The sequence below is a fragment of the Sminthopsis crassicaudata genome, chromosome 4, assembly GCF_048593235.1.
Source record: "Sminthopsis crassicaudata isolate SCR6 chromosome 4, ASM4859323v1, whole genome shotgun sequence".
Classification (NCBI taxonomy): Eukaryota; Metazoa; Chordata; class Mammalia; order Dasyuromorphia; family Dasyuridae; genus Sminthopsis; species Sminthopsis crassicaudata.
In genome coordinates, this window is record NC_133620.1 from 39,007,590 (window position 1) to 39,541,929 (window position 534,340).

Sequence of the window (534,340 nt, forward strand, 5' to 3'; positions counted from 1 at the left end):
ATTATTGAAAAAATTTTCCTGATTTTGAGTATAAATTTGACTCTTTTAAGTTTCTACCCATTGTGCCAGACACCAAAAAGAGCAAATCTAATCTCTTTTCCAAAGGAAAGCCCTTCAAGTATCTGAACCCTGTCCCCTAAGTCTTATTTTCTCCAGGCCAAAAACACTTAGGGGCTTCATTGGATATTCATATGAATGGTCTCAAGACTTTTCAGAATCCTTCTTTTAGATGTTCTTTATTTCTTTCTTAAAATGTCATGTCCAGAATTAAACTCAATACTTCATGGAGATCACATCTGGCAAGAGCAGAGTATGGTGGGATTATCACCTCCTATTCTTGGAAGCGATGCCCTACCTAATGTAGTTTAAGATTATATTAGCTTCTTTTTATTGCCACATCCGACTGTAGACTCACATTAAGTTTTCAAAGCACTAAAATCTGATCCCTTTCAGGACAATTGCTGTCTATAAAATCTTCTCCCATCTTAAATTCAGGGGATAAAGTTTGTATTCTATGATAAGACTTGACATGTATCCCTATTGAATTTCATCTTGTTAGATTCAGCCCAATCCTCAAGACTGTCAAGATACATCGGAATCCCAACTCTTGTGTGTTAACTATCCCTTCTAGCTTTGTGTGATCCAAAAATTTCATACGCATGCCATCTATGCCTATATCCAACTTACTGATGAAAAGGTTAAATAGAACAAAGTCAATCACAAATCCCTGGGGGATTTCAGTGGAGACCTCCTGACATATTAACATTGAACCATCAACCAATCTTTGAATTGAAATATCCAACCAACTCTGAATCCATCTGATTATATTATTACCTAATCCACATCTTTTGTATTCCCCACAAGGCTTTGCTAAAAATCTAGGTTAAACTATATCCACAACATTTCCCTTCTTTTACTAATTTAATAACTTCAAAAAAGGAAGTGAGGTTAGTCAAAAACAACTTGTTCTTGATGAAATCATGCTCTTTGTAATTACCACCTTCCTTTTCCAACCAACATTTTAATAATTCTCTAGAGTTTTCTCAGTAATAGCAGTCAAATTACACTTTGCAAATTCTCTTTTCTCCCTTTCTTGAAATTTGAGATAACATCCCCAATCTGTTTTCCATAAACTTTTAAAGATGACTGATATTAGCCCAGCAGTCACATTTGTCAGTTATTTCAGGATGTGAGGACATATCATTGAAGCCAGGTGACTTGAATTCACCAAGGGAAGCTGAATGATGTCCTTACTTATCTTGGATATTAATTCCCCATTAGTCATTTTTGTCTTGGCATTTCCAGTATAAAGGTCATTCATCTTTGCAGAGATATTTTGCAACAAAAACAAAATATCTGAGCAGTTCTCCTATCAATTATCAATCATTATCCTACAACTCCCAACAAAAGTCCTATATCTTATTTGATCTTTCTTTTTTACCAATATAACTTTAAAAAGTTCTTTCTGTTGTTCTTAGTTTCACTCACCAGCTTCAGCTCATTCTTAGGTTTAGCATTCCTGACAGGACTATTTGGCACTCTTATAACCCTCTTCTATTATTTGGTTTGACTTCCATCTTTTCTCTTTTTTGAAAAACCTAAGGTGGTTGGTCAATTCCCTATGCATCTACATCAGTCTCTTTAGACAGATTCCATTTTTCTTCCTTATTGGAATCATTTTCCTCTGTATCTTTACATTTCACTCGAACACCTTTCATCCTTCTCAGGCTGATTTCATTGAAACATTTTAGTCCATGGGACCCTACTTTATCTTTTCTCTGAATCTGTTGAAATATTATTTCTCAAAATCTAGGTAGCATGTCAGACTATATACCCCCATTATATTCTTTCTCAATAACTCTAGGATAGAATAGTCCCATCTCCCCAAAATTTTCATTGTTTTCATTCTAGAAATCCTCCCATTAGTGAGAATTAGATCCATAATGGGATTTCCCATTATATTTTATAAAAGATGAAAATTTTTTTTATACCACAAACAGCAAGTGTTATGATTTGGGAAACAAGGTTGTATGAACTAACAGCACAAGAAATGTTAGGATAGATGCTATATGAGTGAAAGACAGTCATCATCCTCCCTCCCCACCCCCAAACAGACACACATTCAGACTATAGACACAAAAGCAACAATTCTTTATTTCTTCTCCCACTTAGGTTCCTTCATGAGAGTCTGAAGTCTTTTTCTTTATGCATAAGGAAAGTTTCTTCCTTAAAAGTTAGTTTACCTTCATTTTAAATGTTTATTTTGTCTTTTAAAATGGTGTTAATCATGAAAATTTTCTAATCTGGTTGTACTTAATTGAAATGTTGTTGAGAAGAGGTAGTTAAGACAAATATCCCAGGAAGAAAGATTTAAAATTGAAATATTTACCCAGAGTGTTGTCTCTGCTCAGGGTTCAGAGATTAAAAGAAAAAAAATTGCCTTTTTTGCTATAACTCCCCAGAGCAGAGAGAATATTTCTATCAAGAAACCTATATAGGCAATGAGACAGTAGCAGGTTGGGAGAGAATAAGAGTGGATGAGCAACCCTGTTCACCATCCCATTGCAAATGAATAAATGAATATGTAAATAAGATCCATTATTATTCATGTAATTATTATTTTCATATTCTGAGCTTTTGTTTAATACTCAACAAACCATTATGGTGTTAACACTGTGAGTTAATCTGTTTAATTTAATAGTGTATTTTGTTTCCTTCAGAAGCCTAAAAAAAGCAGCTAAACTAAGTGATCATTGGCTAGTTTAAAATATTTATCATATATTTTTAAGTCAACTCTGCAAAATTCTTTTTGAGCTCTATCAAACCATGAATATTTTCAAATCTAATATTCCAGGGCTCTAATGTGGTTCTAATTTCATCAATGTGGTTATTTCCTTCAGTGACAGAGATCATCCATGTTCATCTATCCTTTGTGACTCTTGAACACAGACAAAAAAAAATTATCAAAAGACAAAACACACATTTATTTTGAAGGGCCTCTTACAATCTGGCCATGTTCATTCTCAAGCTTTTCATTCAGTATTGATTGATGGTGAAAAGTATGTTTAAAATATCCTCAAGATCATTAGAAATGTTTTATCAATCTATTCAGATTTAACAAAGGACATTATTATCACTTGGTTATTTCAAATACCTCTCCAATGGATCTACAACTTGCTATTAGTTAATAACTATTTGGGGATAGGCAAACTGGGGAAAAAAAAGAACTTGGAACCCAGAAACTGAGATAAGGTCCTCTATTATAACCAATAACTAAACAAATAGTATATCTAGTCTTTGCTGGAAAACCTCCAGTAAAAGGGGGAATCTCTCAAGAAGTCCATTCCATTTTGGAGGGCTCTATTTGGAATCTTTTTCTGTCATCAAGACTAAATTAGGCCTCTTTAGAACTTCTACCCATACTGGAAATGGAAAAAAAGGAAGAGTTATGAGTATAACTGGAAACTGCGGACTTCCCAAGAAAGCGATTTGAAGAGAACCACAAAACTTAAACCTCTCACTTGATAATTCCAGTCCCAATTTCAAGGGTCTGTTAATCATTAAGACTCTGGAAAGGAGAACAAAGACCTGCTCTTCTAGTAGAAACATCTGATCTCCTGGACCTTTATTTAACTTCTTAGAAGAAGCTAACTAATTAATGAATTGGAGACATTCCAAGGGATCTGTAAACTGAGTAATCTCTATTTGTTGAAGAATCCTGAAGTAAACTGAGCCTCCTTGGTTATCTTAGTTTAATGGATTACTTACCTCTAAACAAATCTCTTTGTGAGGGGATTATATGGTTTCTTATAAAATCATTAACTAAGGTAGATTGAGATTTAATTTATCTGGGAAATAAAATAGGGTAAACAGTTGTAAAACTGACTATCATAACATTCAGATCAAAATTTAACAAGTTCATGTTATTTCCAAGCATTATTCTTTTGGTCATGATCATATAACTCATTTCAATCTCTTAGAAATTAACCTCTCTAGACTGGTCTGGAGTTCAGTCTGGAGATGTTTGCTTCTTACAAGTTGCTAAGAATAAATATTTCTATTCTTCATTTGAGATATCTCTGAGTATTTGTAAATTGGATTTTCCATACCACACAGTTAAACTAAATTGCAAAAATCAAAGAGTCAGAGAATTCATCATGTGATACCATAGAGTTCAAAATTGAAAAGGACTTTAGAAATCATGTAATTCAAAATCATTTTACAGAAGAAACTAAGATTCAGAGAAATTAAGGATACCTGACAAAGCTAGAATTTGAACCCAGATCCTCTGACTGCTTTTTTTCCCACTACAAATTTAGGGTAGAAAAGTACTTTTGTGATCATTTTATTCTCCCTACCCTTATTCTTCCCCTGCATTCTCCAAATCATAAAACGGAGGTCCAAAGCAATAAAGTAATTTGCTCGAATTCACAGAAATAGCAAATGACTGATCTGAGATTTTAATCCAGATCCTCCAATTCCAAATCTGTGTCCTTTCAATTACACCAAGATAAAGAAATAATAGCTCCATGGAGGGAGTTGTAGTAACTAAAAGAGAAATCTTTCCAATTAACTGACGTGACAGATAGATTTTTAAATTACAATATAAGTACTAAAGTTGGATTCAATTTGGTTAGATTCTGAGCATCTTGAGGGTAAGGACTGTCCTTTGTTTCTTTTTGTATTTCCCTGTACTTATCACAGTGCCTGCTTTTTTCTTTTTCAGTTGTCCAATCATATCCAACTTTTTATGGCCCTAAGGACAATAATAGTACATCAAGTCCTTCTGTCTTCTGCTATTTTTCAAAGTCTGTTCAAGTTTTAATGCTATCCATGGGATTTTCTTGGCAAAGATACTGGAGTGATTTGCCATTTCCTTCTCCAGTAGATTACCTTTTGTCAGAATTCTCCACTATGATTGGTCTGTCTGGGTAACTGTACCTCACAACTCATAATTTCATTGAGCTTCCCAAGCTCCTCCACCACAACAAGGGAGTAATCTGGGAGGGACTTAAATTAAATGACATACTAAGAGTAAGCACTCAACAAATGTTTGTTGACTAGTTGGCTGGTTGGCTGACCAGCTTCTTTGAATAAGTTCTATTTCCTGTCTACATAATGTAGTAGTAACTGAGCTTTTTCTTTCTTTTAGAGTTTTGGGAAATTTCTTTTCAAATATGATGGGTGGAGAATATTCTTTCAGAGGAATTTGATTTATGAGGCAATGTGTTTAACTTTTTTATTGCTAAAACTTCCTTCTTAAACATTTTCCTTGCTATTAGTCTTTATCACACTTGGCAGATGGCATTGTTATTGAATTTCCCTACCATCCCAAACACAGTAACTATGTTACAACACTTTAAAAGGCATAGATGATTAAGTTTAGATAATAGTGATATGGAATGGAAGACACAAATGAAGAATAGTTTAACTGAGAAAAGACCTGGAGATTTGAGTTTTAATAGATGGCAAGGTCTTAGTCAATGGTTTGACATAGCAGTCAAAACAACAAAGGTCATTCTGATCTCTATGAAAATATGAATAGGATTCAGAGCCTATTAAAATTCTGTTCAAATGTTGCATAACAACACAGAGTTGATTGAATGCTTGTTGGAAGTGAGGATTGTTTCGTTTGTTGTATTTGTATCCAGAGTGCCTAACCCAGTGTCTGGACCTTAGTGGGCATTAAATAAATTTTTGTTGGTTAACTTACTGATTCTGGGCTTTGCTCTAAGAACATTCAGTGTAATGGAGAGAGCAATGGATTTGGAACTAACGTGTTTCTTCTCCTGCCACTTGCTATCTCTATGACCTTGGACAAGTTAGACTCCTTGGCCTCAGTTTCCTCATTTGTAAATTAAGGAGGCTGGACTTCAGTAGATTATCTCTTTTTAACCAGCTTTAAATCAATGTTCCTACCCATGAGCCTATTAACACAAGCTAAAGCAAATGTCCTGCCAAACTGTAAATACTTTTGAATATGAGCTTAGTGAAGAACTATGTATTGTTGAAGGACTAGTCAAATTTGATTAATTTATTTTTGTAAGTTTTTTTTATTAAAGCCTTTTATTTTCAATGTTCATCCTTGCAAAACCTTATGTTCCAAATTTTCCCCTCCCTTCCCCTAACCTTCTTCCCTAGATGACAAGTAATCCAATATATGTTAAACATGTGCAATTCTTCTATACATATTTCTACAATTATGCTGCATAAGAAAAATCAGATCAAAAAGGAAAAAAGAAAACAAAACACAAGCAAACAACAACAAAAAGAGTGAAAATGCTATGTTGTGATCCACACTAAGTCCCCACCATCTCTCTCTAGTTGCAGATGGCTATCTTCATCACAAGACCATCAGAACTGGCTTGAATTGCCTCACTGTTGAAAAAAGCCACATCCATCAGAACTAAACATCTTATAATCTTGTTGTTGCTGTGTACAATGATTTCTTGGTTCAACTCACTTCATTTAGCATCAGTTCATGTAAACCTCTCCAGACCTTTCTGAAATCATCAGATTGTTTCTGATAAAACAATAATATTCCATAAAATTCATATACCATAATTTATTCAGCCATTCTGTGTATCCACTCAATTTTCAGTTTCTTGCCAAAACAAAAAGGGCCGCTACAAACAGTTTTACAAATGTAGGGACTTTTCCCCTTTTTATGATCCCTTTTAGATATAGGCCCAGTAGAGACACTTCTGGATCAAAGGGTATGCATATTTGGATAGCCCTGTATTAGTGTCCCAGTTTCCCCCCTTCCTCTCCAACATTCATCATCATCTTTTCCTGTCATTTTAGCCAATCTGAGAGGTATGTTATACTTCAGAGTTGTCTGACCAATAATGATTTAAAGCATTTTTTCATATGACTAAAAATGGTTTTAGTTTCTTTATCTGAAAATTGCCTGTTTATATCCTTTGACCATTTAGCAACTGGAGAACGGCTTGAATTCTTATAAATTTGAGCCAATTCTCTATATTTTTTAGAAATGAGACCTTTATCAAAACCCTTGGATGTAAAAAAAAATTTCCCCTAGTTTATTGCTTTCCTTCTACTCTTGTCTGCACTTTTAAACTTAATATACTCAAAATTATCCATTTTGCATTCCATAATGTACTCCTTCTTTAGTCACAAAGTCCTTCCTTCTCTACAGATCTGAGAGGTAGACTATTCTTTGTTCTTTTGATTTGTTTATAGTATCACTGTTTATGTCTGAATCATAAACCCATTTCAACCTTATATATATAGGTATATATAGGTATAGGGTGTTAGGTGGGGGTCAAAGCCAAGTTTCTGCCATGATAATTTCTAAATCTCCCATCAATTTTTGTCAAATAGTGAATTCTTATCTCAGAATCTAGGGACTTTGGGTTTATCAAATAATAGATTGCTATAGTTATTGATTATTTTATTCTGTGAACCTAACCTATTCCACTGATTGAATTCTCTATTTCCTAGCCAGTACCAAATGGTTTTGATGACCTCTGTTTTATAATATAGTTTTAGGTCTGGTGCAGCTAGGCTACCTTCATTTGCATTTTTTCATTAATTCCTTTGAAATTCTTGACCTATTGTCTTCCAGATAATCTACATAAATTTAGAGAAGCACATGACTAAATTATCCAAAGAGACTTTATACTGTTTAGCAATACAGGCCTTCTGGCCCACATTATCCCATCTCCCAAGTCAAGGCCTTTTCATGGAGTTCTCTTATGCTGGGAATGCTCTCTCCCTTCTAGCTTCCTGGATTCCTTCAAGACTCAACTCAAATCCCATCTTCTTTACTCAGCCTTGTGGACTACTACCATTACTGCCCCTCCCAGAGCCCCTCTCTGCAGTCAACTATCTTCTCTATGTGATGATTTCCTATTTACACTATATGTGTCTTATATGTATGTAGTTGTTTGCATGCTGTCTCTTCCCTCAGTAAAATGTAAGCTCCTTGAGGGGAGGGACAGTTTTTTCCTTTCTCTATACCTCCAGTGCTTAGCACAGCGCATGATACAGAGTAAGCACTTACTGAATCCTTGTTGACTGAATAAAATGTGAATCTTTAATCTGGACTTTATTTTCTAATTACGTAAAGGGTTACTTTCTTGTGAAAGAAAGAGTGAATCTATTCTGTTTGGAACCAAAGGGAAAAATTAAGGACAATGTGCACACACAGTGAGGAAAACAAATAGTAATGGATCTGCTTGGGTAGGTAGTGAGTTCTCTGTTACTAAGGAGATTCAAACAAGAGTTAGATGATGACTTGGAAATGTCGTAGAATACTTTCATACTTCTGATTATAAGTTAGACCTAAGGTCACTTAAACTTCGAGTCTGTGACTCTATAATTATAATAACAACAAAACACGATCCAGCAAATTCTAGGTATCCCATGTAGCATTTGTGTATTTTTTTGTGATTGCTATATTTAAATAATTCTTTATAGAAATTTCTTTAGAGCTTTTTTAGCTAATCTGAATGTAACCTGAGCTACACTATTTTCACTAGCTTTCACATAAAAATGGAAATATTTTTCTCTTACTTATGGAAATAGGAATGGGAATCATTTTTCAACTCTAAAATGAAAGATGATTTCAACATGGCTTTCTTGATTTACATTTAAACTGCATCCTTATCTATAATGCCATATGGATGTACCATCATTTCTTTGGCGAATATTTTCTTAGTATGCTTTTTGATACTGATTTCTATAATTCTGGATGACACTCAAGAAAGATTGCATTAGCTTGTAAAATGAGAGGCAAAGTGAGTTGTTGGGAATGGGGGGTGATATATGGCTGGCTAACTCTATTATATAGAATAGTCTAATCTTAGAGATGGAAAGATAGAAGAAGTCAACTAGACCAGTACTACCTGAAGTATCTTTCACAAAGGCTCATCTGCTGGATGACCTCTAGTGACAAGGGACTACTGTCCCACTAACACGTGAATTCCAAAGATAGTCCATTTTATTTTCAAAGCAATCTAATCTTGGGAAATTTTTTCGCAATGTTGAACCAAAATCTGCTTCCCTTTTTATTTTATTCATTATCCCTCTAAGACCACAAAAAGGATCATTTCTCATATATAAGAACCTTATAAATAGCTGAATGCCCTCTAAATCTCTTTTCAAGGCTAAATGTTATCATTTCCAATTCTTTCAGCTGTTCCTCATGTGTCATGACTTAAATTCTTTAATTTATTTACTCTTTATTTATTCTGATCTAGATCTGCTTTAGCTAATCAATAACATTCTTAAACTATAGTGTCCATAATAGGACATAATTCTTCATATATATTCTAAATCATACACAGGAAGGATTCTTGAATGAAATCCAACCCCCCATATTTACTGCTGGTGAGAATTCGGATGCATTGTTTAAATCCTTAAAACTCGGTGTGTCCTCATTTTACAAATGAGGAAATTTGACTAGATGGCCTTTAAAGTCTCCTGTATGTGGAGTTTTTTTTTTTACCTGAGCACAGGACTTGATATTTCTTATAATTGCATTTTATTTTATTAGATTCAGTCCATCATTCCTATCTGTCAGGATATTTTTTATCCTGATTCTGTCACCCAACATAGTATCTGTTCCATTCAGTTTTGTGTCAGCTTCCAGTTGGATCAAATTGACATCTACTCAGTCATTCATATATTTGATAATACTAAACAAAACAGAACCAAAGACAGAGCCCCATAACATTCCACTAGAGACTTCTTCTTGGATCCAGGCAATCAACTCACCAATATTTAGCAAGTCATCCATATGTCTCTATATTGTCCATAAAGTAAGAAACTCAAGTGTCTTATGTAATCCAAGTATACTTATGTCTCTATTTCCTCAATTAATATTAAGAAGAGAATTTAACAATGAAAAATATTTAACATAAAGCAATAAATAAAAATGCTAAGATTAAATACAAAATGCTATGAAAGATCCTAAGAGAAAGATAACTTTTATCTGGGAGTATCTACAAGGAAAAAGTAAACTTGAGCTTTGAAGGAATGGAATTTTAACTGGCACAGACATGAGGAAAAGAAATCTTTCAAGGATATAGACAATATTGTGAGTCAAGCACAAATGAGGGAAAGTGTGAGCTATTTTGAAGAAATAACAAGCAAATTTATTCTTCTATAGATAGCCCAACCAATGGACATAACAAATATAAAGCATTCTACAAACCTTAAAACTCTATATAAAAGCTTCCTTCTTCCTCTTCATTTTTTCTTTTCCTCCTCCTCCTTTTTGTTCTTCCTTCTTTTTGTTTCCTCCTTCTCTTCCTTTTTATCTTTCTCCTTTTTTTCTTCCTTCGCCTCTGTCCTGCCTCTCCTTCACTGTGGGGCACAAAAAGAAAAAATTCAAATGAAAAATAGGTTGGAGCAAGATTGTGAAGGGCTTTGAATGACAATTTTAGGGGTTGGACTTCATTCAGTTGAATATGGCAACCCACTGATAGATTTTTAGCTAGGAAATGTTATAATCAGAGATATGCTTCACAAACTGCTATAAGCATAGAGGCAGCTTGTTGTAGTGGATAGAAAAGCTGGCCTTAGCATCACATAGATTAACATAACTTATTCTCTTTCAAGAAAATATGGAATTTCCAAGCTAGAGAAACTAACAGTAAATTCAGCAGAAATGATTAGGAAGAAAAATATCATGTTGAGCAAGGGAGAAAATGAGGCAAAGAGAGGCCTGATGCAAAATGAAAAGGAGGCAGTTGAGTAGTGGTGGAAATGGGGGTATTCAATTATGATATCTAAGAGAATATCAGAGTCAAATTCTAATTCTCTTACTCTAAAATTCAATGGCTAAAGATGCTAGAGGAGATGGGAAGAACATACCAGATATCCTCAGAAAACAATGGGACAATTTTCAAACTTCCATTTGTTTCTCATATGGGTACCAATCAGTCAAGCAATTCAGTTCAATCATTTTTGTCATATCCAACTCTTTATGACTCCATTTGGCAACTTCAAGGAGAAAGCTAGGTAATCCTCAAGGGGTCTTAGTGGCAGTCAGAGAGTTGTGGAAATCCCCTTTTGGTCAGAGGCATAGGTTCTTCATGAAAGAATTCATGAACCCAAAGAGTTTTAGGTAGTAAAAATGGAAGTTTATTGTTGCATGAGAAATCAGCTTTGCTAGAAGACTGACTTCATAGTGGCAAAGTCCTGTTAGGGAAATTGAGACTGGCTCTGAGAAAAGAATGTCTTCTCAGCCAGCAGGGTCCTGACAGACAGCTATACCAAGGGACAAGGCATAATCCTGCTTTGGACATACTGCAAAGGAGTTTAAAATTGCCCTTTAATAGGGAATCTTGAGGATCCGGTTTCAGATTGAAAAGAAAGCCAAAGTCCCCAGGCCTAGATCTCCAATTGAATAGAATATCATTTTTGAAGGCTTCTGAAATTGGAAATTTCTTGAAAAGGGTGTCAATGGGGTGATTTACCTTAGAAAAGGCCAGCAAGGAGAATATGCTCTCTCACATAGTCTCTGGAGGCTGGGGAGATATGCTTCCCAGGAGGGCCTGAGACTCGAATCTCCCTTCTTTACGGATCAAAGGATACACAATTTTAGGGTGTTCATTTTACAGATTAAAGGGAACATTCTAATAAAGTGACATAACACATAGAGGGAAGGTGAAAAGGACTAAAGAATTGAAGAAAAGTCTAGAGAGTAGCATGGTGAGAAAGGAAGACATGGCTCACTTTCTCTTCTATCTTGTGCTTCATATAAAGTAAGTTTCCTGAGGGCCGGGACTGTTTTGTTTATGTCATTGTATCCCCAATAGTTAGCACATTGCCTGAAGAAATGCTTGTTGAATTGAATTTAATATTCCTCCCCAATGTGAAAATATTCAATGACTATAATAATTGTATGTTCAAGTGTGTACCTTGCAATATTTAAATAAAGATAATAATGTATTTTGACTTTTTTAAATCCCCTAGAGATTGCCTAGAGAGGAAATATGCAATAATAACCTGGTTATTACCAAACTGTCATTCAGCATGTTTTCAGTGAGATCAAGGAACAGCAGAGAGGGCTGTCACAATTCTGAAATATACATCTTGAGAATGTTTAACATCAGAAAAGTAATTCTCTTTCCTGTTTAGATGTTAGTAACCAAACAAATTTATCAAATATGCCTTCCTCATCTTCACTCCCAGATACACAATTAATTCTAGATTTATTTATTAACTTATTGACCTAAGAAATTCCCAGGAAAGAAACCCTATCTCTGCCCCCTCTTCTTTACCCTAGCAGATTGACAACTATTCTCCCAAACAGAATCTTAGAGTTGATTGGGACACTGGGAACTAGAGTGAATGGTTGAAAGTCAAAGGGGAAATCTAGGTTACCCAATGGATAGAGCTCCAGGTATGGAATTAGGAAGAGTTTAGTTCAAATCCAGCCTTAGATGTTTACTAGCTGTGTGACCCTAGGCAAGTCACTTAACCTTGTTTGCCTCAATTTCCTCATCAGTCAAATAAACTGGAAAAAGAAATATCAAATCACTCCAGGACCTTTGCAAAGAAAAATCCAGATGAATTCTCAAGGAGTTGGGCACAACTTAAAATGACTAAATGATAAATACATACATATATATGTCTCTGTTTATATAAAAATAAAAGTCAAAAAGCTAATAAGCACTAAAAGTGAGAAACATGCATTTATTAAACACCTCTAGGTACTGTGCTTAGTGCTCTATAAATATTATCTCCTTTGATCCTCACAATAACCCTGGGACGCAAGTGATCTTATTGTCCTCATTTTACAAGTGAGGAATTTGAAACAAATAGAGATTAAATGACTTAGTCAGGATCCTGTAACTAGGGAGTGTCCAATTCCAGATTTAAACTCAGGTCTTTCTGTTTTCAGGCCCAGTGTTTTAGCCACTGTAGACATCTTGCTGCTTCGAAAGTAGGATACTAAGGCTGACTCTCCATTCACCATGAAAGGTTACTTCTAAATATTGGGATAACATAACAAATGATGTACCCTTGATGTGCTATTGCACTGAAAGAAAAGGATTTGACCTAAAGGAGAACTTTAAATCACATATGTGAACATGAATAATTTAAAGTGTAACCACTGTTTGAGATGGTTCATAATGACTCCAGGAGTGATATTCTCCTGAAACTATTACTAGTATGCACTTATGCACATACCTTCTATTTAAGAAATTAGTTTACATTATACAAAAACCCTCTTCATTAAGTGACTAGTATTATTGCCTCTAAGATTACCTTTCATCTACTTTTTTTTTTTAAAGTTTTGTGTTCTGAATTATAAATATCTTCCCCTTCAAGGATAAAATCCTTGAGAAAAGGGACTAATTTTATTTCTTTTTCTTGGTTTCCCCAGTGTTTAGCACAGGGCCTAAAACAAAGAAAGTTTCTAATAAATACCTATTAACTAATTTTTGTAATGTAAATGTAAAATTGTAATGTAAATTTGATTTACAGATTGGATTCTCACAGAATTTTAAGTGATGGTTCAGGATGCTGAAAACTCAGTGGGATGAAGTGATAGTCTGGTAGTTTGGACAGAAATTAAGTGGATCATAGGATCATAAAATTTGGTCTAGAAAGGATCATAGACGTCATTTAATTCACTTACAGATAAGACAGAAGCTAATCAAGGCTAAATATCTTGTCTGAGGGTCACACATATAATAAATGTCAGAGGTGAGATTGGAACCAAGATTGCCTGGCCATTTTGAATCATGAAAATTCCAAATTGTGGGATAATAAGAATTGTTGGCCAGATACATAATACTCAGAAAATTTCAAGAAATGGAACATAAGGGTATATTTAAAGATCATATTAATTTTTAAAGCATACATATTCATCTGCACATAAACATACAGGATTGTTTTAGTTCTTCCTGATTCACTCTATATCAGTTCATTCAAGACTTTGCATGTGTCTTTGAAATCATCTACCCCTTATTTCTTACAATATAATAGGTACGCTCACATTCATATTCCATTTTTAAGACCATTTCTAAGATGATGGGTATCTCTTTAGTTTCTAGTTTATTTCTACCACAAAGCTGCAATAAACATTTTTAAGATTTTTTTCCCCTTTTTCTTTGATCTCATTGAGAAATAGCCCTAGTAATTATAGCTGGGTCAGAGGGAAATGTTCTGGTTAGTAGCTTTTTTTGTATGTAATTCCAAATTACTTTCCCGAATAGTTGTACTCATTCACCAATAGTGCATCAGTATGCCTGTATTCCCATAGCCTCCCAAACATCTGTTATTTTTCTCTTTTTGTCATTTTTGCCAATCCAATGGGTATGAGGTAGCATCTCACAATTAATTTGCATTTCTTTAATTAGTTATTATTTAAAACACTTTTCCATATGGCTATAGTTAGTCTTGGGTTTTTCCCTTACGGATTGCGTGTTATATTCTTGGATCACTTATCAATTAGGAAATGACTCTTATTTTTATAAATTTAAAACAGTTCCTTATGATTCTTGGAAATTAGGTCATTATCAGAGAAACATGCTAAAATGACTCTTTCCCACTTAATTGTTTCATTTTAAACCTTAGCTTTATTGGATATGTTTGTGCAAAAATGTTTTAATTTTACATAAGCAAAAGCATACATTTTATTTTTCATGATAATTTGTTCATGACGTCTTTATCTATTTTGGATTTAGAATCAGAAATACCTGGGGTCAAATTCTGGTAGCTTATTTGTAGCTGTGTGATCAATGAATGTTACTTTAGCCCTCCAACCCCCTGTTTCCTCAGTGCTTGAGATTTATATGTGTTTGTGTGTGTATGTATAAAATGATGTTATAATATATGCATAAAAGTATATTCTATACAAAACAGAGACATATATGTAGATATAAATATAATACACAGAGACATATATATATAACACAGACACACTAATAAATATATGTGCGTATAATATATATCCACTTATAGAGATTATATTTACATATAATACACAGACACATATATAAATACACATGTCCATATAATACAGACACACATATAAACATGTGTTCATGTAATAGACAGGCACATATAGATATATGTAATGCAATAAAACATATATAATGCACATCAAATGCATATAAACACATATGTTCCTATATACCAGCACATATATAGACATATGTGTTCATGTGTTACACAATATAGATATAAAGATATATGGATATATAATACACATAGCCACATATATATGCATATATAATATACAGACATATGTATAGATATATGAATATATGTATATACAGATATGGAGATAATACATCGACACATAGATATAGATATAATACATACGGATGCATATATAAATATGGAGGAAAGAGAGAGAATTTTATATGTCTATGACACTATGAAACTGGAGATGGAAGAGAGATTAGGATTAGAAAAGAAGATCTGAGAGTCACATTCATACAAATAATAACTGATTTCATGGGAGTTTATGAGATTAATCAATGAGACAGTATGAGAGGCAGAAGAACATAAAACTTAGGCAGATTCTTGGAGATGCTCAAAGATGTGACCTAGAAAATGTTTCAGTAGAAGAACCTGAGAGGAATGGTCAGCCAAATCACAAGAGAACCAGGAGAGAGCAATATCACCAAAACTTAGAGGTTGCAGATCATTTCAAAGCTTCCTGCTTCAAGGAAGGACCAACTTAGGAGGTTGCCTTTTTGTTATTTCAATTCCTCCTCTTATAATATAATCTTGGGCAAGTCCTTTTGTCAATTGCAAAAGGGACAAGATGACCTTTCAAGGCCCCTTCCAGCTCTAAACTCTGTGATCCCATAATGCTCTAAAATAAAGACAACAATGCTTGTCCCATTTATTTCACTTGATTATTGTAGTTAAATGAAATGTTGTCTGTGAGAGTGCTCCAAAAATTATAAATCACTATACAAATGAAAGATATCTTTAAGTGACAAATGGGATGAACTGAAACTATTTGGGTTGTAATGGGAGGAGATGGGTTTTTTTTTTTATGTTTTAAGGTACTTGTGTCCGTGAGACACAAGTATAGTTCTAAGTTGTTGATCTTTTTAATGTATTCCCTTCATATATATGTTTGTGATGGAGAGCTGACAAGCAACTAGTACCTCATCTATATTATGTTGAACCTCTTCTGCTCAAACCATTCAAAAGTTTCTCCTTTTCTAATATTAAAACCCAAACTTCTTAACCTGGAAATCAAGGCCTTTAACAACCTACCCTCAACTTGGATTTCAGACTTAACATTCCAACTATTTCCCAATTACAACTCTCTGCTTTTGCCAACTTGGCTATTTTACTGTCTGCTGATCATGACTAGCTGTTTTTGCTCATAGTATTCCTAAATTCTCAGGTTGTTAGAACCAAAAGGGAGATCAAGCTGGGTCAATCATCATTCATGCAGGAATTAAGGTAATCAATAATTTTATCCATAATTTACTGGACTGCAACCCTTTTTTATTATGGCTGTCAAGATTATACATTTCATTTTTTGGACATTTTAAATGAAAACACTCCTCTTTAGCTCTGTTTTTCATTCTGGCCCGCTTTGCCTCTATTCTTCAGAAATCTCATCACAGAAGATTTGTTTGTCCTTGGGATCCCATCTTTTGATTGGCTAACTCCTCTTGCAATCTCCCTTTTAAGGAAATGCCCATTTTTATTCCTTTGCTTCTCTTCTACTTCATTCCTATCTCTCTGGGCTTCTTTCTGTACCTTCTCCTTTCTCTCCCTACCCACTTCTCAAGTTCCTTTTTTGGGTTATCTCCCTCCCCTACACCTCATTAAAAAGTGAGCTCCTCTAGGATAGGGACTTTCTTTTTGAATGTATATGTATTCCAGAGATTAGCACAATTATTGACATATAGAAAGTTTAATAAATACTTATTGATTGATTGATTCAGCTGTTCCAAGTTTCTCTTTCCTTTAAAACCCAATGGCACTCCCTTCCTCATTCTCTCTGCTGGGTACCTAGAATATGTCCTGGAGGTCATTCTCATTGTTAGATCTCTCTTTTCCCATCTTCCTCATTTTGTATCATTCAGACACCTTCCTCAGTACCTGAGAAGAGTTGGTTCCTTTCATGAGCAGTAGCTATGAAGCAATAGACCCATGAAGTTTACTTCTAAGGGTGACCCAGCTAATGAATAAGTCTCCATTGGTCCCTCTTGGCTGCCTTCCATCTACTTCTATGCTAATTCCATCAGGCTATTACTTGGGGATGTGCTAGTGAACCACAAACTCTGGCCTGGACTCTGACTCTTCAGTCTCTGACAGCTCACCCTCCTGACCTTCCAGGTTCACAAAAATGCAGCCCAATTCATTCCATCTCCAATATTCTTTTACACAAATTAGTGAAGACACAACAGAGATGGAAGATGCAGCAGGGTCACATGCTTTTTGGTTTCATGTAAGCTAGATGGGGCGTTAGGCAGCAGGCAGCAGGAACCCAGGCTACCACTGTCACTATTTTTCAGCCGCAGCAGAATCATGGCCCCCAGGCTTTAAGTTAGCTTCCCCAGATCCCCAGCAGCTCCTGGGATTGATGCCTTTAGATGCATTGGTGTCTCTAGTTCAGGAGTCATTCCAAAGGTTCCTCTTCTTGATAAACAGACCAGAAATAATACCTGCAGAAGCTTAAGTACATATGGAGATTGCATCATTAGAACACATTGGACATAGTCATGAGCTTTAGGCTTATTGGCTAGTTAGAGTCATCCCATTACATTAGTCTTTTCCCACTTTATTCCCCTCCATCCAATTCCCCTATTATACCAGTCTCATTATTTGAAACCTTGTATATACTCTTTGACTCAGTTACACTGTCATCTTACTCCCAGTTGCTTCATTTCTCACCTCTGTGCTTTTTTGCTGATGTGTCCATTCTATCCATGCCTAGAATAATACATAGTCTCTCTCTCTCTCTCTCTCTCTCTCTCTCTCTCTCTCTCTCTCTCTCTCTCTCTCTGTCTCTCTCTGTCTCTCTGTCTCTGTCTCTGTCTCTGTCTCTGTCTCTCTCTGTCTCTCTCTGTCTCTCTGTCTCTGTCTCTCTCTCTCTCTGTCTCTCTGTCTCTCTCTCTGTCTCTCTCTCTGTCTCTCTTTGTCTCTCTCTGTCTCTCTTTGTCTCTATCTCTGTGTCTGTCTGTATGTCTCTCTCTTTCTCTTTCCTTGGACTTCTTCAAAACTGAGCTCAAATCTCACCCCCCTCCCCAAGGAGACATTCCTCTCTGAGTTTACCTTCAATCTCCTCTGTATAATTTCCCAAAATAGAACATGAGCTCCATGTGGCAGTGACTACATTTGCTTTTGACAGTACTTCTTTTATGGTTGGTTCAGACCTGAAATATGGTAAGTGCCAATTGGCTCATTTGGTTAAAGCATCAGTTCTCTCTTTTTTTTTTGAACTTTAGCATCAGTTTATTTTTTTATTTTTATTTTTTATGCTCTTTTTTATTAAACATTTTCTTTGACAGTACATATGCATAGGTAATTTTTTTTACAACATTATCCCTTTGTACTCCCTTCTGTTCTGAGTTTTTCCCCTCCTTCCCTCCACCCCCTCCCCTAGATGGCAGGCATTCCCATACATATTAAATATCTTATATTATATCCTAGATACAATATATATGTGTAGAATCGAATTTTATTGTTGTTGCAAAGGAAGGATTGTATTCGCAAATTTGGCGTAATCAAAATTTTCTATTTTGTGATCAATAATGGTCTCTAGTTCTCCCTTGGACACAAACTCCTTCCTCCTCCACAAGTCTGAGAGGTAAACCATCCCATGTTCCTCCAATTTATTTATGATTTCGTTCTTTATGCCTAAATCTTGGACCCAAGATTTTGCAAGGATGAATATTGGAAATTATCCATGAATATGTTTTGAAAATAAAAAGCTTTAATAAAAAACAGCTGAATAAGATATATACTTATGATCTACCTTTATTTTTAAATATTTTATTTTTAATTTATGAAATATCATTTCCACAATATAATAAAAAAGATGATGATAGATGAAACTGCAAATCTATCATGACAACAGGCTATTTTTTCTAAATATTTAATAAAATAATCATGTAAACATCTTTTCCACTTTTTTCTTCCTTTCTCCCCACCCTCCACTCCCAGAGATGGCTATCATTAGGCACAAACTTGCACGTATACATATATGTAAAATCATTCTAAATCTGCTTCTATTTATCAGCTCTTTCGCTGAATACGGATAGCATCTTCCTTCATATGTCCTCTGTAGTTAATTTGGTTATTTATAATAGTCAATATGACTTATTCACTCAAAAGTTGTCCTTAAACCAATATTGATATTACTGTATATAATGTTCTCTTGGTTATGCTTATTTTGTTCTTTGTTATTTAATGCAAATATATCCATATTCATCAAGTTCATCATTTCTTAAAGCACAATAGTATTCTATCCTAATCATATACCACAATTTGTTCAGTCATTCCTTAGATGATGGGCATCCCTGTACTTTCCAGTTCTTTGCCACCAGAACTGCTATATGTATTTTCTATTTATAAAACACTGCAGCTCTGTTTCTTTGACCTCTAAAATTTTTTTTCTTCCTAGGAGATATTTCCCCTTAATTTAGTCTACCTCCTCTACATAGACACAGAGTAAAGAAGACCTAAGTTAAAATCCTGTGTCAGATACAGTACATGTCACTGATCCTGAGCAAGTTATATAAAACCTTTTTGAATCTGTAAAACAAGAAAGTTGGACTTGAATGTTTAAAAAGCCTTCTATCTCCAAACCTTTGTTATTATAAGTGCTAAATCACTATTGAATGAACAATATGCCAGATTTTTAAAGACTCAACTTTAGATTCATAAAAATCTGAAAATACCAAAGAGATAAAAAAGTTATTAGGAATAGATGTAAGGATTTGTTCTTAGCTTCCAAAAATCAGTTGTACAAACACAGAATAGAGGAAAGATGTATTTTTCAGTGGTCAAACAAATGAAACTGATCTCTGTGGGTTCATATTGACTTAGAAAATCACAAATTAGCACTATCTATGCTGTATTGTATTTTTTTTTTTACTAAATATTTTCCAGTTACATTTTAATCTGGTTCAGGCTTTACTCAGAAGTTTTCAGTTTGAAGGAGTTTGTTTCAGAAGAGCCTGGGAGTTTTTGGTTGATTGAAAACTCAGTATGACTCAGTTGTCCAAAAACCCCATATAAACTCGGGTCATATGAACACAAGGGATAATGTCCAAAATTAAGGGAAGAAGAATAATCTGCTGTACCATGAACAGGTAGATCCCATCAGGGAGTACTGTGCTTTGTTCTAGGTACTACATCTTAATGAGACTAGCTTCAGTTTTTAAAGCTTTTAAAGGTTTGCAGCAAGGAATTGAACAGGAGGAGAAAAACAGCTTGCATTCCCTTTGAGAAATTGCAAAGTTCCTTTAATGGCTCCCAGCTTCTCCTTGAAACAAAGGCTCATTTTTAAAAACACAATTATACTCCAGTAATAGTGTATGGTTGCCAGTCATAGAATTCCACTGTCTCAGGAAAACAGAAGTTGAAAATTACCCAGAAATCAATGGAAAGATGCATGTTGTCCATGAAAGCAATGAAGAGATGAATGTTGCCTATAACTCAACTACAGTCTAACACATCACAATGAATTACACTGGAGATGTGATGAGAAGGGAAGAGGAGAAAGCATGCATCATGTGCCAGGCACTGTGCTAAATGTTTTACAAATATTAGGTCATTTGATTTTCAATGACTATAGTGGGGTGGGGGTGGGAGTAATCAGTTACAAAGTGAGAGCAAGGGATAACTGAAAGATAGCCTTAATGCTCTTTTGGTTTCCTTGAGATGTCAAAATGTACTAAATGTCTCCAGAAATTTTGATGTACGTCTGTGGTTCATTTATGAGAGGACATGATCAAAAGTTACATAGAAGCATTGATAGATCCACATCAGCATTGTTGAAGTAAATGTCCATATTGATAAGATCATAGATTCATTGGAATATCTTTAATAATAGCAAAGTCCTTTTTCATCCTCCTTACAACACTGAGATATAGGAACTATACATATCATCCCCACTTTAAAGATAAAAAAAAATTGGGACTCTACATTGGGTTATTTGCTCATTATCCTCTACCTACTAAGTATCGGAAACAGAATTTGAATTCAGATTTCTCCTGACTCAGCATTCTATAATTTTTAAAAAAAATTATATCACACTACTCTCAGCAAATTGCCCAGAGGACAATATGATCAATGTCATGAAAGGTCTAGAATTAGACTTTGCCAGAGGGTCTGGAAACATTCATATTAAGGACTGACTAATGGGAGCATTTAATTGGGTGGGCAATAGATAAAATCAGGAATATTGGTTTTTATCATCTCTCAACTGAATTACTGTAATAATCTACTTATTTATCTCCCTGCTTTCAGTCTTTATCTTCTCCAGTCCATTCTTCTTACAGCTGCCTAATTGATATCCTTAAAGCACTTAAAATATCATGATACTACTCAGGAAGTTCCAATGGCAGAAAACTTTCATAAATTGATACAAAATGAAGTAAGAAGAACCAGGAGAATATTGTGTATAATAACAGCAATGTTGTACAATGATCTATTGTGAATGACTTAGCTCTTCTCCACAATGCTATTATCCAAGACAATCTCAAAGAACTCATGATGAAAAATGCTATACACTTCCAGAGAAAGAACTGATGGAGTCTGAATGCATACTGTTTCTCTGTCTCTGTGTTTGTCTTTTTCTCATTCTCTCTTCCTTTCTTTTCAAGTTTTCTTAAACAAGATGCCTAATATTGAAATGTTTTACATGATTCACATGTGTAACCTATATCATATTGCTTACTTTTTCATAGAGGGAGAAGGGGAAGGAATGAGGAAGAGAGTGACAGATTTTTAAAAATTTTTCTTTAAAGTTAAAAATTGTTTTTACATGTAATTGGGGAAAATAAAATCTTTTTAAAATAAAAAAAAAATTGAATGGCACTTTCTTACTTCTAAAATAAAGCATAAATTCCCATTTGACTTTTAAAGTCCTTCACAACATGGTTCCAGGTTACCTTCTCTTGCTTATTATACATTGCTCTCCATAAACATTATGTAGTCAAAATAGACCATTTGTTTTTCAATGTAAATTAAAATCAATATCCCATTTTTATGATCATTCACAATTCTATATTTGGAATGTATTATCACTTTTCCTTTATAGCATTCCTAACTTTCTTCAAAACTTAATTTGATTACCATCTACCACAGTGGATAGCACAATGAACCTGGAGTCAGAAAGAGCTAAGTTCAAAAGTGGTCTCTAACATTTAATAGCTGTGTGGCCCTGAGCAAGTCACTTAAAGACTATTTATTTTGGTTTCCTCATTTATCAAATGGTGCTAAAACAGTGTCTATCTCCTAAGATTATTGTGAGGCTTAAGTGAGATAATATTTCTAAAACACTTTGCAAAACTTAAAGCATTCCATAAATGCTGGCTTTTAGTACTCTGCTTATCTCTTTCCTTTTTTTTTTTTTTTTTTTTTTTTTTTTACAAAGATGTAAGGGGTGTCTGTGGGCATGAGTATGAGATATTGTATATTCTGCCAAACAGGATTTAGTTTTACTAAATTGCTTCCTCCTCCTTCTTCCTTTTCATCTTCTTCTTCCTTCTTTTTCTTTTTCTTCTTATTCCTACTCTTTCTCTCAAAAGATAGTCTGCCCAGTAGAAGGAAGATGTATTCAGAAATAAAAGATAGTTTCGACTTCCAGTGAGGAGCCAAGATGGAGGAGACAACATACCATTCTCTCTGACCTTTTCTACAATCCTCACACTAATTACAAAATCCAGCCTCTGAGTTAGCTCTGGACCAGCAGAACCCACAAATATTAGAAGTGCAACAAATTATCAGCAGAAGATAATTTTGAAGATTGCCAGAAAAGGTCTGTTTCAATTGGAAACAGGAGGGAGGCAGCCAGTGCAACTAACTGATCACAAACACCAGCACAGACAGCTCAGAGTCCAGAGGCAGTATAATCTCTGTGTGGTGGTGCAGACTCCCTGTGGCAGAGAATCTATGGGAGGAAATAGAAAAGGTCTATTTCAATCAGGAAACTGTGAAGGGAGGCAGGTTGACACAAACAGTTGACCACAAAATGCCAGCGGCAGTTGCTGACTCCATGGGGCAGTGCAGACTCCAAGTGGCAGAGAATTTACGAGGAGGAATCTACAGCATTATTGACCACTCTGCCCTGGTTGCAAGCCAGTAGTAGATCAGCAGAAAAGTTATAAAACATCTAACACAAACACAAAAGATCAATAGTGAACCCCCAAATGCCAGAATCACACCCACCCAGCACTGGGAGTGAATCAGCATTGACTAAACTGCCACAGCTTAGAGAACCTCCCCACCCTAAAAGCAGACCTTAACTTTAAAAAAAAAAATGAGTAGAAAACTAACTATAGACAGCTTTTATAGGGAAAGAGAAGAACAGATTTCAAACTCTGAGAAGACTAAAGGCAGATTGTCTCCAGATGAAGCCCCAAAAAGTGATATAACCTGGTCCCTATCATACCAGGCTTTTCTAGAAGAAATTAAAAAGGATCTTAAAAGAGAGCTAGAAGAAAAATAAGAAAAGGAAATGAAAAATTTGCAAGAGTATTTGGAAAAGGCAACACAAACACTATCTGTAGAAAATCCACTACAAAATAGACTTAGTGAAATGGAAAAAAAGCACATAACTCATTAAAAGATAGATTTGATAAAATGAAAAAAGAAAGCAAGTCCCAGAAAAACAGAATTTGTGAAAGAGAAAAAGAAAATAACTCCTTAAAAACAGAATTCATGAAATGGAAAAAAAAATTCCATGGAACAGAAATAAAAGGTAATGTAAAAACAAAAATTATCAATAAAATTTGGTTTAAAGAAGGTGATTTAGTCCAGTGGTATCAAACTCAAATAGAAATGGGGCCACTAATCCAAACATAGGAATCTTTGCAGGCTGCACATTGACTTAATTTTAAAATATAGCTATCTATGCTTTATTGTATTTTCTTTATTTGTTAGAGATTTCCAATTACATTTTAATCTGGCCTACCTCTTTATTTTTGGGGGTCATTAGGGCAGGGCAGGTGTTTGTCACTTCTGATCTTGTCCAGCTTTCCCATTTCACCAAAAGGAGGCACAAGGTAACATAGTAAGTAGCAGATCTGATCTCTGCCTCTTAGAATCATAAATTCATAGATTTAGAGACAGAAGAGATTTCAGAGTTCTTCTGGTTTAATACCTCTCCCCCTTTTTTTCTTTTTTACAGAGGGAGAAACTGCTTGTGATTTGTGATTTATTCACAATTACAATTACAAATCACAATTGTGATTACTCAAGATTGCCAAGATATGGACAGAACCAGATTTGAAACTTAAGACTTCTGATTCTAAATTAGAAATTCTTTCTAAAGAGTAAGTAACCAAAATGGAAGTCTTTCTGCACAACTACTTTGCCTCCCCAAGTCTTCCCTTGTTCATATTAAACATTCCCACCTCCTTCAACATGTCCTGTATGATTGCTCAGGCTTTTAATACACTTAGATGGAGAATAGATCTCTGATTTCACAAATGTAAGAAACACCTGCTAGGAAGCTTACTACCAAACCAGATGTCCACCTTCTTTGTAAAAAGTCTTAGAGAATTTCTGGGGAGAAGAGGGGAGGAAGGGGGAAGGGGGAGCAGTGGAAAATGAGGGCTTAAGTGCCTTGCCCAAGGTCACACAATGACAGACTTGAACCCGTTTTCTTGACTCACAAGGTCAGTGAATCATATTAGATACCACATTAGGGTCACTCTCTCCACATCCCCAACCCACCCTCAAGGTAAGGTGTTGTAAGGTAAAGTATAGGGGAAATTTCTTTATGGAGAAGCAGCCAAAGCAACTTCGTGGGAAGGAAAGATTAGTTGCCACCCTGGACTTTCCACTGATGGTTTGGACTCCTGGGGATATGGGACATGTGAGGTAATGACCTTTGCTCTTTGCTTTCACAATATGAGGTTGGGAAAAACAAACATCCCCATCAGGCTATAGCTACTCATGATGGGGGGGGGGGGGAACCATATGTCCCGTGTTGGGACAGAGAGGGCAACTGGGGGAGTGGGGCACAGGTGAAGTCAGGATAGCACTTCCTCTGGGTCCTTTCTACCTGCCCCGCTGGCTCTGTCCAACCCGGCACGGGTTGGGCGAAGCTCCTCCCTGTAGCTGCCCCGATACCCCGCACCCCTCCAACCCCATCCCCCTTTCCTTGGCTGGGGCGAAAACCGGGAGCCCTGGAATCCGCACTTGGAAACTCCCGTGCGTGGCTCCAGTCCGGAGCACTGGGCATGCTCAGTGAGCCCAGGCAGGTTTTTGGTCGCGAGCAAGCTTTTTTTGCATTACATTCATCGGCTGCCAGGGGAAAGAGCCGCGGTTACGTGGTCGCCTCTGCCCTTCTGAGGGGGGGGGGGCGCCTGTCACCGCACGGCACAACGCAGCGCAGCGCAGCGCCGCGCCGCGCCCGGCCAGCCCGCCCGCCGGGCCAGCCCTTCCTCGCCGCCCGCTTCTCTCGCTTCCCCGGCCCCAGACGCAGCCGCTGGCCATGGCCGCGCTCGGCCACCTCTCCACCTTCGGCCGGGTCACCCACGCTGTGGTGCGGGGACTGCCCGAGTCCCTTTGCCAGCACGCGCTCCGGCGCCACAAGGGCGACGAGGTGGATTTCGCCCGGGCCGAGCGCGAGCACCAGCTCTACGTGGGGGTGCTGAAGAACAAACTGGGGCTGCAAGTGGTAGAGCTGCCGGCGGACGAGAGCCTGCCCGACTGCGTGTTCGTGGAGGACGTGGCCGTGGTGTGCGAGGAGACAGCCCTCCTCACCAGACCCGGGGCGGTGAGCCGGAGGAAGGAGGTAGGGAGGCGCGCCGGGGTTGGCAGAGGCTGGGAGTGTACAGGCAGGGCAGGGCAGAGCTGACAGGAGGGAGGGCTTCGAAAGCCCGGGCGCCCCTTCCCGCGCGCCCGCCACTTAACCGCGGCATCTGCCCAATGTCTAGGAAGAATGGGCTTCCGCGCTACTTAGGAACTTCCCATTTCTGGGAGAGAGTGAATATAAGGTACACACACACACACACACACACACACACACACACACACACACACACATACACACACACGAGAGAAAGGAACACAGAGAAGTTCATTGTCATTATCCCTTGACTATTTGCGAAAGCTTGCATACTGTTCTGATGCTTAAGATCCTGGAAGTGTTATTTCTGCCTTCTTGAAGGACTGTGCAGGGTGCGTGAAAGCCGCCCCACTCCTCCCCATCTCACCCCACCCCACTTCCCACACACATGTATTTTTGTTTATTTGTTTTGCAGAGAGAGCCAGAGGAAAAGGAAAGGAAAATGTAACTCCCAGCTGTTTGTCAGGGAGAGAAGAGCCCGTGTGTGCGGTGTGCTCTAAGGCGTGGCAAGCAGGCAGGCTGCTGGAATGATGGGAGAGGGACTTGAGAGAGATGCTCCCATTTGTCACAATGAAGCAGGGATCAAGTAGCGTCTTGGCTGCTCAGGAGCAGTTTGGAGGCCTAATAAATGGGGGGACGAGCGTGCTCACGGATATCTCGGTTACTTTTACAATACTGGAGTGTGAGTCATGCAGAATGGGAGAGTAGAGTGAATGAATACAGATGGGGGGGGTGGGTCTGTTTTGTTGGTTTGCTAAGTATTTGAATGGAGTATATTTGGAAAGCTGTACTCTGTCGAGTGCTCTCTCTGTGTGTGTGTGTGTGTGTGTGTGTGTGTGTGTGTGTGTGTGTGTGTGTGTTTTAAATAGAAGTGTTGCCCTCCAAATCTAGTTGTTTTTAGTCTCATTAAAAGCAATTAAGAGATTGTTTCAGTTTTGGGTTAAAGGGTATTGACTGTATGAAAAAGCCACAATAACATGTGAAAATTGCAGAGAATGCTTAAAATACAATATAGGTCAACACTGAGAGAAGAATAGGGCAAAATTTGATTTTGAAATGCCATCTGGACAATGCTGCCCCAGTGTCTACTCATAGCCAAGGCCCCCCCAAATCAGTTGCTGTTAGCATACAATAACATTGCAAGAAGCCGGATGCTTTCTTTCATATTGGGAGTTTTTTTTTTTCTTGATTCTTTTCACACATTAGAACATCTCCACATATTAGAAATGTGTCATAGAGTTCGGGAACCTACGCAGGTGCTTCTTGTCTGAGAAGACATTACATATTCTTAGTGAATAAAAACAATCCATTAATTAATAATCTTTTTCAGCAATCCCTTTTTCATAATTCACTTAATAAAAAGGACACTGGATTTGATTTCTCAACCACCTGTTTTCCCTTTTGCCTTCCAGCTCTTGGATTTCCTGAATTTCCCAACTGAATCTTAAATTGAAAAAAAGTTCAGTACTGATAGAAACATTTTTAATGTGCTCTTCACCAAGAAGTAGGGCTGTTTGTAGCTTGTGCTTTAGGAGAAAATGAAAATGTTCTCAGGAGCTCTTCAGAATGGTGCCTGTTTGATAGTGCAATCCAATTTCCTCTCAGGAGATTGTTCTGGGGTACCTCTGATTTCCAATGATAGTGTCACTTTCCTAAGATGAAAATGGTCAACACCTCCCACGTGTTGAACAATATATGAAAGTTGACTTCATTCCTTCTAAGTTTTTTCTAAGTTTATATATGTATACACACATACACATATATCTGTACATATTTGTGTATATGTATACATGTACACACACACACACACACACACACACACACACACACACACCCCAGAAGGTCAGAATAGATTCACTTTTTGAGTTTTACTTATCAATAATTCAATTACAAAGACATTTTCTCCTCTTTATGGAAAGTAAAGCTAATGTTTTGGATCTCCAATCTAATCTAATATGCCATGTTCCTCCCAGGGTAAGTGAAGTGCTTGGAAATCGTTCCTCTTCAGTAAGTACCCTAGAGTAGGGTACATTGAGCTAAGGTATAAATCAACTGACTAGAATATAGAATAAAGGCACTGAGCAATAATACTTTCAAGTGGCATTTGCTGCTGTACAGTTACAAAGCCTTTTCGATCTTCACAAAAATCTTTCTAGATAGGTTGCAATAAGAATTAACTACCACCATTTTAAAGATGATGAAATAGATTTCTCAATGGCCTGTGATCACATAATAAAAGGCAGAATAGGGATTTGATCCTATCTTCATACTCCTAATCATAGTAAAATATCCTGTCTCCTCAGTAGATTGGTTATGTTTGACTGAACAGGGCTATTGCTAAATATTTGTTCCCATCCCTGGCCTCTAAACAGTGTCTTGCCTAGAGCAGTTCAAACTACTGTTTGTGTGTGCATGTGTGTATGTTTAACAATGAAATGTCTGAACCAGTCCAGCTACTAGAGAAGAATCAAGGATGACCTCCCCTTCTTCCATCACTAGTCAGCATTTCCATGCAATGTGAATGGAGAATTATTGCCCATATTATTCAGGAACAGCCAAATGGATCATTTTTATGATTTTTAGATTTTTAAATAACTTAGGTTATCCAATTTTTATGGTTCTACATCAACCATTTAGGTGACTTAGTGGCCCAGTGGGTAGAGCATTGAGCTTGAAGTCAGGAAAACCTGAGTTCAAATCTAGCTTCAGATACTAAATATGTGAGTTTGGGCAAGTCACTTAAACCTGTTTGCCGCAGTTTCCTTATCTATAAAATGATCTGGAGATGGAAATGGCAAGCCACTCCAATGTTTTTGCCAAGAAAACCCCAAATGGGGTCACAAAGAGTCATGATTAATACAAATGAATAATACTGTCAGCCGTAATGCTTTCTTCTTATTCATATTTGAGATTTCACCTTAACTACTATTCAGTGTACTCTCTGCTTTAGTAAATTGGGATTCACTTGTACTTAATTTTAGTTTTGTTGGTGCAATCTCTAAGACTGTATTTGAATTCAAATGATCAGCTTTATATCTTGATGATCTTCATTTGAGAAATCTGAGGAAATCCTTACTTATTTGCTCCTTCCTCTTCCTTCTGAGGAAAGTCCAATATTTCATACAGTTTGAAGACATTTTCATTGGTTATTATTGATTAAAGATTGTGGTGGAGTGAATAGAGACCTGATCTTTAAGCTAGGAAGATCTAGATTCAGATTTTGCCTTTTACACATGCTGAGTGCCATTCTAGACAAATCATAAGCTCTCCGTGCTCTCAGAAGCTTTTTAAGACTCAGTTTTAGAGAATGTGTACCCATGTATATTGACAGAGTAAGTTTACATATTTCGAAGTCATCCATGTCAATAAAATCCATGTGCAATCTCTACTCATCTAATAATTCTTCAATAGGTGATTGACTATTTGCCAATATATAAATTACTTGAAAACAAGTTAGCATTATAGCTATTCAATATTTTCTTTTTAAAGACAAATGACTATTTTGTTAGATAGGGATTGGTCCTGTGATTTCTCTTTGATAGAAAACTCCTTCTACATTTACAGGTTGACACTTTCTCTGAAGCTTAGTCTTATGTGGCTGACTGAAAAAGAGAAGTTGAATGATTTTCTCAGTGTCTTAGAGCCACGGCATGTCAGAGATTCCATTTGAAACCAAACCCTAAGCCAGCTTTTTATCCATTATACCCCACTGCCTCTTATTATTATTATTATTATTATTATTATTATTATTATTATTAACAACAATAACAACAAAAATTATTCATCCCAGAGAGCAAGATTTCTTTAGAACTAGAAAGTAGAAGTCAATAAGTAGGTAAATTTCCATTTTTATCTTCATTAACTTTGCTTCATGTTGCAATTACTTAGTAATCATCAATTCTTAATCATATAACATTAACAACAATTTTAAAATATTTTTGAAATAGAGCATTTTTGAAGATAGGCATTTATGCTCACCCTATTTATTCATTCCCTCTCTATCTTGTTTCTAAATGTCAGAATTATTGAAATACATGTTTAAGATCTACTCTAATACACCAAATTGCATTTCACAAAATCTTTTAAAATCTATGATTAGTGGTCAATGAAATTTATCATTCAGATAAATTGTTACTATTGTTGTTGTGTATGTCTAGTTCTCCCTTTTCCTCTCTGTATCCTGCTTCCTCTTTCAGTATCTGTTTCACCAGGCAACCAAGTGCCTTCATGTTGTCTGTTCTGCAGTTAGTGTCCCCTGACCTCTGACAAAGGCATGACTGAGAGAACATAGGTTGTCAAGTTTAGCTAACTAGCTAAACTTAAGATAGGATTTCTTCACCATATGACTGACTATGCGTCAGACCTTGGACAGCTCACAGCACTGTCCAACTAAACTTCTCCCAGAGACAGTGTAGGGCTTCACAGAAACACAAGAAAAAACTTTCTTTCCTTTTCCTCAGACAATCAAATCATTAATCAACATTGATTGGGTCCTACTGTGTGCCAGACGCTCTGCTAAGTGAAGGAGAGTTTTTTTTTTTTTTTTTAACAAGCTTACCATATTTTTCTTTGTTAAAGAGTCTTTTCAACAGCAGGAATCACACAGGTAGTCTAAGGTATAATAGAGGTTGGTGTAATCATCAAGGGTGTTGAGAATATCTGCTGCCTAGTGGCCATCCCAATTTAGCTGCCTTTGGTTTCCTAGGGATGAAGAGGGGAAAGGGGGATTTGAGGCAAAGGAATAGTAGTAGGAACCCATTGTCACTCATATTAGGGAATTCATATTGTATTTCTCCTAGAGGAATTTTGATTTTGGGGTAGGACCTTAATAGAAGAAGACAGTGCTTGGAGATAAGGTAACAATTATTAATTATAGAGTTTTTGTTGTATCAACAAAGGAGGTGCCCGTTTATACTTGTCTGGATCTGTGTTTATTCTAAGAAAAGCAGGACTGTTTTGGCCCCCATATTATTGATCAAAATGAAATGATTAGTTTATCAGAGCTTCTGCTAACTTTGCATAATTATAACTAGTCATCAAATTGGCTATCAGGTAGAAAGGGGATTAGATTTGTTCTGTTTGGTCTCAATCACTTAATAACCATTAAGTGCCTCCTATATTCTGGCTATGCACATATATAGTTAGGAGACAGGAAATGCCCTCAAGGAAATGCCTACAAAAGAAAGTTCACTGATACAATATGTATGCAAAATGAATACATAGTGATTTGAAGAGAGATGCTAGCAGTTAGAGAAATTGGAAGGATTTTCTTGAAATACAATGGTACTTAAAATGAACCTTAAAGGAGGGAGGAGCCATAAAGACCCTGCCAGTAGCAATTAGTTAAAGACCTGCAGAGATTAGAACTATGCAATAGTGGAATGGGATTAGTAGATACTAGAAGTCTTCAAAATAGATGACCCATTTTGTCAGAGTTGTTCAGGAATGAATTAGATTAGATATCACCTGAGGGGTCTTTCAATTATGAGATTTTTCAAGTCAGATCCACAAGCACTTATTAGGTACCTACTATAAGCCAGATATTGTGCTAAATTTGGGGGACACAAAGAAAGGGGTATAATAGTCCCTGCCCTCAAGGAGTTTAGAGTCTAACGAGGGAGCCAACATATAGATAATGATGTCAAACAAAATATTCCCAGAATGAAGACACTATCATGTGGAAGACACTAAGATTAAGGAAAACTAAGGAAGGGATTATTGCAGAAGTAGGTGTGTTAGCTGATACTTGACAGAAGCCAGGGAAGCTAGGAGATAGAGACAAAGAGAGATATTGCATCCAAGAATGGGGAATAGCCAGAGATAATGCCTGGTGTCAAGAACTATAAAGTGTTATTTGGGAAATGGTAAGGCAGTCAGTGTTACTGATTTAAAGAGTATTTGGGGGTGGTAGGAAATGGGGGGAATTTGGTGTAAGATGTAAGGAGACCTATACCCTTTAGGAAGGGGCCAAGTTATAAAGGGCTTTAAAAGCCAAACAGGATTTTCTATTTGCCCATAAAGGTAATTAATCACATGAATCCTACTTCAGACATTAACTATATCCATATGAACTCAGCTGTTACCTTTTTTTGTTTTTCCTTTTAAGGATAAATAGAATTTTAAAAATCAGATGAGCAAACAAAAATTTCCCCAAACTTCTGTTTAAATTCAGTAGAGGAAAACTCTTTTGAACTTTAATTAGAAATTATTCTGACTCACTGGAAGCTGAAGAGTGAATGTGCTGGAGGCTATTCAGATGGCAACAAATGATCATATCTTGGTACAGAGTTGCCTCCAACTAGTCTCAACAACTGCTTTCATTGTGTTTACACCCTATTCTTGAGAATAGCTTCAGCAAGAAAAGTTTTTGGGGAAAAGGTTGACGCTATTAAGATAAATTAATTTGACTACATGCAGTTGATTATGGAAGCCTGGACATTAAAGTACAAAACGATGAGTAGAAAGTAATTGTTATCAAATGCCATTGACTAAAATGGAACTTTTTGGCAAAAAGGTTTTTAATGGAAAGTTTCATAAATAGAAAAGGAATGGTGGGATAGATACTCTGCTTTTGCCCAGGAAAATAGCTTTTTCACATCTTTGGTTGCTACAGAATTCATATTTCTTTTGTATTAATTTTGATTACTGTGATGCTAGCAATCCACCCATTAGTAGAAACCACAACCTCATAAAAGTCCACTTAGGACATTTGAACAAATGAAAGTTTAGCTTCCAAAGCTTTTCCATCAGGTAAATTATTCATGGTCTCTTATGACCCTGAACATTAATATGGAAATATGTTTTTAAAATTAGTGTGGATATGGTTTTATTGGATTTTTTTTTACCATAAAAACAGTACCAGCTGCTGAAAGCTTCTTCTACTCTATATTTACATGTTGTGGCATTTATAAAAAGCAACAGTAATATAATTCAGTGACCTGAGAATACCCCCATGTCAGGCTCCACCTTACCTGTTGAACAAAATAACACACCTAGCCTTGGATGCTTTGACTTTCCACCAACAAATTCTTCAGGCCAACTACAGAGACAGTTGTTTTCCATCCAAATAAAGATCACAATAGCAACCTCAAATAAAAAATTCCATTTAAAGAGACGTGTATATAGTGACAATCTGGTTCATTTTGTCATTGTCAAAAAATTTGATATTGTGCCCTGCTTGAAGCCAAAACTTGAAGGAGCAAGAGTGCTTAAAGTGAGGGAATCAAATGACAAACTTCTTGGTTCTTTTGTTTAGATCATTTAAGCAATGATGACAAATAGAGCTTTTGATGGATCTCATTGTCAGGGGTGCTACCCCTTGCTGTGCACTTCTCAACCTGCCCATGGCTTCTTGTTTTGTTTACCACAAACATAGATGAGCATACTGTAGAGCTTGCTATAATTTGTCAGTCAACACAACATGGAGGGAAAATGAAGACAAGATAGAGGAGGAATGGCTAGATACTAGCTTATCCCAATGGGAGTGAAGTGGGGTGGGATGGTGTTTAGTGGACTCTAAATAAAATATCAATCAAAATTAGGATATATAAACCAAGAAGGTAAACAGTCTTAAGACAGGCCAGGTATCTAGAAATGGGAAGGTGATAATCAGATTGTACTCCATCCTAGTCAGATTCCTCCTAGAATACTTTGTTCAGTTCATTTCTGGGTGCCATGAGAGACATTGTTGAGCAATGGAGACAGAACTGATCTTGGAGTCAGGAAAAGTTGACCTGAAGTCTTGCCTCTGACTTTATATGACTCCAGGAAAGTAATTTGACCTCTGCTTTAGGCAACTTTTGTGCCAATAAATTGAAGAGATAGTGCTGATTTGCAATGTACAGGGAGTTTTATCATATGGAAGTTACCCATATCAATAAAATCATGGATGCAATCTCTATCCTTCTGTTTAACTGGATTCTACATTTGGATTCTGATAAGCTTAAAAGTATTCAGAGGAAGGTAGTCTGTATGGTGAAAAGCTTCAGGGTCATGCCATTTGCAAGTCAGTTGAAGAAACTAGAAATATTTAGCTTAGGGAAGAAAAGCATGTTACCTCTCTTCAAGCATTTGAAAATCTGACATGTGGAAGATGGATGCAGTTTGTTCTGTATAACCCCAGAGGACAAAACTGGGAGCAATAGATAAAATAATCTTGTGGCTCAGTGGAGCTAATCTATGATATTTATGCAGGATCTCTATGGCTCAGGACTAGTCATTATCTCTATGTACTTTAGTTTTCTTATCTGTAAAATGGAAGGTTGGAGTTGATGGTCTTTAAGTTCTCTGACAGTTATAAATCTGTGATCTTCAGTTGCTGGACTTGAATTTAGTTTTGATATAAGATTTTTGTTGATTTGTTCAATGATTTTAGTCTTGTCTGACCCTTCTTGATGCCATTTGATATGTTTTTTTTTTTTTCTTTTTGTAAAAATAAAAACTGTAGTGGTTTGCCATTTCCTTCTCCAACTCATTTTACAAATGAGAAAACTGAGACAAACAAGTTTAAGTAACGTGCCCAAATTCACATAGCTAGTAAGTGAAGGTACATTTGAACTCAGGTCTTCTTGACTTAATGACTCTATCTGTACTCTTATCTATCCCTTGATATAAGGGATCCTAACAAACCTAACCATCCTAACAAAGAGAACCATCAAAGAACAAAATGCTTTTCCTCCAAAAGTAGTAAATTTCTCCTCACTATAGTCAGTCCTTCCAGCAAAGATTAGGTGATTGTCAGGTATGTTGAAGAGAGGATCCTTTTTCATGTATTGGTTGTACTGTTTGGCCTCTGAACTTCTTCCCCAACCTGAGATACTGTGAAAAACTCACAATAATTTTCTGGCTCGCTGACATTACAGAATGTTCCTTATGTAACAAAACATATCCATTTCTTGTTGATATCACAAAACTACAAGTTAAAAGGAACGCAATTTCTAAGCTACTCTCTTTATAATATAATTTTATCTGAATTGGCTTGTGGGAATGAACACATTTTAATGAAAATCATGTTGCTCCTACCTGACTTTTATATATATATATATATATGTATATATATATATATATATAAATATAACTTCTTGTGGGTATTTCATTAAAATGTATTCTGTACTTGATGAATTTTTGTATGTTCTTAATTGTTCAGGAAATGTGGAAACTTCAAATAAGCTTATAGAGCCATGTAACCAAGAGACATAAATATGTCTTACAAAATGGCCATATTTTAGAAGGTCAAATGAAAATCTATCACTTGATAGAGTGGCCTAGGTCATAGTAAATTGGTGAATGTTGTGCTGTAGATATAAGTTGGATTCCCTATAAGAGGAACTAAAGCAGATGCCCTTGGCTAAAGCAATGTAATCCAATTCATCAAATATCTAGTATATTCAGGCTGCTATAGTAGGAGCTAGGGAATATTCAGAGATCATAGGCTGATAGAGTCATAGACCAAAACTTGGCATGGAATTTGGAGGTCCTCAAGTGACATCTCAAAGGTGTCAGAATCACCACCTAAAATCCTAGGTTTTTTATTTTTTTGATGTTTTATTGCCCAACCAGAATAAAGTGCAATTAGGAATGTGCTTCACAAAAAAATAAATAAAAATGTGGAAGAACACAGATAATGTTAATTTGTGGCTTTTGAAATAAAATATGGATCACCATTTCTATTTCAGCTTGACGTGCTGATATCATTCAACCTCATTTTATAATTGGAAAAACTGAAGCCCAGGGAAGATGAGGAATTTGTCCAAGATATATAGCTAATAAAGTGACAGAATTTAAATTTGAATTCAGGTCCTGTGACTCCTTGTCTAACAGTCTTTCTATTTCTTCAAATTAGAGACAATAGCATATCACCTCTTTGCATTAAATTTTCATGTTAATTGGGAGGGCTAGGAACAAATAGCTAATACAAAATATAATACAATAACTGCACAAGTAAGGGCTTAGTGAGATTCAAGGAAGGAAAGGTCTTTTCCAAGTGAACAAACTAAGGAAAATTTCATGGAAAATGTTGTGAATACAGCTGGGGCCTTATGAGTATACTAAGTACAGCTAGGTCCTTATTAATATTAATAATTAATCTTCTTAAATTGTTCAATATATTCAAATTTGGACAATCTGAAGTTATAATTATGTAAAATATAGTCATTGGTTCCAGCCCAATGGAAACATGTAGTATAGTGTTACCACTTCATGGGATTAATTATTCACAAGGTCTTGAAGGATGGATAGGCTCTCAGAAAGCAGAGTTGGAGGTAAAGCATGGAAGTGGCAGATATTCTACAACTAGAAGGTACAAAGGAAGCAGAATAGGAGATGAGGATGAGAATGACAACTAGTCCAGTTTCCTGTAGGGCAGAACTCCTGATAGGGAGCAGATATAGGGTATAAAGGGTATAAAGGTATAAGGGTATAAAGGGATAGGTATGAGATTCTAAAGGATCTTGAGTACATTGTCAAAGAGTCTAGATTTTATTTTGTAGAAATCAAGGGCATTCCTCACAATAATCTTAGATTCCCTGGGGTGTTTAGATTCCCTTTGTGGTTTCTGCCTCATTGCAGCCCATAACCAGTAAGTTATTTTAGATCAACATCTGTATTGTGTGATTCCCCCATTCCCAACCCCATATCATTTCCTCTATTCTCTCACTCTAAAAAGTCCTGGTGTCATCTATTGTCAAATCAACCATCCTGAAGTGCATCACAGCACATTAAAGTAGCTGAGTTTACTGGGGACATCTAAATAAGATGGAAGTTAGTAAAGTGCCTAGAAAACCTTGAAGTTCAGATAAGAGTCAACTTAATTTCCTCATGTCAAGATAGCTCATCGTTTTTATAGTCATTTCTCAATTGTTCATGCTAATAATAGGTAATTCAAAAATTATTTCAATTTGCCTTCAAAACATGTGTGCCTATTTATATTTGATTAGAGACAGAAATAATTGTCTGGAATTTTATATTTCAAACAAAAACAAAGTCAGTTAGGCTGTGAAGACATGACCAAGAAAAACTGAAATATCATGCTTAATGATTTTGCTGACTTTCCATACTGGAGAAAGCAATAGTGTTACCCCTCAAACTCATGAAAAGCACCAGTCTTAACTGAGATGTCATTTCTCTTTCTATTCAAATGTCCTCTTAAAATAGACTGGAGCTGATAAGTTTTTTGATATGAAAGGACTGTAGTTCTCTACCTACATAAGGAGAGGAGCAAAGCAGGATTATTGGAATAGTGGACAGCATGCTGGATTTGGAATCAGGGAAAACTTGAGTTCTAATCTTTCTTCAGACAATGAGGTTCTTCCTCACAGACTGTTCTAAGGACCTATTGATATAATATTTTTTGCAAATCTTACAGTGATATATAAATGTCATCTACAGAAGAGTGAGTTACGTCAGTGAATGATTTTATCACTTAGACATACTCCTGTGCTTCATTTCTACATGGAGCTGACTTTGGGCTCTTGCAACTTAAGCCAGAAAAATAAGTTCAAGAAGGATCAAGCAGTAAAGGTGAGTATGAGCCAGTAAGCATTCATTAAAAATTTACTATGTGCACTGCACTATGATGAGCTTGGAATTCAAAGAAAAAAAAAGAAAACATCCTTACTTTTAATGAACTTAACACTTTATTGGTTAGATACATCTTGTAAACAGATATTTCCGTGACATTTTGAATAGGGAAATCACAGCACTTGTCATACAGTCAGGAAGTAGAAGGAATGAGAACAAGGGAACAAGCATTTATTAAGAACTTACTATGTGCCAGGCACCATGCTAAGTTATTATTATCTCTATTTTACAGATGTGATATTATCTCTAATAAGAGCTTAATAAATGATGATTAACTAGGAGAGAATTAAGAGAACTTAAAATTTATTTGTCTGTGAGAGAATAGTAGCAACTTCAAAGATCAAGAAACGTTTCCTGTAGAAGGTGGTAGATGAACTGACCCTCCAAGGAAGCCAGAAAGCTTGATTATCTATTGTCCTAGTTCTGGCTTAGCTGTGTGTGTGTGGGGGGGAATAATGACCACCAGAGGGCTGGATATTAAATACTGATTTCTTATCAGCTGCATTATTCAGGAAGATCATCTTGGAGACACTATGTTCCCCATTAATATAATACCTACATAAATGAAATCATGACTTTCCAAAACATTGAAATAATTTAAAATCATATTAATGATAACATGCAATCTATCTTGCTCAAGTCAGTGTACCTACAGATTTTTGCAAAGATTTGGAAAGGTCCAGATTATACAATGAAAGGATATTATAATCTCCTAGGTCTCACTACGCAGGTATCTTAAGAACATCTCAAACAGAACTGATTTTATTTCCTGTGAAGTCCAGGTTAGCACCCTGGATGCCTTAGAATCAGCTGGAGTCAGGATAGGCAAAAGTCCTTGCTCTTTATTCTTGGTCTTTGGGGGAGAAGTGAAGGCAATGGACATAAGTTCTCCACTACCTCCCTTCTCATTCACTGCAAAAGTGACTTTGGCTTATCTTACTCTATCCCCTAATCTTTCCTACAAGCACAGAATAGTGGGAAAGGCCATTTTTCAAGCATATGCTAATAGAGTATTATCCAATGGGTAATTAGCCTTAAGTGCTCAGTTGTCTGATTTCAGTGTACCTACTCAGAGTTTCAGCCCTTTACAATTTCCAACAACAAATACATCATTGACCCAAACTTCTTTTTTTCTGTTGATAGGACCCCTGTCCTGCTAGTGATTCACATTTACAAGCTTGGAATCATCCTTACCTCTCTCACTTCTCCTCTATCCATATCTCATCAGTTACTGTCTTGTACCTCTTCAATTCCTCTCCCATCTGTCCTCGTTTCTCTGCTCATGTGACCTCTTCCCTAGTTCTCATCTTTATTCAGTCTGCTATAAGTCTCTTCACTGATCTGCTTCTAGTCTGTCCTCTGTCTCCAATCCATCTTTCATATTGCTGCCAAATTGATATTCTTAGAACATAGATCTGACCATATCATGTCCTAATGAAAAATTCTTCAGTATCTCCTTATTGCTGCTAGAATAAAATACAAGATCCTCAGCCTGACATTCAAACCCCACCATAATCTGGCTTCCCTCCTGTTCATTCAGTCTTATTTTATATTTTTGTTTAGTCAGGCTGTCCTGCTGACCTGTACAGGTGATATGCATTTCAGAGTGACATTTTAATAATATTTCTAATCTAAACAGAATTCTAAAAATAGGTTTAAATTTTTCCTAGATCATCAGTACCTTTTAGTAGACTACAACATTTCCACCAGCGTTATATAGATTAGGACTTCTTAAACTTTTTCCACTTATGACTCCTTTTTGCCTAAGAAATTTTTACATGAGCCAGCTATATAGATGTATAAAATATACAAATTACACATATACTAAAAATAAATCATAATTTCATGATCCCCACATTCAGTTATGCAAATCTTGTGAAATTGTGACCAATAATTTTAAAAAGCTTTAATATAGATGATATTTTCTGTAAAAAAGCATTAATAGTCCAAATAATAATAATAATAATATTAATTTGGAACTTGGAAATTTGCAAAGTATTGTACAGAAGAAAATCTTCTGTTCCAGAGTGTATTTTTAATTTCTTGCTCTCTTAACTCTGACTTTTCCTCAAACATTCCTTTCATGACTTGTCTGATTTCTTTTATGTGACAATTTACAGACTATTTGCTCTTTTGTTTTTCAAAAGGACAAACTATTTTTTCTCAGAAAGAATAAATAAAGGACTTTTAAAATGTAGTTTCTTTTACATGATGAAGATTGTGCCATTTAATTATATGGGATTGGAGGGATGAGGTAGGGATGAAGTACCTTTCCCTACTCTCTTGGACTTCCAATCCCACCTCAAAAATGACTGTTACCTCTTCCTCCTTCACATAGAATTTTCTGGCATAAAGGAAAAAAGGAAGAACTAGGCAGGAAGGAGGGAATGAACACAGAGATAAGAAAGAATAGACTCAGGATGCAGACCAGAGGATAAGGGTCTACATCCCTCTTCTGTCCTATAATCTCAAAGCACTCCAGTATTGGGAGGTTTGGGTGATTGTGTACATTTGTGTATGTGTAGGGGGAGGGGATGGTTGTGTATCGCTGGCCCTTTTCAAAGGGGCATATTCATCCTTATTTGGCATCAAGACTACTGCATACCAGCAATTCGCATCCCATTTCCCATTTCTCTTGGAAAATGGTTTTGAAACTAGAACATGGAAACCTCCCTACTGCCATATCCCTGAAAGGCAAGAAAAAAATCTCTCTGGGATAAACCCTAGTTTCTAAGGTAGGGCAAAAGGCACTGGTCACTTCAAATCTAGACAAGCCCTGGCGGTCTTGAGCACTTGGAGAATATGTTTGTATCTTGGAGGAGGGCAGTGAAAGGGAAGGATATCAACTTTCTATGCTTAGGCATTTATGTAGTCAACAGGGACTAGTGTGGCTATTGAAAATTACCCTCTCTCCATTCTAATTTTAATTGCTAATTAGAATTTATAAGTCCCTTCTTCAGGATTTACTCTCCATCCCAGTCTAGCAAATCATAATTTGCCCCTTGGACTGCTGGTATAGCTTCATTTTAGGGCTAACTGAATGCAAATAGAGTTGTTACCATGGTTAGATGCAGAAATAATTTTGCAAAATATTGTGTGGGATTATTTAACTAATAATGATCATAACATTAGCTAGAATTTATATAATGTTTGAAAGTTTGTAAAACAAAGCACTCAAATACCTCTAAAATAACTTCAAAAGACACTCGATTTTCATTCATTGGTTAATCAATTCACATATGCTTATTAAGTGTCTAACAGATAGACAAAACATTCAGTGTCCATCACTGTGCTAAATGTTAGGAATATAGATGCAAAAAAAAAAAAAGGCAGCCCCTTTTTCTCTAGGGGAAATGTAAAAAGTGAATAGAGAGTTATCCAGGGACTGTTCTAGGTCCTGAAGATAAACAAAAATGAAATAATCTTTTCCTTCAAGGAAATGTGCATTCTGTCTAGGGGAATATAACTTAGAAATTTATCCATATATGCAAATACATTCAAGGTCATTTTTAGGGGAAGATACTAGTAGCTTATGAGATCAGTAAAACCTTTCAGTTCATTTTTAAAGGAAACTAGGAATCCTAAGAAGTAGAGATAAAGATGGCAAAAGAGGACAGCCTGGGAAAAGACATGCAAATGGGAGATGAAATGTTGTGTGTGAGACACAGCAAGAAGATTGGATATGAATGAATGGGAGATGTGGGTATGTGTACCCTCAAATGAGACATTACCATGCCTTAGTTAATAATACCCATGAGTTACTTTAATTTAAAAAAATCCATCACTCTCTAGCCAGCTGTCTGCTGATGAGTCTCTTCCAACTTACACAGGTCAATTTTTAAATGATGGGCACATAATTTATCAACAGTTCTGTCTTTAAAGCTGTTTCCTTTTAATTGGACCTGCCAAAGGTGGCATTTGATAATCACAACCTACAAAAACCCAAGGGTCAGCTAGGTGGCACAGTGGATAGAATTCAGGAAGACTCATTTTCGTGAATTCAAATCTGGCCTCAGATTTATGGTCTTTGATGAATCACTTAACCCTATTTGCCTCAGTTTCCTCATCTATAAAATGAACTGGAGAAGGAAATGACAAATCACTGTAGTATCTCTGCCAAGAAAATCTCACATGGGATCATAAACAGACAGATATGACAATTCAACACCACTGCCACAAGAACCTAGTGCTACTCCTTGGCCATGATAAGGTAAATGCAGATTTGTGGGGATGGGGGTTTTATGACACATTTCAAATAATAATTTCACCTAAGCCAGGTCTGGATGTTTTTAACTTAGGATTGTCACTTGAAAAGCTATGAAATGAGAGAATCAAATTAAATGACAAAATTAGAAAATGATCATGGAAGAAAAGAACATCCACTTCACTCTCCTAATTTCCTAATGGAAATAGAAAACTTTTTAGGAAAAGAATGATAGACAGCAAATAAATATAGTCTTAGCTTTATGACTATTTTCAAGTGATTTATGACTTAAGTATATTTCTCTAATTAAAAAAAGTCCCTTGCTGATAAACTCAGTTTTGGCATTTCTGTCTAAGGTATCAAACTGTTTTCATTTATTTCTTTACTGACTCTGTTAACTCTACCCTGACCCTCACAGTAGGCTCTCTATCTAACATTCCAGTATATTTTACTTTTACAAACAGAAAAGCACTTGGAAGCAGGAAGACGTTGATTCAGGTCTTACCCTTCATATTTGCTACCGTGACACCATGGGCAAGTCATTTAGCCTAAAACTATAGGCTTCAAACAGTTTATACACAGAAGGAATTCCTATACTTCTTATAACTCTTCATCCATGTGGGCTTGCCAATCTCCCACAAGACTGCCCTGTAATACTGTAGTCATGCAAGGAAATGTGACTCCTGTGTGGTAGAAATACAGTGAAGAGAGAAGTGAGGAGAGGTACAGATGCTGAAGGGCAAATTCCAATAGGTATAGGTATGTGGGTATAGCCAGCAACTCTTTATGCCTTTGATTCCCAATGTCCTATACCCCCAAACACTCGTGAAAGGACTTTTTAGGTGAGATGATGTTCTCTTTGATTGAGATCAGTCTTCATCTTGTTCCCAAATCCCAGAGCTCATTTTTTTCTTGTATAGTCTGTGGCCAAAATTAATCTGTATGACTTCTCCCTGCTTTTTCTTTTACTATTTGCTTAATGTTGTTGTTTATGGTTGTCTTTAATATAATAAATATTTGGTGAGAAGGGAACACAGTTGGCCAAGAGTAAGCTTTCTGGTATGGAGCCAGACTACAAAGTGACCAGGGAAAATACTGGACTCCACAAAGCAATTCTTAGAGCACAAATATCTAATTTGACAAGCCCATAAACATTTTTAAACCATTTAATACATGCTAAGTTCTAAGAATGCAAATATAAGGGGAAAAAAACAATACCTGCCTTCAGGATGCTGGCATTCTAATAATAGGAGATAATAAGCAAAAGCAAGCTGAAGATGTGTGAAAGGGAGGCACTGAGAATCCTGGGGAGTCAAGAAGAAAAGATAAGAAAGGAGTAAAAGAGTGAGCATGGCTGACCTGGACACTTCCACTCAGGAGTCACATTTCCTTGCATGGCTGCAATATTACAGGACTGTCCTTTGAGGGATTGCCAAGTTCACACAGATGAAGAGTTAGAAGGTATATAGGAATTCCTGCTGTGGAAACTGATTACATTGTGTGCTATCTGTTTGTAACCTGTAGTCTTGAAGGGAGAGACTGGAATCAAAGTCTTCCTGCTTCCAAGTCCCTTTCAGTTTGTGAGGATAAGATGTACTGGAATGGTGGATGGAGGGCCTATTGTAAGGGAGTTAACAGAGTCAGGAAAGAAATGTATTCATGAAAACAGTTTGCTACCTGGGACATTCTTGGAGAAACTCCCGGTGGGAAGAAGGACTGGACAAGTACAGTGATCTTCCAGAGTAAGAAGGTCATCACTCCTCTTGAAAACAAAAGAGTAAAAAATGCTTGCCTCCTTATAGCCCTTTTCCTACTCTCCACAAAGGCACCAATCCTGGAGGCAGGGGAAAGTCAGTCTAGATCATATCTATCTATATCCTTTCAATCTGCAACCTGGGTCCCTGTGACTCTGTTCAATCTCTTATACCATGAAATCTCAAGTCCTAGCAATATTAATATATACAAAGAACCTTGTGCCTAGGGATCAGAGAAGGGAGGAAAAAGGTCTATAACATATTTGTTCCTTTCATCAAGGAGCTTACAGTGTGGTAATGAAAAAAAATTATTTAAACCATATATATTGTTGATATATTCTAAACAATCAAGGAAATCCTATGAATTTTTGATTCTACCAAAAATATTGTGAACCTGACAGTTCAAGATTAAGAAGTAGATACACAGCCTCCCACAAGAGTCTATTACCTCCTCTATTTGGAGCTTCTTCCATCATATATAACACATCCTCTACATGCCATCTACTTCCCCAGGTACTATCTCTGTGTCCTCAGGAAGAGGAATTAAGGAAATCTTAATGATTCTTAGCTAAAAAAAATTCTTGGACAGCAAAAGTCAAGAGAGGCAGATTCCCTGGTCATTGGCAGCAAGTGTGCTTGAGATGTAACTGTCAGGATGGGTGGTGATAAGTGGAGAAATGGGGAAAAAAGAACATAGAAGACTTTCTAATCCTGAGAAAGTCACATTTAAGGAACTTGGCAGTCATTTCGGAAAATAAGATGGATAGTTAAAATATATATTATTGTCCTGTCACTCTCAGATCACAGAATATCAATCTACTGGTGTTCTTGGTTCATAGAATTACATTTCTATGTTCTAAGAGACCTAGGTGGCCACTTTATCTGATCTGTAAGTAAGCAAGTATCCTCGTAACAAAGTGGTACCTCAGCACTTATCTCTTTCAAAACTTGTTGGTATTTGATACATTTTGATGAAAAAAAAGAAATGCTTCAGCACTTGATGCTTGCTTGGAGTGCCAGTATGCTCAGCAGGAGGAGCAGGAGCTGCAGTGATGAAGTGAGTAGCAGTGGTGGGAAAGCAGGTGGAGGTGATAGCATGAAGGAGCCAGGACAGGAGGCAACCTTAATCCCGGGGCTGTGGATGGTGCAGGGTTATAGCTTCAGTCTCCACATCTAGCCTTCCCTCCCATCTAAGAAAGCTTGGATGGTGGGGGTTAGGAGAAGAGTATACAGTTCATGGCTCCTCTCAAAAAGTGAGTTGAGTCAAGAAGGGAAGAACCCAGTTGAACTGGGCTGAATTATTTCTTCTCTACAGTAGTGGAACAATTTGCCCCTTTGGAGAACTGGATATGAAGGGATGATTAGACTATAAACTAGAGATGTACTTCTTATGGAAATAAATCATTTGGTACTGATTATTTTTGTTATTTATCATGCCTTCTGGAACCAATTAATAATTAGTATCCAGGTACCACTGTATCTGGTAATTGATTCTTTAGCCTCTGTGCGAAGACTTCCAATGAGGGGAAATCCTCTATCTTACTATTATGAAAAGCTCTAATAATTAGGGAATTTTTCCTGATATGGACCTTAAATTTGCCTCTTTTCAACTTTGACCCCTTATTCCAGACTAAAATGGGAGTGGGAAGCATTTATCTAGCACCTGTGATGTAAGAAGAATAAATGTAATCCAAGTTTCACATAACAGGCCATCAGATACTTGAAAAACAGCTATCATGTTCCCCTACTTCCTTTGATTTTCCAGGCTAAACATCCTTGATTTTTTTAACCAAACCCTACGAAATAGACTCAAGCTTTTTACCATCCTGGTTGTTCTCTCCTTTGGAAGCTCTTTAGCCCATCAATATCTTTGTAAACTGTGGCACTCAGAATTTAAATTAGTGTTCCAGATGTGATGTCACTAGGGCAAAAGACAGAGAGATTATCTCCTTCTTTCTAGAGATTATTCTATTAATGCGCTCCAAGGTCAAATAGCTTTTGTTGTAAGTCATACTGCACATTTGTTGCATTGAAGTCCACTAATCAACAAATGTTTCTGAAGGTGCCAGGCATTTTGCTGGTTCTTGGGCATGCAAGTGCAGAATGGAGTCTATGCCTTCAGAAAACTTACACCCTACTAAAGAGATACAGCATGTTCATGAATAAGTAAATATAGGAAATATATGCATTAAATATACAGTGATTGGAGTCAAATGACCACAGCAACTGTCGGAATCAAGAAAGACCTCTTGAAGGATACTTGAACTGAGCAAGAGACATGGAATTTCAAGAAGTATGAATAAGGAGGAAGCTTGGAATAAGCTTATAAAAAGTCATGATGGTGGGAGATGAACTGGATATAAGGAGAATAGCAGCAAATTGGTTTGACTTGTGCCTAGAGTATGGGATAAAAAGTAATATCTGAAATGATAGACTGCTACCAAGGTATACTTGAGAATTATCAGAGTATAACTACCCAACAAATTTTATAGCAATATAGACTAAAATAAGATGAAAATGTTTATTTTTCATGGGCAGCCTTAAATAATATAAAAAGTATAATATTATTAAATGTAATATATTTATTCAATGCTATACTAATCAAATTGCTTTGATTCAATATATAAATAAATATACTAATCAAAATACATGATGGAATTAGAAAAAATAATAATGCTATTCATCTGATAAAACAAACAAGTCAAGAATCACAAGAGAAAATTAAAGAAAAAGGAAAAATATTTAGAGCTACTTTTTTTGGAGCCAAAGAAATGGAAATTGAGGGGCTGTCCATCAATTTAGGAATGACTGAACAAGTCTTGGCATATGATTGTGATGGAATATTATTGTGCTATAAGAAATGATGAACAATATGCTTTCAGAAAAAACTGGAAAGACTTATATGAGCTTTTGCAAAGTGAAGGGAGCAGAATCACGACAATGTAGTACATGGTAACAGCTTCATTGTATGATCATCAACTATGAATAACTTAGCTATTCTCAGCAATACAATGATCTAAGACAATTCCAAAGGATTTATGATGAAAAATGCTATCTACCTCCCAGAAAAGGAGTTGTGGAGTCTAAATGCAGATGAAAGTATACTTTCTTTTTCATAGTTTTTTTTTTTTTGGTTTTGTTTTTGATCTGTGTTTTCTTTTGTAACATGGCTAATATGGAAATGTTTTGTATATATTATATTAAATATGTATATTAAATTGTTTTTCTTCTCAAGAGAAATTTGGAACTTAAAATTTTAAAAATGAATGTTAAGACACTGTTTTTACATGTAATAAAATATTGATTAAAAAAGAATCTCAAGGGAATTAATGAACAGAGTGAGAAGGAAAGGAACATATTCGGTTTCCTCATCTGTAAATTAGGGATAATGAAAGCACATACCTCCTAGGGTGGGTATGAGGATCAAATATGATAATTTTTGTAAAGTGTTTAGGAAAATGCCACACACAGAGTAGGCACTATATAAATGTTAGGTATTAGCAGCAGTGGCGGGAATAACAGGTCCCAAATTATACTACAAAATGGTGATCATTAAAGTTATTTCATACTTTAAAAAGCAGTGGAATGGAATAGATTAGGTACATAACTCCTGAAGCCAATAAGCTAACCTAGTGTTTGATAAACTAAGAGACCCAGCAACTATGGCAATCATTCATTATTTGACAGAAAGCTCCAAATGAACGTTCCTGTGATCTCAGGTAAAAGTCATTTGTGGTACAGGTTAACACCAAGCCCCTGGAGAAAGGTGAGATATGTAAGGAAGGAGTGTGAAAAATAACATTTTAGGATTATAATCATTAAGGAAAAATGGATAGCAAGATAGTGGTGTTTTCCATGACTGCCCTTTTCACTGTGATCACTGAAGTTCTTAAATTACCTGAAAACTCTAGAGATTTGGACATTAACCGAGAATTCATATTGCTTCTAAATTGGACCCTAGAGCATTGCTTTTCAGGGATGTGAGAGAAAAGAAGAAAATGAAGTTAGAAAATTTTGCTAAAAGTTGATACAAAAAAATGTCATGTATCTCCCATTGGCTTCAGTGCTTCTGAATGCCCAATTACGATTCAGAACATGGTTCCTGAAACATTAGCCTGCCCTGAGGTCAGCCTCCGGACTAGAATTCCAAAAGAGAAACAACTGCTGTCTTCTTTAACCTCCTTCAAAACACATAGACACATTTAGAATGCACACTCACATATCCCTCTCAAATTGGGTTGAATAGAATCAGTTTGTGGCAATGCCTGAGTTATGAAATAACATTTGGTAGTTTATTAGTTGTACCATTGGAATGCTTAAAGAAAATCTCGATGGATGTCCAAGAACATTTAACGTGTCAAGAAATTTCTACAGATTCTGTCTCCTGGGAAATTTTCAGCTTATTATAGTATCAATACCAGCTTCCCTCATTCCTCATGCCTGATGATTCCCCTTTTGTGAAAAGCCCACCTGGAGCAAGAAACAGCAAAAAAAGAAAGAACAGATAATTGGGATTTTCCTTTCTCTTTTCTTATCTCGTTGTGCCTTTGGTGGTGTGTTTCAAATTTAATAAAGCAATGTCACCATTAATCTTGCTGTTCTTTCTAATAACAGAATTTTAGAGACTTTTGAAGGGAATTGGTATTGTATAATAATATATAATATAATAATATATATAATATAATATATAATAATATATTAACATTAATATATATATTATATACATAATAATATATATAATAATATATAATATAAGAGTTTTGCCTACTTTAATGGCAAGATTTTAGATTCCAAAGCCTGCATCTTCATAACCTAAAAAGGGAAAAGGGTTTTTTAAAAGTCATCAAATGGAGAGGAAGGAGGGCAAACTTTATCAGGATTAAGGTCATTCTAGGTCAATAGCACTATCTTAAATATAAAGCAGTATAGTATAGTAATTCTAAAGAGTTTATACAAATACACACACATATATAGTGCACACAAATACTTCTGTGTATATTACTATTACATTTGAAATAATCTTTTTTCCATGCCTTTTGTGCTTTATAGGCATTTCTAAATCTATTCCTCTCCTTTCCCCTACCCAGAGAGGAAAAGCCCTTGCAATAATTTTTTAAAAGAAAGAAGGGGAAAAAACACTTCATCAAAATCAATTAATATATCTTCTATGTCTAACAATATAAGCAATATTCTGCACCCATAGTCCTTTACTTCTTCAAGGAAGGGAGGGAAGGAGGGAGTGGTGTTGCATTTACTCAACCTTCCTAGGTTTTAATTTTTGTAATTATGTAACACACCACTAATGCCAGTTGGTGGTCTCACAACTATTAAAACAATGGTATTTCTAGCTGTTTGAAAATATCATATTGTCAGAACTGGAGTTTAGATCCATTGATGGGGCTAAACTAAGGAATTAAATCTAAACTCAATTCAAGTTGGCATTCAAGAGTCTATTCAGTGTGGTTCTCACCTATTTTTTTCCTGATTTCTTTCCAAATATTCCTCTACAGGTACCCTGTGCTCCAGCTAAACTAGATCACTTGCTGATGCCCAAACATGCTCCCCTGAATTGCTAACTCCAATCATGTCTTCCCTTATGATGTCCCCAACTTCTTCCTTATCTACCTCTCAAAATTTGACCTATCTTTCATAACTTAATTCAAAACTACTTCATTAATGAAGTCTGTGTCTTCATAATATATAACCTATAACACAATGCTTGTACCTATCCTATGGTCATATTTTATATCACAGTCTTATATGTCTCTTACATTTATATTTTGTCTTATAACACTTTATTCTGACACCTTCCACCTCCATCACCTGTCTTAAGAAGTTTGCCACTTAACGGGGAAAATGTAAACTTGAAGAAAGGAATTGTTTTAACCCTGACTGAATTACAGTGTCAGAATCATTTGAACCCTTTTTTTTTAATCTAACTGTACTAATGTCAAGCTTATTCTTCCTATCATGGACTGATTTTATTCCACTTCAAAGAAACCACTATGGCACATTGCTCGTAGCATGGCATAATGAATAAAGCTTTGGATTTAGAATAAGAGAACCTTCGTTCAAATTCTACCATAGTTATTAACTGTGTGATTATAGGTGAGACATTTGACCTCTTTGAACTTCAGTTTCTACATTTTTAAAGTGGGTATCATCATTATTATTTGCTTTATAGGATTACTGTGAGGGAAACAGTTTTGCTGTTTTTAAGATGCTTTAGAAAAGAGTTTTATTAATAATAATAAATATTTGTTGAACTAAGTTGATTCCAGGGACCGATGCAAAGATAACATGAATCTAAGTATAGGTATGAAATGGAAAGATTAATCAATAGGTGAAGATAGGAAGAATGTCTGTCCAAACTCTCTCAAGGGTTCTCAAACTACTGCGGGCCAGATGCGGCCCATTGAGGATGTTTATGCGGCCGGCCAAGTTATGGCAAATGGGCTGAGGGACAGAGACAGAGTGTGAGGTTTTGTTTTTACTATAGTCCGGCCCTCCAACAGTCTGAGGGACAGTGAACTGGCCCCATATTTAAAAACTTTGAGGACCACTGCATCTAAAGTATTCATTCAGAGAGGATAAAGTGGGTGAAAAGTCAATTGAGATTTATTGACTAATTGACTGCAGATGTGGTGACAGAGGTGGATAAAGCAACACATGTAAAACTGGAAGACAGATTGTTGATCAGCAGTGTATGACAGCTATAAGAGATATGTTATGAAAGTTCTGAAAACTTCCAAAGTCAGGGAAAATCCTTACTTTTCAAGGCAGCTCTCTCTAATTTGTGTTAATTCTTAATAGAACGCCTAAACTGCCCTTTTTGTAGCTTCCATATGTTGATGCTAATGATTTTGGGCAAGATTCAAATTACATGGGGTTAGGAAAAGACATGTGAAAAGGTTTTGAATTTCAATAATAGGGCAGAAGCTGTTTTACTTCCTGCTCTGTAAGTTACACTCAACTGAATTTGTAGTTTTTTATCATCATCACTATCATTGCCATCATTGTTGTTTTTGTTATGTGTTACTGGCTTCAGGGAAGTTTCCCATCATGTATAAGATGATCCATTCCTAGGAAACTTGTATTCAGTGTCAAGAATCCAATCACTAGGGATGCTGGGGTACTCAGTTATTGAATAATTAGAGTACAAATCTGTCTCTGCCACTCTGGGAAAGAGCATAACAAGGAAAAGGAATTAGCTCTTAGGGAATGGGGGCCAGAGCATGAATCTGATTATTTTGAATTAGGGTGCAAAGCAGAAGCAGTTACTGATTCAGTGCCAAGAAACTGTTGGCCTGTTCCTTTCAGTCCCTTCCACCAGCCCCAGCCTAAGGAATAGATCACAAGATCATAGATCTAACAATGGAAAGGACCTCAGAAACTCACTAAATCAACTTCTCCACTTCATTTTGTAGATGAGGAAATTAAAATTCTGAAAAATTTCCTTAGATCACACAAATCACAGATTTGAACCCCTGTATTCTCACTCTGGAGCTAGTTCTCTTTTCTCTACCCATACTAAATAAGTAAATATACATTATTAATAATTAATTAATGACCTGATCAGGTAAGGAATACGACAATTAACAGAAGGATTACTATTGAGTTCAGTCTTTGAATGTACCTCACAGGACTGTTTATTCTCTGCTCTCTTTTATGCTTTAAAGATCACCAGGAATTATTAATATTATTATTATTTGTTATTTTTCAGATTTTAGTTTGATGTCATAATTTGAGTCTGTTCTGAACTTGAAAGTGAGGTTAAGTGGATCCATCTGCAAGAATGAAAAGGGTGAAGAAGCAGTGATCACTAGTTAATAGACTTATCACAGGACTAAAAGATACATGCATTTTACTGAAGCATTATATAATGCTAAACTAGCAAGAGTATTAATCAGTAGGTAAATTGGCAGGCAAAGATAACCAGCTTGCCAATGATTAAACAAGGAAGAAGTACTAAGGAGCCATTTCTAGCATCATGCCAAAGCATGGGTCATTTCAGGAGAAACAGAGACAATTGGGACCAAAATTATTAGTCCAGCAGGATAAAATTGGCCAATACTGCAGGTCAAAGTAGGAGGCTATTTGCTCCTGTGCTGTGTTATTTATTATAATTGTTTTCCATCATCATCATAATTGCTTTTGATTATCTTTAGATTCAGATAGGTAAGGCTTTGAAGTACAGTGCTGTATTTTATAATAGGGAGAGAGAGGAAGGGTGAGATTTTAGGAGATGGAAGTAGAAAACTAGGTCTTTGGACAATGGAAGCAAGTAATGAATCTCTATAATTGGCACTCAGGGAAGATGGTTCACAATAGTGGCCACCCGAGTCCTCATTATAACAAAAATAAAATCACAGGATGTAAGAGGTCAGTTAGTGCAACCCACACTCAAATAAGAATCTCTTCCATAATATATCCAATAAGCAGTTATGTAGCCCAGAGGTGCCAAACATTCAACAGTACCTAACAAGATTAAAATGAATATTTAACAAAATAAATAAAAATATATAATAGGACAATTTTAATAGAGGTTTTCTATGTCAATATGCAACCTACAGAGATCCTTATATATAATTAAATGATCCCGTTTGTATTTGATTTTTATGCCATGTTCAGAAACCCTCCAGTGATGGTGAAATTACCCATTTCCCAAAGCTGCTATTTCTAATTTGGGTTAACTTTTAATTGCAAGAAAGTTTTATATTCTCATAAGCCTAAATTTGCCTTTTTGTAACTTCTGCTCATTGATGCTAATGGTTGTAGTCAGGATTTAGTATGCAAGAGGTTAGGAAAAACATGTAAAAAGGTGCTGAATTTGGATAATAGAACAGAAGCTGTTTGTTCCCTGCTCTGTTCAAATTCTACTGAGCTTGTAATTGGTGACTGTTATTATTATTATATCATCATCATTCTTGCTCATTATTATTATTATTTTGTTCTCATTTTTTTCAGAAGGATTCAAATAGAAAAAACCCTAGGAAAAATTCATGTTCCTGCAATTATTCTCTTATATTTAATGATCTAAAATGTTATACAGATAGAAAAATAATCACTTTTTATAGCTGCATGAAAATACTAAGTTGTAATTAGAGAAGAAAATGGCAAACCACTCCAGTATTTTTCCCAAGAACACGCCCTGACATGACTGAACAACAAACATCAATAACTAGGTTATCATCAGATGTAGGCTCATTGGAAGCATCCTTGGCATGGCTTTAATAGCAGACAGGCTGACATTATTATTATATTATCAATATATTATTCCATGTATCTTGGAGAATGAGTATTTTGCATAATGCATATGTTAAAAACATCTTCCCTAAAAGTTTTAAGAATCAGTGTTATTCCAGGTCAATCAAGGACAGCAGTTCAGTTTGTCATAAGGTCTGGTTTTGGTTTCTGTTGGTAGTATTCACCTGACAGTTCGTGAAACATAATGAGCTTTTGCAATATTATTCTAGCCTTCAGGTTGTAGCTGATTATGCTAAATTTTTGCAGCTTGTAGTCATGGGGGTTATTATTTACACCATTTTCTTGCATAATATGCGGTGATCACCAAGTCTAGGACCCTAAAGAATAAAGCTTCTATTATTTCTGGCAGTAGGGAAGTGAATCTGAATTGTCTTCATAAACATAAATACCCATAATAAATTCTGATCATAAACAAAAACATCTACATAAATTGGTCATTTATTCGATTCTTGTCAGTCAATATGTTGTTTCCAAATTGCATGTGGATATCACCTATGGAAACCCTTTTGATTCAGTTCTTGGATCTCAGCAGTTTGACTGACTCCATCTGGAGGTAAATCACTTTAAGTTTCCTTTGACAAATCCAGTATTATCAGTCTTTACTTTTGCTTGGAGGAATGACAGCTGTTGTTCCAAAATAATTTCTGTAGGCTTTTTAATAAACTTGGTTATCACTGCTCTCTGGTGCCAACCAATCATCTGCCTCCTTTTTAACAGGGAAGTGTTCATCTCACTATAGCTCCCTTGAAATGATGAAAACCCTGTGTTTCATTACATTGGGAAGCAATGGATAGAGGTCTGGTGTAAGACCTAAGTTTAAATCTAGCTTCAGACACAAGTTGTATGATTTTGGACAAATCACTGAAATTTTTTGCCTCAGTTTCCAAAATTGTAAGATGAGGATAGTAATAGTAACTACCACCTGGGGTTATTGTGAGGATTCAATAATGAAGTAATTCTTGTAAAACATTTAGTATAGTGACTGGCACACAATAGGTGCTTGATAAATGTTTGTTTCTTTCCTTAGTAGTTTACAATTTCACTTTCCAAGGCTGTTATTTTATGGTTCTGAAGTGTATTGTTAGAGTGGTAGTATGTGCATTTTATTATTAAAATTATTATAATTATCTCATTTCCCTCATTTTAGTTCAGTGGAGTTGAGATATAAAATGACCTCAGGAGAGGTTACTCTTCTGCTATTCTTTTGTCAATGTTTAAATTGGAGGCGGGCAGGCTGTTGTAGAGGTGAATAGCGTTACTTTTTTATGACCTAGTAAAAGTATTGGATTATAACCTCATCTTCTGAAATTCATTAAAAGCATATTTGAGATAACTTTTAGAATGGTATGGGTGGTGTTGTTGCTGATGAAAAAGTAGAAATTGGAGAAGGAAGAGGAGGAGGAGGAAGAAAAAAGGAGGAGGAGGAGAAGGAGGAGAAGGAGTCAGAAATCTGTGCTTTGCCTTCTACTCTTTCACATCTTTGTCAATGACAAGGATAAAGGACTACGTGGCAGATATGCTTATCAAATTTGCAAATAATAAAAAGTTATAAGTGATGCTTATCAACTAAATGCATGCTGAAATAGAAACTGATCTTGGCAAGATGCATATTGACTTATGAAAACACAAATTAGAATTATCTATATTGTGTTGTATTTTTATTTATTTTGTTAAATATTTCTGAATTTCTTAAAATTCTGGAGTTTGACATCTCCATATCAGATGGTAAAATAAGGATCCTAAATTATCCTTTTAGGCTTGAGCTTTGACCTAAGTCTAATAAAATGAAATTTAATAGAGATAAATGTAAAGTGTTACCCTCAGGTATAAAAAATCATCAACTTCAGTCCAAAATTAGGAGAGGCAAGATTAGCAGCTGGAGAAGAAAATGGTGAACTATTCCAGTATCTTTGCCAAAAAGATCCTATATTAGGATCACAAGTAGCAGTTGGACATGACCGAAACAAGTGAACAACAAAATGGTTAGGCAAGTTGTTTTGAAAAAGAACTGGAGGGATTTAATGAGCTGAAAACTTAATATGAGTCAGTAATATGGTGTGGCAGCCTAAAACAATTTACAAAACACCCCAAACTAGAGATTTTAGAATGAATAAATGAAGAGACTTGGTTTCCAGGAATAAGGAAATGATAGCTCATCTGTACTCTTGCTGTTGTCAATACTCATCTGGAGTATTATGTTTCATTCTGAGTTCCACAGATTAAAAATCACATTTATGTGATGAAAAATATCTAGATTAGAGCAGCCAAGATGATGAAAGATATTGAGAACATGTCATATGAAAAACAGGTGAAGGAACTGAACATATTTAATATTTAGTCTAGAGAAGAAACTTCTCAGGGGACGTTTAATAGCTGTATTCAGATATTTGAAAAAAATGTCATATGGAAGAGGGATTGAAATTCTTTTGAGGGCAGAACCCGAAGCAATTGGTGGAAGTTTGAAAGCGACAATTTTCGTCAAGACAATTTATGTCAAGAAAAACTTCCTAATCATTCATTGGAACTGTCCAGAGTAGAATGTAGAGTGGCTGCTTATAGAGGTGGTAGTTTCCCCTTCCATGAAGCGTCTGGCAGATGCTTGGTTAACCCCTTGTCAGTTGATTTGGTGGAGATTTCTTTTGGGTATAGGTGGGCAGGTACTGCCGAGAACCTTATGACTTAAGATTCTGTGATTTCATGAATCAGGGACAGATTGATGTTTAATTTGAAAAGAAAGTCATTATATTCATTTGAGGACCCACTAGAAAGTTGGAATGAAAGATTTTCTAGGTAACATAGCAAGAAAGGCTAAGTCATGTTCTTTGCCTGAAATTTTCCCAACCACAATTGGGTATCAATTAAGTACCATTTTCTAAGCTTTCTGGAATAATAAGTCTGAGACATGGAGTCCATTTTGTTTCTGGGATTTTCCAGACTTTGAATTTGTTATAAAGTGTACCTTTTTTGAAAATTAACTTTCTTGTGTTTTATTAAACCAAAGATCTGAAGATATTTTTCTTATTTCATTCCTTAATACTGATTTCTCTGTAATTTGTGGTGTCCACTTTGAAAGCAAAAACATACTTCTTCACATTATTGTTGTTTCAAGTTGGAGAGTATCTATACAAAGGAAATCATGTAGATTCTTTAGCAGAAAGGCCAACAGTCAATTTGATTGTTTTTCATTGGAGATATGACCATTGGTGGAATAGAAGTAGTGAAGTGATTAACTTTAGTAGAGGCAGAGAGGTGCAAATATGGAGGGAGGAGGAAATGGACTCTTCTTAAGGGTCTAGGAAGAATCAGGATTGCAGCCCTCTTCAAACTTAATAATCTTGTCTGACAGCCTTACTCTTACAAAGTAGGAGTGATTTGAGAGAATTAGAATGTCAGTTTAAGGTCAACAAAACATGAATCATAATTAGTGGTCTGGAATAAAAGCCTCAAACCTGTTAATAGACTTTGATGTTGCTAATGAGAAAGGTTATGAAAGTGCTGGCATTATTGTCTCAATTAATATTTATTGCCTAGCCACAGGGCAGACTCTGGGTGCACTACAAGTTCTCACTGTCTCCCTGGAACTAATTAGAAGGGAAGAGTTTGGGGATACTACAACAAGTTTTGTTGATATTTGAATGAGGGAGCAAAGATGGAGGCTTTCAAAGAGTAGAAATCATTGCAATATTTCCCACAGAGAATTAAGATTGGTTGATTGGCAAATCGAGGAAGCAGAGGATATGCTAGGTTTTATATTAGCATTTTGTTTAATCTACAAAGTCCAGCAAGCTCCTTGAGAATGTTGGCATTGACCAGTGAGTGGTAAGATTTTAGCCTGGGTTTAAACCAAGCATAACTTTGCCTGGAGCAGTGATTTTATTCAACATAGCTTCTGTTTTCTAGAGGACCTGACTAGTTCTCTTAGTTTTGCTTTGAGTCACAGTAGGCTCATTTTCTGTTCTACAGAATCTCAACATTCCAAAGTTGGGAAGGACCTCAGGAGAGCAACTTCACCCCAATATATCCAACAAATAATCATCTAATTTTCTCTTAAAGTTGTCTTAGGAATGGAGTCCACTACTTCCTGAAACATAGCTCTTTCCATTGTTGGATAGATCTAATTATCACCAGTCTAAAATATAAATAATATTGAGCCCAAAGCTACCTTTCTATATGAATCCACTCATTACTCCTATTTCTGTCCTCTGGAACCTAGAACAAGTTTCTTCTCCTTGTACATTAAAAGCTTTCAAGTATTTGAAGATCACTGATAGAACTTATGAGTTTTCTCTTGAGTGAACCTATTTAACAAGAGTTCTTTTAACTCATCTTATGGTGTGGTCTTGATCCCCATCCCCACAATTTCCTTGGTCAGCCTCTTCTGGAAGCCTACCAGCTTCAAAATTGTGTGAGCTCACCAGATGGATGGTCTTTATTATAAGATCTGGGCTCCCTGGGAAGTGTAAGAGGAAAGAGTATATTGAGGGATGGAGATTAAAAATTAAAAGTAAAAATGAAATATGAAAATGCCTAGTTATGCTGAAAGTTTCTTCTTGATCTCAAGCTAAATAGAGACTATTTCTAGTTTACCATTTTCCCCACTTAGAACAGAGTTGACAGAAGTTGAGTAATGGAATAACATTTGGAGGGCTTTCAAATTAAAAAGGAAAAACCTCCCAAACTCCTGCCTCCCCTTCTTTTTGAAGGAGCCTAATGTCACATTAGTAAGAAACTCTTTGTCTAGGAATCTGTTTTCATTTTTAATTAATTGAACCAACTCTCCTAGTTTGAGCTTCTATGTAATATACTCCTATATATTGCAACAAAGATAGTTTAGACACACTATGGGTCTGCATCAAGGTTTTAATCAAATAAAACAATTTATTTCAATACCCTTCTTTTGAAGCTATAAAGATGGGAGGATGTGGAATAGAGCTAGGAAAAGTGAGACTCTCTATACCACTGTCTGTAGGGTCCTTTCTTTGGCAGTGTCTCAGAGGAGAAATTGCCAAATTGTGAAATAGCTTTGATATTTTAGTAGCTAAAAGCCTTTGGATGGAGCCCAGGGCCAAACCCTGCTGGAGAGCAAAAAGTGTCAGAACGTGGGATGCCAAGACTATAGAAGGTATATAAGGATGGTTTCCTGGATCAGAACTTCTTAATTTTGGGGGCACTGATTTCTTTGACAATCTGATGAAGCCTACCAATACCTTCACAGGACAATATTTTAAAGTTATTGAAGGTGATGCTCAATTTCAGTTACACTGAAAATAAAGATTTCATTCCCCCATCTTAGTTTTATAAAATCTATCCATGGACCCCATGTTAAGATCCCTCAAAACTTATATGGGTGGTCTCAGAAAGAAGTATGAGGAAGTCAACTTTCTTCCAGCTCCCCCACCATTTCTGTAACACTGAAAGGTTGGGGAGGATTGTGATTAAGAGGTAGAAGATTCATCCAGTTCAGTTCTCTTATTTTTCAGAAGAGAAGACAAGGCTAGATAAATGACTTGCCTGACCTAACCATATGACCTAAGTTTAAATCTCATCTCCAGCATTTGATACCTGTGTGACCTTGGACAAGGCTTCTCAGGCTGGGCTTCTGTTTCCCTCGCCAGAAAAAGATAGGTTTCATAGGGAATTAGATCTAGACCTGAAAGAAACCTCAGGGGCCATCCATTAGAACTCTAACTTATTTTACAGATGAAGAAACTGGCACCTAGAGAAGTTAAATTACTTGCCCAAAGTCATATAGGTAGTAAGGGGCAGAGACGGGATGATTTGAACAGGCTTCTTAACTCCAAATCTAGAATTCTTTCCACAATTCCACTGTATCAGATAAAATGCTGTAAAACCTAAATTGCAAAACTGGGATTCAAATATAGGTTCTCTGACTCTCCTTATACACACTGCCTCCCGGGGTGCTATGCAGAGTATCGGTCTGTGCCTCAGTTTACCCATTGTTTATATATAACGTTTTGGCAGAGATGTTGTGAAGACAAAACTGATTTCTTTGAAAAGAACATGCTTTAAAAACTAGACTCTTAATTGGATAACATCTCGAGATTGTTATCATTAGTAGTATGATAATTGCTTGTCAGACTCTGAAGGTAGGAGGAGGGGAAGGACAGGATCTGTGAGGCTGTAAAAATATCTGGATGGACCCACAAGGCCAATTTGCTCCTTTATTTAGAAGTTAGCCTGGAAACTCTTCAAATCCTTGATGCCATTGATCCTAGTTAATTTGTGAAAGGGTTTTGTAGTTCCCGTTTTCTTGGTGTTCTTAATTTTCCAATCATGCTTTTCATTGGCTTCAAATGTGCTCACCAGAACCCTGCCAGGTTTTGGCTGGAAGGAATATATTTCCGAGCTTAGCTGGACATCAGCTTTCTTTGGGCCTTACCCAGGTTTTTGACAGAGAAGGCAGTGTCGCCGGGGTTGACTATGTCTAGACAGCTCAACCAGATGCTGTGTAATTCATGTTTGGTAACAGATACTTCCAGTCTTCCAAAAGGAAATTTGTTTTATCTAAGGAAGTTACATTCAGATTGTACCACACCCAGAGGAAGTTCTGGGTTTTTCTCACCTAGAGAAATTAGAAGCTTAAGTGACTTGGGGGGCATTCTCTAGTTCCTTCTGAGGTGTTAATTATTGAAGGTGGTCCTAAATGAGGCCAGAAATTAGGCACACACAAAAAATTCAGCGTTCTAAGATTCAGCATATTAAAAGCACACCAGAGCTCTGTAATTCTATTCAGACTTTGCAAGAGTCCTCTGTTCCCATTTAGGTGTCCTGGGGTAAAAAGGATGTGGAGAAATTAGAGTGTAGTGACTCAAAGAAAGAACAGAACATTGGCTGAGCCAGAAAATAAGGTACACAGCTTCTGGGCCTAAAAGAAATTAAATTTTACCTAAAAGAAATGCTATTGATGAGTAAAAGTTTAATAAAAATGAAAATTCTCCAGAATAGTACTAGTGTGATACTATATATCTTTAGGCTATTTGTGCTAACATATTAAATAAGCTCTCTTAGGACACTAGCAACTATAGAAAGGGGAGAAAAATTTTATGAGGTAGTAAAAAAAAATATTCTATACCTGAACACTTTTGAAACTTTCCTTCTGGGGATGGAAACTAGATATGTGGTTCCATAAATAGAAGGATCTTTTAGACAAGTAAACTTCCTCTACCTATGGAGTGAGGCAGCCTAATCACAGAGAGTTGTTTGTAGCACTGAGAAATGATATGTCTTACCCATGATGACACAACTAACTATTCAGAGATAGGGCTTGGGGACAGCTACGTGATGCAGTAAATAGAGTAACAGCCCTGAAGTCAGGAGAACCTGAGCTCAAATCCAGCCTCAGAAACTTAACACTTTGGTAAGTTGTGTGATCCTGTACAAGTCATTTAATTCTAATTGCCTCAACAAAGAGAGAGAGAGTTTGAAACCATTTTTTCTTATCTTTGAGGCTAATGCTCTATCTAGAATCCTACTGTTGTTGTTCAGTCTGGCTATTGTGTGAATATTTTGGCATTTCCTTCTCCAGGGCATCTCGTTTTTACAGATGAGGAACTGATGCAAATAGGGGTGATGTGACTTGCCCAGACTCATAGTTAGTAAGTAAAATTTGAACTCTGATCTTCCTGACTCCAAGCCCAGTATTCTAGCCCTTTACCACCTAAATGCCCCAGAATTCTACTGGCTAAGCTCTAATTTACTCTCAAGAAACAGTGGGGAATGGAGGTGGGTGAATAGCTCAGTCACAGCTTTCTTTACCCAGAATCTCAAATTTTTTTCAAGAGAGCACAATCCCATTTTGGTTTTTATGATGCTGTTTTAAAGGCAGCTGTCTGGACATCTTCCTTAAGCATATTTTCACATTGCTGATAGTGTTGTCATTTCAGAAGAGGCATATAAGCTTTCTGGGAATCAGTTCGTCATTTGTCAAAGAGGAGCCAGACTACATAGCTTCTAGGATTCTTTTATCATTCATTCTTCAGTTCTCCTCTCCATACTCTTTATAATCCATTCGCAAGGTTGGCTTAGGAGAATTTCAGTGGGATGAGGTGTTTGAAGCTATGTGTAAGGTAGTCAGAATGTGCCATGACCAGGGCATGCATGGATAGGACTTTTTAATGAATTCTTGCTTATTTTCCAGATGATCCTAAAGGGAAGGGAAGAAAAAGATAGCTAGAGGAAGCTTCTTGATGAGAGAGCAGGGGACAGGTTGAAGGACAAGCATAGAGGGAGATGGCCTTAGAAGGAAAATGGAGCAAAGTAAAGGGGGAACAGGTGAAGATATAGACAGACTTTGAAGTATTGAGCAAAGAAGATGAGCAATTTTATGACAGATCGTCTGTTTCATTTATCATTATTGTCATATAATATTGTCTAGATCAAAATGCTAATAGAATATCTAGCTGGTAATGCCAGTCTAGAGCTCAGAAAAGGGAGCATAGTCTCTGATAGAGCACTGACCTTACAGTTAGGAAGACCTGACTGAATTCAAATTCCACCCCAACTAGACATTTATTATCATCTGCAAAGATGATCTGGACAGCTTCCTTAGGCATATTTTGATGCTGCTGATAGCATTGTGATTTCGGAAGCATAGATCATCTGTAGCTGTATCTGTAAAGAGAGGAGGTTGGACCAATGACCATTAATGTCCCTTTCAGCATTATGGTCATGGAACAGGAGCTTCTGGGGCTGAAGATATAAATTTTGTAGTAATCTGCATAAAAGTAACAGCAGAAACCCTCGAGATGAATGGGCTTCTAGGAAGAATCAAAGATTTAGACTTGGAAGGGATAGCCTATGCCCTCTGGTCCAACTCTTTCCTTTTACAAATGAAGAAACTGAGGTCCATAAAGGTTAAGTGATGTCAGTAGGCCATACAAGGTTATGTCAGGTAGAATATGAAACTAGGTCATCTGACCTGAGAATTACTTTTAATTTTATTAACATATGCTGCTTTTCTTTGAAAGTAATTCCAAAAGTTTTTTTTATTTTTGCTTTGAATACAACATTACTCTTTGCACAACATTACTCTTTGCACACTGAACATTAAAATGTCAATCCTATAGGAGAGTTGGGAGATCTGCCTTTGCAAACATAAGTTTTGTGTGATCCCAGGGGAGTTTTGTCGATAGAGAGAAGAGAGTTAAAAACAGGATCTTGGAGGACATTCACTCTAAATAATTGGGGACTTAAAGAGGGGTAGTTAAGGTGGCATATAGGGAGTCATTGATAATTTTAGAGAGCTTCTGGTAAAGTTTGGGGTGATTTAAGCCTGATTGCAAGGGACTGAGGAGAAAGTGGGTAGTGGGGGAGTTACCCACTAGCATTTAAAATTTTACCTATAACTTTGAAATAAAAGGTTTTAATGAGTACAACAACATAAGTAGGGAAAAACAACATTACAAAAGAACCAAAAATGAATGCTAAAAAATTCAAAGAACAAGTTTGGCACCAGAAAAGAACTATAAGATCCCTTGCCCCATTCATTTGCAAAAGTGGAAGGGAGGGAGCTCATGAGTATGGAACACTGTGTATATTTTAAGATTTTTTTCAATGTATTGATCAGTTTTGCTAACTTTTTTCCCTTCTGAAAAATAAATCTTTGTTACATGAAAAAAATAAAAGGTTTTGTCCCTCTTTAAGGGTCTATGAAACCAGTTTTTGGGATGAAGCTGTATTTTACGGAACAGAAGGATTGTCCTGAGACTCCTAAAAACATATCACAAAAGTGACGACATTTCTCCAACATGTTTTGGACCTGCCTGAAAGGTCTTGTTTTGTATAATCAATTCTTAACACAATTCCTGTTACAAATTAAGCACTTAATAAATGATTGTTTACCATCTGTTTAAACTCAGCAAAACAAACTGGGTAGATGGAAAGCAAATAGCTGGATTTGAAGAACTGCTAATATTCCATACTATTTTCTTTTTTCCTTAATTCAGGGTTTTGTATTAATGATTCAGTATGGCCTTGCTCAGGACACCCCAGCTAGTAAACTCTTTGGATATTTTCATACATATCAGGCTAGTTTTTCACTGAGATTTTAAATCAACACGTAGAATGTGACAGGAAGCCTCTGGCTTATATCTTTGCTATACATACTTTGGCTTAGGGAAGAGGTGGTTGGCATGAGTGTGGGCAGAGGGCAGCTGGAACCGAGAACAGCAAGGTCTTTCTTGACTGTCTGGGCCAGTTAATATTTCAGGGCCTTGGAGAGTTTTTTCCCATGTAGTTTTTGCAACTAATCTTTTTCACAGGAAGGCTATGAGGGTGGATGTTTAGAAAATACATTTTTGACATATTGAGCTTCTCAGAATTTTGAAAAGAGAGAAATTAGTGTTTTATGGCTGTTGGTAAAGGAAAGAACTGTAGCTCTCTGTCTCATTTGAAAAGCCTTCAAAAATTGTCCAAAAGTGGAATGGGCTGCCTCAGGAGATGGTAATGGGTTTCCTCTCACTAGAAGTCTCCAAGCGGAGGTGGCTAGATGATCATTTATTGGGGATGGTGTAGAAAGGATGCTTGTCTAAGTGTGGCTTGGACAGATGGACTCTTGAGGTTCACTCCAAATCTGGGGAGAAAAAATCTGACTGTTTTCACTGATTTTCAAGTTGGAGTAATCTTCAGGATTTACAAATTCTGTAAATCCTTCTCTGCTGTGGAGCAGTCAGTCAATAAACAATTTACTAAGTGCCTACTAGTTGCTAAATGTTGGGGATACAAAAGGCAAAAAAGATAGTCCCTTTCCTGAATTCAAGAATATCACTATTTTATGGAAGATATGATAAGCAAATATTTACAAACTTTATATATATATATATATATATATATATATAATTTTAAATTTAATTTCTATTTACATAGTTAATTTAATTTACATATTTAAATATATACAGTCATATTATATGTATGTATAAATTAGTATATTCTTTAATATATATTATATTTATTAATAAATATATCATTATATTGTCATTATAATATATTATATATAATATATATTATTATAATATGATATATATACATTGTGTATACATATATGTTATATATATATACATTATATGTATAATATATTACACAGTAATATATAGAAAAGTATTGACAGAAGAAAAGCACTAGAACTGAGGGGTTGAGAAAAACTTATAGAAAATGGAATTTTAGCTGGAATTTGAAGAAAAGCAGGGAAGCCAAGAGATAGAAATGAGGAGGGAGAGTATTGCAGAAATGGGGTACAGCCAAAGAAAAAGCTCAGAGTCTAGAGATGGAGAGTTTTGTCCATAAAATAGCCAGTAGTCCAATGACATCGAATTAAAGAGTACATGTCATGGAATAAGGTGTAACTGGAAAGATAGGGTAGTCTAGACCATGGAAGGTTTTGAATGCCAAAGAAATGATCCTGCAAGCAATAGGGAGCCACTGGAGTTTATTTATTAGAAGGAGTTAGACTCAGGTTTTAGGAAAATCAGTGGCTGCTTGATGAAGAATGGATCAGAGTGGGAAGAGACTTAAGGCAAACAGATCCACCAGAATGCTATAGCAGTAGACCATAGCAAGCTGAGAGCCTGCATCCAGCCATGTCAGAAGAGAGAAGGGATCATGTTTGAGATGTTGCAAAAGTGAAGTCAAGAGGCATTGGCAATAAGCTGAATATGGGAAAGGGGTGAGAGAAAGTGAATACTCCAGGATTACTCCTAGGTGGGGAACCTGGGAACCTGGGAGGACTATGTTTTTGAATTGGATGTCAAATAGACTTCTTAAATTCAACTTGTCCAAAGTAGAATGAATTATCTTTCTTTCAAACCCTCCCCCTCCAAACTTCCCTATTACTATCAAACCCAGAGATTTATTAGGAATCACATTGGTAACAAATAACAGTGTCAGTTCAAACTAGTTCCTCTGATTCTAAAGCCAATACTCTTTCTGTGAGCAGTGCTGACTCTAATGCTCTTTAGCCAGTGGGAACCAGGAGTGTGTTCTTCCCTTTTTGGGGGTCTGTGAAGCAAAAGAAGTGGGAGAAGGAACACTCTCCATTGAAAAAGATTTCAAGAGATAGGGAGTCATCAGAGAAATGATAGGTTTTAGTTAATGCAAAGAAATAGAAAGAATGCTCTTGGAAAAGTTCAAGAATGTCAGGGTTATCTACTTGCAGCAAAATGAGAGTTTCAAAAGGCACTGTAGAAAAGAAAGAATAACAGAGCATTGAGAAGTTGGGGGGCCCCAAGTTTATGCCTAGGGCAGTAATTTTAGAATGAGGAAGTAGGAGGTCGGGAAGTATGCTGGAAGGACAGTCATGCTGGCTGTGGGTGAGAGAGTGCTGAACAGGCAGAATTTCGCTAGCCCCAAGGTTCCAATTGGAATGTTGGGGTGATGGTGGCGCCTCTGCAAAGTAGCTCCCCAGGTGGTCTGTCTTGCCTGATGGTTAAGTAAATGCTTTCAGTACATGGAAAAGGGCAGACTGAGGACTTGTCTCCACCAAATCTCCTTTCCAGGTGGTGCAGTTGGTGAGCCCTCCTAGAGAATCCTAATAAAGATCTTGGGCTATGGACTACAGGGATTCTGGTGCTAGTGCAGCTGTCAGGTTTATTCATTATCATGGTCTAGGCTGATTATAGGACATATCAATAGTATGTGACATCTACTGAATACCCTAGGTATTTTTCCAGGCAAGAAAAATCCTATGCAACTTTAAGGAGCCGCTCAGTAATATAATACTCCAACCTTCAAGAAATTCATACCATCTAGAACTTTAAGATTGTGTTTAAATTCTTATTGAAATTTCCTGCTTTTCATATTTAATTATCAAAAGGATTTGATTTCTTTTTAATGAATTCCAAGTTAGGTGAGTATCTAATGTCAAAAAATCATATATTTCTATGACTGTGATTCATGGAATGTTATGGTCTCTGGAGAATGGATGCTGAGGATCACTCAAAGGGAAATAGAGGCAAGTTGAGAGGGTGGAGGAAAAAGTCAGCAATGGAGGAATTATGAAGGAATAAACAGATGTCTTTAATATCTAGTATTTGTATAGTGATTTCAGGTTTCCAATGCACTTTATTCCTCAAAATAACTCTGAGAAGAATTTTTATCATTATCTCAATTTTGTATATGAACAAATCAAGGCTGACAAATAATTTGACCAGAGTGATATAGCTATTAAGTGTCTGAAGTAGTATTCAAAGTCAGGTCTTTCCAACTATAGATTGAATGCTCTCACCACTATTCTACCTATGTGAATTGAAAGAAGATGGGCTGGTTACTAATGAAAGCAAAGGATCACCAATTTAAAAGTTCACATACTTCTTCCTTGTCATCTTCAAAATATGAAGAGAAGGGGCAGCTAGAAGGGACAGTGGCTAGAGTACCAGCCCTGAAGTCAGGAGAACCTGGGTTCAAATCTGGCCTCGGACACTTAATACTTCTCAACTGTTTGACCTTGAACAAGTCACTTAACCCCAATTGCCTGAGGGGGAAAAAACCATAGAGAGAAAATGAGGAAAGTCTCCTGGCCCCCCATACCTTGACTGGACCTATTGAAATAAATTTATAGTGGGACACAAATGAGAATCATTCAGCATGGGTAGGCACATACCAACTGTCATGTGAAAAAAATTATCCCCATCAGCTAATGTAGATAGATCAGACTTGGGCTCATAGACCAAGGTCATAACTAAAGCCTTTGCTGCTTAGTAGGACCTGGCAGAACTTGTCCACTCATATAGTCTTCAAGAATGTGGGTCATCTCCACACTACAGCAGGTCTTATATCCTATAAATAATGGTGAGTGACCTTTATTTACATGGTACTTTAAGATCCACAGTATAATTTACATAATTAAATGCAACAAACATTGTCTACTACATATGTCAGATACTAAAACTAGAGAGAAACAGATTAAAACTAAAATGGTTTCTCTCTTTCAGAGAGTCATATTCATTAAGAAAAAAAATAATCCATTTGATCTTCATAATAAGTCTGTAAGAGCAGCCAGGTGGCAGGTGCCACAGTGGGTAGAGTATCATGTCTAGAATCAGGAAGACTAATTTTTTATGAGTTCCAGTATGGTCTCAGACTCCTACTAGCAGCGTGACCCTAGGCAACTCACTTAACTCTCTTTGCTTCAGTTTCCTCATCTGTAAAATGAGTTTGAGAACAAAACAGCAAACCACTTCAGTATCTCTGTCAAAAAAAACCCAAATGGAGTCATAAAGAGTCAGACATGACTGAACAATAACATAAGTCTGTGAGGTAAAACGTAGATATATCTTCATTTTATGAATACAAAAACTTAGGCTTATGGGAGATCAAATAATTTGCACATAGGCACACAGCTGGTAAATAACAAAATCAGAATTCAAATCTATGTTCCCTGAGTCTGAATCCATTATTCTTTCTACAGCACTATAGCTTAACTTCCTTTGCTAAATGCTAGCTTTGGGGTATTAAGCTAGGAGGCTTATCATGGTTTATTGGGTATGGTAGAGGGACCCAAGAACCTATCAAAACTACAACTCTCCATCAGCACCTCAGATATAGGAAGAAGTAACAGAATAAAGGCAAAATAAAACTTCCATAAAGTAATCCTCTTGGGGAACAATGACAACAGTGGCCACATTAATAATCACTGGGTTTTTCCAACCCTTCTCTCTAACCCCTTACCTTATGATGAAACATAAGGAATCTGCTAACAATGGCATTAAAAGTTACCACTGTGAAAGAAATTTGGAAGTCATAGCCAGAGGGACTATACTTTTGTCAGTTAACCCTCCAGAGCCCTTCAGTCAGAGCCTTCCTATCCTCATCAAAAGTTAAAATTTTCCAGGGAAGGGAAAAGCAACGGAGAGAAAATTAGTGAATATAGAAAGCCTGTTGAAATAATGAAGACATACTATGCATTAAGAGGTTTCTGGACAAAACTCTAGAATAATGCTGCATTGCCTCCAAAGAGAAATGAAAAAAAATACAATAGACCAAAGGAGGAGAAGAGATAAAGGATACAAACAGAGCTCTTGGCAGAAAAAAAATTGAAAGAAGAGTAAAAAACTTAATATAAAAGTTGTAAAACCATAACAAAACAGTGGACATCATTGGAGGATAAAGAATAGAGGAAACATAACTAAAAAAAATCAGTTATACAGTAAACATTATTAGAGCAGAGTCAAAAGACACTAAAATTGGATGGATGTGAAATATCTACTATCAGAAACAATTGATATGGAAAATGGAATAAAGACAAGAAGTATGTATGGCTCTCAGGGAGAAAAACCTCCCCCATACCTGGATAACATATTGAAAGAACTTGTTTTGTTTTTTTTTTTAATTCTCAGAAATTGGGAGCTAGAGAACAGAGTCAAAATAGAATCCACACATCAAAACCAGCAAAGAACCCCAAATTTCACACAATCAGATATATGATTTCCAAATTCCAGATCTCCTAGCTCAAGGGAAAATACTGTAAGTGGTCGAGCAAGAAGGATCAAATGATACCAAGGAACCCCAGTCAGAATCAGACCAAAGAAAATATTTGACAGAAAGGAAAAAAGAAAAAAAAAAAACCTGTGTACAAAAATAACTTACTTATCTTGCAAAGCTGAACAGAGCCCTCCAGGAAATAAAATAGACCGAATAAAAATCAGTGACTTTTAGGCATTCCTGTTGAGAAAACCAGAACTATACAGTTTTTAAAAGGTAAATGTGGCAGACAAAAGAAATCAAAAAGTTAAATCTCGTTTACCTTTAAATGAGATTTAATAGAAAAAGAATGAGAACAATTCTTTACCTCACTGAAAGAGAAGAAAGCACTAGTGCATCTTTGTCATCTCAACATCTTTAGGGGTCAATGAACAAGAAGATACAAGTTTAGGGATTGAGTATTCAAAAAGCAAAAAGGGATGCCCTAGAAAAAGGAGGGGAGAAGAGAGAAGAGGAGGAAGGAGGAGGGAGGGATGGAGAAAGGAACTTATTTATTTCATAATCAGGGTACTAGCTGAGATCATTTAAGAAGGCATCTTATGAACCCCATTCTTGTCTGATCCTGGCAATAGCCCATTGTAAAAAGAATCTACTAGAAGTCGAACAGATGAGATTATTTGGAAGAGGAGCAAGAAAAATGGGCTAGAAAAGAGGAGGGGGAAGGAGAAAGGGGAGGGGGAAAAAGGAGGGAAGGAAGGAAGGAGGGAGGGAAGAAAGGAGGGGGGCAAAAGAGAGGCAGGCAGGGATGCAGAGGGAAAGAGATTGAGAGAGTTTAAGTATGGGCAAAAAGAATAAAAAGGACTGAGACTAGATTATCCCAGGAAATATAAATTCCATATGTTTAGTTCCTATTTAAAAAATGAAACCAAACCAGGGATATATAGTAACTTAGGGAATTATTACTTAGATTTCCAAAGAATTCCAATTTTCAAAGAATTTGCTTTTATAAAAGGCTTCCCTTTAAACAATGGGCCCCCTACCACAGTTGAGAAATCTTCAATTTGTTCTTGGTTTTTCAGGGACACATCTATTCTACAAAGTGAAATCCATTTTATTGGATTGAGACCAAAAGTGCTTGATATTCTTCCTGCTGTGGTTTCAAATCACTGTGTGGCCTTCCTTTATTTCCCTGTGCCCCAGTTTTGCTATATATCAAAATGGGATTAACATAGGATTATAGCTGGAAAACTGGAAGGAGTCTCAGAGGGCCCACACAGGTCCTCTACATCATATATATTTACCTAAAGTTCTCTTCCTAAAATTTTATGTGTAAGTTAAACTTTCTTAAACCATATAATTTAAGAAAGCTATAATTTATGTAATGGCCTCTAATATTTAACACTAACCATGCAGTAAATCTTTTCATAAAATAAAGACTCATTTAGAATATAAAATAGACCTCTAATAAGTTCATTTTGAAATTAACATTTCTGTTTTTTGGACTTTGTATATTGTGTTAATGTATCCTCTCTGTGTACCAGTTTTCTAATCTGTAATATAGGGGCATTGGACTGAATGACCTTTTAAGTCCTTTCTGGCCCCTATCCATGAATTGCAATTTAATGAAGAACAACTAATAAAATGGTCACAAAATGTGTAAGTGTAGCAAGAGCAGTAAACTAAAAACTGGGAGAGAAGTAGTTTCAATTGCTGCCCCTAAGGAGTCACATTCTATCATTTTGTTATGAGTCTTGGTTGCTGTAGTAGGAGCAGCATACTGCAGTGCCCCAAGAGTAGAGCACAGCTTTGAGTTTGGGTTTGTTGGCTTGAGAACTCAGGTCTCTCTCTCTTACTTATGAAAATTAACAACTTGGGAGCAACATCATTTTTATGATGTATGTTTTTAGCATCCCCAACTCTCTTTGAAGTTGCTAAATTGTAAAATTTGGTTTTCTATACTTACCAAGTAAGAATAAGCTGTTAAGGGAGAAGGAGAAGCATTTCACCCAAAATCCCAGATTTAGAGATAGAAAGGACTTTAGAGATTGTCATTTTATAGATGAAGATATTGGACCCCATGTTGCTTTGCTTCACCCAGGTAGAACATAATGGAGGCAGAGATGAAACCCAGCTTTCCAGATTCTAAATCCTATATTCTTTCCAGTATCCTATACTGCTTCTAATCACTGAATGTGTGGTGCTTTAGTCAAACTGAGACTCCTTAAAGACTTTAGCTTAAAAAGGCCAAGGTTTCCCATTGCATCCAGTCATCCTGATTTATAATTGACCATTGGACCCAAGTGACTCTGAAAGTATGGCAGGTGACCTTGCCCAGCCCTCCCTCACTTAAGTCCAATTCACTCACATTCACGCCATCACCTCCCCGATGTCCTGGTCCTCCACAACAATGAAGGACAAACAATGACTGCCTCTCAAGATTTAGTTTTAAGATAAGTTCCAGACTCCAGTTTGCTAGTGGGAAGAACTTGGTGGCAATATCCTGCCCTCCTTCTCTATATCTCTTTCTTTCTTTGGTTCCTAAGCCCTCTAGGGCATCTAAACCTCTCTGTAGTTTGAAGAGCACAGTAAGAGAAAAGACTCTCCAGCCATTCCTCTATCAGCATAGCCAAGAAATGTTTTCCAGCTCCTCTCCCCTGCTGATGAAAAAAAGATTGTGAATCAGATATCCTCAGCTATCACACCCAAGCTCAGCTCTCCTGGCCTCAATCCAGTTCCAAACTCTTCTCCTCTGCCATTTCCCAGATAATCCCAGTGGCTCAGAGCCCTGCCAGAAGCCCTGCTGTTCTGTCTCCTAATTATGACTCCCTATTTCTAGCACCTCAGTCTTTCAGTCAAAAAAAAAAAAAAAAAACAAAAAAAAAACAACCCAACATTAAATAGCATATGTGTTTCCTTAAAAAAAGAAATATGTTTGTGTCTGGTATATGAGGAAAAGGAGAAGACTTGTATATTGGTGTGTGGATACATAGAGATATAAATATAGATATATTTACATTTATAAAATGATGCATTATATATAAAATCCTTAAATTGTGTTACAAAATACTTTATATAAAATACTTAAATATTAAATGAAAATTATTCAAATGAAGGTTTGACAATTAAAAGCAGCAGGGTACAGTGTGTATATATAGTTTATACTTGTAAACTATATTGTATATAATTAGAGTAGATATAAAATTATTGGGGGCAGCTAGGTGGCGAAGTGGGATAGAGCACCAGCCTTGAATTCAGGAGGACCCGAGTTCAAATTTGATCTCAGACACTTAACACTTCCTAGCTGTGTGACTCTGGGCAAGTCACTTAACCCCAGCCTCAGGGGAAAAAAAAAGATATAAAATTATTTGTAAATATATTCATGTACAATATAGATAACTTGAAAATTACATCTATAAATGACATTATTTTATATAATTATACATGTGTATAATTAAATATATAATATAATTTACTTATATGATTATATAAGTATATAATTACATAAACTAAAAGAATCATAGTTAAAAGCATCATAGTACATTATATGTGTATATATATTTGTAGATACAATTTACATTTATAAAATAATGTTATATCTAATTATATTCAATTAGATATAAATTTATCTGTAAAAACATTCACATATAATATTTATAGGTTACATAAAATTATATCTATAAAATTATATATTATTTTATAAGTTACATTGCAGTGTATTATAAAATTGTTTTGATTATTTATATATAATATTTATAGATTGCATGAAAACTATTCAAATGAAGAAAATTAAAGGCTTTTTAGTATACTGTGTATATATAATATTTATTATTATATGAAATTACATATATAAAATATATCTTCATATGATTATATTATAATGTATTTAAATTATTAAATATATTATACATATTATATTACATATATTATATTTATATTATCCAAAGGACATAATTAAAGGCGTCATGGTAGTATATGTGCATATAGGTATAGATGTACATTTATAAAATGATTTATTCTACATTATAAATATGTTTTATATAATATTTATAAATATAAAATTTATAACATAATTTTATAATACACTGCAATGTAACTTATAAAATAATATATAATTTTATAGATATAATTTTATGTAACCTATAAACATTATATGTGAATGTTTTTACAGATAAATGTATATCTAATTGAATATAATTAGATATAACTATTTTATAAATGTAAATTGTATCTACAAATATATATATACACACATAATGTATTATGATGCTTTTAACTATGATATATTATATAAATATTGAACAATAAAATTGAACAATAATAAAACATAATATAATAAAATATTACAATAAAATAATATTTCAATTGAGGACTTAACAACTTAAGGCAGCATTAAATATATATTTATTTATGTATGTATACATACACAGTGTATCTAAATATAAGCAAACATATGTATAAGATTGAGGATACTTAAATTTTCCTTTCATGCAAATAGAAGGGATTGATATCACTTAGCCACTCCTAATCTCATAGCTTTCTTTCACTTCAAAAGCACTTGAAAGTTTTGTAAAGTGTTTTGCAGGTATTGTCTCCTTTAGCCCTTCCACTGCACATACTGACTCTAATTGATTTAATTTTTAAATCTTTGTTTGAATTTTCAGCTAAATGGCACAGTGAATAGAATGCTGGGCCTGGAGTCAGGAAGACTCATCTACACGAATTCAAATCTGGCCTCAGTCATTTACTAGGTGTTTGATTTGAACAAGTCATTTAACCCTCTTTGCCTCAGTTTCCCCATCAGTAAATGGTTGGAGAAGGAAATGGCAAACCACTCCAGCATTTTTTGCCCCCCAAAAAATGAAGTCACAAAGACTTGGACATAACTGAAAACAACTGAACAATAACAACGATGAACAATTAAATCATTTTTCTTGAATAATTTCAAAGTGTTTTCTACAACAACTAGCCAAGAAAAGAGCTGCCCAGAGAATAAATAGCACTTATTAAGAGCTTATGATTGGGTAGCCCTGAGCTGCCTGCTAGGGATTCTCAAGGAACTCACACTTTAATTAGAGGGAAGGAAGAAGGGAGATCAGGGAAAAGAGGGAGAAAAAAAAGAAAGGAGGGAAGGAAAGGAAGAAAGGAGAAAAAGAAAGAAGAAAGGAAGGAAGGAAGGACTTTTTTCCTTCCATGATATGAGACAGAATATGGCAGTTGGAAGACACCTCAGTGGCTACCTTGTCCAACTCATACATGAAAGGAATCTTCTTTACAACATACCTGGGTAATGGTCATCTAGTAATCTTCTGGCAAAATTATTTGACTATAATTGAGACCTTTGTTTCATTTGACTTACAAAAATATAGTCATTATAAAGCTTGACTATCAAAAATAATTTAAAAATTAATCTTCTGTCGCTTAGTATGGAACCAAATAGCTGGAACTGCAGACAAAGAAAATTGTAGTCTGCAGTGAATTGAACTCTGCATTGATTTTAAAATTAATACAGTATCAAGAAAGGAGAAAACATTTTTGCAACTACTAGTCTTTCCCAATCCGATATTTCTACTCTTACTTTTATGAGGCTATAAATACACATGTAGATATTGAAGAAGCATTGCTTATGCCTTAAAGGAACAGCATGGGAAGAATAGAAGTGTGAGTGAAAATAGAAGTCCTTAATCAGTAAATCAAGGAGTGTTTAATGGGGAATGAATATGGAATTGCACTAGACAAGCAATAGCTTGATTTGCTTCTTCAACTCTTTTGTTTTGGCTTTCTTGTCATAATATGCAGTTCTAAAGAAAATTCAATTATAGCTATATAACTTTATTCCCTTTCATTTCTAACACTTTCAACCATATCTTTTAAAAAAAGAGGATTTTGGAATATATGACAAAATCTTTCACTTACTCCCTTCATAGGAGGAATGGAGGAGAAGCTACCTCTTAGTATATGACTCTTATAATTCCACAGCCTTCTTGGATTTAGCTCTCAGGGAAATTCAATTCAATGTGCTTATTAAGTCAATATATTTATGACAGCTTCTGAGATAGGGACCTTTAAAATCAAAGGAAAAAAAAGACGCATTCCTCTAACATCATAGAGATTACAGTCTAGTAGAAGAAAAAGATATGTGCACAAGGAAAAGCCAAATATGATTAAATGTGTATGGACATATCAGAGAGGCATCTAGTATTCAGACAAGAAAAAGTCACATTTAGGTAAGATGAGGGACTCCTAGTGAGGTGGTCCCTAAGGTAGACCATGAAAAATAATTCCAATAGGTGAGCATAGAAGGAGAATATTCCAGTTACAAAGACGATGCAGGCAGGAGAGGAAAGGATGAGATTTGTGATGGTTATAGAATCAGAGATTAGGAACTGAAAGGGATCTCTACCATATTTACTAACTCATACCATCCTCTCATTTTAGAATAAGAAACTGAGGTTCAGGAGGTCATCCAAATGATGTCACAGGACAAATTTCACCTTAGATCCTCAGACTCCTAAGTCATTCTCTTTGCACTGAGTCACCTGGTTCTTGGTCCTTTCAACAATCTTTAAATTGATTGGTTTCAAGTGTCATCACTATCTAGGTCACCCACTTTTGACACACTTTAGATTGTTATTGTCCTGATTAAAACACGGCACCCAGAACTGAACACAGTACTCTCAATGTGCTCTCACCTGGCCAGAGAACACAGGGACTATAATCTCCTTTGTTTTGGGCACTGTGCTTCTGCCAATGCAATCCAGTCACCTAAGTTTTTGTTGTTGTTTGTTTTTAGTCTGCCATGTCACTTTCCTATCATTGAACCTATGGTCTTCTTACCATGACAGAACTTTTTGACATAAACTTCTGTCTAGCCAGTTTCCCCCACTCATACCTGAACCCAATCAAATGACTTTAGATTTGTCCTTATTAAATTTCATCTTATTAGACTTGGCTCATTGTCCCGCCTGTCTAGGCCTTTAGGGATCACCATCCTGTCATCTGGTGTATTAGATATCACTCCCAGATTTGTGAAGTCTGTGAACTCGATAAGTATGCTATTTCTTCATCAAAGCCATTTAAAAATGAACAGGTTTGATGACAATAAATCACTGTTCTTTGAGCCTAACTAGACCCCAAGTTCTGCCTAGTTCTGATTCAACTCATTATGAATCTTCTGAACTGGGCTCTTGTCTAGTCCATACTTTTCCATCTTGCCCACAAGGATATTAATAAAGATTATCAAATAAATATCTTGCTAAAATCTAGAATGTTTGGAAGAAGGCTCTCAGCTATTCCCCCTTACAAATTCCTGGTCCTGTTAATGATCTTTGGGGTAAAAATAGGGCATTTGGTATAGGAGACTCTCTGGTAAGGAAACTTTTTTGATACCTTCTCCATAACTTATACTCTTAGAGAATTGCTCTGTACCGGTTGGTTAAGTGATATCCTCAGTTGGTTAAATAAACTTGAATCTAGTCTGTACTCTAATGTTTCTCGATTCATTTAATTAAAAACTTATGACTAAGCATCAACAAAATCAAGCAAAATGGATTAGTAACATTTAAACTAATTTCAGTTATTTCAGATATCAGATAACTTTTTTCATTTGTTCCCTCTAACTTTGAACAAGATTCCATGCCCATTCCCCCAATTTTGTTACTGTATACTAAATTCTTGTGGTGTTTATTATTTCATGTAGATCTTTCCAGATTTCTTTGTATTCCACATACCTATTGGACTTAATTGTGTTAAAATATTCCATTACATTAAGGTGATGCAATTTATCTTATTGCCCCATTTTTGAGCATTTAAGTTCCGAGGTTAGTTGTGTTTTTTAAAAAAAAAAAAAAAATATATATATATATATATATATATATATATATATATATATATATATATATATATATATATATATATATATATATAATGCTGCCATGAAAACCTTCATTTTGGGGAGGACTTGTTTTTGCTAACACTTTCAGGATCTATTCCTAACAAAGGAATTGTCTGTCAAAGGGAATGCTTAGTTCTGCTGCTTTTAAACCATACTGCCAGATTACTCTCCCAAAATATCCTATAAGGTTGCATTCCTACCAGTAGTGTTCCTGTTTTTCCACAATCTCACCAATATGTAGTTTTGCTATTTTTGCCTATTTGCTATATGTGAAATGATAGCTCAAAGTTGCTTTAGTTTTCATTTTTTATTATTAGTAAGATGAAGCGATTTATCAAGTCATTATAATTGTCTATATTTCTTCTATTGAAATTTCTTTTTATATTCTTTGATATAGTCCCTAAATTTAATACATGTTTGCAGATCATTTTGTAATCCAGGCCACAGTAAACAAACAAACCTGTTGTTGTGTTGTTCTGGAATTACTTGTCTGCAGTTTTTATGTGTTACAGGAAGTTACTGGGAGACAGACCATTCCTGACGCCTTATCAGATATCGTTTCACGGATCCCAGTGATCCCTCATGTTTGTTGCTACGTATTCATCTCCAATCAAGCCCCTGCCATGTAGCAACACCCCTCTCTATAATGTTAACTCTAAAATACTCCTAAGAATAAAAGTAGGGTTAAGATGGAGATGTGGGGGAGGAGGTGACAAATTCCTTTGGTTTCTTATAATAAAACCTACTAATCATTCCAGATGGAAGGCAACATTAAGCTGGTACCCAGAAGTAAGTGATATTGAATATTACAGAGACTTGGAACTTGAATAGCAGCCTGGTATTAATAGGAAGGGGGAATCTGGGACAGAATTTGGTGTCAGTGAATGGAAAGATGAAGCCATATTACACCGGTATATTGCATTAGCTCAAAAGCTTACTTTTAGATAGACACTTAAGCCTTGCAGGAATGGGTAATATCCAGTGATTCTACTATTGTAGTATATGGCAGAAGCTGAAGGGCATAAGGAAATTATAGATTCATAAAAGGGAGGGGATGGCCTGATTCATTCTCCATCTGCCCACACTCCCTGTTCTTAATTCTTGGAGAGGAGAATATTCCCATCTTGTTTGTTTATTTTCCAGCAGCAGTTGATACTACATGGCCATGTGAACAGATAAAATCTAGAGATTATCTGTCAGGACATAGGTAGCTATTCCGGGATATCCCTTTGAGATAACTCTGTGGGGCCTGGCACTACATGAGAATTTCACACATCTCTTTTTTATATATAGCTCTTGCAGTTGTAAAGGTCTTGCAGGTGTCTAAGTTTTCATATGGACCACTTGGAATAAAAACCCAAAACATACCACGGGCCATAATAAGTTTGCCTCATCTATGCAGTCTCCTCCAAACAACTAGAAATCTGGCTTTTCCACTGCCATCTCTTTCCCCTACACCAGGTAAATATATCAGAAAAGGCATCCTTTAGCACATGGTTTATTGACAAAATAAACAGATTCCCAAGTCTGCACCTTCCTAGTTCCACATTGTTTTCCTCTCTAGCAACCATGTCTAGGGAACTTCCAGTGAGAAAACTCCCTTGACTAGCACAGGTCATTACTAGTACTCTGCAACTTGCATTTTAGGGCTATTTAAGGACATTAAGAAGTTACTTTGGGTCATCTAGGTGACACAATGGATAGTGCATGGGCCCTGAAGTCAGAAGGACCTGAATTCAAATCTGTTCTCAGACACTTACCACTTAACTGTGTGACCCTGGGCAAGTCACAACCCCAATTGCCTCAGCAAAAAAAAGAAGGAGGAGAAGGAGAAGGAGAAGAAGGAGAAGAAGGAGAAGAAGAAGAAGAAGAAGAAGAAGAAGAAGAAGAAGAAGAAGAAGAAGAAGAAGAAGAAGAAGAAGAAGAAGAAGAAGAAGAAGAAGAAGAAGAAGAAAAGAAGAGGAAGAAGAAGAAGAAGGAAAGAAGAGGAAGAAGAAGAAGAAGAAGAAGAAGAAGAAGAAGAAGAAGAAGAAGAAGAAGAAGAAGAAGAAGAAGAAGAAGAAGAAGAAGAGTAGTATAGTAGTAGTAATAGTAGCTACTTGTTACTTGTTGGGATGCATCTAGGTAGTACAGTGGATAAAACACCAGCCCTGGAGCAGGAGGACCAGACTTCAAATTTGACCTCGGACACTTGGCATTTACTAGCTGGATAAGTTACTTATCCCCAGTTACCTTGCTTAAATAAAATAAATGAATAAAGATGATATTTGTGGAGCATCTAGGTGGTGCAGTGCATAGAGCAGCAAGAGGACTCCTTTTTATTGGTGGCAAGCATTTTTATCTTTAAAAATCAAAACCAGACTGACTTCTATACTTTTCAATACAATGGCAGATTCTTTTTAAATACATGGAATTCAATTCAATGCCAAAAAAATAACAGATTCCTTGTAGAAGAGCCAGGTAATGCAGTGGATAGAGTAACAAGCTTGGAATCAAGAAGGCTTAATTTCAAATTTAATCTAAGACATTTGCTAGCTGTGTGATCCTTGACAAATCATTTGGCCCTAATTGCCTAAAAAAAAAGGTTACCTACCCAAGATGACACAACCAATAGGTTAGAAGTTTTCTTCACTTTTATGCCAGCTTTTTATTCACTATTCCATGGTGCCAATTATTTGTCCTACTCAGTTTATTCTCTCTTTTAAAAAATGTATTAATGCCATGAAGTCAAAAATAAAGTCAGCCTCAGAGCCAGGAAGTCCTGAGTTCAACTTCTGCCAATACATATTAGTAGTGTGATCCTGGGTAAGTCATTTAATCTCGAAGAGAAGAAGCCCATCTTAAATGAGAGAAAGAGCTTCCTTATCTGTGAATTACCTATCTCACTATAATCACTATCTATTCTCTATTCTTGTATTGCTGTGGTGGTTAAAACATTTCAATGACATTTCAGTCATTTTCAATTCTTCATGACACCTTTTAGGGTTTCTTGGCAAAGATACTGAAATGGTTTGTCATTTCTTTCTCTAGTTCATTTTACAGATGAGGAAACTGAGGCAAACAGGGTCAAATGACTTGCCCAGTATCACACAGCTAATATCTGAGGCCAGATTTGAATTTAGGAAGATAGTTTTTCCTCACTCCAGGTCCAGGACTCTATTTACTGTGCTGCCTACTTTTACATCCTACTGTTACCTTAGTATCCTACACAAAAAAAGAGATGGAAAATGGAGAAAAGAAAGGCTTATGACAGTTGAATGCTGTGTGTTTAAAAAGAATCTGTCATTGTATTGAAAATCATAGAAAGCAGCCAGATTTTGTTTTTTAAAGATAAAAAAAGCTTGCCACCAATAGAAAATTAGTGACAGCTTCTTGCAGTTCTAAATATGATCCAAAGAAGCAAAAGAAGGAAAAATGAATGCCATGAATGTGTTTCAATTTGGGAATGGACATTCATGTCCCAGGGTGGGTAGTGTAATCATTATATATATGTGTGTGTGTATGTGTGAATGCAGGTGCATATATATGATTAGGAACCCAAGGGGGATGCAAGTTCTTAATTGAGTGCTATAGAGCTTCCCAGTGAAGTAGAAATTCGTTCACTGCTCATTTGTTGCTTCTTGTCTGGGAAATGCATTCTCTGTGGCCGTGTTAATTTCAATCTGGGAAAATGTGGCTCTTATTTCTCCAGCCCCAGAAACATGAGCAACTGAAGGATAGCTTAACTGGCCACCGTAAAGACAGGTCAGTCAAGGTAAAATGCTTAAGGAAAAACTGAGTCATCGGCAAGCAGACATTTTATAGAGGTGGTCCAGGGATTTGATGAGGAGGGATCAGAATGCAAAAGAAGTCCAGACAGAAAAATGGACCACATTGCAAAAGTAGCAATCCTGAGACATCTGTTTCAGCGTGGAGAAATTTCAGTATATAATATAGCTCCCATCTCATGCTGAGGTCTAACATGATAGACTGCCTGCAGATTAGCTGCAAAGAAATGCTTATTTTTAAACGGATGTTTTGCAATCATGACATTTGAAATACTGAAGACTGTTTAGCAAAGCATAAGTAAATGTGTCAGTGCAAAAGTTTATTATTTCCTCTAAGCAGATTGTAACAACAAATTGAATTTTGTGATCACCTGAATTATTACTTATAAGACTGGTACATGGATTAGGTGGACTTTTTTTTAATCTTTTTTAGGTATTTCTGAGTATTTGGTATTAGAAAACTTGTGCAGAACACAGAAAGGTGGAATTTCTGAACCAGATAAATGTTTGCGATCTCTTTTCTCAGGAATGCAAAACCCTTTAGAAACCTTTTCTAGGGAAACTTTCTTGGGAGGAAGATAATTTTATATGCTACCATATCTCACACATAGCAGATGCTTTATAGCTGTTTTCTTCATAAATAAATGGGTTCTCACTTTGCATAATGGAAAAAACCATGAGAAAGGACAAACTAGAAGCAGATCCCAAGTTCAATACATTTTTTTCCCCTGTTCTTTTGTCTTGTCTTCCAGTATTGCTCCCTCTGTATACGGATAACCATTTCCTTAGTAGCATCAGATAAGATAGTTGTAGTGTCTACTCCAAGCTTCTTTGTGTGTGCATACAGGTGTGTTTCTGTGTTTCTGTGTTTGTGCTAGTCAGAAGAAACTATCTCTGGAGATGATGACTTTTCCTTCCCTGATTGTCTTCAAGCAGAAGCTGAATGGCCACTTCTTAGTATGTTGAAGATGGAATTGCTTTTCAGATGTGGGCTGAACTAGATAATTACTGAAGAATATCTCTTCTAACCACTCTGAAATTCTGTGACCATGCAAACAATGGGATTGATTCGGGGAAATATTCATTCTTATTGCTATGTTCAAGCCAAGCAAACCAAATAACACAGAAATTGTATAGTGACCACAGCTCCTATCAGATTTTGGCACTTCATAGCATCACCTTAAGGTACCTAGGGGGTTCAGTGGTTAGAGTGCCAGGTCTGAAGTCAGGAAGATTCAGTTTTGTGAATTCAAATCCAGCCTCAGACATTTACTAGCTATGTGACTCTGAACGAGTCACTTAACTCTATTTGCCTTGATTTCCTTATCTGTAAAATGAGTAGGAGAATGCAAAAGCAAATCATCCCTATAATTGTTTCCAAGAAAATCCCACATGAGGCCACAGAGAGTTGGACATGACTCAAACTACTGAACAATAACAAAAGTATCACTTAAATATACCAGTACCATCTTCCCATTTTCCTTATCTTTCTTAAAGAAAATTACCCTGTTCAAAATACTTTTTTGACCTTTTGCATCTAAAACAGGATTGTTTTTTATTTGATAAGACCTTCTGCCTCAACAGAACCTTCTGCTCATGCAAGATTTCCTGGGATACCACAGTAGGTTGGACAGCTGAAGGTGGGCCAAGTTTGAACCTTCTAATCCCATACCTTCATCAGTGGACTTCACTGTTACACTACATGGACTCATTCTTCCATGATTAGCATTCTCATACCTTCTCAGTTATCCCCATCCTTTTGCTATGGAAACTCTTGACAACCTAAAAACAAACCCTCTTCCTCAACCCCAATTGTCTACTTCCTCATCCCCATCCATGTCACCTCTACCTCCCTCACCCATGTCCCACTTCAGATCTTCTCACCCTTTCTACCAAGTCCCCCACAATGCCTCCACCACAATTAACAAATTACTTCCCTTATCTGTCATCACTTTCCCACTTGTTCCTTCCATTTTCTGGCCCTCATTAAGACTTGATGACACCATATCCTTGACCTCGCTTTCTAGAATTGGTTATACATTTATTGATGCTCCCTCCTAACTGTTTCCTTGGTCTAATCAAAACTCTCCTTGATCTCCATTGTTACTTCCAGACTTTTCTTTTACCACCATCTATTAACAATTCTTTTCCATTAAGATTCATATAATTCAAATTTGTTATCCAATTCAGATTTGGATAGCCATTTTTCTGCTGATTCTCAAGGCATCATTCCTCCTTTCTCATTGGATTCAGTGCTTGATTCTCATTCTTCTTTTCCCTCTCACCATCCTTTCTCAACTTCTATCCTCATTCTGTGAGATTTCACCAGGTTGATGCTCTCTCGCATATCTTAACTTCCTAGTTACTCAATCTACTCAGCTCCCAAGGCCAACTCCTCCACTCTGCCACATATTGATGGTTGTAACTTTGTTCCTATCATTACCCACAAATCTTCTACTTTCATGCTTAAGAACTCTAAATTTCCTTTCTTCAATCATAGTATTTTATCCTTCCATCTCTCCAAATACCCTGTTCCCATTAAACTTATTCTTAGCCCTTACTTTGAAGTCAAGTCCCTCCATTCCTTAGTCTAACCCAGGTCATTATCTTTGATCTGGTTAGACTTTTCTCTCTTCCCCATCTTAATTCATTGGTGAGTCAGTTTAACTCTACCTTGTCCTCAGCTCTTAAATTCTTTGTCCTATCTCTGGCCACATTTTTTCTCCCAAACTGCATCTTTCAAATAATGGTGCTATCTACTTTTTTTTTCTCCTACACATGTGCTACTGAACAGAACATGAGGAAATCACATGATGATTGGTTGCATCCCAGATGGATTCTAGTGAATCTTGACTGGACCATCACCCCTAAAAAAGCCCATCTTTCCTAAAATGATTCTTCATCATGTCATTGTAGAAGCTTGAACACAGATCTTTACTCCTTCTCTAGAACATCTGTGCCAGTTATGCACAGGCACACTTCCTCTATGGGTAGAGGTACTGCCTACCAGCATCAGTGAAAGGAATTTTCACATCAGTAATTCTCTAGCTTGATGAAAAACTATTTTTTAAATTTCAGAATATTTTCAGTTTGATGAAAGGATAAATTTTTTTCTAAAATTTCAGAATATTCTCATGGAATGTCAGAACTAGAAAGCACCCCTTTGTATGGGAGTTCTTTAACATTTTTGTGTCAAGGATACCATTGGCAGTCTGATGAATGGTGAGGATCACTTTTCAGAATATTTATTACTTACACTAATAATTGGAGAAAATGATAAATTTCATTTGAAGTTAATGAAAATTAAAGTGTGATTTTTTTCCATCCAAGTTTACAGGTCCCAGGGTCAAGAATTTCTGACCTAGACCATCTCATCCAATCTGCACCTGAGAAAAAAATACCCTCGACAACATTCCCAAATCCAGCCTTTGCTTAAAAATCTCCAGTGAATTGAAACCTACTACCTCCCAGGCTACTGTTAGAGTTCTAAGATTCAGTCTACTTCTTTGAACTTTGATTATTACTAGCTCTGTTCTTTGTAGCATAGAAGTCAGATGCCTGCAATGTTTCCTACTTGATGGTAGATTCTTCTTAAATCTTTTTTAGGTCATTATAAAGATTACAAATAGATGCAGAATGCATTAATTTGTTCCCTCGCTCTCCAATAATTAGGAATTTAAATTCTGTAGAATATGGGGAGCAAGGAGTAGCTGCTCCCATATTGGCTGCTGAAAAAGAACACAGGAGCTAAGGGATCATTGGTCGCCTAAACTAGAGTATTGTGTAATGGTAAGAAAACCCAAGACGAACAGGGTTTCAGGGAGGAATACCTGCCTCAGGTCCTTTGGGCCTGAGAATCTTTAGGGTACTAGGTTTCACATTCAGGGGATCATCAAAGTCTCATTAGGGCCCCTCTTGGCTATTTATTGGGAAAGAAAGATGAAGAAACATCATTATCAGATTGCCAATAAGATTAATATCTCAGATATTTTGAATAAGGGACTTCTGCTATAAATTCTTGGATTCTGCCTAGTACTTGCTACTTCAGAACCTCACAATCCCAATATAGCCCCCTTAAAAATGATTTCCAAATGAAGTCTTGACAGCTATAGTGAATAATCTCGTGCAAAGAGAGAGTGTTCCCCACTTATCAATGAGCATCTAATTTAGTATGTATTGTTCTATGCTGGTACCTGAGGGAACTGTTAATCAGCTGACTGTAATGGCAGAAATGCCTCCATGAGAGGTTCAGGGATGACCAACTTTCTTAGACAGATTTTTACTAGCTAATCTAAAAACCTGAACATTTCACCAAAATATGTAAACAGTACTAAAATTCATGGAAATGTGAGGCATTCCCTTATTTTGTTTGGTTTTTGTCCATAAATATACACCATCACTTTTTTAGCTCATAATGTTCCTTCATTTCAGAGAAATCTAATGGTCTTTGACTTTCTCTTCCTGTAAATTATGAACCACATATGTGTCAAATTATGAAATGAAAACCATATAAAACTCAAGTTTTTAAATAACATCAAGACTTTCTTGCTTTATCAGTGTTTGTTTTAACAAGAACAGAACAAAATTTCACTAATACTCTCAGTTTTCTATTGAAAAGAAGGCGCATTAGGTGCCCTGGATTCAGAAGGTAAATTCCCCCCAAAGGGGGAAATGCCATTATTTCTTGGCTAATTTTTTGGTCATGCCATGTTCTATGTGCAAAGTCCCTCAGTGAGTTAAACCTCTATTTTTTCCCCTTTGTTCTTGAATCTTATCTATCTGAAACAGGAGAGGCTCCAATAACAGTGTTCAGAGAGATGGATATGATATTCAAGTCTTTTATTCCAAAGTTTTCTAACAGCTCTATGGATTTGCTCATATGACTCCTACCCTGGTTAAATTCTTTTAAAACTTATCTTTTACCATTTCCTGCAGGCCTTCCTTAAAGCAGCCATTAGATAAACTCATTTGCCATCCCTTAAGGGCTCTCTGTGTTATGCTTTTTAAAAAATAGTTGTGTAAAGACACTACAGAATGATCATTCATAAAATCCCCATTTTGAAATTGAAGTATTTTTTGCTTTCTTGTTATTGTTCTTATTTAGTTGTTTCCATTGTCCAACTCTTTGTGACCCCATTTGGGGTTTTCTTGACAAAGATACTGGAGTGCTTTGCCATTTCCTTCTCCAGCTCATTTTTTTACAGAGAAGACTGAGACAACCAGGGTGAAATGGCTTGCTCAAGATCACACAGCTGGTAAACATCTGAGGCCAGATTTAAACTCAGGAAGATGAGTATTTCTGCGAGTACTTGAGTTGTTCATGAACTTTCAAATCCATGGATGCCTTTGGCACTCTAAAGAAGCATAAATGTGGTCTTCCTCAATGACAGAGAAAGAGAGGGATAGAGAAAGGAAAGAGAGACAGAGATAGAGAAAAAGACATAGAGGAAGGAAGACTATTGACAGAGACAGAGAGGAAGGGAGAGAATGAGGGAAGGAAGTAGAAAGGTGGAATCAGAGGAGGAAGGTGGGGGTAAGAGAAGAGTAGAGCCTATTGGATACTTTAATTTATAAGAACCAATAAAATACCATCTCTCAAAGTCTTCTCTGACTTCAGAAATAGTAAAGGAGGCTAGGCTATCTCTTAAAACACTAGGAATTAAGCCTAAGTGAATGCTATGATTGAGTTCCTATTCATATAATCCACTTATGTTCACCAACCCTGATTTTTTTTAAAAAAAGTTATTGTATATTAAATAACCATCACCAAAGACAAATAATCAAACATATAGAAGAGAATCTTATATTAACAAATTAGCACTTAGTTATGCCAAATGAATAAACAGATATCAAGCAAAAATGCCTTTCTTTTCTGTCCAAGTCCTTCTGAAATTCTTCTATCTATGATTTTATTTGTACATGTATTTAAATGTGCAAATAAATGTATTTGCATGTATAAAAATTCATGGTATAGTTAATAGAGAGATTATATGAGATAAAGTATTTCTTAAGATTTACTTTTTGCCAGACCCTCAGCTGAACTGGGAATAGAAACACAATGAAAAGACAGTTTCTACCCTCAAAGTAAAGGCTGCTAAGTGGCACAGTGTGCATAGAGTGCAGCACCTAGAATCAGAAAGGCTCATCTTTAGTTTTTTTTTTTTGTTTTTTTTTTTTTAGTTCAAATCTATTATCAGACATTTAAAATCTATTTTATATAAAATCTATAACAAATTTTATATAAAATCTATAACAAATCTATTATCAGACATCAGACATGGATGTGTGATCCTGGGCAAGTCCCTTAACCCTCTATGCTCTACTAAAATAAACTAAAGAAGGAAATGGCAAACTACTTTCAGTTTCTTTGCCAAGAAAACCTGAAATGGGATCATTATAAGTCAAATATATGAATGAAATGACTGAACAACAAATACATATATAATAACATAAATAATCCTAAATTCTCAGTATATTTTCAATTATGATTCTTGTGATCTTCCTTTGTAGAACTTCATTTGGTTGTTTCCATATTTATTCAGCTTCCTATTTCTTCTGCTTTTGTGGCCCCAGAATATGTCCTTAGTGCGGCAATCTCCACAGAGAGAGGCTAACCTAAGAGAAAACCAGGTTCACAGCCTATCTCAGACATATAGCAGTGGTGTGACCCCCAGAAGATCATCTACCTTTCCATTACTTCCAAGCAACTTTTTAAAACTATAATTTAGAAGGGAGTTGCCGATCTCCACTGATGAAGAAACTTTTCACACTAGAAATTTCATACATGAATGAAGCTACAGGTTTTCTCCTTTCCCCCACCAAATTCTACTGCTTTTATGGACAGGAGGAAGGGAGGATATAGGAATGAGCATTTATATAGCACCAACTGTGTGCCAGACACTATACTAAATAAGCACTTTAGAGTTCTATCACCTATACTAAAATGAATAAATGTTTTGAAGTGTAAGGTAAATAATTTAATTATTTAGATTTTAGGACTAGGTTTTGCTCAAAATGGTCAGGGTTAGCTGAAATCTTTTAGGCCAAATAAGACAACTTTCTTCACCCACAAATTACTAAGAATATAGGAGAAAAATCTACGTTTTTGGTTATAAAGGTTGTGCTCATTTTATAAACTTTTTAGGAAGAAACAATTAGAAATATACTCCTGTATGTCTTAACATTAGTAATTTTCAACTAATTCTATGGCAAAAAAAGCCAGAAGTAATCAATTTACATTCCCCACTTCTATTTAAATGACTTAGGTACTAAAACTCTATTCAATATTTTATGAGAGAGGGAAAATACTTAAATCCAATTCATTTGCATGTTATGGCATCCCCTCCCTGATGTCATGTTCCTCTTCAAGAAGTGGATAATAATAATAATAGCACTCTACTGCACCACCAGCTGTGCTCCAGTCATTGAACACATAGATTATCTCCAGTGTAGTATTACCCAAAAAAGAGAATTATAGATATTTTTCTATAGATAGGGATTTTTTTTTCTTTTTTAAGATATTTTAAAGATAAAGTACAATGCGTGAAATTGCTAGGTTAAGAAATATCCAACATTGACTTTTCATGCAAGGACTTTTCTTTTTACTTAGGCAATTGGGGTTAAGTGATTTGCCCAGGGTCACACAGCTGGGAAATGTTAAGTGTCTGAGGCCATATTTGAACTCAGGTCCTTTTAATTTCAGGGCTGGTGCTTTCTATTCACTGAGCACCTAGCTACCACCTCATGCTAGGACTTTTGAAGCCACATGTTAACAGTAATAGCCTGATACATTATTGGGGTCTGTGATATATAGAGGTAAAATTGTACTTATTATTATATAGGTAAGAAGAGAGAGATGAGACACAAATGTAAATTTCAACTCTCAGGGGAACAAAGCTTAAATTTTCAATGGGAAATTACTGAAGAAGAGGCTATACAGAATTGATATATACATTTGGTTACATGCAAATCAGAGTTCTTAGGTTGTTCAGGGAAGACCAGCGCCTCTGGTGTGAAGGATACTGAGCCCTTTTCAGGGCTGTTCATATACCTTTGGTGTCTTGCTATCACCCAAATCTCACCTGTGGCTCCAAGAAGCTATAATATACACAGCTATACCCTGATAAAAACTGTCTCAGAAAATAGACTAAATGAGGTTGAGGGTAATCAATAGGTTTCAAACCATCACTGGGGGAGGGAGGTTCCTTCTCTAGGCATGTGAAGATATCCTGGTGGAATGGGTAGATGAGAACAATTTATTCCAAGGCCCATGAAGATGACTGAAGCAGATGCTGTGCGGTACTTGAAATTGTTTAAACATCAAAGAAACCAAGATCATCCACTACATCACAGGCTATCACCAGTTATCATCTTGACTTTTGTATTGCCAATAGACTTGGATAATTCAGGATGATAATGCCTCACTTAAATCCAATTCATGTAAGAGTCAAGACATCACTCCATGATGTCACTGGTCTTCAAAAACAAAGAATGAACAATAATCACACACAAATTATATACCAGACTCTGGGGGAGTCTTGCCTTAATGGATGAGGGAATGACATAAACAAATACTACTATAGGGTACAGTATTACAAGATATATGAAGTTACAAAATAAAACTCTAGAGGAGAACTGAGGGAGAAGTTCATTACCCAAAAGGAGAATTGGGTAGAAAGTGACATTTGAATTGGGGCCTAATAATTATGAGGATAGATCAGGATATTATAGCAGTCATTGGGAGCAATTTGGACGAGAGCATTAAGATAGAAAAACCAAGACATATTTGTGGGGCAGAAAGTAGTCCAGGTGGAATGGAGCACAGATTTTGGAGGAATACAATATGAGAAAGGGCGGTTGGGTAGCATCTTGTAAAGGATTTTTGAAATTTACTGAAAGAGCAGTAAATTGTTACTCAAGGTTATAATCAGAGGAATGATTTGCATAAGAAATCGTGTTCTGAGACTGGTTTGAGAGATAGTTTTGAGTAGGAGAAAAGTGTAGAATTTTTGTCAAAAGATTGCTACCCTGAACCAAGTAGGTAGTAATAAGGATCTATAATAGGATAATGGCAATGGGAAAAGAGGGAAGAGGACATTTGGGAAAGATGTTGGACAGGTAGAATGCACAGAAATTCACAAATAGTTGGATTTAATCAATAGTTAATCATTAATTTTATTAAGCACCTATTGTATGTCAGGCATTGTGCTAATTTCTAGGGATATAAAGAAATGAGGAAGGATCAAAAAATCTCCAAAATTCTGCTTCTGGCAGTTTTCCCAAAATTTGGTTGTGAGCAATGTAAAAAAAAAAACCCAGTATGTTTGTGTCTTATAGCTTTGCTGCTGGGTTCAGTAATGCCTGCTGCCATCTGCAGCATCCTTAGTGAGATGCTAGCCAGAGCACTGAGAGTAGGTGAAAATATGATGATCTATGGGTACTTTGAAGGGTGGGGAAAATATAAAACCAAAAAGGCTGCTACACTTCCCAGGAGTGAAATGGAGAGTCAATCTGTCTTTCAGTAGCTTGATTTGATTAGTCTTGCTCATGAAAGCCTTGTTTGTTTTAACTTTTTTTAAGATGAGTGGAATCTTCTGTTGACAAAACTCTAAAATAGTGGGCATGAGTTCTTCATAAAAGATCCTATCAGAGCTAATTTTTGGAAGGTGTGGTGGTTGTGGAGGAGGAGATGGAGATGCTTGGAGAGGTGGGGGGGGGAACAAAATTCCTAGAACTCGGGCATAGTTTAAATATTTTTCTATCCCTGTCAATTACATCCATTTGACTGGCAGCCAGGTTCCACTTCACTAGTTCTCTCAGGAAAAACAGCAGATTGTTCTGAGCCTCCACCACCAGGAATCTGTACTTTGGCACTGAGTCTGTCTTCTGGCTGCACGTTATTCCACATCCAGTCTTCCAGCACGACACTTTGGTCGCTAGAATCTCAATTTTGTGACCACAGACTCAAGTTACCCAGTTGAGTTTTAGCTCTGTAATCTGAGTATTACATCAATACCTCTTTTCCACTTAATTCTTTCTTATTAAAAAGTGACTTTTTGTGGCATCTTCTCCATAGGAATGCTACCTCTCCTTCAAGTTCTGAGTATGAAACGCTAGATGTTGTTAGGAAAACACCACTTTAATGATTTTATCTGTCCACAGTATTGAGATTCCTTGTATACCTCATTCCCCAACAGAGAGGACTTGTCACAGTGGGGGATTCTGCCAAGGGCAGTTTCAGAGTGTGTTCTTAAAAAAAGAATTGCCTTGCAAACCATCATATTAATGATGCAGAGCTTTGTAGGAGACTCCCCTTCCCTTCTTCCCCCACCAAAAGAAAAATGCTTAATAGAAACCATATTTAATGAAAAAGAGAACTTTCCTAGAAAGAATTTCGAAATGATATACTATTTCTTGAAACATCATTTCTTGATTTGAGTAAATAGTGATTAGATTATAGGTGTATCTCATTATAAACAAATCTGCTTTATGTAAATATGAAAGTTATTATAGGTTATTACTAGAAAGAATCTTAACATATAGTCCAGTTTCCTCATTTTTTAGATAAGGAAGCCAAACAGTGTTGTTAAACAATGTGCCCCAAGTCATATAGGTAACTAAATGGCAGAGGCAGGATTTAAATTAAAATCCATTGACTTCAAGTCCAGTAATTTTTTAATAGCACAAAAGATGAATTAGGAGTTTCCAATACAAAATAATTTATCCTGGGATTTCTTTGGATCTGGAGCTCTCCTTGTACAATTCAATAAAATTTAACCAATTGATGATTCATTAAACATAATTATAATAATAACAAGCATTTATATCATACCGATTCTTTGCTAGGTACTGTGCTAAGTGCTTTCCAGATATCATCTCATTTTATAATCTTAGCAGTCCATCATCTTTGCCTACTCCAGGAAATTGTTCCCAACCACATACTGTTTTGTATATTCGTTCTCTCCTCTCTACCAGTTTTTTCCCTAAAATTATTTTAATTCCTAAATGTTATTAACATCATGTCATCTGAAAATCTGGTAAGCATACCTTAATCATTGATAAAAATGTAGAACTATACTGTTTTAGGGACAGATCTCTGAGTCATTCCATCAAAGACTTCCCTTCAAGTTGACTTTGATCACTTCATTAATGACTACTTTGGTTCTAGCCACTCACCCAATTCCAAATCTACTTAAATATGTTTAGTCAACATCTCTCTGTTTCCCATAAGAATAATTTGAGAATCTTCAACCGGCACTTTGCTAACATCCAGATAAGCTATATCTATAGCCCTTTTCTGATCTACCATTGTAATAACCTCATTTACAAAAAGGAAATGAGATTAGTCTGACATAATCTCCTCTTGAAGAATCTAGATTGGCTCTTGGTTATTACCATTCTCTTTTCTAGATATTTATTAAAGATTCCTTTAATAATGTGCCTTAGCATTTGCATAGGATCCATATTTCCCCCTTCTTCCCACTAGCACTCTTTTGAATCTCTCCTTTTAAAAAATTAGAACATCTGGCAGAGCGGCGAATTAGTCCAACCATTCTGGAAAGCAATTTGGAACTATGCCCAAAAAAAGCTATAAAACTGTGCATATTCTTTGACCCAATGATACTGCTGCTAAGTTTATACTCCAAAGAGATTAAGAAAAAGGAAAGGAGTCCATATGTACAAAAATTATTTATAGCAACTCTTTTTATAGCATCAAAAATTGGAGACTAAAGGAATGCCCAACATTTGGAAAATGGCCAAATTGATTGTAGGATGTGAACATGATAAAGTACTTTTTAAAGGAAAAAACCTGGGAAGACTTGTATGAACTGATGTAAAGCGAGCAGAACTAGGAAAACAGCTTACATAATAACAGCAATATTGTAATGATAATCAATTCTGCAGAGAATCTCCGATCAACACAATGACCAACTACAATTCCAAAGATTCATGATAAAACATGCTATCTCCCTGCAGAAAGAGAGCCGGTGGAAATTGAAACATATGTTCTTCTATTTCTTTCTTTGTCAAGCTTTTATTTCTTGGAACATGACTAAGATGGGAATTTGTCTTGCATATCTATACATATTTGTAATGGATCTTATTTTCCTTGTCTTCTCAGTGAATAGGAAAGAGAAAACAACTTGGAACTGAAAATATAATAGAATTCAAATAATTTAAAAATATAAAAAAGAATATAAAATAAGTATAAAATGAGAACATCTGTCCCTTTCCAATCTGTATCACTTCCCTCATTCACTTGGTTTTTCAGATATCGCTTAAGGAATTATGTAAAGGTAAATTGCCACTGATGGTAGCTCAGCAGTCATGTCTACAGATCACAGTATGCTAGAATGTATTTTGTTTAGGCTAGCTCTTTCCTAAATTACAGATGAGGTACCTCCTAACTCTAGTTCAAAGGTTCTTAGCCTGTGGTCCATAGATTCCTTAGAGGACAATATAGGGGATTAATGAACTTCAGTGGAAAAAAATTACATGCTTATTTACATTGAATTCTAATTTGAATTCAGTATTTCCTCACTTTAAAAAAAAATTGTTAATGTTATTCTGAGAAGGAAAGGGCCTTATACTTCCTCAAACTGTCAAAGAAGTTCATGATGGAAAAAATAGTTATGAAAACCTGTTCAGAATCTATGATTCTCTTTTATCTTGCTCTGTAGACTCCTTATTAACCAATTGTCTCCTTTCTATTTTCAATTTAATTTTCTATTGACCAAAATATATTTTAAGCACAACATATTTTAGAAGTTCTTTGAAATTCATCACAGAAACCCCAAATTAGATAGAACTCAAAAAGCCATCCTAGTTCAACCCTTATATAAAGAAACAACTCTTCTATGTCACACTAGACAAGTGATCATCCAACTTATTCCTGAAGACTTCTTGTAAAAGAGAATCCGCTACCTCCCAAAATAACCCATTCTGCTTTTAAATATCTCAAAGGGTTAGAAAGTTTGTCCTTATTACAACCCTATATCTGACTCAATTATCTCTTTCACTGATTGATTACTCCTCATTCTGTCCTCCAGATCCAAGTGAAGCTAATTTAATGTCTTCCATGTGGTATCCCTTTAAATACTGGAAGACAGTATACCTACCCTTAACTTTCCTTTTTCAGGATTCAAAGAGTATAAATATAAAAATATAATAAAAAATAAAAATATAATGTAATATAATAATATATAATATAATATAATATAATAAAAAATAAAAAGTTTCCATCTTAATAAATGTGGTCAGATAAAGTCCAACTATAGTGGAACCATTAACTCCATACTCCTACCTTGAAGTTTAGATGTGTGCCATTCCTAACCAAGAAATCATCCTTATCTGCTCCAACCCATGTTCTAGAAATCAGAAGATACCATCTTCTTTGCCAATTGTTCACTATTCATATCCTTCTATCTCTTTTGGAGCCTCTATCTTCTATCTGCAAAAATGGATGAAAATACCACCTGTCCCTCTAATTCTTTAGCTTCTTGCCCAAGATTTCATAATTGCTTTGTTTTCATAATTGCATGTTTAATAAATTCTTTCTGACAGAAATTATTTTAATCTCCACATAAGTAACCAGATGCAGGTAATGATTGTTAGAGTTAATAAATCATAGAAGGCTTCTGGCATGTTTTGGACACATGCCTATTGGTCATTTTACTTGAACCCATCAGCTGAACATCATCAGTCACTCCTACACATCTTTTCTTCCTTTAACTAGTGGATGAACCTTTATCTCCAGTATCTTGGGTTCTTATTATTCTCTGAGGGCACTTTTCTGACTTTTTCTGAGGCATAAGCCTTTTGGTTGTGATCTGAGCTACTTTCTTGTTCACCTTCATTTGAACTGAGATTAGCATGTATTTCCCAAATCTGTAATTTAAACAGATGGTGACCTTAGCCATTTTCTATGAGATACAGAGGCATCCAACCTCCAGTTACTCCACAGAGGAAAAGATTCTCAGACTTGCAATGGGCCTCAGAGACCATCTAGTCCAATCGATGATTGAATCTGAATTCACTCTATGCATTCATAATATAGCCCTCGTTAACCTCTAGACAAAGGGCATGTATGTGTGCGTGTGTGTGTGTGTGTGTGTGTGTGTTGACATATGTTTTGCTGGTTAGAATGGAATTCTTTTGGTTAGAATGGAATTCTTTGGCTTGTTTTGATTCCCATCTTGGAACCATCTAGGAAATATTCATTATAAAATATTAATCTTATAGAAGATAGATATTGATTTCCTACCCACAGAAAATAAAATCCAAAAAATACAAAAGATTCAGTACTCATTGACAAGACTTAATTAGGCCAAGTCCTTTCTAGGACTAAAACTGCTATGAGGTGTTCTGTAGTATTCTGGTTAGCTTTCTGGAGATCTTTCAGACCAGTCTTGGTCTCAGTAGAGTAATCACCATGAAGTTAGCCAGGGATAAAGTCCAAAAGTCTTTATTGTCTCCTTTACAATCTGTCTCCTTGCCTGGGGCTCAGCTAGTTTTCTGGAGGCCCTTCAGACAGGCCTTGGTCTCAGTAGGGGAAGCAGGAGAACAGGCTAGCCATCTCCAGCCTCCAGTCCTCTGTCTTCTCTGAGTCTGTTTGATCCCCTTCTCTAGGTCTGACTCTGACTTCTTAAATACTCTATTAAAATTAAATCCATTCATCATACTGAGTATAAGTCAATCATTATATCATTAGGGAACTATTATTTGTTACAAGATTAATTCAATCATACTGAACTAGATAACTATTAATCAACATGCTAAACTAGATAACCATTATCTTATCAATTCCACTGAGTTAACACCTTTCTCCAGAATTCTGGCCCATTACAGTATTCTCTTCCCCTCATGGTGTCTTCCCTTTAATGGTGTCTTTCTCCTCACTATAGTGAACTCTGTCTGGTTAGTCTGCTACACTCCTCTATGGATTTAACTTGCCAGTCAATGGTACATACTCAGGCCTCATGACATATTCATTTAATGGCTTTTTTCAAGCTCCTTTCCTTGGTAACCCAATTGCTCTCCCAAATCTATTTCATATTTACCACTCCTGGTGCCTTTTAGCTCTTCATTTTGTCTGAAATCTCTTCTCCTAAATAAACCTACCTTTTAAGAAAGAGATGTCCATTGTGAATTTGTCACATATTTATTTCAAACTAGGAATTGCTACCTGACCTCATCAATGTGTTGACTTTGAGTTTATTGTGGAATATGTTATATGATACTGGCCTAAACCTAATTTCTACTAAACTGTTTTCTAGTTTTCCCAACAATTCTTGACAAACAGGGAACTCTTTCCTAGATAATTTTCAGAACTTATCAATAATAGATATTGAATTAAATTATTTCTGAGTCTTTCTTAACGAGGTAGGGTAATGATTCTTAATCCTTTCACTGGAAATATAGAGGTTTTTAATCCATTTTTATATTCCATATCCCCATTTGAAAAGGAGAGTAAAAACATTTCAATTGGATTTCACAAGAACATACTGAGGGATTTATTGGTGTATGTCACTGTGTTAGATATTGTAAAGTACACAAAAAGTTATTTATACATATCCCTGCCCTCAAGAAACTTACAAAATTGTTAGTGAAATCAATATGACTAATATGGAAGTATGGTTTGCATGACTGCAAATGTATGACCTACACCAAATTGCTTGCTTTCTCAATGAGGTAACGGTTAGGAGAGAGAAAATTTGGAACTCAAAGTTTTAAGAATTTAATGTTAAACTTATATATATATATATATATATATATATACACACACACATATATATACATATACATACACATATACATACATATACATATACACATACATATATATACATATACATATATATGCATATAGGGAAAATAAAATGTCTTTGAAATGCTTTAAAAATAAATTCAAATATACAATTTTTAAAAATATATATTCCATTTTCTTTAGAAAATACTTTGTATTGTACTTTGATGCTCAAGATTTATCTAAAATTATTATTAGGATTATCTAAAAATAATAGTTTGATTCCTCTTGAAAATATCTTGAAACGTGTCCTTACTTTCTCTTTATTTAAGTAAATTCACTTATTAATTTTTTAAAAATGTTAGTGAAATGACTTACATATATAAAACTATTAAAATAATATAAGATCCTTCACTCCCACCCATTCTTCCTATCCAATATAAATCAAGTTGATGCTTCTCTCCTCCTGATTGGGTGTGAGAGAAAGGAAAATTGTCACCTTCCCAAAGCCATGAACCTTGGAATGTGCCTGTTTGGGCACAAAATCTGTTTGGGAAAAAACAAAAACCAGAAAATGCCAGACTCAGTACAAGCAAACCATGGACTTGAACAAGAATCTTCACAACAAGTCTTTTCCTATGAACTGGAAAGAATTCTCCTTTTTTGTAGTATGCAGGGGTTGTGGGTGAGGGAAAGGAACTTTTTAAATACCCTTGGAGGTGGATGCATGCAATCATTTTATTACTTTTATAAGCTATAATGAAACTTAAGCGCGCGCGCGCGCACACACACACACACAAAGTGCCAAAATCTAAAATACAGATAAAATACAGATAAATGCCATGGATAGTTGGGGGGGGATTCTTAAGCAATAAGTAACTTATCAATATTAACTCATTGACAAGACTTAAGTAATAAGTCACTGGAACTTCATGTTCCAGTGTTTATGATTCAATCTTCCTGTATATTCTTTGCACAGTTTTCCTATAGAATATATTACGAAGTTGAATCATAAATACTGGAATATGAAGCATTTATGGGAGGGAGGTCCCAAATAAGTATTCCATATTTGTCTTTGGCTCTAAAATATCCCTTTCGTGGTTTAGGAGGTGGGTTCATCTTTCTGCTAATAGAAGTACAAAGAGTAGTTGGCAAGGACTACTTCCCTTGCCACCAGTCAGCTCTGACCAAAGTACCCAGGCTCTCTGAACCTTTTGGACTTTATGAAGATGGTCTCCAATCTTAGAAACAATCATCTTGGAAATGATACTCATTCACTTTTGATAGAGAAATAAGACAATCAGAAGAAGGAACCCAAAATGTAGGATCAGAATTACTTAGGCAACTTATGGATTAGCTGTCATATACTGATGGCTGAATGGCTGCCAGGGTTTCAAAAAAGAAAAAGATGCCATTCTTCCAAATTTTCATATGAAATTCTAGAACTACATAATCCTTTTCAAAACAGTACAATTAATATTGTTTTTATTTTAAAGATAAGAAAACTGAAACTCTCAGAGGTTAATTAATATGATGAGGATCATAAATCTAGTGGGCACTGTAGCTATAATATGTACCTGGTTCTCCTGAGAGTTAGGTGGTACAGTGGAGAATATTCCAGACATGGAATCAGGAAAAAAGTTATATGAATTGAACCAGATTCAGGCACTTAGTAGTTTTGGAATCATGCGGAAGTTACAATATCTGCTTTGGTTTCTTCATTTACAAAAATGGTACCTAATCCCCAAGGTTGGTGTGAAGATTTACTGTTTACAAAGTGTTTCACAAAACTTAAACTACTATAGAAATCTTTGTTGTTGCTCACTTATTAGCTTTTTTGGGTTTTTTTTTTCCTTTTGTTTTGTTTTTAGTAGAACCACTTAATCCTACCTGGATGGTCAAAGAAAAAAAAGGCTAGGAACAGAGCCATTCCATTTTTAAAGGTCCATTGAGTGGACCCCTACGCTCTTCCTGCTCATCAGCCAAAAAAGGGATCATGTCATTATCTCAAAGCTCCAAGCCCCTTCAGTGCTGCGCTATATATGTGGTCAATTGGAAACAAGAAGACCACTCTGTCCTTGCATTCTATAGCTGCCAATTATGCTACTTCTTCCTTTATCTTCTGCCACTTTTTATCTATCATTTATCATTATATCTCTACTTCTTCCTTTATCTTCTCTCATTTCCCTGATATTCAGATTGTAGAATCTGAATTTCTGCCTTGAACTATTTCTACCGAACCTTTACTGTTTCATCTTCTTATGGGTTATACTCCTCAGATTGTTATCCTGGGCCCTCTCTGACCCAAATTACATTTTCATCTTCTCTTCTGTTCTCTACATATATTCTCTCCTCCAGTTAAGCTGGATTATTCACTGTCTGTCAAACATGACCCTTGCGATTCCACTTTCTTCTGCTGCTCCCTTCTCTTGGAATTCTTTCCCCCATTTCTGACTTTTGTAATCCTCCTTGTATTTAATGTCTCCTTTCAAAAGCCATTTTCTCTATGAAGCTTTCCCTTTTCCCCTCTAAGTAAATAACAACATATTTATATTGTACATTGTCTTAAGGCTTAAAAAGCAAAATTCCTTTACAAAGTCATGGATATAGTTAATATATATATTATTCCCACTTACCAATGGGGAAAAAAAACAAAGCATCTCAGGATTTCTGTCTGTATCTCTTAATTCTTTCTGCTATATGATTTGTCCCTCTTCTGAATATACAAAATTATATGTTCTTCTCTTAGGATATCTGTCACATTCTACACTGTACTACAATTATTTGAATACATTCTACTTCATCTACTAGATGATAAACTCTTTAAAAACTTAGATTGTGCCTCACTCTTCTTTGTATCCATAATTGTGTCTTACACATAGCAGACAATAAATATTTGTTACTTTCCATCGTATGCATTAATTGGACTTAGTTGTTAAAGAAGAAGAATACAACTATTGAAGAAACTACTACAAAAAGGAAAGACAAACCAATTACCCACTTATCTTCTGAAAGAAAGAAAACATGTCACATGTACCTTAAAATATAAACTGTTTGATTAAAAGAGTAGACTTTTATTAATTCTTAACTTCTGCTTTTTACTGTTTTCAGCTGACTGCGACATCTTTGTAAATCTTAAATAGAAATAAAATAATAAATTCATTTTGCCTTTGATCTAAGCCAAGCTTTGAAGTTGAATCCTTAGAGACTTTCGATGAGCATCTGTTAAATCATTGTCTCTTCCATCTCTTTAGGTGAAAGAAGGTTAAAAAAAATAAAAGTTCTGTAAATTCGTTCCATATTCAATGGTACGTCCTGGTATCTTCCAGAAAGGTTAAATGAGGTATTCTTGGGTTTGATTGGTGAACTTTCTCTATAGATTTTAATGTGTAGAAGAGAATAGGATAATGAAAGATTGTACAAATGCTTTTGCATAGACAAAATCACAAAGTTGGAAGAAATTTCAGAGCTTTCCAATTTAATCTCTTATCTGGTCAAAAATCCTTTTCACAAAGTTCAAAGCTAAAGGCCCCTTACTTTGAAAATCTCCATTTAAAGGGGAACTCACTGCATCCCAAGGCAACCCATTCAATCTTTGAACAGTTCTAACAGAAATTTCTTCTATCAAATATTATAACTTTGCTACTCTATAACTTCCACTGTTTCCCTTGGTTCTGCTTTGTAGGGCTGAAAAAAATAAGTCTTTTTCTTTTTTCTACATGGCAGTCCTTCAAGGACTAATAGGCAGCTCTCCCATGGTCCATCTTGAGTCTTCTCTTTTCTGGACTAAACATTTCCAGTTCCTTAAAGGGCATGATTTAAAGGCCCTTTTTCCAGCTTATCAGTAGTCTCTCTAAAATGTGCTTCTCAGAATTGAACACAACTTTCCAGATGTGGTTTGGCCAGTACAAAGCATTGCCTGACTATCAATTTATTACAGCCAAAAATTGCATTAACTTCTTTGGCCACTATATCCCATTGCTGATTTATATTAAATTTACAATTTACTCAGACCCCCAGGTTTTTTTCAGATGATACCATTAGCAAGTCTGCTCAATTTGGCCCTCACCATTGACTCCCCCTTTGCCATAGAAAGCCCAGTTCCTACTTAAACCCCTCCAACTTGTAGCTGGGACAGTGAATTTTTAAAGTCCCAAATGTAAGACTTTCTATTTATCTCTGTTAAATTTCATCTAATTAGATTTAGGCCAGAATTCTAGCCTGTTAAGATCATTTTAGATGCCGACTCAGTCGTGGAGTATATTAGCTTACCCCTCTATGCTTTGGGTCATCTGCAGAATTGATTAGCATGCCATCTCTGCCTTGGTTCGAATCATTGATAATTACAATTTTAAGCCATGACAAATACTCAGACCATGTGTTCAGTTTGCTCTAAGTTTTGTCCTCTATATCTTTTATTTATCATAAATGGCTCCAGAACTTTTAAACTGGACCAATCTAGTTGATGACAGACAAGGAAGTACCATACTTCTCCCTTGACTGAAAGAAAAGTTCTTTGCAATGTTGGTCTTGGCCTACTATGAATATTTTGTTCCAGATGTTAAATTGTTGGGGTTTTTTTCAGAAGCCTTGTTAAATTGCCAGAACATTAGATTTTTGAAGGATTTTCCAAACCCCAGCTGATTATCACAACACACAGGAATCCAAACTGCCAAAGCTCAACTTTGGCTCCAAAGTGTATCAGCAGCTGCAGAAAACATATGGGAAACCTCAGGTTCATGGGCGATGATCTAATATCCTTATAAGGCAAAGCAGTAAGTTGATTTTTTTGGCTTCCTAGATATCACACAAGGATTCACACCAGCTACTGAGTAATATAGACTAAATTTCCTTAATTGTATAAGATTCTACACAGTTTAGGGGCAATATGTTCTAGGGGAAAAATGAATGGCGTTCCAGGACAAAGACCAGAGGCAGTAATTAGTATTGATATCATGTTTTAAAGCTTGCAAAAGGTCTTATATAAATTATCTCATTTGTGCCTTAAAACAACCCCTATGAAATATTCACTAAAGGTGTTAGTCCCATTTTATGCTGATGAGAAAAATGAAACTCCCAGAGAGGTTAAGTGACTTGTCTTAGGTCCCACAAATATTAAATAGCAGAGGACGATTTTGAACCTATTTCAGCTCCTCCCTTCTGAGATTACCTCTAGTTTATCTTTTTTTATATTTTATTTTTTGTAATTATTTGTATTATTGTATTGTAATGTATTTGTATTTTCCTCTCTGGCAAGGGTTTATTTTTGCCTTTTATTGAATCATCAGCATTTAGCACAGTACGTGGTACATATTAGGTGCTTAATAAATATTTGTTGACTTGACTTCATCATTCTGATTTCTCATTTAATGCTATCCACTGTTCCAAACTGGATGTCTGAACCTCTATTTCTTGGGACAAATGACAACCTTTCAAAATTCCATAAGATCAGAGATTTTAAACTTAAAGAAATCTTTGAGACCACCTAGGCCAATCTCCCCATTTTACAGGGATGGGAGACTGAGGCCTATAAGCTAAGACATGACTAAGAGTCACACAAGTAACTCTATACCAACACTAAACCTCTGGCACTCTATTACCTGGTTATATTAATATCCAGAAATTACTTTAAATCTTAAGTCATTCTTAACCTTAAGACATTCTATAACTGTAAGTGATTATTATTTTTGATTCATGATTAGAGATGTCAAAAGTCATTTATGAGTTCTATTAGAGATGCTTTCCAAATGCTGAATTTTGAAGCTACTTTAAAATCTACAATATAATGTAAAAAACTTCTAAAATCCGGATTATTTTTATTGTAATAACTTTTTGCTACCATATTGCCAAGAGAATTATTTTTGTATTTTACTATTTTATATTCCAGAATGCCTGTATATTTTATAAATATATACAGCTTCTTTCTTTAGATAATATTTACATATATTTTCACACACAAGTTTAGACAACATCCCATGATGTCATTGGTCCTCTTCAAAAACAAAGGACAAAAACCAAACGAAAACATGTATTTTATATATGCATATATAGATATATAGCTTTTATTTCTCCAGAAGAAATTTGCATATGTATTTTACTGGTTTTAATTCTTAAGGCATCCTTGGGAAGAGAACATATGTCAGATTTTATCACATCTCAGTCTTCTCTTTGCATCTGCAAGAACATTAACTTTGTACATTTTTTAACTAAGCATAGTCTACTTTTATATCCATTTCTTTTCCTTTTAAGGTTTTCTGTGGTTATAAAAGACCAAGTGAGAGGACACTTTCAACTCTGCCTATGCTATCATTTCCATGCCCTCATTATACAATAACTGAGAATGGCAGACATCTCCTTCACATGCTTATCGTTTTAGAGACAAGACTAGACTGTTAAACTAAGAACCAGGAGAATTAAATTTGAAACCTAACTGTCACCTGCTAGCTTTCTAAACTTGTGCAAGTCAGTTAACTTCTCAGTGATTCAGTTTCCTCATCTGCAAAATAAGAATAATTATACCTAGCTATTTACTTTGTGAGGATCAAATAATGATATGACTTAAATTATGAAATACTATGTATTTATACAAATACAAATTTTATTTTTAAATTAATTTATATTTTGTTTTAATTTATGGAATAAAATAAGCGTTTCTATAAAATAAGGCAATAAAAAATAATTGTACATGAAACTGAAAATCTACTTTGTACAACTTGCTTTTTGTTTCAAATATATCTCAGAATTATCGTGCATGAGCTACACCTTCTAAAACAACTCCTACAATTAGGCTATTGAATTTTACAGCCTCCATTTCCAAAACATACTACCTATATTCTGGCCATTCTTTTCACTTCCCATCCCATGCCTATCTCTTATTTGCTCCCTGTTCTGTGTTATTAGAAGGTAGATATGGTGAGTCACGTGTGACTTTTCATGAGACATTCAACTTCTTGAAGATGGGAACCATCTTACTTGCACAAATTCATAAACCTGACACATAATAAGCATTTAAGAGAAGTTTTCTCTATCTGTGATAAGTTCAGCTGCAAGGAAGCTATTAGAACATAGAAGTCATTAGATCCAACCTCCTCAGTTAACAAATTAAAAAATAAATGGCACAAAGAGGTTGAGTGGTTATGATATATGTGAAAAAAGGCTTTATATTAAATCAATTAATAAGCATTTATTAAGTGCCTGCTATATATCAGGCATTGTGCTAAGACTATAGATATAAAAAGGCAAAAGATACTTCCTGTCCTCAAGAAACTTTCAATCTGATGGAAAAAACAAGTAAACAAATATGTATGAACAAGCTACATTTAGGATAAATAGGAAATAATTAACAGAGGGAAAATGCTGAAATTAAGAAGTATTGGGAAAGATTGGGAAGATGGAATTTTAGCTGGGACTTGATGGAAATTAGGGAAGTCAATAAGAGATGAGGAAGGAGGACATTTCAAGCACAGAAGACAGTCAGAAACAAAGCCCAAAGCTTAAATGGAATGTCTTGTTTGTGGAACAGTAAAAGACCAGCATCCTTGGTGTTAGAAGCCTAGAAAGGTACGGGGTTAAGTTCTGAAGGGTTCCAAATACTACATAAAGAACTCATAACAAAGGATTTTATACTTGATCCAGGAAGTGATAGGAAGCTCCTAGAGTCTATTGAGTGGGGGCTAAGAGATTACATGGTTGGATCTGTATTTGAGAAGAATCATTTTATTGGCAGAATGAATCGGAGTATGAAGAGACTTATAATAGGCAGACTCACCAGCATGCTATTGCAATAGTCCAAGTATAAGATGATATGGGTCTGCAATAGAGTGGTAGCAATATCAGAGGAGAGACAGAGATGCATTTGAGAGATGGTGCAAAGGTGAATTTGATAGGTATAGGTTACAAACTGGATGTGAGGGAAGAGTCAAAAATGATACCTAGATTGTATGCTTGGTTTGATGGTACCCATGACAGTAATAAGGAAGTTTGGAAGGAGAGAATATATAGAGGAAAGATAATGAATTCTATTTTGAACATAGAGAGTTTAAGATGTCTATTGGATATCTAGTTCAAAATGTCTAAAAGGCAATCAGAGATGCAAGATTGGAGGTCAGAAAAAGAGGTAAGAGAATGATAGTTATAACTAAAAATCATAGCATAGAGATAATTAAATATATGGAAGTTATTGGGGAAAAAAAGCAGTATGAAAGGAAAAGAGACCATTGGATTTGGGAATTATATCATTGGTAACTTTGTAGACAGCAGTTTGGATGGAAAAATAAAGAAGTGCTTGTGTTCTTATTGGCATAACTTTTTAGAATCTATAACCAAATGGTACACATCAGAAAAAGGTTTTAGTAAAGGTTAAAAATATGTGTGACCCTGGGCAAATCACTTAACCCTGTTTGCCTCATTTGTCTCATATGTAAATTGGATTAAAGAAAGAAATGGCAAACTATTCCAATATCTCTGCCAAGAAAACTCCAAATTGAGAGTGGGACACAATTGAAATGATTGGACAACAGCAAAGACAACAAAATATATGTAGTATATAGAACCTAAACTTGTGATTTCACTTATCTAGGGAACTTCCAAATTAGGGAACTCTATCTATTAGTGTATGGTGTCAATTTTTAGTCTAGTAGAGCTGTCTGGTCCATTGGTGTTAAATTCAAATAGAAACAACTCCTTTGATGGCAGTATATTGATTTAGGAAACCACATTGTGTTTTATTTTATTTATTTTATTAAACCTTTCTCTTTTTCATCTGGTTCAGCTGCACTGAGTTTGACACCTCTGGCCCACACGACAGAGAAGCTAAATGGACTTGTCCAGCATAACACAAGCAGTATGTGTCAGTGGTGGATTGTTGTTCAGTCATTGTTCAATTGTATATAACTCTTCATGGCCCCATTTGGGATTTTCTTGGCAAAGTTCCTGGAATGGTTTGCCATTTCCTTCTTTGGCCCCTTTTATAGAAGAGGAAACAGAGGCATATAGGGTTAAGTGATTTACTCAAGCTTGCACAGCTAGTCAGTATCTGAGACTGGATTTATACTGAGATCTTCTTGACCTCATACCTAGCACTCTATTTACTGTGCCACCTTCCTGCCCAGTACACATTAATTAAGTAAGCAATTTTTTTTAGGAATGTCATTTTTCATTAGAGAAACAAAAGGGTGCATGAATAGAAAGATGGATTCAAAACCAAGAAGATCTAAAATGAGTCCAAGGATTGCCTCTAATATAGCCTGTTTTTCTGATCCTGGACTACTCTCAGACTGGACATCATGCATTGGTGGAGGGAGTTTATGGGAGTTCTCTATGCCAGGCTTCTTAAATTTTCCTACTCATGACTCCTTTTTGCCTAAGAAATCTTTATCACTTTTATAAACATATAAAACATTTAATGATGATAAATCATAATTTTGTGGTCCCCACATTCAGTTACATGACCCCATATGGGATCATGAACTACAGTTTAAGAAGCTTTGCTCTATTACCACTGAAATCCCAGATGCAGTCCCTATTTTTGTATTTTTCTGCCTTTACTAAAGTCTTATCTAATGTATGAAATTGATACCTAGGTTCTCAAATATTATACCAATGGAACATAAGCTATAACAGCTCCTATGAAGATAGAAGATACAGACCAGAGGATGGAACCAGTCTCAAAATTAGGAAGACCAGAACAAGTCACTTGACCTACTGATGTAGAATAAATCTCTAAGACTAAGTTGTAAAGAAAGTGACTATCAACAGTCTTTCACTAGGAGTTCCCTACCTATTGAAATTATTAGTCCAGCCCTTCCACTACCATAACTCTTTTCCCAAAAAAAATATTCTTACTTTGTCCTTAGATCCATATTCCACCCAAAAAAAGATAATTATTTTTTTCTCTCAAACTGAAAATTCAAAAAGTCTCAATCAATTTATCAATCATTTTAAAATACTTTCTATATGCAGAGTACTGGGCTACTTCTTGAGATGCAAACACAAAGATGACATAGTCTCTTCCTTCATGGGGTTTACCTTCTACTCAGAGAATTTAAATATCACAAGTAAGTAAATATAGTGTGTGTACTTTATTATACAAAGCAACTTAGGAAGAGAGGGACCTATAATAACTAGGGATTTGAGGGTCATGAGAAGAGAAATCAGGAAAGACCTTCTCTAGATACTGGCACTGCCAGGGATTCTAATAAATAGCCATGATTTTAAGCCTCTGAAAACATCATGATGTCCTTTTGGAAATCCCTACTTTCTAGCCACATTCAAATAGAATTACACCAATTCTAATTAAATGAAAATGAACGTCACAGAAAGTGTGCTGGTCTCATAAAGTCATGCTTTTATAGTCCAGGGGTTGTTACCTTTCAGACACCACAGAACTGTTAGAAAGCTCCAGATTTCTTGTCTTTTCTGAGAGACTTTTAAAAGAGGTCACATTTTACCATAGCGTCTAGCAATGTGAATTTGCTCAGGCGTTTTGGCAGACATATCTGCAAACCCCAGCTAAATCAGTGAATCATTCATTGTTGGCTGATTCTACTCTAGTTGCTAAGAGATCTTACAAGCACACTGAGCCTTAATTCTACATTTACTCTAAAGAGAGTTGACTGTATTAAGTTGGAAGGTGTCATATCCTCCCTAAATGAGTAATTAAAACTTCACCCAGAACTTTGGTACTGGGACTTTGAGAGTGGGAGGAGAAAGGACACCTACACATCTGGAAGAATTTCTAGCCAATTAAGAATTGTCTGACAATTTGAGAAAATACAAGAAAAACATTTCCCGTGCAGCACTTCTTAGAAATATACCTAAAGAGGAAATGACAATTTTTAGAATGGAAACAATCTTCATCCCTGAGCCCAAATCCAATAGCTAGGAAGATTGGGGGATAGGGATCCTCTTGCAAACTTGATTGTTTGATCATTCAGCTCTGCTTGAATGAAGGCATAAAATGTGTATTTATTTACATCTATCTGTAAAAGGAAGACAATTTCCCTAAATGCATAGCTTCTTTGCTTTGCTTTTTTTTTTGTTTGTTTTCTTTTAAATGGATATTTAAAAACCTCTGTCTATTACCTATGTTATCTTTCCTCTAATAGCATCATAAGAGTTTGTTATACATAACAATGAGGAAAATGTAATTTAATGAACAGGAACGAGTATGGATTTTCTTTGCAGTTTTTTACTCCAACACATTCAAATGTGTCATTTCTTGATAAGGGGAAAATCTTTTATGATTAGTTTGGCTTAAATGCTTTATGAATAAATGTCTTCTGTCACATCACATGAATATCCTATAAGGAATCATAAAGGAGTAAGATCCTTATTTTGATCAGAGGTAGGGTAGGTTGGGGGGCGGGGCGGGAAAGAAAGGAGAATAGAAATGAAGACTGGATGCAGAACTACATGTCATTAGCCTGTCCTGGTTGACCCAAGAAGCAAGATTTTTTTCCATTGATAAATTCACATCTGGCCATAATCAAGTAATTTATCTTTTCTGTTTCTCACTTTTTTAGTGAAATAAAGAGAATGTTCTCATACCTAGCTCTATTGTAAGGAGAGTAGAATAAATTCTAGGAAAGTACTCTCAACTCCTCTAAATTCACTTTAGAGTAATATCAAAATATTATTGTATGCTATCACTTGTGGGGAAGAGGGACCCGAGCTTATGGCTTCCTTGGCTTAGGGAACTCCCATAGAAGAAATTCCCTCTGTCAGTATAGATTTACGATGATTTATAATTTGCAGGAGGGGGGGAAAAGCAGGGGAAGAGGGGAGGGAATGCCTGGGAATTGAGAAGTTAAATGACCAAAGATACAGGACCAGGAAGTATCAGAAACTGGACTTGCAGCCAGGGATTGCTTTTTCTAAGACTAAAGCTCTCTATTCATTGATTTCTCTATTCACTGCTTTTCCTACTTGTAACTGTCTAGTTTAAATTGGATGAATTAGCATTTTTTTAAAAATCTAGTTTCAATAGAAAATTATAGGATGTTAGTGAGTTATCTGTCCCTAAATATTACTGCTTTGCCAGATGAAAAAAGATAATGGTAATAACAATTAGTACCATATATAGTGCTTTAAAGTTTTAAAAGTATTATACATAATACATATTTGCATAAATATTACATATAATACATATTTGGGGAAATGCAAGAGAAAATTCCCTGTGCAAAACTATCTAGAAATATATTCATCAAGGAAATGGCACTTATGGAAATAATCCTTACTTCTATCCCTAAAAATGCAATAACTGTACATATGTGTATATATATCTATGTCTATATCTATATATATATATAGATATACAAACACACACATACACATACCCATGTGTTGTAGATAATATACAATCATATAATATATTATATTTATGTATATTTTCTATCAATACATATTTACCTGTGTAACTTGACTTTCACCACAATTCTGAGATCCAGATTAGGACTGTTAATATCCCCATTTTGCAGATGAGAATACTCAAGCCCTCTAAAGAGTTGAATTTCCTGTAGTCACACAATTAGCAAGCATCAAAGGCAATATTCCAATCCAGGTGTTCCTAACACTCTACCCTAAGAGATACATACTGGCCTTTCTCTGCCAAATTTTAGGAATCAATCAGCCAGGAAATTATTTATTAAGCAAGTAGTACAGCCAAGTACTGGAGATACAAAGAAAAAACTGAAAAAGGCCCTGCCGTGAAGAAACCGCATGTTCATATATAAATAAATTCAATACATATACATAGTAAATACAAAGTAAACTTGGCAGTCGCCGCTGGAGGGATCAGGAAAAGCTTTATGTGTGGGGTGGGGTATTGAAGCTGGCCTTGGAAGGAAGCCAAGAGTCCTAGACAGAGGTACTGGGGAGAGCGTGTTCCAGACATTCGGAATGGACTGTGCAAAAGGTATGGACAAGGGAAATGGAATGTCTTCTAGGAAAAACAGAAGTAGACTAATTTGGTTAGAATGGAGAGTTCATGAAGAGGGGAAATGTGTAATAAGCTCGAGGCTTATAAGCTAGATTGTGAAGGGTCTTAAAGTCAAATTGAGGACATGAGTTTCTGTTTTAAGCTAGAAGAGAGAGGATCCTCCTGTACCTCAGAAGGTTTTTATTGTTGTTGCTTGTTTGTTTTAGAAAGAATAACAGAGTCAGGCTTGTGCTTTAGAAATATCACCTTGCCAGTTATGTGAAGGGATAGATTGGAGAGATGGGGAGCTTACTAGAACTCAGTTGGTAGACATGTGAATGGAGTAGAGCAAGAGAAAATCTCCGTTTCCCAGAATTCTTTGAATCCTTCTACTGAGTGAATGGTTTTATTGATGTTGGGGACCCCTCCTTTTCTCTAGAAGCTCACATGTCCTAACTTACAATCACAGGCTTACTATTTTGAACCAAACCCATCTTCATTTAGGCACATTAGACTGAGCCAGAGACTGAATTTTTCCTGGCTTAATGGAGGGCAAACCCTGACCACACCTCAATACTACCAACCTCTCCCAACACCCTAATTGCCATTGATCCAGAACATTTTTTTTCAACTTTAAACCATGGTTACCAAAAAAAGAAGTGTTGCTTTTTATACTGCTTGAGATCAAACCACATGACACCTGTGTTTACTTAGAGGAAACATTTCCATGCCTGTAGTAACAACCTGGTGACTCATGACACTTGTGGAATCAAGTGCAGTATTTCTGCAGTAAGTGTTTGAAGGCCCAAGAAAAACAGGACATAAATTTATCAGGAAGGGGCAGTGGGATAGGAGGCCAATCTTGGACTCAGGGAAAACTGGATTTAATTCCTGTCTTGGTCACACACTATGTGAAAGTCAAGAAGACCTGAGATCAAATCCTCCCTAAGATATTTATTAGATTGAACAAGCCATTTCATTTTTTAAAGGTTGTTTCCTTTTTTTGTTTTGTTTTGGTTGGTTTTTGTTGTTGTTGTTGTTGTTTGTTTGTTTGTTTTGTTTTTTGCTGAGGCAATTGAGGTTAAATGACTTGCCCAGAGTCACACAGCTAGGAAGTGTTAAGCATCTGAGACCAGATTTGAATATAGGTCTTCTTGACTTCAGGGCTAGTGATCTATCCACTGAGCCACCTTGCTGCCCCCATCAGTTTCCTCATTTTTAAAAATAGCATAACACTTACCTCCCAAGGTTGTTGCAAGGATCAAATGGTATTCTGTATTTAAACTATTTTCCAAACCTCAAAGCTCTATATGTCATCATCATCATAATTACATTTTTTAACAGTCCCACATAGCATTTTAAAACTAAACATTTAAGTCTGCTTTTGATAAAGGGAACTTCTATACCAGAAGACCCTTATGTAGATGAAATCTGAACAAAACATATCTAAACATTTATGACAGGTATATGACCATTCTTTTAAATATTAGGTGTAACTTTTAACCCTGTTTTAGATTAGCTGTGTTCTGTTAGAGATTATAATGTGGTACATTTTACACCCATGCCATTTGAATTGAATTGGGTTGCCTATCTTTGCCTAGAATCTCTTTAGCTTATAGGCAGAAACATCTCTGATTAGAAGAAAGAGCAGGGAACTCCAGGATGAGAAGGAAAGGGGCACTTACCTTATGTGATTTAATGACAGAGATGTTCTTGCTGAGAAATAGACAAGTTCTGAACAAGAAAGGATGGAACAAACTATTCTTGAGAGGATGTGCTCTTTAGCCAAGTCACCTTTGAAGGGAAAAATGTTAGGATTCACTGGTTAAGAGTTGATCCCTAGGGGCAACTAGATAGCACAGTGGATAGAGCACCAGCCCTGTAGTCAGGAGAACCTGAGTTTAAATCCAGTTTCAGACACTTAATGCTTCCTAGTTGTGTGACCCTGAGTGAGTCACTCAGTCCCAATTGCCTCATTAAAAAGGAGAAGAAAAAGAAAGGAAGAAGAAGAAGAAGAAGAAAGGAAGAAGAAGAAGAAGAAGAAGAAGAAGAAGAAGAAGAAGAAGAAGAAGAAGAAGAAGAAGAAGAAGAAAAGAAGAAGAATTGATACCTAAAGAAATGAAAACTCAAAACATTAAAAACAAAAACAAACTTTGTATGAAATCGAGGTGTCTAAAGTTTATAACTTTTTTTCCTTTTAGTGTATATCATCTCTAATTGCCATTGCAAAATTATAGAAGTGAACAATGTGGGATTGACTCTAGGAGTTTTCCATAAGAATTTCTACTTTGCAAATTTTTTTTGTTTTTATAACTCACCAAAGAAAGAAAGAATATTTCCTTCACTTTCTAAATCACAGCATAGGCATGTCCTGTAAAACACTGAGAAAGGAAAAGCCATTACGTGGAATAGAAAGAAATACTTGAGTCTACAATATCACTGACTCTTGGATCTAGTTTCAGCAGACATGCTCTCTATTCCCACAGGAGTCTGGAAAAGGAGCTCCTATTTTTTTCTGTCTGGAGTTACAGTTACTGTTATTATTTGCTCCATGGCTCAAGCAGGTTCAGACTGTTCTTCTGTAACACAGGTGGATGTTTAAACAGAGAATCTGTTGAAAAGATTGCAGAGCAGTTGGGGATGGCAGTTTGATGGCAAACAGATATGGTAAGGATACATAAAGCTTAGCAATGCATTTGAAAATGGAAATCGGACAGGATGGGCAGCAGCAATCTTACAGATAGTGAGTTTCATAGTGTAGCAGATCATGGACATGTGGCTATAAAGATAAGGGCATTCTAGAGTGAGAGGTCATTGCTTACTGCTTGCCAAGAGCTTTGTTGACAGGAAGACTACTACGTGGCTTTGTTTATCAAGTACAAAATATGTTTCGTAAAGGAAAGTTCCATCCAAGTCCTTTTTGTTTTTTTCTTCCTTCTGTATATTTTATAATTATCTTCTAAAAATTTTAAATGAAAAACCAATTCCAAGACAGGGGTTTTGTATCCATACTACTGAGATGCTAGTAGGATTGTGGAAGTAATTGAAGAGATGGAAGTCACCCTGCTTTAACTGAAGTATAATTTCATTGTTCTTAATTGTATTGTTAAAATGTTACCTTTAAATATGACTAAGAGTACAATTGACAGCATGTATTAATTTGTAACTAGTCATCAAAAAGAAAGTCATGTTTTATACACTATTGACTTTTATGTGTTAGTAGAGAGCATTTGTCTTGCAAACAGCAAGGACTAAAGCATTCATTTTTTAAAGATCTGTTTTGAATTACAGATCAATGAGTGGAAATAAATTTTGAATTGATTTAATATGTCACTAGGCACTTGAGAGAACGAATGAGCCCCCACTCCAAGTAAGATATAATTTTTTTTTTTAGCAAATAACTTATTTTATTTAACAAGTTCAAGGACTGGCCTTAAAGTCATTGCCAGACTTAAAAATCCCCCTTATTTTTTTTTTTAAGAAAGGAAAAAACTCCATATTGACTGAACTGCAGCATGGAATTTGAAGAATAATCGATGGTATTTCAGTTACTAACTTTGGTCTGTTTTTGAAGTAAATTGCTGTGACCCTTCAATTGAAAAATTCCAAGAGCTCCAGGACACTAACTCTACTGTGCATGGAAATAAGATTCTGAGTTGTAGCCTTCAAGTCTCCTTCTGAGTATTTAGCCTGACCCCACAGAAATAGATTTTCAAGTACAGCGTGTCTTGCACGTTTTGAATGTGTCTTCTCAGACTTTTCTTGGATGTGATTATTTTACTGTTTTATTTCCCCCTCTCCTCCCTGTTCTGTTGGTAAACCTGAGGAGTTTACATGTTCAACAAGGGAGAAAAAAACCTGGAAGTTATCACTGCAAGCCAGATAAAACACTGGAGGCCCTCAGGGAGGCTCCCAAGCCATTGCCAGCAGACATCTCTCCATGCTTATCACTTTGGACAGATTCTTTGAGTAGGCAGTTTTATTCGTTTTTTTAAAGAGATCAAGTTATACTAATATTTTTGAATTAAGCTGAAGAATTCACATAAGTGTTTTTATTATTTAATTGTATTCTAAAGGAATCGTTTTACTTGGCTTGTGAAAGTCTGATCATATCCTAAATAAGAAAAGAAAAATGAATGGTGTGGGTCAGCTCCTTTGGCCCGATCAGTTTAAAATATTAACCTCTTGGCATTTGAAATTCAGTGATGAATTTCAGGAAAAAAATATCACTTTCATCTGAGGCAAACAGAATATGGAAAACTTGAACTACTGCCTTTTAAAAATGTTTTGACTATAAAAATTGGAATGTCGAGCAGTTTGTAACTGGCTGGAGCTGTTCTGTGGAAGATTCAGATTCGGAAAAAATTTCACACTTAGCCTCAGTCTGGAAGAGAGGATTGAGTGATGAATTTTTAAAGATACACTCTCAGGGCACATTGAAATAGAACCAAATATAAAGTTCCTTCTGGAAATATTTCCATTAAAGACAAATGGCAATATGATTTCTATATATGTGTGTGTTGTAAAATACATGGGTTAGTGGCTAGGTAGCTGTGCAAATTGAATAATAAACCTTTAAAACTGGCCATTTTCTTTGGAAGAAATAGCTGTTTTTCAAAAAATTCAGAGAAAGAAACTTTCATTTCAATCTGTGCCCAACCTTTTTTGCTTAATGTAAGTAGTAGTCATATAATAGGTACAATCTATTTATTTCTAATATTCTCTTCTTCCATTTAACAGTACTAGTTCCATTTAACTAGTACAACAAAGAAGAAAATAGTGATAATAAGAACATAATTCAGTTCTAATGACTAACAAATTTATGTTTTAGGCACTTTTTCCTTCTCTGGAGTCCAGCTAGGCATTTCTAGAAAACAGGAAATTGTTTCTTAGGCTATATCAGAGATACCTGGGGTAAGGGATAGGACCAGACTTGAAGTCAAGACGAGTTTGAATCTTGCTCCTCATATTATTGACTTTGTATCACCAAGCATAGTGCTGAGAGCAAGTAATTATTTATAAAAGATTTGTACACATAATATAGAACAATATTCTTCCTTTGACCTGTTGAGTTGTGCCAAAAAATAATTCTAGAGTTTATATCATTGTGGCTTTTTATGATAAATATTATCAATGCTTTTTTAAGCCTAATGAAAATCCCATAGTGATCATACAAATGGCAGTCATAGCAACTGATTTAGTAACCATGATGATTAGGAGACGTTAGTCTAGTTACTAGAGCAGCTAAGTAGTTCAGTAGATAGAATCCTAGGTCTAAAATCAGGAAGACTCATTTTCCTGAATTCAATCTGGCCTCACAATTTATTAACTATGTGACCCCTGGACAAGTTACTTTACCCTCTTTGCCTCAATTTCTTCATCTGAAAATGAAATAGAGAAGAAAATGGCAAACAACTCCAGATCTTTGCCAAGAAAACTACAAATAGGATCATGAAGAGTCAGACTTGACTGAAAATGATTAAATAATAACAAGAAAGCCTAACTACTTATTTAAAAATAAGCAACTAACTTTAATGGAACTATGATCAATATTGATACTCCCTTCAAAGATATAATTTGAAGCCCATACATGCCTGGTCTATGTCTTTTAATAAATCCTCCAAAGAGGGTCCTATCTAACATATCAAGGGTCCTGTTCAACTCTCTTAACATTGCTTGGATATTCGTGGGTTGCATAGACTTTTCACCAGTGTATTCACCTATCACCTTTGCTGTATAACTGGCCTATCTTTTTTCTCACTTTTTCTTATCCTGAATGATTCTTCCTTGAAAATGTTTTGCAAAATGTTCATACCCACCACATGTCTTTTTCTGTTGCCTTTTGGGGGGCAATTAGTTTAGTTTTAATAGAAAAACAGTAGTACAATGTGGTAATAACAAAAGTATTTTATACATTACATAGAAGGATTTCTGTGCACCTTAGACTTTTTAAAAATTATTTTAATTTTTATTCTGAATTTGAAAAACATGAAATAGATTGGGAATTTGCATTCATGTATGTAATAGAATAGTAAAAGAGAAATTGTAGGTTTCTATTATAAAGCTTGTTTTTTTAAAAAAATAGTAAATCACAAAATAAACCTGTAGCTTTCAAAATCATTCTGCTTGTCCAGCCTTTATACCTTTCTTTCTTTTCTTGGGCAGAAGGCATCTTTTAAAATATATACATGCACATATATATGTGTGTGTGTATGTGTATTTATATATATACATATGTATGTATATATACATAATTATATTGTATTATTTTATTATATTATGTTATATGATTATATTACATATTATAAATATGTAAAAGATGCCTCAATGACTCCTTTTTTTTCTTGTGCTACATACTCTGTATTCCTCCTTGCCTTCTCACCCCATCACCATTGGAAAAAGAAAAAGAAAAACAAAGCCTTTGTAGCAAATACACATGGTCAAATAAAACAAATTCCCATACTGATTGTATCCAAAAATGTATGCAATATACATAGTAAATTCAAGTTCATTGATCTTGGACAAATCAGTCAAGATTTCACTTCTCCCTCTCATTAAGAATACAAATGTATTCATATGAAATAAGGAAGATCATACCTGAAACAAAGTGAAGGTGATTTTAGTACAGATCTATAAGGGATAGAATCCACCCCCCAAAAAAAATTAACTCAAATATGCAAAATAACTTATTTCAAAACTTATTTCAAAAAACTTATTTCAAAGACTTATTTCAAAAGGGTAGGAACAGGGGCACTAGCAAATTCAAGGATAGGCAAAGACATATGAGAGGTGGCACCAGAGTTGGTTCTTGAAGGAAATTGTGAATTCCAAAAGAAGGAGATGCATTCCAGAGATGGGGGCCACCTGTGCAAAAACATGACAGTAGAAGATAGAATGTCATGTGCCTAAAATCAAGCCACACCCAGCAGTCCTTAAACAAACCATAACTGCTTCTTATTAAGATCCCCAAACCCTGGAATTCCCACTTGGCATTTGGGTTGGCCCTCTTGGTCTAATAATTTCTTATTCTTTTTGTGCCCATGTTCTCCTACTAGAAAAACTATATTGCTGAAAAATAACACAGATTAGTTTTGAATATTTATATTCTGTGTCTGAGTGTGCCTCAACTATGTGCCCTTCTTGATCATTTCAGATGGAAAATCTGGCCAGATTGCTTAGATGCCATACCTATCCTAGGCCCACAGGGACCCTAGATTGCTGATGTTGCACTAACAGTCACAAGCCATTTATTCCCTCCTTATTGATGGAGAGTCCAAAGCTGTACCCCATTCCCCTTCCCCCACACCCACACTCCAGGACTTAGTCCATGTGCTCAGCACTGGGAGAGCAGAGCTTTTGCTTCCTCTCCTTTTCCCCTGTGTTTTTTGCCTGTGATTTTACTATATCAGGTATTCTATTTCTAGCAGGAAGTTGTGCTTTTTTTTTTTTTTTTAAGAATGTAAAACCCATGCCCTCTAGTCTCATCTAAGTTCTTCTCTGGCAGAGATTGTTATTGTCTTTGCATCCCCAATGCTCACAATAGGCACTTAAATTCTTACTGAATTAATTGAATCTGAGAGTTTCTGTGGGAGATTCATGTGACCATCAACCTTTCACCCTGTCCCTGTTACTCTTCATAAAAAGGAAAAAATGGGAAATTCTGGAAATATTAAATTCCTGAGCCCTAAGCAAAATTATTCTCTGACAAAATGCTCCTGGACTGCTAGGTGATGCAGTGGATAGGGCACCTGGCCTAGGCTTAAAGAAGATAATTTATGATTCTGGCCAATTAAGACAGTCCTAGAAATCTATAGCCCTTATCTAATAGGTACCTGACATTCTGTCACTCAAAATATCAAAACCATGGTTCTTGTAGAACTCTCTGACTCAACAAAAAGTCAGTCATCAAATGTTAATTATGCATTTATTACTTGTCAAGCACTATGCTAGACACAGGAGACATAAAAGTGTTTTAAAAGGGAAAAATAAATACCTTCTGCCCTCAAAGAACCTGAATTCTGTGGGAGGATTAGGGAAGGGTAACAACAGTGTTTACTTTTTATATAAGTAAACACAAAATAAATGGGGTTTGGGCAGTGATGGACTTAGATTTCATAGAGAAGGTAGCATTTGAGTTGAATTATGATAGAAACTGGGGATTCTAAGATGAAGACTTGAAGGAGTCCATGCCAGGCCTGTAACTGACTGTGCAATGTACTGAGTAGTTTAATTTAGCTGGACTTAGAGTAATAGCACCATAGTTTATGAAAGAGATTAATGTGCAATAATCCTAAAAAGGAAAGCTAGAACTAAATTATGAAGGACTTTATATTTCAGAGTTAAATCCATCTTTTCCTATACCAGAGATCTTAACTCGTGTGTGTGTGTGTGTGTGTGTGTGTGTGTGTGTGTGTGTGTTTGTTTGTGTGTGAGTGAGATGGACTCTTTAGACAATTTGGTGAAGCCTATAGATCCTTATAAGGAAATTGTTGCTAAATGCATAAAATAAAAACCATAGAATTACAAAGGAAACAGTTATGTTGAAATGTGAATTATTTTAAAATGTATATATATATATATATATATATATATTACATATAACATGTTGTCTATTATATTCCTTGTTGAATATAATATATTAAATATTATTATATCTCATATAATTTAAACATACTATATATCATATTCCCTGTTTTATAGTATATATGCTATAACGTATATTGTATATAAACATTTATGTATATCTAGTTATGCATTTACATATACAAACAAAAATATACATGTGTAGACATATGGATAGGTGATAGATAGATAGATAGATAGATAGATAGATAGATAGATAGATAGAAAGAAAGAAAGAAAGAAAGATAGATGTATGGATGGAAAGATAGATGTATGGATGGATGACAGACAAACGAACTGACAGATAAATAGATGGATGGATGACAGAGAGAAAGATGGATAGATAACAGAGAAAGAAAGATGGATAAATGGATGGATGATAGCTTAGATAGATGAGTGACAGATAAATAGATGATAAATAGATGGCTGGAAGATAGATAGACAGACAGACAGCTCTGAATCTCAGGTTAAGAACTCCAAATAAAAAGGAGAAGCATTGGAGGTTTTTGAACATTGGAGTTACATGGTCAGTCCTGTTCTTTAGGAATGTCACTCAGTGGTGGCATGAGCCATGTTTCTCTGATATCTCTCTGATAGACACCCCAACAGCACTAGATATTCTTCTAGCCAGCCTTGGTGCTAAATTCTCCAGGAGAATATAATCTTCCTTCAAATTTTGTTTTACAGAAGAGGAAACTGAGACTAAATAAGTAAAAATTTATTTGTCCAAAATCATCTCACTTTTCATTGTCAGTGGCTGGGTGATTTTTAAATTCCTTGAAGATCAAAAATCTTGTGATTCTATTATCAGGATCAGTAACAGACTGCAATGTAGACAATACATTCATGGATAATAGAGAATTGATTAAAACTAGTACAACTTGAGGGTTTTTTTGGTAGTTACAAACTTACTAGACAGAGGAAGAAAATGCTAATAGAGAGAAGGAATACATAAAAAGCAAAACAAAACAAAAATCTTGCTCCTAGCTTTCCTCTTTCTGAAGGGATTATTAGCTGCTAGATGTTCCTTGAAATTGGATGGTAATTTAAATACAGTAGTATAGTTTACTTATTAACCACTTCTAGACAACCCCAATTTACTAACTAAGTTCAAAATAGAAATTGCTTTTCACTTAGAAGCTCCTTTACTTTAATGAGGGGGAAAAGTTTTTCTTTAAAGATACAAACCAGTCTTTCATGTAAAATAACAATAAATTTGAATAACATAAGTTATGTATAACATTAATACCTGTATTATATGTGGTATTGCAATATTTAATCTTTGTTTTAATATTAATTTATGCAATATGGCGATTTGATATTAACTTATATTTATATTATATTATACATTATAACATAATACATTATTTTATATATTATAATTATACAGTACATTATTTCATATTAAAATATTATTTGAGCTTATTTTTTATGTAATTTTTCACGATATCTTTAGAGATAATGCTACTCATAATTCTTTTTCAACTATTTTACTACCTCTCCCACTTCTATGAGTCCCTCCCCCTCAATACATATATGCATAATCTGGCAAAAACAAATTCCACTTGGCATATTTAGAAATGAACATTTCTTTCTACATTTTAAATTCATTGTGGCAAGAGGTGAGTTACTTGTATCACAACTGAGCTAATCAAAGTTTTAAAGTCTTTTCAAGTTGTTTCTTCTGTGGTTTTTTTAATCATTGTATAGATGGTTCTCTTCCATCTGCTCACTTCCCACTGTTTCCATTCATAAATTCTGTTTCCTCCCAAACTTTCCATTTCATTAATTCTTATGGCACAGTTCTGGTTGATTCAGATTGAAGGTAAATAGCAATCATTTCTGCTTTGGCTAGAAACCCGGAGAGTCTTCCCCTCCCAGATTTATTTATTTAGTTTTTTTGGAGGGAAGTGACTAGGTAAAATTTTTGTAGTAGGTGAAAGAGGAGATTCTTTGCTGCAATTATTACTTAGACTTAATCACTGAATTGGATATTGCCTCAAACTGAGATCTGTGGAAGACCTTAGCTTAAAAAAGCCAGGGTCTCCCATTTCATCCAAAGCCATCTCCAGTCTGTATCTTGTCATTGGACCCAGAAGGCTCTGAAGGGGAAAGTGAAGCTGGTGACTTTGCACAGCCCTTCCTCACTTAAATCCAATTCACTTGCATGTCACAGCATCATCTCCCATGGTCCTCTTGGAGAACAAAGGACAAACAAGAACAACAATATTTTGTTCTATTCATATAACATAATTTATCTAACCATTTCTCAGTAGAATCCTTCCCAAAAATATTTTTGTACATATAGACACTTTTCCTCTTTCTTTGATTTCTTTAGCTTGTAGGCCCAGTCACAGTTTAGTTAGGTCAACAAGTATTACAAACTTCCTTCTAAAAAAGCTTAGAGTTAGAAAAAAAATCTATTATATGCCAGAAGGTAATTTTTAAGTCGTGTATTATAGAACTCAGAAAGACTTTGAAAGGGTACATTAAAAATGGACAAAAAAAAGGACTCTTCCTTAGTCTCTCTCCTGTCATAAATGATCAAGGATTATAATAATTAGATTGGTACATATTACAATGCCTGTAGTTCTCGACTTAATCATTTCTAGGCCAGTGCTTTTAGGGTAAAATGTCAGCTCTCATCATCATGATAAGCAACTCCTTTGAGTTGTCAGAAATGGGAAAGTCTCTTCAGTGAGCTTTGTTTGCCTGATTTGTTAGGCTTTCTTTTTACACAGGAACATTTCTTTTCAAAGAACAAGAAATTTCAAATACATTTTTGAAGTTAGGTAAAAGGCTCACCTATTTTCACAACTTCCTGTAAACACAAGACCATTTTTATGTGGTTTCATCTGAAAGAGGCATAATGAGGAATGAAAAATAAGACCATTAGTGGGTGGAGTCTGGCAATTATGATGTCTTTGGGCCTTATTTAGATAAAGCTCTTCCAGTAGGTCAACTTTTAATTGTCCTTTTTATGTATTCATTATGGAGGAGAATTTTTTAAATTGTCCATAAATAGAGGTAACCACCATATACAGAAGGATTTCTATCATCAAAGATGATACGTAGCTCAGATGTTAAGGTGTAGAACAAGGCATGTTTTGCCCATAGTAAGAAGATTATAAAAGGCAATTTCCTGGAGAAGAAAACAAAAACTTATTGACCTACACTGGTCATGTTATTATATGATATTATACTATACCATATAACATGTTTTATTCTATATATAATTCTATACTATACTGTACTATACTATTCTAATAACTGTGCTATGTACAATATAACTCCTATATTAGATATTATATAATAGAGTGTATTCTACTGTATCCTGTATGATATACTATATTACACTATATTCCATGTTCTACTCAATATATTGTACTATGCTATATATACCATACTATTATGCCATATACTATAAAATATAGTATGGTATCCTATATTATATATTGCACTATATTAGTCATTGTACTGTTATTGTTGTTTGTCCTTCATTCTTGAAAAAGACATAATATCAAGAAGGGGATGCCATGACATGCAAGTTAATTAGTTTTTGTAAGGGAGGGATGCACAAAGTCATCAGTCTACTTTTCTGGAGTCATCTGGGTCTAGTGACAAGATATTGATCAGGGTACCTAAAAATGGCTCTGGATGAGTGGGAGACATTGGCCTATATAATAAGCTAATGTTTTTTAACAGGTTTCAACTTGACTGAGGCAACCAACCACCCATTCAGTGAGTAAGGTTAGGTAAGAAATAAGTCCAAGAATGATCTTTTTTAACCTAGTCAAAAAAATATTTTGGGAAGAGAAGGCCCTCAGGGTTTCTGACTAATTTCTGTTTAAATTCTGAAGCAATAATGACCCAAAAAGACCAAGTGGGTCTTTTCCTGGAACCTTTTCTTTTGTTGGCCATTCAATGAAAGCAGAGTATTGAGTTTAAATCATGGTCATGAAGAAAGAAATCTAGCCCATGAACCCCAGATACCTTGATATATGGATCATTTTTCAAGAATGGAGGACAAACAACAACTTATGAGTTTAAAGTTTCCCTTCTGTGGACCAAGCAACAGGTTTTTTTTTTCTTTCTTTCTTCCTTTTTGTTTGTTTGTTTCTTTTTTATTTCTTTCTTCCTTCTTTCCTTCCTTTCTCTCTCTCTGACTCTTTCTCTTTATTTCTCTCTGTCTTTCTTCTCTTCCTTTCCCTTCCTGTGGGTTCTCTGCCCAAATGAACGTAAATTTTGATTGCTGTAACTTCATGTTACTGTACTATGTACTATATAGATAGTGTATTACACACTATATAGTAGAGTCTACACTCAATAGTAGGATATTAATATTTTATACTGTATACTTTCTTGTATGTACTATACTATATTGTATATTATACTATTATACTCTACATTATATAATATACTTACTATATTTTATACTGTATAGATGTTATACTATACACTACACTATATTATATCCTATACTCTATAATATACTATTATACTATAGATTATGCTCTATACTGTACTATATACTATGCTATATAAACTATATATTGTACTATGTACTATATAATATGCTATATTCTATATTATACTAAACATCATAAATAATACTACATATTATACTTTATATGAATATTATATATACATTATATTTATATACTTCTCACTGGAGAATTAAATGACAAAAATCATTCCAGTATCTTTGTCAAAAAAAAAAAAAAAAACAACATCCAGGGACAGTATTGGGATGCTATGGTCTATGGGGTCAAAAAGAGTTGCATACAGCTGAATAACTGAACAATGATAATATATAATCTACTATAGTATATACTGCTATGATACCATACCATTCTATATGCTGTAAAATACGGTATACTATATATGATAAAATTTCTACCATAGCATAGTCTATATTCTATATCATACCATATATTCTATATCTTACTCTATACTGTACTATACCTTCTCTGCCATTTGTTGTCTGCTTTTATGATCTTAGGTAAATGTTTAATCATTTCTGGGCCTTTAGTTTTGTCATCTATAAAATAAGGCTGTTGGACTATATAATTGCTGAGAGTTTGTGATCTGGGTCTGTAAGTTCATGAAGTATTCTGAGAGCTACAGAACCCAACTGAGAATAGGTCTGTTAAGGAAAGCTAACAGTTTCAAATTGTCAGTATTGAAGAAGACTTTTGAGAGTCCCTTGGACAACAAAAAAAGATCAAATCAATCCATGCTTAAAGAAATTAACTCAGACTATTCACTGGAAAGTCAAATACTGAGGCTGAAGTTTAAATACTTCAGCCACATAATGAGAAGATGAGACTTATTGGAAAATCCCTTGGTATTGGGAAAGACTAAAGACAAAAGAAGAGGACAGCAGAGGATGAGGTGGCTAGATAGCATCATGGAGACAATGAGCATGAGCTTGGACAAATTTCAAGAGAATAGTAGAGGATAGAAGTATGTGGTATGCTGTGGTCCATGCAGAGCCGGACATGACTGAACAACAACAAAAGACCAGCCCATTAATTTTACAGATGATGCAATTTATAATTATTAAAAGTTAAAACTGTTTCCTTAATTAAAGGTACAGTTGCCCTTTATTAAGAATCCTTTTCTGCATAGAATTTCTCAAAATTTCCCTAGTTGTGACTATGGTACAAATAGAGTTACGCTAGAGCTAAACCGAATTGGAGAATTGATTATTAAATGTTCGTATATTTATCCCTCAGAAAAAAATTTAAATACTACAAATCAGGACTTGATTGTTTTATATTCTAAACTTAAGAAGCTAATGGAGAAAATGTTGATTATGCAGAATAAAATTTAAAATGTGTTGTGGATAGGGTTTGTTTCTTTTAAGAGCAGGATAAGCATTTGCTGCCCATACATCAGAGAAGCTGTCTGCTTATTTGGTTTACAAAAGTAGTATGTCATCTCTGACAAATTTCCTAGAACCATATAGAAAATATTAATTTTATAAGACCTCTTGAGCTAAGCAGATTCATTTTTCCATGATGTTAGAAGTTTTGGTTGAGTAGAAAATACAGAGCTTGTGAATATGAACAACATTTTCGGTACTTCAAAGATGATACTTGGGGGAGAATGGCTTCGAAGAAGCAGAAAATGTTGTCAAATGTTCCTGTCTTCTTGCCTTTACCTCTTTCATAAACTTCCCCTGAGTGAACTTCTTCATCATTGACATCTTAGAAAATGTTAGTTTCATTTTTTTGTGAGCCAGCTAAGTTTAGCTATTAATTTAATTGGGACTCCCACCTCCCATAACACACACACACACACACACACACACACACACACACACACACACACACACACACACACACTTACATACACATTTATACACATTGCTTCTTTGTCTCCCTGATTTGATTTCACAATATGCCATCCAACATTTGTGATGGGAACAATTTTGTCATCTCCCTCATTAAACAGCTAGGAGGTGTGAGAAGAAAACAGTCACTCAGCTTTCCATAAGCCCTGAATGGAAAACCAGTCTCATTACTTTGATGCTCTATACTTCAAGAGACTATAATTTCAAGTAGAAGTTCAATATAACTGAAGAAAAAAACCTCTTCACTTAATAGGTGATCTTCTGATGTCATGGTCTCTCTGAATTTAAATATACTAACTTTCAGATATTCACATCACTGCTGGACTCTTTCCTACAAGAGTTTCTGGTTGAATAGGCCATCGAGAGCTTCTGCCTCAATTGTAGATGTTGAGAACATAGAATTGTTACTGTGCCTGGCATAGTACCTGGCACATGTCAAGTACTTCATAAGGGATTCTTCAAACCCTGCATTTATCTGCAAACTCCTTTCATGTATTGTTAAATTAGAGACGATAAATACATCTCATAGAGGTTCTGTGCCCAAGTGACTACTAACTACCCTAGTCAAGAAATCTGGAAGACCTGAGTTAGAATCTTGATTTTGACACATGCTAACTTCGTGTTCCTAGGCAAGATACCTCAATGTCCTAGGACCTCCAAACAAATCTCAGAGATTATTAAATTGCAGAATAGCTGCAATGGTAGAAGGCATTTTCACACTGAATGTTCCCCACACTGATGAAACATAAACTTTAGGTTTATAATAGAAAGGAAAACATATACTCATAAGGCCCAAACCCTCACATGTAGCATTTAACACTGTATGTTTTTCTGTTTATTTAGATTATTCAAATTTAAATGTTAAAAGGCAAGAAGGAGACTTAATGGCTCCAGGCTTATTTGGGACACAGTCAGATCCTTTTCTAACTTAATTTCTTACATATTTTAATGTGAGGCTGTGTGTATATGACAGAAACAGAAAGAGACAAAGATATAGTGAAAAAAAAATGCTTCACTTTCTTATAGCAGGAAAATTGGCAGAGAGTGCAAATGACAAGGATGGTTTCTAGTTGCTGAAAAGTCCCTGAACTATTTAAAACCTGCCACCATGTTGGCTACTCTTGTTGGGTTCACATCACATGGCAAATCTGACTCATTTACCTGCTGTGGGAAGGAGAAATGCAATCATAATAAAAATTTGTAATTATATTTTATAAGATCGATATTTTAAAGTATTAATCATAAAGTTTTTGCTCAATATCTAATCCTAAAGTGGACATATCATTTAACATTTATCTCAGAATCCTCCAATATTATGATTCCTCCTGAAATATTTGTGACCTAATGAAAATGGGGGTCGCTAAAGTGGTACAATGGATAGAATGCCAGGCCTGGCATAAAGAAAGCTCATTGTCATCAAATTCAGCCTCAGACACTTACTAGCTGAGTGACCTTGGACAGGTCATTTAGTCATGTTTGTCTCAGTTTCCTCATCTGTAAAATGAGCTAGAAAAGAAAATGTCAAGCCACTCTACTATCTTTGTCAAGAAAACCCCAAATGGGGTCATGAGTTGGCCATGATTAAAGAACAACAAAATGAAAATACCCCAGACTAAGAATCAAGCCTGAATTCTAGTTTGAGTACTACTACTAACTCTACCTTCTACCTATACAATGAAAGCCAATTATTTAACTTCTCAGGCTCCAATTTTCTCGTTGACCAAAAGAGAGGGATGGAATATACTGATCCTGACAGCCCTTCCAGTTATAAGATTACAAAATTTTAATTGCGTAAATCTGTGATTTTGTTGGTGTGGGAACTCATAGAATCACAAAATTTGAGAATTGGATGGGAATTTAGCAGTTATTTAGTTCAAACTATATCCAACAGAAAAACTGACAACAGTATTATTTGACTTTTCTCTTGATGGTCCCATCAGCTCTAATGGTTTCAATTATCATTTCAATATAGGCAGTTGCTTCTCAGCTTTATCCAGCCCTAACGTCTCTCCTGACCTCCATTTATATCTTTGATATCTCAAATTATATGTTCTACAGACCGCTTAAATTCAGTATTTTCAAAATGAACTCTTTATATTTCCCCCTAAACCTCTCCATTGCTAAGAGCTAAATATCCTTCACTCTTCATTCTCTCTTACTACCCCCCACCCTGTCCAATCTGTTGATAAGTCCTGTCAAGCCTACCTTTCTAACTTCACATATATATATATATATATATATATATGTATATACATATATCCCCTTCTCTCCTTTGACACAGCACCATTTTAGAGTTAGTCCTCATCATCTCACAAATTGACAATAGCAATAGTCACCTAGTTAGTCTTCCTACTTTAGGTCTCTCCCAGCTCCAAACCATCCTCCACTCAGCTGTCGATTTGCAGTTCCTAAAGTGTATGAATATATCATTCCATATATGAACATTGCCATTCAGTAAACTCTTGTAGCTCCCTATCACATCCAGAATTGAATATAAAATTCTCTGGTTTTTGAAGCTCTTTACAATCTAACCCTTTCTACCTGTACAGTCTTTTTTACTTCCCTCAAAGTACTCTGTGATTCAGTGTCATTGGCCTCTGCTGTTACTCAAACAAGACATTCTATCCCCCACCATAGGCAATTTCCTTGGCTGTTCATTCATGTGTAGAATTCTTTCCTTCCTTGTCTCTGTCCTCTGGATTTCCTGGCTTCTTTCAGATGCTGGCTAAAATCTTAGCATCAGCCTTTCCTGATCACCATTAATTCTAGTGCTTTCCAAAATTATCTGTAATTTATCCTGCAAAACTCTTGTTTGTATGTTAATGGTTGTGGACGGTGAGCTTTTGAAAAGCATGTATTTTTTTGCCTCCCTTTGTATTTTCAGCTTTTGCCATGACCCATCATAGGTGCTTAATAAATTCTTGTTGACTTGACTTATTCACATAACAAATGATCATCCAACCTCTACTTGAAAAACTCCAAGGCAATAAAAACCTAATGATTCTTAAGAGGGTCAATTTCATGTTTGTTCAATTCTTAATTTAAAAAAAGTTTCTACCAAAACCTTGCCTAAATGTGCTTCTTTTCATTCTTAACCATTGTTCCTCATTCTGTCCTCTGGAACTTGGATACTTGGAAGACAGTTATCATGCTTCCCCTTCTCCATGATGAACTTTCCTCATACATTTGAGTCTCACATGCCATGAACACAAGGCCATTTATTACATAAGATGCTATCTTCTGGTCATTCTCCAATTCAGAGGTGTGGCTCATTCTTGCCTCCAACACTCCTGAACTCAAATTGCATTTAGAAAATATTGAACAAAATAAATAAATATACAACAGAACATAAAGTTCATATGTAGTTTCTTAAGTCAGTATGTGACCCCAAAAGATCTTTATGGATAGTTTAGTAACCCCAATTTCTATTTAAATGTGATGACACCTCTCTAGATTGCTTGATAATGTTCATCTTAAACCATGATACCATATACAATAGAGATGATCTGATTGGGGCAGAATGCTGAAGACCTATCATTTCCTTATTCTGGGAAGCTATGCCCAAGCCCTTCACTGATAAAAATCAACAACTCTTCCTTGCAACTTACAGACAATGTCAGAGAATGGCTTGTGATACGAGGAAGTTGATTGACTGACCTATGCTCACATACCTAACATGAGTCATAACATCAGAAATTATATTCCCAGAAGGGACATAAAAGGCCCTCTACTCAATCTAACTTTCAATTACCTATAAATAAACTGAGGAAAGAGAGAAGGATTTGTCCAAGGCCCCATAGGTAGTAAGCATTAGAAGCAAGAGTTGAATCCAAGTTATCTAACTTAAAATTCATAGTATACTGAATTTTAAGTTTGAAGACCTGGATTCAACTCTTGATTTCTTGAGTCCATATCTCCATGACTTAAGGCTTGGTCTCATCCACTTTGCCATGTTCCATCTTAATATGTAATGATTCTATGATAATTTTTAAAGTAATATATATGCATGTATATTCCACACAGAAGTAATTCTTTATATCTATATTAATGGAATACTGTCAAAGATTATCCAAAATGATTGTCAAATCAAAAATATTATTATATTTTTACTCATTCTCCAACTTGGAATTTTAGTGACCATTTAGCCCAACCTGCACTCAAGAAAGAATTCCCTTGATGTCTTGACCAAGGAACTATCCTTCACCCTTTCCTCAAAAATCTCCAATGATAGAGCATTCACCACCATGTGAGGCAGGACATCAGATTATGGAAGAACCAGATCTGATTCTTTGAGTCCTTGAAATAGAGGCATAGCTAGTATTCTTGGAATTCACTTAAAGTCTTGTAAATGGCTTTCAAAGTATCTGACGCAGGAGGAACAGGGAAACTGGCCAGTTTCCCCTTCCTGTTCATTTACTCATCTACTTTCAAATCCATGCTGGGAATAAACAGATTCTTGTAAGTTCACACAAACAGTAGTCTAAGGAGAAATCCCCCTTTCTCAAGCCATACCAAAAACAGAAATGTTTAAATATTAATGCACTTTGTATTAGTCTTAAATATTAGTCTAGTATTAGTTTTAAATGTTAGTATAACATATTAGTGTAGTATTAGTATATTATTATATAATTATTATTAAAATATAATTATTATAACATAATTATAAGAATATAAAATTATTATAATTATAATAATAGTATTGATATCAAATGGAACTTGATGCTATTGCTTAACACATGAAGTGATGCTATGGATATCAACAGAAATACTTCAGTAGGACAGGTAGTAAGGAAGATGACAAAAAAAAATAATCATTTAGAATTTATCAGTATGTGGCCCAAAGGAATTCTTACATATAGTTTAGTGGCCTTCTTTTCTAGTTAAGTTTGACATCATCTCTGTAGATTGTTCCATAATGTTCTTCTTAAATTTGAGACTATATGTAATAGATATGATCTGACTTTTCCTTTATTAAAAAAATCATGGAATTTTAAAGTTGAGAAGGATGTTAAATAGGCTAATCTCACAAGGACACCACCATTGCTCATAATTTAGAAGTCATTCTTAGCTTTACTCTGGCTCACTCACTTGGATCCAATCACTTAGCAGATACTGATTCCAACTCTTCATTGTCTCTTGCCTCCTCTTGTTTTCTCTGTTAATACAAAACCCACCCTAGGCTCATGAATCTGGACTATTGCAGTTGTCTTCTACCTGGTCTCCCCACATCCAGTTTCCATCCTTCTTAGAGATGCCAAATATATCTTAATAAACCCAAGTGTATTTACTCAGTTAAATGTAAGGAAGATCTTGAAAGACAAAGATGATCTCACTTGTATTTTTACCACTAGCACCTAGTCTGGTGCCATATTGGTTGATTGGTCCAATTTAACTCCCTCCTTTTAGAGATGAAATCAAACTGAAACTCAATAGGTTTTAATGTATAATGTAAGTAAAATTAATTGCAGAATTTGCTATTATACTGTGAATGATTACCCATGGATATAATTAAGAAGTGACTCAAATTTATTCTCTTGGTTGAGTAATTGGTCTGCATCACCCAAACTCTCAAAAGATAAAATAGAAAACCTCTGTTTTCTTAATAACTTTAAGGATGGCAAATGGCTTTAAATACCTAATTTTATTTGGGCCCCAACAACCCTTCAAGGCAGGAATTATAGATATGATTAACTTCACAGATCAGGAAACTGAGACTTGAAAGGTTAAGTACCCTGCTCAGAGTTAACACAGCTAACAAGTATCCAAGGGGCTTGAAATCAGGCCATTCTGTCTCCAAGTCCAGTTCCTTTGTCTTCTTCTCTAGACAACCTTAATATTCTGTTTTCTTTTCAATATCTTAAAATGTCAAGGGTAAGAATTTGAGAAACAATCCATCCTTATAAGTAGGAATTCATCATCCTTTAAAAACATCCTGTATATTTGTATCCACAAGTGATTGATATGTTTTGCTATTCTTGATGAGTTGTCAAATTAATTTCCTTTTTATATTCTGGATATTACTCACTTTTATTTTTATTGAGTCAGATTATTGTTGCTTTAACATTTACCAGGTTCCTCCTGTGATTTCATCCAGATTTAGAGAGTTGGCCTTCATACATTCCAATGGAGGTATTTCAGAGAGGAAGCTGTGGGGGGAAAATCTCTTGGGATATTTCTAATATTGCAACCCCTGAAAGATAATGGATTTTTTAATGAGGGAAAAGAAAAGGAAACCTTGAAGTGATTTTTACTTTTATCCACCCAGATTTTGCTTCTGTAGAAGTGAGCTATGTACATTGGCAAGGAACTACAGCTGGGATGCCACATGGAGGGAAATAGCAGACCAACCCTTGCTTCTTAGAATCTTCTATTTGGATAAAGGCAGACATTGAAAACAGTGAACTGAGAAAATCAGTGCTTTGATATAAGGCCTTAGATGAAATAGAGGAAGTTAACTAAGAGAAAAGCTACTGGGAATAACAACAACAAACCCTAAACATCGTATTCCTAGCTGATTAAAGAATTCTAAGCTAGGCCATCTCCTTTTTAATTTTCTCACTTCCCTATACATTCTCACTTCCCTATACATTTTCAATTAATCCTTAGGGAAATTAGTTATTCATTCCTCAAACTTTGATGAATCACTTATTATGTTCTAGGCACTGCGCCAAGCATTTTTTTAAACAGTTTTTATCTCCTTTGATCCTTACAACAGGCATGTGAGGCAGATGCTATTATTTCCATTTTACAATTGAGGAAACTGAGATAGAGTGACATGCTCAGGATCATACAACTAGTAAGTGTCTGAGACTAGATTTGAATTCCTCTTCCTGACTCCAGGTCCAACACTCTATCCACCTGTTTCACCTCAGCTCATGTGTAAACTCAACCCTGTGGAGGCTAGCTGAGCCTGTTTCTCTAAAAATACAGGTGATGTGTGATGGACAGGTCCTGCTCCCAAATCAGAGTATATACAAGTACCTGAAATGGTTTCACATTAACTTACTATGGACTTGCAGCACATACAAGCAGATAATATGAGGATTTCCCTGGTAGGGACTGAAAATTGTATCAATGGCTGCCCAGTTCCCATTTGTCAATGAAGAACATATGGCCATTAGGTTTCTTCTGACCCTGTTATAGCAAGTCAGTCTGTTCTGAAGTACTAGAGGACTGGAGTTGGAAGGAGCCATGTTGTGATCACATAAGCTTCCAAGAACATCACAGGTTCAGCAACTGGAAACAAGAAGAATATAACAGGGCATTGTAGAGGAAAGGAACCCAGTACTTAGCATGCCAGTCAGTCAATAAGCATTTATTAAGCACCTGCTATATGCCAGAACAGTGCTAAGTGCCAGAAATATAAAGGCAAAAAAATCCCATGAGTCCCAATCCTCTACATCCCCACAGTCTTGTCAAAAACAGGGACTCTGCTTCTGGAAAAGACACTATGTAAAGGAAGGCTCTTCTTTCTCTTCCCTCAGTTCAGGGCATGAATTCTTAGAGAGTTCAGATGACCCAGCCCAGCTACTCAACCAAGAATAAATTCAAGTCAATTCTTAATTACCTAACAGGTAGATTATATACTAAACCTTTTAATTGGCTGTTAAACCAGAACTGAGTATACATGCAACAAACACTTGATGGCCTGAGGTTTCTTACCATTCCAAATCTATGATCCCTTGAACATGCAGAAATGAAAATAGGGAGGTTTGAATAGAATACAAAGGGCAGAAAAAAGATTAACATCAAGTCATTTGCACAAAAGTGAGCCTTTACCTTCCACAAAGATTCAAATGTGTAGAACAGCTATTTTATCTTCACAGTTTTCAGATTTAAAGTCTGGATACATGTCCCAGATGGCCATTTAGCATTTTAACAGTGGTAATTCAGTGGTAAATGAAAAATATTTATTAAAAAAAACTTATTTTAGCAGTTGTCCTGATAAACTAAGATTTAGGTGATTGAGTTTTGAACCTCAGACCAAACGAACAAACGGACAAGCCGAAACTTGTCTGGTGTCAAGAAAATAACTGAAGCCTAAACTCTCTATGAATGACAATATTGTTCACTGCAGTCAGTATTGGAGAGCCAGCCCATGCCATTCATAACTGTTTGTTTTTATTTTTAAGGAATGTAAGAAAATCATGGAAGTAAATGTTTCTTTTTTCTTCCTAATACTTCATGGATCCTGACCTCTTCCTTTAAACTGATTTAGTATGTGTTTTCCTTAAAATTCATGGCCGACCCTAAAATAAATTTGATTTTCCCCCTCATGCTTTTCACTGAAGAATCTTGTTATTAGCAGACTGAACTGGATTACATTCTAATGAATAAGTGCATTGAATTCTACACAACCGTTCAATAAATGACACAGAAAGACTAGTACTGTACAAAATGAAATCTGGCAAGGGAAGGAATAAAGCTGTATGCTTTGGTTGTGATCAACATCCTCAAATAAGTTTATTAGCAATTTAATGGAATATTGGGTGTTCAGAAACAGTCATTGCCCCAATTGAAATGCCCCTTCTGCTTTCTCTCCCATCCACTTTGGAATGAGCAGAATGTGAAAGTGGAGCCTTCAGCTACCTTCATGAATTTTAAATACTTTTCAGTTACAAAATGGGGCGCATGGCGTGTGGTCAATAGTGGACAAGGAGTTGGCAGTTTTCCTGGGCATATGGGATATTAGGTATCTCATAGATAATGAAGGCTTAGGTTATCCAGGTGCATTCTTGGCCCTCTCTGCACATCCAGGCAGAATAGTGTGTGTTTCTCTATTCATCATTTGACAATTATCATTTTAAAACTGTAAGTAAAATTGTATTTAGAATGTTAGTTTCTTAGCATGTTCATGCAAGATTAAATTTCATCTCATCTTGTTTATCTAGAAAAATCTTGATTGGTATTTCATAACAACTTGAGTACAGCAACCAAGTTTTTCCATTATTTCCCAACTTCCCATTCCTGAGTATATACATTTGGGGCAAGTAGGCCCATGAATCATAATCTATACTTTTAAAGAAATAAGCATTTGATTTATGCTTTCTAGTAAAAAGTCATAATGCACAGTCTAATTTGTCACAAGTTCAGTGCTTTACATCTATTAAGAACTCAATAAATATTAGTTGATTGAACAAATTCATCAAAAATTATTTAATATTTCCTTCCTCTTGTAAGGGACCATGGAATTTAAATATGCCATACATTGGCAAAATGCAGTCAGTCACTAAATAAGTAAGGTTTGTTTTTTTTTCTCCTTTTTTAATTTGTTAGGAAGGGCTCAATAGAAGGAGAGGAGACATTTATGAACTGGGAAACTATATAACTGAGAGATGACTTAGATGTAAAAAACAAAATTTATTTTTTAAAATATGTTTTACAATTATTTTTATAAGGTTGTTTTCTAAAGTTTATTACAATTGGAATATTGTTTGGATTCAAGGGCACTGTTGTATAGCCCAGTAGTGTCAAATTCAAATGGAAAGAGATTGTCAAATCACATGTTAAGCTAGAAAACCACAAATTAATATTATCTAAAAATGTACTTTTATTTAGTTAATTAAAATATTTCTCTATTGCATTAGTCTGGTTCTGGCTATACTTAGAAGTTACAGGTTTTACACTTCTGGTGAAGTATATACTTTGAGAGAGCCTATTCTGTTCTATTTTTAGATATTATGGCCAAATTGTTCATTTCTATTTGTAATTAAAAATGAAACATTTTTGTTATATGTGAGAAATTTGGATAATGTGATTGAAACTAAAAAGTAAAGTTAATAGTATCATATGAATGCACTAAGGATCTAACTGATAGATCTTCTTAGGGAGTTCCAATGAAACTGATGAGCCAGACCTCCTTCAGCATACTTGCCTAGAGTTGTGACTTACCCAGGATCACCTAAAATATGATTTTCATAGTACTTTGGGAAAAGGAAGAAAGGAAAGAGGAAGGAAGAAGGGAAGCAAGCAAGGAAGGAAGGAAAGAAGGAAGGAAGGAAGGAAGGAAGGAAGGAAGGAAGGAAGGAAGGAAGGAAGGAAGGAAGGAAGGAAGGAAGGAAGGAAGGAAGGAATTATTAAGTATCTACTATGTGCCAGGCATCAGGTTAACAGCTTTATATACATCTCATTTTATCCTCATAACTCTAGAAGGTAGATACTGTTATCCTCATTTTACAGCTGAAGAAACTGAGATAGAGTTAAGTCTCTTGCCTGGGATTAAAAAAAAAAAAAAAAAAAGCAAAAGCAATCATTTATATTCAAAGTGCTTTAAGATTTACAAAGTATTCTAGTTTGCTTGCTTCTGTTGTCAAAGAATCCATGCTGACACTTGTTTTTTTATAGGTTGTCACAGAAGTCTTAGTTTTATGTTATGGAAAGCTGGAAACTTGGGACCACCTGAATTTGGACACCCCATATTTCAAATACGCTAACACAAAACTGGAAGTAAAAAGTCCTGGAAATATGCATCCAGTTGTCTGCCTCAGGAAGTGATAGGAGATACTCCTATTCAGGATTCTTATCAAAATTATATCAGTAATTCAAGAGGACAACTCCCTATTAAAGTGCTTTCATCCCTTATATCATAAGGAATGACACTTGTTGGCAAAAGGTCAGAAAAATCCACCATTGGCCAATGATACCACATGCCTAACAGTAACTATCACATGAGTGTATTAGGAGCTCAGGTCCTACCACAATGAAAGTTTGAAATATGCAAACTTGAAAGGTTGCAGGGAATCTACATGCCCCCCATGTGAAATAAATAAATGATCGCTCCAAATGAGCCTTCTTTCCCATTGTTCTGTGTTTTCTAGTTAACAATCTATTCTATAAAAATATACATAACAAACTTGATATGTTCAGATTTCATTAAACAGGAATTTATGGTATTTGCATAGGTCCTGAGTGAAAGTTTTCTTTTATACATTAGAGCAAAAATCATTTATTAAGCATATTAAATTGTGTAAATGAGGTATTAAATAGTGTAAATAAGGTCAAAGTTGATCTTTCTTTGTGTCTGGACTTTTTTGTCAATCTGATGAGGACTCTGGACCCCTTCTCAAAATGCTTTCAAATGTATAAAATAAAATAAAATTCCACTGAAATAGTTTTGAAAAAAAATTTTTACAATAAGTTCACAGATTAAGACCTCAACCATGAAGGCTTTTTCTACAGTGTGAGAGAAAACATATCCTCCAAAACCAAGAACAATTTCTTGAAATTAAAGTCAAGTAATCAGGCATTTATTAAGTGCCTAGCCATGTGTCAGAAATTGAGCTAAGTGCTGGGAATATAAATCATAAAAACAGCTAACATTTCTATAGTAGTTACCAGGTGCAGTGCTCAGTTCTAAGCACTTTAATTGTTTCATTTGATTCTCATAATAATCCTATAAAGTAAGTGCTTATTTTCTAATTGAGAAAATTGAGGCAAACAGGGTTAAGTGATTTGCCCAGAGTCATCAGTAGTTGTCTGAGGTTAACTTAAATTTAGTCTCATGCTCTATCCACAGTACCAACTGATATCAAAGAGTTCACAGTCTAATAGGGGGAGATCATCAGTTGAGGAAAGATACTGGAATTAAGGAACATCCAGAAAGATGATGTTTTAGCTGAAACTTGAAGGAAATCAAGAAGGCTCAGAGGCTATACTGAGAAGAGTGATTATTTCAGGCATGGGGGAATAGCAGTGAAAATGCAGGCAGTCAAGGAAGGAGTGTTGTGGGTACCAAGAAACAGCAAAGTGATGAGGGTCACTGGATTCTTCCAGAGTATCTGGATAAAAACAAGATATAAAAAGACTGGAAATGTAGGAGAGAATCCAGTTCTTAAGTGTCTTAAAAGACACCCAAGGGGTTTTATATTTGATCCTGGAGATAACAAGAATGTGTAGATATATGTATGTGTGTATATGTGTATGTTTATGTGTGTGTGTTTGAAAATAAGTATCTAGTGCAGCTAGGTAGCACAGCAGTTAGCACACCTCATCTGGAGTCAATAAGACCTGAGTTTAAATTCACCCTTAGACACTGTGTGATTCTGGACAACTCACTTTCCCCTGTTTGTCTCAGTTTTCTCATCTGTAAAATGAGCTGGAGAAGGAACTAGTCAACCACTCCAGTATCTCTCCCAAAAAATGGAGTCATGGAGAGATAGGCATGACTAAAATAACTAGGCAACAACATATGTGTACATGTGTGTGTGCATACACCACATATGTATACATAAAACTTTGTTTTAACTTGTACTGTATCATTTATTGGAGGGAGGGGGAGAGAGGGTATGTGTGTGTGTATTAACTTGGATGAGATTTCTCTTTTAAATTCTAGGCTTATGTGATTTCAAAGTATTCATTAGGGAAGGCTGTGACAAGCAGCAGTAAAGATAAGTAAATTATATAGTAATTAACTTTGAGAAGTATGTCTCTTGATACCAGACTTCAGCATGGCAAACAGTTTAGTAAATATATAGCCTTTGTCATATGTTCAGACATTTGGTTCTATGAAACTTATTTGAAATATGAGAAATCTCACCATCTGAACATTTTGTTTAATTAATGCCATAAATAAATGCTTGTTAACAGAGATGGGTGTGGACCAGCAATGATCACAGGCATCAATGGCTGTCTTCAAGCATTTAAAGTGTTCTCTCATGTCGTAGAGGTACTAGACATGATACTGGACAGGTCACTTCATTTCTTAGCTTCTTCATGTTTATGAAATAAAGTGCTTTCCAGCCTCTAAATAATTTATCCTAGGGTCCTATGACCTGTTGTGATTGCTTCAAAGGACAGAACTAATAGCAACGGACAAAAGTTGAAAAGGAGTAAATTTAAGCTTGATTCAAGAAATGTATCCTAATACTTCTAAGTCCTCAAAAAAAGGAAAATTGGTTATCTCAGAAAGTAGTAGGCTCCCCATCGCTGTATGTTTCCAAACAAGAATTGGATCACACTGTGAGTATATTGTAGAGGGGATTCTTAATCCAGTTCAGATGAGACTAGGCAGATCTCTGAGGTCCCTTCCAACCCAGAGATCTAGTTCTAAGGAAGAGTATGCTGGTAAATGTATAGGTCCTCCAAATCTAATATTTTCTCCATCACATTCTTAAGTCATCTAGACAATCAACCAAACACTAAAGTTCCCAGTTTATTATGTTTGCTTCTCTCTGAGGTATAAATGTTCATACTGCAAACTGAAGAATCAGCATCAACTATTACAGTTGAAGAAATGACCTACAAATATTAAATGATTTATAAGTCAGTCAGAATTAGAACACAGATTTTTATCTTCTCATGATTCGTATTTAGCTTCTCCCCCCTCTTTCCCCCACTTAATAGTATTTTTTCCAATTACATGCAAAGATATTTTTAACATTCATTTTTGTGATATTCTGATTCCAAATTTTTTCTCCCTTCTGCTCTTCTCCCCTCCCCAAAAAAGCAAGCAATCTGATATAGGTTATACATGTACAACCATTTTAAATATGTTTCCACATTAGTTATGTTGTGACAGACAAATAAGAATAAAGGGGGAAAACCATGAGAGAAAAAGACTCAAAAAATGAAACTAGTGTGCTGTAATCTGCATTCAATCTTCATAGTTCTTTTTCTGAATGTGGATGGATGCCTATTTAGCTTTAAGAAGTTGCCCTTGGTTTCTGAGATATTCTCTGTGAAAAGCTCTTAGCACAATGCTTGGCACAGAGTAGACACCATATAAATGTTTATTACTTTTCCTTCCTTTCTTCTGTCTTTACTAATGCTTAGAAACAGAAGTGACCAAAGCTTTACTTTCTGTTATCTGCTTTAGGGCAGAATCTACCTGCATGAGATAATAGTAGTTCAATAGCATTTTCTTTGTGGAAACATTCCAGTGAATGTTTTATCAAACAGAAACTAATTATCACCTGCCTAATGAGCTTTGCTTTTCCCAGAATACCAAAAAAAATTTAAAATATAATGAAATTCTTTCCTTTGTAGTTTCTCTCCGCTTAAAAAAAAAAAAAAATCCGTTTTTGCCTCTGACCTCTAATCACATCCTTGCTGATATTTTGTGGTGTTTGTTTATAGAAAACATATTGACTTGAAGACCAGCTGCCAATATGAATAAAAAATTGGAAGGATTTCAGACTTCATATCTAGTTTCCAGTAATTGTCAAAGTACAATAACCTTACATTGGAAAAGATTCCCTTCTTATGATGTTGGGCATGATAGAATTAGATTCTCATAAATGTCACTGGCCATGCTTCTTGTCTTTTTCTTTGAACCAGAGCTGGCTCAACTCCATGGTGGCTCAAACAGATTTATTGTGGATTAGACGCATGTCACCTCCCAGCAGGAATGTGCTTAGCGTAGAACATCCAGAATCAGCAGGACAGCAGTCAACAGCAACACTTGATCGTCATATATAGTGCTCTCAAAAATAAAGTCTTTAAAAATTCTATCACAACTAAATGCAATAATACAAAAGTTGACACAGACATAAAAAAATGCTATTTTCCCTTTGAAAAATTTGACTATGGGGGCAGCTAGGTGGCGCAGTGGATAGAGCACCAGCCTTGAATTCAGGAGGCCCGGAGTTCAAATTGGTCTTAACACTTCCTAGCTGTGTGACCCTGGGCAAGTCACTTAACCTCAGCCTCAGAGAAAAAAAAAAAAAAAAAAGAAAGAAAGAAAATTTTGACTATCCATGTTATCAAAAACAATAGAGGGTAACAGAGATATATCTTGAAGGACATTTAGATCTATAGAATGATAGGAATTAATTAAACAATTAAAGTCTAAGAAAAAAAAGCCCTGATCACTATTAAGAATGGAATGATTACTGTTGACATGTGCCAGTTGTGTGACTTCTAGACAAGCCATAACCTCTATATGTCTCAGTTTCCTTTTATGTAAAATGGAAATGATTATACCTGTCTTAACTGCCTCAACTGTCAAAGTAAAATGAGATCACACATATCACAGACTCATAGAACTATAAATCACTGTATAATGAATGGTATTGTTACTGCAGTCACATTGAATTAAATTTAAACTCAGACATTGAAGATTGACATTGGAACATGCTGAGTTTGTGGAATGAATAGACTTTAGAGACAGGGAGAATTCCACTTCAGTGTGGCTTCTCTTGCTTCTTAAATTCAAATATATCACTCCTCTAATCATATCATTTGAAACAATGACCACATAAAATATAAATTGAAATAAAATGGTTAGCCTATAACAGGGTGTTAGTCTTGGCCCCTGCAGCACACAGCTTTAAAGTTCATTCTAATTTTTTTTAAGAGCTATTACATGAAAGATTTCTAGGACAGATGTACTTCATTCCCTGAGATGAAGAGAACCAAAGGAGATTGCCTTATGTTGCTTGTGTTTGGAGATTCATGAAAAAGAGAAATAGAGTTATGACAGAGCTTCCTGACTGGTTGGATTATTAAAATCCAGTAAAAAAAATATGTACATACTTTCTCTGTGATGAGCCTAGAATCAAGAAGATTCATCTTTGTAATTCAAACACACTTTAGATATGTACTAACTATATGACCCTGGCCAAGTCATTTTACTCGGCTTCAGTTTCCACCTTTGTAAAATAAGATGGAGAAGGCAATGGCAAACTAATATCTTTACCAAGAAAACCCCAAATGGGATCAGTAAGACAAATGGCTGATGAAACTGAACAACAACAAAAATACTATGGCAAGCACTGTGTTGAGTACATAGAAACAAAAAGCATGACTGTTCTTCTCCTCAATGAATTTATATTCTGATGGGAGAAGCCAACACATAAAAGGCAATGGGAAGTAGTGAGATAAAGGAGGGGAGCAGGGACTTGATTGGGAACATGACTGAGAAAGAAAAGAGTCAAAAATAAAAGGGTAGGATGAAGAATTAAAATGTTAACATGACTGATGTGAACCCTTCCTTAAAGCAAAGGTCCAAGAGGAATTGACCAAAGAAAGGATGCCAGAACATTGAAATTAATTAACAAATGGGATTATGTGTTCTGTATTTAAAATGTTATATGCAAAATAGTCTAGTTGGAGGCTTTGTTGTCTTGTTTTTCAGCTGTGTCCAACTCTTTGTGACCTCGTTGGGGTTTTTTTAAGCAAAGATGCTGAAGATTGCCATTTCTTTCCCCTAAAATGAGGAAACTGAGGCAAACAGAATTAAGTGATCTTAAGGACAATGAATTGTTAAACACAAGAAACTCCTATAAACTGTTAAAACAGAAAAAAAAACCCAGGTCTAAAAGAAAAACCTGGAATAAGCCAGAATTTAATCACAGTTTACAAAGATTATAAAAGTGTTTATTATCTGAGAAGAGAACTTGCAAACCGGAGCAGAGGGAAAGTTCTCAGATGCTGAAAGGGGAGTGGGAAAGAGTATGGTATATATACTTATTTAAGGTATTTATGTTTAAGTAGAGTTTAAGGGAGAAATCTAGTTGGGAAGTGGGGGTCTAAGGAGATCATATCTGCAAATACAATAAATGAGAAATGAAGATGCTTGCTGCCCTCTTTTGGAGTTAATCAAGACTGGATTTGGCAGTTGCAGGCATCTCCAAGTTCAGCTAAAGTTTTCTCACAAAGGATCACTGGTATGTTAAGCAGTCTTGGGCTTTAAAAGTCTTCCTTATTGACTAGTTAGACTTCATTGTCCAGTCCCCTTGGGGGGGGGGAAGCTCTAACATATTTGATCAGTTAATATTACATTACAAAGCCCAAGTTCACGGTGAATTACTCAGGGTCCAATAGCTAGTAAGTGTCTGAGACTACATTTGAAATCAGGAAGATGAGTCTTCCTGACTCCACTGTACTCTATCCACTGCATCATCTAGCTGTCCCCAAAATGAACACAAAATGCAAAATAGTTTATGTAGAGTCTTGCTTGAAGGCCTCGAGGAATGATCCAAGTATTGAATAATTAGGGTCCTTTACTGCTGTAAATAGCAGCCTAATTGAAAAATCAATGCTTTCCTTAATTTAATGGCAACTAAGCCTGAGTAAAATGTACTGGCAGTGGTCTCCATTTTTAATCCTACAAAACAGAATTGAGACATGTGCTAGGCCTGACCACACCCTCCTTGAATAGAAAAGATGTCTGTGGTTTTGTTTTTAACTTTAAAAAATAGGATAATAACCAAACCATTTGATAGCAGCAGTAAATTTTTCCAGTAAATTTTAACAGCCATGATGTGATGATGTGATTACATCAGTTTCAACTTAGCATACCCTTCAGTTTCTCAGATTCAAGGCTTCCAAAGGTTTTGGCGGGATCTCCCTAAGTATCGTCCATTTTGGATCAAGACCTAGAAGCCAATAAAAAAGAGCCAAGTGACTAGCTGAAATCACAGAGGCAGCTCAATGGTCTGGTAGAGATTAAAACAGTCAACCCAAAGTTGTCTCTCTATCTGACAAAACCTAAAGAGAATAAAAAGACACATAGAATGGGACTTGCTTTTCTCTACAGCTCTGCATGCGCCAGTCTTTCAGATAGGTCCTGACATCATCCCTTTCTTCTGTTTACCCAGCCACTACTGTGGACAAACAAGAAAGAGTTGGATCAGGCAAAAGGAATTGTTGATGACTGAAACAAAGAGGCCAAGAACACTAGAGGTCATCCATCTCTGGAGGACTTTAAAAATAAAAATAAGTTATTATTCAACCTGAGATGCTGCTATAAGTGTGGTTCTGAGGTCACTATTTGCCTAGTAACAATTGACTTAGGTTTGATTAGAGTAAATAGCTATATTTTGCAAAGACTGTGTATCTTCAAAGCTCAGCACAGTATTTGGCACATTTCAGTCTTTTTTTTATAGTCACATCCAATTCTTTGTGACCCCATTTGGGATTTTTTTGGGTAAAGATACTGGAATAACTTATCATTTCCTTCTCTCCATCATTTGACAGATGGGGAAACTGAAGTAAACAGGATTAAATGACATGCCCAGGATCACAAAGCTAGGAAGTGTCTGATGTGATTTGGACTCAGAGTGGGACTTTCTAATCCAAGTCCCAGTGCTCTGTCCACTGAACAACCTAGCTGCCTCCAATATAGGATCATAGTATTATCTTATAATTGAATATAGGATAATCTTATAAAATAGTTATCTTAATATATATATATATCTTATAATCTTTAAAAATATTTAGAAAGACATAAAGGACTTTACAAATTTAATTCAATTCAATCAACATTACACACCTACTATGTGCCAGGCACGATGCTAAAGACTGAGGATACAAATAAGAAAAAGAAATATTATTCCTTCTATAGGAGCTTGTAATATAATGAGGTAAGAGAATACCTTGCCAAAAAATGCTGGGGTGGGGGGAATCAAGTTGAGGGGGAAGACCACCAGGAGGCAGGATATTCTGTGAAGCCGTAAACAAGCAGAGCTCCTTTAAAAAATGGGATTCTAATTACTAAATTATTATTTGTTATTGAAAGTTATTATTACATGAATTGAACCAGCTACACCCAGCAAAAGAACTCTGGGAGATGACTATGAACCACTACATAGAATTCCCAATCCCTCTATTTTTGTCCGCCTGCATTTTTTATTTCCTTCACAGGCTAATTGTACATTATTTCAAGTACAATTCTTTTTGTACAGCAAAATAACCATTTGGACATGTATACGTGTATTTAATTTATAGTTTAACATATTTAACATATATTGGTCAAACTGCCATCTGGGGGAGGGAGTGGGGGGAAGGAGGGGAAAAATTGGAACAAAAGGTTTGGTAATTGTCAATGCTGTAAAATTACCCATGCATATATCTTACAAATAAAAACCATAATAAAAAAGAAAGTTATTATTACATGTTACATGATAAAGTGCCCATAATGTGCAGTGAATTTTTGGACCTTCCAAAGCCTTGGTATTTTCTTTACAAGTATCTCTGTTTTATAAATTTCAACGTTATAACCATTTCCTAGTACACTTAAAGTAACCCCATTCCTCCTATTCCGACATCTGGCCCTTGTCTTAGATGAATTGTGTTACAAGTTTCCATGTTCTCAACTTTCTGACATTTATTTACATGTTTCATAATTCATCATTGTCAACTTTCCTGATTTCCAATACAATAAAAAATGCAGGCCTTTTGGTGATATCATATTTTTTGTTCTGCCTTTGTGCCCACATACAATGCAGGTATTGTTCTATTGTAACTAACAAGAAAATGGACCATTAGAATCAGAACATTATACATACATGAGTCAGGCTGACATAGAAAGGAGAATGCATGCTTGGTTTATTTGGTAGGTTTTTTTTATTGAAAGCTAATCACTTCTCTCCCCCTCTTAGAAAAGAAAGTACAAGAAACAGCATGATGCTTTAGAAAGAACATTCTGTTTGAAATATAAAGGGACCCAGATTCAAACCTCTACTCTGCTATTTAGAAAGGTACTATGGAACAGACATCCTCTCTAACCTTTCTCAAGAAAGGAGGCCAATCTATTCCTATTTTCTTTGCTCTGGTCTTGTTTGTTTTCTCCATAGTAATCTAACTTTAAGGGTATTTGTTCTCCAACTCTGTTTCTAACTTTCTAAGACATGGTATGATTTCCATAGCCTAAACATAGATTTCATAAAAGGGAATTTATGAATCTCAACTGCCAAAGAGTTGTAACTTTGTATCCCTCATTCTATGGTAGGTAGAACACTAGTCTTAATATCAGAACACTTAGCTTTGAGTTCTACTATGCTTCCCATGTGTGTGACCTTGAATAATAAGTGAGGTCATTTCTCTGAGCTTGTTTCTTCATCCATAAAATGTGAATAATAATATTTGCATTACCTCCTTCAGAAGGTTGTTGTAACGATAAAATGACATCTGTGAAAAATGCTTTGTAAACCCTATTTTGAATATCATTGGAAAGCATGAGGACGGGTCCCCGTAAACATCACCCTATTATTTCAGAAGGTCTAGACATCTTTATTGAATCAGTCAATCAAATGTGTAAACTAGGTGTGAATAAGTCTTATATAAACTCTCTTGAATCAATAAATCAATCAAAGATCTAAACAAAGGTGAAACCAAGTCCTTAATCCATTTTGGAGGAGAGAAATGCTGTTAAGAAATCAGCTGGTGACACACTAGAAGTGTACTGGGACATTGTAGAAGTAATTAGACACACAAAGGATAATGGCTAGCTGAGAGATTTGTAAAGGAAAATGGTCAAGCCTTGAAGAGCTTTGAAGACACAGAGGCATGTTTCCATGATGAGAAGTAATAAGGAAGATTGGGCCAGTCTCTTCCTCATGCCCTATTGGCCGGAGGATAATTTTATGAAATTCATCAGGCTCAAAGATGAAGATTCCACCATTGTCATTTATTAACATTGACCCCCAACAGCAAGTAGCTAATGACATCTCTGCATCAAGTTTTGAAAGACACACTAAAGATAAACTAGACACACTAAAGAAAGACAGAGCTTTGTATCTCATTAAGGAGAGTGAGGCTGGGAGCTCTTAGACTTTGGTCAGACATCTGCATCCTGGGCCACCACTGGTCACCCCACTTTTGTCTTGCCACTGGACATTAATGACAAACAACTGTATGCAACTGCCTCACTTAAATCCAATTCACATACAAGTCAAGACATCACACTGAATGCTATTGGTCCTTTTTGAAAGGAAAGATAAACAACAATAGTAAATCCCCTCGTCTAAAAGTTAGTGAACTCCAACTGACTAATTGATAACAGCCTAGCACACCAGATTGGGACTCATAAATGAGAGTAGTAGATAATCCCAAATCCCTCAAGTAGAAATACTTCAAGGAATCTGACCTTCCAGCAGGTAGGAGTTAAGGAAGCAGTCCAAAATGAGTGTTATATAATATTATTATTATAGTATTTTTATATAGAAGTAGTGTGTCATAGTTCAAACTCTACCTTTGACTCATACTGTTTGACCTGTTTAAATCTCTTGGTATCCTAGGCCAATCTCCAAGACTCTTAACTTGCAGAGAAGGTACTGACCTACTTTAATAGGGGGAGTTCCTTCCTCTGTGAGTTCTCTGTACTAATGAAATCTAGTTTTTATTGGTGGCAGCTAGGTAGCAAGCACAGTGCTTAAAATGCTTGATCTGGAGTCAGGAAGATTTGTCAACATGGTCTAAAATACTGCCTGTGTGACTCTGGGCAATTTAACCTCTGTTTGCCTCAGTTTCCTCATCTGTGAAATGGGATAATAATAGCACCTATCTCCCAGCATTGTTGTGAGGATCAAGTAACTATTATATTATAGATATTATATTATTATCATATAATACATAATTAATAATTTTAATAATGTTAAATTATTATACAATTATAATATATAATATGCTATCACAGTGCCTGGCACATAGTAAGTATGTAATAAATGCTTCTTTTCTTTCTAATCCCAATCCATATCTATACAATAAGGTAAATATTTCTTTCTGGGATATAGATGGTTAATTTCAATGCTCATTCTATATTCAATGAATGCTATATTTTACTGTGTGATGTATTTTATTGACTATGAGCAGATCATTTACCAGTCTTCCAAGACTATAAATTTCAGAAGAGTTTTTGGATCTGCATTGGGGGGCAAAATTTCCATACCAGAATTTCCACATGCTAAAGTCACAGATCTGATCCTTTTTTTAAAAGGCAGAACTGATTTAGTGTTAGACGTGTCATTTGGCTACTGTGTTGATCAGACAGAAGAGCAGAACTCCTTAGATGAAAAACTTTCACACTGACACTTTCTCTACTTCACGGAAATGAATGCCTTCATTAGCAGTTTGTGTTTACAGTCAAGTCTAATGTGATTTGAGTAACATGTTCTCATCTCGTTAATGAGGTCCATTCCTTCAAGAGATGAGCATCTGTGATCCTATAAAGTCTGGTGTTGGAATTTTTTAAGTTTGGGGATTCTGAGATTTTAAATTTTTGATTCTTAAGGCCCAGAAGCTTGATTTTTGCATTTGTTTTGTCACTGCCAGTATCCGTGGCAGTTGCTGTACCAGAAAGTATATGATGGTCTTTTACTTGCCAAGATGAGTAAGTACCAGGCATATAATGAGATCAGTGTGTATCCAAAGACATGTCTGTTGATAGATCCCATTAGGTGAACATAATGTAAATTTCTCCGAATTAGTATGCCAGCCTGTTTTTATTGTCTTCATCTATTGCTTATGTAGAGCAATCTGTCATAGTGAATAAAGTGCTGGTCCCAGAATCAGAAGAACTTTGGTTCAGATCCCAGTCCTTGTATTTGACCCAAGAGAAGACTTCACTGAGTCTCAGACAATTCCCCTAGGATTTATCTAGGATGTCTTGGGTGGATTGTATCTGCAATGGTGGAAGGAGCTCCTAAATATGTCACTTATATTAATATATGTTATAGATTGATGAACTGGAAAATATATTCCAAATCCTTCATTTTGTAGAGGAGAAAATTATAGCTGAGAGCACTTAAGTGATGTCTCTGGTCAGGCAACTTATATGTATCAAGATGGAATCATAGTTCTCAAAGAGGAGGAAATTGCAACCTAAAGAGAGCCTGGCTCCATCCACTGCTCCACCTAGCTTCCTCTGGTCTCATAGCAGAGCAGAAATCATAGAAGGATACCTTAAACCCTGAAAGAGACCTTAGTCACCAGCAAATTTGACATTTTACAAAGGAGGAAACTGATTAAAGAGATGTTAAATGCCTTGCTCAAGGTCACATGCTTAGTAAGAGTCTAAAGTGTATTCATATTCAAGTTTTCCTGTTTCCAAGAAAACAACATGCGCTATTACCCAGCTATCTCTACATGGAGACACACTACCCCCACCCCAAAAGGTTATTGCCCAGAAAGTGCTGTGTAAAAGAAAATAGTTATCGTAGTTCTATTTCCCCTAGTAGTGGATTTTTGAGGGAAGAGATTTTTTTCATGTTTATTGTGTGTATCCCATCCCAGAACCTGACCCCAGCATGGTGATGATGACATCTTATATCATTACCAATTTTAATATGTAATATGTTCTTTCACTGTACTTTTTTTTGACAGTTCACAAGGTTTTTTTTTAAAGTACATATTCTTTAATTATTCACCATGAAACATAGCACATTGAATATTAATTGCACCTTTGGTGAACTGCCCATTTGTTCCCCAAGACCAGCCTTAATTAGAGTCTGTAGATTTTCAGTAGGCATTAAGTTAGGCGAATCCTCAAGCCAATGAAACATGCTTGTCTCCATCTCTTGTATATATTTCTTAATTTTTCATGGAATATCACATAGGATATCACAGAGTGGGTTGCAGTATCCCTTTTCCATTTGCGAATTTCTGCAAATGCAGAACAAATCTACTTTATTGGTGGATTTATTGGAGTTTCCTTCATTAGGGCAAGATTTCTAGACCCCTGGAAGTGAAAATTCCTCTTTTGAGGAAAGGTTGGATTGCAGTCTGCTCAGTTCTTCTAGACTCACTTGGATTCATCTGACAATGCTTTTTAAATAGTCTTGAATGAAAAAGTGAATTTCTTCAGTAAAAATTACCTTTTTCCTATCTATGACTGCACCATTTGTATCAATTTTCCTATGGTAGTCTTTTTTTTTTCATGTAGCAATGGCTAACAACTTTCAGTGAAGAAGTCTTTGCTACATTGTAGAGAAATCTGTAACAACTTATCCAATTTCCAGGCCTTTTACTTGTTTTCTGAAAATGAATTAGAGTGTTTCTAAGTAATCCTCTGTCCCCCTTAATGTTTTTTTTTTTTGTTTTTTGTTTAGTTACACTTTCCTTTGTCTTTGAGTGTAAATGATTCTGTTTCATTGTAGGCTTGAATGAATTTTGAAATACTTGACTTCCCCACAATAAGAGCTACTGCAGTAGCTCTAACACTTATTGAAGTGTGCTCTTCAAAAACCAAATTTTTTTTATAATTTCCTTTGAGTGATATTCATTCTCTAAAACAATGGAATCAAAAAGAGAGGAGAGAGAGAAGGGGGGGAGAGAGAGAGAGAGGGAGGGAGGAAGGAAGGAAGGAAGGAAGGAAGGAAGGAAGGAAGGAAGGAAGGAAGGAAGGAAGGAAGGAAGGAAGGAAGGAAGGAAGGAAGGAAGGAAGGGTGGAATAACATCCAGCACTCGTGTGGAAAAAAAATTAATTAAAAGTGGAAAAAATAGCCAAATCTGGTTTCATCTGCTCAAGGTCACACATTCTGAGTTAGTCTAGTGTCAGTAAAAGTACATGCATGTGATTGTAGCAGTCCCAAAATAAAACTATGTCAAAATTATCACTTGTCCCAGAGAACTTACACAACAATCTACAAATATGATGCCACATAATCATTAACATGCAAATTGGGATCTTTAGACTTAAAGTCCAAGAGGTTGACTTCTTTGTCACTAGGTACCACTTCAAGACTTCTACTTTTCTATCTAAGCTATTAGTCTAGCAGACACAATTTCTTATATCAGTGATTGAAGATATTTTACCGACACAGGGACATTCTGAACATCAATTTTCATTACACAGTATGATAGATATAGCTATAAAAATTGCAGACAATCAGAATGAATGTATGGGCAGTGCTCTACTAAAGGTCCCTTGTTTATTTTTTAACTGAGTTCCTGCTAAGAGCCTGTTTTATTGTTATTTACTCCTGTCTCCTAAAGATAAAATATAGAAAAAGAATTCTAGTTAATTAAAAAATATGGTGATTCATAAGAGGTTCCCTCCCCCAATTTAATCAACATAAGGGAATCAGTTATCCCACTGTGCCAACCTTCTCAGGTACTAAAAACTGAGGGTTAATCATTCAGAAGCATGCTGGCCTTCATGAACATTCCTGGCAAGCTTTTTACATTCTGTATCCTGTTTACCCAGGATCTTTAAACAGGGTACAACTTAGTATCCAAGGTCTGTAATCCATAGAAGTATCATTCATCTCAAACATGAAGAGAATGTGAATCCAAAGGTCCTTCTGGTACATGACCTTGTAAAACTCAGACTTAAGTACACAAAGCTCAAAATGGAAGCTCTGTATCCTAAGTCTGATGTTGGCGATGATGTCTAAGGAGACCTTGGGCAAATCCATCTGGTATATTCGACAGGGCACATGCTTGGATGCTTGTGTGCTAGTCTCAGTTCCATCACTGTACTAATCGTGAAGGCTGATGTGACATTCAGCAAATCATTTAACTTGTCTCAGCTCTTATTTCCTAGCCTAGCTTATGTGCTGCCACCCCAGCAAAGCTTTTTCCAGTTTCCCTCAGTTAGAAAGATTTTGTCCCCCCAAAAAATTTCTCTTGGCATTTATTAGAATAAAATGCAATGAAACACTGAGGTATAGAAGAGCACAATGGGAATGTGAAATGACGGGCATCAAGGGTATCCCAGAGGACTCTGAGCTTATAACATTAAGCTTTCTACCTAAGCTCCAACCAGCCAGCCAGAGCATTTAAGAGAATAAAACATAAGGAATAGAGTGTCATTGATCCAGATGGCCTCTGTACAAGTAGTTAGAGGGTGAGCAAGTGCAGAGGCCAGTTGAGAGAATAAGCAATGCTGGGTAACCCAATTTAACAGCTAATCCCATCTTTGATGATGTTATGTATATTCTCTTTGTTCTCTTGAACACAAAATACAGGAATAGGGAGAGAGAGGCAGTTGGTACCTTCCATATAGTTCCTGATTCTAGAGAATTGACTAGAGAATTGCTAGAATCAGTTTATGCTGCCTCCCTTAAATTACCCTCTGAGCAGCTCTCTTGCCCTAAAGGTATATCTTTGTCAGATTCAAAGGACCTCAGTCATTTAAAGTTTACTCATCCTAAAAAGCTTCTATCTGCTAGAACTTCTGCATTTATTATATGCTAGGTTCTTATCTCTTCTCCTACCTTGCAACCTACTCAAAAGTCTGAAATATGTCTTCTGTTAGTAAATGGCTATTTACCTATTCATAGAAGTTCACATTTATTCTGTATTTGACAGTTTGCAAAATGCCATAAAGACATATTTGATCCTCACATTAGATCTATTAGTATCATATAGACACATTTGATCCTCACATCAGATCTATCAGTTGGGTGTTCTTATAATCAACCCCCTTTTAGATGAGGAAATCACAGGGCTTAAGTGACTTGCCCATAATTAAATAGTCAATAAACCAAGGTGTTGTTGTCAAACTTTAATACTGAACCACACTGCATCTACCATGTAATACATAATCAATGTTCATTAAATTGAACTAAATTATATTTAACATCCTTTTTAGTTCTAAACTTTTTCCAACAGACCTATACACAACCCTGGACTTCTTTGAATTCTACTTTTCTTTCTTTCCTCAGCAGCAAAATGGGGATGATAATATTTGCACACCCTGCTTTGCAGGGCTTTTGAAAGTAAAGTGTTCTATAATACTTAAAGCACTACATAAGTGTAAGTTTTCTTTGACTCCATGAGGATAGAGATTGTGTCATACCCCAACTTTATATGCAGCTCATCCCAGTGCCTGATACAGAACTCTGCACATAATGATGCTCAATAACTGTTTTTGAATTGTGCAAAACAAATGGAATAGGTCATCAACATGATCAAGTAGAGATTGTACGACCTAAGCACCACCACCCTGCCTATATGTGTGCTAATTAACAGAGAAAATAGAGGACAGCCAATAATTACAGAGTCTGGGAGATCCAGCATGACTTTAAGATGTCATCAGATTTCAGGTGAGTTATGAGTCAACCAAATAGTTTCATTAGTATGTCCCAATTAATTTAAAAGGCAAAGTAAGATCAACCAAAAGTTTCCAGGCTCACAGATTAGAAGTAAGAAAGAACTTTCTAAGTCATTGAGTTCCTATTTTAGAGATTTAAAAAACAACAACTAAAATTTGGAGTGACTTGCTTAAGATCACACAGCTGATAAAATACTTCAGTGAAGCCAACTTGCCATTAATGAGTTTCTCTTAATGCACCTTAACTCTGCTGGGCTGCACATGTGCAGAGATAGGAGAAGCAATGTAGTATGGTCAACAAAATGCTGGCCTTGGGAATCAGGGGAATCTCCTTTAACACATTCTAGCTGTATCCTAGTCATTTATGATTCTGATCCTTTCATCTGTAAAGTAAGGGTGATAATCTCAATTATTTCATAGAGTTATTGTGATGCTCAAATGAGATGGTAAATATAGCAACCTGCATCCCTGGGGCTGAGAGATGATAGGAGGGCACTGTTCTTTTCACCAAAGGCTCCTTAGCTCTGGACTTGGTCCTAACACAACCTGACCCCAAAGAGAAGAAATGAGGCTTTCCTCCTATTCCCTGGCTCATTTATATCCCCATCCCATAGCACAACTCTAGGAAGAAATTTCTTAAATTAAGTTTAGGTAGAGATCCTGTCAAGAGTATCCCTTGAAAGGGATTAACAGTTTATCTGCTGGAAAATTACTAAATGTATCAAGTAGTTGATATTAGGAATAAGGCAGTTATTCATTTCCTCCACCTCAGAATAAGTGTTTAAAGTACAAAAGACAAAGAAATATGCATTGGCAAATATTTAATAGTCCATCACTTCTAATATACTCTCCCAGAAGTTTGATTCTTAAGATATGAAACATTTTACAAGATTGTAGACCAGGAGGAGTCTACAATTTGGAATTTAACTCTGGATTTCTAGACAAGCCACACCCTAGCTTGGGCTTTCCTTTTTAATTTAAAATAACTCTAGACAGTATAAATTACCTAGGAGTATGCCTGTCAAAACAAACCCAGAAACTACATGAACTAATTTTTTTAAAAATTTATACAAGATCAGATTTAAATAATAGAAATGTTAATTGTTCATGGGTAGGCGGGGCCAATATAATAAAAAAGACAATTCTACTTACACTCATTTATATTCTTCTTTAATCTTTTCAATTGTAGTATCTTGCTGATGGTGGTCATCTTCTCTGAGTTCTTGTGGAGTTGGGTAGCTAGCATTGGGACTCAGGAACTCTCAGACTTTTATTAGCTACTAAAGTTAGATATATCCACCTCAGGATCTCTCTTTTGTCACCTGTGTTCAGGGAAAGAAATACAAAGTAGAAGCAGCCATAGACTTGAGATGCAATCTCAGGCAAACATGGACTTACCACTATCTGTGTATATCCAAAGCTCCTCATTCTATCAGGTAATAATAAGACTTGATTAAATACTAGTTACTGCTGCCAAATGGTGACCTAAGAGCCCTAGTCATGAACTGGGATACATAGGCACATTCCAATAAAAGTCAACATTGTCCACAGTGTCTTTATTATTAATTAAAATCAAGTAACAGATTATGATAAATAACTAGTTATTTGCTATTTAAATAGTTATGTTATTTACAACATCTGAGTAAAAAATAAGTATAGAATTATGTTATCTTTTCAATAAATTAAACTTTTGAAACTCTTTACAAGAAAAGAAAGATGAAAGAACCCAAAGGATTGTTCTTTTTATTCTTCTATAGTGAAAAATAATTTTCTATTGCTATTATGCATTTCACTTGTCTTAGCTATCTGTGGGTCTGCGGATGACTTATTCCTCTGGGAGATGATCAGCCTCAGGTCAAAATATGAGACAGCTAAACAACATTGTGGCAGAAAAGGGCAGATGAAAAGGACACAAAAAACAAGCAAAAGACAAGTTGTTACAATAAAAAGGAAGATGGGGCTCTTATGCGAAGGAATATCAAAGGAGAAAAACAAGCGAAGAAGAGAATAGGATATGAGAAATAAAAGGGGTGAGCCTATATGATTGATTCATCTACCTAATGTTGATATTAATAAACTAATCTAATTATTTAGCATAACATAATTTTATTCTAACCCCATTGTTTCAAAACCAGGCCTATTACATACATTTTATTCTCCTTCTGGTTTTCTGATCAGGTCACACAGAAGGGTTCACACAATTTCTTTTCTCTACCATCAGCTTCATTCCCAAATAATTTGGCTTGTCTACAGTGTATCCCATTCTGGGCACCTAGTGACTAGCATCTCAATGCTATCTAGTTTTTACCAAGGAATATTTACTGCAAAGCCATAGCAAAAACAAGCATACAAACATTTCCCCTGTTGTTTTAGGAGGTATAATTCTTTCCTCCACATATCACCTTGTTCTCTGGGGAAGGAAGTGAGATGAAGCTCACAATTTAGCTCTGTTATTCATAGCATTAGTCTCACCAAGTTCAAGATGAGGCTAATATCCCTGGATACTTTCTCCTTTGCTATTGAACTGGCTATGTCATCTAGTTCAGATTCCTGAACACCCAAAACCTCATGAGTTGAGTTTCTGGGACAGAGTACTCATGTCCCTACACCTAAAATAGAGAATAATGAAAAAAAAAAAAAAAATCCAAACTCGCAGGCCCATTTCTCCAGACCACATGATCAAAAGGAGAAGAGGAATGGAGACTGCTCTCACTCAGGGTCCTTGCCATTATAGCATGATATCACTAACTATAAATTAAAAAAAATCACTTGAGTACAGGAAAAGCCACCTGAGTGACTGTTGGACCTTTTAAAGAAAACCAATGTTTTTCAGCTATGTTGTTGTTCAATTCATTTCTCGTTATATCCAGCTCTTTGTGATCCCATTTGGAGTATTCATGGCAAAGATACTGGCATAGTTGTCATTTCCTTCTCCAGCTCATTTTACAGATGGGGAAAATGAGGCAAACAAGTGTCTTGTCCAGGATCACATAAGTAGATTTGAACTCAGGTCCTCCTGATTCCAGTGCTATATCCACTGTACCAACCCAGTTGCCCTGATTTTAGCTATAGGGCCGATAGGAGGAAAAGACTGATAGATCAAGGCAGCATATTCACATATATTTCTCCAGTCTTCCAGAAACCAGGTCCCCAGCATCTTCTATATGGCATCTTATGTGGTCTAAGCATGAGTCAAACCCCATTACATTAGTAACTCCGCATTCTGGATATGTTATTTGTATTTTAATATTAAAGCATCTGTGATTTCAGCTGTATAGGTAATTTCTTCTTCCCTGTAAATCACAACCCTCCCCTCCAATACCTTGGTAAATTGTCAAGAGTTGATGTAACTTTTTAAAACGTTCAAAATTCTGTGGCAAGCCTGGCAATGGAGATTGTTGTAGTATAGTAGATAATGGTGATGGTGCTGATCATGATGATGATGATGATGATGATGATGATGATGATGATGATGATGTAGCAGATGAAAATTACGTTACATACGTATTCAATTTTCAGAAAAATATTATTAAAAATTACTCAAATAAAGAAGTACAGTTCTATCCTTTAAGTAACTACATTATATGCCAGTCTATTGGATGATTCTTGGATGACATGTGGGAAATCTTTTTAAGAGGCCTGTTTCATGTCATGTTGTACCTATACTGTGTTATCATGTTGGTTTCTAAGAGAAGTTGGCAACCATCCCCTTCTTGATATTTTCTCCATTTTTGTCCTCTTTTCCCCTGCTCTTTTCTGATTCTTTTCTTACCTCTACAATCTCTTTTTATTATCTTTAGTTCCTCTTTCTTCCTTTGTTTCCAATGGTAGATATCACCTAAGGCATACATTGCTTTCTTCTCTTTTTTTCTTCCTACACCCTTGACCATCTTATCCATATATCTATGATTTCAGTTATCCTCTCAACCTACTCACTCCCTCTCTCTCTACCCTAGCCTCTTCCTTGAATTTCAGTCTTGTGTTTCTTAGTCCTTGTTGGATATTTCTCTCTGTACTGTAAATGCTGTAAATTCAACATGCCTAAAATTCTTCCAAATATTCCTACTAAGTGCCCTATTTAAGGCAATATTATAATTCTACTAGTCACCCAAACTTAAAACTGAAGAAGCCTTTTTGATTTTTTAACTTTAGATTGTCCCTTACACTCTTATATGCCCATCAGTTGCCAGGTTCTATCAACTTTACCTCTGAAATCTCTCTTAAACCTGTCCCTTTCTTTTCACTTTTGCCACTACCATTTGAATTTTAGAGTAATTACCTCTCACCAGGACCATTATAATAATTTTGAAATTGCTCTCCCTACCTCACAGTATATCTCTTCTACAAACACATACTTGACATAACTTCCAAAGTAGCCTTTCTAATGGAACTCACTGCCTTGGGCAAAATCTTTAGTGACTTCCTGTTGGTTACCTATAGGATAAAATACAAATTCTTAATTTAAAGCATTCAAGTTTGGTTCCTATATTATACATATACATACATGCATATGTGCACACACATGTATATTTGTATGCACATACACATATACATACATATATGTATGTATGCCTGTATATATAATTTTCTATTTCATTTTCACCTTGCTTGTACTCTGTGTTCTAGGCAAATTGAATAGCTGGACATTTCTTGATATTGAATTCCTTTTTCCCATTTCCCATCTCCTTGTATTCGTTTATCTATCCTATGCCCAAAATGACCCACCTCCATTCTTTCACCCATTCAACTCCAAAGATAAGTGTAATTTCTCCCTCCCTCATAAAGCCATCTTTTAGTCTCCCACTTCTCTCAGGCAGGACTACTCCTTCCTCTCCTCATGTCTCTCATTCCTCCATAGAACTGAGTCACATTCTGTCTTTTTTTTATTCATGTTCTTGCCTTATGCTTCAGTGAGAAGGATGTGCAGTTCCTTGGGCTAGAATAAGGAAAATGAGAAAACTTAGAACAGAATTAATTTAACCATAGTTTCAATTTCTTTCTATTTTCATGAGTTAAATGACCCATTGTCAAATTCCAGTTTCTGGAAGAAATTCTTTTTTTTTTTTTTTTTTTTCTAAACACTTCTCTCCACCCTGAGTAATGCTAAGTTCCATTTGATGGGATCATTGAATTGACGAAAAGCTGGGTGGGGTCTGGGGGGGAGTTTGGGTTTGTTTTCTGAAAGTTAATTGAAACAATATTAACCATAGACATGAGACCTCAGGACAGGCAGTTCCTTGAAGGTTGGGGCTTTGGATTCTTTCCTTCAACAATCTCCACTTTTATAACTATATTTAGTATTCTGGCTGCCTACATGACTGCCTTGCCATGTATTCCTGTCAGGATAGCATGGAGCCTGTTTAGAGCTGGAGTTTGTCTGATTCACCAGAGCCCAAGGGCCAAGTGCATGTGGTTTTCAATGGGCAGCCTACTACTGCCCTTCCCAATTCTCTAGAAAAAGTGTCTTGGTCTCTGCTTTGTCAATTTAATGCCCTCTGGTCCTTCAGTTCTCACTACTAACAACATGGAATTTTCTGTTATTGTTTTTTATAACAAGGCCCTCCATGAAAGTACCATCCCTTCTCCTATCCCCATTCCCACTTTCACCCCCAACCCATCCCTCCCCTGTACTGGATTCTGGTGTGGAAGGATCAGAATGTCATTGTTTATATGGATGTGACTGAGTGTTACAAAAAATTACTATCTTTGTACAAGAGCCAGGTTGTGTATGCCAGGGCAGCTGTTTTAACTTTTCAGAAACCACAGTGATTTTGCCCAAAAACAAAAAATTAATAATAATTTTAGAGGACATAGTTTTAAAGTCACAGGAATACATTATTTCTGAACCTAGTACAAGGTTTTTTATTCTCCTTCTTCTTAAAAAAGGCAAATCAGGGCTCCCCTCCAAATATTAACCAGGTCCAACCCTGTTTAATTTTCCATGATTGGACAAGGCACCCCTCCCTGAGTCCTAGACTCTCTTACCCCCCACTCCTATAATTGTATCCTCTCTTGGAACAAAGGGAAAAGGTTAAGCAAAAAACAACCAATACATTGATTGTATCTGAAAATGTCAGCAACATTTGGTCTTATAATTTTTGGCTTTTTAGTTACCCATAGCTCAGCTTTTTAAATTATTTTTTCACTTACACCGTTGTTGCTATTGTGTGTATTGTTATACTGGATCTGTTCATTTCATTCTGTGTCAGTGTTACAATCTTTTTCTAATATTATTATGAGATGATATCAAACATAGTTGACTGGTACAGAGTAAAGAAATGAGGGCTGCCCTGGGATTCTAGTACTGCCCCCATGATAATCTTAGGCAAGTCACTTCACAGGGTCTTAGTTTTCCTATCTTTAATAGAGAGAGGCACTGGGAGAAGTGTCCTTGAAGATTTATAATATCCCAGTTTAGGTACTATAACTGAATTACAATTCTACATGAGGAAAAAAATTTATTGTTCTGTGATTGGAGACAGTGTGTGCAGAATTCTCAGGCCAAATTGCATTTTTATGATCAAATTCTTACTGAGTCTCTGAAGAAAGGAGGTTGTGAAAGAAGTGTTCACTTCCCTAATAGGGACATTAAATGGCGATACTACAATTCTCATACTCTTTCTCAATTCAGTGTATTTTCCATTAGCATAAATGGAAGGGAAGCCAAAGAAAGACAGCTGCATAATTTCCAGAGTTCAGCAGAACTTAACAAGTCATGGTAAATATTGCTTTACTTCTTTTTTTTTTTTTAATTCACATTATAGCAAATATTCCACTTCCTCTTACACAGGGCAGCTTATTCTCCTGTTGAGAGAGGTCATTCGATGTAGTTATTACACCATTAAGACCATCTCATCCATGGAAATAATTTTTTATTGTTCTGAGTCACTTGGGTTTGTGGAATCTTTGCATGGGTTCCAGAATGAGAGTGAGATGATATATTTATTTTTCTTTGTATCCTCTTGAAAGTTTTTTTTTTGCCTGCATGAATATAAGCCTTGTTGTTAAAGTATTTCCATATTTTTCTTACATTAGAAATCACTCTGAGATATTTATGTCTAGAGAACTTTTCATTCACAATTCACCATGTGTGTATTCAGTGCCTGTGATTTGGCAGGACTAGATGCTTTTTCTGGGGTTTTTGCATTTTCCCCTCCATCCCTGTTTACATCTTCTCATCCTATGTCTCTCAGCCATGCTGGAAGCAGTGCAGACCTTAGAAAAATGTTTAGACTAATTGGCTGCTTCCCATGAAAAGTCTTGTATTAAATTAAGGATTTCAAAAGGCATTTCTGTTTTGTTTTTTTTTTAAATGTTTCCTGGTTTCTGTCGCTAGGTATTGTAATTAAGTAAACTACCCTGGAAGTGGTCTATATGACAGGTTGGCTTCAGATCAGAATGTCTTTATGCTTTGAAAAGTAGATTCTGGATTCCTATAAAGATTCAAATTTTCATTTCAAAATTGTAGGTTTATTATTTCAGGGAACAGAAACGTACTCACATATACCTTAAATTAACTACAGAGTTTGTTGAATAATATGCAAACCATGTGGATATTCTCATATAAGGAGATAGTTCCGTCCTATTCTCTAAGTCCTCATTTTTGTCTAGCCCAAGGAAATTAAACTGTCCATGTAACTGTTCCCAGAAGGCAGCTCTATCCAAACCACAGCTCAACTACTGATTGGCCCACAGATCTTAGGGGTTGTGGGGTTTTGTACTTTGGTAGAAAAGGAGTTGACAGTCTCTTACAAAGCCATTTTGAGTAGGTAATAGAAAAATAAACACAAGAGATGTTAGAATTCCTTTGGAGTCAGGGGCCAAATTCATAGATATTCATCAGTCACTCATCTATCTGCATCTTGCCTTTTCTCTGGACTTAATCTAAAGCAGCTTGGATCAAAAATTTTCTTTGGTTTGAACACATTCAGCATATTTGTTGATTATTCATAGCAGTGCTGTCAAACTCAAATAGAAACAGATCCTGCAGCTTGCATGTGATTTTAGAAAATCATAAATTAACATTTTCTTTATTTTAATGTATTTTTATTTATTTTCTTAAATTTTCCCAATTATATTTTAAGTGTGGCCATTTTTAGGATTTTTGAAGGCCACATGGGATTGGATACCTCTGATCTATAGGGAACAAAATTTATTGGAATTGCTCTTTAATCTATTTAATTGTGAACTAGAAAGACTATTTCATATTCACATGCAAAATGCCAAAAAGAAAACTTGATTAGAAAACAAATTTTTTATGTTGATTTGTGTATTCAAATGATTATTGGAACCCATGATTGTTCTGTATATGGCCTTGTACAAATGTGATTCCTAAGATAAGTCTTAAAATAAATCCTATACTAGTTGGCCAGGAATTAGAGGTTAGGGGCCCAGGTCTCTAAAAGGATAAATCAATTTTCATAGCTCACTATTGATATTTCAGAGATAGACTTCCATCTAAAGAGAGGCATATACAGAAATAGCATGGCAGGGATAAAAATGAACACATTCTAATGGAAAACTTCCTCTTTCTCACCAATGAGAGGAAATAAGGTGGGCTTAATGATTGGAACCATTTCTATATGACAGATTTCTTTGTTTTTCTTGGTGCTCATGTAGAAGGAGAAAATGTTTTCTTTTTGGAAAACTGTAAAATGGTTTTTGAGATTCTGAATTACTTCTTTTTCCACAGGTTGACATGATGAAAGGAACATTAGAAAACCTTCAGCTCAACATAGTAGAAATGACAGATGAAAATGCAACCTTGGATGGTGGAGATGTTTTATTCACAGGTATGGTGATATAAACATAGCTTCTCTACTTTTTAAAATAGATTTCTGCTTGAGAGGTGATTAACTCAAGACTACAATATTTTACAGATAATATTTTTTCCAGATGGTAAGGTGAATTTTAATAATTTGGAACGCAGATTGGTTTGGCTGGATGCCACTGTAACAATAACAGTACTGAGAGTTAAGATTAGGGACTGGATCTGTGATTTTATTGGTCTAAGGGATTCCCAGATAAGAAAACTCCTTCTAACAGTGAATAGCACTTACTGCTTTACAACCTAGTCTTAAAAAGTTACTTAAAATATTGAGAGGTTATGTGAAGTGTCCAGGGTCACACAGCCAGAGTATCAGAAGTGGGATTGGAATTCAGATCTTGCTGCCTCCATAGCCATCTCTCTATCAATTATACCATGTCACCTTCATTACTATACCATGTTTAGTAATTCTAAAAAAAATCCAAATATCTAATATCAATATTAATTTTCTTCAGTCACGTTCTTGGTTAAAATTTGAATTGATTCTTTGGGTATTATATAGATATTAAAGGAACCACATTTTCACCTGTTAAATAACTTCTAATTCCTTATAATAATGTTTATAAACAGCTTGCATTTATTTGTTGATTTAAAGTTTCCAAAGAACTTAACATTGCAGTATTTCTTATGATTTATACCACAACCTCATGATTTGAGTATTTTGTAAAATCATGCACTAAATCCATGATGATCTAAATCAGAGGATTCTTAACATGGGGTCCATGGAAAGATGTCAGGGGCTACATAAATTTGAAATGCATTTTATGTCAATGATCTTCAAATAAAATTCAGCATTTCTTTCAATTATGATTTTTAAAAATATTCTGAGATGGCTCAGAGTAAGTGTAGATAGCAATTCTTTCTGTTCTGACCAGAAACTCTGAGGGTCTTCCCCTCAAGATTGATTACTTTATGAAGACAAACTAGGTCATATTTTGCCTCAATTCTTACCTAGCCTTTAATCACTGAATGGGTGTTGCCTCCGAAAAATCGAGAACTGAAAAAAGACCTTAGTTTAAAAAGGCCCACATCCTCCACTGAATCCTGGGCCATTACCAGTCATTATGTATTGCCTTTGAACTCCAGTGATTCTGGAGGAGAAAGTGAGACTGATAACTTTGTACAGCTCTGATCACTTAAATCGAATTCACTTGCAAGCCAAGTCATTTCTCTATTGATGTTATTGGTCCTCTTTGAGAGTGAAGAATGAACAATAGCAACAAGCTAGATCTATGACATAAAAATAATTAAGACCTCTTAGTCCAAATTAAGTTAGGGAATTGGAATAATTGGTGAAGAAAGCAATCAAAATTCATCTTTAGTTTGGAACCAAAAGTAAGAGAGTACTGTTTACAAAAACATCAGACAGTGAATATCTGTCACCCAAAGGAATACAGGGTCACTGGCACATTCTAACTGGCCTCCATAAAGGGAAAAGACAATAATAATGTAAAAGCTAGAGCCATCAATCTTGACTTTTATTCTTAGGTCTCTTATTAAATACCAAAGTCAGATGATTTTATTTTTAATGCCATCTATGACATACCAAGCCATTGAATGTAAACCTATTATATCTGCAAGGTCGGAATTCTTTGGGAGCATCTGACATCATGAATCTGGGATTTATCATGGAAGCCATACATGAAACTTTGGGGTTTTTTGAGTAGCATAGATCAGAATCCTATTTGTCTCTTATTAAATAGAAAATTAAGGAGCCTGAACTATAAAGGATTGTAGTTATATGTAGTTATCTGTAGTTATTAACAAGAAACAACTGCTATACAGCAATATATAACTGCATCCTGGAAGGTTGGATGCCATCAGGAGTAAAAACTCAAAATAAACATAGCATTGTAAATTCATATAGGAGCCATTTAAGAGAGACATTAGTGAATCATGTTCAGAACCACTGGCTTAGGAATAAAGAATTCTAGTGGAAAATGCATTGCTAATTTGCTGTATGGCTTAGAGGTGAGCAACTTAAAATCTTCAGAATACATGAAGTTGGGCTAGATGGTTCTTTAGTTTCTGAAACATCCACTTTCCCTAAGGTCTTTCTCCCTACTTCCCTACTAAACCCAAGAGACTCAGAGGTTGTCTTTCCAGCTAGGGTACCATTAATCTCTCAACTAGCTAACTGCTGGGGTGTTTTTTATCATAGATGATATATATTTGCCTGAAACCATGCTAGTGTGAGGTTTATTGTTCTTAGCAAAGAAATAAATAACTCTTTATTTGCAGGCACCAAGATCAGACATATCTTTGTGATCATAAATTGCCTTTTGTCATTTTACCTACTCTTTTCTAAGCAGCTTAGTCAGCCACAGTACCATACTGATAGAGCAGAACTGATTCCCCTGCATCTATTCTAAAGCTCAAGATTTACCGTGCTACATCATTCTTCAAGACATTAAATAGTTCCCTATTGCCTCTAGGAGCAAACACAAGTTTGGCATTAGAGGCAACTGAATGGCACAATGGATAGAACACTGGACTTGGAGTCAAAAAGAATAGTTAGAATTTTGTCACTTACTGACTGAGGGATAGGACAAGCCACTTAGCCTTCTCAGAGTCTCAGTTTTCCTCATTTGTAAAATGGGGATAATAACAGCACTTACCTCAAGGTAAGGATTAAATGGGATAACACAAATAATGTTCTTTGCAAACTTAAAACTACCTGTTATTATATAAATATTGGCTATTGTTTAAAACATTGCACAATTTGGCTCTGAGTTAATATATATTGTTTTCTTTCATGTGCTCTCTGTTTCTGCCATACTGACCTTCTTGCTGCTCCCTAAAAATCAGTATTCCATCTCCCACATTCATGTCTGGAGTGACCTCTCTTCTCTCCTTCATCTGGTAGAATCTCTGCCTTTTTTCACATTTCAGGTCATAAACCACCCCCATAAGATACCTTTTCTGGTCCCTGTATTTTGTTAATATTCTTTCCTTCCTTCCTAAATGATTATGTTTAGGCCTCTCTGCATGCATGTGTTATCCATCCAGAAGAACATAGAAGCACTGGGTTTTGTTTTGTATTTGAATTTTCTCCATACCTCATACTTAGTGTTATTGTTATTGTTGAGTCACTTTGGTTCTGTCCAATTCTCCATGACCCCATTTAGGGTTTTCTTGGTGGAGGTGCTAGAATAGTTTGCTATTTCTTTCTCCAGCTCATTTTACAGATGAGAAAACTGAGGTAAACAGTTAAGTGACTTGCCTAGGATCATACAGCTATTGTATTTGAACTCAGGCCCTCTAAGACCAGAAATCTATTCTAGCTGCCCACACTTCATACTTACTAGACACTTAATAAATGTCCCTGGGGATAGACTGGATAAAACTCAAAAAGGGGGCACATGTTATCTGTTCATTACTTTTACCTTTATTCACCTACTAGGATAAGTTGAGCAAGAAATAGAGCATGAGATGCCTTTTGTTTATCCTTCTATTCATTATGCTCTTTTTCTACCTACAATCTGACTCATTTACTACACAATTAGGAAACTGTCTTCAAACTCCTTCAGCCTCTGCAAGGCAACCATAACTGTCAGTCAAATGAACAGTCGCTGACAGCTGCCTTTTTTTAGCCCTGTCTCTCTAAAATATAGCATAATTATTAAACTACTATTTAAACAGTACAAAACAATCCTAGGGTATCATCTTATATTCACTAAGCTGGGGAAGGTGCTAAATAATAAGAACTCATTCTTGGAAAGACTAAAAAGACAGGAATATTAATTCAATACTGGGAGATGTGTAAATTAGTTCAAATGATAATTTAAGAAGATAATTTAGAATCGTGCAAGGCAAGTTGCTAAGTTATTAATACCCTTTGACCCAGAGATTCCTCTACAGGGAACTGTAGTCCCAAGGAGATTTTTGACAGGAAAAAAACATAAAAATATTCATAGCTCATTCTAATAAAGAAAAAAGCTGAGGAAAAAAATGTGACGAGTAATTGGGAATGGCTAAACACATTATAGCATATGAATATAAAAAAATATTTCTTGTCGTTCAATTGTGTCCAATTCTTTATGCCCCCATTTGGGGGGGTTTCTTGGCAAAGATACTGGAGTACTTTGCCATTTCTTTCTCCAGCTCATTTTATAGTTCAGGAAACTAAGATTTAACCTTTTCACAATTAAGTAACTTACCCAGGATCACACAGCTAGTGAGTATGTGAGGTCAGATTTGAACTCAAGAAAACAAGTCCTTCTGACTTAAGTCCCCACACACTATGCACTACCTAGCTGTTCCCAAAGAATACTACTGTGCTGTAGTACAGAGAAACATGGGAAGCTTTGCGTGAAATGATGCAAAGGGGGAAAAAAGCCAAAAAAAACAATATGCACAATGATTGCAGCAAGATAATAAAAATCAACTTGGAGAGGCAACAAAACCGAGTAGGGAAGCAGGGAGAGAAATCCTAGAGAAAGTAGATGTTTCAGAAAGCAGTGGGACCTAAAGAAGCATACAACCCTGAAGAAGATATAAAGTTACTGCTGGTACCACATTTAAGGAACTTCCACCCTTTCTACCAAAAATGAACATATTAAATCTTTTGAGAGCTTATGCTTTGGAGGATAGCAGGCGAGACAGGAACCACTGTGTCTATTGTGTAAAAACTAAAAGCATTAGTAATTTTCAAAAATCCCTTTAATAATCCCATCTAGACTTTTCCCAGTAATTAAACTCCATGCTTTTTGCTTGTAGGTTCCAGGCTCCGGTCTTTTTTTTTTTTTTTTTTGAAACTTAAAAGAACATTATCTAGTTTAGCCTAATTGCTAATATTACCCATAATCTTTTGAACATCACTCAATATTAGTGTCACATCACATTAGCCAGTTCTGTTAGTCCCCTGGGATATATTTTATCTGGGCCTGATATATTAACTCATATATACTCTTTTCAAACATACCCTTGCTTTGTTATTTGTTGTTCAGTCATATCCAACTCTTTATGATCCCATTTGGTGTTTTCTTGGCAAAGATACTGTAGAGGTTTGTCACTTCCTTCTCCAGTTCATTTTATAGATGAAGAACTGAGGCTACAGGATTAAGTGACTTATCTAGGATCATATAGCTAGTAAGTGTCTGAGGTCAAATTTGAATTTAGGTCTTCCTGATTCTGGGCCCAGCTCTCTAGATGCTCTTTGCTTTCTTGCCATCTCTTAACTTATCTTGGTTACTGATTCTCATTTTCTATTTGTTTTGTTTTCGTTTTTTTTTGTTTGTTTGTTTGGTTGGTTGGTTGGTTTTTTGGTTTTTCTTTTTTTTTTTTTTTGGTTTGATTGTTTTTGGTTTTTTGGTTTGTTTGGGGGTTTTTTGGTTTGTTTGTTTGCTGCTGAAGCAATTGGGGTTAAGTGACTTGCCCAGGGTCACACAGCCAAGAAATGTTAAGTGTCTGAGGTCAGATTTGAACTCAGGTCCTCCTGACTTCAAGACTAATGTTCTGTGCAGTACACCAACTAGCTGCCTCTCATTTTCTATTTATTTTGTCCTTTTCAGTTCCAAAATATTTCTACTTGATAGAGAAAAGAGAATCAAGCTAAGAATTAGCCAGCTTTGACTTTGTTCCATCCTCAATTATCATCAATGATCCATCCATCTCAGAAGCAGTCCAATCCCATCTGTGATCCTCCTTTCTGATCCTCCTTTCTTCCCCAATGTATCTAGGACTTCTTTGTTGCCTTTGTATCCTGTGTCCGGTACAAAGGCTAGTAGTTTGTTAAGCCTTCTCTGAGATTCAAACCCACTACTTCTGGCTCCTGGTCTAGCATTATTTCTTTGGTATCATGTTACCTCTTCAACAACAAGATTGTAATTGAGTTTTGTCATAGCCAAAAATACAATAGTTCTTGCTTTCAAGGAGTTTACATTTTGTCAGATTTGAGAACAAGCTGAATGACCAATTAGTGGTATTTTCATCAAGACTGGCAGCTCTCTCCATTTTCTGAATATCCATCATGGTGTTTTAAAGAAAGACAACTGTTTTCATAAAAATAATTCCCAACCCATAAAGTGATTTCTTTTTAAAAATGCAATTTCCATTGCCACTGACTTGGAAAGCCACTATTTTGTTTCTGATCCCAACACTTCATTTTTTTCCCAATCAAAGTAAACATTTCAAATATTACAAAATTATGTTTGAAAATAATTTCATTCTATCTTATAAGCTAATTTAGTCATTTGTTTAATGGGCTGATGTTTGGAGTAGGTAGTGGTAAATGGGGTGGCAATGGCATTAATTAACTGCACTGTGCTTTAATTATTTTTTGATGAAATAAATGGTTGATAAGTTGGCAGAACCCCTCACTGAGTCTGTGTCATTTTATCTAGGCAGGGAATTTTTTGTGGGCCTCTCCAAAAGGACAAATCAACGTGGTGCAGAAATCCTGGCTGACACTTTCAAGGTGAGTAAAAAATGGCTGTACCTTGCAAACAGCAGGTGTTCAATAAATGCTGGTTGAAGGAATACATGTATTTGATTAATTCTCTCATCTAAATTACATATAGAAATAATAATAATAATAACTCACATTTCTGTACAAGGTTAAGGTTTACAAAACACTTTACATAGGTTATCTCATCTGAGGCAGGTCACACAGTGGATAGAACACTGGTCCTGGAGTCACAAAGGCCTGAGTTCAAATAATTTTTCATCTAAATTACATATAGTAATAATAATAATAGCTCATATTTCTGTACTGGTTTAAGATTTGCAAAAACGTTACATATATTATCTCATCTGAGGCAGTTAGGTTGCACAATGGATCGAACACTAGTCCTGAATTCACATTTGGTCTTATACACTTACTAGCTGTATATACACTTATTAGCTGGGCAAGTCACTTAATATTTTTGCCTCAGTTTCCTCAGCTGTAAAATGAGGATAAGAATAGCATGTATCCCCTTCCAGGATTGTTATGAGGAATAAAAGAGATAGTATTTGTAAATTGCATAGCACAGTACTAGCTACTTAATAGGTACTGTATGAATGCACATTCCCTTTTCCTTGATCCTTATAATAGCCCTGTGAGATAGTTGCTATTATTACCCTCATTTTATGGATCAGGAAACTGAAGTTGACAGGTTTAAATGCCTTGTCTAGTCACAGAACTAGGAAATATCTGAAGCAAGACTAGATGTCAGAGCAGTCAGTGTTGTACAGCTTGTAAGTGTAGATTCAAATCCAGGTCCTCTTTGACTCTAAGCCAGTGTATAAGTTGTAAACCACAAGTATTTTATGAGCCATTAACATTTCATTTAGCATATGATTATCATCAGAAGTTTTTGTTTGTGTTTTTCTTTTTGTCTTGGGGCGGGGAGGAGGAGGGGAAAAGAGGTAGAAGTCCCTTTTGTCCCTCCATTCATAGTTATAAAATTGCATGTAATCATAATGCAACCAGGGGCAATTTTTAAATATCTGACTCTTGGGTTGGCTATGACATGGAGATATGTGTTTTCAGACTAGACTTTTAGGGGATTCCAAGCAAACTAACTTGCATAACATAAAAGATAAGTGTCAACTATGTAAGATCTACATGTTTGGCAATGCTTCCCTCTTGTCCTTTGTGGATATAAGGAATCAGGGGATGTTTTGTCTCTTTGAAAAATATTTAAAGAGGAGAAGACTGTAAAAAACATTAAATAATACCAAGGATGTGGGTCTTCAGTACAAACCAGAATAGTCAAAATTAATACCTTGTGTTACAAGACACTTCATGCATATCATCTCATTTGATCGTCAGAGTAACTTCATTAACAAAGGTAATACCAGTTTTATTTTCCTCATTGCTACATAAAACTCCAAAGATTCCAAGGGGGGAAATTATATGGTCAAATTAAGAAGGAGCAGCAGTAAACTCCAACTCAGGTTTTCTAATATTAAGCTTATTGCCCTGAATAGCTGTAACTTTGGTTATTTAGAACCCTCATTCCCAAGTCCACAGAATAGGCAGAAATTTAAAGAACTGATTGCTCTGTAAAATATCTGGCTATGCCATGTTTTCTCCTTAAAAACTTGTCTGATTTGGCAAATTAGTAAGCCCCCAGACTTCTCCCAGAAACAAAGGCCCACACTGACATTCAACTCGGGCTATTAAATAGCCGTGAGTCATGAAACATTACAGTGTCTAGAGAATTTTAAATGAACATCACTCATATATGTCATGACTGGAGGTAGGTAACACTGCAGAGTCTGATGTTTTTAAAATGGTTATCACACTGAGAGGAATCTACTGGAAGTGTGCAGCTTGCAGCATCACTCACATAAAGAATTGGGAATTGAAGAAGAATGGGACTAAGGATGTCAGTGGGGAAAATGGATGTTCAATAATAAAGATGATCTGGTCAAGTAGCAGAGATGTAGGAGGGGAAGTACAGAGCCTGAGGATTCCTATGGTATCTTTGTGACCTCAGGAGAAAATGAGGAAAGTCTCAAGTAAGAAGGGTGGGCCCTCTGTGCTGAAGTTATGGGAGGACGTGGACAAGGGCCATATGGCATGGGCAGGCCTGGGTGGGTTGTGAGCTGCGTCATTGAAGGGAACTCCCAAATCCATGACAGATGCATTTGAGTAATACTGCTCCCCTCCCCCCTCCAAATCTTAGCTTTCCTTCCAGATATTCCAGTCCCCTATACTTCTCTTTGTTTAGAAAGATAGCATTTAGGAATTTTTTAAAATTTAATTTGTGATGATGAAACTCAGCAGGCAAAAAATAAAATAAATTTCTGTTTTGTGCATAGGATTATGCTGTTTCCACAGTGCCAGTGTCTGATACTCTACATCTGAAAAGTTTCTGCAGCATGGCCGGACCCAATCTGATCGCCATTGGCTCGAGTGAACCTGCACAAAAAGCTCTCAAGGTAGAGTGTAACTGGCTGGAGTGCCCTCCTGTAGGGTGCTAGGAGATGCTCAATGTCTTCTTTCTGATACCTGCCTGCTTTCAGACAATACCAATAAGCCTGGGATAGAGCACGTAGCAATGTACCACTATCATGGCCACCTGGGATGTGCTCATTTCCCCACAGTTATCTCATTGTAATATGGGAAATTCACCAGGAAACTGCTTTTCTCAAGAGGCAAAGATCCATATTATAGCAGATATTCATTTCTCACTTGTTTCTTACTTCAAAGAATACTTTGATTCAAACACCTGAGTAGCTCAATCTTACCCATTCCCTTGATTGTTTATTTAGCATCCACCATTAAAGCCTCAAAGGCAGGAGCTTTATAGAAATGTCTCTTGGTGAAAAGAGAGTGAACAGAGATTCAATGGTGGCTGTTTTCCTTGTCAACTCCCCATCGTGGGTATTGCTTGGAAACAGCTGGTTTGGCCCTGGGCAATTTGGATTTCATTTCTGTATTCGATAAAAGATTATAGCTTGTCTTTTCTACTCTCATGTTTTTATTAGCCATTGGTTTGCTAAGTATTTCCTATCACTGGCTTGAATCTGTCTCAAGATTTTGATTTTCCCTCAAGAGTTTGATTTTGCCCCATGGTGGTTTATTCCCAGAGGCAGCTAGGTAGAGCAGTGGATTGAACACTAAGTTGCAATCAAAACTAATGTTCAAATTCTGCCTCATTTTTCCTGAGTTCAAATCTGGCCTTAAAACACCAGTAGTGTATCCCTGAGCAAGTCACTTAACCTTGTTTACCTAGGTTTTCTCCTGTAAGTTGAGCTGGAGAAGGAAATGACAAACTACTCTAGTAACAATCAATCCCCCAGTGTTGCTGTAAGAATTGAATGGGATACTCACTGTACTTAGCACAATGCCTAGTGTACCATATTTCCTTAATAAATGCATGTTTCCTTGCTTCTTGGGAAATCTTTTTTTTTATTAGTTCAATAGTTTTCTTTTTTTAATTTATTAATTTTATAATTATAATTATTTTTTGACAGTACATTTGCATGGGTTGGAAAATCTTTATGTTGTTTTAGTTCTGCTTAATTTAGAGAAGGATGAGCATATTTTCTGGGAGTAAATCATTGGGTGTGTTGTAAAGAAGTGATTTATTTGAAAGGTGACAGAGTCCCTGATAGATGAATCATCTCCTAAAGTGAGGCAACTTACTAAGGGACTGTTTGTAGTGACAACCACATCGGTATCCACATCCTTTGCCATGTATAGCATGTTGAACTGCTCATACATGAAATCAATTGTAAATTCCTTGGAAGAAGGAACCAGACCTTGAGCTTCTAGTTCTAATATCTATTAATATCATCACATAAGAAGAGCTCTGAAAGGAATTGTAAATTGAAAGAAAAAAATGGAAACTCAACAGCCTTGGAAGCAAAAAAATTCCTCTGCCTTCAAAGTTCTTGAAGCATTTAGGAAAACCAGACTTGAGTCTCCAAGTTCTCTGCACTAAATAATAATAACAGCTAAAATACAGTTATAATAGTACTCTGTGCCAAATAGCATGCTGGTTACTTTATAATCATTATCTCATTTAACCCTCTACACAACCTTAAGAGGTATACTTGAAACAAGGAAACTTGTGGAACTGATGAGATAATGGTTCTTTAGTTCACATATATCTAGTATGAAAAAATGATATAATCACTCTAGTTTGATATAATTATATCACTCTAGTTGGCATATAGTCAGTATGTTGTAATGATGTAATTGTAATAGGATATTTAAGGGCTGAGAGAACTGGGGACAGGATCAGTTAGTCATATTGAACAGACTGTGAAGGAGACAATAAAGACTTTAGACTCTATTTCTGACTATCTTCGTAGTGACTCTCCTACTGAGACCAAGGTCCATCTGGAGGACCTCCAGAAAGCTAGCCCGGATATTACACAGACCCAGCACTCTGTCCACTGCACCACCCAACTATCTCTAACATTTAAGTTTATTATTTCCCCCAGAGGTAAGAACCAATACACCCAGCAACATAAAATCATAGAATAAATATGGGTACTTTCAGCATTTGGGGGATATCTAAGAAGTAGTTGTAATATTAGAAGTGAAGCCAACTAAATTGGATAGCTAAGGGGCACAGAAGATAGTACCTGTTGTGGAATTAGACTCATCTTCATAACTTCAAATCTGGCCTTAGGCACTTAGTTGTGTCACCCTGGGCAAGTCATTTAATCTTGTTTTCCTCCATTTCCTTATTTTTAAAATTATCTAGATAAGAAAGTGGCAGGCCACTCCAATATCTTTGCCAAGAAACCCAAATGGGATCATGATGAGCTGGGCACAATCGAAATGACTATTCAATATCAACAAGTAAATTGGGTTCAAACTGTGGCTCTGGCTTGAGCTTTATTACCATGGACAGCTCACTAAAAGGATATAATAACTTTTGTTTTGCCTCCTTCACTGAGAGACATTCTCACAGCACTATATAAATGTGAAGTGATGTGAGCTTACCCTCCAATGTTTCAAGGATCAGTAATTTGATCAGTATCAGTCAAATAATAAGCATTTATTAAGCATTTACTATGTTCCAGGCTCTGAACAAAAAAAGGCAAAAATATATTCCCTGCCCTCAGTGAGCCTACCTTCTACTGGGAGAAGACCACATGAAAATAACCTCATATATATAATATACAGAGTAAATAAATATAATCTATAAGGTAGAAGCATTAGCAGCTGTGCAGATTAGAGAAGGCCTCCTACAATAGAATGTAAAATATGAACTGGACCTCCTTGATGGAAGCCAGGGAAGGTTAGAAGTGGAAGTGAGAGGACAGAGCATCATAGACTTGGGGAATAGAGTCAGAGATTGAAGATAGAATATTGTGCTTATAGAATGACAAGTAGTTCAATAAAACTGGACCATAAATTATGCAAAAGGAAGTAAAATATAAAAATACTGAAAAGGTAGAAGGGGGCAAGTTTGTGAAGGATTTTTAACAGCCTAACAGGATTTTCAATTTTATCATAGAAGTGATAAGAAGCCACAGGGTTATTGAGCAGATTAAGAATATGGCCAAATGTGGCCAATACTCTAGAAAAATTACTTGGCAGCTAAATGGAGGATCCATTGCAATGGAGAGAAATGTGAAGCAGGCAGCCCAATTTCAAGGCTATTATACATTTGTCAACATGAGAGGTAATGAGAACCGGAACTAGGGTTGTGGAGATACAAGCAGAGAAGGTCATTTATATGAGAGATGCTGAGAAGAGTTGGTGGTAGGTTGGATTTGAAGGGTCAGTAAATGTGAAGAATCAAAGATGTTTCAGAGTTTTAAAGTTTCAGTGATAGGAAGGATGAGGGTGCCAATAACAGTAATTGAGAAGGAGGGAATATTTGAAGAAGAAGATAATGAGTTTGGATGTATGGAGTTAGAGATGATTGAGAGTTTGAGTATGGAGATGAAATGGGATATCCAATTTGAGATAATCAAATTCTACTGAGCTATGGCCAGTCTAAGAAAGAGCCTCTCTAAATGTTGCCTAGCTGAACTTTCAATCAAGACCATTCAGCAATGCAAATGTGTCCCTTCCTTTCTCTGCTTTGCAAAATGAGCGAATTTCCCTTGATGTCTTCTAGATTCTAAATTGCTGCCCCTGGACCTTGTGATTAGAGCTGTTAGACTCTACGCTTTGCTACCATTGTTTTGTCACCCTCAAAGCATGAGGAGGCCTTTGAGGTAGACTTCTTTGAAAAAAGCTCTTATAATGTCTAAAATACCATTAATTATATATGTAAGCTGTCATTTTTATAAGGAGTTTTTAAGACTTAGGGATAAAGTAGAAATTTGGGAGTCTATTTAAATAATGCCTTTGTTGGATACTAGCTGTGTGACCTTTGGTGGGTGGCTACTATATGTGAATGAAGATTTACCAATGAACTCAATGATTCAATCTCTATCCCACTCCAAATTTATGTTGCCTCAACTGATCCCTCACTGCTACAAGGCAATTTTTAACACCTCTCTAATCATGGTTGTTCAGTGACAGAGTACTGGGCCTGAAGTCAGGAAGACCTGAGTTCAAATCCAATATCAGACATTCATTAGCTATGTGATCCTGAGCAAGTCACTTGATCTCTGCTTGCTTTGGTACACTGGAAAAAGAAAAGGAAAAGCACTTCAATTTCTTTGTCAGAAAAATTCCACAGACAATATTGACATGTTATAGTCTATGATGTAATAAGAGTCAGACATAACTAAATGACTGAACATCAAATTAATTCCCTATTCTATCCACTGAACAATTCTTTATCTTTCATTCTTCCTCAATTTCCCCATGACTCTCTTCCCCCTACTGTCTCAATTGAAAAACTAATATTTAGCCAAAAACAAGACTTTTCTGAGACCTCCCTCTTGTCCCCTTCCCCCTTGTCTCATACCCCCACTCTCTTCCCTCATCCCTGTCTCACATGAAGAGATGGCAGTTGTCTTTGCCAAGGCAACCCCCTCGACTTGAACAAGTGATCCTATATGTCCTGTCTATAACAACTGTCAAGTATGTTTCCATCTCTCCTCTGACACAGTTATGACCCTAATGCCGAGCCTCATCATGAGTACTCATGCCTGGACAGTTATAAAAACCCAATGATGAGAGTGCTTAAGCCTCTTCTATTCCAGTCAATCAATTTCCCCTCAGTTGTCAAAATGATCTTCCTAAAGTGTAGGTCTGATCATTCATCTCCCTACTCAACAAGCATCAGTGGCTCCCTGTCACCTTTAGGATCCAATATAGAAACCTCTCTTTGGTGTTCAAAACCCTTCATAACTTGCCTCCTCCCTCACTTTTATACTTTTCTTACATCTCACATTGCCTTCCTCAATGGATAATAGAATCCAGGGACATTAGTATCCTTTGGTTTTCCTTGAACAAAACACTATATCTCCCAACTCTGGGCATTTTTGACTGGCAGCCTTTGCAGCTACAATGTTCTTCCTCAACTTCTACACTCCAGCTTCCTTCAAATCCTATATAAAATCCCATCTTCTACAGCAGTGGTTCCCAAAGTGTGGTTGGTTCAGAGAATCCTGGGTGTCTTAGACCCTTTCAGAGACTCTATAAATTTAAAATTAGTGTTTAATTTCAAATATGATAAATATCTAAAAATATAACTCATAAATACAAACTCTTTGGACAGATCCTCAATAATTTTTAATAGTATAAAGAAAGGGAGAACAAAAGTTTGAGAACCACTGTTCTACAGGGAGATTTTCCTGATCCCCCTTAATTCTAGTGCTCTCCCTCAATTGATTATCCCCAATTTTTATTTTCATTTTTCTCCCCCACTCAACCATGAACTCCCTGAGAACAGGAACTATCTTGTAATTCTTAAATTTTCAGACTTTACACAGTGCCTGGCACATAATAAGTGCTTAATAAATGCCCATTGGTAGATTGATAGTTAATTACTCCTCACCTAACATCTACCTCTGATGCCTTAACATGGCATGAAGATGACCCCATGTACTCAAGGGCTTTGCCAGAGGTCTCCAAGCTCTGGCAGGACTGGCCATTTTGAAAAATGACTGACTGTATGCATTTTATTCAAGTCTCAGCTTAGCTAAGAGTGGAGCAATTCATCACTAGATTGGATATAATGGGGAGAGGCATTCTTCAACTGCTGTGGTTCTCAAAAAAAAAAAAAAAAATCTCCATGTCGTAGGAAGTTAATTGAGAGACTTTCCCACACCCATAGTGTCAGGGGCCCATGAAATACTGAAATAGTTCCTCAAAACAATTCTAAATAGAATGTAGACAAAGTCTCACCATTTCCATTATACATATTAGACACCAAGTTTCAAAGAGTTTAAATGATTCACCCAAGACCACCCAGGTAATAAAAGGTGGTATCAGAGCTAAAAACTGGAGCTGCTACTCCATGGACCTGACTGCCTCCCATCTCCCCCTGCAGTGAAGGAGGTAATGGCATCCATTCACCTAAAACTGAGACAAGTATACAATCCAGGTAGACGACTTTTTGATATTCACAAAGGATAAATTATGAGTGATTTTTTCCTATTAAGAAACACAATTTACTGAGAAGCTTGCTCAGTGCATTTGAAATATGATTCAATTAAATTATTTTTGATTTATATACAACCTTTCAGAAGGCTTTCTGTAAAGCAGATGCAATTTGTCATCTTTTTGCCATTAAAGCTGCGTATCTAGCTGGTCATACAGAAAATTGTAAACGATTTCAACATGCACATCATTTAATTGGTTTATAACAACATACAAATACGCCAGGCTCATTTTCCCTACTTTTTCATGCAATGAACCACCATAATTCTCAAGTTGATTCTGTTTCTTGTATCTGAAATTCACATAGGCCTTCAGTGGCCAAGGGGCTCTAGTTACCTTTCGAGTTTGAGAACTGGGAAGGAAAATAGCCTCTGCCCTTTCTCCATCTGAAGTAGAATTTGTTTACTAGAAAAGTCAATGCATTAATACATCAATAGGACCCACAGCACAATGTTAAATCCATCAGGATGACTTAAGAGCCTGCTATGCACTGAATTAATTTTAAAAAGTAATAATAATAATAATAGCTAAGCTTTATGTAATGTTCATACTGTGTTGGCTGGGAGGGCTCCTGCAAAGAAGGCTCCAGCTTGGCCCCTTTTTATATATGATGGGCGGTACCCCTAAGTCCTGGGGGGAACGGGGGCTTTTCAGTTAGCTCAGATCAGGTGAGAGCTGGGGGAAGCTGAGCTGAGGGTGGGGCTGGGCCCGGATATTCAAAGGGTACCTTTGACCAGGATTTGTGAATCAAGGTCAGTCATGGGTTGGGCAAATTAGAAAGGAATCTTAAAGGGACCTCAACCCTTATCAGTTGGACTAGACAACTTCTAAGTTTTGTGTCTTGCAAATGGAAATCTGTGGGCCTGGGTGGAACTTTACCAGGACTACCAGCATTGCCCCTACCAGACCTGAGGCTAAAGCAGGGTGGCCAAAAAAGCTTTCATCAGTTATAGACTTAAAGAGAAGAGAGAGGGAGGAGATAAAAACAGGAAGGGAGAGGAAAGAAGAGGAGAGAAGAGATAGGAGGAAAGGAGAAGAAAAAGCTACAGTACAGCAGAAATTGATTCAATGGCCTAAACTTTTCCAGTATAGATCCATTTTTGAAAGTGCCAGTCCCGCAGGCACTTGCAGAGTTCTTATGTTTTCATCAGATCTGCCCCTGGAAATTGGGCTGGCTATAATGGTCGTCCTGGGGAGAAACTTATAATGCTTGGGATTTGGAACTCCTTGTAGTATACAGGTCCTGGTCATTTGAAGAAAGTTTTAGCTAAAGATTTTTTGAAACTTATTGAATCAGACTGGAGTCTAAGTTGCATGATGGAATAACCAGCAATGAATCTGTGCCACCTGCTGGAGAGGTAACCAAGAGGCAACTTCTCAGTGGCTCAGTGGAAAGAGATTTTTCTCCTTGGGAAACCAAGGCATTGGGGGTAGAAGCTAGAGGAGGATGTTTTTGTTTTGTGGCTTTCAGTTGCTGGTTTTGTGCTATAGTGTGTGTGTGTGTGTGTGTGTGTGTGTGTGTGTGTGTGTGTGTGTGTGTAAAGTCTTCCTTTATAACAAAGAATTTTTACTAGAAATACTTTAAGAATGCAAAAAAAAAAAAAAAAAGAGTAAGAATAATGGAACCACAATTCCATTTTAGTACTTTTGTCATGCAAATAACTCAGAAATCCCGTAAGTGGATTTCCAATAGAATTGGAATTTTAAATTAAAATTCTTGCAATACATCACAGTGGAAATGTCTTTAAGGCCCATTATCTGGTTCCTGAAATAAGTGACTGCATTTAAAAGATGCCTTGAATGAGAATACAAGCCACCAAGAAGCTAATCTAAATTACACAAGGCAATTTTTTTCCTCTTGAATGGCCTACTTCTATAATAGAGGTCAGTTCCCTAAGTATTCCTTCTCATTAAAACCAGGCAGTAGGGATGGTTTAATATCCAAAAAGTTCATCTTTATTTTGTAGAGTTATATTTTTTTTTAAAAATGAGAAAAATCAACCCTTTTGTTTGGATTGTGTACACATGTATAGTCTGGAATATCCCTAAGTGTGGACTGGTACTATAGCAGTAATAACAACCAATAAAATAATCAACAACTAATAAACTGGATCAGGTAGAGGAAAAAAAAAATGAGAGAGACTTTACTTTTTATGACCCAAGGAATTAGAGCTTGTCATCACTGGATTTTCCTATTTGAGACTCCTTAAATCAAAGGCAAATTTAAGATTTCATTGAATGTCAATTTTAACCTCATTGCCTAACTGTCAGTTTCAGGCACTTTGGCCCAGATCACCAGAACAATAGATTTTTTTTTTTAAATCAATCGTTCCTTTATTAAGAAATTAAGAAACTAAACCAAGTAGCTCATGTTTTGTAATAAATGTTTAGGCTCCTTTTCCTAGGATCTAACAATATCCCCGGAGCCTTGTGCCAATGAGGCTGGAAGAGCCAAAAGAAAAATGTTTTGGCACGATAAGCTCCTAAGTAAGTGGAGGCTGGGAAGCCAAAACCACCATGCTTAATTTCAGCTTCATTCTAAATGCAGGAAGAAATCATGTGTTCCTGGGAGTCAGCAGAGACTCATAGATTGCTAAAGCTGAAATGGACTTTGGGGAATAACTTAGTCCATCCCCTCAGTTTGTAAATGAGGAAACTGAGGCTTAATAGGGGAAGAAATGGTCTGTGTGTTTAAAACTTCAAAAAGAACACTTTAAAGGTCTTTTTAATATTTAATAATAGCAACTTTTGAGAACACAAAACATGCATTGAACTCCATATCCTAACCCTCTCCCCTCCCTATATCAGATTTAGCAACACCTTCCTTCTCTTTTTGAATGCCAGGAAGATTTGTGCTAATGAGAAAAAGGCATGTTCAACTCACACCAAATGCTGAGATTGGGTGTCATGCTGCTAAGAATAGAGCCTAAGGTTTGCTCTGCTAAGGAAACATAATTGTCCACCAGGCCAAAATGTCTAAGTGGCAAGAGTGGAGAGGAGAAGCAAAACTCATGGATTGTATTTCTAGCTCTTTCACCTATTCTCTGTCTGTGACCTTGCACTCCTCTGACTCAGATGCTTTACTTGGAAAAGCAGGCACAGACCTGCTTCCCTCATTCCTCAAGAAACCTTTAAGGCTAACAGACAAGAAAAAGAATATGCATCCCAAGGTCCTGTGCTAAAAGTGGAAGCCTGATGGAGGACAGGATGTCATAATGGATAGTGCTGTTACTCCAATTCATCTCTGTTGGGCTCAGCAATGCCCAGAGAGATAGTGATAAGAAACTTGCCCAGGGTCCAAGAGTTAGTGTTTGAGGTTGAACTTTAATTAGTTCTTCTTGACTCTAGACCTGGAGCTCTAGCCACCATGCTAACCCTAGCTGCCAGGAGAACTGATTAGGGAACTTAAGATGTAAAATCTGCTGCCAATAGGTGATTTTTTAGAATGAATAACAAATAACAAGCATTGGAGTGTCTTGGGAAACAACAAAGTCCAGTTGTTGAAAAAATATCTAAGGAGGAGTGGGATCACAAGGTATGCTGATTCATAGAGGTTCAGCCTCTAACACACTGAATGATCTTGAGAGGGGTGCTTGAATTCTGTGTCCTGAGCTTGAATTAGAAATTCTGTTCTTTGAGAATATCAGAGAGAGAAAGTTTGATGGTTGAGTTTATTTAGTTATTTAGGATTGAGAATTAGTAACAAAGAAATTTCTTGGAGGAAATCATGAAACTTTGCTGTTAGAGTTCACTCCAAATTCCTGACTTCTTAGCTCACCTTAGTGCTCCATGGAAAAAAAAAATTATTCATCTTTTATTAACATCTTATTATGTTCCCAGAAGGAAGGAAGAAAGGAAGAAAGGAATGAAAGGAGGAAGGGAAGGAAAGAAAGGAGGAAGGGGAAGGGAAGGAGGGAACAAAGAAGGAAGGAAAGAAAGGAAGGGGGGAAGAAGGGAGGGAGGAAGGAAGGAAGGAAGGGAGAGATGGAGGGAGGGAAGGAGGGAAATGAAGAGAGGAAGGGAGAGAAAACTTGAGATAGTGGCTATAGCCTCTGTTCAATTCCAAACTCCTAAACCTTACTAGCTGTGTTTCCGTGGATAAGGTCCTATACATCTTCAATCTCAGTTTCTTCATCTGTAAAATGGAGATAATTTTTCCTCACAGAGTTTTTGTGAAGAAAGCCTTTATAAACCTTAAAGCAATATACTAATGTGAGTCATTATTGTTTTTATTCCCATTTATTATTATTGCACATATTATGATGTCTGTTATTATTATTCCTTTTTGCTTCACAAAATTGGCCCTACCAATAGCACTTGCTAATAATTCTGATAATGATATTCTCAAGCTTTGCACAAGAGCTAACCATTCTGCATTAGTTCCAAACCACAGAATGAGCCTGGGGACCTTCTAGGAACTGAAAAATAGGAAGGGAAATCTCCAATCATTTGATCCTCAGTTCTTCAGTGTGTTAATAATAGGATAGAAGGAATGATGGGATTTGTGCTGTCATTGACCTAGAAGAATTCCCGGTGTGAAACTTCTTTCACTAGGACCCTCTATGCAACATGGAGTCTCAAAGTTTCCTAGTGCACTAACTTAAGTGACTTGCTCAGAGTCATGCAATGAATATCATCTGAAGCAAGATTTGAACTCAGGAAGATGAGTCTTCTTGACTCCCAGTCTGGCACTCCATCCACTAGCTGCCCAGTTTAATAAAACTTGCCTAATAGTTTTTAGGCTGCCCTAAACTGGGACATCCTGTGTCATTTATGATGTTGACATTTACTCATATAGCATTTTAAAGTTTGCAAAATACCTCACATACATGACTGACTTTGCATTTGTTTTGTATATACTTATTTATGCACACAGTATCTCCCCTGATGACTATATTCCTTGAGAGCAGAGGCTATTATTTTATTTTTGTCCTTGTATTGCCAGTGCCTAATATATAATGTCTACTTAATAAATGTCTATTGATTGAGTGATTGATCTTATATGAGCCTCATAAAAACCCTCTGAGGTAAGTACTAGACCATGGAGTCTTAAATTTGTTTGTGTCCTGGGCCTCTTTGACAGCCTATGAGGACTTCTCAGAATGATTTTTTAAATAATTAAAGGAAATGCTAAATTTCATTTAGAGGTGAGTTAAAAAAAAAAAAAAGATGTTGAGGTTTTTCCCCCATTTAAATTCATAAACCTCCTGAAATTAATCCATAAACCATTCTGTCAAGAACCCTTGGATTGGAGATATTTTTATCAAATAAGAATACATGAGATACTGTTTATAAAGCATTTAATAACACAGTGAGCTTAGATCTTCTTGACTTCAATTCTGAAGGCCCATCTGCCTCATTTCCCTGCTTTCTCAGTGGAGTCTGGTTTGGTTCCTCCCTCCTAAGACAGGTTTCAATCATGTGCCCATGTGACTTGGAGACCAGAGCCCCAAAAGCATGTCCCTTTGCTATTGTGTTTGGTGCATAATAGGTGTCTGATAAATATTTATTCCATTCCATTCCATTCCTCCCGCAGATGATGAAATCAAGACTCAGAGCAGCTAAGTGACTTATTCATTCACATTTTTTTTTCCAGTTGGGTCCAACTCCTCATGACCCCATTTTAGGGATTTCTTGGTAAAGACACTGGAATAGTCCTCCATTTCCTTCTCCAGCTCATTTTGCAAATGAGAAAACTGGAGCAAAAAGAATAAAGTGACATGCCCAGCTAGTAATCTTATAAGGATGAATTTGAACTCACAAAGATGAGTCTTCTTGACTCCATGCCTTGGCTATATTTATTGCACCAGTCAGCTGCCCTTTCCATATCTAGTAAGTGCCAGTGGTAAGATATGAGAGTCCGAGTCTGAGCCTCCTTCTGCTACATTTCCCTGCCTTTTCAGGAGATTCTAACTTAGTTCTCTTAAAAGATATACTTTTCCATCCTTAAAACACTCCCCTTCCTTGAAATCCAGCCATTCCCATGTTTTTTTATTGTTCAGTCATTTCCATTCTCATCCAACTCTTTGAAATCCCATTTGGGGTTTTCTCAGCAAAGATGCTGGAATAGTATACGATTTCCTTCTCCATTTTACAGATAAAGAGACTGACTCAGGCTAACTAGACTAAGTGGCTCACCCAGGGTTGCATAGCTAGTAAGTGTCTAAGGCTGGATTTGAACTCAGGAAGTTGGCAAGCCCAGCAGTCCATGCACTGAGCCAATAACCTCCCCCATTTCTTTGTTACTAATTCTCAATCCTAAATAACTAAATAAACTCAACCATCAAACTTTCTCTCTCTGATATTCTCAAAGAACAGAATTTCTTGGGGGAAATTATGAAACTTTGCTGATTGAGTTCACTACAAATTCATGACCTCTTAGCTCACCTTAGTGCTCCATTAAAAAAAAAAAATATATATATATATATATATATATATATATATATATATATATATATATATATATATATATATATATATATATATATTCGTCTTTTACAAACATCTTATTATGTTCCCCAAAGGAGGTATTCTGTCTTCTCAAAAAGTGGATTCAATAAAGTAATATACACAATTTTTATGTAACACTTGGGAAAACATTTATTCCTTTCTTCTCTCTCTTGTCTTAGAAGGGGTGGAGCTGAATCTCAACTACATAGTGCCTATTTCTATCCTTACTCCTTTCTTCTCTCGAAGTAGGGCTGAAGATTTAATTAATTACTTATCTACTACAGTAGCTGGCTCATTTTTTTTTTTAAATAAAGGGCAACGCAATGGGCTTCAGGTTCACATGATTTCTTTATTTTTTTTTGGAATTTATAACAGATGAAAAGTTACATGCAATCACAACAGTTTGGAGCCCCCAGTTAGGAATATAATTTCCTAACATTTGAACAGGTTTGATGCTCAGCCCTAATTTCTAACCCCTAGGCTCTTAAGGATACAGGGAATATTTAAGTTAAGGAGTTGTGCAGAATGTATTACATTGTCTTTTCCTGGAGACAGAAAAAGAGGAAGAGCTGGGGAAAAGGCAAATGTTTAGAAAGAACTCTCAGTCCTTGAGGAAATGAATACATGCAATAATTTCAGTCCAAATCATATGTTCTATGATGATTTGGTGGTCCCCTTTCTCCCCTGACTCAGCTCTCCTTTAGATTTCTCCCTTTCAGTTTTTATTTTAATTTATTGCCACTGATCCTTCCCAGTTTAAACCACTAAATCCCCAGAGCCTCACTTGCTGGTCTTGCTGCTTCAGCTGCTCGCTTGCAGTCTCCACTCCTTTCTCTCATTCTGTTTTTTGTAGACTCCATATATCTTCTTAAGGACCCCATAACATTAATCACGTCTGTCTTTGGACTTAAATATTGCAATTGTCCCAAGTCAGTCTTAGGGTTGACAGAGAATGCTTGTTCTATTGAATCTCAGGATGCCCGCTCTCAAATCCCTATTATATCTATAATATCATCAATGGAAATAATACTTTAAATGGAGAGAAACTCTGAATCATTAATAGGATCATAGAAGAAGAGCTAGAAAGGATGTAAAGGCCATCAATAGATGAAGAAAGGGAGGTTCAGAGAATGATTTGCCCAGGGTCATGCAGCTAGCTAGCAGTATCAGAATTAGGACCTGAATACTGCATCCACTTGAGAGGGCATAATTCCTTTTAAGATTCAAATCCACTATCTCAACTTCAAGTTCAGTCTTTTTTCCCCACTATAATATAGCCAGAAAGATATATAATAATAACCAGTCTTGGTCCTGGAAAACCAATCGAAACATCCACTCTTTAGTGAAATGGAAACTAGGAATCAGAATGTTATATACATTGCTGGACACAATTATGTGTTAATTCTTTTTGCTTGACCACTTTGTTATAAGAGAAGATTTGATTGGGAGTAAGAGAGAGCTACATTCAGAAACAACTGATATAAAACAAAAGGTATTAAGAAATTTATTTAAGCATTAATGGATTCAGATTTGTTATCTAAGCTCATAGATGCTAAAACTGTGGCTTCCATTCTATTACATAATTGGTTTGAGAAAAAGTATGATGGCTGCAGTGGAAAGTGTTGGCCTGGGAGTCAGAAGATTTGGTTCAACTGCCTTAGACTCTTCCAGTTAGTTAATAAGTTAGTTAGTTATGATCAATCATAAAAAAAAAAAAAAAATCACTCAATCATTCAGAATTTCAGGTAATTATGTGAAAAGGGGAAGGGTCAGAGATACTTATACTACCTGCCTCAAAGGATTGTTGGAAAGAAGATCCTTTGTAAACTTTAAACCTCTAGATGAATGGGATCCATTATATTGCCATCATGATCAGAGGTCACTTGAATCTCTCTTTGTTTCGAGGATCACTGACTATTTGTCAACTAGTTCTCCAATCTGGAGGACAAAAATATATTACACTGGAATAAACAACACAGACAGCATTTCTGGCTGTAGCTTGAGAGGAAAAAAAAGTTCAATCTCAGATGAGCAACTGAGGTTTTAAGAGATTAGATGATACTTATGCTTACACAAATAGTATGGGTCCAAGGCAAGAGCTGAACCATGTCTCCAGACTCCTGGTTCTAATGATTCCACTAGAGTTGCCCTGCTGTTTCTCACACCAGTATGGAAAAATGATTTCTGCCTGGAGTGTTGAAAACATACATTCTCTTATAATCCATTACAATTTTTGTACTATGCCAAAAATCCATGTTCATATTTAATTTGGCACCTTGGATGTAGAAATAAATGAAGCGTCAGCTGAATTAGAGCAAAGATGGCTATGGGTTTTGTGTCACTGTTGGAAATTGCATGTTTTAACCATCTTACATTTTGATGAAGGTTCTGCTTTCAAATAACCTGATTTGAAAAGCAAAAATTTTAGAGAGTCCAGTAATAGCAGAAAGCAAATCTAAAGGGATGCTTTGATCATAACTTAATTATTCTTCAAGCTCTGAGAAAAATGTCCCCTTATACTGTCTCCCCATTTAGAACATTGGGATTGGGGCTATATTTGCAAATAATGAAATGAGAGAGAAAGGAAAGTTAAAATTCAATCTTCTGTAGACTCACCATCTCTAATATGCGATCAACATTAAAGCCAAGTATTGAACTTCTCAGAAGTGAATTAGGCAGGTGTTTGGATCAAAGATCCAGGGTCATGCAGCTAGCTAGCAGTATCAGAATTAGAACCTGAATAGCTCTTTCTGGTTTGAAGTCCAGTACTGCATCTACTTGAGAGGCCATACTTCCTTCTGCTCCTTCTGCTCCTTCTGCTCCTTCCTTCTGTCCATCTGCTGGCCTTCCTTGAAGTTTAGAACTTGCCAAAACTGCTTTTCCATGGCCTCACTTTTATAAATACAATTACCACCAGACTACAGTGAAAGACAGCAGGGAAACCAATCGTTTTTCTATTTAAATCAGTTTTTCCCCCTTGTTTCATTAATTCAAAATATCTTAAATATACTCTTCAATGTATTGTCAGTAATGTTACAGAATGTTTAAATCTATCAGTTCACTGAGTATGATTTTTAATGAATGTTTAAAGCAGATTTTCAGATGCTCTAAGGCAAATCTCTCAGCCTATTTCTTTCTATCTTATGGTAAGTTTTTTCAAGTTTTTGAAACCCTCTCCATTGAAGACAGATTAGACTTGCTTTGCTTAACCCCAGAGGGCAGGAGCAGGAGCAGGAGCAATAAAAACAGGTGAAAACAGCCAGAAGGAAAATATAGGTTGCCTAACAATTATTGCTACCCCAAAATAGAATAAATTGGTTTGGGAAATAACAGGTTACCCTCACTGGAGGTCCCAAGCAAAGATTCATTCTTACTTAAGGACTTTGTTCAACAAGGCCCCTTTCCCATCTGCTTTCTGAGAAATAGCCTTTTCTGGCCATTTCCCCATTTCTTTTATTTCCTCAATGACTTATGTTATTGCTTCATTTACAAGCCCTTAACATTAAAAAAAATAAAAAATAAAAAAAGCTACAGGGAAGCTTATAATTTGGCCTTCTATATTGGAATTCTAATTTCAAAATGAAAGATGTCACTTCCTACGGATTAAGTATAAGGTAACTGTGAAACCTCTTAAGAGGTCAAATGTTAAAGAAAAATTACAAAATGTTATTTCAAGTTTCTACATTCATAATATCTGGGCATAATGTTGATCTATAGTGGATGGTCAATATATGACTCAATATATTGAGTCCCTGTCATCTCCTTCTTTACTCAGTCTTTGAGAAAGAAGTAGATACTTGCTACCTATCAATTGGTCACTAGCCGGGATTGACTTTTTTTCCTTCTGCCCCAGATTCAATTCCCTCTTGTCTTTTCCCAGAGTGTGATCCATTTCTTTCTCATTACACACTGTCCACTAACTCCTTTCTCATAGCCTACAATCACTAAGTCTTTCTAATTAAATACAAATATGAAAATGACAGCTTTTACTTGATCTTCCCACAACCTCAAGCTAGCATCCTATATCTCTTTCCAATTTTAGTGGCAATTCAACTGACATGCTGCTAATCGCCCTCTTTCTTCTGCTTTGCAATTTGACTTCTAGGACCAATACCACAGAGAAACCACTCTCTTTGATGATCTTTTAGAAAGAGACTATGATATCTTTTTTTAATGTATTTATTGTTTTATTTTTTCCCAGTTGCATGTAAAAACAATTTTTAACATTCATTTTAAAAATGTTGAGTTCCAGATTCTCACCCTTCCTATCTCCCCATCCTCACTCCCATTGAGAAGATAAGCAATTTCATACATGCTATACATGTGCAGTCATATAAAACTTTTTATAATAGTCATAATCAAAAAAAAGAAAAGGACTTCAAGAAAAAGAAAGTAAAAACTGATATATTCAAACACTAACAGTGCTTTCTCTGGAGATGGATTGCAAACATTTTTCATCATAAGAGATTATGATTTCTTATTTGATAAATATAATAGACTTTTTTCCAAAACTCATCTCTTTAACATGCCTACAACTATTGCCACTGCCAGCCATTCCTAAATGCCTTCCTCTCTTTTATTTTCTTTGATGCTGCTACTTTCTAGTTTTCCCAATATCTTTGTGACCACTCCTGAATCTCCTTTAGTTAGTTCATCATCTACTCCTTGCCCTCAACTGTAAGTGTTCTCTAGGTCTGTGTCCTAGTCCTCCTTCTCATTTATCTCTACACTCTTTCCCTTGGCGATTTCATCTCCTTTCATAGATTCATATATTATCATCTCTATGGGACTCCCCCATTTGTCATTTTATCCCTAATTTCACTTAAAATGCAATCAAGCATCAATAATTACCTATTGAATTTATCCATCTATATGTGCAAAATGTAAATTGTGTCTCCATCCAAATATATATATATATATATATATATATATATATATATATACACACACATATATATAGTATGTGTATATGTGTGTGTATATTTATATATATATGTATATATATAAATATACACACACCTCAAAATAAAAACTCACAGTTTTTAAAATTAAATTATTTTCTCAATTAAATTAAATTAAATATCTCAGTCTTCTCTTCTCTCTCTCTCCATATCCATTCCACTGCCAACTATTGCCCTTCTGTCTCCACATCTCCTTTTACCCTGATTCAGGCCCACATCACCTCTCACATGAACTATTATAAAAGCCTCTTAATTGGTCTTCCTGTTTCTACTCTTTTGCCTTTGCATTTCATCCTCCCACACAGTTGTCAACATAATCCTATCTAAGGCAGAGATCTGACCAAGTCATGACCCTACTTAAAACTTTCAGCAACCTACTATTGCTTCTAAAACAGAATATAAACTGCTTGGCTTGGCCTTTATCCCCCATCACTTTCTGACTCCAGTCTATCTGTCCAGACTTGGCTCATGGTATTCCCTTTCACACGCTCTATATTCCAGGCAAACTGCTAGGTCCTGCCTACATTCAGAATTCTATTTCCATCTCTTAAAAGCCTTTTCATAGAGAAGCTCAGTTGCAGTGTTACCTTCTCCATTAAGTTATCCTGGTTCTTTCCAATAAATGATGTTTTCCCTCCTCCAAGTTCTTTATATTTGCTCCTCTGAACATGCTTGTATTACTCTTGAAGAATGAATATAAACTCCTTGAATTGAGATTATCTCATTTTCATCTTTTGTGTTCCCTGTGCCTTTCACATAATTAGCACCTAATAAATGTTTCTTGAATTTAATATGATTTAATTTAGCACCTGAAGATACAATGATCAAAAAATAAAATGGGATGTTCTCAGTACCTTTCTTCCCAAAAGCTCAAAACTATTTTTCTAGTATTCAATTCTGCAAAACACCTTGAGAGAGTAGGAGAGGTAAGCATTATTTCTATGACGAAGAGCTCAGGACACAGACTTCAAGCATCCCTCTCAAGATCATCCAGAATGTTAGAGGCCGAACCTCTATGAATCAGCATACCTTGTGACCCCACTCCTCCTCAGATATTTTTTCAACAACTGGACTTTGTTGCTTCCCAAGACATTCCAATGCTTGTTATTTGTTATTCATTCTAAAAAAAATCACCTATTGGCAGCAGATTTTACATCTGACCCTAAAGTTCTCTAATCAGTTCTCCTGGCAGCTAGGGTTAGCATGGTGGCTAGAGCTCCAGGTCTAGAGTCATGAAGAACTAATTCAAATTCAACCTCAAACATTTACTAACTCTTGGACCATGGGCAAGCCATTTAACTTTTATTTGTCTCAATTTCCTCAACTATAAAATGGAGATAATAATAGCACCTATCTCACAGGGTTGTTGTAAGGATCAAATGAGATAATATTTGTAAAGTATTTAACAGTGACTGACATTCTTTTTTCCTTATTTCCAATCTTCTTTCTTTCATTTTTCTTTCACTCCTTCCTCTCCTTCCTCCCTTTATCTTCCTTTTTTTATTCTTACTTTACTTTGGAATATTCCAGAAATTGGTAAAAAACAAACAAACAAACAAACAAAAACATTTCAGTCTACTTTAGTAAGTATTCTGTGTCAGAAGTTAGCCCTGAAAAAAAAAAAGCCTGTTCTGAAATCTTCCTGAGATCCTCATCTTGACCTAAAGGTAACCTTGAGTGTTCAAGGCTGCACCGTAGACAGTCCCTACCAAGATCAAAAGATATCAAGTGCAAGGGTATCAACGTGTCTGTCATTTGAGGACCGAATTCTCTAAATTCAAAGAGGGTCATCACTGGACTTTCCAAAGCTGATCTGGAGGCATTGAGAGGCAGTGGGAAGAACATTCAGCTTGGACACTTGAGCTTACATCCCAGCTTTGCTATTTATGATCTCTTTGATCTTGGATAAGTCAAAGGATCTGACTTCAAATCCTATCTCTGGTGCTTACTACCTGTGTTGTCTTGTCATTTTATCTCTAAGGGCCTCTGTGTAAAAATAAAGGAGCTTAGACTTCATGGCTTCTGAGGTTCCCTTCTGATTCAGCTCAGTGATTCTGTGATGTTAAGTTATCCTGTATGGCCCTCAGCAAGAGAATTAGATTAGATGAGTTCTAACCCATGAACCTTTCAGCCACAACATTTTTAAAAATCATCATACCTAAAAGTGTCCATAGAAGAAGCATTGAAATTTAAGATCCTTGAAGTTCATGAGAGAAAAACATTTCAAAAGCAAATTGCTGAATCCTGAACATAAAAAGAATTCAAATGAAAGCTATTTAGTAGGATATCCTCTTAAGTACAATAAATGGCGACTCACAAAGATGGTTCTTATTAAAATAGGAGAAAAGTGGTAATGGATCCTTTAGAAATAAAAGTCCTCCAATGTGTAGTCCCACCAATAATGAAATGCTAGCATTCACTCGGAAACAGGTGTGTGGCAGGTGTGTTCAGCAGAATTCTTACAGAATATGAGACAATTTGTCCTGTTTGCTTTCTATCACTTTTCTCCATATTGAAAACATTCCTATGATAGTTAGCCTCTTCTTATATTCAGAATTCATCTGCTATCACTCCATATTCTTCAGGTTCTCATTGGACACATAGAAGGCACTCAGTCAAGATGCTTTGTGTGTAATTTGGGAACAATTGTGTGATCAGGTTCTGTGAAGAGGACTACAAGTAGTTCTTAACTTAGCCATTCCTCTAAGCTTCCAAAGGACCCTCCTTGCTCCATCATCGCCCCTGCAGTAATGGGGCATCCATTGACATTATACAAGGAGTCATTACTAAAAAACTTTGAATCCTTTAAAGTCATATAGGTAGTTAAAACTTTATTAAGTCCTTATTCTGTGCTAAGCATTGGGCTTGAGCACATAACATGCAATGAGGCAAAAATAGTCCCTGCCCTCAGGGAGCTCACATTCTAATGAGGGAAACAACATACAAATTAATAGATACCTGGTAGATATGTACAAAATAATTGGGAGGTCAGTTTCAAGAGAAAGAAGACATCATCATTTGGGGGTGCAGGGTGGAGGAAGAGGGCCAGGATTTGAGATGATCTGTAGAAATTGAATAATAATCAGTGAAAAAGTTTAGCAAACTAACTCCCTAGAGCAGATTTCCAGGCAGCCAGACCTGGCCAAAAAAAACAAAAAACAAAAACACAACAACAACAACACCTTTTCACACACCTGAATACTTTTATTTATTCACAATGCCTGAACTCTTCCTAGTTAAAAATCCATTTAGTTTAATCAGTATGCTTAAAAAAAAAGCTTAGGGGAGAATATAAACAAACACTTATTAAGTGCCCACTGTGTACACAGCAATCATTTATACATTAGTGTGAAATTGTTCAGTTATAGGATCATAATTTAAATATATTAGTTTTATCTTATCAGCTATGGATGAACAGCTGTGCTGAGAAAATAGGAACTAAGGAAAGGTGGAAAAGAAAGGGAAGAGATTTTTTTTTTGTCATGGGGTATTTGTGAGATAAAGGGAGCCTGGGTAGGATGCCACCAAAGGAAATGTAGGGAAATAGAAAAGCCTTAAACACAGGGATATGGGATTAGAATGTGGGATTTGGGTGCACAAAAAGGATCGGAGGGAGAAAAAGACAAATGAATCTTTCAAAGCTCCCCACCTAGATTGCCAATCTCAGAGACAAAATAAATCGAGCCATATTTGAACAGGCGATATCTCTATAACATTAGTATTCCTATTTCAGCTTCCTGCAAAAACTCTTTCCTGACTCACCCTGAATTGTTATTCCTCCCATCCCATCACCCTTTACCAAATCACTGTCTTTTTATTTTTTGTATATATCCAGTATTTACTTATCAGTGAATATGTTGTCTATTATGGAATGTGAGAATCAGGAGAGCAAGGATCACCTCAATTTTGCCCTTGTCGCTCAAGTCTGTACCTTGCTCAGTGTCTGGCATATCAATTCTTGTTGATTGACTCATTGTTTGAATTCAGAAGATTTGAAAAAAAAAAAAGGCAGATTTCTGTTCTAGCAGAGACTATTATGCTTCACTACTAGGCTATCACTCACATCAATATCAAATTTGCTCCATTGGATGGAGGGATCCAAGAAGAGGAAGAAAATGCCTTTCTTCCTTAACTTCCTCCCTTCCATGGCACTTAGTCCCTAATTCCAGAACCAAGACTTTGAGCCAACAGGGTAAATACAGTCCAAAGTCTGAGATTTGGGGGGAACACTCTGTATTATAGTCCAATTCACCCTTCATTAAAAGGGCCTTTGTGGTCTGCTCTCGGACCTAACCACCATTTATAACTTTGTTACTCTGGGAAAATGTGCTTTCTTCTCAAGTTCCACACATTTATAAATGAGTTTTTGAAACAAAACATTTATAAGTTGGGGTCTGCCTATGTTATTTATGCAAGATAATCTTTTATGGGCAATTTAGGTTAAAGTAGTAGGTTAATCTGATTAATCTGAGTAATGTATCAACTACTCATATATACATATATTCTCTCTCTCTCCCTCTCTTTCTTTACTCTCTTCTCTCTCTCTTCCCCATCTTTTTACCCTCTTCCTCTCTCTCTCTCTGTATGTCTCTCTCTCTCTCTCTGTATGTCCCTCTCTCTGTGTATGTCTCTCTCTCTCTCTGTGTCTCTCTCTCTGTCTCTGTCTCTCTCTCTCTGTCTCTCTCTCTCTCTCTATCTCTGTCTCTGTCTCTCTCTGTCTCTCTGTCTCTCTCTCTCTCTCTCTCTCTCTCTCTCTCTCTCTCTCTCTCTCTCTCTCTCTCTCTCTGTCTCTCTCTGTCTCTCTCTCTCTCTCTCTGTCTCACTTCACTCAGAAATTTTCCCTGAAAAGCAATGAAAAAAAAATTTTTGGAGTCTTAATACCAACCTTCAGGAGCAGCTAGATAGTACAGTGAATAGAGCACTGGGTCTGGAATCTGGAATCTCTGTGTTCAAATGTGACCTCAGGCACTAGCTGTGTGATCCTGGGAAAAATCACTTATCTCCTTTTTCTTCAGTTTCCTCATCTGTAAAATGAGATGGAGAAAGATATGACAAACCACTTTAGTATCTTTGCCAACAAAATCCCAAAGGGGGTCTTGAAGTATCAGACATGACTGAATAATAATCAAACAAAGCAACATGCAGAATAATTACCTGAGAGGTGAGAGATTTCTTTCTGAGGCTAAGACAAAGTGGAACAAACTTCCCCTCAGATTCTCTAAATGACATCTCATCATGGATGAAGTTGATTCTGACTTTCTTAAGTCAATTCTAGGGAACCACAAGCTCTCTTGGAACCACAGTTTTAGGGCAGGAAAGGACTTGACCAATTTAAAGATGAACCAGCTGAGCTCAGTTCAAAGGCTGAATGACTGGCCCAATGAGCCCAAGTGGCCAAGCAGAATTCAAAGCCATCATCTTCTGCCTCCTCATCTAGCATTCTTGGGACCCCAGCATTGGGCTTCTGACAGGTCTTTTCAAGGTGGAAGGGCTTCAAGAATAGGTCTGGTAACAGGTGACTTACTTGTTACCCTCCATCCATTCCCTTGGCTTCCTTCAAGTCTCGGTTCTAATCCTCCCTTCTGATGGAGCTTTTTCTACTCCCCCTTAGCCTTTCCTTCTGAGATTTTCTCCCATTTAAAATGAACATGTGTCTTACACTTACATAATTACATTATCTTTCCATTAGACTGAGAGCTTCTTGAGGACAGAAACAATTCTAGCCATTTTTGTATCCCTAGCACTTAGCATACTCTCTGATACATGGTAACCTCTGCATGAATGCTGACTCATTGATTAGTGATTGATGGTTTGAATTTATTCCTTAGCTTTATCTTCTAAGGCAATAGTAGCAATGAGGGCCCAGTAACCTCAAGGAGAATCCAATATTGGAAAATGGTTGGTCTATATAATCCGATCCCACTAGTCTATGAGATATGCAGATAGGCAGCTAGGTTTTGTTCTGGAGAGACTCTAGGGCAAGCCACTTAACTTCTGCCTCAGTTTTCTCAACTGTAAAATGGGGATAGTACAGTGAGGACCAAAAGAGAAAATGATTTTTCTTTTTCTTTTTCTTTTTTTTTTTTGATACACATCTTTTTTTAAAAAAAAATTTATTTTCAAAATACATAACAAAGATAGTTTTCAACATCCTTTCCTTCCTCCCATCCCCTAGACAGCTAGTAATCCAAAGTAGATTAAGCATGTGCAGTTCTTCTTTTCTTTTTTTTTTTTTTTTTTTTTTTTTCCTGAGGCTGGGATTAAGTGACTTGCCCAGGGTCACCCAGCTGGAAGTGTTAAGTGTCTGAGACCCACATTTGAAGTTGGGTCCTCCTGAATTCAAGGCTGTTGCTCTATCCACTGCGCCACCTAGCTGCCCCCATGTACAGTTCTTCTAAACATATTTCCACATTTCCATAGTTTTGTAAAGCACAGAAGTGGTTACCTATTATTGGTATTGTTATTATTGTACATGCTCTCATCCTAAATCCCTTCCTAAAACAGCCATTAAGATGCTACAGTGTGAAATAACTACAGAGCATACATGAATAACCTGTATTGGATTACTTCCTATCTCTGAGAGAGGGGAGTTCAGGGAGGGATAGAATTTAGAACTCAACACTTTAAAAAAAAAAAAAAAGTCTTAAGAATTGTTTGAACATGTAATTGGGGAAGGAAATTGAATATTATATTTAAAAAAAAATAAGTGCAGAGTATTGAACTAGAATTCAGAAGAAGTACCAACATTGGTACTAACTAGATATAACCTCTATGGACTTCAGCTTCTTCATCTGTAAAATAGGAGCGTTAGATACTCTCTAAAGGTTTTTAAAATTTTTAAATTTAATATCTCTAATTAGGTTTTTAATATTTTTTATCATTTTCTCAGTTATTTACATATATACATGAGCATGTTCTCTCTCAACTCCCCTCCCAAAAAAAAATGTCCTTTCCAAAAGAAGAGTAACAAAAATTCTCATTGTCATTACACAGATGGGAAAACTTTTAATACAAAAAGTAACATCCCATAGAATCACATGGCAAGGCTCGGATAGATCACAAGTCTTCTGACACAGTCACTTAAGTTCTTTTCCAAGAGACCATATTGCCTCTCAATGAGCTTTAGCCTAGTAGTAACACAGTAATTATGGTGTCTAACATTAGAGATTATAGCCTCTTGTGAAAGATAAGCAGGGACAACAGATGTTTCCCCAAGACCCGACCCATTTCCTGAAAGAGATGTTTAGTGTTCAGAATGAGAGTGGATAAAGAAAGTAGATCACTATTTCTCTGGAAATTTGGTTGCTGTTTTCCTTGCCCAGTTTCCATAAAGTGTCAGCTTCTGGGTCAGCATGAGAAATGATCCAATTTTACCGAAGTTTACATTTAACTTACCACACATTTCATGTGAATCAGAGTTAGAGGTTTTTATCCCTGGTGAATTTCATGCAAGTGGTACAATTTGGGCTTTCACAAAAAAAAAATGGATGAATCAATGAATAAAAAGGCAGTAAGAGATGAAAGGGGGATGTTTTGGTCCTGTGTAAATAACAGAACATATATTTCTATTCCTTCCCCTAACATTGGCAAGCTTGTAGGAAAGAGATGACTGACAAATATGGAAGTGACAGAGCCTCTTTGGATAAGAGATGACAAATTTAGTAGCTCTTGTTACAAAGCTATCCACAGGGTTTTCAATGCCTAAGCATTTGAGATATGTGGGGTTTTCCTGAATGATAATATTAAAGATATTTCACTACTATGACCATTCAGAATAAACTGACCTCCCATTGATCAAGAACACTTGGAAAGGAAACTGTTATTCAAAGTTTTCCTGGTATGTATGCTATGTATTTCATTCTCCAGTTTGGTGAATCTGTTTTCTGATACCTGGACAAGACTTAACTTCTGTCTGCTTCAGTTTCCTCAAATGTAAAATGGGGATAGAGCAGCACTTACCTCCCAGGCTTGTTGTGAAGATCAAATAAAAGAATATTTGTGTTAGCCCTCTTCAAATCATCCTTCACATTATCTGCTAAACTGATTTTTCTTAAGCTAAAACATGATCATATCATTCTGCAATACAATGAATTAATTTCATTAATTAATAATTTAATAAATAATAAATTAATGAATTAATGACTTCCATAAAAAATATAATATAGATAGGAAAGTCAGTAAAAATCAGTAGTTGTTGATGTATTCCCAATCACAAGTATTTGAAGTAGGAGAAAATGTCAAAGATACAGGCAAAGAAATCTCATACAGTATTAAAACCCTTAAAGTTGATTGAGAGAACATTGACAACTACCAACAAATAGTCTTACTTTGCTACCATTTTTATTAGAATAGTCCATACCCTTCAAAATTATCTTCAGTAAGGAAAGTAATAAAGAATAAGCTTTCATAAGCGATATTCCACAGAAGACCACAGTTTATCATCATTCAGTTAACAGATTTGGAGTCACATGGCAAGGCAAGGATGGATCACGTCTTATGACCCAGCCACTTGAGTGCTTTTCCAAGAGACCATATTGTCCATGTTTATTGCTTGTTAATGATTTTTTAACTTTTTCAGTAAAGCAGAGCACCTCCTTAAAAGCTTTCTTCCAACAAAGTACTAAATGGATTAGGATGTTAGTAATATAGAAGAAAACATTGGTCAGGAATAAGGAATGAAAGAGGCCTTCTTTATGCTGGTGACTCCCAGATCTATATTTCTAGCTAGAATGTGATCAGAATTATTCAAGATTCCTTGAAAGATAGAGCAACCTTGTTCAATGACCTCTGACTATAAGCATCTTGTAAAACACAAGATTAGCATGTTGCTAAAGTTTCAGATACTTAGGAAGGAAATATGGCACAAAGTCCAAGTTTAAGAGGGATTTCTTATAGATAACGAGGTCTTCCACATAGTCCTGTTGACACATCCTATCCTACTGGTTGTAACAAGGTACACAACACTACAAGCCTACTGGCAAAAAAATTGAAAATTTAAGATTTGTTCTAACCATCCATACCAAGTGGTATTATACCCAAACCAAGTGGATGAATTCATAGTTATAATTACAATGGAATGGTCAACTTTATTAAATCTATTCTTTGGTATGTGTTTGGAATAGGTGGTTGTTGTTCAGGAGTTTCAGGCTTATCCAATTCTTTGTAACCCCATTTGTCACTAGTCTTTTCCCTATAACCTGACCAGGACATCCACATTTTTCAAAGACTTGAAATGTTTATTTCATTGAGTAAACACCACAGGAGTCACTTAAAGATCCATTAGTCCATATAAGCACTTACTTTCCACATTCCACCACTCCCCATTCCCATCCCCATCCCCACCCTTAAAATGGGATCAAAGATGTACAGAATTTAAAAAGAACTTAAAGCATTTTAGTTGAATTCTCCTTATTTTACAGATCAGTAAACAGGCTGAGAGAGAAGGGTAAACTATCCAAGATCACACAGATTGTCAAAAGATCTAGGTTTTAAAGTCTTGTCTACTATATCCAAAGATATCACCTTTGTTACTGGTTTGGGAAGAGAAGCCCAGTCAGAATAGTGGGGGGCTGGCTCAAGCTTAGTTCCAGACCATCAGTAAGTCAGTACCTATAATGCCATAGGCACTATGTGAGACAATGCTGTTACAGTGGTGAGGCATTTACTGTCCTAGACTCAAGGGGTTTACATACACAGTTATGTGTTCAGAGATAAATCAGTCCAGCATCTATGCAAAGTATTCTGAAGATGAGGGGCAGGGCAACATTGTTACCCAAAGGGATCAGGAGAGTCATTGAAGAAGATAGCCCTGGAAGTGAACCTTAAAGAGAGGGGATTCCAAGAGGTAAAGAGGGAGAACATTTCCAAGTACAGAAGTCAGCCAATGTGAAGGCACTGGTCCTGTGTAAATAGCTGGCCATTGAGCATCTTAGTTCATAAAGAGAGACAGGGGTAATCAGCCTGGCAATGGAGGGTGAAGGGCTTTTAAAAACAAACTTTTAAAAAGTTTAGTTAGTTTAAGAAGTTGTATTTTCTTTTACAGAAAGCTTGCCATCAAATTTCTTGATCAAGGAAATGACAAGAGTTGTGACTTAGCAATTCTAATGTGGATGCTGTGGAAGGGAGGGTTGTTGAGAGTGACCAGATGAAAGGGTGAAGGAGGAAGCAAGTTTCATTGAGCTCCAACTGTTTGTTTATCAGGCACTGTACCCTTTAAGACTTTCTCTCATTTGTGCTCAAACAACAGGAGGTGATATTATTAAACCACTTGTCCCTCGTTTTACATTATACAAGAGAACTGCCCAGACTCCAAAGAAAGAAAATTAAATACCAATTGAAAAAATGCATAGATTATCTCTGGGAAGGTTTTAAAAAACAAAACAAAACAAAAACAAGGCTGCTGATTTCAAGACATAAAGTTGTTTTTTTTCTTTTAAATTTTATTTTTAATTTTTGGAATAAAGCAAGCATTTCCATGTCATATTACAATAAAGAGATGATTATACATGAAATTGCAAATCTACTATGCACAATTTGCAATTTCTTTCAAATGTACAATAAAATTATCATATCAACTTCCTTTTTTTTTCTTCCCCCTCATCCTACCGTGGAGTTGGCTACCACTAGACACACATATCTTTATATATACAGATATATACATGTATACATGCATGTAAAATTATTCCATGCAAACTTCTATTTATCAGTTCTTTCTCTGGGTGCAGATAGTGTCTCTGTCCATCTCTTGTAGGTAATTTGGGTATTTATAATAAACAAAATAACTTATTCATCCAAAATCTTTTTATTGTATATAATATTTTCTTGGTTCTATTCATTTCACTCTTCATTATTTCATGCAAGTCTTTCCATGTTTTTCTAAAATCACTGATAATAATATTCCATCACAATCATATCCATCCATTCCCAAATTGATGGGAATCTCTGCAATTTCCAATTCTTTACCTCCACAAAGAGAACAGCTATAAATATTTTAGAACATATAGGTTGTTTTCCTTTTTCTCTTATCATCATACCTAACCTACAGGCACTTTGCCCAAAGGAATGTAAATGTTGATCGCTGAAACCTCAGATATCTTGGGGTTAAAGAGCTAGGATCATGCCTTAAACCTAAATCCCTCTGGCTCTCATAGATTGGCTGAGGAAAAAGTCCCGTATTTGGTCATGGGTTTGGGCCTGGATTGCCTAAGAATGAAAGCAAATAGCATTTGTTTATGTTTTTATCCAAAAACCCTGAAGATCCTCCCCTCCCAGATTATTATTTTTTTTTTTTACTAGGTTAAAGGCCATTCCTGCTCATTTCTTACCTAGCCTTAATATCTGATTGAACAATGTTTTAGTCAAATTGAGTCCTGTTAAAGACCTTAACATAAAAAGGTCAGGATCTCCCACTGCAATCAGGACTATCTCCAGCTGTCCTGATCTAGATCTTGCCACTGGACCCAGAGAAAAGGTGAAGCTGAAGACTTTGCACAGCCTTCTCTCATTTTAATCCAATTCACTTGCATGACTTCACCTTCCTGAGGTCCTGGTCCTTTACAAGAACAAAGGACAAAGAACAACAGTAGATAAATATATACCATTATGTAACATATAATGCATAAGAACATATGTACATGTGTGTGTATATATAAAACATATGCATATGTATTTTCTCCCCACTTAAAAATGTAAGTTCCTTAATGACATAGACTATTTCTGCCCCTGTTTGTAGCCCTATAACTTAATACCGTGACATATATAATAATTGATAATTGCTTGATTGATTAGCTTAGCTCTTTTGGTCAGTTCTGGAAAGGCAGAGTTTTTAGTCTTTTTCACTATCTGGGTCACCCTCTTCTGGCTATGTACCAGGGATTGGCCAGAGACCTTCTTAAACTATTATCCCCAAAAGTAAATAAACTACTAAAGATGCTCAACCAGGGCAGAAGACAGCAGGAACTGACAAGAACCTAGAATCTAAGTCATCAAACATTTGTTAAGTATTTACTCTGTGCCAGGTACTGTTCTAAAACACTGAGGATAAAAAAAAAAAATAAAAACTAATAAAAAGCTGAAAAGATAGCCCCAGAATTTAGCTCATGCCCAAATCAAGAATCTTATTTATTGAATCTCCAGCAAATGGTCATCTTATGTCTATTTTAAAACTTCCAGTCAGTGGAAAGCCATCACTACGCAAAACAGCTCATTCCACTTTAGAACAGCATCTGGGAACTTCTTTCTTACATTCAACTTATCTCTGCCTCTGTGCCCCTTTCAGCTAAGGGACCAAGCAGAAGAAACTCAATCCCTTTTTTAAAAAACACTTGGAAAGCCTTTGTTGCTACCCTTCTTTATCTTTTCTTCTTGAAGCAAACATCCTTAATAGAAAAATGATGGCACCTGAATATTGGAAGACAAGATGAGGGTCGTAGTTATTCCAGAATCTTGTAATGAAAGGCTTCCTCTGTAACCTTCATGTTGGCAAGAAAATTCCATCAACCCAGAAAAAAAAAAAAAAACTGCTTTTTTTTCCACTCTGCCTTTTGTTCTGTGTCTTAGTCAGGCATATCCAGATTGTGTGTGTGTGTGTATTTTTTAAAATGAAAATATATGATTAATTCTGCAAGCTAGTGAGTTGTACCTCTGCTGGATTTGCCTCAAGCCAAATGCCTTGTCCTTGTGTTATTTTCATAATTTTGGTTGCTCAGAATGAAAGATGTGATAGAGCATCATACTTTGCATATCTAAATAGCAACGCTATAAAAAGTTTCTCTTAATATTAATTTTGTTTTGACATGTTTGGTACTGGCATAACTATGCATTTCATAGAGAGACTAATTAACCATTGGTGGGCCAAAACCATCTGTCCCAAATTGTGTTTTGAGGATTTCTGAAATATCGAAAAATGCTTTCCAGATCTTTGCTTTATTATTCAACCAATACCCCCAGTTTACCTAGATCATCTGTGAAACAATATAGTATTTTTTTTTTGGTAATTGCTTAAATATAAGGAAAATATGACTAAGAACTAAGAGAATGCCCTGCAAAAACTGCTTTCCAGCCGTTTAGAGAATTCCCAGAAATGTGAGGAACCACCGGAAATGCCTGGCTGCTAATACCGCTCTGGTCATGTAAATGCTCTTGGGCAGGAAGCCAGAAGTTTCCCATTTTATTTTATGACAGCAGCAGCCTTTGTGAAGCAGGAAGGTTTTCTGAAACCAGCAGCTGCTCATTTGACACAAACAACTCGCCCATGATAGCTTCTGAAAGCAGTGTCTGATAGGACTACATTCTTCTTCATTTTTAAATTTTTTTTCTTCTTTTAAAAAGATAAATGTGCATCATAGAAGAGCACTCATACTGAGGACCTGGATTCAAATTCTATCTCTGATGTTTATTAGCTTTGTGACTTTAGGGAAATTCCATAATGTCCTTGGGTTGGACTAAAGGATCTCAATGATCCCTTTCAGCGTTAGATCTAGAAAGAGCTCTTCCAAAACATGGTAGCTGATCCAATATATTTAAGTTTGGTTAGGGATGATCATTCATTCATTCACTCAGCAAATGCTTAATAAACATCTATTATATACAAGATATGAGTTTGTTGTTCAGTTGTTTTCAATCATGTCCAATTCTATTTGAGTCCATTTGGAATTTGGTTGGCAAAGAAACTGGAATGGTTTATATTTTCATTCTCTAGCACATTTTTCAGGTGAGAAAACTGGGGCAAACAGGATTAAGTGAATTGACCAGATTCATACAGCTAGTGTCTAGTTGAGGTTTGAACTCATAAAGATGTGTCTTCCTGACTACAGGCCCAACACTCTACTGCACCTTACTGCTTCATGCAAGATATATGTTGTTTAATTAATAATAGTTGGAAGCCTCCCAGAAAGGCAGAAAATGTCAAATGAGAGCTATTCCATTTCTCAGTATCCTCCTCCAAATATTTTAGCTTATTCCTTCTATGTCCTTCAAGGATTCAGTCCCAAAGGTCCCAGGCGGATATACAGTAATCTGTTTTCCGGAACTGGAATTTGTATCACTGGTTCATTTAGGGTGTTTTTCTCCTATCTGCCTTGGCTCAAGATGCCATGAATACAGGAAGTGCAGCCCCAAGGGTGAGAGAACTCTTTTCATGGTATTCTAGAGAAATACCACCTCCACCCTTTTGAAGGGGAAAAAAAAAAAAATGTTGGAACATGAAATTAATGTAGCCCGACAGCTGCATTCTCAGGATATTTGAATTGATGCTCATCTTCTATGCAAAAGTAAAACCCAGGCCCAGACACTACAGTTACGAAGTCCATAATTCTCGGAACCCTTTGGAGTTAGCTAGTCCTATCTGGCTCTCCAGGTGAGCTCATCCTTACATCTTGTCCAGCTTCAATAGGACAAAGATGATACAGAGAGATCATCACTTCTGAGCCTTTCTCTTTGAAGCCCCATTAAGATGGGCTATCTGTGCCCTGGGGACACATTCACTTACTAAAGCTCAACTATCAAAAATGGCACATTGTATTATTTATAAGAATGTGTAATGCAAAATTAGAAGGCTGCTGCCTGAGAGAAAATAAGAAATCTTTTCTTCACAATTGCTTCTTACATGGTGTTCTATATATCACAAGTACCTAATGCTTTGATATTCATTCAGAATCCAATCCAATATGCATTCCTTTAAATCCCATTGTATATAAATTCACAATGATAAAGTGAAAAATAGTTCTTGACTTCAAGGAGTGCACATTTGGCTAGCAATCTTTTCTTCTTATAAGGCTCAGTTTAGATGCTTCCTTCTCTCAGAAGCCTTCCCTGAGCTCCCTCCCCACCCAATCTCCAGCTCAAAATGTTCTCTCCTTTAAATTGTCCTGGTGCACTTAGTCTGGCTGGTTCTCTCGTTTTACATTATTCTTCATACTCTGTCATCCAACTTGTATCATACTTACCTGTGTAAATGCAGTGTCTCCCCTAGAAAAGCATAAGCTTCTTGAGGCCACGGATTCTAAAAAGACCACCAACAACTTTGTATCCTTCATTAATTTTGTCCAGAACAAGTTTCCTGTACTTGTTTCTTGAATTGTTTAATTTTGAATTCATGCCAAAGGCCCTAAAAAGCCTTTTATACTGAGAGAGAGTCACCTTGAGTGTTTTTCTTTTTTTTTTTTTTTCTTTTTCTTTTTTTTTTTTTTTTCTATTTTTGGCTTCTACAGTTACCACTTCCTCTATCCTTTCAGTTATCTATCAAAGGCTTTTTATCGCTAGTTTTTTTCAGGTACAGGAGAATTCTCCTGTGTTCTATGTGGGTTCTTCTCTCTCATTAAAAATATTAGAGGTAACTTCTTTTGGCTCCTTTTTTACCTGGCTTGAAATAAGAACTGTGAATCTCTGGTAAACTAATTTTGAAATTTCTCACAGAGTAGATTCAGGTGGCCTTTGCAAAAGTCACTTATTATAAGATTGCTTCCAGTAGAATTTAACAATGGATCATAGCATATATTCCCTACAGAAAACAGACTAGAGTTACTTGCTTTCCAATAATAGAAGAATTACATTATTCCTAGCTGCTCTTCCAATACCAGTCATGGTATTGGGCATGACCAAGGGAAAAAATAAACTTTAAGTAAAAATAAAATGAAATTTAAAAGATTAGTTCAAAATGAAAAAGAAAGATGAGAAAAAATGAAAAAGATGAGTTAAAAAAACAATGAAGAAAAGCACCAGAAAAATGCTCAGGACTCAAATTGGTATCTTTAGCTAAATTAAAATCAACAAATAGGGAAGCTGATTGTTCAGGGGTAAGGAGACAAGGTGAAGACTGGATCCAAAAGCCTAGTTAAAAACAGGAAAGGATGTAAATACTCTCTAGCTGTTTATTCCAATGACTTCACTACTATTTTGCAGGTGAAGGCAGCCTTGGAGATTGAAAAGTTTATTCTTTCTCTAATAAACAAAAAGTTGGAGCTGATAGGGATTCTTGATAACACTTCCTCAAAAATGGGTCACATTCCACACTTGTAGTTCAAAGTCCTCACTGGACACGCATGACTCAGCCTGCAATGTGTGGAATGTAGCGGGACTTCTTGAGGAGTTGGTGGAAGAATATGCAGATCTATCAATGATATCTCTCTCAAAACTCCCTAAGGTGACCACATACTCAATAAGGATTTCTCTTCATTGGAGCCCTTGGTTTTGGCTTCTGTTTTTTTAAGTTCAGGTGGTATTTTGAACAGGAAGAATGCTGGGATGAGAAGCAGAAGTCCAGGGCTTGAATCCCACTTCTGTCATCAAGTCAAAAATTTCAGTCAATTTGTCAATAAATTCTTATTAAGTGCCTCTTATTGCCAGGCACTGTGCTAAGCATGCTAAGAAAGCTTCATCTCTATATGATTCACTTTCTTTATCTATAAAATGAGCGGGGTAAAATTAGATCATTTGAAACACCTTACCAACTCTCAAATGCTTCCCCCAGCAAGAGTACTAAATTTGAAGTCATAGGGCTTTAAATCCCCATGTTGCCATTTGCTACCTTAATGAGCTTGGATAAGTCACTCATAAATACCTTGCAGTTTCGTGTACAATCATGCTTTTAAACCCCCCCCCAAAAAAAAAACAACTTTTTATATTATGGAAATGTTGGTGTTATTTCATAAATTTAAAATGAAATAATAAATAATATTAAATAAATATGTCAACCATAAATTTCTGGACTTTCCTTATGTATAAAATGAGAGGTTTGTACTAGAAAAGTTATGAGATTCTTTGTTGTTTTAAACAGGATTTGATGAGGAAATCCCAAAACTCTTAAAACCTCCTTGGACTCTGCCTCAGGGAGGGGACCCTACACTAAACACAGTTTTCTTCTTTGTTATCTGGCTTAGTCCAGAAGTCCATTGAATTCTATTCAAATTCTAACCTGGCTAAATCCTAGCCTGAAGCCAATCTGGGACTCCACTCATGAGCCCCTTCAGATTGTCCAAAGCCCCTTATTATAAATGAGCCAAACTAGAGTTCTCTCTTTGCAGAGTCCCAAACATGCAGCCTTACGCCTGCCATATCAAAGGATTTCTGCCCACTGGAACCACTCTGGCTCTGGTGTTTTTCTCTCTTTACCTAACACCTTTTAACCTTACTTCCAAAGCCCACAATAAACCTCTTTTATCAATCTAGGTTTTCGGGCCTATAAAATTCCTTTACAGGGGACTCTTGCGCCACTACTAGACCTCATTTAACTCTGTATCTTTGAGCCAAATCCAAAGGGGTTGCAGGGAAGCTCTACTTGACTCCCTGTACCCCGAACCTTCCACTAGATCTCAATTAAACCTAATTTCATTTAGGTACCCCTTATCTAGTTCTCATCAGATTGATGGATGCTACAATCCTGTGTGGTTTTTGTTGTTCGGCTCTTTCAGTTATGTTACTCTCCATCACCCCAATTGGAATTTCCTTGGCAAAGATACTAGAGCACTTTCCTTCTCCAATTCATTTTACAGATGAAGAAACAAGATTAAGTGGCTTGAATAGAGTCCCATAGCTAGTCAGTATCTGAGACTGGTTTGAACCCCCAAACATAAGTCTTCCAGGCCTGACTACTGTGCCACCTAGCTGCCCCCAAAATAAACACAAACTGTAATATAGCAGTTCTAAGGTTAATCACCCATTTAGCAGGTTTCTATATGAGTCCTTCACTGATTTCATATCAGGGTATAAAAGTTGTAAGGGCCCTTTAAATGGGCGGACACAGTGCATCAGGAGATTGAGGCCCAGAAGTAATTTCTGTGGATATTAGGACTGCCCTTGGGCGGGATCCTGGCCATATTGAGATAGTTTCGTAATGGGTGACTCTCTCGCTGATTGGCTGTGTGTGTGACCTCACAGGCCCTATGTAAGCCCACTGCAGGCAGCAACTGCCCTCTTTAACCTCGTGCTGTTCACCCTGGCTCCTAGCCTGGGTGGCCAAGCCAAGATGGGTAGCCGAAAGAGGTAAGGATTTTGGTAGTGAACACATGGGTCTTCTGACCAGGTGTTCACTCGGGAACCAACAATTCAGGGCATCAGTTAAGGCATTATGTGAGTAGGTATAATAAAGGCTTTTAAGATTACACGTGGTTGTCCTTGAGTGCGCTACCGGTTACTAAGCTATAGATTCAAGAGATTGTGGCCAGAGACCTTAGAAGGCCTCAGAGGAGGCGAGCCGGGTAGAGCTCACACTGCAAAGGACAGTGGTCAAAGGTACTCTGGTGGGTCTAGGACAGACTAGTAATTGTAACTGCCAGGAGAGCACGTTACAAAAAGTAGCCTCATGTTTTTGAAAGCTCTGCCTGTAGAACTCTGACTTTGGGGAATAGGGCATCTAAGACAATCAATAAATCAGTAAACATTTACTAAGTAAATGAAATAAATATTTCAGGCAATGTGCTAAGCACTGGGCATACAAAAAGAAGCAAAAGGTAGTACCTGCCCTCAAGGAATTTATAATCTAATAAATGAAAAAAATGAAAGGAAGATATTTGAGATGAAGAGGAATTTGGAAATAAGAGATGAGGATCCCAGAGGAAAGGGGGGGCAGAGTTGTGTGGGGACTGAACATGGCTAGGGCTGAGTTGAATAGAAATAAAGAGATGTGGAGAAAGGTAGCAGAGGGAAAAGATTTTCAATTTAGGAGAAAGACAGAAAAGAGTCCAAACAGTCATAGAGCCTTGGTTGGAGAGTATATAACTGTCCCTTCTTACTCTTTTGCCCAAACTCTACTAACGATGGACATACTCTTGCCTTTTTAAGGGAAAATCCCACAAAGTGGCAGGTGTAGGGACAGGGGCCAATAAATGGAAGCAAAAAAAACAACCAGTCCATCTCATTCTCTCCTTTCACGTTCATGCCGTCCATTCCTGATCCCAGTGTTGTCATTGTCACCATCCTCTAGAACAGACTCTAACCTTCCTCATGGACTTCAGCAACTGGCTCATACTCATAATTTCCAATCTGATGCCATCTTTGATGTCAGTATTCACATTTGTTCATAATAATTGTCTCTAGCTTCATCAACCACCTCAACTTGTATGGCTGCCATTTCTTCTCTACTGGAGAAACCCATCAGGATGACTAAAATGTAAACTTCATCATCTGAAACTGCTCCATCTCCAAGATCCTGAACTCTGAGATTCTTTTTTTCTGATTATATCATTCTCCCTCTATCCGTTATTTTCTCTCATTGTGACATCAGAATCTCTCAGCTCCTCTTTGTTCTCCTAGGACAATCATTCAGCTGTATTGTTCAGGAGAAAGTATGCTGCATTTGGAGTAAGAGTATTCAATCCTGGCTTTACCATTCATTGTATGACCTTTATTTGCTCAGGTGTAAAATGAAGGGCAACATGAAGGGCTTAGAGTCAGGAAGACTCATCTTTCTTAGTTCAGATCTGGTATCAGCTGTGTAACCCTGGGCAACTTATTTATTCCTGTTTGCCTCAGTTTCCTTATCTGTAAAATGAGCTGGAGAAGGAATTGGCAAAAACACTTCAGTATCTTAGTTTAAAAAATTAATAATAATAACTTCAAATGGCATCAGAAAGAGTCAGACACAACTGAATAACAATAAAATCTACTTTACCTAGTTCTAAATCCATTCCTTACCATCTATTTATTGCTTCTGATATGACTTCCTTTCCTTCCTTCCATCTTGACTCTGCAGGTGCCAGGAATGTTATTCTCAGATCTCTACCCCTGTTGTTTCTAACCTTCTTACTAATCCTTGGCTATCCCCAGCATCTTCTCCTTGAAGGAGGCAGGAAACTGCCAATTAGGCTGAGTTCACTGTAAATTCAAGTTAATATAAACTTGGCCCTTAACACTAAGCAGAAGAACTTGTATTCATCACTGACTCCTTATTTGTTTCTCACAGTGGCTATTCCCAAAACCTATTCCTCTGATCTCAAGTCTCTCATGTTATACCCCTTACTTCTCTCTCAACAGATCTTTTTTGCTTCATGAAAATTGAAGTCATCTGCCATAAGCTTTCTCATCTCTCTCCTAGATTCCTCTATCTCCTCAAATCATCTCCCATATTCATCCTTGTCTCTAAAATCAGAATCTTTGGTGGCCCCCTTCTTGTCAAGATTCATCCCCTGCTTGTGACTTCAATCTCTTTCCTCCCTGGTTCATTCCTTCTTTCTCTCTTCCCCTCTGTCAGTCCTTTCCCCTTATCTTTGCCATAGTCAATCCTTGTCAACCATCTGGGTTCAGGATCCCATCCTCAGGAGTTTGCCATTTGGATATCTCTCTTTGTCTTTCTTCGTTTTTTTCCCCAACCTACCCACCAGATTTCTTCTTATCTATTGCTTTCTTTTTTAATTCCTAGAGCAAGACCCGCATTTCTTCCATCCCTAAAATTTAAAAAAAAAAAGAATAAAAATAAAAACACTCAAAAGTTTGTTTAACTTTGCCATCCCCTCAAGCTATCATCTTATATTCCCCATTCCCTTTCATAAAAAAAACCTTAGAGAAAAAGACATCTCATTTCCTCTACTTCCAGCCCCAACAACTTGACTGAAATTATCTTTAAAATTACAAATAATCTCTTTAACTGCTAAAATCAATGTCCTTTTAAAAATAAAGTCATTGTTCTTGACCTTGTTATAACTTTTAATACTTGTTGAGCTCCTCTCATAGATGTTATTTTGTCCTTTGGTATTTGTTCAGTTCTGTTTAATTTAATAAACATTTAAGCATCATTGGGCACTATCTTAACCACTGGGAATACAATTTTTAAAAAATAGAATAGCTTTCTATCATCAAGTAGCTTACACTCTAATGGGGGAAGTAATTGGACATGTCACTTTACATTCCTGGATCTATGTAAATGAAATAAGTAGCTTCCAAGAACAATTTCAGTTGCTTCCTTCATTCTTTTCCTACATTCTCCAACTTCCATGAATTTTGTACAGGCTGCTCTAGCACTCTTATACTTAAAATGTACTCCCTTCTTCTCTTTCCCTATTGAAATCTATCTTTTCTTTCAAAAACTAGTTCAAGCATCACTTCTTCCATGAAGCATTCCTGATCTCTTGCCACCACTTTTGTCCAGAGTTATAAGGATTTGGAGTGTGACTTTAAAACAATAGATTGATATGCCCCATGCAGGAACAATGGCAAAATTGATTTGGTCACAGTTTATGGTTCCCAAGTCACAGTTTCCACAGTCACAGGTAAAAGTGATTCTCCCACCTCAGATTTTCTAAGAGCACTTTGCCTTGATCTCTCCTTTGATCCTATCTCATTCTACTTTATATCATGCTTATTCCTCTGTGTGGCATATGCCTCCTACAGCCTTTCTTCATTAGACTGTAAGCTTCGTAAGGACAAAAACTTACAGTTTTCATCTTTGTTTTCTAAGATACTAGCATAGTTCCTTGCACACTTAATAAATTTGCTTAATAAATATATTTTGAATTAACTCATGGACACTTTAGAGTTAGGATGCTTTAGAAGGGAGCAAAGAACAAGAAGCCACAAAGACCTCTGCTAGAAGAAAATGAGCCTTTTCTCTTGGAAGTTAGGAACTTAGACACAAGATTGACTATAAGATGTGACCTCCTATAGTTGCTCAGTATGGTCCAGGAACCCCTGAGTATGCCTGAGACTCTTTCAAGAGGTCCACAAGGTAAAAACTATTATCATCATAATAAAAAATTAATTTCTAATATGGAGAATAAACCTACATAAACAAGAGCTCCTTGGAAGGTCCTAGTGATTTTTTAAAGTTATAAAGGAATCCTAGACAAAAAATTTGAGAAGCACTGCCCTCAGGGAAGTTTTTATGAGTGAAACTAAAAGCCAATAATACTAAACAGAGAATAGTAAGTTCTTTATAGCAGAATGAACATCTTAAAAATGGATTTTATCCTCTTTTAATGGATATGACTAAAGCCAAGCTTTGGTTTATTTAGGTTTTAGCCAATTAGATCATGTTCACATGGTATAAGGCTAGCTTTATAACTACTTTCAATTAAGATAACTAATAATGATTCATGTTTAAATGTTTTCTTTTTCTTAAATATCTTTCTTCATAGTGTTTCTATAATTACATACATTTCTTATAGAGCTTTAAGTCGTATACAGTATTTGTTAACAAAAGTTATTGTAGTTGAAAGTCCACCATTTTTTCATTTAGAGATTTCTCATCTCTTGGAACATAGACATTGATAGCATATGTAGGAAAAAATGTTTCATATGAAATTTTTCTTTGAATTTTCCTATAAACAAAAGTTTTTCACAAAGGTCAATCTGGGAAAAATTCACATATAGCAAAAAAAATTCTTCTGCATACTTGTTCCCAAAATTGTTCTGAAATTAGCGGAAAATAGAGGTCAAGAGAAAACAAAAGGAGATAAATATCATACACTCACTGAGTTCTTGTCAACATGTAGTATGACTGATTAATTGTTTCCCATTTCCAATCTCTGACGTGACTGACTTCCACCAATAAGTGCTACTAACATGACTCTGCACAAGCTTTCAGCAGATGGTAGGCTCTTTGAGAACTGAGTCTGTATGTTTTCTTTGTAACCCTAGCATCTAGCACAGTTCTAGCCATGTTAGGAGCTTAATAAATGCTTGTTGAATGCTTATTGAAAGCCCTTAAAGAAATGTGAAAATTCAACTGTAGAACAGTCAATTCAACCCTACCTTAATAAAGCCAAATACTCCAAAGATTTATTTTGGGGAGATGGGGACAGTCTGAGGCTGACTTTTAGGGTGTGTAGGAAACTTTTATGAAAAAACTTTCTCTATCACTACAAACTAGCAACTTTCCCCAAATTTATAGTTTTGGAGAGTTACTGGGTAATGGGACTTGATCATGGTCACATAGTATAAGGCCAGCTTTCTAACTACTTTCAATTAAGATAACTAATAATGAGAGGGGGAGCAATAAATCATCAACAGGAAGTAGTGATAAATGCTAATTAAATGGCATAAGCAGCAAATACTACAATCATTCAGAGGGTAGATCAGTCTGACAAAGGAATGAAGATTTGGATCATAAAGAATGGCTAGAATTTAAATAGAACCAGAGGCATGGGGAGGGCATTCCAGGTAGAGGAAACAGATCAGAGGTACAGATATAAGGAAACTAAAGGAGTGTCATAGGGATAATGACTCAGAGCAGCATGGGGCAAGGAGGCCTTTGCCTCAGGTTAAGCTGAATATGGAAAGTAGAAAATTGATCCAGAGGCATGGTGAGGGAAGGGAGGGTGATTCCTGATCTATACCAGTTTGGAGAAAGGGAGGAGGGGTGGGACTGCAACATTCCCAGCAGCTCTGACTAATGTACTTTTTATGCACTGCCAGCAGGCCTGGAGAAGAGAGTTAAAATTTCATCTGCTCCTAAAAGCTCTCATGTTGAGAGATAACAGAGTCCAAAAGAAGAAGCATTAAATTTTCCATCCAGGAACTTGGGTTCAAATTTTGATTCTACCACTACTAGTTATGTAATGTGAGGAATCCAAACAGCTCTACTAAGGCTCGGGTTTCATCATCTTAAAAATAAGAAAGTTGGATTAAATTATGACTTTCTAATTTCCTTTCTTGACTTAAAACTATGATCCTCAAAGAAAAGAATGGGATTCCTGTATTACCCATCCAATGAAATAAATGGCATTTTTAAAAGTTATTTTTCAGTCATTTCAGTTCTGTCATGTTCAACCCTTTGTAACCTCATTTGAGGTTTTCTCAGCAATGTTTATGATTTCCTTTTCCAGCTCTCTCTCTCTCTCTCTCTCTCTCTCTCTCTCTCTCTCTCTCTCTCTCTCTCTCTCTCTCTCTCTCTCTCTTTAACAAATGTGGAAACAGAGGCAAACAGGGTTAATAACTTGACCAAAATGACACGGCTTATAAGTGTCTAAAGCTATATTTGAACTCAGGTTTTTCTGAGTCCATACCCAATACTCTTTCCACTGTACCTAAAGCCCTTACTTCATAAAACCTATTGATTTTTAAAAGGAAAAAAAAAAGTGCTTCTTTTGTTGACATACAATGTAATATAACCTGGGCTTTTATGTTTCCTGTGAAGCAGGCCACAGGAATATGAATTGAGAGGTGGGAGGGAATCTCAGAGAACCCCTCATCCAATCATTTCATTTTACAAATGGGTAAACTGAGGCCCAGATGAAGTTATTTGTCAAGGCACACAGAAGGAAACTTGAGGCAAGATTGAACCCAGGATCTAAATAACAGAATTGTCCTTCTCATTATTGCATCTCCTCAATGAGAACTAAGTGCTAAAACTACAGAACTCTGAGCAGACAATTTAAGCATTTTTCTAAATTGCAGTATCTTTGAGGTAGGGAAATAGTGGTCCAAAGGGGATCTTCCATGTAGAAAAATGTTCTTGGGTCTCACCTAAAACTCAGAAGAGGCCCTTCCTGGGAACATTCAACAACTATTCCAATGGGACCTCTTTGTTTTTTTCTTTATAGATCATGCAGCAGATGAGTGACCATCGCTATGACAAACTGACCGTGCCTGATGATGTGGCCGCAAATTGTGTGTATTTAAACATCCCAAACAAAGGGCATGTCTTGTTGCACCGAGCCCCGGAAGAGTATCCAGAGAGTGCTAAGGTAAATTTAGTTTATGGGCTATGGTGCAAGGTAGGAGCCTTAGCACCTTAGCTATAGATGTTCATTTCTAAGACTAGTCACTAAATGACTTCCTAAATAAGCCAAGAAGATATTTATTTTCAAAATGCCATTCTATTTTCTAAGGTTTTTAATAAACAGACAAACACACAAAACATTTATCTTATAGAAGCAGCATGCCTTGAGGTCAGGAAGGTCTGAGATCAAGTCTCAGACACATATGACCTCACCTCTCAGTATCCCAGCTTTATTAGAAATAGATTATATTATTATAGATTATAAATTATGATCAGTTATACATGGATTATATTATTACATAATATATATTATAATCTATTGTGTATAGATTATATTGTTATAGAATATAAATTTTAATAGATTATATTATTATATAATATATTATAAATAAATTATATTATTATATAATACAGATTATAAATAGCAAGAGTTTTGAACTGCATTAATGGTAGGAGTTCCCAGCATTGATGAAATGTGTGTGTGTGTGTGTGTGTGTGTTGGAAGGGAGTGTGAGTATGGAAGTGGGTGTTGGTGTATAGTATATATATATATATATATATATATATATATATATATATATATATATATATATATGTGTGTGTGTGTGTGTGTGTGTGTGTGTGTGTGTGTGTATATATTTATGTGTGGTGTGTGTGTGTATTATGAACATATAGGGTATTTCAAAAGTTATAATAGGTACTTAATAAATCCTGATTGATTTACTATTTTGTATCCAAATAAGCTTCTGGGATGGTGTAGAGAGGCACTGTGGTTGTAATAAGAAGCACTTTAGATTTCGAATCACACTTGGATTTTAACCCTGCATCCATCACTTACTTTCTGAATGACAAATAACAGGCAAATTACAGGCCATTATGAAATGGCCCACATTTATCCAGGGATCAGTTCATGGTTGTTACCTCACTTGAACCTCATAGCACCTCCATGAGATAGATAATGCCTTTTATAAAAAAGGAAACTGAAAGAGATGACCCCTAAATTCCTTATTCTAAGCCTAGGCCCCCTAAGACTACCTTGTTCTTCCTTATCACATTTCATCTCTTTTTGCTTAAATTCCCTCCTTGCATAATGAGGAAATTGAGCAATGTAATCTCTCAGGTTTCTTCTTCTTCTAAATCCTAGGATGTTATGCAATAATAAATTTAGCTCTAGCATTCTGTGACTCTTTGAATCTTATTCTCAGTCTGCCTCTTTCTCTGGTGATATAAACGTGCCTCCAAAGTCTAGGCATTCATTTTAAAATAGGTTTTAATGAACTTCATTATTTTGTGGCAAGTTTTTCCAGAACTCTTGATTTGTCATTTTGGGGTTTCTTCAATTCCACGAACATTTATTTAATACTAAGGTACTGTCAGGTACTGCGCATGCAGAGATGGAAAGAAATGGTCTGTGAACTCAAGAAGCTTATCATCTAATACTGGAAATGGGAAATAAATATAAATAAGGAAGTTATAAGATTGAATGGAACATGGAAAAACTACTATGAGAACTTTCTAAGAATCCCTGAATTGGAGAGCTGGGAGAGAACTGTGTGGCCATGTAGTCCAACCCATATGTGAAAGGAATCAACAAGTGGTTCTCTGGGCTCTGCATGAAGATCTCCACAGAAGAGGAACCCATCATTTCTTGAGGCATGCCATTTCACACTTAGACAGCTTTCATTGTGATGAATCAAATCCAAATTAACCCCTTTGTGACATTCACCCATTTCTCCAGGTTCTGCATTCTAGAGCACAACATGACAAGTCCAGTGCCTCAAGTACATGAAGGGAGTCATCATGTTGTTTTCCCTCTCTGCCCAAGTTTCCTCTTCTCCAAGCTAAATATTTCCAGTTTCTTCAATCAGTTTTCATATGATATGGACCCAAAGCCCTCCATTATCTTGGTTGTCCTTCTCTGGACACTAACTTCCCTGATGTCATGGTCATCTTCAAGAACAACAAACAACAATAAATTTTTTTTTTCATTGACTAGAGAGAAAGATCACTTGTCCTTGATGGCATGGAATTAGAAAGGAAGGTAAGAAAATAGCATCTCAGTAGGACCTTGAAAAGAGAGATGAATTTCATTGATTTACATGAATTTCAAGATTGAGGCAAAGGGTAGAGCTACAAGTAACCTAGATCAGGACCAAAGACAGTATATAAGAAAGGATAAGACAGAAACTAGAGTCATACAAGTCCAATTTGACTAGGAGATGACAGAGAAGACATAAGACTAGAGAATAAGTTAAGGTAATGTTGTATTGGATCTTGAATTCCAGAATCACACTTTAAACTTTAAACTAAACTTGATAGAGAGCTATGGAAGGTCTTTGATCATGGAAGGTTAGGACAGTAGAAAGTTGGTGGTACCATTAATAAAAATTAAATAGTTGAGAGGCTAAGTAGGTTAGATGAGGGGGGGAAGGATGGACCTCCTTTTAGACATATTAAGTTGAAATCCAGATGGAATTATCCAATAGGCAGTTGGAAATATGGGACTGGAGCTCTTGGTAGAAACTGGAATAGAGTTATATCTATGAAAGTCAATTAATCATCAAAGCTTGGGAGTAGATTAGATAATAATGGAAAAAATTGAGAAAATAAAGGGATTCTTGAAGAGAATTTTAGGAAACACCCTTATTTAAACATATGTAAACTTATGTATAAAATCAAGTGTTGTAAGTCATCCTTGTATTTAAATCTTGCAAGATTATTGAAATCTAGTATGACTAGATGTGATTTGAGTTCTGACTCACTCTGTTGAAAGGAAAAGAGATAAGAGTAGTGATTGTCACCTCCTGCTGGAGGGAGAGTCCAGCAAGGTTCAGGACAACTGAGAATATACAATCCTTCCTGTAGCCTGCAAGAGGAGTACTGGGCTAGAATTATATCTATATTCTATTCCCTCAAATGTCTATGTTCTAGACAAGCAAGAGGTTCAGAACAAAATCTACTCCCCTCATCACTCAAAAGAGGAACAATAGCCCTAAGCTCACACTTGCAAACATAGCCCCTCTTCATCAAAAATAGTGAACAATGAGTAAACCCTATGTTTCCAAGCCAAAAAAAAAAAAAAAAAAAAAAAATTGAAGCACTTCTACACATTGGAACATACGAAAGGAGATGCAAGTGAAAATGAACTCTTTGGGTACAAGATGAAATCTCTGTTTAAACCAAAAGGAGAACAGTCCTCTCTCAGCAGTCACTAGAATTGTAGGCCATAAAGTATAAGAACATAATGGCAGTACATGCTAAAGCTTGGAGCACTGCCATGTGCTATTCAAAGTCTTTTTCAATCTCTTCTCCTGAAGAATAACTTATACAATAAATTCCTTACAAAGGTATCAACATTCCTTCTGCTTATCAGGAATCACATCTTCCTCCACGTATAAAGTAGCATGAAAAACCATCTCAGGATTTGGAAAGTTATATAAGGAATAACAGAAGATAGGGATCCTTCAGGAAAAACAAATCTAGAATACAAGATTAGAGAAACTAAAAGAAAAGAGTGTTAAGAAAGAAAGAGTATCTGAAATAACACATATAAGTCAGAGTGAATGAAGGCAAAATAGAATCACTAGATTTTAGCAACAAGCTTATTGTGACCTTGGGAAAAACTGTTTCAATAGGAGGAAAGATATGTTACAAGCTGAGAACTGGGATGGTGAGGAATTTAAGGTAATGCAGTCTGCTCTTTCCAAAACTTTTATAGTGAATGAGCATGAGAGAGCAAAGGAAATTGTGTGAAAGATTATTAAGGTCAAGCAAATTTTTTTTTATTTACATTAGGAGGAATAAGTGTATTTTTAAACTAGAAGGGGAGATTTAAGCTGATTAAAGATGGAAATGATTGATGTAACTGGATAATGGAAATAACTTTTGAGGATAGGATGAGGTAGAATGGGATGGGATTGAGATGGGATAGAGGGTATAGATAAAAACATTGACATTAACTTTAGTAAGAAATCCACCTTCCACAATCAGGCAACAAGCATTTAGGAAGCACCTAATTTGTGCCAAACTCCACGCTAAGTGTTCAGGTACAAATACAAATAGTGAAACACTTATACAAGATGGTTACAGTTCAGCGAGCGATACAATGTGACCATAAAGGAGGATATACAAAATAAATACAAGGTAAATTTTGTGAGTACTAAAAGCTGGCAGGGGAAGCCTCAGAAAAGACCTCATGTATGGCAGTTGGGCAGAGTTTTGAAGGAAACAGGACTGAAGGGCAAGGGAAACTGGCTACATAAAGATGAGCAGAAAAGAAATGGAATATCTCAGGTGAAGGACCTCAACAAGGCCAGTTAGGCTCACACTTCCAAGCAGTATGAGTGTCCTAAGGAGACAGAGTGGTCATACAATGTTTAACATAACCAGAATCTATATTTTTCAAGTGGCAAAAAGCAGTACTCCACCAGAAAGGTGAAGGAATAAAACTTACTGGCCATCTGTCATTTATGTACTATAGTCAACTGAATGGTCCCTCATGACTTAGAGGGTCTCTAGATTCATTTTCTAAGGATTCCCCTAAGGGAATTTTATCCCTTCCCAAAATAAGAATCTTCACTTGACATCACAAGTCTATTTTTCCATTTTTGTAATTTCTGGTTAATCCTGTTAAGCAGGAATCACTACTTATCTGGCTTTCTAGTTCATAATCTTTTTAAGTGTTATACTGTTCCTGTGCCTGAAGGCATTATGCAAGAAGTATCCTTGTCTGCTTCAAGAAAATCAAATATTTCCACCAAAGAGAATAGGAAGAATGGTGTGGTATAAAATTCTCAAGTAACCACTGGATTTTGTTCCTTGACATCTTAGTCACAGAAATATATCAAAATATTTACTAATACTAATTCACACTATTGAGTCAATCAATAAGCATTTATTTAGCGCTTACAGCTATTGTTTGTGCTTTGTCCTCTAAGTGGACTATGACATCCAGTAGGTGATTCACAAGTAAATTGTTTTCTAAGTGAGGGAGGGCTGAGTCACCAGTCACTTTCTGGGTCCACTAGCAAGATATAGATCAGGATGAGGGAAGATAGCCTTGACAATACAAATATAGAAGAGAGAAAGCCTCAAGGCACCTATGCTAGAGTCCTATAGTACTTTCCACTTATATTCCAACTCTTTGTAGCAACTCAGATTAAAGGTTAGGGCATTGGGCAGGTAAATATTAGCAGTTGCCAAAGTGGGAAAGACCTAGAGAAGACCAGAAGGAACACAGCTACTACCAGAAATTTGTTCTTCTCTCCTGGGTAGATTTCCAAACAGGTCACATTCTTCCCAACTCTGAAGTTTTTATTAATCTTTTTAAGTTTTAATTTGTTCTCAACCAAATCTTAAAGTGGCTTCTCCTGCTGCTATTCACCCAAGAAATTTGTTTAGGTCTCTGGATTTGCTGTCACTCCCTATTATAGAATTATAGTCATATGCAGCATTCTTGTTTTCAAATTCTCTTTTGCTTTTTTTATTATCCAACAATATTTTTTTTAAAAAACAACGATGGCGGCGGCAGCCATTCCAAAGAACAGTGCTCCCTGGTGTTTTGCTTCATTGGAGAGATTGGGTAGGGTAGATAGATTGGGTTTTGTTTTTGCAAAATGCTATTACATTTTGTAAGATTGATTTTTTTTAATGCTTGGGATTTCATGGTGTTTTTGCCATTGTAGTTATAAATTTGAAATTTGATACCCTGTTCCTCTTAGTGTCAGATAATGCTCAGCTGCCATTTTAAAATTAGCTTGGGTGGAAATCCATCACCTAAATCAGGAATTTTTAACAAATTGGACTCCATTGTCATCCTCTGTGTTTTATTTTATGTATTTAAAAGCATTATTCTGAGAAAGGGTCCCCAAACTTCCCCAGACTGCCAGACAGGTCCAGAATATAAAAAAGATTAAGAACCCCAATCTAGATGTTTTCTTTTCTAGCAATATAGGTAGAGAAATACCAAAGTAAAATTATTGTCTCTAAGCATATAAAATTCACTCCAAAACGATTCACATGTTTACTTAGCTCATAGTAAGGAAAAGGTAATCATTTCTAATAGCCATAAAGCTACATTTCTGACAAAGACCAACCTATAGGTAATGAACCTTTATCACCCCCTGGCTAGGCTGGTCCTTGGAAAATAAATTCCAGAGTTCATAGAGACCAAGATGCTATGTGTGTTACAGTTTTTCAGAGTTTATAACCACACCCTATAATAGCCTGTGAGAAGCCATGGTGTCCTAGGATGAGATATCCAATCCAAATATGACTCTAATTAATTAATGCAATTCCCTTCTCATTCATTCTCCTCACACCTCCAAGCCCTTTTCTAGGATGTTCATCTTCAGTTTGAAATAATGGTAGGACATCCTAATAGAAATGTCCAGGATGCAGGAAGAGCTACGAAACTGAAGCTTAGGTAAGAGATTAGGGTTAGATATATAGATTTAAGTCACTAAGAGAAGCACTAGTCAAATTAGAGAGCCAAATTCTGACACAGAATGTAGAAATAAAAGAAGCAAAACTTGAGCCTTTGGGAAACTCACATGATTGGGAATGTGAGAAAGAATTGTGGAGGGAAGGGATTAGATTTGAAGTGAGTGACTACAAGAAAATAAGTGAGAAAAAAAAAACTTGGAGATATATTGAATTCAACCAGTTGGTTGTTGGAAAGTAGTTGGTTGAACTATCATCAGATGAAAGCTGTATGGTTCTAAGATAAGACTTCTTAAACTTTTTCTACTCATGACCCCTTTTCACCCCATTAAGTTTTATATAACCCCATGTTTATAAAATAAATATACAAATTAAGCATTTACTGATAATAAACCATAATCTCATGAGCTTAAGGAGCTTTGTTTTAGAGAAAGAAGACTAGTTCAAGAGATTCTTGATTCATATCATTCCTTCACACACATTCATTCTCATCAAAGTCTACTTTCTACTTTTTTAGACAAACTGGCCTGTTTGCTATTCTTGGGAAGTGACAATCCATCTCCCATCTCTGCCTTTGCAAACTGGTTTTAGCATGTCTGAAATCCATTCTTCTCATAGGAACTCTTAACTTTCTTCAAAGCATAATTCAGGTCTTTCTGCCAGTTACTAGCACTGTCTCCTTCTTGAAATTACTTTATGTTAATTCTCACATGAACAAATTATATTATATGTGGACAAGATATATTTCACCCCTCTTCCTTTATTGGCGGGGACCATTTTGTGTTTTTCTCCTTATACCCAGCGCCCAACAGAGTACCTTGCAGATAGTAGACACTTGAATTGAATTATAGTAAAGTGGTTTGCTTACTCAAAATGGCTTCCTGAAAAGGTGATAATTTTATGAATGGATTCCTATCTCATCTCTATATTCACAATCCTATCTTCCTTCAAGGTTTCATTTAGAGCTCACCTTTCTTATATAGACCTGAAATCTTTCAGCTAAAAATATTTTTACTCTTCAAATCTTTCCCGAGTAGGGGGCAGCTAGGTGGCACCAGCCTTGAATTCAGGAGGACCTGAGTTCAAATATGGTCTCAGACACTTAATACTTCCTAGCTATGTGACCCTGGGCAAGTCACTTAACCCCTGAGGGGGGAAAAAAAATCTTCCCCTAGTAAAGAGGTTCTTAACCTGAAGTCTATGATCTTTTTTTTTAAGTACATTTTGATACCCTTCAATATAATTGTTATCCTTTCTTAGCCAAAATATTTTCTTTTTTATTAAAGATTTTTATTTTCAAAACATATGCATCAATAATTTCCAACATTCATCCTTGCAAAATCTTGTGTTCCAATTTTTTCCCTCCCTTCTCCTCATTCCCCCAGATGGCAAGTAATACAAGATGTTAAATATGCAATTGTTCTATACATATTTCCACAATTATCATGGTGCACAAGAAAAATCAGATCAAAATGGAAAAAAATGAGAAAGGAAACAAAATGCAAACATCAACAAAAAAGTGAAAATAGTAGATTGTGATTCACATTCAGTTCCCACAGTCTTCTGTCTGGGTGCAGATGGCTCTCTCCATCACAAGAGGCTATGTGACCCTGGGCAAGTCACTTAACCCCTGAGGGGGGAAAAAAAATCTTCCCCTAGTAAAGAGGTTCTTAACCTGAAGTCTATGATCTTTTTTTTAAAGTACATTTTGATACCCTTCAATATAATTGTTATCCTTTCTTAGCCAAAATATTTTCTTTTTTATTAAAGATTTTTATTTTCAAAACATATGCATCAATAATTTCCAACATTCATTTAGACAAACTGGCCTGTTTGCTATTCTTGGGAAGTGACAATCCATCTCCCATCTCTGCCTTTGCAAACTGGTTTTAGCATGTCTGAAATCCATTCTTCTCATAGGAACTCTTAACTTTCTTCAAAGCATAATTCAGGTCTTTCTGCCAGTTACTAGCACTGTCTCCTTCTTGAAATTACTTTATGTTAATTCTCACATGAACAAATTATATTATATGTGGACAAGATATATTTCACCCACTGCCCTGAATCACCTCATTGTTGAAAAGAGCCACATCCATCAGAATTGATCATCTTACAATGTTCTCTTGGTTCTCAACTCACTTCACTTACCATCAGTTCATGTAAGTCTCTCCAAGCTTCATCCTGCTGATTGTTTCTTATGGAACTATAAAAATATTTTGGTTTTTTGTATCAAAATACATGATTCTTAGAAGGGATCCATATACTTCACCAAACTGTCAAAAGGATCCATGAATTAAAAAAAGTTTATAATCTTGTTCTGTAACACTGGCATCTTCTTTGACCCCATCATTACCTAATTCAAGTTCAGGTGCTCTGACTCAAAAACTAACAAACTCTCCAATGTACCATGCTGTGTCATTTAAAAAAAAATAAATCTCAGATAGTAGAAGACTATCATGTCTTATAACTAGTACATACTCACACACTCTTGGCTTGAAAGAGAAGAATATAGAGATCTTTACTATACCCTAGCTGCTTCCAAATAGCAAATGGCAAATCACTTTATCAGTTCTGTGACTATGGGATGTGTGTGTGTGTGTGTGTGTGTGTGTGTGTGTGTGTGTGTGTGTGCGTGTGTTTCACCCATATCTTAGGGTGAAATGAATGTCAGGGATAATCATATACACTGATTTAAATGTTTGAATGTTTTATTGCATTGATAATCTTTTGATTCAGGATTGCAATCCTTTTTGTTGAAAGGAGTTGCAAAAAATTGTATACATACACAGATATACATATATATATATATATATATAATCTTTTATTTTAATCTTTTCATTTATTCCTACCATAGGTGTTGAAAAACTGAAGGACCACATGCTGATACCTGTCACCAACACAGAACTGGAAAAGGTGGATGGTCTACTCACCTGTAGTTCAATTTTGATTAACAAAAAGGTAGACTTGTGAGTCCACAGAATCCCCTACTTGTCACTGGCAATAACGTACATGCAAGGCCGATGACTCTGTACCCAGTCTTGTTTTGATTGACAATCTACTGTGCCACGATGCTACTAATCTGTGTTTACAAAAGTTAATTCTCATTTCCATTCTGTCTTGTCATATGCTTCTCTCCCTACCCCAGATGGTACTTAAGCTGTGGATTTGATAGCTGAATAAGTCTAGGAAAATATAAGTCTTAACAAACTATTAAAGCTTGATTAGAGCAAGGGAAACACTCATCTTTAATGACTTACAGAAAATCCTTTGAGATGCCAGTATATTCAGAAGAATGTCTTGGTCAGATAATCTCTCTTTTCTATATATCATCTGCATATAGTAGGATTTTTAGGGAATTGTTTTCTCTCTCTCTCTCTCTCTCTCTCTCTCTCTCTCTCTCTCTCTCTCTCTCTCTCTCTCTCTCTCTCTCTCTCTCTCTCTCCCCTCTCTCTAATTCTCCGTGTTGGCCTCTACTAATAACTTTTGCCTCTTTTTGTATCCCTAGAACTTAGTACACTGCCTGATACATAGTAGGCATTTAAATGTTTATTGACTATCAACTATAATAGCTGTAGTGCTGGAAGGGACCTTACAGGCCATCTAGTTCAATGCCCTCATTTACAGATGAAGAAAGAGGCCTTCTCCCTTTGTTTCTTGGGTTCTTGTTTTTTTAAACTTTGTCTTCAGATCTTTCCCTCTCCTCTCACAGCCACCTTGACGTTGACTCATCTTGGGCTTCTGGGTAGTAAAGCTTTAGCCAATATACCACCGTGCATTTCCACTCTGGCTGTGCAATTCCACTCTGGCCTCAATACAATCTGCCTCACTGTTTCAACTTCTGCCTTAAGGAATGGGCAAATGAGCTCCTGAGCAGAATCACAACCAAATCTGGGTGGCAACTTGGGAAAGCATTACTATGCAGGGGTGCACCAAGACAGGGCTGGCCCCAGAGATTCAAATTCCAGAAGAGTTAGAGGTCCAAACCTAGGCAAGCTGCAACCTAGTCTTCTGATGATATTTCAGATTCCCTGCATGAAAATTCAAGGCACTGTGGCAAGTCTAAGCATTAATGTACTAAATAGAAATGAGAGGAACCAACGAGAGACATCTCAGAAATATTGTACTCACTTTCCGTCCTATAATGTCTTTGTGAGGATACTTATATTTGCATGTTCTTGCCCCGTTTATGGGCCTTCTCAATACTCCAGTGGATGTGATCTCACTAAAGTGTGGTCCCTTCCCCAATGTAAAACTCTCAACCCATTCATTTCTGCCCATTCCAATATGATTTTCATTCATGTTCTCCCATAAACCCATAAATCTATCACAAGGTCCATTTGACATGCTATGTCAAATGTCAAAAGGCTCTGATGACATCCCTCTGATATGGGAATCCAGATCATTTGGGGATTTTTTTTATTTTTAAATAGTTTTATTTTCCTTTTTTATTAGATTCCTGCTTTTGTCCTTTTTATCTTTCCCAAGAGTCTATTAAAAATTTAAGAATGCTATTTCCCCCCAAAAGAGAATAATGTCAAAAATGAAGGGGCATGCCAAAGGTATAATTCAAGGAGAATGGAGCATCCCGTCCCTGACAAAAGAAGTGATTGGGCAGCCTTTACATGGCTAACTTGGATTTGCAACCAGCTTCACATAATAGATAATTTTTTTTCCAAACTTCCATGAATATTTGTGATGGAATTCAATTAAATCCCATTTCTCCTGTAACTCTCAAATTACTCAACCTTCAGACTGACTCAGGCAGCACAAAGGAAAATACTAGTATGAAGTAAGAAGCTGTTGTCTTTTTTTCTTTGACTTGAAAGAGTCTGTCCCTACACAGATGAGACAAATGGTACTTTCCATGGAATAGTGGCTGGTTTCAACATGTTATCAACTTCCTAGTCATCTCCACCTTTCCTGTGGATTTGGGGATAAGAAAAATTCAGAAAACACTTGTTACATTCTTATTCTATTCATCTTTCTTCCTTGCCAAGCTACATGTTTTTACTCAGTCATCAAAAAAGACATAACTGTGCCCTTACTCATCATTGTTTCCCTTACCCATATGGAACCACCTACAAATACTTTAGCTGGCCTATTCAATAGCCCTTCTAGGAGGAAGCCCTAAGAAAAACACAGACATGTTATGTCCCACATGAGCTTTGTCTTCTATTTAGTCTAGGAACCAGAAGAAATTTCTCCAAATCCTCATTGCTCAACTTTTAAATTCTTATCATATGCAGACATCTGATCATGTATATCCTGTACATGAAACATTTACTGGTCATTATGGTATTACAAGTTGTCAGAAGTGAATAATCCCAAAGTCAAATCAAAATAGGGAAGTACCATACCAACAAGGGAGAGAATATTGACCACATGTTGGGAGAGGCAAGAAGGAACTTGAACCCAATGGAAATAATTAACCCTTTCATGTCAAATTTGACCAGAGGCAAAAGGACTGATTTCCAAGGTTTTATATGAAGGAAGGAAGGAAGGAAGGAAGGAAGGAAGGAAGGAAGGAAGGAAGGAAGGAAGGAAGGAAGGAAGGAAGGAAGGAAGGGAGGAAAGTTAACAAGTAAACTTAGTTTACTAAGAGTAACTTTTATTCTTCTGTCTATTATCACAATCCTGACTATTTCTGGTCAATTGCAATGTGAATAGAATTATCCTCTGAACTATATATTCCTTAGAATTTCATTTTGTTTCTCTCTTCTCCTCTTTTCTCTCCTTTCCTTCTATCTTAAGAAATGATTTAAAATTGGGACACTTCTTCCCAAGAGACTAATCCTGAATTCTTAAATAAACCTCTTTATTACACATTACATTTTCCCTTTTGTGATGCTCTGTATGACCTGCCTATTGTAGACATTTAAAACATACACAGAGCATAGTAGTCTTTTTTTAATACCAGCCACAAATTTCCTCTACACTGGTTGATGGTGAATTTGTAAGGACAGACAAACTGTAACAAAAACTCCCTGTGACAATCAAGTCAGTATTTTATTCAAATAATAGAACCTTCCAACAGAGCTACTTAACCAGTAAAATCAAATCAAATAAGGGAAATACAAAGAAAGTTCTTTATTCAGAATTTTTTCAATTGTGGCAGGTAACTGTGGAAACCAACAAACACAGGTCTATTATCAGTTATTTTGCTCTCTCTCTTTTTTTTTAATCTACTGTGAACAGAATATTAAGGCCATCTCTTCACCTTATGGGAGAAAATACTTAGTAGATGAATAATGTAACTTGTATAGAGTTGCATGTAAATCTTTATAATTACTCACCATTTAGTATTGCATTGTTGTACAGCTTGCAAATAGAATTACAATATAGCTCTAGATGTGGTCAGTCTCTCCTGATCATGTCCTTCCAGCCAATATATTGTTAGCCTCTTTTTGTGTGCCAAAATCATAAATACCCTAGTCCTTTAGACTGAGAAATTCTGCACTGATTTTAGTCTCTTGCAATTCCAATCTTCAATGTAAACCAATTATTATGGAATAAAAGTGTCCGTTGTGCTGCAAATGGTGTTGGCCTTTCATTTGCAATGGAAAGTGTCATTGTGAACCAAAGATTATTCTCAAAATCATTATATCAAAAATAGGAGGGAGGAAGAAGATAAAATTCTTTAAATTCTCTGTCTTTAAAGAATACATGTCAGCATACCACAAGGGCTCTGTGATCTCATTCATATGGGTTATTTCCTCCAAGGATGCAAATCCCAACCCATCCATGCCTGCCCATCCAGATACAGATTAGAAATACCTATACGGCAATTAGGATAAGAATCTACAAATTACTTTTGAATTTATGATTCACTCTTCAGGAATTTAAAAATTATACACACTCATAAAATATAGTGGATCAGGAAAAAATTTTGACATGACCATAAATGTCCCTTCAATTATTGTCCCTGGCCTCCATTTCCTTCAAGTAGTACTCAAAATGTCATGAAAGTCCATTACATTCTTCCAGTGTCCACATGATGATATCTAATAATTGGAGAATCTTTCTCTTAGGTAAAGGTCCAAATGGATCATTGCCAACTGTCTACCTTAGATACTCAGATGTCCCTCAGGGTCATTTTGTTGTGCCACAATTCTCTTTTATTATCCTGATTCAGTTTCCCTAATTGTCCTGACTCAGTCTCCCTAAATTGGTTTTGCCTCAGTTTCCCTAATTGTTCTGCCTCAATCCCCTTAATTGCAAACTCCCCTCCAGTTCATTAAGAATGGTATAACTCAGAGGTAATAAATTGTCAATGTGTATATGTCATTGAGAACTCACATTGGCTGCTGGATGCTGGATTCTTAGAGACAATAGTCTCATTCAACCCTGAGACCAAACCATGGACTCAGATGGTTCTGGAGGGGAAAGTGAGGCAGGTGACCTTGCACAGCCCTCCCTTACTTAAAGTCAATTCACATGTATGTCACAGCATCACCTTCCTGATATCATGGTTGTCTTTGGGAAGGAAGGACAAATCTCAATAGGCCTCAGAGTCTATCACAATGCTAGGCAATAGTAAAGACTTCATAAATACTTGTTGATTTTTTCAATTTATTGTCTAAGAAATGATTAAGAAAATATGCTTAAGAAATTAGAAAAAGGAAACCCAGTGGATCAAATAATATGGGAGGGGGTAGGGAAACAATACCCAAAGTGGTTAAAAAGCAGCTCTGGAAAATAAAATCAGTTAACACCCGCCAATAGGGAGATTAAAAGCAGTCAACAAAAAACTTTAAAAGCTATTACCTGGGAGGTTCCCCTGGGTCTCCAACATTCTCTGCCAAAGTTCTAAAAGCCACTTTTGTATTCTTCTTATCCAAAGGTCCCAAATCAATCCACCAGAGGGTAAAATTAACCCAAACTGTCCCAGGTCTGTACCCCAGTTTCCTTACTTACAACAGTCTTGCCTGGTATTATGGGAATGTATTGGGAATGAGAGTGAGAGAGGGGTGGGGAAGTTAACTCATACCTCCTTGGTTCTGCTTATATCCTGCACAACAGCACAACAACACAACAATGAATGTGGTAGTTCTCCAACACTCTAGTTTTGTGACGTGGAAAAAAATCAATTCATCCCTAATCCCAATTTTCTCTATATATCATGAAATCATACCCTAGTACTATTTACTTTAGAATCAAATGAGATAATATAAGTGAAGTTACTTTGGTACTATTCAACTATGTATAAATATATGCTATTATTATAATTCGTACATACCCTTACTTCAAGGATCCATGACTTTTATCAGTCGGGGGGACCCCTACCATCAAGACATAGATCACATCTTCTCTATGACATAGTAACTGGTTTTCCAGTATTGCTAGGGCTAAAAATCTCATTGTTCAGTGGCTATTCTGGTGATTGGCATGCTCCTCCAAACCTAGCCAACCTGGGCTGTTGGGTATACACATACAGGTTATCACCATGCCCATAATTCAGGATTGAGGACCTGCTAATACCTGGGATCTGCAAGCATAGCCTTTGAGAACCCTAGGTTTCCAAGAAAAAGTAACTAGGACTTTAGTGAAGGATTATTGAATGAAATAGTATTTCTTACTCTAATTAATGAGAGTAAACATTTTACCCATACACACAAGGAAAATAAAAAATCTTGGTTTTCTTACCACGGTGCTTTGTCTGTAACAATAGCTGAACTCTAGTAAAAGTCCAGCTCTCTTCCTAGAAAAGCCCAATCCACAAAGGGGTGCTAAGAGTTCAAAATGTCATAGTACCATATTGTAATTCAAGCACTAGAAAGAACTTCAGATGTCATATAGTCCAACCTCCATAATCTACAAGTGAAGAAACTGAGTAAATGGCTTGCATCAAGGTCACAGAATATCTCAGCTCCTCTGACTCAAGAACTAGTGCTCTATTTTGCCAAGAACTTCCTGGAGAGGGAAGTGGATTTCATCACTGGTATATGAATTATTATGAGTCCTTCATGAGATTTCTACATTGTTTATGTGATTCTGGACATCCTCTTATTTTCGAATGAAATAAAGGCTTTCCTGTAATATATTTTTTAAAAACCACCTTCCTTTCTCTGCGTTAGAAGGATTATTGGAAGATATACGAGATTAAAGGAGTAAAAACACTCAGAGTTCTTAGGAAGAAAGGTGTAATATCAATCATGCTATCATCGTCATCTCCATCATCATTATCCTCATTACTCCCTTTGCAGCAAGTCTGGAACCCATCAAAATGTCATTTGGATACAGCAAATCAATCATCCAGTCCAGAAATAACTCAAGATTTCCATTATTGATGTCTTTGAGTCGCTCCTGACAGCTTGAATAATGAATTCACAGGTTGTTAATTGGCCAGCAGGAACAGCTGCTACATAGCCTTAAGTGGGAAGTCCTTTTATCAGATGTTTACACCATTCCTTCCTCCCAAACCTCACTGCTTAGGAGTTCACTTAGGAGAAAGGTAACCATGTGAGGGCAGACTTCGGGAAATGCTAAGGACACCATAGACAGACAGCCTTAGGTGATTAGAATCATCCCACAGTAGTGTTTGCAGGAACATAAAGCAGGGGGCTTTATGAGTTGATTGAAGAGGGATGAGATTTGGGTGATATGTTGATGGATTATCTTGGATCCTCTGATCTCTTCATAGAGCTAACAGATAAGAAGGTGCTGGCCCTTATCTTGCTTGAGCTATCATAATAGCCTGCTGCTTAGTCTCATTGTCCTAACTCTCTCCTCACTCCAGTAGTCCATGTTCCTCTAAACTGCCAAATGATCACTCAATGAACACTCAGGTCTGCCCAGATCACACCCATCACAATTCAACAAACTGCAATGACTCCTTAATATTTGCAGGATCAAATATACACTCTGCTTGGCATTCAAAGACCTTCATATCCTGCCCTTTCATACCCTCCCAGTCTCTTCATACCTTATACCCTTCCACATATTCTGATACATCAACAACACTTTTTTTTAAAAAATAAGTACCTATTTAAAAATTTTAATTAATTAATTTAATTAATTTTTACAAAAATTTTATGTATAGATAATTTTCCAGCATTGACAATTGCAAACCCGTTTGTTTCAACTTTCCCCTCACCCCTTCCCCCAGATGGCAGGTAGACCAATACATGTTAAATATGTTAAAGTATAAGTTAAATACAATATATGTATACAATCAGCAACACTTTTATCTCCCTTCAGTATTTGTAGTGCCTTGTATTCCTGCCTAGAATTCTCCCTTCTCAACTCCTCTGACTTCCTTTATTTCTGAACAAAAGTCCTGACTTCTACAAGAAGCCCTTCCCAGTCCTCCTTAATCTTAATGTATTCCCTAAGAGATTATTTTACATAGGATTGGGGATTTTTTTTTTGCATGTTTTCTTCTCAGTAGACTGTAAGCTCCCTGAGAGCACAGACTGTTTTGTAGTGATTCTTGTTTTATTTTGGTTTTTGCCCTTTTTTCTATCCCCAAGGCTTAGCACAGTGCCTGGCATATAGTAGGCATTTAATAAATGCTAGATAGCTGCTTAAATTTGGCAAATCCAACCTAAATGGCAATAGAAGGATGGACTTGGAGTTTGAGGTCATTCCTCATGACCTTGGAATCTGTCAGAACATCCATGTTGATGGTTTTGAGGGAAAGAAGAGCTCCAATGGCAGAGTTTCTCCGAGAATGAAATGTACACCATTCCTCTGGTGTCCTGGTATTGAGGGACCTTACAACTCCGTGCAGGGCAGAAAAGTTGAACAGTGATGATGGGAAAAACTAAGAAAGGTTGCTATTTCATGTAAGAAAAATGACATTGCCTGAATGGGATGCTAACACTGATGATGTATCTTTAAATAGGAGTAAATCATAGAATTATATAGCCAGTGATAAATATGAATCAGTGAATAAGAAAACATTAAGTATGGTTTATGATGCACAAGACAGAGTGGTAAGCCTGCAGATAGTCAGAAAAATGGAGGCAATTACCATCCTCAATGAACTTATATTCCAGTTATTCATTTTTTTCAATCATGTCCAAATCTTTGTGATGAGTCTGCCTCCACAAATGGGGGTTTCTTGGCAGAGATACTGGAATAGTTTCCCATTTCCTTCTCCAGCTCATTTTGCAGATGATGAAACAGGCAAACAGTGTAACATGACTTGTCCAAAGTAACACAACTAGTGTCAACAGAGGTCTCCCTGACTCCAGGTCCTCCAGCACTATCTACTGTACCACCTAATTGCCCCTGTATTCAAAAAAGGGATCACAATACCCCTAAAGAAGTGGTGATCAGAGAAGGAAGTTTTGTTCTAGAGAGGGGAAAATGTGAGTAGAGACACTGGGCAGTTGAGCAACATGCCTATGCCAACAGCAGGTGTAGGTATTGATTGAACAACTGTTTTCAAAGCAAAATGTGGAAAATGGAGAGCAGGAGACAGGGTAGATGGCAAGATGGTCAGGTCAACCCATGGCTTCCAGGCAGCATGCGATTTAACAGAAGGGAGGAGTTTTCCTAGGAAGGGCTTGAGGCAAAATAATGATTTAGTAATCTACCTATTTGTCAAGGATTTATTCTCCTCCCACAAAAGGGCAAAACTAAAGAGAAAGAAGCAGCCATCTCTGAAAGTGAGAGCAAAATAAGGAGTTACATTAGAATGCCCTCTGTTGTTGTATGGTGCATATTGCAGATGCGGATGAGCCCTTATTGGGTATTACCATATCCTGTATAGGGGTTGGCATAGTGGAAAGAGTGCTAGGTCTGAAAGAAAGGAAATAAGCATTTATTAAGCACCTACTATATGCCAGGCACAGTGCTAAGTGCTTTACAAATATTATCTCATTTGTTCTTCAAGGTAGGTTCTGTTATTATCCCCATTTTACAGTTGAGGAAACTGAGGCATATAAAAGTTTAAAAAGTTATATAGAATCACAGCTATAGTAAATATCTGGGGCTGTATTTGAACTCATCTTTCTGACGCCAGGTCTAGCACTCTTTCTACTATACCACCTAACTACCACAAGAGATAGGACCTACAATCTTCCCTATGAAGCTTACTACCTCTGTGCCTTAGGCTAGTCACTTAAGCTACCTGGGTCTCAATTTGCACAACTGTAAAATGATTGGATGAGATGACTTCTGAAGTCTAACTAATTCTAGAGCTATGGTCCTCGTATCACATAGAGGTCTCAGGGCCCTCTGGCTGCAACATTAGTAACGATCTCTTAGAATTATTAACAATCAATCAATCAACAAATATTTATTAAGTGCCTTCTATGTGCTAGGCTTAATACAAGATAAAAAAAAAGAGACAGTCCATCCCCTATGGGAGCTTACATTCTTCAGGATAGATGATTGTGTGGTTTTATATATATATATATATGTACAAGGTAATAAGGATGGATTGGAGAAAAATACTAGTAGCTGGGAAATCAAGACAGACTGCATAGGAAAAAAAATTGGTATTTGAGCTGAGCTTAGAAAGAAGTTGGGAATTCTTGCATGTATGTGTATGTATTTCAACTTTTAAAAAAATTAATATTTATAAAATAAATATTTATTACTTATTCTGAACTTGAAAAATAAAATAAGCATTTCCATAATATAGTAAATGGTACAGTAGAAAAAAGATGATTACAAATGAAATTGTAAAGCTTTTGTATACAACTTACTCTTCCTTTTAAATATACAATAAAGTTGTGTAACTTTCTTTTTTTCTTCCCTCCCTTCCTCCCCTATACCTTAAGACACAGATACATAAAATATGTTTTGAAAATATATGCAAAATCATTCTATACATATTTCTGTTTATCAACTTTTTCCACTGAATGCAGATAGCATCTTCCTTCATGGGTTCTTTGTAGTTAATTTGGGTATTTATAATAGTCAAAATGACTTATTTGACCAAAATCATTCTTAAACCAATATTGCTGCTATTATTTGCAGTGTGCTCTTCATTCTGTTCATTTCATTCTGCATTATTTTGTGCAAATCTACACATGTCTTTCTAAAAATCATTATGCTCATCATTTCTTATAGCACGTTAATATACCATCACAATCATATACACAATTTATCCAACTATTCCCCAATTGATGGGCATCCCGGAAATTTCTAGTTCTTTGTCACCGCAAAGAGAGCTGCTGTAAATATTTTAGAACATATAGGTTCTTTTCCTTTTTCCCTAATCATCTTTGGAAATAGACCTAGTAGAGGTCTGAGGGAAGGTATAGGCATTTTAATAACTCTTTAGGCATTATTCCAGATTGTTCTTCAAAATGGTTAGAGCAGTTCACAGTTCCTAAAAAATGGGAGGTGCATACAAGGAACAGCAAAAAGTGCACTTTAGCTGGAATTCAGAATGCATAAAGCAATGTAATGTATAAGTCTAGAAAGGTAAACACAATATCAAGATCCTGAACTGTACAATTAAGAGATTTTTCCATATTTTCATGGGAGAAAGGCACAAAAGTCAAGACAAAAGTAAAATAGTCAACAAATTAAATTGAATACCTGGTCACAAGGATAATTTATACAAAAGAAGAGTGTCATCTGATACTTTCTTATTGCCCTCCTCCTTCAAAAGGACCAGAATATCTTAGATTGAAAGCTGGAGGAGACTTAAGACATCATCTCGTGTAGCACTTCTTAAATATTTTCCAATGTTAAAAATGAATGTGTACATATAGCCTAAAAAAACCCCAATACCTTAGCACAGTACCTGACCCATAGTAGACATTTAATAAATGCTAATTTACTTTTAAAAAATCTTTTTCCACTCATGACCCTTTTTTACCCAAGAAATTTTTACATAACTCAGGTATATGGATATATAAAATAAGTATACAAATCAAAAATTTACTGAAAATAAACCATAACAAATTTATTTTAAAAGCATCCTTTGTTATACATATAATTTTGCCATGTATTAAAGATGAAAGCAAATTTGCATACTAATGAGATTGATGTGCTTGTTTAAATAAGAAATAAATCTTGACTGAATATTTTATACCTTTCAATAGTGGCAAATTTTTTGCCACCTCCATATTCAATTATGTGACCCCAAAAGGGGTCATGACCCACATTTTAAGAAACTTTGATACGGTCCAACCAAATGAGGTGACTGAGCCCTGAAAAAGTAAAGTGATTTGCTGAAAGGTATCCAGATGGTAAATTACTAAAGAAGGACCAGAACCCAGATTTTCTGTCTCCAAATCCAGTATTCTTTCCTATTCTATTCCTATTTACCATGTCTCTCTTTAAGCTGAGTTTTGTACAGATGACAAATGAGATTTTCAGGCTTTGGGAAATCATGTATAAGTGTAAACCCTGTCACTGTCACTATAAATAAATAAAAGCCTCAAACAGTTATGCTAGCTAGTAAGATATAGCTTCATACTGTTATCTGACATAAACATTGCCTGAAAGCAATGGCAGATCAGCTCTTGTACTTTGGGAAGTCCTGCTGCTATTTGCCAACATTGTACTGGAAACTCCTTGCTTAACTTTTTGCCATTTGCTTTGATAGAAATCAGTCTATCTCCATCCTTAAATCTACAGCTCTCTATTATGAAACATCATTCTTGGTGCAGGAAATTATAAAGATCCGGCTGCTTGCCAGAAGCAAACCCCACACAGGTTCTGCTTACAGGGCATATTTATATAATTTCTGAAAAACAATAGTCTTTTTATAAATACCTACCCCAGCTAATTTCTTTACATTTCAAAGGAGTCATCCACTTGTTAAAGATGTTTCTCAACACACTGAGCATCAATTGTTAATGTTTCTCTGATGTGAATGGAGAAAATAGGATGAATTAAACTAAGTCTTTGGATGATAAATAAGTTGTTTTTCTGGTTCTTAAAATTGTATGAGAACATTTCTTCAAATTTTTATGATAATGGAGGAGAGGGAAGAGGAGAGAGACAGACACAGAGAGAGATGGAAAAAGAACAGAAAGATTGGCAGAGAGGATTTATTAACTGTTTGCTATGTATTGATGTACTATATCATAGACTACATATACATATACTATGTACTATATGCTAAAGATATAAATATGACCAAGAAAGACAGTCTATATAGAGAACTGACTTCTAATAGGAGAAGATATCACCTAACAAAGCTGGAGAGTGGGGGCGGTTGACACATTCACATGGTTGACACATGGTGATGCACAGGAATGGAGATGGAGAGCTAGTTACCTGAGATTAGGTGAAAGAAGAATCACCTATCAGAAGCTAGGTTCCTGTAGGGTAGCTATATATTGGAGCAGGATGTGGACTCTGTGATGGGCCCCTGACTAAAACTAAAGAAGGCAAATTCATCATCGTTTCGTGCTGTCTTCACCGCTCTCGGGGGACTGGCCAATTACGAGAATGTTCCTTATGGGGCCTCAGAAAGTTCAAGAATTGGGCAAGAACTGATTCTGGCAGTTGCCAAACTTCATGGTCTTGGTTGCCCATCTCCTAGTGGAAAGAATTGATTCCACAAACCATGATTCACAGATTTTGGATATGTCTCAGATTCCAATAATATGATGTGAAGCACATCTTTTTTTTCTTTTGATTTCTGGAGATCAGAATGTGTTTGGAAGGGACCCAAGAACTCAGGGAAGTGGTTTTAAAGCCTTCTGGGGAGAAAACCAATTACTTGAACAGCTCCCCACCCCCTTAAAAAAGAATATCCTGCATCCTTTTGTTTGAATGAATACATTTTTGTGAAAATAGGATCATAAATTCAGAACTGAAAGGGACTACAATGACCCCTGAGCCCTAGCCCCTCATTTTACAGAGGAAGAGCTGAGGCTCAGACAAAGGAAAGGAAATAATTTTCCCATAAAGCCAGTATGTATCAGAAGCAGATATTTAACTTAGGCTTTCCTGACTCTGAAACCCAGCTCGCTAGTGCTACCCAGGAGCAAGCCTTCCCTTTAGGGAGCTTATGTTTTCATTCATAGGTAACAAGGAGTGAAGGCATCTGTGACCAAGGTAAGTTCCAGATGAGTTCTTATAAATAACTCACCAGCAATGAGACTCTGCAGTCACTTGAACCTTAATATCCTGATGCCACATGTTCTAAGGAAAGGACTCTAGTTCTCCAAAGGAGTGCCAGTGAAATACATCTGTCAGGTCCCACCACACAGACAAGACATCAGGCAAGAGGCAGCCGCCAACTGTTAGTCACCTAAGGATCACAGGAGCTAAACGCAAAAAGGGACAGCACCAGAATTCAGAATACCCAGAGCTGTCACAGAAACCCAGGTCAATTCAACAGTCATTTATGAAGAGTTTCTGTGGGTAAAGCCCTGTGCTGAGTACTGGAACTACAAGAAGAAAAATAAGAGAGTCCCTGTTCTCTACAGCATTCTGTATACTTATATAGGCATTTTATATACTATTGTATTCTATAAATATTCTATATACTTATATATATGTTTTATATACCATTATATGCTATTATATTACATTCTATATACTTTTATATGCATTCTATATGCCATTATGTACTACATATATTCTATATACTATTATGTATTGCATATATTCTATATACTTGTATATGTATTATATATAGACATTCTATGTCCTATTATATATTACATATATACTATATTCTTATATATATATTCTATATGCTATTATATATTACATGTATTCTAAAAACATACATGCATTAAATATAATCTCATATAAATTCTATACATTGTTATGTACTACATATATTCTATATATTTATATGTGTATTCTATATTATAATATACTACATATATTCTACATACTTATATATGCATTTCTATATACTATTATGTATGACATATATTCTATATGCTTATATATTCTATATACTATTATATACTACATATATTCTATATACCTATATATACATTCTACATACTATTATGTATGACATATATTCTCTATATTTACATGTGTATTCTATATATTATTATGTACTACATATATTCTCTATACTTACATACACATTCTATACAAATATATACAAAGAAAATAGACACAGGGGCAGCTAGATGGTGCAGTGGATAGAGTACCAGCCCTGGAGTCAAGAGGGCCTGAGTTGAAATTCAACCTCATATATTTAACACTTACTAGGTATATGACCCTGGACAAGTCACTTAACCCTGATTTCTACAGAGAGAGACAGAGACAGACAGAGAAACACAGAGAGGAAGGAAAGAAGAAAGGAAAGGAGAGAAGAAGGAAGGAAGGAAGGAAGGAAGGAAGGAAGGAAGGAAGGAAGGAAGGAAGGAAGGAAGGAAGGAAGGAAGGAAGGAAGGAAGGAAGGAAGGAAGGAAGGAAGGAAGGAAGGAAGGAAGGAAGGAAGGAAGGAAGGAAGGAAGGAAGGAAGGAAGGAAGGAAGGAAAAGAAAATACAGGAAAAAGTAAGAGGAGAGATGGGGAGAGAGCACTAATGAAGGGATTCAGGAAAGACCTCTAAGAGGCCATATCTAAGCTTTTTTTGATCATGAAACAAGGAGATGAGAGGGAAGAATAAGTATTTTTTAAGCATCTATTATGTGCCAGGCACTGGGCTAAGTTGTTGAGAAATTTTGTCATTTGATCATTGCCACAACCCTGGGAGGTAGGTACTCTAATGTGAGGAGTGTGCATGTTCCAGGGGTGCGGGATAGACTGATCATGAGAGGGAAAATGTGGGAAATGGAGGCTAAGTAAACCAGTTTTGGATGGAGAATAGACTGGGTGCATTTCAGGGTAGAAATGTGTGATCAACCTGGAACTATAGACTGGAGATATATCGTGGAAGACTTGAATGCCAGGTGGAGCGTCTGTATTTTATCCAAGATGCAAGAAGAAAAAGATGAAATTTCTGGAGCAGACAGTGAGAAGTTAGTTACCTTTCATCCAAAACTCTGCTGTTTCTGGAATAAATGCACTGACTGTCCTAAAAGTACCTTTCTGAATAGTGTGATTCCTTTTCTTTGATAATTAGCTTTTGAAAACAGGAAAGAAAGCTCTAAATTGACTGTCTCTTTTGTCTAGCATGTTATCATTTAAAGAGGGCTATTATATCTATTAGAATAACTCTCATACATATGGCTCTTTAAAATTTGCAAAGCTTCTTGAGCAGCGCATGGTTTGGAGAAAATTTCAGGGAGTTTGCATTATTCTTTCTCTTTCCTACAAAGAGTGTCTGCTCAGCTATGGAAGGACTTCAATCTGACATAATAAAGGCACAGATCCCTGTAGCATTTAAATAAAGTTACCCACGGGTAATATAGTGGGTAGAGTATCAGTCCTGGAGTCTGAAACAGCTGGAGTTCAAACGCAACCTCAGACCCTTGACATTTACTGGTTGTGTGACCCTGGCAAGTCATTTAATCCCAATTGCACCACAAAAACAAACAAACAAACAAATAAACAAACAAACAAAAATAAATAAATAAATGAATGAATGAATGAATGAATGCATAAATAAATAAATAAATAAATATAGATGGCCAGATAATAAGTGTCAGAGGCAACAATGGAATCAGGTTTTCGCTATCCAAATTCAAACTTGTTCCTCTTCTATTCCCAGTTATTCTACATCAGTATAAACTGAATTCTCTGTATTGAGTTGAAGGTCAAGGCCAAGCTGTTTTCAATCTCAATATCAGGAAATGATCAGAACAAGGGAGAAAAAACCTGCAACAACAGAAAAACCAGTTTGTTTGTGTGGGTTCTGAGTGAAGTAACTTCAAATTCCAGATCTCTGAGTGTCAAACTCTTTAGTAAGCACTCAGTGATTTCTAAAAATATATTTGAATCTCTGGGGCTCTTGGTGACCAAACCTACAAAGAGCCTTTTTTAAGCACATCAGTGACCTTCTGTTGACACAGGAGTGTTTTCCACTTTCCAGAGAATTTCTTTCTGTATTTCGCTTTCTGTCTCTGGAAGCTCACCCACCTTGACAGGTGTGAGGCTTTTTTGGTTCCAGTGTTTATGTTGCCATGGAAGGATTCAAACACTCAAGGTCACTGAATCTCTGAGTTGGAGTCAGAGGAGGAGCCATCTGGCCTATCACGTACCTGAACAAGCCTTTCCATTATAGCTTCCCTGGCATCTGGGCATCTAGTCTTTGCATTGCACCTAGGAGCAGCTCCAGTTGTTAGGACGTTTTCCCTTTCTTAGAATTGAGATCTTTGTCCCTGGTAGCTCCCCAATCCCACCATTGCTCCCAATTTTTCCTTCTGGTGTCAAATATGGTAGTACAAACAACAGTGTCATTGTCTCTGGAGTTAAAGGACCAGAAGTCAAAACCTGTCTTTGTGACCTGGTCAGTTAAACTCCCTGAGTTTCAGTTTCCTGAAGTTCCTTCCAGACCTCCTTCTGTGATCTTTATGACAACCCTTATCTATAGGAAGATAGTCATTATGTTCTCCTCAAGCATCACTTCCTACAAAAGACATTCCTATTCCTTTAACCTAATTGTCACAATAAATAGAGTACCAGACCTGGAATCAAGAAAATTTGAATTTAAATCTAGCCTTTGATACTTAACTAGTTGTGTAAAAGTGAGCTAGTAACTTAGTCTCTGCCTCAGTTTCCTCATCTATAAAATAAGGATTGATAATAATAGCATTTATTTCCCAAGACTATTGTGAGGGTCAAAGATGACATATATAAAGTGTGTTGTAGACTTTAAAGCACCATATAAAAAGGCTATATTGATGTTAATGATGATGATGATCATGACAACTATGATAATAACAATTAATTATATAGTATTCTAAAGACCTGGATCAGATTTCCTCATGTCTCCTGGCAGATTTGTGTCAATCATCTCCCAAGTGAACTTTGCTGCCTCTAATGGACTTAGTTGTTGGAAATGAAGTTCTTGGGGAGGCAGTATTTAGTAGGGTGGTTCTTGAAGATAAGGAGTCACCTTACCAACAAAACTTTATCCATTCTAGCATGCCATCAAGAAATATGCTAACTTTCCTAAAAGTAAATTTCCTGAATATTCTAATTCCTTTTCTTCAATAATTAGCATTCAGTGATAGAAAAGAAAGACTTAAATTGACTACTTCTTTTGTCCAGCACGTTATCCTTTACAGAACACTTTTCACACAGTTTAAAATAATCCCCATCATATAGCTCCTTAAAGATTACAAAATATTTTACATAAGTCATTTCATTTGATTGTCAAAATGACACCATAAATCAAGCACTATAGATAATATTACCTCTTCTTTATAGATAAGGAAACTGAGAATCAAGTATTGCCCATTATCATATAGCTAATAAGAGGCAAAATTTGAACCAAGTCTCCCTAATACCAAGTCCAGCATTCTACCTACTATGCCAAGCTGCCTCATATTAATTGACTGAATCCCCCAAGAATCCAAAATGATAAGTAGAAAGCTGACTAATGTAAGAGAAAGAATAGGAACTTTGGAACCCCAAAAAATGGGGTTCAAATTTCAGCTCTAACACTGACTAGCTCCTAAGTAAGTCACTTAACTTCTCTGACCTTCCATCTCTCATATGTAAAGTCAGGATACAAATATTCATGAGTACAACTCACAGACGTTATGATAAAAGTGCTTTGTGATGGAAAGAGCCATTTACACCCAAAGAGAGGACTGTGGGAACTGAGGGTGGTGAGGAACATAGCATTTTCACTTTTTTTGTTGTGATTTGTTTGGATTTTATTTTCTTTCTCATTTTTTAAACTTTTTGATCTGATTTTTCTTGTGCAGAAAATAATTGTATAAATATGTGTGCCTATGTTGAATTTAATATATATTTTACCATATTTAACATATATTGGATCACATGCCATCTAGGGGAAGAGGTAGAAGGAAGGGGGGGGGGAAATGGAACACAAGGTTTTTCAAGGTCAATGTTGAAAAATTATCCTTGCATATGTTTTGAAAATTAAAAAAACTTCAATTAAAAAATAAAATAAAATAAAGATAAAAGGGCTTTGTAGCATCACAAGTGCTATATCAGGTTGAATGATTATTATGCTCATTTTACAGATAAGAAAATGGAAAGTGTTTACCTCTAGTAATGTAGTAGGGATTGCTTCATTTATCATATTTGACTCCCAGTGCCTCACACATAATAAATAATATTTTTAGCATTTATGTAACATGCTAAGGTTTGTAAAGTATTTTACAAATATTATCTTTTTTTACCCTCACAAAAATCCTGGGAGACCCTACTATTATCTCCATTTTACAATTGAGGAAAATGAGTCAAATAGAAATTAAGTGATTTGACCAGATCCAACAACATATATACAAAGAGTTGGTATCTTAATTTCAGGAATGATGTTCTAGACCATATGCAACAAGGCTAGTACTCAGATCCAGATCCTCTGTCTCCTAGATCCAAGATCTTACCAATAGCCAGAATACTCTACAATGAAGATAAGCTAGAAGGTTTTCCATTAAGATCAGGTTGTCCATTATCATCATTGCTATTCAATAGTACACTAGAAATACTAGCTATAGCAATAAAAAATGGAAAAAGAAATGAACATAGACAAAATAACAACAACAAAACTATTTTTATTGCATATGGTTTGCTTAAAAAATTATAGAGAAATGGCCTAACCATGGCTATCTTAGGATCATAGAGAATAGATTTGGATCTACAAGGAACCTTAAAGTCATGTAGCACAATGCATTCATTTTACAGATAAGAGACTGAGTTTCCACTATATTATGAAAAGTTTTACAAATCACTTTACATAAAATTATAGGATTTAGACTCAGAAGGGATCTCTTAGTCCTTATAAAATTTTAAGGGGGAAAAATATGAAAGGTTCATCTGCCTTTAACATATTCTTATTTGAATTTTATTGCATATGGTTTCCCCAAAGCTCCATGTCTAATTAACACTCAATTCTAGCTCCTGAGTCACATTTCATAAATATTTCTATGACTTTGCACAACTACAGTATGATTCCTACCAGAATAAGTTCTCAAGTCACTTTATTCATGTTTTGACATTAGTCCAAGATTTGACTAACAGCATGATGAATGAGAAGGTTGAAATTTCAATGAATAAAGACATTTACTCAGAATTGCAGAGTGACAGAGGAGGAAATTCAAGACTAGAATCTAAAGATGATGATTTTTCTTTCACTAACTATATGATTGTATGAGGGGAAAACACTGTTTTTACACATGATGGAGTAGGGAGACATCAGTTGAAAATTTCTCAGAGCACCTTCCTTCTTAACCTACCTGAGTTATTAATACCACCAACTACAATTGACCAAAAGCACTGATTTTCCTCTAATCCTACAGCATATATTTTAACTACAGCCCAATTTTCTGTTGAGTTTGTTAGTAACTGATGGTCTTTTTTTTATTCTTTAGATAGTATTTACAGAAAAATAATGGCAGGGGCAAAAGAAAACAAAAACTAGCCTTTAATGGTATAAAATATAAACATTTTTATATATATATATTTATATTTATATATATATACATATACATATATTTATATATATATAAATATAAACATATATATATATATATACACACACACGCACACACACATACATATATATATTATATATATGTAAAGTGTTTCTCTAGCTCTACTTTTTGAACTTTATTCTAGATCTGAGATCTTTTACTGGGTAAGTCTCCCTCATGGAAGTCTCTTAATCTAATTTCTATTGAAAGAGAAACTAAAGTATCTATATTATCCATGTTTTTTTGAGTGGATGATAGCAATGGAGCAAGGGCGGCCTCAAGTGGCGACTTGAAGTTTCTCATTGCAATCACAAGAAGAGACACTGTTAGCAAAAAACAATGTAAAACCTAGAATTACAAGAAACCCTAGAGATCATTTAGTCCAGACCCCTCATTTTAGAGATGAGGAATCGGAGGCATAGGGAAACTAAGTGATTTCTCCAAAGCCACACAAATAAGCATCAAAGGCAGCATATAAATCCAGAATATGACTCCAGAGTCAATGCTAATTCCATTGATTCAATTAAATTCAGTATTTATTGTCTGCTATTTACAATTACTATGTGAGAAGTGATGCAAAATCTAAAATAAATATGTCCCTGCCAAAAAAGCTATACACCCATGGGTGGAAGCATGAAAGATGCTCACAAGCAAGTATTATATGAGGAAAAATGAAGGGGGGAAAGAATGCTAAGAGGTAGAAGAATGTGGTGCAATAGAAAGGAAAAGTGTCTGGTTACAGTGGAAAGAACACTTGGTATGGAGACTTCAAATGCTAGCTTTGCTCCTTGCCACTTCAATCACACTTAAGCAAGGTACTCAACCCTCCAGATCTTCATTTCTTTATCTATCATTCATTGTTCTGGCTTCCTTCTTGAAGAGGATTGATGACATCACGTAGCTGGACTTGCCCAAGAATTGGGGTCAAATGAGGCAGTTAGCCTCAGAATCATCAAATTCCAGTGGTCAGGGTAACTTGAAAATGATTCAGGATGCCATGGATGACTTTGATATCCTAATGCCTGACTAAGCTCTAAGCCACCAGTGCCTATTTCAGCCCCCATCATGGTCATTGGAACAAATTGTTATCATCCATCTATTCCACCAGGAGAAGTCTTCACTTTTGGAGCAGACATCTCCCTATCTCATCAACAGGTCTGAGGCCTTTTGGTTACCCTCCACCTGATTTAGCTCATCTTTCGAGATGGTTTTACTGGGGTGTAGCCACTGTACCTGCTACGGCTGTTTGGAGCCACAGATGAGAGTCACATGAAAGGTAGACATCAAAGGATGAGCAAAGGACTCTGCAAAGTCCTCACACCAGATGCTAGTGCTCCCTGAACACCTCATACATCTATAAACTTTAGAGGTTGAAATAGATGACCTATGGGGAATCTTTCAGGATTAAATGCAAAGAATGGGATTTGCTCTGTATGAGTCCAGAATCTTTGCAGGTCTTGGGTCACAGGTTACCCTAAAATGTGGAAGGCTATATTCAGTTTATGATTTGACCAGAACAAAGTGCAACAGAATTATCCCTTCCCTAGTAAAAGGAGTATCTTTTACTATATCCAAAATTGGAGTCACTTGCTTGGCTATCGCAGAAATCATGGTGGGGAAAAGCAAATGTGGAGCTGGAAAGCCTGAGTTTGAATCCTCCCTCTAATGCTTGCCTATGTGACCTCTGAAAAATCATTTCAAATTCATGAACTATGGTTTTCTCACCTTAAAATGCATGAGTTGGATCAGATGGTCTCTAGGTTCTCCTTAAGTTTCAGATCTATGATCCCATCAGAGAGGAGAAGAAGCCAAAGGCTTTGCTGTGGTCAGGCAGAAGTGATGTGGGTTACAATCACTTATGAGAACTGATGCTGTATTTATGAGTAATTGCCACACAGAGTAACTAAAATCACACCCATCAAGAATCAAGGCCAAATTAATCCCATCCTAAGATTTATTCCATGTTGTTGCAACACCGAATTCTGTCCCTATGGAATTCATGTGACTCTGCCCCCTTCATCTGCTGGTCATCTGTTTACTACCTCATACACAAATTCAAGGAGAAGCAGAAGCGTCACATAACAAAAGCTCAATAAATATTGCTTGATTAGTGTCACGGAAAATCATCCTTTACAAAACTGGAGTTTGTTTGTTTAATTCTTGTCTGAGTTCTGAGGTAATAATAGTAATAGCTAGCATTCATATAGTTCCTTAAGATTTGCACAATATTGCCCCCTTTATCTTCTGGTTATCTGTTTACTACCTCATACACAAATTTCAAGGAGAAGCAGAGGTGTCACACATAACAAAAGGTCAACAAATAATGCTTGACTAATGTCATGGAAAATCATCCTTTACAAAACTGAATTTAGGAATTTGGATTTGTTTGTTTGTTTAATTCTTGTCTGAGTTCTGAGGTAATAATAGTAATAGCTAGCATTCATATAGTTCCTTAAGGTTTGTACAATATTGCCCCCTTTATCTGCTGGTCATCTGTTTATTACCTCATACACAAACTTCAAGGAGAAGCAGAGGTGTCACATAGCAAAAGCTCAATAAATATTGCTTGATTAGTGTCACGGAAAATCATCCTTTACAAAACTGGAGTTTGTTTGTTTAATTCTTGTCTGAGTTCTGAGGTAATAATAGTAATAGCTAGCATTCATATAGTTCCTTAAGATTTGCACAATATTGCCCCCTTTATCTTCTGGTTATCTGTTTACTACCTCATACACAAATTTCAAGGAGAAGCAGAGGTGTCACACATAACAAAAGGTCAACAAATAATGCTTGACTGATGTCATGGAAAATCATCCTTTACAAAACTGAATCTAGGAATTTGGATTTGTTTGTTTGTTTAATTCTTGTCTGAGTTCTGAGGTGATAATAGTGATAGCTAGCATTCATATAGTTCCTTAAGGTTTGTACAATACTTTACATTACAATCCCTACGAAAATCTTACAAGATATGTGCTACATACCATGTACATATATAGGACCAAGAATGGAACACTATACTCTATATGTGATTTGACCAGTGTGGAAAACATCAGAACTATCTCGTCCCCAGAAAAGGGAGTCACTTTTACTTACTGAAGCCTAAAATTAGAGTTGCTTTCTTGGCTATGGCCATAGTCATGGAAAGATCATGAAGGATCTCATTATCCCCATTTTACAGATAAGGAATAGACAGATTAAGTGATTTTCCCATGATCACACATACTAAATGTCTATGGCAGGATTTGAACATGGGTCTTTATGACTTCATGATTCTAAGTCCCACCTGACTTCATTATGGGCTCAATCCATAGAATTAAGAGGGAACTCAACTGCTTCCCCAAACACCAAAGTTCTGTTCCCAAATCTTGCATTTCCTTGGAAAGGAAGACAATGAAAATTAACTAGTATCAGAGAAAGACAAGCTGAGGCCATTAGAATGTGAAGGAATGATATGAAGGAGCCTAGGTGAGCACCAAAGTTAGATTATTATTGGAGAAAAATATACAGTCATCATCACCATTATCATCCCCAACCTATATAACACAAGGAGTTATCTTATGTTACACTAGATATAACATAAAGATAATACAAGAAGAAGATATCAAAACTATGGTGGATCCAAAGAAAGCATATCTCATTCATTAATTCCATCCTGTTACTGAGATGGTTTGGAAGTTATTTTCAAGAGCCTACGCCCAATGACCTTCTATCTTAACAATCTGATTCAATTATATTTCTTTAATCTTTTCTGATCTTAGGTAAATTAGTATTAGAGACATAATAGACAAGAAAAAACTATTACTTTATCCACCTGCACTATAGGCCATAGGATATTAAATATAAAAATAATATTAAGAAAATAGAGACAGGTCCCAGAACTATTTCTATCTGAACTCCATTGGAAAAAAATAAAGTGAAAAACAATAAAAAAGTACTTTGGGCTCACTCTCTCCAAGCCTACTCAGACTAGGAGGTCAGGTCACTAAAGGGTGGCTAGAACTTCACCTCAAAACTTTTAGGGGTAACTCTGAGAGTTAGGGTTGTCTAATACAATTAAAATATAGAAAATATTGTGCATTTTGTAAAGAATAGGACTAGCCTTTGGTTGCCTATTCCTGCCATTTATTTTAATAATAGTTGGCATCCATGAGTTTCCATCTCACATAATTCCCCCAATATTAATTACCCAGTTTCCATCTCTCCAATATGAACCAACTAAATAATGTAAATTAACTTTTAGAAAGGAATGTTTACTAAGAAGGTACAGCAAGGTTCAAAGTATAAAAATGTCTCAACCCACACACCCCAGAAGGGGTAAACAATTTTCTTTCTATATACCCACCAAATCTATGGTGGTTATGGATGGATTCAAATAAGGAAATTCAAACAAAATATTCCTCTAATCATATCTCTTCCAACCATTAGAAGCTTACAGGGTTCCAGTTTTGTCCATTACATTTCCAACACACATTCATGTAAAATCAGAAAATAGGAAAAAAGAGACAGAAAAAAGAGGTACTATATTTCAGACACATGGTGACCAGTTTAAGAGCAGCTCCCCCCCCCAACCCAAAGGCTAACAGAAGTTCTTCCTCTTTGAAAACTGTCAAGAAGAAGAATTCATCTTTTCTCACTTTTGTTGACACAGTAAGTTTTGACTAAACAATCCAACTAAAAAACTTTTTGTCATTATGCAATGATGAAAGGAAAATCGAGAATATTTGCACCTACTTTTGAAATGGGAATAGAAAGGGCCTCTCCATCATGCAATTACAGAATCAAGTTCATCAAGCTTCCATGTGGATTGGCAACAGATAGAAAATATTCTGCATGCTCTAAAAAATAGGATGAGGCCTTTGTTGGCCAGTCCCCTCCCCATTATTTTAATAATAGATTGTAAAAATATATATCATTTTAAGATTTGCAAAGCACTTTACACATATCATCCATATTCGATCCTTTCAACTACCCTGTGAGAAGACAGATGATGTAATACAGAAGAATCTGTGATTTCATGAATGTGAGGAGCTCCCTTCACCAATATTGACCATATCCATCTCTGACTAAGTAGATAAGTCCAAGGCAATCACCTGAGGAATTGATAGGTTAACTGACTTGCCCCTAGTCAAAGAACTGGTGAACTAGTAAAAGGCAAAGCTTAATCCAAGACCTTCCTGTATCCAACTTCACTACAGCACAATGTCTCATGAGTTACCTCAACCTGACAGATGAGCAAATTGAGGATGAGAAATGCTAAATGATTTACCCATGATTACAGAGCTAGTGTCAGAGACTAGTCTATTCAAACCCAGATCTCTGGACATCATGTGGAATCTAACAGCTTAAAAGATGGCCCAAGTCAAAGAACTCTGGTGCTTGCTTTAATTACTGGCCATCTTTTGAAATATTTTGTCTCTTCTTCAATCCTTACCTTCCTGAGGCAGGCTGATATTTGGGCTGGGATGAGTAAATATGGTATCCTGGAGCTTTACTTGGGAAGACTGGAGTGGGGCAGAATGGAGCAGGCAACTTTGTTCTATGTTCCCAGAGCTTCACCCAAATCCCTACTTTCCCTAAAATGCTATTCCTGAACATCAGATTCCAGCGTCCCTCAACTTTCCTTTTGTTTATTCTGACCAAGTCTTTAGCATTTACTTCTTTTGTCTGTTGACATCTTCTTTCACAAAACCATATTTACATGGTTGTAGGGTTTTTTCCCATTTTCTTCCCCAGAAAAGAAACCAGCCCCCATAATGTCACATTGTGTAGAACACTGTAAAGCTTTTAATTTGAATTTCATGACAAACTAAACAACTTTGGTTCTTTGAGTGAATTCTCATGCCTAATATTTCTCACATTGTTTTCATAATTATTGCTCAAGATCTTGCTACACGTGTCTTCCTCTCTCTCTCTCTCTCTCTCTCTCTCTCTCTCTCTCTCTCTCTCTCTCTCTCTCTCTCTCTTTCTCTCTCTCTCTCTCTCTCTTTCTCTCTCTCTCTCTCTTTCTCTCTCTCCCCTTCTCTCTTTTTCTCTACCCCCCCTTTCTCTCTTTGAAGTTTTTTCCTCTGCCAGATTAGGTCTAGTGTTTATCATAAACCTAGCTTTGTCTATCATTCTCACCTCCCACCACTGCCAGTCACTTCCTCTTGCTACCCAACACCACATACCTACTCATAAGCAGTTGCCGCTTGACAACATTCAGATCACATCTGCTTAACTTGAGAATTTCCTCTTAAACTTTTGAAAGAAAACACTCCGTCCCTCTTTTCCTTTACATGGATATGCTCTGTTAATTTTTTTCCCATCTTTCTTGGACTCCATTCTGGCTAGTGTTACTTGACAAAATCAAGTCTGCTTTCCCAAATAGTAAATGGCAAACCAATTGCTTGTACAAAGTAGCCCCTCCAAAAAAAGTTCATTCTATTTTAATGAGTCATGTCATTGTGGGGGGGAAATTTTTTTTTTGTTTTAGCCTTTGATCACTTACATAAATATCAATGAGTTCACACTGACCTTGAGTAGTTATTTAGAAAAAAAGTTCTTGCTCATTCTGTAAAACTTTCTTTCTTGGCTTTCCCTATTGCATGATTGTTGCCAACTTCTACATCCCACCCCCTTGTCCTTCTTAGAGCTTTGTACTCTTTATGTGTGCACATCATGGCCCTGCAAGGAAAGGTCACCTAGCTTGTTTTCTCAACAACCCAACTTGACTTAAAAGGTTCTCAATGCACTGCTTGAATCAATTCCAATTTTCTGCTAGGTTTCCCATTTGGCTTGCTATAAGCTTTCACGGTATTGTTCAAATTAACTCTCTATTTTAGTGTTTACAAAAAACTTCTAAAAACTTTTCATATTGAGGAAAAAAATGGATTTTCCCTTGTTCTGAGAAACTAGAAAGTAAGTTTGGGGGCATTATACTTAGAACATTAAACCACTACTAAATAATCTCAAACTCATTCTTTTTACCTGATGAATGATTAAAAACAGTGTGAGTCCATCAACACTAAGGAGAGCTTCAAATCCTTAATAGAGAAATGTACATCAAAACAATTCTCAGTTTTCACCTCACAACTCACAAATTGGTTAAGATTTTTTTTTTAATGTGAACTCTCAATGTTATAGAGTTTGTGGGAAGACAGGCACACTAATATACTATTGATAGATATGTGAATGGGGCCAATCATTCTGAAAAACAATTGAAATTGTGCTAAGAAATCGACTAAAATGTACAAACCCTTTGAACTAGAAAAGTCCTAAATACAATAAACATGCTTTTTATTGTGGCAAAAAAACTTAAAATAAAAATTGATGATCAATCAGAGAATGGCTGTAGTATATAAATGTAACAGAATATTATTGCACTATAAGAAATCATAAATGAGAAGACAGAGAGAAGCATGAGATGACATATATATGTGTGTGTGCACATGTATGTATGTGTATATGTAAATATGCATATATATGTATACACACACACACAAGAACCAGTAAAATAATATGTATAACTACAATTTTTATGGGAAAACCAACAACCAAAACTTAATGCTCCATAATTATAATGATCAAACAACCCCAAAGAAGAGATATGAAATATCTTCCTTTCTATGCAGAGGTAGAAGTCTATGAGAATAGAATACATCAAACTTAATTGATAAGTGGGTTAGTTTTGCTGAACTATTTTTTCCTCTTTATTTGCATTCTTTATTGTAAGGGTTGGCTCACTGGAAAGTGGGGGGGAAGAATATATTCTGAAGTGAAGGTGACATCTAACCCAATTCCCAATCAAAATGAATGGGGGGAGGAGGAGGAGTACTTGTGTTTGTATTTTATATTGCCTGTAAGTTATTTTGGATTGGTGGAGAGAATTTGGATATAACCTTGGGTGACCATGTGAGGGGTAGAGATGGGTGAAAGCTTTGGAGAGGAGAGACATTCTTCATTCCTATTTCAAAAAGGACACATGAGTCTAGAGGACAACTCCAGAAAAAGACACAGAGACAGACAAACTTTGGAAGCTGCAGATACATAGTGAAAATTGGCTTCTTAACATATCTTTGATTATCACCTTCCTAGCAACATCTAGTAGTTTCTCTTTGGGCAAGATCTCTTGATTGATTGAATTGACATCTCACATCTAAGAACTCATTCATTCTGTGCATTTTTTGGATATATTTGCAGCTAGTATACTTGTTTTTAATAACTTGTCCAATTTGTTTGCCCTTTTGCTTAGATAGTTGTCTTTGCAGTTCATTATTTGTGATGTTCTTTTGTATAATTTGCATTTAATGGGAAGAAATCAAGCCAACAAGTGTAAGCATGGGGAACCCTCCCTTTTAATGGAAGCAACTTTTATTTTGAACTTATTGTATCCCTAGACCAACAATATTTAGGGGAGAGATGGAGATAATTCTAGTCCCATATAAACATAGGTGCAAAAAAAATACAGCCTGAGATATTCCAAGTACTTGTCAGTCATCATCTTATTCACTTCACTGGCATCTCCTCTCCTTAGGGGTGATCAAAATCTCTTATTGTATTTATCAGTACCTCTGAACTTCATTTATATAGCTCTTGTACACACACACACACACACACACACACACACACACTCACACACATTCACACACATATATTACATGGGCATTACAAACCTTACAAATATAAAAACAAACATTATATATAATGTATATTTATAATATATGTTTTATATTGAATTTTAATATAATATATAAAAGATAATAATTTAAAAAAACACTAAGGAGGAAATCAGTAAAAGCAATGTCCTGTTCTCTTTCTATCAGTGGAATATTCTTAGCAGGATGTAGGTCAGCTACAGGAAGAAGGAAGGTAGGAAAATGAGAGATGTTGGTAAATGTTTCAGGAAGTTTGTCCTTCCAGGTTCTGAAGCACAGTGTTATGAGGAATATGGTGCTCTGTAGATGACAGAATTATCATAGGAATGGTTCCCTGTGGTAATTTTTAAATGTTTAAAGATTCTGTCAGTCAAGTTCAGATTAGGATTATGGAAAAGGTATGAAGGAACTTGTCTGTGTATGTATTTGTATATGATTTGAATATGCCTACAAAGAGTAAGGGCAGCTATTGTGAGCCATGTGGTAGAGTAAAAACAGTATAGTACTGGCTTTAGGATTAATGAACCTGGATTTAAATCTTATCTCTGCTTCATACTCTCTGGTGATTTTAGGCAATCTTGGGCAAGTCATTTTATTTCTTTAAATCTCAGTTTTCTCATCTTTAAGTGATTAGTCTTGACCTCTAAATTTCCTTCCAAGTCTAAATTTATGATTCTTTAATGGCCCAGTCAATTCTTAGGTAATTCTGAGCTTAGATTCAGATCACTGATTTTGGATGTTTTCTGCTTGTGTGACCTGGTTCTCAGTCTCCTCATCTGTAAAATGAAAGAGAAGGACAAGATCATCCCTGAAGTCTTTTCAACTCTTTGATCCTATTTTTATTATCCAGAAGGTTTGAATTTATTTATATTTTTCTTCACTGCCCTTGATACAAGTGACTGAGATCCTCTGATCTAAAAGGGCTCTAAATGAGTTAGACATTGAGGGTCAGGAAAATGAGAGTGAAATAAGCCACCTGAATCTTTACTGAGTCACTAATGATCCTGAATTGATAATTTTAAAACATTGCATTATTTAGTTTGTCCAAGAAAGCAGAAAATCACCCATGTTCTAGAAATAGTCCACTTCTTTCCCTTCTTTCTCATGTTTGGGGGTCTTGACAGCTGTTTATGTGATGCCTTCTGAAATGCATAGCTACATACACATGTCACTTAGCAGAGTGTCTGGCACATAATAGGTACTTCATAAATATCTATTGATTGATCTAAGATAGATAGATATTGACATAGATGTAGATATATAGAACTATTTCAGGGAAAGATGTATTATCTCTGAAGGACTTCATGACACTTTCTTTGTGGCAATTATGTGACCAATTCCCAAGGCCTTGTCTGAGGCATATTTGATTCAGTCAATCACTTTGCAAATCTGTGAACCCAGGTGTGAAAGTAGATCTTATTCTTAGATGTCAATCAGAATGAATGTCCCTGATCAAAAGAATGCCTTAGATTTATTCCTGGGAACAAATTGGAGTAAAAACAATCTGGTTACAATTCAGATTGATTCTGGCACCATCTATAAATTCTGTTGAGGGAGAAATGCTGCGTGGTAAGGTCAGTACACAAGTTACAATGACATCAGATATTGTTCCACAGGCAAACTCCCTCCTGAGGGCTTGTGGAGTAAGATGAGAGACAAAACTGGTATCAGTGAACCCTAAAGTATCCCCTGGGGAAATTTGAGCCAAATGGTCCACTTCCATAAACAAAAGGAATTTCTTTTCTCAACTTGGGTGGATTCTTTTACCTCAATTTCTAGCGCAAAGAGAAATATTTCTTTTTTAAAAATAAATTATCCCAGCATTGTACATATCCAAATTTCATGCTTAAATATCAGCAATCTCATTTCACCAAAATGGAGAAAACATATTGTCGGCAAGTTACATGACATAATTATAGCATAGAATCACGGGATCTACAATTGGGAAGTAACTTAAAGTCATCTCAACCAAATTTATCATTTTACAGAAAAGGAAACTGAGGCCCAAAAAAGGCTTAAAAGTTAAGATTTGAACCCAGATTTTCTGGTTCCAAAATCAGTGCTTTCGCTACATAATATCTACTATATTATAAAAATAATTACACATTTTGTCTCTGAGCTCCACCTCTCCTTACTAATTTATTTAGGTTTTGTTTTTAATTGTTTAATTGCCTTCAGTGTGTCAGGCATTAGACAAGACACTGAGGATATAAAACAGTAACCACAGCAAACATTTGTACAAAGTAGAAAAGCAGTGTTACATAGTAGATAAAATAAATCAGTAATCCCTGTGTTCAAATTGGCTCAGAGAATTACTAGTTGAGTAACACTGAGAGAGTCGCTGCTTCCATCTGCTGGTTCTCAAGTGAACTGTAGCATCCAAAGGTGCTGCTAATTCTCTCCCAACAGGAGCACCAGAAAGGGAGCTGAAAAGAACGGATTGGGAGAGCCATTTCTCCTTCCCCTTAGGCCCGGAACTCCTTAGAAATGGGCTTGTATTGTTTGTACTTTTCTGGGAAACACCAAGGGTGTGGGGAGTGGAGACACTTGAACTTGAAGCTTGAGTACTTTGGAACCTAGAATTTCAGGTAATATAGTTGCACCCAACCCAATAAGGAAGCTCTAAGGATCCAAGGTCACAGGGCACAAGCCCAAGATAGACATTGGATTTTGAACTGAATCTCCTTCCTAACCATTCTCCCAACTCCCCCCATCATCACCCCCAGAGGAGAGATAACACTCTAGAGTCTAGAGGTTTGAGGAGAAATAAATATTTGTTTTGGTTGAAGTAAATATTTCTTTATAGAAGGCAATGTGATTGATAAGTGCTTAAGTGGAACTGGGGTGCTTAGACCCTTAAAACTTGGGAAAATATAATCAGTGAAACTTGGGCCAATGGAAGAGACAAAGACTCCCCCATCCCTCTAAGAGTATCAGAAAACCCTGGAGGAGGGGGTGGAAATATATGAGAGGATGTCTTCAAGCAGTGGGGAGTCAAAGTAATCCATGTTACACTTTACAGATTCTCCCAAGAATAAGAACTGGACTAATAAAATGCATTTATGCTTACCATGTGACTAGGCTACTATTTAGTCATGTAGTCCCACAAGAGACTGATAAAAGAGTTGGGTTAAAAGAGTCTTATCTTCCATTTGTTCTTCTGAGAAACAGTAATGATCTAGAAATAGCAATAACATTAATGTAAAGCATAGAACCAAACCTGTGATCTTTCTCAATAAACTCCTCCAGGTTCTAACATCAGGTCCCTTGTTTAGGATTTAAAACTCTTCAGAATCTAGTCTCTGCCTACCATTTCAATATTCTTAGGCTTTAGTACCATTGATGTACTCTATGATCTGGGAATACTAACCTACATACTCTTCCTCGTGTTCAATGGATATCATGGCTCCCTCTTCTAGAGTCAAGCTGGTTACATCTCACACCTCTGATTCTAGAGTGGCCTAAGAGGTCAGAGCACCTCCTCTACAATCAATTCAGGTCCCATCTAACTGTTCCCCTCCTGCCCTGTGACTAACAATTTTGTTCTATTTAACATTGGCTAGCTCTTATAGGAGCAGTTAGAGGGTGCAGTTGATAAAGAGTTCTGGACCTGGAGTCAGGAAGATTTGTCTTCATGAATTCAAATCTCAACTTACTGGTTGTTTGACTCTGGGCAAGTCACTTTACTTTGTTTGCCTTGGTTTCCTCATCTGTAAAAAAAAAAAAAAAAAAAAAAAAAAAAAGGCAAACCATTCTAGATCTTGTCCAAGGAAACCCTGAATGGGGTTACAAAGAGTGAGACAAAACTGAAATAACAAATAATGCTAAATTTATTAAAATGGTATAAGAATATTTGTTATAAAGCATTTGCCCAAGTATAATATGCTCTCCCATAAGTATACATATTTTCCAGATAGAAAGAGGACTTCATATTATATAGCATAAGTGGTAAAGGGAGTAATGCCCAGCTCCCAGGAGTCCTTTTGTTGGAATCCTCATTATGTCCTCCTCATTTTTGAGGTAGTTTTTCTATGATGCTCTTTGTAGAACTTTGAATCTATGTTCATTCTGTCTCAGCTCCTGATATAGATCCTGCCATTAGCTGTTCCAGGGGAAATGGTGAACCTAATGGGAAGATGGGAAGTCTCAAATCTTCAAAGCTTCCAAAATTCACAAAATCCTTTCTTCATCAAAGGGAAATGAAGGAGATTGAGGTCCCGGCTGAGGTCTGAGTATCTGCTATCCTTTCCCCCTCAATCAGTTCCTTCTCTGGGGTTTCATCTGAATATCCTCTCCTCAACACTGCTTAATGCTCAGACTTCCTGGATTCTGAACTTGCTCACTGATTTTATACAGACCCCACAGGGCATTACCAAGGCCCCTACACAATGAGAACAGTCTTCCTTTAGTACCTTTGTTTGACTTGTTTTTGACGGCTATGAGGAGGTGCTCAGGTCTTGTTCTCAGCGTATTTTGATTGATTGATCAAATGATTCAACAAAAAAAAAATGTTCTCACTGACGCACATGAGGTGGAGTCTAGGGTGCTGCTAAATCTTTAGGCATTAGCTCTCTGAATATATGTGTGTATATATGTGTATATATATGTGTGTGTGTGTGTGTGTGTGTGTGTGTGTGTGTGTATAAAACACTTTTAAGTGTAAGCTGCATTAATACTATTTTCTCCACCATTTTCTTAAGTCTAGAAATCAATAAAATAAATCAAGTCCTTACTTGTAGAGATTGCCATGTTAATACTCACAGTAAAAATTGAACAAGTGTCTATATGCCTGGGAGGGGGGGAGACAGTTAATGGACTCCTAAACTTTCATATACAAAATCATTATATTTCCCACTTGAAAGGGAATTCTAATGTCATCTAGGATATAAGGAAAAAAGCACTTACTAAGCACCTCTGTGTCAAGCTCTGATTTATGAGCTTTATAAATACCTCATTTGATCCTCACCATTTTTAGTAGCTCTTATTTCTATTTTATAGTTGAGGAAACTGAGGCAGACAGAAGATAAGTGACTTGATAGTTCAAGGATATATTTGAACTCAGTTCTTCCTGATTTCGGATCCACTGTGCCACCTAATTACCCCCTACTAGAAATGTGAATGTCCTCTATAATAGTCCTAAGAATTGGTCATCTAGCTCTCCCTTGAGAGAAAACACAATACATAGTCTATTCCACCTCTCATAGAATGCGCACAATACCTTACATTGGCCCAAAATTTGCTTCCCTATAACTACCACAGATTGATCCTAGTCTTGCATTCGGAGCCCAAGGAAGGCTAGGATCAATGGGAAGAGACAGTGCAATCCAGCTTTCTCATGACCATCCTTCAAATATACAAAGGCAGTGCTTATGTCTCTAAGTTTTCCCTTTCACAAGCTAAGCCATCTCCTTCATCCAATCACTCATGGCTTTGGTTCTCTACTTTTTATTTGCATAGGAAATTCTCCATTCCTGGAATGTACTTCTACCTTTCCTCTAACTCTCAGAATTCTTATTTTCCTCCAACATGGAACTCATGTACTTCCTTTCTTGTTCAATCTTCTTTCAATATTCTCTCTGTGTGTTTCTTGTCTGTCTCTGTCTCTTGTCTCTCCTTCCCTCCCTCCCTCCTTTCCTCCTTTCCTCCTTTCCTCCTTTTCTTTCTCTCTTTTTCTTTTTTCAAGTCCTATAAGGGAAAGAGACCTGGCACATATACAGACCTCATCACCAGGTTAAGGATGCCAAGGAGCTGCTTCCAAAAGAATTGTGATGACTGGATCATATGTGGATAGTCTGTGGTTCCAATTGGCTACACATGTTTGGAGGAGCCTTTTTACATTGGATGTAGAATTGGAAAATTCTTCAAAAGGACATGATAGAGCACCAGTCCCAGAGTCAGGAGGGTCTAAGTTCAAATCTGGCTTCAGATACATTACTAGCTGTATGACCCTGGGCAAGTCACTTAACACTGATTGCCTCCATAAAAATTAAAAACAAAACAAAACAAAAAAACAACAACAACTCAGTTCTGGTCCACTTCTTTTTGCTGTATTTAAATCTGGAAAAATAATTGATTTCCTTTACAACATCCATTGATACCATATGATAAGGGGAAGAACTATATGACCTCCATCTATCTACCCACAAATCCCCCTGAGAAACAGGCTACCTTGGCCTTTTTATTTGTTTTTATTTCCATTCTGGGTAGGGTATGTGGAGTCTTGGACTCTGAGGACTTTCAAAGCGTAGAAGACAAGCCACAGGAATCCAGAAGCCCAGGAATGTAGGCTGTGTTATAGTTGTCCCAGTTTTGATGCCTTACGGAGTATAAAGCAATCATCTGAAGTGACCCTTGAGACCCCAGCCCAGAAGAAGCTGCCAATGATGGCAATTTTGGACATGAACTTGATAGGATCAGTGCTATGAAGGGATTGTGTGAGCCTGAACCCACACCCATACAGACTAAGATTGTATTAGGCAAATTATGCCCTGGAAATGTTGGAGAGAATATCATACTTTTTTTTTTCTATAGCTTTGAAATCAATATTCCTTTGTAAAAGTTACCCATTGTTAAATGGCTAAATGGAAGCAGGACTCTGGTTATTAGCTCTTAACAAATGAGATGAATGCAGTCCAAGGGGAGCTCAATCCAAAAGGAGATTTAAAAAAAGTTACCCTGTACTATTCAATATACTCTAGAATCCCGAATGGCAGATAAAATCTTCAGAGCATAAATATTAGCCTTATACTGACTTATCTTTTGTTTACTTAGCTGTGAACATAACTATGTTCTCCCTCTAGTAGAATGACCTTTTTGAGGGCAGAGATTGTTTTTCAGTTCTGTCTGTGCATTCCCAGTGCCTTACATAGTCCCTATGACATAGTTTGATGTCCAAGGCAATTCCAATAGACTTTGGATAAAAAAAAAAATTCCATCTGCATCCAGAATTTGAATTAAGGAGATTGAATGTAAATCAACATGTGCTATGTTCACTTCCTTTTTTCTGTGTTTTTTTTTTCTTTCTCCCATGTTTTTTTTTCCTTTTTCTGTTCTGATTTTTCTCTCCCAACATAATACACAAAGCTAGAATGAATTATTTTTAAATGTTTGATGAATTGAATTGAAATGAATTCATGTCAGAAGCTTCTGTAGTCTTTGGTAATAGATAGTATCATTATTAGATAATAGATATATTATTACTATCCATTGATTGAAAAAATATAAGTCAATTAAAAATAACTGAATTCTGTAATGCTTTTAAATGAATGTGTATTATGTTAAACACAAGAGTATCTACAATTGGAAAATTATAAAGGAATAAAGAAAGGATCTGTGATTTCTCTAGTATAAGGTTGTTGTTGGTGGTGCTTTCTTTTCAAAGAGGACCAGCTCTCTATTCTCTATTTGGAAAGAGTAGTGATACAAATTGGCCCCCCAGGTGATAGTGTAAGGGTATAGAACCAGCTATTTAGTTTCATTTTTGTCTTTCTTCCCAGGTTATTTTTACCTTCTGAATCCAATTCTTTCTGTGCAACAATAACAACAACAAAATTCAGTTCTGCACACATATATTGTATCTAGGATATACTATAACACATTTAACATGTATGGGACTGCCTGCCATCTAGGGGAGGAGGTGGAGGGAAGGAGGGGAAAATTCGGAACAGAAGTGAGTACAAGGAATAATGTTGTAAAAAATTATCCATGCATATATGCTGTCAAAAAATTTTAAAATTAATAAAAAAAAGTTTCTCAGACTTGATGTGAAGAATGCTTCATATACCACAACAGAAAAAAAAAAAAAAAAAAAAAACATGGACAGTAAGGTAAGAAGGAGGAAGATTTGGTCAGTTAATCGTTCTGCTTTGATTCCACCTATTTTGTTACAAGGTAGGGTTCTGTTTTATAGACCTCATTTGATCTGATTACTACCACTAGCTATTATGGCTTTAATATTCAAGATATTTAGCCACGAAAGAAAGGAAAGATACAGACTATTCCTCTCCTTCATAGATAGGTAACTTGAAAAAGCCATCTATAATCAGCATGTCAACTTCCTCTTCTCAATTTTCCCTCTGCAATGGTGTGCAATCAGTTTTAGGAGGATTATTTTGTCAAACTATGTGGGAAAAGGATTGGAGCAGGAAGAAACTGTCAGAGACGCTAAATAATAATTGATGATTCAAATGATAGGTAATGAGATTTCTGAGTCAGGTTTCAGACATGGCCATTCAACTGAAACTAGTCTCCAAAATAACCAATGATCAAGGTTTTTTTTTTTGCCAAATTTAATGGCTTAAAAAAAAAACAAACTTCTTTTGAACCCTATTTAATTGTAGACACTGTCCACTCTTTTCTACTAGTTAATTCTCTCTCTTTTAGGTGTTCCTGATACTGGTCTCTCCCATCTATCTGATTCTCCTCAGTTTATTTTGCTAAATCTTTATCTAGATTATGCCCACTAATTGTGGTTGTCTCCTAAGGCTCTATTCAGGCTTCTCCTTCTATCTTCTCTTCTCTCCAAATTATCTTACTTGGTTATTTCATCGGCCCCCATAGATTCAATAATCAACTTTGTATATGTGATTCCCATATTATATATCCATCCTTACCCTGTCTTCTGAGTTCCATTTTCACATCACCAATTTCCTAAAGGGCATCTCCAATTGAATGTTCCAGAGGCATTTTAGACTGATTATCTTACCCCACCCTCAAACTTTCTCCTCTTCCTAACTTTCTTGAAATTATCAGTCACCTATCAGTCACCCAGATCTATATCCTTAGTGTCATTTTCAAGTATTCACTCCATCTTTCCCCTACCACTATAGCCAATCTGGTGTTAAACTCTGTCAATTTTACTTTATATCTTTTGTATCCTCCCCTGTCTTTCCTCTGATTCTGCCCTTATTCAAGAATAGGCCCTCATCACCTCAAATCTGAATTTTTGCAGGAGCCTTTTGGTTGGTCTTTATGTTTTAAATCCATGTTCCTCTCAGTCACTGAGGTGATTTTGGAGTCCATCTGATTTTTGGTCCCACCTCTTCTCCACTTAACAATCTCCACTGGCTCCCAATTAGGATTAAATATATCCAGGATTAAATACAAATATAAATACAAAATCCTCTTAGTCCTTAAAGCCCTTTATAACATAGTTCCTTTCTAGTCATCTTACATTTTACTTCCTATATTCTATGACAAAGCTTCTTAGGTTGTGTGGTCATGTAACTGAATGTGGGACTCATGAAAAGTTTGGCAACAGTGAAAAGGTTCTGAATGTTCTTCATCCTTCAGGATCAAATATTCCACAAAGATTTACTTTTTTATATAAAAGTAAACAAGCACATTCATGTCCTTAGTATGCAAATTTGCTTTTGTCTTTAATAAATAATAAAAATTATTCAAAATAACTTTAAAACAAATTTCTTTATGATTTATTATCAGTAAATGTTTGATTTATATACCTATTTTATATACCTGTATATCCAGTGTCCTGTAAAACTTTCTCAGGTAAAAAGGGATCATCAGTGAAAAAAGTTCAGGAAGCCTCATTCTACCATCCTTTAAACACCAGCTTTCTTGATGCTTGTTACACATGAAGTTCTATCTCCCACTTGCACATTTTTACTAACTATTCTCCAACCTAGAATGTAATCCTTTCTCACCTGCCACTGTCAGCACCTTCCCTCTAACATTATCTCCTACTTATACTGTATTTATGTTGTTTGTATAATTTTTGCATTTGTCTAACTCATTGAAATTTGAGATGCTGAAGAGACAATGTTTTTACCTTTCTTCATATCCATAGCAATGCTTGATAGTAACCAGTTAATAAATACTTGGCACAGCAGGTAGTCCAGTGGATAGAATGTTAAATTAAAATCTGACCTCATATGTGAAGTTCTGTTGTCTCTAGAAACCGCCGATTGCTCTCTGGGAGGAGATCTGCTGTGTCAACTCAAATCTCTTGGACAGATTCTTCTTCCTGTAGAGAGCTCTTGTCTCCAGACAGTTGCCACCAACTCTGGTCCACAGTAGTGACTTCTTCTTCCTCCAGAGAGCTGCCTCAAGTCTGGTCCAGACAAGAGACTCTCCATCTCTCAGAGTGCCAGCCCTCTTTTATCCTCCCAGAGAATGGGCGTGGGATAACGCAAAGGCTTCTGGGAAAAATTACTTCAATCAATGAACTTGCTCCTCCTAAGCATGTAAGCGCCTCCCCAGGAGTTCACAAGCAAAACTCCCAGTAAAGGCCGGAAGTAGAGAATTGTCAAGTACTGACTTAGTACTTAGTAAGAACCTAATATCTCATTATCTCATTAGCACGTAGTAAAAACCTAACATTCATACATATTAACTGCATAATCCTGGGCAAGTAATTCTGTTTGTCTCAGTTTCTTCATCTGTAAAATGAGCTGGAGAAGGAAATGGCCAACCAACTACTTTGGTATTAATGTCAAGAAAACCCTAAATTGTGTGTGTTTGTGTATATGTGTATGTATGGGTCATGAAGACTTGAACACAATTGATCAACAAAATAAAGAAGCAAACAAATCAATGGATGTATAAATGAGTTAGTGAATGGATAAATAAATAAATATGTGTTTGTTGACTGACTGACAGGAGGATCAATTATTTTCCCACAGGAAATGGTAATGATGATTAAAAAAAAAAAACAACACTGAGTATAATTCTAATTCAAACTTCCATTAGCTTTTCTACATTAAAAGACACCTGAGTGCCTTGGTGTATAAATCAAATCAGTAAGAACTGAGTTCAAATCCAGACTTTGATAATTACTATGTGACCCTAGGCAAGTCACTCTATTTCCCTCTTCTTCACCTTTCTTTTTTATAAAATGAGCATGATAACAGTAACCATCTCCTAGGATTGTCATAAGGATCAAATGAGAAAATATTTATAAAGGTGTGCTGCTTTAAAGCACTTTATAAATGTTAGTTATATTATTCACTGCTTCAATAAATGTCTTTCTAGTCTTCCTATCTACAGTACAATCCAAACTGTGATTTCATTGATATAGAGATCAAGGGAATGACCTCTCCCAGTGTGTATCAGCACCTGTTCTGCTAGTTATACTCATAGAAGGTTGCACAGAGCATTGAAAGATTAACCATCAATCAATCAATAAGCATTTATTAAGTGCCTACTATGTGTCAGGTACTGCGTTAACTACTGAGTCCCTGCCCTTGGAGAGTTCACATGCTAATGGGAAAGACAACATTCATATTGTTTGGTTAGTTGTTGTCCTTCATTCTCGAAGAGGATCAAAGTAACATCACTATATTAAAGTCAAGTTAGTGTGTCTGACTATGGCTGATCAGACCAATATGAGCTCAAAATACTATGCCACAAACCTGCCATAAATGGTCCCTGTGAACATTTGGGATGGCATCTCTCACTTTGTCCATCTTGCATTTCTTCTGAGCTCCTTCCATTCTGGAATGTAGGGTGGGTTCAGAGAAAAATAGGACATCTGAAGTGAGGTCTGCTGAACCCTCTTCCAGGTTGCTTTCCATCTTCAGTATCTATCTGATCCACCCAACTCTCACCTGTGGCTCCAAGAAGCAACTGTGCCTCAGCAAACTGCAAACAAACATATACAAATCAAACTATAAACAGGATAAATAGGAAATAGTAACAGAGAGAAGGCACTAGAATTAAGAAGAGCTGGAAAAGGCTTCCTGTAGAAGATGGGATAATTCTTGGGATGTAAAGGAAGTCAAGAAGTTCAGTAGTCAGAGTAAAGGAGGGAAAGCATTCCATGCATGGGGACCAGCCAGAGAAAATGCCCAGAGTCAAAAGAGTATATTGTTTGTTGAATAGCCAGTAGGCCAATGTCACTGGTTCAAAGTACACGGTGGGGAGTGAGGTATTAAAAAAAACCGGAAAGGTGGGAGGTGGTTAGATTATGAAAGGCTTTCATTCCAGAGCATTTTGTGTTGGGTATTTAAGGCAATAGAAAGGCACTAAAATTTGGGGGGAGTGAGAGGAAATGGTTTAATCAGACTTGTGTTGAGGAAATCACTTTAGTGGATAAATGGAAGATGAATTAGAGTGGGAAGAGAAATGAGGGAAGGAAATCCACCATCAGGCTATCGAAATAGTCCAGTTATGAGGTGCCAGGGCCTTCTCTAGTAGTTTCAGAGGAGAAAAGGGGACATATACTAAAGGTGTTGCAAAGGTGAAATCAAGACACCTTGGCAACAAATTGTGTATGGAGAGGTGAGGAGTGATAGTAAGGAATTAAGGAAGATACCTAGGTTGTAAGGGAGAGGTAGATTTGAAAATCATCAGGATAGAAATGGTAACGAAATCCTTGGGAGCTGATGAGATCACCAACTAAAATAGTATAGAACAAAAACTTCCTAAACTGTGGGCTGTAACCTCATACTAAATGTGGGGGAGTCAAAAAATTGGCAACAGTAAAAGGTTTCTGAATGTTCTATATCCTGCAATGTCAAATATTCTGCCAAGATTTAATTCTTTATGTAAAAATAAACAAGCACCTTTATCTCATTAGTATGCAAATTTGCTTTCATCTTTAATAAATGGTAATGTTATATACGTATATCAAAGAATCATTTTAAAACAAATTTCCTTATGATTTATTATCAGTAAATATTTGATTTGTTTATCTATTTCATATACCTTTCCAGCTCTTCCCTTTTGGTCCCTATAATTTACACAGGAATCCTGGGAGATGTTTAATCATCATCTTAGCCTTTTAATTCTAAAATTTAATTATACACAAATGTGAGTTGTTTGAAATGTCACCTGAATCAGCAATCAAGATTTTGTTGGTCAGCGGAAAAAAGGAAGTGGTCCAAGAATGCCAGAGCCCCTGCTCGTGAGGTGGAAGGGACATTTCATGCCTGTCGGAAGTGTCTTACTTAAATCATTATTGGATCTGGACCCGAAGACCTCGGCTGAGAGAAGAATTCATCTTTTCTCATAAAGTGGCTCGTTTTACCTAGTTATGAACTGGAGTAGGATCCTTGTCATCCATTTTTATTCACTGCTTTCCAGTCTAAAAAATCGTGCTCTGTCAAAGAGAACAAAATCTCATCCGCTTCCTCCGTCATTAAGTGATAAAGGACTTATTTCATATTGATTTTATATATAATCTCTATATACAGTATGCAAACCTGCTGCCTGTCCCTCTGGAGTGTAAATTCCCGGTTAAAGTTGTTGTTCCAGGATAGCAGCAGACGTGGGGCTCCCGTGAAATATTAAATATGCCCTTCATTAAAAAAAATGAGTGAATTTCTAAAAATGGCCGGCCCTTGCGTTAGTTTTGTTACTATTGTTGCTACATTGTAAAAAGAGGGCTTTGTTTCTAATTAGAGGAACAACACACGCTTAATAAATGCCGGTTGACAATGGAAATCCCCCTAAGTCCCGGAGACCAAGCGCTTTCGGCGCCTGCGATGCTTCCGTGCTACGTGCTTTGGTGAACAGGCAAGGAGGATGACACTAGGGGGATACTATTATCACCTCCACTTTAACACGTGTGCCAGAGGTCCTATAGCTCAGGTCTCCTTCCGACTCTAGCTCTGTTCATCCTCCGTTCACAAACTAACTTCAGTAGGGATAACCCTGGGACAGCACCAGAACCAACTTTGGGACCAGGGAGAAGGGGCGTGGCCTGCGTCTCGCTGGAGGAAGCAGAGGGAGTGCCCTCCTAAGGGGCGTGGTTTGAGGGCCTTCGATACCCCCGAGTGAGGGGATTTCCTTAACCGGGAGGTGGAGTTGGAGGGAATCTTTGGAAGGGGGCGTGGCTTGCGCATTGCGGGAGGGGAAAAGCGCTAAGAGGAGGGCCCATTTTACCCGACGTGTTTAGCAATTTGGGACTAGCAGTGGGCCATAAAAGGAGAGGGGTGTGACTTGTATCCGGAGACTTAAGGGAGGGGAGCGACCCAGGTGAGGGGGCGGGGATTCAGTCCAGCGGGACAGCTGACGTAAGGCGGGCTTTAATGGGATGCGTGATCTTACTCGTGAGCACGCGGAGTAGGAGAAAAACTTTTAGAAAGGGGCGTGACTTAGGCCCCACGGTAGGAAGAGACGGAGAGAGGATTTTCCTGAAGGGGTGTGGCTCATATGAAACGGGAAGTGGGGATAAGGCTCTTTAGAAGGAGGCGTGGTTTTGTCTCAGCACGTAAGCTGAGTTTGCCGGTAAAGGACTAGACTTTGTCCCGCGAAAGGCGGGATGTAAAGGCTTCCCTCGTGTAGGAGAGGAACCGCTTCTGAGCTGGATTGACGGCTGTGAGGTCCAGTCGCGTTCCGATGTTCGACTAGGGGCGGGAAGCTCGGTTCTGGCACGTCCGGTCGGAGCTCCAGTCGCCGGGTTAAGACCGAGAGCCGGAAGCGGAAATTGCCGCTCCGCTCTTGGGCCTCGAGCCCCTCCGCTCTCTCTGCTGCACTCTGCCCCTCTACGGCAGGTACGGGGGCGGGCAGGTGTAGCTAGCCTCTTCAGTGCCGGGGGCGGCGCGATCTGAGTTCTGGAGCCTCCGCTATGGAGCCCGCCGCGCCCGCACTCACCGAGGAAGACATGGCCGAAGTAAAAAAGGATGTGAGTGATGGGGGCTGGGCCGGGGCTGGGCGGGGCAGCCTAAGGAGAAACTCCCAGGGGAGCTGGGCCGGGGAAAGGCCCGCGGTTTCCGGGCACCCCGAAGAAGGACCCTTCCCTCAGGGGGTGCGGTGTGTGGAGCGAGGAGCCCGGAGTCAGGAAGCCCGGAGTTCAAATGCGGAGTCCTGCTGGCCGGCTCCCTGAATACTTGCCTCAGTTTCCCCCCCTGTCAAATGGGAATAATCATAATAGTACCTATCTCCCGGGGCTGTGAAGAGGATTAAAGGAAATGTTCTTTGTAACATACAAACTCAGTGCTTCCTTCCGTGGCAGTAACCCTTCTAGGAGGCAGATTGGGCCGGGCTCGGACCATGGGAAGAATCAGTAAAGCAGTCACAGCGGGCGTCCGTGCGAAGTTTCCGATTTTCCAGAGCACGGGACAGCCTGTGAGGATGCGGGAGCAGAGTGGTCGGGGGCGGGTCCGAGGACCTCCTTTGTGCTCTAGCCCCTCAGCTGCCGACCTGTCCAGAGATCCTGAATCTGGGATCGCTTGGGTCTCTAGGGGTCCCTCGCCCCAGCCCCCATTTTCCCGAGGAGAGTGAGATCCCCGAGATGACGTGACATCGGCCGCAGACCCCCTCGTCTGCGGGCCTTCTTTGCCTGCTGAGCCCCGTGGCCATTGTCGAGCCGCTTTTACCGAGCTTGTGCCCTCTACATTGCCCTGCTCCTTTGAGACCTGACGCACGCCCTTGTCTTTGACATCCCTGAGCGGCCGGGCAGGTACTTCCCAACGATGCTGCTGGTCCTTGCCTTTGCACACTTAGTTCTGTGCCTGGTGGCTAGCTCATTTCTAGAGGAGCCAAAACCGCTGAGTTAAACTAAGACCTGGTAGCCGGATTTAAACCAGACCTCAGAATAGGGATAAGATTTTTCTTTCCCAACATGACTCATAAGGAAGCGGGTTAAAAGTGGATTGTACCTGTATAGCCTATATCAGATTGCTTTAAAAATTGGAACTCAAAATCTTAATGAATGTTGGAAACAAAAAACAAACTAAAAAGAATGGGTATAAGAAAGCCCAAGGTGGAAAATGAAAGTCATCCTTTCAGTTTTGACATGTCCCAAATGTGGAAAAACCATTATTCCAGAGATGAAATTACTTAGAATTCCCTCAAGAGAAAACTTCTACCCATTTAAATGTGATCTTTGGTCTTTCTAGCCTGGGGAAGTAAGAACAGTTGAATTCATAAAAGTGGAAAATAAAAATATTGTCTCAAAAATATCAATATAATAATTCAATTTCTCCAAACAGTAAAATATGCAATTACTGACCTCTTTTTGGTAGATGCTATAAAGTAGCATGAATATTAATGATTAGTTATGATATAATGTATTACAATCTAGTTCATGTTTACATTTTCTTTGTTTTTCATGCAAGTGCTAGTCCTCTTAGATGTCTAAGCATGAGTAATAATCATCCATCATTTTGCATTTTATTTTTTAAAAATGAAAAAGAAACCTGAGCAGCCAATGTTCTGACTTGCTGGTTCTTATATAGTTTTTGTGCATGGCATTCTTGGAATTCTGGTGTTAGCTGGGAGCTACTGTATTTTAGCCATACAGCTAGTCACAGTTCCTGGTACATAAAATTCACTTCACGAATGTTTATTTAAGTGTTTTTTGATTTAGCAGATTAGGAAAGTTACCACCCACAGTGATGGTGACTTGTTCAAGTTCACATAACTAATTAGTGGCAGATTTGGGACTGTTTAATGTTCATTCCCTTATACTTTGCTTCCTTTGAACTCAGTGAACCTGGGACAGAATGAACAAAGGTTAATTCTGGTGTCTCCTTTCAAGACTAAACTACTTTGTCTAAACACCAAAGTATGATTCAGTACTTTTAACTCACTATAAAATAACTATGACTTACCTGTCCCTTTTGGCGGAAATAATTGGAATATGGGGCCATAGAACTACTCTAGATAATTCACAGGATTTTAGAAGCTTAGTTATATGATTCTGTATTTGTGCTTTAATGTCTGCCAGATACAGGAGTACAAAGATGAATAGAATAAAAGCCCAGAGGTAAAGTAGGTACAACTTAATTAATGCAAGACAGCAAATGAATATAAGGTTCTCTCCCAAAACTTTAACAAAATCAGCCTTGAATGTGATTATTCTTGGGCCCCTTCTCTCTCTGCCATAATTCCCGTTTTCCTTGAGAAGAAGGCCTAAATTGAATAGGGTATCATATTTTGTATGTTACAAATAATAACAACAATAAAAACCTTGTGAATTATTGTAACAAATGTAAGCCATCTCCCTGTCTTCATTCAGCAATTATTTGGGGGATGCCTAGGTAAATAAATGATAAATGCAGACTCAAAGGACTTATTTATGACTAAGTCAGGAAGGTGAGATGTGTATACACATAATTGCAGAATGAGGCCAAATGTAAAGAGTATGTAGTTGAGGTTTTGTTTTTGATTTTTTTAAATAAAGTATTGCTTTTATTCAATCTTTTATATCAGGACTTTAGAATCCATGGCTTTTTCTCAATCCTCACACTTCTTGTCTTCTCTGTAGTATTTGACATAGTTAATGGGTCTCTCTTAGGATACTCTCTCCTCTCTGCGTACTTCCAACATTGTATTCTCTTGATGGTTCTTCATCTGTCTGATCTCTGCTAAATCCCTTTTACTGGATCATCATCCATGTCTCATCCCTTAACTGTGGTGTACTCGCAAAGTTCTCTCCTGGATTCTTTTTTTTCATTACATTTTCTCTTACTTGGTGACCCTGTCACTCCCCCTAGAGCCCAAACATCATCTCTTCAAATGGCTACCAGATTTATAGTACCTGCTCTCCCTCTTTTGAACTTCATCCTACTTAGTCAATTGGTTACTAGACATTTTGAACTTGGTATTCTGTAGACATCAAAATTAAACATGTCCGAAACAGATCTCATTACCTTTTCCACCCCTCTCTTGTTAATTTCCTTGTGTCTGCCAGCACCACCACCATCACACACATTGAAGCCTTGATATGTATAGTCAATTCTACTTATTCTGATGATTCTACTTGATCCAATATCTTTCACAGTCTCTGCACCCTCATAATCCACTCCCTTGTATAGGCTCTTATAAAGATGAATTACCATCAAGATAGAATTCTGTAAGAGATTCAAGCAGGTAAAAGAATCTCAATATCCAGACTCAGCATAATTATTATATTCATCTACAAAGAGAACAAACACTCTACAGAAAACACCAAACAGGAAAAAAAAAAAGCAAAAGGGAAGAGATATTTGATATCACTTTGGTTTATTTTTGTTCATCAGTGACTTACCAGAGTTTAGGATTTTTTGAGTTGTCATCAGAACAGATAGGTAGAAATATGCCACAGACATTCTAGAGATAGTGATCTACATTTGAAATTTATGTGGACCAAAGTGACAATAAAACTAAGAGAGTAGATGAAATGTCCAAGAATCTAATGTCTGGATTATGGAAATTACAGTCCCACTGTACTTGGTGGTAGTTGAATAATGGTTGGAATTTTTTTAGTATCATTACATTTCACTAAGAGGGACATGGGCTATATTAAAAGTGAATTCGGAGAACAGTGACCAGGATGAAGAAGCATCTAATAGTTGAGAAACTAGAGATATATAGCCTAAAGAAGAGAGGGCTATTGTGGAGGAAGAATAAACTTATTTATTAAACATGTAAGGTAAAGGATATTGAGGCTACTATGAATTTCCTAAACTTTATTAGCAATATCTCTCCCAAGTATTGTTCAGTATTACACAATTCTTTTTTTCTGGTCATTGTACTGTGAAGAAATGTGGCATTATAACTCAGTTTTTAAATTTGCAAAGTGAGATATAATTTTTAAAAACATTTTGATAAAGATATATCCAAGTTAATGGGCAGATTTATTCTAGTTGAACTTAATATTTCTTTCAAAAAGTTTTATTTGGTATTTTTTTCCTTGCCCATCATTGCTCCAAAACCATCTATACAGATTCCAACACAATTTTTCACTGTAAACCTTCATTTGTGAAAAATTAATCGACTTTAAGATAAATGTCTTCCCCCTATTGTGTGACCTTCGAAAGGGCAACAAAACAATATTTCTTCATGTATGTTTCTTTCTTAAGCATATCTTATATGAAGTAACAACAATTCCATGTTAGAAATATTAGTTGTTTCATCTAAGTATTTACAACCTTTGGGCTGCCCCCAAGCCTGATAATAAGCTGCTGGAATTGGCCATTACTAATTTCAGAAGTTCTTTTGGAAATAGTATCATTTGATAAAGAAATTTTATAAATTTCATCCCCATACTTTTTCCCATGAATTTGTTTCTGACATTTTAATAGCATCGGGTAATACAAGATCTTATGTCACGTGGCACTTTTTAGTTTTTGCAGTTAAATAAGAAGTTTCTCAAGATGCAAGTAAACACTTTTCATTGACCATAACAAAATTCTCAAAACAATTGTTTTTCTTTATTTGAAGATTTTAAAAGTCATTCAAAATATCCCTTTGGTTTATTGCAAAACGCTGCATCCTTAGTATGAAGATATCACTTTAGCTTGGATGGTTTCATGCTCTTTTACAACCAAAACTTCATTACAGATTAAGCAAGGAGATTTTTCTATATCATTATCATCCTTAGAAGTAAATCCATATTAGAAAAACAATTTGACATAATTTCTTTTTCTTGTCATTTTTGGTGTACCAGGTAGCAAGGGTATATCATCAGTATTTTTACCCCTTTTGTTTGAATTTAGCCACTTAACTAGAATCAAAAACTTTTTTTTCCTAAAATATTGCTAATTTCTCAAATAAATACTAACTTTAGTTTATGAAATTATATTTACACTTAATTTAAAAAAATAATGTTCACATTACAAACATAGTGGTGATGATGGAGAAATATTACTAAAGGGCTTTTTTCTTTACTTATTTCAGTTAAACACTTCTATTTCTGATTCTAGGAAAATATTAAGTCTTCATTTTCCATAATTAAACTACATGTTTCTCTAAGAACAGAAAACTGTGCGTCCAGTAAAAACACTGCAATTCATCGCATACAGAAGTCTCAAATCTGAGCCAACATATTACTGATAGCATTCATTGGTGTTACACATTATACTGCACATATTGTGTGTTCAGAACCAAAACTGCAATGAAGTTGTGCAATGCAACACAGATAAGCACTGCCAGAAACACCTATTCATGATATCTTTGATTTTGAATTAATTTTTGGTCACTAGTCATTCAGAAATCTTTTACTATTAAATTTTTTGCAACCCCCACATTCAGGACCTACAGTTTAAGAAACTGCTTTAGAGTAACCATAAGCATCAGTCATTGAATCAAGAAAATGTTTTTAGAAGATTTCCTCAAGATGAAATGTGAGACAAACTAGATTTACTTAATAAAAATTGGTTCTGTCTTCTATGTAATTTATGTTCCTAGTCTAAGGTTTGTGATCTATTATTTTTCCCTTCTCACTCCTGATCCCAGTCCCTTCTAAGATTATCAACTATTTCCTATATCTATAGACAGATATCTTATATTTACATAGTTGTCTGCTTATTGTCTTCCCTGTTATGACTACAAGCTCTTTGAGAGCTAGGGTTCTTCTGCCTAGTTTTGTATCATCTGTACTTAGCACAGTGCCTGCCATATAGTCAGGTACTTAACCATTATGTTTTCTATTTGAGATAATCTTAAAATATGTTTTATATCCTTTAGGCTTTAGAAAATCTGAGGGTGTATTTATGTGAAAAAATCATAGCTGAGAGACATTTTGATCACCTACGTGCAAAGAAAATACTTACCAGAGAGGACACTGAAGAAATTTCTTGCAGAACATCAAGTAAAAAAAGAGCTGGTAAGCTGTTGGACTACTTACAGGAAAACCCAAAGGGACTTGACACTCTGGTTGAATCTATTCGACGAGAAAAAACACAGAGCTTCCTAATAGAGAAGATCACAGATGAAGTACAAAAACTAAAGATTGTCAAACTTGAATATTTGAAAGGTAAGGTGACAAGCATGTGTGAGGGGACAAGTTAAACAGAAAAGAGGCAGAATAAAATAATTTACTCAGTAGAGTTGATTTTTTTCCCCATAGTTTTTACCCCAAGAATTCTACAAGACTGCCTTTTCTGTATTAGAAATTTTATGAGGTTGACAAAACAGAAAGTTATTGGGAGATTTCTATTTGATCACAGCTGATGTGTGTGGATTTAGTTATATAGCACTTCCTCCCAGGTCCACAGAAGATAGGAGATAAAACTTATTAGGCTACTTTACAAATGGAGAAACAGAATTAGATGTGATGAGTGGCTTCTTAAAGAAAGGCATAGGGCTAAGTGTAAAGAACAGGACTTTTGATGCCTTTGTTATGGGACTGCAGTTCCTCTTGTAATACAGCTAAATGGCATAATAGTAGGTCAGCTGAATGTTTTGCTGAATATAATTTTTCAGTGTTATTAGGAACTCTCAAATTAGACTTCCTCAGACAATGTGGCTTGACCTCTTTTAAAACATAGAAGCTTTGAGATTACCTAGAGCAATGAGAGCTAAAGTGCCTTGACCCGGATCCCTCAGGCAGAACATATGTTGGATCTTCCTGAATCCTGGACAGAGATTCTTGGCCTTTTTTGTGTCTCATGTCTGAAGTCTGTGGAATCCTTTATACAATTCTGTTTTTAAGTGTATACAAGAAAATACAGGATTGCAAAGAAAACCAACTAAACAAACACACACACACACAAATTCAATTATTAAAAAGACTTTAAGGGGAAAAAAAAACAAAATGACTCCTACAACTAAGCCATCTTTGTTGTATCTTGAGTTTTGAAATTGGAAAAACTCACAGAAATGAGTAACTTGGATTAGAGGTTATCAGCCTGCAAAGCAACAGATTCTAGTGGGGGCTACCTTGATCAACTTTGGATAGTTGCTGAGCTAGGTTTATTCTTTAACTACAAAAATTTTCTCTTTCTACTTCCTAAGTCCTAGAGGTTATTAGTTAAATAAATACAACTTTAAGTGGTGCCTTCCAGAAAAGAGTCTACTCATTTGCTCATCACAAATGGACGTCAGTTAGTTCACAAACTTTAGCCTTCATACACACTGTTTGAAATCAGTTTTATTAAGCACATATTCTATTTGCCTGTTCCTTTTATTTGGGCATGTCAGCTACTCAGTAGCTCTGAAAACTGTTCCCTTTATGAAGAAATTTGACACGGGTTTATTTTTAATTCTGACCAGATTGCCTTAAACAGTAATGCTTGATTCCATTTTCAGCAGCATCCTAGATGTTGGGCTTTTTTCCTCCAATATCGGGCCTCCAAAATGTGGTAATTAGCACTTTAATAGCAGTTATTTGGTTAAATATTTGTTGAATTAACCATCTCTGGTTGGGTTTACTAATCAGTTTATTTATCATCTTCTGTGGTTTTATTTTAGGATTGCACCACAATAGCTACATGCCGCCTCCACCCGGAGCAACAAATTGCCTGTCCAGGTTAGATTCTAATGAGGGCGACTTCTCTGAGAAATTGAAAGACGGAGATGTCGCTGTTGTTTACCACCCAGCGGGGGAGGCCAGCACGGCCTCTTTTTATTCCAGCAACACGTCCTTTAATTTGCCTGTGGTAGAAGTGGGCAGAATAGAAAACAGTGTCTTCTCTTCAACTCCCCTTCCTGGGCCTGGAGACCCCGGGGCCCCTCCTCTTCCACTAGAATCACAGGCAGAAGAAGAAGGAAACCCCAGTGATACGTTTCTTCCCTTAAGATCACGTTCTTTTTGTCGACAATGACAGCTTACCACTTCTTCAAATATTTAAAAGGGTTTATCAAACTTTGAGAAGTTACTGTAAATGCTTATTAACAAGCTATTAGAGCATTTTTAACATTTTATCATGCTGTGTAAATGGAGTGTGAATGCATTTTTAGGAAACTAAGAAGCGCATTTTGATTATGCTATTGTTTACTTTTCCTGCTTTTTCATTGTGTAGGAGTTTTAGTTTGGTGGTGTTTTGTTTTGTTTTTTACATGACTTCAATCAAATTTTTCCCATGGGGATACTTTTTTCATAATGTGACCAAATGGGTTGAATTTGTTATTACTAAGGCAATGTTTTATTTTAGGATGTGTGCTAGAAGTGATCAGGCCCCACTTAATAGTTCTTACCAACAATTGAAACTTCTTCCAATAGAATTTTCAAAGGTTTTCTGTAATTGAACCTGTTGCTCACTGATGAAGCTTCTGCTGACCAGCAGCAGCATAGGTTTTGCTCAAAGCATAGTGTGTGCAAAAACAAAATCCTTCTGTAATGCATATAATGCCTCTACCTCCTGATTTAATCTATTGTGCCAGATATTCCCATCAAGAGTGACTTTAATGACTTTCTCAAGATTCTTATGTTCTTAGTCAGATTCGTATTATTAAGACAAAAAGCTTTCTAACACATTAGTCGTTAATATTTCATGGAGTTATTTTATGTTTTTAATTTCTGTGGTTTCATCTTCTCCAGATTATTATCTCAAGTGTAGATACTCTCAGAACAAATTATTTTCTTAAGGAAATTCAGTTTTATTGAACTTTGCTTGAAATAAGTAGAGCATTTGATGAAATCTTGTCATGTGGTCTTGTCAATTATTATAACGGAATGTCACATCCCTTATTCATTTGCCTCATTTTATCTTTTATATAATTAAATTTGTTATTGTTTACTTATCAGTTCGACACATAAGATTTTTCTTAACTTTATTAAATTTGCAGAAGTCAAGGAGCAGAAATGCTGTTTTTAAGTTGAATTTTCTTTAAGAATCTAAATACCTATTTCCATTCTTAAAGCAGTACACTAAATCTAATTAATGTTCAAGTGTTTGTGATATGTGTACTGCTAGAAAATAATTGTGAATTTGTCAACCACAAACAAATAACCTACGATGTTTTTTCATAAGAATAGTTCTGAAGATTGAATTTTTTGGTCCACTCATAACTTGAGACATTTTGTTGCAAGAGAAAAACTGCCATTTTTTTAAACAGTTGATTTACAGAGTATTTGTTTTTTAAATCCTCAAATAATCAATAATATTTTTCTCCTTAAATAATCTTTGAAATGTTTTTTTAAAAGCTTTACATACCATACCTTAATATCTATGTTGTTTCCTCACTAAAACAAAGCCTGCCTATCAGCTATATACCATTCTTAGATTTTGATTAATGAAACCAGTGTAGTCCTGATATCCTCTTTCCCCCAAAAAAAGTTCTTTGTGGAAAAAAAAAAAGTTCTTTGATGTCAAAAATCATGTCAATGTATTAAGAGTTGAAAGCAATAATACATTTCCCCCCCAAATAAGAATCTCATCCCAATCTGTTCACATTATCTTTACTGTATTGATGGAATAAAGGGGATTTTATAACCTGACTCATGAAAAACCATAAGCAACATACATTGTTCTATCATGTAAAGAAAACTACTAAGTGATTATACAGAAACTATGATAGGCATCAATTCTCTGCAGGAGTTTGCACTGTTGTTAGAAAAATTCAGTATTTGCAAAAAAAATATATAAGTTGTATCCGAAGATTTTTTTCTGTTGGATATTACCAACTTAATATTTTCCTTTCTTCTCTCCTTAGTTTTGACCAAACCTGCTGCTATTAAAATTTATAACTAGAAATTTTTACTGGAAACATGTAAAACTTTATACTTGGGACCAAGAGGCATAGAAAGGTTCCTGTGCTTAAGCTTTCATGTGCTCTTTTGACCTGAGGAAGAGATTTGGAAACAGCATTTGTTCATCATTTATCATTAGCAAAAGTGTTCATTTGGGCATAAAATTAGTGTGAGAGAATGAACAGAATTATTTGGATTCCTCAGTATTATGCATCCCAATTTTTCTTAATGTGTAAGAACTAGAAACTGTTTTGTGTTGCCTCTCCCCAGTAGAGGGAGCAAGACAAATTATAGAAAAGCATGCTTTTAAATGAAATCTGTATCAACTTATTTAAATATTTTCTGAGAAATTATTTGCATGTGTACCAAATCATGTAAATATTAAATTTTTAAATGATGTTGCTACACAAAAACATTTTTCATTAAGCTTATAATGTAGAAATTGATTATATTTTTCTAATACCCTAATATATTTGTCATAGTTGAGCTTTATTACTGAAGGGGAAAAAAAAAAACTATGTATTTTTAATTTTCTTGAGTTACCTATATATTAATGAATTATGTCCCACATTTTCAAAATATTCACAGTAATATATTTGCACTAATCATACTGTGAAATGTAACTAGATTGAAAAAACATCCACATAGATTCAAATTCTGGAAAAGATCTCAAATCTCTTAAAATATTTAATATACTAAATGTTTCATGTTCAGTGTTTAAGTTAAAGCTCAAATAAGTGGGAAGTTCCTGATCAAAGGGGTGTCTAACGATCATTCTAAATACCTCATTGTCATTGTGTCACTGGAATAATACTGTAGATGCTAAGTAAAGTTTAAATTCATGTATGCCACAGGATACTCGCTGAGAGTTTATGAATTTTTTTGTGTGTGATTTGGCCCTGTTCTGAAATGTGCCTTGGCTGGACCTTGGGCAGCATTCATTGGTTTCAATTTGGTTGACTTCCAGAGTTAGGAAATCTTGTTCTTTTGAAAGGAATCTGTTTTTAGTGAATTTTTTTTTCTTTAATAAAATCGTTCGTATTCCTCAAAAGGTAGATAGATATTTCCAATATGAAGTGCCTCACATTTTCAAGTTAGTCAAATAAGATTATCCAAAGTTAAACAAGTGCCTTTTTGACCTTTCTTGTGTTTTTTTCAATAATTTTTATCAGGTCAAAATGTGACTAGAAGTCAGAAATATGAAATGAATAGCATAAAAGGCATTGAATGTAAGAATTTGAAGCATATGTAATATCAGTATAATTCAATGGTGATATATTTCTAAATGCAAAAGTATTTAATAAATATGAAGATCACTTTGCTGCATTAAGTCTGAATGTCACTTTCCTCAAATATTTCATGACTAAAGTCTGAAGAGAATATTGTTATACAACCTGATGTAATTGTTTTAATAAATACTTTTCTAAAGTTTTTCACCTTCAAGTGATGTGTATGCTTTATCATTGCCTTCCATCAAACCAATAATGAAACACACAGCAGATTCCTAGAAAAAAAAGCAACTGAGAATAGGACTTCCTATATTATAAAGTAGTGGCCAGTAAAATCATTTGATAATGGCTAAGAAATAGAGTGGTAAACCAATGGAATAAGTTAGTCTCAAGACACAACAGTCAGTGACTGTACTAATTTAGTGTTTGATTAACCCAAAGACCCCAGCTTCTGGGAAAAGAACTCACTATTTGAGACTAGAACTTCACTTCTGAGTGATGAATGCCTGCCCAAATATCTAGAACACAGCTGTTCTTGTAAAATTCATCATTTGAACACTTTCTGTAAAATCAGCACAGAATAGAGTGCCAGCTCAGTTTTTTTTTTTTTTTCATATGGCTTCATCATTCCCCAGTTTAAGATAGGAATCATATATCAAGGGTATCCAAATGGATATATGATAGATATAAACATCAGAAATTATAAAAGCAATGGAGAAATTAACCTTTCAGATCTATGGAAGACAGTTCATGACTAAAGTAAAAGGAAATGATATGGACAATTATATGAAATGTTAAAAGTTTTTACGTGAACAGATCTAATATAAAAATTAGGGGAGGGGTTAAATGGGGTCTTTATAGTATTTCAATAAAGCTATTTCAGTTTATGTGCATATATATATATGTAAGCCATTTCTTAGTAGGTAAATGGTCAAAGGATATGAACAAGGAGTTTTGGGGGTTTTTTTTTTTAACTTTATTTTCAAAATATGCACGGATAACATTGACCCTTGCATAGCCTTGTGTTTCAGATTACCTCTCCTTCCCCATTCTCTAGATGGCAAGATATATGTTATTCATGTTAAAATATGTTCAATCCAATATGTATAAACATACAAATCTTGCCGCACAAGAAAAATCAGATCAAAAAGGAAAGAAAACAATGCAATTGAACAACATCAAATAGAGTGAGAATGGTATGTTGTGATCCACATTCAGTTCCCATAGGCCTCTCTCTGGGTGTAGATGGCTCTCTTCATCACAAGATCATTGGAATTGGCATCAATCATCTCGTTGGAAAGAGCCACATCCATCAGAATTGATCATTGTATAGTCTTGTTGCCATGTATAATGATCTGGTTTTGCTCATTTCACTTAGCAATTCCTGTAAGTCTCTCTGGCAGCTCTGAAACCATTCTGCTGGTCATTTCTTACAGAATAGTAATATTCCATAACATTCATATACCATAAGTTATTCAGCCATTCCTTGACTGTTGGGCATCCATTCGTTTTCCAGTTTCTTGCCACTACAAAAAGGGCTGCCACAGACATTTTTGTATATGTGGGTCCCATCCCCTCCTTTAAGATCTCTTTGGCGAGGGCAGCTAGGTGGCGCAGTGAATAGAGCACTAGCCCTGAATTCAGGAGGACTAGAGTTCAAATCTGGTCTCACTTAACACTTCCTAGCTGTGTGACCCTGGGCAAGTCACTTAACCCCAGCCTCAGGGGGGGGGAAAAAAAAAAAGATCTCTTTGGGCCAATTCTTCTTGTGCAGCAAAATAACTATATAGACATGTATACATAGATCGTATTTAACATATACTTTAAGATATTTAACATGTATTGGTCTACCTGCCATCTGGGGGAGGAGGGAGGGGAAGAAGGGGAAAAATTGGAACAAAAGGTTTTGCAATTGTCAATGCTGAAATATTGCCATGCATATATCTTGTAAATAGCTATTAAAAAAAATCTCTTTGGGATATAAGCTCAGTAGAAACACTGCTGAATCAAAGGATATGCAGTTTGATAACTTTTTGAGCATAGTTCCAAATCGCTCTCCAGAATGGCTAATTGCATTCACAACCCCACCAACAATGTATCAGTGTCCCAGTTTTCCCACATCCCTTCCAACATTCGTAGTTATCTTTTTCTGTCATCTTAGCCAATCTGAAAGGCATGTAGTGGTATTTCAGAGTTGTCTTAATTTGCATTTCTCTGATCAATAGTGATTTAGAGCCCTATTTCATATGACTAGAAATGGTTTTAATTTCTTCATCTGAAAATTGTTCATATCCTTTGACCATTTATCAATTGGAGGATGTCAATTCTCTTATTTTAGAAATGAGGCCTTTATCAGAACCCATAAATGTCAAAATGTTTTCCTAGTTTATTGCTTCCCTTCTAATCTTGTCTGCATTAGTTTTATTTGTACAAAAACTTTTTAACTTAATATAATCAAAATTATCTATTTGGTGTTCAATTATGAGTTCCAGTTCTTTGGACACAAATTCCTTCTCCACAGATCTGAGAGGTAAACTATCCTATGTTCTCCTAATTTGCTTATAATATCACTCTTTATGTCATAATTATGAACCCATTTTGATTTTATCTTGGTATGTGGTGTTAGGTTTGGGTAAACAAGGAGTTTTCAAAGGAAGAAATCTAAACTATAAACCATAAGGGGAAAAATAATTAAATTAGAGAAATGCAAATTAAGCCTCTGAAATTCTACCTCACACTCAGGCAAAGATGACAAAAGGAAAATAACAAAATGTTGGAAAAACAGTATATAAATGTTGACGGGACTGTGAATTGCTCCAGCTATTCTGTGAATAATTTGTAAAATTATACCTTGAATTCCTATTCTGCATCCTCTTTGACCCAGCTAAGCCATTACTAGGCCCATACTCCAAAAATATCAGAAGAAAAGGAGTTGTATACGCAAAAATAAAGCATCTCTTTTTGTGGTAATGAAAAATTAAAAACTAAAAGTGGTGTCCACTTGGTGAGCGAGCAAGTAAGTTGTTGTATGTGAGTGAAATTTAAAATTGTTATAACAACTAAGTGGACAATTTCAGAGTCAACTGAAAAAAACTTATGAATTGATGCAGAGCATAGTGAATAGAACCAATTATAAAATAACATGGAGAAAAACACTGAAAGAACCTTAGGATTTTAGTCAATGAAATGATTAACCATAAATATAAATGAATGAGGGACAGCTAGGTGATGTAATGAATAGAGAACACCAGTCCTGGAGTCAGGAGAACCCAAGTTCAAATTGGGCTTTAGATAGTCTTTGTGACCTTGGCCAATTCACTTTTCCTCTCCCCAAAAATATAAAAAATAAAATTAGATGCCTTTGGGTAACAAAAAGATGAGTTTGATCTTTTCCCCCCATGGCTAATGTGGAGTTTCGTGGGGTGTTGGTTTTGGGGCGGGTTGGTTTTTTTGCTGAACTAGTTATATATTGAGGATTTGGAGGGTTTTGTTGTTGTTGTTTTGTTTTGTTTAACTGGGGTAGAAGGAGGGACTGATTGATTTTTAAAATACTTAATATGAAAAAGGTTTGAGAAGAAGTAATAGCAAATCATTGTTATTCCTCAATTTAGCATTTAAGGCTATTACTGGCTTGAAATCCCCTGCTAAGGAATTAGGATTTTGTGCTACAGACCACTGAAGGGTCGGGAGTACGGAGTGAGGCCGGATTAGCAGCGCCATGCTTTTTACACTCTGTGAAAGAGCAGATTGGAGCCTCCAGAGACAAGCCCTAGTTAGGCTGCTGAAATGGACCAACGATGCACACAATTTAGCCAGCATCAGCGCTCGGAGCAGATCGTCTCCGGCCTCGGACGCGGTGCCTGGCAGGTTTTGTGAAGCATGGAGAGGCCCAGGGCCACCTTTCAGAATCGGAACCTCGTTTTCCTGACCCGAGACTTGCTGTCTCAAAACCTATGTATCTACCTGGTCATCTAGGACCGTGTCCGGAATGAAGCAGCCTAAGGGCCGTAGATGTAGAGCTGGAGAGGACCGTGGCATTCAGGGAGGAGGAGAGTCGGAGGTCAAGTGATACGGGTACTAAGTAGCAGTCAGGATTTGAACCCTGCGGTTTCCGTTACGTCCCGCAGCCTCTCCAGGAATGGGTAATTTTGCGAGGGGGAGGGGAGAAAGAAGGGAGAGGGAAGAGATGCAATTGCTTAAGTGAAAACACACAGCATAAAGGTAGAGGGCCAGAGAGGAAGCCTAACCCCGCGGAAGGGGGCGCCCAAAGACAAACAGAAGCAAGAAGCATTACGCATTTATTAAGCTCCTTTGGCATGCCGGCCCAGTCCACTTCCCACAAAACCGGTTTGTTCCACAGCTCGGGGCACAATCCTCCCTGGGCTTCCAGAACGCGGCCCGGTTCCGGGACGCAGACAAGAAGTCCGGTCAAGATCGGAGGGTCAAAGGCCAGGGACTCCCTGGCTAGAACCTAGGGAAAAGTACGAGTTCACCGCCTCCAGAGAAGGCTGGGCTTTCCTGAAGCCCCACCTCCGTCTCAGGGGCGAAGCTTCCCGGACCTGGGACTCCGCCCCCTGGGGCGGTGCTTCTTTAACCAGCTCAGCCTCTTCTCCCTCCTCAAGAAGATTTGCCTGGATCTAAGGGAGAGAGGTTACTCCGCCAGAAAGACTCATGTGGGGGCGGGGCTTCCACGAGACCACACCCCCATATTAGGGGAGGGGCTTTCCGGACCCTGGGAGCCCGCCCCCTGGGACCGTGCTTTTTTAATCAACTCAGCTTCTTCTTCCTCCCCAGAAAGAAGGCTTGCCTTGGCTTGCTGGACCCTGAGGGAGCGAGGTTTCTCCACCAGGGGGAGAGACCCGGGCGGGGTTTACTCTCCAAATCAGGAGGCAACTCCTCTGGGGGCGGGGCCGCCAATCCTGTCGCTGAATCCTTTCGGTCCTGACCCCTTTGGGCATTTTGGAGGACCGTTTGCCATTTCCTTTTTCAGCTGATTTTACAGATGAGGAAACCGAGGCAGACAGGAATAAGTGACTCGCCCGGGTCACATAGCTAATTAAGTGTCTGAGGCCGGATTTGAAATAAAAAGAGTCTTCCTGACTTCAGGCCCAGTATTCCATCTACTCCGCTACCTAGCTGCTCTTCTTAGCTCCTAGACTACTCTGCCCCTCCCCAGGGAGCAAAGATTTTAGGAGCAGGGGTTCCTAAGAGGTGGGAACAAAGTATCGGCGGGGGCGGGGCTTAGCCGGTTGAGAGTCATCCCGCCCTCTAAAAGGCGAGGCTATCCAGTTCTGCCTCCCCTTCCCCACACGAACACACCTCCTCAGGGGGCGGGGCTTCTCCGGGACTGGGCCGGCTCTCTCTAATCTCTCTCTGTCTCTTTCTCTCTCCATAAGGACGGAACTTCCGGGCCTGGGCAGTCTGAGGAGGTGAGGTGTGTGGCTCTCCCCACCGAAAGGCAGGGCTCCCTACTGTCTCATTTCCCATGGGGGAGGAGCTTCTCTGGAGTGGGCGGTGCCAGAGGCAGGGCTTCCCCAGTTAGTGGGCGGGGCCTCTCCGCTTTAGTCCCTTTCCCGGAGGGCGGGGCTTCTCGGGCTCCCTGCAATGGGGGGCCGCGCCGGGCGGGCGGGGCCTCTCCGGCTCTGCCACTTCCGGCTTTACGGCTCCCGGAGAGGGAGCTGAAGAGGAGGAGGCGGATCTGGTTCGAGATCGCGGCGGGATCCTCACCCGGCTCTCTCATACCGCCATGGCCGCTGAGGAGAAGGACCCACTGGGCTACTTTGCTGCCTATGGCGGCAGTAGCAACTCCGGGTCGTCGTCGTCCTCGTCTTCGGAGGACAGCGACCCGGAGGAGACGGGCCGAGTGACCAGGGAGCCTGCCAAGCCGGCCACGGGGGGCGGCGCGGCCGGGGGGATGCGGCTGCCCAAGCCGGACGAGCTGTTCCGGAGTGTGTCCCGGCCGGCTTTCCTCTACAACCCGCTCAACAAGCAGATTGACTGGGAGCGGCACGTCCGCAAGGCGCCCGAAGAGGTGAGAAGCCCAGGTTGGCACACGGAGCGCCCCGAACACGGAACCCATTCTGCGGAGGGTAAAACCGAGGCTAACCCCAGACCTCCCCTAGCAGCAGGGAGGAAACTGAGGCCGGGGTCCCCGGGGAGTGAGGGGCAGAGCTAGGCTGCAAACCCAGCTCTCTTCCCCAAGACCCCCTCCCCGGGGTCTCTGGCTTGGCTCTATGCCCTTTCCTCAGAGCCATCTTGCGAGTTGGGGTCCCCTGATGGGGGAGGTGCTTGACGTTGCCCATGTCCTCTAACTCGAAAACTCAGGGCTTTTTGGACCCCGAAGTCTCCGGGAGGGTTAGCCGCGGCGCGTGGGTATCCCTGAAGCGGGATTCCCGGGGAGTCTCCCGCGCCATTCAGGGACTCCGGGGGACACTGGGGTGGGGGAGGGTATCCCGAGAGCCGCTCTCACCCGGGTGCCCTTGCTCCACAGCCCCCCAAGGAGTTCCGAGCCTGGAGGAACAACGCCGTGCCGCCCCCCGAGTCGTACGGAGTCAAAGAGAAGAAGCCCCCGCCTCCTCCCGAGCTGGACATGGCCATCAAGTGGTCCAGCATGTACGAGGACAACGGGGACGATGCCCCCCAGAATGCGCAAAAAGTGAAGTTACTGCCTGAAGGGGAGGAGACCCTGGAGTCAGGTACGGGGTGGGGGGGAAGGGAGGGGGGTGAGGAAGACGGCGAAGCTCGGGCTTCCGACCCGAAAAAAGAGCGGGATCCGATGGCCGCCGCCAGCGCCGGGTTCTAGGAGCCACAACTTGCACCGCGCCACCGCGTGTAGGGCGCGAGAAATGAATGGGAGGTACGGGAAAGCCCAGGTGGAGCTGAAAGGCGGCTCGCAGTTTACGGAGGAGGAACCCGAAGTCCGAAGTAAAGAGCAGAGCCAAGATCTGACCCCAATCTGACCCCCAGACCCGAGATCTGATTCCCAGGTCCGCACTGTTGCCCTGGGTGCCACGAGCGCCTCTAGCATTCGCTTCTCAAAGTGACTCCTGATTGTCTCCACATTTTGCCATGTAAGATTGACATTGAGCTGATATTAAAGTGGTGGCGGAAGTCCAAGGGCCTGTTACGGGTCATTAAGATCTCTTCCATAGATACAGGGATGTTCTATAATTAAAGTGGCACAATTATTTATTCTTTCCTTGTGATTGCAACTGTGAAAAACTAAAGCCACCTTTTTACATTAAAGCAGTTGTACTAAGATTAGGATGGGGGGGGGGGGAAGTGAACTTAGCAGAGAATTACTCCAAATAGTAACAGGAAGAGAGTGACAAGAGCATCCATCCTAGACTGAGAAAAATGTGCGTTATTTTTTAAACCCGATCTCCAGCCATTTTGAAATGAAGGACCTCCTTTGCGCTTGGCATTCCTATAGGTCGATATTAAAAGGAGGCAACTGAGACAACCTGTCTCCCTCTGTCATATTGTGGCCTGCTTTCTGTTTTCCTGAGAACATCCAAGGCACATGAATAATTGACGCTTGGTACATTGAGAAACACTTTTGACAAATGGACAGTCTCCATAGAAATGTAAAGCGTTTAGCCGAAGTGGGCTATTTATATAGCTACAATGTCTTGTTCTTTTAAACATTATAAAATGCCCTGTAGAATAAGCAGAGCCTGTGCAGTCTGATCTCTTGGAAACTCCTGGGAAGCAGCTCTATCTCGATAATAAAGGTTCTAAGCCTGAGGTTTTATAATAAAGGGCTCTAGTTCTGAGGCCAGAGATGGCCTGAATTCTATCAGAAGAAAGCCCAAAAAGTTGGATTTCTCCCAATTGGGGGCTTTCAATATGCTGCAGGCAAATAGCTGGGAAAATTGTACCTTTTTCCCTTTATCATTCTTCTGCTTCTTGAGAAGTTCAGAACTCAGTGCTTCATTCAAGAACAGACAAAAACAGAAGAGTTCTATTGAATAAATATAAAGATTTTTCATAAGATTACCTATTAGTCCTAAAAAATTAGTTTCTGAATAACTACACTTATCTAGCACTTGAAGATTTGCAAAGCATTTTACAAATATTTCATTTTATCCCCACAACAACCCTGGAAGGGTTATTGTTATCTATTCCTGTTTTACAGACATGGAAACTGAGGCAAACAGGTTAATGATTTGCCATGGATTATACAGCTAGTAAATGTATGAGACTGGATTTGACTCAGGTCTTCCATGAGTCCAAGGCCAGTACTCTGTCTACTGCACCAACTAAAAGAAAGAGAAAGGAAGGAAGAAAACAAGGAAGGGAAGGAGGAAAGAAGGAGGGAGGGAAGGAAAGAGAAAGAAATTAATAAAAACTAATTTCATGTTCTAACTGTGGGACATTTTAAGACTTCAGTAGTTTCCTGACATTTTTGTTGAAGTAAAGTTTTCTATTTAACCTACATAGGGTAATTTATTAAAGCCCATCTAGCCAAAAATGACAATGATATAGTAGTACATTTAGTGTATGAAATTTGGCGTGTTCTCTGTCTTCTAGTCCAAGAGTTCTTAAACTACGGGTATAGATGCGTGTGTATACACACATATATGTATTCTATGTATATGTCTATATATAATACATATCATACATATATAATATATAATAAAATAAATATATCATATAAATTAAATAAAATAAGTATATATGACATAGCACATATATTGATGGTTGTATTTCATCATAGGTTAAACAGGTGGCACAGTTGATAGAGCACTGGGTTAGGAAGATTGCAGGAAGATTCATCATTTGGCCTTTCACATTTACTAGCTATGTGACCCTGGGCAAGCTCTTTAGCTGTCTCACTTTCCTCACCTGGAAAATGAAATGGAAAAACCCCTTCAGTATCTTTGCCAAGAAAACCCCAAATGAGGTCATAAAGAATCAGAGAGAACTAAAACCAAATCAACAACAACAAAAAGACAAACCTTTTACCATAATCTGTTCCTTTTGTAATCCTATGTATTTCATTTTATGTTTTCTTGGAATCAACAGGAAGGCATGACAGTGATCCATAGAGGAAAATGACAATGGAGGAGATATTATTACATGATTAAAGAAATAGACTTCTAATGTACAATGCAGATACTCATGTATGCTTTATTTCTATGGAGTGAGAGAAAGACATGGTCAGGATACAAGATTATTTTTGTGGGGAGAAGACACTGCAATCAAATTGGCTTTTTTTTTTTAAATTATGAAATTGAAAAACATCAACAAACTCTAGGATTTTTTCTCTCTTTGCCTACCACTCTAGCCAAGGGAGGCAAGATTAGGTTGATACAATTTATTAGTCATAATTCATGAGGACCATTTACCACATTATAAAGAGGCTACCTTCATTCATTCATTCACTCACCAAGTACTTAATAAATAGCTCACACCGTATATTGGAAAGAACACTGACTTCAAAAGTATGAGGATCTAAAATCAAATCTTACCTCTTGATACTTCCTTCCTGTGTGATCTGGGGCCAGTTATTTAACTTTATTGGACCACAGTTTCTTAATTTGTAAAGTGAAAGAGCTGAACTTGAAGACCTCTGAGGTTTTTTCCAGCACTAGTTCCAGATGCCAGGCCCTGTGTCAAATATCTGCAATGCCACGATAAAAGGAAAGAGGCCACATCTCAAAGAATTTAGATTTGATTGGAGATAGAAAATTAAATACAAAACATAGTCAGAGTATGTCATTTCTGAGATAAGATTACTTAAGAAGTGGTGATGAGGGGATCAAGCCATCTAGTCTACTTTTCTAGACTTATGTTATTCCCCCTTTTTTCATTCAGTGATTCATCCAGTTTTTCATTTCTAACTGTCTCTTGACTCTTGTGTTTGCACTGGCTGCCCGCTGTGCCCACAATACACTTTTTCTATGTCTTTTCCATTTAAACTACCTAGCTTACTTCAAAATCCAGTTCAAGTATGATTTTTTATTTTAAGCCTTTCCTGAACCTTTTCTTCTAACTAGTAGCACCTTCTCTCCACAAAATTACTTTATATATATTTTACTTACAAATGTACATATTTATCTCTACTGTTAGAATATAAGCTTCTTATTTTGCCTGTAAATCTTAAGATATCTTGCCAGGTTTTAGTGAGTATGCATATACCTATATACAGGTATATACCTATACAGGTCAAAACATACTCATGATACATATATGTTTGAAACTCAAAGATCCCAGCTTTTGGGAGAAGAACTCACTATTTGACAAAAACTGCTGGGAAAATTAGAAACTAGTATGGCAGAAACTAGGCATTGACCCACACCTAACACCATATACCAAGATAAGGTTGAAATGGGTTCGTGATTTAGACATAGAGAATGAAATTATAAACAAATTAGAAGAACGAAGGATAGTTTACCTCTCAGATCTGTGCAGAAGGAAGGAATTTGTGACTAAATAAGAACTGGAATTCATTATTGAACACCAAATATATAATTTTGATTATATTATGTTAAAAAGGCTTTGTACAAACAAAACTAATGCAGACAAGATTAGAAGGGAAGCAATAAATTGGGAAAACATGTTTACATTTAAGAATTCTGATACATAATATGTACGCACATACTTCTACTGGTGTAGAGATACACATGTACGTTACATGAGTATATTTTTATAGAAACACAGTATTCTATGTACATGAACATGCATGTGCAAAAACAAAAAGAAATCAGCACTTTTGTTGCATGAATGTTTGTTTCATTTGGTATCTCTAGTTCTTCACTATCCCTCTCACCATTTTGGGCTGGCAATTACATGTCATTAGTCTTCTTAAGCCATAGTTATTCAAAGTTCCTTATGCAATCTTCTTTTTTATTCTTTTTGTTTAGTAAAAATGTTTTCCTGTTGCTGATTATGTTCACAACAAAAAGCAAATTTTGAAAATAGAGGGGAAAAAAAGAATATAAGCTTCTAGAGGACAGAAACAGTTTCATTTCTGTCTTGGTATCTCCAAGACTGCGCACAATGCTTGGTACTTAATCAGTGCTTTTTTTTTTTTTTTTTTTTTGGGGGGGGTGCAGCACTTGAGTAGAGATTAGAGAGAACCTAGGTATTCAAAAAGGCAGAATGAGGAAGAAATATCTTCTCTATTGGTGATGTGGCAGGAACATGGGCAGAGTATATCAGGATGGGTCTGGGGATGGGTAGAGCCAGTAAATTCTCACTATCCAGGGGCAGACCTGGAGTGCTTGGTGTAGGGTGGGGCAGATCAGCTTTCCTGGGAGATGTCCAGAGAGGGAATGATCATGAGGCAGATTCCAAGAGGAGATGAGAGGCATAAGTAGAGGGATTAGTATTTGAGCCTAGAGCACTAGAGGATGATGTTGAAGTGTGGGATGGAAGGAAAGAAAGAGCCTGGACAGGAGGACCTCGACTTTGTTTCTGTGAAATATTTGGTAGGATCCTTGGGCCAGGTGGCTTAGGAAAAAAAGAGACACTGAGGAGAGTGGGTTGGTGAGTCAGGCAGGGAAAGGTAAAAGGCTTGCAAAGGGAGGAGCTTTCGATGGTAGTATTGTGTGAATTCCTTCATCAGTATTAGCAGCAGGAATGGGAGCAAAGAATGCTGGTGGTGGAAGAAACCCCAACCTGTAGTTTGGGGAAGAATGAGGGGTAAAAAGACAGTCAGGCAACTCAAGGGTAGAAAAGAATGTTAAGTTGGCCTGATTAACCGTAGGAGAAAGCTTTTGAAGGCACACAAGCAAGGCCCAAGAAGAGTTAATGGCCTGGAGATGCAGGGATATATAGTGTGAGAAGAGGTTGCTGTGAAGATGAAGAAAAGCTGTAGGGATGAGGGAAGGATAAAGAGAACTATCTGAGAACTATCCGAGTTCATAGATAGTTGATGTGGATAGCCTTTGTAAAGGAAGATGAGCCCAAGAATATGACTGGTACTCTTGATCAGCTGGGAAGCAAAGGTTGCAGCCTGCCTGTCAAGGTGAAGTCCACTCTAAAAATATGGCTGCTTTTTAATCTGTCAGCAGTTGATTTTACTAGGATTAGAATTAGATGTGAGTCCCAGTTTCTTTGGATCAGAAAGCTTATAGTATCCCATAATAGCAAGTAGAATCATTTTTTTATTTTCACTTTTCTTTCTTTAGGAGCTATATCATTTAAGCAATTGTTTGTTGACTTTGACTAAGTAGCAGTAACTTAATAAATCTTCAACAAATCTTATTATTGAGTTTCTGAATTGAAAAGAATTTGACCCTCCAACAGGAAGAGGATGATTGATGCAACATCAATAGAACATAGTTTTTGAGTTGTTCCTTAAGGAATAGTAGTCATCTGAATTGAAATAGATTTACAGATTGATCTCTATAGGCTGAACATATTTTTTGATATTCTGTGTATCAACAAAATATTGGATTTTCAAGTATAATTTTAAAAATGAACATCTTATTACTTCCCAATTATCTTTCTCAACTTATTTTGCCTCTAATAGAAATCTTGAGTAGATAAGGCTGAATTAAAAACAAACTATGCCATTATTCATGAATCAGTTTATTATGTTGAGTCATATTTTTCCCACTTTAAAAATGGAGGTGATAATATTTACCTTAGAGAGCTATTAGGAAAATGTAAAAATGAAAAGCTGATAATCTCTATTACATGAAATTGAAAAGGTTTTGCCACAATAAAATTAATACAAATAGGATAAGATGGGAAATGATCGAGTAAGGGAAAAAAATCTTTATAACAGATATCTTTAATAAAGGTCTGATATCCATGATATATGTGGAACTAATGCAAATATAAGATCAAATATTTCCCTAATAGAGAAGCAGAGTCAGTTGTCAAAAGAATTGCAAACTTATACAGTTTAGAATCTAGTTAGTCTAATCCTTCCACTTTATAGATGAGAAATCTGAAACTCAGAGAAGGCAAGGAACTTTTGCAAGGTCACACAGCTGGTAAAAGACTGGAATTCTTCTCTGTATGTTATTTTCACTATACTGTGTTAATTTTTTCATTTGTTCCCTTCTTTTTCACTGTCACAACTTTAGTCAATTCCTCAATATCATCCACCTACTACTCTAGTAGTCTCTTAATAGGACTTCTACTCAAGCTGTCCATCTCAAAACTGTTACAGGAATAAACTTTCTGAAAGGTCTAGTCATGTTATTTCTCTGCTCAGAAATTTTTCTATAGTTCCCTATTGCCAGTTCCTTTGGAGTTAAGTTCAAATAGTAGGAGTTAAATTCAAACTCCTTTGGTTTGCATTCAAGACCCTCCACCGCTGGGTACTAAGATGTTTGTTTCTAACCTTAGATAATATTACTCCTCTTATTTCTTCAATTTTTCATCTAAATTGAACACCTCTCTGCTTCCCTCTCATGCTTCGTGCTCTTGTCTTTATACTTTTACTCATCCTGATCCCTGGAATTGAGTCCCTCCCTCTCATTTCTTTAAAACCCACCTCTTTTCCTTGAAGCTGTTCAAGTCAATGGAAGCCTGCAGTCAATAATTCTTCCCTTCTTGGTCCTTACATAGCATTTTATCTTGGAGCTCTTCCCACAAACTTAGTTGTAGAATCTGACTGTCAGATCTCTATTTGTCTGGTCTAAACTCTCTTTAGTTCTTCATCATTAGCTTTCCACAGGACATCTCTGCCTGGAGGGCCTATTGACATGTTAAACTCTTTCTAAAGTGAAATTCATTGTCTTTTTACTTAAACCAATATTTTGTCCAGATTTACCCATTTTCTTTTTAAAAATTGATGCCTTTTTTAAAAAATCACATTCATTTCCAAATATATTTCTGCTTCCATCCCCAACTAGAGAGTCATTACAGAGGAGACAGTATCAGAAAGAAACCTGAGGAAAGAGAGAGATTTTAACACAGAGATGAGAACATGGATTCTAGGCATGTATTATGACCCGCTAGGATGCCCATGCCCAATGTGAGGAATAGCAGATAATCTAGTTTGGCCGGAGGGGAGCAATGAGGTTAAAAGGGTAGGTTAGAGTCCGATGATAGAGGGGACTTACATGCCAGGCTGAAGAATTTTGTGGATTCTTTGTTTTGTTTTATCTCAGATGCAATATAGAATCACATATTTGAACACAAATGGCACATGAAGAGATTTGTGCATTAGGATGATAATTGATGTGGAGGATAGATTGGAGTGGGAGAAAATGGATGCTGCCAGATCAGTGTAGATGTTTCCAATGGGAAAGTGATGTTGAGACCTTGAACCTTGGGTGGGTGGCTTTGAGGTGGAATGGCCACTGTGATGGAAGGACTAAAGACTTGGTATCTAAGTGGAAACATGACTGAGTTCTTGGTGATTCCATCAACAATAATAGGGAAGCTGGGAGGAGAGGCAAAGTTACAAGGGAAGGTGTTGAGTTCCTTTTTTGACATGTTTATTCTTGGAATATCCAAGTGGACATTTCTAGCAGCACCTAGAAGTGTGAAACTGGAACTAAGGCTAATGATTGCTTAGTGCTGGATCTGGACAGAGGTAATCCTTAAAATTATATCAGTATTTGGGATCAAAAGAGAGTTTTAAGAGAGAAAAAGTCTTAGGACAACTTGGACTTAAAGCATATACTTTAGGGGATAAGAGGTAGGAGAAACTGAGGAGTGATTGGATAAATGGTGGAGCCAGAGAGGGAACACACTGTCACAAAAGCTGAATCATGAATGGGGGAGTACCTAAGAAGAGTCAACCCAGGGGCTTCGGAAAAGATTTGAGAAAAGGCTACGAGATTTAAATAATTTAAATAATTAAACAAAATTGGCATCTTAAATAATTAAGATGTCAGTTGGAAAGAGTTCCTGTCAGTTACTTAACATGATTTATTAAACATACATTATATGCCAGGAACTGTGTTAAGCCTTAGGGTTACAAAGAAAGGCAAAAATAGCCCCTCCAGGAGCTCACATTTTAATGAGAGAAATATGTAAATAATAGGTACATACAAAATGGAGAGTAGATGGGGGAGGGGAGGGAGAACGGGGGTTCTTACGGAACAGGAGCTGGAGTAGCCAGGGCTGTGGGGGGAAGGCAGGACAACAGGAAAGGCCTTCTGCAGAAGGTCACATTTGATATGAGTCTTGAAAGAAGCTGGGAAACTAAGGGGCAAAGAGGAGAAGCCCATTTGGTTGTGGTACAGAGGCACAAAAATGACATGGAACTGGAAAAATATCAAATAACTAGTGGGTCCTACAGCATTTAGCTTAGAAGCTGATCATGGAAACTTGAATGCACGGAAGTGACTTTTTAGAGTGATAATTAGATGTTGGGAACACGATCTGTCACTGTATATTCTCTACAGAAGGGAAAATGTCATGGTATGAGCAATGCAAATAGTTGTCGTTCAGTTGTTTCACTCTTATCTAACTCTTTGTGACCCCGTTGGGTTTTCTCTTGGCATAGACACTGACATGGTTTGCCATTTCCTTCTTCAGTCCATTTTACAGCTGAGGAAACTGAGGCAAACAGAGTTCAGTGACTTGCCCAAGTCACACAGCCAGATTTGAAGTCAGGAGGCCCAGCACTACTTAACTCCTAATCGTGAGTCACTCACTGTAGACCCAAAGTGGTTTGTTTGTTCCCTCAATTTTATATTTTTTTTATGAATAGCAGAGAACAAGTTGAGTCAAAGAATGTTTCATAGAAAGCCATTTAAAGTTACAAGGGCAGCACAGTACAGTGAAAAGAAGACCGACTCAGTGGGTCAAGATTCAAATCCTGTTTCTGCCTGTGTGGCCTAAGGTCGATCTTTACATGTTTCTATGCTTCTGATTCTTCATCTGGACTGAGCGCCTCTGAGGTCCCTTCCAGCTGTGGGTCAGTAATTCTTGGAGAGGAATCTTCTTGAAGAAGTAGCTTGTATAATGAAGGAAAGGACTTGAATTTAAAATTGGGAGACCTGAGTTCAAATTGGGTTCTCTTAGTTAGGCAAGGCACTTCTTTTCTCCGGCCTGTCTCCTCATCTACAACAAAATGATAGGGGCTGTACTAGAAAAGCTTCTTCCAGCTCTAGATGACTGATGGTTAAGTAAACAGTGTCTTATTGTAAATAGTGATCCTGATCACTCCACTGTCCTGCAAATGCATACTGTATAATATTATGTACGTTAACTATAAGCTAAGATGAGGGAGAAAGGGGGGAAGCTTTTTAATTTCCTGGCAGTGACCTTAAAATTATACTGCTCTAAATAATTTACTTTGGGTGCTTAAAATACTTCAAATGAAAGGTTTCCTTGTTTTCAAGTTTTACTTAGTAAAGGAACATGTTTTCAGTTTTTGCAAATTAGCTTTCAGAGGTAATTTAGCCACTGTAGTCATGAATATGTAGAGGAATAGTAATGGAATTTCTGGGGTAAACTATATATATTCACAGTCACTAATCAAAACAATTTTCTTTTCCTTTTTAAAGATGATGAAAAAGATGAACCTACTTCAAAAAAACGTAAAGTGGAAACTGAACAAGGAAAGAAGAAAAAGTAAGAAAGAATGTGTACCCTGAACCAGTGGAGTAAACAATGTGCTGTTCGAAATCCAGACAGTGTTGGGACTTTTAAATTTCCATAAAGCATCTTCCCTTTTGGAAAGCACATAAAAATTAGTCTGGCATCAGAATCTTTCCACTGAAGAATTAAAGTTTCATTAAAAACTCATAATTATTGCAAATATTGTGACTTTGTGATTGTGAAAATTATCATTCTTGGTGGAAACACCAGGGCCCTCACAAAATTAGTGGTTTGCTCCGAGAATTTTATCATTTGTTGACCTGTCATTGTTTTTGGAATCTTTTCTAACAAAATGTATTTTAAAAGTAAATATATTGTATATGTACTGTGAACTGATGAGGTGCTTTTCCAAAATGTTTGTACAGTGTAAATAGATCATGAAAATAAAATTACTTATTCAATATTATTAGCATCATTACCTCATTTTAAATTCATATACTGACAAAATTCAAGTTGGTGATTACCATCAATATCCAATTTCTATGGTGCTGTCCACAGAAATGTTTAGTTCGGTTCAACAGACATTTATTAGACATCTGTATGAAGAGTACTGCATGATTTTAGATGAGGTAGGAAAAGTTCCTTAAGGAAAGGGAGTGTTTCATTTTTGTCTTTCTATTCCCCAGAATTTACCACATTTCTATAAGCCATATTCATAAAGAGATATGCCTCAGTCTGTCACTATTAGGAGGTGAGTTTCATCCTGAGTCCCTTGGAATTGTGGCTGGTCATTGTATTGATGAAAGTTCCTAAGTCTTTCAAAGTTGTTTGTCTTTACAATATTGTCAGGTGTCATTATGGTTCTCTTAGAGAACAAAGGACAACAGCCAAACAATTTGGGAATCTAATTGGTTCCCTTTTAAGTTCTAATTATTTGCCACCCCAAAAAGCTTTTATCAATATTTTTGTACTTCTGTACAGTTTGTTTTACCAAATACTAATCACTCCCTTTACAAGAAAACCCCAAATGGGGTCACTGAGTTGGACATGATTAGAATGACTGATCTGTGAAATTCAGATGTGTGTTTTTCTCTCCTTTGCCCAGTTTAGATAAGAGTGAGATTAAGTGTTTCCCCTACACCTTCCTCTTTTTTAACATAGATTTCTACTTGTAATCCCTTGTTATGTAAGCTAATTTTCCTCATCCTTCCTCTCCCACCCCCTGCCCAGTGTATTCTTTCCCTCCCTTTCTATTCCACTGTTAAAATCATCAAAACATACCAGAACTTACCCAAATCCTCTAATTGGACCCTTTAGAATCCCTGAAAAGATTCTCAGGGGAAATAGATATATCTTCCCATGAAAGAATTTAAATCATTTAGTTCTCTTTGATTATTCACTTACAAGCTTATCTTTTTCTGCTTCTCTTGACTCCTGTATTTGTACTTCAAAGTACCTTTATGGTACTGGTCTTTTCAACAGGAATGCTTGGAAATTTTCTGTGCAACCCTGTAGCATTTTACTCTTTTGCTAGATACATTATTCTTGGTTATAAGCCTATATTCTTTGTCTTTTGCAATATCATATTCTAAGATCTCTACTCCTTTATACTGATGTTTGCTATATCACTTTTGATCTTGACTTTTAATCCTCAGCACTTGAATTCTTTCTAACTGCAGTATTTTTTTCTTTGACCTGTAAGTTCTTGATTTCGACTATAATGGTTCTGGGAATTTTCATTTTGAAGTTCTTTCAGGAGATAAATGGTAGACTTTTTAAAAATTCCGCTTTGCTCTTTGGTTCTAATAGATCTGGCTAGTTTTCTTTTAAGATTTATTAAAATATGGATGACCAGGCTCTTTATTTTTAGTCATGGCTTTCAGGCAATCCAATGATTTTTAAATTAGCTCTCAGTGTTTTGTAGGTTACTTTATTTTTCGATGACATTTTTAAACATTTTTTCAGCCTTTTGACTTTGTTTTTAATATTTTTATTGTATTATGGAATTATTATCTTCCGTTTGATCCAGTCTAGTGTTCAAAGATTTGTTGCTTGGCCAAGGTTTTTTACCTCTTTATCCCAAGCTATAAATTCGCTTTCCATATCTGTATTCCACAGCTATCATTTTCTTTCCAGGTTTTTTTTCCCCCTCTAATGTTCTCATTTATAAAATTAAAAAAAAATCAAACTTTTGCTTTCTCTCTTAAGAATTTCTAGTTGAAATTGTGCTCAAGCTGTGTTTTTCTTTGAGGCCTTGTCAATATTTTGGTGTCATTTTCTGCTTGATTTGTATTATGAGCACCCCTCTCACCATAACAGCTTTTTATGGTGGGATCCTCTTTTTATTTGTCCTTCTAACTTACTTCCTGACCTTAGAGCCAGTTTCTGGACCTTTCTAGAGGGAATATCTGGACTGATCCTGCTGTTTCTTCCATTAACTGAGTGTTGCATTAGCCAAGATCTCAGTGACAGCTCAAGCTGAGTACCTACAAGTTTTCAGTGTTCCCAAAGTGGTCTGTTACAGAGCAAAGTGACCATGGACCCTGGTGTGAGCTCTGCAAGTTCCTGACCTAGGTTCAGGTCTAGGCAACAAGTTTGCTCCATTTGGAATTGCAGTAAACTGCTACTGACTCAGAGGACAAGAACAGCAGGTTTCCCTTTGGTCTTGCTTTGCTCTGAAGGTTTCAGATTAGACCTGAGACCTTCCTCTGCTCCTGGAGTGAGAACCACACAGTTATTGCTGCTTCTGAACTCTCTCCTTGCTCCTAGGGTCTGTGAGAGCTTCTTAACCTAGAACACCATCTCAGCATAGGTGCCCTCCTTCCACCTTGGGCCTGTGGCCCAGATCAGAATAGTGAACCCCTCCTTCCAAGTGGCACCTATGCCCACACCATATATATGTTTGGGCCCCTCTCTGTGAGACTTGGGACCTCTTCTTCCCCTGCACAGCTTCTCCTTGTATCAGAATGCCCTATATGGCCATTCCTGGCGAGACCTTATTCCCAGAATCCATGGACTTCTTGTCTCTTCTGACAACCTGGACTAGAGAAATGACTCACTGAAATTTTCTTGGATTTCCCGATCAGGACCCAAACTGGTACATTTTCTAGATCTATTTGGAGGAGCTATGAGATAAGAGTTCAGCTGTACTTCTTCCTACTACTCTGCCATCATAGTTCCAGCCATTGAGATGATTAATGGTTAATTAGCAACAGTTGATTAACAATGACATGGACCATTTTGGGAGGAAGAGAGTCTCTGGAGAAACATTCAAGCAGAAGATGGATGATTACTTGCCAGATCAATTATAGAAGAAATTCTCTTTGAAGGACCCTTTATAATGGAATCTCATTCCATGAGCATCTAAAAAAAAAAAGTAGATGTTCATCTTTTTCTAGGTAGCTCAAAAACCTACATAAAAACAGGGGAGCAATGTCCATTCTTACATATACAGTCTTATTTTTCTCCTGAATTCAGTCCTATTAGCTCTGACTGCCAGTTGCATAATTGCACCAGGGAATCCCACCAGTACGTGAAAGTCAACATAAATAAAATCAAATTTATGTTCTGAAAATCTATTGCTATTAACTCTAGTGTTTCTATTGATAGTGATAATATCAGCATCTCAGTTTAACATGTATGGGACTGCCTGCCATCTAGGGGAGGGGGTGGAGGGAAAATTCAGAATAGATGTGAGTGCAAGGGATAATGTAAAAACCTATGCATATGTACTATCAAAAAAAGTTATAATTATAAAATCAATAAAAAAGGAAAAAGAAAAACATGGTAAAAAAAATCTCAGTTTAAGACTTAAATCTGTCAAAAATTATGGGAAAATGCTTTTATTTATGATATTTATAGCCAATGCTAGCTTTTTTGAGTTACTGTCATTTTTCATAATTGATCTGCTGGTTAGATTCAAAGCATAGAACTCAAAGAGAGCTTTTTTGAAATTCCAACCTAAATAGGTCCATTTCCTTTTCAAAATCATTAAAGTCATTCGAGTTCATTATTTATTTATTTGCTTGAGAATTGTTTTTTTAATATTATTTATTTTATTTTATATTTTTATTATATTATTTATAAATAATAAATGTATTATTTATTCTTATAAATAATAAAGTTATTAATTTCATTTTGAAGTAGAATTTGGGGGTTTACAATAACTGAAGGTTTGTCTTTTTCAATGACTACAAATTCAACTTTTCCCTTAAGATTTTAGCAACACCATAATTCCATATTTTATTTCATCTAATTCAAATTTAGGATAAAGATATTTCTTTATAATTGCCTTGTGCACTGTTGTATGACTTAGGGCTGAGGATACCATTGACAAAAGATGGTAAAAAGTCCTTGCTTCTAATTGGTACAATTTGTTTTCATTTTTGCTATGATATTGTCACTTTGTAATGAAAGCATTCACATTTTCAGCCTATTCCAAGCAAACTCACCTTTAGCTTAATTTAGTGGCCAGAACCATCTGCAATGAAGCATTTCTTAAGGGCAGGATATCTGTCTTTATTTTGGGTCGTGTTTATCGTGCCTTCTTGAGATAGCAGAAATCAAAGCTTCAGTCCTTCACGTCAAGCTGATTGATCATCATGATGATTTCAAGCTTCATCCATTTTGGATGGCTCTTGGGATACTAACCCCATCGGTAATAATCCAATTCACCAGTGATCCAAGGCTCCTCGCAGGCCTTCCCAGCTGACATAATTAGAGTCCCCTTGTTAACATTCCCCCACTTTGCTACATAGGATCGGGCCTTTAAGGATATTATTATTTTTATTCTTATTCTAACCTCTGCAACACATGGCCTCTCAGATAATCCCAGGAGAGCTAGTCCCAGACAGGAGGCTGGATGCATATGGATGAAGTCGGAAAGAAGAGAAGATTTGGGGGAGAGAGAATTTTGAGTTTGAGAAGCCAGTGCAACATCATGATGGAACCTGCAGCTGGCTTCTCTTTATGTAGCTTCAAAGGCCTCCTGCCAGAGCCAGGGTTGGAGGATGCTCAGGGTCTTCATTCCCCTGACATCTCGCAGCCATCCTCCCTTCCTGGGGACGCGTTTGCTCTTGCTCTGCTTGCTGGGACTGAACCTTCCAGAGATCCAGCTCAGACTCTGGCTGTTCTCTGACTTTGGGCCCAGCTCCTTCATTCTCCAGGGAAAGATTTCCCCCTCAAGACACAGGGTCATGGGCAAAAACAGGTGCCCTGGAAATTTTCTGGGCTCACCAGCAGGGGGTGGCAGAGACCTCCAAACAGCCCACAATGGGTCTACCCCTCTGTGCGCTCTGAGGTGCATCTGCCCAGTAAGAGGCACATGGGTGTCCTAGGAATAGCTGCCAGCCACCCTGCTCATTCTGAGCTGCCCCAGACCCTTTGCCAGATGGGCAGAGAACCCTTCCAGGGTTTCTGGCCAAGGGTGAGTTGTGCACGGTCTCTCCTAAAGAGACCTGCTGTTCAGATCAAAAAGGCTCCTTGTGTAGCTCCATGAGAGCACAGAGCTAAAAGTGGAGGAGACCCAGAGTTCATCTAAGCCAACCCTTTCATTTTACAGATGGGGAAACTGAGGCATGGGGAGGTTAAGAAGCTTGAACAAGACTACCCGAGAAGTAAACCCCCAAGAAGTAAATCCTGAGCTGGGATACAGATGTTTGGTGGGTGCTATTATAAACTCAATTTTTCAGATGGGGAAACTGAGGCATGGAAATGTTAAGAAGCTTGTACAAGATTATCCAAGAAGTAAACCCCTGAGCTGGGATACAGATGTTTAGTGGATGCTGTTAGAAACATCATTTTCCAGATGGAGAAACTGAGGCATAGGGAGGTTAAGAAGTATGTACAAGATTATCCAAGAAGTAAACCCCTGAGCTGGGATACAGATGTTTAGTGAGTGCTCTTAGAAACTCCATTTTACAGATGGGAAAACTGAGAAACGGGAAAGTTGAGAAGCTTGTACAAGGTTACCTGGCAAATAAACCCCTGAACTGGGATATAGATGTTTAGTGGGTGCTATCATAAATTCCATTGACTTGTCCAAGTTCACCCAGAGAGTGTCTGAGGCCAGATTGGAACTCCAGTTTTCCTGACCCCCTGGTGCAGCCTTTTATCCCCTTTGCCACTTCACTTTCCTATAATTTCTAGACTACCCCTTTTTACAGATTAGGAAACTGAGGCCCAGTGGGTACCAATGATTGCTCCAAGTGCCAAAGATAGGATTTGAACCTGAGTTCAAATTGCACAGCGCTTCTTTCCACAGTGCCGTTCTAATCCTACACAACTTGAATTTTCTCATGCTTTTTCTCCTTTAATGGAACTTCCCCTGTTATTCCCTTTGGGATAGGGCACTTGGTAGAGTGGACAGAGGGTGGGCTCTTATTGGCTGTGTCTTTGCCCCAGCTTGCCTCCTGTATGAGGCATTTATTTATACAATTACTGAGGCCTCCCCTCCCCAAAAAGCTCCTCTGCCTTTGTTGGGCAGTCATTCCAGTCGTGGCCCTCCATCCTCCTTCCTCTGTATTTGTCTATGAACAGATTGTTTCGTTCCTTGGGGACAGGGACTGGAACCGACTGCCTGGAGTAGTCACACGCAGTGACGGGTCTGATAAGTAAATGCTTGCTGATGGACTCTATCATGGGACCTTAGAAGGGACAGCTGAGTCTAAGCCCTCATGTGATAGATGAGGGGACCGATTCACAGAGCAGTCACTGCTAGGGTTCCAGCTGGTCCAGATTTCAGAGCCGAAGCTTCCTAGAGTCCAGTGCCTTATGCCCTCTGCCCAGACCTTCGGCGAGCCACTTAAGTTTATTGATCCTCCCATTCCTCTTCTATAATATAATAACTAACCTTACCTCATAGGTGGGTCATAAGGGATCATATACAAAAACATAAGTAAAGTGGCCTTTGGGTGTCAGTTATTACTATTCTAAAAAAAAGCCTGGAGGGGAAAAAAGATTCATTTTTCACATAGTGTAAAAAAAACTCTGCTCTTTTTTTGGTCTGTTCTACAGATGTTGGAATACTCCATCTTTGTTGGCTCTTCTCCGTTCCTCTATCCAGAGAGAACAAACAGCTCTTCTTTTTTTAGCAGAAAGCCAATTCCTTAACCACTTACAGCTGGGGCAGCCTCCATACAGCCAGCCCATTGTCTCTGGAGCCCATGTTCATCTCTGCCTTCTGCTCTCCATCCCCCTGGAGCCGCCTCTGCCCGCCCTCCATCTTGTTTTTCTAGGAATGGGCGGTCTAATTGGGTTTTTCGACTGGTTCAAAGCTCTTGTTGGAACACTATGGTCTGGTCTGTAACCACAAAGTGAATAACACAGATTTGTTTCATCTCCAGAGAGGATCAGTATTTGAACAGCACCCATGGCAGAGTCGGCGCATAAAAGCGCCAAGATCAGTCCATGTTGATTCCGAGGGGGGCTCTACATACATTTCTCTTGGGGAGTTTCTTTTCAAAGACCTTCTTCCTATGGGATAATTTAATCTGACAAACCTGAGTTAAACCACCTACTATGTACCAGTGCACTATCTACACTGGAGATGCAATGACAAAAATTAAACAGCCATCGCCCTCAAAACACTCACATTCTCTAGGAAGAAATACTACATTTGCTATTAAGTAAAACTAAAAAAATACAAAATAAAGTTATGCAGTGACTGGGAGGGATACAGGAAAGGCCTCATGGAAGTAATGGCACCTGAGCTGTGCTTTGAAGGAACCTAGGAATTCTGAAAGGGGGAGAGATGGGGATTATAATTGCCAATCTACAAGAAAAATCACTGAGGCAGAGATCTGAGCCAATGGCATTTCATTAAAGGGTCCACTGTCCCCTCTAATGAAGTCTTCCTCACAAACTGAGATGTCCCCTTCTTCCAGGAATTTATTTTTTTTTTCTTTTGCTTTTGCTGAGGTCCAAAAGTACAGAAATAAGTTTGAGGATTTTCCAAAGAATCAACCCACGCTGGGTTTGGACGTGGAATTTGAGCACAACAGGATGGAGATATCTTGTCAACATTCTTGTGGTTGTGAGTGAGCTTCATAACTGGTAAACAAGTAGTGAACATTAAAGTTTGAGGGCTACTATAAGAACCGATCTTACCTAATTATCCCTATATGATTTATGCAAAATATCAAACTGATTAATACTAATTGGAATAAAGTAGGCGTCCCAGTGAATCATATCTCACAGAAGTGAGGAAGGAGTGCATTCCAGATGTGGGGGACTACTTGTACAAAGCCATGGAGGCTGGAGAAAACCCCAGATATTTGTTTTTAGAACATCAGCTTTAGGGGAAACTAGTCGGCACAGGGGATAGAGCACCAGCCCTGAAGTCAGGAGGACCTGAGTTCAAATCTAGCCTCAGACACTTAACATTTCCTAGCTGTGTCACTTAATCCCAACTGCCTCAGGAAAAAAAAAAATCAGCTTTATAACTATATGAAGGATGCATTGGAGAATGGAGGAACTGTAGATAGGGAGATAAATGAGATTATTATAATAAATAATCTGAGAGATAATAAGGGCCTAAAAGCCTAAAGAGATCCTATGGATTGAGAGAAAACAGATAAGAGAGATATAGAGGAAGAAAAGTAGAGAAGGTATATCCACTGATTGGCTTTGGTGAAGTTGAAGAAGAGGGAGTCAAGTAGTAACAGGAAGAATGGATGGTGTTTTCCCTTACAGAAATAGCAGCTTGTAGGAATGATAGGTTTGGAAGCAAATAAATCTCTATTTTGGGTATTTCAATGTTGCTTTGAGGTGCCTTTGGGATTGCTAGTGCAGATGTTGAGTAAGCTGTTGGTAACATGGGAAATAGAGATGGATATGAGGATCATCCATAGGCAGATAATGATTACAATACAAAACATGATGGAAAAACAGAACATTAATAAGGGAGAGTTTGTAATGTGGAAATGTTTAATATGATTGCACATGTATAACTTATAGCAAATTGATTACTGTCTTGAGAAGAGATAAGGAGAAGAAGAAAAGTGAAAATCAAATCTTATAAAAATGTCAAAAACCAGTAATCTTTAAAAAGAAAAATGCTCCCCCTTAAAAAGAAACCAACAAAGAAGAGTTTGTAAAGAAAGAAGATAAGGGGAGCTAAGAAAGTGTCCTGTGGTACTAGAAAGTGGAAGCAATTTGGTGATCCAGCAAAGGAGATTAGGAAGGGGCAAAGAGGTGAGAGATTTTTTTCCCCAAGGTCATAGGAATGGAGCCAGATTAAGAATTCCCCAAAACATTGTTGACCATCCAACTCCAATCTACATTTCCAACTGTATCTGTCCATTTCTCCTTTTCATGCATTGTTCAAGCTGAGGAAATGGGCTTTTTTGTATGTCACATCCGACAGTTCCTCTCTATGCTTTTAAACAGTGTCCCCCATGACTGGGACATAGATGGAAAACTAGAATGACTCTCCAGACCTAACTAGATCCATCCTTTAATTTTATAAATGAGGAAGTGGGGGCTCATGGAGATTAAATTATTTGTCCAGGAATAAATAAGTGGTGAGCACTTGAACCCAGGGCTTCTCAATCCAGAGTCAAGTCTCTGTCCATTATGCTGCCAATGATTCCACTCCTTCCCTACCTTTATCTATTAGAATCCTATGCTTCCCTTAAAGCTTAGTTCAGCACCCCCCATGTGAGATATGTCCTGATCCCCTAGTTATAAATGTCTTCCCCACTCCCAAATTACCCTGTACTAACTGTATTATTATTTGGTCATGTCTGACTTTTCATGACCCTAATTGGGGGTTTCTTAGCAGAGATATTGAAGAAGTTTGCCATTTTCTTCTTGTATTGATGAGGAAACTGAGGCAAACAGGATTGAGCGACTTGCCCAGTCATACAACTAGTAAATGTGTAAGGCTGAATTTGAACTCACAAAGATGAATCTTGACTCCAAGTCCAGCATCATCTTGCTGAAGACCTGAGTTCAAATCAGCCTCAGACACTTTCTAGCTGTGAGATTCCAAGCAAGTCTCTCAGTCCTGATTGCCTCAGTTTCCTCACCTGTAAAATGAGCTGAAGAAAGAAATGGCAAACTACTCTGGTACTTCTGCCAAGAAAACCCCAAAAGGGATCACAGAGAATGCCACGTGACTGAAAATTTCTAAACAACAAAAATCTTATTATACCTTGTACTTACATACTTTGCATTGACATATATATATGTATATATATGTATATATATACACAATATGTACATTGTGAATACATGCACACATACACACATATATATATATATGAATATACTCACACATAGAGATAGCAGCTGTCCAATATAAGTACAGCTGGCTTACATGTAGTATAGAAGGATATCTGATCTGAAATCTGGTATACTCTGTATCCAAAGGAGACTACAATTTCTACCTTTGTGGAGAGTAGGAAAAAAATAGTAATAGCACCAGCAATAGCTTATCAGAGAAGAGACAGACAGAGTCCAGGACTCCCCGGGGCAGAATTATCTTCACTCTCTTATCTCCAAGAGGAATATTGAGTTATATATCTATCCCACAAAAAATATTGTAATCCAGGAGTGCAGTACAATAGATTTAGAATAAAAGGCTCTGATTGCTCTCAAAGGGAAGATATCAGTAGCTTAGCTTCTTCCCAACAAGCGCTGATTACATGAAAGGCCATGATAAATGGCTATTACACCTCTTTATCAAGGCAAAGACTTAATGGAAAGCAGAGAAATTATATAGACCAAAAGACTGCAGAGAAGCAAATGAGGTTTGTGGATGGGAGGGAGATAAGATACCAGCTCAATCAAGGAGAGATGAAAGGATCTCATTAAGGGAAGTCCACTCTTAGCAATCGCTGGGGTTGCAGACACTGAGAATTGAGGGAGAATGATTGCTAGCCTCTTCTTGCTTCTGTGACCAATTTATCATTCAAAGATCCACTCTTAGATCTCTCAACTGCCCTTCTCCAGTTCCTTCCCTGGTGTGCTTGTGTGTCCACTTTACAAAGAGAAGTTCCCTCAGTCCATCAGGAGTCCTTCCTCCTTCTGTGTATAGAGCACTGAATGACATACTGCTATCATTCAAAAACACCATCCCAAGCTTGAGAAGAATGAGGGTCATACATATAAATGATCATTTATTCCCTGCAATGTAATGTAATATAACATTATGTAATACCCTGGAGGGTAGGGACTCTCTCCTTTTTGAGTCTTTGTATCTTTGCGCCTATCAGTAGCAGTCAGACAAACTATAATTTGATTGTAACAAAATAAAATCTTAATGTCAGATGCTCTGAGATACCACTACATACCTGTCAGATTGGCTGAGATGACAGGAAATGATAATGACGAATGTTGGAGGGGATGTGGGAAAACTGGGACACTGATGCATTGTTGGTGGAGTTGTGAATACATCCAGCCATTTTGGAGAGCAATTTGGAACTATGCTCAAAAAGTTGTCAAACTGTGCAGATTCATTACTGTGCAGCAGCATTACTACTGGGCTTATATCCCAAAGAGATCCTAAAGGAGGGAAAGGGATATGTATGTGCAAGAATGTTTGTGGCAGCCCTCTTTGTAGTGGCCAGAAACTGGAAACTGATTGGATGCCCGTCAGTTGAGAATGGCTGAATAAGTTAGGGTATATGAATGTTATGGAATATTATTTTTATTAATTTTATAATTATAATTTTTGATAGTACATATGCATGGGTAATTTTTTTTACAACATTATGCCTTGTATTCACTTTTCCAAATTTTCCCCTCCCTCCCTCTACTTCCTCCCTTAGATGACAGGCAATCCCATACATAATAAATGTGTTACAGTATATTCTAGATACAATATATGTATGTAAAACCAAATTTCTTGTTGCACAGTAAGAATTGAATTCCAAAGGTATAAGTAACCTGGGTAGAAAGACAATAGTGCAAACATTTTACACTCATTTTGTTATGGAATATTATTGATCTGTAAGAAATGACCAGCAGGATGATGTCAGAAAGGCTTGAAGATACCTACATGAACTGATGCTGAGTGAAATAAGCAGAACCAGGAGATCATTTTACACAGCAACAACAAGATTATGTGATGATCAATTTTGATGTACATGGCTGTTTTTGTTTTTGTTTTTGTTTTATGTGTTTTGTTTTTTGCTGAGGTAATTGGGATTAAGTGACTTGCTCAGGGTCACACAAGACATGGTTCTCTTCAGCAATGAGATGATTGAGGGCAGTTCCAGTGATCTTTTTTTAAAATTATAGCTTTTTTTTTTTAATTGACAGAACCTATGCCTGGGTAATTTTTTACAACATTATCACTTGCTTTCACTTTTATTCCAACTTTTCCCTTCTTTCCTTCCACCCCCTGCCCTAGATGGCAGGCAGTCTCATACATGTTAAACATGTTAATGTATATCCTAGATACAATATATATGTTCAGATCAGTACAGTTCTCTTGTTGCACAAGAAAAATTGGATTCAGAAGGTAAACATACCCTGGGAAGAAAAACAAAAATGCAAACAGTTCACATTCATTTCCTAGTGTTCCTTCTCTGGGTGTAGCTGATTCTGTCCTTCATTGATCACGTCAGTTCCAATGATCTTAAAGAGAGCCATTTACATCCAGAGAAGGGACTGTGGGAACTGAGAGTGGATCACAACATAACATTTTCACTTTTTTTGTTGTTGTTTGTTTGCCTTTTGTTTTCTTATTTTTTTTCCCTTTCTGTTCTGATTTTTCTTGTGCAACAAGGTAATTGTATGAATATGTATACATATATTGGATTTAATGTATTCATTCTTACACATTTAACATATATTGGATTACTTGCCATCTAGGGGAGAGGGTGGGGGAGAAGAGGGGGAAATTTGGGACACAAAAATTATTCAACATATCCATGCAAAATAAAAAGCTTTAATCATTTTTTTTTATCTTAATGTCAGAATAGACTTGGGAGATCATGTAATCCAAACTCCTTTTTAATTCAAAAATCCCTTCTATAGCAAAAGTCTTTTTTCTTGCTTTTCTGGTCTTGTCAATAAACCTATCTGAAGAAGAGTTCATTCCATAGATTTGAAAGCTTTGTTATAATCATTTCAACATGTTTTGGTACCCAGAATCCAGCATTGCTCATATTTCCTTTTTCTTTGCTGTTTCTCTAAAAATTTACTCAAACAGAGGAGTTAGTGAAATCCTTTCCAAGTCAACTGGTGCATTTATACCTCTGGCATAATTATTGTTTTTCTATGTGGTTCAGAGATGAAGTTTATCACTCTCTTATTTTCTATGTGGCACTGGAATACATCTTAAGGCGAGTCAGGGAATTAGCATTAAGGATTTTAATGTAAAAATCCACAGAATTTTTTAAGAGTTTGGGATAAAATAAAGCAATAAGTATGACCTATAATAAAAAAGGATTTCTCAGAATGTCACTTTATAGAACATGGGGCTCTTAAGTTGGGGTCTAGGAACTTATTATCTTAGTAGATTGATAGACATTTCAATCAATATATTTAGTTTCTTTTGTAATTCTTTTGTAATTTTGTAATAAAACTATATTTTACTTTATATATATATATGTACTTACTATATATATATATATATATATATATATATATATATATATTTAAAAATACTACTTAGAATCCTTAAGCCTTCACCAGACTGACTACCTATCAAAAAAGTCCATGACATTTAGAAAGTTTAATAAATCTGCTGCTCTAAGACCTCTCATGTCCACAGTTCATGCTCTTTTCATTTGGGAAATATCACATCTCCCTCTCCCATCCTTCCCTCCACTTAATATTTGTTCCTTGATACCAGCAAAGATTTCTCTGTGTCTTTCCTAGTGTAGTGTCTGACATGTGGTAGACACACAGTTGGATTGTACTGTATAATAATTTTCTACAGTATACAGAGTTGGCTATTGTCCTTTGTTCTCAAAGAAGACCAAGAGAACAGCATGTAGACTTTATTACATATAATTCTGGAGTGTTGTGTTTTATGAATGGGGAGAAGAGGAATAGAATTAAATTGAGGCCCTCTCTATGGAATATGCTTGGGGAAGGGGCTACAGGTACAAGCCCAAAATGCTCATCCTAAGTCTTGTCTGTTCACTGTATCTGGTGGGTTCTGGCTAAGGCACAGAATGCTTCAGTCACTTGGGTAGAGACCTATGTGTGTAGTGGAAGGAGGGAAGGAAATAAGCATTTATTAGCCATTAATAATAGCATACATTGTATTAGGTGCTTTACAATAATATCACATATCACTACACACCTCTCAGATTGGCTAAGATGACAGGAAAAGATAATGATGGGTGATGGAGGGGACGTGGGAAAACTGGGACACTGATACATTGTTGGTGGAATTGTGAATACATCCAACCATTCTGGGGAGCAATCTGGAATTATTCCCCAAAAGTTATCAAACTGTGCATACCCTTTGATCCAGAAGTGTTACTACTGGGCTTATATCTCAAAGAGATCTTAAAGAAGGGAAAGGGGCCTATATGTGCAAGAATGTTTGTGGCAGCCCTCTTTGTAGTGGCCAGAAACTGACAACTGAGTGGATGCCCATCAATTGGAGAATGACTGAATAAATTGTGGTATATGAATGTTATGGAATATTATTGTTCTGTAAGAAATGACCAGCAAGATCACAACATAGCATTTTCACTATTTCTGTTGAGGCAAACTTGCATTTTGTTTTCTTTCTCATTTTTTTTCCTTTTTGATCTGATTTTTCTTGTGCAGCAAGATAATTGTATAAATATGCATACATATATTGGATGTAATATATTTATTTTCACACATTTAACATATATTGGATTACTTGCCATCTAAGGGAAGAAGTGGGGGAAAGGAAGGCAAAATTTGGAACACGAGGTTTTGTAAGGGTCAATTTTGAAAAATTATCCATGCATATGTTTTAAAAATAAAAAGCTTTAATTTAAAAAAACAAACAAATAATATCACATTTGATCCTTACAACACTGGGAAGTGGGTGCTATTATTATTCCATTTTATAAGTAAGAAAATTGAGGCAGGCAAAGAAGTAAAGTGACTTGCCTAAAGTCACACAGCTTGTGAATATTGAAAATGGATTTAAATTCAAGTCTTCTCACTCTAGGTCCAATAGTCTTTCCCTCGGGAAAGAGCTGCCTCACTGGGAAGGGGCAAGGTGGGAAGGAACTATGTAGAAGGGGACTGACTACTGAACAAGAAGACCCATTGGTCAGATGCGATTAGTACATGTTAAATTCTTTGCCAACCTTAAAATGCTAAAAATGTTAGCTATGATGATTATTATTAAAGGAAGAGATAACAACACATGAAAAGTGCTTTACAAACCTTATGTCACATTAGCTATGATTATTACTGAGCGGATAAATAAAAGGTGAAATACTTCGCAAACCTAAAAGTTACTAGCATCATGTTATTGAAGAAATAAGTGGTTTCTCCAGAGTTTTCTTCTGGCAGTTAAATAGAGTCTCCTTCCTTTCCCACACTCCTCTGCTTTGCCCCCAGCCCCAGCTCCTTACTTGCCTCCTCCAAAAGTCCCCTGAAAACCCCCAGAGAGGCTCTTTTCTTTGCAACATCTGTAACCCATATGTTAAAACTGGAAGTGACCAGGGTTCCCCCCCCCCCCCCCCCCCCCCCCGCCAGGTTTCAGTTTTAATGACTTAGGATGCCAGTTCTGCCTTCCCCTTCCACACCCCATGCCAGACTAATTAGGACAATTATCTGAGAGAGTCGGTGGCTCCAGATCAGTTAAAGTATGCTATTGAAGGCTAACAAATGAGAGGGTTAATTTCTCTTGATTGTTTCATAGTTCAGGGAGCAGTGAATCGCTTGGGGGAACAGCTTCGTGGTCAAAAGGAATCCCCAGACTGTCTGGAACCAGGGTTTCCCCTCCTGGGTTCTTTTGCCTCTGAACTGTAAGGACTTGAGGTCCCATTGAAGTTGATTGCTGGAGATTAAAGGAGGCTCTCCCAGTCTTGCTTTCACACCTGCGTGGCTAAGTAAGGAAGCCCTCCTTTTGGAGATGGAGCTTTGGATGGATCTTTTTCACATGGAGGACATGGGCTGGAACCTTTGGACACCTACGGGACCCTGCTAATGGCCGCTTGGTGTCCTGTATATTTTAACTTATTTCCAAGGCAGGGCCCATTCCAGATTCAGCTCTGGCTTATTATCTGTACTGCTAGGGTTTCTGAGCCTCTTTCCACCACTTTGGGTTCTATTTCCATTGACACCCTAGAGGGCCTATCATTTGTCAGCCTTGGACTCTTTAGCCAGAGCCCTTAATGAGTGCTCTGCTCCCCCAGGTTTCCCTGAGGTCACAAACCCTAGCTGCCATGGGAATCTTTATTTAGGGTACAGATAGCATTGGAAGGAAGAACCAAGAATTTTCTTAGTCTTCTCACATTCCCAACTCACGCATCCAGAGATTCATGAGAAATCAAGCTGTGATAGGGAAATAGACTGTGAATTTGCTTAAGAAAATGCTACAGGGGCATAAGGTAGATCCTCAGTGCAAAGACTACTAGCCTTGAAGTCAGGAGGACCTGAGTTCAAGTATGGTCTCAGACACTTGTGACCCTGGGCAAGTCACTTAACCCCAATTGCCTTAGCAAAAAAATAAAAATAAAAATAAATAAAAAACAAAACAGAAAAGAAAATATAGAATTAGCATGGGAAAGCCCCTCAGAAACCATCTAAGCAGACTATTTCACTCTGCACATGAGGAAACTGAGGTCCAGTGAGGTTAAAAAGTCTCATTTAGGATCCCCAAAATAGTAAGCATCAGAGCTAGATTTAAATTCTGTTTCTCTGACTCCAAAGCCAGGAATGGTTGAGTTGTTCTCAGTTACCTTCATAATAAGGGTCAGAAACAGGATTCAAACTCAGGACCTGGGCCTGAAAATCCAGACTTTCATTGTACAAGGAGAAAAAAGAGGAGTCTATTGGAAAGATCAGTGGTATTTGAGATCAGATACTTCTGATACTTTGTCGACATGTTTATTTCAATATAACTGATTTCCTTTTTAATTTTATGTATTTAAAAGCATTATTGTTCTCTGCGACACTACCATTAATCTGGTACAGACTTCACCTCACATTGGGAGGGGATATTTCAGTGGTCTGGTGGTCTCTCTGCCTCAGATCTTTCCCTATTCTCACTCCAGATTGCCCAAACAATCTTCCCAAAAACCAAACTGATCACAATTGTTTAATCATTTTTCAATTGTGCCTGACTCTGCATGATCCCCATTTGGGACTTTCTTGGCAAAGATACTGGAAAAGTTTGCCATTTCCTTCTCCAGCTCATTTTATAGATGAAAAAAAAAACTCAGGAAAATGGGGTAAAGTGGCTTGGACAGGGTCATGTAGCTAGTTAGTATCTGAGGCCAGTTTTGAACTCAAGAAGAGGAATTCTACTGACTCAAGGACTGGCACTTTATTCACTGTATCCACCTGGCTTCCTTTTTACATTTTAGCTATCACCATTTGGCAGCTAAGTGGTACAATCTGGCATTTTTCATGTGTCTTTCTCTCTTCTGCTCTTTAAAGTCATACTTCTGTTAACTTAAAGCTCCTTGTAACCCTACTCCCAGAATCCATTAGTGTAGGATTCTCATCACCATCTCATCATCATAGCTAATATCTACATAGCACCTATTATGGGCCAGGCACTATGGTAAGTGCTTTATAATTATTATCTCATTTGATCTTCACAACTACTATGGGAGGTAGGTGCTATGATTATTCCCATTTTACAGTTGAGGAAAGTGATATAAACTTCCCAGGGTCACACAAATAGTTTAAATGTCTGAGGCTGGATTTGAACTCACATATTACTGACTCTAGACCTAGTGCTCCACACATATGTCAGGGGCAGGATGGAGTGGAAAGAACTGAAGCTCCACTCTTTAGACTATTAACTTTCCTCAAGTTTCATCTTCCTTCAACAATTTGAAGAGGGGGGAGTAGCCTCCATCTTCATCTTTTTCATATTCCATCTTCTCCATCCTTCTTCCAACTCTCTAGAGTTGAAGAGATTATGGGAGACAGCCTCATATGGGCTTTGGAACTTAGATTACACTAAAAACATATGTTTACAAGAGCAGAGCTGAAATTAATCACCAGAGGTCTTCTGTCATTGATAAAAATGTATTTACTCTTGCCTTAGAAGAGTTTTGAGATGAAACTTAGCGTGGATACTGTTCTCAACTCTGCATTATTGATAATTATTGCAGTAAATCATGATGAGCCTAAGGTAGATCCAAAGGCAATTAAATAATGATAAATAATTTAGATTTTATTATTTATTTATTATTTATCATTTTATTTGTATGAATTCAGCAGCATTACTAGAAATGCGTGTCCATAACCGAAAGAATGAATGGAATGTAAAAACCCTCCCTCTTCCCATTTCTTCTTGCTGAAATTCCATAATTAGAGCCTCATTTCCTTAGTTTTTTCTTGTTAGGATGCAAACATATGCTGAAACAGTATATATTTGATAGTGCTATAAAAATTCTATATTCTTTCTAGTCAGTAGATCTTAGAATTAGAAGGGATTTTTTTCTTTATTTTTTTCCATTTCTTTGTATCCTACCTAGGTGAATAACATATAGTGCTTGACATATAGTAGGTCCTCGATCACTAGTACAATTCTCTGGTTTATAAATGAGGAACCTAACAAATCTGAAGGAGAAGGAGGAAAAAGAAAAGGAAGATCAGGAAAACAGGGAGAAGACAAAAAAGAAGAAAAGGAGGAGAGGAGAAGAATAAGAAAAAGAAAGAAAAGCTATAGAAATAGTAAAGACAAAATATGGAATTCAGGTCCAAATTCAAACTTATGATTTGAAATTCTTAAGCTAATATGTTTTTTTCCAAAATGCTCAACTGTTCCTCAGTAAAACTGAATCATATGTTTATTTTCTCTGTCTATAAAATCTTTTTTTGTTGTTGTTTTAAAGAGAGGCAGAATATAACGGTGACTAAAGAGCTGGACTTCAAACCAGGAAGACTTGGTTTAAAGTCTTAGCATCTGACACATACTGAATTTGCCACCTTGGGCAAGAAATCCAACTTCTCAATGCTCTAGGAAACACTTCAAGACTATAAATTGCAAAGAATGTGCTATGTAGAAGGAGTTTCTCACCTGGGAGTTATCTGTGCCATTAACATCTTGGATCTAATCCCTATCTCTATCTCCTATGAAAATCTCTATGAGAATGACCTACATACATATCAAGCATATCCTTGATGAAAATATGAGAAGAAAAATCTTTCACGGACAATATTATATGGCAAAAAAAAATCATTGTTCAATTATGATTGTTGATTTCTTTAAAAAATTAACTCAATAAATAGAACAAGTTATTAACCAACTCCCTAAGAAAAAATCCCTAGGACCAGATGGATTTACATGTGAATTCTACCAAACATTTAAAGAACAACTAACTCCAATGCTATATAAACTACTTGAAAAAATAGGGGATTGAAGGAGTCTTACCAAATTCCTTTTATGACACAGACATGGTACTGATACCTAAGCCAGATAGATCGAAAACTGAGAAAGAAAACTATAGACCAATTTTCTTAATGAAAATTGATGCTAAAATCTTTTTTTTTTTTTTTAGGCTGGGGTCAAGTGACTTGCCTAGGGTCACACAGCTAGGAAGTGTTAAGTGTCTGAGACCAGATTTGAACTCGTGTCCTCCTGAATTCAAGGCTGATGCTCTATCCACTGCACCACCTAGCTGCCCCTGATGCTAAAATCTTAAATAAGATATTAGCAAAAAGACTTCAGAAAATCATCCCCAGGATAATACACTATGACCAAGTGGGATTTATACCAGGAATGCAGGGCTGGTTTAATATTAGGAAAACTATTAGTATAATTTTTTTATTTAATTTTTATTTTATTTTATAATTATAACTTTTTTTTGACAGTACATATGCATGGGTAATTTTTTACAACATTATCCCTTGCACTTACTTCTGTTCAGATTTTTTCCCTTCCTCTCCCAACCCCCTCCCCCAGATGGCAGGCAGTCTTATACATATTAAATATATTACAATATATTCTAGATACAATATATGTGTGTAGAACCGAATTTCTTGTTGCACAGGAAGAATTGGATTCAGAAGGTAAAAATAACAGTTTATACTCATTTCCCAAAAACTATTAGTATAATTGACCATATTAATAATCAAATTAATAAAAACCATATGATCATCTCAATAGATGCAGAAAAAGAATTTGATAAAATCCAACATCCATTCCTACTAAAACCGCTTGAGAGTATAGGAATAAATGGACTATTCCATAAAATAATAAGGAGCATATATTTCAAACCTTCAGTAAACATCATATGTAATGGCGATAAACTAGAACCTTTCCCTGTAAGATCAGGAGTGAAACAAGGTTGCTCACTATCACCATTACTATTCAATATTATACTAGAAACACTAGCCTCGGCAATAAGAGCCAAGAAAGAGATTCAAGGAATTAGAGTAGGAAATGAGGAAATCAAACTATCACTCTTTGCAGATGACATGATGGTATACTTAGAGAACCCCAAAGACTCTGCTAAAAAGCTATTAGAAATAATTCAGAATTTTAGCAAAGTTGCAGGATACAAAATAAATCCACATAAATCCTCAGCATTTTTATATATTACCAGCACAATCCAACAGCAAGAGATACAAAGAGAAATTCCATTCAAAATAACGGTCGATAGTATAAAATATTTGGGAATATATCTACCAAAGGAAAGTCAGGAATTATATGAGCAAAATTTCAAAACACTTGCCACAAAAATAAAGTCAGATTTAAATAATTGGAAAGACTTCAGTGCTCTTGGATAGGCCAAGGGAATATAATTAAGATGACAATACTCCCTAAACTAATCTATTTATGTAGTGCCATACCAATCAGACTCCCAAGAAACTATTTTAATGACCTAGAAAAAATAACAACAGAATTCATATGGAACAACAAAAGGTTGAGAATTTTAAGGGAAGTAATGAAAAAAAAATTAAATGAAGGTAGTCTAGCTGTACCTGATCTAGAACTGTATTATAAAACAACAGTCACCAAAACCATTTGGTATTTGCTAAGAAATAGACTAGTTGATCAGTGGCATAGGTTAGGTCCACAGGGCAAGATAGTGAATAAAAATAGCAATCTAGTGTTTGACAAACCCAAACATCCCAAATTTTGGGATAAGAATTCATTATTTGACAAAAACTTCTGGGAAAACTGGAAATTAGTATGGCAGAAACTAGGCATGGATCCACATTTAACACCACATACTAAGATAAGATCAAAATGTGTCCAAGATTTAGTAATAAAGAACGAAATCATAAATAAATTGGAGGAACATGGGATGGTTTGCCTCTCAGACTCGTGGAGGAGAAAGGAGTTTGTGTCCAAGGGAGAACTAGAGATCATTATTGATCACAAAATAGAAAATTTTGATTACATCAAATTAAAAAGTTTCTGCACAAACAAAACTAATGCAAACAAGATTAGAAGGGAAGTAACAAATTGGGAAAACATTTTTACAGTTAAAGGTTCTGATAAAGGCCTCATCTCCAAAATATACAGAGAATTGACTTTAATTTATAAGAAATCAAGCCATTCTCCAATTGAAAAATGGTCAAAAAATATGAACAGACAATTTTCAGATGATGAAATTAAAACTATTTCCACTCATATGAAAGAGTGTTCCAAATCACTATTGATCAGAGAAATGCAAATTAAGGCAACTCTGAGATACCAATACACACCTGTCAGATTGGCTAAGATGACAGGAACAAATAACGATGAATGTTGGAGGGGCTGTGGGAAAACTGGGACACTGATGCATTGTTGGTGGAGTTGTGAAAGAATCCAGCCATTCTGGAGAGCAATCTAGAATTATGCCCAAAAAGTTATCAAAATGTGCATACCCTTTGACCCAGCCATACTACTACTGGGCTTATATCCCAAGGAAATACTAAAGAAGGGAAAGGGACCTGTATGTGCCAAAATGTTTGTGGCAGCCCTTTTTGTAGTGGATAGAAACTGGAAAATGAACAGATGCCCATCAGTTGGTGAATGGTTGGGTAAATTATGGTATATGAATGTTATGGAATATTATTGTTCTGTAAGAAATGACCAGCAGGAGGAATACAGAGAGGCTTGGAGAGAATTATATCAACTGATGCTGAGTGCAACGAGTAGAACCAGGGGATCATTATACACTTCAACAATGATACTGTACGAGGATGTATGCTGATGGAAGTGGATATCTTCAACATAGAGAAGAGCTAATCCAATTCCAATTGATCAATGATGGACGGAATCAGCTACATCCAGAAAAGGAACACTGGGAAATGAGTGTAAACTGTGAGCATTGTTTTGTTTTGTTTTGTTTTGTTTCTCTTCCCAGATTATTTTTACCTTCCCAATACAATCCTTCCTTTGCAACAACAACAAAATTCGGTTCTGCACATATAGGATATACTATAAGATATTTAGTATGTATGGGAATGCCTGCCATCTAGGGGAGGGGGGAAGGGAAGGAGAGGAAAAACTGGGAACAGAAGGGAGTACAAGGGGTAATTTTGTAAAAAAAAAAAAAAAAAAATTACCTATGCATATGTACTGTGAAAGAAAATGTTATAATTATAAAAATTAATAAAAATTTTTAAAAATTAACTCAATAGAGCAAAATACAGCTTTAAAAACTGTTCTCTAACAAAATTTCTCCCATGCAGAATTCTGTAAGATTAGTCAAAACAAAGATAACTTTGTGAGTGACCTTTGATCATCATTATCAAGTGAAGCATAAACAGGAGACATGTATATTTGCCAAAGGTGTTTGCAGAAGTGATGAAGAAAGTTCAGCAGAGTTCAATTAGAAGATAGGTTTCCTAAAAGTGATGAAATTCTCCAAATGCTCTTACTTTCTTTTTAAAAAAATCAAATAACATTTTATTTTTTCCCAGTTACATGTATAATTTTTACATTTATCTTTAAAAAGTTTTAAGTTCTAAATTTTCTCTCTTCCCCATTGATCTCTCACTCCCTGAGACATTAAACAATTTGATATAGAGAAACCTGAGCTAAGGAGATTGTTTAGGGAATCATTACAATAATGTAGATGAAAGAAGTGATGTGAGATAGAAGGTGGTGGCACTGTGAATGGGGAGATTGGAACTTGTCCAGTTAGAATGATAAGATCTGATCGGATAAATGGTATGGAGTAGCAATGAGGAGGCCCAAGATGACCAAAAACTGAACAGGAGAGTTGGCTCCTACAGTGGGAAAAAAAAAAACAACAAATTATGCTTCAACTCTTCCCAGTTTGACTTAGAACTGCCTCTACCCATACTAATGAAAGACATAGTAGAATGATGGAACAGTGTGTAGAACTTCCCAAGAAAAGAATAGAAATTTGGAGAAATACTCCCCAAAAAGCAGAGATGAGAAGTCTCCAAGATCAGAACTGGGGTGGTGGCTGAATGAGTGGTGAAGAGAAGAGAGATGCAAGGAATGTTATGGGATCAGAAATTACAAGACTGGATACGTGAGATGACAGAGACAGTAGGATAGGGTTCCTCTTTCCACTCTCCAATTAGTCCATAAAGCCCTTTGAGTCAGACACAGGCCTCTGAGGAGAGGCCCATCACTTTGGAGACCTTTGGTCTACAAAACAGTCATTCTTCTCCACTCATTTTACTCCCCTACTTAAATACTTTGACTTGGGGATTAAATATTATTTGATCCCTTTAAATCCTTTTAAAAGGTTAATCCTTTTAAAATTTCTATTTTTGTGTAAATTTCTGTAATGCACTTATTTATTTAGATAGTAGGAAATTACATTTTTTTAAAAGGGTATTTATGGTAGATTTTTTTTTTTTTGCTAGAAGAGGTACAAGATAAAAAATTTCCATGACCATTGCAAATAAATAAACCAGGGCCCAAGAGCCAAATCTAGCCCATTGCCTATTTTTGTATGGCCAATGAATGAAGAATGGTTTTTATATTTTTTTAAATAAAGTATTATTCTATTTTAAATTATTTTTTAAAATATTCTTAGCTCATTAGCCATACCACACCATAGTTTGATGATCCCTAGTTTATGCATGATATATAACTGGATGAGCATCCCAGTAAGTTAGTTCATCTGTAGATAAATCTTTGGGAAATACTACAGATGGATTTAAAAAAAAAACTAGGCCCACAACTGCTCAGGAGTAAGAGAGTGGGCTAGATTGCAGTTGGGAAAATGCACAAATCTTTCAATGATCACAAGCTATATCTTGAAACAAAGATAGTTTTAACACCAATGTTCTTCTGGTCATGCTACAGGATGGCAAATCGTGAAATTGCAGTAACAATTTCTCTCAAATCAGAATTGCAAAGAACAGGCATGTAATAGGGTACAAAGAGGTTACAGCATAATAGTAAAGATGACTAGTCTTCCACAAGTGTGGAAGAAGTCAAATAAAATCCATCATCTAGGACCTGCTTGATTGATAATGTTTGTGGGCCAGTCATATAGCAAGTCAATAGAAAGGGCTAACCTGTTGTCCAGGGAGTAGCTGAGGGAACCAGGAAAGGCCTACTACAGAAGGTGGAGTTTGAACTGAGTCTTGAAGGAAGCCAGGATATGAAAATGAAGAGAGAGAACATTGCAGGCATGGAGAACAGTTCATTGTAAGACACAAGAACTAGAGTGTCATATGTGAAGAAGAGCAAACAGGCCAATATGGCAGGATTCTAAAGAACATGGAGAGAAATAAAGTGTAAGAAAGCTAGAAAGATAAGGATAGGCCTGGTTGTGAGTGTTTAAATACCAAAGAGAGGATTTTTTCTGCTCCTTGAGGTAGTAGGGAGCTACTGAGACTGAACTGAGCTGGATGCAGCTAGGTAGTACAACAGAGAAAGTACAATGGGATAGAGTCAGGAAGATTCATCTTTGGAAGTTCAAAACTGACCTCAGATGCTTAGTAACTATGTGACCCTGGACAAGACACTTAACCCTGCTTGCCTCAGTTTCTTTATCTGTACAATTAAACTGGAGAAGGAAATGGCAAACTGGTCCATTATTTCTGACCCCCCAAATCCCAAATAAGGTCATAATGAGTCAGACACAACTGATTATATGTAATATCATCAACAAACAAAAAGATATCTCTGCCCTTAAAGAGTTTATAATTTAGTAGTTAAGACTCATATAAAATTATAACTCCCAGCACAGGGTTGAGAACAACTGATCAATTCATATAGTCTCTAGACAAGATCCACAGACCAAGGTCTGGCTTGTCACCTGCTCCTCACATCTCTGCTTTCCACTTCTTGTTCTGAGCACAAACCCATGCTAATATTAACAGGGTAGATCAGGTAACTGCTCAGTGGATATTTGTTACTCACATGTAGCATAAAGTGATATATGCTATCATTCCTGTGACTATCGAGACCCCAATACCCTTCTTTCCCTGGCCATTGATTCCCTCTGTGTTGTTTCTTCCCATCAGAATAAAAGCTCCTTGAGGGGAAGGATTATCTCATTTTTATGTTTGGGTCCCATACTTACCATGGTAACTGGCACATAGTAAGCATTTAATAAATGCATTTTCATTCACTGATTCACATTCAAAGAGTGGCTTGATAAAACTATTCTATCTCCTCTGAATATTTACACCAAATAAATCTTCTTAATGCTTCTTCATCATTTTTCTCTTGTGTTTAGTAACTTATAATGTCTCCCCTTTGCCTACCACATCAAGGTGGCAGTCACCCGCCTAGTTTTCAAGGTCCTCTATAAAGTCATTCCCACCCTGCCTGTCTCCCATTGTCTCTTACTGTTTCCCATTGTGACTCCTCCAGACAGGCTTGGGTCTTTATTGTACTTCCCCTCCCTAGACTCCACTCTCATCCCCCAACCCATACACCATACACAAATATCATGCTAATTCCAATATCTCTCATTGCTCATATTGATCTGCCAGCCTACCCTACCCCTTCTCGCCCTTTTTCTCCTCCTAGGCAAATCTTACTTACCCTTCAAAGTCCAGTTAATGTCCTATCTCTTTCATTAAGCCATTATTCACTGACTCAGCCCCAATAATGTCTTCCTTTGCTGAATTCTTGTTGAATTAATGGTCTGTGCCACATCACTTAGTACTAGATTATACTTTGTCATTTATTACTCTCCAATTATGTATGCATATTAGTCTCGTCTCCCTAGCTAAATTGTAACATCCATGAAGTCAAGGACCATGTCTTCCCATCATTCATTTAGTTTTGTTTTTTTTTTTCAACACATTGATTTAGGGCCTACTATGTTCAAGGCACCAAGTTAGTTAGATAGAGAGAGACAAAAGATTAGACTGGACACTGTCCATGCCCTGAGACAGTTTGTAAAGTAATAGGATCGGTAAGACAAATACATAGTTTAAATCTCTCAGCACAGTTCTAAGAACATAGTAGGCATATAATGAATATTTGTTGCTTGATAACTCAATAATTCGATCCAGATAGCCAGTCTAAAAGGGAAGCTAGGTGATTAGGTAGATAGAATGTCAGCACTGGAGACAGGAAGATTCATCTTCTTGAATTCAAATCTAGCCTCCAACACTTCCTACCTGTGTGACCCTGGACAAGTCATTTTATCTTATTTTCTTCAGTTTCTTCATTTGTAAAATGAGCTGGAGAAGGAAATGGCAAACCAATATCTTTGCCAAGAAAATGCAGAAAAGTGGTCATGAAGAGTCAGACATGACTCAAACTACTGAAGAACAACAATAAGCAGGTCTAAACTTTTAGTACCTTATTCCTCACCCCCTTTTTTGATTATGCTATTACCATCACTTTGGAAGCAAAAGGACATTTGTGTATTTCTGAAGGTCATTTTATATTTTTGTCCATTTTAAGCATTGCTATGACCAAAAAAATAAAAAATCATCATGTGGTAGCCAGTCTTCCTGATGATTCCCCTCCCTTCACTTAGCTAGCCTGGTCTACATATAAGAAACAGTCTGTCACCAGGCCTATACTTGAGCCTTTTCCAGCTTGGTAGGACCTGCTAGAGCTTGTGATCTGTTGGCACAGCCTTTGAGAACCTCGGATAATGTCTATACCATGATGAGACATCAGAGTAGGACTTTAATGGAGGTGTGGAAAGACTCATGGTAGGTATAATCAGGTTGTAGCATGTTACCAACAATGACTTAGGCACCGAAAGTCATATAAGAAGCATCTCCAAGGATGTGCAGGGCTAGAAAAGGAGCTAGGCCAGTCAAGTAGAAAAAATGGTAGCCAATATATAGACGGCTCAAGGGATATCATTAGTACCACTAAGATAGGCAAAGCACATGGAGATCTCATTATCTTAGTGTTCAGGTCCTTTAGGATGCGTTCATGGGAAAACTTGGACAGGTATTTCACAACATGAGGGGTAGAGGGAGATAGGTGGAGTTCTGATTAGTATTTGGTAGGAGGGAAATATAGCTCCATGAAAATGTCAAATGTGATCAAGGTAGAAATTCATAGGTCTGTGTTGAAATAACTTAGCATTGGAAAACTTTTTATGATCCTTACTGTTGAAAAATAAATGCCCTCTTGTGAATGAGCTCATAGTTATTAATAAATGACTGTAAATTCTCAAGGGACTAATGATTTCATGTAGTCAGTCCCAAGGAAAAAGTAATTCAAATAAATTGTGGAAGAGACACAATATTCTACTTGTTTTTCTTGCTCCAATTCTTGCAGAAGCTCAACAGGCATCTCTACAATTACCAGGGTTGATTACTTTAAATGATGGAGCATAAATTTTAAATAGTGTAACTTAGTTATTTTTTAGAAGTTTTCTTCTTTTACGTGGCAAATGCGAAGGCTAAATGTGTAGCCTTTGTCTGCCTTAACTAAGAGGAGTAGAATTTAGGAGATTACAAAAATGAACATTCTCCTAAAGATTGGCTAAAGCGGGTATAAAAAGGGAATGTTCTTCTCCAATTGATAAATGGTTAAAGAATGTGAATGGGCAGTTTTCAGCTGAAAAATTAAACTAACTATAATAATATAAAAATGCTCTAGATTATTATTAATTAGAGAAATGTAGAAAAAAGAAAAAGAGACAACCCAATTTTGAGATACCACCTCACACCTGTCAGATTGGTTAATATTACATAAAAAGAAAATGATAAATGTTGGTGGGGACATGGAAAAACTGGTGGAGTTATGAACTACTCCAACTATTCTGGAAAGCAATTTGGAACTATGCCCAAATGGTCATCAAACTCTGCATACCCTTTGATCCAGTATTAATCACTACTAGGTCTGTATCCCAAAGATATCATTAAAAAGGAGAAAGGATCTACATGTACAAAAATATTTATAACAGCTCTTTTTATAGTGGCAAAGAATTGAAAATTGAGAGGATGCCCATCAATTGGGAAATGGCTGGACAAGTTGCAATCTAGGAATATTAATGGAATATTATTGTGCTATAGGAAATGATGAGCAGGGTGACTTACTTGAATTCATGATGAGCGAAGTGAACAGAACCAGGAGAACATCGGACACAGTAACAGCAACATTGCATCGTGATCAACTATGATAAACTTAGCTCTTCTCAGCAATAGTGATCCAAGACAATTTCAATGTGGGGTGGAAAGTGCCATCCAATATCCAGAGAAAGAACTATGAAGTCTGAATGCAGATTGAAGCATACTATTTTCACTTTTTAAAAAATTTGCTCTTTGTTTTTTTTCTTTCTTGTGGTTTTCCCCTTTTGTTCTGATTCTTCTTTCAGAACATGACTAATGTGCAAATATGTTTAACATGATTGTACATGTGTAGCCTATATCAGATTCCTTGCTTCTTGGGGTGGTGGGAAGGAAGGGAGAGAGGGAGAAAAATTTGGAACTCAAAATCTTACCAAAAATGAATGTTGAAAACTATCTTTGCATGTAATTGAAAAAAATATATAACTAAGTACAAAAGAAGGGGGGATGTTCTTGTATTTGGAGATAAAGTTTTTAAAATAAAGTTCATTTTTTGAACAGTAACAACAATAATTGCAGCAGTAACAATAATAAGACAAGAAACAAAATAATAATAAAACAGCAATAGTAATGATAGTTAGCCTTAAGGTTTCCAAAGTGCTTGATGTATGTTAACTCATTTCATTTGTTTCAACAAAATCTTTAGTTTCTATAAAGTTAATCCGATTTAACAAATTGATTCTACCTTAAAAATTATACAGACATTTTTATAGGGAAAACAAATTCTCTGAATTCATTGAATTTAAAACTCTTGGTGAAGAATGGATTAATCTGATGAAGAATTGATAGCATTACACTAAGGTTTTGCTTGTAGGGATCTCTTTTACTTTATATTTGACATATTTCCCTAAATTTTGAATCAGCTTATCATTACTGACTACTCCCATACTCCCATATACCATGGATATTTCCACTAAATTGCAAGGGAAAAACTCCAAAGATTTTCATTCTTCCTCGTTTTGGTCTGAGATTTATAGTCATAAATAGAACTGTTAATGTGTGAATCTGTTTTTTATTCTAATCCAAAAACAGTTTAAGCTTAAGGCTTATGGTTCTAAAAATGAATTTATTCCCTTCTTTCTCAATTCTTAAAATTCAAAATTCCATATAATAAAATGATATTCAATATAATTCTTTTGACTTGTAAAACAATACTGTTGGGACAGCTAGGTGGTGCAGTGGATAGAGCACTGGTCCTGAAGTCAGGAGGACCTGAGTTCAAATCTGGCCTCAGACACTTCACACTTCCTAGCTGTGTGACCCTGGGCAAGTCACTTAACCCCAATTGCCTCAGCAAAAAACAAAACAAAATAATAAGTTGACTTGTACCACCATCACTTCCAAGATGCCCTTATGAAAAGATCATCTTCCACATAACCTACCTTGATGTGCCAGGTTTTAGGATTACATAAATACCTAATCTTGGCTTTTGACTGAGACTCTTTTTGTCTAAACCAATCTATAAACATTTATTAAGCACCTGCTATGTGCCATTGTACCAGGTTTGGGGATACAAGAGTGAAACAGTTCTTGCCCTCAGAGAAGCTAGGCACCATGTCAATTGCCAACAAATTTCTTTCCCTTGTTAACTCCCTTGTGAATAGGGATTTTTGAATTCATTGTATCCCAGTATCTGGCACAGAATGTTTAATAAATACTTGATGATTGTTTAAACATTAGCCCTCCCCTCTCTCTTTCTCTCTCTCTGTTTTTTCCTCTCTCTCTCTCTTTTCCCCTGTGTATCTGTCTGTCAATGTCTTTTTCTGTCTATATATGTGTGTGTGTATGTATACACATATATCTATCTATCTATCTATCTATATAGATATATGCACATCTTAAAATGTGTTTATTAAAATAGCTTTTTAAAAGCTAATTTGATATAGTGGCTATATTTTTGACCTTAAAGTCAAGACAGAGCTACCTAGATTTGAATCCCTTTTGATTCCCTTAGTAGTTATATGTGAGGCCTGATCAATTCATTCAACTTCTATAAACTTAGTTTCCCCACTTGTAAAATAGGAATGGGCACCTAGGTGATGCCGTAGAGCACAAAACATCCAATCTAAAGCCAGCAAGACTCATCTTCCTGAATTCAAGTCTGCCCTCAGATACTTACTAGCTGGATGATCCTGGACAAGTCACTTAACTCTATTCGTTTTGGATTTCTCATCTGTAAAATGAACTGGCGAGGGAAATGGCAAACCACTCTAATATCTTAGCCAAGAAAACCCAAAATGGGGTGATGAAGAGTTGGACGCAACTGAAAAAATGATTGAACAACAAAAATGGGAATAATAATAATAACTACCTTCCAGGTTCTATGAGAGATGAATGAGCTAATGTATATAAAACAATATTATTTCATCTTCCCTGTCTGTAAATGAAACTAATGATACTTGTTGGCAGAGCTATTATAATAAAAAAACCTTACACATTTAAGAAATTATTATGCTTATAAAAAATGTTAAGGTGGATAAGCATGTGACAAAATAATCTAAGTCCATTCATAAGTATCTACCTAGCACAATGCTGTGCACTTATTAGGACTCTATAAATATTAAATAAAAAAATAAAATGCAGTCAACAATTAGATAAATTAAATGTTATTTTCAGTCCCTTGACTTAAAAAGAAAATCCCCCCCAAAAAAATCTCTGTATTAGAACAAAAACATAGAGCATCCTTTTTATAAATATTTTATTTCCCGTTTCAAATTTAGATCAAGAAAACTGACAGTCACCATCTTTTTTTCCCCTCAATTTTTCTGATCTTGTGAAAGACCTTAAAAAAGAGTTTCCATGTGATCCTAAAAGGCAAGATTTCCTGCTGGTTTTATTTTCTCTTTATTCCATTACCAATGGTCTTTTTAATTAACTTTCTTCATCTACCCACATCCTCATATCCTATTGCTTTTCTCATTTGGGGAGAAACAGCATTTCATCATTAGATTCCTCCACTAGGCCACCTTTCCCTGATGAGACATCATGTTGGGCAATAATTTAAATATCTTTTGAACCCATTACATGGAAGGAACCCTAGTGGTTTCAAACCCCAGAAGCTGCATTATTTCCTGAGCTTTAGCTGTAAGCTCATGCGTAAGTCTGTGTATTTTATTCTATTCTTTGCAGGTGAAAAATCTTCACTTAAACATTCCAAGCTCCTTGGGCTCTTCAGTAGCTTCCAGTGATGATGGTTAAGTCAATCACAGGGACAGACTGACTGATCACACACTGGGAGGCAGGGAGCTATTTCAGGCAGCTGAATTGTTCCAATGATGGCACGGTTCCAAGGGCTGCCTCCAGCCCTCTTTCCATTGTCTTGACCCTCTCAACCTCCCTTTTCTTTCTTCTTTCTGAGACAGCCCCTGACATTTATGAGCATTGTGCCTCAGGGATAGATTTCATTCAGCCAGCCAGATGTTGGCATCTGGTTTGAATAAGGGCTTCCTTCTCCAACCCCTCCCCCATCTCAAACAAAAGGTGGTACACATGCCAAAGTCACTCGTTCCCAGATCTAGAGCTGAAAGGAGCTCAGAGGCTGCCTCCCCTGATCATTTTAGAGAAGAGAATACTGACATGTACTCAGGTTGCTCAGGTAATGAGTGACAAAGCTAGCTTTTGAATGCAGGACCCGACCCAAATCCTACATCCTTTCCATGGTTCCACAATACCTCTTTAGGGGCAAATTTACCATGTACAGAGAGGAGGGGCTAAGTAATAGATCTAGGCCAGTTCTGTTCAATGGGGCTGACTAAAAGCTTAAGCAATGGTTCCAGACTCCCATTAAATCTGACAGCTTCGGGGCTTAGAAAGAGCCTCACCTTATGGATAGAAGAAATGGGTCTGGTGGCTGAATTCTGCTCCCTGGACTTGGCCACGTCTGTGGAGCTGAAGGCAAATCCTTCCTTGTGCCAGCTTCTCCTTGTGTAAAAGTAAGGCCTAACATGCCTACCCAACAGTGAAGAGGTGAAATTTAATTCTTGTTTTTACAGCATTGTTGATAGAGCCAACATGGTGTTAGTACAGTCTCCCTGTTTCATGTGACTCATTCTGCCTCAGTGATGCAACAGGTAAACAAACTGGGCAGAATGGAGATCATTAAGATAACATTCGATGCCCTCCCCCCCCTTTCCCTTTTCTTTCTCCACTTACTCCTCCTTCTCTCCCTGCCTCTTTCCTACTTAGCTCCCTTCTTTTCTTTCTCTTCCCTTCTTCCTTTCTCTCTCCCTCCTTCCTTCAATCTCCCTGCTTTTAATTTTTCCCTCCTCCTCCTCCTCTTCTTCCTCCCAGTATAGTTAAGTGGAAGGAGTCAGAGGATCCCAGATCTCCTGTTTTCTACCTCTTTCATCCTCCAAACTCACACACACAATGGCCAAATGATTTGGTTTCCGAGTTTTAGGCAGCTCACTGAAAAAAATGAATGACAAGAAGAGAGGGGCTGACCTGAATTGGTGGGGGGACCTCTGGCTCTATTTATCATAAACTAGGCTTCAGTTTCCCATTTTAAAAACAGACAGCTGGACTGGATAGTTTCTACTGTTCTTTTCAGCTCTAAACCTCACCTCTTGAAGCCTCAGTTTCTTAATCTGTAAAAACGGACGTTATGCTAGATGACTTGTCGGCCTTTTCTCACTCATCACTCTGCAGCCTTTGATCATCCTTTTCTCCTGTGTACTCCTTTTTCCTCTCAGTTTTCAGGACACCATGCTTTCCTGATTTTCTTCTTACCTGACTGAGCCTTTTCAGACTTGGGCTAGTTTCCCTCAGTGTTCTGTCCCAAGCCTCTTTTTCCTCTAACTCTACTTCACTTGATTTCATCAGCTCTCATGGGTTTATCACCATTTTTATACTGTTGATTCACAAATCTACTCCTCTGCTGATCCCCAATCTTTTATATCCAACTATCTTGTCCCATAGATATCTTAAATTCAACAAATTTAATCAGAACTCATCTTTCCCCTTAATTGTCCCCCACCCCCTCCTACCTTTCCTATTAATGTAAAGGGCAATAGCATCCTTCCAGCCTCATCTCCTCACTATCTCTCACCCTCAATATGGGATCCATGGCCAAAGGCTGTCAGTTTTGCCTTTGTACTCCCCCTTCTCTCCTTTGACATTGCCCCCAGTCAGGTGCATCCCCTCATACCTGGAGACTATTGCAATAGCTGCTGGTGGATCTGCCTCCCTCCAGTCTTTCCTTCCTCTAATCCATTCTCCATTGAACCACAAGTGATTAACCTAAAATGAGGGTCCAATCCCCTCTCCCATGGTAATAAACGTCAGTGGCTCTTTATTATCTCCAGGAGCAAATACAAAAATGCTCAATAAGGCACCCTCTCCTCACCTAGCCCCTTCCCACCTCACCCTAAACCCCTCCACATACTCTTCAATCCAGTGAATGGATTCCTGGCTTTTCTGCAAATAAGACTCTCTATCTGGCTCTGGGTATTTTCTCTGACTGTCTTCCACGCCTAGAATTCTCTGCCTCCTGGTGTTCTTTAAATCCCCCCTAAAATTTCATCATCTACAAGAAACCTCTCTAAATTTAAATCTAAATCCCTCTTAATTTTAGTGCCTTCCCTCTCTTAATAATTTCCTGTGTATGGCTTATTGTACATATCTGTTTGCTTATTGCCTTCCTCATTAGATGAAGGGAGGTCAGAGAGCTTCTTTTGCCTCTTTTTTACATCTCCAAGTCAGTTCCTGACCCATAACATGCACTTAAAAGATATTTATTAACTGGCCAATCTCAGCATTACCTTCTAGATTAGATCCTTTAGTTCATATTTATAACTAAATTTAAAAGTTAGGATTATTCTTATTTGAATTTGAAATTTGGGGTCAGGGAAGCAATGGTGATTCCCATGAAAGTCTGCTGTCTTTCCAAATCAAAGAAATCAGGGGGCTTGTTTTTTTTTTTTTTTAACTCCAGCTCCTTGCAGTGATTTCCTTATTGACCAGGGCTATCAGGTTTTCCAAGAGGGTCTTATCTGCAGGCTGCAGCAGGTACCTGGCTCTGGAGCTGTCAAACAGGTTCAGTGGGATTGCTCAGATGCTTGAGAGCCAGAGGCCAAGCTGGGTGAGCTCCTTGCTTTCTCCTTTCAGGGCCTGCAGGCTTTGACCTGCCAAGAGGTGCCCAGACAGGGCCTAATCTGTCACACAAATATGCAGAAGCAAAAGTGGTAACAGCCTCTTATCACAATGATTAGCAGTCCGGGCCAGGAATTCCCAGACGAGGATCCAGGGATAGAAGGTTAGAACGTGTCCTGCTGCTGCACAAGTAGACTGGAGCAGTTGCCTGGTTTGTCTGAAAAATCCAGATCAGATACTAAGATGCCAAGTTTACTTATAGGAATTCATTGAGTTCAGCTTTTCTCCAGCCACTATGTCCCTTACCTCCAATAATTCAACAATCCTAAAATAACAAGCCAACATGCATGTTAGATAAAAAGCTTCTTGCCATTTAAGCTACTGTACTATTTTTTTCCCCCTGGGGATTAAATCCTGTCCCAGCAGGGGATTAGGACTTTAATTTACTAATGTAAAATAGCCTTTTCTCCCACTGCCTGCCCTGCTTATGATTTCAGATTGGCTCTGTGACAAAATGTTTTCTTTTTGTTAATATTTTCTTGACAACACAAAGATAATTATTTTTCAGTAAAAGAAAAGGCCTAAAGTGCAATGAATATTTTGCAATTGAGGTTTAAAACTATGCTGCCTTTGGATAGGGAGCAGAAGAGGGATGTTGGGCAAGAACTCTAAGAAGGGTGGAGGCCCCCACTTGACCAGCAATGTAGATCTTCACCTTCACTACCTCTTGTTGCCTTTCTAGAGGCTACATCCTATTTCTGGGATGCTTCCCCTCCTCATCTCAAACTCACAAAGTCCTTAAATTTTTTCTTTCTTTCTTTGTTTTTCAAGTTCAGCTAAATAACCGCCTCCTAGATGAGGAATTTCCAGTTCATCCCAAACCTCACTCTTCCCTCCCCTCCATTGGTTTCTTCCTTCCCCCCCCCCCCAAAAAAATGCCTTGCATTTGTTTTGTCTTTGTTTTGTAGATATTTGTAACTACCCCATGGCAGGCTAGGGAGCAAAGCAGGCTGACATGTCAGTAACCCTCCTGAGCTAGCAGAACAACCGAGTTTTCAGATACCCCTTGCTCCTCCCCCCTTGTGAATAGAGTTTCCTGGCAACCACTCCAGTTCAGAGCCATGACTTTCCCTTTCAAGCACAAGCTTTCAGGGTAAAGAGGGGGAAATGGCTGCTACATCTCTAGCCAACCAGTGGGAATTCTCTTTCTCCCTCAAATAAGATATCTTCTAGCTTGGCTCTTTGAAGTCCCAACTATGAATCTTACTCTAAAAGTGCTAACTTGGTTTTCACACTAAACATCCCCTTCTTTCCAAAGCTTTCTCCTTGAAAAAAGGCAACCCCATCACTTGTGTGCATTCAGACAAATAAAATTGGTTATCTTTTTAATGTAATTCCCCAAAGCACAACACCTCAAAAAATACTCTTAAAGCTTCTAAAGATGGTAACAGTTCTAAGCCCTGACCATTTAGTCAATAATCAAAATTTAAAAAGCTGTAGTTGGCTATTCTTCTCCATCTAGGAAGATGAAAGAAAACATAGAATAGTTTAAAATAAATGTTGGGGGAGGTCCTCCTTCTGGAAAGCAGGAGAAAATCTCCATTGTCAGTCTCATCAAAAGGTATCAGACTATCTCAGGTGTAATCTCCTGAAGTCTTTGGGCTACTCAGTGAAGTCTGGCATTTCAATGACTCTCCCACTGGACTCCTAAATGTAGCTCTATCCTGTGAATCCGCAAAGTCCTGAATCTCTGTTTCTCTTTCAGTGGCATGCTTCTTATCATTTTTCCTCAAGGTCATGGCAAAACTTTAATGGGAAGGGGTTGAACAAGAAGAAGGAGGATACTGGGAAATAATTGGTTTGAGTGGATCCATTTCCTGGAACTAATCTATTTGGTGATGTAATATCTGTAGATAAGATGGCTAGGAAGGAAGGAAGGAAGGAAGGAAGGAAGGAAGGAAGGAAGGAAGGAAGGAAGGAAGGAAGGAAGGAAGGAAGGAAGAAGAGAAAGAAAGAAAGAAAGAAAGAAAGAAGAAAGAAAGAAAGAAAGAAAGAAAGAAAGAAAGAAAGAAAGAAGAAAGAAAGAAAGAAAGAAAGAAAGAAAGAAAGAAGAAGAAAGAAGAAAGAAAGAAAGAAAGAAAGAAAGAAAGAAAGAAAGAAAGAAGAAAGAAGGAAGGAGGGAAGGAAGGAGGAAGGGAAGGAGGGAAGTAAGGAGGGAAGGAAGGGAGAAAGAGAGAGAGAAAGAGAGAGAGAAAGAGAGAGAGAAAGAGAGAAAGAAGGAAGGAAGGAAGGAAGGAAGGAAGGAAGGAAGGAAGGAAGGAAGGAAAGAAGGAAAGAAAGAAAGAAATAAGGACGGAAGGGAAAAGAAAAGGAAAGAAGGAAGGAAGAAAGAAAGAAAGAAAGAAAGAAAGAAAGAAAGAAAGAAAGAAAGAAAGAAAGAAAGAAAGAAAGAAAGAAAGAAAGAAAGAAAGAAAGAAAGAAAGAAAGAAAGAAAGAAAGAAAGAAAGAAAGAAAGAAAGAAAGAAAGAAAGAAAGAAAGAAGAAAGAAGAAAGAAAGAAAGAAAGAAGAAAGAAAGAAAGAAGAAGAAAGAAAGAAAGAAAGAAAGAAAGAAAAGAAAAGGAAGGAGGAGAAAAAAAGAAGACATAATTTTTCCTCGCTTGGCCTTAGTTTCTCCTCTTTAAAATCAAGTCACTGGTAGCCTATAAATTCCCTTCTACCTCTGACTATAATAGCAAGCTCTTTCTATGAGAAAAAAATGAGAAGGTGAGTAAGACAAAGAGAAATTCTGTGTACATTGGGGAAGTTGAGATAGTCCGAATTAGATGACTCCAATTACCTTAGGAAAGTAGGCAATGAAGTTATTGGCTGAGAATAAGGAAGCAGGGGGTAGAGTTTAAATTTAAGGAAGTTGGGAAAAGTTTGGAACAACAGGTGTGGGGAATGGGAGAAGATTATGGTTAAGGATGACTATGAATGCCTGAGCAGCTGAAATTAAAACCAAGTCCTTATCAACTTTCCAGGGCTAATAAGAAATCAAAATAAGCTGATCATCATGAAAGCACTCCCCAAAATTAAAAATACTATTAAAATGTAAGATATTAATAACATTCTTATGATAAAGAGCAACTCATGGGATGCCTGAGAAATCAAGTAATTAGAAAAGATATTAGGATAAATCAGTGCTTCTACTCACTAAAGAATGTAAATATTTTAAAATATCTCTAGCAGCTAAAACTTTCTATTAACAAATGTCTTTATCAGAAGAACATTCTTATTTGGAGTAGCCAGTACATAAAGTGACATCTAAGCTGTGCACTAAAAGTTCTGATTTATTATTGTAAATACTGTGATTCCACCAAATTATCTTAATTGGTATAAATTCCACACATGCCTTACTTATATTAACAGGAATTTGATCACATAAAATAGAGGATGTGTTGGGCAAGTTTTGTTTTTTATAGAATTTGGATAAAGAAAAGGTTAGTAGGGCACTTTCAGTCTTAGGCTGGATATTTCCTTATTGGTTTCTGTTCCTGCTGTGATTTCTCCAAATAAATTACACTTTTAGAAAGCTGTTTTAAAAGACATTAGGGAGTGGGAAAGACATATTGAGAAACACAGATAATTATAAAAGCAAAATAAATTAAAAATAATTTTTAAAAAATGATCTGTTTGAAGAATATCTCCAGTGATTTTATTCAAGGCAAACGTGTTTTATGTTTTTTTTTTTTGGTTTTTTTTTTACTTTAGACATTAACCTTATGATGCATGGAGGTGACCAGTAAATGTGTAAAATAATGAGACCACATTTAGTTGGAATATGAAACACTTCAAAGTAATTTACCTTGTGACTGAAACAATTTTCTTAAGTGTCACTGAATTATTATTACTTCCCAAAAAGTGTTACCAACCACTTTCTCACCTCTACAAAATCTTGAGAAAATAGTCTAGATACTCTGACATATATGGAAGCCAGTCTTGACTAAGAATGGGAGAAGCTTTTCTAAGTAACATTCTGCACCAGAGCCCATCTTTATGGTCACCCAGCTGTAGAACCTTTTCCCTCCCAAGGTTGCCCCTTCCACTTTTGGATACCCCTAATTGTTCACTAAGTTTTACCTTATTTTGGAATTTTGTTAAAATCCTCCTATGTAACTTCCATCTGATGCTCTTAGTTATCTTCTGAGGTCAAACAGAGCAAATCATTACACCCTTCCATTGGACTTTGTTCTCATGATTGATTTTTAATCCATACCAGATAGTTTTATATGAGATCAGGTAGATCTGGACTTTACCATTTATCCCCAAATTTCCTTGGAATTTGGGGACTGGGTTGTATAGTGGGGTAGAGTACTGGAACCTGGAGCAAAAAAGACTTGGTTAAAAATCTTATTTCCAACACCTTCTAGCTGTAAGACTCATTTAACTAATCTCTACCCCAGTTTCCTCACCTATAAAAATGGGAATAATAGTCCTTACTTTCCTAGAGTTGTTATAAAGATAAAATGAGATCATATTTTTAAAGAACCTTACAAACCTTACAAAGTTATCTAAAAATTACCAAATATTATTTGTCAACTAAAAAGTACCTCTGAAAACAGCTTGTTTGTTGATTTCCCAACAGTATCTGGACTTAATAGTGGAAAAAAAGTATTCTTTTTCTCTTTAATAATAGCCTTTTATTTGCTTTTATTTTTTCATTTTTTTATTATAGCTTTTTATTTACAAAATATACGCATGGGTAATTTTTCAGCATTGACAGTTGTAAAACCTTTTGTTCCAATTTTCCCCCTCCTTTCTCTTCACCCCCTCTCCCCAGATGGCAGGTAGACTAATAGGTGTTAAATATGTTAAAGTATATGTTAAATAAATATATGTATACATGTCCTTACAGTTATTTTGCTGCAGAAGGAAGAATATGACTTTGAAATAGTGTACAATTAACCTATGAAGGAAATCAAAAATGCAAATGGACAAAAATAGAAGGATTGGGAATTCTATATGGTCCTTCCCTTCTACAAATAAATCATTGTCTTACTTTACAGTTGAGGAAATTGAGATGAAGAGGGGTTAAATAATTTACTTAAGATCACACAGGTAGTAAATAGAATTTGAATTCAAGACCTCTGACTCCAAACCCAGTAATTTTCCCACTTCCTCATGCTTCTTTTTGTTCAAGGATCTCTAGTTATTGATATTCACAGACAAAGAATTATTTGTTTGCCAAAGATATTGGCTACTTTTACAGATGAAGTCCAACATAGAGTCCACATGGAAATCAGGTTCTCCTTAATAATGAGAAGGTCCTCCAGATTCTCCTGTTTAAAGATGACATTGCACTATCTGTATCAAGCAATATTTCAGTTCCTCTTAAAGGAAATCCATTATTACTTAAAATTTAGTCTGCTAATCACACAGGAAAAACCAAGTGGACAAGGAATGCCTTTTGTTTTTAAACATTGATATCCTTCTAGAGATATTATTTGGCTGTGAATCATGGAACAACACAGTCTGCAAAGAGTCATATCCTTGGGCCACATAAAAAACAGTGAAGAAATGAATGGGAAATATAAAGAGGCTGCAGCATATTAACAGGAACAAACTGTACAAAAGATGGTGGGAAAGATATCTGTCAAAGATAAGCAGGCCCAGAAGAGTGTAGCAAGAGTGAAGAGGAAATAGTTTGACAGTTTGTGTGCTATATTGTAGCCATAAAATGTTAAGATATCCAGAAGAAGATGACTGAGATGAAGGATGGACACCTTGTGGAAGATTTAAAGGAGAATGGAAGCAAGATTTGTACAGGAAGACAAATCGATTGGAGAGTGACATCACAGGCCAAGATGATGATATGGTTGGAGTCTCCTTGAGATATAGTATTGTTCTGGATATTGCTATGTGCTAGGACCCATGTGCAGACCCGAGGTGTCCTGAGGTGAGACTCAGACAACAGCAAACAAAACTCCTTGCTTCAAATAATTTCCCTTCTACAGATAGGACCTAGAAAAGCCTATGCAGACATTCTGAATAATCTGAATAAGTGTGGCCTGTAGCATTAGATGCCTTGATCAAGATAAAAAAATGAATTAGGTCTTCTTTATCCCACACAGATGCTATTTTGACTTTTGGAAAATCATGCAGAGAAGACACTGATAATTTTTATGCAATGTACATCAATTTTATTTTAAATATTCATTTAACATTCTGAGTTCTGAATTCTCTCCATCTCTCTCATCCCTACCCACTGAGAAAACAAGCAATAAGATTATTATTATTATTATTATTATTAATTATATTAATTACATATGTAAAGTCATTCAAAACACATTTCCATATTAGCCATGTAGCAAGAACAATAAGAAAGATAAAGTGGAAAAAAGTATGTTTTAATCTGCAACACAGTTCACCAGTTTTCTCTTTGGAAGTGGATAGTATTGCTCATCATGGGTCCTTTGGAATTATTTTGGATCATTGTATTGAGCAGACTAACAAAACTCTTCCACAGCTGATCATCATTCCAATATTGCTGTTGCTGTGTACAATTATATCTGTGATTTTAAAACAAAAGGCACTAAAACAATTTTTCTTTTTTAAGTCTGTGAAAGCAAAGGAAGGGAGGACAAGAAGTATAAATGGCTTTTTCAGGGAGTTTGTTCCTGAGAGAAAAGATAGAAGATAATTGTTTTCTATTTTAGCATTTTTTAAATCTGTATGCAAAGGAAGTATCTAGATCTGACTTCTCAGACTTTAAAGAAACGAAGGGGATGGACAAAAGAGATTTACATGAAGAGCCAAGAGTTTGGGGGATTTCTATTCCCTTTTGTGGACTCATGTTGCCAATTTGGTGTCCTCTATATTTGGCCATTCTTGAGGCTTTGCCCTAACCTTCCTATCTCTTTAAGGTTCTATACATGATTACAAACTTGAAAGAAAATGATATAAAGAAAGTTATATCACAAAAGAGAAAGGAAAAGGGAAAAGGGCTTCTCAGATGTCTAATACAAAAATTAACTCATCTCATGGTGATGGTATGCTATAAAGTTCCCCATTAGGAAAACTGAATTCTAATCCTGGCTTTTCTATTTACTAGTTGTGTTATCTGGGGCATGCAGTTCCCGTCTATGAACCTTGCCAGTTCCCATCAAGTAAAGACATTATATTAGATCAGCTCTAAGATTCTTTCTAGCTACCAGTTTTCATTTGAATAAACTAGTATCTTCCACCTGCCGATATTCCTTTCCAAAGACAGAAATGGAGGGGATTGTTTCTAGTTAACTCTTTTAGAGACAAGCAATTTTGAAGATAAATTGCTTGCCTTTTTTTTTAATGGATCTGAATATGACTGCTCCTCTATAAGATGGAGGGAGAAACATTTATTAAAAGATTATGGTGCAAAAGAAATGTTTCAGAACATCAATGACATGAAATTCTTTTTGGAATGTTAAAGTGTTTACCTGCTTTAGGACAGAAGGGATTGATTAGGTGTTTCTAGTAACTGCTCATAGGGGATTATTTAAAAGCAAACACAATTCTTGGTATTCTCTTCAAGACTCCTGTGATCCATCTTCTCACCTGTCAAGTTTGACTGTGGAATTTCAGGATTTTCAGAGATTTTGGTTCATTCTGAAATAAGCTATTATCTAACCATCAAGCCTCAGAGCTGATCTAGTCTATCTTACCACTGAACAAGATTTCGTCTACAATTTATCATCCAAATGGTCACCTATGTTTGCTTAAAGATCTTTAGGGAAAGAGAACCAATTGTTCCTGTTCTGTCTGCTGAGACCACACTGAACAAGTCATTAGATTATTTCACATGATAACCTTCCAAATACCTGAAAAACTTATCTTACACCTCTTACCCCAACCAAGTCATCTGTTCTCCAGGATAAACATCTCCAGTTCCTTCAACTGTTCCTTAAATGAATCATCAGGCAAAGATAATTATCCTTGGGAATAAAAACCAAAGCAAAATAAGTGTTCAATGATTCAGCTTTCTCATATTTGTTCATTCCATGCCATCATTAGATCTGGATTTGAATGCAGTGGGTTTGAGTTACAAAACTTTATAGCTGTGGGATCATAGCCAAGTCTCATAAGATGTGGATAAGTGAGGGGACACTTAGGCTATCTACTCCACAAGGTTTAGGTGAGAAGAGCACTTTGTAAACCTCTACAGTATTCGGAAGAGGAAATCATGATGGTGAAGGGCTTTGAGTTCATAAGATATGAGTCTTTGTGTAAATAATTGGACATGTTTAGCCTGGAAGAGATAAGACTCAAGGAGGAGATAATAGTCATCTTCAAGTATTTGAAGGGATGTCACATGGAAGTAAGATTAGATTTGTTCTGCTTGGCTTCTGAAGACAGAAGGAGGATCAATCATTGGAAGTTGAAAAAAAAAAAGGCAACTATGGGTTACGAAAACATTGTAAAAAGTTAGAGTTCTTCAAAAGAGAAGTGGACTGCCTCAAGAAGTATATTTTTCTCCTTTTTGAAGGTCTTTAAACAGGAGCATAACCATTTGTTGGACATTGTATAACAATGGATTCTTTTGTATATGCATTGGACTGGATGATCCCTAATGCACCTTCCAAATTTCAAAGTCTGTGATTCTATACAAGAAAGATAAGTAAAAAACAAAAAAAAACCCAAACATGCTCAAGTGTACAGATAAAAAGAGATAAGTACTCCTACTGATCATGTCTGATAATTCATTAGGGGTTATATATTGAGATCAGAGGAGAAATCAGAAGACATCAGTGTACTTCATTGACATCCATGTTTAGAGCAAAGTCCCCCAAATTCTGGTTAAATCCTCTATAGGAGCTGATCAGGAGAACATGGACAAGAGTCTCAAAAGATGTCAGACTGTGATATGCTTCACTGCAAAGAGTACTCACATGAGTGAAATCACATGAGTATGGAAGCATATTATATTTAAAATTCCATTTCTTCTAATTTTTATGATATATTTTTAGATTTAGACTGATTCCTTGAGAATTTATTTTGGTATGAATTTAAGAGGTTGATCCAATTTCATTTTTTACCTTATTGTTATCTAATTTCTCCTACATGTTTACTGAATAATAAAATTCTTTTCCAGGTATTTTATAGCCTTGTATTTATCCAACACTATTATATGCATTCGTTTAAATTTGAATTTATCTAATTTCTTCTGATGATTTACTTGTATTCTTACCAGATACTTTGAAATCTGATAGACCTGATAGGGGACTCCCCAGTTTTTCCTGACATTCTTGATTGTTCAGAATGAATATTTCTTACTCCCTCTGAATTTTTATCTTCAAGAACAATCCTTCCTGAGGCTAAAGTTCCTTCCAGACTTAAGGGCAATTCAGTTTCCAAACAAGGCTAAATTTTTTCTTGGCTGCCAACTATAGGGAGATTTCCTTTATTGCTCTAGGCTTTCTGTCCCAAGCACTGGTTTCTTCTTCCTACTATTTTCCTTATTTATGAGAGTGGAGGAGAAAAATCACTGGAGTAAGTCTTGACTGCCAGTCTCATTCCCCATAATCCAATTGTCTGTCACTATCACCTGTTTAACTTACCAGAGAAGCAGGAAAACAATTGTCAGTGAAAGCCTCACCTCCAGTTTCTAGGATCAGTTCCAAAGATATGGATTTTCTATACATACATACCCTCAACCCATCTTTCTCCATCTTTGTATCTGCCATGGATCTGGGGCAATAAGAAGGAAGTTAATAAGGAGTTTGATTTCTTTTTCTATTACCTTGCAATTTTACCTTGTAAAGCATAGATGCTTTTTAAATTTTTTGAACAAATATAAGAAAATAATTTCCCTGGGAAATAAATAAAAACCATGTTAATAACCTGTGATTTTCTGGATGTCAGATCTCCCAAAATAGCAAATTATCAATAATTTCAGAGAGGTTAAATGATGGTGTCTATCATCAAATTGATAACAAGTAGCAGGGGTTTAATCCTGGAATGAAGCAGATTTTGATTCATTCAATTCACCTCTCCTAAGATTATATATCTTGGTAAAGTCTTTAGGGAAAAGGAGAGGAAACACTCAAGCTACAACAAGAGAAAACAAGGGTATTAAGATATCTTTAACAATGTTCTCTGTATTAATATAAACATATTAGATATATGAATATGGTATATGAATGTCATATCGGATAGTGAATCCAATGCACAAGTAGTAAAAAATAAGGATGATGAGAAATATATTGGAAAGTATAGTTGAGGGACAAGGAATAGAACAGACCAAGATTTATAGACTATTAAGAGACATCATGTCTTTGTATCTTGAACACTTTCTTTGAGAAAAGAATTATTAAGTGATAGACATGGTTAGCACCACAAAAAATGAAATATATAAATTATATTTTAACGGGGTAAGTAAAAATTTGTTATTAATGTGGTAGTTATCCCTGAATCTATTTTCTAAGCATAGTTAAGCCTTTCAGAGTCAAGATCAGAATTTTTAAAATCAAGAAAAATGATATTTAGAAGAAAAAGATACAAATGAAACAACTGAATCTCAAGCTATTTAAAAGAAAAATTAACAACAAAAATGAAAGTAAACAACAGAAATTATGATATTGCTCTTAATCATCCACCATCCTTCCTGACTTCCTTTCACAAGTTATCATAATGTTATGGAGTTTAACCACGGTATTAATTCAAGGAGAAAAGAGACTAGAGAGCACCTTAGACAGCAAACATTTTTTTTAATATTCTTAGCTGGAATTTATTATTTTAAGATGATAAAGAAAACTGAAGCATTTATTTTATGTTCATTTGAATAGAAAACATCAGATACACATAAGCCAGACTAGAGATTTCAGAGATGACATTGTGATGCAAGTACCCCTTTCATCAATGTGTGATAAATCATTTTATAAAGCAATGCTACATTTTCATTATTATTAACTTCATATATTTTTCATTACTATTGTTATTTATTGTGTATGCCTCAAGAGAGCATTATTTTTTAATTTTTTTATTATAGCTTTTTATTGACAAAACATATGCATGGGTAATTTTTCAACATTGACCCTTGCAAAAACTTCTGTTTCAACTTTTCCCCTCATTCCCTTTACCCCTTCCCCTAAATGGCAGGTAGTCCCATACATGTTAAATATATTAAAGTATATGTTAAATATAATATGTATAAATATACAGTTATCTTGTTGCACAAGAAAGGTCAGATTTAGAAAAAAGGTAAAAATAACCTGAGAAGGAAAAACAAAAATGCAAGCAAACAACAGAAAGAGTGGAAATGTGCAGCAAACATTTGACTTACAAAGTAGTGAGAAATGGCTATTAAAGGCAATATCCATTAGAATATAACTGGTTTGTAAAATCTTGTGAAAGGCAGTCAGGAAGGATGGTGGATGGTTAAGAGCAATATTGTCTAAATCAAAGAGTAGTAGTAGAGAATAAAACCAATTTAAAGAAAACCTTGCAAGACATCCCAACTAAATAGTCACTTCAAAGGTGTTTAAAGATGAAATGGAAAGAAACAGAAAATAGAAGGAAAAAATGGAAAAGATCTATAAAAATTATAATAAACTACTTTCCTCACAAAGTACAATGGAACCTCCATTCTTCTATCACAGTCCAGAATGTGCTCATAGGGCCAGTAGAAATGGCTTGTTATTTGCTTGCATTTTGTTTTCTTTCTCAGTTTTTTTTTTCCTTCTTGATCTGATTTTTCTTGTGCAACAAGATAACTGTATAACTATATATGCATATATTGGATTTAACATGTATTTTAACATATTTAACATGTATTGGACTACCTGCCATTTAGGGGAGGAAATGGGGAGAAGGGGAACAGAAGATTTAGCAAGGGTCAGTGTTGAAAAATTACCCATGCATATGTTTTGTAAATAAAAAGCTTTAATAAAATTTTTTAAAATAAAAAAAGGAATAAAACACACATCGAGGTGTGTGCCTAATAAAGCTATTGGCCACCATATTGGAGGAAATCCATCAGAAAAAACAAGTTAAAGTGGGATTCCCTATGAAGGTGGGGAGTGGGGTGAGGTCTTCCATATATTCCATATGTGAATGTTATTGCTATGATTATATTAAAGCCTGGAAAATTGCAAGATCCTCCGGAAAATATCAGGAGTCATTCAAAAGAGTTTGGCCCAACCAGTCAATTGGAGAAAACACCACCAACAACACCAACTAAAGTGGATGAAGAATGTCTATTGCCTATATCAGGGCTTCTTAAACTTTTTCCAATCAAGCCCCTTTTTCTCCAAGAAACTTTTATTCCACCTTAGGTAGGTAGGTATATAAAATAGTTGCATATCAAACAGTAACTGATAATAAATAATCATGACTCCCACATTCAGTTACATGGCCCCATATAGAGTGGCAATCTGCAATTTAAGAAGCTTTGTCCTAGAGTGAACAACTCACAGCTCTTATACATTAGAATATAACTTAAGATGGAAGTATAGATGGATAATCATTTGGGCCTAGAATTCTAATGAAAGAGAAGACTAGGTAATTACCTTTAGGAAATTGTGAAGTTCATCTAATGACTCAATTTTCCATGGAAATCAAGGTCCATTTTAAAAATGACAATATTCTACTGATGCTGATGCATAGTAATGATATATGAAATAACAATCTCCAAAGAATTAAAAATAAATGTCACAGAAGGCAGTGGAGAGGCACATGGTGCATATGAGTAGGCTATAATATATAACCAATAAGAAACTTCAAAACAGTAATAAAAGATGTCATCAAATAAAAAAATGATAAATAAATAGGGAAAATATTTATTGAATACTTATTATCCAGGTAAGGTGGGAAGTGTTGGAAATACAGCATGCAGAACAGTACCTGCCTTCAAGGAGCTTACATTCTAAATGGGGAAGACAACACATAAAGCAGAGCATGTAAAAGTGGGAGCCACATGGCCTAAGAAATTACATGGAATCATGAGTCCTAGAAAAATAAGGCAAAAGTTCATTTATCAGAGCTTAGCATGCCAGGAGTTATTTCCAAGCTTCTGGTTGGGGTATATGGGGATATCTCAGAATAGAGACAGTCTGGTATAGAAATGGCCCTGAAGTAGAATGGGTAGAAAATGAATAGGGGACAGAATGTGGCAAAGATGAGGGATGGTAAAGGAACAGAGAAAGTGCTCCACAGGTACCCTTCATCAGCAGGAGAAAGTGAGATAGGAATCTATGTCAAACTTGGAGAAGGCCATAGACACAAGATGGGCTAGTATGGGTAGGTTGTGATGGATGTATACCCCTGAAAACAACTCCCAATCAATGAAATCTCAAATCTCTTTTGAGTGCTTGAGAAATTTGAGGGGATTTTTTGGTACTTAATTAAGTCTTATAAGTACTTTAAGATGGCTCCTGAATCAATAAGGACTATTTCTTCAATGCTGATATCTTCACTGGTAGTGATTAATTACAATACATTTTCTCCCAAAATAACATGAACATTCAGTATTCTCATGTCGTATTTCATTTTTCTGTCAATAAGAGAAAATGAATCTTGGAACTTGAATGAAATTCTTATAGGTCATATTACAAGCCAGTATCAGGACAGGAAGATAACCTGGTCACCTAAATATACCCCAATTGACCCAGACTTAATTACATTGTAATTTAATTCCAACTATTTCCAAAAAAAAAAAAAAAAAAGTCAAATCAATAATTCAATTCAAGAAGCACTTATTAAGTGCTCACTATGTGAGTGGGGGTAAAATGAAAGGCAAAAACCAATCTCTGCTCTCAGAGACCTTACAGTCTACTGGAGGACACAACAACTGTCATAACTGCATACAAAGAAGCTAGATGTAGGATAAATTAGAAATAACCTCTGAGCAAAGGCACTATAAGGTTAAGGAGAAATAGAAAAGGCTTAATGCAAAAAGTAGAACTGAGATTTGATGGGGGAAGTCACGGAAGGCAAAAGATCTGCATGAGGAGCATTTAAACAGATTTATTATTAGAATATAATTTATTGTATTCTATGTAGAACCTATGTAGAATATAGATTTATTGTTATTATAATTATTTATTATTTAGAATTACTCGAAGATCTATCATTCCCATCTGACAAAAAAGTCACCTGGGACTGGGAGCACTTGAATGGTAGACCTGTCCAAGGTCAAACACTGTGGTAATATTTTGCCAAGAAAAGCCTAGTATGCTTTGGTAGGGAAAGGAATTCTCTAAAACGGTTTATGTCAGTGTGGCAAGCTGTCAGAACCTTTCAATGTGTGGGCAATATCCATTTTATTCTATTAAGTAATTTGGATGGAGGAAGGGATTAGGTTGAAGAGCTATGAGGATTACTAATTAGCAAACCATGTGAGCAACATAAGGCTCCTTAACCTCTTTTGACTCTTCCAGGTGCAATGGAGACTCTCCAAATCATAGTTGAACATTAAGAGATGAAAGCCCTCTGATATTTTTCCCTTGCTCAGTTATCTTAAAAAATAAAAACAAAAAAACAAAACAAAAAAAAAAATTCCTTTGCCAATGAAGAGAGATACTTTATTAGTAATTGGGAAATTTATAGCAATTGGTCAACAAGCCTTTATTAAGTACCTACTGTGTGCCAATACGCTAAGTATTGGGGATACCTAAATAAAATGAAGCAACTTCTGCTCTCTAAAAACAAACCAACCCAGCTTTCTAGGTTAGGAGAGAAGGTATGCACATATATTGTTGATAAGGATAGGGTGTGGATTTTAGATTTTCTGGAACTCCCAGGGGAGGAAGCTCCTCCCAATACAAGTCTATACTTTCTACTACAGTTTATAATCTTACTAGTTGACTGAGGGCCTGAGAAGCAAGCTTGGGATCACAAAGCCTGTATGTGTCTGTGGCCAAACTTAAATCCCAAGACTTTCTAGCTTCCATTCTAACTCATTAAGCTACACTGCCTCTTGATAGACATATAAATTCAAACTATATATAAATGCAAACACATTTAATAGTTTTTTTTTTTTTTGAGGGACAGTACTATCAGTACTGTGATCACAGTATAGTACTGTGATCACAGTACAGTACTGTGATCACACAGTGAGCATTTGAAGTCTGTTTTTAAGAATAGACTTGTTACTGAGTCGTTTCAGTCTTCTCCAACTGAATATGTAATAGCTTCTACTGTTAAAACAGAAATGAAGCAATTAAAGCAAACTCAGGAAGATGAATCTTCCTGATTCCAGGTCTAGCCTCTATCCACTGAATCACTTAATTAAATCTTACAAGCACTTTAAGATGGCTCCTGAATCAATAAGGATTGTTTCTTCAATTCTGATATCTTCACTTATAGTGATTAATTTCAATACATTTCTCCCAAAATAATAGGAACATTCAGTATTCTCATGCTATATTTCATTTTTCTGTCACTAAGAGAAAATGAGGCTTAGAACTTGAAACTCTTGCCCAGAGACAGGAGAACTAGAGTTCAAATCCACTTTAGGCTCTTATTAGCTGTGTGACCCTGGGCAAGTCACTTAATTCTGTCTGCCTCAGTTTATTCATCTGTAAAATGAGCTGGAGAAGGAAATGGCAAACCACTCCAGTATCTCTGCCAAGAAAATCCCAAATGGGTGACAAAGTTGGGCAAATGAAAAAATGACTGAACAACTTTAAGTGGTATGATATGTATGATAAACTGATTGAATCAGTTGATGAGAGATGGAGTTAATTCACTCAGATTTGGGACTAAGCTTTAGGTAGAACTGCCAGGAATAGGAAACCAGTAAGTAAATCTTCACCTAAAGCCTTCTATATCTAGCTGGCCACAGATCACATTTCATTCCATCTGTTTATGTACCAGGACACCAAGATCTAGACATCTATCTTTACACCTCTTTTACCCAGAACAATAGAGAAATCAGGAGTACCACTGCTACTTGAAAATGTGCAAGAACATTGTCCTGTGGTTCACTTCACAATCCCTGTAATTGACTGCACCAAGTTTCCCTTCCATAATCACTATTCCTGCTATGTATTCTATCTCCAAATGATCCTGTATGTTTCTTGAGAGCAGATATTTTCTCATTTTTTCTATTTGCAACCCTAGCTCCTAGCATAGATTTCAATACATACTAAGCCGTCAATAAATGCATACTTTACTCCAAAACACATACAAAGGATTTCATATAATCAATCCATGTTACTCAAGTGATGAGGAAATCCATTCATTTATTTGACTAAAGTCTGCAAAATATTTCACATGAATTATCTTATTTGAACCTCACAGTAGCCCTAGACAGAGATGCCATAATTAATATCATCCCCTTTTGCAGATGAGAAAACTGAGGCACAGAGAGGCCAGTGACTTTCCTGTAGTCTCAAAGCTAGTATTTGTTAGAGATAGGATTTGATCTCAAGACTTCCTAACTTCAAGTCAGACAAGATTTGATCCACCACACCTTTATAAAAGATACTCCAGGATTTCAAGTTTCCTTTTGATGTCATAGATAGTCATATTTCCTCAGATTGCAAACCTCAGAAGACTAACTTTGTGAGTACTCTGAAGGGAGAAATTCATTAAACAGTAGCCAAATTGTTTGGTGATCAGTTTTTCTGCCATTTAAATCTTTCCATCTAGGAGCACCTGCCAAAAATTAGCTTAGATTGGCTGTAGGTTACAGGAGCTCAGGTACCATGATGAGGAAGTGGAGGTGAAATCTACCTTTAGAAAGGATTCAAGGAATAAAATCAGGAATGTGACATTGGGGCTAATCCCCCTGAGATACTTTTCCCTTTTATGTTCTATGTGGTATTCTATGATATTTTTAAACAGCTGTATTCTGGAAATGTTCAGGTCTATGGATATAAGCAAAGTTCTTTGAAAATATATCGAGAAAAATAATACTCTCCTGTTTCTTGCTGTAGAAGTTGTGCATCAAGCATAGCTGTGATTCATACCTTAAATATGCATTTATTTAATTGAATCCCAGTGTAAACAGAGACATAAAACTCCAAATGCCTCCAGGCAGTCTTGATGAGTGCAATGGACTTTGTTTAGAAGCTTTGTTCTTTTTGGATTTCAACAACCTCTGGGTATGTAATTATGAGGGTGCTATATATTGTACACTGGGGGGAAAAGGGTTTTCTTATTAGTAAGTCTGCTTTGTATTCAATGGGGAAAAAAAAGACTTTCTTCCAATGAAAGCTTATAGAAATTATGCTTTACTAGTTTCTTGTTGCATCTCTTTAGAATTACTGTTTGGACATCATAGTCATTGTATTGTTTCTCCTCTTCTCAGAACTGAGATCAAACACATATTGTGCTAAAGATTTTATTAACAGTGGCTCAGGATAATTATTAGACATTGCTGAAGATTATTTTTAATACTACTTATGAGAACCTGGAAATATTGGGGAAGAATCCAATTATCCAACTGTCTTTTAGCCCAAATTCTGAACAAAAACATTCAAAGTTACACTGTATTAATTTAAATTTTGATATAAGATATTTAAAGAAATAGTAATTTGGAAAATATACTAGGTAACTCAGGTATAACAAATTAAATTTTTTGAAAAATTGGATTACATAGGTTTTTATAGTAAAACCTTAAGTCCAATGTTGTTGAGTTTGTTTTTATGCTATGAAATACTATGAAAATATGTTTGGAAAGAAAGTTATTGTTTGCAAGATTTGAAGTTTGCCATTGGATATTCTATGGTCTTAATAAGTATGTTGATAATTGATACATTTCGATTCTTTGTACACACACACACATATATATAGCATGTATATATTACACATTGTTATACATTAGATATTAGATGCACACACTGATATATGTAGGTAAGTAGCAGGTGATTCTGCATTCTGTTTCCAGTAAAATAAACATGCAGAAACACTTTGTACATATGTGTCTGTATGAGAACCTTACAAAAATAGTCACTTTGGAACTAAATTACAGGGCAGTTTTTGGTTTGTGTTCTTTTCCTAAATTAGTTGGCAGCTATTCCAAGTCATATTATGTAACGTGCAACCTTTATCCTGTATATAGAAACAAATTCTTCAGTGCTAGGATAGAAAAATTTCACCACATGTTTCAAATTTTAAAATAATTTTCCCCAATAATTCCTTGTTGAAGATTATTAATTCTTTTTAAAGAAATTTAAAATTTTTAAAAATGTTACAGAAGAGAACAAAGACAATTCTGTAAAAGCTTAAATATTTCCAGGAAAACTTTGTGGGTTTTGTTAGTAAGAATGACTGACAAGGCCAGAAACAAATCTTAGTTTTAATTATGATTTTCTAAAAACAATCAAATTTTTAAAATGTTGGGCTAATAAGCAAATTACAGGATTTTTAAAATTATGTTTTAATAAAACTCTAATTATTTATGTATATATGCTGTATTTCCAGGTTGAACCTAAACTTTTGAAATCAAGGATTGTTTCATTTTTGTCTTTGAATCTTAATACCTAGCATAGTTGAGGTATTTTAAAAAATCTTTATTGATTGAATACTGTTAAACTTGGCTGTTTATATTCAGTTGTATCTAATTATTAATGATCCCTTTGGGATTTTCTTGGCAAGATATTAGAGTGAAGTGATTTACTAGTTCCTCCTTTAGTTCTTTGACAGAAGAAGAAACTGAGGCAAATCAGATTAAGTGACTTGCTCAGGATCACGTGGCTAGTAAGTATCTTAACTCAAGAAGGTAATGTCTTTGGAAATCCTAACCTAGAGCTCTATCCACTGTGATACCTGTTAAAGCTAAACTATAACAACTATAAATAAAAACATTTCTACACTGGACTTTCAAGGTGACGGACTTTAGGTAGCCTTTTCTTTATCCTCACTTCTACTGTCCTTCCCTGGGGTTCATTCTGGACAATCTCCTTTATACATTGAACTTTCTGTGCTTGTGAGCCTGATGAGTGTTGATATAGAGGGAAAGAATAAAGTCAAGTCCAGATTACAAGCTGGCAAGCAATTATTAAGTACCTACTGTATAGGGGTAGGGGGAAAAAGAGCATTGTGCTAACCACTAGAAAACAAATGGAAACATGGATACAATTCCCTATGGACCTTAACAATTATATCCAGGCTAATTCCAGCCCTTGCCTTCCCTAACATTAAATATACTATTCCTCCTCTAGTTTAGCCTCCTTTCCAGCAGGAGCACTGTTGGACCACACTAAGTGTGTGTGACTAGCAAAATTCAGAAAATACACATATTAAATGCCTACTGCACGTAAGAAAAAATCCAGGACCCAAAAAAGGATCCTTCAGTAAACTCCCAAGGCTATTACCCTTCAGCCTTCAAGCTCACTTATCACTGCATGTGGTCCATTCATCTATGTTCAAAACAAGTCTGAATCAGAGTTTCTTAATAAAATGTGACACATGATCTAGCTGATGACCATTCTATTGCTATCCAACAAACTGGAGAAATTACAGTTGATCTAGATTTGTGATTTCTTTGGTATAAGGAACTTCCAGGCAGGAAAATCTGTGCCAGTAAAATCAATCCTGGCAATTTATAATCTTATAAAATTGCCAGGGAGTCCTGGGTTCTAATTCCTATTCTGTAAAATGAATGAAGTAGAAAATCTCTTTCAGTTCTAAATCTATGCCCTTATGAGACCAAATTGTAGTTGCTTTAAAATCAAACTCCCAAGATTTATAGAAATGAATCTTGAACTTGGTCTGGAAGGGAGGTAGACTAACACTAAAGAAAGTTTTGAAGTGTTCAACCACATTTCCTGAAGACTCTTTGAAATGTTAAACCACATTCTGTAAAAAATCATAATAATAATAATAATTCACACAAACAAAGGTTTCCTCCAGCCAAAAGAAGTAGCAAGCATTCCTTGTCTTTTTCATTCAAAGGAATAGTCAAGTGAGAGTCTGCATGGCAGCTGCAAATCTACTGGCTCTGAGGGAAGTAAGCAGAACCAGGAGAACAGTTTGTACATAAACAACATAGTAGCATCAGATCAATGACATAACCAACCTTGATTCTAGAGGACACAGGATGAAAACTGTTACTCATCTCCTGAATGTGTGTGTGTGTGTGTGTGTGTGTGTGTGTGTGAGAGAGAGAGAGAGAGAGAGAGAATTGATAATTGAAAAAATTTTAATTAAAAAAAGGGAAAGTCGTAGGTATATTACCCAGTAAATAAACAGTTTAAAGAATATAAATTGATCAATAAGGATGTCATATCTAATTGCTATTTCTAATCTTTCTTTCTTTTTTTTTTTTTGCTCATCAATGGTTTTTCTGTTAATTTCTTCCTCCATGAAGAATTTATGAAATTAACCATACTTCCCGCAAAAAGAAAGTTTCCAAATCACATAAATACGTATTCAATAAACCTTTTCATTTAAGCCTTTTTTTTTAAAAGGGGAAAAGAAGAAAATAATATTATAATGTGTGGCTTTGAGAAGTCATGTTGCTGCCAATTTTGTTTATCGGGTCTTCACAAGTTTTCTAGTCTTCGTACTCTTTTTTTTTAATGCCATTAATGGAGTTGAAAATCAATTTAGGTCTAATACCAATTTATTACCTCAACCAGATTACTGTATTGTACTTTCTCGGAGAGACTAGAAAGTAAAGGCAAGTAATGCTTATGTAAAAGATGGACTTACTCCTCAGGAAAATGCTCTAGACTTTCGTGGAAAAGACAATAGAGTACCTTGGTTGCTACTGATACAATTCCCTATAGATCTCGACCAATTATATTCAGGCTAAGTCTAGCCCTTGCCTTCCCTAACATTAAATATGCCATTCCTCGTTTTTTTTCCCCCTACCATACTCATTCTAGTTTGGCCTCTTGTTCAGCAGGGGCACTATGGAGCCACAGAAGCTTCACCCTTTGTGAGTGTAACCAGCAAAATTCAAGGAACCCATATTAAATGCCTACTGCATGTAAGAAAAAAAATTCTAAATTAGTGAATAACAAATTCAGGAAAATATTAATAATATTGTTATCATAATAGCTAATATTTATAACGTACTTCCTATTCTCCAGTTACTGTGCCAAGGACTTTATAAATATTTTCAAAATAAGTGGGACTTTCAAAATAAATGGGATTTTTTTAAGTGAGCAACATAGGAAATTTAAATGGCAAATGTACTTATTGACATTGTTGAGAGATGCAATTTATTTTTTAAAAAGGTATAAATAAATTAAGTGACTTGCCATCTTCTTTTATCCTATTTCATATAGTACTTAGTATCTTCTACATCATTGTTTCAATGCTATTGTCCCTCTCAAACACTTCAGTATAGAATTAAATACTGTAAAAATAGGCTCACTTCTTAAAAGCATCTTTCAGTTCTGCAGGGCTCTGCTGCCACAGATGTACTGTTGGGTGGAGCCAGGAACAATGGAAGATAATTTTGTATTAGACAATGACTGTTACAACACCTGACCTCAGTAAGGTGAATTAAGGACAGAGTCAATTGTTAAGTCTCACCCTGCTGCTGTTTGTGTTTTGCTTTGTAACCCCAGAGCTTAAGAGAGTTCCTGGCACTTAGTGGGCACTTAGATGTTTTTTTGGGTAGACTTGACTTTTAGCCAGATTCTCAAAGTTGTATTTCATAACTGATTTTGACTATATAATCACAGTTGATTCTTACTGGATAAATATACTTTAAAACATTTTCTTGACAACAAAGTTAAATATGAAAAATAAAGGTTTTGTAATCATCAGATGGAATGGAAATAATTTCTGAGATAGAGATCAAATTGCGTTTCTACACATGATCATTGGCAGCTTTACCATCAGTCATTTCCTGTGTGAATCTTTTATGGGGGAGTAATTTTATGTCTGAACATTTATTAAATAGTTTTAAATTTATGGAGTAGAAATGTCATACCATCAGCTGTTCTCTGTGTGAAATAAAATGTAACATTTTCCATAATATATTGGGGGTGTTTCTTTATTTCTTTCTTTTTTCTTCTGAAATCAGACATATATCTGATAGATTTTCTATTCCAGACTTGGTTAGTTTAATGAACTAGCTAAATACACTTTTCTTATCCATGTCTCATATTCATCAATAGAAATCACTGCAAAAATAACACTGAAGCAGTATGGTCTAGTGGAGAGGTAAGCAGTGGTCTGGAAATGAAAGCAGATTCTCTCTTCCAAACTGAAGCCAACATATTAAATCAGTCACTGAGCTTTTCCTAGGTATACTAGACACTGCTGGTGGCACAATCATAAAGAAGGTTAAAGGTACAATCCCTGCCTTCAAGGAGTTTATAGTCTAATGGAAAGTGAACATGCAGATAACTAAGTAGAAAGGTAGAACTGAAAGAAAATTCAGAGGAGGCAAACACTACCTCTAGTTTTGTTTTTTCTTGGAAAGATTCATGAAGCAGAGAAATGACCTGTGAATACCAGGAAGTAGTTGGACTGCTGGAGTAGTGTGGGAATAGAGGATTCCAGAGAGAGGGTAAATCAAAAACATGGTAGTACGTAAGGTAGAAAATCATGGCTTTGCAGCTGTGATTTTCTTGACCAAAATACTGGCACAGTTTGCCATTTCCCCTCCTTCAGTTTATTTTACAGATGAGTAAACTAAGACAGATAGTCACACAGCTAGTAAGTGTCTGAGGCTGGGTTTGAGTTCTTTCTAAATTCAGGTCACTCTCTCTCTACCAGGCCTCTAATTGCCTCTAATTTATTTATAATTTAGTTTTGGAGGTGTAGAAGGTCATTGGAGTTTACCAATTAGGAAAATGATATAAGACCTTAGCTTAGAAAAATTTCTTTGGAAGCTATTGCAATAGCCTTCTGGATAGTCTCCCTGACCCAAGCCTCATGCAGACCATCTTTTGCTCTCAAGCTGTCAAAAGTGAAGGTCTGTCCATGTCATCCTCCCCTCCCCCCATTCAGTCAACTTCAAAGACTATCACCTCCAAGATGAAAAATGAAATCCTTTGTTTGGCTCTTTATAACTTGTCCCATTCCTGACTTTCTGGTCTTTTTATTCTCCACTCCCCCAGCCCCATTCTGTGTACCCTGCTACCCACAAAAACTGGCTTCTTTGCTACTATTCTTTGAATAAAACATTCTATCTCCATAATGGCTATTTTCATTGACTGTCCCTGATGCCTAGAAAATTTTTCCAAGTCATAGCTTCTATGCAAAGTTTTTTCTTATCCCCCTTAAAATAATAATGATTATGTCCAATTTATTTTATTTTTACGTTGGGTTTTTCTTATTCCTGAAATGTCTCCCCCATTAACTACTTAAGAGCAAAGACTTTTACTTTTTTTTTTTTTAATTCCAGCACTTAGCACAGTGTCTAGCACACAGTAAGCACCCAATAAATGTTTATTGATTGATTGACTGTTCTTGCTGTTTCTTATATAATCCAGTTCTTGGAATAGTCTTCCATCTGTGCCTGAAATATACTTCTTCATCTCTGAGCCTTCTTAGAATCCTGTTTCTTTAGAGACTCAGCTTTAAGAAGCACATTCTTCAGGAAATCTTTCCTGATATCTTAACTATGAATATCTCTTTCCTCCCAAAACATAATTTACATTTATTTTGTATTTTTTGTATATACCAACATATGTATATGTTATCTTTTTGGATAGAATGTAAATTTATCAAAGGCAGGAAGTACTTATTTCACTTTTATTTTTGTATCTTTAGTGCTTATCTAGGTGTCTGAGAAACAGTAACCACTAGATTCCTGTTGTTTGATTGTTTGATTAATTATTGCCAGAAGGCTGATGGCAAATTAATAATTTTTTTTCAAGGGACAGAAGTACTATACTCCATGTTTAATATACAAAAAAATTAAACTTATAAAATAGATGAATTTAGGTCTAGTTATTTAAACACCAAAAGGAATCTAATTTTTTTTTTAAATATTGATTCCCTTTTAGTATACAGTTTAACTAATGAACCATCATTAACTTGAAAGACACTGTGCTAGCTAGATAAATGAATTTTCTTTTTTTACTAATCTTATCTGGCTTCTGAGGCCTCTTACAACTCAAATTGCATGCAATTTAGAATCACTCTTTCCTCCCATTAATAAAACAACACTTTAACTGATAACCATTTCTGATTCATTTCTTGCCTTTATGCCTTTGTGCATGCCCGTTTTTCCCTGTTATTTTCATTATCATCTGGTACATTAAAAGTATGGCTGGATTTGTTAAATCCAATGAAATTATTTATTAAATTATTATTTGTTAAATATAACTAAATCATCCAAATAAATTATATATTTATATAGTTTCAAGTATATCTATTGTTTTTCTCTCTTCTCTTTCTTTTTCTCTTCTCTTTCTTTCTCTCTTCTCTCTGTCTCTGTCTCTCTGTCTCTGTCTCTGTCTCTCTCTCTTTTTTTCTCTATGTCTTTGTCTCTCTCTCTTTTTACTGACTTCCAAAGATCGGGACCAGACTTCTGATTTCAGTGGGATAAGGTGACTCCCAGATAGGGTGTTTCCTCCACCAAGGCAGGTCAGCATTGCTTCAATTTAACATTCTTAGAAAGTTGCCTAGAGTGACAAGACTAAATGACTTACTGAAGCCCATAAGTCTGTGTGTCAGTTTCATTTACTGGCTCTTAGTCTCTCCTATCTTCACTATACTCATATGATTTCTTTGAGTTCCATAAGGCAGGGAAAAAAGCAAAACAAAACAAAACAACCAATCCAAACCATACCAATTCATCTAATGTAATTTTGATTTATAGTTACCAAGGACATATTAATAATTATTATGTCACAAAAAGTCTAAGCAGTGGAAAAGTGGCTGAATGAATCTGAAGCGTCTCGTTGTTCCCCCTTTGTTTTTATTAGATAAAGAAATAAATTACTAAGGTTTCCTTTAGATTTTTTAATCTAGAAACATGTAAAATTTCAGCAGCAAGTGATAGTCTCAATAATACCACCAAACACACACACACACACAAACAATCCTCCCCCTATTATCATATCCAAAGTATAAAACAAAAGATAACTCTACAGTGACTATAGTTCCCCCAAAACAATCATTGCTGATTATCAGCCAGCCTATAGTGATGGGGGACAGTTTTCATCAGTCAAGATATAAAGATGTACATACATTTCAGGAAGATGGTGTCCTCAGATCTGGATTTAACCAAACTTGGGAAGAAACCTTTTGTCCAAGTTTATCTTTCATAGTCATGATCATAGCCAAAGACAGTTAACCTACTGGGCACTAGAACTGAATAAGGTAAATTTTAATAATGCAAGAGACCTTAAGGGGCTTCCTAATGCTATTCTCTGTTATTCTTTTAAATACATTGCTTATCTGCAATTCTCATTCTTATAGGAATTCTTTTAAATTTTTAGTCAATCAGGGAGGTGACATCCTCTTTATATAATTTCCTTGCTCTTCTTTAGTTTTGTGTTTCTGTCCAATGGACCTACCTCTGTCTCAGACACATGGTATATATGGATTTAATACATGTGAGCTAATTCAATCAGCTAACCCATCAGCCTGTGCCACAAAGAAAATAATAAAATAATTCTTATTCTCAAGGAGTTTACATAGATTGGAATCCTGGTTTTGTAAACAACATTTTATTGGGAGCTTTCTTCCCATAGTCATTTTTGAGTTCATTTTCCTTTCAGAGTCTTAGGCCACAGATTCCTCCTTATCTTTTCTTTGTCTTTATGAAATTTGCCCTTATAGCTATTACTACCAGTCCTTTCTAAATCTGCCAGTTAATCAATAAATATTTGTTAAATGCCGAGCACTGCTAAATACTAGGGATACAAATAAGATAAAATATAGTGTCTGTCTTTAAGGAGCTAATGAGGGAAGGCAAAATACAAATGGAAGCTGGAAAGTGGGAAGGAGGAAGGGAGTTGAGAAAGTACCTAAGGCAGGGGCCCAGTTAAGAAATCAGAGAAGTCTGAAAGTAGGAAATGAGGAGATAGCTCAGCTGAGCTCTCTTCTTAAATGGAGGTTTGGAATTCATTGCCACATCCTCCAATCAGTAATGCAAGTCATAAATGGTCTAGCTTGGGACCTTTGAAAAAAGTAATATGAGAAATCACAGAACTTAAATAAAAAGAATCCCCACTCTGACCTTATATCATATGATCATCTAGTTTTCCTTTGAAAACGTCCATTGAAGTAGAACTCAATGCTTCTCAATTATCCCATTCCATCATTGGACTGTATTGGTCAGTCATTTTTTTTCCTCGATCATGTCTGACTGTGAACTCCAATGTTTTTGTTTTGTTTTGTTTTGTTTTGACAAAGACATTGGAAATGGTTTGCCATTTTTTTCTTCTCTGGTTCATTTTATAGATGAGAAAACTGAGGCAAATAGGGTTAAGTAACTTGCCCAGTGTCACACAGCTGGTATCTGAGGCTGAATTTGAACTCAGGCCCTTTTAACTCCAAGTGCCACTTAGCTGCTTCTTACAAGTTTTTCCCAAGATCAAAAGTAAATTTGCCTTTGCAATTCCTATCAACTGTTGAAGATCTGCCCTCTGAGTTTAAGCAGAACAAATCAAATTTTTTTTTTTTTTTTTTTTTTTTTTTTTACTTGAAACCTCTTTGAGGACATGAAGACAGTTTTTATTTTCATATGGCATGGATTGAGACTCTTCACTATCACAATAGCTCTCCTCTGGATATCAGTTTATCAATGTCCTTAAAAAATGACACTCAGAATTGATTACTACAAACGTCCTTTGTACAGTGGGATTATCATATCCCTTTCCCCTCACATGAAATACTTCTCATCATTCAACCCAAGGTCACATTAGTGTTTCTTAAAGCATTATCCCAGTTGATTCAAATTGAGCTTGAAGTCCCCCAAAGCTCTGCCTGCCAAAAAGCTAAGGCAATACCAGATTGTGTAAGGTTCTAAATGAATACCTGAGGAGTTGGGACTATTTTGGTAATCAAGAATGAACTCCTGAGGGATTCTAGGAACATTGTCATATTCCCACTGAGCTCAGGGTGCTTATTGTCAGCTGAATGCTGACTTTCCATACCCTCATAGCTGTTGAAGGTTTCTTAGAGCACCCTTTTGCTCTAACCCTGGAACCCAGTATTTATTGGTAGGGAATTATTTGTCTTGTCATTGTTCCCTAAGTTCCCCTATTTTTCCTAAATAATATCTGTCCTTTTCATGGGCCAGGAACTGAATGTCAACCCTCCTTTACATGTTTCCTAATTAGAATGGGAGCTTTTTGAATCTCATTTTTTTTCATTTGTAATTTCTATCTGAGCACACAGCATAGATTTTTACACATTGTAAGCACTTAATAAATCCCTTTTCATTCCATAATCTGGCAGTGTTTGAGGTGATTCTAATGCCAACATTCTCTTATTTCAGGTTCAATATTGGGACAAAATGAGGTATTTGAAAGTCACAGAACAGTTAACAAAAGGAAATTTACTTTGCTCTAACCCAGGAAGGATATTAAAAATATGGTACTTAGTTACTCTGAATCTGCCTCCCCTTTCCCACATGGGAATTCTGGTGATCAAGTAGCTATGGACATAGCAACCTTCCTAGTGTTTAGAAATCCAGTCAGAAGGATTCCAATTTTACATGAATGAGATTTTTTAAAAAGATTATAGCTTTATTTTCCAAAATACATGCAAAGCTGGTTTTCAACATTCACCTTTGCAAAACATTGTTTCCAAATTCTTCTCCCTCCCTTCCCCCCACTTCCCTGCGCTAGACAGCAAGTAATCCAATATGTTAAGCATGTGCAGTTCTTCTAAGCATATTTTCAAATTTATCAAGCTGCACAAAATCAAAAGGGGAAAAATGAGAAAAAAAAAGCAAACAACAAAGGCGAAAATAGTATGTTGATATACATTCAGACTCCATAGTCCTCTCTCTGAATGCAGATGGCTATTTCCATCACATCTATTGGAATTGGTCTGAATCATCTTATTGTTGAAAAGTCAAGATCATCACAGTTAATCATCATATAATCTTGTTGTTGCTATGTACAATGTTCTGTTGGTTCTATTCACTTCACTTAGCATCAGTTCAGGTAAGTCAGATGAGACTTTTTATAGACCACACATTCACTGTTTTGGGAAGCTGGAACCCAATATGAAGGGGCTGAATAAGAACAGTGAGGGAAGAGACATGATAGGTGGCTTTTACAGCAAGGTAAGCAGGTGGTCATGAGCAATATGGGGTGGGAACAAGAGAAATCGAAAGAAGTGTGTGTTTGTAGAGAAATGAATAGTACTTGAAATCAGATTGGTTATAGAGGATTTAGAGAAAATGGAGGCTGGAGGTATAGATTGGGTGTCATTTGCACAGAGATGGACCACACAGTAATATAGTATATAGAAGACTTGACTCTGGAGTCAGAAGACCTCTGAAGCTTACTATTTAGAGACTTTGGATAAGTCACTTGGTGTCAGTTTTCTTATCTGTAAAATGAAGGGGTTTGATTAGACATTCTCAAAGATGCATCTCAAAGGTGCAAGATACAGTTCTGAAAACCTTGATCTCTCAAGGTGACAGTAAATGTGATTAACAAGAGAGACAACTGAGCCAAGGACAGAACTTTGAGGAATTTCAACATCCTGACATCAGGGAGATGCTATCGGGCATTTTCCAAGGAAGAGCTATTGGACATTTTCTTGTTTCCATAAGGCAGAATTCTGAGAAATGAGAGTTGCGGAGAGGAAGATTTCAGGCTGACTATCAGAGCTTTCCAAAAGTGGAAAGGGTTGCCTTGGGAGGAAGTAGGCTCCCAAACACTTAAGATCTTTTGGTGAAGCTCAGTTGACCCCTTATTAGGTATGTGGCAGAAAGGGTTTTTGTTCAGGTATTAGTGCAACCTGATGATCTCTGAGGCCCTTTCCAACTGGGAGGAGCAGGGGCAGAGGTAGAGAAGAAGCCATTAGAAAAGGAATAAATGAAAAAGCATTCATTGAGAGCATACTGTGTGAGGGGTGCTTTGGGTGAAAAATACAAAAGTGACCAGTCCTTGCCCTTGGGGTGTTCATATTTTGTAAAGGGAGAGACAAAACAGTTGGGAGTTTTAGTCTGAGTGAAGCCATAACTCAATCATTATATCACTCAAGAAGCAATGGTAGTACTGATTTAATTGTTGTTTTCAGAGCAAGATGCTGAGAGGTAGTTGGAAACCATATGTGCCCTACTGCAAAATTGAAGGAAAACATTTGGGGAGAATGTATGGTTACCTGCATAGAGATATAGGCAATAGCATGTGCCAGGAGGGTCGAATTATTTTCCCTTACACCCCAGTGAACAAGACCCAGGATCCTGTGCCTAAGAAGCCTGAGAATAGCAGGGATCCCTCTTCCTTTAGCCCCATATTGCTGCCCTGATTTTAGCTCAGCTCCATTAGCTACTACCGTGTGAAGGAGCCCACAATGCATCAACCATTAACCAACAGTTGTTGAACCGAAGAAACTCTGGGAATAGCAGTACTTCCCCACCCCCACCAGCCCTGTTTCCAATCAACTATCACCTGGGGCTTCAATTCCGGAGGATCTGGGACCTAGCAAGGGATCCTTTACTTGCTGTAGCTTATGTCTCTTTAGCAGCCACGGTTACTAAAGATTTGGAAAACAAAGTGCATTGTCAGGTTCAACAGCAGAAACTAATAGGGTTTTGTTAATAGAAATTATACTCAAGAAGTTTTCCAGTCCACCTGCTTTGCTGCTTCCTAGAAACCACTGGATTTTTACATCTGACTTGCAGCTGAAACCATATTTTAATAGTATATTTAATATTTAATATAATAATATTTAATATTTAATAATAATATGTCCCCAAAGTATTAAAACAAAAGATTTTGGGGACATCTGTTTATCCTGCTCTCCTAGAGAGAACTGTTTTATTTTTTGTTTGTTTGTATCTAGCATTTAGCACAATGTTTTGCATATACTAAGTGCTTTAAAATTTCTTTTAATAAGAGCTTAATAAATTATTTTTAATGAACGAATGGTCCAAAGCTGGTTAGACATATTGTTTTGGTGAGTTTGCACTTACTCACTAATTGATGTGAGTGAGTGCAAACTTAAAAATTCGTTATATCTATTTGAATCTAGAACATTTCACATTCACCCACTTGGACATCTTGCCATCAGCCCTGCAGCTGCCTTCCTCTCTCTACTTGGAATTACATCAGTCCAAAAATCATATCCCCCAGAGCCCATCCCCCTCCCCATTCCCTGATTCACCTAGAAAAAAAAATAAAGATAGATCCAAATTTAATAAATGTTCATGACTTGATAGTGTAGTAATTGAAAGCCATGCATGCATGCATCCAGATGGAAGGATGTCAAAAGCTGCATGGTAGTAAAAGAATAAAGACAGAGATAAGGCTAACTGGATTAATGATTAAGGGGGTTGTTGTTGGCCCTGGAAAGCAGTTTCTTTAGCTGTTCTAGAACCCCGTTATTCTTTGATTCCTTTTTGGTCCTATTTCAGATCATTCAATGACCTAGATGGGAATTTGGATCACAGTTAAATATTTTAAAGAACAAATTAATTTGCAGATCAGTTATTTATAATTCACAATCACTGATACAACTGAAAATTAAAGCAAAACTTCAACCACAGATTCTTTATGTCTACTGTTACTGTGGCCATAGAGAACTTTAGGGGGACTATGTTCCTGGAGATAATACTTGTTGCTGAATTTCATTTCATAAACTTGGTGTATGTTATCAAAAGTGATTTGAATACTGGTATTTTTCAATTAAAAAATTAACAAGAAGGAAAAAAAAAACCACCTATGGTTCTTCAACAAAACTTAAAAAGTTTTCCTAGTAATAGCCATTAAGCATTTCAAATGATTCAGTAAAAGAAAAACACATTCGTTTTATATTGATGTATATATTAATGCTCTTTCTCTGGACACAGAGGAGCTGGGTTCAGATCCTGTCTTTTCCACCTCTGTAGAACATAAACAAGCATAATGTCCACACCCCCAGGTCCGTTATCTCACGAATTAGAACGAGGACTAGATAAATGTCTGAGGTCACTTCTAGATTTAGATCTACCTTTAGATTTGATAAATGCTCATGACTTGATAGTGTAGTAACTGAAAGCCACGGAAGGAATGCTCATCAGTGTCCTCATTGTACCAGAAGGTTCTAAGGGAGGGAGCATCGTGCCATGGAAAGTACACTAGCTTTGCAATGGGAACGTTATGGGCTGAAAGACCAGGGTGTGTGGCCTTGCTTAAATGCCTTCATTTATCCTACTTTTTTTCTCCTACATTCCTAGGGGAACTCCACGGTCCCCTTCCAGCTCTAAATCTACGCTCCTAGGGGACCTCAGTTTCTTAAATTGCAAAGACTGGGCTCTCTGGTACCTTTGCGGACCTAAATCAGTGCAAGCCCGAAAGGCCCGGAAAGGAGACTTTTCCAGCAGGAGTTACAAGCGGCGAGCGCCTCTTGGTGTGCCCGGGGCGCCTGGCACCTAGCACCTAGGTGTCCAAGGGCTGGCCACCGGCTCCTTATCTCCGCCGTCCGCCCGCAGGCAGGATGCCTTCCCGAGATGGAGCCCGCAGTTCGGGAGCCCACACGCGCTCCTTCTCTTACCCGTCAAAACAGCCGGGGCGCGAGCACATGCTGGGACTTGCAGTGCATGGGGGTCCAGCTGGGGGGAACCCGGCCGACCACCCGACAGCCCGAGGAGGAGCCCGCCCTCGCCCCCACTCCGCAGAGCCAGAAAGGCGCGAGAACCCGGGGAGAGGCGGGGGCTCCTCATCAGTCTCGGAGCCGGCGCTGCCCCCCTCCCCGCCGCAGCCCCCGGCGCGTGGCCCCCGCGCGCCCCTAGTCGAGCCCCCGGCCGGCGGAGCATGCGCGCTGGCGCCGCTCCCATCCCCGCCCCCTTCCCCCGGCTAAGTTATGCCAAGTATGTGAGGAGCCGGGGAGGCGGGAGGCGGGTTCGAGAGCCACCGCCGGCCATGGGGCGCTGCCGCCGCCGCTGCCGCTGCCGCCGCCGCCGCCCGCCGGAGCCAGGGCCGGGGGCGCCGAGGCAGGCGCGCGGGCCATGGCGGAGCCTCTGAGGAGAACCTGGTCCCGGCTGCGGGGCAAGCGCGCGTCCCGCGGGGCCGCGCGTCCGGAGCGGGAGCGCGCGCGGCCCGAGGAGCCCCGCGCTCCCCCCGCGCCGCTCGCCCCCGGCGAACCCGAGGGCGAGGACGCGGGCCCGGCCGCCCCCTGCGCGCGCTCGCCCCGCGGCCGCGGCCGTGGCAGCAGCCTCGGGCCCCCTCTGTCCCGGCGGTCCAGTCCGGGCGGCCGCGGACTGCGGGAGGCGGAGGGCCCGGACCTGGAGGAGGAGGACGAGGACTACTATGAGAACCTGCCCGGCCCCGAGGGCGAGGGCTGGGGCGAGGGTTCGGCCGCCCCCGCCGCCGCCGCCGCCGGCGGCAGCTCCTCCCCAGGGGCGGGAGGCGGCCGCCTGGAGACGGGCCGGCTGCGCTCCCAGCTCCAGGAGGCCTATTATTTACTCATCCAGGCCATGCACGACCTGCAGCAGGTGTCCCCGCCCCAGGCGCCGTGGCCGGGGCTAGAAGGACACCGGCCGCCGACTCCGGCTCCTCCTCCGCCCTTCCCTCCCCCTCCCCGTCCTCTCCCCCCAGTCCTCTGCTCCCCCCCTTCTCCTGCTCTCCTTCCCCCCCCTCCTTCTCTTCCCCCTCCTACCTCTCCCCCTCCGCCCCCGCGGCTTCCCCCTCCCCGGACGCGGAGCCTGGACGGCCTCCTAGTCCGTTCGCGGCCGCCGCTGCAGAGGTGGTCCAGCGACAGCGCGGTCCGGTACAGCGCGCGGCCGGCCCCTCCGCCGTCCAGCTGTGCTGGCCGGGACCGCGGCGCTCCTGAGCCACGTGGAGGGGCGATGGACAGCGCGGGGCCGGGCTGCTCCTCCCTCGCGGGACCGGCCGGCTGCGGGAGCTTGCTTCCCTCGGCTAAGAGGAGCGGGGCGAGTGCGGGCGGGGAGTTGAGCCCCGGGGGCAGTCCGGCGGCGCCCTTGGGGCTATCCCGAAGCAAAGGGGACGGCCCCGAGGGTCCCTTCTTTAAGCCGCCCGTGGTCACTGTGAAGAAGCTGCAAAAGTGGATGTATAAAGGACGCCTGCTGTCTCTGGGAATGAAGGCGCGCGGGGGTGGGTCTCCGTCCCCCAAAGCCCTGGACCCTCGGGCAGCCCCGCAGTGCCTCGGAACTCTGAAAATGCAGGAGAGCAAAGCCTGTGGCGTCCCCGCGGACCAAAGAATTATGCTGACAGGTAGGGGACCGCGAAGCTCTAACACTTTTCCAGTCGCTAACTGGCAGATAAAACACTTTCTAATGATTTGTGACGGATTTTGGCTTTTTGATGGAGAATGTTTATGTATATTGACTCGTAGTAACAAAAGTGCGTAGATTGTCACTTAGTGACAACTTTTAAGGTAACTTTGTAGCAGATTTAATCATTTTCGTGTTTGGGTTTTTTTTTTTGTTGTTGTTTTGTTTTGTTTTTAAACTTTCTAACACACTTTTTTAGACACTTGAAGTTTTTTCTCTAAAGAGCCTTTGTGAATGTTCTCAACGTAGCCAGCTGTGAGTTAACTGTTACAACATTTCTGCTTTTAAGAACTGGGTGGTGCTTTCCTCAGTCTTTGTAGCTCTAGGCAAAACCCTAGACTTTTGTGGAGTTTGTGAATTTGAATTTGTTCCAGTGTAGAATTTACACAATAAATAAGCTTTTATTTTAATCTCTCTTTTCTCTCTTCAACAAAGAATTTTAATGTGATTTGGGGGGGGTTGTTGCTCGAGTAGAGTTCCACTTGCACCCGTTACTCAAATTAAATAATGACTTTTGCTTTCATAACTGGCTATTTTTAAATCCACAGAATCATATTTGACTATTACCATTGATCTTAATCATCAATATTTTCAAGTAGTCCTGCTAAACTGTAATAAACTAAGTTGGAATTTTTATTTCATTTTAACTAGCAAAAATAACAAAGAGCAAAATTTTAATAAAAGGATTGAAAACTGAACTGTATACATTGAATTATTACTTTCTTTATTGAAGTAGAATAGTATTGGGGCATAACACTTTTTTAGGTGTTCATGCTGCTATGAGATGTCAGAGCTGGAAATTGAGAGGTTGGTTGTCTCCTGAGTCTTTGAGCTGAGGATTGATTAGGAAGACTTGAGTCCATCTTCTTCCTCAGATGTTTACCAGTTGAGAGTGACCCCGGACAAGCTATGTAACTCCTCTGTGTCTCATTTTTATTATCTCTGAATCAAGGTAGTGTAGATTAGTTGGCTTATGGCTCTATCTATCTGATGCCATAAATTGATTAACCCTCTTTAAAAAGGTTAGAAAATGTTTTTGAAAAAATGTTCATTTTAATGATGTTTTTTGAGTTTTGATTCACTTATTGGCATGTCTTTGAGTGTATGTTCTTCAATACAAATGGTGGACTTTTGGATGACTTATTTTAGCATTTATTGCCATTAATGTCTGTTAATGTAATTTTAAGATTCTAAATGTTGATATTTAAATTTTAATGTAAAAGCATTATAAAGTAAGCTTCAGCATAATTTGACTAGCATTTTATATGAAAGATTTAAGTTGAATATAAATTCCACTTAATTGTCCTAAAAGTATTACAGAGTTTAGAAATTCATTAACAGATGTGTTGTATCAATGATTATGGTGGGAAAAAAGTTTAGACAAGTTCTGGGCACATTGAGGCATATATGAAAGTATGTTTTGTATACTTATAGAGGAGAAAAAGAAACATGAATTTTAAACAGTTTTGTTGAATAAGAATTTTTGAAATAATTCTATGCAACTAATTTGCTGATTGCTAATTTACTAATTATAAAATCTTAGTTTCACATCACAAGTGAAAAAATGAGATATTTTGCAATAAGTTGATTATTAAGCAAATATGGCATCCAGTTAAGTATTTATGAGCATTTTGTCATTTGGAAAATTCAGTGCTTTACCCTTTCTTTTTCTTGTAATTTTGGTTGTTGACGCTTTGTATAATTTTTAAATAGGAGATTATAAAGAGAGTGATGCAAAATTTTAGTCATATATTTTGTAACTTATTGTAAAACTTCTGTGCACTTTTATACTTTTGTTGGCATATACACACATTCATGCAAAAAACCCAAGCAACCGATTACCAAAGATAAGGCTAGATTAGTTGGAATTCTGCCAAAAAGAATTAGTTAAATGGACTGGCAAGATTTAAAGGAAATTAAAGTCCAGTATCCAAATTAATCATATCATAGGTAAGGTTATTCTCATGAATGAATTGTTGGTTTCATAAGAAATCTACTTTATTTGGGAAATCTTTTCTAGATAAATTCCCATTCATATAACACATTTAATCTTTAGATGATAGTTTACATATCCATTTCATTTTATTTTCCATGTTTACAATTATTAAATATCAGTTTAAGGGGATGATGCAGTGTAACTAATACTTACTAGAAATTCTCTCATTCTTTCTCTCTTTCATCCCTCCCAGCATCACACAATTAGTAAGTGTTAAATGTCTTACACTGGATTTGAACTCAGGTTCTTCTGACTCCAAGGTCTGCACTTCACTGAAATTCTCATGATATTCTCATAGACATTATGGAGAAATGTGAACAGTTAAATAGATTCAAGATTGATTAAATTACAATAATCCTGAAATTTGAATTACTGAATCCCTCTCATCCTGAGGCAACATGCTACAAGTCTCTGTCCTGAGCCAAATTCTGTCTTTTTAATAAAAGACCTAGCATCCTTACTAAATCTGCAGATGATATAGAGTGGGTATAGTAGCTGAGATGTTACATGACAATAAGGAAAAGGGGAAAAAAAAATTAGGATGGAGTGGAATGATAGACCAATTAAAATAGTAGAGATAAATACAAAATACTGCTCTTTAGCAAAAACAAAGAGAAGAAAAAAAAATTGAGTAATTGTAGACTGGAGAGATAAAAAGGCTTTGAGATGTTAAATTGAGTAAGCCTTGTAGATATATCATCCCAAAAAGTAACAAGACCTTGGTGGTTTTATTTAGTGGTTCAGTTTTGGTGATGTAGTGTTCTTTATTTGTCCTTGGGGTTTGTTTATTTGGCAAATATTCTGGAGTGATTTGCTATTTCCTTCTCCACTAGATTAAGGCAAACAGAAATAAAATGACCTATCCAGGGTCGCACAGCTAAAAGGTGTCTGAGTTTGAATTTAGATCTTCTTAATTCCAGGCCCAGTCCTCTGTTCACTGAACCACCTAGCAGCCTGCAAAGGCCTTAGGTAGCATTAATTGATATACTCTTAGTTGTCTATATATATTGCTTCTGAAGAATTGTGTTGAGGTCTGCATGCCTCATTTTATTATTTTTTTGATTTTTAAAAATTTTTTTCATTGAATCTTTTTATTTTCTTTTTTAATTATAGCTTTTTATTGACAAAACATATTCATGGATAATTTTTCAACATTGACCCTTGTAAAAACTTCTGTTCCAACTTTTCCCTTCCTCTCTATCCCCTCCCCTAGATGGCTGGTAGTCCCATACATGTTAAATATGTTAAAGTATATGTTAGATACTATACAGAAAAATTTGATTTAGAAAGAAAGTAAAAATAACCTTGGAAGAAAAACAAAACTGCAAGCAAACAACAGAAAGAGTGTAAATGTTAAGTTGTGGTCCACACTTATTTCCCAGTGTTCTTTCGCTGGGTGTATGCATGCCTTATTTTAGAAGGGACATTGATGAACTAAATCAAGCCCTAAAACATCTATCAGAATGGTGAATTGAAATTTTGTCATCTAGGAATAGTTGAAGAAGCTTGGGGATACTTTTTTCAGATGAAGAACAGATATGGCTGTCCTGTAAAAGAGGGATTAAAGTTAAAGACTCCAGTAGGGAGAATACTAAAATGACCAAGTTAAAGTTACATTGAGGCAGATCTTGGCCCAACATAAGGAAAAATTTACCAGTAATTAAATATTTGGTTAAAAAAAATGGATGATTTTCAGAAAATTAGTCATTCCCAGAAGTATTTAGATGAAAATTGGATGAATATTTGGTTAGTATTTTATAAAGAGAATTTGTGGATTAGGTAGAATTTCAAATAGTGCCTTTTCATGGTGCCTTTCAGTTCTGACATTTTGTGATAAGAAAGATTATAAGAAAAAATATAATTTATGGGTAGAAAATACTGCTTTTTTGAAAAAAGCTGAGCTTATTGAACATTTTAAGCAGAACTTAAGTTTCATTAAAGTCTATGGGTTAGAGTTATAATGCTATTGATTGAAGATATTCATGTGCAGAGAAGTAATTTACTTACCCAAGGCCACAAAAGGACAGAAGAGCCTTTTTATTTTTTTGAACTAGTTCTTAAAATTTTTTTTTCATAAGAGAGCAAATTGTTCACATTGTTACTATTCTTCATCATTTTGAAATGATGTCCTTTTCTAAGTGTGCACCTTCTTTGATTATAGCCAGATTAAAGTTGTTCTCACTAAGTATATTCTTTTTTTACATTGTTATCTATGAATTACTATCATAGTAATAGTAGTGATAGTAATAGTAATAGTGATAGTAATTCTATTTGTTTTTATTTTGACATCTATGATTTCATGCAAGTAGAGAGATTCCAGAGAGAGAACTTTCCCAGTGCACATGATGGTCTGTTCTCTGAGAGCTGAAGCACTGAGAGTTTATCTTTGTCCAGACTCTTGACTATAGTATGAGTCTGAGATATCTTCTAGATTCTGAGCTGAATTCTCTGTCCACTAGGCAATACCTCTTTTCTTCTTTTTACAAATATTTTGTTAATGCTTTTTAACATTACTGTTAATGTTCTCAATTCTTTCACCAGTATAATACTCAAACTTAAGCTAGTAGCTATATGTAGAACGCATGCTTCATTCTCATTGTCACTTTGTAGAAAGGCCAGAGTTCTGAACTCTTTTAATGTCTTCGTTCTTTATATTTATACAATTGTTATCACTTTGATTATTTTCCTGATTGTGTTTACTTTGTTCTGCATAAATTTATGCAGATTTTTTTCAAATCTCTTTGAATTCATAGTTATGTCTTTTGGAATAATAGATCCTACTACCTTAATATAACATAATTTGTCCAGCAATTCCCCACTTGATGAACAACCACTTTCTTTCCAGTTCTTTGCTATTATATAAAAAATGCTGCTATAAATATTTTCTCACACCCACATTTATTCATTTGTGTCTCAGATTATCTTTATTTCTCACAGAATTTGATCAGGATGAGAAGTCTATGAAACAAGATTAATTTATACAGAGACCAAGCTTGAGGCAATTGAAATGTGATCAAATACTGTGGATCTTGCTTACAAGTATCTTGTCTTCTCAGTGTTCTGAGACTAGATGTGTTTCCACGGAGAGCAAGCCTGTAGTAACTAGAATATTTTAATTGTGTGTCTCCAGTAGCAAGTATTTTGTTCTCTTAATGTTATATAATTGAGCTGACATTTGTTTTTCCTCCTCCTTCCTAGAGGTATGATGTCCCCAGGTGTTGCATATTGGGCATGTTTTTTTTAATGCATCAATCAGTTGGGCTGCCTTTTTTCCCTCCCCTCCCTTACAATTCCCCCTCTTCCTTCCCTATTAGCTTCCCTCCACACAACTGTCTGGTGACTATAGGGAAAGGGGTGGGGAAGATTGTGGGGGGAGGGGATGGGAAGGGAAAGAAAGCAGATAAAGAAGACTGGAAGACCTCAAGATGTCTGTGTTCACATTTCCCAATTTCAGAATTGTGTGTGTATGTGTATTCTTTCCTTCTATCTTTGACATCATTTATATGTCTGGTTTATTACCAGGTCAAAGAGTAATTTAAAGACTCTATAACATAATTCCAAATTGTTTTCCAGAGTGTTTGGATTAATTTAAATTCCACCAGTGGAACATTAGTTATTTCCAACAGTCTCACCAGCATTAATCAATTTGGTTTTTTTAATCCTTTTACCAATCTGATGGATAGGTGGTAAAACTTTCAGGGGGTTTAATTTGAATTTTTATTATTAGTGATCTGGAACACTTTCATCTGGTTAATTGATACTTTGCATTTCTCTCTCTTTCTCTCTCTCTCTCTCTCTCTCTCTCTCTCTCTCTCTCTCTCTCTCTCTCTCTCTCTCTCTCTCTCTTCTCTCTCTCTCTTTCTCTCTCTTTCTCTCTCTGAAAACTACCTATTTGTATTTTTTGAATCTTGATTCTTTGAGAAATGACTTATTTATTACATATTTGTATCACTTCCCTACATACCTTGGATTACAGAACTTTATCAGAGATATTTGCTACAGAGTTTTCTCTCCCTCAAATTAACTCCTTTTATCTGGCTTTGTTGATTTTGTTCATGGCAAAGGTTTCAATTTTATGTAATCAGAATTGCCCATTTTATCTTCAGAAATTATAATCTCTGTATTCCTGTATGGTTATGAGGTTTTTCCCCCATAGTCACAATTGCTTAATTATCGCTTTCCATTTTCTTCAAAATTTTTAATACTGTATTCTTTTTAAAATTAATTTTATAATTATAACATTTGTTGACAGTACATATGCATAGGTAATTTTTTACAACATTATCCCTTGTACTCCCTTCTGTGTCGAATTTTCCCCCTCCTTCCCTACACCCCTCCCCTAGATGGCAGGCATTCCCATACATATTAAATATGTTATAGTATATCCTAGGTACAATATATATGTGCAGAACCGAATTTTGTTGTTGTTGTTGTTGCAAAGGAAGAATTGGATTCGGAAAGATAAAAATAACCTGGGGAGAAAAACAAAAAAATGCAAGCAGTTTACACTCATTTCCCAGTGTTCCTTTTCTGGTGTAGCTGATTCTGTCCATTATTGATCAATTGGAATTGGATTAGCTCTTCTCTATGTTGAAGATATCCACTTCCATCAGAATACATCCTCATACAGTATCATTGTTGAAGTGTATAATGATCTCCTAGTTCTGCTCATTTCATTCACCATAAGTTCATGCAAGTCTCTCCAAGCCTCTCTGTATTCCTCCTGCTGGTCATTTCTTACAGAGCAATAATATTCCATAACATTCATATACCATAATTTACCCAGCCATTCTCCAATTGATGGACATCCATTCATTTTCCAGTTTCTAGCCACTACAAAAAGGGCTGCCACAAACATTTTGGCACATACAGGTCCCTTTCCCTTCTTTAGTATTTCCTTGGGATATAAGCCCAGTAGTAGCACTGCTGGATCAAAGGGTATGCACAGTTTGATAACTTTTTGGGCATAGTTCCAGATTGCTCTCCAGAAGGGTTGGATTCTTTCACAACTCCACTAACAATGCATCAGTGTCCCAGTTTTCCCACATCCCCTCCAACATTCATCATTATTTGTTCCTGTCATCTTAGCCAATCTGACAGGTATGTAGTGGTATCTCAGATCTGTCTTAATTTGCATTTCTCTGATCAATAGTGATTTGGAACACTCTTTCATATGAGTGGAAATAGTTTCAATTTTATCATCTGAAAATTGTCTGTTCATATCCTTTGACCATTTATCAATTGGAGAATGACTTGATTTCTTATAAATTAGAGTCAATTCTCTGTATATTTTGGAGATGAGGCCTTTATCAGAACCTTTAACTGTAAAAATGTTTTCCCAATTTGTTACTTCCCTTCTAATCTTGTTTGCATTAGTTTTGTTTGTAGAAAAGCTTCTTAATTTGATGTAATCAAATTTTTCTATTTTGTGATCAGTAATGATCTCTAGTTCTCCTTTGGTCCCAAATTCCTTCCTCCTCCACAAGTCTGAGAGGTAAACTATCCTATGTTCCTCTAATTTATTTATGATCTCATTCTTTATGCCTTAATCATGGACCCATTTTGATCTTATCTTAATAATGTATTCTTCTATAAGTAACATCCCTGTCTTCACTGAAAAATTTGAATCTACTACTGGAGAACTCCCTTTTCAACTTCATCTCACATCTCTCAGCTATTTCCCTCCACTTTTATTTCCATTGGCCTCTTCCTAGATAAAGCAGTGGCCTTTCTCATTGTTAGAGCAGACTTAAACTTTTTTTAAAATTATTTTTAAAAGCTTTTTATTTTACCAAACTCATAAAATACAGTTTTCAACATTAACCTTTGCAAAAACTTGTGTTCTAATTTTTTCTCCCTCCCCACCCCCATTTTTGTAGGCTGCAAGCAATCCAATATAGGTTAAAGATGTAAAATTCTTCTCAACATATTTCCATGTTTATCATGTTGCACAAGAAAAATCAAAAGGTGAAAAAAAAAAGCAAACAACCATCACACACTCAAAAAAACCAAAAATATGAAAATACTATGATTTGATCCACATTCAGTCTCTATATAGTTCTCTTTTGGATGAGGATAGCTCTTTCCATTATAAGTCTATTTGAGTTGCCTTGAAACACTATTGTTAAAAACAGCCCAGTCCATCACAGTTGATAATCTTGTTGTTGTATATGATGTGCTTAGTTCACTTAGCATCAGTTCATTTAAGTCTTTCCATGTTTTTTTGAAATTATCCTACTTGTCATTTCTTATAGAACAACAATATTCCATTACCTTAATTACCATAACTTATTCAGCCATTCTCCAAATGATGGGCACTCACTCAGTTTCCAGTTCCTTGCCACTACAAGAAGTGCTGCTACAAATATTTTTGCACAGTGGGTCCTTTTCCCCTTTTAATGATCTCTTTAGGATATAGACCCAGTAAAAACACTTCTGGATCAAAGGGTATGCACAGTTTGATAGCTTTTTTGGGCATGTTTCCACGTGGCTTTCCAGAATGGTTGGATCAATTCACAACTTCATCAACAATGTATTATTGTTTCAGTTTTCCCACATCCTCTCTAGCATTTATCATTATTTTTTCCTGTCATTTTAGACAATCTGAGAAGTGTGAGAATGATACCTTAGAGTTGTCTTAATTTGCATTTTTTTAGTCAATTTTGATTTGAAGGTTTTTTTTAATATGACTAAAAGTAATCTTAATTTCATTGTCTGAAAATTGTTCATATCCGAAGGCAGATTTTTCTCTCCCTTTGATCCCATTGTTTCCTATCTTCACTAGCATATTGATTTCTCTAGCTTCTCTGCTCTTTTACTAATCTTCAGTCTCTATTGGCTGCTTCCTTGCTGCCCACAAACATACCCATCTTTCCTTATTCTTTAAAAAAAGTCCTCATTAGTCATTTGCATGTACACTTATTAACTCACTCACCTATATCTTTCCTCTCTTTCATGCTTAGATTCCTTGAGTAATCACTACCTTTATTTTCTCCCTTCTTCTGCTTCTAAACTTTCAGCATTTTGACTTCCAACCTCATCATTCAACTGAAAACTGCTCTTTCCTTGCTCTCTTAATTGCCAAATCTAATGGCCTCTTCTTAATCTTCATTCTTTTCCTGTCTCTTTGATCATTCTTCTCCTGTTCTAGATCTTCCATTTTATATTCATTTACTATTAATAAGTCCTTACAAAATTCTTTCCTGGTCCCTCATCTCTTTCCCCTCTATATTATCTTGATTGGTGTTCTCATCAACCTCCTTGGGTTCATTTGTCTTTATGGAGATGATTCTCTATTCATCCAGTCATAATCTTTCCTGACCATGGATTCTGAATTATCACCTACCTATAGGACTTCTTGAATTGGATGTTTGCCTCCTCTATTCCTCACTTTCACTGCACTTTTATCTAATCTCAATAATTACCAGTGGGTTGTGGTCAATAAATAGATTGAATATAAAATCCATTTCTTGACTTTAAAGCCTATCCACAAGCTGACTCCCTTGTACTTTCACGGTCTGACTCTTTGCCCTTAGGGTCCCTTTTCCTCTCTTGGATGGCTCCTTTCAGGACCTCCATTTAAGCCAGCCATCTCTTCTTGTCCTACCATACTGCCCTATTCTAGATTTTTTTCATCATTCCTCTATGATGTACACCTTCTCTCCTGTCTCCTTGTTTTTAGTTTTCTTTTATGTATTCTTTTTCCTTTTAAAATGTAAGGTCCTTGAGGTCAGGGAGTTTTTGCTTATATTTATGATCCCAGCTCATAGCATAAGAGTCTGATACATAGTTCTTAATAAATTAGTTCTTAATAAATTCTTGTTAACTGATTAATTGCATTTTTTTCTCCCATCCCCCCATTCTTCAATCCCACAAAACTGATTTGTTGTTCATACACTGAACTCTCCATCTCCCAACTCTAAACCTTTTTCTTAGCTTTCCCCCTTAGCTGAAAATCTCTCCTCACAAACTCCTGGCTTCTAGATTTTCTAGCTTTCTTCAAGACTTAACTGTATTGCAAGTGCCTTTTCCTAGTTCTTCCCATTGTTAGTGACTTTCTGCTAAGATAGTTTCTTTACATTGTATATATCTTTTATGAACAGAGTTATTTTCATGTTGTCTCTCCTACTAGAATTTGAGCTTTTTGAGGACAGGTTGTTTTTGCCTTTCTTTGCAACCCTAAAATTTAACACAGTGTCCTCAAACTTATTCGACTTTTATTCCCTCTTCATCTCACAATCTTTGGACAACATCCATCATTCTTTCTTTTTTTGATCTCTGAACCCATAGTTCTTCACTTGAAGGCTAGTTTCTCCACTAGTACTTTCTTAAATAATATTTAAACATTTAAAATTCTGAGCTTAACGTGGAAATTTTTACAATATTTTATCTTTGTTATTTGTCTTTAATTTTTGAAAGGGACCAAGAGGACCATGGGTAATGTCTTGAGAATTGGATTTAAGTGAGGCAGAGTTGCATAAAATCATCAGTTTCACTCTTTCTTCCAGAGCCCTTGAAGTCCAGAAGCAGGACAAAAGTCAAAATGACCTTCGATGTCTTGGGATGCAGTGGATGACCTTAGTGTCTTTGAAATCTGACTGAGTGCATGACCTTAGTGTCTTTGATGTCTAAGTAACCTCTAAGCACTCTGTAGTGTTTGCTTCAGCTACTTCATGGCTACTGGAACAAATTGTTCTCAGCTATTCATTCCATATTGGTGGTGGTGGGGGGGTCTTCACATTCTTAGGTAGATATTCCCCTAAACTTACCAATGTATAAGAGACCTATCAATTACCCTGGACCTGGTTTAACTCATCGGCTGAGATAGTTTTACTTGGGTGGGGCTGCTGTACTTGTTACAATTTTTTGGAGTCCCAGGTAAGATTTGAGAGATGGACACCAAAAGTAGATGAACAGCCTTCAAAAGGACTCAGCAAGCCCTCACAGCAAAGGCAAATTACTTAGCCATGTATAAAGTAGAACAGAAAAAGAAATATCCATACAATTGCAATTCTCAAAGTACAGTTTGCTTTTCTAAGTACTGATCGATTTACCAGTAGCTTTTATAACTGTTCCAGTGATTGTTTCCTCTGAACTTCCTTCTGTTCAATTCTGTGCATTTTGAAAAAGTTGTTTCAGTGATCTTCTTTTCTTTTTTGGGCAACCATCAATAGGTTTCTCTCCATTAGTTCCACTTTTTCCAATGAAAAGGTAAGGAAAAGAAAAAAGTGACTTTTCTAACAGATATGACTAATGATCGTATTAGTATTTGAAAAAACGTATGTACTGTTAAATATTTGGGCTATTGCCTCCCTATCAGGAGAGTAAATATCAGAGTTCATCACTTCTGCAGAAATAGCTATTGAATCAATTGAAGTTTTTCAAAGTTATATATTTTTTATGGTAGTGGTCTTATAGTATGATTTATTCCTCTGGTTCTGGTTACTTCATTCTATATCAATTCATACAAGTCCTCCCAGGTTTTCTCTGAAACAGTTTCTTTCATCTTTTCTTATGGGAATAATATTCATTATATTCATATGCCATAATTTGTTAAACTGTTCCTTGGTTGTATATGTACCTTTTTATCTCATATCTTCCTATTTTCTCAAGCATATTGCTTCTAGCATATTGTTTGTCAACTATATCCTACAGAACTTCTGTGTCAACTGATCTACTAGGGTCTTTCTTCTTTGCCCACAAACATGCCCAAGTCTTTCACATTCTTATATGAAGAGGAGTAGCATATAAGAAGACTGGAATGGTAAGAAGGACTAGAATGTGAAGGTCTTTAAAAGCTAAAGGATTTAATACTGGATCTTAGAGGTAATAGGGAATCCTTGGAATGTTTTGAGTTGGAGATGTTTAGGATATGAGACCTGCATTTTTGGAAAATCAGACAGCTGAGCAAAAGATGGATTAAAGTGGGGAGAAACATGAAGCAGGGAGACCATCCAGTAGGCTATGTCAACAGTCCAGAGCCCTTTTTTTTGGGGGGGGGATGTCACAGTATCAGAGGAGAGAAGTATACATTTATAAAAGATAATAGTAAGGTAGAACTGACAGGATTTAACAGCTTTTTGGATATGAGGGGATAAGAGAATGAGTTGTCAAGAAAGATACTGTCATTGCTAGTCTGGGGATGACTGGGAAGATAATGGCACCCTATATAGTAATAGGGAAATTAGGAAGAGGAAACACAGCTGCCACTATATCACTGCCTTACTCAGTAAATTCCAATGACTCCCTGTTACTTCAAGGATTAAGTTTAAACTGTTTGCTATTTAAAGCTCTTCACAACTTGTTCTCTTACTATATTTATAGTTTTCTTATACATTAACTCTGCTCTCAGTGTACACTATATCCATACTATTTTGCTTGAGATGGGGACCTCAGAATCTCTCTCTCCTTACCTACGTTCCTTTGTACTAGTGGTCCCTTTAGGGTGGAAATGTACTCCTTCATTCAATCTTGGAAACCTTGGTTCCTTTTAAGACTCAGCACAAGTATTCCTTTCTATAAGAAGAAGCCTTTTCTATTCCCTTCAGCTGTTTGCACTCTTTTCTCCCAACACAATATTTTATTTTGTAGATGTTCTCTATATACTTATTTATATACATATTGATTTCCCTGTTACAATGCAAATAGTTTTTAAGAGCAGTGTCTATTTTGCTTCTGTTTTTGTGTCTTCAATGCTTAATATATGCTTCTTGATTGATTGATAATAATATCAATGGAATGCAGAGCTTATACATGGTCCAGGTTATCAGCATCCACATCTCTATTGATAAATGGTCACAATTCTGAAATTGTGTATGGAAAAGGCTGGTTATATCTGTCTCTAAGCTTTTTTAGCCTTCTCTATTCCCTTTATGTGTCTGTAACTGTAACATTAGGCAAGAAATGGACTGCCCCTGTACCCAGGTCACTGGTGAGTGAAGTCTCCTTAGAATCTACATGACTGGTTCTATCACTTCTTTTCTCCTGTTTATTGTGTAGTAAGAGTGCCTTTTCAATCAGAAATTGTTCTAATGTATTATTTTCATCATCCCTTATTCATTCTGGGTCCTGTTTTAGATGGATGAATTACCCAATCTTAGAGACTGATTTCCATAGTGTTCCTTGTCTGCTATAATTGCTTTCTCACCTTGGAAGCTAGAATCTAAAACAGTTTGCAAGCATTTATTAGTTACCTAAGATACACCAGATACTTTGCTAAGACCTGGGAATAATAGAAAGGTAGGTAAAAAGGACTCAATCTTTACCATCAAGGAGCTTGTATTTGACTAAGGGTAACAAAGCATCACATGTAAGTAAGTATGAAATTTATTTGAAGTAAATACAAGATAGTTTTAGTGGGGAGTGAAGAGGCATTTGCAGGGAAGAGCACTAGTAAAGATCTCATGTGGAATATGTCCTGTTAGGGTCTTTGCAGGAAGAAAGGCATTTTCAGAAGTGGAGATGAAGAAAGGAATGCATTCTAGGTATAGGGTACAGCCTGTGCAGAGGAACAAATGTTCCTTTGTTCAGCTGTTATTGAAGTTTAATTATTAGTTTCTTATAGAAATGGCGATAAATCTATTTGTTTTTCAATTTCCATCTGAAAATGCTCTTGGAATGAACTAGTTTCATTCGCTATCATGCCAGGCTTCCACAATCAGTATCCATTTCTTTCCATTTAACAAGGAGAATCAAATATTTGCTACAGGCAGGGAGTTTCTATTCCATAATCACTTCAAGAATTAATGGGGCATTGAACTTTGAAAAAGAACTATCTATTGGCCAATGGGCTGGTGTTAAGCCCCTCTTTGCTTTAACTTTGGCTGGCAAGAGACATTGGCTGTTACCAGGACCATACTTGTAGCATTTCTAATATGGTAGAACTTGTTAACAGCATTTGACAATCCAGTCATCCTCATATCATAATGAGACATTAGAGAAGGATTTGTGAAGGCTTTTGAGATTAATCAAATTGGTGATTATTTTTTTTTTAATGTTATGAATTTGTAGTAGTAATAGTAATAGTAGTGTGCTATTAGTCATTTTATGTAGTTATGTATTTAATAATTATGCATGGGCTAATTTGTTCCTAATTGAGAAGATTATTTCAGAAACTTAGTTATTATACATAGTTATAAATATTATCATGTTGAATCAGGCCTTAAGATTACTTAGGAATTATGAATCCATTTGCCAGCTATCCTGCATTTGTAAATTTTAATTGGTACCCATTACTCAGACTTAAATTCAAAAGTAAGTGGCTTAGATTTATTTTTCATTTTGTTTTTAAAAATTAATTAAAATGTAATTAGGTATGTTTGGTTTTACATATATATATATGTATGTATATATATATATATATATATATATATATATATATATATATATATATATATACACACATATACATATCTTAACTAAATGATTGCTTTTGTGATAATGCCTAAGGATATATAAATTGTGGGGATAGGGAAGAAAATAAAAGAAAAAACTTACATAGTAACTTTATTATATTTTAAAAGTAATAGAAGTTGTACATAATAGGGAAAATTTTAATAAGTAATAAAAAAGTCATCCTGGTTTTCTAGTCTAATTTAGTTCAAACAGTCATTTAGAAACCCCAATGTATAAAGGCATTATGCTTTGTAAGGGATGATAACAAAAGAAAAGTCTCTCCCTTTAAAGGAGCTTGTACTCTCCGGGATATTAACAAAGTAGAAACAGATAAATATATACGTGATAATTTGAGAAGCAAGCACCAAGGGCATCAGAAAATTATAGGAAAATCAAAAGCTGCGTCTTGAAGGATCCTAGAGGTGAGGAGAGAGTATATTCCAGGTCTGAGGAATAGAATAGTATACAGAGTTGAAATTCATTCAAATTAACAAAACTTAATTATCTACTATGTGTTGGTTCTTGTGCTAGGTTGGGGGGTAGAGTGGGATAGGGATATAGACATAAAAATAACACTTCCTGTCTTCAAAGAGCTTATGTTCTGCCAAGGGAAAAATAACACATACTTATAAGTAAGAACACGTACTTATAAGTAAATACAAAATATATACAAAATGCTTATAAATTAAATTAATTGGGGGAGAGCTATGCTATTAATTGGAGGAAGTAGGAAAAGTCTCCTAAAGGGGGTGACACTTGAACTGGGATTTGAAGAAGTTTGGCAGTCTTAACAGGTGAACGTGAGAAAGGAAAATGGGGGCGGGGTGAGAATAGTCTGTGCTGGAGGCACAGAGGATAGTGATGATATGGGCAGGTGGATCTGTTTGGCAGATAAGGGTGTGAGGGGAAGTAATATGACTATCCCTGAAAGATTCACAGTCTGGTGACTATGGCCTGAATTAGAATTAGGCTGGTGACTGAGCAAAGAGAGAGAGAGAGAGATTGTGAGATATCACAGAATTAGAAACAAGATTTCATAATTGATTGTGTGAGAGAGAAGACTTTTGAGGAAAAGATAATAAGGTTCAGTTTTAAACATGTTCAGTTTGAGAGGCCTTTGTGTGTCCAGTTTTCCATGTCTACTATGCAATTAGAGATGGGGTACTGAAGCTCAGGAGAGAGACTAGGGCTGGAAATACAGATTTGGGAATCATCTACATCCAAAAGAACTCATGAGGATCTCTCCAAGGTTGCAAAGCAAGACTATTGGAAGAATAGAAGTGATTTTGACAGGAAAAAAGAGAAATTAGGAAAAGAAGGGGCTTTTAAGTGGAAAGATAATTTTGTTTTGGACTGACTGAGTTAGATGCCTTTGGGATATGTATAGGGAGACTGGATCTTATACTACTGCCTATATATAGAGGTTTATAGTCATAATGTTTCAGAGGTTAAAAAAAAAAAAGGGAACAGGAAAAGTAGGTTTTAGAAAAAACTTGAGTACTGAGAATGGTGCAACAAGACATTTCCTATGTTTAGTCTGATATTTGCCTTGAGCTAGTTGAGCACCAGTAAACAATAATAAAGTGTTATGAAAGGCAAAAATAATTGTTCAAAATAGTGAAAGGCCAGAGGAAGATAAGGAGAGTTTACTAAGTAGAGACTGTGAAAAGATATGCTTTTTTGGAAGTCTAAGGTGGAGAAGCAGTCAGATGAAAGCTTAATAGTAGATTATCCTTATACAGGTATAATCTGTATAATGCTTCAACATTACTTCATAGTAACATCAAATATATGCACTCTTAATTTACTATAATGTTTGGCTGAGCACTTGAGATATTCATTGAATGATTATCTAACAGAACTAGTGTTTTAAGTTTCATTGGTAGTAATTTACTGTAGAACTAACTAATCTCTTCCTCTGATTATTTACCTAACGTTTTATTATATTCATGGACTGAGTGATGTTAGGTGGGAAGAAGCTTTCCCTGCCTTCTCTCCTTTATTCCTTCCCTTCTTCTCCCTCTCTTTTCCCTCTCCTTCCATTCCTTCCTTCCTTCCATTCTTCCCAGTTTTCCCACATCCCCTCCAGCATTTATTCTTGTTTTTTTCTTACCATTTTAGCCAATCAGAAAGATGTGAAGTGGTACCTCAGAGTTGTCTTAAATTTGCATTTCTCTACTCAATAGTGATTTAGAGCATTTTTTTCATATGAAATTCTCCTTTTTTATAAAAAGTGAGAACTAATTTTGAATTTTTTGGTCTTTTTTTTCTAATATGTATAAGGAAAGATAAAAAAAAATGAAAAAAAAAGTCTATCAAAATTAATCAACATATCAAAAAATCTGATGTGTCTAAACTCAGCATGTTCAGAACTGAACTCATTTTAAAAAAATATTTTAATTAAAAATATGTGATATATGTAAACCAGTCATCTTTCTCTTAATAGTTCCCTTTCTGTCTTTCCTTTCTTATTAGCATAGCAAGAATTATGTTAACACATACATAGTTAAACAAAACAATTTTTCATATTGGCCACATCCAAAAAAAAAAAATGTGTCCCAATTTGTACTCTTTGAGTCTATCACCTCCTAGAGGTTAGAGTTCCTAAGAGATTTGTATTGATTTTTTTCATATTAAATTTCTAAAGTTTTAATTATGAAATTCATAAGAAAACATCCAAATTTGTCTTGGCTCAAGTATGGTTTTGGACCCCTTCAGAAAACATCTTATATTCTTTAACAAGTATCTTTTATAGAAATCTAAGGAAAAGATCTGAAAAAAGTTTATTTTTCTTGGCAATTCTGAAATTATAGTCTGCTACTCTCTTTTCTTTTTATTAGATTTAATTGAAAATGTTTACATCTCTTCAATGAAGAAAGGAGAACTCAAAGGTTTAAAGGATAATGGGCTAAATGAACAGAGACCACACAACAGCATCACAGTCTCTAAGAAACGTAACTGGCTGCATCAGAGCACTCTAAGGTCTCCTGATCTGGAAGAAGAATTCAAGAAGACACCAGAGATCACCCACATGTTCAAATCTCCTTCATTAGTTCATCGTCATCAACCAAAAACTGCTAATTTTACAGACTCTTCATTGTCAAAAAATTATAGTTTAGAATTTAGTGAGGAAAATGATGCAGATGATGAAGGTGAAATATGGTATAATCCAATTCCTGAGGATGATGACCATGTCTTGTATAGTGTTTCTAGTTCTGAGGAAACAAATACCCTCAGTTTGGGTATTTCAGCTCTCACTTTGAAAGTGTCATCTGGAAATGACTTGGCAAAACCAATGAGGAATGCTGAAGGTTTGCCATTTTCTTCTGAACATGTAAATGTTCAGATAACACAACCAACTGAAATTAATCAGGTAGATGCCATGTTTTCTACAGAGTTTATAGAGCTGAACAAGCAGAAGTTTGGGTGTAGGACCCAAGATAGTTCTCTTGTTGAAGAAAATCTCACTTTCAAATCAATTACAGGTAAGTGTGGATATAAATAAAGCTCTTATTTTCTCTTTTGCTCTTTTTTGGGAGTAGCTGAAACAAATTCTAGTAGATATATGCTCTTTATATTTTTCTTTTTCTCTCTTTTGAATAGCCTTGGTGTAGTACAGAAATGTCAGATGAATTTTGGTGGCTTTATGTGTTCCACATTTCTGATCCTGACCTAAACCAGATTAAAATATAGTGCAGTCTGATTTTAATGGGTTGATGTATTAGTAAAAATGAAATATGAAGATGTATCATTTTCTATGTCAGTATGGGACTTGTAGGGATCCTTATATACAGTTTATGGCCTCAGTTTTTATTCGAGTTTGACACCACTGGTGTATTGGATAGAGGGCTGAATCCTACATCAGGAGAAACTGAGGTTAGGAACCATCTCTGGCACATGCTGATTCTGTGACTCTGGACAAGCTATTTGTTTTCCCTAGAAAAGTAGTTCTCTAACTATAAGTTTTAGAACAGGTATTGATCTGTATTGTACAAAGAAAAAAGTTTCCTTATTAAGATCTCCCTGTGCCAATGAAATCTAGTTAAAAATGATTGTAATTTTGACAATATAAATAAGACTCAAATGTGGATCAATAAATCAATTTTTTTTGGTGGCTTTGAATTACTTCTATTCATAGTCACTGCCTTGATAAATGTCAGAAAGTGGCATACAGCATTCACCAGCAGGACAGGAGAAAGATTAAAATGTAATTGGGAAATATTTAATAAATAAAAATACAGTATAACATAGTTAATGTTAACGCGATTTTTTTATAAGTTAGTATGTGGATTGTTGAGTGACTCCTATATCTATTTGAGTTTAATACTACTAGTATAGACCACCATAATGACATTCCTTGATTTAATTGTAAAAAAGTGACATGTTGAACATAAGAAAAAAGTCTTATTTTTCATATAAATATAAACAACAGATTTATCATTTATTATTTAGTTTAATTCTCTCCTTCAAAACTTGCTAACAACCCTCGAAAGCTATATTTCTGCTTTGGTCAGTGAAATCATGCCTTATGACTATGAATGTAGTCCATGCACTGGCAAAATTAGAATGATTATTGAATTAATAAGAACCAGTATTTCTGTAGTGCCTCCTGTGTGCTAAGTATTGTACTGAGTGCTTTATAAATATTATTTCATCTGATCCTCATAGTAAGCCAGGGAGTTTGCTTTGATTTGTAAAGAGCTAGAAGCAGGGTGCAAAAAGTGAAAGAATCCAGAAAAGTAAACTGTGCCTTTTTTAGTAACATCCTCTTTTTGAACATTTTGAACATTGTGCTTCTTGGTAGAGATTTATGGAACTCCCTCTATTAGTGCAAATTAATGATGTCTGTAGGCACTGACATTTTCCTGTTATTTTCCTATCTTTTTTATGCCTGCAAATAAATATAAATTTGGATCTTTTTCTGAAGATAAAATTTAAAATATCAAGCAATCTTTCTTAAAAAGTTTGCTAATTATTTCCATATTTAATGCACGAATGTTTCTCAATCAGAAACTAATGATATTGACAGTTATTGCAGGTGTCGCTGGGAATATTTGTGTATAAAATCAGCCTTTTTTTTTTTTTTTGCATAGTGTATAATATAATGTCAGTTGTAATGACTATTTGTAGGCCCTAGTGCCCCTCTTAGACTCATGTTGTAAAAGATGAGAAAACATTTGTAGAAAATAAGAGACTGAATACCGTGTTATAATTAATCTTTGTTATCATATAAAACTCTGCCCTAAACTCTTCCACTGATACTAAATAAAGATGACCTGAATTTCTTGTTGTTGGAATCTAACCTGACAGAACCTAAAGGCTGAAAAGGCTTTAAATATGGGATTAGTATGTGTACTGTATATCTCCTGTCAAAGAATTATCTGAACTCATAAATTCCAAGAGATCCATGTTCATAATTTTAAAGAGTTGATATACAAAAATATATATTATCAATATGAATTTAATTCAGTGCAATATGTCAATATTTCAAGTATTTGTGATTTCATTGTTGTGTATACTCCTGCCACTGATACGTAGAACCGTTCCATCCATGTGGTAATAGACAATTTAATGTCCATTAAATTGGACTTAGAACAAAAATCTGAATTTTGGACAAAGTTTATCCAACTTAAAACAAAAATATTATTTTATTGACCAAGTCTCTTGTTTTTTGTTTTTGTATTTGTGTCCCTCTCAATGTGTGATGCATAATACTTATGCATCGAGTACTTTTTTTTTTTCCCCCTGAGGCTGGGGTTAAGTGACTTGCCCAGGGTCACACAGCTAGGAAGTGTTAAGTGTCTGAGGCCAGATTTTGAACTCGGGTCCTCCTGAATTCAAGGCTAGTGCTCTATCCACTTCGCCACCTAGCTGCCCCCCCATCAAGTACTTCTTGACTGAATACAGTGTGATCAAGGTACAGGAAGAAAAGGTACTAAGGAGGAGGAAAGTTAAAATCGACTGAGAGGTCAAGGTCAAAAAATAGTCCAATAGATTTAATTATAAATTTTTCCAAAGGGCTCCCAGAGTAGTAACAGTGAGACCAGATGTAAGCAGACTATTGAAGGAGTAGGTGATGAGGAAACAAAGTTTCATAAGGAAGGGGAGGAGAGACATTGTAGCCTGAATGGGTAGTTATTCTTTAAATTCAGGTTTAGCAAGACAATAACGATTGAGGAATTCATAAGTTTCAATATGGAAAGAGAGGAAACTGAGCTCAGAACAGATTTGGTAGGTGAGAACAGCTAAAGAGTAAAGGAGCTGAGGAACTGACAGGATAGGAACTTGTGGTTGAAGAATTTAAAAGTTCATAACTTTGGATATGGGAACATTTTGAGCGATGCTGAAGACAAAAGTGTGACTACTCTGATGGTGGGCTTAAGTAGAGAGGAGGTGAATACCATAGGAGTCAAATGCAGAAAATTGTGAGGATGGGGGAGTGAGATTTGCTTTGTATCTCATTTAATCATCATAGCAGCCATGTTCTGATTGTTTTTACTGTTTGTGGTAACTGAGACTCTGAAGAGGTAACAGTATTTGACAGGGATTATACAGCTAGTGAGCATGAGAAATGGGATTCAAACCCCAACTTCTCACAGTGGCTTTTCTTCCTCCTCCTCTTTCAATTTTAATTTTTTGGTTTCATTTGAATTCCAAGGTGTTTGCTTCCCTCATCCCAACCTCTCACTAGACAAAGCCAACATTTGACAAATATATATGTGCAACTATGCAATACATAACTATATAAATCAGTTCTTTCTCTGGAAGTGGATAGCATCTTTATAGGTCTTTTGTAGTTGATTTGAATATTAATAAAACTGAATAGCTTAATCAGTCACATTGACTCTTTGAAAAATATTGTTCTCACTATATATGACATTCTCTTGGTTATTATATGCATTTCACCCTTCATTATATATGTCTTCCTAAAATCAACCAGCCCTTCATTTTTTATGACACAGTAGTATTCCATCATTATCATATTCCACAACTTATTCATTCATTTCCCAATTGATGGGCATCCTCTCAATTTCCAGTTCTTTGTCATCACAAAGAGAGCTCCTATAAATATTTTAGAATATGTGGTTTCTTTTCCATTTTCCCTAATCACTTTGGGAAATAATAGTGATATTGCTGGGCCAAAGAGTTACAGTTTTATAACTCTTTGGGCCTAATTCCAGATTGCTCTCAAAAATGGTTGAATCAGTTCACAATTCCACCAAAAGTGTGTTAGTATTCCAGTTTTCCACACTCCCTCCAACATTTGTAATTGTTCTTCTCTATCATTTTAGCCAATGTGATTTGATAGGTTTAAGATGATATCTCAAAGTTGTTCTAATTTGCATTTGTTAATCAGCATTGATTTTTTTCCCCCCATATAACTATACATACCTTTGATTTCTTTACTGAAAAGCTTCATAATCTTTGACCTTTTATCAATTGGGGATTGACTTATTTTTTATAAATTTTATAAAGTTGTCTATATATTTGAGATGTCCTTTATTTGCAAACTATGAAAAAATTTCCCTAATCATCTGCTTTTATTTTAATCTTGGCTACATTGGTTTTATTTAAGCAAACTCTTAAATCAAAATTCTCTCCACCATTTGCTTATTCATAATTCTTTTATACTTAAAATTTGATGGTATGTTTCATGGTCTTTTAATTATTTATGTCTTCCTTTATGTTAAGGTTATGTATCCATTTTGACCTTCTATTGGAAAATGGTATAAGATACTGTTCTCTACTTAGTTTCTGACAATCTGTTTTCCAATTTTTACAGCAATTTTTACTAAACAGTGAATTCTTATCCCCAAAGCTTAAATCTTTACATTGATAAAAACACATGCTTACTGTAATCATTTACTACTCTGTATTATATGTCTAATCTGTTCTACTGAGTCACCATTTTATTCCTTAGCCAGTACTAGCCAGTTTTGATAATTACCAACTTACCATACAGTTTAAGATCTGACCCTGCTAGATCTCTCCTTCCTTTACAGTTTCTTTTTTTTTTTTTTATTAATTCCTTTGATATTCTTGATATTTTTGTTTTTTCAAATGAGTTTTGTTATTTTTTTCTACCTCCGTAATTTTTTGGTAACTTAATTGGGATGGCACTGAATACAAGTAGATTAATTTATTTTTATTACATTGGTTAGGCCATCCATGAACAATTAAAATATTTCCAGTAATTTAAGTCTGAAGAATGATTCATTTTTGAGTAAGTTTCAAATTACCTTAATTTCCAAATGTATTCTTTCTCAGAAAGTCATCTTTATACCAAAGAATTAAAAAAAAAAAAAAAAAAAAAAAGGCTGGGGATGGAGAGTTGAACAAAACATACCACACAAGTCTGTGTCATGTTCCAGATCCAAAGAAAATGACCTTTGTACTGGAAATGACAGAGAAAAAATGGCTGTTGATACACAGTAAGGAGATAAATAAACCTCCCCACTCAATTTCATTCTTCAAATAGCAGGAAAGTGATTTTCCTAAAGTACAGGTCTGATCATGTCACTCTTCTCCACTCAATAAATTCTAGTGGCTCACAGATCCTGTAGGGAATATATAAATTCCTCTGTGCCTTTTAAATCTCTTCATCACTGGTCCCATCCCATGTCTAGAATAATCTTCCTATTTGTCTTTCTTCTTAGATTTCTTGGTTTTCCCCAAAACTCACTCAAGCACCATCTTCTATATGAAACCATTCTCAAACAATCCTTACCTCTTTACTCTACTCTATTGCTTCCCAAACTACCTTGTGTTCATTTTGTTTACATATCAATTTACTTACATGGTGCTTTCCTTATGTAGGTTCTCTATAAAAAGATAGGACAGTATTGCTTTGTTTTTTTTTTTTTTTGTTTTGTTTTGTTTTGTTTTTGTTTTTGGGTTGTTGTTTTTTTGTGTTTGTTAACCACATGATTTTCCAATTACATGTAAAGATAGTTTCCAACACTTGTTTTTTGTAAGATTTTGAGTTCCATTTTCTTTTCTCCTTTCCTATGTAGCAAGCAATCTGATATAGGTTACACATATACAGTCATTTTAAACATATTTCCATATTAAACATATTGTGAAAGAAAAATCAGAACAAAAGGAAAAAGCCATGAAAAAGAAGAAGCAAACAAAAAGAGATGAAAATAGTATGCTTCAATCTACATTCAATCTCTATAGTTTTTTCTCTGGATACCAATGACATTTTTCATTCCAAGAGAGCTAAGTCTATTAAAGCTGATCATAAGATAATCTTGCTTTTACTGTGTAACAATGTTCTGGTTCTGCTTATGTCACATCAGTTCATGTAAGTCGTTCCAGGCTTTTCTGAAATTAGCTTGCTCATCATTTATTATAGAGCAATATTTTCATTACATTTATTTACCATAATTTTTTCAACCCTTCTCCAACTGATGGGCATCCATTCAATTTCCAATTCCTGCTTGCCATAAAAAGAGCTGCTACTAAATTTTTATATGTGTGAGTCTTTTTCTCTCTAGGATCTCTTAGGGATATAGATTCAGTAGTTACACTGCTGGAGCAAAGGATATGCACAGTTTGCTAGCCCTTTGGATATAGTTCCAAATTGTTCCCCAAATTTCACAACTCCATCAACCATGCATTAATGTCCCAATTTTTCCATTTCCCCTACAAAAATATCTATCATTATCTTAATATTGATTTAGAACATTTTCTTCATGTGATTATAGATAGTTTTCATTTCTTCATCTGAAAATTGTTCATATCCTTTGACCATTCATCAATTGGGGAGTTACTTGTATTAGAAATTTGACTCAGTTCTGTTTATATTTTAGAAAAGAGACTATTATCAGAAACATTGGTCAACTCAGATTTTATGATTTACCATAGGTAAGGTACTATGTATCTGCTTATGATTGATTTTTTTTTTTTTTTTTTTTTTTTGGTAAGGCAATCAGAGTTAAGCGACTTGCCCAGAGTTATTTCCTCCTAACTCCAGGGCCAGTGCTCTTATCTATTGTACTACCTATCTTCCCCTAAATGATTAACATCTTAAAGTATTTAGAAAAGGTAGTATACTTAAAACCGGATTGTTCTCACTCTGAACCAGTTTTTTAATGAAATTAATTTTTAGTTCAATACATACATATTTAATAGTAATGAAATAGTAAGGATTATAAACCAATTCAGTTCACATTTCATGAGTTTGTTATCTAGGTGAACAATTTATTCCAAATTTGTAAAACATTTGTTTTTGAATAAAAAAAATTAAAACATGAATTTCCTTTTCCTTTCAAAATAATTCATGTTTATTTTATACCATCCTAAAACATCCCTAGAATTAAAATTTATTGTGTCTGCACTTAATGGAAAAGCTTTGCTTTTGGATTTAAATTGTAAGAGTGCTCATTTTGAAGGGCATATGTCTGATTGTTATCATAGCATAATGTTAAATTAATAGAACAGTCAGAAGGATATTTGCAGAAGCATTTCTCAAGTCACTAAGACAATACAAGTTGTCTATTCATGTCCAACATTACTAGTTGTTGGACTTTTACTGGAGACAAAAGAGGTGTGACTACTGCCCCCTAGTAATTCATAATCTATTCCTGAAAGTACTTATCTGATTATCATATTGTAGAGACCATTGAGTAGATTGTAGAGAGATTATAGAGACCATTGAGTCCATGCATTCAGTGACTTGCACAGACACAGAAACATTTAAGCAGAATAGCTTTGAAATCAGGTGTTCCAGATCTAAATCCATCAATTGATTTTTGCTCATTACTTCTTAGTAGAAACCACACATTATACTATGCTTCTTCACAGCATTTTCATAGAATCATCGAACTGGAAGGAACATTAAAAGTGATCCATCCAGAGCAGATTCTACCTACTGGCTTCTCTTGATAACATGCATAAAGGAACCAGATAACAATAGCAATAAAGTGTGATAGCATAGCACATCCACCAATCTGGCTGAATAAAGAGTTGAGTGGTCAGAATGTAGCCATTGTCTAAGAACACTGATTAAGAAATGACTAAAAAGTAGCTGGGAATAAGAATAACTCAAGCCAGCATCAGGAGACCTAGCTTTAAATTTCAGCTCTAACAATTGCTAGCTCGTGAAAATGACCTTCTAATCTATTTTTAGCCTCAATTTTCTTATCTTTTAGGTAGGACAATAACACTTGAACTCAGCTAATAAGATTACTGTGAGCAAAGTGCTTTATCAAGTCTGAAAAATTAGGTAAATGTTGAAATCCTCTTGATTTACATTCATGATTTGGGACACCGAAGACAGAAACATGCAAGAAGAAAAATCTGGACATGTGAGGACAATTTATTTTGGGCAATGAGAAGTTGATTAACAAGGTAGCATCATAGAATTAAAGTTGAATTTTTAGATCATAGCTTCAAATAAAGGAATTGATGGGCTTCTGAACATAGAATACAAAATTAGGATAGTCATGAATAACTGGTCCGGTCATCTTCTGAAGATAAATGTAAATATTACACTTGGGTTTTAAAAAATTAATTGTACAAATATTGAATAGGGGAATTAAAGGTGGATACTAGTCAGTGTGGAAAAAATATGAAAGTTTTCATGGTCTGAAAGCTTCCTAGGAGTCTTTCCTATAAGTTGGCAGATAAAGAAGCTAATGTGGTCTTAGGTTAGTTGAGATATATAATGTCCATCTAGAATGAAGATTAGTATCCTATCTGGGTCAGATCATATCTAAAGTATCATGTTCAGTTCCAGGTATAACATTTTGGGAAGAAAGGAATAAAAAAGGGGTTAGAAATTCAATAGAATCTGTCCTGAAGGAGCTTACAAACCATAGAGGAAGAAAAAATATTTTTGAAGTAGTGGCTAAAGAAGGGTATTTTGATCTGGGAAATAATAGGGATAGGGAGTGGAATTACAATGCAATTAATTGGCACCCTTTTTTAGGAATGGTGGATTTTTGTTCTTTGTTCCCAGAAGAAGAGGTAGAAAGGGGAGGGAGGTTTCTGAGAAACAACATATCTGGAGAATGTCAGGATGCATTGTGTTGGAGCTGGGGACACTTAGATATGATGACCTTTCACTAGTAAGGAGCATAGGGCCCCAGGATAGGAGTTAGAAGTCTGAAATTGGGGTACCTCAGAACCCCAGTAATCTACTAGTATAGAAGCTTGGCCTAAGAGAATGGAGGACACTCTAGTTAAGAGGATTGGTTGAAGAAACTAGGAATGTTTAGTTTGAAGAAGAAAAACCATTACCGTATTCAAATATTTGAACTAGGAGAATAGAGGGTAACTAATAGAGGAGAGAGTTACAAGAAGGCTTGATTGCTCATCATATTTTTTTTTATTCATTTTTCCAAATTATCCCTTCCCTCCCTCCACTCCCTTCCCCCCTCCATGACAGGTAATCCCATACATTTTACATGTGTTACAATATAACCTAGATACAATATATGTGTGTAAATACCATTTTCTTGTTGCACATTAATTATTAGATTGCTCATCATATTAAGAAAAGGAGAAAAGACGTTCCTCAGAAAGGTCAATTAGATTTGGAAGTCATCTCAAACTTTTAGAACTTTTGCATTGAGGCTTCATTTTTAAAGTTTAGTTCTAAAAGATGATGTAGAAAAAGAATACTAATACATATGGATATCATATTCAGTTGAAAGACATTTGTTTTTATTTAGAGATATTTGCATATTTTATTTTATTTTATTTTTATTTACATTTTTTTAGCCTAAAAAGAAAGAAGTATTTATTAGATATTAAGAAATTGGAGTTATTAAATTGCTAAGTGTGAGGACAGAAGGAAGCCCAAGTTAGTCTACATTACAGGGAGGCACTGACTTTATGAAGGGAGAATTCCAGAATCTGAGGACATCTTTTTCCAGCTCAGATACTAAAGGAGTCCTCAGATAATATGACCCACAAGTGGTTGTCTAGTTATTTCTGTGTAAAGACCTCCAAAGGAGAGAAATCTACCAATTCTTTAGAATTGGGAATTCCTGAAACCAAGTCTAAAACTGGCTTCTCTGCAGATTCCTCCATTTGGGAGCCAGTAGAACATGTCTTGTCTTTCCTCCATATGACAGCTCATCACATTCTTCAAAATCATTGTCTTCTCTTCCTTGAGTTTTCTCTTGTCCAGGTTAAACATTTAACTCAGTAATTTGTTATTTATAAATAAATTTTTATATAAATAAATGTTTATAATAAATTCAGTTTATTAAAGGCCTGTTATATGCCAACACTGGCAATATAAGAGACAAAAGACAAAGTGTGTATACCCACACACATCTATATAATACACACAATAAGTTATGTACAGTTAAAGGAGGGGAAAGCACTGGAATAAGGAGGAGGTAGGGAATGCTTCCTGTAGATGGTGGGATTTTGGTTGAAACTTAAAGGAAGGCAGGGAGGTCAGTACTTGAAGTGGAAGAGCATTCCAGGGATAGTGAACAGTCAGAGAGAATGCCTGAACCAAGAGATAGGGAGAGCCTTGTTTGTGGAACAGCCAGGAGGCCAATGTCACTGGATCAAAGCGTACATAATGGGGAATGAGGAGGCTGGGAAGGTAGGAGAGTCAGCTTATGAAGTGCTTTGAAAGCCAAACAGAGCACTACTTATTTTCTTCTAGAGGCAACAAGAAACCCCTGGAGCTTTATCGAGAGAAAGCCTTAGAAGCAGACAGACAGACACATACACACAGAACAGAGAAAGAGAGGATGTGGTGTGAGGTGATCAGACCTACGTTTTAGGAAAATCACTTTGGAGCTTCATGGAGGAGGATTTGGAGTGGGGAGAGATTTGAGGCAGGCAGACCCACCAACAAGCTATTGCTGTAGTCTAGTTCTTAGATGATCAGATCCTGTACCAGGGAGTGGCTGTTGTAGATGGAAAAGGGGAGCGGAGCTGAAAGAAGTTGCAAAGGTGAAATTGACATGCCTTGGCAACAACTTAGATAAAGCGGGTGAGAGAGAGTGAGGAATTCAGGATGACTCCGGGTTAGGAGCTGTGAGGATTGGAGGGGGTAGTGTTGCCCTCTATAGTAATAGGGCAGGTAGGAGACAGGAGAGTTTAAGAGAAAAGATAAGGAGTTCTGTTTTGGACATGTTGAGATATTAGTATTAATGTGGACATAGAAGATTGTCTATTGGCCATCCATTTCCAGATTCTGAAAGGCATTTGGAGATAAGAGATGGAAGGTCAACAGAAAGATTGGGCAGTAAAGGTAAATTTGAGAATCATCAGTATAAAGATGTAATTTCAATTCCAATAGACTTGTGTTAGAGCCATCTGCTCCCATAGAGGGGACTTGATTGGGGCTCACAACATAGTATTTTCACCTTTGTTGTTGGGTTGCTTTTTTTTTTCTTTCTCATTTTTCCCCTTTTTGATCTGATTTTTCTTGTGCAGTGTAATAAATGTGGAAGTATGTTTTAGAAGAATTGCACATTTAACCTATATTGGATTACTTACTGTTTGGTAGAGAGGGAAGGGGAAAGGGAGGAAGAAAAATTTGGAACCCAAGGTTTTGCAAGGGTAAATGTTGGAAACTCTCTTTGCATATGTTTTGAAAAATAAAAAGCTATTATTAAAAAAAATGATGGCAGTTAAATCTAGAGGAGCTGATGAGATCAGCAAGTGAAGGATACAGATGGTTAGAGGGTGAGGATGAGGAATAGAGAGTCCAGCAAAGGAGACAGGGAAGAGTAGTCAGATAAGAGGAGAACCAGGAGAGAGGAATGTCTGAGAACTTAGAGAAAAGAAAGCATCAAGGACGTGAGAGATCGCAGGGAGGTCAGGGAGAATGAGGATGGAGAAAAGTATTGTGGTTCTGTCAAGGGGATCATTGGTAACTTGGCACGAGCTTTTCAGGGGAATGATAAGGTCAGAAGTTGAATTGGAAAGGGTTAACAAGAGAGTGAGAAAAGGGAAAGCGGAGACATCTACCAGCCTTGAAGAGTTTAGCTACAAAGAACAGAAAGAAATAGAATAATAGCAGGGATGAAGGATCAAGTAAGGATTTTTTTCAGGATAGGGGAAACTGCATGTTTATAGGCAGTAGGGAATGAGCCAATAGAGAGGGAGAGATTGAAAATAAGTCAGAGTGCAAATGACAGAGGGGACATTCTGCTGGAGGAGACAGGATGGTATGAAATCATTGAACAAGTTAGCAGGATTAGTCTTGATGAGGAATAAAGCTACTTCATCATGTGAGATAGGGAAAAGAGGAATAAGTGACAGAAGACAGATGAGGGAGAGGAAGTTCATGGCTAATGTTTTTCTATATGGTGAGTTTTTTCTATTAAAGTTCTAAGTTCTCATCTGAGAAAATGGGGAGTGGTGGAACCATGGGACTTATGAGGAGGGATGTAAAAATTTGGAAGAGCTGTTATGGAGAGTGGGAGAATACGTTGTCAAGGGACGTGTAGGAGGATTGATTAGCCAGCAGCAGGGAGGATCCAGGGAAGGTTGTGTAACAAATTTGTGGTGTTCCCAGTCAGAATGATTGTGTGATTTTTCTCCACTTTTGTTCAGCACCAATGTTATGTGACATTATCCTTTGGGATTGGCTTCCCTTAAACAGTATCCAGTTTATCAACATCCTCAGGTGTTAGAAGTAAATCACCTTTTCTAGTAATGCAGGCAAAAAGGAGCTTGATTCAGGAAAAGGATTTTGCTGAAGGGAAGATTAGAGGGGAGCTCATAGGATTTTATGAATAGGCTTAACTTTCCAGGAGTATGTAATGCCAGGTTATCAGTTTCGTGTGAGCGATGAGTAGAGAGAGGAGCAGATTAGGAGTCTGGAGGACAGGGTCTGGGCCCTGCAGGGTCTGACTACAAGTTTGTGATAGATAAATGTGTTGTTAACTGGTATTATCAATGTGTATTTTTATAACATAACAGCTTTTATGTATGACAAAATGTAGATCTTTGCTTTTGTTTGTACTACCAAGAACATCTGTGGTACAATAGATTAAGTTCAGAAGACAGGTTCTGCCCTTTTCAAATATGACCACAGTGCCCCTGAGCTACTTTTTCTTAGGCTGTTAAATACAGTGGAGAAAATGTCTACAGAGAGCTCCCTGTGCCTATGAAAACATAGGTCTAGACAAACAACAGCAACAACAAAACCCTAATTATAAATTCTTCAAGGTCAAGATCTATCTTTTAGGATGACATTCATTGGAGTGTCATCAGAAAATAGGAACATAATTTTAAAAAACCCTCAAACTTTTGATGGCAATATTTTTAGATTTTTGGCTGAATAGGAAGCTTTATTCTGAGCTAAATGTTTGCAAAGTTCTTGAGATGTGACGTATTTCAAGTAGGAATGTGAGCGTCTAGCCACAACCATAATAGACTAAAGTAAGCATCATTTTGTCAGAGAGCTACTTGAAGAGATCTTATGTGTTTCTAGAGTCATGGATTTTTTTCATACCTTATTTTTAGTCAGTACATTGAGTGTAGTTCAGAATAGTCTTTTGCTTTTAAATATTTTGAGATTAATGGGTTATTCCCAGTTGTGATTGGGATTAACTTTCAACATGAGCGGTTTTAACTCTATGAGTCTGGGGCAGAAGACAAGAAATCCAAAACCTTTCTAAACCACACCCTTGTTCTAGTCCAGAATCTGTTGGTATTGTTGCCAGTCATACATACTTGCTTTGAAGATTACAAAACGATTTGATCCAGATAATTTTTTGTGATACCTTGTCACTTTTAGTGAAACTTTTTGTGTTTTCACCTATGAAAATTTACTCCCTCTACTGAGGAAGGTTTTTTATTCACTTTAGTTTTAGGGTAGTCTGAAGTAACTTGGATCAGATGCAAGACTTGACTCTAAAGATTTTTTAAAGAATTTTTTGGCTATAAAGGTTTTTAAATTTTTTAGCATTTTCTACATATGATAGTAACACAAATAAATAGCTCTCATTTACATAGAACTTGGCTGACACTAAAGTAGTGTAAGTATAGGTGGTACAATGGAAATAGTGCTGGGCTTAGAATCAGGAAGACTTTTTGACCTCAGATATTTGCTGTGTGATTCTAGGCAAGTTAATTAACCTTTATCTTTCTCAGATTTCTCATCTTTAAAATAGGAATAATAATATCTGCTTTACAGAGTTGCTATTAAAATATAAGATATTTGGAAAGCACTTTGCAAACTTTAAAGCAGTATATAATTATTACTATCATCGTCCTCTTTTCACCAGTGAGGAAGCTGAAACTTTTAAGTAGATTAAGTGACTTGCTGAAGCTCACAGCTTATGTAGTTGATCTGAAGCTCAAAGTTAGGTCTTCTGGTTTGGCATATATTATTTTTCTAATATATTGTACATTAATAGTAAGATTAAATCATACTCATATAATTTCATAAAACTTAAAGTTGAGTTATATACAAAATGAAGAGAAGTATGATTTGAGATATTTAATTTCTTTTGACGTAAAATCTGAGTTTTATAATTTAGTGTGCCAGACAGTAATTGTAGACCAGTAAATGTTTCTAGACACCTAAAAAAGGCCCAAAATGACCTGTAAAAATGGAACAGCTGCTATGTATATACCTTTTTTTCTACCGTACTTCCCAGAAATATATTTTTAAGACATAAAGATATAATCCTAAAAACCCAAAGGAAGTACTTAAAGATGGTTTACTTACCTGGCATCATCACTGTAGTTTTTTATTGGGAACAGGAAGACTTACTTTACCTCAAATAACGTGTTCTCTCATGTACTTTGGTAGAAAACTTTCAGGGAATGAGTAGAGCATAGAAGATGAATATTCAAATCAGGAAATATAAAAATTAATTTGGTATATTAACTAAAGATGTGAATCTGTTGGACAAGATTCTGTATTGTGTTTTCTAAAACTCAGTCTCTGGTTTTATTGCAATACATGGCTTAATTTTAAGTGTTGATTTCCAAACTCTTGAGCATTTTGAATTAGTCTCATATTAATTGAGTGGTAACTGTTGAAAGTTTTTACAAATCAAAATCAAAAGGAAGTACAATATTTCACTTATTTTTCTAAGTCATGACAGAAAGGGACTATGAAACATGGACCTGATTATTATAGAATGTTTTAGACCAACCCACCAGTGGGATTGTGCTGTGGTTTGCAGTACAAAGGATTGCTTTGTCCAATTTTATCAAATACAACATTTCTTGCCAAAAAGCCACAGCAGGAACACTCAGAATAGCTTTCTGTAAAATAACAACAACAACAACAACAAAAACCCAACTTCCTTTTCAGAGGAACCCATTAATTGGGCAAAATTAGGAAAGAAGAAAACTTGTTGATATTGAAAAATAATTTTTCCTTTTTATGCAAATAGAAATAAAGCTGGTTAGATCTTTAGACTGATATAAGGCAGGAGTTTCCTCATAAAACAGTGGTTGAGCAAGTTATCAATAGCACATAATGGATTTTAAATAATTGGAATATTGTTAGAGTACATAATACTTTTCAACTTAAACTAACATTTCATTTAAGAAAATATTTTTATTATGAAATTTTGAAATGGTTTAAATTTTTGATATAAGCTGTTACTTTGAAGTCATAAATACATATACCTAAAAATAACAAATTCAGAGTTCAGCTATAAAAGGTTGATTTTAATCTAAACCTTTTTTTGGTTAGAGAATTCAAGTTTTATTGTTAAATGTAACTTTGAACTAACTTTACTAGTCAAAAGCATTTTACTCTGCCTCTCATTAGTCTTAACTGGAAATAAAATTTAGCATGTTTGTGTACCTATAGCCTAGCTGTATTTAAACTCACACAGAGAACAGTTCTGCTTTAAATTTTTGGATTGATTGATGATTGTTAGAGAGAGGAACTCATATTTTAAAGAAGAGAACAGTGGTTCATAATAACTAAAACTCTAATTCTTTAACATTACCACTATTAAATGTTTGCATTCTTGGTTAAATTGAGTCCTTTTGTTGTATTTCTTGCAGTTCCACAGAGCAAACATGAAACAGAACCACAAAAAATCACTTGCTTTATATTGTCTTAAGTGTCCATTGATTAATTTTTATAAGATAGAAATAGAAAAGAAACTACTAGAAGTAGAATTGTGAGCTAAAAAAAAGTAGCTGACTTCTCATCTTCTTTGGTTATCCATAGTCAAATCAAGCATTTATTAAGCACTTGTTATATGCCTGGTCATGCACTAAGGACTTGAAATACAAATAAAAACAAAAAGGAAGATGGCCCTTGTTTTTACAGAGCTTTCACTCTAATAGGATGAGACAGTACATAAAAAGAAATTGTAAGTTGGGGAAGAGGAGAAGTATAAGGAAAGACCATAGGGTGATAAATTGGTGAAGGAAAAGATAAGAATGCTTCTTATTGATTTACTACCATCCTTCTTTAAAGCTATTTAATTTGTCTAGCTTCTTGAAAGTTATTGATGACAGATCTTCATTTTTGTTATCATTCATTTTTGTTAGGATATGACAATAACTCTTGTTGTTAGAGTCTCTGTGGTTTGAGATGGTAAGCTGCAATAGCTATTAAAACAAAGGATTGCTAATATACTTTTTACTTTTGCTTTAAAGGTCCTGGAATCCCAGTTGCTACAAGTAAGTGTGAATTAAGTACAGCTGAATCATCTCCTCCAAGCCCTAACCCCGTGAAAAAAAAGTGGCTCAATCAATTGGTCTTTTCCAGATAAAATCAAATCTCCAAAAACTGTAAGGAAACTTTCCATGAAAATGAAAAAATTACCTGAACTTAGCCGAAAGTTAAGTGTCAGGGGAACCTTGGGCCACTTGCACAGTTCACACAGCCCCTCTTCCTTGTCGAAATGTAACTGTCAGGGGAGGAGCCACACAGTCACTTTTCCTTCTGGGAATACCACCCCTGCTGCACAGAGAAACGTGATAAGCCGGTACCACTTGGACAGCAGTGTCTCTTCTCAACATAGCTTCCCAAAGGAGAATTCCACAAGTTCTAAATCTACTTGCAAAGGTGGTTATCTTAGTGATGGAGATTCACCTGAGCTTATAAGTAAATCAGGCAAACGTGGTTCTGAAAACAAACATTTGAGAGGAAAGGAAATATTTCCAAATGGTATCAACAAAACGGAAATAGACATTGATGCATTTAGACATTACAGCTTTTCTGATCAACCCAAATGTTCACAGTATCTCTCTGGACTCATGAGCGTGCATTTCTATGGAGCAGAGGATTTAAAACCACCACGGATGGATTCAAAAGATGTCTTTTGTGCAATTCAGGTAGATTCAGTCAACAAAGCAAGAACAGCATTGCTTACTTGCCGGACAACCTTTTTAGACATGGATCATACCTTCAACATAGAAATTGAAAATGCACAGCACTTAAAGTTAGTAGTCTTCAGTTGGGAACCAACGCCAAGAAAAAATCGTGTATGTTGTCATGGGACTGTTGTCCTTCCCACCTTGTTCAGAGTGACAAAGACACATCAATTGGCTGTCAAACTTGAGCCCAGAGGACTTATTTATGTGAAAGTGACTCTTATGGAACAGTGGGAGAATTCTCTTCCAGGCCTAGATGCAAATCGAGAACCAATAATATTTGGGGTAGATGTTCAAAAAGTTGTGGAGAAGGAAAATGTAGGATTGATGGTGCCACTATTGATGCAGAAATGCATTATGGAAATTGAAAAGAGAGGCTGTCAGGTATCGATCATTCTGAATTTCTTTTTGAAAAAGTGCCTTTGATTATTCTGTGGCTAAGGAAATTTTGAGGAGCCTGCTTTTGATGGGTGAATTTGAGTGAAGGATAATAGAAACCCCTTCCTTTATTGTGCCTTATTTGCTAATTTTATTCATTTGCCATTTGTAATACAGTTCATGTTTTTGGCAATAAATGATAAGGAATATATCAGATGGATTCCACATTTATTGTGAAGCAAGAGTTCAGGGATATGTTCTCTTGAACAGACATTACTATTACCATATATAGTGATATACCTGCTTCCCTTAGGACATCCTCCCCACTCCATAATTATAAGAATTCATAATTGATAGGGTAGGTAGAAGATGCCCAGAATATGGTTGTTTTTAAATTATTAGTAAAAAAAAAGATCCTATTATTAATGAGTACAATTATCCATGCTTTTAAAATATTTTCCCCTAGATCAGGAGAATATAACAGTAGTTGATCCTTAGATATATGATGCTAAGGAAATGATGAACAGTATTGTGATTAAATCTTACATGCTTTCCATTTAGAAAGTTTAAAATGTTAATGGCATACTGAGGTGAAAGAATGAAGAATAGTTTAATTTTTTAAAATCCAGTAATATGGATGGCATTATGCTGAAGCATTACCTCTGGTGCAATTGATGTGATAAACCTTAAAATAATACTAAGAATAACATGATCATATTTAAATATTTTTATTAAAGTAATTTTGAAATTTACTATATTTTCACAGGATCATAGAATTAATGCTGAAATCTACTTTATAGGTGATCTAATCTAGCTTTCCTATCATTGTACAGATGAGAAAACCAAGGGCTGGATTAAGTTAAGAGATTTGCCTACTGTTACACAGCTAGTAAGAAGCTGAGATGAGATGCAGTCCCAGGTCCTCTGGTACCAAATCTGTTCTAATATAGTGTGTTTTCTCTTAAAGGCAAGCTCAGCATATTTTCATAACACAACTTAAGTTATATAAAAAATTAAAGGCAAGTTCAGCATATTTTCATAACACAAGTTATATAGAAAATTAACTTGAATATTTAAGACATAAAATCATTACTTCTAATAAGAATTTTAAAGTTCATAAGTTAATCTGAAAGAAGTACTATTTGATATTAGGACATCTGTTTGATATCAAGAAAAGACATGGATTCTAGTTCTTCATCATTGTCATCATTAATAGTGCCTTCTCTAGTAAGGCATTGGGCTATAAGTGCTTTACAAATATCTCATTTGATTTTTCCATAAATCTTAGGATTCAGATGCTTTCATTATAAACATTTTACAGATGATGAAATGGAGGCAGACAGAATTTTAGTGATTTGCCATGTTTCATATAGCTCCTGAATGTCTGAGGCCAGATTTGAACAACCCAAGTCTTCTGACTTCAGGTCCAGTGCTCTAGCTGCCCCATCAGTGTCACTGACCACTAACTGGTGAACTTAAGAATGTGATTTAACTTCAATAAATTCAATTAACTTCAATAAAATGAGAATTATAATAGCTCTTTTTCTAAAGGTAGAGTTTTAGACCAACAAATATTTTGGGGCTTCTTCCAATTTTAGGACTTTTTGTAGTTTTTTCACCAATTCCACTATTTACAGTAAGTGGCTTTAATCAATCAAATCAACATTTATTGTTTATCACAATATTGTGATAGAGGCCGAGGACAGAAGGATGAAGATGAAACAGTTTTTGACCTCAAGGAGCTGACTTTCTGTGAGGGGAAATCCTTTGGGCACATCATAAAAACATTGTGCATAATAAATTAGGCTTGTAATTGGCCTCCTACTAAACAGTTGTTTCATTTTGTAACTCTACTGTTCTTGAAATATGTACAAGATTAAAAAGCCTTAGAAATACATAGACAAAAATGGTCTTTTATGGAGACTTACTCTTCTTGGCATTAAATAAGAAAATCAGTGTAAAAGTTTTTATGCCTGAACTGTGCTTTTCCTTCCCAATTAAGCTTTTTATGAACATGAAGAAGCAATTTTCTTTTCTTCCTTAGCCAGTAGAAGACCTGTTCATTTGTCAGACATGTATTACATTTGTCAGTTACTTTTAAAAGACTGTAGATTATTAAAGTAAAAAACAATGTAACATTAGTATTTTGTTATCTTATTATCTGAAGTATTGTTATATTTGTTGCAAAATTATGTCAAGTGAGAAGATAATATAATTGGACAAATATTTATAGAACAGTAATTACTTCTTGATATATCAATTATTTTTTAATGAATCCTTTAGTAATTTATAAGTAAATTTGATTCATTGAAAGATATAATTTAGATTTCTATAATATTCAGGGAAATACTCTAATACTTTGTTGGTGATGTTTGTGCATTATTTGTTTTTTTCTTGAATTTTTTTAATTTAAAAATTGATACATAGACTCCCAATATGTATACACATTGCCTTCCTTCCCTCAAACAGTTTTACTGACAATAGAAAAGTGGGATGTGTCCTTTACTTTGGATGGTATGGTACTAACATTGGCTATTGATTTTGGCCAGAGTTATGTTGCCTCAATACTGACTTTATTTGCAAGTTGTCTTTGTTATTTATACTGCTCTTTTGGTTCTGTTTTCTTTACTTTGCATAACTTGATGCAGATCATCCGTTCTTTCTTGGAACTATAGTTTACTCTATTTGGTTAAAGTGTTTTACAAACTAAAAAGTAGTTTTTATAATCTTGCAGTTAGAAATACACTTTCCTGAATTAGACCTCTTTTCCCATATTGAGAGAGTGCTCATTTACTATGCTTGAACATTACAATTGGCTTTCTACCAAAAATTTGGTTAATCTTTGTAACTATTCCAGTTCTTTGGCTAAGCACATCAGATCCTGTTAAACACACAGACAAAAACAATCCTTTACATAGGCCTGTTTTATTTCAGGTTCTTTGCAAAAGCTTTAAAACTACTTAAAAAGACTAGTCATACTGCATGAGATTCATGGTCCATCAAGTCTAGGATTCAGATTTTGAAAAAATACACAGAAGTGGTATTATAAAAAGTAATGATGTTCTACATCAGCATTAGGGACATTTGCAGACATGATCATTTTCCCCTTATAACTTATCTTAGATCTGTTATCCATTAATTTAGTAAATTCAGGTTTTGCCATTTTGGGGAGTAATGGATACCATAAGTTTACTATGTGAAATAGTTCCATATAAGTTTATTAAATTTGATTTGTTTGGTGGTTAGTTAAATACTAACCTAAAAATACTCACTTAGAACAATTTTCATATAATAAATTTGCCTAATTGTAATTTCCTGAAATTTACATTTCTGACAGTAATAACTTTAAAATTTGCAACATTTTGGGGCAGCTAGATGGCGCAATGGATAGAGCACCAGCCCTGAATTTAAATCTGGTCTCAGACACTTAACACTTCCTAGCTGTGTGACCCTGGGCAAGTCACTTAACCCCAGCCTCAGGGGGGGAAAAATTTGCAATATTTCAATGTGAAAACATGGTTTTTATCCATTTTTTAAACACTCTGTTCCCTATTGGAATTTTTAAAAAATTTTATTTTATCTTCTATACTTCTTAATCTTATCTTCCATACTTATCTTCTATACTTACTAATTTTTCAATTGAGAAGGCAGTGTAGCATAGTTGAAACAGCAGTAGACTTGGAGTGGAGAGACCTAGATCCATGGCTCAGCTCCATCATATTAGCTGTGTAACCCAGGGCAAGCAACTTACCTGCTATGGACCTCACTTCTGTTATTTGTAAGTTGAGGAGGATAATGCTTGTGCTGTGTATGGTTGTACAGTTGCAGTGAGGAAACCTTTATAAATCTCCAAGCTTCCATATAAATGTTGAGTTGTCACCAGTATGGTTATCATTGTTATTTCTTGTCTTGTCTGTCTATCACATAGTTTTGTTAGGAGAAAAGTGCTTTAAGAACGGCAGTGTAGGCCGCCAGTGCACCCATTCTTATCATTGCTATCATTACATAGTAAACATTGGGTAGGTGCTCATTTGCTTGATCAGATGATTAGTAGATGTTATTATATTAGTTATGTAATACAGATATATAGACTAATTATATAATACAAATAGTAATTATAGCTATTATTAATGAACATATACAAAATGATCATGTATCCGGTGTTTGTTCCTATTAGCAGGATGTCAATAAGGGCAGAGATGTGATTATGATGTTAATATGTTAAGTTTTATAATATTTTATTTTTCAAGTTATTCAAGCAATAAAGTAATTATTGTTATCAAGTAAAATGTCAGCAGAACAGAAGACCATTTTGGAAAAGCTGCAGAAAACAGGCCTTTGACTAGATGTTGTTTGAAGAGTAGTCTACCTAAATTCAGCGTTTCCTCTTAGCACTGGGGCATTTTCTGCCTCAGAAATTCACAAGCACTGTGATTTTCTTTAGTGAAGGAGTAGTACTGCTACCAACAAAATCTTATACCATAGACCTAAGGTAACCCATCTCTAATGCCAAGAATTCTCAAATCTCCTATCCTGTCCCTGCTGACTTCCAATCTCGCATCTTCAAGGCAGAGGTCTTTCACTAGATGCCCATTAGACATTTTAAACTCAAACCCCAAACTGAATTTTCTTTCCTCCATTATGGTATAGGTTGTCTTCCTCTAGTCCCTCACACTTACATCCTATTTTTCACCTCCCATATACAATTTGTTGCCAAGGTCTGTTGTTGTCTTCCCCTTTGCAACCTGTTTTGCATACCTCCTTATTTCTCCTCTGACACTACGACTATCCAGGTCATCTTACACCCGGATTGTCTCCCTGCCTCAATTCTATCCTCCATTCAACCATTAAAGTGATTTTCCTAAAGCACAGGCCCAACCATGTTACATTCCAGGCTGTACTCAAACTCCTGAGACTCCCTGGTGCCTCCAGGCGCAAATACAAAATGCTCTGTTTGACATTCAAAGTCCTCCATAACCTGACCTCCTTTTACCTTACTTCCCAAACTGTATTCTTGGGTCCAGTGAAACTGGATTTCTTGCTGTTCTACAAACAAGACATTCCATCTCTTGGCTCTGAGCATTTTTTTCTGGTTTTCCCATGCTTGTAATGCTTTTCATTCTCTGCTCTGCCTACTGACTTCCCTGGTTCCCTTTTAGGCCCAACTAAAATTCTGCTCTTTACTGGAAGCTTTCCTCTACTGTTTTTAATTGTAGCATCTGCCCTTATTATTTTCTTATTAACTTTCTATAGCTTGCTTTATATGTATTTAGTTCACATTGTGTTCCCCATTAGATTGTAAGCTTCCCGAAAGTTCTTACCTTTCTTTGTATCCCTGAACCTTAGCACTGGGACTGGCTCTTGGCAGGTGCTAAATAAATGCTTGTTGATTGATTAATTGTAGACAAACTCTGCCTCAGTTTCCTCAGATGTAAAATGTGGCTAATAATAGCACCTCACCTACCTCCCAGAGTTGTTTTGAGGAAAATGAAATAATTTTTGTAAAGCACCAGTTAAGCATTATTCATCATCATATTTATCATTATCATTCTCCAGGGAAAGACACTCATGCTTGTGGCATTGCTGCAGGGCTACTCTCTTCTGTCTGAGCCATTGTGCTGGACTCCCTTGGACACATCATAACTGCCCTCAAAAACAGACACTGGTCTCTCTGCCTGCTTAGTTGGAACACCATTTCCTTGCAGAACCCTTCTGGGTAGGCACACAGTTGTAGAGCTCCTAGATCCTTCTGGCATTATTTCATTTCAAAAATCAAAAACTTTTTTGTAGCTTTTAGAACTGTGGCAGCCATAAAACCAGAAACAATGCCAGAAAAACAAACTGCTCAGATTTTTTCCCTCCTTCATTTATGGACTATTTTATTTCTTCCTATAGAGTTCTGACCAGAAGATGTTTCTTTATCAAGTCTTCTTGATATAGATACATAAAGGCTTTATACAGTGGAAAAGTAATACTTTTGGTTTTGATTCTAAAAATATTTCTAGAACCTTAGGATTTTTGTTATATGTTTTTGCTGTAGCAGTAGTTTTCAGTGATTCCTAACTTTCTTTCTTGGTTTGTGACAACTTGGATCACACTAAGTGAATTCTATTTTTTTTCCTGTTCTTTTTTAATGACTTACCTACTGTGAAGCCCATTTGGTACTTTGTGCCTCATTGATATAGTCTCAAAAAATTCCTTCCTTGCAGTCTTTTGTGATTGGAATTTTCAAATTTGTGTGTTTTGCTATGTGCTTCTTCTAAGTCATTTGTAAATGTTTTAAATAAGAGTAGTCCTAGGCCCTAATTCCTAGGGAACTCTACCACTTATCCTCCTCTTTCAAGATACGGCTTTTTAATCTCTCCTATTTTTGTTTCTTGTAGCTGAGCCAGTTTCTTTTCCATGCTGAATAGTATCTGCCCCACCATGATGCAATCCATGGACTCAATTTTGAAAATAGTCTTTGTTGTAAAATTTTGGCAGAGACTTTTTCAAAAACAGATAGATTGTTGATTTGTTTCTCTTCATTCTTATGAGGATATTTGACTGTTAAATTTTTCATAAATATTAAGCATGATTTCTTTTTTTTTTAAAGAAACTGTTACTTTCCCCCAGTAAATCTGATTATATTATGTGTTTTTGTACATGGCTTTTGTTATGCCTGTACTTTACTAATATTTATTTAAAGTTTTACCTTGGATTCAGTTATTATTTTTTAATGATAGAAAATGAAAATAAAAGAATTAAACATATGAATCTCACTCTCTTCTTCATTTAGATAACATTAATTAAATTGTAATTTGCTAGATTTACAAAGTGGATCCAGCAGTATAAATAATACACCTACACAAGATGATTATAACAGCATAAAGTGAAGTTTAGTAATGAAGTATGAGGGAAGGTTTTCTGTGTTTTGTTTTGTTTTGAACCGCATTCTAAGGTTTCAGTGTTTGTATGACTGACCTGCAATAGTGTTGTGTGTGCTAGCTCTAAAATGTCTGACTACAGAGATATTTCTCCCAGTGGATAGATATGTGAGAAATGAATTAAAAGTGGATAAGATACAGATATCCAGAATTATGGAAAAAATATTGCAGAACAGTGATTAAAATTTAAAAAGTAGGCTTCTATGAAATTCATAATTTTGTCTTTGAGGAATTTTCAAGTTTAATGCCATTATAAAATATTTCCTTGTATATTAATGTCAGCCATATATAGTGCATTTGATACTCATTTTTCTTTTTATCACATTTTACCATAATATGGCTTTGATTTTATTTCTAGGTAGTAGGTCTATATCGATTATGTGGTTCAGCAGCAGTCAAGAAAGAACTTCGAGAAGCCTTTGAGAAGGATAGCAAGGCTGTTGGTCTGTGTGAAAATCAATATCCAGACATAAATGTAATTACAGGTAATACATTTCCTTTATTTTATATAATTGTTCTTAGGAGAGAATACTGATGTTCTAATTCTGCTGTGTAAAATCACATGGAGATTTACTTTGAGTCTTGCTTTCTGGCTCTCTTTCCTTCTCTAGCTTGCTCACTAGCTAGGAGTAGTCAGATGCCCTGAGATCCTAGCATGGATCATAGGCCTTCCCCATTTTATACATATGGAAACTGAAATCTAAGGAAATTTAGTGACCTCTGCAGGGACATGAGGTAAGATGCGACTCTAGAGTCTTCACTCTTTCCACGATCCGGTCTTGCCTGCTGGGTACAGCCTGAAAAAGAGATTGCTTTTAAGGAATGAATGAGACCTGGTAATGCCCTTCAAGTATTTTAAGGGTAGACCTGGACCTTGATTTGCTTGGCCCCAGAGGGGAGAACCACAAACAAATGATGGGTGAATTTATAAAACACAGATTTTGGCTCAGTTTTAGGATAAAATTCTTTTAAATGTTTAGGTCATCTGAAATAGAAAAGACTACTTCAGAAGCTGATTTAGTGATTATTTTTCAATAATGTCATAGAAGAAATTTCCTTTCAGATATCAGTTTCTGAGATCTTATTCTAAAGAAATAACTGAAGTTCTACAAGTAAAAGAAATTGGCAAAGGCGAGAGAGTTTTGAGAACAGAACCATGGAGATTACTTTATGAAATTAGAAAATAGACAAAAAATTAGAAAGGGACAGATGAACTAGTTGAGATACATTTGGAGAAAGTATATTATTTTAAAAGCTAAGAGAAGAGATAGTGTCTGAAGGAAGGGGTACTCACTAATGTCATATGCATTATGAAAAGGGCAATAAAGAGAAAAGATCATTGGATCTCGTTATTAGGAAAAGGTTGTTGATGATTTTTAAAGGTACTGTTTCAGCAGAATAGAATGGTTCAGAAGGAAAAAAAGATTTCATGGTATTAAAGATCTCATATAGTTCTAGTACGCAAGGAATTTGCATCTAGTAGGAGTCAGAATATTTGAGTTGGGAGGCACCTCAGAATCTTGTAAATTAACAGAAATCTCCATAATGTTCTTAACAGGTGGTCATTAAAGATTAAAAAAAAAAAAAAAAAACTTAAAAGAAGTGAAAAAAATTAGTGAAGGTGAATTCACTGCCATTAAAGGCAGTCCATTCTACTTTTTAATAGTAAGCATTTATTAAAAACTTAGTATGTGCATGGCACTCTGCTAAGCTCTGGGAATACAGATGTGAAAGTACAACCCCTATCCTCAAGGAGCCAAGGAGCCTACAGTTTAATAGAGAAAAAAGATAGAAAAAGAAGCTGAAAAACAGGGGGAGGCCTGATGGAGAAGGCTGGAGAATTGCAGTTAGGTGGGAATGGAGGATATGGCTATCTTGGGCATTCTTTAAATGGTAGCTGAAGGAGGAGCTCACTGACCTTCAGTCAGAGGGAGGGTGCCAGGGGACCATGATGGGGGAGCTCCAAAGCTGAACTGATTTTAAAGGATGAAAAGTTCTGATTGTTCTCTTGTGCCAAGCCTGAATTTCCTTATTGGTGATTTCTAGTTGATTGATTAGTTCCTAGCCAAGCCTGATTCCTTTTCTGCATGAGCACCTTCAGTACTTGGTTAGCTGTTATGTCTCCCCAAGGTTTTATCTTCTTCAGGGTTAACATTTTCAGATACTTCAGCTAGTCCTCATGTATCATCAGAGCCCTTTGACTGGCCTTCATTCTGTAGATGGTTTTAAGCTTCTTTATCCTTACTGAAATGGTATACCCAGAAATAAACCCAGGTCTCCCAGTAGACCAGTGCAGAATACAGCAGGACTTTAATCTTACTGGTCCTGGACACTATGCCTTTCCTTATTTGATCTAGTTACTTTAGCTATTTTTACTCCCATCTCATGCTGTTGACTCACTGGGTTTACAATTCGCTAGATCCCACCAAATCTTTCTTTAGAGGACAATTCTCTAGCCAGGCTTACCCTATTTTTTTTCCTGGTCCCAAGATTTTTTTTAAATTAATTTTATAATTATAACATTTTTTGACAGTACATATGCATAGATAATTTTTTAGAACATTATCCCTTGTACTCCCTTCTGTTCCGAATTTTTCCCCTCCTTCCCTCTACCCCCTCCCCTAGATGGCAGGCATTCCCATACATATTAAATATGTTATAGCATATCCTAGGTACAATATATATGTGCAGAATCGAATTTTGTTGTTGTTGTTGCAAAGGAAGAATTGGATTCGGAAAGGTAAAAATAACCTGGGGAGAAAAACAAAAAAATGCAAACAGTTTACACTTATTTCCCAGTATTCCTTCTCTTGGTGTAGCTGATTCTGTCCATCATTGATCAATTGGAATTAGATTAGCTCTTCTCTATGTTGAAGATATCCACTTCCATCAGAATACATCCTCATATATTATCATTGTTGAAGTTCTGCTCATTTCACTCAACATCAGTTGATGTAGGTCTCTCCAAGCCTCTCTGTATTCATCCTGTTGGTCATTTCTTACAGAACAATAATATTCCTTAACATTCATATACCATAATTTACCCAACCATTCTCCAATTGATGGACATCCATTCATTGTGCAGTTTCTAGCCACTACGAAAAGGGCTGCCACAAACATTTTGGCACATACAGGACCCTTTCCCTTCTCTAGTAGTTCCTTGGGGTATAAGCCCAGTAGTAGCACTGCTGGATCAAAGGGTATGCACAGTTTGATACTTTTTGGGCATAATTCCAGATTGCTCTCCAGAATGGTTGGATTCTTTCACAGCTTCACTAACAATGCATCAGCGTCCCAGTTTTCCCACATCCCCTCCAACATTCATCGTTATTTGTTCCTGTCATCTTAGCCAATCTGACAGGTGTGTAGTGGTATCTCAGAGTTGTCTTAATTTGCATTTCTCTGATCAATAGTGATTTGGAACACTCTTTCATGTGAGTGGAAATAGTTTTAATTTCATTATCTGAAAATTGTCTATTCATATCCTTTGACCATTTATCAATTGGAGAATGGCTTGATTTCTTATAAATTAAAGTCAATTCTCTGTATATTTTGGAGATGAGGCCTTTATCAGAACCTTTAACTGTAAAAATGTTTTCCCAATTTGTTACTTCCCTTCTAATCTTGTTTGCATTAGTTTTGCTTGTGCAGAAACTTTTAAATTTGGTGTAATTTGGTGAATGTTCTATTTTGTGATCAATAATGGTCTCTAGTTCTCCCTTGGACACAAACTCCTTCCTCCTCCACAAGTCTGAGGGGTAAAACATCCCATGTTCCTCCAATTTATTTATGATTTCGTTCTTTATGCCTAAATCTTGGACCCATTTGGATCTTATCTTAGTATGTGGTGTTAAATGTGGGTCCATGCCTAGTTTTTGCCATACTAATTTCCAGTTTTCTCAGCAGTTTTTGTCAATAATGAATTCTTATCCCAAAATTTGGGATCTTTGGGTTTGTCAAACACTAGATTGCTATTTTTATTCACTGTCTTGCCCTGTGAACCTAACCTATGCCACTGATCAACTAGTCTATTTCTTAGCCAATACCAAATGGTTTTGGTGACTGTTGCTTTATAATATAGTTCTAGATCAGGTACAGGTAGACCACGTTCATTTATTTTTTTTTTTCCTTACTTCCCTTGAAATTCTCGACCTTTTGTTGTTCCATATGAATTCTGTTGTTATTTTTTCTAGGTCATTAAAATAGTTTCTTGGGAGTCTGATTGTTATAGCACTAAATAAATAGATTAGTTTAAGGGAGTATTGTCATCTTGATTATATTCGCTCGGCCTATCCAAGAGCACTGAATGTCTTTCCTATTATTTAAATCTGACTTTATTTTTGTGGCAAGTGTTTTGTAATTTTGCTCATATAATTCCTGACTCTCCTTTGGTACATATATTCCCAAATATTTTATACTATCGACCTTTATTTTGAATGGAATTTCTCTTTGTATCTCCTGCTGTTGGATTGTGTTGGTAATGTATAAAAATGCTGAGGATTTATGTGGATTTATTTTGTATCCTGCAGCTTTGCTAAAATTCTGGATTATTTCTAATAACTTTTTAGCATAGTCTTCGGGGTTCTTTAAGTATACCATCATGTCATCTGCAAAGAGTGATAGTTTGATTTCCTCATTTCCTACTCTAATTCCTTGAATCTCTTTCTTGGCTCTTATTGCCGAGGCTAGCGTTTCTAGTACTATATTGAATAGTAATGGTGATAGTGGGCAACCTTGTTTCACTCCTGATCTTATAGGGAAAGGTTCTAGTTTATTGCCATTACATGTGATGTTTACTGAAGGTTTTAAATATATATGCGCCTTATTATTTTAAGGAATAGTCCTTTTAATCCTATACTCTCAAGCGTTTTTAGTAGGTATGGATGTTGGATTTTATCAAATGCTTTTTCTGCATCTATTGAGATGATCATATGGTTTTTATTAATTTGATTATTAATATGGCCAATTATACTAATAGTTTTCCTAATATTAAACCAGCCCTGTATTCCTGGTATAAATCCTACTTGATCATAGTGTATTATCCTGGGGATGATTTTCTGAAGTCTTTTTGCTAATATCTTATTTAAGATTTTAGCATCAATGTTCATAAAGGAAATTGGTCTATAGTTTTCTTTCTCAGTTTTAGATCTATCTGGCTTAGGTATCAATACCATGTCTGTGTCATAAAAGGAATTTGGTAGGACTCCTTCAATCGCTATTTTTTCAAATAGTTTATATAGCATTGGAGTTAGTTGTTCTTTAAATGTTTGGTAGAATTCACATGTAAATCCATCTGGTCCTGGGGATTTTTTCTTAGGGAGTTGGTTAATAGCTTGTTCTATTTCTTTTTCTGAGATGGGACTATTTAGACTACTTACTTCTTCCTCTGTTAATCTGGGCAAGCTATATTTTTGAAGGTATTCTTCCATTTCATTTAATTTATGGAATTTATTGGCATAAAGTTGAGCAAAGTAGCTCCTAACTGTTCTTCTAATTTCCTCTTCATTAGTGGTGAGTTCTCCCTTTTCATTTTCAAAACTAACAATTTGCTTTTTCTCTTTCCTTTTTCTAATCAGGTTTACTAAGGGTTTGTCTATTTTGTTGGTTTTTTTCATAGAACCAACTCTTAGTTTTATTAATTAATTCAATAGTTTTTTTACTTTCAATTTTATTAATCTCACCTTTTATTTTTTGAATTTCAAGTTTTGTGTTTGTCTGGGGTTTTTAATTTGTTCCTTTTCTAGTAATTTTAGTTGTAAGCCCAATTCGTTGGCCCTCTCTTTCCCTATTTTATGCAAGTAGGCTTGTAGAGATATAAAGCTTCCCCTTATTACTGCGTTGGCTGTATCCCACACATTTTGATGTGATGTCTCATTATTGTCATTTTCTTGGGTGAAGTTATTAATTATGTCTATGATTTGCTGTTTTACCTAATCATTCTTTAGTATAAGATTATTTAGTTTCCAATTAATTTTTGGTCTATTTTCCCCTGGCTTTTTATTAAATTTAATTTTGATCACATTGTGGTCTGAAAAGGATGCATTTACTATTTCTGCCTTACTGCATTTGATTTTGAGGTTTTTATGCCCTAGTATATGATCAATTTATGTATAGGTTCCATGAACTGCTGAGAAGAAAGCATACTCCTTTCTGTCTCCATTTAGCTTTCGCCAAAGATCTATCATATCAAACTTTTCTAGTATTCTATTTACCCTTCTGACTTCTTTCTTATTTATTTTGTGGTTTGATTTATCTAATTTTGAGAGTGCAAGGTTGAGATCTCCCACTATTATAGTTTTGCTGTCTATTTCTTCTTGCAGCTCTCTTAATTTCTCTTTTAAGAATTTAGATGCTGCACCACTTGGTGCCTATATGTTTAATATTGATACTGCTTCATTATCTATGCTACCCTTTAGCAAGATATAATGCCCTTCCTTATCTCTTTTAATTAGATCAATTTTTGTTTTTGCTTGATCTGAGATGTGGATGGCTATCCCTGCTTTTTTGGCTTTGCCTGAAGCATAGTAGATTCTGCTCCACCCTTTTACTTTTAGTTTGAATGTCTCACCCTGTTTCAGGTGTGTTTCCTGTAAACAACATATAGTAGGATTCTGACTTTTAATCCAGTCTGCTAACTGCTTCCTCTTTATGAGGCAGTTTGTCCCATTCACATTTATGGTTAGAATGACTAATTCTATATTGCTTGCCATCCTATTAACCCCTGTTTATGCTTTTCCCCTTTCCTTCCCTTTAACCCCCCTACCCAATATTAAACTTGTGAACACAACTTGCTTTTCACAGCCTTCCCTTTTTAATATCCCTCCCGCACCTTAAAGTTCCTCCCCTTATTTTACCCCTTTTCCTCACAATTTCTGTATTCCCTTCCCCTTAGCTTACTCCTTCCCTCTCACTTTTCAATGAAGTAGAAGAAGTTTCACCATAAATCGAATATGTCTGTTGATACACACTATGTTCATCTCCCTCCTTTCTTTCTCTCAGATTTAATAGGTTACCTTTGCCTCTTCATGAGATGTAGTACCACCACTTTACACTTTTTTATGATATAATTTCCTTTCCACCTCTAGTTTCTAGGACAAATTATACATATGTTCTTTACATATTTTTATGGCAGAAGTATAGTTCTCAAGATTTCTTTTTACCTTTTTAGAAATCTCTTGAGTTCTGTATTTGAAGATCAAACCTTTTATGTAGGTCTGTTTTTTTCATCAAAAATAGATGGAATTCATTTATTTCGTTAAATGTCCATCTTCTTCCCTGGAAAATGATGCTCATTTTTGCTGGGTAAGTTATTCTTGGCTGCATACCAAGATCCTTAGCCTTTCGGAATAGTGAGCATTGTTTTTTGTTTAGTTTAGTTTTGTTTTTCTTCCCAGATTATTTTTACCTTCTGAATACAATCCTTCCTTTGCAACAACAACAACAAAATTGGGTTCTGCACATATATATTGTACCTAGGATATACTATAAGATATTTAATATGTATGGGAATGCCTGCCATCTAGGGGAGGGGGTGGAGGGAAGGAGGGGAAAATTTCAGAACAGAAGGGAATACAAGGGATAATGTAAAAAAAAAAAAAATTACCTATGCATATGTACTGTCAAAGAAAATGTTATTATTAATAATTAAAAAAAAAAAGATATACTCCCCAAGCTTTTCTTTCTCTCCTCTTCCTCCTTCTCCTTTATGAGACTAAGCCTTCTAAGTGTACCTTTGAACCCATCCCCTTACCAGGACATTCTCTCCCCAAATTAATATCATTCAAGCACAGCTTTAATTGTGCTCATGGCACTATTCATAAAGTCAATAGCTCTCCACTGCCAAAAATAAATAAATTTCAAACATTTTAGCCACATATTTAAACCACAGTCATTGTACTACATAAATCCTACTTAGAATATATCTTCTACTACTCCACCCAAATCCATAATGGTCCCCTCAACATTCCCCAATAAGCCCAGTGCTTTCCCCAACCTGTACCTTTTCCTATCATTTCCTCTACCTAGAACACTCAGTCTCCAGTATCCTACCAATCAAAATCCAACCTCCTCTGTAAGACTGAAGTCAAATCTATCTCCTCCATGAAGTCTCTTCTTCCACCCTAGCCTGAAATGGTCTCTTGTTTCTTCTTACTCCCACAGTTTTTAAGCTTTCTTCCCCATGGCACTGGATTCAAATCCTTCACATTTTGTTTTGCATGCTAACTATTTGCTTATGTATCAGTGACTTATAAAAAAAGGTAGAGATTCCATGCTTATCAAATCTGCAGATGACAAAGTTAGGAGAGATGTTAACATGTTAAATGACATAATGTGGGTCCAAAAAGATTGTGGTAAGCTAAAACAATGTGCCAAATCAAATAAGATGAAGTTTTAGAGGAATATCTAATTCAAAAAATTCAACTCAAGTAAAAAATAGGGTAAGCCTGGACTTCCGGCCAAGATGGCGGAGAGGAGGAGGAGCTCCACATTTTCTTTCAGAACTTACTTCATGAAAAGCCTCAGGATTAATGCTTGACCAGAAAAAAACCCCACAAATAATCACCAAGAGAAGACATCCTTGAAATTCGCCAGAAAAGGTCTGCGCTTGCTTGGGGGAGGGGATGAACAGACTGGGCGCAAACTAAGGGCAAGCAGAGAGAGCAAAGCAGGCATTTTACACTGCTCAGACCAGAGGGGGGAGGAGTGCAATCTCTTCCATTTCTGTGAAATGACTTTTACCCCAGTGTGGATATTCTATCTTGGCAGCAAGCCAGAAACAGCAGAGAAGATGAAAACAGCAGAGGTAAAGAATAAAACCCCAGAAAGCTAGAGTCCTTTGCAACAACAAAATGCGGTTCTGCACTTATATATTGTACCTAGGATATACTATAAGATATTTAATATGTATGGGAATGCCTGCCATCTAGGGGAGGGGGTGGAGGGAAGGAGGGGAAAAACTCTGAACAGAAGTGAGTACAAGGGATAATGTTGTAAAAAAAAAAAAAAAATTACCTATAAATACGTACTGTCAAAGAAAATGTTATAATTATAAAAATTAATTTAAAAAAAACAGAAAAAAAAAACAACAATGCTCACAGTTTACACTCATTTCCCAGTGTTCCTTTTCTGGATGTAGCTGATTCTGTCCGTTATTGATCAATTGGAATTGGATTAGCTCTTCTCTATGTTGAAGATATCCACTTCCATCAGAATACATCCTCATAAAGTACCATTGTTGAAGTGTATAATGATCCTCTAGTTCTACTCATTTCACTCAGCATCAGTTGGTATAAGTCTCTGTATTCATCCTGTTGGTCATTTCTTACAGAACAATAATATTCCATAACTTTCATATACCATAATTTACCCAACCATTCTCCAATTGACGGACATCCATTCATTTTCCTGTTTCTAGCCACTACGAAAAAGGGCTGCCACAAACATTTTGGCACATACAGGTCCCTTTCCCTTCTTTAGTATTTCCTTGGGATATAAGCCCAGTAGTAGTATGGCTGGGTCAAAGGGTATGCACAGTTTGATAACTTTTGGGCATAATTCCAGATTGCTCTCCAGAATGGTTGGATTCTTTCACAACTCCACCAACAATGCATCAGTGTCCCAGTTTTCCCACATCTCCTGCAACATTCATCATTATTTGTTCCTGTCATCTTAGCCAACCTGACTGGTGTATAATGATATCTCAGAGTTGTCTTAATTTGCATTTCTCTGATCAATAGTGATTTGGAGGGGAGTGCATCTTTTAAAGTAAATTTAAAGGGTGCTGAAGATCAGATAGTCTTGTCTTTTTACTAAAGTAAGAAGCAAGATTATCTACTGAGAATGAGGAGGTGTGATTGAATTCAGGAAGTGTAAAAGGTTGAGAATAACCCTCTTTGTAATTTGATGTATATGAAATGGAAGTGAATTTTAGGATGACTAATTTAGTAGGGATCCAGCTGAGGTTACATAGGCATGCAGCTGAAGTACACACAAGTGTTGAAAATAGCGAAACGCTAGCATTGATTTCCACTCTTCATTTGAAAGCTATTGTAGAGATAATACTTACACCTTCAGGAATTGTCTTAATTCAACAATGGATTAAAAAAATTTCAACCCATCTTCATATGATTTTTTATGTATTTAAAACTTTATTTTATTTATTTAAAATTTAAATGCAAAGCAAGAAAAAGGCAGAAAAAGAAAACAAAAGCATTGTCATGTACCTAGCAAAGCATAAGGGGGATTTGGAACATGTAACAATTAATTTCCATTCTCAGAAAACATATATCAGAATAGAAGACATATTTATAACTGTATATCTTTTCTTAGCTTCCTTTTACATTTTCTTATGTTATCTGTTGTGCACTTTTTATTTTAATTTTTTCCCCTTTCCTTCCCTCCCCTTCCTCAAGCAGTCTGCAATTAAGCATGGATATATTCATGTATACATACACACACATACATTTAAAACAATAATAATATAGGTGACATAAATGTTGATTTCTCTCTCTTGATTGAAATATTTGCTTGGCTTTATCTGAAATAAATGATTACTACCTCTACTTTTTTTTCTAATAAATTCTACTTCTGATCATTGTTGTTATGTTTGTTTATATCTCTTACTTCCTATTTCTGCTAACTCTTCAACTTTAGTTATCTCTTGCTATTATTTAATCTCCCAACACTTCCCCGTCTCTCTCTTATCTTCTCCTCTCATTCTTCCCTCTATCCATAGTATATAGAATATATTACTATATATACTGTATATAGTAGATAGTATATATTCCCTCCATCCATAGTATATAGAATTTTTTTCTAGAGTATAATAGAGTGCCTATATGAATTAATGATATATTGAATCATTTTATAATTGACTAATACAGAAATAGGCCCAATTTATTGAACTTTATGTGTATTGTTTTATAATTAATACATTATTAGAAAATACATACTTAGCCTATAAAGTCAGTTAAAAATGTCTCCAGTGCCTTCTTTCTGAATGCCGTTTTCTTCCTTGCTTAGAAGACAAAAGAGGGGAATAGCATACACCCACTATTCTCATCTTTTTTTTCCCTTTAAACTCCTTTAATCTTATGTGTAGTTTCTTGTTTGAATTTGGGTCTCATTCAAACAGCAAACTTTTATTAAGTTCCTCATATGTGTTGGGTGCTGTTCTAAATGCTGGAGATAGGAAAATAAGCAAAACGGTTCTTGACTTTAAGGGATTCACAATTTAATGGGGCAAATATCTACAAACAGGCTATATACTGGGATATAGGCGTAAATATAAATATAGGAATACATAGGGAGTAGTAAATAAAGGAAAAGCACTAGAATTAATAAAGCTTAGGAAAGGCTTTCTGTAAAAGATAGGATTTTATCTTTTTCTCCTCAAATACAAAGTAGACAACTTATAGATACACTGAGAAGCTATCATACTTCTATTCCCCAAAATTTTAACATTCTTTCCCAGCCATTGACTTGGCTGCTAAAATCTGGTAGATGGATAAAAAAAGAGGCAGCACCAGTTGTAAAGATTTGACTAATGGACACAAAACCCACATGAAGAGTGAATCTAGACTCATTCTAGAACACATTAGAGTCTTTTCCCCTCCCATTACTCCAAACCTTTCTTTTATTTCCTGAGCCTGGCTTGGACCTTGGCATTCCATTGAATTTGTTCTTTTAATTGGAACATTTGTGTTGTGTCTGTAACACTGGCACTGAAATAAAAACTATGCAATTAAAGAAGAAAAAAAGAAGAAAGGATAGGATTTTAGTTGAGCCTAAAGGATGCCAGGAAAATGAGTATTTGGTATGAAAGGGGGAGAGAACATTCTAGGCATGGAGGACAGCCAGAAAAAATGGCCAGAACCAGTGTTTTGTTCATGGAACAATCTGGAGGCCAGTGGCACTGAATCAGAGGACATGGTAAGGAGTAAAGTCTAAGAAGACTGGAAAGTTAGGAGGGAACTAAGTTATGAAGGGCTTTGCTGTTTTTATATTTGGGTATGGTGATTTAGTGAAAGGAATTTTTGGGATCTACCTCCTTGATGGCAGGACAAAAAAAGGCCATGTTGTGATAGATTTAGAGCTGGAAAGGAATCTTAGATTAATCTGGTTCAGTTTTATTGTTTTATGAACAAAGGAAATGGCCAAGAAAAGTTAAAAGACTTGCCCAGGTACACTGAAGTAGCAAATTACAGAGCTAGAAATTTAAAAAAAAAAAAAAAAAAAAAAAAAAAAAAAAAAAAAAAGGTCCTGATTTCTAATGTAGTACTCTTTCCATGGGACCATGCTGATGCACTAAAGACCCCTTTTCAAGTTAAAGAAAATAGCACAGCATCTGATATTTTCACTGAAGAGAATATTATTGAACCAAAATCTCTGTAGCCATTTGTCATAATTGGTTATTTGTAGTAAATTTTCAATGACCAATTCAGCAAAACAATAAGTCACTCATTGGGAAATAGAATTAGCCCTGTTACACCAAATTCTTTTTGTAATATGACATTGCCTTACTCTCTTAATCTCAAAAGTTTTTTTTTTTTTTTTTTCCATTCTTTGACAGATTGTTGGGCTTTTGTTTTTTGTTTTTGTACATCATCGAACCAAGGTGTCAAGTTAAGGAGCTATGGTCCCATGATATTAGGTGGTTAGAATAATTTCCCTAATGTAACAACAGAACTTTCACAAGTTTTATACATATCTAATTCCTGATTTCACCTCAAATATGTGGTTTGAAGGATACAATGAACCATTGCCACTTGAAATACTTCTTCATGGCCATTTGTTCTTGTATCTTGGAGGGAATTATACCTGTACTTTAATTCTAGGGTTTTTAATCTTTAAAAAACATTGCCTTTCTTTAGTAGTTATGGAAAAAGAATTCTATCCTTTTCTTTCTATAGGGTTATATTAATAGTATATGAAGCTGGAGTAAAAGAATGTATCTAAGATGCACATGCATGCTGCTTTTCCACCATGATGTTTAGGACACAAAATAGTTCATCCATGGTCTTCTATGGAATTATATGGCATATCTGAATAATGCTACTCTGTATCATATAAAACTCTTGCTATGGCTATTTTTTCTCAGACTATTTTTATAATCTGTTGTCTAGACTATAAATTGCAGTTGTATTGACAGCTTGTTCATCAGTGTTGGACAATCACTACAAATAGACATGTAGTGAAGTAAGCCAAGAAGTGAAAAATAAGCTGTTACCTTTGGTAAAGTACAGTTTTTAAAATGATTCCAAGTTTCTCCATGAAACAAAGGCTATTAATACTAGTAATAGTCTAGTGATGTTATATGATTTTGAGTCATGGAAGACTATACTCTCCAAAGGGCATCACCCAAAGGGCAACAGAAAAGCACATTAGTAGAATGAGCAGGCTGTAACACATTACAGATATGGAATTATGAAGAATTGTGAAGGATGTCATTTAGAGAAGTATATAACAAAGAACACACGAAGAGATGGGCCAACCATGTAAGGAGAATGAAGTACAATTGATTAAGAAGCTATATGTTTTTACCACATCAAGAAACTTGACTTGAGAGGGTCCTCTCGTACAGAGGTTGAACCTGCCTAATGAATTTACTGGACCAAGGTTTATATGGGATGGTCATGTCAGAATAGATTGTGGTCTACATTGATAGAGAAATTACACCTACATTAATGAAATCAAACATCTGGATTATTGGACCATATATATGTACATATGCATTTTTTTTCTCTCATTAGAATATAAACTCTAGATGTTGGAAACCCTGCTTTGTTTTTATTTATCTATTATACCTCACATATTGTCTGCATAATAAATGTTTTTGTTGATTATCATGGTCCATCCTCTCTTGATTTCTTTGTAAATGAATATCCATTTCTTTTGATATTTTGTTTAAAAAGTGTTTTCTTCACAGCAACCTTGTGAAATTATTACAGAGGAGCATGTTTTAGTGGAAAGACTGGAGTCATGAAGACCTGGGTTTATATTTCATTTCTTACACTTTCTATAGATGTTTGACATTAGACCAACCACTGAAATCTTCTTTTAGCCTCAATTTTTTCCATCTGTGAAACGTGATGTCTGTATAGACATTTATTATATAATTTATATAATCAATTAATCAACTTAATATATTTATATCAATTATTCAATTGTATTATTAATCAAATACCGATATATAAATCAAGTAATAAATCAATGATTAAAGAACCACATTGTGGTACATGGATGTAGTGGAATACTTTGCTGTAAGAAACAATGAGCAGGATGAATTCAGAGAAGCATGCTAAGATTTACACATATGGAAACAAAATGAAGTAAAACACAGCAAGGAAAACATGATATACAGTAAGTATAGCAATGTAAATGAAACGAAGAATAATTACAACTCAATTGAAGCTGAATGTTGCAAAATTATAGAACAAAAAGATGTGAGAAGATACTTTACTCCCCCTTTCCCTCTCCACAGCTAGGAAATTTTGGAGCAAGTATTTGAATCCAGGTGTCAAATACAATACTCCTTCCTCTGCATCACACAGAATTGTAAAGAAACTATTCCTTCAACTTTAAAGTACCACATTCATTATTATTTCCAAAGGAGAAAGATTGTGAGATGTTGATGGAGAGAATTGTACCCATGCCAGTGTCGTCGCCCATCTTTTGAAGTATTGAAGGAATACCATGTTAAAAACCTTTTAAGTCCAAATTTAATTTCATAATTGCATTATAGGGTAAGGCTTACAGCTAATCATATTGAATTTTGTAAGAATTAACAAGTCTTGCTTTGTCAAAGAAGAAAATGGATGGTATTTTTTTATTCTGCCCTGGGGGATTAACAGTGTCTTTAGTTGGCAGATACAAAAATGTTATTTCCACTTCCTGATTGGAACTTAGTTGTCTTCTGTTTATACTGAATGTTGCTATTTATTGAAGAGAGAGACTTAAATTAGAAGTTTAAAGATGAGAATGGTAGTCTCATGATTTAAATGATTTTTTTCTTCTCCATATGACTTAGCTTATATAAATTTTAGTTGAGTTGAAATAGGAAAGCGTTTTTATATTCTGCTTGAGTACTTGAACACCATGATGTTTGAAAAGTTATGTTTAAAATGGAGTATCAGCCAGATGTTCCCCTCAAAAGGGAACCAGCAAATCACCCTGAGAGACATGAGATAATTGAGAGACAAGTTAAACCATTGTCACCACCAAATTTACTCTTTTCCTTCATATCCTAATTAATTTAGCCCAGTACACTCCACCCCAAGAGCTCTGAGTATAGAGAGAGTCTTCAGACTCCAAGTCTCATCTTTAGTCTTTTCCCCTCAACTATCTCTGAGGGAGTAGTCAGATCATTTCAACCTATCACCCTTTATTGTACCTTCTCTTGTGACAAAGAAAAGCTGTCAAAATTCTATGTGTGTAATTTTTTATCTTAACCTTACACTTCTCTGCCATGAAATTCAAGAAATAATTCATTGTCTCTTCTGTGGTACTCTCATTGCTTTCTGAGTCATTCAGCCTTCACCAATAGTGCTATCTAGCTGTCTACATTAGCTTGCTTTCTTTCCTTTATTTTCTTGATGTATATTTTTAGAAGATCATTGGTCAGTTTGGTTATTTTTATTGTAAAATTTCAAATTAATATCCAAATTTGAGAACATCGTAATTCTGATATTATTTTTGTCTTCTCACAGTTTCTTTAACATAGATTGTTCTTATGGTCAGTTTGCACGTGATACAATGAAACCAAAGAGATGTATTCCTATTTTGTTAGAGATTTGGAAAACGTTTTATATTTTCAACTATACTTTGGAATTCTTTTGAAAACTATTCATATAATTTAACAGTTATCTATTGAGAAAAAGCTCTTGTGATATATATTTTCCAATTCCTTATATATTTTGGATATTAGATTTTTATTAGTGATATAAAATGCACATGTTTCCCAGTCTACCACTTATTTTCTAACTCTATCAACGTAGACTTGATTGATGTAAAATCATTTATTTTCTGTAGTTAGTACTGTCAGTTTTAACTTTTGTGATTTCCTCTTTCTGAAATTTTCTTTGCAAAAAAATAGTCATTTAATAGTTAATACTGAAATAATTAAAATGTCTTACTTCTGGACCAGTTTAGGATTAACATTGGTGTTCTCTTTATTCTTGAGCTGGATTTTTTTTTTTTTTTGGCCACTTCTGCATTGCAAAATGTTTCTATATAAGAAAAAGCATGATTTGTAAACATCTAGACAGCCATTCTTTGAGAAACAAACCTAGAAAAAAGTTTTGAGCTTTTTGAGTGATTACATCTTTCAAAAGGGAGGAACTAACCCCATTAACAGGAATGAGCTGGTTGCTGCAGTGGAAATTAGAAAATCTGGAAAGATGACTTCTCCTTAGAACTTGTAATAGAGGAGTCTATTTATAATCTGATACGTATCCTTGATATTTGATAAGCAGATTTAAGAGAATTCAGAGGAAAGGTAGAATCTGATTGGGTAAAATGCTTCAGGGAAGGTCAGCTTAGCAGAGTTGAGAAATGCTCTAGAATGAAATTTTGAAGAAACAAAAGATAACACTTCCATTTAGGAAAGGAAAATGGGATTTGTCTGAAGAGACCATGTGGATAAAAAGGGAATACCCCAGCAAATTTATTCTAGGTGACAAAAGAAACACAGGAGAATGTGGCAGTCCTATAAATAGTGAGCTTAGGCTGCTATGAAAAACTCAGGTCAATAGAAAGGAAGATTTGTCTTTTGGTAGAAAAAGGGCTTTTGGAGTACAACAGAAGATGTGGTATTTGTTTCTGTTTTCTCTGCAAAGGAGAACACACTGAAAACAACAGAACAAAAATGCTGAACAGAGAGTTGGTATTCAAGAAAAGTAAGAGAGGTCCTTTTTTATTTTATTAATTCAGTTTTATTTTATTTTCAATTCCAAATTCTTTTCCCTTCTTCATCTCATTAAGAAGACAAGAAAAATAGAATTCATTATAGACATGGAAAAAAAATTTCCACATTGGCCGTATTCTCCTCCCATAAAAAAGAAGGCAAGAAAAAGAAAGAAGTAGAATAAAATATACTTCTGTTCTTTGAGTCCATTACTTATTTATCTCTAGTTACCTACCCTGAGTTTTAGAATAATGGTAATTATTATACTGATTGGAGTTAATAGCTTTCAGTTAATTATCTTTATAATATTGTGTTTTTATTGTTATAATATTGTAAATTGCTTCTTAGTTCTGCTCACTTCACTCTCTGAGTTCATACAAGCCTGCCTAAGTTTCTTCTGAAATCTCTTTCATCATTTCTTATATCACAATAGAATAAATAGCTACAATACAGCTATTGGGTGTACAAAATAGCATATCTGTGCAAAATAGCCCAGATGCTATCCTTTGCATCTATAGAGTATAACTTATTCAGCTGTTCTTTGATTGTTGAATGTCTTTAGCTTTCAGCTCTTTGCCATCACCAAAAGAGCTACTATAAATATTTTTGTACATCTGTATCTTTCCCTCTTTTTTTTTTTTTTTTTTTTTTGATATTTTTTGGGTATAGATCTTGTGGTGATATTGTTGGATCAAAGTTAATTTCAAACTGCTTTCTTATATGGTTGGATTAGTTCATGGTTCCAATAATGCAGTAGTGTCATTCCCATTTTCACATCTCAAGCATTTATCGTTCTCTTTCTCTCTCTCTCTCTCTCTCTCGTCGCGTCTCTCCTCGTCTCTCATCTCTCTTCTCTCTCTCGTCATTTCTAATGAATGTGAGATGTGACCATCAATTTGTTTTACATTTGCATTTCCTTTAATTATTAGTGATTTAGAGATTTTTTTCTTATGACTATTAATAGTTTATCCTTCTCTTCTTTATCCTATCCTCCCCCTTTAAAAGTCTGTTTTGCTTCTGACCACTGCCTCCCTCTTATTCTCCTCCACTTTGCCTTATTACATTTTCCTCCTATTTCTTTATTGGCTAAGATAAGTTTCTGTACCCAGATATTTTGCTATGTATATTCTTCCCTCCTTGAATCAGCTCAGATAAAAGTGAGGTTCAAGTATTGCTCACTTCTTCTCCACTGTCCCTTCCATTGTATCTGTTGTAGTATTCTTTCTTATCCATTCCATTATTCTTTTTAAATCATTCAAACATAATAGAATCACACTCAAACTTTTTGTCTGGTTAGAGTTCCTCTAAAAACTTTGATAGTAAAGTTCTAAGAGATTACATGCATCATCACCCTAAATAAGAATGTAAAATGTTTAACTTGGTAAATATTTTTCATTAATGTTTACCTTTTTGTGGTGATTTGGAATCTTGTTGTTTGCATGTCCAATTTTCTTTTTGATTCTGATCTTATCAATAATATTTGAAAGACCTCTGTAAAAGTATCAGTTTGTTCCCACTGTAGAATTATACTGATTTTTAACTGTTCTTAATTGTAATTGTTTCTTTGCCTTCTGATATCGCATATTCTTAGCCCTCCTTACCTTCATAGTGATGGCAACTAAATCTTGTGTGATCTTGATTGTAGCTCTATTGTATTTGAATGATCTCTTTCTGGCTGCTTGCAGTATACTATGATATTCTTGGGAATTTTTATTTTGAGATTTCTTTCAAGAGGTGATTAGTAGATTTTTAAAATTTCTACTTTATTATCTGGTTCTAAGACATCTAGGGAATTTTGAGATTTCTTGAAATGTGCTTTTACTACTTTCCCATTTTTTTGTTCATAAATAGTCCAATGATTCTTAAATGATTTGATCTTTTCTCAATCTATTTTCTAGCTCACTTGTTTTTTTTCCTATATATATTTTACATCCTAGATATATTTTACATCTCATTTTTTCTGGTCTACACCAGGAAGAACCCTTGCTCTCCTGTAGTCACAAGCAATAGCACTCCTCTTGGTCCTGGAATTATGACCAGGTTCCCAGTTCCCCTGCTGCTGTAAGTGCTAGTATTCATCTTTGTGCTCTAACTGCTACCTAGAAATGTATATGATGTTAAACTTGTCAGTGGCAGCTGTATCCAGGGCTAGCCACAGAGTCCTCTGGCTATTTGTCTGACCTCTTTTCCATCTCTTAGGTTGAAGCTCCCAAACCTCCTGCTGTGGTCTCATGTATGCATTCTATATAAACTTCTCTCCCTCCTCCACATCTGCATCTTTCATTGTCTTACACCCACTATTAACAGGGAGGCATCTGGAATCTTTTTCTGATCAATGTCTGACCCCTTCCCACTTCTGGACTGAATGTTTCCAAATGTGTTGTTGCTGGTACTTTGGCCACTATGGCCACTAGATTGCCACCCCAGTATTACGGAGCTTTCCTGAGACCTCCTAAGTTTTCTTAGGCCAGAAAAATCTCTCACTCTGACGTTTTGTTGGCTTTTCACTTTAAAATTTGAGTTGAGGCTTTATTATAAAGTTGCTTGAATGGGAATATTAAGAGAGTTCAATTGAATTGCTGCCTCTAATCTGCCATTTTGACTATGCATTCAAATTTGCCTTTATTCTTACTAAGCTAAATTTTAAAAAATTATTTTCAATTTTTATAGGTCTGGCCTATTTTTTAATTTGCTGACATTTGTATTTATAATTCTGCCATTCAGTGTATTAGTTCTCTCTCCCCCTGTCATGATGTTATTTGAAATTTTAAATACCATGCTTGTATTAACTTCATCTACCTCATGGCTTAAAATGTTAAATAGACCAGAGCTAAGAAGAATTCCATGGTATTTCACTATTTACCTCTAGATTAACATTGATCTAATGATAATTACTTTCTGGAACTGGTTGTAACTTAATGTAATACAAATGTTCTGCATTTCTTAAATCAGTTTCTTAATACCTCTTACCTGACCTTGTAGACACCAACTTACTCTATTAGACTTGCTCTTAACATTTGCATTTCTGGGTTCCCAAAGAAAGTTCATTACCATACAGCTTATATTCAGATTCTTTCAAGATGCTAGGGCTAACTGTGAAAGGAAAATATTTTCCCCTTATTTACCACTTTAACTGTTGAGATCCTACAAAGTATATTTCTAGTTACACAAATGGGCACTCACAATGATATATTCAGGTCTTAAACACAATCAGAAATAATATGACAGATACATATATATTAAAGCAAATGCTTTAATAAGTCATACATGAGTCATACTTTTCCACCATGCATTCAGAGTCTTTGAGGAAGAGCTGTTCTGAAAGTTGTTAGTTTTGAAAATGAGCTTAGTGTTAAGTTCTTAACACTGTCCAACTTACTGTTTTCTATCCTTGAAACTGTTTCTTTTACTCATTTTTCTAGTTTCAATAAAATTTTTTTCTGTGCCCTTTTAAATCATCAAATTGTTGACATGCAAATGAAGCAATATCCTAAATCTTTTTACCAAGTGATTTGTCTTTATATTTATGCCAGTGAATTTTCTGTACAGACCTAATCAAATCACATTTGAAAACTGTTTCTTCACCAAATGTTCCTCTACGATTAAACTGCCACATTTTTCTTGAGTCAAATAGAATTGTTTCTTAAATACTTTATTTACTCTTTTGGTTCTACAGTAGAACTGTATAATCAACATAGGCATTCACTCTAGTGATGGAGATGGCGACTTTATGTCTGCCCATTTTGTGTGTCTCTTTTTTGTTCATGTTCTAATACAGGAGGCCTACCCACCCAACAATGTTCTCAGGGTCTTCTCTTTGTTTTATTGTCATTATATGGATATCAGTATGTACTTAATTCCTAAACCATGGCAATGAAAATGTCACAGGTAGATAATTTTGTTTGAATGAGGTTATTTCTGCATTGAAGAAACAAAGCTCTTTGCCTACAACCAGAAAGATTTTATATAATTTGAAATTATATGAAATAATTATAAAATTGGGGAAACTCATTTAATCGCATTAGCCAAGCTTTTTCAAATAGGGCTTATTGCAGATAAAATATTCCAATGGTCCTGTGAAATATTCTTGTGATTTGTGAGAGAAAATTTCTTCAGATATATAGCTATTGTGGAATAAAAGAGTTAAGTTGAGAATCTAGTGATTCTCTTTGCATTATTCTGGGCCATAGACTAACTGTCTTTGCCAGCTTACAAGGTATTATAATTTTTTTCCATGATTACATAATCCAGGTAGGTGGTTATCTGTCATATAATTAGAAAATGCTGTGTGAATATATTGTTAATGACAAATACAGCTACACTAAAATGTGTTTATAAAAGTTCATGTTCTACATTTCTAGTTACCCAAAAAGCAATGTGCTTTTTGTAATAATGAGCACATCTATAGTTTGACCACTGAACAGTATATTAAATTTTTTCTTACATATTTTTTTTCTGTTTTAATAGAACTTTAGCCCTTAATTTAAATTTTCCCCCTTTTATGCTTTTAAAGATTTCATTAAAATTCATGGAATGGGTAGTTTCTTATAACTTAATGTAAAAGATCAAACTCCAAGTAGTGCTGATCATTTACCTAGCTTGCATCAGTATTAGCTGCAATGATTGGGACCTTTTGGAACTCTAAGTCTTTTATTTAACTCTAGTCATGTTGCAATTTCTGTCCAACTGCTTGTTCTGAGTTATTAACAAAATGTTCCTCCATCTCTTCCTACCACCACCGTCCTCAAGTATGAGCAGCATAGAGATGCTTATTTCTTAACTCACTATACTTGTCCTACATTAGTATATTTATTTCTAAAATGATGAAAGTGGTTTTGAGTTCTTACCCATGCCTTTCCTTTATGCTATATCATAAATATACATATATATATACACATGTATGTGTTTGTGTTTCTAGAGCATTTGGGAACTTGGGCATCTGAGTTTGTGTTTGAAATTTGCCAGTAAACCTTGAAATTATACAATTTTGAACAATCAAAATCTTACTTCTGTGCATAATACACACTAAAGGAGTCTGGGACTCCATTTATAATTATAAAGGGAATTTAGATTGCTAGGCTTGTGATTCTGTTATTAATTAATGAGAGGGTGGAATGATGGATAAAGATCCAACCTTCCAGAAGAGTTAAAGTCCAGTCTTTGATAGATTCTGACTCTATGACTGTGGATAAGTCATTTGTCATCTCAGTTTCTTAGGTAACTTTCCAAAACTAGAAACTAATAGTGGGAATTTCTTTTTTTGTGGGGTTCCCTATACCTAAGAATCACAGGTCCAGGTTTTTTTTTTTTTTTTGTTGTTGTTGTTGTTGTTGTTTTTAAGTTAATGTTGGACTAACATTGATGTGGTATTTATTTATTAACTTTATTATTTTGACCATTTGTGTATTTGTGAATTTTTTTATGTAAGAAAAAAACATTTTAGAAGCATCAAGAGTGAGCCTTTTTTTAAAGATACTAATCCAAGTATGTAAAATTATATAAATTTGTCTATAAATTTATCACATTTTTAAAGTCAAAATGATGTGAGGTTACTTTGTTTTTTGTTCTTGCATTTCTTCACCCTCTTAACTATAAATTATCTTGTATTTGTTTTTTTGTTTTGTTTTCCACAAAGGTGTCCTTAAGGATTACTTGAGAGAGCTTCCTTCTCCTTTGATAACCAAGCAGCTCTATGAGGCAGTGTTAGATGCCATGGCCAAAAATCCTTTGAAAATGACTGGAAATGGTTGTGAAAATGACCCAAGCGACTCTAAGCACACTGTTGAACTTCTGGATTGTTTGCCTGATATTGAAAAGGTAAGCAGCATGATTAGTAATCAGTGTGATGACAGTGGACAACAATTGATGCTAGAACTATATGTGCTGGTCTCCACTTTTAGTTTTCATGGAATTGGTAGGTCTAACTTATACTCCTTTTACTTTAACAGTCTGGTAAATTAAGTTTTATGTATACTAAGGCCACTTTTCCAGGTTGTTTCCTTTAGAATCAGGTAAAGTATTGTTGATAGTATGCTTTGGAAGCCATCTCTGAGTAGCAGTACTATTGAGATCTAAAATAAGAATAAGAAATTGAGATAACCATGTGGTTTTGAATGCTTTTGTTTTTTAATATAATTTTTTTACTAATATTGGATTTTGGTCCTGATGAACATTTTCTTTGATCAATTACTATAATCTGTCAGTATTTTTTTTAACATTTTAAAGTCCATAGTCATTGACAGATTTGAAAAAAATGTGCAACATTCTGAAAAACTAATTTCTGTATAATGACATTAAAACATTTAAAGAATTATTTCCCAAGAAATTCTTGTCTTTCCCCTCTGAATAAATTTGTTATTTTGTCTAGTGCCATAAAGTACAACACAGCTTTGTGATCATTTGGTATAATACTAAATCTGTAGAATAATCTAAGTAGTATCACAATTTGTATTATAATCATGTAGTTGAGTCATGAACTTTGGATAGTTCTCCATTCATTTAGGTCTTTATTTCTGTGTTGAATATTTTGTAGTTGTATTTGTGCAAATCTTGAGTTTATTTTCATGGTATGACTCATTTTCTGAATTTTGTATTTATTTTGAATGTAATTTTTTTTATTTTTTAGCATTTCTTCCCTGATTTTGCTAGTATTATAATTTTCTTTTTATATTTGCAAATGTATTTTGTGGTCTTCTATTTACTGAACTTATATTAAACATCTCACTTTTTTTCACTTATCCTCTAGAACTTTTTAGACTCTTATGACATTCAAATAAGAATAATTTCTCCTTTTTGCTGATATTTATTCTCTCTATTTATTTCTTATTTCTTATCGCTCTAATTAGCGTGTATAGCACTATTTCAAGCAAAACCTCTTTCCTTTATCTACAAAGCAATTTGGGAAGGCTTCAAGTTTTCCTTTATTCTTAGTAATGCCAGCTCTTGACTTAAAGATGTGTTTTGCTGATTTTAAAGGACCCTTTTTGTCTATCATTTTTTAGGCATTTTTTAATATTAAATACAAAATAAAAAGCAGAATAGAAAAAGAAAAACAGAAAAAGAAAATAAACAAAACATTGTCAGGTTCCCAGCAGAACATCAGAGAAGATTCAAAAAATATAACAATAATTTTCTATTTCAAGAAAGCATATATAGTAATAAAAGAAATCCATCTTTTCTTTGCTTCCTTGTAAGTTATTCTTTTGTTCTCTGATGTACACTTTTTATTTTATTCTTTTTCAGCTTCTCCCCTCTACCGCTTCTTGCCCCAAGCAGGCAACAGTTAGACACACACACACACACACACACACACACACACACACACACACACACACATATATATATATGTAAAACAGAGACACACATGTATTCCTACACACATACATGTATCTATATACACCTATACATATCTACATACATATCCACATATACTCAGATACACACACATGTAATGTATATATATGCATACATATGCATTTACTCATATGTAAGCATGCATCTAAAACTATTAATATGGCTGACATATAATGTAGATTTTTCTCTTTTTTAAATTTTAAAATTTGACTTTAAATAAAATCAATGATTACTAGTACTATTTATTTTATTACTATTGTAGTACTAGTACTACAGATTCTACTTCTGATCTGTGTAGTGTTTGGATATCTCTCTTATTTCCTATTTCTGCTAACTTTTCTACATGAATTTTGCTCCTCAATTTGCCTTGCTATTGCTTAACTTAACCTCTCCTATGGATCCCTTTTTTATCTTTTCTCCTCCGACTTTCCTTCCCTCTTTATGACCTTGTTCCATTCCCATTAATCTACCGACCTTGTTCCACTTCTGTTAATCTAAGCACCCTTCTTCACCCCACCTTATCCTATGCACCCTTCCCTCCTTTTTTCCTTTCCATCCGAATACACATCTTCTCTCACTGCTATAAATCTACTCATTCTTTTATACTACACCTTATGCTATTCCCTCCCCTTTTATGTGTGTGTGTGTGTATGTGTGTATCTCTATTTAATCATTCTTTATGTAAGTTTTCGGAACTATGAGTGCTTCTCACCTCTCTAATGCCTCTGTTCAGTTTTTCCTTTGTACTACATTTGCATAACATAATTACCAAGTTTACCTATTCCTCCCTTTTTAGAATTATCATATTCAATTCTGCCCTGATCTTTCCTTTGAACTACTCAATTACTGATGTCAATCTTAATCATATGGTATGCATTTCCATGTAAAAAAATAAATGATTTGTCCATATTGAGTTCCTTGAAATTAATGTTTGTTATTGGCTCTTATATGTTACATTTCCTAAGTTCGGGTTTGGTTGAGAGAGCCCTGAAAATCTACAAGTTTACTGAATGACTTTTTTTTTTTTGGTATGTGTTCAATATTATGGATAATTTTACTGGATGTGATATTTTTGGCTGCAAGCCTAATTCTTTTGATTTGCTCCAGCATGTGTTATTCCAGGTCCTATGGTATTTATAGTGGCTGTTGATAATCGTGTTCAATTTAATTGCAACTCCAGCATATTTGAAATTTTTTGTTGTTGTTTCTTGCAAAATTTTCTCTTTGATCTGGGGTTTTTGAAATTTGACAATAATACTCCTTTGTGTTTTCCACAAAGGATCTCTTTGAGGTGGTGATTGTTAAACTTTTTTTCCTATTTCTAACTTTTCCCTTATGTTCTATCACTGCATACACACACAGAGAGAAATGTTTTCTTCTGATGATTGTATTAGTTGAATCCCACAAGTTCTGATTTTTTGTTTCCCTGCTATTATTTTCTTTGGAGTCGTCATTGTGCAGTGGAAAGAATTGGATTTGAATTCAGATACCAAGGTTCATATCTTTATTTTTCCATTTAACTATTTGTGTAAACATGTGAAAGTTATATCACTTTGCTGGATTCAGTTTTTTATCTATAAGATAAGCTTTAAGTTCCCTTTCAACTAAAAATTACTGTTTCTATGTATTTGGTCTTTAAATTAGTTTTTATTGTTTCTATAATTTGTTCTTTAACTTAATCTTTATTTAGAATCTCACTCCTTACTAGGTCTATACCTTTTACTTATGATACTTTCATTAATTAAAAATTTTACTGAATTGTGTTTTGTTAGGTTCTTACTAAATGCTTTATTAAATGGATGCATTATTTCCATCTTTCCAAGTTTATTCGTGATTTTTTAATGTCAGCATTTGACCAATTTTCATACAAATATATGATGATTTTTATAAAGGTTATATATATATATGTATATTGTTTGCATTCAGAATAACTGTAAGCTTTTTTTTAATTTAATGTTTCTAAGTCTTTTCAGTTAAATAATTTTATATATCTTCTTTTTAGATTTTTTTTTCCAACTCCAAAAGTAGAGTATTAAGGACAATTATAATAATAGTGATCTTTTATTTTTTCATTTTAGTTAGCCTTTTATGTAGTTTAATTCTGTGCTTTTTGGTGCTTATTATGTATGTTTAAAAATTACATTATTTCTTGTCTGCACTGCTTTTAAGAATGATGTAGCTTCTTTGTTTCTGTCTCTTGACAGTATCATTTTTTATGTTGCATATCTGTAATCATGTTTTCTACTCCTGCTTTTTGGAATTGCCTGAAGCATGATACATTTCAGTATAGTTCTCACTTTCATTCTATTTCTCTTTAAATATTTAAACCATATTTCTCATCTTAACACATTGTTGGATTCTGTATTTTTAACCATTTTGCCATTCTCTTGTGCTGTTAATGAGCTTATTCATTTGCTTTCAATATTCTAATTAAATTTGTGTTATTGAACTAATCACTAATTGTACATTTATCATTTTAAGTCAGAAAGCTAGGAAAGATTCTTAGAGTTAGAAATTTGGTTGTCTGTGCTATTTATAATAGTCTTATACATAATTAGTCTCTTTACCACCAATTTCTCTCTTCTCTAATCCATATTCTATACAATTGCAAAAACTGTAAAAAAAATAAAAATCTATTCCCAGGGTGTAATGTTCTCTGGTTCAGTTTTTTGGGGGTCTTTAGGGGCAACCTTCCTTTCTGTTCAGTAATCACCACAAGAGTAGCCAGGATTTAAAGTCCAAATCTTTTATTGTCTCTTTCAGAATCTTGTCTCCTTTCCTGGAGCCCGGCTAGCTTTCTTTTTTTTTATTAGTCCAGATTCTTTATTATCTCCTTCCTTGGGCTGGGCAGCTTTCTGGAGAGCCTTTCAGACCGGCCTTGGTCTCAGTGGAAAAATGCAGGAGGAGAGCCTGCCACCAGTGGCCTGACTAAAGATCAAATGAATGTCTGTCCTTGGTTCTGAGAGCTTGAGCTCCTGTGTCTTCTCTGCTCTCTGAAAGCTTCTCCTCTGTGGCTCTCAGTCCCTGCTTATATGCTTCACACTGAGTATAAACCAATCATTACATCATGAAGAAACCATTATTTGTTGTAAGATTAAATCAATCATACTGAACCATGCTAAACTAGATAACCATTGTCTCATCAATTCCCCTTAGTACCTTGTAAACATCCTTTATTTCAAATTCAGAGTTCTGGCCCATAACACCAGGATACAGATCTGACCTGTTATTCCCCTCATCAAATTTTTAAAAAACATATTCTATATTTCAACCAAAATAACTCACTAGCTATTCCTTAAACTTAGCATTTTGTCTCTGTGCATTTGCATAAGCCATCCTTTATTCTTGGAATATACTTCGTCATCATTTATGCTTTTCAGGATTTTTCTTTTCTTTCAAGGTTCAGCTCAGATGCTAGTTGTATTTGTAAAGGCTTCCCTGTTCCTGTTTACCTGCTACTTATTCAACTTTCCCTAGAGTGGTAACCTTCTCTGAGCTTATCTCCTGTTACTTTCTACTTTGTATCATGTTATGATGTGTGTATATTGATCCCACCTAGTAGAATGTAAGTGATGTAGAGGATGGAATACTGTATCTAGGTTCAGGAAGATCGAAGTTTGAATCTTTATTCAGGTACTTACTAAAGATATTACCCTGGAAAAGTCACTTAACCTTGTCTAAGAGCCTCCTCTGGAAAGTAATAATAATGGTGATAAAACATAAGATCTCTATAGTGCTATTATAAGGTTTGCAGAACACTTTTCAAATATTACCACTTTTTTATTCTCACAACTATGTATCATTATCTTCCCCTCAGATAAAGAAACTAGTAAACAAGGAAGTGAGTTGCCTTTGATCTGAGGCCAGATGTAAACTGAGGTGTCCTTTATGCATTTGCAATGCTCTGTTGACTGAACTACTTTGCTACCTGTGGGGATGATGGTAGCAAGTACATCCCAGGCTTGCTGTGAGGCTAAACTGAGATAATAGAAAAAAGCTAGCTATTATTGAGAGTAGTTTTATTTTTATGTTCATATCTCCAGCATTTATCATAGTGTATCATATCTAATACACATACAATAAATATTTGAATTGCTTAACGATTTTGTTTTCTAAATGGATATCTTGTTAATGAGTGCAGTCCTTCATAGCTAGTAAAGACTTCTCATTCCTCGCCTCTTGTAAAGCCTTCATGGACAATTCACCCGATATGCTGAGAGCCTTCCTTTTGATCTGTTGACATTGCATGGAAGTCACTGTGGAGAGCACACAGGATGTCCATTGATTTCCTCATGGCTGGCACCACTTTTAGAACATATGGCTCTCCAAGGACAAACTTTATGTTACTTCGGTGTTCATTTGTAATGTGTTGCAGTGTATTCCAGAGCCTGCCTGAATCAGCTTAAAATGCAATTGAGAAATATTTAGTAAAATAAATAAAATGTGACAACATAGAAAAACACAAATTATCAATATTTAAGTTAGTACCTAACTTCAGGGCTCCATTTCAATCTAAATTTAACACTATTGTCTCTGAGCTTTAGTTTGTCAGAGAAGCTGATAGACTTTGCCATATATTATCACCAGAAGAGTGTTGTTGTTAAAAAGATGGGCCTTCATATCTGAGAGAAGTTTGAAGTCAATTTAAAGCACTGCCTATTGTCTCAAAAAACTGTCTGTCTTGCTTTCCTCCTTTTCAGTTTTGAGTCCAGCTCATCATCTATGCATGATGTTAAAGTTAAAATATATCTACTGATGGATCTCACCTTTGCTAGTCTGAACAATAGGCATTCTTCATCCATTTGGTTATTCCCTTATGGATAGTTGCACAAGATTTCTTGTGTGATCTCCCAATTACTGATGAGACTCTTTGGTTCAGGATTTAACATTTAATTCAATTTTATCCTATCCACAGACAAGATCATCTAGAGGTATCAGTACAGAGCTGCCTGCTGCCACAACTCTCCCAAATGCAGAGCAAAACAGATTTAAATATAATTGAAACACATTTAACAAATAAAAATGCAATAAAATGGATTACGTTACATTTTAAAAACTAAGTTAATATGCACCTACTCTCATTTCTGATTGAGTTGGATGCTGTTAGCCAAGTTGTGATGTCCTGGATGAAATGGTGATGCATATATGACATATTCTTATGACAATAATGCTTAATTTTCTTCTTTTCTTTATTACCCCAAAGCCTTCCACCATTCTTCTGTCTTTTTCACTCCAGATTTCCTCATGTTAATTTCTTTATAAACAATTCCTTTACATTCTTTTCCTGATTCTGTTCATTTTTCAGCCATGAGCTCCTTTCCACCAAGTCTTGGTAGTAATATCAATAAAGTCAAATTTGATTATGGCAAACTATATAGTTGATCTTTTTCTTACCTGTACCTTGTTTATTTCTATATATTGAAACCACTGGGTTTTATTACTGACTCTTTTTCCAAATGTATACCTCCTTCAACCTTCCTTGTAGCAAAGACTTATTAAAGGAAGAGGAGGAATGAGGAGCTCAGCCAAACTAAAACATGTCCACCACATCTGGCAATCTACACAGTGTTCTCACCTCTGCAGAGAAGGGAGAGAGGTGTCTTTTCTCATTTTGTTTGGGGGCTGTGCTTGGTAATTATAATTATATAGTGTTCATTTTGGAGTTTTGTGTTTGTTTTTATCATCTCTCTTATTGTATTTATTGTTTTCTTGGCTCTGCTTATTATTTAATTCTGCTTTGGTTCATATACATCTTCCCCTGATTGTCAAAATTTTTTATGTTCATCATTTATTATGGGATGTTCTTTTACTTTGGTATACCATAATTTGTTTTGTCTTTCTCCAGTCAATGAACATTTACTTTATTTCTATTTCTTATAGATTATTTCTGTATAATTGCATTGTTAAAATTTGTTACTTTAGATTTTCAGGTAAACAAATATGTTACATGAAGTTTAACTTTTCACTTTAGGCAACCTTGAAGATGCTGTTGGATCATTTGAAATTAGTGGCTTCTTATCATGAAGTAAATAAGATGACCTGTCAGAATTTAGCAGTATGTTTTGGGCCTGTGTTGCTGAGTCAAAGGCAAGAGACTTCACCTCATAACCACAGAGTCTTTACTGATTCCAAAGAACTTGCAAGTGCTCTGGATTTCAAAAAACACATTGAAGTTCTTCATTACTTACTCCAGCTGTGGCCAGGTAATAAGTTTATTGAAAATTTTTCTAGTTCATTAATAATAACAATAATAGTGAGATATTATGGAACTATAAGATGTGCTAGTCTAATTTTAAAATCTTTTTGGTTTGTTCAGCTCCCAAATTCTATGATTCTTTGTTTTTCTCCAGGTTATTTTTGCACCTTGTGTGCATGGCATACAGGCTCTGAGTCAATATCAGTTATTGATTGATTTGATTGACAAATAAATTTAAGGTCCAATGCAAAACTGGCTCTTAGGCAATTGGATTGGTTCATGTTTTATCCGATGCCGCCTTGTGGTATGGAGAGGATGCTGAATTCTCAAAGGTTTCTACCCAATTGGAAAGAGTTAGAAACCTGAGTTTGCATCCAACCCCTACTACTTAGTTTTGAAGAATTGAAGAAAGGTTGTCTGGCAATGTATGTTAAAATACAAAGAAATCCTTGATTTAGGACTTAAAAAATGAAAAATTTTAAAAATTATGAGTTGGTAAAGTGAGTCACTGTTTATTAATATAAACTTTTTATCAACTGTTTTTGTAGTAATCATTTTTTTAACTTTTTAAAGTAGAATTTATTGTTTAAATTTTGAATTAAATTTCTCCATGCTTTAAGACTGTCATTCTTATAGAACTTATTAGGTAATACAATTTAAACTTGAAAGAACTTTTGAGTTTAGAAATCCCAAACTTTCTAATGCAAATCTCTACAAAGCATTTGGGGAAAATGAATGCAAATGAGAAAAAAATAAAAGAAAATGAGATAGGAACTAGAAGGAATTTCAAGTTGGACTTTATCCTGGTCATTAGCAGTAATTGGAGGTGTCCCCCAGCTATTATCCTGGGTCTTCTTCTATTCTCCCTTTATACCATTAAGTTTGGTAATCTCATCAGCTCTTGTGATTTCACTTACCATCTTTATACAGATGATTCCCATATTTCTATATCCAGTTCTAACTAACCTTCTGCTTTTCATACATCTTAAACTGGATGTCAGCCTAGATGATCTCAAACACTGCAGGTCCAAAATAAAACTTATTCTTCTTTCCCCTAAATCCTTGCCTCTTCTTAACTTCCTTATTCCTGCTGAGATCATCACCCTCCCCTCCCTGTACCCTAGGCTTCCATTCTTAGTGTCCTCTCTCTCTTCACAACCAGCCACCACTCTGGGCAGGCTTTCATCCTCTCACACCTACCCTCAGTCTATTGACTTCCGCTTGGATTCCCAGTCCACTCCATCTTCCATTGAATTCCCAAAGGCTGTCTGTGCCATCTCTCCTGCTCAGTAATCTCTAGTGATTCCCTCTCATCTCCAGGATCACTTATATGATGCTCGGTGCGGCACTGAAAGCCCTTTAAAATCTGGCTTCCTTCTGGACTTTTTTTTTTTCCCATTTCAAATTGGTTGTTGCATTTTTTTAATAAGTTTATTTTTAATACACATTGCTTTATATGAATCATGTTGGGAGAGACAAATCAGAGCAAAAAGGAAAAACCATGGGAGAGAAAAAAAAATAGAAAGAAATGAACAAAGCATGTGTTGATTTACATTCAGTCTCTTTAGTTCTTTTACGGGTTGCAGACGACTTTTCTGTCTAAAATCTATTGGGATTGTCTTGGATCACTGAACTATTCAGAAGAACTAAGCCTTTCATACTTGATGATCTCACATTCTTGCTGTTATTGTGTACAACTTATTCCTGGTTCTACTTGTTTCGTTCAACATCAATTCATATAAATCTTACCAGATCTTTCTATAATCAGCTTGTTCATCATTTTTTATAAAACAAAAATATTCCATTACCTTCATGTACCACAGCTTCTTCAGCCATTCCCTAATTGATGGGCATCCTTCTGGACTTCTTATATTTTACTCCTCTCTTTATACTTGATGCTCATATAACACTTGCTTGATTCTATGCTTTTTTACTGGTCTATCCCTGGAATTCTTTCTCCCTTTACTTCTACTCCCTGGCTTTCCAGGCCTTCTTGGCAATTCATCTCCAATTTCATCTTTTTTTCCAGGCAGCCCTATTTGCATGTCTCTCTCCTCCTTTACCCCCCCCCCCCCCCCCCCGCTAGTGCCTTTTCTCTGAGATTATCTTTTGTCTAATCTGTATTTATTTTGTACATACTTAGTTATTTACATGTTTTCTCTCCTCCCCTTAAATTGTGAGCTTTTTGAAAATTTTTGTTTGTTTATTTATGCATTTATTTATTTATTTATTTATTTTGTATTCTCAGCATTGATCTAGCCCAGTGCTTGGCACATGGCAAACTCTTACTAAAATGCTTGTTAACTAACTGTCCTATGATCCTGGCTATAGAGCTGAAAGTAATTGTGAAGGCCATCTTGTTTAGTTCTTTTATTTTATAAAAAAGAAAACGGAGGCCCAAAAAACTTAAGCGATTTATTCCAAGATTGTACAGGCCAGGATTCAAGCATGGTCTCCTGACATCAGATTCAAAACACTTTCCATCAAGTCCATCATTGGTTGTTCTTTATGCTAGTAATGCTTTCCTTCCCTCTCTACCTTTCATCCCTTTTGAAATCCTGTCTTGTAAAGCCCAAATCAAATGTTAGTAACCCTCCAAAGTGAAGATGATAATCTTTCCTTCCACAGACTGTTTTACTTTGCGCTTCTCTGATATACTGATTTTAAGTTATGTTGCTCTTCCTAGATTGTTAATTCAATGAAAGCAGGGACTATGTCTTATTTAAATTTAAATTAAATTGTGGCTTAGCACAATGCTTTTCACAGAAAAAGTGGTTTATGTTGAATTAAGTTAAATATGTCAAATCCATGACAGTGTCATAGAGATGATCAGCACTGGACCAAGATTTCTTCCACATCTACAGTGTGGGCTTTGGTTCTTCATATAGTTTGATTATCTTTGTATTTTGTTTTGATTTGGTTTTGCTTTAAGACATTTTCTTGCTTAGACATGAAAAGAGAAAAATTTTAATTTCATTTATCACTGCCCTTAGCTATTCTTAAACTACTCTGGGACAAGAAAATAATACAGAATCTTAAATCCATTCTACATAATTTCTGACCAGTGGTCACTTAACCTTTTCTTGAACACTTCCAATGAAGAAAAGCTTACAATGCCTTGAGCCAGGAAAACATTTTAGAAGTTTCAATCTAATATAATTTTAGGAAGCTCCTCCATTTATTCAGTTGAAATCTCTTATTTTTAATTTTTGGTTCTTGTTCTGCCCTCTGGAACAACACAGATAAGTAAGCAAAATCTCTATTCCACAAGAAATCTCTTCAGTGTCTTGAAGATAGTTACTATATAGTTCCCAACTTTTATTTAGGTTAAACAATTTGCCTTGGAAATGTTTTAAACTTTTTATCTTTTTTATTTTGGCTAGTTTTCAGTTACAGATTTTGGGCAATTTATATATAGAAAGATGGGCTATCATTTGTCTTTCCTCTCATTTTCCTCCTGTCTAAATGAAATGATAAGAACCTATAATGCTGAAGTAGAAAATTTGAATATAAATACATAAAAAGCAAGAAATGTTATAACTTACATTTCTCAAAATTAACTACTGTATTTTGAACTTTTTTCAGCAGCCCTCAAATTTGCAGTTTAACATTTCTAAGAGAACCAAAGCTTTTCATGTGTGTTTAAATTTAGAAAATCTTTTCTTGTATCAAATAGGGATTATTGCTGAATAGTATAATATTTATAGCAACAAATTAAGAAATCAGTGAAATTGATACTTTGAGGATACTATTGTTTTTAAGAAACATACATTTTAACTTTATAATATAACACATGAAAAAATTGTTCTAGATTTTTTTTCATATGCAAGAGTAAACCAATAGGCTATTTGTATAGGGCATAATTAATATCATCAAGCCAAAATGAACACAGAAACTAATTTTCATCAGTAGATGAAAATTAGAGTAGAACCACAAGGAAGAGTAATAGACATTAAAAAAGGTTGTAGTTTGATTGAATCATCAATCAGAATATACGAATATTAATAGAGTGGTGTGATTATATGTCCCCATATCAGTAATATTAACTAGAGAGACAGCATGGTGTCATGGATGGAGAACTGACCTCAGGGCCAAGAAGACATGAATTCAAGCCCTGCCTGTGCCTGAGCATGCTGGCTGTGTAACGGGACCCAACCATGAGCTCTTATAGTCAAGGAGCCAAGGAGTTCCAGATCTGCATCAGTAGAGGGATACCTTGATGGGAACTCCCTTCACCAACAGAATCACAAGTCCAATCTGTCCTAATTAAACTAGAAAAAGCAGCTAAGTTTGGAAGTTAAAAATAAACTTATTTTTAATCATTAAATATTTCTACAATCTGCCAAGCAGATAGAAAAACTATCAGTGTGCTCTCCCAAAACAGTTCTTTCCTGCATTTCACTATAGCTCTGGAAAACTTGAACCAAAGGCATGTTTATGTAGCTCTTCAATTTCCTTATTTTTCACAACTGCAAACAAGCAGTCATTGTTCATTTTGAGAGTATAAAGAAAGTTGATGTGTTATCATTAACTCATGGCCCCTTCATCTTAATGGAGTTTAGCATAAACAAAAAGACCTTTGTTGGAGTAAAATAAAATAAGCAGAAAGTGAATGTTACTGTGGACAGCCTTTACCTCAACAACATTTTAAAATAAGGTCATGACTTTCCATACTGAAAAATCATGTAGAAATGTTTGAGTTCATTGTGCCCTAAGAAGTGGACAAGGAATGCTTCAGGTACAATTTCATGGAGTATTATGGGATATTATTTGGCAGTATTAGATATTTAGCAAGAATGAGAAAATAAAATATCTGTACTGTTCACAGGCAATAAAGGAAGACTATTAGTAGCTTATGCTGTATAATCATAATCAGGTAACAAATGATCAAGTGTGATTTAAGTGCATTTTACCGAAGAATTGGGATTTGGGCTGCTTTAGTAAAGTTAATTATGACATAGCTCCTAATAAAAGTGCACCCAACCTGGGCCAGAAGCTCTCAGAGGTCATTTCAGATGCCTTTGCCTGGTTCAGATGTTTGCCCAAGGAGGAGCTTTTTCTCCTCCCTCTCCTCCCTTTTTTGGACACCAATATGCCTTGCCTGCTTTGTGCTGCAGCATTAGTGTAGAAGAAATTCCTAGATTATCTGCTTTTGGAACTGTAACTAGAGAATGATTAACTTAGAAGTAAGTTAATCAACACTTGGAAGTGCTTGTTTCATTTTAATAAGGCCCCCTTCATCTAGCATGGATGTGCACCACTGGCTTTTATCACTAATCTTGATGATATCTGATAATGACAGAAAAATGATTGTGGAATGTTTTCTTATGTTTTGCATGTTTTAATGCATGTTTGTAGTTTAGTCTTAAATGGCTCATCTTTTTAGCTCCATTTGTTTTTAGAGTCTTCATTGAATTATTATCACTAAAAGCAAATGTGTTGTTTGTTCTAGTGCAACATTTAAATGTCAAAGAATCAACAGACAATTTGTTCCCAGAGCAGAAATCCCTGAATTGTTTGAGACGCAAGAAGCAGCGACCACATATGTTGAACTTGAGTGGCACTCAGGGATCAGGAGTGCTTAGGCCACGGCAAGCCAGATTAGACAGCCCCCTGAGTAATCGCTATGCAGGAGACTGGAGCAGTTGTGGAGAGAACTACTTTATTAATAACCCGAAAGAAAATGTGAATGAAGTGGATTATGATGACGTTCCTTCAGAAGATACAGAAAGTGGGGAAGACTACAGCAAAGCCAATGGACCTGATAAAGTAGTTGAAGAGCCAGAGCCCATCTCCAAAGAGTGTACGTTTCAGACATACTTGGCCATGCAGACAATAGATTCTTCAATGGATCGAAAAGTTAATCTCAAAGATTTACAAGAAAGTATTGATATTTTAATTGGAAACTTAGAACGGGAGCTCAACAAAAACAAGCTCAATATAAGTGTTTGATTTCTAGGGATGATTTGTGTGATATCCCCATGGTTTTTTCTCCTCTTCTCCTCCTCCTCCTCTTGCTGATGTTTATCTCATTTTTAATATCTTTTAATAATTCCTGCTTAACTTTATGCGGTACATTTAGACATTCCAACTCATCTGTATAAGATCTCTCTATTCATTGCAAAATTATTCTGGGGTCAGATAACTTAAGCTTTCTGTGAATGAGTTTCTAATATTTCTTGTCAGATATTATTAATATTGATGAGAAGAATGCACTTATAACATTCATAAATGTTGTCTGAGATTACCCCTTCTAGCTTGTGCTTTGTGGAAGTAGCCCTGCTTTTTCCTGAAGCATTACAACTGAAACAGACATTCCTTTCCGAGGAGAGTGTTTCAACTGCTTAGCCATTATTTGGCAGCAAGAATTGATGTAGATTGATTCACCATTGGGTCACATTTCATTTGCAATGCAAAGGCTGCTATAATAAAAAATCTTTTATAAATAAAAGTTAAATTGTATAAATATTAATGTATTCCTGTATTAACATTTTCAATAATTATTTAAATGTGCAAAAGTGAAATATTTTTCTAACCCAAAAAGTTTGTGTATATTTATATAAGTACATATGTGTATAGTTATTTGGAAGGGGGCACCAAATAGTCAGTTGTGTCATAAGAAATGTCATGAGGCCAAAATCAGAATTTACTCCAAAATATCCTCTTTTTCAGGAGATTTATAAAGTGCAGATTGAAAAAAGGAATTTGTGTAGGACTTGTGCCAAAAATGACACAGAATGATAATTATCATTCATAAGAGCTCAACCATGACATAAAAAAGACATATTCTGAATGAATTGTAAATAATTTAAATTTCAAATTTTTTGGTTATTTAAAGAATTTGTTGAGTAGTTGGATTTCAGCTTTGGGCTTTATTTTCTTCAATTCTTTCATCTTGATGTTGCGAATCCAGGAATTGCCCATAATTAATCCTAAGAACTATGACAACCTGGCTGAGAAATTCTTATCAGTTCTATGCATTTAAAAAATTTCAGCTTGGTGTTTAAGTTATTTATTTACATTAGTACATTTACACACTGACAATGTTACCCCCTTTTTTTCTGAAGGAAACTCTTTAGCATTCTAAGCTTTATTAATTTTCATTAACTTATTTTGGCTTTATGAATCCAGAAAACAGTTGCTATTACAATGATTACAAGTATGTTTTAAAATGTAAATGTAGTTTGAAACTTTTTATCAGTAAATCAAAGTGTATTTTTTTAAACTTTTGTACTTAAGAGATTATGCAATTTTAAAATTAAAGGCAAATAAAGTTTGAATTACCAATGAGTCTTCAAGGCCTTAAACCCTTTAAAAATTCTCTATATTTTCTACATTGAAATAATTGGTCACATGTTCTCATGAGATGTACCTTGGTAATCATAAACCTTGCTTCTTATCTGGGAATCATTGCGTTTTTAATATAAGATAAACTGGGCTATTTTTGTAACCAAGTCATCATTTGTAACACACTGTCAAGAAATTTCTGATTGTGTTGTCTGGATATATTAAATATTCAAGGAAATATTCTATTAAATGTTCTATAAAAAAGATTGTTCTGATTTCTTTGTTTTTAAAAAAATGTTGTTTATTTACTTTATATAATGTGAATTAAATACTTTTCAGAAATGTGAAACTGCGCTATTTTCAAAAAATCCAAACATATTTCACAGATGACAATTTAAATGTTGGATCATGTATTATTATATTGTTAGTTTTTAAAAATTTCAAAATATTTTCATTTATAATTTTTCCCTGACAAATTACTTGAGTGAATTTTAAGTGTCTATTACATAATAGACTCATTGGAAAAATCTATAACCTCTCTCTATATATCATCCAGATCTTAAAAACAGCAGTACTGCATAGTAGTACTTCATTTATGCAGTATTGTCAGATAATCAACATAAATAAAATTTCTGGATAATTGAAGTGTCAAAACTTGTATTTTAAACTATTTTGGATGGAAAAAAATTCTAAAATTGATGATCTGCCTTTTATAATAAAAAAGAAATTAGGTTAATCATCAGTTAACATTTATTAAATGCCTACTGTGTGCTAAGCCCTAAAGATACAAAAAGAAAGACTGTCCCTGCAGGTTCAGTGAGCACACAACCTAATGAGGGACAATATATCCAAAAAAAAAAAAAGTTGCAAACAATTTATAGAATAAATAGAAAATAGATGAGAGAACAGGCACTTGAATTAAGAGGGATTGGAAAAGCCTTATTGTAGAAAATGGAATTTTAGTTGGGACTTAGGGAAGTTGGACAAGGCAGTAGGTGGTGCTGAGAAAGAACATTTCAGGCGGGAGGGATGGCTAGAGAAAATGCCCAGAGCTAAGAGATACTTTTTCACAGGACAGTCAGAAAGTGTGTCACTGAATCAGAGACCAGATCAGGGAGTAAAAACTGAAAAGGGTGGAAGAGACTAGGTTTTGAAGGCTACACAGAGCCTGAAGGTGAAGAGGAGCAGCTGGAGTTTCCAGAGTAGGGGAAGTGACATAATTAGACCTCAACTGAAAGTAGTATGGATTGGAGTGGAGAGAGACTTGAGGCAGGCAGAGCCTCAGCAGCCATTGTGTAATCCTAGCACCAGATTGGAAGCAATGTTAGAGATTTGAAAGATGTTACAAAATTGACAGGAAGTGGGGAGGAATGGGGAGAGACAGTAAGGAATTGAGAACAACAACATTGTAACCTTGAGAAACACAAGGATAGCTTTGCCCTTTCTAGTAATAGAGAAAGTAGGCAGGGGGGAGGGTACAGGGGAAAACTGATGAGTTCTGTTTTAGGCATGTTGAGTTGAAGATGCTTACAGAACATCCTGTTCTAGATGTCTGAAAAGCAGGTAGGGATGAGAGATTTGAAGTCAGCAGAGAGGTTGGGCAGGATGGATAGGAGAATCATCAGCATAGAGATGGACATTAAATCTATGAAGCCGATGAGATCACCAAATGAAGCAGTACTGAGAGAGAAGAAAACAGGGTCCAGGACAGAACCCCTGGAGGGGGATCTGGATGAGGAACATATGTCAGAGGAGGACCTGGCAGGAGCTAAGAAGTAACTGTTGGGAGGAGAACCAGAAGAAAGACAGATACTGAAAAGAGTAGCTAGAAGGAGAGGTTGATCAACAGCAATTATCAAAGGCTCCTAGCAATCTCTCACTGTTCTTATCAGAATGAAATTTTTTCTGTATAAAATCAGTGATCAGGTTTAATGGTCTTTTCTCTGTCCTCATCCTTCTAGACCTACTTTTTGCATTTGATCATCTCTTCTTTTCTCCTTTTCTCTCCTTTCTTGTGTATTTTTGGGGGGAGGATATTGTACTCTCTTGTTTTTTCTACTTGTCTAATTGTTTCTCCTGTCCTTTCCTTAATTAATCTGTAATTATACTCCAGGCTTCTGTTCTGGTTCTTTTTTTTTAATCTCCTCTGTACACTGTATCACTTGGTGATGATTTTTATCAACTTCCATGATTTTAATCCTAGACGAATACTAAGGCTTTCTCCTGACCTCCAGCCCCACGTTACAAACTGCCCAATAAAAATTAGAACTGAATATCCCCCAGGTGTTTCAAAGTCAACACACCTAAAATAGAACTCATCTTTCCCTCCAAACCTTTCTCCAGTGTATCCTTTCATCCAGCCATGTATGCTACCTTGGTTTTTATCCTTGACGTTTCACTCAACCCTTGATGTCTAATTATTTGCCAAATCCTGCCTTTTTTGTCTCTGCAACTATTTATCCCTTTTTCTGCAATCAATACAGTCACTTGCTTAGGTTGGAACCTCATTACTTTTCACCTGGGCTATCTAATGAGAGTCCCATAAATCATGATGAGGTATAACAAGCCATGAAGGTGGGGAGTTTCCTGGAATGCATTTGAAGGCTCAAACCATCTTCAGTTCAAAGGGCAAAGCTTTATTTTGATGCTTAGCAAGCAAAGTTCCTAATGAATAAGGGGAAAGATGGAACCTTTTACAGAAAGGACCCAGCACTAATTATGCTAATTATAAATCAACTGATGCACAAGATAGCCTCCTATGGCCAAACTTCCAGATTATAAGATAACAATGGGCATCAGTACAGGATAGCACGGTCTGTACCAGATAAACTCCCCAGGAAGCTTATTCCTCACTGAGGCCCACTCAGATACTGGGTCGCTGCCAAGGACATGATCTTTGGCTGGAATCCATTCACTCTATCATGTCAATATAGCAATAACCTTTTACTCTAATTAGTCTCTCTCTAAAGTGTCTACTCCATTTATCCCATCCTCTGCACAGTTGCCAGAGTGAATTTTCCTAACATGTAAGTCTGAGAATATCATGCCCCCTCTCAGTAACCCTAAGTGGCTCCCTGTTACCTTTAAGATCAAATAGAAACTTTTTGAGCCCAATTGTACAAACTGCTACCCCACTGTTCCTCATACATGACACTCTGTCTTCCATGCCTTTGTCTTTTCACTGGCTTTCCTCTCCCTGTAATATTCCCCCTTCTCATCATCACCCCTTAGAATTCCTAGTCTTCAAGACTCAGCTCAAGCATGATCCTTGCTTCTTTGTCCTTCCACCTCAAAATCATCTGTACTTTGTGTGTGTATATACATGTGGTCTTTCTTGATTTAATGTAAATTCCTTGAAAGCAGGGACTATTTAATTTCTCCTTTGTAGGCCTAGTGTCATAGACTAGGTGCTCCATCTTTATATGCTTTGGTGATTGATTGTCTAACCTTTGTATCTCCCCTGGAGCCTTGCAAATAACTGGGACTTAATAAATATTGAATTATGAATTAATTTTCTTAAGGACAGGGTCACTATTGTGAACATTCATTATTATAAGTCTATTGTAGATAATAATGCTTTCAGGCTATTAAGGTTTGCAAGGTAGGTTGCCCTAATACTAAATAGCACCATACTGCAATGCTTGTCAGTTTTTACATGTACTCTTTGTAATTTTATTTATTTCTACACTTGAAATATCACTTCTTGCTGCTTTCAATGTACTTATTTAACATCCCTTTCATTAGTTTGCCATTTCTGATATACTGAGAAGTTGGATAATCAAGCTTGTTAAAAATATGTATAAAAACATAGATTGGATTTAACATTTTAACATGTTTTACATATATTGGACTATTTGTCATCTAAGGGAAGAGAAGTGAGGGGTGAGGAGGAAGGGAAAATTTGGAATACAAGGTTTTGCAAGAGTCAGTGTTGAAAAATTATCCATGCATGTGTTTTGAAAATAAAAAGCTTTAATTTAAAAAGAGAGCAAAGGAGAGGGAGAAAAAAATTTGGAACACATGGTTTTGCAAAGGTGAATGTAGCAAACTATGTATATATTTGGAAAATAAAATGCTACAAAAAGGTAAACAAAAAAATATGTATAAGAAAAATGTAGTCTCTGATTAGGAGCTTTAAAAGATTCTTAGAGTAAAGTTTATGAGCTTTAAGACCAGTCATTCCCCACAACAAGGATTTATTCAGAGGTTACTCTGTGCCTCGTATGGTGCTGAGTACTGATGATATAAAGAAAGGCCCAAACTCTAGCCCATTAAGAACCCAACAGTCTATGACTTGTGATATCTCTTTTCATCTTTCTTCCCTTTTTGCTCTTGTCATTATAAGATAATTGGAATCTGGTTGAATGTAGACTTATGGCAATATAATTTTTAAATGCTTCATATTTATGGAAATAATTTATAGTCCTTAGATTTAATACTTGTCTTGAAATGCCTGAGTAATCAGGCACATTTTCAAATGGAGACAAAAAAAGCAGGAGGAAGACTTATCGTAGAACTTTTTTTTTTCAAGAGCTATTTCAATAAATAACTGCCCTTTTGACAAATTTCATATATAGACTTATATTTTGAAAGACTAAATATGTATAACATTGAATTTTGTGAAGCTATACATTCTGTACCCTAAAAAGTTACTTCTCACATTATTATTTAGAGAAGTGATTGAATGTTTGTCCTTGGTCAATTTTCATCTATCAGATAATATTATTTCAGTTTGTTTTTTTTTTTTTTTTTTTTTATAAAACTAAATAAATAGTCCATTTGAACTGAAGTCCTCATTTAGATCTATTCTTTATGCTCTGGAGTTTTCACTCTAAGAATGTTATTTGCCTTGCATAATTTTCATTTGGGGTTTAGAAGTCGCAAATGAAGTTTACAGTTAGTTAATATTAAAGTGCTAGGAAACACACCTAATTAAATCACTGTAGGGCTTCATGATGGAGCCATTCCTTTTATTTTACAACATAAACTTTACTGTACAAAAGTTGCCTTGGGCTTGTGTAGTATAATGGTGTTCTCTTTTAAAAACAAAAGTCTCTTTAATAAGAAAATTAGATTTAAAAACTTTTAATGTATTTTCTGATACAAGAACTTTTAATACATTTTCAGAAACAAGGATGGTTTCTGTAATACTGTTTTGATAACTTATATTATCAGGTGGTGGTTGGTTCTGGTGGTAGACTTCTTTCGTTCTTTTAATTGCTATTTGACTTTCTAGAAGGAGAAGAAGGGAACTAATTTTGTTCCTTTGCTTGTCCAGGACTGCTGTCTTGGCAGAATTCCAGTTCAGGTCGTTCTAATCTGCCTGTCAATAATTCCCTTGTGGCTTCAATTAGATCTGGTATTGTATTCATTTCCTGTCCTAAATGACGAGAGTTGTGTCTTGGTTTCTGTTGAACAGCTGCTCCAATTGAACCTTAACTGTTCATGTTTCTTACTGCTGGGACAAGGAAAAAGAAATAGTCAAAGACATATTTGGCATAATGGGAAGCCACATTTAAGGTTTTCTTCCATGACATCATTTTATATAAACCCCATAAAATATGCCTATACTTTGTTATAGTAAATGGGTATGTGGTTAAAACAAAAACAAAAACAAACAAACAAAAAAAACCCTAAGAAATCAAAAAATTGTAATCTTTGTGCCTGAAAGACACCATGGAACATGAGATGTTTTCTTTAATTTAAAAAATAATTATTTGGGGAGCGAGTTCATGATGACAACTAAAAGCTATGACCTTTGGAATTGGAAAAAAATAGACTAGTAAATCCAGGACTTTGTGAGGCTGATAGAATTCAGTGAGCTAGTTTGCATTCTAATGACAATTGCTTGAATGGAAGAAATATGTTTTAACCTAGAAAAAGAAGATTTCTATTCTTAGTTCTTCACTAATAAACTAAAATAGATAAAGCATTTAAGTAACTTACCATGTGCGAGGCATCATACTAAGCACTGGGAATACAAAATACATACACACAAGATGGTCCATAACGTAAAGTTTGCACTAGTGGGAAAAGACAATACATATAGGAGGGTCAGGAAATAAGGTAAGTTAAAGTAGCCAAGCAGGAGAGAAAGAGACATCTAGATAATTATGATTGCTTATTTACAAAGTCATTGAAATAAGCACTATATTTTCACAGAATTAATTTGGACAACTTTTGCTAAAGCTAAGAAAAATATTTTTCATATCTGTTAAGTATATTTTTATATAATATAATGCATATTATATACATATATGTAATATATTATTATATATAATATGGTTCATATTTATTTGTATGCTTATATATTTTAATTTTAATAAATGTTATATTTATATATTTTTATTACTTTGACAGATCGAATACTTTGTGGAGCTATGCTTTGCTCAGTGCCCAGTGCTTAACACTATGTCTGACACATAGGAGGAGCTTAATGAATGTTTATTGTCTGATTTGTTACACAGAATATTTTTTTAATTAAACTCAAAACGAAGATTTCTTTAACCTAGTGAGAAAACTGTTCAGATAGTGCCACGGGATTGGTGTCAACTGATTCAGCCAGGTTGGTGGGCAAGTTTAACTTGTTTTCCATTCATTCTAATTAATTTTGCTACTTAAACTGTTATGGGTTTGGAAAGAGACTAGAGTGTAGTATCAGGTTACTTTATGCCCTGGGCAGCATGGGTAATAGAAGGACTGGCAGTCAGACGCGGGGTTTAAATCCTGGCTCTGCCACTTAGCTCTGTGGCTAGGCAAAGCCAGCCTGCCTCCCCAGCTCCAAAATAACAATGTGTGTCACCTCCTTCACAGTGTTCTCATGGGGACACAAGACAATGGATGTGAAAGGCTTTATAAATAAAAGTGTTGCTGAGAATGGTGTGTTGTTAAAGGCTCCAGATCACTGCTACCCTCTTCAAATCAACTCACAGCTAAATTTCTAACAATCCAAGGTTCAGTGGCCATTAAAGTAGAAGTAGGGGGACTTCATTAACTTGGTAAAAAGTTACTACTACTGCAGGGATGCAGCTGGCTTACATTTTATTACCTCTTGGGAGATGATTAAGCGCTGACCCTCTTGTACCTGACCTTTGTTCAAGAATTTGGCCCCAGATTGCCAGGCTGTTTGCATCTGGCCTTGTATAACTGCTGCCTCCTTGCTATTGTAAAAGCTACATTTTAACTGAAGAAAAAGTTTGGATTCTTAGGTAAGTGAAAACAGATTCTTTGAACTGCTAGATAAGAAAGGGGCAGCTGTTGGCTCAACCTGACCCTCAAGGCCTAAGGTCAGCTCATTCTCCCCTGGAGTCAAAGCTGCCTGCCTTCCTTGTCCAGTTGAAGTGAGATTCCTGAAAATTGGAGATAGAGGAATAGTTTATGTAACCTGTGATGCTAACATTCTGATGTGGAGCTTGCTACCAATTCATTCTTTAACCTTCTGCTTACTTGTCATCATAATCCCTTTTGCCTTATAAGATTAGCCAATCCCTTCAGTTTATAGTTCCCAACCTCCTGCTCTTTTTCATCTTTATCATCCAGAACTGAAAGGCAAATCCTTTTTTTCTTGCTTCCCTTCCCCCATGTTCTTTTCCTAATCCCAAATCCATCTATAAGTCGTATTTCACCACTTGCAGGTATCTAGAGTCTAAAACCAATTTCTTTTGTTTTTCAGTCATGACCAACTCTTCATGACCCCATTTGGGATTCTCTTGGCAGATACTGAAGTGGTTCTTGACTCCTTTTCTCATCCTCTCCTTCCCCCTTTATTAAGCCAGGATAAGAGGTGGTATATTCCTTGTTTCCCATTGCCACTTTTAGACCTCTGTCATTCTTACTTGATAGTCTCTTCTCTGAATGTCACCTAAAACAATATCACCCTCTCAAGATCCCTGCCCAGCATGGTGCGTTCTCATCAGAGAAGAGGCTATGCTCTATGAGCAAAGCAGAATTGAAATTGCCTAAAAGAAATGTGCAAAATTAAAGAAGTTAACCCAAATGTCCATATGGACTATTTGTGTCCAAACCATAGCAGAGCATTCCGAGCTTGCATTGGTCTGATCAGCCACTGTCAGACACAGTGATATCATTTTGTTTTCATACAGTTGTAATATGCCTGACTGGCAAAAGGAAACATAGCAATGGGGGCTTGTGAGGAATTGTTTTGCATACGTGTACAAAGGACAATGACCAGTCATGAAATAAATAATAATCTTTGCACTTGATCTTCTTCCCTCAATTTCTTCCCTGTCTTTTGTGATTTAAATGTTCAAACTGATGGCTTTATACATTCTGGGCTCTCAGTTTCTGAGATCTTCATATCAAGGACTCATTGGGACGATAATGTCTTAAACTTCATTTTAATTTGAAGCTGATCCAACCATAGGATTTGGAACTCTGTAATTTCTCTCTGACCCCATTTTTTTTATCCTTCCATCTTTCCTATACCCATTCTTCCTGAACTTGTTTTTTACCTTCATCCCTTGATCTCTTTCTCTTTGTTTGGTCCGTCATTCTTGTGAATTCACTTCCCTCACCTTTCACAGTTCTTGTTCTTTTCAACCATTTTAGGGATGTACTCTTTTTCTACCAGAGAATTCCTTCTCTCCTTTACTGGCTATTCCTGCTCTGCCAATCTCAAACTTGCATTAATTCCTGGTATCCTAATTGATCTCTCTTTCAATTTTTCCCTTCAATATGTCTTCTTTAGAATAGCCACCATGATTTTCCCACAGTGCAGTTCTAATCATTTTACTTCCTTTTCCCTACTCATCCATTGTTTTTCTAATCCTTCTAGGATCAATTATAAGCTGTTTATGTTTTAAAGACTTTCACAATTTACCTGATCCCAACCTACCTTTCTGACCTTAAACATTTCTCTCCTTCCTGTATTGTATAAACCAACCAGACACATCTTGTTGCTCACCCATTATAGTGCTTTCCATCTTTACCTTTGCATTGATTGTCCCACTATATTTGGAAGTACTTCCTACCTCACAGCTGCCTCTCAAAAGTTCTTATTTCCTTTAAAACTCTCTGAGTAATACTTCCTACACAAAGTCTTTCTTAATCTCCTCATCTGCTCGCGTTCTCTTGACAGTAGACAAACCTTGTTATTTATTTGGCACAAATTTGCTTTTTCTCCCAACCTAATGTAAGTTTCTTGAGAGTAAGAACTGTCTTATTTTTGTCTTTAATTACTAGCAAAGGATAGACATTTAATAAATGCTTATTGATCATGTCATTTTTATTCCTTAAGTGCTGGACCGTTGCTGGAGTGAAAGTGAGAAAACACTTTGATTTTGTACACTGGGACTATCCTTCTAATCTTAGTTGGACTGACCTTCACTTCTACCCATTGATAGTTTTATTCATCTTTTTTTCATTCCATTTCCCACAGTGGCATTTTATAACCTCTTCCCCCCCCCAAAAAAAATAACTCCCAACTCCAGGCTCAACTTAATTCCTATTTTACTGTGGGTTGATGCCATCAGATATGAGAGTCTTCATCTTCTGTCATCCTCCTTTCCTCCTCTTTGGTCCTTTTTTCTTTCTAATCAAAGCTAACATGCCCTAAAGTCTTATCTCACTTGTATTCTGTAGGGTTGTGCTGCATTGATAAAATGAAAGGCAAATGACACCACACGGGAAACATCTTCTGATGACCTAAAAATTATCAACCATATCTTTTGGACCTATGTATAAGACCATCAGTCTAAGTTTGGGAGCTCCTTAGTTCTGGAAACAAGATTCTTACTTCAAAATCTAGAGTCAGAAGGGGAGCAAAACCAGGCTCCTAAGAAGGACTCCTTGGAATGGTGGAGGAGGGGATTTTCTCTCTTCCATCACTCCCATTGACTATGTCATTGGAGAGGTTGGATCAATAGGAGATCATGCATCCAGCTAGGGGCCGGGAAACACAAGAACAGACATAGACTTAAAAAGGCAGTCACCCAAGGACAGAGGCAGTTTTATAGAATGTGACCCTTCAAAGTAGAGCGAAGAGTCACCATGGATGGTGAAAAGAGAAAAAAAGAAAAGAGGGGGCTATGGAATCTTAGAATTGCATCAAAATGGATAAGATTTCAACAGAATTGACTTCTGGGCCCTCAAATACCAGGAATTGACTGTCAATTACCCACTGCCACACTTGTATCCTGCACATATTCCTTGTTATCATTGTACTGTTTATAAGCTTGAGGCTACTCTTTGTATTGATGCTGTGTGTATTTATAGGAGAGTTGCCACAGGTTTTTTATGGGGGAAATGTTTTATATCACTCTTAACTTTAACTTAACTCTCCTTTCAGTAAATGCCTTTGTTAAAAAAACTTCTTAAATTTACTGGCTGATTCTTGATGAAGAGCACACAGTGGGGGCTCATAAACTACTGGGATTGAATTAACCACTCACAGGATTACTTACCCCTAGAGACCTGGGTGTAGGGCTCCTGCCCCTAGAGAATACAACTGTAGTGCACATTTTGTTTCTGGCTATATCTATCACTATACACACAGCACACGCACACATGTGTGTGTGTGTGTGTGTGTGTGTGTGTGTGTGTAGATGTATGCATGTGTATATAGGGGGACAGAGGCAGGAATGCATCTAGGCTGGAGAAAAGCAATGACCTTGTTCTCTGTGAACAGATTTTATTTTTGCTTGCATCCATTTTCATGTCAGAAGAAAAGCTTTTTTTGGGATCTTAGAAGAATACAGAATGGGTGAGACTTAGCTTTATTGGACAAAAACCTACTTCAGGGACTCAGAGTCCTTATGATGAAACTGAGCCAAGAGTAACAAGGACTCTGAGTAAGAATACATTTTAATTTGTGGCTTTACTTAGCCAAGAATGTCCTGTGTTCCAAAGAAGTTGGCTTCTGGGTCAAGAAATTTTATTTTGGAGATTTAGAACCTGGCTTTAACCCATAATAGGTATCAGAGACTTTGGAAATAAACAGACTTCTTGTGGGATGAAAAATCTCTAAGGGTTACTTGGGTTTTTTTGGTGTATGTTTTTTTTAAACCTAGTTTGATTACATATGTGCCCTTGTACATACTCCTTAAATGTATTCTCTTCACATATGTACTGACTATATGTATTGCCTACATATGTACCTTTTAGATGTCTTTACTCTTCTAATGATGTGGAAAAATATGCCAGAGGTTTATGAAGGGAAATTTTTTTATATGTTTCCTACTATTATGTATTTCATGAAGGCACTTTGCTTTCATACAATTATAATCTTCTTCCTGACTGGCAAAAGGAAACAGCAATGGGGGCTTGTGAGGAATTGTTTTGCATACATGTGACTTAAGAGTACTTTGAACACCAGAGAGCCTTTTTCTTGGGAAAACTTCATATGAATTTGATATTGGAGAGACAGGTTCCTTCAGGTACAAATTTGTAATACAAATGATAACATTTGTTGTAATGAAGTTATTGTGAGGAAAGCACTTTGCAAACCTTAAGATGGGAAGTAAATGTGATGTTATTATTGGGAAAGCTATGGGCAACTTGGCCTATGTAACTCAGAAATACTTTTATATTTCTTATATATATTATTTGTATATATTTATAAAAGTATTTTATAACAATTCTTTCTCTGCAGCTATTGGGGTGTTTTTTTTCCCTTTGCTTTTGTCTTGGGAGAATCAGGGGAAGAGAATCAGAGGATATTATGGGATTGAGGAGAAGCTATGAACTTGACTTGTGTATATTTGAGAAAGTCTCCAGGCTGGTATGGGTCCTTTTGCAGGTTGAAAATCAGCCTGAGTATGGTAAAGACAGATATACAGAGGGAGTACTGTGTGGAGTGAAAGAAGTGATTCGGTGGCTTTCATCTAAAGGTAATGACCTGGATAAAAGCTTAGAAAGAGGGAATGGTCCATCAGAATGTATATAGGGGAGAATGAGGCAAGATCAGAACTTTGTCTTTACATTCTGTCTGCATAGCATATGATCATAGATCTGGAACTCACCTAGGCCAGCCCCTTATTTTATAACCTGAAAGGGGTTAAAGGCCATGGAGACCCAAGGTCAGATGGATGGTAACAGAGCTGGGGGATTCACTCAATCCCTGTAATTACAGAATCAGTGCTTTATTCCAGCCTCTCTGGCAGAGGAAGATGTGATGGGAGGTTTTTAGCTAGATTTAGTAGTCTATCACTTACTAAAGTTGGATGTTTTTCTGAGCTCTTCATTCCTATGAAGAATAAAAATCTAGTATTTAGAGTATATGACTGAATGACAGTTTAATGCCAGCATCTGATGGAACAAGAAGATTATGGCTTGTGAGAAAGGACAGATTTGGGCCAGACCATTGCCTTTGTGCTCTTGAAGCGGGCCTGGCATCCCACCAAACTCATGGCTCTTGGTGCAAGGAGACTCTCCCTACTGAATATGAAGAAAAATAGCTGCTGCTGTGTAAACCTTGTGTAATGATCCAGAATGATGTCCTAAATGAACAATTATATACAACCCATTATACATTATATATGGAGATCACTTAGCATTAAGGAGACCATGAAAGGGTTTTTTTGTTTGTTTGTTTGTTTTTTGTTTTTGTTTTTACAGAAGTTGGGATTTTAAATGAGACTTGAAGAGAGTGTGGGAAGTGAGGAAGTCGAGTCTTCCAGGCGTGAGCAAGTGCCATAGACAAGGCACAGTGGGAGAGGCAATGTCTTAAGGAATGGCAGTCACTGAATTGTAGTCTTTGGAAAGGAGGGTGTAAGATTACTAGAAAGGTATGTAAATCTGTTGCATATTTATTTACAATATTGTATATTTTTAAACTCAGTTTGTACATTCATCATTGTAGAGATTCATAGATAGCAACTCATATTTTATTTAGGGTTGCCTAGGTAACCAGGAGCTTGAATAACATTTTTGGAGTCATCCAGCTGACTGTTTGAATCCAGGTCTTCTCAATTCCAAGACTGGTGTTCTAGTTCTATAAAGCACACTGCTCACACTATATATTTACATATTTACTTAGAGTAAAATAATATTTATCCAGAATTACTGGGGGGGGGTGGTTTTCCTAGTTAATCAAACATTAAACATACCATGATGATAGATTATAAAATATAGAAGAAAGCATAATAAATTAGAATTCTAGTTATCTAAGATTTCTGAGATATAGTGTGGTCAAATGGATAGAAAGCTGAAATCAGTGAGACCTCAACAGAAGTCAGGTTCACTTGTGAAATACACTGATGTGTGATGTGTGATGATTTAATTTCTCAGCACTTGATGGCAACTCTTTAAGACCACAGCTATTGGTATCAGTTTGCATCCATGGAAATAATTTTCTCAGTGGCAATTTTCATAAACTATTGGATGGTTATGATAGATAGACGGTAGATAGATGACAAATGGAAGGCAGATAGATATTGAAAAATGGATGACATGTAGCTAGATATAGATGAAAGAATAGATAGATAGATGCTTAATAATTGAATGGGTGACAGGTAGTAGATGATAGATGGAAGGATAGATAATAGATAGAAAGAAGGTACTGAGTTATATTGGTAAAGAATGTTTTCTGGACAGCATTCTCTGAAATCACTGAAATCACAGGTTTAGACCAAAATCATTTTCTTAGTACTCATTTGTGTACCTGTTATTCCCTCTGCCACAGTAGAATGCAGGATCTTGGAGGGCAGGATTTTTTTTCACTTCATTTTCGTAACCCCAGCACTTAGCACAGTGCCTGGGACATAGTAGGCACTCAGTAAAACAATGTTGAATTGCTACAGTTTCTAAAACCGAGAGGGATTTCAGTCCCTCTCAATGGACAAGAGGTAGGAAGAGTAAATTTACCTTAATGTACTCATGACATCGTTGCTGCTTTGCAGTATTTGGAACTGATGCTGTAGAGCACATGAGTCTTTTGATCATTGTTGGTTTTTAATACTCTGACTTTTTTTATATCAACCTTCTTTAATGGATACTGATCAAATAGGAACTTCCAGAGTCCCGCACTTATTTTGTTTGTTTGAGACAAACTTATTTTGTTCCTTTTTTTCTGATATTCAAAGATATTTTTTAAAATTAAAGGCAAGACCCTTTCTAGAGACCCAGAAATTCATTTTTAGTTGACACAGAGAAAAGAGAAAACTTGTAAAATATTAAAATTGGCTGACACCATGATAGAGACAGATTAGTTCACAGAACCCAAACTCTCCTATTTCCTTGTCTGTTGTAATTGTTGGAAATGTGAACATTGTAATAGTTTTCTTAATGAGAAATTTTTCTAATTTGTCTTATCTTTTCTGTTTATTTTAAATATTTTTAAAGAAAACTAAGATATTTAGAAGCAACAATGCACTGTGGTTTTATAATTCTCATTCTTTTTCAGTAAGAAACTACTGAAGTTTGACATCATTATTTAACAAAAACTTTTTGATAGCAATATCCTCCAAAGAGTCAGCTTATTTGGCTTTTTCATTTCTTTTCTGACCATATGAACCATCATTTTGCCTAAGTTTGTGGCCCTTAAATAACCCAATGAGTCATGGAAAGGGTGAATTCACCCATGTCACATTTTAATCTCCCCTTCTCTCATATATGTAATTTCTTCTTTACAGACTATTCAGTTCCCTAGTCTTTGTCCAGGTGACTGAGACCTAACAACAAGGCAAAACCTTTCATTATGGAGAAATCACATCCCTGAGGGGAGGAGAGGTGCATTCATAAGAATAAGATGTTAATTATTTACACTAGTAAATTAGTAAAGCTGGTATACAACATATGGCCCAGCAGGGCCTGTGAGTGATAATTGCTTTTCACTTGAAAGGCAAACAAACACAATATGTTTATCTGGGGACCAGAAAAGATTGTGGATTAAATTTTATAACCATTTCTCATGAGGAAAAAGTCATAATGTTATAATTTATGTAACTAAATGATGAATAATCTCATTAACCAGTACCAGCATTTATCAAAGGATGAGTAATATAAACAGCTGGCAAAAACATTTAAAGTTTTATGGAAGAAAAAGTTGGGGGACAAAATAGCAATCTTGGAGCTGATAGCATCTAGAATGTTGAATTCTCCAGTTTCCATATTAATATAATCAATTATAATTGAGATATATATAATCAATTACTTTAATATTAGAACCCAAACATATAGACTTATTTTGTAGAGTAATGCTGGGTAGGAACAAATCCTGATTTCTAATAGCCTAACCGGAGAACTAGAAGATAGCAGTTATCAGAAGAGAATTACCTTTAGTTTCTCTGCTGTGTCTATATGACATATGTGTAGAGTAGACCTGTATCTTTAGCAGGCATTAAGAGTTGCTTTTCCTTCCTCAGTCAATGTTAATGGCTCCTCCAAACTTCTCTTCCTTCTACAACTCACAGTAACCTGCCTTGGAAGAACATGGAAGGTGGTGAAGCAATTGGAGAGACACTCTTAAAAGTGACAGAGTAGAAGCAAAACTGTTCAGTTCTTGCTCAATTCCAACAAAGATGGAAAAAATAAGAACCAAGAAATCCAAGTAGAGACTAGCAGGTACATTTTATCAACCCATGTTCACACAAAGAGACAGCCAGATATCTGAGGGCATGAGGGTGGGGGCTCATCCAGAAAAGACCAGCCTAGGAACTTAGTTTATGGAAGCCTTCTTACCTATAGATTCAGAGGCAAGCAGTGGCCAAAGTGGATCTCACTGGGCCGGTGGACTTCATCATTTCATTTTTATTCTTGGATACTCTTGGGAGCCCACTTATACGATCTAATTTTTAAAGGATTTTGAATAGTGTGGTTCAATGATCTCATTTGCCAGTTTCTTCAATACATAAACATGGGTATAGAGCAGTTGACTTGAACTTATCAAGGGCAAATACTCTCTTACTATGTCCCAGCTTATCTTGGATATCAGATACTTATTAGCCATTTTTGTTCTATTCTTTCTTGTCCAGAAGTCATTCCCCTTTTATAAAAATTAAAAACCTGAAGAATAAATGGCCTTGTGTTCTTTCCACTATCAGTTGCTGTCCTAACCATAAGAGAGCAATAGTCTTTTTTTTTTTTTAAGGGCCAAGATCTCTTACTGTATCTGGGCCCATCTCCAGTTGTCCTGATCTGTATCTTGCCACTGGGCTCAGATGGCTATGGAAGAGAACGTGAGGTTGGTATCCATTATCCCATTCTGAGCTTTCCTTATACTATTCTTCTAGAAACAGGCCATACTTTTGTTTGCCTCTTGTTAACTGCCCTTGCTTTCACTGTGTGTGTATATGTGTGTGTGTGTGTATAGGTGAATATGTTCCTTGTATAATCCACAATCTTTTTTTAGATTAATTTCCTCCATATTTTTATCTTTTGTTACCTGCCCTTGCTTTCACTGTGTGTAAATTGATTAATAATTCCTTATAGAATCCACATTCATTCTTAGATTCATTTCCTCTTCATCAGAATGATTTCTCTTGAGCGATTCCCATTCCTCAAGGGTTGACTTCTTCCTTTTGCAATTTTCATTAGAGAAACCCATTTATCTTTTTGATCCCGTTGAAATTTGTTTTCCTAAAGTCTAGAGTTTTTTTTTTTTAATCAGATCATTCCTGATTTTTTTTCTCTATCTCTATCACAAATTCTAAAGTAAAATGTTGCCAGTTCACCTGAAAAATATCTTTCATGTCTATCCTCATAAGTGATTTGTTTATGTTGATGGAATTTAGGTTCAGAATAGTAGTTTCTCAATTCTTCTTGGTGGTTATCTTTAGAAAGCTATTATTATATGTGACTTTAAAGCTGTCTCTACTACAGTAGCCTTATGCTTGGTGTCCCTTGGTCTCAAGTCTCTCTTCATATTCCAGCCCATCTTCTACTCAATGGCCAACAAGATTTTACAAACATTCAAGTCTGATCAGCAAATTCTAGTGTCTCCCTATTACTTCTAGGTTCAGATATAAAATCTTATCCCATCCTTTCTCCCTTTTCACTGTTCCTCTTTCTTCCTCTCAACAGGCCCAACTCAATGATGCTGACCTCCTTGATATCTTCCAAAAGGATAATACATCAACCGATTCCAGGCTTGGGCTCTGGTTCTCCTCCTTTTCTCCTTCCTGCCTTCTCTGGATTTCTTCAAAAATCAGCTCCAATGCTGCATTCTGCAAAAGCTTTTCCAGTTTCCTCCAGCAATTGACTTCCCATTCACACCCTATGAATACAGCTAGTGTGAGACTGTGTGCACATAACTATTTGCAGGTTGTCTTCCCCATTACGATGTAAGCTCTTGTGAGAGCAGTTGCTGTGTTTTCCCCCTTCTTTGCATCCTCCTTGTTTAGCACTCTGTTTGACATCTAGTAAGTGCTTATTAGGAGGCAGTTAGATGTCTCAGTGTATAGAGCACTCTGCATGAAGTCAGGAAGAACACTTACTAGCTCTGTGATCTTGGGCAAGACACAATCTCTGTTTGCCTTAATCCACTAGAGAAGGCGGTGGCAAACCAGTCCACTATCTTTGCCAAGAAAACCCCATGGATAACATAGTCCACAGGGTCATAAAGAATCAGACATGACCGAACAATAACCAAATGCTTAATGGAAGAGCTTGAAAGCAAGCCAAGAAATGATTGCCGCCTCAGTGGTAGAATATGAGCCCCATCTTAAGCATCTGAGGCTAGGGATTCTAATGTTTGCTTGGATTTTGTCTTCTATTAATTTTTTCCTAATTGTAGCTGCTCTTTGTGGAATCTATAGAACCTTGGTGTCTATAACAAGACTGTTTTTCCCCTTATCCCTGGCTTTTCTGTTTGATTAGAGTTGCAATATTCTAGAAAAATTTATTTTTACTGGTTTCCTTTTAGGACCATTCCATTCCCAACAAGGAGACTGTTATTTCTTACATTGAAAAATAATTTTATTCTGAAATTTTAAATATTTTTTTAATTTTTCCAAGTACCAGAAAGATAGTTTTCAACGTTTACCTTGCAAAACCTTGTGTTCCAAATTTTTCTTCTTCCCTTCTCTCTCCCCTTTTCCTTAGACAGTAAGCAATCCCAATCCAATATAGGTTAAAAATGTGCAATTCTTCTAAACATATGTCCATATTTGTCATGCTGTGTAAGAAAAATCATATCAAAAGGGGAAAAAATAAGAAAGGAAAACAAACAAACAAATAACAATGAAAAAAGGAGTGAATAATTTGCTTTGATCCACATTCAGTCTCCATAGGCCTCTTTCTGTGTGTGGATGGCTTTTTCCAGCGCAAATCTATTGGAACTGGCCTGAATCACCTCATTGTTGAAAAGAGCCAAATTCATCACAGCTGATCATCACATAATCTTGTTGCCATGCACAAACTAAACTTATTTCACTTAGCATCAATTCATATAGGTCTCTTCAGGCCTTTCTGAAATCATCCTGCTGATAATATTCCATATTATTGTTCTATGAAAAGTGATGGAAAAGCTGATTTCTCTTCTTCTTCCTCCTCCTCCTTCCTTTCTTCCTCTTTCTCTCTTCTTCCTTTTTCCTTTTCTTCTTTCTCTTTGTTTCTTTTTCTTTTTTCTTCCTTCCTTCCTTCTTCCTTCCCTTTTCTTTTTTTCTTTCTTTTCGTTCTTTCTCTCTTTGCTTCTCTTTTTCTTTCTTTTTCTTTTTCTTTTTCTTCTTCCTTTCCCCTCTTCTTCCTTCTTCCTCCTCCTCTTCTTCCTTCTTCCTCCTCTTTTCTTTCTCTTCTTTCTCCTCTTCCTCCTCTTCTTTCTCCTCTTCCTCCTCTTCCTCCTTCTCTTCTTCTTTCTCCCTTTCCTCATCCTCCTCTTTCTTCTTTTGGCAATGCTACAATTAGCTCTTCTCTTTGTCCCACCTCCACCCCCTTAGAATAACAATCCTTATAACAAATGAGTAGAGTCAAGCAAGATGTTTCCACACATTTGTCTTGTCCAGAAATATGTATCTTGTTCTGTACTTTGAGTCCATTAGCCGTCTGTCGGGAAGTGGGTAGCGTGCTTCCTCATCAGTTCTCTGGATTCCTGGATTTTAAATCACAGTTCAGAAATAGAAACACTATTCTCAGACACAGAGTCAGTCTCAACCAGTTCACTTTCTCTGCCTTTCTCTTCTGAGAATTTTCTGTCAGGACTGGTGGAAATCATTATTGTTTATCAGTTTCTTGCTTATAATCTCATATTTCCTAGGAGAAAGAGCAGCATGTACAGGAACAGCATGTACAGGAGCAGCAGCAGCAGGCCCCAGTCCTGCACTCTCTAAGATCACCATCCCTGTCCCATTCCCACCCACTGACAGGGAGCAACAGGCTGGCATCTTCTTCTGGCTTAGTTCATTTCCTCCTTATCCCCAAGAGGAGCAGGTGACTATTTGGGATCCTCCACCTCTGGCTCTTGTCCAGCAACAACATTCCTTGAAGACTTTGAGCTCTGTTTTTTAGCTACCATTCATACCTCTCTCTGTGGCTAGCAAGTTTTCCATTGCCTGCTTCTCTACCTTTTCTTGTATTTATTAATCACTGGCCACATGGGAGAAAACTACTTAGAAGCCCCCATCCTGTTCTTTCATCCCTGTTATCTTCAACCCTACTTCATCCATGTGCCATTGCAACCCTGACCATTCTATGGTGAAATTCCCTTGAGTCTCTTTCCCTTCTGTACCTTTCTATCTACTTGACCTCACTGAGAATCAATTGATGAAAAATGAAATTGCCTTGCTGGAGGGATGTTCCATTTGAAGTTGGATTTCTGTTATTATTCAGTCATTTCAGCCACATCTGACTCTTCAGTTTCTCATTTGGGGTTTTCTTGGCAAAGGAACTGGAGGGTTTTGTTATTTCCTTCTTGAGCTCATTTTATAGATGAGGAAACTGAGGCAAGCGGGGTTAAGCGACTTGCCCAGGATGCCACAGTAGGTAAACATCTGAGGCTGAATTTGAAATCATGAAGAAATTGGATAAGTTAGATTTTTTAAAAGTGGGAAGGAAAGCAGTCTCTTACTACCAGATCTAAAACTCTACTATAATACAGTAATCATTAAACTATTATGTAGTAGTTAAAAAAAAAAAAAAAAAAAAAAAAAAAGCTAAGTAGTAGAGAGTGAGTAGAGTATTGGGCCTGGAGTCAGGAAGAACTGAATTCAAATATGATCTCAGATATTTACTGTGGGATTCTGGGCAAGTTCTTTAACTTCTATTTGCCTCAGTTTCCTCAATTGTAAAATGGGATAATAACAGCTATTTCCCAAGGTTCTCATGAGGATAAAATGGGATATGGTGAAGTTCCTAGCACTTAATATGCACTCTATAATTGTTCGCTAATACTATTAACATTTTAAAATATTAATTGGTAGAATAGATTGAGAATATAATGTGCAAAAGCAAAACAAACAGCATGATATTTGATTAACCCCAAAGACTTCAGTCGATGGGGCAAAGATTCCATATTTGACACAAACTTCTGAGAAAACTGGACATCAGCCTAGGCTAGTCTAGGTGAAAACCTTCAACTAGTGGCCGAGAAAAGTTCCAAACGGTTATAAATTTTACCTGCCAAGGAAGGAGGATGTGTCCTAGCCTTCTTGAGGGTACCATTTGGACCTGCTGCCTCTTTAAATTCTGCTCCTTAACTTGCCTTATTATTTAACCTCCCCCCACCCAGAGATCCTCCTTGGCTTCTTTCCTCACTCTCTGCTTCCCCATGTGCCCATCCCTCCCCCTCATTTCTGCTTGGGTATCACGCCCTCTTCTTGCTTTGGTTTTTTATCTGTCACTACGGAGGTGTTAGATCCCATGTTCTCACAGGATCACACCTGGAGGGAACATCTTTAGGATCAGGTCCCAGATGGTGCATTCAGAACAATGGGTCTAAGTTGCAGAGGGGCCATTTTGGGCTGTATGTCCAGAGAAAAACTTCCTAACAAACAATTAGAACTGTCCCAAAGTAGAAAGCCTTTGGACAGAGGTCCTTCTCTGTAAGTACCCGAGCAAAGGCAAATGAGTATTGGCTGGCTAGCTAAGATTCTTGCCCAGCTCCCTTCCAACTCAAGATTCTCTGACTTCATATGTTGTCCAGGACGTCAGACAGCTCTGAATGACCTAAAAGGTGAAATGCAAAGCATTTGTCTGTATCCAGACTATTTAGATAGGCTGACATAACTGCTTACCAGGTGGAAAATGATCATTTCTAGGTCTTATGCCATTTCCTCTCAAGTGCCTCCATCTATTCTGTACATAAATCTTCCCAATTTCCATATTCTCTCTCCCATTATAATGTAAGCTCTTTCGTGGCAGGAACTGTGTTTCTGTCCAACTTTTAGGACCATGCTGGTGGGGATCAGCCTCAGCTTTTGTTTCTATGTGGTTACATCTTAGGGGAAGGAGTGATGAATAAGAGCCATCCTTGAGAGCAAATGCTGGGTTCCTTCCACTGCTACTAAAAGAATCGTCATATGCAAGATCTGCAGGGCAGACTTAGAATCTCTGTGCCATGAATGAAAGAGAGCCAGTCTTGCTGTTGTTCGAATTAAGAAGCTTTAATGAATGCCAGTGAAGTTAATTTATCTACTTTTACACATTAATAGCCTTATGTTCATTTTCCCTCCTCATCCTATGTAAATGAGTAACTGCTACAAAAACAAGTCATTACTAAGAAAGGGGAGGAAAAAGACATTTCTGAAGGAAAGAAATCTTCAGAAAAACAGTTCAGGGATTGGTTAGTCAAGGAGGTCTTTGAATGTAGATGACACTTTGTCTGAATCTGAGGGCACCCCAAGCTTTCCAAGGATTTCTCTTTCAAGTTCCAAGTACTCTATGTAGCTTAACTTCATCTCAGCTTCTATTTGTTCTCTTGTCTTCTGAAAAACTTTCTGGGGAAAACAAAGGAAGAGAAAGTGACATTAGATGCTTAAAATGAAGGACTGGTGTATGAGAAGACTACTAATGTGAGGAGGAAATGTTTATATATATATATATATATATATATATATATATATATATATTGTATTTAAACCAACCTAGAAGGCTTGAGGCGAGAGTTTTGCATATTTATTACCTTTGATTAATTTTTTCTTTGTAAAAGCTAAAAGAAAATTGTTTTTCCTTTCTTTATTTAGCTTATTTTATTTACAAAATTTTTATTCTCTTTTTTCCCCAAATTTATTTTATTTGAAGAAACTATTGAATAAGCAAAAAGATAAACAGGAAACCAATACAAAATAAAGTGAAACAAAACATAAGAGAGTCACGTGCCCAGCAGAACATCAGGGAGGATTCAAACTATATAATAAATAATGCCAATTTAAGAAAGTATATATTAGTAGAAGAAATTATATTTATGAGTGTCCATCTTTTCTTTACTTCCTTATAAATCATTCTTTTGTTCTCTGCTGTGCACCTTATTTACTTTATTCTTTCCCCACCTTTTCATTCCCCATCCCCCCCTATAGTTAAGAAAGTTACATATAGTTAAGTTGTAGTTATAGAGGAAAGGATATATTTATATTTACATATGTAGATATACACTTGCACATACACATCACACATATACACTCCAAAGCAGGCTACAATTAAGCTATATTTTTGTATACATATGTAGATATATACATACACACCCTTCCCACATACACATTTGTCTTTCCTATCACTGCTGTCACTTTAATTAAATTCTGCTTCTTAACTTGCCTTGTTATTTAACCTCCCACCCAGAGATCCTCCTTGGCTTCTTTCCTCACCCTCTGCTTCCCCATGTACCCATTCCTCCCTCCCTCATTTCTTTATATATTTTGGAGGGAGCTATTCCCTTCATGGTATGTATACAGTGTTGCCTATTGATCCCATTCCAGATGTGAACAGGTTTTCAGAACTATGAGCCCTCCTCCCCCCCGTGTCTTATTCTTCCTCTGTACCTTATTTCTATAATATGATTAGTATTTTTATCTTTACTCTACCACTCTTTCTTTTGAGCAACTTTTTCTGTTGATGTGAATCTTAAACATAAAATATGTTTATATTTTGTATATATGTAAATATATATATATATATATATATATATATATATATAATATATGTAAAAAACCCAAACATTTTGTCCATACTGGGTTCCTTAAAATTGCTCTTTGATATTGGTTCTTACATGTTAAGTTGTCTGCCAAGTTTGGGTTTGGTTAATAAAAACAAGTCCTGAAAATCTGCACTGAATGTCCATTTTTCCTCATTAAAAATTATAAATTTTGCTGGATATATTTTTGGCCACAGGCCTAGTTTTCATGCTGGTCTGTAGATGTGATTCCAATAACTTTGGTCTTTTTTTTTTTTTATAGCTGCTAAGTCTTATACAATTCTAATTGTAGTTCTAGCATATTTGAATTGGTTTTTTTCTTGTTTCTTGCAATTTTTTTTTGATCTGGGAGTTTCAAAATTTTGCAATAATGTTCCTATTATGTGTTTTCCACAAAGGATCTCTTTGAGGTGTCGATTGATGAATTTTTTTCCCTATTTTTATTCCTCCCCCCCAAGATTCTATCACTCCAGGACAATTTTCTCGGATTATTTCCTGCATTGTTGGAACAAGGTTCTCTTTTTGTTAGTCCAATTATTCTTGTATTTTCTCTACTTGATCTATTATCCAAATCTGTTGTTTTTCTTATGAGATGTTTCACATTCTGTTTTATGTTCTCATTCTTTATAATCTGTTTTGTTATTTCTTGATTTCTCATAGCTTCACTGGCTTTTCCTTATCCAATTCTAATGTTCAAAGCATTATTTTCATCTTTGAAACTGTACCTGCTTTTCTAATTAGTTGACTTTTTTCATTATTTTGTTTTTCTTGGATGGTTTTAATTTTTTTCTTTAGTTTTTCCTCAATGTCTCTCATTTGATTTTTGAATTCTTTTTGAGTTCTTCTATAAATTTTCTCTGGGCAGGAAATCATTTCCCATTACTCTTTAGGGTATAAGAGTTTTTGTTTGTTTTTTGTTTTTGTTGTTTTTTTATTTGTTTGTTTTGTTTTGTTTCATTTTTGTTTTGGTTTTTTTTTTTTGTTTTACTAAAGTGTCCTCCTTTGAAGTTGAATCCCTGTCTCCTCTGTTCCCATAATGTTTCAATGGTGGGGTGGTTCTTTTCCTGTTCATATTTTTAAAAAATAAGAGGTATTTAGTGTAAACACCTTTAATTGGGGGGTGGGGAGATGGTGCCTCAAGCTTCCCTTCAGCTCTCCCCTCTGACCAGAAACCCCAAACCAAGAAAGAGCTGCCTGCTCCTGCCAGTGCCCACAGCCAGCAGCATCTCTGCCCTGCTGCTTCTGCCCTCACCAGGTGCTGGTTCCTTTCTCCACCAGGGCCTCATCTCAGCAGCACAGCGGTGCCCAGTGTTCCCACTCAGCCGAGGTTCACTCTGTCTTCCTGGACCCAAACCCCGACTCCACAAACAATCGAAGGTGAAAGTCCTGGTGGTTTCTGCTCCATCCATACTTAGCTAGCCTGAGGGTTCCACTAGACATTTCTGCAAGCGCTAGCCCGGAGCTGTTTGCACTTCAGAGAGGTTAATCCTGGCCCAGAGGTCTGTCTTCAGATCTTATTGGGTTGTATGGGAGGAGCCCTCTTTTGTCCCCAGTGTTCTTGATTTTTCACCAATCCATGTTCACCCTGAGGTGAAATTTGTTGTATTCTGGGGGGAAATCGGGAGAGCTTGAAATTTATCAGCCTACTCCACCATCTTCCCAGAATCCTCCCCCAAAATTGCTTTTTTCTCACACTTCTTTGTCCTTTGTTTTCAGAGAGGACCAATTCATACAATGGAGGTTGGTCTTCTGGAAGTTGGGATAGGTTTTGTAACTTGACACACTTAATCCCTTTCCCAAGGTGCCATAGGGTAGAAAAATAATTGTCACTCATTTTAATTTTTAAAAGTAATTAGCTTTTGTGCTCTAGGATAGCCCCAGATCCAAGTTCCTAATCACTGTTCTTAATTAACTAGAAATTGGATTCAGGGAGAGAGACAATTTGTTGTACTGAGAAGTATACAACATCTGGCAATAGGAGAGCTGGGTTGGAGGGATGCTTCTGTCTGGGTGATCTTGGATGGGCCATTTCATTTCTTGGCACCTCAGCTTCCTCTTGTGAAATGAAAAGGTTGGACTAGATCAGGGGTTCTTAACTTAGGGTCTATGAACTCTGAAGCATTTAGATAATTCTATCTTAGTATGATGAGTTAGTTTCCTCTGTAGTTACTCTGTAACTACTCTGTATTTTGCTGTATGCATTTAGACAAAAGGACCAAAGGTTTTACCAGACAAGCTAAAAAACACCTGGACTGGATGATCCCCTATCTCTCTCCAAGCTCCTGTGTGCTGGAAAATGCTGAAAGAGAACTCCTTACTTGATGTTTTCCTTCCACATCAGATGTGCTTGACTTGCCCCCTCCACCAAGAATCTGAGACTTTCTCTTGCCCTAAAGCACAGCTTCTCTCTCCTTGGAGGCCGCAGTGTTTCACAAGGAATATCCCCACTATTCACAAGCTTCTCTCATGATTTTCTTATGCTGACTTGAAACTGTTTCCTCCTCTCTCACCATTTTGGCTTGTTCTCCCCTATAATAAGTTTCTTTCCCTATCTCAGGTGTGTTCTGAAGTCCTAATTACATTTTTTCCTCGTTATAATTAAGAATCTAGTGCCACAAATTTAATCTTGCAAAGACTTATTAAATGTGTAGTTTATTAAAGGCACTATGTACTCTTCTCCCTCATCCCCCACTACTTCTCCTTTTCCTAATGATGGAAAATTTGGGGAGCAGGAGCAAAAAACAGTAGTGACAGACCAAATTCAGAGTAATATCCAAATAGGGAAAAACTAATTCAGACTAATATCCATAGTAGGGAAAAACATTTAGTTTTTTTTTTAAATACTCTGTTAATTAGCTCTTATAATTGTTTGAACTTAGATCTCTGCTGTAATAACATTTACCAAAACTAGATCCCATCAGTATACAAAAACATTTTTAAAATGTCTACAAGAATGCTTGAATCACAGGTCTCAAGTAATATTTCCACAGACTGACATTTGGAGTCAGGTTGATTGTATTATTTAAACCAATAATAAATCTTCAAAATCAAACTATGAATAGAGAACCAAATAATGAATTTGTCATTTATTCTTCTTGATAATGGATCTATTTGCTCATTTGAGTTTTGTTTTTTTTTGGGGGGGAGGGGTTGGCCAGAATATGTCTAATTTTATCAATACCTTTTCTGCAAATATTTTGAGGCACTACATTAACCAGTTATTTATTTTTAAGCATAAAAGCTACATGGATTCTTTTGGAAAATAAAACTATTAAGAAACATATTTTAGATATGACAAGAGTCCATTGGATATAAAACAAAAAGCCCTTCCAAAATGTTCTTTTCTCAATCCCCATTTTTTTCCAGATCTCCTCTGCATTCATCACTGTTTACCACCTTTTTTTTTTTCCTTTTGCATGTTCTCTTCTCACTCAAGTTTTGTGACATTTTACACTCTCTATTCTCCATGTCTGTCATTTCCTGTATCTGCTTTGCTGGGTCATTAACCATCCATATCCCACCTCTGACTCCAGGTATCCCCCCAAAATCTATCCTGGATCCTTTTCTCTAACTTTTCAAATGATGACCACATTGACTCCTGTGAATTTAATTATCACCTTCATGCTGACTCCCAGATTTATACAGGGAGTCCCCAATAAAGACACTAAGACTTAGAGGGATGTCTGTCTCTCTCTCTCTCTCTCTCTCTCTCTCTCTCTCTCTCTCTCTCTCTCTCTCTCTCTCTCTTCTCTCTCTCTCTCTCTCTCTCTCTCTCTCTCTCTCTCTCTCTCTCCCTTTTTCTCTCTCTCTCTCTCTCTCTCTCTCTCTCTCTCTCACCTCAAGCCATCTTTGTTCTCTGGAGATTGCACCATCACCCAAACCATTGCTGAAGGGCAGAATGCTAGATATTGGGGGTAAAGTTTTATTCTCCAAATTTTCACTTACAACTTTCTTTCTCTCTGATTCCAGTTCTATTTCTTCTTTTTCCTTGTCTCGGATTTCTTTGCGTTTTTCTGCATATCTCAGGTGACTGACCTCTCTGTCAAAGTAATTGCTTACAGTGTATACCTGTTAACAAAAACATAATTCACATGAAATATCAACTACACAATTTGTCAGAAAGGGAGGGAATATCCGCTGCCCTAGAGGTAATCTGATATCAAGAACATATCTGAAGAAATACTCAATTTCTCTGGAATAAAACTTGAAAATAAAAATCTCCAGATTTTTGCTGTTATCAATATGTGATAGTTTTGTGATATGTGATAGTTTTCTCAACTAGTAAAACAGCAAACTTTAAAAAATCTAATAGTTATCAGATAGATTGCAATTATTCACACTAATGAAGAACAGAATCACAAATGATCTAAAATATAAAAAATGCCATTTATATTCATCTAGTAAATACTTTTTGCAAAGCATAATGTTAGACATTGAGAAAAATACAGAGATAGAAACAAAGAAAAAAAAGTCTCTATATTTGACAAATTAATATTGGCCTTGGGCAGTGTTCAAAGACATGCATTCAGCATTTATTAAACACCTAATATATGCAAGGCCCTGAGCTAAGTGTTAAAAGAAACTTATACTTGGGAAAAATATACTTCAGGACAGGCAGAGATCTAATACACTAATGTGAGCCAAATAAAGACAAATCTGATGAGAGGAGATGTTGACATGTGATGAGCTAAGAACATAGCCCACTTATGTTATCACAGTGTTAATTCTATTTTGAAAGTAGAACTTCCATTTAAAATGATAGCACAAATTTCAGCAACATTGCCTTTGATAATTAGAAGTTCTAGAGTGGAGCTAGTAGTTTCCAAGTTCTTCTTTGCTTTATTCGTTTGTATAGGCTCTGGAGAGGTCACAAGTAGCATGTGTGATATAAACATATTCTCAGATTTGTCAAAAACTGTATATATCAGCTAAATATCTTACAAGTCCATCCCTCATAGGAGAAATTCCATTTAATAGGAGCTTTTATGTTAAATTGTGCTTAATGTGAATTTGAGTAGCACTTCTTTCCCCAAGGGGAAAAAGTTATATTTAAATCTCTATGAATTCTTGATGGCTTTATTTTGGTTCATACCTGTGGAGTTTAGATTAGTCTAGTATAGGCTCAATATACATGCAGTCCACTGAAGAACAGTGATCCTGTACTTAAAAGTTAGTGTCACGCATGCTGCTTGCATTCTATATTCTTCCTTTAACAATTACTGGTTCTTAAAGTCAGTTCTTCTCAATTCTTAAAATTCAACCCCTCTCTTTAAAGCCAATTCTATTCTCCTTTAGTTGGTCTCCCACTCCTACAATTATACTTTGTTTGACTTATGAAATATGAGCAAACTCCCTATTTGACTGAATGACTACTTACTAAGTAAATTCTAGTGGGGATTATTTAGGGATGCTTGGGCAGACCAGCTGGCCATGAGACCTCTTTCAAACATAACATGGTGCGGTAGAGAGGATGATGGGATCAGAGGAATTTGAATCCTGCCTCCCCTCCCCTCTCCATAATGTGAAGGGTTTGGACTCAGTGGTCTTGAGAGTCCTCTCTAATTTTTTTTTACATCTATGATCCTGAGATGCTAACCATTGTTTCTAAACTTAGTAAGTCTACAGCTAAAAGAATCCCAAATAAAAATAAAGCTTCCAAAATATCTGATCACATAAATCCCCAGAGCAAAATATTACCAACCTCATTGGCCGAAGGGTGACTTAATGTCCATGGAATTTCCAATATATGCAATGTTCCATAATAATCTGCTACGGCTGCAAATTGTTGTTTTGCTGAAAGAGTTTTTAAAAGGGGAAAAACTTAGCAAACAAAAAGTAATTTTAGAAGTTAAGCATCCATGTGTTTTTGTTTTGTAGTTTCCTCTGAGACTTGTTGCTTCTACATGTGGTTGCATTGGTCATGGAGCCTCCATTGGGTTTACAGCAGAGACCACATAGACATATGGAAGTCAGTTTTTCCAGTTTGGGGGAACAGAACAAAGATTCTAAAGTTTTTGTCAACCATCCTGAACCTTCCCCCAACCCCTCTTTCCTTGACTGTGCTTCTCTGTAAGCCTTCCATCCCAACTCAGTGGGTAGATAACAGACCTGCTCAATACAAATGCTAATGATGATATGTGGGAAGATTTCAAAGAATACTTCTAGAGGATATTTTAGTTTGTAATACTCAAAGGAAAATAAGCTTCCCATGATGGGAGGAATTTCAAAGCAGCAAATAGACCCACTGCTTTCTCTGCCACAGAGTAACAGATTTTTTTTCCCTGAGATTTTAAAATAAGAACAAAACATCAAATGCTGCTGGAGAATTTTTAAGAAAAAAAGAAAAACTCATCACATTTGTTTTTTTTTCCCCTTTCTCCTTTATAGGAAACTTCATTCAAATAAATTGTAGACTCTTGTTTTGAAAAGTCAAGAAAGCAAGGATTTTGGACTAATTAAAGTAGCAAACAGCTTAACCACATGTATGGTATAAGCTTAGCATTGGCTGATCTGGAAAACATTAGCAAGTTGGGATAATTCAGATAATTTCTACATCTAATCTTTCTGGGAGGGGAGTAGAGGAATGGAATGAAAATAGAGGCCTAAGTGTCTCCAAGACCAAAACAACAGTGCAGACATGCTAGGAATCGGAGGAGAAATTCAGTCCACCACTCCAACGAAAAGGATAATATTTCTCTTCCAGTTATTATCTTTAGTTTCTGAAAACATTTTTATGTATTATTTTTTTCCATCCCCTGGGCAAGTTCTTTACTTGTCCTCCCCATGTTCTAGGGAATATAAATGTGTATTATATTTGAATATATAAGACTGATTGCTTAGAGCAAGGCAGTCAGGAAGGTGCTAACAGGAACGTTAGGTGATGCAGTGGAGAGAGAACTGGACCTGAAGTCTTGGAAAACCTGAGTTCAAATCCAGCCACAGACAGTGGGCACGTTCACTTCACCCTGTTTGCCTCTTTCTCCATCTGTAAAATGAGCTGGAGAAGGAAGTTGCAAATCACTCCAGTATCTCTGCTAAGAAAACCCTGAATGACAACACAAAGAGTGCACAACTAAAATATGATTTTTACAACTGAATAACAACATAAATTGCAGAGAAAGTGTTGAGCCACAATGAGAAAGCAAGTTTCCTTACTTGGGAGTTCCTATATAATCAAATATAATCAAAAGATGATTGATAATAATAAAAGAAGCCTTATAAAGAATGGCCCCCAATCTATTTAATAAAAGTGTTTGATATTCAGAAAATAGTCATAAAAATGATGGATAGGAAAACATGTTCTATAGGGAAGGGAATGCTAGAGAAATGGAATTACTTAGCCTGGAAAAGAGAAGGAAGAGGGATGTATGTAAACAGTCACGGCCAGCTGTAATGAGACTGGGAAGGAAGACGCCCTGGTTTATTGTTTGTTGAGATCTCAAAGCATATCACCATCATTTAAGAGCCTCTTATCACATTATCTCATTATCTCAAGAACAAATTCAGATCAGGTTTCTCTGCTGCTGCTTTCTTAGGAGAGCTCTTACAGGACTAAGATCCTGGAGAGAGGGAGGAGGGCATCTAATTCAGGGGCTTATCTAGAGGGAGCACAACCTAGTGGGGAGAGTGCTCATCTTAGAATCCAGAAAATGCATATTTCAACTCTGCCTCAGACATGAACTAGTTCTGTGATGCAGAGCAGTTAAAGAGCCAGGATTTTCTCATCTGTAAAAAGATTTCTCAGGGTTGTTCTAAGGATTACTAAACTCTAGAAAGCACTTTGCAAACCTCAAAGCATTATCTGTACATCTACAGGAGGCAGCAGAGAGGGCTCTGGGTCAGGGAGCAGTTCTTCCTCTGTATCCCAATGCCTTGCCAATGCTCAACGGAGGTCAGCTCTACCAACCTAGGAAAGCCCTTGTAAATTCAGGCTCTAAGCCTCTTACTCAATACTGATGTGCTCCAGGAGAGGGGCTTCCTTCCCGGGAGTTCTCTTGCCATTAGTCTGGTTAAAAAAAAAAAAAAAAAAAAAGCTCATCCCTAGCTCTTTAACCTTGGAAACTTATCTGTCAGTTGCTTTTGGAAACAGGTACGAATTGGGGAGTAACATGGTGGTATCTCCCTTTGCTGATTGGAGTTAGGGACTGGCAAAGCTCTGGCCTAGAAGCCAAAGGGTAGCAGCTCCAGCCAACAAGAGGGATGGCACAGAGTCTGTATTAGCAGTTAGCAATGGGAAGAGTTCTATCAGGCTTCACTGGGGGCCCTGCAATGATCTCAAATAAAAGTTATTTTTAATAATTTATTTTTAATAATTTAATAAAAGTTTTAAAACAGTAAATATAAACTTCAGTTTCATTATGAGAATTACGTGATAAATAATATAAAATATAAAATAGAACATAAATATTATGAATATAATTTAAAATATAAATAAAAAGAATGATGAAGGGACTTAAAGTCATGTCACAGAAACTGGTTGGAGAAGCTAGGAATGTTTACTTAGAGTAAGAAGATAAGGATTAAGGGACATCATTTTGGCCTTCACACCCCTCTCATGTCACTAGGCAGTGATGTTAGCTGGCTGCCCCCTAGTACCAAAGGCAAAACCTCTGGTGCTTTTCACCATTGGGAAACAACAGCTGGCTTCAGTTCAAGAAGAACTTTCTGAACAGCCAATCAATAGGCAATTACCCCCAGACAAAACCCCCATAAATCCAGAGAGAGGTTTCAAGCCTTGTTATTTATCAAATGAAATGGGATGATGATTTTGAACATTAAAAAGCAAATGGCAAAATGGCAAATTTTGAATGGTCCTTGCCTACTGTTGTACCAAGCAGTGTGCTGGGTGCTAGGGGTACAAAGACAGATGACATAGCCTTTGCCTACAGGAACTTACACTCTCCCTAGTAACCAGGGGAAACAACAGTGGCTTCCTCTAGGTGAGGGGGCTTGAGCTGAATCTTAGAAGGAAACCAGGTGATGGAAGAGGCAGAGCTGAGGTGAGTGGTCTCCCTAGGGATAGGAAACTGGAATTTACTTAGCAAAGCGGGGAGAAGGGGACAAGGCAGACTCACACTTTCAGAAAACCCTTTGGCGGCTGCGTGGAGGATGGACTAGAATGAGCGGGCACTCGGGGTGCCAGTTGGCAGGCTGTGATGGTAGTCCTTGTGAATGAATGCCATGAGAGTGACTGGGCCAGTCAGTGAACGGATGTGTGTGAGCGAGATTGTGGCAGCCGGAACAGCAAGAGTTGGCATCTGATTGCATTTGTGGGGTGAGTGGATGACAGGAGGATAAGATCAAGATTGTCAATTGGGGGTGGAAGGACGATGGAGCAGAAAGAAGGATAAGTAATACAGCGGGCCACCTATCACTGAAGATGTCCAAGGAGAAGCCAGCATGAGTGGAGAGAATTCATCTCACATGGAGTAAATAATCTCCAAGGATCCTTCCAATCTTAAGGTGATGAACTCTAAAATGGGGGCAGAAATGTCTGCCTTCCTCAGAGAGTATCTGTGAAGATCAATCGTCCCTGTCACGTAAAAGCTCTTTGAAGAGCTACAAATCACAATAGGAATGTATGGAGGGCCAGGCTGGGGACTGGGGAGGAAGAGGGCTAATATCGGGAAGCAAGTGAAGTGGGGAGAGTTCTCACCGGGATCTTCATTTTGTTCAGTCGATCATCCCCTTTGTTGGGGAAGGAGCCTTCCACGCTCACCTTCCAGAATGGACGGAAAGTCACTTGTATTTAGCTCGCCTCAGGAGAGTAAGCTTAGATGATTTTTTCACACTGGGGACTTGTTAAACCTAGGAACGGGTTGTAGAGGGAGACATTTCCTTTTCTGGATTTTTTTAAAAACACGGGTTTTTATCTATTGGACATGGATCACATGAGTTCCATTTTATAGACTCTTCCTACATTGTCATTCTTCTAACGTTGAGTAAAATCACTTAAAAAGATCATTGTTCATAGGTTAATAAAGAGTACTGGGCATAGGGGAAAGTCTGTTGGACTTGAAAGCAGGCAGTGAGTCCAAATCCTCGCTCCATTGCTTATAAACTCTGTGACCACAGATTAGCTTTCATTGGTAAAATACAGCTAGGATGTCTTCCCTTGGTGTAAACATACACTGGGGCAGGGACAGACACCCAACCTGTGATTTCATTGGGGCAGGGAATGGCCTGGCAAGCAAATTCTCTCTGCCCATGTGAGTCAGCACCTTCTTGACAAGATTTAGCCTTAAAAGGGGCCCCAAGCCCCAAGAGATTACTCCAATAACCAGTAGGCATCGGAAGCAGTACTTAAACCTAGGTTTGTTGGCTTGGACACGGGCCCTTTAGCTATTGCATCCATGGCTTCTCACTTTGTCACACTAACAGCACTTATCTAACGCCGGCTCTTAGTGATTTTTGAGGAATGAGATGGGTTCAGGCTCACTCTTTTTCAAAGTTAACTTACAGGAGACCATCCAGGGTCTGATGTACGTGATGGCCGTTACACAAATGTTCTGTGTCTGGGCGGGTTCGTGAGTTTTCTCCAACAGGTCCCAAATGTCAATGTATCCATCTTCTTTGCCCACAAAGAAAACCGCTGGTCTTGTCAAGGACCAGTGTCCAGCCGTGTACATTTTTTTTGAACAGGATGACTGAAGAAGCGGTCCTTGCTGAAAAAAGAGACACAAACCCCCATAAATCCCAAGAGAGGTTTCAAGCCTTTTGCTATTTGTCAGATGAAATGGGATGATGACTTTGAATGGTAAGTTTAAAGTTTTCTTGAAGATTCCCCAAATAAAATTTTAAGTTTTGATTCAGTGCCATTCAAGAAGAATTCATTGGGACCATTATCATATGCTCTTAATGATAGTCCCCTGCTGAAGGTCTTCCTTCAGGGGTTGGTTTAACAACAACAACAATAACAACAACAAACAAAAAGCCGGGTTCACATGCATTTTCTGTGCTTCCTAGCCTCTTCTAGATCTAACAATGGAATGGAAGAGCATTCATGACCCTGAGCACTGGGAATGCAGATAGCCAAGCGAGCCAATCCCCAAAGAGTTCACATTTCGGTTGAGGGACACAACCTGTAATTGTCCTTAGCCATCTAAAATTGCAAACAAGCACGTCTGAAAGGGCTCAGCTGCTGCTGGAATCTCCATGTAGCCCCGATAGCCCGTATCAGAGGACACAAAAAATCTGTCATTCCTTCTGTAAGCTACCATCGCTTGCCCTCACCCGACCTGGGCAAAGTCACTCAACAGGACTCCAAGTGGAAATCCCGCAAGATTTGCCATGTGGTTCACAAACACTATTTGGGACAGTTTGGCTGCTCCCCCTCAGCAGACCCTTCCCTTTCCTCCCCTCCATAATATAGGGGTTAGCTAGAATATCTCCTAGTATATTTTCTCAAAAGGAGTGTGTAGCACATTTCTGGCTGCCTCAGTCTCCACTCCAGCCAGCTGTACCCATCTGAAGGCCTGGGATTGGCCATTGGCCTAGAAAGGACCATAGACGAGTCAACTTGGTCTCTCTTTGGGGTGGGGGTTCCAGCTTGGCCTCTGACCTGTTCTCAAGTAACTTGCCCTGGCCTCCAGTATCTCTCCCCTGATCTTTGGTTACCTGCACGGCACCTTGTTCACAGCTTCAGTCTGGTTTTTGAGTCAGGTATGCTGAGGAAGCACATGACTTCTTGGCACTCTCCCTCTCTCCCTGCCCTGCTCCTTATTCTGTACTATCCTGTCTATACCCATTTATTTCTGTTTCGTTTCCTCTTTAAGAATGAAAACTTCATGAGGGACAATTTCTGTTCTTTTCCTTTCTTTGTATTCCAGTGTCCAGGGCACACTAAGCACTTGTTGACTGATGGATTGTTTGATGTAGTACTAGTTCTATGGGTCTGCTCTTCCTCTCCTTGGTCTTTGCTCTATCATGGCCATCCCTGGTCCCAATGCTGACAGAGACCAGTGACAACGTCCTCCCCGCCCTTGCACTTCATGGATTCCCAGGGGACTCTTAGGGGTGAGAGGCTGGAAGGGTAAGGGGTGCAAAGTTAAGAGAAATCTCCCACAAAGCCTCATGGAAGAAAGTCCTGGGTCTCAGACAATGAGCAGACCAATTAGATTGTTGTTGTGTTGGCCTAGATGAGAAATTTTTAAAAGTACTTCTAAGGAGATAAAAGGAAGGGGTTGTTTTGAAAAGCTCCTGATGGATCTGCTTGCCAGCTGTGGCTCCGGCCATCTGCCGCTGTTTCCATAAGTTGTGTCCCACAGGCACGGTTATGTGACAGCAGCCAGTGCATTGTTCTTTCTCAATAGCCAGGGACAACCCACCCACAGTTTTTGCTCTGCCATTACGCACAAAACTTACAGAAACACCTTCTTTCCATATGGCCACGTTCCAGCCCCCAATGGTGAGGACAATGTCAGTGTAAAAAGGTGATCTCTGGACAGTGTGAATGCTTCCATCGTGGACCAAGTATTGATTCGTCGGCTTCTTACCTGTTAGAAGGTAAAGGTCATTTCTTGCCTGCAAAGTGGCTGAGATAGTTTTCAGTGAAAATAAGGAGAAAAGTCGGAGAGCAGGCTCCCAGTTTGGAGGGAAGTAGGGAGGAGATGTGAAGAGATAAAATTCAGCTTGATGGCCCCAGGGAGAGAAATGTGGTAGAACAGAAAGAACTCTGGACTTAGAGGTGGGATCCGGGATTGCCATTCCAGCCCCAACATAAGCAAATCCGTTCCCCTTTCTGGGCCTCAGTTTCTCCATCTGTAAAATGAGAAGACTGGATTCTGGGATCTCTGCAGTCCCTTCCAAGAATAATCCCTTTCCCATGAATACAAATTTGTAGGCTCAAAAGGGAATTCTGAAGATTGGCGAGTTACCTTGCGTGTTACAGTATGGTCTGTTTAGTCTAAGTCCACAAAGGAAGCCATTGTTCTGTGCTAGGTGGATGAAAAGCACAGTATTTGTTGAATGAATAAATAATTGATAGGGATCTTGGGAAATGGCCTGAGAGAGCTTTGTTCAGGTCCCTATATTTGGATTCATTCAACAAACATTAAATCTTCCTATTCTCCTATAAAAATAAAAATCAAAAGTGGTTTATAAATCACGGTGTCTGTGAAAAATTCTGAACCTCACCATGTTGTTTGAATGAAGTTCACATGTGAGATGCATTCATCCCTTTGCCTCCTCCATAGAGAAGCTTTATTTTCCAGCAAGAAGACTTCTAAGACGACTGCCCTGATTTCCACAGCCTCAGTGATCTCTACCCTCTCAAAACATCTTGCACGTCATTCTTAGCTCTGTTCGTATCCCATCTCCTAGCAGAATAGAAGCTCCTTGAAGGCAGGAGATGCATGTTTTCTCATCTCTATTCTAACAGCCGAGCAAGGGCCTGGCACATGCTTAACCCTTTGTAAATGTTTTGAATGTGACTGACCCCATCTATGGGTTCTAGCCAGTTTTCTCTTTGTCTGAATACAAGTGAGCTGCTAATGGAGTAGAAAATGTCTGCTAAATTTAAGTACAGTGTAAATGTAGCTTTAATACAGTACACTGAAGGAAAGGAATGGAGCAGGGAGAAGATTGTTCTTGGGAAAGCTTCACTTAGTGTGATTTCATTCCCAGCTTCCCTCAACTTTCTTTTTCCTTCTGGTTGAGCTGTCAGAAAAAATTTCTTCTGTCTCCTGGCGCCCTTTAGTGGAATTTTTTCTCATTGCAGCATTAGCCAAGATATTGCTATTGTGAGAAATAAGAGCTGCGAGTTTTATTTTAAAACTAAATTTTCATATAAGAAACTCTTTGTGACTTTCACCCTAAAAGGATCCCAGTGGACCTCTGTAGTGGAGTGGAGCTTTTTCAAATGGCTGTCTTTATTGGGTATTATACTAAATGCTTTTTACAAATATTGCTTCTTTTGACCCTCACAACACCCCTGTGAGACAGGGACTGTTATTATCCCCATTTTACAGTTGAGGAACCTGAGGCACACAGATGAATGCTCAGGCATGTAGGCCAGAATTGAATTCATTTCTTCCTAACTCTAGGCCCATTCTCTATCCTCTGTGCCACAAGCTGCCCATGACTAAGGGGCCTGCCGGAGATGGTCTCGTTGAGCCTGGTGATTTCCGTGGGCATTCTGAGACTTGATAGAGGTAGCCCTGTGATGGATGGCTTCAATCAGCCCGTCTGTCTTAGAGGAAAATAAACTGTGGGTACCAGGTATGGCCAGAAAATGTGGACCTTGGAGGAAAAGTTAAATGCCAGCTTGTTTTTTAAGAATTTGCCCATGGATCCTTAGGAAGCCTTTGTTACTGAAGAATGTCTTTTGTGTCTAATCTGTTTTTCAGTCATTTCAGTCTTATGTGGCAAAGATGCTACGGGGATGGGCCATTTCCTTCTTCAGCCCATTTTACAGAAGAGGAAACTGAGGCAGAGTTTAGTGACTTGTCCAGATCATACAGCTAGTAAGTGACTGAGGCCAGATTTGAATTCATATTTGCTTTCCTGACCCCAAGCCTAGTGCTCTGTGCACCATGGCACCCTTATATAAATCAGCTTTGTACTATCCCAAGACATGAGCCAAATCTAAGCTTTATTGTCCCCATTTCCAAAAAGTTTCTTGCAACCTATAAAATGAGGTCATGGGACTGGATGCCTCTGAAATTCTTCCAGTTCTAAATCCTGAAATAAATAAGAGCTGACACTCAGAAAACACTTTAAAGCTTTGCAAAGTGCGGCAAACATTTGTCTCCCTGGAACCTCCCGGGGAGTCAGCTGGTGGCTTCTTGCTTCCCCTGAACCAGCTAGGCTCTGATGTGGGTCCCATCAGCCCCTTTGAGATCACCTGGGAACTTCTTGGTGTGTAGGAGGATTCTGTGTCCTAACAGGCTTTGTCTCTCTCAGGACCCCACGGAGCTGGATTAGCAGCTTCCAAACAGATTCATACTGAGGCCCTCTGGTGGAACTGATGCGTCAGCTCACCAAAGGAACCCAAAGGACTGAGGTTCCTGAGGGCTGTGGGGCAGGTGTGAGACTGTGAGCCCTGGGAAATTGAGAATCGGTACCCTTAGCCCTGAAGCAGCCTACCTGGCAGTGAGAGCATAGGCTTTCTGAGAAGCCACTTTGCGGCAAACAATTTCACCTACACAGACCTCAGGTTCCTCTTGCATAAAATGCAGGGCTTAAACTTGAAGACCTCAAAGTTTTTGTTCAGCTCTATACTTTATGATACCTCTAGGAAAGGCTGGAGCTGTGTAGACTTTAGAGTCTGCAAGGATAAAGCTGTGCAGATACCCTGGCTTAGAGATGGGCTGCCTTAGTAAGGCACCAAAATTGTTAATTCACAAAGTAACTAGGTTGATTCATTTTGACATATAACTTTGGCAGGTGATTTAAGGATGATACAACTTTTTGAGGGCAGGGACTGATCCCCAAGCCCCCAGCACAATGCTTGTGGTCACCTAAATCCTCAATAAATGCAGAATGCTTAAAATTTTTTTTTTCTTTAAGGAGAAGGGAAGGAAATGAATTAAGCATTTATTATGCCCCTACTGTGTGTCATGCTTTGTGCTGAGCTCTTTACTAACATTTGTTTGACCCTCACAACAAACTTGCAAGACAGGTGCTATTATTATCCCTATTTTACAACTGAAGAAACAGAGGCAAACAGATGAACTGAGTTGCCCTGAGTTACCCATGCCACATAGGTAAGATTTGAATTCAAATCTTCATGACTCTAGGTCCATACTTTGGGTTAGGGGCATATTAAACCACATAGTCAGGTTTCTTCTCAGGAAGGAACCGTGTGAATTCAGAGTCTATGGCTCCTTCTCAAGAAAGGAGCCAGTGGATCAATTACCTAATACTTGAGTACTTACTAAAGCTCCAAAAAAGTCTTCCTCATCTGTCGAGTGGAGATAAGAATAGTATCCACTTTCTAAGGTTGTGATGATCAAATGAGATAATTATAAAGCATATAGCACAGTGCCTGGCACATAGTAAGGACTATATAAATAGTAGCTATTAGGTAGTAGTAGTATCAAATAGGAGGAGTAATAGCAGCAGCAGCAGCAGTAGTAGTAGTAGAAGTGGGAGGAGGAAGAGGATCAGGAGTAGTAGTAGTAAAGGAGGAGGAGGAGGAGGAATAGAAGTAGAAGTGTAGAAGTAGGAGTACTATTAGCAGCAGCAGTAGTAGAAGGAGCAGTAGTAGAAGTAGTAAAAGTAGGAATAGAAGTGGGAGTAGCAGTAATAAAAATAGTAAAGTAGGGGAAGGAATAGTAGAAGTAGGAGTAGTAACAGCAGCAGTTGTAATATTAGTCGTGTAGTAAAAAAAGTAGTAGTAGTAGAAGTAGTAGTAGCAGCAGCGGTAGTAGAAGGAGGAGTAGTAGGAGTAATAAAGGAGGAAGAGTAGTAGAAATGGGAGTAATAAAAGAGGTAGTAGTAGTAGTAGTAATAGTAGTAGTAGTAAAAATAGCAGTAGTAGCAGTAGTGGTGGTGGTAGTAGAAGTAGTAAAAGTAGGAATGGGAGTAGAAGTGAGAATAATAGTAGCAGTAGAAGTAGTAAAGTAGGCAGAGAAATAATAGAAGTAGGAACGGTAACAGCAGCAGTAGTAGTAGTAATAGTGGTAGTAGTAGAAGTAGTAATGGCAATAGAAGGAGGAGTAGGACTAATAGAATTAGTAAGGTAAGGGGAGGAATAATAGTAGTAGTTCTAGAAGGAATCGGAATAGAAGTAGTAGTAGGAAGGAGTAATAAAAATAGTAGTAGAAGTAGGAGTGGGAGTAAAGGGGGAAATAGCAGAAATAGAAGGAGGAATAGAAGAAATAGGAGTAGTAGCAGAAGTAGAAGTAGTAAAAGTAGGAGTAGGAATAGTAGTAGTAGTAGTAGTAGTAGTAGTAATAGAAGTAGTAGAAATAAAAGTAGTAGTAGAAGCAGCAGGAAGAGTAGTAGTAAAAATAATGTAAGTAAGAGTTATAGTAGTAGAAATAGTAGGAGCAGCAGTGGCAGCAGTAGGAGTAGGAATAGCATATACAAGAATATAATACATGATGACAATGCCCAAGGAACCCAGGGAGATGCTTAAATATTTAAAGGTAATATTCCTTTATTTTGCCTTTCTTTTTAATACATCAATGAGTGGAGATGGGGAAGAAGCTTCTACATGAATTGAGTGTTCCCACCTCATGAAATATCAGACCAATAAAAGCCCAAGGGCATGAAAAGGAATAACCCAGCAACCCTGGCCAGAAGGATAAAAGCTATTATCTTTGCCTCCACTCTATACAGAAATCTCCAGTGCTTTAACCATGGCTCCGTGGGCCAAACACCGTTATCCTTATTCTTCCAAGGAGAGAAGCAGCACGCTGTGTGGTAGAGCAGGAAGGCTGGGTCCCGGTCCTTTCTTGGAGTCATGTAGGCAAGCCTGTCAGCCCCTCATGGAGCCCACTCTCTAGGACTCTCAGATAGCCCCTGATCTGCTTTAGTAGAGGGGAGAGCTCCCTCTGCCAATAGAGGGGCTGCCCCTATCCCTGTCCTCATCCCTCTGTTCAAAGAGAGGTATTTCCCCATTTGTCTCTTTCAACCTGCTAATTATTAGCCATATTTCCTTCTTCTGCCCTCTCTTCCTTAGTAAGCTCATTCATTCATCAGCTATGGCCGGGATGTCCAAACCAACCATGTTGCAAAAGCTAGTAAAATCTATTCTTCCTATCGAATCTTCCTTAGGTGAAGATTTTGTAATGTTTACTCTTCTCAAAACTCTTTTGGGATCCCTTATTGCATACTGAATAACATAACTCCTTAGTCTGATTTTTTTTACAGCAATCAACATTATGAAAGCCAACGATTCAAACCTTATCTTGCAGCTCTCTTTTCCACATGTTCAGGGATCTAGCCAAGATAGACTTTTTGCTTGTCCCATATACATATCCTGCCCTTCTCTACCTTTTGCTAAGCCTTCCCCTACACATGAAATGCCCCACCTGCTTCCCCATCCCACCTTCTGCAAAAGGCTGAATAGAATAACAGAAGTAGGAACAGTAACAGCAGTAATAGTAGCAGTAATGGTAGTAGTAGAAGTAGTAAGTGGCAATAGAAATTGGTCTTTTCTTTGAGATAACTTTCCATTAACTTATGTACATAGTTGTATGCCTGTTGTCTCCCCCAGCTCCTTGGGGAAAGGGACTGTTTTTTTTGGCTTTCTTTGTATATCAAGCACGTAGCACAGTGCCTGGCACACAGTAAGTGCTTAATAAATGCTTGTTGTGACCGACCTGTTTAATTCCCACCAAACCTATGAGCCCACTTCAATTGCTGTCTCTTCTGTGAAACCCTCCCTCATCTAGTCTCTCTCATTCCTACCCTGAAACAGTCTGGATTCTTCCCCCCTCAAATATTTGGAATTTGATTTGTGTGTCTTACATAATTATCACGTTGTGTTATTGTGCGTTTTATATATATAGTATTTTTTTTATTAGAGTGTGTGGTGGATGGCCCTCATTCTTGTTCTCAGAACCTGAACTGCATGGATACTTAATGGGGGACAAAATAAATATTTATTGAATAAATTAACAATAGACATCACAGAAAAGGTTTTGAATGAATTTTGTTTGGCATAATTTCCTTGTCTCCCTCTATTGCTAGAGACAAACTGTGAAGGGCACAAGCAGCTTCCTTTGTGAACCAAAACTAAATTGATCTTCTTATATAATTCATAAACTAGTTCTATCCAAAGTTCTCCATCAAGACAGGGACTTAATTAACCTCTTGCAAGGGTATCAACTGAAGTGCTTTCTTAATAGACTGTTGTTGTCACTTATCACAGTGCTGGAGGCAAGTTCATAAAGAAAACTATTTCCTGTAAGCCCCAGAAAATTAGGGTTGCATTTCATACCAATGAAAGAGTTGTTGTACTAGGACATAGTAACTGGGTCTTTAACTCAGCAGGGCTGTGTCTGGATGGGGTAATATCTGTAAAGCTCTTTGCACACCTCAAAGTGCTATAGAAGTGCTTTTGTTGCTTATTCATTTCAGCCGTGTCCAATTCTTCATGACCCATTTGGAGTTTTCTTGGCTGAGATACTAGAGAGGTTTACCATTTACTTTCTATTTTACAGATAGGGAAACTGAGGCAAAAAGGGCTAAGTCACTTGCCTGGGATCACAAAGCTGGGAAGTGCCTGAGGCTGGATTTAAATTCATGAAGATGTCTCCCTGATTACAGTGTTCTATGTACTGTGCCATCCACCTGGAGGACCTTATGTAAATGCTAATTATTTGCCATCATCATCATCATCATCATCATTATCATCATCATCATCATCATCATCATCATCATCATCATCATCTCTCCCCCCAATCCCCCAAGTCTTTTTTTCCAGGCAAATAATCCCCATTTCTTTGAAATGATCCTCATTTTATGTGATTTCTGAGGCTTTCAGAATCTATTCTATTCTGTTCTGCACAAGCTCCAGATTGCCAAAGTTCTTCCTAAATCATGGCACCAAGAATAGAACAGAGTGTTCTCTCTGGTTTTAGATACCAGGCTTCTCTAAATGCAGCGTAATATTGTTTTAGCTTTCTTGGCTGCCACATCAAATTATTAATTCATATTCAATTTAAATTCATATTTAATTGAATTAATTCATATGGAATTTATATTGAACTAAAATCCCCAGACCTTTTTTTCAAACAAACTGTGATCTAAACCATACTCTATTTTCTTTCCATGAAGATAATTTTTGAACTCATTTATCTCTGCCTGATTACCACTTATTAGATTTGACACTTTTGGTCTTGTCTTTTGAAATCTTTTTGGATCCTGGTTTTTTCATTGAATATGTTGGCCATCCCTCCCAGCTAGGAGGTCATCTCTAAATCTGATGATTATGTAATCCATGGCTTTATCCTAATCTCTTCTTATCTCTCTGTCTCTGTCTCTCTGAACCTATCTTTCTCTCTTCCTGTATCTGTCTCTGTTTGTCTCTCTGTCTCTCTGAACCTGTCTCTCTGTCTCTTTGAACCTGTCTCTCTGTCTCTGTTTCTCTTCCTGTCTCTGTCTCTCTGTCTGTCTCTCTGAACCTGTCTCTCTGTCTCTGTCTTTCTCTCTTCCTGTATATGTCTCTGTCTCTTTTGAACTTGACTCTCTGTCTCTGTCTCTCTACCTCTCTCTATTTGTCTCTCTGTCTCTCTGAACCTCTCTCTCTCTCTCTCTCTCTCTCTCTCTCTCTCTCTCTCTCTCTCTCTCACACACACACACACACACACACACACACACACACACACACACACACACACTAAATAGGCCAGATTCCCCCCATACAAAGTTTAGCTTACTATCTTTGAGAGTTGTTGCCAAATCCATCCCCTCACTGCCAGTCTGATCACTGGGTCATACTTGAAGCATGGTGAGAACTTCAAGACTCTGATCCTGGGATTGAAAGCCAGGCTCAAGTTGATGGCCAGAGGAAGCCCTCAACATAGCACTTGCGGGAGGCTGGAGCTAGTGGGATCAACTTTTTATATGACCCGCCCAGTCTCTAGTTTGATTTTTTTCCCACTGTTATTTTTTACTTTATTTTTTATAAACTGACAACAGCAGCCTACCATTTCCACATAGACACAACTCTCATTCCAATTAGCAAGATCTCCTCAGAAGTAACCTGAGCTTTTCAATTCCTCTTCTAAAGGCTAAAAGCAAATGGAGCAGTTTCATAAAATAAGAAAACATTTTGACTTACTTACTAATCGCCCAGTATCATGATCTCTTTCCATCCTCCAGTCTGTGTATATCACCTCCCCATCCTAAAATGTTACATTAAGTCTCATAAGTACAATGACAGCATAATGGAAAGATTTTTAGTAATTTTTTTTTTACTATAATGGCAATATCACGTCCTCCTTCTCCCCACAAAAAAACATTGAATATAGAGAAAAGTCAATTAATAAAGTTAGAAAAAAAATCAGATATTATTTAATGTTACTTAGACCCTCCCCAAAATGTTTGATTAAGCTGAATTTTTTATTTTTCAATAAGTGTTCATATGTGTATCCACTATCCAGGTAATGCATTAAAAAATTAACCCCCCAAATTTATACTTGGACTTTTAGGTAATTCAGCTAAGTGGGCAACTATTTGTACTTCAGGAAAAATTGGCAATGAGGATCCATAGGTACCATAAGGACATATGTATACTATCTAATAACATTTGGAGGAAAAATCAGGATAATCTGTAAAATGATAGTGATGGAAATCTATAAAATAGGTTTTCTCATTGGGATATTAATAGTATCTACCATAGATAATATGTGTAAAGCACTTTGCAAACCTGAAAGCATTATTGTTAGCATTAAATAAGTGCTAGTTGTTATTATTGTTGTTGAATTTTCCTGCATTTCTGCCTCTTCTCTTGGCTTAGTTCAGGGCTTTGTGGATAAAGACCATGCCTTAAACTTTATACAAATAGTGAGCACAGTGTCATAAATGTGGGAGATGCTCAATAAATAAAGTATTTTGTGATTGGTTGAAAGATATATCTTATGATTTTTTTTTATGTTCACAAAAGAACACTTAGACTAGAGAGAATGATTAACAAAATTTCTAAAGCAATTAATTATACTTACAATATCAAAATTCATAGATATGAAAATATCTACAACAAAGAAAATATAAAATGTGTCCCAATTTGTGTGCTTTTCTAACAGAGCTCTATTTCATCTTACCTCTGTTCCAACAAAGAACATTGTGTTATAATCCTCCACTGGCTTGAGGGTCTTGGTCAAACCATATTCCAAGTTGTGGTAGGGATCTTCTCCTGCAATCTGGGCTTTCTGCTGGAGTGTCAGAGCATCTTTCAGAAATATTTGAATAGAAGAAACACATTTTTATAGTTTAAAAAATACTGCTCACAAATCAATGTTCTTTAAATTATCTTGTACCTAATCAAGCGCAAATCACTACAGCAAATCCTTTTTTGTTTAACTTTCATTTTTTCCACTCTCTCTTCTTTTTTTTTTTTGACAGCAATTCTGGGACAATGTCTAATACTTGGAGAAAGGAGCTGCCCTTCCTTTATTCTAGTATTAATTGAAAAAGCATTTAGTGTCTCCAAATGCATAGCACCTATGCATTGGAGTAAGCAAATTACAGCCTGTTTTGCATGTACTTAGATCTAAGAATGATTTTATATTTTTAAATAAAGTGTTAAAAATCTTAGGCTCAGAGGCTGTACCAAAACAGGTGTTGGCCAGATTGTTGACTCCTGATTTAGAAATATCTGTTAATCATTTTTTAAAAAGATCCTTCAATGCTTATGCTGCTCAAGGTTTTTTTTTTTTTTTTTTTTTTTTTTTTTTTAGCACAATTAAGTGTTATACTTTATCAAAGCTCTTTCTGTGGTTTTTATTTTTATTTTTTATGTTTTTATTTTTATTATGATTATAGTGTTTTCCTAATATTGAACTATCCTTGTTTCCCTGATATAAATTCCACTTGACCATATTGAATGATTTTTGGAAACATTGTAGACTTTTTACCAAGATTTTATTTACAAATTTTAATATATTAATGATATCCATATATTCTCTTACTTTGTTCCATCCTTCCTTTGTTCAAGTATTTGGACCATATTTTCTCATAAAAGGAGTTTCATAGAGTGTTTTCCCATTTTGGAGAAAAATTTGTGTAATATGCGTGTTAGTTGTTCTGTCAGAGTTTGTTAGAATTCTATAAATCCTTCTGGACCAACATTTTTGGCGTAAGAGTTCCTTCATTTTGACTAATTCAATTGCTTTTTTTCTGGAATAGTATATTTTAAGATTTCTATTTTGATTTTCTCTCATGTGGGCATTTCATATTCTTGTAGATAATACTTGAATCTTTTAATCAGGTCAGTTTTTTTTTTTTTTTACCTAAAATTACAAAAGTTCTTATTTTTTTGGTTTTTTTCCCCATGTTTATTATAATTTCACTTATTCATTTAAATTTTTTCTTCATTTGATTTTTCTGTTCTTTTAAAATTTGCCTTAAAGTTTCTTTTTTTTTGAAGAAATAGTTTTTATAAATATCTGAATTATTTTATTTTGAATGTTTGAAATTCTTTTGTCCTGATTACATGTTGTTTATCCTCTATGTAAGAGTTCATCAGTGACCTATTCAAATTCTTTTTCTGATGCTGATTTCTCTTTCAGCTTATCTATTGGTTAGTTGTGTCACTTTGCATAATTTTTGGCAAGTATTTATTCATTTATTGTTTTTGTTAGCATGTTAATTGTATCTCCTGCTCTCTAGCAATTTCCTTTACTTCTTCACTATCTATACAATTATTTCCTGCCTAAAATAGTATTTCACAATAAACTTCTTATAGCTCATCTTGTTCAATGTAACAATATATTCTGATATATTAGCCAATCTATCAGCAAGAATCTATTAGGTTCCTATTGTATGCCATCATCTATTATACATCATCAAGGGGAGCTTTTCCTGTACCAGTGTACTAAATAATGATCACATAACTGTCCTGACCTAAAGTACTGCTTTATTAAAGTATTCCCATATTTCTTCTTGATGGTTACATTAGTCTTTCAATCATATCACAGATTGTCCAACAATACCACCAATAGAAAATTTTTTAAAAATCTGGTCAGACCAAAGATGAAGTGTTTTAGTTTTTAAAAAACTTGCATCTCAGCCTTTCATGTAGGTATCTCTACCATGCTGGATACTGTTTCTGAAAGCTTTATTTTTGTAGTTTTAACTCTGATTTTCTTAAATTAGTGATTATTATTATATTCGAGTGAGGTTTATGAACAAAAACAGTTTGCTCAGTCGATAGCAGCAACTAAAACTACTCATAGAGGGCAGGCTATTACCTTTAACCTTGTAATGGAGATGAGCATCTTTGAAGCTGACTCTGACTGGGCAGTGGTCTAATGTTGAACCGCTTTTAGTCAAAGTTATCTTTTTTGAGGAAAGAACGAAAAAAATATTTTTAGTACATTTGCTTAAATTATTCTTGAAATGATTCTATTTTTACAATTTTAATATTTCTCAATTACACATTAACAAAAATATTTTAACATACATTTTTAAAATTTTGAATTCTGTATTCTCTCCCTCCATCTCACCCTTCACTGTTCCTGTTTGAGAAGGCTATTTGGCATAGCTTACACATGTGAGGTCAACATTTCTATATTAGCCATGTTGCAAAAGAAAATGCACACACATACAAAAAAAATAAACAAACCAAGAATAATAAAGTAAAAAGAAAAAAGATGCTATAATCTGCATTCAGTTCCATTATTTCTTTCACTGAAAATGGATAGCATTTTTCATCCTAAGTCTTTAAGAATTGACTTGAATCATCATATTACTGTGAATAACTTAATTATTCACAGTCTATTGCCATACAATCTTTCTTTTACTATGTACAGTGCTGTGGTTCTACTTATTTCATTTTGTATCAGTTCATGTAAGTCTTCCCAGGCTTTTCTGATGACATCCTGTTCCTTATCTCTTATGGCACAATAAATCCACCATAATCATATACCATAACTTGTTTAGTCATCCCCCAATTGATGGGCATCCCTCAATTTCCAATTCTTTGCCACCACAAAAAGAACCGTTATCACTAATGTCTGTTCACATTCTTTGACCATTTATCAATTCAGAAATGACTCACATTCCTACAAATTTGATTTAATTCTCTATATATTTGCAAAATGAGCCCTTTATGTGAAAAACTTGCCATAAAAATCCCTCCCCACTCTGTTTACAGCTTTCCTTCTTCTGTATTGGTTTTATTTGTGCAAAATCTTTTTAATTTGGTGAACAGAATTATTCATTTTGTATCCCATAATGCTCTCTTATCCCTCATTTGGTGATAAATTCTTCTCTTATCTACAAATCTGACAGGTAAAATATGCTGAGAATAATTCCATGCTGAGAATAATTCTTAATAATATTCTCATTCTCTCTCTCTCTCTCTCTCTCTCTCTCTCTCTCTCTCTCTCTCTCTCTCTCTCTCTCTCTCTCTCTCTCTCTCCTTCCCTCCCTCCCTCTCTCTCCCTCTCTCTCCCTCTCTCTCTCTCTCTCTCTCTCTCTCCCTCTCTCTCCCTCTCTCTCCCTCTCTTTCCCTCTCTCTCCCCACTCATCTTCATTCTGTACTAACATGAACAGTTACCCTCAATTGAAGCACATTCTATGCCTCTAATAACCAGATTGTCTTAGTAGACTCTATTGTATATATGTGAGTCCATGTCCTAAGAACCAGCCTCAGAGAATATTCAGGAGCCTCCTGTGATTCATGCTTGCCTGTGAGATCCAGAGCAAGTTCACAAAATCCTCTGGATGCTCTAGAATTTCCTGGTAAAACGGCCTGCTGTGATTAAAAACTCAGATTTGAAACCCCTACTCCCCCAATTTTCTAAAGTATTTTACATATTATGCACATTTAGGATGGAAGAATTCACCCCACCCCCCTCCATAATACCTACCTTAATAATAGGCCTCCAAGAGAGATCTAAATGTAAAAAAGTAGTGGGTATGTCATGAGGAACCTCAATGACTTCTTCTTTTTTTTTGTCAGTTGGTACTGGTGGAGGCCGTGTTGGTCTGATATCCCAGAAATATATTGTGCTAATAATGGGAAAATATGCAAGTCATCTTCAACTTAAAAAATATTATGATTGTAAACATCCCCCAAGACAAATATTTAAATTTACAAAGAACAGAGAATTGTTTATAAAACTTGTTACTTATATTTTCTTTTAAAGTATATATTAAATTTAATTAAGGTAGTTAGTTCCCTTTTAAGCTTCCTTCTCCCCCTCTTCTGTGCATTTTTTTACATATCTTATTGACCATATTTTCTTCCTTTTTCTCCTCTTTCTTTTCTCCCTATCAGTGTCCCTGAGCCCTTTTTTTGAAATAAATAAGTATAGACAAGTAAAAAAGAAATGGACAGATTGACTATGTCTGAAAATGTGTCTTACTCTGTGGACTTCAACTCCATCTTTGCCACAAGGTTGAAAGTGTGCTTCGTTGTCACTTTTCTGAAGTCCTCATTTGCTACTGGGTTGATCAGGATTCCAAAATTGTTCAAAGAATCATGATGGTGTAGAGAAGGGGACTTTAATTATTCAGCCATCTGCTGAAGCTCTTTTTCTGCCCAAAGCAGAGCAGCCAATAATTTCTTAGTCTCCTTTAGGGATGATTTCATCCATCAAAAGTAGAGGGAATAACAAAGGGAAAAGATTCTTCTGGATCTGATTCTCAATTACTAAGGGGACAATGTTTTCTAGAGTAGAAATGAGAGAAACTCTTGGGGAGAAGTAGTCACTCCCTTCTAAGTCTGTGATGGAGAGAGGAAATCTGGTCATAGTCCAACCTGTGCCCTAAATTTTTGGAACATGATTTAGGGAAAGGATGGGAAGATTTCCATGGGCTTTTAAATTTCACTGGTGAAGTCATCCCAGGCAGAATTGGAGATACTTAAGAATGAAATTCTGTAGACACAAAAGGAAAAAAATGGGATTTGTCTGAAGAGATTGATGCGGATGCAAAAAGAAATCACCGACCAACTTAGATGAAACTAGACATATATATGTACACACACACACACACACACACACACACACACACACAAAACCCACATTGATAGGAATAGGCTATGAATTTAAAGCATGGTGCAATCCTGTAAAATAGTGTCTGGAGTGCAAAACTCAGAAAAAGATGAAGGTATTAAGAAAAACTAAGCACAAGAAAAAGGGATTTTTAAAAAATTAGATTGGGAAAAGATTTTTAAAAATCAAAGAAAGAATGGGATCTTTATTTGAGATTGATGGGACAATGATAACAGAGAGAAAGCAGACTGGTTCAACTCTTTACTTCAGCTTTCCTTACCAAGGAAAAGTATCTTCACTCTGGAGGTAACAGAATTAAAAGGACAACAGGGAGTTGAAATTCAAAGTAAATAAGGAGATAGGAAGAAAGTAGCCCTTAATTAATATAAATTATCTTCACCTGGTTCATATGGCCTATATAGTTCATATGGATTATATACTTAGAGACTGAAAGAACTGGCAGATGTGAATGCTGAGCTACTGTCATACTTGGAAGATAATGGAAAATTAAATAGGTACCACAAAATTGAAGAACGGAAAATGTCCCAATTTCCAAAAAAAAAAAGAGAGCGAACAGATTAGGCTTATTGTAGGCCAGTAAACTTGACTTTGATTTTTGGGAGAATTCTTGAATGGATCATTAAAAGGATGATTGGTGAACTCCTGGAAAGGGAAGCAAGTGATTACAAAGACTGCCTGGTTTCATCAAGAATGGGTTAGGCCAGTCTAAACTCATTGCCTCTTGTGACAGGGATGATGAGGATGTAGCAGGATTAGTTAGTTTATAATTCAGCAATCTTTTGATAAAGTATCAAACAATATCCTTGTGAAGAGATGTGAATTAGATAACATTACAATTAGATTAGGAATTATTAATCCTTTTTATGTCATGGACCCTTTGGGCAGTCTGGTAAAGTTTACTAACCCCATCTCAAAATTACATTTTAAAATGCATTAAATGAAACATATAGTATTACTAAGGAAAACAAATGTTAAAAGAGTCATCAAAATATATTTTAAGAACACAAGCTTAACCTGGACCCCATATTCAGAATCCCTGAATGAGATTCAGACCTGGCTGGAAAGGCAAAGAACAGTTGTTAATGGTTCAATGTCAAGATGGCCCTTCATTAGAATACTTCAACAATCTGTGGATGGTTCTGAGGTAATTTTTTTTATTAGTGACTAAAATAAAGGCATAAATGAATGCTGATATTTACAGAAGATACAAAGTTAGAAGGGATCCAGACAGATTTCACTTAGTAGGCTGAAACACTAGATTGAATCTAATAAAATCAAATTTAATAGGGATGAATGTACTGCATTTGGGTATGTGAAAAAATGCAAAACAACCTTTATAACTATAAGATGGGGAAAGCATGTTGAAACAGCAGGGCTTTTTTTAGTACAGGTTTTTGGTCTAGTTAAATATTTGTCCTCTGTTAGTAATATGAATATAATTAAATAATTTATATTATTATTGATAATGGCTTGCATTTCTATTAGATTTTATGTTTTATATGTTGTTTTATCTCTATTATATCATTTGATCCTTTAAGTTATATATGTCTTAAATTTAAAAGTAACAGAATATCTAGAAATGGACATAATGCTTTTAAGTTATTTTATGGATGGAAACATAATTTCACTTGTGATAGAATTGTGAATTATATCATGATTAAGAACCCAGTATCAAGCTAAAATATTCCACTCCTTCATTATTTAAAGCTAAATGAGTATTGTAAAGGCTATGCCTCTTCAAAGAAAAATAAATCAGAAGAGCACTTATTAGATTCTCATTAAAATTTCACATTTTGTATATTTAATTAAATGTTTAAAAAATATAAATACCAATCTATTGAACATGTCGCAAGCTGACAACTTATTCCACTTCGATTTTCAAAGACATGTCCCATTCGGTTGAGCTTTAAAAAAAGGGATAAAAAGAGAAAGAAAAGGTTTAGGAGAAATTATTTCCAAAAATAAATATATTCCTAGCATAGCAAGTAATTGAATTTGTTGTTTTTTGTTGAGTTGTTTTTCAATCACTTGATCACAGAACAGGGTCCCCAAAGATTGTGACAGATAAACATCTGTTAAAGACCAGGTATGGGACTAGAATTGGGATTTAATTAGCATAGGGAACAAATTCCTTAAAGCTAACACTTTAGGCTAACACTGTGTCTAGAGCTCACAGAATTGCTGAGAGCACTGAGAAATGATGTGATGTGCCCTATGTGAAATAGCCAGTATATGTCAACATATGCCATATGTGTCAATACACACACACATATATATATACATATATATACATATATGTATATGTGTATATATATATATATATTCCAGAGGAAATACCTGGAGTCCAGAGATGGAATTTCTTTCATCTGGAACAGCAAAGAGACTGGTGACACTGGGGAGTGAAATGGTGAAATGTGGGAGGGGACGAAGTGATAAAGGACTTTGGATGCTAAATACAGCATTCTGTTTTTAATTCTGGAGGCAATGGGGAGCTGGAGTGACATGGTTGGACTTACAAATTTAACAAATCACTTTAATGGCATTGAAGGTAGGAATAGCTTTTCATTTTCTGTCCTTCTATAGTGGACAACTTGACTCATGAAAAGCACTTAGCTGCTATCTTACTATCTCCTAGTACCATCTCTCTATAGCTGGGGGCATTTTCAAGAGTCATTCCTGAAGTCATTTTACTTTGTTAAAAAAAAAAAAAACAACCCATAAACAAATGGGGAATAAACAGAATAATAGAGTTGACCCTCAGAAATCAGAGAAGGAGTATGTGGGAGGGGATGACCGTCTCCCAGTCCTTCTTCCCATCCAGTGTGATTACACTGGCTTCCTCAGGAGCTAGGGGGAAGAGTAATCAAGAGAGGAAGAAAATCAAAGACCCCCACAGGATGAGAGAGAAGATGGGCTCCTTTCCCCTGTACTTTTCACCCCGGGTTGGACTGCCTCATTATCTCAGAAATGGAAGCCACCTTGGAGACCATCTAGCTCAAACCTTACCTGAAGCATATTTGAGGATAATATTTAGCCTTTACCCAAAACCCTCCAGTGATAAAAAAAAAAAAACAACAACAATAACAATAGCAGCTTATACAGTGCTTTAGGGTACCTGAGTGGCTCAGGGGACAGAGCACTGGGCTTGAAATCTGGAAGACTCATCTTGGTGAGATGTTGGAGGAATAAATTTGTGTATTTGTGATCACACCTTTGAGAGTAAATATTCATTTGTAAAAATTTCACAGTGATACACATGACTTCAGTCGATTCCTTTAGGACACTGGGAAATTTTTCTAAGTATTCCTTTAAGTCACTGTATAAATTAATCATCACTTGTCTTTACTCAGTCGAATACAAGGTTCTTTCTAAAGGATTCCCAAGGAGGAATGTTTACTCTTTCAGAAGGCCTATGATTTTTTAAAATAAACTTTTGTTGAATTTTCAGATGCTAGAATCTTCCAGTTAGAAAAAACTTTAGAGGTTTAGATTCAGCACCCAGCAAAGTGTGTTTCCTCTATATTACTTGGTATTTGTTTTGTATTTCTTCTCTGTGTGCATATTGTTTCCTTCCATAAAATGTAAGCTTTTTGAGGGCAGGGACTAGTCTTTAATCTTGGTACCCTCAGAACCTGGCTTAGTGCAAGTATAAATGCTTGTTGCTTAAGACAACATTTGGAGGCAGTAGGGTAGGGCAATGCTCTTGTTTGTGGGACTGCTAGGAGTACTTTCCCTCTGAGCCTATTTTGTATATATCTTGTATATTCTGAGTTCTTGGAACATGTGCCCCTCTATATAGCCTTCAATAGGTGCTTAATAAAAGGTGATTTGACTTGAAATACTCTGTATTTCCCCATCCCCATTCCTTTTCTCACTTCATCTTTCATTCTCAGAATGCATTCCCATCACCACCCCCAGCTCCACCTCCATTTCCGGTCTATTGCATTCCCAACCTGGCTTTGCCTGACCACTCTCCTTAGCTGAAAGGGATCTTTTCCTCTTAAGAATCTTTCATTAGATTGTAAATTCCATGGGGATAGGGGCTGTCCCTTGCCTCTTTTTGCATACCTAGTGCTTAGCATAATGTTAAGCACATAGTAGGTAATTAATAAATGTTGATTGATTGATAAGTGTAGGTGCTTAATAATTGTTGAATCAAACATTTGCCCATCTCCAAACTTTGGTTTCGATGGCTTCCCTTTTAAATCATATTACATAATATTACATAATAAGATTTAATATCATAAGCAACATGGTGTATTAGCCTTAAAGAATTAGCCTTAAAGCAAGGAAGACCTCAGTTCAAATTCATCACTTACTTTTACTAGTTTTATAAACCTGGATGAGTCACTTAACAGCCACCTGTCTTGGGAAGCTCCAGAGACCTTCCTATTAAGTCAGAGATTGGTTGCAATCTCTGTTGATGCAAGGAGTTTGCACGCTGGGAGTTTCTGAAGCTGACAAAATACCAGCACATATACCGCCATAGTAGAAAATTATTTCTTTAATCTAGGAAGCACAATCATCTCATTATCTTGATAGGATATTCAAATTTGGAATCAGTAAACTTAGGATATGTTCTAGAGTCCACTGCTGGCCTGATTTCAGAGAATCTCAGAGTAAAGGGGACTTCCCAAAGACTTGGCAAATCATCTGACGTTTTCCCAAACAGAAGTTTTATGATCTTGCTTGCCATTAAAAACTGAATAAAAGGGCATGAATTCAAAGTTGTCATTATACAATAGTGCAGTTGATTTTTTTAAAAGCATAAACACATGAAATGCAATGCATGATTCTTGTACAATTTAAACAACTCCAATTAAAATGAAAATTGACTTGCAAGCAAAAAACAAAAATCCCCAAAGCCATTTTTAACTTACCTCGTAATCATCAGACAACCAATGTATATCTGTGATTATTTTTTTATGTCCGTGTTCTATAGATGATACTGCACAATGTCTCACGAATAGTGACTCCTTATTACTCTCCGGTTCTATTAAAAATATAGGCTAGAGGAAGATTTTAAAAACATTTAAAAAATTAAATCCCAGACTGTAATTTCAGAGAATAAACGAACTAATATATGAAATGGTATTGCAAACAGACTAAAATTATTTTGTTTGAAAATCATAGCAAAAATAAAAACATCTACATTGGTATGTCTGTTATTTATCTCAGAATTTTCCAAGGGTTTTCCCTTTTCCTTTCTTTCCTGATGAGACACATCATGACATGGTGGATAGAAAGTTGGTGTTAAAGACAGGAAGGTTTGGATTTAAGTCTTACCCCTGATATATTCTTGGGCAAATTGCTTAAACTCCCCAAGTTCTAGATAACTAGAGTAATTTATAAGACTATATATTTCAGAGAAGTGTAATGGGTGGAGAAGTCTTATCATTTGGAAATCTTTGTACCAATTAAATCCCCAGGCCCAATCTTTCTTCTTCCTTTTCCTTCAGTTTCTTCCAAGATCTCACCTCTAAAAGTCATCACAGTCACAAAAACCACCAATATCTTTATATCTGGGAACTAATGGTTCTTCACTTGAAAATTTTTGGAGTAATTATTAAGGATGAAAGCCCACCACCTTTTTGGAAAGGAACTAAGGAACTAAGGAAAAATAAAGGCTAATGGATTAGAACGAGGACCAAAGGTCCTTTCAAGAATCTCTTCTATAGTTTTCATACTTTTCCCTACTTCTTCATATTTAACTGGAAGCACATCACTTACCATCTTGCTTTTATGGGCCAAATAATGGCACCTTCAGATAGCACTTTATAGTGGAAGCCAATTTTTCTTATGACCACCCTTTTCCACCTTCCCTGGAACAAGAACTCCTTGACAGCAGGAGATGTAGTTTCCTTTCTTTTATCCCCATCTCTTAGCGTGCAGGCAGCTCTTAATTAATGATTCACTGACCCTTTGGCAGCCATGGTAGATAGTTTTGGATTTGTAGTCAAGAAAACCTGGATTTCAATCTTATCTCTAACATTTATTAGCTATATGCCTGTGGTTAGCATATTTGATCCTCACAAGATGCTATTTTAAAAATATCCCCATTTTACGGATGAGAAAATGATGTAATAAATATAAAACAACTTCCCCTGGCCTTCTTACTCTCCCAGCCTTCATTAGCTCTACATGCAAGATAGAAGAGCCCCAAGTACTATAGATAAAAATTCCTGACCAAATGCCCAGAGGGGAATATTCGGGATTAGTATAGAAAACCTGAAAAATACTAGTGTTCCTTTCTATTAAGAGCTTATTAACCTTTAACATTTCTTTTATAATTAACATCAAAATAATATTATTATTATTTAACATAACTATTAATATTTCTTGAAAAATTATTGAATGGGAGAGAAAATGAAAAAAAAAATCCCATGCAGAAACAAGTAAACTTGTAAAATAACTGACCTTAAGTACGGCTTTCTTAACAGCAGTGCTAGTGCCTCTGACAGTTAGTATGCGATCAGTATGTGCAGTAATGTCCCATAAGACTATCTAGGGGAAAAAATGAATGTTAGGAAGCAAACCCTCTTAAATGACAGTGTTTAACTATGAGATGCTTCACTTCAGACTTCAAGAGGATGAGTTTTGTGATGAGAATGCACACTCTCTCACCAACAGAGACTGTGACTCCTTATTGACTTGGTCAGTGGCTTTCCGGAAATCTATCACGAGGCTGTCAGCTATATAGAACCAAACCGCATGGAGCTTAGCAAGGAAGAGTCTGGGACAAGAGAGAAAGGGCGCTTCACTGGACCTGCACTGATAAGCCTTTAAGCTTGGTAGACTCTCCCAGAATCACTTCACAAATAGAGGCTTCCAGAATCTCAATTATCCCTTTAGAATAAGAATTCATTATTTAGCAAAAATTGTTGGGATAGCTGGAAAACAGAATGGCAGAAATTGGGTACTGAACAATATTTCACATCATTTACCAAGGTAAGGGCAAAACGGATACATGATCTGGATAGAAAGGGAAATATCACAAGAAAATTAGAAACCCATGGAACATATTACTTTTCATATTTATGGGTAGAGGAATGATTTTTGAATAAACAAGAGGTAGAAAGCATTGTGAAGTGTAAAATAGATAATTTTGATTGTGTTGAATTAACGGGATTTTGTATAAATAAAACCAATGTAGCCAGCATTAGAAGAAAAACAGAAAATTAGGAAATATTTTCATAGACAGTTTCTCAGATAAATGTCTCATATCCCAAACATATAGAGAACTTTGATAAATTTATAAGAATTCATGGTATTCTGCAGTTGATAAAGGGTCAAAGGATATGAATCCAAAGTTTTCAGTGAAGAAATCAAAGCTGCATAGTCATATAAAAATACTCTAAATCTTTATTGGCTGGAGAAATACAAATTAAAACAATTTTGGCATATCTTACACCCATCAGATTGGCTAAAATGACAGAAGGGAAAAGTAACAAATGTTGGAGAAGGATGTAGAAAAAATTGGGACATTGTTGGTGGAACTATAAACTGATACAACATTTTGAAGAGCAATCTGGAATTATGTTCCAGTTATAAAAAATTGTGTATACCTCCTCTTCACCCAATAATACCACTATTACATCTCTTTCCTAAGGTGATTAGGGAAAAAGGAAAGGAACCTGTATGTTCTAAAATATTTATAGCATGTCTGTGGTGGCAAATAATTGGAAATTGTGGGGATGCTCATCAATTGGGGAATAGCTAACCAAGTTGTGGTTTATGATTGTGATGGAATATTATTGTGCTATAAGAAAGGATGAGCTGATTGATTTTAGAAAAACATGGAAAGACTTGAATGAAATCATGAAAAGTGAATTGAACAGAATAAGGCAATGTTGTATATAGTAACAGCAATATTGTACTAAGAACAACTGTGAATGACCATCTTTTTGAGTATTATATATTTTGTTTGTTTTTCAGAGGCAATTGGGGTTAAGTTGACTTTTCCAGGGTCACACTAGTCAGTATGTTCTCCTGACTCTAGGGTCAGTGTTCTAACCACTGTGCCACCTAGCTGCTCCATTTTAGTATTATAAATCCTCAAATCAACTACAAAGGACCTATGAAGATGCTAACTGCCTCCAGAGAAAAGGCTGATAAGTAGAAGTATATATAACATGCGTTTATATGTATACCCATATGCATATTCATATATATTTACATCTGTGTCAAATTGTGGACTTCTGTAGTAAAGAGTAGGGAAAAAGAGAAAAAGAAATAAAAATTGCACAGCAGAGAACAAAAGAAAACTTACAACTAAGCATAGAAAAGCAGGATAGCTTTGGAAACGTGTAGTATTTATTATAGTTTTGCAAAAAAAAAAGTAAACAGTATGAAATAGAGATCCATGGTTTCATATTGAATTATCTTTTTGTGCTGGGTACATGTAAATTATGTGTTTTCAATTTCAAAATGAATAAAAAAAAAAAGAAACCAGAGTCTGAAAGAAAATTATTATGTGTGCTCTGATATTGTCTAGTAGCACTTGAATTCTCATCTAAGGTAGTACATAGGAACTTAAAATGATCAAGAACCAGCCTTGTGTTGAGAAGAGCAAGGTATAAGTCCTTCTTAGGACACTACTGACTTGTGACCATAAGCTGAACTACTTTTCAAGGTTATTGGTTATTGGTTGCAAGACTGGCACATATCTGCATTGACAGAAGTTTCCTCACTGGGAATTCCTATAGTGTTTCCTTCTGGGGAAAAAGCAAGTAAAGAAGAGAGAGAGAGAGAGAGAGAGAGAGAGAGAGAGAGAGAGAGAGAGAGAGAGAGAGAGAGAGAGAGAGAGAGAGAGAGAGAGAGACAGAGAGAGAGAGAGAGAGAGAGAGAGAGAGAGAGAGAGAGAGAGAGAGAGAGAGAGAGAGAGAGGAGAGGAGAGGAGAGGAGAGGAGAGGAGAGGAGAGGAGAGGAGAGGAGAGGAGAGGAGAGGAGAGGAGAGGAGAGGAGAGGAGAGGAGAGGAGAGGAGAGGAGAGGAGAGGAGAGGAGAGGAGAGGAGAGGAGAGGAGAGGAGAGGAGAGGAGAGAAGGAAAGAGGAAGAAAAAGAAGGAGGAGGAGAAGAAGAAAAAGAAGGAGAAGGAAGGGAGGAAGACTTTTGAACCAAAAGATGCTAACATTGTAACATATCAATAAATCCATTTTTTAGTTTGATGTCCTGTGATAAATGCATATAAGTGTAAATTATTTTGTTTTGATGCATTTAATGAATAAATATAAAAATTCAATATCACTTTCAGATTCATAAATTTATTCATTCTTCAGATATTTACTTAGTGATGACAGAACAGGCAGGCAGTCTTGTGGTTCTCAATGATCTTTCCAGTGGGTTTTTCAGTCTTTGGAAACGTTTTATGTAATGGGAGTCATTGTTTTTGATTTAAGAGAAACATGTCTTATTTATTACTAGCATGATGAATAGTAAAAACCATTCATCAAAGATCAGTGGAGGGAAGATGTTGTGGTCAATTTAAAATTATTTTTCTTTTAAGAAAGCTTATATACACACATTCAAAAGAACACTGCTCTGGAAGTGGGTCTTTAAGAGAGTTCTTGCTGGGCCCAGAATGAAAAAGGAAGACCAAAATGTTCCCTGTTGTCTTTAGGAAACTGCCAAGTTCTTTTAAAGAGCCAAAACTTCTCTTTGAAACAAAGGCCCATCGTTTTCAATACCAATATTTCTTAAGGTGCTGAATGGTTGCAAGTCATGGAATACATCAGCCTCTGAAGATTTAAATTAGTTAAGGAGGAGCAATAAAGAGGGACCTGATGGGTGTATGCAGGCGTTTTGAAACACATAAACAAGGATTAATAACCAGAAGAAGGATGTCATCAAAGAAACATATAATTGAAAAGGAAAATGGACTGGTCATTTGGTGAGAGCAAAGGAATAACTGATAGACTATATGATCCATTCGCATCTTCCTGATGTCAAAAGAATTTGAGAAAGGTCCCAGCTTATTGAGTCAACCCACTATGGGAGGACTTATGGGAAACAGAACAAGAGTTGTCTAGATGGATCAGTTCTATGGATTAATTATTCCATCATTATCATTAACATTGTTTTTGTTGTCTGTCCTTCATTTTCAAAGAGGACTGTGATATCTGGGAAGTGATCCCTAACATGCAGGTGAATTGGATTTAAGTGAGGGAGGGCTGGACAAGGTCACCTGCCTCACTTTCTCCTCCAGAACCATCTGGGTCCAGTGGCAAGATATAGATCAAGATGACAGGAGATGGTCCCAGATGCAGAGGAAGGTCTTTCCCAGATCTCAGTTTGAGTGGGGCAAGGCCCAATCAGTGATTAAGGCTAGTCTTTTGTTCACCTAGTCAAAAAAAAATCAATCTGGGAGGGGGGAGCGAGCCCCTCAGAATTTCTGGCCAAAACAGAAGCAATTGCTCTTTATGCTCAATCAGGACCAACCAATGAACCAATGGGACCTGAATCATTAATGTGCTCAGAAACTGAAGCTGATCAGAGAATAGCTAATTATGAGTTATAATAAATATGATGTTCTCTAATTTTGAGAGAAATAGCACATACTGTATTCACTTCAGCTTGTCAGAATTAAAACCATATAAATCATGATCTGATTTCTGATGACCCAAAATAAACCTCCGGACTTTCCAGTGGAACTTGCCATGTCTTTTCCATCTTCAGGACCATTGAGAAAATTTAATTTTTGTTGGCACAGTGTTTCTGACTAACAGGAACTTGTTAGCTTGTGTGCCTCAGTTTCCCCCATATAAAACGGGGTAATTGGTTTTAGTGTCTCTGAGATCCCTTCCAGAACAAATTTAGTGTCTGATGATTCTTTTTTCCCCTTCATGGAATTCTACACTAAGTGTGTTTCAATAATGGATAAAACAGGCCTATCACTGTTGTCAGTATCCCAGTTATGATAAATTAAGACCATATTAATTTTGTTTTATTAGAAAAAAACTTCAACAGATTCTTATTAAAACCTCCTAGGAAATGCTGCCTAAATTCACATTGACTTAGGGGAGGAAGGAAAGTTGGCACATACCTGTCCATTTATACAGCCTCCAGCAATTATATTCGGGTTACTGGGACAGAACCGGAAGCAGAAGATGTCTTCTGGACTTTGCAGCATCAGCTAAAACAGAACCGGTCCCAATGGTACAGAGGACAGTGAGAAAACGCTATTGTTCTATATACCTTCCTGGCTACAGACATCTAGAAGAGCAAATGGCCCCAAAGTAACTTTCTAATGAACCAACTACAGGAAAAGCATCAATTGCTTTCTTCATGCAAGTTCCTTTTCCAAGTTTGTCTTTGGAATGAGAGCTGCTTTTATTGCTGCTCTTTTTTCTTTCTTTCTTTCTTTTTTTTTTTTTTTTTTGCTGAGGCAACTGGGGTTAAGTGACTTGAACTCAGATCCTCCTGACTTCAGGGCTGGTGCTGTATCCACTGCACCACCTAGCTGCCCCTAATTCTAGTGTCTTGACTGTCTTTCGGTTAAACTGATCACCTTGAAGACAGAAATTGATTGAGTTTTTAATGTTTTTGTTTTTGTTTTTTTTTAATAATAAGTAGACCACAGAAAGTGCTTTGGGATTAGAGATAGTAATTCCCAAAACTCAAACTGAAATTTAGGTGAGTTAGTTTGCTAATTATTACATTCTGGTGATTTTCCACACCTTCTGCCCCAGTCTTTTAAAAATCTAACTTTAATACAAAATGATCCCATAATTTTTTTAGAGAAACAGCAAGAGCATAATTAGTATTGTCACCTTAAGAAATTATCTTCCCTTTTTTAGTTACTCTTCAAAAGATCTGAAAATGTTTCCTTTTCTTATCTTTCCAAAAGCACGGAAATACAGGACTTTTGTGTGTATGGGGTTGGTTTTACTGGGTAAAGGCATAGATAATGTTGTATGGAAAAAGGGAGGTTCTTAGAAGAAAAAAAAAGTTTAAAGCCAAGTTTTAAAGCCAAGGATTCTTCAGAGGGGATGCTATTCAAAAGGTATTAAGTTTTGGGCAAGCAACTAAGTGAGGGTATTCTTCTCATCACTGGCCAGTTTCCCGAGGGACTAAAACTAGGTCAGAGACAGACCACAAAAATAAAAATGATATTTCTGAAACCATTCTTTTGTGTATGTGTGTGTGTGTGTGTGTGTGTGTGTGTGTGTGTGTGTGTCCTCTCTGTCTTTCTGTCTCTGTCTCTTTTGTCTCTCTGTCTCTATTTCTGCCATCTATTTCTGTCTCTGTCTGGTTGTCTTTATCTGTCTGAATTTCTATCTTTCTGTGTGTCTGTCTATCTTACTCTGTCTCTTCTTTATGTCTCTGTTTGGCTATCTCTGTATATTTCTCTATCTCTGTCTCTATTTCTGTCTGTCTCTTTTCTCTGTGTCTCTGTCTGTCTGTCTCACCTTGTCTGTCTCTCTTACTTTGTTTTTCTCTGTGTCTCTGTCTGTTTGTCCGGCTGTCTCTCTCTCTCTTTTCCGTGTCTTTTGTCTCTGTCTATCTCTATCTGTCTGTTTATCTCTGTCTCTCTCTTCTGTGTTTCTGTCTATGTCTGTCTCTCTCCTGTGTTTCTGTCTCTCTCTCTCTCTGTGTCTGTAAGTCTTTTTGTCTGCGTCTGTCTGTCTCTATCTCTGTCAGTCTTTTTCTCTGTGTCTGTCTCTCTCTTCTGTGTCTCTGTCTCTGTCTGTCTTTTTGTCTGTGTCTGTCTCTCTCTGGCTGTCTCTCTGTCTCTCTTCTCTATGTTTTGGTCTGTCTGTCTCTCCCTCCTCTCTGTCAGCTCACTTCCAGGGCACAGCTCTTCTGACATCAGCCTTTCAATCATACTGTGTAGGGAGAGTTGATGAGTCTAGAACAATACTGGCTTAGCATGGTTCATGACCACCATTGTAGACAGCAATGTCTAGATAGATGCTCCTTTCCAGAGCATCTCCCACTATTTAAAAAAAACCTATTTGCTGCTGCCATCTTCTGGTCAGCCAAGGTATTCAGCAGGAACTGGGGCTCTTAATTTTGAGTTCCTCATAAAGTTATCATAAACTACTTATAACAAAACCTCTTTGATCCTGAAGAATGGAAGAGAAATCTAGTTTGAATTTTGAAAAATCTAAAAGACAGATGATTTTAAATAAATTCTAACTTTATTCTTATAATTACATTCCATAACTAAATCTACCTGCTAAGTATTTCCAAATCAAAGGGTTTGTTAGTCTTCTTGTATGAATGTTTCACTCGCATGAAATTAGCATATTTTTGCACATAACTATTATGCTAAAATTCTTAAACACAGTTAAACATTCTCTTAATCTTGCTTATGTATTCATTTGTTTCCATCTTAGGTAGGGCAAAAATAAATTTAGGTTAAGTTTGAATGATCACAAATTTGCAATTAGTGAAAATTAGATTTTTAATGAGATCTTCATGTATCATTGACCAGAACAATTATGAAGTGCTTTGATATAGAAAATGAGTGCATTTCTGTGTAACAACTATTTCAAATTTATAATTATTTTTAAATACCTGAGGATGTATAGGATCAGAGAAACTCCAAAAGAGAATCAGGGATGGTTGCAAAAGTAATTTGCTCAAAGCGTTCACTCTTTCTTCATAACTGAGTCGTTCTGCTATTGATACTGCTATTAGCCCTGATTTTTAGAGGAAAAAAAAAGAAAATAACAAGAAATCAAAAGTTAATAGCTTTATAGTAAGAGAGGTGCTTAATCTTTACTTCTCTATGAGGAGTTTTCTCAACTCATGTTTTACGATTTTAATGAAAATACGATGCAGGAATCTCAAAGGGCCTTCTTTTTTCTTTTAAAAAAATAGTACTTTGAATTGAGCAGAGTCAAGAGAACATTGTGCACAATAACAAGATTATGTGATGATCAACTGTGATGAATTTGGCTTTTTTCAACAATGAGGTGACTCAAGGCAATTCCAATAGACTTGGAAGGGAAAATGTCATCCACATCCAGAGAGAAAACTATGGAGACAGAATGTGGATCAAAGCATATTTCCAGCTTTTTGCTGTTGTTTGTTTGTATGGTCTTTTTTTCCTTCTTGTTTTCTTTTCACTTTTGATCTGATTTTTCTTGTGCAGCATAAGAAATATGGAAATATGGTGAGAAGAATTGCACATGTTTAACCTATATTGGATTGTTTGCTGTCTTGGGGAGGGGGACAGGAGAGGGGAGAGAGGGAGAAAATTTTGAAACATAAGATTTTGCAAAGGCGAAAGTTGAAAACTATCATTGCATGTATTTGGAAAAATATTAGTAAACAATAAAGAATAAACATGAGGAAACTAAAAAAAATAGTACTTTATCTTTTCCCCAGTTACACGTCAAACATTTTTAGCATGATTTTAGCAAGATTTTGAGTTCTAAATTTTTCTCCCTTTCTCCTCCTCCCTTCTGACATTTTCAAATAGTTCATACATGTGTTATCATATAAAATATATTTCCATATTACTCACAGTTGTGAAAGAAGATACCAATGAAATGAAAAAATGAGAGAATAATATGTGAAAAAAATCTACTTTGATCTGCATTCAGAGTCCATCTATTCTATATTTATTTCATAATTTCCACTTCTGACTTCTTTTTGATCAAGGAATTTTTATACAACCCAGATATTATTAAATAGATATACAAATAAAAATATTTACTGACAGTAAATCTTAATTTTGTGAACACCACATTCAGTTACAAGACCCCATATTGGGTCTTGGCCTAGATTTTGAGAAACTGGAACTTAAGAGAACTTCATGTGCCTATAAGATAGCTTTGATCGATAAATTTGATTTGATTGGAAAATGCCTTTTCATATCATTTATCCTTTGGGGAATGATTTGCATTATTAGAAATTTGACCCAGTTCTATGTATATTTGAGAAATGAGCCCTTTTATCAGAGATACTTGCTGTAAATATTGCTTCCCAGATTTCTGTTTTCCTTCTAATCTTGGTTGCATTGGTTTTATATGTACAAAAGCTTTTTAATATAATCAAAATTATCTATTTTGCATTTTGTAGTACTCTTCATCTTTTGTTTGGTCATGAATTGTTCTCTTTCCCATAGATCTGACAAGTTGATTATGCTCTTCTAATTTGCTTATGGTGTCTAATATTCTATTTACCTCCTTAGTTTCTTTCTCGTTTATTTTTTTGGTTGGATTTATCAAGGTTTTAGAGCAGAAAGGTGAAGTACCCCACTAATATAATTTTGCTGTCCATTTATTCCTCTAACTCACTTAACCCCAGAGGATTTTCTAATATAGACATAATAAATAAAAATAAGGCTATAATGGATAGATGGTTTGAATGGTCTGTCAGACATCTGGGATTATTTATTTCAGGAATTTAAGATAGCTAACAGGTAGTTTTGTATTCCAAAATGAGGACTGCTCTCTCATCTCACCCCTCTATCTCCCCTCCCAAAGAAAAGGGATTAGCTATCTTGACAGTCCTGAGTCTATCTTGCATGACCCTTTAAAGAGAATTTTTTTTTAAAAAGAAGCAGATATGATCTCTGGTAAACTGGCAACAATTGACATTTTCAAGCTAATGAGTTCCATCAACTTTCACCTGATCTGTCTGTAATACCCAAGTCACTTTTCCTAACACAAAACTGCCAATGAAAACTTTTCCCCCAATTGTGCTCATAAATCTTTTCTGGAGAACAACTATTTCAGAGCTCAAGATGGTCAAGAGCTGGCAAGAGACAAGTGTGACCGTAGCTTTCCAACAAAACTTACCATAAAGTACTGAAATGAATATATTTTACAGTACAAAGACATCATTGAAATATTTGTGATGCAAAATCTTGCAGTATGTTACTTTAAATACATTTATGATAGCATACTTTTTTCTTCCTGCTTTGTATTTTTGGAGGAGGCAGACACTGCCCACAAGTGGTTGCTAATTCTGTAGTTTATCACTCATTACTTTAGGAGAACTGTTGAATGACGATTAGTCAGACATTTATTTATACTACTTAAAGATTTATAATTTAAGGGCTACATTTTCTCACCCAAATGATTATAACTCTAGTCAAGGTGATGTTTATGGTGATTAGGAGAGATTCTCTATAATCATTGGGAAAAAAAAAACAAATTTTGTCTAATTGAAGATATACAGACTTTGATCCTGCAGTTTAAGATTAAAATCTAAGATTAAGATTAAGATTAAATTTAAGATTCTTTGAAAAGCACCAGAGACTGTTTCCACAGGCTAGGAATGATACTTGATTGGAAGCATCATTGACAAGTCTGTTTTCAAGGCCCCAAATCCAATAAATGCTAATTAGTCTTGGGTGAACTTTTCATTCATAGAACTAGATTTCCAGTGGAGGTGAATATATAGAGCATGATATAGAATAGGAGAGAAGGCTATATTCTACGCTATATATTCTGTGCTGTATAAAAAAGGGCTGTATGGCCCTTTATGTATTCATATAAACCTATTTTCTGACCCCCAGGGTCAGATAATAAGACTTTTTATATAGAATTCACAAAACATGTATGTCATCATTCTTAAATTGTTTCCAAGTTTTTTATGTGACCCTGGATATTATTAAATAGATATACAAATAAAACATTTAATGACAATAAATCATAATTTTGTGATTCATCTCTAAGACATGTTTCCAAGTTTTTTATTCCTTCTTGATTCTTTAGGTTGCCCAAATTCATTAAGTGTAGTTTCCTAACTTTTGGAATAAACTATTTAATATTTAGATTTTTAAAGCAATCAAACAATATATTTCAGCTAAATAAAAGGGAATTAGCATCATATCAATTATTACCATAAATTGTGGGATGCCAACAAACACAAGTAATGGTTTTTTGCCTTATGTTGTGAAGGTCTGTAAAGGACTGATATTCTTTAAGGTGGGAATCCGTTTTATCACCAAAAGAGGTTTCTTCCTCAGCAAGTGCCTTCCAGTCATCAATAAATACATTCATGATTTCATTTTGTTGCAGTGCCACTTCAACACTATTAATAGAAGAAAAAAATTTTTTCTCAAAGATTTCAGATTATAGTATTTATTGATTTTATTACTAATATCCCAATAGCCACTCCTCCTTCATCTATACAAATATACTAATTATTGCTTATTTTCTATGTGATCATTTATAGCATGCCCCTTCACTTTAGAAAATAAGATTAGAAAAGTGGAGCTTTAAATGAAAAGCAATTTTCCCAAATAAATTCAATCTGAACTAATGTCAGGGAGTATTAGTTCATATTAATGAACTAATGTTCATATCTACCTAAGTAACAAGTAAACCAACTGGATCCTAGGGATAGAGCTTCCCTGCTCGTCACACTCTTGAACCCCTAAGATCTAAAGTCTGTTACTGTGACTATGATATTTATTCTCTAAAATTGACTTTTTCTATATTTGACAAACATCATTAAACATTAGAATATCTCTGCATATATGTATATAAATGTAGTGATCTATTAAATAAAATTTGCATTTTAAAAAGGATATAAAAATTAAGTTTTAATAATAACATAATTTTATTGTATATATTATATTTATATATTGTATAACAATTCATTACTATATAATTAATTATATAGTTTACATAATAATATAAATAATAATTTAATAATAATAAAGGATGTAACAAATTTAACAGTTTTAAAACTGTCTTGCTTGTCCATGTCTAATTCTTCACCTTCTTCTGCTTTCTTCTGTACATTAAAAAAAAGAAAAAAGATGATTTCTTTTCTCTCCCTTCCTTCCTTCCTTCCTTCCTTTCTTTTCTTCCTTCCTTCCTTCCTTTTATTCTTCCTTTCTTTCTTTCTTCCTGTTCTTCCTTCCTTCCTTTCTGTTCTTCCTTTCTTTCTTCCTCTCTCCCTCCCCTCCCCTTCCTTCCTTCCTTCCTTCCTTCCTTCCTTCCTTCCTTTCTGTTCTTCCTTTCTTTCTTCCTCTCTCCCTCCTCTCTCCTTCCTCCCTTCCTCCCTTCCTCCCTTCCTCCCTTCCTTCCTTCCTTCCTTCCTTCCTTCCTTCCTTCCTTCCTTCCTTCCTTCCTTCCTTCCTTCCTTCCTTCCTCCCTTCCTCCCTTCCTCCCTTCCTCCCTTCCTTCCTTCCTTCCTTCCTTCCTTCCTTCCTTCCTTCCTTCCTTCCTTCCTTCCTTCCTTCCTTCCTTCCTTCCTTCCTTCCTTCCTTCCTTCCTTCCTTCCTTCCTTCCTTCCTTCCTTCCTTCCTTCCTTCCTTCCTTCATTCCTCTTTTCCTCCCTTCTAACAAATACTGCTATATGGTATTTTATCCTCACTTTCTGTGTTTATGTTTATTATCTTAGCACTCACAAAATTGTTTATTTCCTCTTGTGTATTTAGCCTGCAATCAGTTTAGCCTGCCATTGGTTGAGTGATGGTCCCCAGGCTATGGTCTGTCTCACAGACCAACTAGCCCACAGACATAATTAACTGACAAGGATCATAGTATTAAACATTCATCACTCACCGGACGCCAAGGCAAACTGATTGCAGGGCAAAAACACAAGAGGAAATAAACAGCTTTGTCAGTAGTGAGATAAAAAGATAAAATATAGCATATTTATTCCTCATCACTTCAAAGTGGTTCTGTCATCTCATCAATGTAAGTCTTGCCTCTAACAGTACAAGTCACAACCCATCCATGCCCATATTCATGTCTTTCTATAGGTTCTAGAAGAACTCTAACTTGCTAGAGGGATTTTCTTTAGGCATTTGAGCATTGTGTAGGTTTTAAGAAGTACCCGGGTTCTTCATCCCTTTCCTCTGATGAGCCGTGTTCTTTTCCAATCATATACATTGTGTATACATATCTTTGTGGCAATATACGGCATTGTCTTGATATCCACCACAAGTCTTTTCATTGCTCTCTGGGACATCTGAAATCCTGAGACTTTGAAATTTATGGAATCCTATAATTAGCAGCCACATAGCAATACCAGAAGAATATTTGTTTTTTAAAAAATGTATTTTCATGTGAGGGAGCCACTTGAGAGTACTGAAATCATAGCGTAAATCTTCAAATATAATCCAGCCATTCTTTCCTTCTTTTCCTAGTTCACTATCAATATATAAGTGGCTATACAATGTACAATATACAGCTACATATTGCTATCTGGGATTATAGATACTGCTAGACTGACTCAATGGAATGTCCAAACAGCAGCATCTCATAATGTGGATAATAGACATTCTTTGTCTGCTTGGGTTTTTTTTTTCTGTGTGGCTTGTTAAGCCAATCTATGGCTAATGATCGCAGATCTTTTTTTTTTTTTTCCCTGAGGCTGGGGTTAAGTGACTTGCCCAGGGTCACACAGCTAGGACATGTTAAGTGTCTGAGGCCAGATTTGAAATCGGGTCCTCCTGAATTCAAGGCTGGTGCTCTCTCCACTGCACCACCTAGCTGCCCCCTATCACAGATCTTTTTTCGAAACCTCTATAGTCTTCTGGGACTTGCAGGAATCACTATGTCATCCCCAAAGAGGGCTATTTAGAAAATCTTGCCACTTTCAAAGAATCCCTCTTCAATTTGTGTGGGACACTTCCCATTGTGATAGACACTTTTTGGCAAATGCATCTTCCTTTGTTTGATTTGGATTGTCAAAGGCTAGTTTGAACCTAGCTATCTCTGTTACTCTATCAAGAAATCTTAGGTATAGAAGACAACTTGTCACATCTGTAGTTATAGAGTGTATTTTATTCTATGGAGACAAATGCTTTGAAAACAACAATAATGAGAAACCATAGAATTGTATATTCTCTGTACCTTTCAGGCAATTGGATGACTGGGAGGATGTCTATTTTTAAAAAAATCATTCACAAAAGTCTTCCTGTTTTTTTTTTTTTTTTTCCTGAGGCAATTGAGGTTAAGTGACTAGCCCAGGGTCACACAGCTAGAAAATGTTAAGTGTTTAAGACCAGATTTGAATTTAGGTCCTCCTGACTTCAAAGCTGGTACTCTATCCATTGCACCACTTAGCTACCCCCTTCCTGTTTCTTTTTAATAATTCCATCTAGGATATTTATATCATTCCACACATAAATGTGCAGTTAGTTTTCATTAAAATTTTATAGAGAAGAGAAAGTAGCCATATGGAATGGGATGCTGTTAAATCTCCAAATCTTTTTTTTTTCTTTTTGTTAATAATACTGCTCATGATTTTTTCCCATTCTTTTGACATTTTCCTTTTTAATGTCATAGAGCCTTCAAAACAGAGTCACCTCTGGCACTGCTTTTTCCCATGTGCACTTGAACTTTATTTTCCTAAGTGTTACTACCTTTTCCTTCTTTTTATACTCTGAGGAGAATGCTCTTCAAACTACCTACCATAGTAAAGCACCATTGAAACAAGACTGAATTATTCTTATTATTTATTTGATCCTCAAATCATCCATGTAACAGAGGTATATCAGTGGCAGAAGTATAAGCATCCAAATGTGATGGTTACACAATCAACAGATGATAGAAACAGGCTCTTAGAGAAATGCTAACAGCTCTATTTCATTTTCACCCATTTGTTGTTCTCCTTCCAGTTTCATTTTTATGACTATAGAGATTGATATGGCTTAGGCAAATCTCATGTCAAGTATTCTGCCGATGCATTTTCCTTTACAATGCTCTTGTGTGTGTGATGAGACATTGCCTCATCATCCACTATTCTCTTTGAAAATGTTTTTCGAATGAGTTTATATTCTAAAGGTGTTTTCCTTGGCTGCTCTATCTCTTTTATTGGCAAAGAAATAGATCATTTACCAGCTGAGGCAGTTTCTAGGTTTCTTTGACTTCTTTGGAATAACAGCTGCTTTTAACAACATCAATTATAATTCTGTAAGAAATGATGATAATTGTAGGTATTGTCTTTTTCTTTATTCTACATGGTGGAAAGCTATTCCACAGATGGCATTTTTTAATACATCATACTGGACCTGTTATAATTTCTTACAATGATTTCTTCCAATCTTGACCCTTTCTTCTAAACTTAGTATATATGGTGATTTTCTTCTAACTCATGAATGCTTTTAGTGCTGTAACTCAACTCTTAACATAGTGATGTACTTTTGGTCCTCTTCAAGAGCAAAAGACAAGTGACCAACCAACTACACAGAGGCAGTGTGAAATTACTTTGACTTAAGTTATTTCCTTCTTAGTAAGGCATTAATTTCACTTTTAAAAATATTGTTCCATGCTCGCCATATTCCTTTTCTCTCTCCTCCCCTCTCCTCCTTCTCTTCCCTCTTCCTGTTTCCACGCTCTCCTCCCCTCCTTTCTCCTTTTCTCTCTTTTTTTCTTATCTCCTCCCTTTTGCATTTTCCAAATTTTCTTGAATTTCTGGCAGAACTCTTCTGGTTTATAAATCATTGGTTTCTTCCATTTCTTAATCCTGAATTTTTTCAATATCTTCTCCTAAAACCATCTTATAATTAAAGGCACCAGATAATCAACTTTGTCAGAAATCTCTTGTCTAATTTTTCATAGTACTGTTTTGTCTCTTCAGTCTCCAGGAAAAAATGATGTCAGTGTATAAAGTGCAATTATCTTCATCGTGTTCTGTTTGATTACATTCCTCATAAGCATTGCAGGTATTGCTGATATTTATATCATACCTTCTTCTGGTATATGGAATTTCTGTTTGGGGCTTCTTTTCCTATATTTTGAACTCTGCTAATTCTGTGGGACTGATCCATAACTTTTGTCTATGTCGTGGCTCAGCTCCTTCTATTGAGCAGCCCAAGCTTCCAGTGACAAACCAAACATTCCAGACCATCCTCCCCAAAGATCCTTTCCAGGGGTGGGTCTCTCTCAATTCTCTATTGTGAAGCTTTCATGTGCCCCGTGGGAAACCACTCAGGTTCCAGTTCCAGCCCCAGCCCTGCTAAGGCAAAGAGGCCGTGATGTTACAAACAAAGCAAGTAACTTATTCATGGAGAAGTGAAATTATCTGCACACTTGCTATTTGGACTCTACCTACAGTAACCCAAAATAAAAATACAATTTTCTTTTATTTTTTGCTTTAAATTTTAATTTTTTGCTTTATATTTTTGCTTTAAATGCTTTAAACTTTTACCTCAAGGACACAGAGTCAAGAAAACTTTTCAGTTCATCTGCCTCCATAAATTTTTCTCTTTCTTCTTCTGAGAATTCTCTAGCCACATATTGTATAGCAGCATTTCTGGGAAATTTCCTGGTTTGTAAAAAAAAAAAAAAGAAAAGAAACATTAAATACACATATTCCCTATATAGCCAAAGTATCAACATGAAATTAAAGTCAAAATTATGTGGCAGGTAAAATGAACATCTCTTCAAAGCTTTTCAACTGAAAGTTTAAAAAGTACTATTATATTCCCTCCCCCCCTTACTGTAGACAAAAAGGTGAAATTGTTCTAATATAATGGTAACTTGTATAGTATTTTAAGATTTGCAGAGTACTTTGTATAAATTATCTTATTTGATCCTCACAACCACTCTGGGAGATTGGTGCTATCATTATACCACTATTTTAAGATAAGGAAATTGAGGGTCACTCAGGGAGCACATGAGTGAGAATTTGAAGTTAGCTCTTCCTGACTCCAACTCCTAGTATTCCATCCCCTGTGTCACCTATCTACCATTAAAAGGTCATCTTTCTTTACCAACTCTATCAATTAGTATTTATTTGTGAACCTTAAAGATCTTTATCTCAATCATTATTAGTATTAATAATAATGTGGCTATAATGTTACATGTACTGCATTTTTCTGTAATCATAACTTATAAATAGGAGTTCTTATATTTTTCAAGTTCAAATGTCAGAAAATATATTAAATAAAATAAAGTGTAATATTAAGATAATTATTTTAAATAAAATGATAAATCTTTCTCCTGATAGAAAAGGTTTCTATATTTACATGGAAATATGTTTGTGTATTTATCAAATTGTGGACTAGTTAAAAAGCAAAAAAAAAATTTTCAGTCATTTATTTTTTTTTTGTTACAACAGTAAGCAACTGAGTTCCTTTCATCAAATTCACTGAATTCCACATGTAGGTGTCATATGTTACCTAAATCTCAGTCTCTCTCTTTTCTAGTCAAGACCTTCAGTTACTGGAGAAGAAGCTCATCTGTAAGTTAGAGGTGGAGAGCATTGCCTGGCACGTGGAGGGGCTAAGTGGCTTGCCAGTGCCCCCTGGATTTATATAATGATTGGATCACACATTTTGGACATCCTTTTATATCAGTTCTGTGTCGTTCTTCATGTCCACCTTGCCTCTCCATTGCTTTCTGGGCCACCTTCAGACCTATACCATTATGTTTTTATTTCTCAATTCATCTCTTGGGGAGGGGTTTGGGGAAAGAGGTGAGGAAGAAACCAGATTTGAACACAGTTCTTTCTAAACCCAGGGCTAGTCTGGCCCTCTATCTGCTATGCAATACTGTTACATCAAAGGGGGGAAAGAGATACTTTAAAATATATATTGTCTCAGGGGGTGGTGGGGAAGTTAAGTTATAGTAAGGCAAGTAGGGGAGTTAGCAGGGATAAGAAATAAAAGAAATACATAAACAATAACAATGCACAGGAGTAGAATTTATCAGAAAGAAAACATTAGAGTTAGTCATCATTGATCTCAAAAATTAAACTTTAAAAAGATTCAATCAAGACAGAAATCTACATTATATGTCAACCCTATTAATGTTTTAGATGTGTGTATGGGTATATATATACATATGTATATGTATATGTATATGTATATATATATATATATATATATATATATATGTTTACATAAAAACATTTAAGTTTAACTTCAGCCTGCCTGAGAAAGCATGTGGAGAAGAAGGAAAAAAAGAATAAAGCAACAAACAAAAGAGAGCAAAGAAAAGATGGATGGTTATGAATACAATGTGTTAAAAATAAAAAAAAATTTAAAACCGTCAATACATTGTCTTCTATTATTGTGTATGCTTTCTTGAAATGGAAATTTATTGTTACATATTTTGAATTCACCTTGATGTTCTGCTGGGTACATGGCAATGGTTTTTTCGTCTCCTGGCCCAGTGCTGACCAGTTTTTCAAAAAATTTTTAAATAAGAGCTAGAAAACTTGGTAAGAAATCTCCCTCTATATTATATGCAGGTGAGCTTTGCTGGGTAATTTGAAGTTTGAGGGAGTGTCCCTTCAGGGATCTCCAAGAAATTAGAGATTTCTTGCCCACATTTCCTATTCAGAGCCTCATCACACTGCTAACTCTGAGCCTGGTTCTGTCCATTGGGCCACACTGCTTGGCCATCAGACAAGAGGCTCTAAACAGAGACTTTAAAAATGAAATTGAATTAGTTTGTAAATCTACATTTTATAGTTTCATATTTATTTTTGTTTTATTGTGTGTCTTGATAACTCTGAGAATTAGAAAGTTTTCTTTGTGAGCACTAAATCTGAGTTAAACCACTTCATGCTCACCATTGGGTCTGAGTATGGGTATCCTTTAATACTGGGATAACTTGTAAGCCAATATCTTTTTCGAGCTGCTTGATGATGAAGTTTTTATCTGGATATGCTGTACATTCAATGTAGCCATCTTTTACACTTGAAGCATTGTGGTCACCAAACTCAATGGGTGCACCAAATAGTCTTCGTGGCCGGGAAATTTTAAACGTGGCCTGCAATGCATGCAAAAATATAAATTACTGGAGAGTTCTGGGTTTGTTTTTTTTGAGGGTGGGGAAAATGTCTTCACTTTTATTAAAAGAATGTTTTCTTTATTTCAATCAAAGGGAATCAGGAAGCCCCAAGAATACGATGAAGTTACTGGGGAGAAATCATGGCTGATCAGCTAAGATAATTGTCCCACCATATGGTAATGATTTAAGGATAAAATCAGTGAATGGTGAAAGTTTTTGCCCTTGTCTTGAAATATTAAGTGTTTCAAAATATTATATTGAATCAAAAAGCATTTATTCTGACCCTGACTGTAGATTCACGAACAGATTCTTCTTCAATTTCCTTCTCACTTCCTAGGGAAACCCAAGGTTTAGGAACAGGTGGTTTGTAAACATAAACTTCTTCGTAATGTTCTTTGACTTCTTCGGTAACCGTCTGCTCTTCTTGAGGCTAGGGTTAAAAAAAATCCAATTGTTGCTTTTTCATCAGTTATACAATGAACTTTTCACAGATTACACAAATGTTCTCTTATCTGCACACCACTTCCCCCTAAAGTCTTCCTTTAACAAATCCTTGGAGGCTGCGTTCTTGAAGGAAAAGCCAACAGAGCCCAAGATCCAGCTGGTTCCAATCTAAACTGACCAGGCTATGAGAATAGACTCAGGGATAAAATATGTGTCTATCAGCTAAATTTGAAAGGCCTAATTATCAGGTTGATCAGAAGGGAGCCTTTCCCCCCACAGTAATTCTCAGAGACCATATATCTAGTAAGTCTTACTAGATTAAAAATCATACTTATTTAAGTTGTAAATTTTCACTAATGAAGAATTTAAACTTAGTGAAGAATCGACTCACACTAATAACATCTTCCCATTCAGTGATGGGGCTCAGGATAACCTCACCTGCTATTTGTGTCTCCTGGAAAAGCTACCCCATATTTGAGATATACCATGGGTCAGCATCCTTTCAAAGATAGTGAGCGCTCATGAGTGTGAATGCTTTTACAAGTCAGTCAGTAAGAAGTCATAATAGTTCATGATGAGCTATTGATATTGAATGTTTTGTTCAGAGAATTTCAGAGTTCATAAATATGGAAGTACATTTGGAGGTGATGAAGAGATCAAGGTATGACCACCATCATCATTATTATTAGCTGAAGTTTATAGCTATAACAAGCAAATCAAGCAAAACCAGTCAGAGTGCTCCTAATCCAGGATTAATTATATTTTTCAAACTGCTGCAGATGATGTGGAATCAAAGTTGAAAGTCCATTGTTTTATCCATGTATGTCCATGAATAGCTGATTTAGGGTTAGAAAATCCTTACATATCTTATTTATACCCCTAGTGTCTATTTCAAGGAAATTTTTTTTTTTTGTGAAATTTATAAATCACCAAAGAAAACTCATAGGAACTCTATGGAAATTAGGTTCATGAAGCCCACTTTGTTCTTAATAGACTATTTAGATTATATTATTTATTTTATTTATGTTAACATGCAAATGAATTCAAACTAGTGAAAAACCAAAGTAGAAGACAAGGTTGTTGTATACTACCCTCTTGATAATTTTCCTGGATTTATAATATATGTCTTTATCAGTCAATAGCAGGAAAAAAAATTAAAATTAGGGATAGCTAGTTGGTGCAGTGAATATAGCATCAGCCCTGAAATCAGGAAGACATGAGTTCAAATCTGGCCTCAGACACTTAATACTTCCTAGCTGTGTGACTCTGGGCAAGTCACTTAACCCCAATTAACTCAACAAAAAAAAATTAAATTGAAAAAAATCTTTACTTCTGTGAATATTCCAATTGGCATAAGGCCTTCCTCTCTCCCTACACAGATAACCCTTAGAAAGGACACTGGAGAATGAAAGAAGAAAAATAATGCAGTCCATCTTTTCCAGCCTCTAAACTTTCATCCATGGAGAACCCTACAGAAAAGATCTGTAAGGGTCTCTGTAGATTCACTGATGATAATGTTATTTTTGCCCCCTGTAGGATTGTTTCTTTTTCATTGAATACCTCTAGAATCAAGATATCAGTTTTCCATCAGCCCTGATTTTATTTGGGATTATTTAAGTCTCTTCTTTCCTGCATTCTTCTTTTTCCTTATTATACATGTTGCCAAATAGCAATAGAGTTACAAAAGTCACAAAGTTTTGCTGTTTTAAGTTCCAACACAATTCTGAATAAATTACAAAGGTATTTTTAAGAAGTCAATTTATTACAAAAATTTTACATTGTTAATAAAAAATAATATATTTTAAATAAAATTAACCTTTCACAGTAAAGGAATTTGATATAGGCAACATTCATATTTGTAATATGTTATATTAATGAAAAAAGTGTTTCTATGAGCTGAAATGATTTAAGAGAAATTTAATTTTCACAAAAGAATAAATTTATAGTGGGGAAAAACTGTTCCTGACCAAAGGGTTGACATTTGAAATTTTCTAAGAAATAGTATTAAACATATGTAATTAAATAAAAGCTTGAAAAAGTGTTCAAATTATCTAATAATAGAGTTTATTGCTAACTATCAAGCAAAGAATAATATAGGGAGACAGCAAAGTTTTCTCTCATTATAACCTGTGTATAGTCCAAATGAAAAAGAGATTCCTCACAGAAAAAAATCTTCCAGCCAGTTCTACTTATGGATGGCAATATATACTTAATCTATTTCTATGCTTTTTGTTTCTGACTTCTGATCTACTGATATTTATACAACATTGCTAGATATTTCTTCCTCCAACACCATTTTCTTGGAATGTTATAGAATCTAAAAGTCAGAAAAGATCTCCGAGATCATGTAAGTGATCCAAACTAGAGTAAGAATCCTATCCACAAAAGATTTGGCAAACAAGAGGACAGTGAGCTTGAATTCAATTCCTAGGACAATTTCTATAACAAGTCATTAAAGAGATGGTTTGTAAATATCTGAAAAGGGAAGCAGTGAGTACAAAGTACCCATCCTGGCTTCAAGAATAGGAAAGGTTAGACTGAACTTATTTGTTTTTTCTTTATAGGATTATTGAATGAGCAAATACAGGGAATGATTTCAAATTAGTTTTCTGATAGCAAAAAACAAAGCTTTTAATAAAATTATCTCATATAATGCTTGTTAAGAAAGAGATGTTTTGATTAAATAATACAAGCAGATGGATTCAGAATTGGCTGAATGACCAAAATTAACTGTAATATTTCTTTAAGCAGATATCTAGTGTTGAATTCCAGGATTCTGTCATTTTTAAAAAATGATATTTTTACACTTTTATCAATGACTTGCACAAAGGCACATTCATCAAACTGGCAGATAACACAAAGTTGGGAGGGCTAGCTAACACACTGGATGGTAGGCTAGAACACTGAACCAAATCTACTAAGATGAAATGCAGTAAATGTAAAGACTCACACTTGGGTATTAAAAAATCAACTTTACAAGTATAAAACAGGGCAGCATGAATAAACAATAGTTGTTCAGAATAAGTTCTGGGGATTTAGCAGACTCCAAGCTCAACATTAAGTCAGCCAAAAATGTAAATGTTGAGTTTATCAAGACAGACATAGCTACCAGGAACTGGGAGGTAACAGTCTCACTGGATTCTGCCCTCATCTGGTGTTCAGGTTGAAGTATCACCATTTAAGAAGGGCATTGATAAGCTGAAGTTTCCAGAGGAGGGCGAACAGAATAGTTAAGGTATTGTGTCCCTAACATATGGATTGGACCTTATATGACTCAGTGAGAAGGAAAGTGGGCAGAACATTAATTTTCAACTATTTGAAGTCATGTCCTATGGAGGAGTGATTAGCCTAGTTATGGTTGGTCCCAAAGAACAGAATCAAGAGCAATGAATAAAAGTTGCTAACTTTTTATAACTTTCAATCATCTCTCCTAGTTTTGCCTCTTGGGCTAATGAGAATAAACCTGGTCCCTTTTCTACAAAACAACCCTTCAAATGTTTGAAGATTCTCTAAATCAAAAATTAATGAACATTTGCTTCAGCCAAACTCTAAGCGGCCTAAATCAGCAGCTGTCCCATCTGACTGCAATTCCAGCATCTCTAAAAAAATGCATTGGCTACCCAGAAAGCAGGTTTGCTTTGTGTTGTGCACAAAAGGACACATATCTCTCATCCTGAACTAGCTTTCCATTCAGGGCTATAGTCATGGACTCCTTGTTTAGGTGGAGTTAACAAAACTTCATGGTAAGATTGCTATTTTTTCATTCTTACTCCAACTGGGTTGGTCATCTCTTAACTTTGGTACCTCATCCTCAATCTTCAGTAAAACTTTGCCTAGTAAAATAGCATTTAAAATATAAATAATATGGAAGAAATTGAAGACTATTATTTAATCATAAATGGTTCTAAAAAATTCCTTCATCCCTATCATGAGTAGAATATTCTTGTAAAATGATCTATTCTCTAAAATACTATTTTGTGTGAAATTGATAAACCACATTTAATAAAATTAGATTATAAAGTTATTTAGGCTACATTTGCATAAAGGTGTCAGATTAGATTATCTATCTACAGTTGGTAGGGACTTCAGAGACCATTTGCTCCACTATTCTTGTTTTACAGTTGAAGAACTTGTGATTTCTTCAAGGTCATACCCATAAAATAAGAGTTGAGATGATTCTTGAATCCATGATCTCTGATTCAAGGGCCAATGCTAAATGAATGCAGAACTACACTGTCTCCTCTCATCAATTCCATCAAATAATTCGTTTGACTAATTTTGGTTAATGGAATAAATCAAATCAATTGATAAGATTAGCAATATTCAGGAATGATCTAAATTGCCAGACGGACTAGCTAGTACATACTTGTGATCTTTGCTAGCAGGGAGGCTGAGACAGGTGAATCTCTGGAGATCAAGAGTTTAGCATCAATATGGGTGTATCAAATAGCATCAAGTTTTGCTTCAAATAGAGTGAGTGTAGGGGTCCACCAGGTTGCCTACAGAGGGGACTCTTTTATTGCTTAATAGTGGGATTAAGCCTTCAAGCAGCCCCTGTGCTTCCATTCTTGGCAAGATGGGGAGACCTTGTCTTCAGAAATAAATTTTTTAAAAAGAATAGCATGAATCAACTATTGCAAGGATTTATGCTCTGCACTAAGTTCTCTACACCCACCAGGAAAGTCTATCAGGAAATGAATTTGTTTGTTCTCCTAGAACTAATGTGAACCTAAAGGGCAGCAGAGACCAATTGTTTTTTTTAACTGACATTTGAAAGATGATCTCCAGAGGAGTGACATTCATCCAAGTAGGACATGAGCTACTGTGTAGTTTTGCCAATTAGGAACAGGCTCAGACTACTGATATGACTCCTCCTGACTGTAAAATAGTTGATACAAGTTATGGATCTGCTTACATTTAAAATATTTTCCTTGGCCTCTTCAGTTCCAACGAGATAAAAGTTCTGTCCATATTTGAACTCTTTATCATAAACAATCAAAAGCTCTTCTCCAGGATATTCCTGCATGAATAAGATCAAGAGAGAAAACCTCATGTTTTTATGCCATTCTTCAACTAATATGCAAATTCAGATTTGTCTAGTTATCAAAGGTTCCAAGACATGTCAGTGACAACAGTCACTCTTTATAACTCCCAAATTTCAACTGTAATTCTCCCAGAGTAATCATTTTTCTACGTCCAGTTTTAGATCTTTGAACTCTTCTATTTTCATATTTTAAATAAGAAATGAGAAGCCTCTGGAAAGAAACTTTTACATAAGGCTTGATAATCAAATAAAAAGGGAATCTGTACAAACCATCACAATTTTTTTGACTGGGTGGAAATCAGATACTCCAGCTCTGTTTTTCAAATCTTGGATTATATCTTCTTTTTTAATAAGTTTATGGGGTTGTTCTTCTGTGACATCTTCTTCAGGTCGGCAGCTAAATATTTCTTGGGTCTTGGTGGTAAATACCAGAGGAAAAATCTCTGGGTGACCTAGAAGGGACATAGTGAAATCTGACATCAACAAAAATAAGTATTGAAAAATTGAAAAACAAGAAATATGTTTTCATGGCTTCAAAGTGTTTTCCTAAATAATGAAGATTTTTAAATTTTCCTTTCTTTATTTTGGACTTAAGGGATGGACCTGTGATTTCATTGATAAGGGAATTCCCTATAAAAAGAAACTCTTTTCATTATAGGTTGGCATTTGGTTGGTATTGAGAGATTACATGATTTATTCAGACTCACATAGGTGGAATATGTCATAGGTAGGGTTTGCCCCAGGTCTAATGGTATGGTTAACTCTATCAGCTTTTCTACATTGCCTCTCAATTTATAAAACTTTTAAATTATAAAAATTTTCCATGTTCTGTCTCAGTCTTGTAAGGATATATTAAAAATATAGAAATGTATAATACACACATATGTGTATACACACATAAATATATTTACATGTACACACATTTACATATATTTATATGCAAATACATATATGCTCATAAACATATACATCTATTTACACCTATATATTTACATTTAACATATATATGCCTACGAATGCATTTATATACATATAAATACATATATAGATATGCATATCTACATATACAAATATATACATGTATACACATGAATATACAGGATATACACATATATTTATGTGTATATACATTATGTATTGTCATGGAATTACTTATTAGAGAAAAACAGAAATTTAGAGTTTCTCCTCAGACTAGGTATCTTCCACATATAGAGGTCTGTCTTGTTTCTGGCTCACTCACTCTATCTATCTATCTATCTATCTATCTATCTATCTGCTTGTTTCTGGCTCTGTCCCTCTCTCAATATATATGTATATATATATATATATGTATATATATATATATTCATATATACACACATATATATATAGTATATATGTATATACATACATACATATGTAAAATTTATTAAAGCATTAAAACATTGATCTCCATCTCCACCCTCCTTAGTTTTGTTTTTCTATCTACATCTTTCTTATTCATTAGCATGGAGGTGATCAAAAGAAGACCAGAGTTGAAAATTTGGGGGTTCTCAATGGTATGTGGCAGTTTGTTGGGGAGAATAGACTTTCTGGGTACAGATTTTTAACAATTATGAATTTGAAAGCAGGGAGCCACAAGGAGTTTCTAATGTTTCATCAGAGTGCCAGATGAACCCTCATCCCCTGCCTCATGGGGAAATAAAATCCACTGAAGGCATTTAAAATTTTTTTTCCAGTTACATGTAAAGATAGTTTTCAATGTTCATTTTTGTAAGATTCTGAGTTTCAATTTTCTTCTCTTCTCCCTTACCTCTCATCTTTCCAAGATAGCAAGCAATCTGATATAGGTTATACGTGTACAATCATCTTAAATATATTTCCATATGTGTCATGTTGTGAAAGAAAAATAAGAACAAAGGGAGAAAACCACAAGAAAGAAAAAGCAATCAAAGAATAAAGGTGAAAATAATTCAGTCTCCATAGTTCTCCTTCTGGATGAGGATGGTGTTTTCTACCCAAGATCATCTATTAGAATTGTCTTAGATATGCACATTGCTGAGAAGAGGTAAGTCTATTATAGTGGATCATCTTGCTGTTACTGTGTACAATGTTCTCCTGGTTCCCACTTCACTCAGCATCACTTCATGTAAGTTTTTCCAGGTTTTTCTGAAATCATCCTGTTCAGCATGTCACATAGAACATTAATATTCCACTACATTCATACACCATAACTTTTTCAGCCATTCTCCAATTGATGGGCATCCAGTCAGTTTCCAGTTCCCTCCCACCACAAAAAAGGCTGCTACAAACATTTTTGCAATGTGGGTCTTTTTTTTTCCTTTTTTATGATCTCTTTGGGACACAGGCCCAATAAACACTGCTATATGAACAGTTTGATAACCCTTCAGGCATTGTTCCAAATTGATCTCCAGAATGGCTAGATCAATTTGCAACTCCATGAAAAATACATTAGTGTCCCAGTTTTCCTACGTTTCCCTCCAATGTTTATCATCTTTTCCTGTCATCTTAGTCAATCTGATAGGTATGAGGTAGTATCTCAGAATTGTTTTAATTTTCATTTCTCAAATCAATAGTGATATAAAGCAATTTTCACATGACTATATAAGACTTTAATTTCTTCATCTAAAAATTGTTCATATCCTTTGACCATTTATTAATTGAGTGAATGACTTGAATTCTTATAAATTTGACTCACTTCTCTATATCTTTTTGAAATCTTTATCCAAAACATTGGTTGTAAAAATTGTTTCTCAACTTCCTGCTTCCCTTTTAATCTTGGCTGCATTGGTTTTTTTTGTTTTGTGCATGCCCTTTTTAATTTAATGTAATTAAAATGATCCATTTTGCATTTCATAATATTTTTTATTTCTTGTTTAGTCATAAATTCTTGCCTTCTCCAAAGATTTGACAGGTAAACTATCTCTTGCTCTGCTAATGCTTATAATATCAACCTTCATGTATAAATCATGAACCTATTTCAACCTTACTTTGGTATAGGGTATGAGAGTTGGTCTATATTTAGTTTCTACCATATTATTTTTCAGTCTTCCCAGCAATTTTTTGTTAAATAATGAGCTCTTATTCCAGAAGCTGGAGTCTTTGGATTTATCAAACAGTAGATTACTATAGTCATTGACTATTGTGACTAATGTACCTAACTTATTCCACTGATCTACTACTCCATTTCTTATCCAGTATCAATGTTATGACTAGGCCACCTTTATTTGCAGTTTTTCCCCAGTAATTCCCTTGATATTCTGATCTTTTGTTCTTCCAGATGAATTCAGTTATTATTTTTTCTAATGCTATAAATTTTGTCAGTTTGATTGGTACGGCACTGAAGTAGATTAATTTAGGTAGAATTGTCATTTTTATTATATTACCTCAGCCTACCCATAAGCAATTGATATTTTTCTAATTATTTTGATCTAACTTTGTGTAAAAATTCTAAGTAATCCAAAGATCAATGGAAAGACACATAATATTATCTAATTATGTTATAAAAGATAACTTACAATTGAAAAATTGATATAAAAATCAAGAATGTATATTATTAGAAAAGGAGATGGGCAAAACACTACTTTCCTAATGTCTTAATACAAATTAAATATAAAATTAACAACCAGGGCAGAGTTAAAGGGGAAATTCAGATATTATATAGCCTGAAAGGGAAAGGGGGAATATCTTTCTGAGATGACCATGATTTGGTGCTATATGTATTATATGTAATATTTCTGGTGGCTCCCTTTTTTCCCTACTTTCTACATCCCTCATGTTAATTTTTGCTAATTTCTGGCTTCTTTGTCCCTACCATATTTCTAGGTTCGTCACAACTTCAAGATCCAGAATAAACACTATTAGAGATGATACTGGGCTGAGTTGTAGCTTCCACCCCATTGAGTAACTTTTTTATGATATTGCATCATGGATTGGCTTAATTGGTCAAAAAAAAGAGAGAGATTTGGTTATAAAAAAATGAAAGCCTCCACTGCATTTTCCTACTTTGGAGGATTTGTTATATATCTTGGACATTCATCAGAATTTGCAAATTCTCTAAACAAATAATAGATGGGGGCAACTTAACTGTTAAAAATCCAAACAATTTCAAAAATTTCGTTTTTTATAGTTATAAACATGTTCTATGCCCGTAAAGTTTAATACTGGATGGAGTTGTTGTAAGGCTCAAATGAGATAATTTAAGCATTATGAAAACTTTAAAATCATATAAAGTTATATCAGTTATTATGAAAGAATTTTTGCAGAAGTAGAGGGCAAGTGATTGCCATGAGGAACTCTTTTGGAACCACTGGAACTTTTCTCAGGAAAGGACCATAGAGTCACCTTGGACATCTAATCAACTTTCTCATTTTATAGGTAAGAAACAGGCCTTAAGACACTGAATGAATTTGTCCAGAGTTACATAGGTAGTAGCTGAGTCAAGAGTTGAATCCAGGTCCTCTAACTAGAAATTTAGCTCTCAAATTTCCAACATTAAGCTGGCACTTCTCAAGAGCTTAAAGTAGCAGATAGATCATTATGTAACACCCTGTATTAAATTGATTAGCTTAGCTTGTTTTAAGCCTAGCTCTTGAGGATCATTGATTTTCTTTTTCCCTCTTCACCTTTAGAAAGTTTTGTGGGTTTTTTTTTTTTTTTTTAGATTAAAAAGTTCTGAGTTCAGGGATAACCATTCTGCATCTTCAAAGTTAGCACAAAAAAAAAAAATCTCACCACCTCAGAAGAGGTTATGTTCTCTGCCTAACCTTACACTGAGACATGAGAGAGAGAGAGAGAGAGAGATGAGAGAGAGAGAGGAGAGAGAGAGAGAGAGAGAGAGAGAGAGAGAAAGGGAAGAAGAGAGGGGGAAGTGTTGGAAGGAAGCGAGAGAGACAGAGAGAAAAAAGAAGAGAAACAGAGACAGTGACAGGAACAGAGAGGAGAAGAAGAAGAAGAAGAAGAAGAAGAAGAAGAAGAAGAAGAAGAAGAAGAAGAAGAAGAAGAAGAAGAAGAAGAAGAAGAAGAAGAAGAAGAAGAAGAAGAAGAAGAAGAAGAAGAAGAGAAGAAGAAGAAGAAGAAGAAGAAGAAGAAGAAGAAGAAGAAGAAGAAGAAGAAGAAGAAGAAGAAGAAGAAGAAGAAGAAGAAGAGGAAGAAGAAGAAGAAGAGGAAGAAGAAGAAGAGGAAGAAGAAGAAGAGGAAGAAGAAGAAGAAGAAGAAGAAGAAGAAGAAGAAGAAGAAGAAGAGAAGAAGAAGAAGAAGAAGAAGAAGAGAAGAAGAAGAAGAAGAAGAAGAAGAAGAAGAAGAAGAAGAAGAAGAAGAAGAAGAAGAAGAAGAAGAAGAAGAAGAAGAAGAAGAGGAAGAAGAAGAAGAAGAAGAAGAAGAAGAAGAAGAAGAAGAAGAAGAAGAAGAAGAGGAAGAAGAAGAAGAAGAAGAAGAAGAAGAAGAAGAAGAAGAAGAAGAAGAAGAAGAAGAAAGAAGAAGAAGAAGAAGAAGAAGAAGAAGAAGAAGAAGAAGAAGAGGAAGAAGAAGAAGAGAAGAAGAAGAAGAAGAAGAAGAAGAAGAAGAAGAAGAAGAAGAAGAGGAGGAGGAAGAAGAAGAGGAAGAAGAAGAGGAAGAAGAAGAGGAAGAAGAAGAAAAAGAAAAAGAAGAAGAGAAGAAGAAGAAGAGGAGAAGAAGAGGAGGAAGGAGGAGGAGGAGATGAAGAGATATGAAGACTAGAGAGACAGAGAAAAAAGAAGAGCGAGAGACAGACAGACTGATAGAGACAGATACAGTTAATCTTAGCTCTTTTTCGTAGTCGAGGCAAAATTTAGTTTATTGGCAACAGTAAGTAACCAAAGAGCAGATTGCACTACGGTGCCGTTACAGATAGGCGTAGGTAGAGCAAACTGGGGAGAGTGCTCCTTTTTCTTGTGCTAGATCTCCCCTTTGTGGAGCCCAGGGCCAAGGACTGTCCCCTCCTCCGTCACAGCTGAGTCCTCCCTTGGTCCACGATCGCTCTGAGCCCTTGAATCCAGCTCCGAATCTCTCCTTTCCCAGTTCGGAGATGGCCTCTCTATTTTACCCAAAATGCCTCCCCAGGACCGTGCTGGAGCCAGCTCAAACCACCTTGCAAGAGTTAAGTGTTAAAGCAAGAGCCCAAACCTGGGGCTTGATGTATTGTTTTGCTGACTTCCTAGACTCAAGAGTGTAATGGAGAAATCATTAACAATGAAAATTAAACTTCAGAGTATGTTGTTCTGGCAGGTCCATGAAGGCGGAAGGCTCCTACACACCCTTAATTTTATTTGACTATATCACACAATAAAACAAGCACTGTAGGGCAAAGAGATTTAAACAGGGCTGATAAGCACAGGATTTTTAGAATTTTTCTAGTTCTGTACAAACATGAAAAGCTATTTAAAATCATTTCCATAAACTGAGAATGAAACTTTATTTTTTGCTGAGGCAATTGGAGTTAAGTGACTTGCCCAGGCTCACACAGCTAGGAAGTGTTAGATGTCTGAGGCAGGATTTGAGCTCAGGTCCTCCTGATTTCAGGGCTGGTCTATCCACTGCGCCACCTAACTGCCCCAAAAGTAAAACTTCAAAACAACAAGCCAAGTGACACAGGTCCACAAATATTCCTTTAAATAAAATGGAATTCAGATTACAAATTAGAAATCTTCCTCAGACTTCACTGGGTTTGTTTGACATGGGGAACACATGATCTACCATCTCAAAACTAGGTGGCAACGACAAGAACAATAATTTTAGTTAGCATTTATGTGGCACTTTAAGTTTTGCAAAATTCTTTGTAGGTTTTGTTTCATGTCTTCACAACATCCTTTGGGATGTGAGTGATATATTTATCCTCATTTTACGGAGAGGAAACTGAGGCAGACAGGCGTGAAGTGACTGCGTTGCCCAGGGATTGATTATACAGTGATGAGGTATCTGAGGCCAGATTTGAATTCGGATTTTGTGACTCCAAGACCAACACCATCCAATGTAAGGGAAATGTACTGCTGCCATCTTGCTCTTGACTTCCAGAAAGGACAAAGCCAGAAAGCAATGGTCTGGGGAACAAGACCCAGAGCTTGAAGCTTGTAATTATACTCTTCCCCACTTTCTAAATAAATAGACGGTAACAAGGTATTAATGGAGAATTCTGACTTTGGAGGCTGAGGAGAAGCAGGAAATAATATACTGTCACTGCATACTGATGGAAGTGCTCAGGGATCAACTTTGGTAGAAAGTGAGCTAAGTTGGTCTGGAGCAAAGGAAGGTCCACCGAGTTACAAGAAATGGGAGGTGTGCAGACCTCAGTGGTAAGGGGAATTTGGAGATAAAGGAGTGACAAATGAGAAAAGGATGTATTGTGTCCTTGAACCAGCAAGGGATGCAGACCTTAACAGAGCGGTATTTTGATTTTCTATCAAGCTCTGCTCCGCTTAGTGTTCCTCCCAGAAGGGACTGCAAGATCATTTACGATTTATTTGTTTGTTTTCAGAAGTTGTCAGAGACAATTTAATCCTCAGTGCTTCTCAAATAAAAGATCAGGCAATGTCCCCACCAATGGTAATGAATTCATGATTTCCAATGTTTCTTCAAATTTTGAGTTAATCCAGATTTGGGCTTAACTAATGGTTTTGAAAAGCCTGTTCATGCTCCCCTGCTTCTGTGGCACATCTGTCATACTTCTTTAACCTGGTAAATAACATGCCCACTTTAAAGTTGTAATTAGCTGAGTCTTCCATAAAACACATCCTGACTTCTGTAAAGAATCGAGCTTTGCAAAGAACTTACTCTTCATTTTGGCTTCTATTTAACTAACTACCTTATGTTAGTCTAGCCAAGATCTTTTCGTGTTCATCTACAAGGACAATTCTTACTCAAACGTTTTCTTTCATTAGTATCTTCCTGGCAACTTGTACACTTCTCCTTATTCATCTTTTCTTATTTCTAAGAAAAAAAAAATGAGGAGTTGTTTTAGGATGTGTTTCTTGAAGACTATATTGTGTTTGCGTGACTGTTCCTATGGCTCCACGTTACAGAACTAGATGACTTTTGAGATTATTCTCACTTTGGGTCAGTTTGTTACCTTTGAAACTTTCCATATGATCAAGTGTTCAGGGCAACAGAGAGTTTTCCCTTAAGGAAGTAATTAGGTCAAGAGCCCAAGTCACTTCATTGGTTAAAAGGGGCAGTTTGATTCAACTGAAGAACTGATTTTTATGAAAACTTCCATTCAATTAATGAAAACTAGTCACATCTCCATTGTTCTACTAGTTATTGCCATTTCCCAAATTTCCATAGCTAGATGGAAAAAAATGGCAGCCTGGACAATATGTCCATGCAAATTATAGGAGAGTCTTGACAGGTACAAACACATGCACATTCACTGATACAGACACTCCAAAACTCCGAGGATTGCTAATTTCCCAGAATTGGAGAGCAAAAAGGATATTTAGTCCACACCTGAGTAAGGGTCTACTCTATAGCACGTCCAACGAAAATACAGTTATGTCTAAAAGGGCTCTAGTAAGAACCACAACAATAACCAACATTTATATAGTGCCACATATTGTGCTTTATCTTACTGGATCCTTACGGAAATCCTGGGAGATGGAGACTATTATTATCCTCATTTTTACAGTGGAGGAAACTGAGACAAACAGGGGTAAGGAACTTGCCTACAGTCACACAGCTAGTATTTGATGCCATATGCAGTCTTCCTGCTTCTAGGCCCAGCATCCTACCCATTGCACTACCTAGCTGCAATAGGTAATCCACTACTTCCAGAAGCAGCCCATTCTACTTCTGGGTCATGATTACAAAAGGAGCTGAATAGAGGAATTTCCCAAAAGCCTCTTTCCCTATGACTTCTGAAAGTCCATATGTCTTAGTTCTCTAAGAAATGGAAATGACATTGGTACCTGTTTAAAAGAACAAAGACAACTATGATTTGGTCCCAGACACTGGGGCTGTCCCAAGATGCATTGACTAATTTGGATCCATCTCTCAATATCTCTTAGAGAACCGGTCTCAGTCTCAGAAACTTCTTCCAACTTAATTTGGCTGATCAGAACCCTTGTAAGGATAAACTGCCAGAAAAACTTGTGCTTTGATTTCCAGTGGATGAAATCAGAATTATCAATGGCCATATGAAAAAATTCTCTAAATAAATAAAAAAGAAGTAGAAATGAAAAGAACTCTGATGTGTTACCTTATACTTATTACATGAGCTGAGGTAATAGAAAAGGAAAATTACAAACATAAGAGGGAACATGGAAAAAAAGATACCCTGATATGCTGATGGAGGAGCTGTGAACTAGTCCAAATATTGTGGAGAATGGTTTGGAACTATGGCCAAAGGGCTATAATAATGTCCATATTCTTTAACCCAGAAATATCACACCTAGGCTGATACTCCTAATGACAAAATAAAGACCAAATTCTTAGCAAAAATGAGTGACCATCTGACTTATATATGTTTGTACACAAGTCACGGGCAAAAGAGCTGAGAGTGTGCTTTTCCAAGCTCAAGGCATGGTGGTGGGAAAGCAGGGCAGCAATGAGTCCAAGAATCTCCATAAAAGCATATAAAAAAGGCAGACATGTGTGTACTCCTGTAACCCAAGAAGGGAGGTCATGGGCAACATTCATCAAACCCATTTTCCTGTGACAAGAAGGGAGAGTTTTAATGGATTTTGGACTCAGCCTTTTAGACAAAGGAAGATTTCTTGGATATTGTGAGATTTTTAGGTTGTTTTGCTAAGTAACTCTCAGTTCTAGAGTTTGGCAATCAGATATTCTATAAAAGGGTCATTCCAGAGCAATGTACCTGTTGGAGAGTGAAGAGGATGCTGTCTCAAGAGGCAATAATATACTATAGCCATGAAATGGAGAAGTCAGAGATTTGTCCTGTATTTTGAGTGATGTAAACTTGACTCTTTTGTGAATAGTGTAGACAGCACAGGCCAGATGGGATGGGATTGCCAACCTAGTGGTCTCAAAGTGTATACCTTCCAGGAGAAGTCCAAATAAAGGGCAGTACTGTAAAGATGAGAAGAACTGTGTAGGAGAAAGGGATTTTTCTGGAATGTCTAAATGTTGCTCTAATAGCAAGACAAAATTTAGTTCTTTTTTGAGGAGATTTTTGAGGTTATTCTAATGTTTGATGTGCTTTTTGTACTAGTTTATAAATTTCTTTGCATCTTATTATTTTGTGTGGGGTGAAATAAAGACTACCTCATATCTAATCTGTAGGTATCATATAGAGTCCCTATATGGGAACTGAGAGCTTATCACTCAATGAAGATTGATCTTTTTTTGCCCAAGTAAAAAAAAAGTCCCACTCATGTCACTGTTCATTCCTGTGATACACATTTGAGAAAGTCTAGCCATTAGCACTTCCATAAGTATATTAGGTGATTTTCATAGAGTAACTCCAAGTGGAGACATAAACCAAAGAGGCTAACCCTGTGACTGAACCCAGTATTTAAGACTTCAGAATTGGGAGCAACCCTGGACCATGAGTTAGATATCAATAAAAAAACTCAAGTTAGAGTTTAAGACAATAAGAGAAGGGATGGCACAAGACTGTACATGACTAATGATCTCCAGTGTGGGCGTTTTTCAATGTTCCACTTATTAAGCTCCATGATGACATGATGGTTATAGATGATAATAAGTATGGTCTTATTATAAAAGACACTTCAATAAATTTTTAAGTGCATAAAACTCTAACTGACATTGGCATCTATGACTATGTTCATAGTCTGCTTTGTAATGGGGATATGCTGGCAGAAAGCTCATTGACCAACTAAGATTGGATTTTATTTCTTGAGTATGGATGGGACAGCCTTTATTCCACCCGGCAGAGGGGAAGGGAAAGGGAACAAGCGTTTATATAGTGCTTACTACCTGCTGGGCACTTGAGCTTAGTTCTTTACAAATATTATTTCATTTAATCAAAAGATGCAAGGGACTTACAGAAGGTAGTAAACAGATAAAGAAAAAGTTCTCTATTACTTCCCCAGGAAGGGAACTGAAGTATCAGAGCAATCCTTTGAAATTCCCAGTAAAAATGCCTCTTTACTCTCTTCCATGGTTAGATTTTCCTTCTCCTCTTTCCTTTCTTTCCTTTTACATAAGAGACTCCACTGCTATAGGCTGCATCTTCTTCCCCACAGTGGACCTGGCTTTTCTTTGGCCCTTCTTGCCAGATGGCATTAAGGGAAGTGGACAGAGGTGATGGGCCAAGAAGACATCAGTCCCCTCCCATTCTTTTTTACATGTCTAAATTGATTTCATGGGCAGAATTGTTAACTAAAGCCGATCGGTTAAGGTTCATGTAAGGTACCATCATGGAAATGTATGGCAATTTCACCTTGGCAACTGAAGACCCTGTCACCTGGAGACCCACAGTTTGGGGAGGGCCTGGAAACACAGGTGGAGAAAGAGAAAAGAACAGAAGGTCCTCCCTCCCAGTAGGACTGCTCCCAGAAAACAAGGTTGGCTGCATAGGGGAGGGAAGGAAGGGAGAGCTGGAGTGCTTTGCCTGGTCAATTAAATCCCACTCTCTTTTCAAATTAGTGAGTGATTCATCTGAACCCCCATGAATTACACAGCTCCTAGAGAAAATGTGTTGAGTTCCAAACAAAAAAATACAGGTAAACTTTTGGAACATAGTTAATCCTTAAACACAGGACTGTCTGTACATCTTTCTGTCTGTCAAAACAGCTCTCCCCCAGCATCCTCCAGCATTACCTTATTTAATAAAGGCAAAGGAATCAGATTGGATTGGATACGCAGTCGTGCCTTGTATCTCTAGAATGTAAAACAATTCCTGGTACATATCAGTTGCTTAATAAATGCTTATTTATGATGTTGTCTTTGGGGGGAAAAAAGCAACTGATTTAAAATACTGCAGTATAGCTTGAAGAAAAGCTCTTTGGCCTTCGGTGGCCGCTAGGTGGAGCCCACGGGCTTCCTAGGGATGCTTCCCAAATGGATCCAATGTTTTTCAGAGAAAAATAGGGACTGCCATGTTCCAAATGCAGGAGACAATTACCGAGAGCTCATTTTTCATTTCACCCCAGTTCGTTTAATTCTATAATCCCAATACTCTCCGCAAAAAAATATAATAATTCTCTATCTGAACATAGATTTCTGAGACACCTATTATGATTCCTGTTAAGTGTACTTTTTTTTCCCTAACAATAATAAGATGAAGGGAACATTTCCAAGCTGAAATCAAATGGCAAGAACTCTTCAGTTAACAGACAGCACAAATACACAGTGTCTCTCTTCCCATCAAACAGACAGCATCAAACTTAAGCAAACCTCCAAAATGTTGGGCTTTAGCAAAGGACCACCTACCCTCCACCCATCACCCACTCACTGGCTTCGGCCTTCCCCACTGGGGACACCTGCCCTCCCCGGCTTCCCAGTCACCGAACGGAGTTGTTCGGCAGACCACCTCATCCCCAGGACTTGCCTCAGACTGTCACTGATGTATATTGTGAAATGTCATTTCAAAGTTTGCTGCTATAATTTGGATATCAGGCCAGGCAAGGCCGGTAATATCAATTAGACTTTGGCCACAAATATGGGAGGGCACCCACAAAAGGCAAGAAGAGAAGCATTCTTTGTTGTTAATGTATTTCTAGGAGCTTCAGTAAGTTGTAAAAAAAATATTCCATAGGGCTGAAAAAATGGTGATTATCTCCCAGGTGACAAGGTAAGATCAGGCCCTCAGAAATAAGGGAAATGATAAAGAGAAACTCTGAACTCTCAAATTCCTGATGTGGATATGACTCAGGAAAAAGGGTTATGTAAGAGTGACCAATTTGTTTCTATTAGTAAAGATTTCTCACTTTAACATTAAAGCAACATTATGACAGCACTACAAGTATACAAGTCCTTTAAGGAATACATGTGTGCATATACTAACATGTATTTTACACATTGATTATACCTCCTTCAGTAAGTGGTAAAGTGAGGAAGATCATTAAGTTCTTTTCCAATTGTCTACATTATGTAATCCTATGATTTTTCTTCAATGGTTCTTCATCTGGGATCTATGAACTTGTTATAGATAGGTGGAGAGATAAATTTGATGAATAGAGAAGTGGATGGATAGATATATGGATAGAAAAATAGACAGATAGATGGATAGATAGACAGATGAATTGATAGAAAGACAGGCAGATATACAGAGGGAAATGGAGGGATAGAAAGGTAGATAAATAAATAAAAAGGTAGATGGAGAGAGAGAAAGACACAAAGGGAGATAGATAAGATGAATAGATAGACAGGCAGACAGAGAGAGGGAAATGGCTGGATAGAGAGGTAGATAGATAAATGAATAATTAAGTAGCTAGATGGATATATAAAAAGACAGACTGATAAATATACATACAAAAAGATGAATAGATAGAAAGATAGGTAGAGAGATACATAGATCAATGGATGAAGGTAGATAGATGAATAGATAGATGGATAGAAAGACAGATGGATAGAGAGATAGATGAATAGATAGGAAGAACAGGCAGAAAGATAGGTAGATGGATGGATGGAGAGATAGATATTTAGATGAATACATAAAAAGATAAATAGAGAGATAGATTAAAAGTGAGAAAGACAGGCAGATAGATGAATAGATAGAGTGATAGATAAATGACTAGATAGGTAAATAGATGGATAGATAGAAAACAAATAGATAAATAGAGAGATAGAAAAAATAGAGAGATGGATAGATAGATGAATAAATAGTAAGTAGATAGATGTAGAGATAAATAGGTAGACAAATGGAGAGGTAGACTAGTAGATAAGTAGATAGATGATAAATGGATAGGTAAATAGAAAACACATATATTAATAGATAAATAGCTAGAAACATACACACTTAGAGATAAGTGATAGATTGATAAATACATAGATAAGACAGAAAATTTGTATTCCAATATATTTGGTTTCCTTTTTAGTCCTATGTTTTGTATGTGTGTGTGTGTGTGTGTGTGTGTGTGTGTGTGTGTGTTTGTGTGTGTGCCTTTAAAAACATGATTCCGAGAAAAGGTCCATAGCACAGAACAAATTAAGAACCCCTGTTCTAGAATATATATTTATATTTTTAAATCATGTTGTGGCTATTGATTTAGATACCACTTTTTTCCTCAGGCAGAGGACTATGAATATTCTTCGGTATGTTTCACCACAAGGTGTTGACTGTATCTGCCAGTTTATCATGTCTATTCATCGATACTCACATACAACTAACTGGCTAAATAGATTTGAATGCTATTTAGTCTGAGAGAAATATAAATAAGAGCCTGAAAACCAAAGGAGAGAAAAGGGGAAAAAACCCAGCATGTTCAAAAACAGATACATTAAAAGCACAGGAGAGAAAAGAAATGTGGTAGCTCATAGATCCAGGGCCAGCTCTATGTGTAAGCAAGAATAGGGTGGCTCCCATGAAGGGGAATTTCAGGGATGCTAAGAGACCCATCTGCCTGCAGAGATCTGTCTTATTAGCCTGAAATTCTCACCACTAACATCATTAATAGTTTGGCCAATATTAAGATTTATTCCTCTTTTCTGGTATTTGTTACATTCAGAATGGAAAATAAAAAAGCAGGAGATTGACTAATAAAGGAGAGGTCGATGCACATACACATTATGTTACTTGGGTAACATTTCTGGACCAGAATTCTTCCGGTGGGATTTGTGGATAGATTTCATGAGGTCTGTAAGTTGAAGGAGAAAATATTACATGTTTATTCTCAGCAACTTCACAACTGAAATTTAATATTGCCTTCAGTTATGAATGTAGACAGCCAAAGGGATGTCAAGGAGGCATCCCAAAGCTCCCCAGCCTGCCCGAGGGAGGGCTGAGCCAGGCTGAGCCAGGCTGAGATGAGGAGGAGCACTTTTCTCTTAGTAAATGAAACCCAGGTCAGTGATAAGTGTTAATTCACACTCTGGGCTCTGGGGGATTGAAAGCCTTAAATATTGATTGCCTCAATGAGGGCAACAACAGTTTCTGAGTGATGTAACCTGATACTTTCCAGGACAAGTATAAAAGAGAAAGGAAAGAAGATAATCAGGGGAGGGGAAGAGGAGAAGGAAGAGGAAGGGACTATTTAATCATTTTTCAGTTGGGTTTGACACTGCAGCCCTTTTTGTGGTTTTCCTGGCAAAGATATTGCCGGGAATTTGTGATTTGTGATTTTCTTCTCAGGCTCATTTTACAGATGAGGAAACTGAGGCACACAGGCTTAAGTGACTTCTTGCCCAAAGTCACCCAGCTGATGAGTATCTGGGGCAGGATTGGTACTCAGGAATTTGAATTTTCCTGACTTTATCCACTGTGAAACCTATCAGTCCTATGCAATCTTAAGCAATTTGAACTTCAGTTTCTTCATCTGTAAATTAAGGATAATAATAACACTTATTTCCCATAATAATTGTAAATATTAAATGAGATAAATATATATATAATATACATAAAGTGCTATATAAATGCTATTATTATTGAGCACATTGTGGATTAGACCAGAAAATGAGATTTTTTTTTTCCCCCCTCTCCCTTGTGAATGATAATTGAATGCAATCCCATGTGTACAAAATGTCAGAGCAAAGGGCATGGAGGGCCTGAGAAGAAAGGTCTCTAGCAGCCTTCCACAGTGTCCATAGGAGAGGCCTTTGTGTGGCTTTCAGCACAAACTCAAAGAGACGTGAGTTGTGCTGGAGGGGCAAAAAAAAAGGCTCAGGGAATTCAGGAAGCCAATGTAGCCCAAGAGGCTGATTTCTGTCTGCTTCATGGAAGGGGTAGTTCAGATAGTCTAGAGGCTTGGGCAAGGGCTATGTCTTAATGCAGAAAGAATGGATGCTGGTAGAGGGCATGTTCATCTGTCCCCAGATGTTGTTTAAAAAAATAAAGCCCTAAACCAGGTAGACAAACTGGCAGATTGAGTGCAACCATTCATGAACACTACCATCATATCATAAGAGTATTTTCTTTCAAGGTACTCATCTTGAGAAGTATTGGACCAAGATGCGCCCTAAAAGCTTATTTATGAGCCAGTTTTTTTTATCAGTCCCACTATTCTGTAGACACAAATCATCTCTTACCAAAAATATTTATCCAACTAGATTCACTCAACTTGATTCCAAATGATTTCTTGTTCTTACAAAAACCAAATCTGCCCTCATCGAATAGACATTTGAGGGTTTGAAAAACAGTGTGGCAAATTAAGTCTGTCTATTTCTGTTTTGGAATTTTCTTTTCTAGTCTTTTAAAAGTCCACCCTTTAAAGTTCTGTGTATATTTATCCATAAATATATCTATGACATATTTTAATTCTCCATGATCATTCTTCCTTATTTCGTGACAAAGTATTGAAAAGTCATTTAAATAGTGATGCAACTTACCAACACTTTCCATAGAAACTGGAGCTGTTTCTTCATCTAAAATATAATGAAATTGTGTTAAATTTCCTTTTTAACATAAAAATACATTTGATAGTATGAAAATAATAAAGTAAAAAAATAATAAAGTAAAGCTTTAGGATAAAATTATATATGTAGTTTTATATATATAACATATATATAGTTTATACAATAGAAACATTAAAAAGGTTCTAATAACTCCCCTAGTCATGTAATTTTTTTTAAAAAGCATTCAAGAGTTATTTAACATTTTTATTAGGTAGGAGAGAAACTAGAAGTTACTTTATTTTTCCATGGATAGGGTATTTAATTTCACAGGAACACTCAAAAATACATCTCCATAAATTTAAATATCATACATACTTAATATTGTGAAACAAATATAATTCCTCTTATTATAAAGATAATACCATGCCCATTTGGTTTCTAATGCATATCCAATAAGAAACTGAATCCATAATAATGTCTTTCTAATACAGACTTACACTTAGTAGCCAGCTTCTGTTTTGTTGTTTTGGCTTTGCCACCTATCTTTGCTTTCTTGGCTTTTGGCGCCATTGTTCAAGTTTAGCCTAGAAAGATAATGATTGTCATGAATAAGTTTTCCTTTAAAATCTTTAATTCTAAGAATAATGATTTAGTAAATGTCTTTAATTCTAAGAATAATGATTTATGAAATATCTTTAATTCTAAGAATAATGATTTAATAAATATGGGGTAGATGTTTTCTGAATGGTAACTGATGGAAGATACTTTATTTTATCTTATTGATAAACAAAAGCAAGCAACTGAATGTTTTCTCTGGACTTATTTATTGGCAACAAGTGAAGGCAAATATTAAAGTGACAATTATTAGTGCTTTGGGGTTTCCTGCATGTG

General features: G+C 36.3%; 5 protein-coding genes and 1 long non-coding RNA gene across 7 annotated transcripts in view; 4 read left to right on the top strand and 2 right to left on the bottom strand.

Annotated features, from left to right (window-relative positions):
* Positions 1-25,315: 25,315 nt before the first annotated feature.
* On the top strand, positions 25,316-219,753 carry DDAH1 (dimethylarginine dimethylaminohydrolase 1). The gene is made up of 6 exons (XM_074266346.1): positions 25,316-25,936; positions 158,929-159,028; positions 165,408-165,481; positions 167,815-167,934; positions 209,904-210,051; positions 219,381-219,753. The coding sequence occupies exons 1-6, from the start codon at positions 25,634-25,636 to the stop codon at positions 219,491-219,493; spliced, it is 858 nt and encodes a 285-aa protein (XP_074122447.1). The 5' UTR covers positions 25,316-25,633; the 3' UTR covers positions 219,494-219,753.
* On the bottom strand, positions 151,218-257,671 carry LOC141541831 (uncharacterized). Of its 2 annotated transcripts, none has more exons than XR_012481916.1 (3): positions 257,483-257,671; positions 190,319-190,457; positions 151,218-151,558 (listed from the first exon to the last, which is right to left on the bottom strand). It is a non-coding gene; the product is annotated as an uncharacterized LOC141541831 (long non-coding RNA). The 2 variants fall into 2 exon arrangements; XR_012481915.1 differs by lacking the exon at positions 151,218-151,558 and adding an exon at positions 188,327-188,495.
* Positions 257,672-261,747: 4,076 nt separating this feature from the next.
* Positions 261,748-273,338, top strand: BCL10 (BCL10 immune signaling adaptor). The gene is made up of 3 exons (XM_074266347.1): positions 261,748-262,181; positions 267,950-268,238; positions 269,675-273,338. The coding sequence occupies exons 1-3, from the start codon at positions 262,125-262,127 to the stop codon at positions 270,025-270,027; spliced, it is 699 nt and encodes a 232-aa protein (XP_074122448.1). The 5' UTR covers positions 261,748-262,124; the 3' UTR covers positions 270,028-273,338.
* A 5,416-nt stretch (positions 273,339-278,754) lies between these two features.
* Positions 278,755-290,046, top strand: C4H1orf52 (chromosome 4 C1orf52 homolog). The gene is made up of 3 exons (XM_074266348.1): positions 278,755-279,155; positions 279,615-279,819; positions 289,552-290,046. Exons 1-3 carry the CDS (start codon positions 278,871-278,873, stop codon positions 289,620-289,622), a joined length of 561 nt encoding a protein of 186 aa, XP_074122449.1. The 5' UTR covers positions 278,755-278,870; the 3' UTR covers positions 289,623-290,046.
* A 65,965-nt stretch (positions 290,047-356,011) lies between these two features.
* Positions 356,012-437,879, top strand: SYDE2 (synapse defective Rho GTPase homolog 2). The gene is given in 8 exon segments (XM_074266350.1): positions 356,012-357,448; positions 374,737-375,381; positions 391,463-391,539; positions 391,541-392,566; positions 399,845-399,971; positions 422,025-422,206; positions 429,714-429,945; positions 435,391-437,879. Coding segments are annotated over 8 exon segments (4,014 nt in total). The 5' UTR covers positions 356,012-356,223; the 3' UTR covers positions 435,891-437,879.
* A 20,816-nt stretch (positions 437,880-458,695) lies between these two features.
* DNAI3 (dynein axonemal intermediate chain 3) overlaps positions 458,696-534,340 on the bottom strand; it is a 115,925-nt gene continuing 40,280 nt past the window's right edge. Inside the window, exons 2-23 of the mRNA XM_074266351.1 lie at positions 533,947-534,033; positions 533,444-533,479; positions 517,295-517,476; positions 516,896-517,000; positions 511,820-511,966; positions 511,316-511,515; positions 508,946-509,062; positions 503,676-503,866; positions 500,393-500,517; positions 497,916-498,005; positions 493,293-493,379; positions 491,756-491,884; positions 488,706-488,779; positions 485,727-485,868; positions 484,104-484,191; positions 481,956-482,083; positions 480,974-481,037; positions 472,603-472,733; positions 470,699-470,903; positions 465,941-466,032; positions 464,185-464,307; positions 458,696-459,049 (exon numbers count right to left, since the gene is read on the bottom strand). Coding sequence (XP_074122452.1) covers positions 458,897-459,049; positions 464,185-464,307; positions 465,941-466,032; positions 470,699-470,903; positions 472,603-472,733; positions 480,974-481,037; positions 481,956-482,083; positions 484,104-484,191; positions 485,727-485,868; positions 488,706-488,779; positions 491,756-491,884; positions 493,293-493,379; positions 497,916-498,005; positions 500,393-500,517; positions 503,676-503,866; positions 508,946-509,062; positions 511,316-511,515; positions 511,820-511,966; positions 516,896-517,000; positions 517,295-517,476; positions 533,444-533,479; positions 533,947-534,019 — 2,682 coding nt within the window. The 5' untranslated portion in view covers positions 534,020-534,033 and the 3' untranslated portion in view covers positions 458,696-458,896. The remainder of the gene's footprint in view (positions 459,050-464,184; positions 464,308-465,940; positions 466,033-470,698; positions 470,904-472,602; positions 472,734-480,973; positions 481,038-481,955; positions 482,084-484,103; positions 484,192-485,726; positions 485,869-488,705; positions 488,780-491,755; positions 491,885-493,292; positions 493,380-497,915; positions 498,006-500,392; positions 500,518-503,675; positions 503,867-508,945; positions 509,063-511,315; positions 511,516-511,819; positions 511,967-516,895; positions 517,001-517,294; positions 517,477-533,443; positions 533,480-533,946; positions 534,034-534,340) is intronic.

Bases quoted from the DNA above. Each gene is read 5' to 3' on its own strand.
- DDAH1 (XM_074266346.1), top strand. From the start codon at position 25,634: ATGGCCGCGCTCGGCCACCTCTCCACCTTCGGCCGGGTCACCCACGCT. The intron at 25,937-158,928 runs GTAGGGAGGCGC...CTTTTTCCACAG, and splicing joins CGGTGAGCCGGAGGAAGGAG to GTTGACATGATGAAAGGAAC. The intron at 165,482-167,814 runs GTGAGTAAAAAA...TTTTGTGCATAG, and splicing joins TCCTGGCTGACACTTTCAAG to GATTATGCTGTTTCCACAGT.
- BCL10 (XM_074266347.1), top strand. From the start codon at position 262,125: ATGGAGCCCGCCGCGCCCGCACTCACCGAGGAAGACATGGCCGAAGTA. The intron at 262,182-267,949 runs GTGAGTGATGGG...TATATCCTTTAG, and splicing joins TGGCCGAAGTAAAAAAGGAT to GCTTTAGAAAATCTGAGGGT. The intron at 268,239-269,674 runs GTAAGGTGACAA...GTTTTATTTTAG, and splicing joins CAAACTTGAATATTTGAAAG to GATTGCACCACAATAGCTAC.
- C4H1orf52 (XM_074266348.1), top strand. From the start codon at position 278,871: ATGGCCGCTGAGGAGAAGGACCCACTGGGCTACTTTGCTGCCTATGGC. The intron at 279,156-279,614 runs GTGAGAAGCCCA...CTTGCTCCACAG, and splicing joins TCCGCAAGGCGCCCGAAGAG to CCCCCCAAGGAGTTCCGAGC. The intron at 279,820-289,551 runs GTACGGGGTGGG...TCCTTTTTAAAG, and splicing joins GGAGGAGACCCTGGAGTCAG to ATGATGAAAAAGATGAACCT.